This window comes from Leptidea sinapis, chromosome 23 (assembly GCF_905404315.1).
Source record: "Leptidea sinapis chromosome 23, ilLepSina1.1, whole genome shotgun sequence".
Taxonomy (NCBI): domain Eukaryota; kingdom Metazoa; phylum Arthropoda; class Insecta; order Lepidoptera; family Pieridae; genus Leptidea; species Leptidea sinapis.
Genome location: NC_066287.1, coordinates 7,589,192 through 8,127,917, shown reverse-complemented (window position 1 = coordinate 8,127,917; position 538,726 = coordinate 7,589,192). Strand labels below are relative to the sequence as shown.

The 538,726-nt window shown below is 35.5% G+C and overlaps 19 protein-coding genes and 4 long non-coding RNA genes across 42 annotated transcripts; 10 read left to right on the top strand and 13 right to left on the bottom strand.

Annotated features, from left to right (window-relative positions):
- Positions 1-1,813: 1,813 nt before the first annotated feature.
- LOC126971264 (transport and Golgi organization protein 11) lies at positions 1,814-3,879 on the bottom strand. The gene is made up of 5 exons (XM_050817462.1): positions 3,701-3,879; positions 3,490-3,587; positions 3,271-3,400; positions 2,614-2,881; positions 1,814-2,345 (listed from the first exon to the last, which is right to left on the bottom strand). Exons 2-5 carry the CDS (start codon positions 3,580-3,582, stop codon positions 2,138-2,140), a joined length of 699 nt encoding a protein of 232 aa, XP_050673419.1. The 5' UTR covers positions 3,583-3,587; positions 3,701-3,879; the 3' UTR covers positions 1,814-2,137.
- A 1,527-nt stretch (positions 3,880-5,406) lies between these two features.
- LOC126971255 (UDP-glucose:glycoprotein glucosyltransferase) lies at positions 5,407-48,010 on the top strand. 2 transcript variants are annotated; one of them, XM_050817451.1, is made up of 28 exons: positions 5,411-5,869; positions 5,945-6,198; positions 6,281-6,460; positions 8,078-8,268; positions 9,424-9,628; positions 11,452-11,665; positions 14,363-14,583; positions 16,167-16,370; positions 18,102-18,281; positions 19,330-19,526; positions 21,914-22,029; positions 24,621-24,769; positions 25,574-25,759; positions 26,620-26,798; positions 27,876-27,967; positions 29,850-30,013; positions 30,859-30,998; positions 33,387-33,596; positions 34,891-35,115; positions 36,470-36,643; positions 38,829-39,006; positions 39,525-39,707; positions 40,379-40,482; positions 40,776-40,942; positions 41,591-41,712; positions 42,754-42,894; positions 44,088-44,133; positions 44,208-48,010. In XM_050817451.1, exons 1-28 carry the CDS (start codon positions 5,623-5,625, stop codon positions 44,231-44,233), a joined length of 4,695 nt encoding a protein of 1,564 aa, XP_050673408.1. In that variant the 5' UTR covers positions 5,411-5,622; the 3' UTR covers positions 44,234-48,010. The 2 variants fall into 2 exon arrangements, with proteins under 2 accessions (XP_050673409.1, XP_050673408.1); XM_050817452.1 differs by lacking the exons at positions 21,914-22,029; positions 24,621-24,769; positions 25,574-25,759; ... (13 more) ...; positions 44,088-44,133; positions 44,208-48,010 and having other exon boundaries at positions 5,407-5,869; positions 19,330-19,530.
- Positions 48,011-50,407: 2,397 nt separating this feature from the next.
- LOC126971258 (protein Wnt-11b-like) lies at positions 50,408-124,146 on the bottom strand. 2 transcript variants are annotated; one of them, XM_050817455.1, is made up of 7 exons: positions 123,853-124,146; positions 85,582-85,817; positions 62,524-62,740; positions 61,324-61,590; positions 57,470-57,632; positions 56,051-56,304; positions 50,408-53,533 (listed from the first exon to the last, which is right to left on the bottom strand). In XM_050817455.1, the coding sequence occupies exons 1-7, from the start codon at positions 123,924-123,926 to the stop codon at positions 53,356-53,358; spliced, it is 1,389 nt and encodes a 462-aa protein (XP_050673412.1). In that variant the 5' UTR covers positions 123,927-124,146; the 3' UTR covers positions 50,408-53,355. The 2 variants fall into 2 exon arrangements, with proteins under 2 accessions (XP_050673412.1, XP_050673413.1); XM_050817456.1 differs by lacking the exons at positions 85,582-85,817; positions 123,853-124,146 and adding an exon at positions 63,730-64,101.
- Positions 92,744-94,470, bottom strand: LOC126971261 (uncharacterized). The gene is made up of 2 exons (XM_050817461.1): positions 94,400-94,470; positions 92,744-94,248 (listed from the first exon to the last, which is right to left on the bottom strand). Exon 2 carries the CDS (start codon positions 94,173-94,175, stop codon positions 93,171-93,173), a length of 1,005 nt encoding a protein of 334 aa, XP_050673418.1. The 5' UTR covers positions 94,176-94,248; positions 94,400-94,470; the 3' UTR covers positions 92,744-93,170.
- Positions 124,147-130,130: 5,984 nt separating the features above from the next.
- On the bottom strand, positions 130,131-149,001 carry LOC126971256 (transcription initiation factor TFIID subunit 6). 2 transcript variants are annotated; one of them, XM_050817453.1, is made up of 12 exons: positions 148,473-148,996; positions 147,674-147,962; positions 147,353-147,504; positions 146,483-146,662; positions 146,227-146,396; positions 145,145-145,298; positions 143,423-143,595; positions 140,239-140,417; positions 138,451-138,563; positions 137,749-137,820; positions 135,667-135,774; positions 130,131-134,525 (listed from the first exon to the last, which is right to left on the bottom strand). In XM_050817453.1, the coding sequence occupies exons 1-12, from the start codon at positions 148,707-148,709 to the stop codon at positions 134,430-134,432; spliced, it is 1,923 nt and encodes a 640-aa protein (XP_050673410.1). In that variant the 5' UTR covers positions 148,710-148,996; the 3' UTR covers positions 130,131-134,429. The 2 variants fall into 2 exon arrangements, with proteins under 2 accessions (XP_050673410.1, XP_050673411.1); XM_050817454.1 differs by lacking the exon at positions 135,667-135,774 and having other exon boundaries at positions 148,473-149,001.
- A 414-nt stretch (positions 149,002-149,415) lies between these two features.
- On the bottom strand, positions 149,416-150,868 carry LOC126971267 (uncharacterized). The gene is made up of 2 exons (XR_007730881.1): positions 150,745-150,868; positions 149,416-150,508 (listed from the first exon to the last, which is right to left on the bottom strand). It is a non-coding gene; the product is annotated as an uncharacterized LOC126971267 (long non-coding RNA).
- Positions 150,869-153,491: 2,623 nt separating this feature from the next.
- On the top strand, positions 153,492-175,041 carry LOC126971254 (E3 SUMO-protein ligase RanBP2). The gene is made up of 11 exons (XM_050817450.1): positions 153,492-153,703; positions 153,792-154,017; positions 158,129-163,713; positions 163,787-163,929; positions 164,013-165,334; positions 165,418-165,599; positions 165,677-166,012; positions 168,548-168,796; positions 169,791-169,979; positions 172,400-172,522; positions 173,922-175,041. Exons 1-11 carry the CDS (start codon positions 153,635-153,637, stop codon positions 173,964-173,966), a joined length of 8,469 nt encoding a protein of 2,822 aa, XP_050673407.1. The 5' UTR covers positions 153,492-153,634; the 3' UTR covers positions 173,967-175,041.
- A 6,590-nt stretch (positions 175,042-181,631) lies between these two features.
- Positions 181,632-184,071, bottom strand: LOC126971265 (uncharacterized). Its single transcript, XM_050817463.1, has 2 exons — positions 183,827-184,071; positions 181,632-182,254 (listed from the first exon to the last, which is right to left on the bottom strand). Exons 1-2 carry the CDS (start codon positions 183,963-183,965, stop codon positions 181,695-181,697), a joined length of 699 nt encoding a protein of 232 aa, XP_050673420.1. The 5' UTR covers positions 183,966-184,071; the 3' UTR covers positions 181,632-181,694.
- A 24,455-nt stretch (positions 184,072-208,526) lies between these two features.
- Positions 208,527-222,327, top strand: LOC126971259 (uncharacterized). The gene is made up of 11 exons (XM_050817457.1): positions 208,527-208,589; positions 209,272-209,609; positions 210,055-210,230; positions 211,282-211,367; positions 211,746-211,921; positions 213,829-213,930; positions 214,661-214,809; positions 217,519-217,652; positions 219,038-219,230; positions 220,585-220,675; positions 222,199-222,327. The coding sequence occupies exons 2-9, from the start codon at positions 209,317-209,319 to the stop codon at positions 219,041-219,043; spliced, it is 1,122 nt and encodes a 373-aa protein (XP_050673414.1). The 5' UTR covers positions 208,527-208,589; positions 209,272-209,316; the 3' UTR covers positions 219,044-219,230; positions 220,585-220,675; positions 222,199-222,327.
- Positions 215,660-216,961, bottom strand: LOC126971266 (uncharacterized). Its single transcript, XR_007730879.1, has 2 exons — positions 216,919-216,961; positions 215,660-216,720 (listed from the first exon to the last, which is right to left on the bottom strand). It is a non-coding gene; the product is annotated as an uncharacterized LOC126971266 (long non-coding RNA).
- Positions 222,328-228,821: 6,494 nt separating the features above from the next.
- On the top strand, positions 228,822-235,959 carry LOC126971183 (methionine-R-sulfoxide reductase B1). Of its 2 annotated transcripts, none has more exons than XM_050817352.1 (4): positions 228,822-229,126; positions 229,208-229,312; positions 229,406-229,567; positions 234,500-235,959. In XM_050817352.1, exons 1-4 carry the CDS (start codon positions 229,039-229,041, stop codon positions 234,679-234,681), a joined length of 537 nt encoding a protein of 178 aa, XP_050673309.1. In that variant the 5' UTR covers positions 228,822-229,038; the 3' UTR covers positions 234,682-235,959. The 2 variants fall into 2 exon arrangements, with proteins under 2 accessions (XP_050673309.1, XP_050673310.1); XM_050817353.1 differs by having other exon boundaries at positions 228,823-229,126; positions 234,536-235,959.
- A 4,220-nt stretch (positions 235,960-240,179) lies between these two features.
- LOC126971161 (protein O-mannosyl-transferase TMTC4-like) lies at positions 240,180-258,362 on the bottom strand. 6 transcript variants are annotated; one of them, XM_050817319.1, is made up of 13 exons: positions 258,299-258,318; positions 252,414-252,648; positions 252,060-252,356; positions 251,604-251,976; positions 251,161-251,379; positions 250,043-250,239; positions 249,028-249,211; positions 247,131-247,339; positions 246,181-246,288; positions 244,867-245,008; positions 243,664-243,778; positions 242,128-242,316; positions 240,180-240,330 (listed from the first exon to the last, which is right to left on the bottom strand). In XM_050817319.1, the coding sequence occupies exons 3-13, from the start codon at positions 252,278-252,280 to the stop codon at positions 240,191-240,193; spliced, it is 2,097 nt and encodes a 698-aa protein (XP_050673276.1). In that variant the 5' UTR covers positions 252,281-252,356; positions 252,414-252,648; positions 258,299-258,318; the 3' UTR covers positions 240,180-240,190. The 6 variants fall into 6 exon arrangements, with proteins under 6 accessions (XP_050673276.1, XP_050673277.1, XP_050673278.1 ...); XM_050817320.1 differs by having other exon boundaries at positions 252,472-252,648; XM_050817321.1 differs by lacking the exon at positions 258,299-258,318 and having other exon boundaries at positions 252,587-252,603.
- On the top strand, positions 255,276-256,700 carry LOC126971187 (uncharacterized). Of its 3 annotated transcripts, none has more exons than XR_007730845.1 (3): positions 255,276-255,488; positions 256,011-256,278; positions 256,362-256,700. It is a non-coding gene; the product is annotated as an uncharacterized LOC126971187 (long non-coding RNA). The 3 variants fall into 3 exon arrangements; XR_007730846.1 differs by lacking the exon at positions 255,276-255,488 and adding an exon at positions 255,594-255,813; XR_007730844.1 differs by lacking the exon at positions 255,276-255,488 and having other exon boundaries at positions 255,526-256,278.
- Positions 258,363-258,591: 229 nt separating the features above from the next.
- On the top strand, positions 258,592-266,661 carry LOC126971156 (uncharacterized). Of its 3 annotated transcripts, none has more exons than XM_050817308.1 (6): positions 258,592-258,732; positions 258,872-259,007; positions 259,215-261,122; positions 261,833-262,002; positions 263,438-263,629; positions 266,372-266,661. In XM_050817308.1, the coding sequence occupies exons 2-6, from the start codon at positions 258,917-258,919 to the stop codon at positions 266,633-266,635; spliced, it is 2,625 nt and encodes an 874-aa protein (XP_050673265.1). In that variant the 5' UTR covers positions 258,592-258,732; positions 258,872-258,916; the 3' UTR covers positions 266,636-266,661. The 3 variants fall into 3 exon arrangements, with proteins under 3 accessions (XP_050673265.1, XP_050673264.1, XP_050673266.1); XM_050817307.1 differs by having other exon boundaries at positions 258,616-258,768; XM_050817309.1 differs by having other exon boundaries at positions 258,662-258,677.
- Positions 266,662-275,054: 8,393 nt separating this feature from the next.
- LOC126971164 (uncharacterized) lies at positions 275,055-283,912 on the bottom strand. 2 transcript variants are annotated; one of them, XM_050817329.1, is made up of 8 exons: positions 283,601-283,912; positions 283,124-283,244; positions 282,288-283,044; positions 281,848-282,053; positions 280,504-280,613; positions 279,852-280,058; positions 278,538-278,764; positions 275,055-276,493 (listed from the first exon to the last, which is right to left on the bottom strand). In XM_050817329.1, the coding sequence occupies exons 1-8, from the start codon at positions 283,712-283,714 to the stop codon at positions 276,268-276,270; spliced, it is 1,968 nt and encodes a 655-aa protein (XP_050673286.1). In that variant the 5' UTR covers positions 283,715-283,912; the 3' UTR covers positions 275,055-276,267. The 2 variants fall into 2 exon arrangements, with proteins under 2 accessions (XP_050673286.1, XP_050673287.1); XM_050817330.1 differs by lacking the exons at positions 275,055-276,493; positions 278,538-278,764; positions 279,852-280,058; positions 280,504-280,613 and having other exon boundaries at positions 281,908-282,053; positions 282,213-283,044.
- Positions 283,913-287,869: 3,957 nt separating this feature from the next.
- LOC126971169 (decapping nuclease DXO homolog) lies at positions 287,870-296,410 on the top strand. Its single transcript, XM_050817336.1, has 4 exons — positions 287,870-288,714; positions 290,094-290,358; positions 291,494-291,632; positions 292,860-296,410. Exons 1-4 carry the CDS (start codon positions 288,219-288,221, stop codon positions 293,127-293,129), a joined length of 1,170 nt encoding a protein of 389 aa, XP_050673293.1. The 5' UTR covers positions 287,870-288,218; the 3' UTR covers positions 293,130-296,410.
- LOC126971150 (uncharacterized) lies at positions 296,218-331,270 on the bottom strand. Its single transcript, XM_050817299.1, has 9 exons — positions 330,895-331,270; positions 329,649-329,795; positions 328,294-328,389; positions 310,198-310,314; positions 308,848-308,923; positions 307,414-307,477; positions 306,628-306,741; positions 304,790-304,848; positions 296,218-304,523 (listed from the first exon to the last, which is right to left on the bottom strand). Exons 1-9 carry the CDS (start codon positions 331,179-331,181, stop codon positions 301,545-301,547), a joined length of 3,939 nt encoding a protein of 1,312 aa, XP_050673256.1. The 5' UTR covers positions 331,182-331,270; the 3' UTR covers positions 296,218-301,544.
- A 4,401-nt stretch (positions 331,271-335,671) lies between these two features.
- LOC126971148 (uncharacterized) lies at positions 335,672-345,948 on the top strand. The gene is made up of 3 exons (XM_050817298.1): positions 335,672-335,828; positions 335,940-336,062; positions 338,923-345,948. Exons 2-3 carry the CDS (start codon positions 335,945-335,947, stop codon positions 342,819-342,821), a joined length of 4,017 nt encoding a protein of 1,338 aa, XP_050673255.1. The 5' UTR covers positions 335,672-335,828; positions 335,940-335,944; the 3' UTR covers positions 342,822-345,948.
- A 7,785-nt stretch (positions 345,949-353,733) lies between these two features.
- Positions 353,734-371,809, top strand: LOC126971154 (exostosin-3). Of its 2 annotated transcripts, XM_050817305.1 has the most exons (10): positions 353,738-354,169; positions 354,583-354,696; positions 356,974-357,485; positions 357,569-357,871; positions 357,940-358,948; positions 359,462-359,664; positions 363,628-363,729; positions 366,261-366,435; positions 366,906-367,010; positions 367,806-371,809. In XM_050817305.1, the coding sequence occupies exons 1-10, from the start codon at positions 354,050-354,052 to the stop codon at positions 367,908-367,910; spliced, it is 2,748 nt and encodes a 915-aa protein (XP_050673262.1). In that variant the 5' UTR covers positions 353,738-354,049; the 3' UTR covers positions 367,911-371,809. The 2 variants fall into 2 exon arrangements, with proteins under 2 accessions (XP_050673263.1, XP_050673262.1); XM_050817306.1 differs by lacking the exons at positions 359,462-359,664; positions 363,628-363,729; positions 366,261-366,435; positions 366,906-367,010; positions 367,806-371,809 and having other exon boundaries at positions 353,734-354,169; positions 357,947-358,145.
- Positions 371,810-372,720: 911 nt separating this feature from the next.
- On the bottom strand, positions 372,721-412,364 carry LOC126971146 (CCR4-NOT transcription complex subunit 1-like). The gene is made up of 15 exons (XM_050817296.1): positions 412,296-412,364; positions 403,248-405,708; positions 400,525-401,944; positions 399,653-400,045; positions 396,733-396,909; positions 392,765-393,013; positions 388,557-388,862; positions 386,515-386,892; positions 384,098-384,244; positions 382,664-382,798; positions 380,865-381,293; positions 378,882-379,066; positions 376,090-376,353; positions 374,930-375,100; positions 372,721-374,226 (listed from the first exon to the last, which is right to left on the bottom strand). Exons 1-14 carry the CDS (start codon positions 412,303-412,305, stop codon positions 374,992-374,994), a joined length of 6,663 nt encoding a protein of 2,220 aa, XP_050673253.1. The 5' UTR covers positions 412,306-412,364; the 3' UTR covers positions 372,721-374,226; positions 374,930-374,991.
- Positions 412,365-412,715: 351 nt separating this feature from the next.
- Positions 412,716-414,323, top strand: LOC126971188 (uncharacterized). Its single transcript, XR_007730847.1, has 2 exons — positions 412,716-412,932; positions 413,463-414,323. It is a non-coding gene; the product is annotated as an uncharacterized LOC126971188 (long non-coding RNA).
- A 2,094-nt stretch (positions 414,324-416,417) lies between these two features.
- On the bottom strand, positions 416,418-489,262 carry LOC126971173 (aquaporin AQPAe.a). 3 transcript variants are annotated; one of them, XM_050817340.1, is made up of 7 exons: positions 489,098-489,262; positions 439,565-439,656; positions 434,475-434,599; positions 433,373-433,642; positions 422,190-422,354; positions 418,377-418,505; positions 416,418-417,248 (listed from the first exon to the last, which is right to left on the bottom strand). In XM_050817340.1, exons 2-7 carry the CDS (start codon positions 439,650-439,652, stop codon positions 417,210-417,212), a joined length of 816 nt encoding a protein of 271 aa, XP_050673297.1. In that variant the 5' UTR covers positions 439,653-439,656; positions 489,098-489,262; the 3' UTR covers positions 416,418-417,209. The 3 variants fall into 3 exon arrangements, with proteins under 3 accessions (XP_050673297.1, XP_050673298.1, XP_050673299.1); XM_050817341.1 differs by lacking the exon at positions 489,098-489,262 and adding an exon at positions 451,264-451,402; XM_050817342.1 differs by lacking the exon at positions 489,098-489,262 and adding an exon at positions 451,281-451,301.
- A 6,883-nt stretch (positions 489,263-496,145) lies between these two features.
- On the bottom strand, positions 496,146-538,341 carry LOC126971151 (RE1-silencing transcription factor-like). Of its 3 annotated transcripts, none has more exons than XM_050817300.1 (27): positions 538,018-538,341; positions 537,531-537,701; positions 536,451-536,573; positions 533,668-533,755; positions 530,102-530,252; positions 528,657-528,780; positions 527,675-527,814; positions 526,317-526,402; positions 525,797-525,908; positions 524,753-524,970; positions 524,030-524,127; positions 523,005-523,077; positions 522,786-522,841; positions 521,920-521,974; positions 520,873-521,150; positions 519,408-519,471; positions 518,709-518,803; positions 517,968-518,071; positions 517,385-517,547; positions 515,679-515,858; positions 510,456-510,580; positions 508,663-508,864; positions 506,716-506,802; positions 504,297-504,357; positions 499,680-499,804; positions 498,547-498,610; positions 496,146-498,270 (listed from the first exon to the last, which is right to left on the bottom strand). In XM_050817300.1, exons 1-27 carry the CDS (start codon positions 538,168-538,170, stop codon positions 498,206-498,208), a joined length of 3,261 nt encoding a protein of 1,086 aa, XP_050673257.1. In that variant the 5' UTR covers positions 538,171-538,341; the 3' UTR covers positions 496,146-498,205. The 3 variants fall into 3 exon arrangements, with proteins under 3 accessions (XP_050673257.1, XP_050673258.1, XP_050673259.1); XM_050817301.1 differs by having other exon boundaries at positions 508,744-508,864; XM_050817302.1 differs by lacking the exons at positions 526,317-526,402; positions 527,675-527,814; positions 528,657-528,780; positions 530,102-530,252.
- Positions 538,342-538,726: the final 385 nt, after the last annotated feature.

Below are 538,726 nucleotides of genomic sequence, written 5' to 3'. Positions count from 1 at the left end.
CTCGTGAACGGGCGCTATTTGTTGTGGCTGGATGATTCTGTTATTGGAAACTTTGCTTGATGTTTTTAAAATTTAAGTTATTTAATAAACTTATATTTTATGATTTGATTTAAGAGTGGCAAGAGTTTCACTTTTCTCATTAAAGCTCAAACTTTTCTGAAGTGGTGATAAATGTGTTATTATCTATAGGTATTTATAAATATCTTGACCTAGATAAATAAAGTGATTTTGACTTGATTTGAACATGAAGTTGGGAATGTTGTAGTTTGTGAATCTACCAAGAACATAAATTGAAATAATAATCAAAACATCTGCGATTATCTACCATAAGGTGTTGCTTGTCTGGTGATAACATAAAAATAATATTAGTATATTGCAGTGAAAATACATATGGACTCCAAGTATACTAGAAATTTTAATACAGATTATCAGATATTAATGTTAGAGTATCTTGGTGACTGAGTTCTGCTTAGTGTATGTTAGTTATTTATGCAACTGTTGTGTAATAAGGGGTACCTATTAAAACACAAATGTGGATTAATAGTATCACATGAGTGTTTTAATACCTAATTATCAACAGTTGCAAACAAGACTTTATCTACACCCATAATAAGAATCCTCTAAAAGAGTCTGAAAAAGTTAGCTTACTGCTAACATTAAAACACCAGTCCTAGTAGTAACCTAATATCATTCATTACTGATTATATACAAATAAACTTAATATTAATGAAAGAATTATTTATTTTAGTAGTAATTTACATTTTGTATAGTGCTATAATTAAAGTTCTCTCGAATATAATGTTCTTTTGCAGCGTTTAAAATAAATCGCTTTAATGTAAACAAAATTACGGGGATTCGAATAACCTACTTTTTTTTTACGGCGCGCGACTTCTGGTAGTGTGGAAAAGAAAATGTTCTTTTTTTGAAATTCACACAGATTCCACGCATCGAGCAATAAGAATGTGGCTGTCTATTATTATAACACTAGAAATAAGGGATTGCTTGTAACTAATTCTAGTAGGCTTCATAAGATACATAATAGCTTTAAGGGTAAATGTATACACTTCTACAATAAAGTCCCAGCCACTGTTCAGGCATTGTCTATAAATAAATTTAAATGTTTTATAAAAAAATGGCTCTGTCGTAAATCCTATTACTCCACTGCTGAATATCTAAATGATCGGACAGCCTGGGACTAGATTGTGATTATTTTATAGCAACTGTACAATATTGTATATTTTTATTGAAAAGAGCGCAAAAAAAAAGAATGCTGGGAGAGTTTCTTGCGCCGCTTCTTCTCTCTCAGAGCGCCATTTGTTTCCGAAGCGGTAGTAGTATCTAGTAGTATAAGAAATGACATCAAAAAGAATTCTAAAGGAATCAATTTTGAGAAAATAAATGCCTTTTATGCCTTTATTGAAACTCTTTGCGCATGAGGGGATCGAAAAAAAACATAGGAGTGTTGTTTAATGAAACTCCGCACATCATTACAACACTCGTTTAGATGATGTGATGGTTATTAGAACATTGGGTGTTTTAATGTTGGCAATAAGCTAACTGTTTCAGAATCTTTAATAGAGGATTTAAAGCATGGGTGTAGATAAAGGTTATTAATGGTTTGGTCTCTTCATAAAAACAATCCAAAAGTCAAGGATGAAGCTTCTTCACAGAAAGAATGGAAGAAATGGGAGGCAAGTCAAAGTTGATTTATACTGGTGTCATTTCCAAGATACATTAAAAATATACATAAGAAGAATCACTTGTATTATATTAAATGAAATAAGGTTAATATTTAAGATTGAATATCACAAAAAATGATTTAAGTTTTATTAAGTGAAAACCCATAGAACAAAAGTAATAAAGATTTAACTAAACTTAACAATTCATAACTATACATGAAATGCAGTGAGCTAATCCATAGATAGACACAATTCATACTCTATACAACTAACCAACAACCATAGTTGTAGAAAAATGTTCCTATTTTTTTTTTAAATTAAATAGGCACTAGTCATAAACACTTCATCATTCAATCAAATTGCTACAAACAATATTATACTGCTGAATGCTATGGTTAAGTTCAGGGAATTCAAGTCAATCTTCTATACATTTATACTTCATCTTATAGCATATCTTATTAAGACCTATTGAGCCAGGCGATCACTTTAAATAACAAATAGGCAATGCTGACTGCATATGCAATTTTCTCTTTTTGTTGCCTTTGAAGTTGCTCCGCTTCAATTGACATAACACGGCGATTCAACTTGGCTATCTGACGACGAAGATGCATCAGTTCTTCTGATGCAGACAGTCCTTCTCCATGAACCATTGGGGGTGTAGGGTCCCTGAACAAACATATGTTGTTTAAAAATATGTATAATTAATTAAGAAAGCTTGAACCTTAGACCATTTAAATATACATCTAGATAGACCGCAACAACTGTGAAAACATTGAATTTTTTTTATTACAAATCACGAGTGTAAGACGTAGCTTGTCACACATACTAAAGTAATAAACCTGGCCTGTTTTCATTAGTTATCTAGCAGCAAAAGGCTCTATCTAGACATATAAATAACAAAAGGTTTGAACATTATAACACTAAATAAACCTACCGAAGTACTAAGTGTGACTCTGTCATAGTTGATTCATTTAAGTTCTCAAGATTAGAGGAAACATTCTTTATTCCTTCTGATGTAGAGCGAACTACTCGATTATAACGTGGAGGTGAATGTGGTGCTCCATGTGGAAAATCATCAGCAGACGGAAAGTAATGTTGGTCGAGAGTAATAACACGAGGTGGTGTGCTCACTCTAATCATTCCTGGATCAGTTGGTAATACTGCATTATCCAATTGGATTTCTCTCGGTGGTGCTTTAGTACCTAAAATTATAAACCATAAACTATTATTGAAGAAGAAAAAAATCTTACATTTACATATGTAATTGAAAACTGTATGACATTTGGTGTGAAGCTTCATTAATATTGGATAATTGAATGACCTAAAATATTAATAAATAGCTATTTATAAATATTTTAGGTCTATTCTATTCTATTCTTCCTACTATGGCTCCTGTGGAAGGTATACCACAAGTTTGCCAATGTCACGTTAAGGTAGACCACCAAGCTTAGAGTGCTGTCAAATATATATTTTGTATAGAAAAAGTACTAAATATATAATATATTATAACTAAATAAGAACTATAAAAACATCTTTACTTAATAGCATGCAAAATTAAAGATATATCATGAGATAATGTGCAAGTTTATACCTATGTGTTGATCTTGACCAACAACAAGTATTCTTTCAGGTACTTTCATATCAAATTTTTCATTGGCATAGTCCCATCCAGAGATGACACCATTAGGTGTGTTGTCTTCATCAATTAAGTCACCAGTAGCCTGCCAATTGCATATTGTGTTAAAAAAATATTGGATTTCTGAGAACTAAGATCACTAACATAAAATATGTTGCTTTATAAGGAATTTACCTTTATCCTCTGAGGCACAGTCATGTTGTGACTTATAAGTCGAGTATATGCTTCATCTGATGTATACTGCATTGTTTTTAATGTAGCAGGCATAGGTCCTGCAAGAGTATAAATTACGTATTAATACAGCAGCCATTATCAATAATTATGCTTTTACTACTAACACCAAGAGTCAGGACTCAAACAAGGAGGTAGGTACAAAGAAACTCACTCAACTATTTTTTGCTTTTTAACGTTTTATTTCATTGGCAATTGTTCACGGTTCCCATTCATTTAATGAGAAAATGATCAGTACAGTAGTATCTAGATATTAGATAAATAAACCTATACTATTAAACCACTTTTTTTTTATTTTATAATCATTTTATAGGTAACTACAATTTGACATATTACATAAATGACTTTTGAATTTGACAAACCACAAAATTGTTATAGTTTTTTTTTTATTTCCACTCCTTATTGGAGATTTTGGCTCCGCCATCCGCCAGCTTCAAGTTTTCTTTCTTGCATGTTCTACTTGGAAGTGTTTGTAATTCCAATATATGGAAAAAAAATGTAAATGTAAAGAAGATGTGTAACACGAGAATATTGATATTTGACATCGATAAGATAAATGTAGGTTAGTAAATAGATACAAAAAATTCTTATTTTCAGACAAAATATATTAGGTACTACACATTATTTACAAATTATTACTATTGGTATAAATATATTTAGTAAGTATAATATAGGATCAACTGAATTCAGAAGGATTTTTATAGAAGTGGGAAAGGGACACGAATAAATATCAAACAATGTTGGTCATATTTAGGGATCGGAAAAAAATAAGTGATCTAGATCTCCAAAGTTATGTCCGCAATCACATTGAGGTCAATCTATAATATATAACCCCACAAAGTAAGCCGGACAAAGCATTAGACTTTGTTATCCGGTCATCTCAAGACTTCAAACAAATGAAAACTTTGAAAGTTCTTTACTGTGCATATGTACGAACCCACTTAGAATATGCATCTGAAATATGAAACCCTTGTCACATATATAAATAACACATAAAACATTCAGAAGAAATTTACTTGTTTTCTCTCTTATAAATTTAGAGTACCTGGAGTTAAATACTGACTCTACTGAGACTCGACCGATATAGGTTTTCTTGTAAAAATAACCCACAGTGTGGTGGATTGTCCTGAACTCCTCAGCATGATTGCGTTATGAACTACAAATCGAACATTAAGAAAACATGATTTACTTTACGTAACTACCAGTCATACATAAATAATAAACATTTACGTACCACGCGTCACCAAACTGTTCAATATGTATAATAATTGTGATAGCTGATTTGATCTATTTAGTGGTAGTATAAAGAGCTTGAACAGTGCGTTCACAAAGGATTTTACGAAAACTTAAGGCTAGTTTGGTGTATGTATATATCTGTGTATGTATGTGTTTTTTTTCTAAATCTATAGTTAGAATAAGGAAATTTCTTTCTATATGTGTAAGGAGCTTGTAATTGGCTTTTAGACTTATGTTACTTGACTGATTTGTAAACGTTGCTGTAAGCTCCTCAAATAAAATAAAATGAATAAATAATAATATTGCCTTATACCATAGAGTGGTAGGGATGCTCAACATGAAGAAAAACACAATTAAAGTTGGCAATATTGAGGGCCACTCTCATGACTGCTGAATTATGTAGTTTTATTACAAAACATAATGTATCTTTATTGTGTAATAGTTTCAATGAATATTGTTTTAATTAACAAATTATTCTAATAATCGATCTGGCCACAGCGGCGTCATTTTTCTATTATACCATATCCATTATCTAATTTATTTTGCTGAACATCAATGCCTAGAAATTAAAAAAAATTCTTAAGCCACTGAGCTGTCACTTTGTGATTAGTGATTAGTAGTGATTACAAAAAAGTTGAGTTCATGCTATTTTATCAAGAATTTTTCAATACCTACTGTATTATCCTGCACGTTCTCATTTCATTTAGTACTATGTAGTATGATTGCTAGAATTATTAACAAAAGTTTAAGTACTGTTCTTAAAAATAATGTTTATCATATCTTGCTATAGCAATTGCTAGTGAAATACTAAATTCAAAAATTTACCACGTCTGCATAACAATGAATTTCGCCGGTCTTAAAATATTTATTGTGGTAGCAAATGTGTTCTGCTGTATTCTTGCAAACGTGGATGTAGCCAAGAAAGCTGAAAAGAAGTCAAAAGGAGTTACTACATTTGTTAGTGCAAAGTGGGAAGCAACTCCTATTGTTTTGGAGTTAGCAGAGTACTTATCTGGCGAAAACACTGATTTATTTTGGTCATTTGTAGATAAAATAAATTCACTGAAACCAAGTCTTCATAAGTTAGGTAAATTAATCTTTTACATATAAAAAAGTTCAGATAAAATCTATGTGCATATTGATTGAACTGTACACTTTTCAGAGACCGAAAAGGAAGTATATGATGCATGTATTAGTGCTGCAAGTTCCTTACTTGCTCCAGCTCAGTTAAGAATGGCAAAATTAGCTCTATCAATGCACTTAAACTCTCCCACTGTAAGAATGTTTGATGAGATCGCAACTCAAAGTGGAGCTAAAGAAGTTCCTTGTGATGTTTTTGTGTCAATTGTATCTAAGAATGTTTGTGATGATGAAATTTTGATTGATTTACTTAAATCAATACATCAATATAATCCTGTGAGTATAATAAATATTACTTTTTAGGCATAGTATCTTACATAAACAGTCATAAAATAATCTCTAATGTGTGATATTGCAGGCTGAACACAAGCTAGAAACATATCTTCTGGATCATACATTTCCAAGCAGTAATAACAACAGTATAAGTGCTATTTTGTACGGTGAGCTGGGAACACCTGAGTTTGTTAAAAAACATAACCTTTTAGTCTCATTTGCAGAAAAGGGACTTATAAATTATGTGGTCAGATGGAATGTGAAGGTAACTAACTGACATATAGCTTGTCTCACTTTTGGAATTATAAAGACAAAAACGCCAGCATCTTTTCAAAACTATTATAGACAAATTAGGGCAGGGTGTTGAATTTTATTACAAGAAACATTGTACAGGCTAGGCATAACACTGGGGCTTTCAGGGGAAGTTTCAAGTACAATGCCACCAAGTGCTGGAATAATTCACCACTCCACTACGGGGTTTACCTAATATTGATCAATGCCTGCATCCCCTGCATTAGTGAGCTCTGTTTCAATTTTCTAGTATTATGTAAAAGAATTATATTTTTTAATGTCTTATATATTTACACACATACATTTTTTGTTATTGAGATTGTTTATTTTTAGGTAGATACAGTCATCTTAAATTACCTCAAATTCTATTATAATTAAAGTTTCCTAAGATACATAGGTCACACTAAAAGTTTTGCATTACTTAAAAAAACAACATGTTATAACCAAAATATTAATTATGTTTATTGCTTTTTAAAATACTTTCCTTTACGTTTTAAACATATTTTCAAGCAATCGAACCATTTTTTAAAACAGGAGGACCACCGGTCTGAAGGCATGTTTTCTATGTGCTGATTGAACACTATCACTGCCTCTTCAGAATTGGTAAAAGTGAATCCTCTCATCAAATCTTTGATTTTCGGTAGAATACAGAAATCACAGGGTGCTAGGTGGGGGCTATGTGCAGAATGGGTGACGAGTTGTACTTCCTCTGAAGCTAAAAATGTCTTAGTTTTGTTGGCCGTGTGTGAAGAAGCGTTGTCATGATGTAGGAGAACGTGGCTTTTTCCTCGTCTTTGGCAAACTTTTTTTAACACCCTGGGTAAACAAATGGTAGAATACCACTCGGCATTAACACTCTTTTGATCTTCGAGTGGAATTGTGCAGATGGGACCCGTAGCTGAGAAAAAAAATGCGATATTACCAATGTTTCTCGCCTGCCTTACTTTTGTTGGCCTGTTTTCATTTTCAAACACCCATTCACCAGATTGCTGTTTTTTTGGATTCAAAACAATACATCCACGTTTCGTCTCCTGTGACAATGTCATAAACAGAATTAGAATGTCCGCTTTTGTTCCTCTGTCAGCTCATGAGAGATCCAACGACAACAAAGTTTCCGAACTTTCAATTCTTCCTCCGCTTAACAGTAGACAGACTTTTTTCTTTGATGGCAGTTGAAGGCCGCTCTTCAAGAAATTCGTCATGTAAAGAAACCCGGACCCGACCTCTCTCAAATTCAGGAACCCATCGCCTCACGGTGCTCAAGCAATGTGCTTCTCCCCAAAAACATTTGTAAGACAGACTTGCGGAGAGAGATAACTTTTAAAATCATAAAAAATCACCGTTCTTAAATCTTTTCGACTTACTTCCATTTTCGGTGCGTACATAGAACTTTGATGTGTGATAGAAAACAATTGACGAATGATTTCCCGCCAATTGTTTTTTTTTATTACTAAAAACGTTGCAATGTTTCAAAAAATATAATATTCGAAATTCAAATAGTTCCAATTATCTAGAAGTACAAAACTTTTAGTGTGCCCCATGTATACTATTTAATTAAACATCTCTGTATCTTCTTGTGTTAAAATTTAAGACTAGAGGCAAGCCAAAATTGCGCCTCTCAGGATATGGAGTAGAACTACAACTAAAGAGCACTGAGTACAAGAGCCAAGATGACACAACTCCTAAAGAATCGGATATGGGTGATAATCCCGTCCCTTCTGAAGAAGAAGATGAAAATGACCCCCAAAATCAAATTGATGGTTTTAACTTTGGAAGATTGAAGTAAGTTTTGTTTAGATAGTGGTTTGGTCATAAAAAAAAAAAAAATATTGACACTCACACAAATTATCTTGCCCCAAACCAGGCATAACCTGTACTATGGTTACAAGAATTACAACAATATATTTAATATATACTTACTTACACACATATAAATAATTATAAACATGCATGACTCAGTACGAATAAATAAATGAATGAATATTTATCATCATATAAATGTTTGTACCTACCCGGATTCGGACCCGGGACCTCTAGCTCAGTAGGTTGGGTCACTAACTGTGTGGGTCACACTATATGGATCATGATACTTTCACATTTGAAGGTCGGATAACACTAGGTGAGTCTGGGCCAGTCGGGGCTCATTAGCAAATTCGTCACCTTCATGGCATGTGCGTCTTTGCTTACACTTTAACTTATTATATGTTCTTAGGTGTTTAACGAGGTTTAAGTTAAGAAATATTAATATGTTCTTCTTGCAAGTGTTAAAGGGCTTGATTAATTTAACAGATATGACTGATTATTAAGTTCTTTTAGCGGATAGGCCGAATTTCGGCCGCCGAAGTTCGGTTAAGCCGACCGTTAAACGAAGTTCGGCCCATTCAAAGTTTGCTTTTCTTTTTACATTTACCGCCACTTCGTAAAATGGCAAGAAACTCATTGCCACTCTTTTAAATCATCATTCACACCTTCATCGCTTTACAAATCATTTCAATTATAATATATGTAAAGTGATGCAACAAAAGTATATAAAAGTAAATAAATAAAAAATCGTAAGTAAATTAACACAAAACAATAGTTATTAAGTACAGTAGAAGCATCATCCACACACACCGCAAATAAATAAAGGTATTTTGCGAACATTTTACTAACGATTATAAAAAAATATAATAACTTCAATTTTGAGAACATGAAGAAAAGATTCTGGTAACAGGATCATGCCGCCACCATCGCCATCCTCGACCATATTTTAGGGAAGGGAACGACCCGTCCCATGTGGTCGCCACAAGGAAATTAGTAATTATAAAGTTTTTTTAGTATATTGTTAACACATCGGTAGGCTGCGCTGTCCGGCTTGAGAATCAAATACTTGCAACTATCTCGCAACTGTACAACATGTATATCGCTAGTTAGTTAAATAATGTAAAAATATTTTAGGAATCTTTTCCCTGCACTTCGTTCACCGTTAGAGAGATTCAGGCGTCATCTATCCGAAATGAGTGAAGAGCTGGAGCCACTCAAAGTGTGGCAGATGCAAGGACTGAGCATGCAAGCCGCGGCCGCTGTCGTTGATGCTCACGACTCTGGTGGTGATGAAGCACTTAAAGTACTTTCATCAATTGCTCAGAATTTTCCAATGCAGGTATTGTATTTTGACTATTAAGTTTGTATAAGTTTTATTGAAGTGAAAATACCCCCCTCCCATCCCCCAATCTCACGTGAGATTTTTGTGGGTTTCTTACATACTCGTACTTATTGGATAGTTATTGTAAAAAGAAAAAAACATCCCTCGTGCTTTTATTTACGACTAGTTAAGACTAGTCATCAATATTGCTGAGAGTTATAAGTGTATTAATTTTTTTACAATAGATATTGTGACTAAAAAAAGGATATCTACTCTAATTCTGTCGATGGAGAATCATGCGCGGTCTGAAAAGCCTCTATTGGAACCAACTTGTCCATATGATTAAATGGATCAAAATAGTATATTTTTTTTGTTTAAATCAGAAATAAATTGCGTAATATTTGCCGAGACCCCCCCTCTCCCCAACGTAAGATTAGATGAGATTTGACTCGACCCCCTCCCCCCCTTAAACATCTCACGTAGTTTATGGACGCCTTCTAATCTCTTGTGAATATAATATAAGTAGTAGAATATACTAGTATGTTTTTTATGCTATTTATTATTATCTTTATATGTATAATATAATTTTATATTAATAAAATTTCGTTTCATTCGTCCGTGATGAACACCTAAACTACTGAACTGTATTTCATCAAATTTCGCTCTGTTTGTTTTTTTTTAATTTTAATTTTATTTTTGTATGAATAATATCTATGAGATAAATTTTTGAAGCACAGTTTGAAAGTTCTGCTGTGACATTATTTCATTACAAGAACTGGATAAAAACGAAATAATTATTGAAATGATTGAACTTTTGCAATTCAATTGAACAAATTTCGTAAGTAACAAAAGTGTGTGAGTACGCACGCAAGAACAGAATTTTCGTTGGCGTAATAAAACAAAAATCTTTAAAAAAAATATTCCTTGTGATATTTTACGTTTGTAGATAAAACAATATTTTTACAAGGCTTGGTAGCTGAAGATGAATAATACAAATGGTCTTTTTATCATGGTCTTTTTTTTATCAAAATAAGGGCGAGACCCAAAAATGGCTGAGCGGCACTACAACTGCGCTCGTCACCTTGAGACATAGGATTTTCAGTCTCATTTGCGCAGTAATTTCACTAGCTACGGCGCCCTTCAGACCGAAACACAGTTGTGGTCCCATATTCTAGCCGGCATCCTGTGCAAAGGAGCCTCACACTGGTGAAATCTAGATATCTATACAGCGTACTTAGACTTTGCTCAGCCTTTACTTACGTAAAACTTAGCTGAGTGTTACTTAGCGGTCATATGCTTCTCGGGCTTCCGGAAGAAAGATGAACTTGTTAGTAGACACTTTTATTTTATGAAAATTAGGGACGAGACGAGCAAGACGTTCAGCTGATGGTAATTGATACGATCTACCCATTACAATGCAGTGCCGCTCAGGATTCTTGAAAAACCCAAAAATTCTAAGCGGCACTACAATTGAGCTCGTCACCTTGAGACATAAGTTGTCAAGTCTTATTTGCCCAATAGTTTCACTAGCTACGGCGCGCTTCAGTTCGAAATACAATAACGCCCACAAATTACTGCTTCACGGCAGAAATAGGCGCCGTTGTGGTACCATAATCTAGCCGGCATTCTGTGCAAAGGAGCCTCCCACTGGTAATAGTTGGTGTAGTTGACCAGTTAACGTCAGGGTGTCGATACTCTGATAATTTTTCCCTAACACACCAAAAATAAAAATAACTTCAAAAAGAGTTTTGTATATAATATGTATATGCATTTGATTAGGTGCAGTGAAGGGTACCGGTTAACAGCTTGTACCTAGTACAATAATATTGTGTATTTTGCAGACAAAATCTTTAATCCATGTGAATGTTCCACGATCATTCCGTGATGAAGTCCTTTACAACCAAGATGTTTGGGCGTCATCACTCGGACTACGTGCAGCTGAGTCGCTCCTGTTAGTGTCTGGTGCCCAGTACGATGCAGAGGATTTTGATATCATGGCATTACTCACGGCTCTGAGAGAGGATATTGGCCCAATGAACACATTACACTCACTAGGTTTGTTTAATATCTCTGATTATTGCCATTATGTTTTTAACTAGATAGGTTGTGACAGTTGTGAAAATGTCGAAAATTTAGATTAACATGTAACCTCTATTTTGAGCAATGCACGCACACTAACACAAATGGACATACAAATCACGAGTGTAGGACTTGACACGCACACTAAAGTAATAGGCCTGGCCTGTATTCATCGATTTTTTAAGAGGCTTTAAACTAGCAACCAAACAAATAAAAAAAAAATATTTCGTAGGTAAATTGTATTACACTTGAAATATCTCATTTTTTTCATACATCTCGTTAGGAAGGCAGATTTCCTTAGAGAAGAACGAGCAAGAAACTCTAAGGTTGCTCTTTCCAAACAGAATGGTATTACAGTTTCTTATTTTCAATTTATCTAGATGTTATAGATTATCCATGGATTTCACTTCATTTATTCATTTACATTCGTAATTAGTATGAATTCATAAATGAGTATCAGCTGCTTTTACTACAAGAGTCATTTGTTGTGGCTACTGAAAATTGGTGCTAAATTGGCACCACGCAATTGAGTTGGCTCCATTTGGTGACAACACACAGTGACAACCACACAGTATTATAATCGAAATTTTATGAGTTCGAAAATAACGGAATCAAATTAAACTAAATTAACTTTAACACTATATTTATTTAGGTTCATAACGAGATCTTGCGCCCATACTTCTCAGGTCTGGCAGTCTTTTTTCAATGGGTGGTAGTTTTTGACGTTCAATAAGTGATTTTGAATAAAAATATTTGAATTTGAATTTGATAGGCACTGCCTAATTGCCTATATGATATGCACGCCCCTGCTCGCGAGGAAGCCTCGGACGTTTCACACGCATTAATTCCGCGGGAGGCCGCCTCGGTCTAGATTTTTCAGGCTTTGCTGCTCTTATCGAGTTCTCAGCTTAACTTAAAGTCGGATATAGACTGCACGTGCCTAATGCGGCTTATTTTATAGCCAGTTGTATATGAGATCGTACGTTCGGAACGCTATTGCGATCACTGCCTTTATTAACCGACTTCATAAAAGGAGGAGGTACTCAACTCGTCGGTATATATATATATATTTTTATTAATTCTTCTACAAAAAAGCTAAACTAGGCTGTCGACAGCAAGTAGAGTTGTGGAGAACGCATTTGGCATTTTCAGTTCTGTGTTCAGAATATTGAGGAAATCCTTAGATCAGTAAATATTAGAATTTAATTATACGGATGTGTATGTGGCTATTACTGAGAATGGGTGTTTACCAATACAATAACAAAATGACAGTTTGCAATTATCACAATAAACGACCTTTTTAGCAATAAAAAGTAGCAATTCTTAACTGGGTTGGTAATTCTTGGGTTGTGGTACAAATTATACTTTTGATAAGCTTACACCTATTTTTTTTTATTTTTTTGACTGAACACTTTAAATTAATTTTTATTATTAAATTAATAATATTTAAATTGGAATTACGAACTTTGCTCCTGACGAAAATCTCCCGATCGCTTATTTGGTTTTTTATTTTATAATAATATTCTAAGATATGCATATTATATATATATATATATATCTATATTATTTTTACTAGCTGACCCGGCAATCGTTGTTTTGCCATATAAAGTATAATTCACGCGATAGTTTTATAAGTAATAAAATATTGCCTATATTATAGCCTGTACATCATTTTGTTCTATTGTCAATAGTTTTTGCACGCACGCAAAAATAGGTTTTCTATTTTACACCTTGTGTTACAAAATAGCAATTTTATTGCGGATCCCTAATTTTGAAAAAAAAAACATAGCCTATAGCCTTCCTCGATAAATGGACTACCCAACACTGAAAGAATCATTCAAATCGGACCAGTAGTACCAGAGATTAGCGCGTTCAAACAAACAAACACTGCAGCTTTATAATATTAGTATAGATTATTTGCTCTGCACAGGGTTTCTGCGCCATCCAGAGGAACTAATACATTGAATTTGGCTCTTAGTCACATTTAACTGAAATCTCCCGGTCGCATAATTGCTTTTTTATTTTATAATACTATGATATGATAGGTATATTTTCTACCAACGGAATCCGAATAGTAAAATTATTTAAATAAGTTGTCGTATTATTTCTACACTTCTATCCAATACTTTTCGTTAATTGCATAAAAACCATTAAGTTCAGTCGTTCATTCGTTCGATGATCCCCATCTCTATGAATTATCTCCGGTTCTCTGTACGCCATATTTGTTTACTATTTAAGTGGAGTTAAAAAAATTTACTACAGACTATAATACTCCTTTTAGTGGAAAGTGAATTAAAATCAGCCAAGTAGGCTTTGAGTATATCGCGAACGGGCAGACAGACGCGGCAGGGGAGTTTAATTTATAATATGTAATGATATGATTACAGACTAAAAGAATTATAATTAAATATTGATAAGGTAACTTCAGCGATACAAAACAACAGTTAAAATAGTTATAAATGGGAGGGATTTATTATAACGATTCGATTGCTTTGATGATTGCTAAATTGAACAATGTAAACCTCGATAGCGTCACCCCCCTCCGTGAACCCCAGGGGGCCACCTGGACCACTTTTGGTATCACTGATATACATCATGCCAATTTGTGTATTTAATTATGGTAGGGCTACGATAAAGTGAAGTATTTATTATGAAGGGCTATAAATTTGACAGGTATTTCAAAGAAGTTAATAAATACTCTATTGGCTTTGGAGTTGGGCGAGTCATATACATGGGAGGAGTATGGTCTGGATATTAGAGACACAGCAATAACATGGCTAAATGATCTTGAAACTGACGATAGATATAGACGGTGGCCCTCCTCATATATGGAGCTACTGAGACCGACTTACCCTGGTATGTTGAGGAATCTACGGAGGAACATTTACAACTATGTGAGTAGATAATAATTTTTGAATTGCTACATCTTACTTTAAATTGAAACAGATGGGAGGCATATATATATAGACTTTAAACCCCTTATTCATAATAGTCTGCTAACTTAAAGCATTGCTAATTCTCACTCTGTCTTCTTCTACTGACCCTAGTCTGAATGAAAAATCACACTCTATTGCAGCTGTTTTAAGTTATAGAACCATTTTGAATAAGGGGGTAAGGGTTTACGACATAATGCAATAACGTTGTTCCCTCCAAGAAGGTTCAAGATATATATGAGAACCTAGAGAAACAATTCCATATAAAAGATGAGCTTCAAACTATCCTCAGTTGATTATATTTGTATATTTTTAATAACTATTTAAACATCTAATAATACAAATTAAACATATAAGGAGCTGCCTTAGACGCTTCGAAAAGGTTTTGAAAAAAAATAGCTGAAAAGGGACTCTCTCTCTAAGGAAAGACCGATTAAAAGTGCTAAACAGAACTATTACTAGCCACTGCAGACTAAGCACTTAAGGCTACTAAATTCTTAAGGGCTCAATGAGACTTCCAGATGATAATTTTGTCTCGATGAAGAATGAAACATTTCCTACGCAAAAGCAGTGCATATTGATACCTCAGTTTCAAAGAGTAACAGTTTAGAAAAAAGTTTCTCAAACAAAATAAAAAAAAAAAACACTCAAGTTGTAACTGTATGAAACGTAAATTTTAGACTTATGAAGAAATATTGGAAGTAACAAGTAAACTGCATCCACTTATCAACTTCTTTCTCTGTGGTAATGGTGAATTATCATTTATGGAACAATTGGAACTGAGGTATATAGTGAAAAAGCCAGCATCTGGGGGTATGTGATCTCCCATCAGAGTTTATCAGGGACACATCTAGGGACATTTCCAACATGGCTATGATCACTTACTTACTATACATATAAGGAAGTTTTTTTTTTATGAAAATAAGGGACGAGACGAGCAGGACGTACAGCTGATGGTAATGGATACGCCCTGTCCATTACAATGCAGTGCTGCTCAGGATTCTTAAAAAACCCCAAAAATTCTGAGCAGCACTATAACTGCGCTCGACACCTTGAGACATAAGATGTTAGGTCTCATTTGCCCAGTAATTTCACTAGCTACGGCGCCCTTGAGACCGAAACATAGTAATGCTAACACATAACTGCTTCACGGCAGAAATAGGCGCCGTTTTGGTACCCATAATCTAGCCGGCATCCTGTGCAAAGGAGCCTCCCATTGGTAAGTTACTCATACTTTACTATATTATAAAAATTGTATTCATCATCAGCTGGAAGACGTCCACTGCTGGACAAAGGCCTGCCCCAAAGATTTCCACAACGATCGGTCCTGCGCTGCCCTCATCCAACGTATTCCGGCGATCTTGACCTGATCGTCGGTCCATATTGTGGGGGGCCTACAAACACTGCGTCTTCCGGTACGTGGTCGCTTTTTGAGGACTTTACTGCCCCAACGGCCATCTATCCGTCTAACTATGTGCCCAGCCCACTGCCACTTCAGTTTCGCAATCATTTGAAAATTGTATAAGTAAAGATGCTTTTTGCAGGTAATAATAGTAGATCCGACATCAGCTGCATCAGCTCCACCATTGAAACTTGGTGAAACATTACTGAAGCATGCAACACCAGTCCGTGTTGGAGTGGTGTTGGCACCCAAAACCACCCCCCTGGCTGCAGCTGTCCGCAGTGCCTTCAACTATGTTGCACAAGACAAGAACTCCAACAAGGAAGCATTCTATTTTCTAACGCAGGTTATTAAAACTTAAAATTATCTATATTTCTTAATATGTAATAATGTATTTTATAAAAGTAATATTGACATACTTGCACACTAATTATCTTTCGCCAAAATAGACATAGCAAGAACTATGCAAGACAACTATCTTACAAATTGACACACATGTCTGGTTTCTGCCACTATCATCAAACCTATAATACAGGATATTTTTGGAACTCTATCAGAGCAAAAGGTATTGAAAAGAGGGCAAATCAAGTGTACTAATAATAAAAACAAGATAAGTTGTATGTTCTCTACCTTGGGTTGGAGTGAAGTGACCATGCGGTTTTCATGAAATATCCTGCTTCGTACAGCCACTCTGTGGAATCAATTACCTGCTGCTGTTTTCCCGACGCAATACGACTAACCTTTAAGAAAAAAAAAATACTCCCATCTTAAAGGACGGCAACGCACCTCTTGACCCCTGGTTTGATGTCCATGGGCAACTGCCTCAACACTCTCCTTACCCCTTGGGGAGACGTGTAATTTAGTACAAAAATAGAGCAAACCAAGGAATAATGTCAGGGACATGGTTAAACTCTACCTACCCCTTGGGGAGACGTGTAGTTTTGTATAATAATGGAGGAAACTGAGGAATAATGTCAGGAACATGGTAAATCTCTACTTACCCCTTGGGGAGATGTGTAATTTTGTATAATATTGGAGGAAACCGAGGAATAATGTCAGGAACATGGTAAATCTCTACTTACCCCTTGGGGAGATGTGTAATTTTGTATAATATTGGAGGAAACCGAGGAATAATGTCAGGAACATGGTAAATCTCTACTTACCCCTTGGGGAGATGTGTAATTTTGTATAATATTGGAGGAAACCGAGGAATAATGTCAGGAACATGGTAAATCTCTACTTACCCCTTGGGGAGATGTGTAATTTTGTATAATATTGGAGGAAACTGAGGAATAATGTCAGGAACATGGTAAATCTCTACTTACCCCTTGGGGAGATGTGTAATTTTGTATAATATTGGAGGAAACCGAGGAATAATGTCAGGAACATGGTAAATCTCTTCTTACCCCTTGGGGAGATGTGTAATTTTGTATAATATTGGAGGAAACCGAGGAATAATGTCAGGAACATGGTAAATCAAAATCAAAATATTTTATTGCAAGTCACATTTTACAGTGTGATGGTTGGTACATTAATGGGTAGACAATATGTGACGCCCTGCAAGGGCACAGCAACGTTATACATAAAATAAATAAGTCTTATACATTTTATACATTCTTATACTATATTGTGTCTAATTCTCACACTTGTGTAATTAAAAAATTCGGATAAATCATAGAAGCATTTTGAAACTAAAAAATTTTTAAGATGTCTTTTAAATAGAGAAGGCTTCTCTTTATTTTTAATTTCGTTTGGGATGTGATTATAAATTTTTATTGCCATGTGGTGAGGGCTCGATGACGCTAATGACATACTTGTTTGGGGAATTTTTAATTTGTTTATATTTCTATTATTTCTCTTGTTATTTGGTAGTGTTGAGTATAAGTCCGAATGTTTTTTAACAAATTTACATGCTTCTAGGATGTAAATTGAAGTAAGAGTTAAAATTTTGTGTTTAATAAAATATGGTACTATCTACTACTATCTCTACTTACCCCTTGGGGAGATGTGTAATTTTGCATAATATGTATAATACCTAGTAACTATTATATGCTAAAATTGCTTGTATTTGTTACAGCTTCTGAACTCGCTACAAGAAGAAGAATTAACAATGGAACATGTTAAAAAGCATTTGAATAAGTACACAAGTTCGAGTGCTAACTTAGACGAAATTATATCAGAAGACTCCGAATATAATTTTGGTCACCAACTCGCAGACGAATTCGTGTCCAAGCTTGGAGCTGACAAGTACCCACAAGTAAGTACAGGGTTTTTTTTTGCATCACTCACCATCATCATCATAATCTTTTTTTATTTTTTTTTATGACAATTAGGGACGATACGAACAGGACATTCAGCTGATGGTAATTGATATGGCCTGCCCATTACAATGCAGTGCCGCTCAGGATAATTGAAACCCCCAAAATTTTTGAGCGGCACTACGATTGCGCTTGTCTCCTTGAGACATAAGATGCAAGTCTCATTAGCTACTTGTGGTACCCATAATCTAGCCGGCATTCTGTGCAAAGGAGCCTCCCACTGGTGAATCTGGTGAAGGTTTGCTCATCTCGCCACTTTTTCTTACAAAATAAGACAAAGGGAAGAATTTATAACTAGCGATTTCTAATGATGGCAGGACTCGTATCTGGAAGTTGAGCAAACGCTCTTTTTCCTGAGTGGTACATGTGATTTATTAGTGATTAATGCTATTACAAGGAATAAAAAAGCAACAAATTACAAATAATTTATGGCTCTTAGTGACAAGCGTATATGATAAGCCACCCGGTAAAAATTGTCAATGGTGTTTTTGGCTACGAATACTTTGATATTGACGGTTATTTGACGGCTATCTTGCCGAGTCAAAGTAGACACGGCCGCTTATCAGAAAGGGCAAGCTTCTTGCGTGCATGCAAAAGTCGCACACATACACTTCTTCCAATTTTTAAATCAAAAAGATCTTTGATCGTCTTCTGTCCAAAGTGTTGGAACACTATTAATAAATAGATAATCTAGATGTGTAGCGCTCCTCCACAGTGCGGTTTTCAAGGAGCTTTCTCCTTCGTACTACAAAGCTGTGGAATGAGCTTCCTTGTGCGGTGTTTCCGGGACGATACGACATGGGTACCTTCAAATAAAGCGCGTACACCTTCCTTAATGGCCGGCAATGCTCTTGTGATTCCTCTGGTGTTGCAAGAGAAAGTGGGCGGCGGTGATCACTTAACACCAGGTGACCGGGTCGCTCGTTTGTCCTCCTATTCCATTAAAAAAACAAAAATCTAGTATAAATTAAGCAAATTTATGTTCAGGTGTTAGTGAACGGAGTGCCGTTGTGGGACGAGGGCTTAGTTCCCTTGACGTCGTCTGTGGATGCCCTAGAGGAGTCTCTGGTGACCGCTCTGTCGCGTCACACGGGGCGTCTCCAGCGAGCCGTGTTCCGCGGAGACCTGTCTGATGCCGACGACGCGCTCGACTATATCATGAAGCAACCCCACATTGTATCCAGGTGAGTTGACTCATCCATCCGGGTGGGATGACCTTCTCTTTCACTCTCATATGGAGAAATCCTAGCCTAAGATAATTTGTACATTTAGATAGATACCTGCCGCCGAATTCCACCTTCGCACGACACGCCCCAAGTTAGGATATCATCCCCACCATCTGGATGTGTGGCGGTCCTCCACAGTGCGGTTTTCAAGAAGCTTTCTTCCACGTACTACAAAGCTGCGGAATGAACTTCTTTATGCGGTGTTTCCGGGGCGATACGACATACCTTCAAAAAAGCGCGTACACCTTCCTTCAAGGCCGGCAACGCTCCTGTGATTCCTCTGGTGTTGCAAGAGAATGTGGGCGGCGGTGATCACTTAACGCTTGGTGACTCGTACGCTCGTTTGTCCTCCTTTTCCATAAAAAAAAGCCTATTGCTGCTAGGTGAACCGATGAAAACAAGCCAGGTTTACTACTTTAGTGTGCGTGACAAGCTCCGTGTTATACTCGCCATATTATGTATGTCACTTTGTATTAGTTTGAGTGTATTGCTCAAAATAATTGATAACAGTAAATAGCTATTTTCATCGACGTTTTATTTTACGTATAAATGATCCTAGCCCCTAGTATATACGCTATATTAGTACAGACGACCTGACAGCTCGATAATTAGTGACTGATTTGTGATAGAAGTCATTTGAGAATGTATGCGTTTGTTAGCGGTTTAATATTCAAAATATTATGCAGCTCATGCAAAGCGTGGTGACTGTTTACGACTTGTAAATAGAAATCGGTTGCAATAACATTAGCTTCGCTTTCTTGTTCTACCTTGCTATACCTCCGTTAGAGATGTTCATCTCGATAGACTGTTCGCTAGTATATTGTGACATTCATAATGTTAACACGAGGAACAAACATAAACTTGTTATGCCTACTACTCGGTTGGGTCGAGTTAGTAAGTCTTTTGTTGGGCGATGTATATGCTTCTACAATATGATCCCAGAAAATGTACAAAACAAATGTGTTACGAAATTTAAAAGAATTGTTAAAAAACGTTTGTGTGAGAAAGGTTATTATAGCATAAACGATTTTCTTAATGACACCACGGACTGGGAATAAAGCGAACACCCTCAGGTTCTTTAATTATAAATGTTTATTGTACGATATCACATTGTAATCCATATTTTATATTGAAAAAAAAAAGCCCGCTGAGTTTCTGACGTTTTTGACGTTCAATAAGTGATTTTAAATCCTATTTTGAATAAAAATATTTCAATTTGAATTTGAATATGGATGAGCCGTACTTACTCTCTCTCGTTCTTGCGTAACCTTCAAGGTTTCATGCGCTGATTAAATAATTCATTATGTATAGAACAAATGAAAAATGTCGAAACTATTTAAAATCTATACGTCAGTTCTTTTAAGTTCAACACGTAACGTCGGGGACGTACGTAACAGCTTTTTGACTGTTACAAAATTTATTTATTTATTAAAATACAATGTAACATTACAGATTAAATCTAAAGCGTTACAAAGATGCTATTCTAAAGAAAGAAAACAATCAATATTATTAACTAGTTATATTATTTTATAGAGCTTACAGGCATCGTACTCTCAAATCTTTTCTTAAATGCTTTGACCAAACATCCCATCCAGCTGGCAAATAGATCACACTGTGGTGCTACCTCAAGTACAGAGTTTAGAAGACAGATGACTCGTTTTACAGGCGTTTGCTTGTGCGGTTGAGTGCGTGTCGCCTCGCACGTACATACGAGGTCGGTACAAAGAAACGCAGTGTTCGGGCTCAGGAATAATATCTGGGACTGTATTAAGGTTTCCTATAGTCGCCGGTTTTGGCTCGTTAAATAAATGAATTTATGTAGGCACTTGCAATCAACCAAGAATCATGAGGAAAGAAGTGAATGCAATCCACTAACCTTTGAACACTCCGACGTCGGCGATCGCAATCTTGCAAAGTTTATATGTAGACACTAGTATTGAACGTCAACACTAGACTTGATGACCACTGGTTATCACTCAGGGTAAACACGGTTTACATATTATGTAGTGCTATCGACCACACCCGAGCAAAGATCAATTGTCTCTGTCCGCTTGTCAACCCAAGCGCGACTTGTGTCATCGGATAGTGGAGCACGTACAACTACCCTCATGATTCCTAGTAAAATCAGCAAGTACCGTACACGCATCAAACGTTGTAATAAGTATGTGCAGTCCACTCCACTCCACGAATTATTTTGAGAACAAACTTAGGAATAGCTACGTACCTTCGTAACTGCAGTGAATCAAAGCCCAGATGTCCTTGTAAAAAGAGTGTTGGGTACATAAATGGATAGTATCCATATTGCCTCTTATAAAAATATAATCAATGACGACCTTGCTCCACAGACTCAATCGTCGTATACTTGGCTCGGAACCAACGCAATACCTGGACCTCTCTGGAGCGCCCTCCTCTGTCGAACTATTCACCGAGGATAAAATACACAAACTTCTGCACCTAACAGGTATGATATTCCATTATTTATTCTAGGAAATCTGTCAGGATAAATGTAAAAATTCTGACCGAAATACGAATAGGTGACAATGAACAATTCGCTATAACTCAACATTTCCTTTATTCGTCTCGTTCCACAACCTTTATAATTGTTGTGAAAAAATTGTGGAAGTAGGCTGCTCCGATTTACTCACATACTTTAGTACATCAATGGCTAGTTGTGGCCAAGGCTTGCATGGTTTCTCGTTTGTAAAGCAGCTCTTGTACAGCGCAGTAGTAGTGCAGCCCTGTTTCACTGCTTTTGGTGATAGGCACTGTAACTATAGCTCATTGCTTAGATTGATTCCTTTCATGAATCTTATTATATCTTTTGCAGTGAGATTACGATACTAAAGTTTTTTTTTATGAAAATAAGGGACGAGACGAGCAGGGCGTTCAGCTGATGGTAAGTCGTATCACTTACCCTCAGCTGAACGTCCTGCCCATTACAATGCAGTGCCGATCAGGATCCGCCCGGGGTGTATAAATGAGTGCACCACACGGTTGATCACAACCACAGCTTCCACTTACTCCAACGCAAACACCCCCGATGTCAAGCAAAAACACCAAGCAATACTCTCCGCTTAATACTTCAGCCCGCACAGAATCCGCTCCGACACACTGAACGAAACCAACAGTTTCTTCAGATGTAGTTCCAATTGGCACACCGGTGAGTAACAGATTAAAGTCGACATCTATTGAGCTTACTTAGACTTTACCTACGTAAAACTTAGCTGAGTGTAAGCTTAGCATAATCATTGTTTTTTTTTTTCTATGGAATAAGGAGGACAAGCGAGCGTACGAGTCACCTGGTGTTAAGTGATCACCGCCGCTCACATTTTCTTGCAACACCAGAGGATTCACAGAAGCGTTGCTGGCATTTAAGAAAGGTGTACGCGCTTTTTTAAGGTACCCATGTCGTATCGTCCCGGAAACACCGCACAAGGAAGCCCATTCCACAGCTTTGTAGTACGTGGAAGAAAGCTCCTTGAAATGCGCACAAATGGGGATGATATCCTGATTTGTAGCGTGTCGTGCGAATCAGGTGAAACAGATCTTCGGAACAGTCCCCGTGATAAATGATTTATTTTTTATAGTCATTTGACAGCTGAAATTATGCGGAGCTTAAGTTAAGACAGCCCAATGCAAGTCAAGATGTATTTCAATACTCAGCAAAGTTTTTTCGTAAGTAAAGTCTACTGTAGCAAAACTAGCAACCACCTTGACTTAGATTTATTTGTATGAGATGATTCGTTATCCACCAACTTTGCCGCGTGTCATACACGGAGTGTCAACGGCTTTTGTCGGCGAGAATATTATGTAATATAATAATATCTTTTATCATTAATACGTCTAGATAGACTATGACAGCAGACTATGAAAACGTCAAAAAAAAAAATTAAGTGTAAAGGTAACCTCTGTTTTGAGCAACACACACGCACACTAATACAAAGTGTCATTCAAATTACGCGAGTGTGCTTGTCACGCACACTAAAGTATTAAACCTGGCTTGTTTTCATCGGTTGTCTAACAACAAGAGACTATCTAGTCGTATAAATTATTTAAGAATAATATTATATTATAATTCTTTTGAAAATGGTCAGTTGTAAGTAATAATTATCTATATCTCATTTTTTATACTAATGTACCTTGTGCCACCTATAATATAAGTATTATGTATATTTACTTAAAAATTATAATATGATTTGATATTATCTATAATTATTTATTTATAATTATATTTTATAACTCTATAAATTTACAACATGTACATGAAAAAAAAAATTACTATGGGAAAACTACAACAGCTGATTAATCCAAATGTCTCGAGGGGCTGCTGAAAACCAGTGTTGTGTTGGTGTCTTCTGCACTGACCAACAATATACTGAGTCAGCTCCTTTTAGTAGGGAATCACGCGCCGCACAGTTTATTTTGTTTATATTTTAATAATTTTTGTTAAATTTAATTTAATTTATTACTTTAAGATTTATACTGTAAATTGAAGGTGTGTGTTTTACTATTAATAAAGTGTTTCTATTCTATTCTAAATTCTTCACACTTTATGAACTAGATCTGTATGAAAAAGGCTGGCATTAGTAACTATATACAGAATAACTGTGACAGCTGTAAACACGTCGAAACAAAAAGCGCGCGAACAGCTAGCCTCTATTCTCATTTATATATTATCTAATGTTTTGACATGTAAATCATTCATCTTCCAGTTATATCAATCTTTATCTCATGAATAAAATAAATTAAATAATTAAATTATGAAATAAATATATAATCTATATAGCCATAGCCATTTGACGACCCATATAGCCGAATGGTTAGTGTCCCTGACTATTCAGCTAGAGGTCCCGGGTTCGAATCCCGGTAGGTGCAATCATTTATATGATGAATATAGATGTTTGTTTCCGAGTCATGGATGTTTAAATGTATGCATTTATGTATGTTTAAGTAAGTATATTGTATTAAATATATCGTTGTCCCCATGATAATTGATAAAGGGCAAGATAATTTGTGTTAAAGTGTGTCAATATTATATTATATTGATTCCAGGTCGTGATGCCTTAGCAACTGCTTTGCCGATACTCAAATATTTTACGAAGTCTGGAAAACCCGAAAAAATAACTCAAACAGTTTGGGTCATTGGTGATCTCAATAAAAAGGAATCTAGAGAACTTCTGCGCAACGCATTGACCTTCATGGTAAGGTTTTTTTATTATTTTTTTATGGAAAAGGAGGACAAAAGTGCGTACCCGTACGCTAACCTGGTGTGAAGTGATCACCGGGTGCCGCCCACATTCTCTTGCAGCAACAGAGGAATCACAGGAGCGTTACCAGCCTTTAAGGAAGGTGCACGCGCTTTGTTCCCGGAAACACCGCACAAGGAAGCTCATTCCACAGCTTTGTATTATGTGGAAGAAAGTTCCTTGAAATCCGCACTGTGGAGGACCGCCACGCATCCAAGATGGTGGGCATGATATCCTAATTTGTAGCGTGAGAAGGTGGAATTCGGCGGCAGGCATCGAATCAGGAGACAAGCTCAGGAACAGCTCTTCGGAACACTCCCCGTGATAAATGCGATAGAAGACACACAATGAAGCGACGTACCTACGCAACGCCAAGTGATCGAGCCGTTCACAGAGCCCTAGGTTCCAGACAATTCGAGCTGCTCTGCGTTGCACGCGGTCAAATGGATCGAGCTGATACTGGGGTGCGCCAGACAAGAGATGACAGCAATACTCCATATCTGGCCGGACCTACGCTTTGTAGAGCGCTAGAATGTGGGCCAGATGCTTGAAGTATTACCCTGATCTATTTCTGACGCCCAGCTTCTTCGAAGCCAATTAGGGTTTGCCCTCCAGATGACCGCGGAATTGGCAATCGCTCGAGATTTCGAGACTCAAATTGATAGAAACTAATACAATTGATATATTTATTGATTTCTTTTGTCGTTACTATAATTTATTGCAATGGTTAATGGTTAAATATAAAAATTTTATATGCAGCGTGAATCAGGGGGAGTTCGCGTTGCGTTTATACCGAACGTAGATGGAGACTCAAGGTCAGACCAGTCCATCAATAAGGTCGTAATAGCAGCTCTCACCACCTTGCAACCTGCCCAAGCTACCAAGTATGTAGTCCAGCTGCTGGAGAACGAAGGCTGCCATGAGAGACAAGACTGTGATATCATGGTGAGTAATTATAAAGTTAAATTCTCTAATTTTTCCATGTTTTTTATTTAATATTGAAAATTTAATGTTCAAGTCAAAACCAATTTATTCCAATGAATAAATATATTACCTCAATAGGTTTGACAATTTGACATTTCTTTGGTTACACGACTCAGAATATTAATACTAAAGAAGTAGTCTCCGCATGCCCCTTTAAGATAGCAATAGTTTTGATAGAAGTTGTGTTGGGTGTTGTCATATTATGACTAAAATTACCGCTAAAAGAAATAAATTTTACGACACAATGTCACACACTCAACAGATGATTATATATTTAATATATCAAATCAAAAAAATATCGCTACTTCTGTAGTGTTAATGTTCTAACTAACACGACCTAATGGCGTAATGTCATGGGTCTAGCGTTTCACTTAGTTAATAAAGATAAAACTTTGAATGTAGTTATAAATTTTCTTATATTTGCTCATAGAGTAATAGTTATTTAGTCAATTGTAATAAGGGGTATTAAAACACAAATGTGGGTTTATTGATATTAGTATCACATGAGTGTTTTAATACCTAATTATCAAAAGTTGCATACAAGACTATACTACTCCCATAATATGAAGCCTCTAATAAAGATTCTGAAACAGTTAGCTTACTGCTAACATTAGAAATGCACGTCCTAGTAACCATTACATCATCCAAACGAGTGTTGTAATGTTGTACTGAATTTAATTACACCACTCGTTTGGTTTTTTAATGATTATTGGGACATTGGGTGTTTTAATGTTGGCAATAAGCTAACTGTTTTAGAATCTTTAAGAGGATTTAAAGCATGTGTGTAGATGAAATGCATTACACTATTTTATTTATGTCAGCCGGAGTTGGTCCCCGCTCTCAACATGTACGAGTGGGTGCTAAAGGCAGCGCGTATTCTGTGCGTTCGCAGTATGAAGCTAGCTGCGGGTGCGCGCGCCCTCGTGCACAACTCACGCCTTATCGGACCGATACCTGATGCTGAGAGATTCAGCCTTGAAGACTTCGTATTGCTAGAGAGGTATTTAATTTTTTTCTATTCGAACAATCTTAATATATATAAATTACGTGACACGTTGTTTGTCCGCGATGGACTCCTAAACTAATGAACGGATTTTAATGGGGGTTACTTCATGGAGTGCAGTTTAGTCCAACTTGAGAGATAGGATAGTTTTTATTTCGATTTGGGAGCCATAATAATTTCAATTTTTCAATTTCAATATTTGTTTTGTATGGACATATTTTCTATGAGAAAATTTATTGACGCACGGTTTGACAGTTCTGCTGTGAAACAATTTCATTAAAACAACAGGGAGCACATTTTATAAAATAATTCTTGATGTTATAAAATATTATTGACAACTCATAAAAAAATGTATTTTATTTATCATGTACAGAACAATGTCTGACGAGTATATATATAAATAATAATTAATTAGCTCGTATATTCTGGTTGACTGTATCACTCATTAAAATAAAATACTTTACAATCAACATGGCGTCTATTATGATGAGGATGTGAAGTCAACGGAACATCGGGATAAAAAATAAAATTAATTTTTAATATCTGTATAAATTATTATATATATACTTTATAGTGAAATTAACAAAATAAAAATATAATGTCATGAAAGTCAGTAGGCAGATACCTACCAAGACGACCTAGTAACAGCAGCCGTACACAACATGGTTCCTATTGTTATAGGTCTTAAAAGTGACAGTCTTAAAAATAGTAGAAAAAAAAACATACCGACGAATTGAGAACCTCCTCCTTTTTTGAAGTCGGTTAAAAAGAGATTGAATTTTATTGAGGTTTTTAAAAGTTCTTTTTTTATTTTATTAAATAGAAGATATTTTGAGTAATTTATTATATTTATTTTATTTAATTTTTTATGCCTCTGAACTCTTGTTTTTCAAGTAGAAAAGATTTAATTTCGTTTTTAAAAGAGGACAAACCTCTCTGTTATATATACATCACTGTATTTCTTTCTTACCAAGTTAAAACCAAGATATTGTTGTTGCAGCTATGAATTAGAATTAAAAAATTAGAATTTCAATACTTCGTTTAATTGCTGATTATCGTTTCATTTGTCTAAAGGTTCAGCAACCAAGTTTACGGTGAGAAATTAGCGGAACTCTTTGAAAAGAAAAAATCGCAAACTAAAAACTCTATCGATGATGAAGATTATGGTGAGTCCGTATTTACAATTATTAAATATATTTAATTTGATAATTTATTGCTTAAGTAAAGGAAAACTAATACATAAATACATTTATTAACTGTACAAATTAAAAAGTAACAAATGAGGAATAGATTTTGTGATAAAATCCTTAAAAGGGCCTCCTGTCTATCGTCAACGCAAAAATGGTGGAAAAGAATGTTGTTTCATCCAACGCATATCGCCTGTTGACTTTAAGCAAGAGAAAGCGATAACTTTGAAAGAATATTTGTGTGCAGAAATTCTATAAAACTTCTACCAGGAAATACGTTTTTCTGACTAATCCTAATAAAGTTGTGAATTATATGTTTATCATATAAAATCTCCATTAAATGCGCGAGGTTTCCATCACAATGTTATATTTTATAAGAAAGAAAATATTAACACTGCCCTCTTTGCATATTCGGGATATGTGTGTACATAAACACCTGGAATATTTCACCAAAATGAAAGATCACTCTTCTAGGAACACTCGATACCCAAACAAATTACTCGTACCCAAATGTGAATTGACACTCTGCCAAGAAAATGTTCATTACATGACGATAAAAATATATAATAAGTTACCCGACCATTTAAAAGACATGACATGTAATAATCTTAAGAAATAGATTAACAACATGGCTGACAAAATATTGTTTTAATTCAGTAAATGACTATTTAAATTTAAGGAAAATTGACATATAAAATTTAACATGAATATTACCGTTTTATTAGAATTATAACTGTATAGCTTAGTTTATAATACTTAATGGTTAGGTTAAATTTTGTATAAAATAAAAGTTTATACTACATATATTTGCATGCCTTGTAGGTAGAATAAGAGAAACATAATCTAAATAAAATAATACCGATTGTAAAACTGACCTTATTCAAATGCAAATAAAGATTATTATTATTATTATTATTACTTTTAAAATTTTATAAGTACTCATTCATTATGTACAGCCAACGTTCAGGTAAAATTTACGCAAAAAAGCAGATATTTGGAGGGTCATACTTCCTTTATTTTCTTGAAATTTAAAATTCGATAGAAACCTAGATACAACACACAAGAAGCCTATCGGTAAAAATGAATGATGTGTTAAGAGGCCGTAATCACATACGAGCGAACATACAGATAACTCGCAAGTTAAATGCAGAGTTCAGGAATGCGATAGTGCTGTAACCTTGGGAGGCTCCTTTGTACGGGATGCCGGCTAGATTATGGGTACCACAACGGCGCCTATTTCTGGCGTGAAGCAGTAATCTGTAAACATTACTGTGTTTCGGTCTGAAGGGCGCCGTAGCTAGTGAAATTACTGGGCAAATGAGACTTAACATCTTATGTCTCAAGGTGACGAGCGCAGTTGTAGTGCCGCTCACAATTTTTCAAGAATCCTGAGTGGCACTGCATTGTAATGGGTAGGGCGTATCAATTACCATTACCTGAACGCCCTGTTCGTCTCGTCCCTTATTTTCATAAAAAAAAGCTTATTATAATCATGAGTGTGTCGATAAATTTGAACAACGTTTTTTACAACAAACTTTATGTTTACCATTTTAACTTAATAATTAAATCTCTTATTTTTCTTCGGCATTTTCTGCGTTTTTCGATGAATAAAAACTCGTTTCTTTTGCAACGAAACGTCAGTCATTATTAAAATAAAAAAAAAACACGGGATCGCAACTTCAGCATTAACGCGATAACATGGTAGGCGTACGATAGATGTCAAGATGGCACAGCACTACACTGCAGGAGGAGGAGCCTCGCGCGAGTCGAGGCTTGCGGACAGCGACTGCATTTAACTCGCGCGATATTTGTAGATTGTTTTATATTTTATATTGTTAATGATATGCATTTGAACATATAGATGATGATGATATCGAGGACTTGTCAACGGATAACTACTTGAAGGTGGTGTCGGTGCTAGCGGCCCGTAGTCCGCGCGTGCGCACTTCGCTCCCCACTGCTCTCAAGACCGACCACTCGCTCGTGGACCTACCTCCGCTCTATGCCAACGAGGCTGCCATTGAGGTAATACACTAATAATGTATCCGTTTCATTCAAATATTTTTGACAGCTCCACGACTGACAAGTTATAGTGATGTCCTAAACTGTGGCACATCACTAAGGGGGCGGTACCCGTCCATGAAGTACAATAAAAGGCATTAAAGGCATTTATTTTCACAAAATTGATTCCTTTAGAATTCTTTTTGATGTCATTTCTAATATACTAGATTCTACTACCGCTGCGGAAACAAATGGCGCTCTGAGAGAGAAGGAGCGGCGCAAGAAACTCTCAAATATTATTTGTATCAAATTTTAATTTAATACGAAACTTCATGGGCGTAAGCTGTTAAAAAACCATTAATAATTTGGACAAAGTGTAATGATATTTGTGCAAGTAATGGTACTTTAAGACACCCCAACCAATATAAATACCAGACATACTACATATTCGTAAATCTTAGTATCTAAGTCTTATTGAACTCTCAGGTTGTGGCTCCATCTACAGGTTTACAGTTGACCTTTTAACTTAAATCATTTGTATAATTATGGATTTCCGCAAAGTAACGCCTAATTCAATAAATTTTTGATTCGTTTTTTTATGGAATAGGAGGACAAACGAGCGTACGGGTCACTTGGTGTTAAGTGATCACCGCCGCCCACATTCTCTTGCAACACCAGAGCTTAGTTAGTTTAGATTTGATAGAATGGGAGCCACAACCTGAGTGTTGACGATTTACGATCCATGTTTCACTGGAACGGTTAGCTCAGTTTGATAGAGCGCTCGGACGGAACTCGAGAGGTCGTGGGTTTTTTCACTTGAAATATAACAAATTGCTTAGGTACTATTTGACTTTACTATTGTGTTGTAGATAGTAGCAGTGGTTGACCCGGCTTCGAGCGCGGCACAGCGGATAGCGCCCCTACTGCTGGTGTTACGACGCGTCGTCAACTGTCGCATCAAGCTGTTCCTGAACCCGCAAGACAAGAACTCCGACATGCCGCTAAAAAGGTTCTAGAGTACCGAGTTTATGACGTAAACATTTTTTTATGACAATCAGTGGCAAAACGAGCAAGACGTTCAGCTGATGGTAATTGATATGTCCGCTCAGGATTCTTGAAAACTACAAAAAATCTGAGCGGCACTACAATTGCGCTCGTCACCTTGAGGCATTAGATGTTAAGTCTCATTTGCCTAGAAATTTCACTAACTACGGCTCCCTTCAGGCCGAAACACATTAATGCTACATGTCGGAATAAGTCGCCAAAGTCGCTGTAGTACCCATAATCTAGCTGGCATCCTGTACCATGGAGCCTCCCACTGGTAAACATGACATCACAGGTTTGAAGCTTCACTGTAAAAGAGTCGGATAATACAGACGAATGCGGAAATAAAGAACGCATTGGGGAACGAATCTTTGCCTTTCGGAAGAACGTTTCTTTAGGACGGCACTTGAGTTTGAGGTGTATTATGATAAACTAGCTGACCCGGCAAACGTTGTTTTGCCATATAAAGTATAATTCACGCGATAGTTTTATAAATAATAAATAAAAAGTTTCATCAAAATCCAATCAGTAGTTTTTGCGTTAAAGAAGTTCAAACATACATCCAGACATACAAACTTTCACATTTATAATATTAATAGGATTAAACGATTGTGCATTAGTTATTATGAATCGCTGTCGATAAAATCCGTTCCTCTTTATACACCTTTTACATTCAGCCTTTAATTTTCAGCTTTTATTATGCTCATAGCAGAAACGCGGGCAACATGTAAGCACATGCAGCACTCTCACATCTCTTTCGACTTTTTGTGATGGCAGACGTCAAAATGACATTTTCTGTAATGTTGAATTACACAATGCACCCAAAATACTACAAGTCCTTGGTACGAGCTAAAATTGAGAGCAGTAGTATGTAAATATCATAGCAATAAATAACACTGAATTTATAATAAATACGTTTAAGTTAGGTAAGTTTTTCATTCACAGAATTATAATTAATACATTATAGAGTTCGGATTTAATTAATATAAAATGTTTTTTTCTTAATTTTTGTAACACCAAGCTGTTTCATTACCTTTAATTGCAGGAACAGTTAGATTCTATAAATATTTTTATAGAATGAAATGCAATGTTAACTTTAACAATGTGACTACTTTTTCTTAAATAAAAATATAAAAAAATTGGTAGTTGTAGAGATTGTTGATAGAAGTAAAATTTAAGAACTTTTTGCATTAAAATTTGACATTTCATTATGTTTAAAAACAATTAAATTGTTAATTTCATTTCAAATTATATTTATCAACCAGAAACACTATTTCAACAATGCACACTATATTAATTATTATACACATTGTACTTTTCACTTATCTATACTAATATTATAAAGCTGCAGTGTTTGTTTGTTTGTTTGAACGCGCTAATCTCTGGTACCACTGGTCCGATTTGAATGATTCTTTCAGTGTTGGGTAGTCCATTTATCGAGGAAGGCTATAAGCTATGTTTTTTTTTCAAAATTAGGGATCCGTAATAAAATTGCTATTTTGTAACACAAGGTGTAAAATCGAAAACTTATTTTTGCGTGCGCTGCAAAAGCTATTGACAATAGAACAAAATGATGTACAGGCTATAATATAGGCAATATTTTATTACTTATAAAACTATCGCGTGAATTATACTTTATATGGCAAAACAACTTTTGCCTGGTCAGCTAGTAATACATACACAGCACTAATGTTGTATATACTCGAATTTTATAAGTTTGTAAGAAAACACCCAAATCTTTACACTAAAATCATAGACTTGGAAAGGCACAACACATCTCGCTATAAGAATAATCTTTTGTAAACTAAATCTAAATTAACATTATACAGTTCCGGTTAAAAGCCGAAAACAATATAAAGAAATTCATAAGCTCTTTGAAAAAGTTACTTTTGAAAAATGTTACTATTCTACATACTAAGAGGAGAAAAATATTTGAATGTCTGCCCCTTTGTCGTTCATTGCTATGCCTTGGCACGTGCATGTGATAATTATTTAGTACTACAATTTTGTTTAGTTACTACAATATTCAGTCTATCTTTTACTTGATATAAAAATCGTAACTATCGTTGACTTTTCTGTCCCAACAAACTTATCGACGGTAACTCAACTTATCCGTACACGCTGTCTGTCAATGGGACGACGTATAGCTTACCAGCGAAAGAAGTTTGTATGGAAATTGCAATTCACGCGTCCCAATATAAGGCGATAAGAATGACTTATCGGGTATATTGCGACGGCTTCCGATTATTGACAGCTCAATACTGACAGTAGAAGGTAGTAATTTATCTCTATCTGTAGTAGAAGTCGCATGTAATTGAAATATATAAATAAAAGCTGCGTGGTATGTATGCAGTTTCTACCGCTACGTGCTGGAGCCCGAGTTGCAGTTCTCAGCAGGCGGGGCGCTAGCGGGTGGGGCGGTCGCGAGGTTCTCACGTCTGCCGCACGCGCCGCTGCTGTCGCTGGAGCTGCGGACGCCACCCAACTGGCTCGTGGAGTGCGTCAAGTCCGTCTACGATCTGGACAACATCCGACTGGCTGACGTCGAGTCTCTGGTGCACAGGTACCATTGTTAACTAACTTTTATATAATTTGTTATGTTTTTAATAGTTTTATTAAAAGGCATAAAAGGCATTTATTTCTCAAAATTGATTCCTATAAAATTCTTTTTGATGTCATTTCTAATAACTACTAGATACTACTACCGCTTCGGGAACAAATGGCGCTCTGAGAGAGAAGAAACGGCGCAAGAAACTCTCCCAGCATTATTTTTTTTGCGCTCTTTTCAATAAAAATATACAATATTGTACAATCATTTCTATCGCAATAAAATAATCAACAATCTAGTCCCAGGCTGTCCGATCATTTAGATATTCAGCAGTGGAGTAATAGGATTCACGACAGAGCCATTTTTTAAAAAACATTTAAATTTATTTATAGATAATGCCTGAACAGTGACTGGCACTTTATTATAGAACTGTATACATTTACCCTTAAAGCCATTATGTATCTTATGAAACCTACTAGAATTAGTTACAAGCAATCCCTTATTTCTAGTCTTATAATATATTTGTGTATTAATCCTAGTAGTGACGGTTATCACTTTAAAAACATAATAAATTGTTTTGATTTACAAGAGCGACATCTCAAGTCAATTTCCTAATACGCAAATATTGGGGTTGAGCAGGTTATCAACTGTAAAGTAGATCCTGTTGATGAAAATCATTTACAAATACATATAAAACTCTCCTGGTAGATTTAGATAATCTGTTTTAGGAGATAATCGCCCATTGCAAGTTATCGGTTACTAACTTCTACAAAATAATATTTAAAACTAAAAATTATGAAGTTATTGTCTCTAGTGACTTTGATTAACAAAAAAGTGTAGATCGGGTTACATAAGTATCGTGCTGGCCAAAGGCACTCAGCCGAACGACCACATGAACGTAGAAATTGGAACTCATGTACGACAATTATTGTTAAATAATTACAATAAAGATTTATTGGCTAACTTAAATGCGAATCGAACCGAACTGAAAGCATGGAGAATACACTCGTGTCAAAGTTTTGTAAATAAATACAACCGTCTTGTTTCGCTCTTGATTCGCGTCTCGCATTCGCTCGCTGTTTGACGTCGTGCATACAAAGCCAACTAATACAACTATCTCGCTCACGCTTGGCATGACACGCCTTTCGTTTCGCCTCGTATTCGGTTCGATTTCGCGTTACTATGTGACTAGATTCAAACGATATTGTACATAGCAAAATGAAAACGCTTCGTCACGTATTCGGTTCGCTGTCTGTGTTAAACAGCGTTATTGAAAAATACATTTATTGTACAACACATTAATTTCCAGTGAATTCGAGTTGGAATATTTGCTGCTGGAAGGCCACGCATGGGATTCTAATTTGGGCACGCCGCCGCGTGGACTACAATTGATATTAGGGAACCGGGAGAAGCCTGAAATCATGGACACCATAGTGATGGCCAACCTGGGCTACTTCCAGCTGAAGGCTAATCCTGGCGCCTGGATCTTACGGCTGCGGCCTGGACGCTCAGAGGATATTTATGAAATTGTTGGGTAAATTATCTTTATTACGTAGTAATTAGTTATAGTGAAGTAGTGTTTCAGTCTTTTTACTTCCCAAATAGCAAAACTAAAGAATTTTTATTGTTAACTAGCTGACCCAACAGACGTTGTTCTGTATATAATAAATAAAATAATGTTTTTATATGAATTTGTCATTAATATATCATAACATCAAAAATAACTTCGTATAATATGCACCCTGCTGTCGTAATGAAATTGTTTCACAGCAGAACTGTCAAACCGTGCGTCAATAAATTCTCTCATAGAAATTATGTATGGACACATCAAAGGAAAACCAAATTTGTTGTTTTTATTTAATTTAGCAACATTTTCCTATTTATTCACCTTTTAAACCTTCTCTGGACTTCCACAAATAGCCATATTCCAGCCGTTCTCGAGTTTTAGCGAGACTAACGAACAGCAATTCATTTTTATATATATAGATTACTAGCTAAAACTAAATGAAACTTTTTTGGACGAAAATTTTTGTATCCTTTTCATAGTACTGAGTCAACATTCTTTTAACAGATTATTCACTTTAAATCCTATCCGTTAACATTGTGAAACATCTCTTACTATTTTTTTCATTATGTTTTTTCCGTAAGTGAGAAAGTAACTCTTGAATTCACGGATAAAGGACTGAACCGTTTCTGAATTAAGTCATGTAGATAAGCTACGTTTTATACGAAAATCTTGATAAATTATCAAAAGAGCATGATGTAATCCAATGCCATGTGAACGAAGTAGTGGACAGAAGTAGAGTTATCATTTGTTATTTTTTATAAAATGATATCGTTCGGTTCTGGGATTATTTGAATTAGAAACCAAAATTTTTGGACGATGCGGGACTCGAACACGTGCCACTCGGAATTCATTCGAACGCTCTAACTAACTGAGCCAACCAACCGTCCGAGTGACACATCGAACGTAAATCTTGGTATGTCTTATATTATTGGTAGAATTATCGTAATCGTTCTGGCCACATTAAATGAACACTCGAGTAGAGCTATCTAACCCTAATCGTAAAAATCAACAATTCTAAAATTAAAATTTTCAAACAAACAAATTATATATTTATTTAGATACAAAATTTTAATCACCCTTACGCTGTCGCTTAAGATGAAGGTGTAACAGTACTTACGCTAGCGCGCGGCTGTTCCGAAATGATATTATGGAAAATTGATTTTTAGGTGAATTATGTATTTTATTTTTATGATAATTAAGTACCCGTTCTACCCGTTTTTATTTAATGTGGCCATTGTAGCGCTACGCTGTGTATATTATAGCGGTATTATTATGATAGGAGCATGTTCCTTTTATTAAATTAACAATTCACACATGACAGGCACGAGAACACAGACACGCCGGCGGGCAGCGCCGACATCCAGGTGCTGATGAGCTCGTTCCGCAGCCACGTCATCAAGCTGCGAGTCAGCAAGAAGCCGGACAAGCAGCACTTCGACCTGCTGGCAGAAAACGACGACAACAACGCCGGCGGCATTTGGAGCTCTATTGCGAGGTGAGACACAATCAAACGAATTGAAAAATTCAACTCATCTTTTCATTTTTAATTTATTTATTAATAAAATACAAATTGTATGCTTTAAATCTTGTAAAAGCAATAAAAACCACTGAGGTTTGTAATATTGCTAAAATTAGTCTTCAGGGTTAGTACAACAAAAGTATTAATTGTTCACAATAGTTAGTTTATAACACGAAATATTTATAATTTTACAAATAAAAATTAAAGTAATTATTATAAAAATTAACTGTTAAGCATAAGCTAATTAAATTTATCTGATTAGGTGGTCAGTCAAGTCTGAAAAAGTATTTTTTTAATTCTTTGTCTCATTCAACGGATCAGTCAAGTCACGTGGCAATTTATTAATGAGTCTAGGCACTATTTAAGCTGTTGTTCTTTCACCGAATGTGTTGGATGCACGAGGCATGACTTGTCAATTTTCTTGGTATTTCTTTAGACAGCAACTTGTCCTTCAAGTCACATGTTGACAAAATTAGCAAACAAATTAACCAACATGTATTTGTCCTCAAACGCGTATCAAAAACAATAGGTGAAAAAACAGCGCTAATGGCATAGCATGCATTCGTGGTTTCAGCTTTAAGATATGGATTGGTCATATGGGGCAACTCGGTGAGCATAGGGCATTTATTTATTGGACAGAAGAAGTGTATCAGGGCGGTTTGTGGAGCCGGCCCCCTAGATTCTTGTCGACCGCTATTTAAAAAATTGAAAATTCTATCGCTGCCATGCCTATACATTTATGAAATAAGCCTATTTGTTCAAAAACATATGTGTGATTTCTATACAAAAAAAAGCCAGAAGGTTTTAAACACAAGGTATCCAAATAAACTCATAATGCCCTTCTGTAGAACTGCATCTTTTAGAAGAAATTTTTTCAGCATGTCTGTGAAAATATATAATAAATTGCCCAATGAATTGAAAGATTTACCGTTCAAAGTTTTTAAAAGAAGACTGCATCAGTGGTTAACAAATAAGTGCTTCTATAGTTTAAATGAATTTTTCAATACAAAATTTCTATTTGATAATAATATATGTAAATTAATATACTTTTATGACATTGAATTTGTTAATATTATACATAGGTACTAAATGAATTATTAAGTTATTTACGTCTCATATTATAATATCTTAAAATTTCATTTTATAAATATTATTGATATCATTGTGAAATCCGACATGTTTCAATATAACAGTACGATTAGTGTTTAGACAATTTTGTAACATATTTTGCATGTCAATTGACAAAACATATTGGATTATCCATTATATTGTTAACACCTTAAGTACAATGTTTCCTGCAAATAAAATTTCATTTCATTTCATTTCAACCGGTTTAGACAATTTGAAAACGAGCGACTATCCACACTACACTTAACTAGTCACGCGTATGTTCAGAATTTTATTGAGTTTTTTCTTGTTGTTCTCTTTTTGACAACAGGCAGAATGAGTCTGCCTGTTGTCAAAACTAGTGATCAGTGATCCGTGCCAACCGATGAGAGATACGAAGGACGAAATTTGATGATGAACTTTTAAGCAATTTGAAAATAAAAGATGCGTTAATTTTCAATACATTATTGCGTGTATTCGTGCGTAAATAAAAGTTACAAAAGCTCTAGGAGAGGGGGGCGGCTGAACCCTCTTATACAAAAGACCAAAATAAAAGGCCGGTTAGAGTGACGTAGATAAGTTATAATATAATAATAATATCTATTTATTTTCTCCTCACAAAGATCTTAAAGCTAAAACAGTACAGTAGTGTTACATTTCTTTTAACAGATAGTATTTTGTGAGGAACTGGTGTCTGAAGTAGGTTGACCCTGTATTACAGATCACCAGGGCCTCACCCCCAGTTATAAGGATCACAATGATTAAAATAGTACACATCCGTACTAGTAGCTAGAAGAGCAACAATAGATCATAACAATAAATGACTTTAAATTTGTAAATTGCTAGTAATAAAATGTGTGTGTGTGTGTGTGTGGGCGTACCCTACTCTCAGTTACTATTCGTGTAGAAGGTTTTCAGTTGAGATATAGTCCAATTTCTGTAACCACTCTGTCAAGATACGCTTGCATTTAGTTCTGTTGAGGTGGTATTATTATGTAAGTTCCGAGTTAAATTCTTAACATAATGTATTGTAATATTTTGTTTGTGCCCTCAGTTCTTTTGGCGGCGGCGAGGAGCAAGAATCGCAGGATGAAACGATCAACGTGTTCTCGGTGGCGTCCGGACACCTGTACGAGCGGTTCCTCCGCATCATGATGCTGTCCGTGCTCAAGAACACCAAGTCTCCGGTCAAGTTCTGGTTCCTTAAGAACTATCTAAGTCCATCACTTAAAGTAAGTTGTGTATTCATATAAAATATTGCTTTATTTTGTTTATTAGTAACCCTTGAACTTTTCTTTCATTTGAACAATTATTTTTAATAGTTACGATGATGACCAACCGAGTGCGCGATACTATGGTGCGGTTCGGCGGCGCGCGTACTACTGAATAGATTTAATTCAAATTTGCAATATTAACATGAGATCGGGACAGCCTAATATAGGCTACAAAATATTTTCACACTAGATGCAGGCATAATTTATATTTTTGCTGCTTCATAGCGTATAGGCGGACGATGTCGCGGGCAGCAGACAGTTTCTCTCATAATTTTAAGCAATTTATATTCTATATTCTAGAAGAAATTTGTTGTTGATGTTATACCTTTCAATTTATATCTTGTTTAATTCAATATTTTTTCTAAAAGAAACAAAAAGGTCATAGTAAAACTCTGTAAAAGTCAGACTCCTTAAAAATCACTTACTGGCTGATTGTAATATAAGTGCAAGTTAAATGATAGTTTGTTGTGGTGTAGGACATCCTTCCGTACATGGCTCAAGAGTACGGGTTCGAGTTCGAGCTGGTGCAGTACGTGTGGCCGCGCTGGCTGCAGCGACAGCGGGACCGGCAGCGGACCATCTGGGGCTACAAGATCCTGTTCCTGGACGTACTGTTCCCGCTGCACGTCAAGAAGATCATCTTCGTTGATGCTGATCAGGTGAACCAATCAAATATAGTTTATAATGTTGCAATAAACAATTTGTTGTTTTAAAGTGATACCCTAACTTTTGGGCCCCTTGACTCTCGAGTTCGAGTCCTGCATCGTTCATAAATTTTTGTTACAAATTTAATTTGTGTAATTAATCCCAGAAGTGAGGTTTAAATTAATTATTGGGTTTGAGCAGGTTATCGACTGTAAATAAGGTCCTGTAGATGGAGCCTCCTGAGAGTTGAACAAGACATATCAAGATGCCTACTCACACGGGTTTGGGTTCGAATCCCGCATCGTCCATAAATTTGGATTACAAATTTAATTTGTATAATTAATTCCAGAATTGAGGCATATCACTTTAAAAATAACAAATTGTTTTAAAATCCTTCAATAAACCAAAAACGGATTTTACATTTCTGAAAACAAAATTTGATTGATTGAAAAGATTGTACGGTGATAGTTAACAGTTAAAGTTAGTTAAAGGCGTCACCTAAAAATTGTCAATTAGTGGTACTAATTTTTTGCTTAACCGGTAATCTAATATGCTTGTTATTGCTAAAGTTAGGATTGCGGCAACCCAGCCTAAGTATAATTTGTGAATAATGGCTGGGTTTGCCTGCAAGTATAAGTTTAAAACGACAAAAAAAATCCATGTAACATATTTTTAAACTTCATAGATCGTGAGAGCAGATTTAAAGGAGTTGGTGGAGTTAGACCTGGGTGGAGCACCCTACGGGTACACTCCATTCTGTGACAGTCGGAAGGAGATGGAGGGATTCAGGTTCGAAGTTTTCTACTATCACTATTTTTTTTATGAAAATACATTAAAAAATAATTATTGATTGCACAAAGCAATGGTGAAGAAAAAGCAATTGTAGAGTCCCATAACTTCGTGCGCGACCGTCCCACGGGGTGACAGACGGGGACGGGGTAATTAGATGTCAGCGGGTAGCAGGTGGTGTTGTGGGGAAGGGCAACGCGAGAGACTGCCGTACTTACCTGATAGTTTTTAGTATGTTATGTATTTATTGTAATTCTGTTATGTGTACCTATTAAAATAAATATGGTTGTCAGGTTCTGGAAGCAGGGCTACTGGCGTAACCACCTTCAGGGTCGCAGCTACCACATCAGCGCGCTCTACGTGGTGGACCTCAAGCGGTTCCGGCGCATTGCGGCCGGCGACCGGCTGCGTGGACAGTACCAGGCGCTCAGCCAGGATCCCAACAGCTTGTCGAACTTAGGTACAGCACATGCTTCTTAATGACCGGTGAATTGCGAGACTCACAAACTGAATGGCTATAGACTTAGATAATTTAAACGTCTGCATAGAGTCTTTTGCTGCTAGACAACCGATAAAAACAGGCCAGGAATATTAGTTTAGGGTGCGTTACAAGTCTTACAATCGCGATTTGTATGACACTTTGTGTTAGTGTGCGTGAATTGCTCAAAAAAGAGGTTAGTTCCAAACCTTTTTCGACATTTTCATAGCTGTCATAGTCTATCTAGACGTATATATAATCAAAGACTATATATAGACTTGAAATAGGCGACCTGACAACCCGACAATGATTGACTGTGCGGTACCTAGTTTAAATTCGAAATGCCGAGCGAAGCTAACAGTAACATAAAATTCGCTTACCTTTCCTTTCTTGATGTATCTCCGCTTAGAGTGCATTATACGCTAGTATATTATGTGTATACCCTATACCCATATACCTTTTTATGTGTAGATACCGATACCGAGTAGGTACCATTAAATATCGTGAGTGTCTCACAAGCTTTCTCAAAGTTGTTATGCTCGCAAACCCAACTGTCGCCTAGTTGTAGTACATTTGAAAATATATTTAAATGTTTCATAATATGATAATATAAATAAATTACGCAAACAGATCAAGATTTGCCAAACAACATGATACACCAAGTGGCGATAAAGTCCCTGCCGCAGGAGTGGCTGTGGTGTGAGACCTGGTGCGACGAGAACTCTAAGCGATACGCCAAAACTATTGATTTGGTGAGTTTTTAAAAATATTCATACCTACGGATAATGTTACACTCGACAATAAGACCATAAAATTTGGTTTGTGGGGATAGTGTAACAACCCGCACATAATTAACGGATAATTTGATTTGCGGGTATAGTGTAAGAACAGATAATTAATAGTTCTAAAAATCTGGTTTGTGGGGATAGTGTAACAAGCCGCAGATAATTAACGGATAATTTGATTTGCGGGTATAGTGTAACAACCCACAGATAATTAAAGGATAATTTGGTTTGTGGGGATAGTGTTAAAACCCGCAGATAATTAACGGGTTATTTAGTTTGTGGGGATAGTGTAACAACATGCAGATAATTAAAGGATAATTTGGTTTGTGGGGATAGTGTAACAACCCACAGATAATTAAAGGATAATTTGGTTTGTGGTGATAGTGTTACAACCCGCAGTTAATTAACGGGTTATTTGGTTTGTGGGGACAGTGTAACGACCTGCAGATAATTAACGGATAATTTGGTTTGTGGGGATAGTGTTACAACCCGCAGATAATTAACGGGTTATTTGGTTTGTGGGGATAGTGTAACAACCTGCAGATAATTAACGGGTTATTTGGTTTGTGGGGATAGTGTAACAACCCGCAGATAATTAACGGGTTATTTGGTTTGTGGGGATAGTGTAACAACTCGCAGATAATTAACGGATTATTTGGTTTGTGGGGATAGTGTTACGACCCGCAGATAATTAACGGAATATTTGGTTTGTGGGGATAGCGTTACGACCCGCAGATAATTAACGGATTATTTGGTTTGTGGGGATAGTGTTACGACCCGCAGATAATTAACGGATTATTTGGTTTGTGGGGATAGTGTTACGACCCGCAGATAATTAACGGAATATTTGGTTTGTGGGGATAGCGTTACGACCCGCAGATAATTAACGGATTATTTGGTTTGTGGGGATAGTGTTACGACCCGCAGATAATTAACGGATTATTTGGTTTGTGGGGATAGTGTTACGACCCGCAGATAATTAACGGATAATTTGGTTTGTGGGGACAGTGTAACAACCCGCAGACGAAGGAGGCGAAGCTGTCGGCGGCCATGCGCATCGTGCCCGAGTGGCGCGAGTACGACGCGGAGGTGAGGGCGCTGCAGGCTCGCGTGCGCCGCGGACTGTACAGTCACAGCGACTCCGAACAAGTAAGTATTGTAACTGTACATATAAACGTTACTATTGTAAATCAATCAATAATTGAGAACATATCATAATTTATCTATTACATTTAAATAAAACACATTTTAAAGGATTAAAACGCGTGCAATTGTAACTGTGTTTTTAAATTATTTTTTTCGTTTATTTTATTTTTATTTTAGCCAACCCGACGTTTCATGACCTTTTCAGACCACGTTTTCAGAGGGACTGAAAGTGAAGAATAAAAAATGTCATATGAAAAACTTATGTAAAAACACATTTACAATAACACGCGTTCAAATAATTGAAAAAGTGTTTTATTTTTATGTGTAACTCTTGCGTTGGACTAGACTAGTAGTAGTAGTACTGTGTATTATGTTTTGAAGGGCGTGTGCTGGCTTAATTACAATAACACAAAAAATTCAATTTTAGTGTCGGGGTTACGGGCGCAGTGTGATATAACAAAGGTCGTGTCAAATTATGCTACGGCGACTTATGTACAAAATTAAAAATCTTTCAAGTACAACCCTCGCCGTACTTCTTACCCGCTCCGACAAAAAAATACAGTCTCGGAGAGGCGACGAGCGTTTATTTTGATTGAGAAACGGCGCTTGATTTACTCCTATTTTTGTGGTCTTTTGAATATAATGCTTTACATAATAGTTTTTGTCCAAACCAACTTAAAGAACACTTTGTGGATATTAAACACGGACGTCATTCTAAGTCAGCTGTATCTAAACACATAACAGACCGTCTTAACCACTACATCCGCTTCGACCAACCAAAAGTTTTGGTAAAAGAGAATAGATGTTTTCCAAGAATGGTACGTAAAGCCTTTGAAAAAAAAATCTGTCTTGGGCACTACCCTTTAGTCCCTGTGCACATACATAGAAAAATGCAAACGAGAGCAAGTGGAAGGTTTACCAACACTTTCACTCAACTTACCACACACACTCTCTTTCACTCACCTTACCACACACACTCGTTTCACTCGCCTTACCACACACACTCGTTTCACTCGCCTTACCACACGTACTCTATCTCTTTCTTTCGTTAGCTTTTTTTGCATTCGTTCGAATGTTGGTGACCTGGCATTAACCAAAAAAAAAAATACTAGGAGCTAATTAATGTTAAGCAATAACTTTTCTTTGTTTTACAGGAAATCGAACATTTAAATTAACAACTTTTCTTTCTTTAACAGGAAATCGAAAGTCATCCTGAAGAAAGTAGGCCGGAAAGTGTTTCAAGTAAGTAATTACCTAAATAATAATTATGACTGATAAAATGGATAAAGTAATAGATGTACATATTTTAATTTCAGATAAAGAACAACACACCGAGTTATGATGAAACAAGGCATATTAAATTAGACTTTTTGTTATTCCAATTATTGCGTGATACTTTTGTGTAACATATGCGGTGCGTGTATTGTAATTGAGTTCGTAGTTCATCTAGTTACCGGATAGCATTTCAAAAAAGTTATTACTTTTACTATAAGGTCATTGTAATGTTATACACTGTAAAGTCTGAATTAATTACATAAATTTAAAAACTGCCGTTTTGGCGCGTTTTATTGTTATCAGGGCTGCCAACCGTACTCTTAAATAGGGTATTGTCCGCGATTTTCTTTAGGTGTACTCTATAAGCTATAACGAATAGAGTACGCTGAAGTACTCTTTTGTACATAAATGAAGCTTTTGCATTCTAAACAGTAAAATTATTACTACTAAAAAAAGATACTTGGTGATACCAAACCCAAGGCCGTAAAACTCGGGCGTTTCTGAACTTATTACATGAACCAATCAGTCAAAATAAAGAAAAACATTTTGAAACATTTTAATGCTCTAATTAATCTGTACCCTTTATTTACAAACACTTTTCTTAATAAACATGTGAAGAGGTTTGGATGAATATTGACATATACTTTGTTGTCATACCGTTATGGCTTCGAATATTAGAATATCCTAGTCATCATAATATTAAATCATAAAAATATCATGTTGGCATAAGTCTAAAGTAAAAAGTTCCTTAAAGAAAATATTCGACTTTTTAAGTTTTAATAAAATAAAATAAGTGTTGTATATGAACACTGATCATAACAGTTAAAACTGGAATGCTCGCCACCACCGTTCCATTACTCATTACTTGGTAGCTTTGGTACCTTTACTCAACCTGACAGTGGCTAAATTATGGCGTCTATCCGCAATAGCCACAATATAACGAATAAAATAGACTTATTCAATTCAAAATATTAAGCGTATATCGTAAAGGTGCGAACACATTTACGCGCGGCAGCCGCGAGCCCATGTTCGATCCGAGCTGACCTTCATTTGCCGCGCGAATGGAGCGAACCAATCAATATGTTACATAAATTTAGTACAACGCGATGGCCGCACGCAACAGCTGATCCAGAACATTCAAATCTTTACCAGCCACTACACATCGCGTCAACAAGGCAGACCAGTTCATTCTTGTAAACCAAATTAGCAATAACTTTAACATTTCTAGCACATGGATACTCCTATACTAGCCTACAGCTTTTTTTTTTCATTTTTACGTATTCGCCGTTCGAGCCACAACTACAACCGCCACAACTGCGCGCGAGGGAACGACGCTCCTTTGATGAGGTCTCAAAAACCGACAGCGAGCGAATTGCCCCGCGAGCGCCTATGTTCGAAGGCTTGCCGCGCGTAATATGTACGCACCTTAACTTATGAGTTGTGATTCTAAAACTTGGGCGGCAGTGTTCAATTTTATCAGGTATTCCACAGGGCACAGACTCAAATACAGGCCATTATTGTTACATATAATAACTGTTTTTAGTGCTATCCAGCCGTGCTATTTTCAATATACCATAGTTAATTTGTTGTGTTATAATGAGAGTTAACTGTGAACACGAAAGGAAAGGTTCAGCTTGAAAAAAAAAATGTAATTAATAACTAAAATAAAACACAAGTATAAAAAACGCTGCCTAATTTAAACAAAAGGTAATAAATTAAAAAAGCATTTAAATTTAATCCGTTTCTGAATAAAAATGTGCTAGTAAAATTATATGATCTACTATTGAAAAGGTTTTAAATTTAATTATACCACATGAATAGTTTTTAATACCACTAATTATAAATACAAAAACGAGAAAGCATAATGAGTAGGGCGCTTCCCACGCAATAAATACAAAAGAAATCCGCCCCGGTTCACAAATCACCGTTTTTGTGTTGCTTTCGTTGCCAACATATAATTTGAGAATATTTCATATTAGTTACGGATTTTCTTGTACAATAAAGGGATTATGCGACGCACGGTTTTTATTTTAGTCTTCTCGATTGTAATTTGAATCTGGAGTTATTTAGCAAAGTCAAATAAACTCTTTTAAAATGGGCTTAAAAGTGTTTTTGAATCGTCATTATAAATGACTAGATTCATAATAAAAACCTTAGCAATTCGAATTTGAAAAGTTATCAAATCATCAATCAAGTGTAAATTAATATAATATTAATATACAGTAATGTGAATCCATACCTACCTGGTTATATAGTGAAGTGCTGCCGACGTGCGTGGGTAGCAATAGGCATAACCGTTGACTCTCACCACGTGACCAAGAGTAAATAAATGGTACACACAGTACAGTAAACAGCCATATTAATAATATGATATAACTTTTTCTGTTAAAATATTCAAGCTTGCAATCAATAAAACAATACGCGTGTCGCGTTAACCTTGAGATTGTCAACTGGCTGTGCGATCGTCAACCTGTTATTTCCGGTTCTCTACGTGTACACAACAAGCGGCCAGTGGACACTCACACATGCCCCGGATCATTGTAGTAATGCAACCATTTCGCGTGGTTGTATGTAGCTTATTCTCTGTACTATTTAATTTACTCATGTGTCATAGAGTCCCCGATTATATCCTCGACGCATACCAATGTGTTTTCGGTTTTCGAATTCATACGTACGTTAATTCGACGTTTTATAAGGTCAGCAACGATCTTGTGATTCCCTTGATCGTGATCCTGGGAGTATCGGCTCCGGTGACCACTGACTTACCACCCGTATGTTCTCCTCCATAAAAAAATGTGAAATTATAACAAGCATAAAACTGCTTAATCATATAGGCTGCAAACGTAGACCTAGTATTAAAATCCGACAAAAATAAGCGATAAAATCAAAGTCGTTTAGTTTTATTAGTTATTGTTTAGTTAATAGTTTCCAAAATTTTAATTGTTAATTTTTGGAGGAGAGAAAACCCGGATTTTTGAGTTTGTCGCACGCATGATTATCTCCCCCACGCAAGCGCGACGGTTGATTTAGAATTCTTAAATCTGAGAAAGGCGCTCAGTTTGCTCAAACTAAACCTACGCATAGCTGTTTTTTACCAATTGCAATCCAATTTATAAAGAATTGTTGCCTTAACTTAAGCTCTCATAATGTAAATTTATATCATTTTGTTTTTCGTTTTATATGCCTTAATATTGTAATAACTACATTATATAAATATTTATATTTGAGGCTTGGCACTTTAAAAAATAAATATCATTGTATTTATTAACTAGTTTACATATTATTGCTAATAATAATTAATAAAATAGCTATTAAATTATTATTTAAAATTGCAAAAAATTGATAGCGCTCATTATAAGAGAAATTTTGTTTTGTGTTCATAATTAACTCCTTCAATATCAAACGTATCATGGGTTGTTTTTAGTATAATTTCCTAGTTAATAATAACGATTCGTAAAAAGATGTAATAAGCATATTATGTATCATATTTTATAGTACCTAATGTATTATAAATAATTAAACTAAAATCAGGTATCCAGTGAGTTAGTTGTACAGTAAATTGTACTCTTAATTGATTTGTTGCATTCGACTGCTGTTTATTTTATATATATATATATATACATTTTCTTTCCCTAGGTTTATCATTAAGTGAAATGTGATAACTTACATTAAGTATAATATGTTTAAATTCAATTGGTATGTGCAAAACAACGAAATTGTCTTACAAGTATCATTATATTGTTTATAATTTTTGTTACAGTTTTTTTTTTGCTAAAATTACTACTGGCACAGTTTGTGTTTGATATGACTTTCACCAGATTGTAAAATAAATTCTTGAATATAATTTCTGTTATTTTTTTTAATGATATCATCCTCATATCAACCCGCCACAAGTTACGATATCATCCCCACCATCTGGATGTCTGGCGGTCCTCCACAGTGCGGTCTTCAAGGAGCTCTCTTCCACATACTACAAAGCTGTTGATTGAACTTCCTTGTGCGGTGTTACGGGACGATACGACATGTGTATCTTCAAAAAAAAGCGTGTACACCTTCCTTAAGGAATGCTCCTGTAATTCTTTTGGTGTTGTTCTCTTGCAGAACGTGGGCTGCTGTGATCATTTAACACCAGGTGATCCGTACGCTGGTTTGTCCTCCTTTTTCCAAAAATTAAATAATTAAATTAATTGATAGTTATTCGAAGTAAATCCATCGAACAGCATTATATTACAAATGCTGAGAATTACTATCTTTCCCTAGTAGATAAAATTAATTGTAATAAAACCATGTGTTCATGACCATTTCAGGACCGGCCCGAAAAACCATTTTAACCATTATTACCAATGCATAGTAGAGAGGCAGTACGCGAGTAACCATTGATCGGTCCGGTCCTAGTTACCATTAACCATTACAGGACAGGTTCGAGTAACCATTTTAACCAATTAATAGTAGAGATCCGCGTACTCACCAGTAGAACTCTTAATTATAGTTATTTAGCAAGTGTCATAGATAAGTTCAGTACCTACTATCTATCTATCTACCCCTAAGAAAAGGGGTGCACCCTTTTCATGGTCCTTCGAGTCTAATTGGAACCCTTTTCAATAGTCTTACAAGTTTTGTATTATATTTCTTATATTTTCCGGTCCCAGCTTACGTAATAAGCTGATTTTTAGTGTTCTAAGAAAATGACAAATTTTGTTAATAAAATCTCAACTTATTACATTGGGACCCACCACTTTCCACCTCCTTTATTTGTGCTTAATTATATAGGTGATGCGAGATTCCAGTGATCTACCACAAGCGCTAAGTTTACTGTCCGCTAAGCGTATCATTCATAAATCCTGGTAAGTTTTTTTAAACTACAGTTGTGCCTCACTGACGTCACAAATATCAATACTCAAAAAAATATTACCATTTAACAGTCAACAGCGCTCTACACTCTTAGCTATATTTCACCGGGACACCACGGCGGCGCCACCAATCGCCGCTACCAACAAACTATAAACAGCTCTTGAGACCTGGTGTCCTGGTTGCGCAACCAATTTGGTGGCACGACCAGCTCGAACTCGTGCACAGAATGTTACTGGCCGCGCTGCCACAGGATGTAAATACTACGTAATAAGAGGCGGACTGCCTAAGTAAAATTTTAAATTTAGTTTATTATGAAACGTGCAGTGATTTGACATAACTTTGAAATAATAATATGGCGACGAAATATAATTCGACTAAGTTTCGAACCGTACAGTTGCTTAAAACGTAGTTGATTACGGCTATCACCGTTTTTTATAATATTATAGCCGCCATCTGTCAATCTATCAATGACTGCACGTTCATACAATCGAGTGAATCGCTTTTTTCTTAGAGAGTTTCGTTAGGCTGGCCGCCACACTGGTCGCGCCACCATTAATTACTATAGAGCTGTATGTCGTCTTACTCAGTCGGCCGCCAGTGACGCTCTGTTCCGTTTTGTTTTTTAATTGCATACGAAGGCTAATTTCGATACAAAAAGGTCTATTATCCAAATTCAGAGTAGATCACCAATTTAGAATAATTTCTCATCAGATAATTCCGATAGAGATTTAAAAAATGAAACGCTTAGGCTAAAATATAAGGATGAACCCACCACTGTTTCCTTTTTTCTCTTAAACTTTATTTTCCTATTATGATACCGTTTCAATGTGTCTAGTTTGGTAGCTTACTGACACCACGGTGACGCGACCGGTTGCGCCGCCATGGTGTCCCGGTGGAATATGGTCCTTTATGTTGGTAGGAAACATAATGAGCTGTCTAGCATACACCGTAGATGTAGCATACACATAACTCACAGCATATATGTATCACATACCTGTGGGAACAAGCATCAATCTAAATATTGGAGCCGGTTCATTGCATTTTTGTATTGAACTAGTTTGAAGTAGATACCCTTAATAATCTCTATATACCTAGGTATAAAAACTTCATGTCACTTTTGATGGTGTGCAGTGTGGTCCAACTTGAGAGATGGGATAGTTTTTATTTCGATTCGTGGACCTTTAATATTTTGTATTTTCAAACTTTATTTCTCTATGAATAATTATGAGACAAATTTGTGTCGCACGTTTTCACAGCTGTCACAGTCTATCTAGACGTATAAATGATCTTAGTTTCGAAGCTATCTAGACTTATAAATAATCTGAAGTGATATTAGTATGGTATATTATTGCTTTGATTTGACCTTTGGTAAATGCTATTAAAAAACACATTCATCTAAGTTTGTATTTATTTACAGAAAATAAATATAATTAGGATACCTATTACACTTAGGTAAATTAGGATACACATTATGGAACATTTAGGCATACAAGAAATCATCTATATTACATGTTTAAATAAATTCTATGTACAACTTATTTGTGCAGAAACTAAACATTTTATTGTCGTACTACCTACTGATAAATTACATACACATTATTATGAAGTGAGAAATATAAGTTAAGCTAAGTACTCCAAAATCACACTAATTACACATAACTTTCTACAAACATTTATTATTCAGAGTTACAGTTTACATTTCAAACACTCATTACCTCACAAGACCAATTACTGACAAGACGAAAAATATATTTTGTTTCGAAAGTACCTTCATTTATCCAAAATTAGAAAGAGAATTACCAAACTCAGGTTGTAGTCAAAGGGGACTGACCATTTTTGGGCCCAGCTGTTACAGAAATAAAAAAAGCGTAATAAATTCTATATTTTACAATAAACCAAAATCACCAAAAAATATAAAATTTACAGTTGTTAAAAATGAAAAAAATATTTTTGGAATGTACATGTGTTTTTTGTTGGAATCGTGCAATTTTTAATAAAATGGCTAAAGAGGCAATTTGTTAGTCTATGGTAAGACATTAATTCATATACATGAGGGATGGGCAGTCTGATTTCTGGGCCATCGCTTCGTGTAAACAATAATATTTTTATTCAGATTATTTATTTAAATAGGAAAACACAATTTTGCATTTATTGTTGGCCAAAAATACATGATTTATTTATCTCGACGTTTCATTGACTACAGTAAGTAACAAGTAAACTTGTTTACTGCAACAGAGAATCTTGTGAAAATCAGTTTATCTAAATGTGTGATGTGTGTAAATTCTTTAAATATGTTGTTTAGTTAGCGCATTCTAACAAACACAACTACAATCATTTTGATTTGATTTAATCATTATTACAGAAAAAAGGGCTATTTATGTCGTGAGCGAATAATATTTAGCCTTGCGTTGTATTAAGTGGCCTACACGTAACCCTATTGATACATATACCCTACATGTTATATTCTAAAACATTTATACATCAGCTAGGAGAAGTGACTAGTTTGTCATCATACATGTTTGTTTTCTTTGGTTAGAACTGTAGTGTTTCAGCCAGAAACATAGCTCCAGGTGGCAAAAATTGTGTGAGAGAGTATCATGATTGATGCTACATTTCCTCTTTCACAAGTGCGAGCGAATACGCGATATAATGCATTTGGTAATACCGCTCACTCTTTAAGACTTGCCGTGTCACGTGCTTTAGTAAAATTTTTTAAACTCTCTGGGAAGGATATGCCCCGAGGAACTTTGGGGCCTTGAAGTTGATTATTTTGTATAAAAAAAACGGTCCGTATAGGTACCTACATTCTTTTACTTTTTTCAAAGTCAAGAGGAGCTCTTATTTAAATGTTATATTACGCTCTTATTTAAATGTTATATTATACTCATAATATAACATTTAAATAAGAGCGTCATTTATGTAAGTCTTCACAGTTAGGCTGCCCTGGGCAAGCCGCAAAATAACTTAAAAAATAGTCTCTCCGTTTCAGTGTGTAAGTTTAAAAATAACACAATTTGTATAATAAAATAAATAGTTATAATTCTAATATTGAGTCGTTACACAACGGGGTGTAGAGAAACGGGCTGAAAATGCGTAATCACAATAACAAAGGCAATAATAGTTGATGATGAATTGACGATTTCAAAATTAAATACAAGATGATATAGTTGTGTGACTTCGGGTTACCAGGATGCTTTTCCTCGCGGAAACTGCTCGCCTTTTGTCAAGTATATTGTATCCTTTGCCCATGTGTTCTACAACATCTACCCCAGACTCAAACCACAACAACTTCTATGATACAAATATCCTTTGTGTAGAGAGGCTTTAATGAGTTCAGGGAGTTCAGTTTCTCCCAGATGCCATACTTTGCTCATTGGATTCGCTTAGAATATCACAAGAATATGAAGATTAATATTTTATTACCCATTTATAATAATTACCAATTATTTATCTTCACAATAAGTTCTTAGGCCCTGTTCACGCATTTAAAAAAAACATTGGCGAACGATCAACAAAGGCTGGCTAAGGATCTGTTCGAGATAGATTGCCAATGTATAGCAATGTATATAGTATAGTAATTGTATTAGCATTATCAATATTTTTTTTTGTTATAAATGCCTCTGAATCAGATGTATTGGTATTGGCGTTATTATATAAATAAATAAATTTTTCTTTAACAATTTAGTTAACCTAACTAGGTCATTCAAATAATTTGGTCGCGACGAGTATTTAGATGAGCTTAAAGGCTGACAAAACATGACCAATTGTATTGTATTGTCAATGTGTGCTTCAATATTCCAAATGCTAAGGAGCTAATGTCAAGCGTGGCTGAATAATTGAATGTTAGTTTGTTTGTTACGCTTTTACGCCGGAGCTACTGAAGCGATTTTGATGAAATTTGGTACAGCGATAGCCTAGAGCTCGGGAAAGGACATATGCTACATTTCATTCCAAAAAAATCCATAGATCCCGCGGGATTTGTAAAAAACTGAAATTAACGTCGATGAGCTATAACTATACCAAAAGTAGGTTTGACATAGCAATCTTCGGAACGGGAGCTAAAACGGGAACAGGAACTGGAGTAAGACATGAGATAATCTTTATTTCCAATCTTACTTATTATTTTTAAAAAACCTTTATCTACGCGGACGAAGTCGTGGGTATCAGCTAGTTAAATATAAGTATTAATAGAATTATTATAAATTACAATAAATAATTAGTTCGTTTTTTGCCGCACGCCAACAGATTATACAAGCGGGCTTCAGTTTTAACAAGGTAATAATACAGTTTTATTTCTATACACCCCGTTTTATTGTTCTTGCTGTGTTGTTAGATGTATCAGTTGCAGTAGTGCTCCTCGATGGAGACCCTGCAGAGCTGACAGTCCACGCGGCAGCACCAGTGGTAGCGACAGTGGCAGCGCTCCAGTCGAGTGTGTCGCAGTGCGCGACGACCTCGCCCGCAGCAAAGACGCGAGCACCCGCCCGCTGCGCCTCCCACGCTAGCGTTACATTTTCTGTGGGATAATTGAGTGTGTAAAGTACACGTATGATCAAAAAACATAAACCGAGCGCTCTCAAATGATGGCTGTACGAGTCGAAGATCATACATCACCTGTTGTGTTTGCACATTATCCACCAGTTCCCGTTCGAGCATCAATCGGTTCGCGTGTGCTCATAACCATTTACCACTTAGTTCAATAAAACAATTTTTCTTACTTAATTCTTCAATTAATCTATACGGCAACCAAAACACCGTACATCTTGGTCCTTCGAGCCGGATCAGGGTGACATACAACGGGAAGCATTGTAGTCGATCAGTTCTGTTCAAACGAGTTCACTCGAATAATTTTAAAAGCGTTTCTCTCACTGAATGTACATTTCCTCAAATTTGAAAATCGGCTTATATTGCACCTGTACACAAAATAGGTTCTACGAATGATGTATGACTAAGCTCTGCATAATAGTCAAAGATTTTGTGAAAATAATAAGTCGAGAAAAAATTATCGAATAAGAGCAAGAATCTCGGAATGAGAGACAGTTACCTATAAAGTTGATTAAACCTTTATTTTGGCGCACGTTCTATAAAAGTGCAGAAGTCGTGTTACAGCTTCGTATTATTAGCAAGAAGAAACAATAATATGCGTTTTTACAACGAGGATATTTATTAAAACGATACTTAATTCAGAAATATATAACTCTTAATCGGGAGTACAAGTTGCCCTCGAGTGGTACTCTTAAAAATTGTAAACACTGCGCGTGCTCTCCATCTACGTCGAAAATGTTTTAAGATAAAAATAAAATGTTTGAACAAAAGCTGTAGACGAATTAACCCTTTACAATATTTGTAACAAGATATTTGCAATAAATGTGCAAAAATTTGACCTTGGAATATCTATAGTACACACAGCGGACATCCTACGATAAGTAGATTTTTAGACACATTTGAGTGTGTCAAAATAAAGGTTTTTGCTGCGTCTGTCATTCCGAGGTCAAATCCCTAATTTTTCTGGACAATAATACCCAGGTTTACGGTTTATTAAAAATCTCCTTCTACCCATCCCAACACGGATTGCTTAATGAGCGATCTACTGTATCCAACCTGATTAGGTTCAGCATGATTATGCTCAATGAATATGATGACTGAAGCCATGCACATCAAGTCACCAGTGGGTGGCTCCTTTGCACAGGATGCCGGCTAGGTTATGGGTACCACAACGGCGCCTATTTCTGCCGTGAAGCAGTTATGTGTAAACATTACTGTGTTTCGGTCTGAAGGGCACCGTAGCTAGTGAAATTACTGGGCAAACGAGACTTAACATCTTATGTCTCAAGGTGACGAGCGCAATTGTAGTGCCGCTCAAAATTTTTGGGCTTTTCAAGAATCCTGAGCGGCACTGCATTGTAATGGGCAGGGCGTATCAATTACCATCATCTGAACGTCCTGCTCGTCTCGTCTCGTATTTTCATCAAGGTAGAAGTAGTATCCTATACCGATTCTAGCAAAACATTTGACTCAATAGATCATAAGACTCTTATTCAAAATTCAACTTTTTGGCAGCGGTGGGGATCTACATCGGTGGTTTGCAAATGATCAAAGGTCTCAATCTGTGATGGTCAGTAATTACATCTCTAGCTGCGTAACCAGTCCCAGAAGGGTTCCCCAAGGATCGTTACTCGGTCCTTTATCATTTTCTATCTTTATAAATGATACTTACAGCTGCTTACTTAACTTTCGCTCTTGCTTTGTTTTGCTGATGATATGAAGATATTTAGTTCCCTTGCATTAAATATAAATTCAAATTTTTCTGTTCAAAATAGGATTTAAGATCACTTAGTGATCATCAAAAACAACCACCCATTCGAAATAGTATGCCTCAGACCTGAGAAGAACGACATAAGAAACTTGGTGGGCTTTTTTTTCTTAATTTAGTTACAATATATTATGTAGTATCGTACAAATAAAATTATAATTAAGAAAGCTCGAGGCCGTTCGCTCCATCGTTTTACCTTTTTATTTATTTATGCATAAACAGACAGTTTCACAAATAAATTACTAAATTAAATAACAGATACCAGACCAATAGTTTCCTTAATTAATAAGTTTAATAGCGAATGTTATTTCGGTTAAATTGAACTTGGTAACACACTTCACTAACGGTCGTTCCCAATATACTATCTACAGATAGAGATAAATTACTACCTTCTAATGTCAGTTATTAGCTGTCAATAATCTAAAGCTGTCCCAATATACCAGTCAAGTCATTCGCCTTATATTGGGACGCGTGAATTGAAATTTGTCCCATTGATAGACAGCGTGTACGGATAAGGTGAGTTACCATCGATAAGTTTATTGGGACAGAAAAGTCAACGATAGTTACGATTTTTATCTCAAGTAGGCCACAACTGGAGATAGACTGAATATTGGGAACGGCCGTTAATGATGCCGATGTCACGACAGCTCTCATGTTTATACATTCAAAAATTCAATCAAATTCTTTAGTGAGAACATTTAGGAATATTATGAAGCGTACCGGCCGTGAGTGCCAAGTGAGCCGGCAGCTAGGTCCGGCTCGCAGTAGTCGGGACTGGGCGTGACGTAACGCAGGCGTGGTTTTCGCGCGAGTGACCGACGCGTGTCTCGCAGCGGGCTCGCGCGCGCTGACTCGCGAGCGAGCTCGTTCGTGACTCGCTGCAGCGGGGCCGCCGACCGCCAGCAAGTGCGCACCGAACACGAGCCCGACACGCCGTGACACGTACACTTTGTGCGTATGCTGCTCGATACCATCTGACAAATATCAACTAGTTAAAAGTAGTTCATTCTTTCTTAGAAGCCCGACGAGATAGTCCCCGTCCTGTAATCGTTTAACACCACTCACACTCACATCACAATTCATACACCTACAATAACACTACACAGAAATTATCACACACTTATACACATACATTCACACATATTTACAAACACACATACATATATCACCGCGAAGTCTCTTCAAACGTAGAGTTCACTGGACATACAGATATATCAGATCGTTAGTGATATTCTCTCCATCCAGCCTAGTGAGCAGGCGGTCCGGATCAAGACGCCCCGCGCCTGTGAGCTACATTTTCGGCCTCCAAGGCCCCCTTTAGGACTATCAGCATGTTTTTAGTCGGTAGGGAGTGTTTACAGCGTTTCGGGGTCTTCCATATGTAAATGTATTTTCCTCCTCTCCAAAAAAAAGTATTTCATTAAGAAACAAGTGTTCTAAATTGATCATTACGGTCGAGGCACATAATAAAGAGTAACAGTAACTCGAGGTAGTACTCGTATTTTGCTGATAAGGGAATCGATAGTATCTCTATAAATAAATACGCAAGCACTTAAAACGCTTTTTCTAATACACTTTCTACGAAAAAATTGGATAATAATCGACATTAGCAAAATGGTAACGATTTTGTGGAAAACGCCGTTTATATTATAAATAGTGCGGCATACAGTGTATAATATCAAAAAAACGTGAACATCATGTTTCCGGGACGATACGGCATGAGTACCATAAAAAAAATCGGACACCTTCTTTAAAGGCTGGCAACGCTCCTATGATTCTTCTGGTGTTGCAAGAGAACGTGGGCGGCGGTGATCACTTAACACCAGGTGACTCGTACGTTCATTTATCCTCCTTTTCCACAAAAAAAACATTCGCATTATTTTACTTTTTTGGGCTACAAAGACCTTTGCAGTGGTTGAGGCTACTTACTGTCACTGAAAGATGCTGGAGGAGGAATTATAAGATCCTATAGGATATGTACTGAGTAGACTTTAAGCATATTCTCATTTCACATTGATTATCAAAAAATAATAGTGTTTCGAAAAGTCACTTTACTTCCTCGACTATTATTGCCGCAAAATAAAGCAATTTATAAGTTAGTTGCTTCGAGGCTCAGCATATAGTTTATTAAGTACGTACTTTCCTTCCAAAGCGGCCGTTCATCAAATTTGCAGAAGCAATGAGCGGGCGGAGTCGCTCGAGACGTGTTTGCAGATCCACTTGAGGGTCAAAGCGAGGGTCATCTGCCGCCATGCGGTACTCAATGTTGCGATGCCTGAAGCCTCTATCGTCATAATCGTATCTGAAATTATAACGTACATTATTTACGAGTAAAATAGACAGTATTTCTCGAAAAAGTTTAGATTTGAGACAGATATTATTTATTTATATATTATACCTACTAGGTACATTATTTTACGAAATGAGGAGATCCGTGAGAGAACCAAAATCACCGACATAACCAAAATGATTGCGAAACTGAAGTGGCAGCGCGCAGAGCACATAGCTCAACGGACAGATAGCTGTTGGGGCAAAGTCCACGAATGGGCGACCACGTACCGGAAAACGCAGTGTTAGTAATACAAGATGGACCGGTGGTCTGGTCAAGATCGCTGGAATCGGTTGGATGAGGGCAGCGCAGGACAGTTTGCCGTGGAGATGTTTGGCGAAGGACTTTGTCCAGCAGTGGGCGTCTTCCGGCTGATATGATGATGAAGAAACTACATTATTTACAAATCAACAAATTTTAGTTCAGTAAAATTAGATCTGAGCCAGTCAATAGTTTTTATTTCAGAACAGAAATTCTAATATTTCTAAGTCACGCTTATCTTTATCATTTAACTCAACCCTCAAAATCTAAGACTATGTTCCATGTTTAAAAAAGTTCAAACGTGAAGTTGAAACCAATAATATCCATCTCTTTTCCTTTCTATATGAGATTATAAGTTATTCTGACTGTCGTGTCGTGTATTTACGTTATTCAATTTTATCGCTGAACCCTAAACGTTTTCAAGGCGGGCAAAAACTAAGAAATGTCGCCGTTATTAGACGGGATAAGAGCATAATATATAAATGGTGAAATAAAAAATAATTAATATCTATATTGAACATAGAAATGACATTTTACACGAGCCTTTTGTATTAAAACAAATTTATGTGACATCTGTTTCCTTTTGTTAAATAAAAGGCATAAAAGGCATTTATTTTCTCAAAATTGATTCCTTTAGAATTCTTTTTGATGTCATTTCTTATAACTACTAGATACTACTACCGCTTCGGAAACAAATGGCACTCTGAGAGAGAAGAAGCGGCGCAAGAAACTCTGCCAGCATTCTTTTTTTGCGCTCTTTTCAATAACAATATACAATATTGTACAGTCATTTCTATCGCTATAAAATAATCACAATCTAGTCCCAGGCTGTCCGATCATTTAGATATTCAGCAGTGGAGTAATAGGATTAAAATTTAAATAATAAAAAACATTTAAATTTATTTATAGATAATGCCTGAACAGTGGCTGGGACTTTATTATAGAAGTGTATTTACCCTTAAAGCTATTATTATTATTTACCCTTAAAGCTATTATGCATCTTATGAAGCCTACTAGAATAAGTTACAAGCAATCCCTTATTTCTAGTGTTATAATAATGAAATTTACTATTAAGAGCAAAAAGGTGACGATTTTTGTGAAAATTGAAAATTGTTAGGTAAACTCAATATACAGGTTGTCTCAAGATTCAACGTCAAACCGAAACGGGACGATAAGACAGATGAAAAGCATCAGCAGAAAAACTAGAAAAAACCTGGATTCGTATAAAATAACCAACTAACTAACCCAACAAGTTTTGTACCATTTTGGAATCCTGATTAAAGGCGCCAAATCTTGATGGCACTTGCCAAAGCACTCTAGTACAGTTTATTCAGGAGGCTCTATCAAAGTCGAGATATTTTGAAAATGTTGAGTCCATTATACGGCAAAAGTGTCATTTCTAAGAAAATTTAGGGTAATTGTGTTTTTATATTTTATTGTGATAAAAGATGTGTTATTTAGAGCTATGGCGACATGTTTCAAATGGACAAAAATACAACATTAACCACAATCACCAAAAAATGGTTAAAAATGGAGGAATACGGCTTTTTTAGTTTAATGCCCATAACTTCTAAAGGACATAGTATGGATTGTTTTTCTGATTTTTCTGGTGTTGTTTAAAATTAGTCTATGTCCATTCCGACTCATCATGCCCGGAAACAATAATAATTCTATTTGGAGTATTGCAAGAAGTATACTTTTTAGTAATTTCCACTACTCTGTGAATCAGTTGCCTTCTGACAACGGGGCGACTTTCTATAATGAATCTTGAGACACAATGGTTCATCGTTAAAAATTTGTAAAAATATTAATTTTTGTTTTAGTATTAATTTTGATTTATCCGACGACGTATTCTGATAATTATAATATAATTAAATATGTAGGTAGTAAGTTCTAATGGAAATAATTGTTTATGGTTATATAGATTTACTAGTGGAACCGACAGACGTTGTCCTGTACACACGTCTTAAATTTGAAAAATCGATCCAGCCGTTAGGAGGAATTCACCAACATACACATGAGCAGGAGAATTATATTATATGGACGGATTTGAGAATCTAAACCTATCTCAAATTCATTGGAACACACAAAAAAATCATCAAAATCGGTCCAGCCGTTTAGGAGGTAGTTCAATTGTGAATCTAAGCCATCCTCGAATCCCTTTGAATTCACAAAAAAAAATTCATCAAAATCGGTCCAGCCGTCTAGGAGTAGTTCAGTGACATACACACGCACACAAGAAATTTTATATATTTTGGAGATATATCTTTATATATATTTATATAAAGATATATCTCTTGTTTACTAAGACATATCCAGGCAGAAATGTCTGAGTCAGAAGACAAAAATCAGTCTGTAATGCGTACAATAAAAATATTCGTCATGTCAACCATGTTTAAATCGAGTTTGAAAAACAAATACTCATGCGCTGGGATGACGCTGGGCCGACACGAAATGAATCACGAATTTACTAAAAACGCCGCCCAAATGTTGACGTCCAAGATTTACTAACGGCCGTTCCGTCTATCTCTTACTTGAGATAAATATTCAGTCTATCTCTTACTTGAGATAAAAATCGTAACTATCGTTAAATTTTCTGTCCCAATAAACTTATCGACGGTAACTCACCTTATCCGTACACGCTGTCTGTCAATGGGACGACGTATAGCTTACCAGCGATAGAAGCTTGTATGGAAATTCACGCGTCCCAATATAGGGCGATAAGAATGACTTATCGGGTATATTGGGACAGCTTCAGATTATTGACAGCTAATTACTGACAGTAGAAGGTAGTAATTTATCTCTCTATCGTTCCCAATATACTATTTGTAGATAGTATATTGGGAACGGCAGTAAGACAATAAGATGGAAAGATATGGATAGTTTGTCACTTTCATACTTTAGGTCAAAATGATATTTTGTATCTCTTCTTGTTAGCAACACTAACTTTAAAGAAATGAGCCCTTTACTATGAACTCTAAGTCAAAGGATATCTCGTAAAGTTTCCATTGATACCTGTTCATAGCAATTCGTCTCCAATTCGAACCACTTTATTAGTGATCAGTTTTTCGCACTGGAACCCGTAATCCTTACAAACAATAATAATAATATTGACACACTTTTTACACAAACTATCTTGCCCCAAATTAAGCATATATAGCCTGTGTTATGGGTTACAAGACAACGATATATTTAATACAATATACTTACTTAAATATACATAAACTCAAATAAACATACATAAATACATTTAAACATCCATGACTCGGAAACAAACATCCATATTCATCATATAAATGCTTGCACCTACCGGGATTCGAACCCGGGACCTCTAGCTTAGTAGGTAGGATCGCTAACCACTCGGCTATACAGGTCGTCATATGTAAATATAAATAGTATTCACCTGTCTCTGAACCGTTTCCTTGTTGGACGACCACGTCGAGGAGATCGTGGCAGGCGCTTACGTCCCCGTCTACCTTTTTTCTTCGGAGCCACAGTCGCGTTAGCTGGTGCAGGCTGGTCGTCTACCAGTATCACTATGGGGGGAGCTGTGGTCGGTTCCAACGTCGTGGTTGGCCGCTCTCTTGTGGTGATTTCCATATCGAATATCTCTTCGAATCTACCATCTCTAGCATTTATTTCGTGAGCATCCAAAAATTGTTTGGCAAATCTTAAAAAAAACAATAACAACTATAATATAAATGTGTATCGAATTTAAAAGAATTGATAAAATCAATTATGTGGTAATCGCTACAATCATGCTACCTATACACCGAAGTGATAAAAAAATTGAATTTGATTATAATAAACATAATTCGAACTTATAAAAGCCTACCTATTTTACCTTACACTCATGAATAACCCTACGAGAAAAATCACTAAGTATTTTGAGTACATATGATTTTTCCGTATGGAATTTGTATCTAATAGACTAATAGAGATTAATAACTATCATTCTGGATACAATTAACCCTAGAGGGGAGTTAAGGGAGTATAATCAAGCTATCGAATTTCCTTTGGGAGTTTTGTGTGCAATTACTAAAAGTTTTGAAATACTACGAGATTGATTGAGTTACTAAGGTGTTGAATCTGTCGCAGGAAGGATAACATATTTTCAAATACATACTAATGCAGTGCGATTAAAGTCAAAGTCAAAGTTCTTTATTTGCCAGAAATATTCACAAGTAAAGTTGTTACAAATTTAAGAGCAGGCACATGTTTCGTCTTGACAGACATGCAAATTATTTTGTGGTTTCATTTCACAATATTTTTTATTATTATAAACCTAACACAATCAATAATGACTGCTACATTTATATGGCCAACGTAAAGCCTACTAAAAGACCCTACAATACACAATTACAATAATAGTAAAAATAATTATAACAAAATATATTATTATTGGTTAAAATAGTATTGGTGCCAGTCACCACTTCGTTTGATAATATTCGTTTATTGAGTAAAAGCAATATTTTTTTAATATTGTTAATAATCCACACCAAAAGGAGCCCACGTCAGCGTTGAGATTACTTCCAATGGAAAGGCTTTTGTTAGGGGGGACGGTGAAGAAGCCATCAAGACCCAAAAAACATGTCAAGCCCACCTTTCAGCCCACTGGAAGTTGTCACCGCAGCCTCCCCACTTGAAGCGCGCTTGTGGTTCGGACGGCGCAGGCGCAGCATTTCGGGGTGGTCTCGGAGGAGCACGGGGAGGTGCGGCGCATGAGCATGCAGCTAGAGCACCAGACGCACACGCCCGTGCTATCTTCCACGACAACGCCGCCGCTGACATCGCGTACACATACGCCTGCTCACGGGTACCTACAGATAACGCACGAGTTGAATGGCAGAGTTCAGGCATGCGATTATGCTGTGACCGTATTATAACCATATCTCATATAATATACTTAATATCCGGACGACCGAGCCTTGCTCGGATTTTTAAGAATGTACAAAACTTGAACAAAAAAAAAACTAATACGACATCTGGATTCGAACCGGGGTCTTCTGCTTTCCGGATCACCCAATGTCCCATCTGAGCTATAATAGTCTTGTATATAGTGGCGAAATTTACCTTTGTATTCTAATGTTATTGTAGCTGTTTCTCATTCAAACATGGATAAAACCATTTTTTTTAAATTGAAACCTAGCTAGATCGATTTATCACCCCCGAAATCCCCTGCATACTTAATTTTATGAAAATCGTTGGAGCCGTTTCCGAGATTCAGATTATATATATACAAGAATTGCTCGTTTAAAGATATAAGATAAACATATCATAACTTATTTTACTAGTGGGAGGCTCCTTTGCACAGAAAGCCGGCTTAATTTTTTGCCATAGGACTTGTAGTTTTGCATGAAATCGAGATAAACCGTTTTTCAACCTATAACACACCCCTTTTCCACTTCCCGACCTCAGACCGCCCGTAATTTATTTTTACTTTCATTTATGTTATATTCTCTTCCTTTTCCAATAAGTTTCATCCTACTATTTTTTTTTTCACTTTTTATAATTTTCAAATGCTTCTGCACTGGTCTATTATGGTTATGACAGTTTCTAGCAATATATATACTGGATACTGATGGACTCGGATATTTCATTATTAAAATTAAAAAAATAACACGAGATCGCAAATTTAATAGTAACGCGATAACATGGTAAGCGAAGACTACGGCATAACACTACACTGTAGGCGCGAGAGGTGAGGCGTGCGGACAGCGGGGGGAGATTCTCCCGCCCTTTACCCCAGGCCCCGAATGCATTCAACTCGAGAGCAGACTATACACACTCTTTGTATTATAGAACTTACCAATTGGATCAATCTCTTTCTCGCTTTTTTGGATGTGAAACATCTATAGCCGCACGTAAAACCGATTTCTGGCGTGGCGACGCGTCGCCTTGTCACAGTAATACCGTCCTCAGAGGCAACATCGAATATAACTATTACCGAAGTCAATGATTAAACGAATTAAGTAGTCACGATTTGAAATAAATTCGTAAATTTTTGTATTTAATGAAAATAAATGTTTATTCAATAAATAGTCATCGTTATTTGGAAAAAAATCGTAATATTTTATTTTATCATTATGACATATTTAGTTCCTATCACAATATGTTCTTTTCTGCATATTACTTTTACAAAATAATGTCGATGTTTCACATCTGACAGGCGTCCCGTGACGGCTCACATTTTTATTTTTATTTTGAAGTAACACACGTTAATGATGATTACAGGCGCGTTGGGGTGGCGGGGCGAGGAAGCACCATAGGAGTAGGTACGGGAAGTTTAGAAACTAAGCAATTAATGAAATGAAATGAAATGAAATGATTTATTTGTATGAATCGTGGTAACATAGTTGTTAACAATTAATTGGTGTACAGCACAATTCGCCAATATATCGGCATACAAATATTTGATTGTCAATATTGGAATATCATATTTAATTTATACTTATACGTTCTTAATACACATTACATAGCTTTAATTCAATGATATAATATAAAATAAACATTAGTTTGTAGGTACCTCTCAAAAATTACATTTGAATACTATTATTTTTGGCTAAAGAATTCTTTTAAACTATAAAAGCATTTATCTATTAGCCATAATTTTAATTTTTTATGCATAAATGTTTAGGCATCTCTCTAATATTCTTTGGAAGGTGGTTAAATACCCTAATACACATAACATTTGCGTTATTTTGATGAAGCGCTGTTCTACAGTATGGCATCAGAAGGCGAGTTGGATCTCTTAATCCTAATATGGAATAGTCCTTTGCTGGTTTAAAAAGTTCGCCATGTTTTTTAATGAACATACAAATTTCTAATATATATAGACCAGTAAGCGTTAACAGACGGTGCTTTTTGAATAATGGTCTACATGATTCTAGAGGACTGACATTGCATAAAGCTCTTATACATTTCTTTTTTACCAGAAAAACATTTGAAATATTAGTTGAGTTTCCCCATAGTATTAACCCGTACCGTAAAACTGACGCAATATAACCGTGTTATGCAGTAAGTGCAGCATTAAAGGATACAGTTTGTCTGAGCCTTCTTAAAGCGAAAACGAACTTATTTATTTTGCCTGCCACTGTATCACATTGAGCTTTCCAGTTACAATTGCAATCTAATATAAGGCCTAAAAATTTTACTGTGTTTGTTTCTTTAATCGTTTGGTCACTGTGTGTTATATTTAGAGATTTATGTATTGTTTTATAATTAGAAAATTGTATATATTTAGTTTTTGTCATATTAGCGAATAAATTATTCTCATTAAACCATGTCAATATAGTTTCTAAATTTTTATTAATAGTCATATTATAATTATTTATCGCTTTATGCTCGTCAGTATTATTAATAAGTTCGGTCTATCTGGTTGCAAAGTTTAAATAATGATAAGTTTGTAAAGCATGTAATTTTTTATCAATATTTCATCACGGTCATCTGCGTTTACAATTCATCTGTGTTAACAAATAACTTTGTCTCTGTTGATTTAGATTTTAATATAATTAAATTAGCACAATTTAAAAATGTAGTAAACAAGAGTATTACTGCAATACATGATCTAAAATAAAATGAAACTTATAAATCCTGTAAAATAAGTGTTTTTTTTAATGTTATTTTTTAGTAATCGTTAGTTAATTCAACTGTCCATGTCACATTAGAAACTTTAAGTCTTGGTGAGAAATTCCTAAGGAACAATTGTTTTAGCATTATATATTAAAAGCCACTTATTTGTACCTAGATTTTGGATAATTGTTCTGTTTTTTTCTCCAAATAAATAAAAATAAAAACTAATTAAAATAAATTGACATCAAATACTTAACATGACATGTTTTTACATGATAGATAGTGTTGTGTAAGCTACGGTGTAAGCATACAATTTATTACTTATTATTGCAATGCTTATGCGGCATATCAATGATGAACAATCTAGAAATCAAGATCATTTCTTCCCACAGCCATTAAAGTTTCAACACATATATATAAATCGGTATTATACCGTGAACATGAATTAGACACGCTCATAATGAGTTAACGATAACATCGACGGGGAGATCGGAGAGACAATGCTTATCGATATCGAAACGCTGAGCACGTAAGGGCACACCCTGTATATTTGAACCGTGGAATATAGGTTTGCTTGATTCTAGTTGTATCGATATTTTTCTAAGCACATCTTTAAAATCTCATTTATTGACTGAAACTTACCCCCTGTCTTCTTCTATTGACCTAAGTCAGAATGAGAAAAAACACTCCTAAGCGGCTGTTTATAGTTAGCGGACCATTATGAATAAGGGGGTTGTATTTCCTATCTTTGACGTCTTTAAGGTCCCAGATAAATAGACTTTTTTTTAAAATGAAAACGAGATGAGCAGGACGTTCAACTGATGGTAATAGATACGACATGCCCATAACAATGCAGTGCCGATCAGGATTTTTGATAACCCAAAAATTCTGAGCGGCACTACAATTGCGCTCGTCACCTTGGGACATAAGATGTTAAGTCTCATTTGCCCAGTAATTTCTCTAGCTACGGCGGCCTTCAGACCAAAACACGGTAATGTTTACACATTACTGCTTCACGGCAGAAATAGGCGCCTTTGTGGTACCAATAATCTAGCCGGCATATTGTGCTAAGGAGCCCCCCACTGGGGTGCATATAGACGTGCCAACGTCAGAAAAGTGGACAGTAAGGAAAAGGTGTCAGTATTGTCTTATCTCTAATTACAAAACTACTATTATTTGAAAATAAATCTACTGTTTAGCCTACTCAGCTCACTGTGACTTTGAGGTAACAAAAGGGCGAAGAGAGTTGGCGCAAATCTGCTGAGATTAATCAGATAGATTAGATAGCTCGCTTCTTTCTGTTAGGTGTCCGTAACTCACGAATTAAATTCGAAACCGCCGTGATTTCGTTGACATTCGTGTGCTAATAGAATTTATTTAAAACCATCACTTTCGCTACCACACAAATTAAAAAAAAATATCGTTTCTAACTCTCGACCCAACCAACAATGTAAGTGGCGACTATCGTTGGACAGAAGTGTATGAGGCTCCGAATAGGAACTTCAACGGCCGAGTAATGTGTTCTTTGGGGCGTTCTAAGCAATCCAAGCGTCCGAATACTTCTTACCAACGCCATCTACTCTACGGCTATTAAGTTGTAACAATATTTATGTCAAAACTAGTTTCCAATCCAACCAACTGGCGTGAAATGGACAACGTTAATTATAATAATCATTAAATCGGATTTATGCCTTGAACGTGAATTAGTTACGCTCATGATGAATTAATGATAACAGCAGCGGGTAGTCTAGAGAGACAATTTGGATTATCGATATCGAAACTCTGATCACGTCAGGGTACACCCTATATATCGCTGGACCGTACTTCGTGCGCCGATTCTAAGTTTATAGATATTGACAATATACGTATAAATCGCGGATTGGACAAATTTGTCTTACTTGTTTATCTCCGGTGCTGGCCTACTTGAGATAAAAATCGTAACCATCGTTGACTGTTCTGTTCCAATAAACTTATCGACGGTAACTCACCTTATTCGTACACGCTGCCTGTCAATGGGTCGACGTATAGCTTACCAGCGATAGAAGTTAGTATGGAATTTACAATTCACGCGTCCCAACATAAGGCGACTTATGTTGGGTGACTAACGATGACTTATCGGGTATATTGGGACAGCTTCAGATTATTGACAGCTAATTACTGACAGTAGAAGGTAGTAATTTATCTCTATCTGTAGATAGTATATTGGGAACGGCCGTTTATGGACAAGCAGTTAGAACTTGTAAATTTTTTTTTAGCAAAAAGTTCTATGAAACGTTAGAGAATGCTAAAACTCACCTGATTAAGTATATGAGTCGGTATTATTTTAGGAAATATATTACGAAAATTAGGCGCCCGAGATACGCAGTGGAAACGTACGAGAATCATAATATTTGGGTGGGTTTTTAAAATCAAAAGTAGCTTAAGCTAGTGTTTAGGTGTTCAGACATGCTAGTGAAAGTCCCGTCAAAATCGGTATAGCAATATCAGATATTATTAGCTGGAAAAAGAGACAGACTAAAAATAAAATAATAATAAAATATGTTATATTGACATCACAACACTTTTTCGACATAACCAACAATATATCGATAAAATGATTGTATAGACGGCAATGCGGATTACATACGCGGTCAGAAAAGATTATAAACACAGTAATTTAGATGTGGGTTGGATTGAATTATTGTAAGTATAAGTTTATTATTTATAGTAATTTTGGTATTGCAATGTTGGAGATATAATTTCACTTTATCTCTACAGGGAATAAGGACTGCAGGCAATACGAGCGAAACAATTTTTTTTTTCCATGATTACGTAATGATAAGAGATTTTTTTTTAATGAGAGCTCACGAAGATTCCTGTTTATTTTTTTTATTAATTGTTAAGGTGGAACCTTGTAAAGGACAATATATAAATCAATAATACAATCGATAAATATTTTATACACCGATATAGGAGACTTTCGTCAGCTGTCATTGTGTTCTCACCACAACTTCTAACTCGAACGACACTAACTGTAACATCAATTTGAATCGTTTATTGCAAATATCTTGGTTTATCTTGCAAATACGTTAAAAGTAATTAGATACAATATTATAGAAAATTTCGAGATCTACAATTATATATTTGAAACGGTTTTGGGAGTGGTTTTAATATTTTTTCCTTCTAAATAGATTTTTTTCTTAAGTTTGGATTTTAATTTGGACTTTTAATCTTAAAATGAACTTACAATAAAAAATGTAAGCTTGCTTACTGCGTGGTAAATTAAACCTTGATTTTACTGGTGTTAACTTGAAGATTACCAAATTTTACTATACTAAACTATTACATAAATAATAATGTATGCCAATTGTCTACATAAAAGAAGTTTTCATTCAAAATCGCCAAACACCATAAAATGAGATACACGATTTGAGAATCCACCCCCAAGCTCCCTCCTACGCTTGATTCATGCGTGTAATTAAATCTTTAGTTCGCTGAACGTCGCGTTCTCTACTGTAGGCTTGTACTATTGATATCCTACTCGATTTAATAGCTTGATAAGTTACGTAAACAATAATTGGAAATGTCAACTTGGATTAGGTGATTGATTAATTATTATGATTTATATGATAACCGAAAACGAGTATAATTCAGACTTATAGTTTGCCTTTTATTGTTTACAAAAATTACTGTGCATTTAGCAAAAATTCCATAACCAAATTTAAGCGATTGGTTTAAGCCATGGCTATATTTTTAAGAACTGTAAATGCACATTTTTAAATACATAAAGTACTATAGTTATTATAATCAAGCCTTTTACTTCTTACAAAATATCTTAAAACAAAAACTAATTGTTGTTTATTTTAGTAGTATTCAAGTTAAAAATTATTATTTCTTAGTTACTTTCTTTACATAATATGTTTAAGATTTTATTTCTAAATTATTTTAATTTGTTAATTGCTCATTTTTTAAGAACCCCTCCACAGCCATCCTCACCAGATAACCAATTATCTCTGTCTGGAGCTTCTTTCATCCAATGTGGGCCGGCGACAACTATTTCATCCTCCCATGTCACCCTCTTGATCGTTTGCCTTTCCTTGGGTCCTTGGTCCATGAAGCCTCCTTGCTGCCCAACTTTGGCCTTGTAGGCCTGCTCATTTCCATTTTAAATTTTGATCATTATGCAGTCTTTAGTAGCCTTCGTTAAGCTTCTTAATTTTTGTGTGTCGAATTTTTTGGATTTTCTATGTTCAGCATACTGTGCTCTATATCTTTTTCGTAGATAATTATTTTGTGTTTTATAATCATTGTGTATTTCCAAGTCTGGGAAGCGTAGGCTAGGCATGTTAGGACAGTTGAATTGAAGAGTTTAGTTTTTATATTTAGTAGCTCCAATATTTGTCACAAAACACCCTATCACAAAAATCGTCACCTTTTTGCCCTTAATAGTGATTTTCATTATTATAACACTAGAAATAAGGGATTGCTTGTAACTAGTTCTAGTAGGCTTCATAAGATACATAATAGCTTTAAGGTTAAATGTATACACTTCTATAATAAAGTCCCAGCCACTGTTCAGGCATTACCTATAAATAAATTTAAATGTTTTATAAAAAATTGGCTCTGTCGTAAATACTATTACTCGACTGCTGAATATCTAAATGATCGGACAGCCTGGGACTAGATTGTGATTATTTTATAGCGATAGAAATGACTGTACAATATTGTATATTTTTATTGAAAAGAGCGCAAAAAAAGAATGCTGGGAGAGTTTCTTGCGCCGCTTCTTCTGTCTCAGAGCGCCATTTGTTTCCGAAGCGGTAGTAGTATCTAGTATTTATTAGAAATGACATCAAACGAATTCTAAAGGAATCAATTTTGAGAAAATAAATGCCTTTTATGCCTTTTGTTCCATGTGCATTGTATTATGCTCTCTACTACTAGTTCATTATCGTTCTAGTCGAAGCCGATTCGTTTGCCTAATACAGCTGTCTGGTATAACCACAACGTAGGGATGGATACTTACGTATGTTTATCTAAGCAGCCCTAAAGTCTACGATCACTATTACACGATACATTATTATTGTACACGAGAAAAGCCACCAGCAAGACTTGAGGTCGCATAAAAAAACCGGCCAAAGCATGTCGGCACCCGCATACAAAGACCGCTCTTTTCATTAAGAGATTTAGAGATTAAGATATATTTACAGATATACATACTTATGCATACAATAAACATACTTGTATGTACAAAATATACTTTTATTAATTTATTAAAACTATACCTATATAAAGGGTTACAGCTTCAACAGAGTTCTCCAAGTAATAATACTTACAAATTGATTCAAGGGAAGTAATTCTGTTTGCTAATTTGCTAACGCTTTTAACCGGTTTGTGTACAGATTAAGTTATTTAATAACAAAGTCAATTAAAATTGAACTAATGTTAAGATGTCATTAGAATAAACATATTTATCTAGGTGTTATATTTAATCGTCATCAGTTTAATTTTCATTTAATAATGATTAACAACATTAATCTAGCAAGCCATATAACTACTTGTATGTATGTACGTATATAAAATCCAGATTTCAGCTTAGAAGTTATAAAAGTACCTAATTAGTGTTAATGAAAAGTTCAGTGCCGCCGGCGGTCGTTCACCAACTTTTAATTAAAACGTAACTAAGAACTTTCTAGTGATTCATTGCTACATTGTTCGTGTGTCGCGAATATATCAAAAGGGAATTCATTTCCCACTAGACTTAATCCACGCTAATCTAATTTGAGATCTCGTTACTTAAAGTTAGAACAAAGTAAGGCTACGCGCAAATATCTAAGTCGGTTTATATCAGCCATCCAATTGTAGCAAATGTACGTAGCCACACGATTTTATTCCTACGTTCTCATAAACTTATCAATTTTTATTTATTTACTTAAATACAATTCACAAATTAAATTTGAAAAACAAAACTTTATGAACGATGCGGGGAACGACCGTTCGAGTACCGCCTCGTTATAAAATTCTGTTTGCTTTGTTCAACTCTCAGTCGGTCGTGGGTTCGAATCCCGCATCGTTCATAAAGTTTTGTTTTTCAAATTTTATTTATGTATGAATCCTAGAAGTGAAGGTTATCACTTTAAAAACAACATATTGTTTAAATACAATAATTACTATCATTTTCATATTTATATACCAATACCTGGACAGTGGTAGTATATTATATTATAGTAGTAGTTGTATAGAATAGTAAATTGATATGATAATCTTTTGTTGTATCTCAATCTCAATAATAGTTACACAAATGATTTGAGTTTTCTTATTTCTAATTTCTCTAAAACTTGTTAATAATAAAACACAAAAATAACATGTTTACATTGTTGAATGAACAAACAAATTTGGTCCTATCACCTTTGTTGCGTATCTCTTCCGGGGGTAATACGTCACAACAGCCGACCAATCACAGCGCGTCATTTCATGGGACGAGGGTATAAAAAGCGGCTTCCGGCTCACTTGATTCAGTCTCGTGCCAGATTTAGGCGAGACAACACGTACTGAGGATGCCTCGTGTGGAGGCGAAACACGTGTCGAATTGTTTAAAGACAAATATTGGCGGAATTAACACTAAAAAAAACTCAAATCATTTGTATAATTATGGATTTCCGCAAAGTAACGCCTACATCAATAATAGTTGTTACTCCATGGGTCACCAGGGGGCTGCTGAAAATCATCAGCGCTGTATTCGTATTATACCGTGGGAGAATGACGCTGAGTCAGCTTCTTTTGATTATTTTTTTTTGTGTTAATATATATGTTTTTAAATAGTGTTTTATTATTTTTATCTAACCTCTGTAACTCTTTTGAATTGTATTATTCTGTGTGGTTTGTTTTTGATATTATATAGAGTATTCATTCATAAACTCCAATCGCTTAAAATGTGCACTAAAGATATTAGACAATTTTTTTCTTTTTAATGAGAACACTTTTTAATGAATGTTTGACAACAAGAAATTTAACTATGTATGTTAATACAGAAACATAAAACAGTTAAAGAATTTATCGAATATATAAAATTCTCATGTCGCGGTGTTTGTAGTTAAACTGCTTCGAAACGCCTTGACCGATTCTCATGAAATTTTGAGTGCATATTGGGTAGGTCTAAGAATCGGACAACATCTATTTTTCATCCCCCTAAATGTTAAGGGTGGTCCACGGCATTTTTTTTTATATTTTTTGACATTTTTTTTGTTGTTTGATTATGAGTCAGCATTAAAAAATACATACAACTTCAAATTTTCACCCATCTACGATCAACAGTTACTTTTGTATCGTGCTTTTAATATCGGCAATACAACGTTTGCTGGGTCAGCTAGTTTCTCATAAGAATTTTACAAATTCACTTTTATAATATTATGAATTCTTCTTTAATATTATGAATACTTGTTCAAGTCTGGGTCGATGCCAACAATAATGTTAAAAGCGCGCTAAATAATAATAATAATAATAATAATAATTCTTTATTGCAGGCATAAAATCCCATACACAATATTGAGTCGTACAAATAAAATAGTATACAAATTCAATACAAATAGTATACGTAAAAATAAAATAGTATACAATACAAGAGAATTACAAATTTATTTTCATTAATTATTTATCTCAGTCAGATAAAAGCAAAAAGAAAACAGCTTTGTGTCCAAAGCTATTTTCTATTTGCTTCCCGATGTGTCGAGAGCCAATGGGCTATCATTGGACTACGCAGGTCCTGGCCCACCACCTGGAGGATGCTGTTACACGAGCTACGCAATCTTTCCCAGAAGGAAGATATACGAGCTCTGATGACAGCAAAGAAATCGGGCATTCCCGCCTCGGCAAACATGCCCGACGCGCTGCAGTACCGCGGTAACTTCATAAGAATGCGATATGCATCATTATATTGCACCCTTATGGTGCTGAAGGACGCCCTCTTGTATCGGTACCATAACTGGCAGGTATAGAAACACTGGCAGTATGCCCTGAAGAGAGTGCCCTTCACTTCATCACTGCATTTAGCAAATCTGCGCGCGAGCATGTTGCACCGAACCGACAATGACCGCCTTTCCCGCTCCATGTCGAGATCGTCCTTGCGATCGTCAGTGACAATGTGTCCAAGGTATTTGAACTGCTCAACAACCCGAACCTCTGTTCCATTCAAATACACTTCGGGAACTCTCTCCGGACCCTTTTCCGCTTTGAAAACAAGCATTTTCGTCTTCGTGACATTGTACTTCAGTCCGTGAGAGTTGGCATAACTCTCACAGACTGACAATAACTTTCTGAGTCCTTTGATCGACGGGCTAAGGAGCACCATATCGTCCGCATAGCTCAGGTTGTTAAAGCAAACACCATCGATATGGCAGCCGACTCCAGTGCTCCTCAGCCCGCCTATCAGGTCGTTAACGTACACGTTAAAAAGGTCCGGAGAGGTTAGTCCACCCTGACGAACCCCGCATTCTGACCTATAGGCATCAGAGGTCGTGTCGCCCCACCTCACATGATTCGTTTGTCCCCCGTACCAGTATCTCATCACCTCTACCACTGATTCAGGAACACCTGAGGCGCGCAATTTGCTCCAGAGGATTTCATAATTCACTAGATCAAAAGCGCGGCTCAGATCCAGAAAGCAAGCATAAACAGACGTGTTACGGCTCACATAATAGTCAACTGTGTACTTGAGGCTGACGATGGCTGAGTCTGTTGAGACGCCGGGACGGAATCCAAACTGTGCCTCATCTATACACACTTTCTGCAGTAGTTCGGGCTGCAACAGCCGCTCAAACAACTTGCCCACTACGGTGCCCAGAGAAATAGGCCTATAGTTGTTAGACGAGCCCAAGTCTCCTGTTTTGCACTTGACGATTGGCACAACAACTGTTTTCATGAGAGGATTAGGTAGGTATGCATGCTTCACACATAAATTGTAAAGCACACATAGCTTAGACCACAGGACCTCACCCGCATATAGAATGTGCTCTATACTAAGATCGTCATGGCCTGGAGACTTGCCCCGCTTCATTCCTCGAATTGCCTTGGCTACATCGTCGACTGTGAACTGTACTACAGGTTTCGCAGGAACAACAGGGAAAGTTACCATCTCCGGGCTTTGTGCTGGCATCGAGTGAATTTTGAACTTCGAGGCGAATAGTTCTGCTATTTCTCTGGGCTTCTGCAAGCCATCCACAGATACAGGTAGACTATGTTTGTGTTGCAATTTTTTTGTTGCATTCCAAAAATTTGGGAATTTTTTTTCTCTTCTATACATAGCCAAAATGTCCATCTTAATCATTTCCTCATTACGAACACACCATTTCACTTTATTTTTAAATACCTTTCTACTATCTACCATCCTTTCATATATGTCGCCCGTGGACGGCCTGCCAGTCACTAACCAGCATTCATAAGCAAGCCGAGCCGCTTGATGACTTTCCTTGACATGGAGGTTCCATCCGGTTACAGGCTTCCGATTTTTATTTATAGGGCGCACATCTGAACATTTTACGGCACCTACTTGTAAAACGTTAATAATCCTATCGTAATATTCGTCAATACTTTTAAAACAGTCGTCGCTATCGCTACTTACACAACTACTACACTCATTTATACAATTTACACATTCATTCATACTCACCCTCTCAAGTTCACACTTACAATATTCGTAATAACTATCTATTTGACTAACATTTCTATTCCCCCAACGTATCTTATAATTATTAGCGGGCAGTGCCCGGCTCTCGACTGATTTTATACTAAAACAGGGATCAATCTTACACTCCACGCACAGTGGTAGGTGGTCTGATGTGTACACACCGTACATAACACTGACAGACACAATAGTGTCACGCGCCGCCTGAGTCGTCACGCAATGGTCCAACCACCTACGAGAACCGTGCGCGTCACTGACAAATGTATGTGTGTCTGAGTATATACCTAACACGTCAATGTCCGCACATAAAAGTTCTTGCTCATCACAAAAAGTCAATAATTGATATCCGAACTTGGCACTAGGGTGGGCATTATAATCACCTAAAATATAAACTAGTGGAATGTCGTTTTCCTCAATGATGGCACTCATCTGCGCCAAACAATCTGTAAATTCGGGAACGTTGTCTTGCTTATCAGTTGGTAAGTACACACTAAATACCATAAATGACTGTGCGCCATTGACCACTCGAATAGCTATCATCCTATCACTAGAGCAGTTCACAATAGAAACATTAGGAAACTTGGACTTTCTCCAGAGCAGCGCGAGTCCGCCGTAGGGCCGGCCCCTCAGGACCCCCGCAGAGAGGTCTACCGAGGACCTAGCCATGCAACTAAAATCTTTATCAATGGTATCCAACATTCCAAGGTCATGTGGCAAGAGCCAGGTTTCCTGTAGGGCGACTAGATCCGCTTCTCCACACAAATCCCGTATGTGTTGCATCGACGTCTTGATATTCTTACAATTAAACGTAATCATTTTTATCGTGATGGGTGTATTATTCATATTAATTAGTTTTAATTACGTTAGAAAAAGGTTCCCTAAACTTTCTAAAAACCAAGTCTGCAGGCCAGAACTCCGTGCTTAAAAATGTGTCCAGATTCTGTTTCGCAACAATAATCTTGAACGACCTAAAATCCAATTCTTTCCTCTGTGGTAAGATCAGAACGTCAATAGCTTGTGCTCCCTTCGATTCTATGTGCTCCTTGACGTCCTCAACAGTACACGTAGTCTCCAATCTCGACAAATAGATAGCTTCGGGTAACTGTGCTACTTTTAATTTGCTAGGATCCGTTGCAGTGCCACATCTGTTGTTGTTACGTAGCTGCCGCTTTTTTCTGTTATTCACAAAAACTGTGAATCCGTCGTCATCATGTTCATTCACAGCTCTGCAGCCCGTACGCATAGGGTCGACATTTATACGTTGTATCGATGTTCGATTTGCAATATCGCGATAAGACGGTGGCGATACAACCGTGTCCAGTGAGTCCGAGCGCTTGCGCCTCGGCAGGGGTGAGGTAAGTATTGCACGGGTCTTATCAGTGTTCAGTAGCTTCGTTCCGGCATTCTCGACCTTATTGCGCGATCGTACAGGTACATTTCGCGTGTCGGAAGACGGCCCGATGCGAGAACATACTTCTGTAACAATACTCGTCTTCAAATTATCCATCTCTAGTTTAGAGATTGAATCATTACGTAGGTGTTGTAGTTCTGTCTTTAGAATAAGAATATCCTTCAATAGTCGTGTCACATCCACGTGATCAAATGACACAGGTGGGAGTCGATTAAGGTCTTTCGCGACGTAGGTAGGCTGCAACTCGGGCTTGATCTCGTGAAACACCTTGAGGACGTCACGGATGTTTTTTTTCCGCTTGTCTTCACCCTTCCGTTGGATGAGTTTAAGTCCCTCACCAGCAAGAGCGTTGAAAAGATTGTTTTTACCTGATTCTACTTCTTCGTCAGTAAAATTAGAGGCGCATATTTGTACAATGCTCAGCTCGTCCATAATGTCTATTTTATTCTGACAAAATGCCAAAAATTCGTTAATAATAATAACCACTTGGTCCGTCATAATTCACGCGGAGTTACGTAATAACCAATAATTACTTAATCACTGCGAAACAATTATAACCCGTTAGCCACACATGTGCACGCGCATTGTGTCGCGAGCGACGACTGAAGCTAGCTAAAGCTAGAAAACATTGCGATTTTCCATTTTTACTTTTCTTAAGTTCTAACATTCATGTTGGGTAGACCAACAGAGACGAGTTCAAAATGTTCGTAGGAAAAGAATGTAAAGTGCATAAGAGATACATTTTAATTTTTTTTATTTATCTATTTTTTATCTTTATTATTATTTATTATCTTTTATTCTTTTGTGGTTTATCACATTTTTATTCACTTAATAATAGGTAGGGTAAGGTATAACGAACAATATTAAAATTGATATTATATACTCCTAGATCATACGTCTAGATAGACTGTGACAGCTGTGAAAACGTCGAAAAAATTGAGATTGATAGTTAACCTCTATTTTAACCAATGCACGCACACTAACACAAAGTGACATACAAATCGCTGGTGTAAGACGTAACTTGTCACGCACATTAACTGCTGGCAACAAGGTGCTCTAATACATATAAACTATCTGAGTATATACTAATGATTAATTAATATATAATAAATGTAAATAAATCTAATCTTACTAAAATCATTTAAATTCAAAATAAGTGCAGTTATTCTCCAATAAAAACAACAAAATACAAAATGATATATAGAGATACCTACCGTTTCCTGTTTTTATGCCTGCAACTGTATTACTAAGTAATATGATTATTGGTTTTCGTGGAAACAAAGTTCTACCATCGCGTTTCAGGCGGATTGCCACGCGATGTTACAGTAATTTTTCTAAAAAGATCAATAAAATGACACGGAAATGGTACTGACGCAATTTATCGTACGGTTAGTGTTTTCGCTTTCGGCATTTCGATTCTTTGAACTACAACCAGAGATTGATTAACAATCCTAATTTTTTTTTTGACAATAAGGGGTGAGGAGACTGCCTTATTACAATGCAGTGCCACTCATGATTCTTGAAAAACCCAAAAATTCCTAGCGGCACTACAATTGAGCTCGTCACCTTGAGACATAAGACATTTGCCCAGTAATTTCACTAGCTACGGCGCCTTTCAGACCGCAACATAATAATGATTACACATTACTGCTTCACGGCAGAAATAGGCGCCGTCGTTACCCATAGTCTGGCCGGCATCCTATGCAAAGGAGCCTCCCACTGGTAAATGGTATTTATGGTAGCTTCTTTGATTTCAATTCGTTTTGGGATTCGAATATTTTTTTTTGTCTATTTACTTATTAGGTGTATGTATGTCACCTAATATTTTCTATAATGTAAATCTATTTAATGATTATTTTTTAAATGAATAAATATGAGACTAATGGATATATTTATCCAATTTTACTTTCATCAAAACATAACTATATTAGCTGATCCAGCTAACGTTGTTTTGCCATATAAAATAAGTACCCCAGCCGTCGCTTGACTGAAATATTTGACCGCATACGGGTCCAAATTTTAAAAACGCTAGATCTAATATTTATTTATTTCTAATCATGTTCCTAAATACAAATTTTCATGGTATTATCTTCGATAATGACGAACTTTCATACAAACATCCACCCCCCCCATTTCAACCTCTGCAAGCCTTTTATCCACGATAAAAGGTAGCCTATATCCTTTCCCAAGCTCATGTCTATCTCTGTACTAAATTTCATCAAAATCAGTTCAGTGGTTAAAGTGTGAAAGCGTAACAAACAAAGTTACATTCACATTTATAATATTAGTAGGGATGTAACAACGGAAGTGTTAATGATTTTGGATTTATATTTACTATAATTTTATTACTTTGAGTTAATACGTAAATAGCCGTTCCTATTTTTTGTTTTGAGCAACACATAATATATGCAAAACTGAATATCAAAATCATAACAACAGAGAAAGTAATTAAAATCTTAATACTATCAAAAAACGTAAACTATGATTATAAAAAGCGGCTCTAGCTTTGTGAAATAAGTGTTTGCTTCGAAACAATGAATATACTTTAAAATTAATAGTCCGAAAAGATATAAATTCGGGCAGAATGAATGTAAATAGGCATGTGTTCATGTTAAATGCGGAACCAAGAGAAGGAAACAGTCAGGAGCGAGCCTGATAAAGTTGCAGGGTTCCGAATGTTAGGCTTTTTTTTTGTTGTTATTTTTATTCGGTTCCGTCTCACTAGATCAAGTAATATTTCAATTTCATAGTAATATTCAAACTTTAAACCGTTATGTTAGTTACTGTGTGGTCAACTGGACTAACAAATAATGCAGGCTTCCCGGCATTAAATCTTGGGATAATGTTGATATCTTTTATCTTGTTATTTTATTATCATACTCTATCCAATTTATAATTTGAATTTTATATCAAAATGCTTTTTTTGACAAATAGCGCGGCTGCAGAAAATGATAAAAAGCGAATATTATAATTATGTGTAACTTAACTTATTGTGAGTAAAAAAAATTACAAGAAAATTTTGTGTATGTATGTTTGGTTATGTTCGCATTAAAACTATTCATAATTAGAGTTAAAAAATCATTGTAATAACAAGAATAATAAATAATTTGCCATCTATATGCCTAACATAGTATATAATACTAGGAATGTATATAATAGGAGGTATAGTATATAATAGGAGGAATAGGAATAATATAAAAACTAGTGTTTAATATCTTGGGCTATATGTATAAGTGTATTGGTGTAAATTGTAAGCGATGTACTAAGTTACACACTTGTTGCATATTACTTCTGTAATGTGCACACACATACACACAAGCGCATTGTTCTGCGCAATTTCGATCGCTGACACCGCGCATGCGTGTGAGACAGTGCTCACCAATCGTGCGCCATTATTAACTTTTAGCCGCACCTAAATAAATTAATTAATATTTATTTCATGGACTTAGAAAAAGTGTTGCATGTCACGTAATTAGCAATTGTAACACTCGGACTATCTGTTATGTTATTCAGCGTCGCTTATAGCACAAACTAGAACACAATAGCGCTCATTGTAATGATGTGTACATAAGTAGCATAATTTAGCAAAATTTATTTATTTAGCATTTTAGAAAAAATAATTTGAAGAATTTGCCTTTTTAGTTCGCAGACTGTGGTAGGGAAGACCGCTCTTTCCAACGGATACGAATGCTAACATGTTTAACGAAAACATTAATACTGAATAAACTAATATTAAGCATAAAATAAACGAATTAAAAACTGTTTCAATATTTACTATACATTTGAAGGTAGTTTAATATTTGTGTGGCTCGCACTAAAAACATAGAACGCTTAAAGAATTTATCGAATATATAAAATTCTCATGTCGCGGTGTTTGTAGTTAAACTGCTTCGAAACGCCTTGACCGATTCTCATGAAATTTTGAGTGCATATTGGGTAGGTCTAAGAATCGGACAACATCTATTTTTCATCCCCCTAAATGTTAAGGGTGGTCCACGGCATTTTTTTTTTTAATTTTTTGACATTTTTTTTGTTGTTTGATATTGAGTCAGCATTAAAAAATACATACAACTTCAAATTTTCACCCATCTACGATCAACAGTTACTTTTGTATCGTGATTTTAATATTGGCAATACAACGTTTGCTGGGTCAGCTAGTTTCTCATAAGAATTTTACAAATTCACTTTTATAATATTATGAATACTTCTTTAATATTATGAATACTTGTTCAAGTCTGGGTCGATGCCAACAATAATGTTAAAAGCGCGCTAAAGCTAGAAAACATTGCGATTTTCCATTTTTACTTTTCTTAAGTTCTAACATTTATGTTGGTCTACGCTTGAGACGAGTTCAAAATGTTCGTAGGAAAAGAATGTAAAGTGCATAAGAGATACATTTTAATTTTTTTTTATTTATCTATTTTTTATCTTTATTATTATTTATTATCTTTTATTCTTTTGTGGTTTATCACATATAACGAACAATATTAAAATTGATATTATATACTCCTAGATCATACGTCTAGATAGACTGTGACAGCTGTGAAAACGTCGAAAAAACTGAGATTGATAGTTAACCTCTATTTTAACCAATGCACGCACACTAACACAAAGTGACATACAAATCGCTGGTGTAAGACGTAGCTTGTCACGCACATTAAACTTATAAACCTAGGCTGTTTTCATCGCCTGCTGGCAGCAAGGTGCTCTAATACATATAAACTATCTGAGTATATACTAATGATTAATTAATATATAATAAATGTAAATAAATCTAATCTTACTAAAATCATTTAAATTCAAAATAAGTGCAGTTATTCTCCAATAACAACAATAAAATACAATATGATATATATAGATACCTACCGTTTCCTGTTTTTATGCCTGCAACTGTATTACTAAGTAATATGATTATTGGTTTTCGTGGAAACAAAGTTCTACCATCGCGTTTCAGGCGGATTGCCACGCGATGTTACAGTAATTTTTCTAAAAAGATCAATAAAATGACACGGAAATGGTACTGACGCAATTTATCGTACGGTTAGTGTTTTCGCTTTCGGCATTTCGATTCTTTGAACTACAACCAGAGATTGATTAACAATCCTAGGTGAGGAGACTGCCTTATTACAATGCAGTGCCACTCAGGATTCTTGAAAAACCCAAAAATTCCTAGTGGCACTACAATTGAGCTCGTCACCTTGAGACATAAGATGTCAAGTCTCATTTGCCCAGTAATTTCACTAGCTACGGCACCTTTCAGACCGCAACATAATAATGATTACACATTACTGCTTCACGGCAGAAATAGGCGCCGTCGTTACCCATAGTCTGGCCGGCATCCTATGCAAAGGAGCCTCCCACTGGTAAATGGTATTTATGGTAGCTTCTTTGATTTCAATTCGTTTTGGGATTCAATTTTCTTTTGTCTATTTACTTATTAGGTGTATGTATATCACCTAATATATTCTATAATGTAAATCTATTTAATGATTATTTTTTAAATGAATAGATATGAGACTAATGGATATATTTATCCAATTTTACTTTCATCAAAACATAACTATATTAGCTGATCCAGCTAACGTTGTTTTGCCATATAAAATAAGTACCGCAGCCATCTCAGCTGTCGCTTGACTGAAATATTTGACCGCATACGGGTCCAAATTTTAAAAACGCTAGATCTAATATTTATTTATTTCTAATCATGTTCCTAAATACAAATTTTCATGGTATTATCTTCGATAATGACGAACTTTCATACAAACATCCACCCCCCCCATTTCAACCTCTGCAAGCCTTTTATCCACGATAAAAGGTAGCCTATATCCTTTCCCAAGCTCATGTCTATCTCTGTACTAAATTTCATCAAAATCAGTTCAGTGGTTAAAGTGTGAAAGCGTAACAAACAAAGTTACATTCACATTTATAATATTAGTAGGGATGTAACAACGGAAGTGTTAATGATTTTGGATTTATATTTACTATAATTTTATTACTTTGAGTTAATACGTAAATAGCCGTTCCTATTTTTTGTTTTGAGCAACACATAATATATGCAAAACTGAATATCAAAATCATAACAACAGAGAAAGTAATTAAAATCTTAATACTATCAAAAAACGTAAACTATGATTATAAAAAGCGGCTCTAGCTTTGTGAAATAAGTGTTTGCTTCGAAACAATGAATATACTTTAAAATTAATAGTCCGAAAAGATATAAATTCGGGCAGAATGAATGTAAATAGGCATGTGTTCATGTTAAATGCGGAACCAAGAGAAGGAAACAGTCAGGAGCGAGCCTGATAAAGTTGCAGGGTTCCGAATGTTAGGCTTTTTTTTTGTTGTTATTTTTATTCGGTTCCGTCTCACTAGATCAAGTAATATTTCAATTTCATAGTAATATTCAAACTTTAAACCGTTATGTTAGTTACTGTGTGGTCAACTGGACTAACAAATAATGCAGGCTTCCCGGCATTAAATCTTGGGATAATGTTGATATCTTTTATCTTGTTATTTTATTATCATACTCTATCCAATTTATAATTTGAATTTTATATCAAAATGCTTTTTTTGACAAATAGCGCGGCTGCAGAAAATGATAAAAAGCGAATATTATAATTATGTGTAACTTAACTTATTGTGAGTAAAAAAAATTACAAGAAAATTTTGTGTATGTATGTTTCCTTATGTTCGCATCAAAACTCTTCATAATTAGAGTTAAAAAATCATTGTAATAACAAGAATAATAAATAATTTGCCATCTATATGCCTAACATAGTATATAATACTAAGAATGTATATAATAGGAGGTATAGTATATAATAGAGGAATAGGAATAATATAAAAACTAGTGTTTAATATCTTGGGCTATATGTATAAGTGTATTGGTGTAAATTGTAAGCGATGTACTAAGTTACACACTTGTTGCATATTACTTCTGTAATGTGCACACACATACACACAAGCGCATTGTTCTGCGCAATTTCGATCGCTGACACCGCGCATGCGTGTGAGACAGTGCTCACCAATCGTGCGTGTATTAACTTTTAGCCGCACCTAAATAAATAAATTTATATTTATTTCATGGACCTAGAAAAAGTGTTGCATGTCACGTAATTAGCAATTGTAACACTCGGACTATCTGTTATGTTATTAAGCGTCGCTTATAGCACAAACTAGAACACAATAGCGCTCATTACACATAAGTAGCATAATTTAGCAAAATTTATTTATTTAGCATTTTAGAAAAAATAATTTGAAGAATTTGCCTTTTTAGTTCGCAGACTGTGGTAGGGAAGACCGCTCTTTCCAACGGATACGAATGCTAACATGTTTAACGAAAACATTAATACTGAATAAACTAATATTAAGCATAAAATAAACGAATTAAAAACTGTTTCAATATTTACTATACATTTGAAGGTAGTTTAATATTTGTGTGGCTCGCACTAAACTTGTAAACAACATACCTACATGAAACTACATGTTATCGTCTCTAAATGCGCGACCACTGTTACTTTGAACTAAGACAATTTGTAATCTTTATTTATCTAAGAGAAAAACGGTGAAAGTACGAAATTTGCACGCGAAAATTTAAAACGTGTAAGTGAAATCAAATTATCTATTTATATTTTAAACTATACTATAATTACTACAAATACAGCTGATATACATTTGTATTTATTTTATTGATTTATTGTATTTACAAATAACAATATAATCGTTTTAATAATTTTGCTAGAGAACCCTAAAAGACCGCTCCCGTATCGTTACGCTCGCCGACTTCGCACAATGTCTGCCGTTAATTTAAAAGACTCCGTAAACTTGGCTTATCTATCATGATTGTCGGAAGTTCTCGTCGCGCACACAAGGGATTCAACAGTACACTGCACTTATAATGAAACTTAAATTAAATGAAACTTAAGCTTGGCGTATAGCGTACCTATATTTGATATTGGATTGGATAATGGATTTTTGCAGATGTAAAGACATTTTTTTATTTGTTGTTTGTTCCTAAATATTGTTGCTGTTCAATTATAGAAGAGGTGGACAAATAAGTGATTACATTCTCCTGTAACACCAGAGAAATCACAGGAGCTTTGCAAGACTTTTAGGAAGGTGTACGCGGATATTTTGAAGGCCATCCTAGAAACATCACTCAAGAAAACTTCTTCCATTTTATGTGGCTACGTATTTCTGTGTTTTACTAGCATGCATGGTTTCTAAATCTGTAGCATATGTGTGGATATAGTGTATGTTGCTACGTGTTATAGCGTATATTAGCATGCTATATTTACTGAATAACATATATGTGTATGTAGTGTATATTGTTGATACGTATAGAAATATACTAAACTACAGGGCCGGATTAAGGGCCAAGTGCTGGGCCCGTAGCAAATTCTTTCAAAGAGCCCCTCTATATTTGACGTAGTCGCTGAACGTAGAGGTTAAATTCTCTTTGGTTGTCGGGCCATAGGTCAGCTGAGTGTCTGACGTGGATTGTCGTGGTCGGAAATGTCGTTTCACGTGTCGTGACATCTTGTTAATACAATATCCCACGTCTTAAGTTTGGTTTCGAGACACTTGGCTCGTGGGGCACAGAGGCGCGGAGAATGTACGAAGTACTACCTTCGTGCCTCAATAAGGCTACTGGAAGGCCAAGCGCTGGCAGCTGTTTCGGTCAACGGATCAAACGCGGAATTGCTGCCAGTATTCTTGGTACGCCTCCACGTAATGATAGTTTTAATTTTATGTAGTCATAATATTGCAAATATGTTATATACATAGTTATAAGATTTGTTTTCTTTGAGTAAATTACTTATATGTATTAGTAATTTACTCAAAATTAAAGGAATTATTTATATAAATAATTACTCTATCCCACATCTTAAGTTTCACTCAAAGAATTTCGCTCAGGCTGAGATGAGTGAATTTCAATAATATGAGGGGCCCCCTTTCGCGTGGGGCCCTTAGCAATTGCTACTCTTGGTACGTGGTTCTTACGGCACTGTTTAACTTACCAGTCAATAAGTCGGGGGTGTACTTCGGCGCCAGCTCTATGGAGGAGCAGTTCCAACGTTCGCCAGCGTGTGATGAGAGGCACGCGGCTCTGGTCAACCTCGCTGCGGCGGCCACATGCGGCATGGCTGACGGCTGCCGTTTGCACACCCGCACTTGCTCACCCCATAGCGCGCCGCTCTGACGGGCTTCTATGCAGTCACTCTCTGTCCAGTTGCCTTCGCTCTCGTGTAGTGCCCTGTTCAATGAATGGTAAAATATAAAAAAAAATTCTGCCGTGAAACAGTTATGTGTAAACATTACTGTGTTTCGGTCTGAAGGGCGTCGTAGCTAGTGAAGTAACTGGGCAAATGAGACTCAACATCTTATGTCTCAAGGAGACGAGCGCAATTATAGTGCCGCTCAGAATTTTTGGGTTATTCAACAATTCTGAGCGGCTCAGCTGAATTTCTCATCATCTCATCTCGTCCCTTTTTGTCATAAAAATTAACAAAAAAAAAACAACCGACTTCAAAAACACTATTCCAAAATAATTGATATAATATGCACTAAAAAGTATTAAAATAATTGCTTATTTTTATACAATCTAATTCTAGTTACGATTATTGTTATTTTTGGAATCGGTGTCCTTCCGCCGCGACCCGCTCTCGCCTCCTAACGACTTAAGCACATCTCACCTATAACTATGTATGTAGTTATAAACCTATCTGGGATGACACCGACTCCAAATATCCTTTCCAATAAAAAAAGATTCATCGAAATCGGTTGGCGCGATATTGAGTTATTCGTAAATTTATCATCCACTTTGCTATATGTATGTATAGCAAATTTAAGGCTTTTATGGTTTTCTCATGGATGCCACTGTCAGATCTGGACCAAATTACAATGGGACCACACAAGAAGCACCAGCTTCCAAATAAAATAAAAGAATTTTCAAAATCGGTTCACCCAGTCGAAAGTTTTGAGGTAACAAACATAAAAAAAACCGACGGGTTGAGAACCTTCTCCTTTTTTGAAGTCGGTTAAAAATACATTCCACTTTCTTTGGGATTCAAAGAAGTTAAATAATAGATTTTCTTTTGAAGTGATGCTTTCTTATGGGAGGGTAAACCGCTTCGTAACGTAACGCGTTGCCGCGCCAGTCAGTCTGGCTTCCCTTTCTCTCACGCATACGGCAGCGGTAGGTAGGCACCTCCTCTCTCACTCTAACCAACTGTTATTAGTATAAGATTAAATAATGATGCTAATAGTGTGCTTTTTAAAAAGTACAAGTTACATATTTAAGAATTGTAGCTAAGAATAAAATATATTTTATGATCAATAAATGATTTTATTAATTTATTACCTTTCCTTACATTTTCATATTATTAATATACATAAAATTTAAGCAATAACCTAAGCTTTTCTCAAGTTAAGCAATTTCAATATTAATAATTAATACGAGGTTCATATCGCTCGTATTGAAGGTATACAAAATAAGTTCCTAAGGCGACACTAAATGCCAGCGACCTTGATCGATATGAGTTCTCGGCTGCCGGCCCGCCATTTATGTAACAAAGCCAATATTTTCAAAATTCTTGCGTGGAAAACAGTTTATATGCTTACAATCCTCGTTATTCACTACTAAGCTGAATAAATGAACCTACACAAAAAAGTACAAGCTATAAGAACAACTTTTCTGAGAGAAGTACCAAAAGAATGCGTCACGCCATGCCAAAAAACTAGTTTAACTTCAAAGAAAAGTGGTAGTTCAAAAAGGCTTGGCAACCAACAGCAAGAATTAGCAACCTATAAATAAGACTTAAGGATATGTGTAACAGGATTAAATCACTATTCACTTCATAGCTCGAAATGATATACTTTCACCACAAAACTTGTCTAAAAACATCATGTTTGCGTGTTTTGTGCTTACTCTTCGCCTTAAAATCATTGGAATACCGGACTGGGCATATTTTTATCGAAAATGCCACTTCGTTACAAAGGCACAGAATATCCCCACAAATTAACAGAAGAAACTATATCGATCAAATTTTTCTATTTAAAATGATTAACAGTAAGCTTGTTAAATCTAATTAAATTTATAACACCGCGAATCTCCTCTCGTTCTAAGGTTACTTTATATGTATCATCTTATAAAAGCAATTATTCAGGAAATACATTTGTAAGGCGCTCTTGTGGTTTTTACAATATACATCTTACTGAAATTGATATATTTTCATTAAATATACAAAAATATAAGAAAATAGTAGGTGATATTATACTCAATGTAAAAAATTAGTAACTCTAAATAATAAAATCATTGTTGTTGTGTCCTGTTCTTAGCTATAATCTTATAACTGTTTAAATTTTCGTTTTTATATTGTTTAAAATAACTATGTTGTTTTTTGTTTTGCATTATTGTCCATTGTAAATATAATAATAGTATTTAATTTATGGAACTGTTTTGTCTTCTAGTTTATGTATATTTGTAACCTTACTATTGTAAAAGACTGTTTTGTTCCTGAAGAAATAAATAAAAATAAAAAAATAATATATTAAATAGTTCAACTTAAATTAGTTTAAGTTATTGCGCATGCATTGTTTTAATGGAAGAGGTGATCAAACAAGTATACATATTGTTCATCTGATAGTATGTTATCACCTCGGCTTATACACTTTTGTAGTACGAGAAGAATCTTAAGAGCGTTTCTGCCTTAGAAGACGGCGGCGGATGACGAAACTATTTTTTTGAATGATGAAACGAGAAGTTGGTATATGTCAAGTGACCAGAATGTCGTGACAAATGATCGGAGTTTAACGCGTCTCAGATTGATATAGCGTAGCGTAATGCGATACCTCTCCGATTCATAAGGCATTGTGGGCATGTATTCAATATTCAAATTCAAATATTTTTATTCAAAATAGGATGTGAAATCACTTATTGAAAGTCAAAAAACTAAAGTCAAATAACTACCACCCATTCCAAAATGAATGCCTCAGGCCTAAGAAGAATGGGCGCAACAAACTCAGCGGCCCCTTTTTTTTTCATCAAAAATATGTTTTACAATTAAAGTAACATTTACAAAGTAACATTGTACAATTAAACTTATTATTTAATAGCCTGTGGGCGATCGCTCCATTCCCAATCTGTGGTATCATTAAGAAAGTCATTTATGTTTAGTAACCTTTACAACACAAACGCTTTTTAACAATTCTTTTGAATAACGTAATACTTTTGTTTTGAACATTCACTGGGATCCTGTTGTAAAAGCATATACATCGCCCCACAAAAGACTTGTTAACTCGACTTAGTCGAGTAGTAGGCATTATAAGCTTATGTCTGTTCCTGGTGTTAACATTATGGTTATAACAGTTTCTGGCAAATTCACTTATGTGCCTATGAACATACATTACATTATCAAGAATATATTGAGAAGCAACAGTCAAGATGTTAATTTCTTTTAATTTTGCTCTCAATGATTCCATAGGACCTAGGTTATAACTAGCGCGAATAGCCCTCTTCTGCTACACAAATATTGTATTAATATCGGCGGGGTTGCCCCACAGCAATGTACCATAGGACATAATACTATGGAAGTAACTAAAGTATACAAGTCGCGCCGTATCTATGTCAATTAATTGTCTAATCTTTTTAACCGCGTATGCTGCAGAACTAAGTTTATTCGTCAATTCTTCAATACGGGGGCCCCATTGTAATTTGGAATCCAGAGTAATGCCAAGAAATTTAGCAGATTCCACCGATTTTATCACCTCTCCGTTTAACAAAACACTTGCATCAACATTTTTGACATTTGGTACGGTAAATTTTATATATTTCGTTTTCTTGCTATTTAACAACAGGTTATTAGCGCTAAACCAGTACACGATGTCAGATAGAATATTGTTCACTTCGTCATACATAGCTTGGTTTCTTTTCACTTTGAAAATCAGTGAAGTGTTGTCCGCAAACAATATTCGCGTTGAATGTTGAACACAATCAAAAGCCTTAGATAAATCGCAGAAGATGCCAAGAGCATTCTGGTATTCCTCCCAGGCATCAAAAATATTCTTGATAAGCTCAACACCTGCATCCGTTGTTGAACGTCCCTTAGTAAAGCCAAATTGTTTCAAATGAAGTAACTTATGAGAGTTAAAGTAAGTAAGCATATATATCGATAACTCAGTTCCAAAGAGTAACAATTCAGAAAAGGGTTAAAAAAAATTCAAGTTCTTGATGTTCGAAACGAAAATGTTCTAGACTTATGAACAAATATCGAAAGTCACACCTAAAATTAATTCACTTATCGACTTGTTTCTCTGTGGTTATTAATGGCGGATTATTATTTAGGGAACAATTTCTCATTCTTATTTCAAACTTACTGAATTTCCGACTTATTACACTTTGGAACTGAGATATCGATATTAAAGTGGTATAGGGCGTGGGCTAATCGTGTGGTTATTAGAATCCTATTCACCCAAGTACCAGGAACATAGCAAGTATACGCAATATCGTCCAGAAGCTAACTACGTAAACACAATTTAACTTATTTTTGATATATGTCAATAAAAATATTTTAATTTTAACTGTAAGGATATCCCTCGCCCCATCAACATCCCTTTTCTTCTTACTTTATGCCATTCCCCTTTCATAAAGATTCTTTACAAATTTATTTCCCGCAATAATATTAAATTGTAATTTCTATCCTCCATACTTTCTACGCTTCTATTAGACACATATTCCCACTTACATTCACACATTTCTCCCTTAAACTTAGATAAGATACTAACAAGGTAGTTAATATTATGGGTGTTTATTACTAACCGTACTAACTCTTGTTGCCTATTCTTCAGTTCACAAAAAAAACACAGCTATATCAACAGATCATTTCCTTTTAAATCAGCTCTATATATACTTCAATCAGCTAAATTAAAATAAAAAATCTCTCCACCTTGACGTTGGCCAAATCGTCGACATTCAGTCTACGGAGCCAGTTAATATAAAAAAAATGTCGGCAGATCATATAGTAAGTATAGAGAATACAGATAAAACTCATAGGTGGGTAGACCCTATGGAATGTTTTGTAAGCTTTTTTATGAGAGGAAGTGGCACGATGTAAGATGTTAAGTTTGTTTGGTAAGTAATAACAACACACGTAATATTAACAGTAATAACTCACAATTCTTGAAAGAACTCCAAAATTTAAAAGGCATCGCAACTATGCTCGGCACTTTGAGACAAGATTTTATTTCTCATTGGGCCAGGAGTTTCACTAGCTACGGCCGGCGTCCTCCAACCGGAAACAATAATGCTTGCACATTACTGCTTCACGGCAGAAAAGTCGCCGGCGTGTGTTACTGGTAAATTTATAGCATTAACCAATGATCGGATTTGGTACGGCCGAACCATCGGACGCGGTCTGGGGGCCTACTCCTAAAATCGATATTCGATAAATCGTGGCATTAGTCGTATCGAATCCTAGTCTTAGTTACGTCGTAATCAATGTCGAAACGATGATTGAACGAGCGAAACATTATTCGATATTATCGGTCCTAAGCCTACTCTTATTTGATAATGTCAGAGACGAATATTCGAATTTCACAAATAATCAAACGTCACTTTTACGATAATCTCTACGACACATTCTAGGCTGTCGATGCTATTATCGTTTCAAGTTGTATAGATATATTTGCCATACAATATACATACTTAATAAATATTATTGAAATAATTATATGTGATTTACTATTGAACAGGATTTTTTTACTATTGAGTCATTAAAGTCATTTTGTTGATCGTTTATGCGTAGAAATGTGCAAATGGCCGCCTGAGAAATAGGAAGTCGACGAGAAGGGTTGAGTTACTTTTTTTTACATTTTATTATCCGCAAGTTTTGTATTATTTATTCAATTTTAAATGGTCATATTATACCTCTTTTTCACTACATAGTTTTTTAACATTTACATTATGTATAAATAAGTAACAGCGACATAGCAATGATAATGTTTAGGTTTGAACATATTTCATTCACACAACATCGTAAAAAAATCAAAATATTAGTCTATGGTAACGATAAACGATAAGGAATTTGAATATTTTTTAGAGTAGGATAGTTGCGATATATTCGGAGTATTATCGTTTCGTTCCGAATGTATCGTTGTCGAGTTGTTGCGAGTAGACCTCCTGGTAGCCGACCATATTCATTGGTTTGTCGCATTGTCCATCGCACAAAATTATTATTATAACTGTCCGGACTGTACCTAGTACGTAGTCGGACAAATTGGTGCGAGGAGCCTAGCGGACCGTCCGATGGTCCGGCCGTACTAAATCCGACTATGTGTTTAGGCTATTACGCTTGTTGTTACACCGTCACCCACACTTATCAAACCGAGACACAAATAAGTTCACCGACATTATAACTAATATTCAAGGTTCAGGTTAAACTGTGGATTTATTCTAACTCCAAAAATGTATACTAACCCATGTTAAAGTGATAAGAATTTGAGTAATTAAATACTTACATATGTAAATGAAACCAGTTCTTCATTGACTACAATTTTAGACTTACTCTTTTTTTCATTGTTATAAATATGATATACTTGCTACTTCTTACTACTTTTTGACAATATTCGTGAAAAAAAAGTTTAAGTTAGTACATAACCACTCGTAAATATAAAAGAGCGCTGTGTGTTTTTGTAGTAAAGTAACAATTAATTACTGCACATTATTAATTACTTATTAACTATTTTTTGTTTTACGCAAGTACTTTGTTTTAAATCTATCTTAGTAATACATATACAAAAATCATATAAATTACACTTTAGTTAAATCTTTGAAACGAATGTAAACTATTAATGTTGGAAAGCAAAATTGACAAAGGAATAAGAGAAGAAACTCTCAAACTATATACTTATTATAATCTCAAGCTTCGACTATTGCGTTCCGGTTTCGCATTTAGTTTACCAAGTAATATTTATGTATATTATCCTACATCGTTTATGAATATTTAAAAATTCTTCAAAAGTATAAAACTCAATCACTGTACATTGCCCGAAATTCAAATTAAATCGACAGAAATAAGAATTGGTATGCAATAAAACACATCTCATATTCGTAACCTGTATTGTTTCAAATTTAACATGATAAAAATTATTATAATACGATCTAATGATGTATATGAAGTCTGCAGTGTATGTAAGGGTGCGTACAAATTACGCGCGGCAGCTGCTCGAGCCAATATGTTGAAATAAATTTAGTTGAACGCGAATACCGGCGCATATTCGTCAGACAAGTTCATTCTTCTAAACCAAATTAGCAATAACTTTAAAATTTCTGGCACCTGGAGACTCCTTATTGTAGTTACCAGCCTGCAATCTCTTTTTCGAGCATCAAAACAGTCAATTTAACTGTTAATTGTCCATTTTTACGTATTTCCCGTGCTAGATAATTCACCAAAACTACAACCGTCCCAAGTACGCACGAGTGAACGACGGAAACTCCTTTGATGCGGTCTCAAAAACCTACAGCGAGCTGTTCGCGCCACGGCTCGTTCAAGCACGGCAATGTTCGATGGTTTGGCGCGCATAATTTGTATGCACCTTAATGTAGCTCTTCCTAATTTGTGTTACGTGTTTCGTCAGCTGACTGACTTGGATTATCAGAACGTCGCCCTGAGTCCGGGCGAAGTCCTCGCTGAAAAGACTCGCACATCTCATATAAATAATTGGGTAACGTATCACTTCCTTCCCCTTCTCTACGTCGGAGCATACCGTAGGTCTCACGTAACGATGGTTTTGGTGTTAAGCGTAGTTCTAACTCAACAGCTGATGGATAATGAGCAGCCAGAGAGTAAATGATTTCCAAATCCGATGGAGGCGGCACTAAATGCTTGTAATTCGACACTTTGCACAGAAAATACTCGGACATACTCATACGCTGATTTTCGTCGTATTTGCCGAGCTTCATATCGTAAAGGATACTCTTCTGCCTATCTGAACTCCAAAATTCTTGTTCAAAAGCTTTGTAAAATGTATTTGTATCTTTGAATTCGCTTTTAAAACAACGAGCCCACATAAGCGGCAGGCCACCGAGGCATGATATGATAAAAGTCAGTTGCTTATCGTTTGGTATGCTCAATTCAGATATGTAGTATTTTAAATTTTCGACGAAGTCCATTGGATGAATATCACCGCTGTCATCAAAGAATGGTTTCTTGTTAATGGATGCAATTATGAAATTGTTTAAAGTTTCTTTGGACACTTGAATAACAGTATCATCCGTGTTTTCAGTCTTTTCATCGTCGATTTCAATAATTTTTGGGTGATCATCATTTCTAGAGCCTGGTATTTTCTCGTAACTGTGAGTCTTACCCAAATTAGGTAAAGACATATGACTCTTCAGTCTAGAAGATGGCATTTTGTCAAATATATCTTCTTGGCTCTGTGAAAATCGAACGCCAATCCCTAATGTTCCTGCTGGCTTGTAAACACTTCCAAAAAGTGAAGAGTCAACGCTTTTCTTCCGCTTGTCATGACAGACAGAAGTTGATATTTTGTCCACCATTTCAGAAAGGTTTGTCACTGAAGTTTTAATTTGGCGCAAATCAACAAACAAACTCATAGTAACTGAAATTTAATAATCCATCCTACTGTCTGGTCAGTCTCGATCTTGACATTAAATGACCTTTTCAACACTGCAACAAAAGCGATCGAATCCTTAGTTAGTGCTATTTCACAGAGCAAAGAATTAAATAATTATGGAAAGAAATCAGTGAAACATTGCATGGTATCGAGAAAATCACAAATATTTAGGTGCGTGTGTTTGTAGAAGTTAGAAAGGCTTACGTGCGGCGGCGATGCGGGCGGGAAGAAAATGGTAATATTCGTGCCTGCGCCCTCCGCCAACGAGGGTTGTTGCGGTCGTACTTGCAACTTATTATATAAACGATATCTGGGTTATCGTTTGAATATTCAATTACGTTGATTCCGTGCTCGTGCCTGCCAAGGACAACCGGAACTGATGACTTGTCTTTTGACGTGGGGGAGCCCGCATTGTACTCACTGCTGATTCATTAACCGTGTAATTCAGAGAAATATTGCATGCAGAGACGATTCTCTGAACCATTGCAAATTGATTAACTTTCCGAAAAGAGACTGCAAACGGCGTGCATGTTTATCTCGAATTTATATGCGTCGTTTAATAATAAATATTATCATTAATAGTTTTTACATAAGGTTAAAATTTTCATTAATACTTTCTCCAGCTCTGTGAATATATTCTGTTTTCTTATTTAACATTTTTTTATCGAAATAAGAAACGAGACGAGCTAGTCGTTCATCTGGTGATAATTGATACGCGATGCCCATTACAATGCAGTGCCGCTCAGGATTCTTGAAAAACCCGAGAATTCTGAGCGGCACTACAATTATTGCGCTCGTCACCTTGAGACATAAGATGTTAAGTCTCATTTGCACAGTGATTTCATTAGCTACAGCACCCTTCCGACAGAAACACAGTAATGTTTACACATTACTGCTTTACGGAAGAAATAGTGGCCGAAATAACTTAATAATTCCAAATATAATATTCATATGGTTTATATTCAGAAACAAAAGCTTTCTGGTACAATAAACGGATACAACAGCATAATTTCTACAGCCAGGTACAGCGTCTAGTAAAGTAAATGTTTTGGGTCTTATGAATTATTAACACTGTTTCCTACTGTTTTGTCTATAAACTCCTCATCAAAATATCGGACAGTACTGCATAGACTTAACCAGGCGGAATTTCAATAAAAAGTATTAGTATCTTTAAAAAAAAGGCAATGGTCATCTATCTACAAAACGGTGACCCACAATCCTAAATTTGCTTCCAAACAAACCGTAGGCGTGGATTATGTTGCATCGAAGAGTGTCTGGAGTCTCATGTGATCCCGATGCAAATTCTACTAAAATATTACTGATTAAACTATTTTTTTTTTATTTTTTTATTAATGTAAAGAAAATCCGAAACAAAAACGTCCGAGGTGTTTCGATTTTATGATGGAAAGTGTATTTCCAAATTGTGCACGTAAGAATGGCAGATAGGTATACCGTAAATTTATTACTTTATTTGTCTACCGAATGTGGAAAACCACGGCTATTTGCAGTATAAAATACGATTTAAAAACTGTCTGTGTATTGCACGCAACCTTTCAACCCTCGGGTAACGTATGCAGCTTAAGACACGTCACTCCAAAGTTACTCAACTTCCGATCAAACGATGTAGGCTTACGTGGAACACAATTTCCGTAAGCCTTGTCGAATAGAAATGTGGCCTAGATCTGAGACTATGAATACCCCTTGTGCATGTATTTCAGCACCAGATTTTTAGTCATACTTTTTTTATTGTACACTAAATATAACGGGTTAGGTGTTATAAACTCAAGATAAGCCAGCTAAACTTAGGTTTAACTTCGAGAACCAGGGAATGTTCTAAAACATATTTATTTAAATAAATATCAATTAATGCCCTATGCTTCCCTGGGCATAAAAATAATAAGGAAGTCCCAGACTCATGGGCGTCGTAAAAGGCGAATAAGGGCCGGCTAGATAATGGGTACCACAACGGCGCCTTTTTCTGCCGTGAAGCTTAATGTGTAAGCATTATTGTGTTTCGGTCTGAATGGCGCCGTAGCTAAAGAAAGATATTGCCCAAAAGAGATTTACCTCTTTTAATACTATTATATCATTGAGATTTAATATCTAATGTCTCAAGGTGACGAGTGCAATTGTAATGATAGCTAGTAATAAGTATTAGTAATAGTAATTAAGCCTTTCAGAATTTGAGCTGCATTGTAATGTGCAGGGCCTACCAATTACCATCAGATGAAAGTCCTGCTCGTCTCGTCCCTTATTGTCAATAATAAAAAACTAATTTAGATATTACGTGTATATATAGGCATACTAGCTTACCCGACAGACGTTTTGTTGTACATAATAAATAAAATACTTATGATGAAGTTGTTTCACAGCAGAACTGTCAAACCGTGCGTCAATAAATTCTCTTATAGAAAAAACTCCGTTTAAAAAAACCGACTTCAAAAACTGCAAAGTATCAAATAACTAAAAATTTCATTGAATACACCTCTTATGCAAATCTTTACCTTTAATATTAATAAAATACTATTATTTATATGTGCCACATATTGATAGGTTTTAAGTCCTAAAAAATTTTCATAAAATGAAAACTAGATCTCAGAGTAATCGTTGTACATACATAAAAAAATACCGATCAAATTGAGAACGTCCTCCATTTTTGAAGTCGGTTAAAAATATGTCCATATAAAACAAATATTGGAATAAAAATAAATATGGGTCCCAAAACGAAATAAAAACTATCCTATCTCTCAAGTTGGACTAAACTGCACTCCATGTAGTAATCCCCATTAAAATCCGTTCATTAGTTTAGGAGTTCACTGGAAAAAAAAATCAGAACCCTGAATTTATATGTGTCGTAGGTATATTGTCAAAGCCGTGATATTAATATTTCACTAGTGATATTATAATTACACGTTAGATTGTCAATGGACTTCATTTCTTACAATTAACGGCCTATTTTTAGTGACATTGTAATGTCACGGGTACACTATAGTGTAACGCACTGTCACGGGTACACCATAGTGTAACGCACTGTCACGGGTACACTATAATGTAAGGCACTGATATTATGACAATTGTACTGGTTATTAATATATGACGCCGTCTCTGATTGGTCTCTTTCTTGCATGTATTGTGTAGTCATTATTAAAGTGAAACTTTTATTAAATCGTCTCAAACTTTTTCGTCTGTTTGTTGCATGTCGCGTGACAGTCGGGCGGCGCCTATAGTTCGCATATTGGATGCAATTGCGTTCGGGTGGAAGAGTAGGTTCGAACCCCACACACTTGATAAAGGTTTTTTTATTTTATGAAAATGTAAAGCATAATATATAAATTCGTTTTTTTTTGTACGCTGATATTAATACCTGTGTTATTTTATGAAAAAAAGTTTCACTTGCATCGTGGTTTCACACAATTGCTTTTTTTTTTTAGCTGATCTATACATTTACATTCACTATCTCGTCTAGTTGGGCTTACTACAGTTTGGGGCAAGATAATTTGTGTAAAAATGTATCATAATTGTATTATATATTTTTATACCGTTGGACTGTAGCCATTGCTCGAGAAAAACTAGAAACGAACCAATGGGCTTGTCAAAATGATTTTGGTGAAGCAAAATGTAATTGTTCCATGTTATCTTATTCGACACGCCACGCACGTGTGCATACAATAAAATAATATAATTCCCGTATCAAATTGTTCGCGTCTATCTTGATCTAGGAGACAAAGAGTACAGCGGTGAATACTGGATAGGGGAACGGTTTATTATAACTGGTTGTGTAGCAAGATAAAAGACCACCGACCTTTTTGCGAGACCGCTTTTGTGGAGTTTTATTTAAAAATAGGTTACAGTTTTATTCACTTGAATTTGATACGGTCATGCTTATTGTATTTGTGCAAACTAAACAGTGGCGCAGTAGAAGAAAAGTTGGGATAGCGAGAGTTCAGCTGACGTGCCCATTTTTGCTTACCAAAGATTAACGTATTCAAAGATATGACACTATATTATCAACTTATTAAGTTTAGACTCCATAATAATGTGCTAATAGGGGTAGGGTTACCATCCGGACATGTCCGGACTATTAGACTCTAGTCCGGATTGTCCCGGTGTCTTTTTTTGACGATACGAGCAGGAGGCTCAACTAATGGTAATTGATACGCCCTACCCATTACAATGTAGTGCCGCTCAGGATTCTTGAAAAACCCAAAAATTCTGAGCGGCACTACAATTGCGCTCGTCACCTTCAGACATAAGATGTTAAATCACATTTGCCCAGTTATTTACTAGTTACACGGCGCCCTTCAGACCGAAACACAGTAATGCTTACACATTACTGCTACACGGCAGAAATAGGCAACGTTGTGGTACCCATAATCTAGCCGGCTTCCTGTGCAAAGGAGCCTCCCACTGGGAAAACTGTCTAATTTGCACGAATTTTATTTTTAATTAGATGGAATATAGTAATAAAACTACATAATAAGTAATAACTAATATCAAAAAAGACTTATCTTCACGATAAATGAAATTTAAATGAGATCACATTTGTCCGTTGAACTACGTGCCCTGCCCACTGCCACTTCAGTTTCGCAATCATTTCGGCAATGTCAGTGACTTTGGTTCTCCTACGCATCTCCTCATTTTTGATTCGATCTCGCAGGGAAACTCATAAATATGATAAGAATAAACTCAAGTAGCATAACAACATAATGCTGTGATTTATAAACCCTTAACAAAAGAAAAATACTTAAACCAAATGATAAGCAGTACAAAATTAACAATAAAAACACTAGAACTCGTGTACACAAGGACCAAAATATATGAAGCACGTGTTCGAGTCAGCTGCTAGCATAAAATAAACGGACTACTTAAAACATACACACATTAAAACACTTGTATGCTTATAAACATGAACAATTTATTTTAATCAATACTTTTGGTCTCCGCTGCGCTCCAATTAGATACCGCAGGGGTAGTTGCAAGGTGCCACAACAAATACTACGCTCAAGTGGGCGTACTCGAGCCAGTCTCGAACGATATGTGACGTTGACATTGAAACTAAAATTTCGAATATCGATTTTGAATGATCGTACCGTTTGTTTTAGGGACTCCAAGCCGTACTCTCTAAAACTGACCATAAATCATAATCCAGCGGATTAAGATCGGGACTAGACGACGGCCAGTCTTCTGCTCTGTTGAAGTCCGAAACGTTCATTTTCAACCAGGACTGCTTTATGACCCGGTGCCGAGTCTTGCTGGAAGTACCATTCTTGGTTATTGAACATGGTGTTGTTATGGGGCCTCACTACATTCTCAAGAATTGTATCTTGATACACTTGTGCCGATGTTTTGATACCTTTTTCACAAAAGTATGGCTCAGTCATGCCTTCATAACTAATACCCCACCAAACCAAGGAGCTTTCTTCCCCGTACTACAAAGCTGTGGAATTAGCTTCCTTATGCGGTGTTTCCGCGACGATACGACATGGGTACCTTCAGAAAAAGCGCATACTCCGTAACGTCCTTAAAGGCCGGCAACGCTCCTGTGATTCCTATGGTGTTGCAAGAGATTGTGGGCGGCGGTGATCACTTAACACCAGGTGACCCGTATTATCGTTTGTCCTCCTATTCCATAAAAAAAACCATTACTGAAGTCGAATAGTGCCCACGTTGTACTCTGTCGACTAATTGGGAGGCTTCCTTAGAGCTTAAAAATTTTCTCATCCGTAAACAAAATTTTTCTGTGACCTACCTTTGCGTACCGCTTCAGTAGTTGTTTCGAGTGTACCACCCTATACTTTTTAAATTATTAGTTAAGAAATGACTAGTACGTCTCTTATAGGTTGCATGTCCTGAGTCATCTTTCAAAATACGCGACATGGTTCTAGGTGCTATCTTCATCTCCCGAGATAAAATCTTTTGCTTTCGAACAAGATCTCTTCGAATTCTTTCCATTACTTTACCACCTTCTTCGTACGAATACTACGTGGACGGCCAGTTCTTTTTGTGTTTCAAACAGAGGAGGTGTCATTGTAACTATTAATAGCCCGGTGCACAAACATTTTACTAATACCAAGCGTATTAAGAGAGATTAATAATTGCATTTGGCTCCATACCTACTTTGTGTAATGCAATCACAGCGATTCGGTTCTCTTTATCACCCCACTGCATTTCTATATCGCAAACTATTGTACAATGTATTGGCGCCAAAATAAGAGAACTCAATGAACAATCATATAAAATAACAGATTCCAAATTCAAATGTAATAATTTGTTTATTTTTAATTGTAACCAGACTAAGTGTATGCATTCGAAATAATCATAAATTTAAGATTAAATATATTTTCAAAGCGACCGTAAGTAAAACAAGCTGAGATATATAGTTCCGAGGAAAATCTAGCTCGAAACAACACAAATAATTTCATTTAGGTAAAGGGAACTTTTAAGAGTTAAAATATGTTTACAACAATCCCAGGGGAATAAAATAAAAAATTGGTTTGAGAACTCAAATCGTATACTAATGACCGTGCCGTTCATGTTTTTCAAGGCAAAATGTAATTTTAAACTCCCCGCAATAGCAAAAACTGTTTGCAAACAGCTGACGCCACATCGGACACAGTCGGGCTGATTCAGCTTTAATGAAGATTAAATGCTGTGTGATTGTCGTGGCTTGTGGCGTTTGTATCGCGGCACGACTTACCACTAATGATGAAAAACCTGTTTAGTTGACTATTGCTATTGTTCTGTCAGCAGTTCCATAAACATTCTTGCTCTATTTTTAATTAATTACAGTGGGAGGCTTCTTTGCACAGGATGCCGACTAGATTATGGGTACCACAACGACGCCTTTTTCTGCTGCGATGCAATAATATGTAAGCATTATTGTGTTTCGGTCTGAAGTGCGCCGTAGCTAGTGAAATTACTGTGCAAATGAGACTTAACATCTTATGTCTCAAGGTGCCGCTCAGAAATTTGGGTTTTAAAGAATCCTGAGCGAAGTATATCGCTGGTTTGCACCCATATTATAATATTTGATATATAAAGATAATTTGTGTAAAAGTGTGTTAATATTATTAAGAATTTAAAATATTATAGTAATTTTGTAATGCAAGGACGCTGAAGGATCTTAATAAATTGTGCTTTGGTCAGACATCGAATGGGTGGAATGACGCGAAGTGAACAAGGAGGCAATTTTGTAACATAGTTGCAACTTCTTGTGCTGCGGCTAATTGTCGCGAAAAGGCGAAGTTTAGCATCGTAGTGACACATGTTTTAAATTTTTACATTAAGCATTTTTGGAATTATTTTTGTTATACTATGTCGAAGAATTATAAACTTTAGATATGGATCATGAAGGCTCAACCTCAGCTTTCACTGTTGTAAAAAAACCGGACAAGAGCATATCGGAATTTGCCCACCAATGGTGCAATGCAAATTACTAGGTACTTTACCATACCTATAGGAATAGTAGATTGTTAACAGAGGGTCGAAAGAATCAATTCCCGAGGTATTTAGACGCCCGAGCGCAGCAAGGTCGGCTATAGTCCGAGTAGGAATTGATACTTTTACCCGAGTTAAACACTCTACTTTTCATTTCGAATATGAGGAAAATAAAACTAGTTGCTTATCTAAGCACAGATCAGTATCCCCCCAATTTATGTCGACTTTTTAAATTTCAAATATGTGACTTACCGCGTAATTGTTGCAGTTTATTCCGCTCAAAGAAGTTTGCGCTAAGTTCACACGGGCTGTTTAGAAAGTCACATGGCCGCAGCATTTTTTTTTTAATAAGTTCTTTTTTTGCATAAAACTCTTCACAGCAGTTCAACTTTTAAAGTTCATTTCGGCCCTTAGGTGGGATGTAATTTGTATGAGTTTTTCCGTCTCTATGGAGGGAAGCAGCATTTTCCACCCAATAATCAGATCAAAACAACATTACTTTCCGAGTATGAGTAATGAAAAAATGTTTTTTTTTTTTCATTCTTCGTCACATATCGAAAACTATATATACATCATTAAAATAATTAAAAATCTGTTTGAGCTTGTGTCAATAAAGCCCTTTCATACGATACCCTACATGACACGGTTTACTTAATTCAAAATTTGGACCAACCTTACTTGCATAAATATTCAACAGCCTATTTTCATGATTTAAAAACTAATGTTTCGGTTTCAGAGTTTTCTCTCTACTTGTAGTATAAAACAGTATTAGTTACTTCGCAAATTTCAAAATTCTACGTCAACGGAATATCTTAATTTATATAAATCCCGTGTCCTGATGTTTGATTCCAGTGAAATCCTAAACTAATTAACGGATTTTAATGGGGATTACTTCATGGAGTGTATTATAGTCCAACTTGAGATATAAGATAGTTTTGATTTCGATTTGGGACCCATAATTATTTTTATTTCCAATTTTTGTTTTGTATGGACATATTTTCTATGAGAGAATTTATTCACGCACGGTTTGACAGTTCTGTTGTGAAACAATTTCATTATAACAACAGGGAGCATATTTTACGAAATAATTATTGATAGTATTAAATATTATTGACAAACTCATAAAAAACAGTATTTTATTTATTATGTACAGAACAGCGTCTGTCCGGTTAGCTATTACCCTATATTTATAGATATACTAAAGTCTACAGTAATTTTTATTTTATTTCCTTGAGAGTGTTGAAATATGCGTATTGTGCAGGATAACCGTCGCGTCCTTTTTAACGTTAACTTGAAGTTTCCTATGAACCTGTTTTTCCTTTTGAAGTATATATGTAATAATAATAATATTGACACACTATTTACACAAATTATATTGCCCCAAGTTAAGCATATATAGCCTGTGCTATGGGTTACAAGACAATGATATATTTAATATACATACTTAAACATACATAAATTCATATAAACATTCATGACTCGGAAACAAACATCCATATTCATCATATAAATGCTTGCACCTACCGGGATTCGAACCCGGGACCTCTAGCTTAGTAGGTAGGATCGCTAACCACTCGGCTATGCATAGCCTGTAGGTCGTCATGTATGTAGACATTATAATAAATTAATTTGGAAGTTCTAAAGTTATATAAATGAGTAACAATGAATGCAGTCTCCTAGTCCGAGTTCCAGCCAACAGTCATGCTTCATTACACTCCCGTCGTAGGGACAATGATACTCTAATTGCATCTATTCGACACACCCTCATACAAAAGCCAGCTCTAATGAACACTATTAATCATAAGGATATCTAATCGTGTTGCTTAATGACGAAATCATTAGGAACATGGTAAACGGTTTGCCCATAGACTGGAATATACTAGCTAGCATTTACCAGTGCGAGGCTCCTTTGCACGGGATGCCGGCTAGATTATGGGTACCACAACAGCGCCTATTTCTGCCGTGAAGCAGTAATGTGTATACTTTACTGTGTTTCGGTCTGAAGGGCGCCGTAGCTAGTGAAATTACTGGGCAAATGAGACTTAACATTCTATGTCTCAATTTGACGAGCGCAATTGTAGTGCCGCTCAGAATTTTTGGGCTTTTCAAGAATCCTGAGCGGCACTGTGTTGTAATGGGCAGGGCGTATCAATTACCATCAGCTGAGCGTCCTGTTCGTCTAGTCCCGTATTTTCATAAAAAAAGCATAAAAACGAACAGCCCGATAATGCATGACCAGTTTTTAATTTATCAAAGTGTGCTTACTTAACTTAGTAAGTGTTAAGCGTGGCTGACTGTTTACGACTTGTCAATCAAAATAGGTTACAGTAACTGTAAATTCGCTTTAGTTTTCGTTATCAGTCGTCATCAGGCGGTATGCGTTGGATGATACAACAATCTTTCGTTCATGTTCACGTTGACGATAGATAGGTCCGGGAAGGGCTATCTTAAGAGGAAATTTATACTTTCATATAATAAATTGTCCTAATCGCGGCAAAGTTTTGATGCAAATGGATCAATATTGTGGGTATGCTTACATTAAACCATGCCGTTTATTCCGTGTTAGTTCGATTTGAATAGGTATAGATTTTATATTGCAAACTAATTAAAAATTACTGTTAATTTCAGTGTACCCTTTTTCTTCTTTTTTTTTATATAAGTGGGGGCAAACGGGCAAGAGGCTCACGTGATGGGCAGGGGTGAGACAACGGACCATGGACATCCGCAAAAGGAGTCAAGAGATGCATTAAAAGTATGCTCTTTTCTTGAACGATCCCTAAGTCTTATCGGTTCGGAAAAACAACAGCCGGTAATTGATTATAAAACAATTGAAAACAACATTAACTCCTGGTAGGAAATGGTAAAAAATTGTCTACAACTGTACAACAAAATTAAACAAGCAAAACACATTACGAACGCGAATGTTCTTATCCCCTAAATCTCCCGCGAAATAACCGCAACAACGTGAATATTATTTACAATAAATTAAACTTGTCTTGTTCATTCTGAGCACGCAACTTGGAAATCCCATATCCGATTTATGTGGGCACACTCTCGAAGGTAGGAAGTCCAAATAATTGAAACAAATGCTGGGATTATTCGACAAATTGTTCAATTCAATGGCGATTTATCCCAGTCATCCCGTTATAACGACACAAACGGACGGAAATTAAACTGAATTAATGATTACATGTACAGATAACTGATCAGACGGCTAGAGATATTTAATTTGGTCGTAAAACGTAAGTATTTGTAGTTTTATGGGTAAGAAGTATAGATCAATTATTTGTGTCATAAAACGTAGGAAAACTGGAATGCTGATCGTATAGTATAATGTTTAGTTGACTTTATAATTATTGTATTTGAATATTAGTTGTTTCAGGGTTGGTTTACTAAACAGCGTAAGTCACAAAACTTATTCAATGAATTATGGCAATACTAAAGAACCTACGTAAACTGGCCTATGGTAAAGGAATTATTCTATGTGATAGTATTTTTATCGCTTTTATGGAAGATGCAAATTACGATATTCTTAAAAGTAAGCAGCGTTTTCGATAAAAAAAAATATCGAAAAAAAAGTTTGTTTTTGTTTTTTTGACCACAAACATTTCTTTGCGTTTCTTATCTAAGGGTTCAGTGCTGTAGGGAAGGTCTGCGTATTCTTTCAGTACTATGCTCATTATAAATAACTGTCGAACTTTTAGTACTTTGCATGATTTATAGAGGATGTTAGTAGGGAAAAGGAAAGGGCGGTGAGTAGACACCTTAAGAAACCCTGAGCTGTCTCGATAGTTAATAATAATGTTTTCCCCGCTCCACCCGACATGGTAATACAGTAACTTATAATTGCTTGACATAGAGCAAAGTAAACTAGTCTAATTATTTATGTATCTGCTATATATCGTAACTTAAATTACGAATTCTATTGCACAAAGCATCAATGTGATATTTGAACGTTTTCAGCATCGGCCGAGAAAAGAAGAAATGTGTCATCAGCGTATGATATAATTATGCCATGATCTAGATTTATATTACAAATATCATTTATGTAAATCAAAAAAAGGGTAGGGCCCAAAATACTTCCTTGAGTAACTCCGAAAGAGAAATTATTCTGATCCTCGCTGATAACATCGCCTATCCTCACACATTGGTTACGCTCTTCTTAATAGCTAGTAAATAGTTTTAACTGAGTACCTCTTATACCTAAAGTTTCAAGCTTGCGCAAAAGAATAAGGACATAAACTGAATCAGATGCTTTGGCAAACTCCAGAAAGATTTCCAAGGTGTGGTGACTTTTATCACGATTTTTTGCTTTATAGTCAGTTAGATGATGTATTGCATCAGCAGTTAATACTTTTGACCTAAAGTCTAACTGCGACTTAGACAATATAGATTTGTCCTCCAAATATTTCATTAACCATTAAATGAATACTGTCGTAAGTATGTGCATGTTTAATGTCGATATAATTTTTTGTAATATTTTTAACCATTACAGAGTATCAACTAAAATCAAAAGTCGGTAATGGCTGGAAGATAAACAAAATCTTGTGTTCGGTTATAATATAATATACAAATATGTGAAGAGCTTTTTATATTAAAATTTCTAATACGTAATTCGATTTATTTTGCGATTTTGAAAACTTCAAAATTTCAATTTTTTTTTGTGATATTACGGTTATGTTCCTAGCTTTACTTGTATGTTTATACTTTATATTGTAATATTGCCATTATATTTAAAACAATCTACCTACACACTAAAACACATATAAACATCCATTCATGACTCAGAAACAAACATTCATATTCATTATGCAAATGTTCACACCTATCGGGATTCTAAACCTTAGCTAAGCGATCGTTTAAAAATATCATCGCTGCCAAAACTAAACAAAAACCTTGGATTACACTAAAAGAATGAGAAATATGAAACTTTGAGTGAAGTCAAATGCTTCATATGGACGTAATATTAAGCATTCTCTGTACGGAGCGAAGTAAAACGGAATACTGAAATAGTTAAAGTGCTTGTTTTTGAATACTTTACACGGGCTCCGAGGATTGCGGTAGAAGGGGTCGCGACACGTGCCTTATCTGTACCGACATACAACCGGATTAAATTAAAACAGCAAAGCATTAATTGCATATTAAATTTTAGTACCTCAGGTAGGCATAATAAAAATATTTAATAACAAATATTTAAAAAAAAGGCATTTATTTTCTCAAAATTGATTCCTATAGAATACTTTTTGATGTCATTTCTAATAACTACTAGATACTACTACCGCTTCGGAAACAAATGGCGCTCTGAGAGAGAAAAAGCGGCGCAAGAAACTCTCCCACCATTCTTTTTTGCGCTCTTTTCAATAAAAATATACAATATTGTACAGTCATTTCTATCGCTATAAAATAATCACAATCTAGTCCCAGGCTGCCCGATCATTTAGATATTCAGCAGTGGAGTAATAGGATTTACTACAGAGCCATTTTTTATAAAACATTTAAATCTATTTATAGATAATGCCTGAACAGTGGCTGGGACTTTATTATAGAAGTGTATACATTTACCCTTAAAGCAATTATATATCTTTTGAAGCCTACTAGAATTAGTTACAACCAATCCCTTATTTCTAGTGTTATAATATTTTACAATGCAAGTCGAGAAAATTTAATTAATTAGGCGTTATTTTTAATAAAACCAGAATTATCCAAATGTTGTCAATCTTTTCGTGTGTAAATTCCTCTAAGATTTGTGTATAATGTGACACGTGTTTTACCTCTACACGAGGCATCCTCAGTAGATGTTGACTCGCCAAATTCTGGCACGAGACTCAAATTTAGCGAGTTAGCGTTAGAGTTTATTTCGGAATTTACACTCAATAAGACTCACAACATTCGGATAATGTAAGCTGATTGGACTTTACAATGTCTTTTGGAATAAGTTTTTCATTTAAGTGTCTATGTATGTAATGAAATCTATGAACGTCTTGAGAAACAAATAATGTATGGTATTTCACTGTTTTTTTTAATCGAATTTAAAAAGTGTGCTTACAGGGTTGTTTCATTTAAATTGCAATGCAAACCACACCCAAACTACTTAACTATTATAAGCCTACTAGCTGACCCAGCAAACGTTGTATTGTCGATATTGCGATAATAAAATCACGATACAAAAGTAACTGTTGATCGCAGATGGGTGAAAATTTGAAGTTGTATGTATTTTTTAATGCTGACTCATAATCAAACAAATTTAAAAAAAATATTTCGTGTGGACCACCCTTAACATTTAGGGGAATGAAAAATAGATGTTGTCCGATTCTCAGACCTACCCAATATGCACTCAAAATTTCATGAGAATCGGTCAAGCCGTTTCGGAGGAGTTCAATGTTTAACACCATGACACGAGAATTTTATATATTAGATATATATAAGCCATTAAACATTAAATAATAAATTAAAATTATCACCTTAATTATTAAGGTGATCATTTTAATACTTAATAAAAATACTTTAATTAATTATTAATCTCGCTTTTTACATACCTGTATCGAATACCATACAAGACGTTTTAGGCGTTCTATGAATTTCATTGGTAATGTATAGAATGCCGGATTATACCTACACATTGCTGGTAACAAAGAGCTAATATTAACTGACGAAGCCTTTGGGACTAACAAAATATGTGATCTACTTCTCTAAGCTTATCTTGATAACCTACAGCAGGTTATTAAAGTAGATACAGCCTGTCATTAGTAAGTGGGCGTACCAACTAACAAATGATTTATTGCAATTAGATATTAACTGTGTTATTACAAAAAAGTAAAACATGTATTAAACACTTGTTTTAAATAAGTTCTATTACAAATATGTGTATTTCAGTTGTTTAGCGTTCAACATTCTTTAGACATTGCTTATATCTAAACACGAGTCGAAGCTTGTCTTAGGTGTGTCTATAGATCTTATTATTAAGGAAGATCTAGATTATATGACAGATAGATGACAGCTGTCAAAAGTTGCGTTCCGTTCCTTTAATTTCTTCCTGTACGCCTCAGTTTATGTAAACATAAGCTAAACACTATTTTGTAATAGAAAAAGATAAACTGCGTTTTAGACGTCGTTATAGTTAGGTCATTGACGTTGTTATAGTTAGATCTTTGTCTTAAAAAACACGTGTCTAAGCCATGCTTAAATTATTTTTTTGTAATGATGGTGAAAGTTTCTCATCTTGGCTCTTTATATTATGAAGATAATCAACAAGTGAGAACGCTAGAAGGGTAAATGATTATAAGATGATGTATGTTTTTGAAGCGAAAACTTCTTTAGCCGCGTTGGGTACTGTTTGGTAGCAAAATCATGACTAACGAGACGAATTGTGAAGAGGAAAACCGCTTGAACCAGTTGGACTACAAACAAGGACCGGATTAATGTCGCCAGCGCTGCAACTTGATCAGAGTTTCCTAGTTCAACCCAGAGTCCACACTACAAGAATTCCGTTGAACTGCAGCTGTATTGTTCAGCCGACAGTGGTCTTCAAGCACTTTTTGGTAGGGCAAAATCTTATGGGTTCGCGTCACCGAAATGCTTAGAGCAGTAGTCACGGACTAATAAAAAAATAAGGTCTCCGTGTTACCTTACATAACAGTGTAGCACCAAAACAAGCCGATTAACGTGTAAATACATAGCCCTTCGCACACACTTACACTACTACTTCCCGATAGGCGGCCATTATGAGAATTGTCATCGTCTGTGACAGATCAGTTTGCGTCTTAATAAAATATTTTAAAAATGCCGTCGTGCGTTGTGAAAAAGTGTAAAAACTATACTTTATAAGTATTTATGGCCATATATGATTATGTAAGGGAAAAAAACTTGTGTAACTAGTATCCCCCGTAACCGCACACACACTAGCATAACGGTGCTTCACTTGCTAATATCACGGCGCGGAGTCCTTCTTTTTTTACTCGTCCGTGCGCATCTTATAAGTGAAATTGAATGGATTTACTGACAACTTCAATATGTAAATGCTGTGCATTGTTGAAAAAGTGTTTTTGTTTGATTAATATATTATTGAAACACAATTTTTAAAAATAAACTTTAAATAATAATATAATTGTTTTTAAACATTATGAAATTTCAAATTTTAATACTAAAACTTCTATGTTTTCACTTCTATCGACAATCTACAATTATTATTCACCATTCTAATATTTTCAAAGTCCGGTTAGTTTGGTAGACTAGCTAGCTATTACACTGAGTATAAAATATGTTCAGATTACAGCAAGAATGTTTTCAATAGCGAATAAGAGCAAAGAGCATTTAATATGTTGTCGTCCCAGCCAGACAGCATGACGTCTTCGCAGATGCAAACGACAAATACAAACATAGTACATGTTGTTACCTACTAGTTACATGTTGACGGAATATAGGATACTTAGATAAAATATTTCGATTTTTATTTCGATTAGTTTTAAGTTACCTATTATGAATATTCAAGAATTTAATAATATTATAATAATATTATAAGTAATAATATCTTTATAAAAGGAGACATAATTATGTGTTAGTTATTTTCTGTATTGTTGTTTTTTTTGTGTATGTAGCCATATTTTCGGGTTTTTACAATATTTATATCTGATCAAAATCATCTAGCGGCGCAGGTATGCCTAAACGTTTTACATACTAAGATGCGGATAATATACCTATCTGACTGCATTTTATCTAATCACTTTGTAAATTCTATATATATAGCAATAATTTGTAATTTCTTTAATAGGAAAAAAATTAAGGAAATTACGTTTTGGAATACTGGCTGCTTTAGAATTGGATCAAAATAAAACTCCTTTAATGAAACGGAATGAAACTTTATCCGCATGACAGCTATAACATTCGAAATTTAAAAAATGTGTAACATTGAATTGTTTGACTTTAAATACTTTTACATTCGGATTTGAAAGTAAAGATGAATATATCCATTGATTTGATTGAAATTTGAATAATTTTTAAGTAGAAACCCTTTCAGCCATACAGGACCTACATTTAGAAACCCTCTAATATTCTCGGTACCTACTGCCAGACGCTGGCAGACAACTATTTCCTCTGCAATATTTACCTATATGGTTAAAATTTTTCTTCCCATGAAGGAATACAAAGTGCCTCTACATTGGCACAGTTTTAGCTTTTAAATTCTTCAGAGGATCGGTTTTACCAGTACTATTAGCAGCCCTCATTACTGTAGATTTCCTTCTGGTTTTCGTGTGTAGGTAATACAAATGAAGTCCGCCCCCAATAAAAAATGGTATGTTACAATAGATATATCGCTTAGAATTCCAATGATATACTTTATTTACAAGACAAGTTATTTACAAACTATTTCGGATAGCTTGCCTATGAAATATGTCGACTTCACATAAATTTCGGATGAGATGGCACAGCCACAATTGATAAATGCGTCATACTTCAAAGGGAGTGCCGAGAGCCGATGCGGTTAAATAAGAAATCGGTGAATAAGATTAAAGCACGCCTAATACGCTTTGGCGCGAGGATGTCGGTAATTTATGAATTTGTCAGGACAAAGTGTACATCGTCGACCGCGTAAATAAAGAGCGCCGAGCCACGGATAAATTTGTGTCAGATCAAATGAATCGCGAACGAGATGATTCATTGCACTTACTGCTTGTTATGTCTAAGCCCCGATTTTAGCAATGACACTTCAAACTGAGTTTAATAAAACTCAGTTTTACGTAAATGAGTTCAAATGCCAGTCTTGATCTCGATTAAACACAAAGCGATTTCATCAATAACTTTTAAGCGTGTTGACGTAAGCTCAAAGCTGAGTTTACATGTCATAAACAATAGAATAAACCAAATCCCTGTCAAGACTGTCATCGATAAATATGAATAAAATCAAAATTGTTATATGTCAATGTTTCTAAAACGATAGTGACAGCTCTTGAACGCGTTGAAATATTATGTTGAACGTCCAAAAAGTTTAGGCAAGGCTCTTTTAATTTACCAATGGGAGGCTCCGTTGGCACAGGAAGCCGGCTAGATTATGGGTACCACAGCGGCGCCTATTTCTGCCTTGATGCAGATGTTTAAGCATTACTGTGTTTCGGTCTGAAGGGCGCCGTAGCTAGTGAAATTACTGGGCAAATAAGACTAAACATCTTATGTCTCAAGGTGAGAGCGCAGTTGTAGAAGCCACTCAGAATTTTTGGGTTTTTCAAGAATCCTGAGCGGCACTGCATTGCAATGGGCAGGGCGTAAAAAAAAGGATCAACTCCCTACCAAAACTGTCACCTATAAGCATGAATAAAATCAAAATTGTTATATGTCTCTATTGCGATAACGACAGTGACAGCTCTTGAACGCGAATGAAATATTATATATATGTTGAACGTCCAAAATCGGCGGTCAACATTTAAACGCGTTTAGGCTATAACTGCGTTTAGTTTGTGTTGGTGAAATCCAAATTAAATCTGTAAACTTGTTTACAGTCGTAAGCTTAGTCCAAAGTGTTCTAATTACGTTCTACTACAATGGTGAAATCGGGTCTAAAAGAACAACCACAAAACAAACCACCCTCTCATTAAAAACAAAACTAAGAAATCACTCGTTCATGAGCGTAACGTGAATGCAAGCGAACAATGAAACCTTTTTATAGAAGCTAACGTTTTCGATCGATTTAGAAATACATAAAGTTTTGTGTATAGAGGGGCACCTATACGCTATATGTCCAGCACTCCGCAAAATTAGCCCTCGCTAGTAGCGAAACCCTACACATTTCAATGAGAGCTTTATATTCGAAGTAAGAACTAAATATATAGGTAGTGCTCACACGGCCAAGCTTGCTTTCTTGAAATGAATGTTAATGGATTTTTTGCTAGTTTTAGGCTTACTTAAAAGAATAAAATATAGTATAGTAGTTGGTGAAATGGAGACATGGTTGTCTGAGAGTAAATAACATATTCATCCTAGGAATAACAAGCGCTATTTCGACGCCACTCAGAGTTTTGAGTCTGAACGGTATTGTATAATAATATGGGCAAGCCGTATCATTTACCATCAGATATACTCATAAAAAAACACAGTATCGGTAACATAAATTCAAATATTTGTTCATATTTTATTCTAAACAATTTGTTATGTTTTTAAAGTGATAACCCTCACTTCTAGGATTAATACACAAATATAATTTGAAAAACAAATTTTATGAACGATGCGGGACTCGAACTCACGACCTCTGGCGTTCCGTGCCAGTGCTCTAACCAACTGAGCTAACCGTTCGAGTGACGTATCGTCATAAAATCTTGTATGCTTTGTTCAACTCTCAGGTTGTGGCTTCATCTACAGGATCTACTTTACAGTTGATAACCTGCTCAACCCCAATTGCATATTAAGAAAGTTACTTGAGATGTCGCTCTTGTAAGTCTAAACAATTTGTTATGTTTTTAAAGTGATAACCCTCGCGTCTAGATAAAATTCTGTTTGCTTTGTTCAACTCTCAGGTTGTGGCTTCATCTACAGCCTACAGGATCTACTTTACAGTTGATAACGTGCTCAACCCCAATAACGATAACGAGGCGGTACTCGAACGGTTAGCTCAGTTGGTTAGAGCACCGGCACGGAACGCCGGAGGTTGTGGGTTCGAATCCCGCATCGTTCATAAAATTTTGTTTTTCAAATTTTATTTGTGTATGTCTGTATTGTTAAGGTGTTCAAAAATAACTTTCCAAATATTTAAATTGTAAATTTTTATTCATTTCATAACTTTACTATATTCATTTCATAACTTTATTATTATTTCACTACCATGTCAATAAAACGTTTGTTAAAAATAACACATTGCTGAAATGGAAGAGCGGAGGCACCTGGTACAGGCATTATTTGCCTACAAGTTGACTCCGGCCACTAGCTGCTGTAAACCTATGTTTTTAAGAGAAATAAATAATAATTATTATTATACACTATACTAAGAAACACACAATAACGTATTACGTAAGTTTATATGTCCAAAATCTCAACGCTAAATTATTTTCTGTCCGCTTCAAGGCAATAAAATAAATCCATTGAAGTGGCTCGTATTTCACCTTCATCCACAGCCGTACCGCTTCTTACAGAACGTATTACACCGGGAATTCAATAAAAATCACAATCGTAAAAACTTAGACGTGCTCATATAATATATCTAAGAGGGCATTACGTTCCTTTAATAATAGGTCCCGCCAGATGTACGGGACGGCTGACTGGAAAAGTCACAGTGGGAATTCGAGCGAAGGAAATTATTTTTTTCGGTCTACCACACAGGACCCTTGCTAACTCGACGAAAACTAAATCTGTGCTCCCACGGGAATTACTTTCAGTGTCGTGGTTAATATCGTCTTGGTCCTTGGCAATACAAGAATAATAATTTAAATATTATATAAGTGAATATATAGTGGCATGGATATTCATGTTTATCTACATTTTTTCATACGTCTGATTAACTGCTCAGCTAGTGTAAGGGGCTGTTTCACAATGTCCAAGTAAAGTAGCAGATTGTTATAGGCTAGATAAATTAGTGGCTATATAAAACTTCCAGATATAACAGTTTGCGTTTCACAATCACTATATACCTACAATTTCTAGATGAATTATCTGGCAGATCGGTCTGGTAACCTCGGACTCAATAGTTTCGTTTGACGAAATGAAAATATTAAAAAAAACGTTTCATATACGAAATAGAGTAACACAAACGCAAATGATGTATTTATTCGATAGATAAGTAGCAAGTAGCCTATCAGGAACTTATTTGGACATTGTGAAACAGCTCCTAAGCCTAAAAAACTCTACTATACGGTGTTACCATAAACTTATTATACTACCGTAATAGACGAACCCTGTGTGAAAGTGAGGTAACTATCCTTACATAAAAACGTGAGAAAGAGACGGAATAGATGAAGACATTGGAACCGTTTTGAAACAATTTAGTTTCCATTAGTCTCCTGTCAAATTGGACCGCGTTTTAAAGCGTTTTAGTGTTTTTATCGTTATTGTTCTGTGTTTTAACGGATATTAATTAAAGATATATAATGGTGTCGTTTTCTGTAATAGATTGTGTTGATACATAAAGCAACAATTCAACTAAAGAAACATCACAGGTAAATACTGATTCTTCAATACTACTTTCGTGATTTTTATTTTCGTAGAACAGCACTAAAATACTAAATATTACATTTTATATACGCAGTAAACACTCTATTTTTTTAAGATTACAATCATTTAAGAAAATATGAGTTAAATAATAAAATATTGTATACGTGAATATGACGCCGTTTATCAGTATTTGTCATAGGGATTGACCAAAAGCAAAATACTACATACTTCACTAACCCACTAACACATCTGTAAAACTAGCACACATGAACATTTTAAATTTAATCTCGCCGTATTGAGGAGAGTGTTTATACGCTACTATACTAAATTGATGGGTATTACAGCATTATAAAAAAGGTCGAAAAATAGGTTTAATTTGAATTTTAAAATCAAAATACCTGTATGCTAAATTAAATAGCTTTATAAGTTATAACGTCATTTACATGAATTCCTGAATGATGATGCACCAGAAGAATCGACAGTTAATTTGAAATATATTTTGTGTTTTTTAATGTAAACTGAACAGGTTTCAAGAAATAATAAAAAGAATTCGTAACACATTCCACAATGTTGTTTGATAAATATTGCTAATAGTTAAAATAAATTTAATTACATCTCTGTTGTTTTATGTACAGACCAGAAACTTTAAATTTATTTGTAGAAAGTTGTTGAAATAGTTACTCTACGTGAAGGAATGCAGTTAAGATTACGGAGATGTTCTGGTTCTGGTTTGGAAAACTAGAGAATTTGAATATATTTTTGGGATTTGAAAAAAAAGGAAACGTTTAGTTATTTATTTAAGAACAAAAGCGCAACTTGAACAAAGAAATATTAAGGGTAGTATTCGATTATAAAATATGGTTACACGTATTACTCGGACCAGTCACCGAAACGTAGTTAAGAAATAATCTTTAAAAAAAAATATTAATAATGGTTCTTTTGTATGTTGTAAATAAACCCGATAAATTTGTTACATGCGGATTTGACCCCCTCGCCTCTCAAGATACACCCCAGCGCTCTTACCAACTAAGCCAACGCGAAGGGTCTGAATGACGCAGTACAAATTAAATTTGTATATAGGCATTATCTTAGAAGTGAGAGAGTTAAATAAATTGCTCATGTTTAATTTTATTGGTTTTGAAATAATAATTAAAAGCATTTATTCAGAGGCTTAAATTTACATACATATTCAAACTACCCTCAACTAAGTATTTGCTACTCTATCTGTTTGTCTATTAACAACGGCCATGTCTAGGATATATATATATATATATACCCATATCTTAGATAATTTATACGTCTAGATAGAGCACCTTGCTCTTAGACAACCGATGAAAACAGACCAGGTTAATTACTTTAGTGTGCATGACAAGCTACGTCTTACACTCGTGATTTGTGTGTCACTTTGTGTTAGTGTGCGTGCCTTGCTCAAAATAGAGGCGAACAGTCTACCTCAATTTTTTTCGACGTGTTTATAGCTGTCACAGTCTATCTAGAGTCTAGACGTATAACAGCCGTTCCCAATATACTATCTACAGATAGAGATAAATTACTACCTTCTACTGTCATTAATTAGCTGTCAATAATTTGAAGCTGTCCCAATATAAGTCATTCTTATCGCCTTATATTGGAACGCGTGAATTGCAATTTCCATACAAACTTCTTTCGCTGGTAAGCTATACGTCGTCCTATTGACAGACAGCGTGTACGGATACGGTGAGTTACCGTCGATAAGTTTATTGGGACAGAAAAGTCAACGATAGTTACGATTTTTATCTCAAGTAGGCCACAACCGGAGATAGACTGAATATTGGGAACCGCCGTAAATGATCTAAGACCTATTTATATACTGTTAGTTAACAAAAAAATTGTTTATGTCTAAAGAATTTAACAGAATTGACTATAGTTAATTAACCGTAGCAACCCTTGATAAGTACTTCGTAACCATCAGCTAATCGCAACTTCAATTACTGCGAGCCGGAAGCCGGGTAACCTAACGCCGTACGCCCGGGTCCACTGCTCCCTAATTGTACACTGCACTAATGAGCAACGTTGTCGGTTGTTCCGTTGCAGCCCACAATTATCCAGTCGAGATTACACCCGGAAACATCCCCGATCCCGGTAACTCGAGCTCTGACGTCACTGCGATTCGACTATCGATTCCAATTATTTTGCACAAACAGTCTTACTTTAAGCTAATTGGATTACACTTTGAATAAATATTTATCTTTTTACATCTGTGTTTTGGTAGGTTACATATTAAGTTACCTACTAAGCCGTTCGCTGTTCTTAAATTATATCTATACTTAATATTATAAAGCTGCAGTGTTTGTTTGTTTGTTTGAACGCGCTAATCTCTGGTACTACTGGTCCGATTTGAATGATTCTTTCAGTGTTGGTTAGTCCATTTATCGAGGAAGGCTATAGGCTATGTTTTTTTTTTCAAAATTAGGGATCCGTAATAAAATTGCTTTTTCTAACACAAGGTGTAAAATCGAAAACCTATTTTTGCGTGCGCTGCAAAAAGTATTGACAATAGAACAAAATGATGTACAGGCTATAATATAGGCAATATTTTATTACTTATAAAACTATCGCGTGAATTATACTTTATATGGCAAAACAACGTTTGCCGGGTCAGCTAGTACGTTAATATATATATATAAGTTAATGAAATCAGATGCAATATTAAAATGAATGGGATGAAGCATCCTGACTATATGTAATAAGTTAGTTGATGTGATGTATGTATGTATGTTGACTTATTATTATACTATTTATTACCTCTAATAAAATGCTCGCACAATAACTTAATTTATTTACAGTGTGTGTGGATTCATGCATCTATAACTGTTCCCAATAACTCTTGTTTTGACGTATTAATGTAAATTTACTTTTTTTTCACTTACGTTCGTTTAACGAACGCATTGAGTACTTGACGTTTGAGTATTTTTGTTGCATCACTTTACATAATATATTGTAATTTAAATGATTTGTAAATAGATGAATCTGTAAATGTTGATTTAAAAGAGTGGCAAGAAGTTTTTTACTTTCCTGAAATACGATAATTCATCCATTTTAAGTTTAGATATGCTGTGATTTGGACAGTTTTCACTGAACACTTTATCATTGCGTGGCGTAGTATTCAAAGCACGGTCGAAACACAAGTGAATGATAACTCTGCCTAATAGGCAAGGTTTTGCGTCAGATAATTTAGTCGTTTGTTGTATGTCAATGTCGATCATAAAGGTATATACGAGTATATCGATAAATATAATGACATAACTTTAAATTTGAACAACATGATTCACCAGTGGGAGGCTGCTTTGCACAAGATGCCGGCTAGATTATGGCTACCACAACGGTGCCTATTTCTGCCGTGAAGCAGTAATGTGTAAGCATTACTGTGTTTCTGTTTGAAGGGCGCCGTAGCTAGTGAAATTACTGGGCAAATGATACTTAACATCTTATTTCTCAAGGTGACGAGCGCAGTTATAGTGCCACTCAGAATTTTTGGGGTTTTTCAAGAAGGCAGGGCGTATCAATAACCATGTTCGACTCGTCCCTTATTTTCATAAAAAAAAAACATGAAGCAGCCAATGACAGAATGATCTAGCCACCACTATATATAAATCACCAATCGCCTATCTCGATCATATATTTTTAGTGAAGGGAACGAACGACCCGCCCCACGACGAAACCACCAGGAAAGACATTTAAACGAATATGACGAAAGCTGCCACAAGGACTCAACCAAATATAGTGATACCCAGATATAGCTATGTACATAATGCAATGCTTTAAATAACTTTACTTACATTTAAAGTTGACCTTTTTGTTTGGAGTAAAGTGCGAATTAGTTCCGTACCACCGTAGAGAAGTTATTTTTTCAAATATAATTTATTCAAATAGGTTTAAACTAAGCTTAACTTTTATATTATTTCTTTTAAATTACTGAATCTACCAAATTATGTTCGGAAAAAGTAGAGCTCATGAGAAGAACAAGAAACTCAACAGCCACTCTTTTATATCAATTAGAACATTTTAAAATGCCTGTAATATACATAAAAAAATTGTTTGTAAGGTGCTGCACCCAATATATGACTCGTGTTCAAATCTAAAGCATTTTAAATATCAAATATTTCATAAAAAGTAATTAAGAATAAATTAAATTGGATGCATCAATCTTTCGAGCTTGAATTCATTGTTTGTGCAAGGATGCATTGTGAATATGATGAAATATATTATATTTTTTAATTTTGAATGGCAATTGTGTAGACACAACTCTATCAAAATTTATTGAGGTGAACTTGGTGACTTTTTAAGCCGCGTTGTGCACTTTTTGAATCGGAAATCTTATGAGTTCGTGTCACCGACATGCTCATGACTGGCACATATATAATAAGACAATTATTGGATGGGTGAAATCTCGTGAGTTCGCGTCACCGAAATTCTTATAGCAGTGTATACAGCTGACGTAATGTGCAACATTAGTGCTGTGTATATCTTATAAGTGAAATTGAATGGATTTAGTGAAAAGTTCAATATGTACTGTGCATTGTTGAAAAAGTGTATTTGTTTGATTAATAATAAAGCAAATAAGTTTTAAAAATAAATTGAAATTAATAATTTAATTAATAGTAAAATTTCTGAGTTTTCACTTCTATCAGCAGTGTGTAAGCACTGCCAATATTTTATTTATTTATTTATTTGCAAAGTTTATGATCTCTCAGCTAAATGACAGACGGCCAGACATTTTCTTATTGAAAAATCGGTATTTATCATTGAACAACAAAACAACAATCAATCAAGTTACAATCTTCCTTATTTCCCGTCCCCACATCTATTATCCTACGGCGCCTAGAAATTAAAAACCTTATAATAATAGGTTAATACCAGGCCACACGGTTTCCAATATCCTTTGTAAATAGCATTAATTATATTACCCCTTTCATAACAGCAAAGCATTTGCATCATAAAGATTACAGCCCCGAAATTACGAGACCAGACTCAAATTCTTTTACCTTCTCATTATCTGTTTTTGTTGTCATCGTTATTTTGTATTTGATTACCAATTTATTTATTTATTTAATACATACAAACAACAGAATTAAAACAAATACATAATTATTACGTACTAAAATAAACTATCAATACAAGATACGCTGCAACTCCACGAGGGCGAGGGTGTGTTTAGCAGAAATCATTGTACTGATGACAAATTCTATAGATAGGGTTATGGAAGGACACGTTATTATTACAGAACGGAATGGTAAAAGACTGTTCATGTCTTGAAGACCGATTGGGAACTCTTAATTGAATGTCCGACAAGAGGGTAGTAGAAATTGTGTCATCGAGTATTTTGAATAAAGTCGTTAGGCCATGCAATTTGCGACGACTCTCAAGGCTCAGTAACTTGAAGTAAGATAGCCATTCCTCATATGTAGTCAGCTCCTTTTTAAGACCAAACCTAATCGTCAATACGCGAAGAAGACATCTTTGAATAGACTCAAGCATATCAGTATATTATGTATTATATTGAGGTGACCAGACAATGGAGGCGTACTCGAGTTAGCTCAGGATTAGCGACTTATAGAGTAACAGTGAATGTAAGCAGTATCTTAAAGTACTCTCACAACAGACCTTGTATAGCTAAAGAAAATGATATAGTATGTCTAAGACCGATGACGTAGAGTCACGACGTACGAAAGCGCCTTTCAATTAGGTACCTACTAGTAATACCATCCTGACTTACATCCTTAGATCACACAACAACCTTTCATTGCAAGTGTGCCTACGTACGAAATCAAGGAAATCTTAAAATAGGGTGTTTCATTTTACACCATTCATTTACTCTACCAATGGGAGGATAATTTGCACAGGACGCCGGCTAGATTATGGGTACCACAACGGCGCCTAACTGCCGTGAAACAGTAATGACTAAGCATCAATGTGTTTCAGTCTGAAGGTCGCTGTAGCTAGTGAAATTACTGGGCAAATGAGACTTAACATCTAAAAGTCTCAAGGTGACGAGCGCAATTATTGTAGAGCCGCTTAGAATTTTTGAGTTTCTCTCGTAACTGTAACTAATCGCCACTGCATTGTAATGGGCAAGGCATATCAATTACCATCAGCTGAACATCTTGCTCGTCTTGTCCCAAACTGTCATAAAAAAGTGAGAAAAAAAATCTACAATAGAACAGCAGTCGGCAATTAAGTAGGTAGAGTCAGTCCATAAAATAATAAAATCAGTAACTACTTAGGTATTCATTTACAAAAAAAAAATATAGCCTCTATCATATTACATCAAAACTCAAAATGCAAACAAAGAATTGATGTCAATTGTCAACTAAACAACGTTACTTTTGTTCTTCTATATGCGCATTTGTTTACATGACAAACTGACGTCATGACTATAGAACAACATGGCGTCAAGCATCTTTGTCAAGAAACGCGCGAAAACTGAAAATGTAAAAAATATTTTAACAAAAAAACGACCGACTTCAAAAACACTATTCCAAAACAATAGATATAATATGCACTAAAAAGTATAAAAATAATTGCGTATTTTTATACAATCTTATTAATTAATCTAATTCTAGGTACGATTATTGTTATTTTTGGAATCGGTGTAACTACATACATATGTAGTTACACTCCTATCTTGGATGACACCGACTCCATTTTTAGTGAATTTGAAGTACACTAACTAACAATTTATCTAAATATGTGTAGATTGATAGTTGACTAAGAATTGAAGAGTTCCGTTACTTTGTCATGGATTCCGTAATCAGAACCTTACCAAACTCTCACCGAAATATCTTTAAAGTATATCCTTTCCAATATAAAGAGAATCATCGAAATCGGTTGGCGCGATATTGAGTTATTCGTAAATTTATCATCCACTTTGCTATACGTATGTATTGCAAATTTAAGACTTTTATGGTTTTCTCATGTATGCCATTGTCAGATCTGGACCTCACGGGAAGCACCAGCTTTCAAATAAAAAAAGAATTATCAAAATCGGTTCACCCAGTCGAAAGTTTTGAGGTAACAAACATAAAAAAAATACAGACGAATTGAGAACCTCCTCCTTTTTTGAAGTCGGTTAAAAATTTAAATGAAGTGTTCTGACACTTAACTGTTGAATAAATACAAGGTTTTATTTGTAGTTACTTAACACCTTAGATAATTTAAGTGTCTAGATGGAACATCTTGCTGTTAGGGCTATATTCCACTGGGACACCAGGCAACAAGTCGCGCCACCATCCGTAAGCTACCAAACTAGACAACATTTGTTTTAATGAAAATAAAGGGCGAGACGAGCAGGACGTTCAGCTTATGGTTCTTGATACGCCCTGCCCATTACAATGCAGTACCGCTCAAGATTCTTGAAAAACCCAAAAATTCTAGCGGCACTACAATTGCGCTCGTCACCTTGAGACATAAGACGTTAAGTCTCACATACCCAGTAATTTCACTAGCTACGGCGACCGCAACACAGTAATGTTTACACATTACTGCTTCACCACAGAAATAGGCTCTGTTGTGGTACCCATAATCTAGCCCGCACCCTGTGCAAAGGAGCCTTCCACCGGTAACGTCCGAGCTGGTCGTGCCACCAAATTCGTTGCATAATCAAACGGACGCCAGGTGAGTAAATCTCTATAGAGCTGTATACATTTTGTTGGTAATGGCGAATGTGTCCCGGTGAAATATAGCCCTTAAACAACCCATGAGAACAGGCTAGGTTTATTACTTTAGTGTGTGTGACAAGATATGTCTTACACTCGCGATATGCATGTCACTTTGTTTCAGTGTGCGTGAATTGCTAAAATAGAGGTTGACTGTTCACCGCTTTTTTTTCGACGTGTTCGCAGCTTAGTCTCTCACTTTATAATATGGATTTAAGACAATATAATAGAAGTCTAGATGAAATCCTTAGTAATATCACAGAGAATGTATAATTATGTTTATTTGTTACGTTTTCATACCTAAATTACGGGCTCAACCAATCACCATGATATTTTGCACACACGATAACAGGAACAGTACATAAAATTACAAAATGATCATTATCTATATATAAAAATGAATTGCTGTTCGTTAGTCTCGCTAAAACTCGAGAATGGCTGGACCGATTTGGCTAATTTAGGTCTTGAATTATTTATGGAAGTCCAGAGAAGGTTTTAAAAGGTGAATAAATAGGAAAATGCTGCTAAATTAATTAAAAACAACAAATTTGTTTTTCCTTTGATGTGTCCATACATAATTTCGATGAAAGAATTTACTAACGCACGGTTTGACAGTTCTGCTGTGAAACAATTTCATTACGCCAGCAGGGTTATGCACCCTTTTACGAAGTAATTTTTGATGCTATGATATATTATTGACAAATCCATATAAAAACATTTTTTTTTTTATTATATACAGAACAACGTCTGTCAGGTCAGCTAGTATTAAATAAAATTTTATAGTATCCTCGGGAGCGCTATAATATCTTATACTTAACACAATTCCACGCGAACAGTCGCTTGGCAAACTTAAATGTAATTAAGCAAATGAAAATGGGAGGACATTGGTGTGTGGATTTACCTGCGAGAATAACAGTTTTATAAATAAAGTTAAAAAAATGTTATAAAACATATCGTTAACTACTGGACACATTTTGATAAATTTAATAAAAGGAATTGCAGAATATGAAGTGTCCATACTGGGTGTACCCAGATAGCTGTAACTAATCGGATAGTCTTTTAACAATGCACAAAGGTCTGAAAATACTATTCATTTTTAATATGGTATGGCCGATTTTAATTTGTAACGTTATGTACTTATCTTTGTTTTAATAACTACTTGACTATACTAAATTGTCTTATTATAAAGTACCTAACTTTCATATTTATTAGTATTTTACGAAACATCACAAATGATTTTAATTCGACGCCAAATCCAGTATTTAAAACAACTCCACATTAGTATTCTGTAGAGAGTGCCGCACCATAAATAAAATCAAAAATTATCTCGACTCGCTCAATGTACCCAATTAAAAACAAAATAGAAACTAACTACAATATTAAAAGAATAATACTTACAGCCATCGTATCGCCTCCGAAGCTTTTGGTAAGAAAACAAAAAACAAAACATAAAGCACTATAAAATAACGCATCACTAAAAAGTTCCGGTATTGCACTTTATTAAATAATTTTGAAGTCGATTCGAAAATTGTAGATTTGGCGGGAATGCATATTCGACGAGTGTAGAGGCTGGGGAGCGTGTGACGTACGGCCGGAGACGAGAGCACTTGGCGGCTCGCGTTTGCTCTATGAGTCTATGGCACGTTGCCGGCTAGCGGCTGCCGGACACGGTCGCGACTCGCGGATCGGAACGCCACGCTACAAGCGGCCCGTAGCCAGTGGTCAACCCAGGCCACTCGTGCCGCCCGCCGCTTCGCTATACTTACCTACCAAAGATTAAGAGTTGTAGAACTGACACTACAATTATTTATGAAACCACATAAACAACCTTTATTTTATGGAGGAGGACAAACGAGCGTGGTGTGAACGTGGACCTGGTGTGTGCCGCCGCCCACATTCTCTTGCTACACCATAGGAATCACAGGAGCATTGCCGGCCTTTAAGGAAGGTGTACGCGCTTTTTTTGAAGGTACCCATGTCGTATCGTCCCGGAAACATAGCACAAGGAAACTCATTCCACAGCTTTGTAGTACGTGGAAGAAAGCTCCTTGAAAAGCGCATAGTGGAGGACCACCACACATCTAGATTCAAACTTCTTTGAGGACGTTGGGCATTTTTTGAGAAATGAAAATGAATGAGAAATGAAAATCATTGAATTTTCGATAATGTTATCGGTACCGACACGTCTGTATATAAGTACATATTATATTGTATATCTACGTACATAGACGCATGTTGGTATTTTTTGAGATAGAAAAAACCATTAAACTTGTACACTGTTACCAAAAACACTTCATTCATCACAGTATACTCTGCATAAAATATTTTCTACGATTCACATCTGTCAGCACTACCGATGTGCCACTGTTTTATTGTTATTATTTGCATTGTTAGAAAAAGAGTTAATATCCTAATATTTATTTCATTTCATAAATGATAATACAATGTATTACTTTGCAATGAATCGCATGGAACCTATCATATTTAACGGAACACAAATAATAGCTTACATGGGTACATTTCCTTAAGAATTATAAAATAATTATAAACCGATCTCAATATAACGTCAGTATAGCTACGTGTAATATTATCATTGTCTTTCCTGAGACACGGAAAGCTAGGCATAAAGTAAAAGTCCATTGTATTAGGTCGGGTGCAGGCGGGCGGGCGGTCTACGCTACCTCGACTCCCCACGGTACAACCCACTTATCAATTCAGTCGAGTGGGCATTCGTTCATTGTGAAGGATTGTGTCTATTATGCGCAGATTCGGTGCTTATTTACCCGTTCACATGCCACTAGAGCACATTAACAGCCTAATCGAGCACTCGTCTATTAAGTAGAGCTGTATTTGAAGTGCTCCATTAAGATATTAAATGTTCTTAAGCCTCTTGAAACGTAAGCTAAAAATAGAGTTTAAAAAGTACATAGTCTCTCTTCTAATAACATAGTTGGATACGTGGTAAACCTACTTAATTATAAGTACTTTAAAGGCGAGACTTGATCTATCGTAACACTAAACAAAAGGACAATTCTGATGTAGGTACCTACTATTTAACAGGGTAATTAAAAAGCGCGTATATTTCGTCAAAAAGTTGTGTTGCAAACGATCATGGGATGTTGTGACAATTAAACATCACCAATGAAATGGACCGAGTACTACGTAGATGAAAAAAAATAACCTCATATCATTTATACGTGTAGATCCTAAACCAGTGGTCCCCCGATTCACCAGTGGTCCGCAGGAGTCAGAATATCGTCCGCGGACAACGAACCAATTACAATACGTGCACATGTGAAGTGAAGAAATATTGATTTCACGAGAACTGGAAACAACTTCAAAAGTTATCGAAGTCATGAACACGATATCGGAATATATTCAGAATCATAAAATTAGCTGGGAGATACTCGTTGGTTTCACTTGTTGGGATCACGCTCTGGTCTGGCAACTTTAGTAAAACAGAAGAAACTTAAGGCAACAACCAACAACGCATTGTATCATCCACCGTCAGGCGTTAGCTTCGAAGACTCTTCCTGGATGCCATAAGAATACAATGCAAATGCAATGCAATTTTTAAATTCTACTTTTTGAATAAAGTTTATTATTGGATTGATTCCGTGGTCCCTGCTAACAATAAAAAAATCGAAGTGGTCCATGGAGAAGAAAAGGTTGGGAACCACTGACTCTAGATAGACAATGACAGCAGTGAAAACGTCGAAAATATTGACTTCAGAACTCTACTAACCTATATTTTGATATAACCTATATTTAACAATTCACGCACACTAACACAAAGTGTCATACAAATCGCGAGTGTAAGACGTTACTTGTCACGCCCACTTAATTAATATTTCTGGCCTGTTGGCTGTTTATGTCGGTGATGGTGATACACAACCTGTAATCCCTTTAAAACCGTGGTTCTCGAAATTTAGATTCCCCAATAAATCAATAATATCAACAGTTTGCCGGTTACGCTTAAACCACTCTTGCACTCCAGTATTCCTAGCCAAATTAAGAATTAGAGACCATTCTCTATGTGTCTGTGGACTTGATGAGGGAAATGTAGACCATTTATTCTTTAATTGCCCTTTAATGAAGTCTTCCTTGTACAACTTTATACCTCCTGAAATCCCCCGCCCCACCTCCATGAAATGCCTCCTCACCTTTGTTTTCACTCCTTTTGTAAATACTTTATGTAAATATATTAAACAGAATAATATTAAGTTATAACTAACACAATAAATGTTTTATATAAGTAATATTATCAGTGTTTGTCCATTATAATCTAACAGCATGTATATTTGTTTCAGGTATAATAAGAAAATAAATCTGTTTTGATTCTGGGCACCGGTCATTACTATAATCACTTATAAATTCGTTTACACCGATCAAATGACACACTCTAAGCTTGTTGGTCTACTGAAACGTGACATTGGCGAGTTATGGTGCCCCTTCCACAGAAGCCACTAGAAAGAATAGAATAGAACAATAACATGTAGCAAGTATGTATCTTACAAAATTTCAGACAGCACTTTCGTAGGGATTACGATTTTCTTCATTCTTGGTAGGTATGTTCCAGTGATGCAATTTGACGGGTTTACCTAAAAGCATGCCTAATTCCGAGAGGAGAGGGTAGTCAGCGATTACGAACATTTGGCACCATAAAAATCTAAATACGAAGTTAAAAGGCATGATATAAGTGCTAATTATACCTACTTACATTAAGTACATTTCTGCGTTCGCTTCAGCTTACAAAAAAGCGGCAATATGAACTAATTAAAAGTCATATACTTATATAAAAAAAAAATTAACAAAAAAACAACCGCCTTCAAAAACACTATTCCAAAACAATAGATATATAATGTGCACTACAAAGTATAAAAATAATTGCGTATTTTTATACAATCTACTTAATTAAACTATTATCTTATTAATCTTATTCTAGTTACGATTATTGTAATTTTTGGAATCGGTGTCCTTCCGCTGCAACCCGCTCTCGCCTCTCGCCTCCTCACGACTCAAGCACATCTCACCTATAACTATGTATGTAGTAACAAACCTATCTTGGATGACACCGACTCCAAAAATTACAATTATCGTAATTAGAATACGATTAATTATCTTTGAAGTATATGCTTTCTAATAAAAAAAGAATCATCGAAATCGGTTGGCGCAATATTGAGTTATTCGTAAATTCATCATCCACTTTGCTATACGTATGTACGTATGTATAGCAAAATTTAAGACTTTTATGGTTTTCTCATGGATTCCACTGTCAGATCTGGACCAAATTACAATCAGCTTTCAAATAAAATAAAAAGAATTATCAAAATCGGTTCACCTAGTCGAAAGTTTAGAGGTAACAAACATAAAAATACCGACGAATTGAGAACCTCCTCCTTTTTTGAAGTCGGTTAAAAAATATAGCAATATATTTTATTAACCGACATGAAAAAGGAGGAGGTTCTCAATTCGATCGGTATTTTTTAGGTATGTACACCGATTACGTAGATGATGATCCGATTTACATGATTCATCTCTAGTTTGATGCGGAATGTTTGCCATAGTTTAGCCCAGTACTTTTTTGAATATTTGTGTTTACACCGATGATATAATTATAGTTTGTATATGCCTTTTAAGGTGTTTTCATTAAGTTTGATTATTTATTATTATATAATATCAACCCGTTCTCCGATGAGAGGGTAGGCTACCTGTGATTCAAAGCTAACGAACGTTATTCACAATATTTCATTACCTCATAAGAACGTGAAATTGAGTTTCGAACTGCATTTTTCGGAAACGAAGCCTATTTTCCATTCCCGTTTCTTGGGATCTATATTATTTTTAGGTACCTACCTTTCGTAGACCTACCCATGGTTACTCAAAAAATTCATATATATATTAATATAGATATGCCAGTAAAAAGTAATGAAACCTTATAGTTTACCTGATGTTATCTAGAAAAATCCTACTGTAGTTTACAGAACAACCTATTGCTAACACTAAAAAAAACTACGTTTAATAAAACCGACTTCAGACACTGATAATTAGTAAAAAATAAAAAATATAGAGATTAAATTTAATACACCTCTTATGCAAACCTTTAATATTAATAAAATACTACCTATTGATAGGTTTGAAGTCGGTGCCAAGCCAAATGTAAAATCAGGTAAGTACCTACACTCGCCACGCGTGACTTTGAGCAGGATAGCTTCATCTAGAACAACCAAAGCGGGCATGCAATTTTATTTGTTTAATTAATCCCAGAAATGAGGGTTATCACTTTAAAAAATAACAAATTGTTTAGATTTGCAAGAGCGACATCTCAAGTCAATTTCCTAATATACTCATATTGGGGTTGAACTATCAACTGTAAAGTAGATCCTGTAGATGAAGCCACAACCTGAGAGTTGAACAAAGCATACAAGATTTTATCGACGATACGTTACTCGATCGGTTGGCTTAATTACGAAGAGCGCTCGCAAGGAACGCGAGAGGTCGCGGGTTCGAGTCCCGCATCGTTCATAAAATTTTGTTTTCAAAATTTATTTGTGCATTTTCATTTGATTATAATTAAGACTTACATATATATAGATAAGATAATGTATATTATGTGTATGTATGTTTACCTAAAACACGATAATCGTTATATCCATTTGGAATAGAATTTTGCACACTCATAAAGGGCAACATGGCCACACACAGTTACCAGTATACCACATTAGCAGTGGGAGGCTCCTTTGCACAGGAACCGGCTAGGTTATGGGTACCACAACGGCGCCTATTTCTGGGCGCCGTGAAACAGTAACGTGTAAACATTACTGTGTTTCGGTCTGAAGGGCGCCATAGCTAGTGAAATTACTGGGCAAATGAGACTCAACATCTTGTCTCTAAGTGACGAGCGCAATTGTAGTGCCTCTCAGAATTTATGAGTTTTTCAAGAATCCTGAGCAGCACTGAATTGTAATGGGTAGGGCGCATCAATTACTATCTTAGCTGAAAGTCCTGCTTGTCTCGTCCCTTACCTTCATAAAAAAACACACGAACACAGTTACATTAGCGCCATAAGTGGCTCTGGTGGCAGTGATGGCTGGTCAAATTGATATCAAACTTTGTGTAGGCATAATATAGGCATGTATGGCACCATCCAGTCTTAATTTTTTTCTTTTTTCTTTCTGTATTCTGCGTTTTGGCAATCTGTCTTCCAACAATGATCCAATGTCCTGACTGAATATGACTGTATTTTGGTGTTGTATATAGACAGGCTTTCCAGTGAGAATTCTCTCAAACCTTGTTCACAAATCTTGCTGCACAAGTGCGACACTCATGCTTTAAGTCCTCTATTAAAGTTTCTAACACAGTTACCTTATTGCCAATATTAAAACACCCAATGTTTAAATGCCAAAGATTACATCATCCAAACGAGTGTTGTAATGAAATTCAGTACAACATTATATTATCCCTGTATACTGTGGCGCTTCAGCCTAGTGTATTTAAGGCTCGGACCCTGAAGTTGACTAGCAAGTTCGTTTCTGTGACTGTTTAGTCTACTCTGGTAACTCCGACTGAATTCTTCTATTTCTTACTTTATAGTTTCCAGTTTTATGGTTGCATACATCAGATTGTTGCTAACATGCCAAGGAATATTTAATTAGGAGTATTTAATAAAACACATATTCACATAAATCGAATTTATTGATTTCCCTTACCTACTTTAAAAAATCTAATAATTATTGCTTATTCATATTAAATAAATTACAAAAATTTAAAACATGGAGACTCTTTTACTTGGCTATCAAATCACATCTTGAACGTACGAAACAACCAAGTAACGAAAGCACAGCCCGAATGTGATACAGTTTAAAGCGCTTTACAAAGTCATTAGATAATTTTAAATAGTCTAAAAGCCTCACTTCTGGGATTAATTAAATTAAATTTGTATCCAAAATTTATGAACGATGCGGGACTTGAAACCGCGACCTATTGGGTTCGATGTTTAGATCTGAAAGAGCGACATTTCAAGCCAATTTCCTAATATGCAATTATTTGGGTTGAGATGGTTATCTACTGTAAATTAGATCCTGTAGATGGAGCCACAAGCTGAGAGTTGAACAATCCATACCAGATTTATGAACCAAACGTCACTCGAACGGTTGGCTCAGTGGAAGAGCGCTCGGACGGAACCCGAGAGGTCACGGGAGCGCGTCCCGCATATTTCATAAATTTTGGTTACAAATTTAATATAGGTACCAATTGAAAAAATAATTGCATTTTCAATCATATGTACCTTCTTTGATCCATATTATGTACCTGCTACCTTATTTGATCCATTTTTAAACCTATTGCTATCGCTAAACGTTAAAAGCTGTATAAAAGGGATAACAAATCCTTCGGATGTGCTTTTAAATATCTACAACTTCCTGATTCTGGTCCAGAGTTATAAAAATAGTCTCCATATATCTAAATTATATATACAAAACATTACGATTAAATGCAACTAGTAAAAATTTCAATAATTACTACACGGCGACATTATCTCTGGCCTTAACTGGAACGTGAAGCTCCTCCCTTTCCCCTTTCACCCCCTCGCACTCGTCCTGTTGTGTCAGTACGGTTTGCAGATTCATTACCGTTAGGTACATGTGCTATCACTGCTTTTTGAAGTTTTCATTGTTACGTTTTGACTTTTGTTGTTAATAGTTCTGTAGTTTTTGTTGTTCTGTGTCGCTATAATAGTTCTGTCAGAAAATATATACTCTTTGTACATAGCCTAGATTATTTTATTGAATTTACGTCATCATAATAATCGGCATCACAACACCTCAATCTATAATAATCAATCTATACTACAGAAATAATCAATAAAAATAATAGTTATGCTTGTTTTGCACACCGTACCAAAGATACGATGTGACGTCATCGACGTTAGGTCCAGAGATAATTTAACCGGGTAGTGCATAAAACTAATCAAGCACTCAGTCTTATAGCTTCATATTTTGGTGTTACATTATATAAGCTTTGAGGCACATTGGGCGAAATATTAATGATATATTTCTTAGAAAAACTCGATTTTTCTCGCTAAAACTTTGCCAGAACTATTAAAATCTCAAGCTTATTAAATAGAGACGTGGAAATTTATGAATATTTAATAATAAGTAATTTTTCATTTACGATACTTAAAACGATATGACCATTCCGCATTATTATTAAGTATAAAATTACAAATATTACGAAGTCGGCGCTAAATTAAATAATTTTTCTTTATTTACACTCATGCTTTAAATGCTCTATTAAAGTTTCTAACACAGTTAGCTTATTGCTAATATTAAAACACCCAATGTTTAAATGCCAACCATTAAATCATCCAAACGAGTGTTGTAATGAAATTCAGTACAACATTATACCATCCGTTTTCATAATAACACTCCTTTGGATGATATTATGGTTACTAGGACTGGCTTTTTTAAAGTTACAGAATCTTTTATAGAGGATTCATATTATGGGTGTAGATAAAGTCTTGTATACATTTGTTGATAATTAGGTATTTAAACACTCATGTGAGGTGGAACACTCTATACATATCACCATCTAAATGATAAGCCCATATTCGTGTTTTAATACCCCTTATTGTAATAACACAAAAGTTGCATAAATAACTATTATACATATAATAATAGATATATTATAACATAACAATTCCATCTTATATTTTTAGATATAAGGGCGAGAGCGGTATTACCAATGCCGCGTGCTCGCTCACACTCACGCGCTGTGTGACAAACACTCCATTTATATAAAACAATTACTTTTCGATATCACTAAGAAAGATTTTAGCATGTATATATATAGCCATAAAATCTAAGATCCTTTTTATACGTCTAGATCTGGGGTGCTCAAGCTTGAACTGCTGGCGATCTACCTCAAAATTGCTAGACTATGATCGATCGACTCTGAGAGACTTCAAGTATGTGTAATGATGATCACTTTTTTAGTCAAGGTAAGTGTAGGTCTGCTCTAAAATGTCAATGAAAAAACTAATAATTATTCAAAATTGCGACTTTATAGGTTCTCACAAAACAAACGCTTTCTAGTGTCTAAAGTTCTAAAGCTAATTAAAGAGTGCCTTTGTACGTTGAATCTGCATGTCCTGAGCATACTTTTCACAAGATTGTTAAGATTTTAGTTACCTAAAACAAAACCTGTGAATAGTTAGTTCTATAACAGGAATCGGATATTTTTCTCGAGATTGTCTCAAAAAGCACTACCGTTTGAGAAACCCTGGCTTAGATAGACTGTGACAGCTGTGAAAACGTCGAAGAAAAATGAGTTTGACAGTTAGCTTCTATTTAGTGCCCTGCACGCACACTAACACGAATTGACATACGAGTCACGAGTGAAAGACGTAGCTTATCACACACACTAAAGTAATAAAACTGGCTTTTTTTCATCGGTTGTCCAGACGTATATATTGTCTAAGCATAAAATATAGTACTATTATATATCGAGTGACCATTAATGTTGTTACAACTTAAAAACATGTGTTCTATCATTAATAAAAGGCACTAAAACAGTAACGTTCATATTATGTAGGTATGTATAGTGATACCAACTTATCTGTGAAGTTGCAAAAATAGGAACTACGGTCGCCATGTTGAAATTGTCATTCGACTGTCAGTGTCTACTACTTTCGAGTTTTACGTGTGTTTTATTGGGATACTTCTGAATTTTAAGCGTTAAATATGACGAAAGCTTTTGTGCACATTGGCATTAATTAGCAACACTGAAACGACGATGGCGACACTCATCAGTTCACAGATAAGTTGGTGACACTGTATGCACAGAAACACGAAGAAGTTCCTTGTCCCATATAAACATTCTCAATTGTTTTCTCTAAGATTACAACGCTAGATCAATATATTTAAAAAAAAAAGCTCTAATTCATACCATCCATTCCTCTCTCTTGATCTTTGAGTTTTCAGCCGCATTGGTTACTTCTTGGTACGCTAATGCCTGGCGCACGCGATAAACAAATAATTAAAAAATATATATTAACATAAATAGTTAGACACTTTTTGGATGACTGAAATCTCATAAGATCGCGTCATCGAAATGCTTATAGCAGTATATCTGTAGCTATACATCTGACGTATTGTGCAAGTTTAGTGCTGTGTTTATCTTATAAGTGAAATTGAATGGTTTTAGTGAAAAGTTCAATGTGTTTACGTTTGATTTCAATTTGAATTGTTTAGTTGTAGAATCATTGTGTTAATAATAACTGATAATGAAGTAATGTTAAAAATCAAGTACATCGAAATATATGTAAATACAAATACTATTAATAAATAATTTGATTGTATATTAATTGTTATTTCAAATGAATTGTAATTATAATGTTTCATGTTCTTGTACAGCCCGTAAAATATTTAAATCACTGACCTCTAATATATACCCGACTGGCGGCTGTCAAAGTACTTTTGTGCCTGTTTGATATTCGCCATTTTGGCGCTGTTGGCCATAGCGAGAGTCAGCGGTACTAAAACTAGTGATGACAACCTCAGCAAACATCGATAGATGGTGGGAAACTATTTACAAAATCAAAATGTGTACTTTATTACGTTGATTCTTGAAGTATAAATAACGGTGTAAGTTCCTTTGCAGCCATTTGTATTATACGTCAAAATTAGTTCTCTTAGAGCACTGAATCAACTTATTAATTATTACTACCTTCTCTCAATTACAATATTAAACTATCACGCATTTATCGGCCCCGGTGTAAACGCTTCAGGTAAAAAACATGGGCAAATGATATTGGGCCACTGTCTAATATTGTTTCTTCTATACAATAAAATTCACTATAAAACTAAACTAACTTAAATACTAAATTATATTACTTTGGAAAGCTTCGTCATACAATGTATAAACAACTACCGCTTGAGATTTTTGACTTTTTTAATGATACTTATCACGCGGGACTGTCATGCGAGATGTGAGAGGTCATCTAATTCTGGCGGAGGCTGCGGCGCTCCAGAACTGCGTGCGAATACTGGCTTGGCGACCACCGAAACTGGAGCCTGCACAAATATTATTATAAATATTATATAATACTTACTGTCTCTCTACGAATTTGGGGGGATTAAGCAGTGTCCCCACTAGGATTTGTCGAGTGACATATGTCCCCGGAGACATCAGGCGATGTCGCCCTAACTATAAGGGGCGATCCCCACATCACCCGATGTCTTCCACATCCGATCAGGCGAACCTATAATGTCTCCGGAAGAGGTAGTGTTGTACAGTGGGGCTTATATAATAATGAATGCATCGTCTGTGCGACAAGGAAAAAGATCGACAGTGTCGCGGCGATGTCTTCCGACGTCGCCCGACATCGCCCGATGACTCCGGGGACACATGTCGCTCGATAAATGTTCCTAGTGGAGACTCAGCTTTATACATAGAAATTGAGATTTATTTTATGGCATGTTAATAATTACTCAGTAAAGTGTCGCCTATAACTCAAGCAACACATGAAATATTTTGTTAATTTTAGTGATTAACTTCTGGGATTAAATATACAAATTTTAATTTGTACCAAAAATTCCCGGACGATGCGGGGACTCGTACCCGCGCCTCTCGGGTTCCGTCCGAGCGCTCCTACCAACTGAGCCAACCGTCCGAGTGTCGCATCGATCGTAAATCTTGGTATGTTTTGTTCATTAAATTGAATAAGACATGTACCTACTAAAGATTTACGATCGAGATCAAGATCGACGATAGAATACTTTTGAACACAAAGATTGTTCTCCTCACCTCTACTCTACTACTAATAGAGGTTGAGCCTCTATTAAGATGGACTGTCTCAAGTTCCTGTAATTTCTTGTCAAAAACTTTTTTTTTATTTATAAAAATAAAGGACGAGACTAACACAACCTTCAGCTAATGGTAATTAATACGCCCTGCCCATTACAATGCAGTGCCGTTCAGTATTCTTGAAAACCAAAAAATTCTTAACGGCACTACAATTGCGCTCGTCACCTTGAGACATAAGATGTTAAGTCTCATTTGCCCAGTAATTTCACTAGCTACAGCGCCCTTTTGACCGAAACACAGTAATGTTTACACATTACTGCTTCACGGCAGAAATAGGCGCCGTTGTGGTACCCATAACCTTGCCGGTATCCTGTGCATATGAGCCTCCCACTGGTACAATGCTAATACCTGACTCACGGCCCCCATCGTCGTGGTGGGCTGGTGCTGCGGCGTCATCCCCACCACCACCACTTTCTGGGGCTGCTGCGCTCCTGGTCCGCTGGTCACCACCACCGACTACACAAGACATGCACCCACTAATATCTACCACACATTGCATTCTCTCAACTAAGTAACCAGTTACAAGTAACAAGTGTGAGGTCTGCCCATCACAAAACTAACGATAATTTGAAACCGTATGGCATAATGGACTAAATATATTAATACATATAAATAAAATCTAGAGTTTCACTAGGTGCGTGTAGGTTAATTTCAAAGAATATATTAATTGGTCAATGTCATAGATTAAATAAATCAGATTCAGCACTGACATTTACATAATACTCACTCTATATTGAGAGTTTATTGACGTACAATAAACAACTAGACTCACAATCAAGCTAAAAAATTGCCTAAAGAAAAACTCTGCCTACGTGTCTATTAGGCAGAGTTTTCGTTCCCTTGTGTTTTCACTGCGCTTTGAATACACGCCACGCAATGACAAAGTGTTCAGTGGAAACAGTCCAGCATATCCAAACTTAAAAGCGATTGAGTGTCGTTTCAGGTAAGTGCCCCTTTAAAATAACAAAATTGTGTAACTAACTTGACGTTTATAATCTTTTTTATAAATAATTACATTTCAAATGCTAAAACAAAATACATCACCGACGAAGTGTGCGAAAGAGACGGCCGTCTCTTAGTAAATAACATAATAATGAGCTTCTTATAAACGTATTCAGAAAACTTTGAACATTACTGCCACGAAATAAAGTGTTAATTTGAATATTTTGTAAATATTATGTGTTAATGTATACTTATCACAACACTGCTCGGTCATTTCTGACGACCTTTTAATAGGCGATTGGGATTCTAGTTTTTTATACTAGGTCAATGGAGGAACATTACCGGCCATTTTCCCATACAAACGTTTTCGACTCTTTTCCTCCTTAGTTCTTAACCCTAGATCAAAATAATTTTCAAGTAAGATCAATATCGTAATTTTCTCTGCCTCCATGTTTTGCTTTTTTTTTGTAAGTACAAGTTTATACGAAATAAATTTATGTTATATGAAATAGGTTTGCTCTTGAAATCCATAATCATTCACATAGAGATATTTTTTATTTCATGTACATATTGACAAATCCATCTTATAATGTCCACTGACCATCCTTTAATTTATTTAAAAGGAAATTCCCAAAAGGTTTTGTAACAACAACCTAATCTCATTTAAAAATTGTTGTAAGCTGACACTGTTAATCACATTATTCATGCAATTTTAAAGCGTTTCACAAAACTCCATGCTTTCACATTAACACTTCATAAGGCACACGGTTTTCATTCTCAAAAATAATTCTGAATTTTTTGTATTAAAATATGACATTTGATTACACAACCAAGCATAGTTCATCACTACATTCACATTATATTATATAGAAAGGCCAACAAGACAAGATAAATAATGTAAACAAAGTGTCAGGGGTTCAAAACATTTTCATCGATATCTTTGAATATTGAAAAGATTTGATATATTTCGAAGGTTGTTTAGAGCTGCCAAGCTGTGAATCCCTAATTAAAATCAGCAAATACTCACAATAACAGCAAAAATCAATTAAAAACTAACAGTAACAGATTAGTATTAACAAAAAACTGATTAAATACGGAAACGGAAAAATACGTATCTCTTCCAAGCAAGCCAAACAGTAATGAATTTGTTTACAAAATGGCGGACCAAATGTTGACAACTGCGGTACTGACTGCTTTCCTGTACCACGAAAAAAGCAACGACAGCTGTCGTCGACCAACTGACGCCATTACTACATACGAGTGAAAGGGATAGAGATAATAACTGCTCGCTGTCACAAAGTAATTCAGTAAAGGTCCGCTTGTTTACATTCTTTATCTAGTCTCGCTGGCCTTAGTATAGATATACCTAATCAGTGTGGTGATATGTTATTAATTTTATAGATATACCTGTGGCCGTCGTTGATTCAACTAATTGAAACAATAATGGGAATTATGATAATATTAGAAATGAATAGGTATGAAGGGTACCTGTTGACTTCGTACGATGGTAGGCTGGGAACTGTGCACCACAATGTGACCGGCGGCGCTTACTGGCTGGCACTGTTACAACATAATAAAAGTATTTATTTTTACTTAAACACAAGATACTATATATAAACTATCACATATACAACTATGGTATTTTTCAAAGGAAAAAGGCTTGTAAATACAAGAATGATTATTTATTAAAAATTATAATTTTTGATCCCAAGGTATTCTTAACTTTATACACATCATTTTCACCGGCAACTCAACCGGAATTCAGTTATACTTAAACAAGCATTTATTGTTTGCAAAATCTTCAGAAGGTGTGGGAATTAAAAAAAAATACGTAACGACAGCTGTCATCAACCAACTGACGCCATTACTTCGTACGAGTGATAGTGGCAGAGATAAGAGTAGCTCGCATTGTTTTGCGGTGAATGACCTTAACAGTAAAAAATTTCTTAGTTTCTGATCGTGACCTTGTACATTCATGAATCCCGCTTTATAACAGAGTTGATTAATATATACTCGTCATTGATGAAATCTAAAAAGGATACGCCAAAAGCCAAACAATAACAATAATATCGCAATGTAACTCAGTCACGGCCCGTTTGTTTACATAATTTATCCGGTCTCGTTGGCCTTAGTATAGACTTATAAATTATCTACGGAATTATTATAGATAACATATAAAGATCAACGTACCTGTTGCGGCTTCTGTTGGGAGACTATGACGAACTTCTGCGGCGGAGGCGCAGACGTAGCCGACGACTGCAGCGAACTTGAAGAACTAATCACGTTGCGGACCGGCAGAGAATCTGGCGAAGAACATTCATAAATTACTAAGGGGCCATCCATAAATTACATCACACGAATTTCATGATTTTTGACCCCTCCCCGTACTTGTCACAGTTGGTCACAGCTGGTCACAACTGTGAGTCCCTCTCGTCACACCTAGTGTTACATATTTCGCAATTTAACATTTAGAAAATTTATAATTACACAGTAGTGTTCCGACATTATTTTTATTTTCATTTAAATTAATTTTCAATAACATTAAATCAAAAAAAAAATGACTAAAAAAACATTATATTATTAGCAAGTTTAGTAGGTATGTACTTTAAATTTAGTGTTGTAATACTTTGATATAAAATATTGTATTTTGAATAAATGTGACGTTATAAGATTTGGGACCCCTCCCCGCCCCTTGTCATACAATGTCACACACTTCCTCTCTGTTAGACTATACACAGCTTATTTATACAGTTTATTAGTATCTATATTTAGACCTTATTTAAACTGTGAGGGATCAAGTGATTGCAAAAAACGGGCATATCGAATCTGAGTTGCGGCTTTAGGCATAGAAGATCTAAACTGCAATGTCCTAAAGAGAAAAAAATTCGAAAGCTGCTCTTGATAACTCTAACAACCCGTCCCGGCCGCCGTTGCACATGAGTAATGACACATTGGCCCATACGGCAAAAGATAAAGCAGATCTTCTGCGCTATTTTTGCCTCCAACACGACTCTTGACGACGACAGAAAAACTCTGCGGACCATCCCGCGGGGTCAGAGCTCTATGCCAGAGTACTCTTCGGTGAGCTCTGTTTTCGTTGGACGCAAAGAAGTCGAGCGGGCCGGATGGCATTTCTCCCATCGTGCTTACAACGTGTGCCCTTGAGTTGATGTGTACGATCAAGTGCACGATCCTCAGTCAAGTGGGAATGATTAGAGAGAGCTTTGCCGGCCTTTAAGGAAGGTGTACGCGCTTTTTTGAATGTACCCATGTCGTATCGTCCCGGAACCACCGCACAAGGAAGTTCATTCCACAGCGTTGTAGTACGCGGAAGAAAGCTCCTTGAAAACCGCACTGTTGAGGACCGCCACACATCCAGATGGTGGGGATGATATCCTAACTTGTGGCGTGTCGTGCGAAGGTGGAATTCGGCGGCAGGAATCAGGTTAAACAGCTTTTCGGAACACCCCCCGTGATAAATGTGGTAGAAGACACACAATGAAGCGACGTCTTTACGCAATGCCAAGTGATCCAGCCGTTTGCAGAGCACTGGGTCCCCGACAATTCGAGCTGCTCTGCGTTGCACGCGGTCAAATGGATCGAGCTGATACTGGGGTGCGCCAGACCACAGATGACAGCAATACTTCATGTGTGGCCCGGCCTGCGCTTTGTAGAGCGCTAGAATGTGGGCCGGCTTGAAAGATTGCCGTGCTCTATTGATGACGCCCAGCTTCTTCGAAGCCAATTTGGCTTTGCCCTCCAGATGGCCACGAAATTGGCAATCGCTCGAGATTTTGAGACCCAGTATTCCGATACTAGGCGAGGCTTTAAGGGAAGTGTTGTCGAAGAGCGGTGATACGACAAATGGGGTTTTTTTAGTGGTAAACGCGCGAAGGTGGAATTCGGCGGCAGGAATCAGGTTAAACAGCTCTTCGGAACACTCCCCATGATAAATGTCTCTACGCCAAGTGATCTTACCGACGGTCTTAGTGATGCTGGTGTGTGGAGACAGCAGCGAGTGCGAGGGAGTGGTGGGCACAAGCGGCGGAGTGCAGGTCACCACCGCCACCGCGCCGCCGCCGCCGCTCGCCGACGGTGACGTCCGCAACTTGCTCACCATCTGCTGCAAGCTGGGCCCGAGGTACCCGTAATCGCGTCTGCAACACAAACACTGTGATATGTATGTTGAAACGAGCAATTCTTGTACATACAGGGTGTCCCAAAACTCAACGATAACCTGGTACCGGGCGAGAGGCCAAGGTATACCAGTTATGAAAAAAATAAGAAAAAAAATCTATGTCACTTAGTCAAGCGATGATAGACAACTTTCGAAAATGTTAAAAATTTGACACCCTTTGTCGCATTTTTAGGTACTGTGATCGCAATTTTCACAATTTTACAGTGATTTTTTTAATAATGTTATCTCAAATAACAGTGCTATTAATGGTAACCACAAATGAAAGTAATAATCATTGTTAACTAAGTAAAATAAATTAAATTTTGACGAGTTATGGTTTGTAAAATTTATGTCAGTCAACTTTGACACTCTACGTTGGCAAAAAAATGTACTACACTACCTATGGCAAGTTTTTTTAAAAGATGGCCCATTTAGTCTAGATTTCAAAATAGTACAACACTTGCCACTTTTCTTGCCAATAAAACTGCTATTTCGTATGCTATGTGTAGGGATCCCTCAGTACAAAAAAAATACCTGATATTCTTTTGTTTGAAAAGTTCGAAGTCTCCATTGTTTGTAATGAACAAAAATGATAAAAAGAAATGGATAGTAGTTATGGTATTTGTCAATACTACCATTTGAATTCACTGAAAATTTAGATGGCGCCACCTACTTGCATTTTCTTCAAAATGATTTGCCGACATTGCTAGAAGATGTACCACTCAACATCTACAGAGAAATGTGGTATCAACAAGATGGTTGCCCAGCCTGTAAGAGAATATTTAAACGAATTATATCCCGGTAAATGGATCGGACGCCTTGGACCAATTTCATGGCCCCCTCGGTCCCCAGACCTGAATCCAGTAGATTTTTTTTACTGGGGATGCATAAAAGAAAAGGTCTACTCAAAACCAATTCAAAATGTAACATAATTGCGCCAAAAATTAATGCAGCATCAGAAGAAATCAATGCGAGGAGATTTGCAAGACTGGTGAACAGGTCATTTCTGAGGCGATGCAGAGCTTGTATTCGTGCTGGAGGGAAACAATTTGAGCATCTGCTTTAATTTTAGAATAATAAAGTGTTACGATAATTTACCGTTTTATTTTGATTAAATTTTCCATGAGTTCCTTTCGAAAAAAATACGAAGAAAAGTGGCAAGTGTTGTACTATTTTGAAATCTAGACTAAATGGGCCATCTTTTAAAAAAACTTGCCATAGGTAGTGTAGTACATTTTTTTGCCAACGTAGAGTGTCAAAGTTGACTGACATAAATTTTATAAACCATAACTCGTCAAAATTTAATTTATTTTACTTAGTTAACAATGATTATTACTTTCATTTGTGGTTACCATTAATAGCACTGTTATTTGAGATAACATTATTAAAAAAATCACTGTAAAATTGTGAAAATTGCGATCACAGTACCTAAAAATGCGACAAAGGGTGTCAAATTTTTAACATTTTCGAAAAATGTCTATCATCGCTTGACTAAGTGACATAGATTTTTTTTCTTATTTTTTTCATAACTGGTATACCTTGGCCTCTCGCCCGGTACCAGGTTATCGTTGAGTTTTGGGACACCCTGTATAATCTGAATCTCGAAAACGGCTCCAACGATTTTTATAAAATTTAGTATACAGGGGATTTCGAGGGCGATAAATCAATCTAGCTAATAGGTTTCAATTTAAAATAATGTCGTTTTATCTGTGTTTTAATAAGAAACAGCTACAATAACATTAGAATACAAAGGTAAATTTCGCCACTATATTTTACAAGACTATAATAGAAGAAGACCTCGGTTCGAATCCAGATGTCCTATTAGTTTTTTTTTTGTTCTAGTTTTGTACATTCTTATAAATACGAGCAAGGCTCGGTCGTCCAGATATTATACATAATATAGACAAACAACGTAGTACAAAAACAAAGCCTAAATATGGAAAATAACAAAAATTCCTACACCATAATAAGCATCGACTACTATATCTTATAACACAAATAAAATCTGAAATCATTTTTTTTATGAACCCTGATCGCGCCCTCGACCAAAGAGGGTGAATACACTACTTAATACTAATAATAGGCAGGACTGCCTACGTAAAAATTGAATTTTAGTTTAGTATGAAACGTTCAGTGAGATTTGACATAAGTTTTAAAATATAGTAATTACAATATGGCGACGAATTATAATCCGGCTAAGTTTGAAAGCGAACAGCTTAGATAATTTATACGTGAAGAATAAGTCTCTTGCTGTTAGACAACCGATATAAACAGGCCATGAATACCAGTTTAGTGTGCGTGACAAGCTACGTCTTACACTAGCGATTTGTATGGCACTTTGTGTTAGTGTGCGTGAATTGCTCAAAATAGAGGTTAGTTCTAAAGTCTATTTTTTGACGTTTTCACAACGGTCATAGTCTATCTAGATGTATAAATGCTCTTAGGCGAACAGATGCTGCTTAAAACGTAGTGGATTTCGGCTATCTCCGTTTAGTATTACAAGATTATAACACTCATCTTTCAATCACTGCACGTTTCATACAATCGATTTGTCGAGATTTCCCTAAGAGAGTTTCGCTAGGCTGTTCTCGGCTACAACGCCTGAGACGCCTACCAAGCGGACGTGTGCGCAACATCACTCAACTCAAATAAGTCATTTTCATTTAAATTATGAAGAACGTAAATATTACCCATAGGTGGACGTAAAAATTGTTTTATTCAAGAAGGTCTAGACCATAGTTTCTTAACCTTATTTTGCTCACCGCCCACTTTGAGAATATATTTTTTTTCTACAGTATTTTCGTGTATTTTTTTGCCTTTTTAGACTAAATTTTTTAATCTACCCACGCCCCATCTGCACCATCTCAATGCCCCCTAATTTTCTCTGGGTCTTCTACTCCCCCCCCAAAAGTCTCAAACGCCCACAAGGGGGCGTTATCGCCCACGTTGAGAACCTATGGTCTAGACATACACCAATCTACCTACTTGTATTCATCCGGCAGGTCGGGTGGCTGCCTCAGGAGTCGGACGACAGGTGCCAGCACCTTCAGGAGTTGATGCTTTAGGTTTCCGGCCGCCAGACGGTCCGCACCACCTATACCACTCAGCGCGCCTTCAACACGCTCACCCAACCAGCGTACACGAGGCAATATAAATACCTAAAACAGATACACCCTTCAGATACCGTGGGGTGTAAAATAAAGTGAAACTTTTATTACATCGTCTCAAACTTTTTCGTCTGTGTGTTGCATGTCGCGTGACGGTCGGGCGGCGCCTATAGTTCGCAGCAGCTGACCATGTAGTGTATAGACTATTACTCATTTGTGCCATTGCTCCACGTTATTTGTTTTTTTTTTGTCAGTTTTAATGTAATCCTTTTCAATCAATATTTTTAATCAGGGCTAAGACACAGAGTTCAATAAAAATATTAGTTGGATACTTAGTCTACTTTTATTATTTCCCATTATCTTATTCCAAAAAATTTCTGGTTTCAAGGTTTCATAAAACCAAACAATCCCTTTTTTTATGACAGTAAGGGACGAGACGAGCAGGATGGTAATTAATACGCCCTGCCCATTATTACAACGCAGAGCTGCTCAGGATTCTTGAAAAACCCAAAAGTTCTGAGCGGTACTACAATTGAACACGGTATTAGTTTGTTTAAGAGACCATTACTTGCTTTCAGTCATCTAATGAAGAGTAGTTATTTATTCAGTTAATGAAGTTTTACACTTTCAAATCAAATCAAATCAAAATCACTTTATTCATGTGGGTCACGGAAATGATACTTGTGAATGTCAAAAAAATATTTTTGTCTTATTGAATCTACCGCTACTTCGTAAAGGGTTGAGCTAATGAGAAGAAGTAGCAAGAAACTCATTGCCACTCTTTTATATCAAGATTTACATTTCCATCGATTTACAAATCATTTCAATTACAATATACACTACGATCTACTCGTAAGTACTTCTTATTCAGAGCCGACAAACAAAACAGGCGCCTTTTCCACGTTCAGTTGTACTGGTTAGTAATTCAGTTTCCCATTACCAACCTTTTGTATATTTTATCACCAGAAAACAAAACAAATAGACATTATTTGTTATTCTTAACTTCAATGTATTATTACTTCATTAATTAATTAAATTAACATCTCGACTTCAATGTGAGGACAAAAGTACTTAGTTTATATTTTACTTATTAGGTATTGTTCTTCATTTTTAAGAAAACTTTAACTATGATTAAAAAACAAGAAAAGAAAATAATATGCACTAACTAGCACAGAATTAAGATTTTAAATATTAAGAAAGAGTAATGGTATCTAAGTAAGAGTAGTGGAATGAGCTTCCTTGTGCGATGTTGCCACTTCAAAAAACACTTTTCTAAAAGGCCGGCAACGATTCTTCTGGTGTTGTAAGAGAATGTGGGCGGCGGTGATCACTTAACATCACGTACACGTTAATTTCTTCTCCTCTACCATAAAACTGCATAGCTACTTCAAAGTAACGCGCGGACGTAAAAAAATATTCACAACATCGATGTATTTCTGGCAGTTCTAGGATTTTTTAATAGTAAAATAAAGTGCAATAAAAATATATATACACACATAACTCTCCTCTAATGCTTAGTTTCTCGAAACCCATTCCATAATAAGTTATTTTTGATTGAAATGACTGTTTCCATATTAATTTGGGAAATGATCTTTCTAACCTTAACTACTTCAGGCCCGAGCTCAGCTAAGCCCTGCACTGCACCATACAGAGATGCTAGAGGTGTTTTCTCCGACTCCTTCATAGATGTAACCATTGAAGGCCCAGACTCACTGTTCGTTTGAGACGGACACTGCAGGGCTCTTGAGAACAATCTAAAATATAATATTAAATTACTGATTTTGTCTATAACAATTTTCACTTACATCTTTTATATGTCTATCTCCCCCACCAAGTTGAGCAAAAACAATGACTGTACATCCTTTTCTCAAAGCAGTTCAAGCCATTTTCAACCCCCATAACTTTATTCCGGAAAAATCTAGAAGCCTGAATTTTCATTTCTCAAATTTCATTTGTTTGCACCAATATTTTAATAATTATAACTAGTCAGTTTCTGACTGAATGGCTCAGCGCTCAACAAAATCTCACTAAACAATCTAATTTAATATAAAATGTATCACTTATGAGATACACTGCATTTTAATTTAAAAAACAGAAACATGGTGCTATCATGGGAAAACCATGAAAATCTGTTTATTTAAGACATATAAAAGATTTTTAATATTTGGTCACTATAAGATGTTGCTAGGTTTGCTAATTTCGGAATAACTTAAGACAGAAGGTCCCTTAAGTTAAGACTTAACAAATTGGCATACTTGGTATTACATGAAGAATTGAGTTGCGAGACTTAGTATTTGTTTTGGTTTTTTCTAATGGCATGCATATACAGGTGTCTGTGTGTTTCTTTTAAAATACTATGTTACTTAAGAAGTATTATTAGTTTTTGGCCATTCTTTCGATTGGCGTCATAAAAGTAGGGGTGTTTTTTTTTACATTTAAGTTGGTTCGATTCCCAGACGAGGCAAGTAATTTGTAGAAAATCTTTGAATGCAGAATTACTAACTTTTAAAGATAACATAATATCTTCTTTCAGTTAAATAGCCTATCTTCGATATTTAAGGTACTTTCCCTTCATGTCCCATAACTTTGGGACACCCTGTATATGCATTGATTATATAATCAACAACAACAATGACTATCATAAATAAATACTTAGCTTTATTATCATCATTTGTTAATTACCTTGTCACTCTAGTTTGTAAATTATTTGTAGACGTGTTAAATGTTTTACATATTTGGGCCATAAGTCGAGCTGCGAAATCTCTTAGAGCCCAGTGGTTGTCAACCTCCGGTCTCATACACAACTGACGAGATACAATACATGTTGACACCGATGGTATAAGCTCATGTAACTGAAAGATAAAATTCAAGAAATTTTAGTTTCGTTACATTTATTTTCACATGGAGCCGTGGTAATATTAAATTTATGAATACTCACATACTTTTCCAGAAACAAAGACTGATTGTCTAATAAAGCTTTAACCATTCTCATTAAATATATTAATAGTGCTAGATTATTTTGCACCACATTAACTTTCACACCTTCCGAAATGAAAGTGCACATCCGTGGCAACATCTCATGTAAACCGGGATCACAAGCCAGAGACTGCAAAGCTTCCTAGAAATTTGTATTAAACATAATATAATATTAATTATACTTAGATAATGTATAAGTCTAGATAGTCTCTTGCTGTTAGACAACTGATACAAAACAGGCCAGGTTTATTACTTTGGTGTGTGTGACAAGCTTATATTTTGTCTTACACTCACTTGTATGACACTTTGTGTTTGTGTGCATATGCATTACTTGCAGGTTAATTCTAAACACAATTTATAAAAGTTTTCACAGCTGTCATACTCTATCTAGACATATAATTGATATAAGAACTTATATTTATTGTATACTAGCTGACCCGACAGACGTTGTTATGTATATAATAAATAAAATAATGATTTTTTTATGAATTTGTCAATAATATATCATAAAATCAAGAATTGCTTTGTAAAAATGCACCCTGTTGTTGTAATAAAATTGTTTCACAGCATAACTGTCAAACCGTTGCGTCAATAATTTCAACGAATTATTTTATTATTACTCATGAAAGGAAAAACAAATTTGTTGTTTTTATAAATTAATTCCGAACACTTTCATATTTATTCACCTTTTAAACCTTCCCTGGACTTCCACAAATAATTCAAGACCAAAATTAGCCAAATCGGTTCAGCCATTCTCGATTTTTAGCGAGACTAACAAACAGCAATTCGTTTTTATATATATAGATAAGAAGAAATATTATTGTAATCATACCGCTCTTCTTCCTTCGTCACTGCCAACACATGCTTCAGTAATCTCCTTATAGTATAGTTGCTGTTCTACACTTAACTCATGAGTTGCAAGTTGCTTCACATTTACAGATTCAGAGGCTTTCAGCCTTGCAGCTTTGCCACACATTGGTTTCCCTATAAAAAAAATATGTAAAAACTATGACAAACTTTGACCTCATTGTTCTGCTATTGGATATTAGCAAAAATCTTTTTAATAGGCTTTGTGCATGCACAAACTCATATATTGTTGGCAGAAAGAAATTTAAAAAAAAAATTAAAAATATAATTAAACTAAATTGTTTACCAGCAGAATCTTTATTGGCTGGTTTGCTCAGTTTTGTAATTGGATCAACAGATTCAAGTTTCTGTGCTTCTTTTGAAAGTGGTGGTGGATTTTCAGGTACAGTTGGTTGGACACCATCAACACTCAGCCAATGAGCCCTCAATGATACATCAAGTGGAACTTTAGGAGGAGGCGCTGATAATATTTCTGATAAATCTATTTCTTTTTCTTCAATGAAATGAAGCTCTCGGCCACCTCCTGATGCAAATCGGAACGGCACACTGTCAGGTTGAACAAATCCATATTGACACTGAAACAATAGGATTTACAGAAATTATGCAGATTTAGTTGAAAATAAATTTAGCTCTGTGAACTACTTGATCACATTGTGTTGTATAGAAATGTCACTTAATTGTGTGTCTTCTATCACATTTATCACGGGGAGTGATCCACCTTCACATGACATCCCACATATTAGGATATCATACCCACCATCTAGGTGTTTAGAGGTCCACAATGCGGTTTTCAAGGAGCTTTCTTCCACATATTACAAATCTGTGGAATGAGCTTCCTTGTGTGGTGTTTCTGGGACAATATGACATGGGTACCTTCAAAAAGCACATACACCTTCCTTAAAGGCAGGCAACGCCATTCCTCTGGTGTTGCAAGAGAATGTGGGAGGTGGTGATCACTTAACACCAGCTGACCCATTCACTTGATTGTCCTCCTTTTCCATAAAAAAATGCAAATATAATATAATGTGCTACAATAGAAGATTGTAATTGTTTGAAAGTAGGTAATGAGTATTCTAATTTCTCACCTCTATGTTTTTTAGTTTGAGAGAGTGGTCTATATCAGTAATCGACAATTTCTGACGCTTCGAATGTTGCATGAACTTCATTGCATCTTGTACAATTATTTTAAGCCTGAATGTAATATCATCAGCTAATTCTTTCGCGGCATCATCTCCGAGATTTGCTATACCAACACTCTCAGCAATCACTTTCATAGAATCTATAGTTAATGATGATCCATATACTGCATCTGAATCTGACATCGTTTGTAAGTATTTAATATTTTTCTTTACACTGAAAACTATTATCGTTTCTTCACACAAAATGTTCAATATAAACTAGATGTTTTATGAATGAAACAAAAATTGTTTTAGAAAAAAACTAGCACTAAACGAAATCTACAGTCATATAATTCAAGCTAAGCGTTAAAATTACAGATTTTTATTTACTATTTTCAATTTTGCATTTGTATTTTGTGCATTCAAGAAGTACCTATTCGGTATTGATGATTTGTCATTTGTCAATTGTGTACAGTGCGTTCACAGTTATTTTACCTCTAGCCGTTAGGTTAGCTAACCTGAGCGTTATATTGCCATATTTATCTTCTATGACTCCCTCAAACGACAAGTAAAATTTTATGGTATTGATTAAATTTTTTTTTTTACAACGATTTGAACGTAAAGTTTGTAATAAGATCTTTTGTAATCGGGACGGTTGAACGAATTTAAATTTATATTTGGAGTCATTACAGAAATTTGCTTACCAAATTTTAATTTTTGTTATGTAAAGGTTAATATTCAATAATAATTACATCAGTGTGAATTATTTATTATTAAAGTCTATTTTCCTAACTTCCTAACAAATGTGGCGTACAGAGAACCAGCTCGTACCAAGAGATAATTCGCACAGATGGGGATCATCGTACGCATTGTTAGGATGGATGCGCTGGTGGCCTTTTTAAAAAAACACTTTTTGACTCCCGAATTACTTTAATTTCCACACACAATTTTATACAGAACTTAATCACAAGACCGAGTGTAGCCAACTCTCCGCACCGGGTGGCGGCTATCGCTTTTATATAAAACTAATATGATAACTCGGCAATTTACCTCATATGGCAATAATTGTTCATAACAGCATGAATGATTGAAGTTAATGGTTTTTATGCAGTGAATGAATAATATCGGGTAGAAGAGTAGAAATAATACAAGTTATTTTAATAGTTTTAAATTCGGATTCCGATGATAAAAAATATACCTATCTAATAATATTATTTATACCTATCTTATTATATTAATTTCCGTTCGCTTTGTTATTTAATGTAAGACTATACCTTTATATATATTTAAGAATATGCCTATCTAATAATATTATTTTAAAATAAAAAACAATTAAGTGATCGGGAGATTTCCGTCAGGAGCGAAGTTCGTTATTCCAATTTAATAAACTGTTCAGTAAGATACGAAATGATAATAATTACAAATATAGAAATAACTCATATGAAAGTAACTCAAAAAATATGTGTAAGCTTATCAAACGTATTTAACTAGTACCAAAGAATTACCAACCCATTTATGAGTTGCTGCTTTGTATCTTAAAAAAGCACGTTTAGTGTATTAATTGCAAGCTGTCATTTCTTGTTGTATTAGTTAGTTACACAGTAATAGCCACAATATATTCATCCGGATAATTATCTTAATCGGAAATAAAGTAATCTATTTGCGTTTTAGGCTACCTGTCATTCATAGCTATCAAACGTTTTTCACGATATTTCACTTTCTCACGAGTAATAGTGAAATAGAGTTTCGCACAGCATTTTTTCGTAGGTAGATATAATTTTCCATAATGTAGTACGACCTCCACGAAAATTTATATCAATTTTTAACTCTGCTAAGAGTTTCCCCAAAGTCGGTACCTCCTTTCTGACGGAGCTCATTTCGAACTGCACACAGATCAAAATCATCCAAAATATTTTTTTTTATGGGCTTAGAAATTTTTGGAAAAGTGGATGCAGCAACTTCGCGTTCTTTAGTTATGGTGCTTACGGTTTTTTCAGATATTCCTGAAACAGGAAAAAAGTTTTATTTTATAAAGCCTATTTTATTTTAAATTAAAAATAGCTGTGTATATATGTAGAGAGTACTCGCAAGAACAACAACAAGCAGTCTAACATTTATGGTGAGAACAAATCAAAGTTGACGCGACAGAAATTATCTACTGATGGCGGTAACGCTAGGACATCAAGTTTCCACTAAAATTGAGAAAAATACTAAAGATGGGTAACCCTAATTTACATACCCGTCGTGGCGGCAACTCGTTGACGAACATTTCCAAATGGAATTAAAGGAGCATTATTTTCTCTTTCTCTTTCATAGAAATCACGCACCGATAGTATAATATTTCTTCCGCTACTTTGAATTCGGCATGCTAACAGATGAAATATCATAAATATGAAAGAAAAACGCTAGGAACTTACAGAACGACTCGACAGGAACACCAACATAAAGAAAACATATAATGACTTCTGTCAGAGGTAAAATAACTGTGAACGGACTGTACAAATCAAAGAATACACTTTCTGATTGCATTTTTTACTTCTACTTAATACGTATACGACAAATTATGTCGTTTTGTAACAAAGAGTAAAGTAAAATTTAATAAATGTACCTAGTTACTATTATGAACCGATTTATTATGTTTTAAAGGGACAACCCTCACTTATGGGAGGGATTAATACACAAAAATATTTGATAACACAATTTTATGAACGATGCGGGACTCGAACCCACGACCTCTCGAGTTCCGTGCGAGTGCTATCCCAACTGAGCCGTTCGAGTGACGTATCGTCATAAGATATTATATGCTTTGTTCTCTCTCTGTTTTCAAATTTTATTATTGTAGTTACTATAATAATACAAAGTAGTATCGCCTTAATATAGTATAATTTTTTTATAATTCTTAGTGTCGACAATGCTAGATTTAAACAGGGTTTATAATTTTATTATGTAAATTTTTTTCATTTTATCTAAGAAATATGGTTTATGCTAATGGACTTGAGTATACAAGCAAACTTGGGTGTTAATTGGTCACCGCCGCCCACATTCTCTTGCAACATCAGAGGAATCACAGGAGTGTTGCTGGCTTTTAAGAAAGGTGTACGTGAACAATTGCCCTAAAAATCACTTGTGTACAGTTTCTATTCGTTAAACATATAAATCGTAATGCGGATCCAAAAAAACTGCAGTATTATAGAATACGAGACAGAGATTATTATAAAAATTACCACTGGACAGGCTGTTCCATTTGTTTGAAAGCAAATATTTGAGCCTATTTGAAGCGCCTCGCGCGAGTGTCCAGAGAACTCATTTTGACGTATATTTGTATTTGTGTACAAATGGCTGCGTACAAGACTCTGAAGTATTATTGTATTTTGAATTGATTTCGTTCGTTTTCCGTGTTATTTATGCTTCAAGAATCAACATAATAAGGGACACAATTATGTTTTGTAAATAGTTTCCCACCATAATATCGATGTTTGCTGAGGTTGTCTTCTATAGTTTTTAGTACCGCAGACTCTCGCTATATGGCCAACAGCGCCAAAATGGTGGACATCAAACAGGCACAAAAGCACTTTGACAGCCGCCAGTCCCGTGGTATATAGTAGAGGTCAGTGACCCCATTTCAAAAAATTAAAACCCTACAGTCCATACTCCATATATGTATAGATATTATATAAAATAAAAATCTATATTAGTTAAGTTATTAATCTTTAGATATTATAATATCTAAAGACATACAAATAAACTAAACCTCCCGCAATCAGAATTAGTATCTCAAGTTCTTACGTAATGTCTATAAAAATATGTGATAATTTACCAGACAAAATTCTAAACGTAGAACACGAACAAATCCAGCAATTTATTAAAAAACTTTTATTAGAAAAGTGCCATAAATGATTTTCTAAACAAACAAAAATAAAAATATGGGTCTGCTGTTCAGACCAAATTGCGACACCCAAACCCACTACTTACCTTGTACAATCATAGTATTTACTCAATAACGTTCCATACATATGAACATATCATTCGCAGTCAGATAATGGAACGGCAATAGTGTGCTTAAAGACAATGTAAGCATACTTTGTGACTTTTCTTCTTAGTCGTTTGTCAAATGTGTGTCAATTAACAAGCCCAAGTGTGCTATAAAAAGTGCTTATATAATACATTAACGACTCAAAAAAAAGATGGTGTGACTTATCATCTTTAAGGTTATTTTATATTTATAAGATTCATATGCAAAAAGCGTAAGCTATTTAATAAAATCGTTTTTTTTCATTAAATATGGTACATTTACTGACAAGTCCCCAGACAAGACCCGCTTGTCAGAATGGAATAAATGAAAGGACACAGTCAGAAATGAAACAATAGAGTCGCTCTTTTTAACCGACTTAAAAAAGGAGGAGGTTCTCAATTCGTCGGCATGTTTTTTTATGTATATATTACCCCAGAACTTGCGACTTGATGAACAGATTTTGATAATTCTTCATTTGTTTGAAATATTTTTTATTGAAAGCTTGGTGCTTCCCGTGTGGTCACATTGCAATTTTGTCCAGATCTGACAATGGCAACCATGAGGAAACCATACAATTCTTAAATTTACCATAAGTATGTGCGCAACAAATTTACGAATAACTCAATATCGCGCCAACTGATTTCGATAATTAGTTTTTTTATTGGAAAGGATATACTGCAAAGGAAGTTTGGTGATAGTTTGGTTAGGTTCTGCTTATGGGATCCATGACAAAGTAACGGAACTCTTCAATTCTTAGGATCAACTAGGCCGAATCTTTTTTATGCTATCCGGATATTTGAGTCACCTACCGTAACCTTGTTATGGTCAAGTAATTGTCGTAGTAAAATATGGTGATCAATGGAACTCCTTAATGACTTACAGTAAGGGTGCGATCTGTGGCAGAACTGTCTGTTATAAATTTGGGATAATTTTGATTTTGCCTGTTGGAAACACTGTTGCGGCGCGCCGGTACCGGTAGCCATGTTAGAAGTTAGCTATATGTCAAAAATGAAAATTTCTTTGGAGAGTCATCGAGAAAAATATTCTAACGGTTATAGAGATTTCTTGATAATTCAGTAAAGTTTTAAGTTTTATTTGTATATTGGCCCACACGACGATGTATAAAAACAAAAAAGAAGTTGATAAACACGTGGAAAACCTGTTAGCCAAGTTATCCGAAAAAGACGTAAGTATCAAATGTAGCGGAATAGCATCGAGTATTTGAAATAAAATCTTGTATTTGTCGAAACTACAAATTTTCTCTTTGTTTAAAGTTTAAAGCTAGAGCATATTCTGTTGCGCGTCTGTATTACGATGTTGGCGACTTCAGAAGCTGTCAAAAATACGTTGAACAATACCTGACTCTCAAAGCCAACAATGCAGCGGCACATAAGCTCCTGGGGCAAACATATCTAAAACTAGGACAAAAGGAAAATGCTTTCGAGGAATTCAAAACCTCCTTGGAGTTGGACCCCACACAAACTAGTGTGATAATTGAAAGTGAGTATTTAATTTTTAATAAAAAAATAGTTAAACATATAGTTTATTCAGCAAAATTTAAATGCTGTGCCTACCTATAGTCTATTTTCCTTCCTTGACTTAAGTTGTAAACAAATATGGCATACAGAGAACCAGGTCGTACCAAGATAATTCATAGAGATGGGGATCATTAAACGACTGAACTTAATAGTTTTATGCAGTGAATGAAAAGTATAGGGGAGAAATAATGCGACAAGTTATCTAATTAATTTTATTATTCCGATTCCAATGATAAAAACTATACTTATAAAGATAGCCTTTATTTCTAGACATTAGTTATGAAGTAACATGTTTATTTTTTTTTTCCTCTAGTTTTTAACAATGTGTCTAGCTTGTCCACAGACATAGGCCTCCTCTAGGACCTTCCAGTGCTCTCTCTCCCGCGTTTCTCTACTCCAAACTGGTCCAGCAACCTTCTTTAGGTCATCTTCCCACCTTAGTATCTGTCTGCCTCTCTTTCTTTTAGCATCTCTCCACCTTAGCGGTACCCACTGGGTGAGTTTCTGTGACCATTTGTTTGGGCCTCTGATCATATGACCTGTCCATTTCCACTTAAGTTTTTTCACCGTTCTTGTGGGGATCACCTTTGTTTGATCATGTTAAGGTAGACCACCAAGCTTAGAGTATTTGTTTTCCAATTTTAATGGTAGTGATCGGTGCTAAAGATTGAAACAAGTTTTATTTTCTTATATCTAAAATACACTTTCACAATTCACTTAACATAATTGTGGATGTGCTGTTAGGGCTACCGAGATCTCGGTATTGCGGGATCCCGCGCCATTTTTCAATCTCGCGAGATGCGGGATTTCGGGCGCGGGATCCGCGGGAATTGTGGGACTGAAAAAAGCGTGCATTCGATGCAAAATAGGATAATCTGTGTGAAATATTATTCTTAATTACTCAAGTTATTAACTGTATGGTAGTTTCGTGAAGTTTATTAATACATTCTTTTGAGGGTTTGTATGTTAATGAATCTTTCATACCATACAAGTGTGGAAGCAGAAAGGGCATTTTCTGCTGCAGGCTATATTGTGTACGTAAAATACGCAGTAGTTTGGCAGACGTCAGTTTGGACATGTTGTGTTCCCTTCGCAAGCATTTTCAGTTATGATTAAAAGCTGACAAACTTAATAATAAAGTAATAATTTATCAGTTTAAAATGTGTTTTTTTACCTTGGCTTTGTGTATTTTTTTAAAACGATTTGTTTTGTTTTCATTTGCTTTTATTCAGAATTTGTTACTGTTTTTTTTTTTTTAAAAATCAGTATAATTTGATTGATCCCGTTTTAATAGTAATATGTACGTAAATAAATGTTGAGTTGATAAATTCATTGTTTTAAAATGTGCATATTTTCAATATGCGGGATCCCGCAAATACCGAGATCCCGCGGGATTGAAAATTCTTAGTCCCGCAAATGCCGAGATTGAATACAGGCCGCGGGATTGGAAGCCCTATGTGCAATAAATTAACTGATAGTGATATAAGAATATCTAACAGCACTCGGCAGTACAGGTGCTGCAAGTTGCCATATTTAAGTAAGCATTATTTGTTCTTTAATTATTTATATTTGCTGTATTATCTTGTTGTTTCACATTTTTGACCTTTTAGTAGTTAACAAAGTTTCAGTACTTTTTCTTCATCATCATCATCAGCCGGAAGATGTCCACTGCTGGACAAAGGCCTCCCCCAAAGATCATCATGATGATTGGTCCTAAGCTGCCCTCATCCAATGTATTCCGGCGATCTTGATACCAACATTTCTTTTGCTTACAGCAAAATTTTGTGATTGAACATGTTGAAGTAAAATAAGATAATAGTGATATTGACTTACTAATTTACTAAGTTAGGGATCCCTAGCTCAGAACCTGGTATTTACTATTTTCTAAAAAATATTGTGTAATGAATATGAATGTTGGGTTCAGAGCTGTTGTATATATATTTTCCTTCATGTAAAATCATGTATATTAAATAAATAGTTGTTTGAAACCCATAAGACAGTATTTCATGGTATAAGTTTTGATAATTTGTGTGAATGTGTTGATTATAATTGTAGAAGTGTAAAATTGACAAACAAAGTATATGTAATATTTGACAAAGTTTGATGAATGAAAAAAGTATGATTAAATTTTATGAGATTTTGCTTGATGGTGATCACTGCCACCCACATTCTTCTGCAACACTGGAGGAATACAGAAGTGTTGCGGGCTGTTTAGAGAACTGTATGCTCTTTTCCAATGATACCCATGTATATTCTCCGGGAAATGTGGCTCATTCATGATTTTTTTCTTCTACACCTCTCACGTGACATGGCGTACCATCATTGCTAGATCCAATAATGTCACCAAACGATTTTTATATTCTCTTTTATTTGATTCAGTTGCTGCTGTGATTGATAGCTTAGGTTATATGTTACATATAGCCAGACCATTTTAGTACAGTATTTTAACTATTTTATGTTGCCATTTTTGATTTTTCACAACATACTACTTCAATAAATTTTGTGCTTATATTCTTACCTTTATCACTACAGAATTACATGACAGGGAGAAGTAATTTTAAACTTTGAGTAAGTTTACTTCATATATTAATAACACAGATACAGTAAAACCTCTGTAAGTCAAACTTGAAGACATTAAAGTTAGTCCACATATGTAAATGTAATTAAAAATGTATAAAAATGCCTCTATGCTATTTTTTGTATATACTTACTCAGATATTCTCTATCCTATACCTCTGAGTTGATTCTTTGCTCTACAAAATTACTTAATGTATCCCAAACTATTTAAAAAACAATGGTTTATTGTATAAAGTTCTGATGTTTCCTTTATCACCCACATACACAGAAATGGCAGCAGAAATGACATTTAAAATTACAGGCCAATTACAAAGTTATGCATTTTTGCCAAAGTTAAATAAAAAATTAGTCTACACCTAAATTTATAATAGTCTATCAACCTTATTTATCCCCAAACAGATTTATTACAAACCACTCTACTACAATTTACATATCTGCTATCATTCTAAAATTACACAACATTTAGCATGGATTATTGGGTCAGATAGACTCTATCTTCACAGATTTTCGCAAAGCATTCACAGAGCAAATTTACAATAAAATACTACTCCAGATTTTTTTCGGCCGGAATCCATGGTAACTTATAGAGGTACTTTACCTCATACATGGACAACAGATTGCAGGCTTCTTAACAAATACTCATCAGAATGGAACTTTGTCTCCTCTGGGGTCCCTCAAGGATCCTTGTTGGCTCCATTGCTGTTTAATCTCATCATTAACGAAATCGCTGCTTGTTTTCAACATTCCAAATCTCTACTATATGCAGATGATATGAAAATATTTAAACAGATTCATGATATTGATGACTGTTAGTGATTACAACATGTTTAAAAAATACTGTAGCATCAATAAACTTGACCTGAAAGTTCCGAAACGTTGCGCTATAACATTGACTCGTAAACCTAACTTTATTAAATTTCAATACTCACTTAATGGTCATCCACTCAAAATTGTAAGTGAGATACGTGATCTAGGCGTAATTCACGATATATGACAAACACATTGATAATAGAGCCAACCAGTATATAGGATTTACCAAGAGATCCTGTTCCCAATTCTCAAGTATAAAGGTTATAAAATCGTATTGTACATATGTTCGTAGCATACTTGAGTATTGTACACAAATTTGGAACCCTCAGTATGAGTTGTTATCCTAAGCTTTAGATACAGCCAGCTTTAGTTTAGGACATCCAAATGCAAAAGCCAAATTCGCGTTTTATCACACTCAGCTAAATATTACGTAAGTAAAGTCTGAGCAAAGTCTAAGTACGCACTAAAGATCTCAGCCTCTCTTCACTCCTCTTGTCACTACTTATCTGGAAAAAACTAAGCCAACTTGTACAATTCATTTATATACTCCAATTGTAGAACTTATATTGCTTAATTTAACTTAGTGTGTGTGTCATTTACATAAATACCCACCTCTTATTAGACCTCCAGAGAAGCATTTATTAATTCATAATATTATAATTGAATGACATCATTTTTATTTACAGTCTGTGAATTACTTTCTGGCGATGATATAACAATTGATTATGGACGTGCAAAGTACTGGTGCGGAAAAGCTGAAGTAACATTTCCGAAACACCCAATAACTTTTAAATTGAAGGAGAAACTTTTATCTGTTGCCAATTCTGATCCTGAAGCATTATTGAAGCTCTTAAAGTCTGAACTTTCTGTAAGACCCAGAGATGCAGTACTTCATGTTCGACTGTTAAAGCACTACTTGAGCGAAAATAAAATAAAAGAAGCGTTTCAGCACAGCTGCAACATTGAGTTTGGAAAATTCCCATTTATCAATAATATGGCTTGGTATGAAACCCTATCTGAGATCCTTAAATTAAATGATGTTAAATCAGATATGTCACACCAATTATTATTATTGACTGTTAAAGAAAGACTTTGCATGTTAAGCCTTACTGAAGTACCCCAAGGAACAGCAAGGGGCACACTTGAATTTAGTGAAAATTTATTGTGTGACTATGACCAAGCTATTTATACTACTACACTGGAGGGCCCTCCACAGGGCTATGCAGAATTTCATAATAGTCTTATTCAACATCATAGAGGACAAATAGCCTTCTTGGCAGCAACATTTATTCTTAAAAAAGCTAAAAAAGATCAAATTAATTGGTGTGACAGTACAGATATTGCCAATGTGTTAATGTTAATTTCTTGGCAAACAGTTCCAATAGATCCTAAAGCTAACTGGCTTATAGGAGCATCAGAAAATCAAAAAACAGCAGTGCTTAGATGGTTTTTAGAAGGCTCATACAGGTGCTCACAGTCTGGGCATTTTATTTTGACCTGTAGCGAAGGAAGTGGCCAACTATTTCTGGATAAAATATGCAGATTTTGTTCAGGAAAAAATTGGAAAGATAAAATTTATGAACAAATTTTTAAAAACAAAAAACAATCAGCCTCTGTTAAATCATATATGAAATCAGGAAATTTTAAATCACCAGTTTTAAGATTACCCAGAAGAGCAGAAGTGCAAGCATATGACCAGGATGCTCAAAAGCAATATCCAAATTCACTTCATCACTTTGTGTGGCTTCTGAATAATTATAAAGAAATTGAAAAGTTTCAGTGCACTATTTTTGACATGCTTACCCCTCCAATCACCTCCAGTGGACCAGAAACTCTGAATAAATATGATGTTAAAGCCTTTATGTACTGTGCAGCACTAAGTGCCCAACAGTTGAAACAAAAGTCTACTACAATTAATAATGATAGACCAGTTCTAATACCTGCACATATCACTGACCTTTTGTGCACATTGCCACAGCTAAAATGGTGGGATTGTGCTTATAAGTATAGTCAAAACGAACTCGGAAGTGAATATACTGATATTCGATCAACATTAAGCAGAGGAATTGAAGTTGTTAGGTGTGTTGATAATCATGGTCTTGACCCTGAACTTTTATGTATATTAGGAAGGATATTTAGTGCATTGGCAGAAGAAAGTTCTAATGCTGATGACAAAAATATGTTAGAATCCCGAGCTGCTCTATACTATACATCTGCTATACCCCTTCTAGAGAAAATTAAAAGCAAGACAATGATAAAACTTCCAGCCCAAAGGATGTTTAATTATACTCATAAAGAATTTGAAACCAAAGAATTAATGTCTTTGGTACATGAATGTAAATTGTTTATGGCTATTAAACATTTCAATGAATGTGATTATGTAAAAACAGTTGAATATCTTAATAATCTTAAATCCCCAGAAGCATATTATTATATTAGTGAGTCATATAAAAAGATAGCAGAGGAAGATAAAAACTTATCAAAAAATTATGGTGATATAGACTCCAAATTTGTGGCATTGCTTAGAAAGTCAAAAAGTTTTGCTCACAAAGCATTAGACAGTATAAAAGAGAAGGATGGCTACAAATCCAATCCATTGTATTCCAATATACAAGAGCTCATTGAGAAAATAGAAATTCATTTCAGACGTGTTGATTCAAACATTTCATTTTCAATTTTAAATGACATAGACAACAAATATTCTTCTGATGACAATGGTGAGACTGATAGTATGCCTTTAAGAAGTATTGCAGAGCTGCATCGAAATCTCAGCTCCACTCCTAAAAACAGTAATAAACAAATAGTTAACATGAATACCACTAACTATCGAACTGCAATGGAGTCTCAAGTATTTGAAACATCAAGTGATAATCCAAAGGTTATAGATAAACTAGAAAAACAAATAATAAATCTTCAGAACAGAGATACCACAATAGACCAATTCATGGAACAAACAAGGAGTTGGTTTGATGAAAATCGTAAATTAGGGAATCAAATTATTAGTACAATTAATTCAAATATTGAAAACACAACTGAACAGTTTAAACTGCTTAAAATATCTGTTGACCAAGTTAAGGATCAGATTGCTGAGTGTAAAAATGATTGCAAAGATGTTGCAGATTTAAAAAAGCAAGTTTCAGAACTACAAAAAGAAGTGAGTAAGCTGAAGAAGTCCTCTGAACAAACCATAGATGAAAGTGAGCTTTATAGCTTGGATGAAGAATATCGATCGAATGATAATGCTGCTTCATTTGGGGCTCAGATGCAATTTCCAACATCACATGTAGTGCCTCCCTTTAATCAACGGCTTTTACCGCCATTCCCAATGCCCCCAAATCCTTATCAATTATATGGACAAAACTTTTACAACCTTTATAACCAGTACTCTCAATTTGCACAGCCTCAATCTGTTCCTGCTGCAGCTTCTTTGTTTGATGCTAGTCGAACTCAAGTGAATTATCCAGGAGTTTATCCAACACCAGATCAGATGTACCTAGATGTAGCTCACCTTATTCCCCCTGTTGTACAATCAGCTCCAGCAATAATACCAACAGTCACTACCCTTTCCACTGCAACAACTACAGCAATTAACACTGCTACAACAGCTGTGAATTCAAATAAAATAAGTCAATCGTTGGATTTGAAACAACAAAGTGGACGAACATTACCTGTAAATGTCGTAATAACCTCTTCCGATCCATTACCCTTAAATACCTCCACTCCTGCACCAGTATTAAGTGTTACTATTCCTCAAAAACATATAAAAGGAAGTCCCCACAATTACCAAATAGCAATGCCTAACAACAACAACTGTAAAACTCAAACATTTACACCTCCGGTATTTAATTTTCCATCAAGTACTAATGAGCGATCAACTGTTCTAAATTGGAATACGCCTTTTTCAAATATAAACAATGAAGCTATTCATGCAAGTGATACATCGAAGACCGTTGTTGATGGAGTATTTATGTCACCAGCAGCAAACACAACTTTAAATAAGTCTAGAACACTTTCAGAGAAAAGCAATACTTCTATTGAAAATTATGACCCTTGTCCGGATTTTAAACCAATTGTTCCTTTGCCAGCTGAAGTTAAAGTGACTACTGGAGAAGAAAATGAAACAGTAGTATTTAGTGCTCGTGCAAAACTATACCGTTTTGTGGATAAACAATGGAAAGAAAGAGGTATTGGTGAAATGAAATTACTTAAGCATAATGTAACACATAAAGTCAGAGTACTAATGCGGCGGGAACAAGTGCACAAAATTTGTGCTAATCATATAATTTTGCCAGAAATGGAAATCAAGCCCATGAAAAACGAAACAAAGGCGTACTTTTGGGTAGCAAATGATTTCGCAGAAGAAACAGTTATTTTGGAGAAATTTTGTGTCCGATTTAAGACTGCTGATATTGCGAAGGAATTCTATGAGCAATTTGAACAGGCACGTGAAGCAACCAGTGTTGGTGACAAAGCAAATGTGAGAGCACAAGATGCATCCGTTAAAGTCATAGTTCCCGAAGCCGCATCTAATGTTGAAAATAATCAAACAAACAAAACTGTTGTTGGTGGATTTACTTTCCTTAGTACACCAATGTTTAAGAGTGTTCCTCAATCATCTAACGCAGAAACAAAGACAGAGACAAAATCAACTAATGTCAGTGTATTTAGCAGTTTAAACTTTAAGACAACTAAAAATTCTCTATCTAATAATGTACCTAATCCGTTTGACACCAAAGTTAATTCGCAAAACATAGAATCATCCGTTAATAATGAAAGTTTGAACATTTCTAGTATATCAAATAAATCTGATATTGTTGAGGACTTTGAACCTTTAACGGAATTCAAACCTGTTATACCATTACCAGCTCTAGCTGAACAAAAAACTGGAGAGGAGAATGAAACAATTCTTTTTGAGCATCGTGCTAAACTTTTAAGATTTGACTCTGATGCTAAAGAATGGAAAGAACGTGGTCTAGGAAATATGAAGTTATTAAAAGACAATGAAAGCAATAAATTACGATTGCTTATGAGAAGGGAACAAATATTGAAAATTTGTTGTAATCATGCTGTCACTAAAGAAATGGTTTTCAAAAAAATGCCTTCAATGGATAAAGCTGTAACATGGTGTGCCAAAGATTTTTCCGAAAATGAGTTAGTACCTGAAACATTTTGTCTTCGATTTAAAACTGTTGAAGTATGTGACGATTTTATGAAGGTTCTACAGATGGCACAATCTAAGTTAGATATGAAAGAAAAATTTGGAAATAATACTGAACAAAAGACTGAAATAAATAGCAAAGAAAGTAGCTTTGGTGCTCAATTTAAGCCTAAGGCGGGATCATGGAATTGTAGCTCATGTTATGCAAATAACGATAGTAATTCGACAAAATGTGCTTGTTGCGAAAATCCTAACCCACAAATAAAAATACAGAATGACAATTCTACCTGGGGTGATTTGTTTAAACCACAGCAAGGAACTTGGGAATGCAAACAATGTCTTATCAGGAATCAGAAGGAAAAAAATAACTGTAATGCGTGCAATAGTCCTAGGGACCCTTCTATTATTCCGAAACCTGAAAGTAGCACTAATACGAGTCTTCCACAATTTAAATTTGGCATTCCATCACAAGTAGTTTCTATTTCAGAACCTGTGAGTAGTAACTCAAGTGCGCTTTCAGAATGGGCTAATAAATTTCAACCCAAAGAAGGAACATGGGAATGCAAACAGTGTGCTATTAGAAATAATAAAGAAAAAGAAAAATGTGAGTCTTGTGGGTTTCAAAATCCTGATATTGTACAAACTGAGAAAATTTCTATATTTGGCAACACCATGTCTTCAAAATTTAGTTTTCAAACACCTCAGCCTTCTCTTGGGCAAAAGATTGAAAGTAACACAAATAATTTAAATTTCAATAATGTGGGAACTTCCTTTAAATTTGGAATTTCTAACCTCAATGATAATAACGTTTCTACTGATAAAAATGATATAAGCACACCACTAACCGCTAAGAGTGAGACACAAAATTTACAAATCAAGCCAGCATTGCTACCAACCCCTGAAGTAAATTCAACATTAACATTCGGATCAAAAGACGGAGGGACATTTGACTTTTCTTTAAAACCAAAGTCACCTAACAAAAGTAAAAGCCCTGCAAAAACTCCACGCACTCCAAAGGATGGAGATGGAGATGACAGTGGAGATGAAGAATGCCCATCTGATGATGAAGGTCGCCAAATATACTTCAGCCCAGTTATACCAATGCCAGATAAGGTAAATTATATTTAAACTTTCTTCAATCTATTATTATTGTTATTATATATTTTAATATATTTCTTTCAATCAGGTTGATGTTGTTACCGGCGAAGAAAATGAAACTGAATTGTATGGCCATAGAGCAAAATTGTTTTTGTTTTCGTCTGGAGAATGGAAAGAACGTGGACTTGGAATTGTTAAAATTCTAAAATCGAAAGTTAGTGGAGCCTTAAGGTTAGTGCAGCAATTTGGTCTTATTGTTCTTTGGAATGAACTAGCTTTTATTAACTATTCTAAATATTTTCAAATATTTGCAGGGTTCTTATGCGCCGTGAGCAAGTTCTGAAGATATGCTTAAATCATATTCTTACACCTGATATCATTTACAAACCTAAAGATGACAAAACATGGTTATTTGCAGCTAATGATTATAGTGAAGGAGAACTACAGCTTCAACAATTTTGTTTAAGATTCCAAAATAATAAAATTGCATTAGAATTTAAAGATGAATTAGATAAAGCTATTAAAGATAAATTTGGTGACATTGTTAAAATAAATGACAGCAAACTCAAAGATACGGATAGTGAAGATGTTGTTTTTGTCTCCGAAGTTCAAGCGTCTTCGGAAGAAAAACAAGTAGCAAAAGATTTAATGTTACCGGAAAACTTCCATACCTACAAAAATAAAGACCCGTGTCAAGGCTGCCGCGGTTGTGATGAAGATAGTGATGAAAAATCTGACACGACACTAATATCATATCCCAAAGATTCATTACAAGCTAAAGATGGATCATCACCAGATAAAAATAATCAATCAGAATTTACTGTTAGTGAGACAAACTCAATGTATGGTACACCTGTAGCAGGAGAAAAATCTTTTGATACATCAATATTTCGCACTCCAATGGGAAATACAGGATCTGGAGAGAATTATAAAACTATTTTTGGGTTTGATAACACGAAAACTGACACAAAAACGCCGCAAAATATATTCAGTGGTTTTAATTTAAAACAACCATCTTTTGGTCCATCTGTTAATGAACAAAGTTCTACTAAACCTGTCATGTTTGGTAATGTTGGATTTGGCCAGACCCCAACATCTAGTTTTAAAAGTTCTATTTTAGCAGCACCTAAATTGTGTGCTAATGCTGGTGATAAAGAAGTGACCCCAAAATCAATATTTGGTTCTTCTGCATCAAAAAGTACTTTTAGTGAAACTAATAACATCTTTAAATCTGGGTTCTTAACAAGTAATGTATTTGGTTCTATCCCACAAAACCAAATTGGTGACACTAAAAAGTCTGAAACTCCAACACAAACCATGTTCTCACAAGATAATAGTCAGCCTAAAAATTTATTTGCAAATATACAAAGTAATACTTCAGGTATATTTAACCAGGGTAATACTTTTAAATTCGGTATCGACAAAAATACTAATATTGCCCCTGTTTTGGAAACGAAATCAGAGGCAGCAGTGAACTTATCTGTTGATCCAGTTACTATAAAGGGGGTAGCACCTGAAGTTTCTATTGTTGATGCTGTGAACAAAAATTCTGAAGAGGCACCAATTTTGAAAGTAGATAGCAACTTATCATTCGCGGCATTATCGACGCCGAAAAATCCAGAATTTACTATTGAAAGTATGTTGCATGCATAAATAGTTTAATATATTGTTTTAACAATGCTACTCTTGTCATTTTTTTATATATTTTATAAATTACAGAAAAGCCAGACTTCAAGTGGGAAGGTCAAGGCCAACAGTTGTTTGCGAACAAAAATAATACAACCTTAAATTCTAGTGAGGCTGAAAATACATCAACAAATGAAGAGGAATATGATCCACATTACGAGCCAATTGTTCCCTTACCAGAGATTGTTACTGTCACTACAGGAGAAGAAGATGAGGTCACATATTCACATAATTAAAAAATGATATCTGGTTTTATTATTTCAAGACGTAATGTATTTTGTTTTATTTACAGGAGAAAATATTTGGCGAACGCTGTAAACTATTTAGATTTGATGAAACAACACGCGAATGGAAAGAACGGGGTGTAGGTGAGATGAAGATATTGTACCATACAGAGAGAAAAACATATAGATTGCTGCTTCGAAGAGAGCAAGTTCATAAAGCGGTACTAAATATGTTGATAATAATGGACTTTGAATTATTACCTATGAAGAATTCAGATCGTGCATGGACATGGGCTGGTGTCAACTATGCCGACAGCTCTGGAGAACAAGAAATGCTTGCAGTACGATTTAAATCGGTTGAACTAGCCAATAAATTTAGAGACACAGTGCTTGATTGTGTACATGTAAGTTTTTCTCTATTTGCTTACAATTTTTGACTTATGTCTGTTATGTGAAGATCCATTAGATTTATTCATGTGAAGTTGTTATAAATCTTCAAAATTTATTTATATTACACCAGTGAACGCATATAAAACATGGAAGCATTTCTGACGCTTTAAAATAGCGCAACTAAGACTACCCCGTAATGGGCTGTGCTTACAAATTGTTCCGGCACGCGAATCTGTTCAGTTAGGCGAGTGAGCGCGATTGAAACCCTGTCATACGAGATTTTTAGATCAAACTAAATAAGGAATTTTTCAATTCAAAATACCTTCATGCGTTGTTAAGTGGTGTACTAGGATTCATACGGATCATCATCCCATGGGTAGTGGAATAACTTTTCACGTGTACACTAAATACTGAAAAATACAATAAAACATATTTTATAAGAGGGATGGCATTATGCATACGGTGGTGTTGATTTTGCCTTCTTGTGGGACGGTATTCTATGGTCGTTTTTTGTTTTTCTGTAATTTCCTTTTAACTCTTGTAAATTCTTCCTATAAAAAATGTGTATGTACAATGAACTGCATTCCCCTTGAAGACTTTCCTATCCTCAATTGCAGTAGCTCCTCTTTAAAGCGAATTACAACGCTAGGCTTTAAGTTTGTAAAATATAATCTTGATAGTCAAACTAATAATGTGCAGCAAAATACTGAAAAAATAATTGATAATTATGTTTGCAACTATGCTATATAGCTATCAATTACCGGAGACATATTATTATGAACAAATAATTTTGTACTTGTCCGGTTTTGTTGCAAGGAAATTAAACTGTACAGATTGCACGAAACATAATTTTCTGCAGATAAATAGCGTGATTCAAGAGGTTGTAAAAAATAGTACGCACAACATGGCAAGAAGAGACTAAAATTAGATAAGACTAATAAGACTGAGAGAAAAATTAAATATACTTATGATTTTTCGCAACATAAATAATATGCTCGTAATAAAATGTGTCATTAAAATAATTCTAATATTTTTATTTAAAATAGGATGTGACATCACTTATTGAAAGTCAAAAACCCATTCCAAAAAGAATGCCGCAGACCTGAGAAAATCGGGCGCAACAAACTCGGCGGGCTTTTATTTCATAGTAAAAATATAACTAATAGTTATATTTTTTTATGAAATACGTACAATTAAACTTATTGTTTAATAGCCTCCATTCACAATCTGTGGTATCATTAAAAAGTCAGTTATGTTGTAGTAAGTTGTTGTGCACATAAACGTTTTATAATAATTCTTTTTAATATCGTAATACTTCTGTTTTAAACATTTTCTGAGATCTTCATGTAAAAGCATATACTCGTACATATCCCCACAAAAGACCTACTAGCTCGTTTATGTCTATTCCTGGTGTTAACATTATGGTTATGACAGTTTCTAGCAAATTCAATTATGTGCCTATGTACATTATCAAGAATATATTGACATAAAGTTATTATCAGTTTCGTGACAATGAGGTTCTCTACTTTTACTTTTTAACAATATCTGTCTTATTTATTATTATTTTTAATAAAAAATATTAAACTAAATATCTTGACTTATAATCAATGTATATTTTTACGTGATTGAACTTTTTCCTAACACATTATAATAAAAAATAACTCAAGACAATTTTTGACGGAGATTCATTGGCTGACTCAGTAAATAATTGTTTAGTAGTTGTTTGTATATATTAGTCATCACCTGCACTAAGATTTGCTTAAAAATATTTCCATGTAGTACAACCGTGTAAAACCACAAAAATTATTATATGATACGATACAAAATAATATTTATTATTAATATTTATTGTGTAAAAATACAATATTTTTACTATCATTGATCCTCATACCTAACGCATATTTCGTCCACGTATCTGGCAAACATTGACAATAATATGTCAAGCGCGCGAACCAATTACCGTAATTTGTCATGCCGAGAACCAACCACGTAAATTACATTGGGGAAATGCGCACGACTGTACGCTGGACGAATTGCGAAGCTTCGACCTATCGTATTTACAAAACCGCGTAACTGACAAAGCAAAAAAAAAAAGCAAAACCAATAACACTCTTTTTTTATGCATTGATAGCTTACTGTATTATTACTGTACGATTGGAACATCGCACATCACGTTACGCCCTGTCAGCGGTTGCCTTGGCGCGTGCCGTGTTTCCACATTTACCCCCAGTTCACGTTCGTGCATCATTCGGTTCGCGTGTGCTCATAACCATTTAGACTAAGTTCAATAAACTAATTGTTCTTAAGTCTAGTTTAATTTATGAACCAAACATAAATCAATCTGTACGGCAACCAGAACACCGTACATCGTGGTCCTTCGAGCCGGATTTGAACCAGCGACCTATGGATTATTTATAATATGTTCTATGTCTTATGTATTTATTGTGTAATATGTCTTTTTGCGCTAATAATCAACGGTAGATAGTATGATAAGACTGCTTCCATGTTTTATATGCGTTCACTGTATTGCACTAACATAAATATTTCAGAAATTACAAGTAGCAGCCGCAGAAGCTATACGAATGGAAAAAGAAAGAGGAGTGGGGTCTGCGTCTAATGAGGAACAAAATACATCGAATACAAGTGAAGGTCAGGACAAAGAGAATGCTGATGAGTCTGCCGATTCAAGCACATCAAAACATGTAGAATTCCTGGTAGCTGAGTGTGACTATGGGGAGGAAGAGAACTGCTATTCACCAGAAGAAGAAGATGAAGACTCGCTAGGGTACTATAATGAGGTAATGCTTACAACTGAGTATTTTGTAATGATTTGAACTAGGGACATGTACATACTAATCTATCAGTTAAATAACTAAAATAGAATCATATTAAATATTTTGAAGAAAATGTGAAAATGATTGAGGCTGATAAATTTCAATTAAATTTTCTCATAATATAAAAGACCACATTATGTTGAATGGGAGTTTTTACATATAAACAAATGCCGCCTTTTTCATTAAAACACTTATTGGACTTCCAATTTAGCTTGATACCTTATTAATGATTCAAATAATTTTAAAAACATGCGTTTTCACAAATAAAAATTTTGAATATCACTATCACCAATATCTAAAACTGTCATTAAATAATTTATTATTTTAAAGTGATATTCCTCACTTCTGAGATTGATAATACTTATTAAATTTGTAACCAATATTAAGAGCGATGCGGTACTCCACCCCGAACCTCAGTTTCCGTCAGAGCGCTCTTACCAACTGAGCCAATCGTTCCAATCACGCATGGATCGTAAATCTGTGTGTCTTGTTCAACTCTCAGATTGTGGCTACATCTACAGCATCTACTTTACATTTGTTAATCTGCTCAACCTCAATTATTGCAATTAGTATATTGACTTGAGATGTCGCTCTTTCAAATATAAACAATTTGTTATTTTAAAGTGATATCCCTCACTTCTACGGTTAGACAAATTAAATTTGGAACCAAAATTCATGAACGATGCGGGTCTCGAACCCGCACCTCTCGGGTTCCATCCGAGCGCTCTTACTAACTGAGGCAACCGTACAAGTGACGCAAGGATCGAAAATCTTGGTGTGTCTTGTTCAACTCTCAGGTTGTGGCTCCATCTACAGGATCTACTTTACATTTGATAAGATGAGCCACTCGCCCATTCTAATATAAAACCTCATTTGATTGCATAAGCAGAGTGTATTATTATATACTATACAATGATTTTACAGATGTTTGGGATTTTTTTTTTTTTTTTTAATCTAGGACGAAGAATACTATGACACTATTGGCGAGGTTTTAGTAGAAGAGGATGGCATACAGCGACCGCGGGAGTGGGCAGCAATTAAAGTCCTGTTTGATTGCAATGTCTGCTCGCCCAAGATACAAATTGTTAGCAGCTCCACATCGGAGACAATCATTGACATGATGATACACTCGGATACTGAGTTTGAGGTATGTTTTTCAAATTCAAAATAGGATGTGACATCACTTATTGAAAGTCAAAAGTTACCACCCCTTCCAAAACGAATGCCTCAGACCTGAGAAGAATGGGCGCAACAAACTCAGCGGGCTTTGTTTTTTCGTAAAAAAATGTTTACAAATTTAAATTGTACAATTAAACTTATTATTTATTAGCCTGAGGGCGCGGTCGCTCCATTACCAATCTGTGGTATCATTAAGAAAGTCATTTATGTTTTAGTAACCTTTACACTTTTTGAACATTTTCTGGTATCTTGTTGTAAAAGCATATACATCGCCCCACAAAAGACGAAGAAGGATTTCTAAGAAAGAAGTAATGTATATATTAAAATTATTGTCATCTTCGTTGTTTAACATTCCTTGTTTATATCTCGAACTTTATGATGATATAGGACATACATATTATCGTGTCCTAAGGGAATGTAGGTAGAGCCTCTTGCTGCAAGACAACCTATGAAATCAGACCAGGCTTATAACTCTAGTGTGCGTGACAAGCTACGTCTTACTCGCGGTTTGTATGCCACTTTGTGTTAGTGTGCGTGCATTGCTCAAAGTAGAGGTTAACTGTCAACCTCAATTTTTTTGACGTTTTCACAGTATAACTAGACGTATAAATGATCTGAGGGGGCTATAGTAAAAACCTCTTTTTAGAATATTTATACAACTTTGCTTTTAAATAGAATAATTGTTATTGATATACATATATTTTATATACCTGACAGATTGTTTGACATGATATAAGTGCACTCATATTTACGTTTATTTGCAATATAAATTATTTATTTATTTAATTAATGAATTATTTAATTATTTATTTAGATTCACCAGTAGTAATTACAATAATACATTTATAATTATTATGCTAATTTACAAGGGTCTTATTACTAAATGCATTACCTTTTAAGGTAAATACCGCATGCTAAATTATGTGTGAAATAAGTTATCTATGCTAATATTATAAAGCTGCAGTGTTTGTTTGTTTGTTTGAACGCGCTAATCTCTGGTACTACTGGTCCGATTTGAATGATTCTTTCAGTATTGGGTAGTCCATTTATCGAGGAAGGCTATAGGCTATGTTTTTTTTCAAAATTAGGGATCCGTAATAAAATTGCTATTTTGTAACACAAGGTGTAAAATCGAAAACCTATTTTTGCGTGCGCTGCAAAAACTATTGACAATAGAACAAAATGATGTACAGGCTATAATATAGGCAATATTTTATTACTTATAAAACTATCGCGTGAATTATACTTTATATGGCAAAACAACGTTTGCCGGGTCAGCTAGTGTAAAATAAGTATAAGTTAAACAACCATTCTATAATGTAATGAATGAAATTAAGAAATTCACAAAATCTACTAAACAAGTCAAGATAAACGTATTAAACAAAACAAGAATACTTATAAATTATTTATTTACAATACATTTTTTTACATTTTTACGAAACCTTGGCAACGAATCACTGAATGGGTCTAAGCATTTATAGTCGTTTATAATTTTGCATAATCGCGACACAGGTGAATTGATCCCCAAAATAGTTCTGCGATAAATAAAAATAATCAATTTCAGTTTCGAGAATACTGCTTTTTCAGACATGTCGAGAGCGCAATTACCTCAACGCTGCGGTTATTAGGCGTGCAATAATCAATTTAAAGAAATATAATATATTTGTGTATTTGAGTAACTCATATTTCACACATATCAATAAGCCATTCATAATTTTCATGGCGCATTTTTTCTGCGTTCTTTATAATAAAACTAGCTGACCCAGCAAACGTTGTATTGCTGATATTAAAATCGCAATACAAAAGTAACTGTTGATCGTAGATGGGTGAAAATTTGAAGTTGTATGTATTTTTTAATGCTGACCCATAATCAACGAAATTTAAAAAAAAGGTCAAAAAAATTAAAAAAAAAATTCGTGTGGACCACTCTTAACATTTAGGGGGATGAAAAATAGATGTTGTCCGATTCTCAGACCTACCCAATATGCACTCAAGATTTCATGAGAGTCTAGCCGTTTCGGAGGAGTTCAATGTTTAACACCATGACACGAGAATTTTATATATTAGATATAAAAAAAATCACACCCATCATATATTTATAAGAGGGGGCAAATAATTTTATGAGAATCGGTCAAGCCGTTTCGGAGGAGTTCGGTCCCGCACACCGTGACACGAGAATTTTATATATTAGATATACAATACTGTCATTGTTATTGCTATAAAATAATCATAACTTAGTCCCAGGCTGTGTCTTTTCACTTATATATATTCAACTGTGGAATAGTAGGATTTATGACAGAGCCATTTAAAAAAAAAACATTTAAATTTATTTATAGATAACCCTCTACTCAACCATACGGCTTAACAAAATAACTTAAATTTTGACAGATGAATGACGATTCTTGTACGTGGTCCTTTGTGGACTATAGAAGAACACCGCACATTGAGAAGAAAATCACTGCATATTTCAAGGATCAGGCCACTGCTATGGAGTTTTACGATAGCTGCGAGGTAACTACACTACCTGATTTTTGTTACTAAGAATATTGACTGTGCTGGAAAGTTTTTCTGGTAGTCTGCAATTAGTGAAATTACTGGGCAAATGAGAGAAAGGCAACAAATTGTTATTAAAATTTCATATACATATATTCAAATATGGGTACCACAATGGCACCTATTTCTGTCGTGAAGCAGTAATGTGTAAGCATTATTGTGTTTCGGTCTGAAGGGCGCCGTAACTAGTGAAATTACTGGGCAAATGAGACTTAACATCTTACATGTCTTAAGACGAGCGCAATTGTAGTGCCAATCAGAATTTTTGTGTATTTCAAGAATCCTGAGTGGCACTGCATTGTAATGGGCAGGGCGTATCAATTACCTAAAAGTAGTAACTAAAAGTTTTTATTTTTTTTATATATATGAGAACTTTAGTTGGTGCTTATTGTATCAAAAGCTTTAGAAGAGTCATTGAACGCTATCCCCTTTTTATTTTTAAAGTATATTGATTTTATATTGTGATAAAATACTAATAAGGTAAGTAAGTAACTAAGTAAGTAAGGTCAAACTTTATTTTAATTTGAAAGAAAGGGATAAAAATGTTTGATAGCTACAATAGGTTATTGTGAAGGAGGTTACATTTTAATTAATGTTGTTAAGTTGTAAGGAAGATTTGTATACAGCTAAAGGCGAACTCAGTAAATAAATTTTTAAATATTTTTTGTTGTAATACTTAACTGCAATAGTTATTTATGCAACTGTTGTGTTATAAGGGATACTATTATCACATAATAACAGATAAACAAACCCACATGAGTGTTTTAATACCTAATTATCAACAGTTGCGTACAAGACTTTACCTACACCCATAGTATGAATCCTCTATAAATGATTCTGAAACTGTTAGCTTACCGCTTACATTAAAAATGCCAGTCCTAGTAATGAAATTCAGTACAACATTACAACACCCGTTTGGATGATGTAATGGTTATTAGGACATTGGGTGTTTTAATAAGCTAACTGATTTAGAATCTTTAAGAGGATTTAAAGCATGGGTTTTCATAAAAAAAATAATCCTACGTTTCGTTGTATTTTAGACAGAATGTTTTTATTCGGATTATAATCCTGATGGCAGCAATCATATGAGAGAGACAATGTTCTTACATAATGCAAACTCTCTTAGTATCTTTATTGATGGTCTTTGTACAATGTAATATATAAATGGATAATTAATTATTGTATGCTTAGATCATTTAGCAGGCGGGTAAAAAAAGAAATACTTATAAAGTGGGGGCAAAAAGTTCAACCTTTCTAGGATTTATTTATAAAATTAATTTATTTTATAAATCACACAATGAAATTTACACTAATACAATTCTATTCTCATTGTTTCAAACCAAACTTCTTTTTTCAGACAAGTAAAACGGCCACGTACGCTTCGAATGAAGATTCCGGCTAGTATTGGTAATGCAAAAAAGTGTGTGTTAGGTGTTAGGTTTGATTTAATTATACATATAATTATTTGTGTTTGTACATAGTGATTCATTAAACTTATAATCTGGCGCGGCTCAATACTTGTCGTTTTATCAAAACTCAAAAAACCCACACAAGATGTTTAAGAAGTATCAAAATTATTTGAAAGTGACATTTTAATACTTAGTCATTATATATGCATACCTACAGCATGACTGGTTTAGACATCAACGATATGAAGAAAATAATTACATAATTAAATATTGACTTGATAGTTAGCTTAACTGAGTAATTAATTACGGATAGCACGCTGATCGTAGGACGCGGAATTAGTAATGGCGAACACACGGACCTGCCGGTGCTTGCGCTTAACTAACGAAATAGTCGCGCAGTGCAGTAATGTACACTTCATTTATTTATAGGGTAATTTGTTCAAAAATTAAGTATTTTTTACATTATTAATACGAGAATCGAGTACCGATTACTCTCCTTGCATATATATTAATAATGTCTCACCAGTCATCTGTATAGTTCGGGACAGTACTTTAAGCACCCAATAGCGGCTGCTACTCTTAATTCCAAGATTCTCTTTTATAATCAAGTTATCGTTAACGAATTTGGCATTATTTGAAATCAGCTTGAATAACATCTTTGAAATGTAATTAGGTCTTGTATACATATTTTAAATATTGGTGCCCAAAGTGCAAACTTTTTTATCCATATTTCTGCGGTTAACATTCTTATTCTTAATAAATGCATTGAATAGCTTCAAGGAGGTCTGATCAATGTTTGTAACCTTTTCCTTTAAAAGGATCTTATTGTGATTATTTATAATGTTTAGATATGTATCATGTAAATCTTGTATTTTTACTGACGCCATTGATCAGGTCTTTTTGCTACATGGCTTAGTTATATAATTATGTGTATGACTTAACTTATATTATTTAATGGGAAAGGTTTTGTCTAGACTACGTCATTTTAAAAGTGACCTACTTTCCTTGTTTAAATATGTAACTTTAATCTTAGTAAGCCTATGTAGTGAATAAAATTATAAAAAATAATTTGAAGTTTTCTTTAGCTGTGCTAGAAGAGAGCCTGTTTGTAAATGATATCGAAAATCGAAACAACTTACCTAGGTCAGATATTTTTGCTATCGAGGCTCTAAAATGAACTCTCGGGAAGTCAAAATGATGCAAGTTTAGAGAGAAGCGCCTTCTGCCATATACGATCAACGACTTCGCTATATCCAGGCTAACTGCTATAGCCGTCTCTCTTGCTTTCGATAGCCGCCGTCAATCTATGTGTTAGGTTCTAACAGACACTTAAATAATTATTTGAACATAAAATATAGTGGTACAATCATAAATATAGAAATTGAACCGATTTATTTTTGTATTGTTGTCGGTATCAGAACAAGCCGCGTTGTTGTGAATTTTTTATAGTATTACTAGCTGACCCAGCAAACGTTGTATTGCCGATATTAAAATCGCGATACAAAAGAAGTTGAAGTTGTATGTATTTTTTAATGCTGACTCATAATCAAACAAATTTAAAAAATAAATAAAAATAAAATCGTGTGGACTACCCTTAACATTTAGGGGGATAAAAATAGATGTTGTCCGATTCTCAGACCTACCCAATATGCACTCAAGATTTCATGAGAGTCTAGCCGTTTCGGAGGAGTTCAATGTTTAACACCATGACACGAGAATTTTATATATTAGATATAAAAAAAATCACACCCATCATATATTTATAAGAGGGGGCAAATAAATGGGCATGAGGCTCTCGTGATGGAGAGTGGTGAGGCAACCGCTCATAAACGCTAATGTCAAGAGATGGGTTGCCGGCCTCTATGAGGGGACCCGGGTCAAGTGTAATTTGAAAAATAGGTATTTGAACTATCGCTGTCGCGCTGCGCCCGAAACATAACTATCTATGTGGGCGTGAATAGCCGGTGTTTTGTGTGAGTAATGCGTATGATTGGTTGCGCGCACGCCGCAAATCCCGTTTCATTTATCAACTTACTCCGTACTCGCTCATAATTAGTTTTTGACCCTGGCTATTCATACACGGATTTGTAACGTTGCTTTGCTTTGACTCTACTCGGATTTGGGTAATTATTTTCACTACCTACTGAAAATTTTATTTATTAATATATATTTTAAATCCTTAATATCTTCGAAAATATTAATTAAAATTAAATTGAACCTAGCAAAAAATTTTTTGATTCAATATTTTCAGGAAGAACGAGTCTATGTCGGTACGTTTTCCTTTTTTCTTAAAAACCTTTAAAAATTGTTACGTATTCGTCTGAACAGGGCGGTATAAAAATCGCATTTTCTACGATGTTTGAAGAGTCATATTTTCTTATGTCGTTAGTTGATTGAAAAAAACAAAACTTACAGACATCGCTTTAGCATATCTAGATTTAGTGACGAAAAATCTCCTCTCTAGAAGCATTATTCAGGGAGAAAAAAGGGGAATACGTTTGTATGGAATAACGCTGCTAGCGACCCCTCTTAATGTGTGAGTATCTATGCTTTTTTCTTGAAGGTCAATAGAAATGGAAGTGTGTGGCCTATCCATTTCTTTTTGATCTGCTGTTGGATCGGCTGCGTCCTCGTCTAAGAGTGTTTCTACGGATTTGTGTCTTTCGGCTCTCAGACGTGGAAGGACTAACAATTAAGGCCATAGTCTCGGGCTCATGGAAGTCAGACCTCGTCTATCCGATCGTTATAAAAGCTCGGCTTCGGCGAAATAAAACAAGCCTAGTCTTACGCCCTCCCCGCTGTTCAAAATCGCGGATAGCGTAATAAACCACTCTTTGTAAAACCAGAGGATCACCAGTTGATAAATTCAGCTGGTGAACTTGAATATCTAACAGGTAGATGGCGCGCGGAAATCGAAAGCTAGGAAGAGGCATGGCATTAAATCTAGATGAAGCGAAGGTCCGACATGCGATAGACGACTGTATCATAATTTGGGCTTCTCGAGAGTTTTTTAAAGGGTAATACCAGAATCGTCGCTGGGCGCAGCATAAAGGTTGTTGTCGACGGATATAACGTGAACTCGAAGGCTGGAGTTGTTTTTATCTTCAACACCCTTCAATCTGCATATAAATGATTTGTTGGCTTGGATGGCTCCTCCAACATGCAGGTCATGTAAACAAGTCGCGAAAGAGAAAGCTGATCTCCTAGGCGCTTCTGCATATCAGCAGTTTTTATTTCTATGTAGACAGCTCAGGGATATTTCCTAAACCGGCCGTGTCAACATGTCCAGCGATAGCATCGAAGAGAACCAGAACAAGCTGGTGTCTGAAATAGACTATGCTTTATCGAAAAGGAGGACAAACGAGCGTACGGGTCACCTGGTGTTAAGTGATCGTCGAGTAGTTTCACTAACTCCTCGTATCCTAATTCTTCCACCTTCTTGGGTAACGCCAGGTCACTTGCTAATTTGAACGATGATTCACATAACGATGTTAACAAAATCGCCCTCCGCTTAATTGTCGCTTTGTCCGTAGTTGAGGTTATGTCGTTAGCAATAAACCATTGATTTAAACGCGACTTGTAGCTGTCCCATTCTTGTGAGAGATGGTCGAAGGTCGACAGAACGCCGAAAGTCACGCCCGTAGACATTTCCACAAATTTTGAATACCTCGTCGCCACTGTTGAGTATTTGTCAAGTAACGGGAGGGCGCACGAACGTACGTCAGTGAAACAAGCAAGTCGGTAACACACTAATTTATTGTCAGCTGTATCGTAGCGATGAACGCCGGGTCGCAGCCCGCACACATAGATGCATCTATACAACATCATTTAAATTAAATTGAACCTAGCAAAAAATTTTTTGATTCAATATTTTCAGGAAGCTTCCCCTCTTAATGTGGGAGTATCAATGCTATTTTCTTGAAGGTCACTAGAGATGGAAGTGTGTGGCCTATCCACTTCTTTTTGATCTGCTGTTGGATCGGCTGCGGCCTCGTCTAAGAGTGTCTCTACGGATTTGTGTCTTTCAGCTCTCAGACGTGGAAAGACTAACAATTAAGGCCATAGTTTCGGGCTCATGGAAGTCAGACCTCGTCTATCCGATCGCTATAAAAGCTCGGCTTCGGCGAAATAAAACAAGCCTAGTCTTACGCCCTCCCCGCTGTTCAAAATCGCGGAGAGCGTAATAAACCACTCTTTGTAAACCCAGAGGATCCACAGTTGATAAATTCAGCTGGTGAACTTGAATATCTAACAGGTAGATGGCGCGCGGAAATCGAAAGCTAGGAAGAGGCATGGCATTAAATCTAGATGAAGCGAAGGTCCGACATGCGATAGACGACTGTATCATAATTTGGGCTTCTCGAGAGTTTTTTAAAGGGTAATACCAGAATCGTCGCTGGGCGCAGCATAAAGGTTGTTGTCGACGGATATAACGTGAACTCGAAGGCTGGAGTTGTTTTTATCTTCAACACCCTTCAATCTGCATATAAATGATTTGTTGGCTTGGATGGCTCCTCCAACATGCAGTTTCATGCAGGTCATGTAAACAAGTCGCGAAAGAGAAAGCTGATCTCCTAGGCGCTTCTGCATATCAGCAGTTTTTATTTCTATGTAGACAGCACAGGGATATTTCCTAAACCGGCCGTGTCAACATGTCCCGCGATAGCATCGAAGAGAACCAGAACAAGCTGGTGTCTGAAATAGACTATGCTTTATCGAAAAGGAGGACAAACGAGCGTACGGGTCACCTGGTGTTAAGTGATCACCGCCGCCCACATTCTCTTGCAACACCAGAGGAATCACAGGAGCGTTGCCGGCCTTTAAGGAAGGAGTACACGCTTTTTTTAAAGGTACACATTTCGTTTCGTGCCGGAAACACCGCACAAGAAACTTCATTCCACAACTTTGTAGTACGTGGAAGAAAGCTTCTTGAAAACCGCACTGTGGAGGACCGCCACACATCCAGATGATGACTCATCATGTGGATGTGTGGCGGTCCTCCATATCATATTATCCTCATCATTGATGAGGATGATAAGAATAAGGCCGACAAAATTTAGTCCTATTCAGCGCTAAAGAGACACACGTTTGTGCGTTCACCGCTAATCTCCCTTTTTTCGTATCCTCTCGATTCGAGATTACTCCTCTTACTGCTGCAGCCTATATCGGCATACAATCAAGCGATGTTCAGTACCGTGGTCACTTGGAAGAGAAAGCCAAACTGGCCTCTAAAAAGCTTGGTGTACTTAGTACACCACTATAATCCACCGCCTGCAACTATGGCGCAAATTCAGCCTCTGGGTGGGCGCTCGCCATGCAACGAAGAGCGGCTCGTATCATCGACGGTCAAGTCATCTACGAACGTCTTGATTCTTTGGCGTTGAGTAGAGTTTACTCTGCATCTTGTACTGCATTTATCACGGGGAGTGCTCAGAGGAGCTGTTCGAGTTGATTCCAGCGGACGAACTCAATCCACTGGACATTAGGACATTGGCAAATATCACCTGCATCACGTTGAGGTCTGGGTTCTGGCATTCTACAATCGCGCGTTTTGCAAGAAATTTATTGCCTCGCATACTTTGTGGAATCAACCACCGGCTGCTGTTTTCCCGAACCGATACCATATACGGCCGAAATTAATAATCAATCTAATATTTGATCTTCGAATTTTCGATCAAATATACACACATCAAAAAAGTCTAAGCAACATGCATGATATAACAAATTTACCATTTATATAAATAAATTTTTAAGTCTTTATTCACTCAAAGTGCATAGGTATGTAAACTTTTTTGTTATTGATGACATGCTGGCTGGTTGTAAAAAAAAATCGATTATGTTTTGTTTTTTTCATAAAATTAAATGAAAGGGGATTTATTTGAATTTAATTGCGTTTTTATTGCTACGTTTAGTCTTGATTTTATAATTTTACCAACCATTTAAATAAAGTAAGCGACAAAATTGATTTGTTAGATATTCTTTACGTCATAGAGAGACGTCATTTGACGGCAAATGAAATGCAAAGAGCTGTAGGGATGTTGCAAGCGGGAAGTAATCAATGTCAGGTATCTCGGCATTTTGGCATTCATAGAAGTGTTATTTGTCGTCTTTGGCAGCGCTACAACAATACAAGGAAACCCGCTGAACAGCATTCAGGTCGTAAAAGGAGTACAACTACTCGGCAAGACCGGTACATACAACTCACTGCAAGACTCCAGCCGATGTTAACCGCGCGAGAGATAAGTTTGAGGCTACAAAATTCAAGTGGTGTTGATTTAAGTGCCCAAACTGTGCGAAATCCACTGCATGAGTACGGCCTACGAGCTCGACGCCCAATTAGGTGCCCACCGATACGTCATGGGAATCGCGCTCGTCGAAATGAATGGTGTTGAGAACGCAGAACATGGATCCAGGAACAATGGGATAAAATTATGTTTTCCGATAAGTCGCGATACGGGTTTAGGCCTGATACAAGAAGGGTGCGAGTGTACCGTCGGCCCGGAAATACTGAAAGGCTCAGGTGCATTGAGGAAGTTCATCCATACAGCGGCTCAAGAGTTATGGTATGGGCGGGTATTATGAAGAACAGGCGAACTGAGCTCGTTTTTGTAAATGGAAACATGAACGCTGAAAATTACGTTGAAGATATTCTCAGACCTAATGTCCATCCATTTGTACAAACCTTTGGCTCCGATTTTACGTAAATGCATGACAATGCGCGTTCACATACAGCTGTGCAAACCAGTCAATACTTTGCAACGGAGAACGTCCGGGTATTGCCCTGGCCTGCACAGTCGCCAGACCTCAACCCCATCGAGCACGCATGGGACATGTTCCAGAGACGTGTTTTGAAGGACTTGGACGGAGTGACAACAATCCAACAGCTGAAGGATTTGCTACAATTCCATTGGGAGCGAATACCGCAAGATGACATAAACAGTCTCATTAATTCAATGAATAATCGTTGCCGATAAGTTCTGAATAGCAGAGAAGGCCATACTTTGTATTAAATTATCCTATTCTTTCACAATAAATTTATTTTCTTTAGAAATTTCATTTTTTTTTTTAAAATTAGTTGCTTATGTACCTTAGTTTTTGCAGTATATTCGAATATTGTTAATTTCTGTCACTAAAAGAACTTTTAAAGACAACAGCTGTTATTTTTACATCGTAGGTACCTAAAAATATTATTTTAAAAATAAAACACAACGTTCTAATGCGAAAAATCATATTAAAATTTAAATTAGTACATGTTGCTTAGACTTTTTTGATGTGCGTATAATCCAAGTCTTTAGTTAAGTGTGCCAATAAACAAACCATGTATCAAAATTATAATCTTTAAAATCAATATATCTTTGGGAGGAAGGATCATAGATTACCTCTGTTCGACCAAGAAGCAACAATCAGAGAAATCTCCCCAGACGGATTCCCCAAGAGAAACTAAAAATGACAGTCCTCGCCTCCGATGAACACTCCAGAAGCAAACTTTTTATAATCTGTTAAATAGTAAAGGGCAAACACTTGAAATGAAGTGACTGACCGAGATGTCGAAACGTTAAGTGGAGCGGAGGACGTTCATTCTCCGCCCCATCTTGAAGAATCAGGAACAAAGGTCCTACCTATTAAATATTATGCGTTTTAATGAATTTCGATAAGTCTAATATTAATAAAATCATTTAATAACTTTCGCCTAAAATCTAATCTTAATGCTACATAATTAATTAATTACCACAGCAGCTGTCATCGCTAAATGCTTCAGTTTTTATGAAAGCATCTGTAGGCACAAGGTATTTTTCTTTGCTATCATATTTCTCTTCTAGGTATTGCTCTTTGCTATTATTTTTCTCATCTGAGTGGTTGTTGCCAAGCCGTTCTTCTGCATCGATAATGGTGTTAAATATTCGTTTTTTTACTTCAGTTTGCATCCAGCTCGGCATAATTTTTGTGCTTTGATACATACAGTTGAAGAATAGTTGGAGTGCGTTTTCCGAGTCTTCAGTACGTTTACGTTTTGTGGAAGGGCTGCTACAAGTTGAGTTATTTGATTTGGTTGTAGTATTGAAGGTCTCAAGGTTATCGTTGCTGGGTGTGAGGCCTGTGTCAGTCTCTATATGCTCCGTTATCCTATATTTCATGTGGGGTTCGAGAAACTGCATGAGTTTCGCGTATTTCCATGTTGTTATTTGTGCTGGTAATAATTTATTTTTTCCTAATTTCGCCCGTTTGAGTGCATCGCGATGGTTGTCCCGTAGTTTCTTCCACTCCATTTTTGCAATGGAAACTGAAATAAATCAAACATACCAACTTATTTTTATCATGATTGCCATTTGCATACTTTGAGTTAATCTTGGATCTAATCGTGGAAAGTCAAGGACCCACATAGGTCGACCTTTCTCAAAATTTCCATCGAAATAAGCTCTTAAATTAAATCTACAATCCAGCTACCAAAAACCCGTAGAAAATATCGGAAATATAATAATAATCATAATAGTACCTCCTAATTTTTAATTAGTTTACTTAGTTTAGTTCATGCTCTCGATTTCGCCTCGTGCCTACAAAATAAAAATTACACCGTAGTAGGAATCGCTGACATTTAAAAAAAATTAATAGGTAATTATTGTTACAAAAAATAGAGAGAACTTATCTACCGAATCCTATTGTGTATCTTACGGCCGTTTTCAATAACGTATCTCTAGTTACGGATACTATGCTGTCACCGTTTATTGACAAGATCTTATCTAGCCATAGTTATATCAAATATTATAGTTACCTTTATTGTATATAATATCATTGGTTATAGTCCAATGCTTTATGTCGATAGGTTATTGAAATGTTAGTAAGCGTAAAAGGATAGATTTGTCTACGTCTAGTAAGTTAAGCTTAGGATAGATAGGTTATTGAAAACGGCCGATAGTCCAATGCTATCTGTCGATAGGTTATTGAAATGTAAGTAAGCGTTAAAGATACATTTGTCTGCCTCTAGTACCTAAGTTAGACTAAGGATAGATAGGTTATTGAAAACGGCCGTAAAACTATATTGGACATAACTATGGATAGATAAGATCTTGTCATTAAACAGTGACATCAAAGTATCCATAACCAGAGATACGTTTTTGAAAACGGCCGTTACCCAACAGGAAACCCGTTCAAATAAAACAATAAATTCTAAAGTGTGTCACTGAACGCCTACCTTTATGTATCTATGCACAGTTTCACGTACAGAATAATATTAAACGTCACTATACAGGTATAAAGATTTATAGAATAATGACATTATAAAGAGAATAATTAATTATTTTGACTACCTGACAGCCGGGTGAAGTCTGTTATTATTCGTTTTATTCAATGACATTCTATACATACGTCATTGGTTTTATTACAATAATAATATGTTTACCCGTATTCTATATATAATTACAGGATATCACTATTACAAAATTGAATAGATGGAATTCATTAAAAAAAGTACAACAAATGAAGTACTTTGCAACTGTACCTATATTATTTTACAACAGAACTTGAAAACAATTCATTTTCCCGCGCCTTATTTTGTTTTCTTATCTACCAACACAGTCAATCGTAGCTATTTTAAATGATAACTCCTACCTAGGTACAATAACAATTATAGTGTAGCAAAATTTGTATTTATTCAGACTTAAGTTAAACCAGTTAAATATTGTAGTTAATAATTCTGCAAATTGCAAGGTACTTTGATTACCTATGAACCTTATAAGTACTTATTACTAAACTACTTGTAATCATAAATACCTAAATTGTCAATAATACTCGCATCTCATGTTTACAGTTAACACTCAATTGAATACAATTACTTATAAAACAAAATATAACTCACTATTCTTTATAGCTTTATTATTGCAGTGTTCTATAACATGTTGCCAAGCTTTCTCTTTCATGATTGCTTCGCGGTAATCAGGTGTTAATGGATTCCACAGACAGGGATGCATTCGGACGGCTTCTATGAATGATTCCATGTTATTGTTATTACAACAAGCAGTTCTAGCTACGGATCGTAAGTATTTACACGCGCACCGTAAGATGAACGAGGGACGACTGGTGCGGGGTCGGTCGCGCGGCCTCGTACAGCTTCGCTCAACTCGAGCGAACTCGTTGTCCCATACACACACAGTTTCAACGACTGGCTGCCTGTTCACTGAGGTAGAAAACCGGTTAAGCCGGTGCGCGGTGGCTTGAATTGTATTCTCGACTCGTTTTACCTATGTGTAATGTGTATTATTTCAACAATTAATACGAATGTTAAAAAAGGTTGCACATTCAACATAGCGTCTAAGTTTGCGTATTTCACACAATATAAATCTGATAAAAGATCTATTAAAGGCTAATAATTATTTACTTATATGAAAATAAAATTGTTTTTCATAAAAAAACATGATATAGCGTACTAACTGACTCGACAGACGTTTTTCCGTACATCTAAACTAATTTTATAAAGAGGAAACATTTGTGTTTTTGTATGTATGTTAGTAAGGCTTGCACACAAAAACTACGGGACCGATTTCAAAAATTATTTCACCAGGTGAAAGCAGCGTCTTTACTGAGTTACATAGGCTATATTACATTATCAAAAATAGGAATCCCTAAATAAAATGAAATAATATAAGTAGCCCAAGGTGTGAAAAAAATTGTCATAAAAATCTTTCGTTGCGTGTGCTGCGGAAACTAGTCATGATAGAGAAAAAAATATTGTAGAATAATAAAGAACGTATCAATATCTACAAAAATCCGCAATCAAAGTCTGCAATACCATAATATGTCCAACTACTGTACTGTAGTTATGCTTCCTTGTGCGGTGTTTCCGGGACGATACGACATGGGTACCTTCAAAAAAGCGCGTACACCTTCCTTAAAGGCCGGCAACGCTCTTGTGATTCCTCTGGTGTTGCAAGAGAATGTGGGCGGCGGTGATCACTTAACACCAGGTGACCCGTACGCTCGTTCCATAAAAAAAACTAACTACTTTTTTAGATTTTAAGAGTTAATAAAAGTGCTGACAATGATTAAACCATATTATTCATACCTTTGTATTAATACTTATATCCCATTATATTTTATAACCGTTTCAATACCTGTAAAATACTTTTTAAATTATTATAATCGGACAGTCCATTCAAAAGATATAACGAATTTAAATGTCAATCTAAAGAAACGAATTCAATAAATAATAACAAAGTAAATATTATATGAAAAATAAATAAATCTATGACTTAGTAGGTTATCGGTATCTACGCTAGTGAAACCGCGGGGCACTACTAGTAAATAAAATACTGTTTTTTATGAATTGTTCAATAATATTTCATAAAATCAAGAATTATTTCGTAAAATATGCTCCTTGTTGTTGTTATAATGAAATTCTTTCTCAGCAGAACTGTCAAACCGTGCGTCAAAAAATTCTCTCATAGAAAATATGTCCATACAAAACTAATATCGAACGACGGGGGACACATCAAAGGAAAAACAAAATTGTTGTTTTTATTTAATTCCGAACACTTTCATATTTATTCACATTTTAAACCTTCCCTGGACTTCCACAAATAAATCAAGACCAAAATTAGCCAAATCGGTCCAGCCGTTCTCGAGTTTTAGCGAGACTAACGAACAGCAATTCATTTTTATATATATAGATATAGATATATAAAGCGTTCAGGCGGACCACGTCACGCACAGCAGCTTACTATAGACAAAAATTGGTCTTTATTGTAGGTTATTAAGAGGTGTAGCTAAGATTGGTGTCAAAACCTACGTCCTATTCACGCTACAAAAAAGCTATCGAAAGAGGATCGCTATATTTTTTTGTACAAGATGTGATGGGAAGTACTGAGGCAACCGCCCATGGGGATCCGCTAAACCAGGCAACAGATTTTTTTTATCAGGGACGAGAGGAGCAGGACGTTCAGCTGATGGTAAATGATACTTGCTACAATGCAGTGCTGCTCAGGATTCTTGTAAACCCCAAAAATTCTGAACGACACTACATAATTACCTACGCTTGTCTCCTTTAGACATAAGATGTTAAGTCTCATTTGCCCGGTAATTTCACTAGTTACGGCGCTTTTCAGACCGAAATACAATAATGTAAGCACATTACTGCTTCACGGCAGAAATAGGCGCCGTCGTGGTACCCATAATCTAGCCGGCATCCTGTGCAAAGGAGCCTCCCACTGGTAAATGCAGGTCAGGTAAGGTGAGAATGCTCTAAACATGAGTCGTATCGGTTCGGGAAAATTGCAGCTGGTAATTTCTTCTTAAAACAAAGTGGGTGCGCGGGGCAAGAATTTCCTCGTAGTGGATGTAGAATGCTAGACGTCAACATGATGCATCAATAATTCCCACAATATATCGAAGCTCTCGCCGAAAAACTAGGTCAAGACTGTCCATTGAGATGGAACGAGGAACGTAGCGTTACGAGGGAATAGTGCGGACTGAGTTTGCCCCTGTGGCTTGCCCAACGAAGCGGAGCCAGGTTGAGAGTACGCGCTGAAACATTCAAAGGCCAAAGCAGGCTTGGGGGCGTCAGGTACGTTAGAGCAGTACGTAAGTAGGTATTTATTCTATAGAATTACAAAGTGCGAGACAAAAGAACGTCTCTACTGGAAATAGAAAAGGAAAACGGATATAATGTTGCTGTAACCGATTTCAATTGACAAATCGTAAACAGTCAGCCACGGAATTATCTCCTCAGTATTTTCAATATTAAACCAGTAGCTAACGCACATATAATAATAATAATATGGACACACTTTTTACACAAATTATCTTGCCCCAAGTTAAGCATATATAGCCTGTGTTATGGGTTACAAGACAACGATATATTTAATACAATATACTTACTTACACATACATAAATTCATATAAACATACATAAATACATTTAAACATCCATGACTCGGAAACAAACATCCATATTCATCATATAAATGCTTGCATCTACCGGGATTCGAACCCGGGACCTCTAGCTTTGTAGGTAGGGTCGCTAACCCCTCGGCTATACAGGTCGTCATATACATATTGACAAATATAATATTGGGCACATATTATCGTGCTGTTAAATCGTTAAAATGAGGAGGTACCAAAGATTGTATTGATTACTAATTTGTAAGTAATTATGTGTTTTCTTAGAATAGCGTTAATATTCTAACCCCTCGTTTACACCAAGGTATTGTACACGTATTTGACAAGTTTCATGCAAATTACAAATACAAGTTGTATGCAATGCTATCGAAATACAAAAAGATTAAACTTGTCGTAGACAATATTTGTATGAAACTTGTATGATGAAATTGTTTCTCACCTATTAGTTGTCTACATGTATATGATCTCATGTTTTATACTTGTTGTCGGCTTGTAGCTAAACTTGTTTATGACATGTCAGTGCAGAAGTTAATGAATTTGACAACATAATTGACTTCTGGTACAGACAATAGAAACTGAAGGTACTGCGGAACTTTGCTTCATGAGTGCAGTATACTTGTACATTATACAGAATGAAGGAAATTAAAGAAATCCACACAGGTACTGGTCGCGATCATTTTTGAGGAGACGACAGCAAGAAAGGTTCTATCGTTCCTTATTGAATGATTTAAGAATAGAAGACAGAAGTGGATTCAGAAATTTTGTTAGAATGAGACCAGTAAATTTGGAGAATTTGCTTCAAAAAGTTGCACCATACTTTTCTTAGTTTCTCAGTATCGAGAAGCCATCCCTCCAGCAGAGCAATTATTTTTCTTATGGAAAAGTAGGACAAACAGGCGTACGCACGGATCACCTGGTGAAACGTGATCACCGCGGCACACGGCGCACAGAGGAATCACAGGAGCGTTGCCGGCCTTGAAGGAAGGCGTACGCGCTTTTTTTGTTACTTAGCTGTTTATTTGAGATTTCCAGCTACTGGTGACTCACATTCTTCTTTGTATTTGCATCGGATATCAAAGGTAAAATGTAGTTAATGCATTACTCATGCTTGCGAGACGATTATAATAGTAGCGAATATCTTAATATAAGCCGAGATTAATATTTCTAATGAATCTTTATATATATAATTATTCTGTGAGTGTGTATGTCACTGAACTCCTCCTAGACGGCTGGACCGATTTGGATGAAATTTTTTGTGTGAGTTCAAGGGGATTCGAGGATGGTTTAGATTCACAATTGAACTACCTCCTAAACGGCTGGACCGATTTTGATGATTTTTTTGTTTGTTTCAGTGAATTTGAGATTGGTTTAGATTCTCGATTCCGTCTATATAATATAATTCTCTCCGTCCATATAAATAAGAACTCCTCTTAACGGCTGGACAGATTTTGCAAATTTAAGACGTGTGTACAGGACAACGTCTGTTGGGTCCACTATACTTCTATAAATACTTGTTGGCAACACAATGTGAACGCAAGAATGTTTCAGACAATTATTGCAATATTAATTTACATGTTAAAAACAAATAATTGTGTTTTGACAAGTATTCTACAAGTTTTATATACAACAAGTTTGTTGTTGTTTGACTTGTTTCTTGGTGTAAACTGTGTATTCCTGGCCTGTTTTTATCGGTTGTCTAAGAGTCAGATACTCTATCTAGGCGTATAAATTAAATAAGTTAATAAGTTGATATTATTAATTATATATATATATATTATTAATTTTTCATTCGAGTCAAATCGTTCTGGCTGAACAATATAGGTAGTTATTTTTATATGATATTTTTTTACCTTTCGAATTGTTTGCCTTCCCTACAATTTGGACGAGGGAGGCGATGGCTGGTTCATGCGCCAGTCTCGTGAACGAGCGCTACTTTTGGTTGCTGGATGATATTTATATATTTTATGTTTATAATCCATGAGACAGCTCTTTTGTTGTTTTTATTAATTTAGGTCCTACATTGTTTTTTTTTAACTTAGGACTCGTGTGAAAATGTACTTAAATTATTAGGCATTGAGATTTTTGAAGTGATTGATTACTTCTTATGGGAGGGTAAGCCGCTTCGTTACATAACGCTATACTTCCGTCAGAAAAATTTCAATCGAAACATTTTTAACCGTTATAATTCAGTGGCTTTAAAATGGTTTTAAGAAAATTGTTTCAAATGGCTCTGTTTTATTTTTTATGACGTTTGCTACATTCGTTTTTTTTTTTTTGGTTCCATTCATGCAGCCATATTCGTAAATATTCAATAATTCATTGTAAATGCCGTCTTTACAATTACTAAGTACTTAAAAATTTCGTTACTTATTGTATACTTAAGGCCGGAACGCATTAGCGCGGCGCTGCGCAGCGCTGCACTGCGCGGCAGTAAGCGTCAAAATATTATTTCAACCATTTTGTATGGAACATGTCGCACCAGAGCGTCGCTGCACTGCGCGTCGCGGCAGAGTTGCCTCCGAGAGAATATTTTGACACGCAGCGCCGCGACGCGGCGCGTCGCTTCAGTATGCATACTGTTAATTGCTAAGTTTATAGAATTTTGTCATATAATTTAATTAATTTTGGTAACTAAATAAAAATATTATACTTTGAAAATTTATTACTTTAATGTAATTAATTATTAATTTATTTTATTCATATATTAGATGCATACCCATACAAACTAATTTAATTTGTATATTGCAGCGATTGTAAAATACTCTACTGATTAAAAAAGAGTGACCGTTGTGTTTCTCATGTGTTCTTCAAAAGAGCTCTACTGTTTCCGAATATTACGATAGATTCAATAATTTAAAAGATATGTTTATAGTGAAGATTTATAAGCGCTTAGTTTAAGCCTAATTGAATAAAGTTTTTTGATTTTGAGTTTTGACATCTATATTTTTTTTTTCTCTTCCATAATTGATTCTTCTTCTGCACACATTAAAGAAATAATGACCAAAAACTCGTCACCATGGCTCATCTTGTAATGTTGCTCGCATGCGGACTGCTATAGAAATGACGCGAGCTGCCGCTTACTGCAGTTGTAGTGCGATAGGTACCGTCGAGCGACGTGAAGCGACGCGCAGCGCCGCTCTAATGCGTTCCGGCCTTTAGCTAAATATTACTTTAATAGGATTAAATAATGATACTTTGTAATAATATTATACATACACAAAATTCTTATGTACATATTGAAGAATTGTAACTAAGAATAAAATATATTTGAATTCAATACAAGATTTTATTAATAAATACATTTTCCTTATATTATCATATTAATATACATACATACAATTTAAATAATATCTTAAGCTTTTCTATAGTTCAACTTAGATTAGTTTAAGGCGACAATAAATGCCGGCGACCTTGAGCGATATGAGTTCACGGCTCCAATGTAACAAAGCCAATATTTTCAAAATTCTTGCGTCGAAAATTTAACATTTTAACAGGCGCAAATAGTTTAATTGCTTACAATCCTCATTATTTATTTATTTATTTACAAGTAGGTACAATAACAGATAACAAGATAAAACTATCATCTAATAACAAGTACAGCATATTTTTATGATCCTGAGATCCAATTAAAATTGTACACATCATTCACCAAATACAGTAAAAAAACATAAAAAATTAATAAGTGGACACAATAGTAATTACAGTATAACGAAATTTAGTTAAACATTAAATTATTTTACATAAACTAGAAAGTTTTATAAAGAGTATTTTTAAAAATGTCTACATTTGTAAAGAATATATCAAAATCAGCACACACTTCGTTAAATTCTCTACAAATTCTCATAATCGGGTTGTTATGCGATACATTATTATTTGAGGAATTGATCGAAAATAAACATGGAATACGCACAGATCGTGTTGGAACTTTAAAGTTTATCAAACTTAATAGATGACTATCCATAAAACCATTCGCAATGTTATGTAAGACGCACATATCAGATACCCATCTCCGTTTATCAAGACTATGGAAGTTAAATTTACGTAAGCGCTAAAGCGTTAAATTCCCGAATACTCTGGTATTCGGGAATTTTATGTCTAACACCCAACCTGCTACAGAGAACTCTTACAAACCGCCGCTGAATTGACTCTATTCTATCATGGTGAACATTATAAATGGGAGACCAAATCACTGAGCAATACTCCAGGATACTTCTCACTAAACCTTTGTATAATAATATCCAGGAGTTTTCCTGATTAAATGGTCTGGCGATTCTAATAACAAAGCTTAACATCCTATTTGCCTTTGAACAAATATCATCGTAATGGCTTTTGAAGGATAAATCCGAGTCAAAGATGACGCCCAAGTCCCTTATCACATTCACACGATCTAAAACATTACCGTCGATAAAATAATCATGAACAATTGGATTTTCATGCGGTTACTTTTACACCACTGCCAAATAGTCTCGATGTCAATTTGCAGCAATGAGCAGTCTTCTGGAACGTTTATTTTACGAAATATTTTTATATCATCGGCGTACGCCAGACACTCACATCGAATTTTGGATAATAAGTCATTTATAAATGCCAAAAAAAGCAAAGGACCTAGATTTGAGCCTTGAGGCACACCAGAGCTAGCAAGAAATGGGACTGACTCGAAGCCACTCAACGCAACTAGTTGCGTACGATTTGATAAATTAGATGTGAGCCATCTGTGAATATTACCATGAATTCCCAGGTGATGTAGCTTACATAAAAGCACTGAATGGTGAACGTAGTCAAAAGCTTTCGCAAAATCTGTATATATTGAATCAACCTGACTCTTATCGTTAATTGTGTCACATAAGAATGAAGTATATACCAGTAAGTTAGAAACAGTTGAACGACCCGCAAAGAAACCGTGCTGACGTGAGCTTAAGAAGGGCTTCAGATGGTTAAAGACATGTGCATACACAAGCCTTTCAAAGATTTTGGCGAACCAACTTAGAATGGTTATCGGGCGGTAGTTTGTGACATCTGTTTTGTCCCCAGTCTTATATATTGGTGTTACTTTAGCAATCTTCCATAAAGCAGGAAAGATTCCATTTTGTAGTGATTTGTTGTAAATAAGAACGAGGGGTTTGGCGAGACTCACAGCGCACATACGAATTAAAATGGGTGGTATACCATCTGGGCCAGAATTTTTCGATAAATCAATGAATTTAAGCTGTTGAATAACATTTTCTAGAGACACTGAAAATTGGCAGATTGAAAAAACCGAAGGAGGAAAGTTAGGAATATAGTTCACATTACTATTAGCGTTCATAGAGTTAACCGACGATAAATGATCAGCAAACAAGTTCACAATGCCAGGGCCATCATTAGCGTATCGGTTATTGTAACTCATCTGTCTTGGGTAGGCATTAGTGACTTTCTTATTTTTAGTGTAACGCCAAAACGCTTTTAAGTTTATAGCCAGATCAGACTCTATGCGATTTAAATATGTGCGAAAACATTGATCAAAAACTACCTTAGCTCTACATCTTAACATTGCAAAAGTATCATAATCTCTTGGATTACCGTAAGTTTTAAATTTGACATGAAATTTAAATTTAGATTTTAGCAACTTTATTAGCCCAGTAGAAAACCAAACGGGATAAGATTTTTTGCGTACTTTGGTTTTGGGTGTGTACTTTTCAATTATTTCATACAAAGTGTTATAAAAACAATGAACGAACTCATCACAATCAAGTTGCAAAGCCGACTGCTCCCAATCAAAGTCTTGAATTTCCCTATTACAGCTCTCGTAATCGGTCTTATGAAAACAGAGTTTCTCAGTTATAGAGTTGTTGAGTTCAAGCAACGGGGCTCGACCACTAAGTAGGGTAAGCTCAAAGGGAGGGTGGTGTGAGTCTAAGCGGCAAACAGCAATGGTATGACTTAGTGAGATAGTATCAGGGGAATCCGTTATCGCCAAGTCCAAGATTCTATTTAAGTGGTTAGGAATGTAGTTAAGTTGTTTTGATAAAGTCAGCTGGAAAAACTCAAACAATGCTCTAGATTTTTCGCACACGTGGCTTAGAGGAAGTCCTGTTTGGTTCGACCACATCATACTACCCAAGTTAAAGTCACCAATAATGCAGATTTTATGGTTTGGATGGCTGCTCATAATATTTTGACATTTATTAAGAAATTCTACATATAGGCTGGTGGGTAGGTAATCCGGTAAATATACTGTACATAAATTGATAGTAGTAACAGGATCTACTTTTATTTGAATCCATAAATTCTCCACCAAATCGGATTGCCAATCGCATCTCAGGACATATTCAACCTTTTTAGATATTGCCATAAGTACACCTCCACCATGGTTTTTTTTTAAATGTTTTAGGAAATTTTCACATCGATCTCTGCGCATTACAAAATACCGATCATCGAATAATTCAGAAGAGTTGATATTTACATTTAACCACGTTTCACTTAAGCATACAATCTCAAAATTATTACACAAATAAGCATTATACACATCAATCGTTTTAGACTTTAAACCTCTTACATTCTGGTAATATAGAGAGATAGCCATTTGTACAAAAAGAAAAGTCAAATAAGTATCGTTTGCAAAAAGTGTACCGTTAGGAATAAGATGTTTTAACTCATTAATTCAAGACTTTTTTCATTTCTGATCAAAATGTATTTTGAGTCAGAAGATTTCCTAACATAAATTTTTCCATTCCGAATCCAAACAAGCAAGTACTTTAACTCCTTGGCTTTTTTCCTGGCTGCAGCGTGTAAAAATTTATATATTATTTATTGATTACTTATCTTAATAAATGTACCAACACAAAAAAGTAAAAGCTATAAGAACAACTTTTATGAGAGCAGTATACTAAACAAATGCATCATGCCGAGAAAAAACTTGTTTAACTGCAAACAAAACTGGTAATTCATAATAGCTCTGGAGTGTTAAGTTTAACTAACAGCAAGCATGAGCAACCTACAAGCAAGACTTAAGGGTATGTGTAATATGATAAAGTAGTGTTTATAGCTCCAAATGCTATATTTTCACCACAAAATTTGTCTATAAACACCTTGTTTTAGTGTTTTCTGCTTACTCTTCGCCTTAAGTTATCACTTACTGTCGGGCGTCCCGAGACGTGGAGGTTTTTATTACGGAAGAGGAGGATAATCGAGCTCAAGAGTCACCTGATGGTAAATGATCACCGCAGTCTATACAATCTTGTAACACCAGAGCTTTGTCGACCTAATAAAGCGTTGCATAAACGTACAGATGAAACTGAAAACACAATATTTCGTGACTGGCGAGGATCGAACCGGGGGCTCCGTGGTGAGAGTCAACGGTTCAACCTATTGCGCCACAGACGCTATTAACTATTCGACATTTTTTTTTTAATGAAAATAAGGGACGAGACGAGATCAGGACGTTCAGTTGATGGTAATTGATACGCCCTGTCGAAATGTAATTTCGCACTGGAAAAACCCAAAAATTCTTAGCGGCACTACAATTGCACTCGTCACCTTGAGACATAAGATATTAAGACCGAAACACAGTAACGTTTACACATTACTGCTCCACGGCAGAAATAGGCGCCGTTGTGGTAACCATAATCTAGCCGCCACCCTGTGCAAAAAGAGCCTCCCACTGGTAAACATTCATAAATGTCATTTATTTGACATAAATGAATAAAGTGATTTTGATTTGAGTCAGCTAGTGTGCCCTTAGTTTGGCCAACCCTTTTCTGTCAAAAATAGTATTACTAAAATAATTACCCACAAAAAATAGCAGATAACGAAAAGACGAAAAAAATTTAGGAGGTTCGAAAACAGGTACCTACTTTATCACTTATAAGAATATTTTTTTGCTACTTAAAATAGCTTTAATAATAAATTTTTATTTTTAGAATTCCGCATTGCTATTTTTGCAATTTAAATTGCAAAATACCATTATGTAGCTCGGTTCTAATTAAATTTAGATTGGCTTTATTTCGCTCATCTCGCCATTTGTTATCCTTATCACAGAAAATATACGTCCTGTATAGATGGATATTTCAAATCAAATCATCTTTACTTGCAAGATAATGAATAATAAGATGTTGTTGGCTTATAATTAACAGGTGCTCTTATCCTAACCCATAAGGCATGCAAACTTATAGTGGAATACATAGCCAGTTCACGTTTTAATTTCTGTAACAATTATAATATACTGTACTATACTAAAAAAAGATATACATCCCAAGCAAACTTAAATTAACATCAATCATACAATAGTTATTATTTCATAGGCTTATTCATTTTAATTTATAATATAATGTCATTAGCTACACAATGATATTGAGTTCAGTCATATTGCCTGAATTTAGAGCAAAAATTATATTATTTTTAAAATATTTCTGAATTCTGCATCACCGAGACGTTGTTGCCATTTTTCAACTGTAGTATGGTCTTGTAGTACCAATATAATTATTAACACTGTTATTCATTTAAGAAATAGAAAAACTTCAACTCTTCAATATTGGCTTTTGTGGAAGAGACAGAAAAATAGTAGTTTCATCTGCTATATACCTTCTTCAGAAATATAGAAGTCGGGCTTCTAATACAGTACTATATTATATAGCAGGGTTGGCATCTGTAGGTATATGGTCTGTATAATGTGAACGTGTCATTTGATGTTAAGTGATCACCCCCGCCCACAACTCTCTCTCTCTGTTTCAACACCAGAGGAATCAGTAATCACACAAGCATCATTACCATTCTACCTACCTGTGACACCTACTTAAAAAGGTATGTGTACACGCTTTCATTTGAAGGTATCCATGTCGTATCGTCCTCGAAACAATGCGACAGAAAATTCATTCCACAGTTTGGCTGTAGGTAGATGAGTTGCAAAAACTTATTTAAAAATCAAACCCTGGAGGAACCCCACAGGATATGTGGATGATGATAAAGATGAAATCTAAATTTATGGTGTGCGGTGCGAAGATGGAATTGGGCAGCAGATAATATTTAGTTCTAAGCAATCTTTCATCACAAACGGAACAGATAAAATTGAAACAATAATTTTTAATAACAAGAGGTACTATTCTGAAAGAAAATAATCATGAAAATGCTATTTCAAACGGATTGTTGAGATTATGAATTTATCATTCATAGCACAGCATCACTGACATACAAGAAATAACCAGCTTATATACTTTTTACTTGTAGTTTTTGACAGCTATAACTATTGTACACGAGTGTGATTCTATCAATGTTACGTATTAATAATAACAATAAAAATATTATACTAATCATATTTAAAGCGAGTTATATAACAGTTTCAAAATACAATACAAGCAACTTTTAATAATGTTGAGAGGAGAACTTGGTGGGTCTTTCATAGTATTGGTTTTATAATATCTGAATAATTACAACTGCTCATTGGTAACTAACACGATAATAATTTAATGACTATTTTTTACAGGATTTTTATGTTTTATTCTTATAAATATCTCACCACACAGTTGCCTGAATAAATATTCAAAACGTAATAACAGGCCAAGTTCAGAAATAGAAGTGCGGTCAGTTTTTTTAAATTGCGATTTGAACTCGGTATGTTTTTGTTACTGTATTTATTTTTTTGCTAGTTCATAAATACCTTTAATTATTAAGGTATTAAGTATCAATTAGAAAAGTTCAACCCTTAGTGTGTCCAAAAAAGCGACTCTACACAGAACATAAATAATATCTACCTATTTTTATATATACGGCAAAAGGAAACGCCTATCTTCTGCACTCCTTTTGCCTCCAACACGCCTTTTCACGACTACGGCAAAACACCGCCGACCATCCCGCGGTGTTAGAGCTCTATACCTGAATTTCACTTCAGACAGAAAACTGTTCGGCGAGCTCTGTTTTCATTGGACGTAATGAAGTCGAGCGGGCCGGATGGCAATTCTCCCATTGTGCTTAGAACGTGTGCCTCAGAGTTGACACCGTTGCTAACGCGTTTATTCAAAAGTCGTATTCCGTGATTCATGGAAGTCAGCCCTCGTCCATCCGATCCAAAAAATATGAGTCGGTTCGGAACCGGCTAGCTACAGGCCTGTTGCATCACCTCCCTGCTCTCCAAAATCATGCAGAGCATAATTAACCGCCAGCTCTTGGTAGGTATACTAGAGGGGCACCAGTTGATCAACGACCGACAGTAGGTACGGCTTTCGCCATGGTCAGTCGGCGGGCAATCTTCTAGTATACCTCACACATATCTATGTGCCTGTATGTGGGCGGAGTCTATCAAAAGTAAGGGTTAGGCTGGGCAGTGGGCCTGGATATAGCGAAGGTCTTTGATCACCAGTTGTTCAGTGATCACCGCTGCCCTGTGCGCGCATAAAAACCTGAACTTTACTATTGCATTATATATACATGTATTAAAAACCATTACTAGATCTAGTACTGTTCGTACTGTTGTACTGAGCTTCTTCCATTTGAGCGCATGCCACAAAATCAAGTAAACTTTATTCAAATAGGCTTAAACTAAGCGCATTCGAATAGTCATTTGTTTTAATATAGTTTGAGATAGCTTGAATTTATCACTTGGTCCGAGCAATGTGATAAATTGGTCCGCAGCCGGCGGCAGGGGCGCGTACGTGCGGGGGGAGGGCCGCACGCGCACTCAGCGACGTCTTAGTTCGCAGTAATACTTCGAAACGATAAGACGTGAGTGCATTGAGTACGTTTATCTCGCATTTAATCCTGGCATCCATGGATTTGATGGATATGAAAAGACATTTTAAAGAAGTTCATAAATTAAAATTAACGAAGGGGAAAAACACTCAGTTATTTTCTCACGAAGAATATTATTCATTTTTAACCAAAGTGCAAGTGACAATAGACAAGATAGCAGGCAAAACTCAGCGATTGTCGAGGTATGATATAGTGAAGGGAACAGTTCAAAAATTAATCGTACCAGTGAAAAATGACAATGAACCAATTCAATATTACTGTTATTTGGAAGAAACATATGATATATATATTCACGAAACTCATATTTCTATCGGTCATGGTGGTAGAGATAGGATGATGAAAGAGCTCAAACTGAAGTACAAAAATATTACTAAAGAGTTGTAATATGTTGTATTTGGCTTTGTGTGAACCATGTCAAAAAATAAAAGTATTCCAAAAAAAGGGCTAGTGGTTAAGCCTATAAAAAGTAGTGAATTTAACTCACGATGCCAAGTCGACCTAATCGACATGCAAACACAAGCAGACAATGATTTTAAGTTTATTATGGTGTATCAAGACCACCTCACCAAGCTTGTGATTCTTAGACCATTAAAAACAAAACAAGCCGAAGAAGTCGCATACCATATGCTGGATATCTTCACAATATTTGCAGCTCCATGCATTTTGCACAGTGATAATGGTAGGGAATTCGTAAATAAAGTTATTGTCGAACTATGCCAAATGTGGGAAGAAGTCAAAATTGTACACGGCAAACCCCGTCATAGCCAATTTGTGATTGGCTAGGTTCAGTAGAAATAGCAAATCAGGATAACCTGAACCCCGTTCCAAACTGGAACAACAAACTGCCAATATTCAACTAGATAAAAAGCAACCTACTGTGGACATAATAAATGAAAACCCTCGACCAGACGTTCAACAGACTTCTTCTGAACTGGAACAACATTTTGCTGATAGTCTACCAGAAAATCAGCAACCCACTGTGAGTCTGGACATAATAAATAAAAACCCGAGAGCAGCCGATCAACAGACTTCTGCCGATATGAGCAATTCTGATAATGAAAAGACTCCATCTTTACTCAACGCAAAATCAAACGAAAGAAAAAAATTTTCGAAATTCGGAAGGCTCGTAACGCAGATAAAGAATCACTTGATAAGCAAGCTGAAAAAAGGTTGGCGCGTTCAAATGCAAAATTTGCTATTGCAGAAATAGGCCAAAGCGTTCGAATAAGGATACCAGATGTAGATCGGGCCAAGACGGATAGTTGTAATATACTTGCTATTATTATATCTGTCGAAAAAAAAACTTTACAAACTTGGAACTAAACACGGTATTTTAAATCAACTGTACTCCAGAAATCAGTTTACTGTGTGTAAAGAAAAGGTCATTTCGATCAACGATGTTCCAAAAGTTGATATTACTCTGCGAATGTGCTCGAAGAGACTCTGAATAAATAATCCTAAACTAAATAACTTTCTTGCACAGTCCTTAATTATTAGATGTTTTTGTTGATTTTTCTCAGTTTACTAATTTTTAAACTATTGTTCTTAAGTTATATTTTTGTCAAAATAAAAGTAGGTAAGTCCGAGTCTTCTCTCGAGAAGGTCGCGGAATGGGGTAAATTGAACCTTGTCCAATTTAACCCCCAGAAGACTCAAGTTTGCGCGTTTACCACTAAAAAAACCCCATTTGTCGTATCACCGCTCTTCGAGAACACTTCTCTTAAAGCCGCGCCTAGTATCGGAATACTGGGTCTCGAAATCTCGAGCGATTGCCAATTCCGTGGCCATCTGGAGGGCAAAGCCAAATTGGCTTCGAAGAAGCTGGGCGTCATCAATAGAGCACGGCAATACTTCAAGCCGGCCCACATTCTAGCGCTCTACAAAGCGCAGGTCCGGCCACACATGGAGTATTGCTGTCATCTCTGGTCTGGCGCACCCCAGTATCTGCTCGATCCATTTGACCGCGTGCAACGTAGAGCAGCTCGAATTGCCGGGGACTACGTGCTCTGTAAGCGGCTGGATCTCTTGGCGTTGCGTAGAGACGTCGCTTCATTGTGTGTCTTCTACCGCATTTATCACGGGGAGTGTTCCGAAGAGCTGTTTAACCTGATTCCTGCCGCCGAATTCCACCTTCGCACGACACGCCACAAGTTAGGTTATCTTCCCCACCATCTGGATGTGGTCCTCCACAGTGCGGTTTTCAAGGAGCTTTCTCCCTCGTACTACAAAGCTGTGGAATGAGCTTCCTTCTGCGGTGTTTTCGGGACGATACGACATGGGTACCTTCAAAAAAAGCGCGTACACCTTCCTTAAAGGCGCGCAACGCTCTTGTGATTCCTCTGGTGTTGCAAGAGAATGTGGGCGGCGGTGATCACTTAACACCAGGTGACCCGTACGCTCGTTTGTCCTCCTATTCCATAAAAAACAAACTGTGTTAACTGTTAACATTTTTAACTGTTTATTTTTTAACTACTATGTTCAATAGTTTATTTTTTATTAACTTTTCATAATAATTTTGTAAGTTTAATTTCATATAATTAACAAAAATCAATTTACATCCTAGAAGCATGTAAATTTGTTAAAAAACATTCGGACTTATACTCAACACTACCAAATAAAAAGCGAAATAATAGAAATTTAAACAAATTAAAAGTTCCCCAAACAAGTATGTCATTAGTGTCATCGAGCCCTCACCACATGGCAATAAAAATTTATAATCACATCCCAAACGAAATTAAAAATAAAGAGAAGCCTTCTCTATTTAAAAGACATCTTAAAATTTTTTTAGTTTCAAAATGCTTCTACGATTTACCCGAATTTTTTAATTACAAGTGTGAGAATTAGTTACAATATAGTATAAGAATGTATAAGACTTATTTATTTTATGTATAACGTTGCTGTGCCCTTGCAGGGCGTCACATATTGTCTACCCATTAATGTACCAACCATCCTGCTGTAAAATGTGACTTGCAATAAAATATTTTGATTTGATTTGATTTGTAAAACACAACAGTTCACCTATTTTATTACTTTGCCCAAGAGGGCATTATTCATAATGGCCGGGAAAAGTGATTAATCATGCTGTTTTAATTACATTGTCCAATTGAGTCGGGCATTATGAATACAGACCAGCCATTATTAATAGTGCCCGGATTTTTGAATTTGCCCGTAACATATACATAAGAGGGCGTAAACGGGTAAAAGGCTCACATGTTGGAATGTGCAGAAGCAACCGCCCATGGATATCCGCACCACCAGGGGTTGGGAGTATGCTCTTTTCTTGAAGGTCCGTATCGGTTCGGGAAAACAGCTTTTAATTGATAATAACTATAACGTTATAATTTACAGCAGCCTAAATTCTATCCAAAATAATAATATCTATGTAATTTTTAAGGACACATACGATATGATGGACAACAGTGAAACATCTAGGTTTCAAAGAGAAGAGTTATTTAAACACAATGCTCTATCACACTGCAAGAAAAAACTAGCAGTTTCCGTTAAAATGCTCATTGATCCCCAGGTGAGGTCATTTACAAGCATTTCTTTCCTTTTTCTAATACTGTTGCTTCTCAAAATATTCTTGATAACGTAATGTATGTACCTACATAGGCATATAAGTGAATTTCTTAGAAACTTTCACAACCATAATGTTAACCCCAGGTACAGGCATACAATTATAATGCCTACTACTCGGCATAGTCGAGTTAGTAAGCTTTTGAGCTTTGTGGGCGATGTGTATGCTTTTAGATTTTAATTTAAGATTCCAGAAAATATTCAAAACAAATGTATTACGAAATTCCAAAGGATTGTAAAAAAACCTTTGTGTGGTTATTAAAGGTTACTTACTATAATATAAATAATTTTCTTAGTGATACCACAAATTGGGAATGGAGCGAAAGACCTCAGGCTATTAAATAATAAGTTTAATTGTACGAAATTTCATTGTAACCTTTTTTTTTTATAAAAAAAAAAGGAAACTCGCTGAGTTTCTTTCGCCCGTTCTTCTCAGGTCGTTGGCGCGATGGGCATGACTAATACCCTAGTATCCTTTTAGTGTGACAATCTTAGAAAAATTATGTCATAGTGCAGTGGAGGTTTTATATTTCACGGGTGTCTATCATTCGTTCTTTAAAGGCGTAATTTTAGTAATCTGGTATACATTTCATATACCTATTGTCCACAATATTGCTTACTGAAATATTTTCATTATTTATTTACCGAAATTGCATTAGCATTATCATATATGTAATTTTACAGCACACACATACACACTCACGCCTTTTTCCTTCGGGGTAAGCAGAGACAATAGAATGCCACTTGCTTCTATCCTTAAAAACCTCACGCGCCTCCTCTACATTCATTGCTCTTTTCATACGTGCCCGCCGGTTGAGGGTGCTTCGGACCTTTCCATTTCTCCCAATTCGTCCATCCCAAAGCGTCCCCAATTTGGTCGACGAATGTTCTACGAGGTCTCCCGCGACCGACTTGCCCACACACACTTGCCTTATATATTTTATAAGTCATTCATTCATTTTATAATTTTACAGCAAGCAACTGCTATTGAATACATACCGATTGAGCACGTTTTGGCAACAAACAATAAACGAGTCAGGCTCCTCAATCCATACGTGTTACGACTCAAACGAGAAAAACCTTTTCAAGCGTACAAGTTGACAAAAATAGATGTAAGTTTGTGTTGAGGACCTTTATTACTATGAATTTAAATACTGTAATAATAACTAATACTTCTAAGAACCCGAAATTGCGGACGAAGTATTACGGGCGTGCCACCTCACCTTGTTAGTAGAACTAGGGTTAATTCAAATACTTTTTGTGTAAGATTTAGAGTGTAGGGTTGTCGAAAAACAAAATATCTTCGGTCATCACCGCTCATGTTTTGTGATCACCGTCGCCCGCATTCTCTTGCAACACCAGAGGAATCGCAGGAGCATTGCCGGACTTTAAGGCAGTTGTACGCGCATTTTTTGAAGGCACCCATGTCGTATCGTCCCGAAAACACCGCACAAGGAAGCTCATTCCACAGCTTTGTTGTAGGTAGGTACGTGGAATAAAATTTTTAGTCCATAGTTTCGCTAACATCAAATCTATAAAACAAACGTAAGCTTATGTGAATGTTTCATACCTTTTTATTAAAAAGTCAATATAATTTGTATACTAGCGTATTTAGACGACCAGATACTCTGATAATGAGTGAACAATTTTGATTTGTCAATGTGTAAGTCAGTGTTTTAATATCACAGATTTTGAGGTTAAATTGTCTGTATTTAGTATTCAAAATACCAAGGAGCTAATATAAAGTGTTGCTGACTGTTTACGACTGGGTACGCTTACCTTTTCTATCCTGCTGTATCTCCTTTAGAGATGTTCTTCTCTTTCGCTCGCTTTGTTTGTCTATTCGTTTGTCGTACTGTTTGACCTTATCCCTGTCTGCCGGTTTTACCTTCGCACCAAGCTTAATTATCAAAAACCTACTTAAACGGCCGACAAGGCTCCTGTGGTTCCTCTGGTATTCTCAGTGAGTGCGGCGGTGATCAGTTCTCAGCAGGTGAGTCGTACGTTTGTTTGTCCACTTCTTACATGAAAAAGCCTCACATGACCAACTTGTACAACCGCAGTAACTAACCAATATGTATCTAACCCATATGTTTAGCATAATATCTAAAATAAGACTAGCGTTGGTTTTCAAAGCAGCAAACATGCTGAGTTGGACTATAATAATTGTAAAGTAGGTACCTATAGTATGTTTCAGTCCTTGTTTGTTTCTTTCATAAGTTTACTACTAAACGTTTAAACTTATACGTTTCAAATAAAAATATTTCTCTATTTTTAATATAATTAACTTTAACTAGATGTTTTGTTTGCAAAGAGCCCAAAACGATATCTGAGAAAGATCGCAGAAGCTCCCTGGTACGCTCGAAACAAGGAGAACCACTCCTATCTTTAAATACCTACCAACAATCTCGGAACAAATAGAGTGATAAAGATAAAAAAGTTACAAAGACTGACTTGTTCTTTACCCAAAACCTCTCGTCAAAATATTACTCTAACCCAGTAAGGGAATAGATTGAAAAGGGCGGAAAAAAACGGAATAATACAAATGATTCGAAATGCGCACACTTTCCCCGTACTAAGGGTAAGTGTGCACACTCGTGTTGGGTAGCTAAGAGAACTAAGTGGATTTTTAATGCCCTAAGCAGACTGATTTTACATAACATACATAACTTTATTAAGATTTTATAAGAGCAGGACACGTAGTTCAACGGACAGATGGCTGATGGGGCAGACAAGTCCTCGAATGGCGACCAGTTACCGGAAGACGCAGTGTTGGACGCCCCCCACAAGATTTAGCGACGATCCCGTCAAGATCGCCGGAATACGTTGGATGAGGACAGTGCAGGACCGATCGTCGTAGAGATTCTTGGGGGATGCGTTTGACCAGCAGTGGACATCTTCCGGCTGATGATGACTAACTTTATTGAGAATAACTTCGAATGTTATGCTAAATATAAAGCTCAGATACATAATTGACTGAAAAAAATGGATTTACTTTAGTTACTATACTTAACTGTAGTGTGACAATCTTTGCAATGACAGAAAATTTAATCTTTACGCCATCAGAATCTTAATATTTTATTTTCTCCGTAAACTAATGATTCCACATGGGTATTTCTTGCATATGCTAATTTTCCAACAACAAACCTTTAATTTGCCTACACATTTCACATTCTCTCTCTCCATTCATAAATAAAGGGTTGCACTTACCCGCTGCCCATATTGACCCCACGAGACTCTTAAACCACCTGACCTTTAAAATAGCGCGGAAAACGTTGCTAGAAAGCTGGAAACGCTTCTGTCATTTTTCTGGTATTGGAAGAGAATGTGGATGGCAGTGATCACTTATCAGGTGACCAATACGCTGGTTATTCCTCCTCTACCTTAACCAAATGTCTCAGATACATTTAAAAAAAATCTTTTATTTAGACAGTGACATGCATCTTTAGAGGCCCTGCTGAAACCGAAAAAGACAGCTTGAACGAAGTCAATAAATTGGATTTGAAGTTGTATAAGAAAGGAATTGGTAAGTAATAGAAACCCGCATTGGAACAGAGTAGGGACCTTTTAACTAGGGCTTCCAATCCCGCGGCCTGTACTCAATCTCGGCATTTGCGGGACTACGAATTTTCAATCCCGCGGGATCTCGGTATTTGCGGGATCCCGCATATTGAAAATATGCACATTTTAAAACAATGAATTTATCAACTCCACAGATATTTACGTACATATTACTAGTAAAATGATATCAATAAAATTTTAAATATTAAAATTTTTCACAAAAAAAAACAATAACAAATTCTGAATAAAAAGCTAAACAAAACAAATAGTTTACAAAAAATACACAACGCAAAATTACAAAATCAACCGAAAAAAAACACATTTTCAACTGATAAATTATTACTTAATTATCAAGTTTTTCAGCTTTTAATATTAACTGAAAATGTTTGCGAAGGAAATACATTTCCAAACTGTCGTCTGCCAAACTACTGCGTATTCTACTCTATTGCCTGGCCAAAAAATGCCCGTTCTGCTTCCACACTTGTGGGCGGTATTCCTTTTAATGAAAGATTCATTCACGTACACACCCTTAAATTTTTATTCTATTCTAAAAGGATGTGTCAATAAACATCACGAAAATACGAAACAGTTAATAACTTGAGTTATTAAGAATAATAATTCACGCAGATTATCCTATTTTGCATCGCATGCACGCTTTTTTTCAGTCCCGCAAATCCCGCGCCCGTAATCCTGCATTTCGCGGGATTGGAAAATGGTGCGGGATCCCGCAATCTCGAGTATCCCGAGATCTCGGTATTGCGGGATTGGAAGCCCTACTTGTAACATTGTATTGAATATACCTTAAAGCTCCCCAACACTTTTGTTGACCTCTGCTACTGGGTTTACACTGTCAATATAAATATAAAGGCCACTTGCTCATATTTATTTAAAAAAATAGCAATATTTATTTCATGTCATGAAAATTAAAACTATGACAAGTATGTGAATTGCGAATGTTGTCTTGTTGACATTATTAAGCAGCAAAATACAGCATTTTGATTAGGGCTGCTGTTTATGCTATATATCAGCACGGTTATAGGGTCACACAAATGAAAATTTTAATATTATGACTATACAAAGTCAGTATATTAAAATTAATATAATTATGTAAGTAAAAATCATCACCTAACTAGCTCGAACCATAGATTTACAATATAACAATATATAGACAACACATGCAAGAGAGAAGAAGAAAATAGAGAAGCAAAGTGAATCTATAGTCACTGTGACCAATTTTGATTGACTAGTTGTAAAGCTATGTTTGGAATGAGCTATATATATATATGAATATGAAAATAGCTAACACACATTGACAAATCAATGGGAGTTTATTGTGCCACATCTTCTCTCTTAGCATGCCATTTATTGCCAAAGCTGTTTTAATTGACTTCGAAAAGTATTCAAAAGAAATTAATTTTGGGAAACTAATGTCATAATTATGGAAATGTGCATTATGATGTATTATCAACCTTCAGGTCTCTGGGAAAAAAATTCAGGCCATTTTTTGTTTCTTCGTTAAAAGTTACATGATGCATGTGTCCATTCTCATAACAAGACATAAATATATACTTTTACTAAAAATGCAATGTAATTGATATGCAGCTGAAAAAATTATCCTACCTATTATATAATATTATAATAAAATATGATCATTCAAGACTATTTGTAGACACAATTCAAGTACTAAAATATAAAGTAGATTTTTTTGATTTAATCAGCAATGATAGTTTTTTCGTTAATTACTAATATCCGGACAACCGAGCCTTGCTCGGATTTTTAAGAATGTACAATACTTGAAAAAAAACTAATAGGACACCTGGATTTGAACAGAGGTCTTCTGCTTTCCGGATCACCCAATGTCCCATCTGAGCTATAATAGTCTTGTATATAGTGGCGAAATTTACCTTTGTATTCTAATGTTATTGTAGCTGTTTCTCATTCAAACATGGATAAAACCATTTTTTTTAAATTGAAACCTAGCTAGATCGATTTATCACCCCCGAAATCCCCTGCATACTTAATTTTATGAAAATCGTTGGAGCCGTTTCCGAGATTCAGATTATATATATATACAAGAATTGCTCGTTTAAAGATATAAGATTAATGAAATTTCATTGCCTTGTAAAACATACTCCATAGATTAATCTATGGTTTGCCTCAGTGACATTCTATACATTTAGACAAATTCAACAGCTATGCAATGCCTATACATTGCCACATTTACTCCAGTTGTTTAAAATACTCATGGTGAATAACAAGATATGTGAAACATTTATTCAGTTCAGATTTGATTCGTACAGTGTGGGTTGACACATAAGTAAGGAGAAAAGTGTGCTTACATTGTCTTTAAGCACACTTTTGCCGTTCTGCTATCAGACCGGGAATGATATGTCCTAATATATGTATAGAAAATCATTGGTTTGCCTTGTTAATCCAGCACAGCCGTCTAGATATATTATGATTAGGGCACACTTCCTTCCGTATCTGACAATATTTCAACTTTCAGAATGCACTCTGGAGCCATCAAATAGTTACTATCATCATCTTTAGTGTCTTCTGCTTCACTGTCACACTTTGCTTTATTTTCATTTGAGGTTTTATTTTCTGCTTCTGTAACTACATTGAATATTCTATTCTTAACTTCTCTTTGTAACGATTCGGACATGCTATTTGTACTCTGGTACATATCAAGAAAGAATGATTGCAATTCTTTATTGTCTTCATTGTAGTTAGTTCCTTTTGTTGCACATTTTCTTTTAGGTCTTTGTGATATAATAGGACTTGGGATATTATCCTTTTTATTGCTTTTTTTTAAAGAATTTTTACGTTTTTTTCTTTTAGTTGCCGGATCGGGTGGTTCCAAAACTGCATCTTCTGGTATTTTATACTTCATATGAGGCTCGAGGAATGACATTAATTTATAATATTTCCAGCTTAGTGGGGTAAAGGGCTGCGGTTTACCTTGGTGAGCTCTTTTAAGAGCATCTCTATGAATACCACGTAATTTTTTCCATTCCACTTTTGCAACTTCAACTGTAATGAATTTTGTACTTTAGAAGATAACAATGTAAACAATTAATGTTGAACAAACGTATCTAGTTTGACAGCACCTTAATACTTTCCCTCGACAAAATGCTAGATTCGTTTGAATAGTCTTTGTACCTATCGTTAATTTGTAAGCGTTTTAACGTATAAAGTAAAAACGTAGCATAATATAAAATTTATATCAACTTTACCAAACTAACAAATTTATCAATAGAATTTTTAATCTTACCATTTGGAATTATCGATTTATCGCATGTCTCTACAATACGTTCCCAAGCCTTTTCTTTAATAATCATCTCGCGATGCTCTGCTATCAGCGGATTCCATATACAGGGGTGTTGCTGAACAGCGTTAATAAGTTGCTCCATTCTAATTTACATTGATTGATAAATACATTATTTAATTGCAAGCATATATTTATTATTTAATAAACCTATAACAGCTTATATTATCTCTAATCTTTTATATTTTCCTTGTTCTAATCTCATATTATTATTTATTAAAATGTAAAAACAAAAATCGAACATATCGAACCATAAGGCATAAACTAAAGTCCATAGAATATATAAATTTGCTACAGCTTACGTTGCAGGACACAGAAAAATAATTCTCCTAGGCCGAAATCTATAATCTACAGCTTACAATCTTATCTAATTTTGAATAACAATATTTGAATTTGGACAAAATTTAACAGATAGTCTGGTATTAATTTGCTTAAATAAATTTACCTAGATGAAAACATAGATGTTGTCCAACGAAATTCAACCAAAAAACTGTTAAGAAAAAGAGAGGTGTCTAGTCAAAACTTGCAGTACAATGTGGAAGAAGTAAGTAAATTTTAGATAACTACAAGGGTATGTTTCTAGGGCATGCGGAAAAACGGACGACTTCTTTATATATTAACTATTAGTGTTAGCATCTCTAGTTAGTTTGTGATATTAACACTTAACTGTGCATAATTTTATAGTAGATAGTGCTAGGGACGGTAGAGAGTTTTTTCTTATTTATCATCACAACATACCTAATACTTGGTGTCATTGTCAGTTTTCCCTTCTGCCTCGTTGTAGTTCTGTTAGAAAGTACGATGGTCTTTTTAAGTTTTTACGAGGTAAGAATTTGGCGAGGCATGTTAGTGGAAGCGGCCCCTAAGAAAGAAGTACCTATATAACAATATTCTGCTACACTTATGTAATTTTTGATAAAAATATTGGACACTAAGGAACACAGAAGCATTGCCGGCCCTTTTTAATTTTTTTTAAGGTTACCATACCCAATGACCTTGAAAGACCGCGTGAAGCTCATTCTAAAATTTGGAGGAACGCCACACTTACAGATAGTGAAGGTGAAATTTAAGTTGGTTACAAGTGGTGCACTGTTGGAATCAGGTTAACAGCTCTTCGGAACAATCCCCATGATAAGAACAGTACGATAAGTGACGCCTCTACGTAACACCAAATCATTAAGCCGTTTAGAGAGGATCTAGGTATTTCAGGAAAATTTAATTTTTAGACGCTAAGATCTATTGAGAAAACTGAAGCATATAAATATGATGATATGTTGGATCCAGTAACACTAAGTGACAACAACCTTAATAATAAAGCGAAAGATGATGATACCATAACTATAATCGATGACAGCAAACCTCATCGAAGAATGGATTCTAACATAGATAATTTTATTAAGAACGATGACCAGATGAATTCAAATGCAGTAGATCAAGTCTATATTTTGTTTAACATTGGCAGCCCAGATGTATGGTATGAGACGCAGGTGCAACTTTACGAAAAGATGAGTACTTCAGATGGAGATCAATCGTGGAATGATTTAACTAAATCAGTACCGGCGAGGTAGTTATTAAAATTTACTTAACCATGTGTAGTTTTTATAAAAAGTCTTCAATTAACTGTGTTATATATCGTTTTACTACTTACGTTTAACCTGTCATCAAAAAGGTGTCGTTTGGTAAGGTAACATTATCATATATGTGTAGATAGTAGTGTAGATATCACTGTCTACGCATATTATTACGACATCCTTTTTTTATTCTAACTAAAATAAGCATTTGATAAATAAAGCGTGCTTAATTTCTTAGACTCCTTTTATTCAAAATCCTAAGTGGCCCAAAAATCATTAAGAGCATACAATATTTTTTTCCATTTCATATTTTTGTCACTGACGCTTTATTTCCAAAGCCTCTTCCTCTGCCTCTACACAATCACGGTTTAGCAAGCACTGACCGTTAAACTATTTTTATATAGGAATATGCTTTTTATTTATTTATTCTATTTCTAGTTTAACGACAGTAAATCCTGAATGGAGAGATGAAGACTTGATAATCAGATATCGCACAAAGGATCGTGTAGTACGAGAAGATTTTAGCTTGCCGCCACAAAACTTGTGTTTGATGATCCCTTTGAAAAGTATGAAGGATAAACATTGTCTGCAGAGTACCATTAATTTACAATATGGTTAGTAGTACGGCTGTACATTAAAACATTTATTTATTTGCTTGTTTTGTGTCAAATTTACGTGCGATATACATAGTTTCATACTAGCAATTAGTGAGTGGTCATTGTTTAACATATTTTGAGTCCCAGACTTTCCACTAGCAGTCCAGTGCAAAGTTCGGCTGCATGTCATTTAAAAGTTTTACAAATAAAGCTTAAAAAACGGATTAAAGCTATTTAAAATGGCTCCAGAGAATGAAAGTGAGATAATTATTTATACTTACTCTTAGTAAAATGTGTTTCTGTAGCTGGATACTTTTTACAAACGGCTTGATTTTTTTTTTATCTAAATATGGACTACATGGTATTGTAATAAAGCTGGGCTTTCTGTTTGCGGTCATTCCCTCAAGACTGGGGTTCGTGATCATCGTCGGATGAGGATGCTGGTTCTGTGATAATGCTAATGCTGCATCCAACGGTACCTGTCCATTGCCACTCTGACAACCGAGCTGAACTTAGTCGGGAATGAGCCTTTCTCTTGATCGCTTTGCTAGCGTGCCTTCTGCGGACTTGGTTCAGTGTTAACTACGATCACCTGTTCAAATCCCTCCTCATTATGTAACCGAAATAGGTAAGAATTATCTACTAACAGATTGTACAAACGCAAAATCTGCGAAATAAACGAAGTATTGTTGCGCTTGGCTGTCCAGCGTGCCCGTAAAATGCGCTTTCAGCACCACATCTCAATCTTCATCTGTCTTTCTCGAGCTCGTAATGTCCACGTTTCCACTCCATATATGAAAATTGGTAATTAAGAGCGCGTATTAACCGAATGTTTGTGGGATTGGCAGTTCCCCTCGTCTTCTAGATGTTACTGAGTCGGGTCATGATCAAAGCCGGGCAGCTGGTGCTAAATTAGCATTAAGTTGCTGCTAGCAAGCTCGTTCATCTATCTGTCTGCTGCCTATTCTGTATAGCTATCTACTTAGCTTTAACAAATATAAGCTGTATTCTAATACAGATAAGTATGGCGAGTTTATTATAATACCAAAAGATGATATAATACTGGTAGATGAAGAACCAGCTGCTAACAGATCGGATGAGTACGTTAAAAATAATCCTGAAAGAAAATCAACATATTTTAACGAAAGTAATCAGGTAATTGTATATTAATTTTGGATATCGTTCCGTATATATCGTTGTCGATTTTGCGAGTAGACCTCCTGGTGCGTTTATAATAAAATACCGTTAGTATTAATATCACAGTTAGATTTAAGTAAATCTTCTGTAGATATTAATATCTAATGAATTGCTAATCATTATTAAGATTTTTTTGTTTAGAAAAATTCTGAAAACTATATAAATAATTTATTTTTTACAAAAGTGGTAATAAATTATCAAATACACTTGGAGATGTTCAAAAAATATTACTGAGCAATTTGAAACATTTTTTTAAACCGTTCAATTTCAACGGTTACCAATCTGAATTACCCTCACGTCGCGCCTAAAGATGTTTTACTTCAAGAAATCTTTCAGAGACTGCGCCGTGTCGTCATCCGTAAAAGTAGGATGGTGTTGAGTGGTGAAGTGAACAGCATTGTACTGGAGTCTCAAGGCGAGAATTACTATTTAAAGCTTCCTCATCATAATGAGTACCATGCGCAGCTCGACCTTGAAGCCCGGGCCGATTTCAACAAGCTTATTTTTATTGGGTTAGTATTTATTTAGAATGTAAGGCAGAAGAAGATTCAATGTGCATTTAAAAAATAAAGACGATCTCGTGTTAAGTGCAGTTTCAATGGGTACACATACTTGCGTACTATGTGGATCCACTAATGATATTATAAATATCATCATCTGAGCCGGAAGACGGACAACTATACTCCAGGACAAAGCTTTCCCCCAAAGACCGCTATGACGATCGCTCCTGCGCTGCCCTCATCCAACCTATTCCAGCGATCTTAACCTATCGATCATCGGTCTATCTTGTGGGGGGCCTACAAACACTACGTCTTCTGGTCAACTTTACTGACCCAACGGCATCTGTCCATTGAACTACGTGCATATCCCACTGCCACTTCAGTTTCGCACAACGAAAATATTATTAATATATACTAACAGACACTTTATTATTTCCGCATTTTGCATCGCCATTCAAATATTTATCGGTGAGCTAAATGGATTACACTTTAGTACCTACTGATATTGATTCGCAAACTTGAGACGAATGCTGATTCGCCGGGAGAGCTTCTTTTGAGGTTTGTGAGACCTTAGATCTCTGATCTGATTAAGGCGGTCCTCGAAGTGACATAACCGCGTTAAACATCTCGCCTCACGGCTGACTATAGACTACCAGCGGGCCAGCAGTGATTTAAGTTTTAATCGGAATGGCAGACGCGAAACAACGTGTAGATAAATATGGCGTATTTTTGTACATCTAACTGCGTAAGCTGTTCTCCAAGTTGCAACTATAACCAACAAAATATTACACGTCATCAGATAGGCTAGGTTGCACCAATTAGCTTTACCAATAACAAACATGTTAAAGTTCTGGTTAAGGAATAATACTGTAATGTTAATGTTAAATTTGACTTAAACCTTTACTATAAAAGGTAACAGGTAATATGATAAACCCAGCCTTAGTCTTTTCTTAACTAAACTGCTGTTGAAAAAATGGCGATCATGATTCAGTATGAAAGTCTTTATTTATCCGTATTGCCGTCATTTCGCTCACAATTGCTGCACAAGTTCCTCACTATGTGGAGAGTTGCAAGCGTACGTTGCTATGTAATGAATGTTTATACAGGTGCAAATACTACAACACATCTAAAAACGAGAATAATTCATTTTAACAGTTTTGGTTAAAATTAGTTCATAAATCATCCATTGATTACATTGTGATGTGAAATTATTGTAAAAAACATGAATTGAAAACACGGGCATGTGCACCGAGCCCTATAAATACGGCCACATAGTCGTCATTAAATGCGGTCGTGCTCGGGCTGTCGTACCGCACGGACCTGTCTGAGACGTCGTAATGCTGCCCGTGGAATATACGAAGATGATCAAATACTCGAGCAGTTTTCTTTCGATGATCCAATTATGAGTGATCACCAGCAAATCAACAATTGTGACGTCAACACTAGTGACGCCTTTTAAAAACAATACAGAGGTTCTTTCCTCGTCATATACTATGTATACAGGGTGATAAAAAAATCCGGCAGGTAAAATATAACATATTTTGGTATACGGTCTAATAAAATCATAAAAGTTACATAACAACTGTATGTTTAACCGAATTTCGACCTACTTGTTTATTATGACTACAATAAAATGACATTAAGGTGGGTGACTTGTCGAGAGTACTATATCTTATGGCGTGTTAAATCTAAGGTGTTTTTTTTATATATTTAGTGATGTCACTGCATTTCACTGGATATCCGTGTCAAGTATATTACGAATATTTCAACATACACTGTGTTGAAAAGAATAAAATTGGCAGCCGCAGTCGTCCCGCAAGGAATCTGCAGTTATGGAATTTCTATTGCTTACTATTTTAATCTTCTATGAGTGAGACCCTATTTTAGACTTCTGCGTGTATAACATCTCTATTTTGCAGTTCTTCTGGCCGTTTAACTACTGTAGTATCGGATACACGAAACGCAGGTTCAACGATATCTCTTCAAGTAACCAATACTGGATTAGCAGCTGCCCAATTTAGGTACCTATACCACTATTTATACTAATTTAATAAGTTTGGCGTCAACTGAAGTATGTAAGCCTAAAATAAAGTTAGGTAAAAGTTATCAATGTATTTAATCCCGCGAGTATTAAATAATAAATTGTATAATGTACTTAAATGATGGGTATACTATGTACTCTTACAATAAAAGATATCATCGAATTACGAAATATATTGGATAGTTTTCTGAATATTTTATTCCGAGCGGGGTCGCTAAACACTGTATCGACTGACGTCACTACACTCAATATACAGCGCTCTATTATAACGTCACGTGGGTATTTTATGCCATCAAATTTAACGAAAATTATGGAAACATCAAAACTAACAAGTACAAGTATAAGAAACAATAAAAAAGGTTTATTTCTAGACATAGGTACTTATAAGCTACTAGCTTTTACCCACGAATCCGCCCGTGTTAAATGAATATTAGGTTCTCTACGCAACTTTAAAAAATATGTCACGTATGTGAATACCACAGTGAATATACAAAAAAATGCCAAAGCTAAAAAATTTAAAAAACCATGGAATGAGCTTCGTTGTAGGGTTTTTACGGGATATGACATGGGTAACTTCAAAAAAAACGCCAACCTGTGATTCCTCTGGTGTTGCAAGATAATGTGGGTGGCGGTGATCATAAGTTCATATGTTTGACTTCCCAAAATATCTGCTTTTGACAATGTTTCTTGATTTTGTTCTCATATTTCAGAACAATTACTCGTGAATGTACCCCACCTCTAGGTGGTGGTCAATACACAGAATTTGGATCAGAAAAGGTTCTAATACCTCCCGCTCACACCAGGACAGTACTTCTTAATTTACCTCTGCAGGAATTCTTTGAAGACGCTATTTGTTCTCGTGGGTATTTCGAAAAGATTACATAAATATTTCCTAACTCACTTCGTAATATGATTTATTAACAGCCGCTTTATATACATACATATGTATATATGATCATAATCCTAAATTAATGACATTGGTATTTCAAACCAATTTCTGCTTCTTACATTTCAATAAAGAAATCATGGACCGTTTAAGTGAACGAATGGTAATTAATTATTAGTAAATGTATGTAACCATAGATATCTAACTAAGAAGGTAATAGAAATCTTATAAGTGCTTAATCCTAGCGGTACAACTGTCATACCTGTATCGGCAATACAGGTGACAGTTGATGGAAGATATGTGATATTGATTTATGGTATTTGGTGAGTAACTGACTAAATTAAAAGTACCCTTTTGTAAGTACTTCTCATATATTAATTGAATACATAAAATAGAAAAATGGTTCTACTTTCCTAAATGTTTTGCTTGCTGTTATTTTTTGTAATGAGAGAAAGCAATTGTCTTTATATCAAAGTCACTAAATGTCTTAGAGAAAACACACATCACATATTTCAAATGTCATTGCCAATACATCCAAGTACACTAAACAAAACCAAACATATTCCCCCGCGTTGAAAGACTTACGACCGTTTTCAATAACCTATCAAGGTACTCTTAGTTTAACCTACTGATACATTGCTGTCACCGTTTAATGACAAGATCTTATCTATCCATTGTTATGTCCAATATAGTTATAGTCCAATGCTATCTATCAATAGGTTCTTTAAATATAAGTAAGCGTAAAAGGATAGATTTGTCTACGTCTAGTAAGTTGTATTTAAACCATTATAATTGTCATTTATAATATTTAAAATCGATCAAGTACTTTTAAACTTTATTAATTAGAAATAAAAATACTAATACATACAAACATACAAATATTTCCTATATCTATACTTATAATAAAACTGTAGAGATCGAATTTCTGTACAAAAAAAATGCTTAAAACCGAGTCAGGGGATGTAATAAGAAAATTGAACAAGTCGCAATTTTTTTTTAATTTTTAGTGTGTCTGTTTGTACGGGCTAATTGTATATAATATTATCCCCCCAGACTAGTGTAAGTTAGACATGATCTATGTATATAGTGAAAATGATGTAGGTATATTATGAAAATTTGTTGAGCTCTAACAAACGGCTATTGCCTTGGCTGCAGTTACATGTCAATATTTTGTACCAAGATCTCAGAGCTTTGAATAATATAAAATTGTGTTTATAGTTGCTCTTATAAATGACGATGAAGAATCTGTGGCCGTCCGAGACGTGAGAATCAAAGGCGGCGACCGATGTTTCTGCGTGTGGTACTGCAAGTGTGTCTGCCTAAGTATGAATGAAATGATAACATTACCCTCGGAAAGTTATACATTTTATACTTAATTTGCCATCGTTATCGTTTAAGGGTCAAGACACATTAATTTCGCACTTCGCCGATTGAAAACCTTCACACTAGTACGCATTATGTCGATCACCCATTTACGGAAAAGTTCGCACCGCTAGGGTGTTATAAATTACGTGTAATAAATAATTTAAGCTAATGACTTTAACGGGAAATTTTTACGCGTGAAAAAACCTACACTCCCTGATATAAGATCTTTTTTTCGATCATTCCCACCGTCAGGCGTCAATCGCCGCCTTCTGCCGCCGACGAATGATTGCGTTTTGTGTCAGCCTGCCGAGTACCTCCTAAGCGCGTACGTCGTGCCACACATTGCGCTATTTTTCTATGGACAAACTCTCGGACGCCGTCGATCAATGTGTATCGACCCTCGACGTTTTTATTTTGTTGCTGGCGGCTTTTGTCATTATAGAGAAAATTATTGGGCTGCTCTCAATTAAGCCCAGCAATAACTTCGTCTCATCCTTCGTCAAAGGTTTGTCCTCGTACCTAAAATAAGGAGAACTTCTCAAAAAAATGGCATCGAACATTATTAGCATCAAAACCAAGAAACAAAACAATGAGAGGGCAAGGATCGTTTAAAAGTCACTTATCACTTCAGAGTCCATTGCTATTTATCACAAATCACATTATTTATAACAATATCTACGGTAATAAATAATAATATTGATAAAACAAAATAATTACGCTTTCTCAGATGACAGATCTACAAACAAACATAAAGCGTCAGTTGAGTAGACGTTTTGGCATATGTCAATTGTCAAAATCAAAAACGCGCGCGTCGTTACGTTACGTTTTATACAAATAATTTCGAATTTATCACTTATGTATTGGTAATAATATATTCTATATAAAATTTCGAGAGCCCAATAAATGCATCGAAAAAAAGTAGTAAAAAAAATAATTATACTCGGGTAAAATAAACAATGTATCCGCGTATCGATATTGCATACTCGTATAACGGAACGGCTAAAGAGGGAAAGGATTTCTACGGATATCCCAACGATGGTTTGACTCTCTTCATTATTGGGACGCGGATTAAAGATCGATCCACCGATAGGCAAATATCTGCGATTAAATTATATCGTGGATTACAGATATATTATTAATTTCGGCCGTTAATGGCATGCTGATGTCAGTGCTTGTGTGGCCTGGAATGTCTCATCGTACACTCTAGTTTTGTGAGTCAGCTTAAAATTATATACTTCGAAAAATGGTCTAGCATGAAAATTCCTTTATAAAAAAAAATCCATTTATACAACAATATTATGTTCTATTATTATACAGGTGAAGATCCTCAACTATTATGTCGCAATATGGACGAGCCTCAACTCAAAGCTGCCGGTCTGTCACAAAATGAAGGTTCCCGACTCGTCCGTGATGTTTGCTATCCTGATGACGTAACGATCAACATATTTGTTGTATGCCTTGGTGTTATTATGGGACTTTTGTTACTTGGTTAGCTTAAAATATAATTTTGAATTGCTTGTAGCTTTGTGAGAAGAACAAAGATGTTAAGTACGCTGAGTATAACTTTAAAGTCAAGGGGTGGTGGTGTGGTTAAGTAGTACTTCCCTCTGTGGTGGTTATTTTGTTGTGTTATTTTGGTGTATATTATGTTTGAGCATTTAAATACCTACAACTTTAGATAATTCATACGTCTAGATAGAGCCTGTTGCTGCTAGACAACCGATGAAAACAGGTCAGCTTTATTACTCTAGTGTGCGTGACAAGCTGCATCTTTCATTCGTCATTTGTATGTCATTTTGTCTTAGTGTGCATGCATTGCTTAAAATAGAGGGTTAAATGTCTACTTAAATTTTTTTCGAAGTTTTCACAGCTATCACAGTCTATCTATACGTATGATGTAAGCCTATACAACCTTAGTATACTAATAACAATTTTTTTCAGTCTTATATCTGTTAAAGTTAATCGAAAGTTTAAAGCACTTGATAGTCAACTGCTTGAGGGAAGTTGTTCGATAAGTGCTCGAGTTGTAGATTTACTATTTCAGTAGCCTCAATCCTGTAAAAGAATTGCGATGGCATTTAGAGTCCGTCTCATGAAACAAGTCACAGAGTACTTACATTTTATTATACGGAAAAACGATGTCTTGCGAAGACGCGGCGCTGCAGTCATGCGAAGCAATGTTGCTAGACTCTATGCTCTATCGGCCTCACATATAAAGTTATATCCGAGAATAAACCAAGAATATGAAAAATCTCGACTATATCGCTGACAACACTGTAAATACAATGATAATTCTGAAGTTTTCCGAATGTCAAACAGCTTTGCAAATAAACTTGCAATATTCTGTAAACATTTTGAATATTCTCGGGTATAACTTTATACCAAGTTTATTTGTAAGGCCATTTATCCTACTTAATTACCTAATAATTTCTATCATTTATTTTAATCATTTCTTTCGTGAAACGGAATCTACAATCACTTGATTTATCATTCTCACATTACTCTAGAAGCTAACTGAGACGTACTTACTTCCGCGGTACTAGTAGATCGTAACTTATTTCTGCGGTTCTTGATGCACATTGTTGCGGGAACATTTCCGGGCGTGTATACCAGACACCTGTGAAGAACTAAGTAGTTTTTTGATAATGGCTTTGAAAGAGCAATGCCAAAAAGCTATACAAATTGACGTTTTATATAGGGTATAAGATATTTCCGCGCGCACAAAGCGCCGAGTTCATGTATAAGGACATGAAATAAAATATTCTATCAGAAGTTTTCGTACACAGTAACCCGAAATGGTGCAATGATTTGTAGCACATAATATATCAAATTTCAGGTGTAGTCAAGGCTTTTTTAGGGTTGTTTTGCATGTGTATTGGCACACAAGGACTTCATTTGTTACTGCAAATGCCCCGAAAGTTGGACCACTATTACGAGGCCGGCCTTAGAAAGTATACTGTTGAGTATGATAAGGATGGTTGGCCTATTCACCCTGAGACGAAGAAGCGAGGCGTGCGTCTAGTTAGCAAGTAACTGTCAAATTTTTATATACTTTTTATTGATCGCATTTTTTGTCCACATTGATCTTTAAAGAGTAAGTGTGTCTTCTATTTCATGTGAATAAATGTAGTTGTGGTCGGTACATTATGTAAATTAAAATAACGGACTCGAAATATGCTTTTAATATACTTTCGACCTGTGGTAGTAATGGCGCCATCTTGAAACTTGCTCTAGTGTTGTACTATAACACTAGTGACGTGTCATACTCATTAGAAATGTATTTGAAAGCAAACATAACAGATGACTATAAAGTAAAAAATACCATACTATATGAGGATCTTTTCAACATAACTATAAATGCCATAAAATATTGATTTGGAGCTATTAGAAAGAACAACCACCAACCAGCCTTTACGTCTGTTCCGCACGGGATATTACCGGCCCAGCTTCAGGGGGTAATTGAAATTAGTTTATTATCTACATTCAATACCAGGCTAAATGCTCTAATGTACAAACTAGCTACTATATAACTAGTCTAGGCTATATTTTTACAACTTAAAAACATGAAATTATTACTTTTTTGAAATCAAATTTGGATCTGATAAGAAGCTTTGATGTTTTCGACTATAATATCACATTAATGGAACGCAGCGTTAAAGTAAACAATTGTAGTGATTGCCATGCAAAAATTGGGTGTGGAGCCATCAGTCAATTCCAATGACACTTTAAAAGCTAGGGATACTTAGCGACTGATACATCGCATCCTTTGTCGAAGATTATAAAGGACTGGAGCGGCCGCATTCTATCAGTACTAAAAAAGCTGTGAATCGCTATTAAAGCCAGACTTCGCCGAAACCCTACAAGGAAAAATATGTTAATCGGGAGAAACGAATATTCCCGCTGTGACTCTTTCGCGCATCACCTAAGAGAGCCTGAAGCTTGTTGCTTCAGGATGAAAAGGGGTCTAGACCTTAGCCAAAGTGTACCAACACTGTCTTAGATCGTGGTCACAAGGCACGAAATAACCAAGACTTGACTGGAAATCAACGAATTACTTTTACTTACATATATAAGAGCTGAACATAGATTAAAAACATTCATTAAATCCAAAAATAGTCAATTCGAATATGATTTTTATTTAGTTATTGCCGAAACTTCAGTATAATTTTTATTAAGATTACATTACGTCATAAAAAATATATGCATTTCTCAGACAATTGGCTACAGTAGGTATAGTAGTAGTAGTAAGTAGTAAACTATATATAGAATACCTAAATAATGATAGTATATTAACGGAAATAACGATTCTAGGCCAATGGAGTTTGTACTGAACATAATATTCTTCGTTTCTGTGCCATGTATTGTGCTTTTGAACTCCTTCAGACAAATCAAGGAGAAATGTCGAAGTGTAGAAAAGAACATGTCGTCTCAACGAAGAAATAATAAGAAATGTTTTAGCAGTCAAGACATCCATGTAATTGTATATTTGTATAATATAACCATACATAAACAGTACGGAATTGCACTTTTTTATAACTTATTGTTGAATTTACCTATTTACATTTTAAAGTGCAATTCCATGCTGATTTTAGAATAAAAAGCTGCGGTGGCGCAAACAACAAAGTCGCTTACGAAGATGGATGACGCCAGAAGCCGAGCTTCTTTCGACGGACATTTGGCAGCGAGGTCTGTCGCCTACTGGTCAAAAGGTACGCAACCCATGAACAAAATAAAGTCCATGCATGTTTGTATCTTAGTCAAAAACCTAGAGTACGTGTACGCAGGTGTGTACCTACAGCTTATTTTTTTAACCGACTTCAAAAAGGAGGAGGTTATCAGTTCGATCGGTATTTTATTATGTATGTACACCGATTGACTTAAAACCTATCAATAGGTAGCACATATAAATAATACGTGTATTAAATAATTTTTTTAGTTATTTGATACTTTTCAGTTTTTGAAGTCGGGCTTTTTAAACGAAATTTTATTTTATGAAACTTCTTAACAATTTCTAAGATATTTGCAAATATGTTAACTATAGGTATATAACCAGTGTAAAATCAGCCGATCGCACTGCCGGCAATATTGCGCTAAGGGCTGATTTCACCATTAAAGTAGAACGCATTAGAACATTGAACTAAATTTACGCGCCTGAAAACGAGTTTTAGGATTTAACTCAGATTTCACCAACACAGACTAAATGCACTTATTATCTAAACGCGTTTAAATGCTAACTCAGAATTTTCGACGTTAAACTTATTTGATCCCGTTCAAGAGCTATCATTGTCGTTAGCGAGACGGAAGTAAGTTGTTTTATAAATAATCAGGCGTCAATACTCTTGAGATTTATTAAAAATCAGCATGATAGTGTTTATGATGATGATAGTTTATGAGTTTATAGCGAACAGAAAGACAAGACAGACACGGCGGAGGACATTGTTATATAATATGTACTGGTAGTTTGTGGTATTGTCGCTGTCACCATTAATACACATGCCCATTCTAATAAAATAATATTTATAATACTTTGTCATAATGCCATAAGAAACAGAGCGAGGCACAAGTAAGCACGGCCACTTTGTCCAAGCATTCAACGCGGAGTAGTCTTGATCCTTGGATCAGACTATATATACTTCTCTAAACATATACTGCACATAAATTATTATTATTAACTTGGCCAGTGCTAGTAGCAATAAGCATGTGTTTAACCGAATGCTCTATTCAACGCCCTGCTTTCTGTCTTGGCTATGCGCTGGGTGTAAACGAAGTATAAAGCTTAACTATAAGTCGCAGTACATATTTACTAGAAATCTTGTGAGATTATTAGACACTTCATGACCTTGATGATAGTGTCAAGTTTATTGTGTGTTTTTTTTCAGACAACCGAATATTATGTGAACTTATCTAAGAAACCTCAAATAATTACAAATTGTCTTCTTTATATTATCTGAGAAACCAAAAGATTTGTAAATCAAATAAAATTTATTTATTATACAGATGGAACCTCTTCTAAACGAAACACAATTTTCTGCAAAATATGATGAAAAAAGAACTATTCCTGATTCCGAGCAAGATGACGCAGAGTATGTGTTGACGCAAATTCAGAGAAGTAAGGAATCACTCGCTGTAAGTGTCGAAAGTGCTCACGGAAGTATGTTGTGTTTAATAATAAATATAAAATCATAATGGATTATTTCCTATAAGTTGGACCTATAAGTTGAATAAAGTGATTTTATACAATTTTATCCTAATCTTCATCGTCAGGAGGAATAAGAAGTTGAGTCATTGAATATCTTATAAGATATGCCTAGTTCTTTCTTCTCTAAACATCACAATGAATATTTCAAAACAAATCGATACCATAAGAGTTATGGCCATTCAAAACAATTATTGTTTCAAATAATTATGTTGAATGAGGTATGTCAATCTTTATGTGCCGATTATATTTTGATAATACACGATGTATTTATTATATGGACCGTAAGTTCTCCGGTTTCCAATAGTAGGTAGGTAGGTACTAGCAACTATTTTAAAACCTCTTAATTTATATATCCAGATCTTCAACTCGCATAATATACTTATGTATTATTTGGGCACTTTCAGAAATGTCAGAACAGAGTGAAGGCAACTAATTCGTCTACTAAAGACAGTCGTTGGGCGAAGTAACGATTAGTAAGAAATTATATCGAGAAAAGAAGTTCGACCTAGTAATAATAATTATTTTTATTTACAGCAATGTTTCTTATATTTTTATATAATTATTATGCCTGGCAATGCATTTTTTTTATTTAAACCTTAATATTATCAAAAGTAATATACTATTAACATATTAGATTATTAGGGCGAATTAGAATGAAAAGCATGCACTAGGTAGGAAATAATAATTTACCTAAAACTGTTTTTAGACATTAACGTCCGAATATCTTTAATTTCATCAGATGAATATTGCGCACATCAATATTGGAACTTATAAATAATAGGTATTTCCAAATGCCAGCAGGCAGCGCGTGGACGTAGTCATTCAAAATTCACATCCCGTCTCACCCCAACCAATACCGACAAGCAAGAGAAAGCGATAACATTGAACGAAAAATAGTGTGCAGAAATTCCATTAACTTTTTTTCCAGGAAATACGTGTTTTAAGTAATCCTTACAAATTTGTGAAATAAATGATTATCACATAGAATCTCCATTACCTACATGAATTCTATCGCATTTGTTTTACTACTACAATTTATGACAACATGAGAAGTGTTTGGAAGATACTGAACTTGTTTCTTGAAATTTATTATTTATGCTTCGATAGATACAATGCACAAGATACCTATCAGTAAATTATTTAGTAAAGAGGCTTTCAAATGCCATAATCATGTAGGAGCGTTTGTAATTTTAAACTTGGAGTAAATTTAAATTACTGCGTTTAAACAATGATATTTAAAAGTATAGATAGGTTACTTAGACTAAATTCGATGTTTAAAAATGATTCACTTACGCACACATTAATCATTTAACATTTCAATAGCACACTACATTACGATTATATCTGAAAGAAGCATAGCAAAAAATATACCGATAGAAACAGAGTTGCTGCTAAAACTCCAAAGTAAGTCGAATAGCATGATCTACGCCCCCAACTCGCCTAAAACTTGTTTCTTTAGTTTAAGAATTCAGCTACCTAAAAGCGTACTTGTTTGGTAAAAGTTATTACATTTATACGATTCGTATAATACCTGGATCATTCCGTGACAGATAGCATCAATATTTCACTTGGCACTTCTGTATGTTAATCTATGGCACTCGCCTCGACTTGGTAGTTTAGTCTCACTCGACTAGTCTGAGAGCCTGTGAACCCCAGACCTACGTTATTTTATAAAAGCTGAAAGTTTGTCAGCGCATGCTCCCACGTCCCAACACAGGTAAGAACGATGGATCATTATGGAGTTTGGGTTACAGTGGCTTTATTTTTTATTTTATTATTTTATTTTATTTCTTAGGGACAACAAACAGTTCACACAATACATTTTACAATTTCAAATTAAAGTAGATATTAAATTAATTTTAGTGAGAACCCACACCGTTATCCACAGGTTAATTTTATAGTTACTGGTATCTTACATGATGAATAACAAAGTTTAACATTAATTAAAGAAATATTTACAAACATAAAGAGGAAAGAAATATAAAATTAGATGTCTTAAAACTAAGTTATTTACAAAATTTACTTTATATTTAAACAAAAGAGTTACCTAATGCGATTTTATATGTATAAAAAAACTATATATATATATATATATATATATATATATATATATATATATTAATCCAGTTCACTTAAAATATCATAAACTTGCTTTTTAAATTTTGGTTTTGTTGAAAAGAAAATGTCAAGGTCATTAAAAAGTCTGTCATGTGTGTCGACTAATCTGTGTAGTGGGGCGCGACCGCCAGCGTGCGTGCGGTAGCGCGGCGTGTGAAATAGACGCTGCGTGCGCACCGCCCGCCTATATGCTATGCGTGGAACTGCGTAATTAAGTTTATTGTTTAGTTCTATGCAATCATATATATTGTGACAAATATTGTACAATGTCATTGCACCCAAAAGAGTACGCCGATTGCATAAGCTAAGAAGTTTATAAATTTCAAGCAATTGACTGTACGTTCGTTTCGTACGCCCATATTGGATATCAATTCTACTAAGGAATTTACTTTGTATTCTCTCCAAAGTGTCAGCATATTTATTAAATAAGGGGTTCCATACTGGTGTGGCATATTCTACTTGGGAGCGTATAAGTGTTGTGTACAATATTAAAAATGTTGAGGGACGCTTAAAGTCACTGCATGACCTCATGACGAAGCCGAATAATCTGAGCGCTTTATCTCTGATGGTACTTATGTGTTGATCTAGATGCAGTTTCGAGTCTAATAGAACTCCCAAATCCTTAATTAATGAAACGCGCTTTACTATAGAGTCAGATAGCTTGTAATTATTTGTTATAACGTTTTTATTTTTTGAAAAAGAGATGGAATAGCATTTGTCAAAATTAATTTTCAATTTATTGCGATGGCAGAAAAGGATAAATCTATTTAGGTCCTGCTGAAGTAGGTCGACATCAGACTCATTGCTAATACTTCTATAAATTTTTAGGTCATCGGCGTACATTAAGAACTGTGAGTTCTGGAAACAATTTTTTATGTCATTAATATATATAACGAACAATAAAGGACCTAAAATGGATTCCTGTGGGACCCCAGAAGTTGTGTTTACTATGATATCTGATTTATAACCATTAATTACAACTACCTGGCTTCTACGAGTTACGTAAGAGGAGAACCATCTGAGTAGATTTCCTCTGATACCATTAAAAGCTATTTTATTGAGAAGCAGTTCGTGGTCCACTTTGTCAAAGCATTTTTGAAAATCAGTATATACAGCATCGATTTGCACGCGATGGTCCAAATGCTCAAACAAATAGTTCGTAAAAATTAATAGGTTAGTAGTTGTGGATCTACGTTTCACAAAACCATGCTGTTCAGGGATTATCACACTGTGTAGACTAGGATAAATAATGCTGTGAACCAGGGTTTCAAAAACTTTTGATATTAAAGAGAGTATCGAAATAGGTCGGTAATTTTCGATATTTTGCTTATCGCCACTTTTATGAACTGGTGTTATATATGCTTGCTTCCAGATATCTGGAAACAAGCCATTTTTTAAACAATTGGCTTTGGCAGGTAAACGGTACTAAAGGTGTGTAAAATACCGATCTTAATATATTAAATAATCAATTTTTTCGGTATTACCTTCAGAATATTATTAAAATCATGTTATTCATTGCCAGACACTTAACATCGTGGGAACCCCTTGCCAGACACCCTTAATGTTCATGAAATTATAATTTTACTTACGTCATAGTATAAAAGCTGATTTTCATATATAATACTTGTGTAATAAGTAGATGATGTTTCCTCACTAGCCAGACACTTTTGATAGTTCCAACCCCTTGCCAGACAAGCATGTAAGGTAGCTGTAGGAGATTGCGAAGCAGTATGCATATGGATGAGTGCGAGTGAGATGGTGATTTAAGTCTACCGCGATCCCTCACCGCGCAGTTGATATTTCTACTGCGCATGTATTGTTTAGTACTCAGTACTTGTTAACATCAGCTAAAATAATAAACTATCTTCAAGTACTATTAATTTAATATCTATTAATAATTAACGATATAAAATATAAATAATAAGACCCGGGTATAACGATTCCCGGTTATATTTTGGGCATGATAAAAATATATGGTTCAGGTCACCCAATTCACCACATTCACACAGATCACTATTCACAATTCCAAATTTCGCCAGTTGAACAGGAGAGCAAACGTGGCCCAAACGCATACGCGTCAAGATACACGTCACTCTCCTGCTCAACACCAAACCTGAGAACCATGGCTTTAACGCAATACAGTTTTGAATTCTAGCAAATGTTCTACCCTTTAACTTGCTAGAGATCAACCATGCCACTCCAAGATTCCTGAAGGGAATGTTTTGGCAATGTCCACATATCATGGGCATTGTTATAATAATCTGCTATATCTCCGCATGAAATAGCTTCGTTGGCAAGCTGGTCAGATCGTTCGTTTCCAAAAATGCCAGAGTGAGCTGGTACCCAGGAAAACACCACTATAGAGCCTTTTTCATTACATGTCATTGGCAGGTTTCGAATTATTAAAATAACATGGTTAATTTGGGCAGGCTTGAATGGAAACCTAGATAGAGCTTGTAAGGCACTCATACAGTCTGTAAATATAATGGATTTCTTAAGTTTAGCAAGAAGTATATATTCAATAGATTTAAACAGACCAAGACATTCTCCAGTAAATACAGATGATTCAGTTTTGTTTTCTGGACAATATTATACTGAAAATGGAAAACTCCAACCCCAACTATGCCATCTGGTGGGTGCTTAGAAGCATCACTATAGATATAATGAAAGTCCGTAAACTCATTTTCTTTTAATATGTTTACATATTGAGGAGCTTCCAATTGATTTCTTGGAATATCTGGATTGATCCTAACATCCGGAGAGATTAGTGCCTTATATTTAGTATCAAGAGTAGGGTAACAATATGTGCTAAACATCGGCGCTTGTATGGAGCAAAATGTTTGATAGCTTTTGACAAGACACGGGGGAGATTTATGGGACCAGTATGAACAAGTATCTATAAATTCTAAAAGGAGCTGAATTTTATCACGTAAAGGATGATGAGAAAACTGCATTGCTTTAAATAAATACCTATCAGATAAATATTGACGTCTTAAGTACAAAGGTGGCTCAACACGCTCTATTTGCATAGCGTTGATAGGGCTAGATTTCATAGCTCCAAGGATGATCCTTAAAGCTTTAGCCTACACACAATCTAATTTGCTAAGAGAAACTGCACTAAATGGCTCTAAAATGAAAGTGGCATAATCTAGTAAGCTACAAATAAGGGCGTTGTAAATAAGAACTGAAATAAGGTTGTAATAAGACGCAAGGTAAAAGAATGGGCACCCCACCAGACTCCGGTTAGACACCTGATCATATTTAAGTTTCTTTCACATTTAGTAACAATGTAATCACAGTGAGGTACTGCAGTAAGTTTGGAATCTAAAATAAATCCTAGGAATTTTGATTCAGACTTTACGGGAATAGGATAATTCCTATAAAGTACATTGAAATCGGGATTGATTCTCCATCTAGAAAATAGAACCACAGTGCTTTTACTAACTGACAATTCTAAGCCATTGACATGCAACCAGTCATTTAGCTTACTAAGAGTAGTAGTTAAGCAATTACTAGCATTAACTACAGAACTGTCCGAGTTATATAAAAGAAGATCATCAGCATATTGCAAGACATATATATCTGAATTTAAGGATGTTTCTAAATCATCATCATAATGTATATACATTGTACAGCAATGGACTCCTGTGTCAGGCCTCTCCATACAAGCCTTGATAGTTGAGTACCATTGTTTAGGTCTAATTTAATACATCTCATTACTTCAAGTTTTTATGTGTTATTTTTCTCAATTTAAGAAAAAGTTCTAAGGTTTTCATAATCACTCTAAGAATATGAGATTAGCGTAATTGTATTAACGAATAAAAAAAAAAAAGTAATTGTATTAAGTTCGAATTTGATCTAAATAAATTTGTAGTTAAGTCTTTTCGTGATTGTGAATTTAGGCCTATCATATAGCCGGAATCAAGTGTTTGTATTACATTGTGTGAGTTTGGCGACATCGGTTTCCATGACATGATGCCACTTCTACTAGTTTTTATTGTTCTGTGGGTTTAAACTTCTCACAAGATAACCTGATATCTGCGACATATTTTGTCAAACTGACATTCCTAGGGTTATCAGGTTTAAAAAAAGGTCGATAGAAATTATCAATGTTTCTCACAATAATCATAATCCTCAAAAAATATGTAAAATTGCGGTAAAATGGAAAATTTCGATTTGTTTGAAATGTTCTTCTTGACAGCTGATGACTGACATTTTTGCTTCAACCTGCTGTCAAAATATCTCAAAGTCAAATAAAATCGTAGGTATGTAATCTTTGAAGTTTGAATCTTCATTCAATGATATTGTTAAATCGCAATTCTCATTCGGCATTCACATTTCCCAATTTTATTAAAAATTGCATTTCTATTAAAAATATAAATCTTAGTATAATTTATGCATGAGGAACGTTACCCTATAGAACGTTTGTAAGTCTGTATTTAATAATTTCATAAAGTATAAGTGTAAATTACATAATAATATTGTGCCTTGCATTCTGGATTATGTGAGACTGACTAGGAATGCGTAGTTTATTCAGATCGTTATCTATATTTAGACAAGGAGTACACTCTAATAGGAGTGTACAGCTTAGGCATCCATTTACAACAGGTATGTTGTAAATACATGTTTAGTCCTGCAAAATAATTAAACTTAAACTCATTTAGCTCATATTTATTTTATTTATACCAGCACTGGTTTGGCGAGCAATGGAAGATAAGGAATCACTAAAGAAACGATTAACCCCAATTCAATACCATGTAACCCAAGAAGCTGGAACAGAAAGACCTTTTACAGGTAAAGTATTTTTATTTAAATATCAAGTTTATTTTGGTTTTGGGGGTAGTCTAAAAGATGTTATATTTTATATAAATGAATGCATCATTCCAGGAGTTTTTAATAAATTTTATGAAGAAGGCCTCTATGTGTGTCTCGTATGTAGACAGGGTCTTTTCAGTTCTAAAACCAAATATGATTCTGGGTGTGGATGGCCAGCATTCAATGATGTCCTTGCAAAAGATAAAGTGACATTACACCAGGATACAAGTGCAGGTAAAATAATGATTGTATGATATTTATATCAATAAACTATTGATAACCCCATTATAACAAGATAAATGTTCATATCAATACTGCTCACTTTTATGTTTTATTTTTTATCACTTTATCTATAGCTTTATACAACATGACACTATAATGGTGACATTAAATGAACACATGAGTAGAGCTATCAAACCTTAATCCTATAAAAATAATTTTAAAATGTTCAGTAAGTAAGGATCAGGTCTTTTCCTTGCAGTGCATAGTTGAAAAGTTTTTGTCTAAAAATAAAGAAGGTCTATTGCGCATTCGTGGATCTAGAAAAGGCCTATGATAGAGTGGTGAGGAATGAATTGTAGTCAGCATTGTCCGTGAACGGTGTGATCAGTGTCCTCATACGAGCATTGCAATCTCTATAGAGATTCTAGTGCTTGTGTAAGAATAAACGGGGCATACATGGATTGGTTTAATATTGAAAAAGGTGTTAGAGGGGGATGTGTAACGTCACCGTGGCTGTTTAATCTGTTCATGAACAATTGCTTGACAGATTTAAAAGAGAATGAAAGTGGGTTGAATGAGTTACTCGTCAAATGTTTTCTCTATGCTGATGACCAAGTATTACTTGCATCTTCGGCCGAGGAGTTGCAGGAGATGGTAACTGCTATGAATGGAGCTTTTGGTAGAAAGGGAATGAGGATGAATGTAAAGAAGACAAAAGTGATGGTGCTTGAAAGAGATGAGGTAGTAACAGACTGCAATTGGAGATGAAAAAATTGAACAGGTGAATGAGTTTGTATATCTGGGTTCTAAATTTACAAGAGATGGAAAGTATGAGAGTGATATTGAAAGAAGAGTGAATGCAGGAAACATGGTGAATGGAGCTTTGCATTGCTTTATGAGCAGGCAGAAGGTGTCTAATAAGGCTCGTTTGGCTGTGCATGAGGGGGTGTTGGTTCCAACACTCATGTACGGAAGTGAAAGTTGGGTGATGGCAGAAGAAACATGAAAGCAGAATAAATGCATTTGAGAAGTATGATAGTTAAACTGAGTGACAGGATAAGAAATAGTGAGATAAGGAAGTGTTGTGGTCTGAAAGATGTTGTTACAAAAATTGAGAGAGTTTGGACATGTCGAGAGAATGAATGAAGAAAGTGTATAAGGCCAGTGTGAATGAAAGTGTTGGAAGGGGTAGACCTAGGCGGAAATTTCAAGATCAAATCAGGGATGTCTTGAAAAAAGGCCAGATCAAGAGTACCCTAAACCGGAGAGCATGTATGAAAGGAATAATGAAAGTGGACGAAGGGAAACAAGTATGTAAGGATCATAGCAAGTGGAAAGAAGTGGTCTCTGCCTACCCCTATGGGAAAGAGGCGTAATTTTATGTATGTAGTAAGTAATTGAAATTTGCAAAGAATGAAATTACATATGTAGGAAACAAAATTTTATTCACCCTTTTGTGTTCACATCAGACCGCATGAAATATTGTAAGTGCCTATGCTAAAGCACAGCTACTAAATTTCTTACAGGTTGTACCGAAATGATATTAGGGAAAATTTATTTATTTAGGTGAATTATGTATTATATTTTTTTATGATTAAAGATAAGTAGTTGTATCCATGTGTTTATTTAATGTTGCCATTGTAGAGCCATGTATATATTTATGTATGTATATAATGGTGGTGATCACTTATCATCATGTAACCAGTATGCTAGTTTGCCCTCCTCTTTCATAACAAAAAGATAAATACCTACCCCCTTATTCATAATGCTCCGCTAACTTTAAACAGCTGCTAAGGAGTATTTTTTCTCATTCTGACTTAGGTCAATAGAAGAAGACAGAGTGAGAATCAGCACTGCTTTAAGTTAGCCGACTATTATGAATAAGGGGGCTATTGTTTATGTCAGTATTATAAACTATCAAATGTTAGCTTAGGCGTTATACATTTATTCCGTTAATAAACATCATTGTTATCATTTTATAATATTAAATTTGTTACTCTATATTAACTGATATTTTGATATGAAATTTGTCAAGTTATAAGTGTTTACTACTAATGCTTTTAACATGCTTGATAATGGTTTGCAGCTTAAGCTAAACACAAACATTTTACATCTAAAACACAAACTATATCATATCAAAACAATCATTATCATTACATATTAGCAATTTATAGTAAAAAATCAATCAATTCATGTGTGACAAATTGAAGGTTGTTTTATGCTTTGTCACTATACAGTTAGTACTGATGACCGTGAATTGGAATTACAAACATACTGATACTATATTGTTACTTTGATAGTCAGATACTTTTAAAAGTAAATTATATTCTCATTACATTATTTATGCATCTAGACTCTAGATCATAGTTTCACGGCACACTTTGAGAATATGTTTTTTTCTAGAGTATTTTCGTGTATTTTTTTGCCTTTTTAGACTAATCTAACTAACTAATCTAACCACGCCCCATCTCAATGCCCACTAATTTTTCTCGGTCTTCTACTGCCCCCCCGAAAGTCTCAAACGCCCACAAGGGGGCGTTATCGCCCACGTTGAGAACCTATGCTCTAGATAGAGCGTCTCGCTGCTAGACAACCGATGAAAACAGGCAAGGTTTTTTGCTTTAGCGTGTTTGAAAAAAACCTTACACTGGCAATTTGTGTCACCTTGTGCTAGTGTGTGTGCATTGCTCAAAATAGAGGTTAGCTGTCAACCTCAATTTTTTTGATGTTTTCACAGCAGTCACAGTCTATCTAGATGTGTATATGATCTAAGATATTCCCATATTTTTCACATATTGTAGTGAATAGAGTCCTTTATTATTTTTATTATCATTTATTTAAACTAATAGTGTAAGTAACTCAAATGTTAAAAACTCAAAAACTTATGTTTCAAAATTTAACTGAAAGTACTATAGTATAGATATAGAAGCATATACTGGGAAAATGTTTAACTATAGACCCATGTTTTTAATGCAATATTGAAGACTAGTATAATAATAATAATAATATTGACACACTTTTTACACAAATTATCTTGCCCCAAGTTAAGCATGTATAGCCTGTGTTATGGGTTACAAGACAATGATATATTTAATACAATATATCTACTTACTTAAACATACATAAATTCATGTATGTATTATGTAGTATGAACAATAATTTTCTTGATCAACTGATGGGAGGTAATAACCTTCACTAAAGTACATATATATTAGAAATATATTGGTTTCTTTATTCACAATCCCTGCAAAGCTACAATTATGGTGAATAATTGAAAAAACAACACTAAACCTATTTTTAGCTAAACATACTTTGATCTAAATATCATTCAGGACTTGGACATAAAATAATACATTTATTAGAATGAATGTTTGTGTTGTAACAACTCTAATATGTTAACAAATAAGTGTGAAATATAAATATAATAATTTAAATATAGTATGTATTAAAAAAATATACTTGTGTTTATCCTTTATCATAATAAAGAAATTCTTAAATTGGGACATGGATTTATGATTAATATTACAATATACTCAATGTATTAAATATTACAGATTGAAATATTTGCATGATAAAACTATTTGCTTAACACTTCAATGGATTTTGTATTCATAATATACACTAATATTATTTGCTACAGATTACATATTGTTTAGTATACAAAAATAATTATGAGAAGGTGACTAGTATATACAAAATGTTCGTAAAAGTATATAAAAAAATAGGGTCAACCCGAAAACCCTTTATGTTCAATGATTTCTACAATCAAATTTAAATATTTTTATTTAAAATAGGATTTCAATCATTCTAAAATTTATGCCTCAGGCCTGAGATCAATGGGAGCAGAAAACATTTTGTTTTAAGTAGAATTTCATTACAAGAAAATGTAGTGATTGATTTATGACTAGCAATATACCTTGCCCGACGAAGTACATTGCCTATCAAAGGGTCTTAGAAACTCAGTAGGAAACTCTTGCTTTGGGCAAGTTATGATATTTTCTGTTGAATTCTGACTTGCAAGAGATAATTCGTAAAACAGACATAATTTTTTGATATGTGTTATGGATGTTTTAACATGGGTGATTCCAGCAGACCTAGGGGTGTTCTACCTATGGATATCCGAAGCTTCACCCTATTTTTATAACCTGTATATAAGTATATATTATGTTTAAAATATGATCTTGTATTATTTGTACAAATAAATATTTTATTACAACTATAATTGATAATTCATAATATCTTCTTATCTTTCTCTCTCACTTTTTATCTATTATGTCTAATACTGTTCAGTTCTATATTTTATTTGATAATTATTTTTAATTTATCTGTCATTTTTATTTTTTAATTCAATAAATGAATTAAAGTAAAAATGGTTTTGGGATGTGGTGTTAATGTATTGTATTTTGTCTTCTCCATGTCCTTGTTCACTCTTCAATTCAATCCTGTCCTTACATCTTTAACATAATAAAACTATTCGGTATTTTGCTATTTTTATAAAAACATCATTAATTTATTAATATGGGTATGAAAAAAATTAATGAAAAAATGACTTGCATTATTTACAATTCTCACTGCTTTTTTTGTTATTTGGAAACATGGTTCATTTCACAATTCACTATAATTCCTCCTTCAATCATTGTTTTTTTTAACTTTAATGCCTAAAAAATCACTTTCCCTCATCAACTCATCTCACTCACATTTGCTATGTTAATAATATATGGAATGTGCATGACACTAATGTACAAATACCTGCCTACTCCTTCACCTTCCTCATCCCATTCCACCTGTCTTTCCGGATGCTGCCTGCCGGGTGCTCGCTGCTGCTGCGACAACATCAACACACCATGAAACGCTGTGGACATCATAACGAAAAATATCCAATCATCCTTATATATGTTATGTATTTTGGGGTTGTGGTGGACTGAACTGTACTTGGTCAAAAAGTTGGGGCAAATATATTACTGGTTTTAACACGACCAGGTATGGTGCGAACAGAGGTGAGATGCTCCAAATGCTCGGCTCACCTAGGGCATGTGTTCAATGACGGACCAGCCCCAACGAAGAAGCGTTTTTGTATAAACTCTGCATCATTGGACTTCATTCCCGCTGAGGAACGAACAGATTAAAATGGATTATTATTAAACTTTGTGAGTAATATTTAAATAGTTTTTATGCAAAGTGAACACAAAGCTTGCTAGATATTCTGTTTTTTGTTACCGTATTCATTTATTTAAAAATAAAAATATTTTGATTAATATTCTATACTTGATAAGAATGGAAGTGAAAATAATAAACAAGGCATATATTATTTATAAGTTTCATGTTGAAATATATGTCATGCTTGCTGCTATAATATTCTTTCGTAAGGCCTTGCCCACATGTTAATAATGACGGCAAAATAATCGCCTCTTTCGCTCTATACCTATTATAGCCTTAGATTATGGATTGGTCTCCGCTGCGCTCCAACTAGATACCGCAGGCGTAGTCGAAAAATGCGGCAACTAGTACTACGCCCAATGTGTGACGTTGATGTGTCACATGTTTTGTTAAACTTTGCTAATAATTGAAACTTAAATGCCGGGTTGCGTAGTTAAACTTTATAAAAATAATACAACATGAAATAAGAATGACACTGGGATCACATGTCATCAGTAAGTAATTTGTATTTTATTAATTTCAATGTAATATAACACGAGGCGTATGTTCTATAATTTGAAAGATGCCATTGAGTGTCAAGTTGCCTCGCACATAAGCATCTAATAGTTTCCGTAATAAAAAAGCTTAGGTAGTCCGGTATCTAGTTGGAGCGCAGCGGAGACGATCCTTAATTGCAGCCTATAGCATTCTTTCGACGTCGTTCATTTTATGTGCAACCGGCCAATGTCATCCAGTGCGTACTTAAATTATGTTATTTATGTAATTATTTTTATATTCCGACTTCATTTGATTAAGTGTGCAGTAGTCAAAACAGGGTCTGAATAGCGGTGAGCGAACGTGCGGAATGTACCTCGGGCGTCAACAATGTTCCGCGCGTGATGTAATAATATCAATGACTGTACAAGTCCACAGTATTTTCGCTCACCGCTCAAGATCCGGTAACTTTAGTCACTATTATTCTAATTATTATTTATTATATATAAATGTTAAAACTTAAACACGTTTATTATGTTTCTGATTTACAATAGTGGTCTTAATATTATATTGCAGTTTGTAATTTATTATATTGTATTTTGTTTATACTATTTATAATATTCTACTAGACCTATTAGTTACCGTCTCCAGTCAATATTGTATTTTGTAAGTATATTTAGTAAATTTAAGTTATGATTATAATGCAGTACAAATTATTTATTATAATATTATATTGTTGCACATGCTGAAAAATAAATTATTTTTGTGATTAACAGGCTTTTATTTATAATTATTAACGTTTAAAATGCATTTGTATTGAAAAGTATTTGAATTGATTTTGTAATAGGTACAGTGGTCGATTACACTTCGTCCACGGACGATTAAAAAAAGATGGACTCCGCGCCGTGATATTAGCAAGTGAAGCACCGTTATGCTAGTGTGTGTGCGGCTACGGGGGATACTAGTTATCTACACTATTTTTTCTCCCATAAATAATCATATATGGCCATTAATACTTATATAGTATCGTTTTTACACTTTTTCACAACGCACGACGGTATTTTTAAAATATTTTATTGAGACGCAAACTGAACAAACGATGACAATTCTCATAATGGACCCCTATCGGCCTGTAGTAGTGTAAGTGTGTACGTGGGGCTATGAATTTACACGTTAATCGGCTTGTTTTGGTGCTACACTGTTATATAAGGTGACACGGAGTTTTTTACTAGTCCGTGACTTCGCCTAATGTTTTTTCATTTCACAAAATCAATAAAGTCATTCTAGTTTTTTCATGTACTAATCTATTTGATTATTGTGCTGATAGACGCAATTGCGTGACAAATGGACCTTCTATTATATATACTGTGGCTCTTGCGATGCTAAGGATGTAGGGCGGGAAATTTCAGGCAACTAAAGAATATTTTATTTCCCTCATCTAGGTTCTCAGTCTCACAGTCCTAAGTTTTTTCGGAAATACAAGAGTGCAGGTATGGTTTAGACCAGTCTTTCTCAAAATGGGCGTTAGAGACCTAGAGGAGGGGTGTTAAGCGCCCGGAAAAAAATGGGGGGCATTGGCGTTGTTCAGGGGAGCGATGGTTGATTTGTAATGTCATTTAGATACTTTTTAATTAAAATTTCGAATAAGGGTGTTTGTGCACTCATCCATGATTTTACCGATACATGACAAAAATACGAATTGAATGTACGTTTTTATATGACGGCCACGAAGAATAACGGATACGAATTTTAAACATATGAGTGCACAGATGCTTTAATTAGTTTATATTTCTGTCCTGTATGATGGTATAAAACTACTTGTAGGTACTATGAGTGTATAAAAATTGCACTGAAAAATTATTTATTTTCAAAGGGCGGTAAAAGAAATAAGTTTGATAATATCTGGTTTAGAAGAGGCAAATTTTTTAAATAACCGCTTTATGGGTACTCTCTTAAAAGGTAATGTCCACACATCCATAGGTACCTATACCAAATATCTTCTAGACGCGTCACTGGCCTATACCTATGAATTTAATGCACGACTCTTATAAGTTGTATCTATTTGGAAATACTATTAACAGTATGAATGGTTAACATGCTTCAAGGTCTATTTGATTTTCCACAAACGTGACCAATGTTTGATGAGTTAGTTGTTGATAGTGTAATAGGTTGATCGTAAGTTTCACTTTTACTTCGTCAACTTGTAATCATTAATAAGAATATTTCGTCGCTACTAACGGTTAAAGTCAATATCAAATAAACTTTATTGAATTAGGTTTAAACTAACCGCTTTTGAATCGTCAGTTAAATTATTTAACGAGGTAATTTGAATTACTGTATCTACTATCTGTTAAGAAAAGCACGTGAGAAGTACATAGGTACCTACAAGACACTCAACGGTCACTCTTTTTCAATCAAATACGAGGGCGCCACTGAAAATTTCGGGAATCAAGGAAGTGACACAATATTACTATTTAAAAATGTATTTATTTCTTTTCGAAGTATTCTCTGCGAAATTTGACACATTTTCCCATACGATGGAACCAATCATGGCAGCAACCATTCCATTCGGAAGTTGAGGTCTCCAAAATGGCCGTTTTGTAGGCGTCCACAGCTTCTGCAGGTGATGAAAATCTCTGACCACGCAATTTATTCTTTATTTTAGGGATAGTATAGAAATCATTAGGGCTATGGACGGGGCTGTACGGTGGATGGTCTAATAATTCGATGTTTTCTTGCTCTAAAAACTCTTTTTTTCTGTGCGCGGTGTAGGAACTCGCATTGTCGTGATGGAGGATGATGCGGCGGTTGCAGTTCTCTTTATGGAGTTCAGAAACGACCTGAGGCAAACCAAGTGCTAGCATACCATTCTGCATTAACCGTTCTTTGTCCCGCAAGAGGAATAGTCGCAACATGGCCGGTTTTGGAGACAAACGTGGCCACAATTTTTTTTGCAACACTCCGTGAACGAACAATTTTTGTTGGCTTTAACTCATTTTCGAACACCCAAACTCGTGACTGGTTTTTTGTTTCGGGTTCTTTCGCATACATGTCGATCTTCCTCAATCAGCTTACGTACAGCATCAACGTTATCTTTGGTGACAGCAGTTTTTGGACGACCTTGACGGGGATCATCACTGAGCTTGACATATCCACGTCGAAATTCAGCAAACCAGCTATAAATTGTGGTTTTGGATTGGGCTTAATCACCAAATGCAGAAATCATTCGGTCAACACACTGTTTTTGTGTTAAACCACTTCGAAAGTCATAATAAATCATCGCTCTAGAATTTTCTCGAGTCAATTCCATTTTCTCAACGACTAAACAAGTTTGACTAGATCTTGTGACAAGACCGAGAAACTTTTTTTAAATAAATAAATGGTATTCGATTTTTAAAACCAAGGAGTTTTCAATTATAAAGATTTTAATATGACAGGAACAGTGGAAATATTCCATTCCCGATACTTTTAGTGCAGCCTATGTATAAGTAGAATTTTACATTGGCTGTAATATACATAACTGATTAGTTTGTAAGGTGCAGCACCCAATATAAGAATCTTGTTTAAATAAGTAATATCAAATATTTCATAAAAAGTAATAAAGAATGCTGTATAAATATAAATTATCGTATATTGGATGCATCAACTGTTAGACCTTGAGTTCATTGTGTAAATGCTTCGTGAACATGATGGTAGTAGTAGGTAGCAGCACTCGTTCACGAGTTGACGCATGGACCAGCCATCGTTCTCTTCGCACATATTTGAGGGAAGGAGACCCGGTACACGACGCGGACGCCGCAAGCAATGCCATTTTAATGAGCAGGACAAACCGTGTTATAGCAAACGCATTATGCAAGCCCAGTTTAATTTATAAACGCAACTTGATGACAGCGCCATCTTGTAATGTGTAGCTGAAACCATCGATTTGTACCCAATTCCAATGGGTCTTGTCAGCTTCTGTGTTCCTTGACAAGACTTCTTGTACATAACGGCGGAATAAATTGTGCACTGCATTAATAAAGCGGTGATTTCACTGTCCGAGTGCACTAGCACTCACCCTATCGAAACTGTCTATGAAAATGCGATCGTATAAAACAAGCAGTCATTAATAAATTGACAGATGACGGCTAGTCTTGTAAAAAACGGAGACAGCCGAAATCCACAACGTTTACAGCAACTGTTCGCTTTCAAACTGAGCCGGATTATACTTCGTCGTTATATTATTGTAATTACACGTTTCATACTAAACTAAATTTTTAATTTTTCTTGGCAGCCCCGCCTCTTATTACGTAGGTATTTAAATATTTGGTACGAGTTAAAGTACGTAAGTACCTATAGAGTCATGTGGCGCAAGTGTGCGCACTGTAACATTAAAACTAGTGTCAAAATTAAACGACAAGCATGAAAGGAAAATAAAAATATTTCTCTGATAAAGTATTTTGTTAGGTTAAGAAAATTAATAAATAAAGTCTAAAACATTAACACTTCGGGGAAAAAAACGGATTAATTCAAATGATTATAAATGCGTACACTTTCCTGACTGATTTTAATAATACATAACTGTATTGAGACATGACAATACTTCGAATGTTATAAAAACCTTAAATTATTTATTAAAAAAATTAATTTACTTTACTTACTATCCTTATTACAATGTGTGACAATCATTGCCATGACAGAAAATTCTATATATTTTTCACCAGATTCTATAAATTTTTTTTACTGTGTAAAATTTATTCAGTGAACTAATACCACGATACCACGTGGATTCTTGTATAAGCTAAATTTCCACCAACAAAACTTTAATTTGCCTTCACATTTCACAAATTATCCCCCTCTCTATTTATAAATAAAGGGGTTGCACACATTTACACGCTGTCCACAGTTACCCCACGTGACAGTAGTATTAGACAATTTATACGTCTAGATAGTGTCATGCTGTTAGACAACCGATAAAAAATTATCTAAGATTTTAATGTAAAAAATACAACGATTGAAATTTTTTCATGGTTTATATTTGCCTCGTAATTTTTTTAAACTTTGAATATTTTTGTATGCACTAATGAAACTCGGATCAATGCTCAGTGCTTTCTCATACATCTGCTCAGCTGCCTCGTATTTCTTCCAACGATGATATAGCACACCTGCAACGAGAAATATTGAGAGTTGCCAGACAATAAAAAAAATACTTTACATGAATTATTTCTTACCATTACAATAATATGTGTATGGCTTTGGTTTATAAAAGTCGAACCAGTACAATTCACTGCAGCCCTGTTTCATTGTGACCAAAGTAATATATTGTGACAGCCACTGTTAATTGTAGCTCATTGCTACAATTAACAGGATTAAAAGGTGTTTATATTTAATGATATGTTTATTATATAAAAATGAATTGCTGTTCGTTAGTCTCGCTAAAACTCTGAACGGCTGGACCGATTACAATAATTTTGGTCTTGAATTATTTGTGAAAGTCCAGAAAAGGTTTAAAAGGTGAATAAATATGAAAATGCTCGGAATTTATTAGAAACAAGGATTCTAATTTTTTTCTTTGATGTGTCTCCCGTCGTTGAGAAATCAAATTAAAATAATAGTTTAAAAATAATAACTAATTAGGATTTTTATATCTTTCTAACTTTTTCAGAAGGTAAATGCCGCACATTTTTTTTATTTGTTTTAATAAAAAAAGGATTCCTTTTGTTTGTTTGTTTTAAGTTTATTTCATACAAATGTTTAGGTCTTTTTTTATCGATTGAGGCAGTACGAAGTTTGCCGGCTCAGCTAGTGTTTAATAACTACAATGTCTCAACTCGGCTACTAGATAGAGCAACAATGGCACAATATAGTAAAAGAACTATAGGCCTATAAGGCTATTAACTCCCTGCTCTCCAAAATCATGGAGAGCATAATTAACCGCCAGCTCTTGGTAAACCTAGAGAGGTTATTAGAATTATCATTATCAACTGGTGACCAGAGGGTCACCAGTTGATAATGATAATGATAATAATAACCAGTTGATCAACGACCGACAGTACGGCTGTCGCCATGGTCGGTCGGCAGGCGATCTTCTGGTATACCTAACACATAGATCGAAAGCAAGGGGAATGCCTAACAGTTAGCTTGGATATAGCGATGGCCTTTGATCGTGTATGGCACAAGGCGCTTCTCTCAAAACTTCCACCGTTTGGGCTTCCCAAGAGCTTATGCAAATTGTAATATTTGCAGTAGTAGTTTTTAATAATGAATTAAAAACACTTCATTTAAAAATATCTGCACATAAAATTATTCAAAAAATATACAAGTATCTTAACTGTCAAGTTTTCACTTCTGTCAGCACTCCTGGAGTGCCAATATTTTTTTATTATGCTTAACACCTGTGCTGTTTTATAGGTGTATAACATCTTATAGCAACTTTTTGAGGGCCCCAGGACATTAATTTACCAATAGAGGTCGAGACATCGTTGTGGATATTTAGAAGCACACAAAGGACCTACTCTTAGTATTTATCAAACATATCCTACTACTATCATAATATTATCAAAAACGTAAAGATGTCATAACTTTGAAACCACAATATTAGTAGTGAATGAATCCTAAAGTTATGATGATTAATAAATGCATTTACGTTCTCGGTTAATAGATATATATTATATAAGATTAAATTAATAAAGAGAAAAAAAAAAGATTTTGATTCCTTGTTATGAATTTACCGAATAACCACTTTGAAAATTTCTTTCTCTCAAAGAAAGCGACACCGCCAGCCTATAACCTCGACAGTACTTTATTTAAAAAAAAAATAGAGATCGCTACGAAAATTGTTACACATGATGTCAAAAGCTTATTATGGGTGTGCTGCTAAAATTATCGATGATATAGTTTGCTATATATTACTTATGATAATTAGTAATTGTAGTAGGTATATAAAAGATATAACTTCTCACCAAGATTTGCATAGTGTATAGCCTTGACTTGGCCTCCAAAGAGCTTGAGGGCCCTCAAAAAGTACTTCTCTGCCTCCTCATACAAATCAATTTTACCATAAATATTAGCTACTGCAAATGTAACAGATGGCGACTCAGGCAATGCGTGCAATGCCTTTGGTATTAATTGGAAAGCTTCTTCGGTTCTACCTAAAAAAAATGCAGTTTGTTTTATTATGGAACCACTACAGTAATAAAATAACATCTATATAGAGATATCGCGTGAGTTGAATGCGGTCACTCGCGATTTGTATGACACTTTCTGTTAGAGTGCGCGAATTGCTCCACATACGTAGGTCACAATAAAAGTTTTGCATAACTTAAAACAACAACATGTGATAACCAAAATATTATATTTATTGCTTTTCAAAATACTCTCCTTTACATTTTACACTGCCTCTTCGGAATTGGTAAAAGTGAAACCTCTCATCAAATCTTTGATTTTGGGGAAAATACAGAAATAACTACAAAATATTATATTTCATCGGTAAGCCTTTTCAACTTAAACTGCTGTTTTTTGACTTTCGTAGCCAAATGGCAAAAAACGGAACCCTTATAGATTCGTCATATCTGTCCGTGTATTTTTAGCCACATTTTTCCAAAACTATAAGAACTATACTGTTGAAACTTTGTAAGTAGATGTATTCTGTGAACCACATTAACATTTTCAGAAACACATCAAAATCAATAATTTTGGGGGTTCCCCATACTTAAAACTGACACTCAAATTTGTTTTTTTCCATCGAACCCATACGTATGGAGTATCTATAGACAGGTGTTCAAAAATGATATTGAGGTTTCTAATATATTTTTTTTTTATTTTTTTATACAGAGAAAATGAAGTTTAAATTGATAATTTGAAAAATCTAAAAACCATGGTAACACAAAAATAGTTCACTTATGCATCATTCATTCGGGGGTTTTAATTTTTCTTTATCTACACCCATGCTTTAAACACTCAATTAAAGATTCTGAAACAGTTAGCTTATTGCCCACATTAAAACACCAAATGTCCCAATAACCGTGTTGTAATGAAATTCATCCGTTTTCATACTAACACTCCTTTGGATGATATAATGGTTACTAGGACTGGCTTTTTTAATGTTAGCAGTAAGCTAACTAAGCTGTTTCAGAATATTTTCTATAGGATTCATATTATGGGTAGATAAAGTCTTATATGCAACTGTTGATAATTAGGTATTAAAACACTCATGTGATACTATTATCACACTCGGCTTCTCCCCGTGTGATAAACCAACATTCGTGTTTTAATACTCCTTATTACACAACAGTTGCATAAATAACTATTAGATACGCCGAGTGCCCTACCAGGCCCAAAGAATATTTTCCAAAACAAAGATTTAAGGCAGCAAAATCTAGCCACAACTAAAAAAATGATGTCAGACGACCTCGATAGTATCCGTTTGCACCAGTCATGACGTGCTTATTATCTTAAGTACTTGCACAAATTGATTGAAAAGAGTACAATTTAGTTACCTGTATTATCGAAAAGTGCCAATAAATTTGTCCAAGCTGAATTATGCACTGGATTCTGACTTATTGCTTTGTACCAACACTCCATAGCCCTGTCGTTGTCACCGAGCTCTAAGTACTAAAAATTTTACAATATTTTATTTTAAACAGGAACTGCTAGATTTGCAATCACTTTAATCACTTTTTTTTTGACAAAAAGGCGTATTACGTTAAGCGATCACCGCCGCCCACATTCTGCAACACCAGAAGAATCACAGGAGCGCTGCCGGCGCTTTTAAGGTACAATACCCATGTCGTATCGTCCTGGATACACCGCTCAAGGATACTCATTCCACCGTTTCGTTGTACGTAGCAAAAACTTTCTCCATTTATTTAAGGACTGTAGTGTGTGTATTATACCTATATGCACACACATCTCTCCATCTACATCAATATAATCGCAGTCAAATTGACTACACAATACCTGAACCTCCAAAATCGCAGGACGTTCTTTTTGACCCAGTAGTTAGTGTCACTGACTTAATAAGTTAGTAGTTTACGCACCAAGTTACCCAACTGTTTATAAAAAGCAAGAATTTGCACCACGTTTCCCAAGTGTTAATATAGTTTAAACTCTGGCTAGTGCCAGAGTTTATGAACCAATTTTTCCAAGTGTTTATCAATAGCAAGAGTTTACGCACCAAGTTACCCAAGTGTTTAACAATAACGGCACTTTAAGCTGCAAGTATCCGGTGTTTATAAAAATTGAGAGTTTATGAACCAATTTTTCCAAGTGTTTATCAATAGCAAGAGTTTACGCACCAAGTTACCCAAGTGTTTAACAATAACGGCACTTTAAGCTGCAAGTATCCGGTGTTTATAAAAATTGAGAGTTTATGAACCAATTTTTCAAGTATTTATCAATAGCAAGAGTTTACGCACCAAGTTTTCAACTGTTTATAAATACAAAGAGTGTACGCACCAAGTTGCCCAAGTGTGTATAAATACGCAGAGTTTACGCAACAAGTTTTCCAAGTGTTTGTAAATAGCGAGAGTTTAAGCACCGAGTTTCCAACTGTTTATAAATACGCAGAGTTTACGCACCAAGTCTCCCAAGTGCTTATAAATAGCAAGAGTTTACGCACCAAGTTGCCCAAGTTTTTATAAATGGCGAGATTTTACGCACATTTTTCCCCAAGTGTTTGTAAATAGCAAGAAATTACGTACCAAGTTTCCCAAGTTATAATAACAATCAGGATAGTGTCCGCGATATTTAATGGCATTGTTATAAGCTTGCTCGGACTCTTTGTATTTCCGAGTACTAGCTAAAACTATACCAAGATTCATCCAAGCGGCTGGAAAATCCTCTCTGTAACAGTTTTGATAATTTTAAAGACATTTCAACAAAATTACGGAACAGTTTAGAAATTAAAACCAATACAGGACTTATTCAAATGATCCTGTGGTATTCACTCGCTATTCCGCAATTTTGACGTGCGAAAACCTATCTAGGATGAAAAACGGCCCTGAGCCGTATTAGCTGACCACGTCGGTGCGATTTGGTCTACTTCACATATAACGAGACGTGTTACTTTTTTATATTTTTTATGGAATAGGAGGACAAACGAGCGTACGGGTCACCTGGTGTTAAGTGATCACCGCCGCCCACAATCTCTTCCAACACCAGAGGAATCACAGGAGCGTTGCAAGTCTTTAAGGAAGGTGTACGCGCTTTTTTTGAAGGTACCCATGTCGAATTGTCTCGGAAACACCGCATAAAGGAAGCTCATTCCACAGCTTTGTGGTACGTGGAATAAATCTCCTCGAATCCCGCACTGTGAATGCAAACACAAAATGAAGCGACATCTCTACGCAACGCTAAGTGATCCAGCCGTTCACAGAGCACTGGATCCCCGACAATTCGAGCTGCTCTGCGGTCAAATGGGTCGAGCTGATACTGGGGTGCGCCAGACCAGAGATGACAGCAATACTCCATGTGTGGCCGGACCTGCGCTTTGTAGAGCGCTAGAATGTGGGCCGGCTTGAAGTATTGCCGTGCTCTATTGATGACGCCCAGCTTCTTCGAAGCCAATTTGGCTTTGAATTGGCAATCGCTCGAGATTTCGAGACCCAGTATTCCGATACTAGGCGAGGCTTTAAGGGAAGTGTTGTCGAAGAGCGGAGATACGGCAAATGGGGTATTTTTTTTTTGGTAAACGCGCGAACTTGAGTCTTCTGGGGGTTAAATGGGACAAGGTTTAAATTATAAATTTAATTGATTGATATTCTCAGGTCTGACACATTCATTCCCGACTGGGTAGAAGTTTATGACTAAAAATATTTGAATTCGATCAACGATGCTACGCCATTCAGGACTTCTCATTTTTTTTTATTACAGTAATATGTATATACCCTCAATTTCGATCAGGGAACTAATAGCATTCAGAAATACATAATATTAGTTTTATGATAGTGCCAAAGTACCAAGATCAAAGGTCAGAGATAATAATAGATACATTAGCAAATGAAATTTGAACTTACTTGTGATAAAGAGCTTTACTCAAATAAACCCCGGCATCTTCGAATTGCTTCCGATCTTTCAACATGTTCGCAAGATTATTCATTGCTTGATAATACTCTGGGTAAAGTCTGAAATAATTAATAATCTAATAGGTATATAAAATTCTCGTGTCCCGGTGTTTGTTACCAAACTACTCCGAAACAGCTGAACCGATATGTATGAAGTTTTTTATGCATATCAGACTGACACACCCCTCAATAATTTTTTGACATTTCTTTTATTTTATTATGATACTTCAAATTTTCACCCTTCTACGATCTACAACAATTTTTGTATCGCGATTTTTATTAAAAATTCAAATTTAAAATCACTTTATTCATGTACGTCACGGAAATTATAAGACTTATGAATGTCAAAAAATTTTCTTTTATTTGTTATTGAATCTACTGCTATTTCGTAAAGGGTTGAGCTAATTAGAAGAAGTAGCAAGAAACGATGGCAATCGAATACAATAATTTAATTGTAGTACGATGTATTTCGTAGGTCTGAGAATATAATGTATATAAAAAATTGATGCAACCCATCAATTTTTTATACCACAAAAATTTTAATTATTGAAATTTTTTTAATTACTTTATTTGGCTATACAACGTTTGCTGTGTCAGCTATTAATGTATATATATGGCAAGACAATTTAACAAATAAAGCTAGTTTTTAATAAACTGTTCGCTGAGAGTTGACAAGTACTATGAAACATCTCGTAATAGTGACTGTCGCTTAATTATCGCAATATGTGGTACGAGGTATGCAGCTGTTGAAAAGCGCAACCATCTCTAGTATCGAGAAAAATATTTAGCAGGCCACAGTTTGTTGAGAATCCTTGATAATAGTATCATTTTATATACTTTCGGCGAACAGACCCTCTTTAGTTAGCACCGGTACAATAATGTCAAATTGTCATTTTACCTGCCTTATTGCTTCCTTGTACTCAGACATTGCCCATTCAGAGTTATTCGCTGCATCTGCTACTTTGGCAACATTGTAATGTACTTTAGCATTGAGCGGACACACATTCAGTCCGCTCAGAAACAAACTGTATTCTGTCTGCCATTCAAATGATCTTTGGTAACTTCTCAGCATGAATATAATTATTATGTTGAGGAACATTATTTTTAACAACTGTAACAATTTATTCAAAGACAAATATTTTTATTCAAAATAGGATGTGAAATCACTTATTGAAAGTCAAAAAACTACCACCCATTCCAAAATGAATGCCTCAGGCCTGAGAATGATGGGCGCAACAAACTCAGCGGGCTTTTTTTTTCATCAAAACTTTGTTTTACAATTAAAGTAACATTTACAAAGTAACATTGTACAATTAAACTTATTATTTAATAGCCTGAGGGCGGTCGCTCCATTCCCAATCTGTGGTATCATTAAGAAAGTCATTTATGTTACAGTAACCTTTGCCACACAAACGTTTTTTAACAATTCTTTTGAATATTTTCTGGGATCCTGTTCTAAAAGAATATACATCGCCCCACAAAAGACTTGTTAACTCGACTTAGTCGAGTAGTAGGCATTATAAGCTTATGTCTGTTCCTGGTGTTAACATTATGGTTATGACAGTTTCTAGCAAATTCACTTATGTACATACATTACATGTCAAGAATATATTGAAAAGCAACAGTCAAGATGTTAAAATAAGGGCTTTTGAATTGCCATGTTCGGAAAAAGTAGAACTCATGAGAAGAACATACAAGAAACTAATGACCACTCTTTTGAATCATTGAGTATCTTACCATAGTCGTAATATACCTACATAATAAATTAGTTTGTATAATGTAATATTACTTTGAGATATAACTTAGTACAGCGACATGTGGTTACTATTAGAACTTACTAATGAGAGGGTAGTACCTCTCAATCATAGATGAAGGGCACTCGTTTTGTGGGTAGATACACAATTCCATCGAGAGTAAAAATACTCCTCTGACAATAGCCACTGGTTTGTGTTAGACAGAACGTATATTCGAGTCAAAGTCCCTGTTACTCTATCAGAAAACAATAACTATGTTTGCATTGTCAGTTGGAGCATACCACATACGTCAAAAAGAAGAAATGATACGGTTTTTTTTAATGAAAATAAGGGACCAGACGAGCAGGACGTTCAGCTGATGGTAATTGATACGCCCTACCCATTACAATGCAGTGCCGCTCAGGATTTTTGAAAAACCCAAAAATTTGGAGCGGCACTACAATTGCGCTCGTCACCTTGAGACATAAGATGTTAAGTCTGATTTGCCCAGTAATTTCACTAGCTACGGCGCCCTTCAGACCGAAACACAGTAATGTTTACACATTTCTGCTTCACGGGAGAAAAAGGCGTCGTTGTAGTACCCATAATCTTGCCGGCTTCCTGTGCAAAGGATCCTCTCACTGGTAAATAACGGTACTCTGTGGAGTCGCACGGACATCTTCGCCAATCAGCTTTAACTCTGTTATAACCAAAAAGATTATAGAATTACTTCAGATTGTTGATTGCTGTTTCTGCTACTGATGAAGGCACATTGCACTATAGGCTGCTCATCATGTTAATGCAACCCTTCCCAAAAAATTGCTAGCTAAAGAATTCTTACATTTCTAATATAGAAAATACTGTGGGAGTGGGAGGCACCTTTGCACAGGATGACGGTTAGATTATGGATACCACCACACAGCACCTTTTTCTGCCATGAAGCAAAAGTTTATGGATTTTTCAAGAATCCCGAGCACTGCATTGTAATGGGCAGACTGTATCAATTACCATCAGCTAAACGTCCTGCGCGTCTCGTCCCTCAATGTATAAATTAAAAAAAAAATACCTTTTTCGCAACTTTCCTTTTTGTCCAGAGATAAATCTTATGATATCCAATAGTAATAAGAAGGCAATAACCAGCTGATGGAATGTACAGGATTCTCTCAGCTATTACAAATCCAACTGGGAATAAAATGTTTGAAGCTGGCAAGAACGGTATAACAAGAAGCGCTAGAGCTAAAATTAACAATCTGCAAGGTGAAAAGTAATCAATAAAAGGTTAGAATATTGCATTGAAAAATTAAATAACATTCATTCTCATTTTGTTCAATCTATTGTGTGCATAAATGAAAGTGATGATACTTTTGAGTTTCCTGGCATACTTAGAATCCTCAGTAGCATGTAATGTCATCTACATTGTAATTCATATTTTATATTAAAATAAAAAAGCCCGCTGATTTTCTTGCGCCCATTCTTCTCAGGTTGAAGCAGTCTCTTTTGAATGGGTGGTAGTTTTTGACGTTCAATAAGTGATTTTAAATCTTATTTTGAATAAAAATATTTGAATTTGAACATGTTTCTAAACCCGACCGTGGTTTGTCAATAATAATAATATGTTGCATGTGAAAGTATTAATTTTGCAATATTTTTCAACTGTAATTCAAGGTTTAAATGACACTGCTGCGAATGAAGTTTCCGAGTATATTCCAGGTGATGGAAGCCGTAATATCAAAAACAGCAACCCACCATTGACTTATGTAAAGGCTGTGGAGGTGAGCATGAGCATATTGAGCTTATCTTTGTCAAAATTATTAAAATAAGAAGGCTAAATTAAAATAAACCTGACTGGTGGGATACTAATAAAATCTTGGGGCCTCAATATTAAGTCAACCTTGTGATTCTGTATTTTTTTGGTGTAACAATTTTTGGAAGTCCTAATAAAGAATAAATAAATAAATTCTTGATAACTGACATTGTAAGCTTCAAATATTGTAAATAATTAAATATAAACTCCAACATCAATGTCACACATCATCCTTTCAAGTTTTTCTCATACTTAAAAGCCATCAGAAAATAAATACCTGTTAAAGGGTTTCCCGTCTAGAACTTTTGTCATACACTTAAAAATATATACAAAGAGTAATGCAGGAAACACAATTCTGTAGTCATCAAACTCCTTTACTAGAGGAATACATCCCATTGACCAATCATAACACAGCCATTGAGGCCAGGTGAGGAGCAGGATATTCAGAAAGTATATATAACTATATGATGTCACCTGAAACACAAATATAATTTATTCAAAAATGCTTTTTTTATGAGAATAAGGAACGAGATGAGCAGGACGTTCAGCTTATTGTAACTGATACGTCCTGCCCATTACAATGCAGTGCCGCTCAGGATTCTTGATAAACCCAAAAATTCTGAGTGGCACCACAATTGCGCTAGACACCATGAGACATTAAGTCTCATTTGCCCAGTAATTTCACTAGCTACGGCGCCCTTCAAACCGAAACACAGTAATGCTTACAAATTACTGCTTCACGGCAGAAATAGGCGCCGTTGTGGTACCCATTATCTATCCGGCATCCTGTGCAAAGGAGCCTACCCTGTGGTATAAAATTAAAGTGTTAAGTTAAATTGTAAAGTGATCACTATTTTGACAATTTGTTGCATGGAATTTCATTGCCACTGAGATTTATAGTGAACTCAGGTGAAAAATATGTTATCATAGGCTGCATTTGTATAGGCGTTATAAGCACCATTGCTTAATCTGTCTCATTCAATCTCTCCTCTCAATTTATCTCTTATATCTCTTAATTTATATACTAATATATAGGGCCGGGCACATAGCTCAACAGACATATGGCTGTTGGGCCAGGAAAGTCCTCAAATGGTGACCATGTACCTGAAGATATACCCCTCACAAGATGGACAAATGATATGGTCAAAATTACAACAGACTAGGAATGGAGCAAACACACTCAGGCTATTTAATTATAAATGTTTATTGTATGATATTACATTGTAACTTAATGAAAAAATAAAAAAGCCCGCTGAGTTTCTTGCACCCATTCTTCTCAGATCTGAGGCACATTATTTCGAATGGCCGGTAGTTTTTAACATTCAGTAAGTATGATTGTGTGTATTTAAAATCCTATTGTGAATAAAAATAATGTAATTTCTTTGAAATACTAACCCTGGTAAATAGATTGTTTGCAAATGCTGCTGGATTATCAGTCTCCTTAAACACAGGCTTTGTTGAACCCATTGTACACCATCGAAAGTAAAGCAGTATTACTGATGATAGCAATAGGAACAGAATTCTTGTTATAATGTATTTTCCATTTGATATAGTCCTCAGTATCTTTCTTGGATTTTCCAATTGAATAACTATTTCATACACCACACAAAAGCCCTGAAAAACAAAAGTGCCTTTTTAATACTTATTTTTGCCAGATAAGGGCCAGCTTTGGGAACACAAAAGTTGTTTTAGAAAAGCCTCAAGGAAAACACAAAATGATTTTTTGAACTTTTTGATTTGTTTTAACTTTTTTCACTGATTAATAATAATACATATATGATACATGATCACATTTTTTTTATTTAAGTACAACCATAATCATTTCTAAAAATACAAACCAAAACTGTGACACCATTTTCCTTAAAAAGCATTGCCATTCCCGCTAACAATGTAGTTAGTAGCAGATAGAAAATCTTGAAACTTGAATCATCACAAGCTTTATCATAGGCCAAAAAGGATGAGAAGAATGTAAGAGCTGACAATAAATCAGCTCTGCCAACAATTCCACTTATTGCTTCCACATGGACAGGATGAACAGCAAACAATAAAACAGCAAGGAATGCTATATCTGCCTTGCCATGTATTGTCAGCCTTTGCAATATTTTTGTAAATACTTTGAAAGCCACTAAACAGCAGACCATATGACAAATTAAATTCACCACTTTGAATTGCCAAGCAGATAATATTCTTTTATTAAACATATAATTGATCCTGTAACAAATGACTGGAATTTAGCTTATGTGCTCAGCTGATATAAAATATTACAATTGTGTTAATAATATCTACCTACTTACTTAAAGGTTAAAGTTGTCAGAGGCCTGTAAGATTTGTGACTTAAAGGGCTATCTATTCTAGTCCCCCAAAAGTCATTATGAAAAGTATCAAGCCAAGACATTGAAGCAACATCTTTATTTTTAACAATTGCTTCAGAGTCATCAAAAACAAAGTCACCCTGGAGATTCCCTATATAAGGAATGCCAGCGGCAAATAAAATAATCAGTAGTTTCAACTCCATTTTTGAATGATATTACTTATAGAAAATAAGTTAGTGTCAATTAATTACACGACATTACAAGGCACACCATTCCACACTAAAACAAAGAATAACAATTTTATTATTTAACATTTATCCAGTATTTACTACTTACTGGGCACTGACAATATGAGTAAATATGATATCTCATAATAATTAGTTTGAAACTAAACTTCACTTATTTCACATATTATCTGCTAGAACCAACGTATAACTATATAGGTTTATAATCCTTATATTTTACAAAATTCAGTTACTCTACGCAGGTATTGCAAGTAAGAACTCTACCGGCTACCCTGAATTCTTCATTATCTGATATCATAAAACATTATTGTTTTTATGCACTTCACCTAATATAGTTTTTTTTTTTTTTATATATAATTCGTTCTTTCGAACAGGCTATAGCCAGGGGCCTTACTGCCTTGTCGTTAGTATTTTCATTACTTTGGTATTTATTATTTTCACTATTTTGTTTTACAAAAAGTCCAATCCAGTTTTCTCATTTCACCTTACATCATTTCCATTTTCCTTTTCCAATTATGTATATTCGATAGCGAATATTTATAGTAGTTTCTTTCATCAAATCCAATCCAGTCTTAAAGTCATCAGTTATTTTACCATTTCCGTTAATGTATAATTCTCTAAAGAATATTTTCCATATTTTCCTTTTAGTAAGTCCAAATCCAGTAATATAGTCTCTAATAATTTCCCCCTTTTCTTAAAGTCAAATCCAGTGTAATTTGCATAACTTTTTAGAATAATACCTACCTATTTACATTATCTGTTCAGTTCGCGAATTGCGCTATGCTATTACTAGTTGTATATGTACAAGTTATAACGTATTTACATAATTATAAACAAATTTACAACGTATGTATCTACAAATTACAATGTATTTACAGTACTACATACAAATTTATACAAGGACACATAAGTTGATGTGTCCTGTAATAGATCTATTACTGAGAGCGGGATTATATTGGGTGCACCATATATTTCCAGTAGCTCATCCATCAGCACAAGGCGCTGTATGCCAAAGGACGAACAATCAAAAAAGATGTGATCCAGAGACTGATCTTGTTGCTTATTACAATGGTCACAAAAAGGAGAGGAGACAATTTTTTTGCGATGAAGATGAAAATTCAATCGATAGTGACCAATACGCATTCGTGTTATTGTAGTATAGAACTTTCTGTGAGCGTAATTTTTAAACTTACAAAACCTGGGTGTGCTATTAACGGGATTATCTAACAAAGTATACGAATGAGCCTTATTTTCAACTTCTGTACAATTATACCAATATCTTCCCCAAAGAAGAGTCATACGCTGTTTTAGATTACTTATTATATCTGTATATGGTATGTTAATGTCTAGATCTTTGCAATCAGGATATAGGGATAGATCGGATATATTAATGATAGATCTAGCTAGAAAATCAGCGCTTTCATTTCCTGCTACTCCTATATGGGACGGGACCCAAACGAAATCCACTTTAATATCGATTAAACATAGTTCGAACCACAATTCCTTTATAGCAAAAATGAGGTAATTGATGTTAGCACTCATTTTGTTATTTGACAAACTTTTTAACACACTCATACTATCACTAACTATTACCCACTTCTTATTAAGTTGATTTTGTTTCTTAATATGCTTTAAAGCAAAAAGAATAGCGACGGCTTCAGCAGTAAAAATACTGGCATATCTATTAATCTTAAAGCCAATACCCTTCATAATTTCAGGAAGGTAGATTGCAAAAGAAACATTATTATTGTTTTTTGCGCCATCCGTATAAACAAATTTACAATTAGACCATCCTGACAATAATACATGAACCTCCTCTTTTGAAGTTAAATTTGGATCTATTACAACATTAATTGCAGAATATTTACATCGAAAAGAACCTGCATGGCAGGGAAGTATATCATTATTCCGATGAATATTTAAATCTTGTAGAAATTGAAAAAATGAAGAAAAATCTTGCAAGATAAACAACTGTCTCTGAAATGAAGACGATTGATAAGCAATAAGATTCTTAAGAAGATTGTTCGTCGGCAAGCTATAGAGCTTTAAAATAAATCTTTCTTTAAGATAACTAAATCTAATACACAAAGGAGGAAGGTTGGCCTCGATTTGCATAGCAGCTATTGGGCTAGTTTTAAGTGCACCCAATATTGTACGCATACATTTATTTTGTATTTTATCCAGACTATTAACAATTTTGCTGTCTGCGGCGAAACAATGAAAGCCATATTCAAAATGACTACGAATAAGCGATTTATACAAAATTAACAATATTTTAGGGTCCGCTCCCCACGACGTTGCACACAAAGATTTTAATACATTATAAGCTTTATTCGCTTTAATTATAACACTATCTGTATATTTTTTCCAAGAAAGTTTTGGAGTAAATGTTACACCTAGAAATTTTATGTCACATGAAATAGGCAGTGGAATGCCATTGTATAAAATGGGAGGCAATATGATGCGTTTACGACCAATCACAAAGACTTTTGATTTGGTTGGATTTACATTTAAATTAAGATAAGAAAAGTATTGATATAAATTTACAAGTGCTTTATTATTGTAGCGGCTAAATTAATCAGATCAACTCCCGATACATAGGCGACTAAGTCATCTGCATACTGTAGGTTTACTATATTTGGCCCCAAAATAAGGTTCAATCGTCTTATGTACATAATAAAAATTAAAGGAGACAATATTCCCCCTGACAAACACCTAGAGAAGAAAATCGTGGTCCATACAAATGTTTATTAAATTTTACATATACTTTTCTGTCAGTCAAAAAGGATTGCATCCAATTTATTATTTTACCTGGTATCCCTAACATTGATAACTCGTCACAAAGCACGGCAATATTTACACTATTGAAGGCACCTTTGGCCTATGAACTTGCATCCCGTGCCACTAAATAAATTAAAAAAATAAATGAAGGCACCTGAGATGTCAAAAAATACAGACAAAAGATACTGATTACTTGCTAAACATTGATGCGCATCAAGCTGTAACTGCGCTATACTCTCCCTAGAAGACCGACCTTTGCGAAAACCAAACTGATTATCAGGCAAAAGACAATTTTGTTCTATAAAGAACTCGAGACGTTGTTTTAGAAGCTGCTCAAATATCTTCCCAACACAAGACGTGAGAGCTATAGGTCTATAAGAGTCAGGTAACATTTTATTTTTGTCTGGCTTTAAAACTGGGATTAAACAGTCTGTTTTCCATTCTGCAGGAATAGTATATAAAAAGATGTTGAGACTGTGGCAATTAAGTTTTTTGAGTAAAATATATGGAATGGTATCAAGACCGAAAGATGTATCTCTTCTAGTAAATAAAGCGGATTTTAGTTCTTGTAAAGAAAAAGGCTCTATCAAATATTTATTACTATCATTAACAACATTTACATAGTTAGTTAACTCATTTGATACAAAGTCAGAAGTATACTTTTGTAGAAAATCTGGAATCCAACTATCATTCAACACACTGTCAGGAATGTAAGTTTTGTTAAATTTGCGCATGTATTTCCAAATTGAAGACAAAGGAGTACAACGATTAAATGAATTGCACAAGCCTATCCAGCTATTTCTTCTTTCACTTTTTAAGATAAGTTTTTTTAAAGCCCGCAATCTCTTAAACTCCACATAATTTTCATCAGTGGAGTTGTTTTTAAAATTAATGTAACCATTTTTAGCATTTAAAACTGCTTCTGTACACTTCTGATTCCACCAAGGCAACCAAGGATATTTAAAAGATTTTTGTGAACAAGAACTAGTAACATTATTACTATTAGAACTTTTGGAAAACAGACAGCTAGGGATTGACTGCTTGGCAGCAGAAAGTAAAATATTACAAAAGGAATTAAAAGCATCTATTGAAGATAAAGTGTCAAATTTAACATCATCCAAATAAGAAACAACTAAGTTACTATACATATTCCAATTCACCTGCTTATAATTAGGGTGAGTGGGCAAATGTAGCTTATTACATAATGTGTTTTGCAAACTACTACTATCACTACTTACTGCAATTTTTATTATTACAGGGAGATGATAACTACTGCCCAGAGGACTGTCAATAACTGACCAGTCACATAAAAGAGCCAATGATGGAGTTACCAAAGTCAAGTCAAGAGCATTAGGACGCCAAGATGGAGATCCTATTGTGGTAGCTTGACCATTATTCAGAATAACAAGACCATTCTCATCTATAACCTCTAAAACATCTCGAGGCAATGTATCAACACATCCCCACAACATGTGATGAGCATTGAAATCACCTGCAAATATCATTGGCTCTGGAATGGACTTAATTAAACTGTTTAAATTGTTTTTATTAAATGGAGGATTTGAATTGGAAGGACTGTAAAAACTCACAATACTCAGTTCTTTGTTATTAATTTTGATTTTAATGCAAACATTTTGTAGAGCACTATCAAAATATGTATTTATGTTAGAAAATGTGATATTATTATGAATAAAAATTGCTACACCATTGTGTTTATTACCACAATCATTCCTTATTGTGTTATAGCCTTTTATTAAAAAATACTGATGTGGTTTTAACCAAGTTTCCGAAATTATAGCAATATGGATATGATTTTCATATAAAAACCTTGTAAAAATAAGCCTATTACTGATAATACTTTGAGCGTTCCACTGCACTATATTCAATGTATAATAACAATTAACTAGATGTCTTTTTTCTAAAAGTGTTATTCAGAATTTCCTTAATACTATTTGAATTTATAGTAAACTTATCTTTATTCGTACAAATTTGTAAAACTGCTTCAACCAAGAGGTTCATAAATTTGTCAGATTTTATAAGATTGCTCAGGTGTGTGTCAATATACTTTGAGTTTAATTGAGGGAAAGCAGATTCATTGAAGAGATCTGAGTATCTAACACTACGGGACTTCACTTTGTTTTCTTCAATTTTTTGTTTTTTCAGAGGACAGGTAGATGAGATAGCTATGTGATCTCCACCACAGTTGGCACATTTTGTTAAAGTTTTTGGACACATTTTAAAATTGTGATTGTCAGAACATATGGAACAAACTTCATTGTTTGTACAAAATTTAGCAATATGGCCAAATTTCATACAGCGTAGACACTGTTTAATAGGGGGTACATATACATTAACCTCATGCCTCCAGTGATCAAGTGTTACATACTCAGGTAACAACGTTGATGCAAATGTGACTGCAACAGTTTGCGTTGGAACAAAGGAGACAACACTCTGTGGGTCCTTTACTCGCCGCATGAACCTTCTCACAGCAATAACTTTTTTACTCGATGCAATTAATTGATGAATTTTTTTGTTGGAGTAATCAGTGGGAACAGAAGTAAGAACTCCAGTGACCTCCGTTTCAGAAGCCGGAATTGAGGCAACCATCTCCAACTCGCTAAGTAACTTTTCATTTTTTAAAAATACATTCGCATTGTTAGGCAGGTCAAAGGTAACACCAACTTTAAAAGCATTAACGGACCTCAGGTGCAACACACCCGATACGCAATGCCTCCTGATTCCATTTGACAGACCCAACCTGTCCTTGTCTGATATTTTGACTTCACCCTGCTTGCGATTGAGAAATACAATAAATTCCTTCTTATTTGAATTTTCGTCGTACAACCTATAATAATTTGTCGCTCTATAAGGGGTATACTTCTCTTTATCCTTTCTTCTTACAATGAGACGTTCAGTCACCTCCGCGTCAGATACCGAGGATTCGGATAGGGGAAGTTCGTCTGCTGGTTCTGCGTCGCTCTGGCCGTTCTTCGGCCTTTTACCTGTACGCTTCCCCATGGCGATGGGGAAGCGCACTTAACAATTTATATATACAAAAATCGAATATTTATAAACCAGGATAAACAATTTACAAGTATGAATAATATATGCACAATGAACAATAATTTAAACAATTTTTTTTTGTATAAGCGCGCCTTCCTTCGTTCACTCGTTCCCGCCCCTCCTAAACCTCACCTAATATAGGTATATAGACAAACAAACAAAGAGACATAGATTAAGTATTTGTCATTGATATTATTATGCTGTCCATCTAAATAATTATTAAAGTTATATTTGTAAAGCGGACGCCAAAGAGAAGTTAGTGGCAACTGGCACGCGCGACAGCCGACAGTTCCCATGCGTGACAATGCGTGACACATGCGCAGCTATCAACAGTTTTGGTTCAGCGCTAGACTTACGTGCTGCCACATACTCAGTCCAAAGAGTAATTTTTACTCTATTGTTTAGCTCTACTCAATTGACATCTCGTTAGAGTAAAAGTGTTCTGTGATTGACATTTCATTTAGATGTTTTTGCATTTGCTTTTTGCGCGTGAAGTGTGGGAAACGGAAAAGTAATATTAGGCATTTACATATTGTTTATGTTAACACTTTACCGTACATAACCTGGTAAACTACCGGCTCAAATAGTTTATTTACTCTAACGTAATCATTGATGATTCTATTACATTATTTAATACCAACTTAATTTGTATTCATAATTCAAAAGGTGTTATTGTACATAATAATAAATTATAATACTTTTTAGTGGACCTCTGATCTTCAAAATAAATGCAATAATCTGAATACTGATATGGATTTCACCTCGGACCTAACATCATTTCAAGGATCTATACTTGAAGCCAACAGCCTCTATTTATATACCAAAATAAAAGGGAGAGGAGGTATGAATCTATTTTGAATACATTTTTATGCGTTCATATCGTAAAATTCACATATTTTTAGGTATATTAGGCTGTTCTGCGGCTTCTAGTCTGCCAAAAACACAAATTAATGTTTTTATTGTGTTTCTTATTTCAGTCTTATATAGTGTTAGCTCCACATACAGATATTTTTATGTTATCTTAAATTAATAATGTTTCTCATTTCAGGCTATGAAACTAAAATTAAAGAGACTAAACAACATTTAATTAAGTTTATAGAGGATAAATACTCTAACACTTCAGATAAAGAAACTAAAAATATTTTTAGAAAGTTCACAATGTTCCTTGTTTTAAATGCAGACTTGCCTATTTTGGAGGAGTTAGCTGCAATAGATGAATTAAGTTCTGTTATTCAGACTATCCCATCATTGCCAAAATCCTTGATAGGAGAATTACTATGGAATCAGTATATGGAAGAATTTATCCCTGAAATTATTGTTTTTACCCATCCAAAGCTTTCTTTGTCATTATCAGAGGTCTTAATTGAAAATTTTCAGTATGCCGACCCAAGAAATTGTTTTAAAAAGTTAAAAATTTTAGTGACATCATGTTACAGATTCATCTACAGATTACCATTTTTTAAAGATGGAAATAATTTCTCAACTGGCGCTTTACAGAACTTTCATTCATGTTTAAAGTATTTTTATGAACCACCCAATAGGAGCAAACTTGAAGATTTAAACAAAGATGATAAGTACAAATACATTGGAAATAATTTATATGCAATGCTGTTAACAATAAAAGATTGTATTAATGAATACACCAAAGTTCAACAATTGAACCCAGCAGATTTCCATGAAGTGTATGGTTTGACATATAATGAAGAATGTCTTGAAAAAAGTCAATCTGAATTGACCTTGGCCATGTTTCCTGATAATTTAAAAAAAATTATAGAAAATTGCAATGAACTCTTATTAGGTACATGTAAGGAACTAGTCATGGAGGTCAGTGTTGATATATTTTGCTCCTGGAGTGAGTTTGAAGAAAATGGAAAAAGCATGCAACAGAGAATTGGTGAACTTTGTTATAAGATACATACCGATTTGTGTAATGTTAGTACAACATCGGAACATCCAATTGTTAATATGTTAAAACAAATATCATATGTGCCGGTTTCATGTGAAGATTTAATTAATAATACTGACTGTGATACTATTGTTAGTAATATTAAAAACAGTGCAGATGAAAGAGAACAGTGGTTGAAAGCATTATTAAAAAAGGATAAATTGTGTGAGAACTTAGGTATTATTGAACAAATAATATCAAATATAACAGTGTACACAACAGATGAATCATACAAGTTATTTAATGTTTGTGTTACGGATATTGATAGTTATCCGGAGAATAAGGAGGAGATTAAATTGCTATTAATTAAAGCATTCCAACAATGTGCTGATAATGATAAGTTAAAAATCTTGGAAGAGCATTTCACGAACAATAATTTTAATGATGATTTGATGAGCAATCAGTTTGAATCATTTTCAGTGGAAGTATTCAATAAACTAACTACATTAGATAATGCAGAGTTAACCAATGTTTTAAGTCTATTCTTACAATGTCCTAAAAAGGTTTATGTGAAATTTTTTCATCTTGCTGTAGAAAATAAAGGACAAACTGAAATAATGCTTAATATATTAACACAATTAAAAAAGTTCTCTGATTATTTCTACACACAAGACACAGAGCCATGCATTATAATATCTGCAAAAGAAGTTTTAGATGAGGAGTTGCAAGATGAAAGATTGAATAACTATGTGAAACTGATATGCGGCTTGAAGTCGGCTGGTGTAATACATATGAACAAGCTGTTGCTCTTAATTATTATGCCAAGTCTCCACTCAGCGGTACTAAATAAAAAAATCAATTCTATCAACCTACAATGCAAGTTACTTAAAGAGGCATTTACAGTGAATGAATTATTAGAATATAAAGTACCCATACTGGCTATGTTAGGGCAGGTTCTGGATGCTGTGCGATGGACAATTACTACATTCACAAGTCCAGGACCACCTACTTTGGAACTATTAATACAATTAATTGACTCATTTATTAGTTTTGATCCTGTTGAAATGAAAGGTAAATATTTTTATTGTAATTTTAAAGATAAGGGATGAGACAAACAGGATGTTCAGCTGATGGTAATTGATACACCCTGTCCATTACAATGCAGTGCTGCTCAGGGTTCTTGAAAAACCCAAAAATTCTAGATGGCACTACAATTGAGCTCGTCACATTGAAACATAAGATGTTAAGTCTCATTTGCCCATGAATTTCATTAGCGACCTTAGCGTCCTTCAGACCGAAACACAGTAATGCATACACATTACTGATTCATTGCAGAAATAGGCGCCGTTGTGGTACTCATAATCTAGCCGGCATTCTATGCAAACAAGCCTCCCACTGATACTTTAATCAGTTAATGAGATTGTATGACAGGTCTGCGATCATGCTAAATATGATAAATAAATAATGTAAATCCTCCAAAGTAATGAATGTTAACATTCGGGTTATAATAATTCAAAATATAAATTTATCTGCTTAAATTATAATCATGAGTGACGGAAATCACCTTGAAGCTTAGAGCATATTTCCAAGTTTTGTTTGGGGATGGCAATAGACAGCTACCTCACAACTCCCTATCATGTGAGACTCTTGCCTGCTTGCCCCCTCTGTTATAAAAAGAGCATTATAGAAATTAAATTTTTTCTTAGTTTGTGGAGAAATATATTTCTACTTCATACTCTAGGCTATAAATATGATTATAATAATTAAATGTGTGTTTTTAGAACGAGAAAAAACATGGTTGAAAGTTAAACTCAGGAATATAAGCCCATTAAACATGTATTATTATAGATTCCTATGGAATCCACCTGGTGATTCATTCCTAGAAATCATTACCGGTGTGCAAACGAATATTAATATGGATGTTGATTTGTTGACTACTAGAATATCACAGGTATATATTAAAGTATAATCATTTTACACTTTCTTACATTGAGATCTACTTGTAGGTAGGTCGTTCACACACACTCTCCCCGTAAGGTCAATACCCAGATGCAGTATTAGTCAATATTTTACTCCAAAATGAGTAAAAACCAATATGTGGACCTTAAAATTCACAACTCCGAGGGTCGCTGGAATTAAATGAAAGTAATTCCATACCCTCCTACTCAAAGCAAGCCATCAAGCTTGACTGGAGTGTATGTATGTGTCCGCAAGCCAACTGTAGTAGGCAATGGATCAGTGTTTGTCCAGGCTGCCACCTGTAGTAGATTAGTTACATATCTACAGGCTTCATCCACTTTATTGGTGTTTTTGAGACTCAGTTTAAAACTTAATTTTTCGTCAATATGTTTGCTAAAACCATCCCAATTTGTCTTACGGTTAGTTAGGTGCTCAGGTTTTTCTGTAGACAAAGTACTAGTACTCACTGTCAGTAAGGCTGGTATTTGATCAGAAGAACCATCCAGGCATGTAGACTTCAATAGCTGTGTTTGATATTCCCTTTGTCACGAAGAAGTCCAAGAGATCAGGCAGTTTCAGTGGATCACTCGGCCAGTTTGTGGGCTGCCCAGTCGATATTGGATGAAAATTTGGAGGAGATTTATTTCTTGAAATCATCTTTAATTCTATGCCTCTTGTGCTTGTGATGTGAGAGCTCCAAAAGGTATTTCTGGCGTTCCAATCCCCGCCTGCTATGAATTTTGTGCCCAGTGTTTGAAAGTATGCAGTGAATTTTTCAGCATTAATCTTATGTCGCAGTGGGCAGTAGACTGGGGAAACACTAAACAGTAATAGAGTTGTGTGTCTCTTCAATTATAACTGTGGTGGCCTGTATATGTTCGGTGCAATATGTTCCAAAACATAATGCTTAATGCTTGGTCGAATAACCATCGGGGTGAGGTGTGATATGAATTGTAAATCCCTTGACACAAGGAGAACTATTAGCCGTGACATGTGACTCAGATATTAACACTATATCTAATTTGTTGGCAATGATAAGAGTTTCTAGGTCTTGGATGTTTGCCACTTATGCTCCAGGTTGTTATGCGTAAGTTAGGATATATTTTCTTGTCTTTTGTATCATTTTTAACCATTCTTCGAAATGACCATTAATTTCTTGGTGATAATATTAAGGTTTTTTAATTTATCTTTTTTAGACAAGGCAAATGCTTAGAGCTCCCTATCTTATTGGCAGTATCCCAGCAATGTTTGCACAGTTAGATGCATTTTGTAGGCTATCTATAATTTTAAAATGATATTTCATTACACATTTTCGATTTCGAATATATTTCCGAGTGTATTCTTTTTTCATATCGGGAAAAAGTGTAGTTGTGACTTGTGTAAGAGCTTTGTTTATTTTATTAATATGTATTTTTGTTGTATTTAAGCTCTTATGCTCTACGACTATGCAAGAGTGGTATCAAATATGGAATAGTCTAGAAGTTTTCAAGAATGAACGCATCTTAGATATATTTCATGACGCATTGCTCATGATTGGAATGGCTGAAAAGACTTATCGTACAGAAATAACATGGGCGTGCATGTTGTATTGTTTCCAAAACTTCTCATTAATTATAAGGGTAAGGTTTATATTTTAATAACTCATTGAATTATTAAGGGCCTATTTAAAAGTGCTTCAGTTACACCGACACGTATGAACCCTCAAATTATCAAATTATGATAATGAACAAATAATTAGAGGCGCTTCATTCACAAATTATCAAACAAGGTTTTTCTTAGGGCTGTATTTCACTGAGACACCATGGTCGCGCAACCAGTCGCCGCTACCAACAAGATCTATACACCTCTATAGAGACCTGCGGGCCTACCATAAACTGTTGTTGCGATTCAATTGACAACCTAAAATGAACTGTTTTGCATATTTCGTACCACGACGTGATTAGAGCTATCTAATTTAGGTTGACGTAAAATCAACTGATTAAATCGCAATGATGTCAATTGAATCGCAAACTGATTTAGTCCGTTCATTCATTCGTACCATGAGGTAATATTACAACCTACACTGGATAGCTTATGTGTCAACGTGAGCGATTCGAAAAAATTTGCTACTTCATTAGAGTAAAGTGAATCGTGTTGTTAATAACTTTTAAAAAATAGTGAATACATACAGAAAAGGAAAATTTTATTGATGAAAGATGAGATGAGAATAGATACTTTATTGGACTTTTTTATAAAACAAAATACTGAAAATAAATAACGAAAATGAAAATACTAAAGACGAGGCAATAAGGGCCCGAGCTATATAACCTGTTCGCAAGATCGAATTAAAAGAAATGTACTCTGTGGTCTTGTCAAATTAAACATCAATGGAGATCCGTTCATAACTCGTTATTTTTACGAAAACGCCTAAGCAAACATTTAATTTGTAGTTCAAATAACTATATTTATTTATGTTACTATTATTTAATAAGTACAAAAAGGGCTTAATGGTTTATAATTTGACGCTATAAAGCGCAATTTTAAAATGTATTTTTAGTATTTTGTACGCAAAAAAACCGCTAAAATCATCATTTTAGGTTCGAGTAAGAGAAACAAACTTATGCAACGACTGTAGAGCGTCATCTCTTTCTCACACCGCGGACCACAGACAAATTTATTTCGTTCATTCTTCATAAGCGATACAAACTACATTCAGTAAAAGGCACTTCATGGTACGAATTTTAGCGATTCAGTTTAGGTACCTAAATTGAACTGCATCGGAATCGCATCGTTTATTAAAAGTTGATGGTAGGCCCTCTGATGTCCGTTTGGTTTCGGAACAGCTGGGACGGGTCATGTGTCTGGTGTCTACTTTGATAGCTTACTGACTTACCATGGTGTCCAACTTGGTGTCCCGGTGAAATATAGTGGCCAACCCGTCCTATTTTTCAAAGAAACGCTCGATGAATTCAAACTCTATAGGTTGATGCTTTCAATATACGATAATTTATATTTATACAGTTAATTCTTTATTACTTTTTATGAAATAGTTTATATTATTTAAACAGGAACCAAATATTGGATGCAGTACCTTACAAACTAATTTGTTGTGTATATTACAGCCATTGTAAATACTCTATTTGATCGAAAAGAGTGGCCGTTGAGTTTCTTATATGTTCTTCTCACGAGCTCAACTATTTAAGAACATATGGTAAATTCAATAATTTAAAAAAAATATTTGTAGTGACGATTCAAAAGCGCTTATTTTATGCCTAAATGTATGAAGTTTATATGACTTTGAATGTGATTATGGATAAATTTCTTGTATTTTTTTTAAATAAAAGATATCTTATGCATTGCATCTAGGTTTCTATCAAAGCAAAAAATGTAATTTCGAAGAAACAAATAACCCCTCCAAATATCTGCTTTTTTGCAAAGAAAATACCTGAAGTTTGAAGTCCATAATGTACTTATCAAATGTAATAGTAAAGAAAACATTGCGATAGAAACCTCGCGCATGTAATGGAGTTTCTTTATAATAAACATTTCCTATTTCACAAATTTGTAAAAATTACTCAAAAACACGTATTTCCTGGAAGGAGTTTGGTAGAATTTCTGCACACTATTTTTCGTTCAATGTTATCAAACAACATGCTTTTCGACCATCTTCGCGTTGACGATAGACAGGACCAGGAAGGGCACTCTTGAATAGAGGGTCGAGATGAGAGATTGATGAAGAGATTTTTGGTAACTAAAGGCAACAAGTTTATTTATTACCTACTTGCAAGAGTGTTGCCTATATCATGCATAAGAAACGGTTGTCGGCATAACGTCAGACTTCCGTTAACACTTTTGTATAATGTTCGTCCATACTACCCGGTTACATTATTTCTGTACCATTATCTAACTATCTTTGTTACGGTGTGCAAAACAAGCATCACTATAAATTATCATTAATAACTAAACAACGATTTATTTTGTCAGTATTATAGATTGATGTGAAATGTGATCTTATTATTAAAATGATGAAAAATCCAATAAAGAATCTGGGTTAAGTAAAAAAAGATTTCATTTTTTGGTAGAACTATTATAGGGACACAGAACAACAGAAACTAAAGAACTTTTGACAACAAAAGTCAAAACGTCAAGACTAAGAAACAAAGAACACGAAACAAAAATATCACGACATGTACCTAACGGTAATGAAACTGCAAACCGTACTGAGTCAACAGGACGAGCGCGAGGGGGTGAAAGAGGAACTGGAGGCGGTATCATGGTCCAGCGAGGTCCAGAGATAATGTGGCCATTTAGTAATAATAATTAATATTTAAAAATGTTCGGACCCTCATAATAATATGTCACTCATTTGTTTTTTTTTTCAGTATACATATTTGCCAAGTGTGCTGGACGATAATATGACATTGAGATTGGTGAATAAGCTGATAATGCTGGAAAATTTTGCAGAAGAAAGTGAAATTAAAGAGTTTTGTAATACGGTTAGGCCTATTTTTGCATATTTGGGAGAAAGAGTAAACGAAAATGATAATTTGAGATCAAAATTAAACGAAACGTGTAATGTAAATGTGCGCAATAAGTTCTTTTTAGATATGTTAAATAAAATTTTTGTTAAAAATTGCAAAGTATGAGAATGAATATGAAGCTATTTGTATAATGTTGTTTTATTATAGCCATGACATTCCCCAACTTGATTTATTTTATATTAAATAAATACACTTTTAACACAATCATAAATATCTTGCCAAACTTTAACGGCGTTACAAATAAACTTGGTATAAAGCTATTACTGATGATAAACAAAGAAAATGCAAAATGTTTACATTATCGTTGACAACACTGTCAATACAAAGATAATTCTTAAGTTTTCCTAATGACAAGCTGCCTTGCAAATAAACGCGGTTATATACTTCAATCAGCTAAATTAAAATAAAAAATCTCTCCACCTTGACGTTGGCCGAATCGTCGACATTTAGTCAACGGAGCCAGTTAATATAAATAAAAAAAACGCGGGAAACGTTATACGTCCGAACAAACCATTCGTAAGCAAAATGTCTATTTGTAAACATTTTTCATATTCTTGGTTTACGCTTAGTTATAACTTTATGGCAATTTTATTTGTAACGCCGTAACAGTTTGTTGCCAAGTTATTGCGCTTATAAAATATTTAATTATGTGCACAAACTAAACTACCATTTACTTTAAACTAAACTATTATTAATGAACTAAAACAAATTACTAGTATCATTGTTGAGTAGTGTTGAATAATAGTTTGTGCTATTCAATGCTTTAAACAGCGTATTTTTCATTTTAAATTGTACTGCATTTTGTTAAGGTTCCGTAGCCAAAAAACGGAACGCTTATGGATTCGTCATGTCTGTCTGTCCGTCCGTGAACTAGTAGAAGTGGCATCGTGTCATTTTACTATGGAAACCGATGTCGCCAAACTCACACATTAATCTATTAAATATGTAATACACACACTTAATTCCTGATTTATGATAGGCCTAAATTCACAATCACAAAAATTTACATCAATTTCGAACTTAATACAATTAGGCTAAGCTCATATTCTTAAAGTGATTATGACAACCTTAGAACTTTTTCTTTAATTGCGAAAAATAACATATAAAAACTTGCAGTAAAAGGAACTCTGTAACCATAGATTACACCTCTGTCAAAATACCTAGTGTTGTACGAAAATGAATAAACATATCGATAAGTTAGTGAAAACTAGAAATGATGTAATCAGGGTTTATAAAGTATATTAGCGATAGAGTACGTCAAAAGCTAAAATAATAATAGGTCAATAATTAGCTCAAATCAAATAAAATCAAGACAGCGTAGTCATCGTAAGTTACAGTATCACTACTATATTTATCTGGGAAGCAATACACGCATAACACATAGTTTTTTAAGCTATTGCATAGCTTCTATCGCGGGCCTTGAGCGTGGAGACTGAATCCAGAAATTCCGTAACGAAAATAACCTAACACTTACTTACTAGATGTATATAGATATTTCGCCACTGTCATTACAGTTGCCGTGGAACAGCGGTTATCACCTATGCTTTTTGTGCAAAAGGTCCCAGGTTCGAGCCTGGGGTACGTCTTGATTTTTTTTAATTTCTTTTTTTATCACGTTTTTTTAATTTTTATTATTATGACAAGCATTTTTATTTAGTTTTACCTGTCCCGTTGTCTGTCTGTAATCAAATATTGCAAGTTAAATTTTACTCACTTCCCGATTGCTTCTTTTTAAATTAATTTAATTAAAAAAAATACTGCATAAATAAAATAAATAAATAATTGCATAAGTTAATAAAAAATGCTTTGTAATAGCTTTACCGCGACAGTCCCCGAGTGCCACACGTCTTTTTTTAGTATTCATCGCTATTCTGTATAAACCCAGGGGCCGGTAAGACATGAGTTTTTATAAACCGTACTGCTTCCATACGTAATGCGCGTGCGGAAAGAACATTTCATAAAAATAGAAATAAACTTTTCGATATATTTTGTTGCACATGTAAAAAATAATTACATGAACATAAATAATATAAGCACACTGCGTCCACGAAATCGTCGTCCATCTCCTTTGTTATCTACCAACATACTGTGGAGAAAAGATTTTGCGAAGCATGTATGGCAGGTGCGCCAAAGGTGTGTACAAAGTCGTCGAAGAAGTGTGCAAATAAGTGGACATATGTCTGGCGCCGGTATCACACATACTTGTTAAATAATAATTAACTGTACCTAAGAGACAATTAAGGGGGGTCAGGTTGGCGCAGTAAGGTCCTCGAATGGCGACCACCTACTGGTAGGTGCAGTGTTGGTAGGCCCCCCACAAGTTGCACCGACGGTCTGGTCAAGATCGCCGAAGTAGGTTGGATGAGAGCAGCGCAGGACCAATCGTCATGGCGATCTAAGGGGGAGTTCTTTGTCCAGTAGTGGACGTCTTCCGCCTGAAATGATGATGATGATGAAGAGACAATTAAAACTATTGATTTGAATTCATCGTAGTCTCTCTTGTACACAATTACCACAGCCATAATATTACATTTTGCTTACATACCCCCATATCGCATGATGCATGGAAAAGAGCAATACCTACATTAATACAATTTATAAAGATAAAATTTATTTCGATAAAATTATATCGATATGTACATGCATGCACTTGTTGAGTAGCAAGATATTTCTATTGTTTACATTAATTATTCTACCATAAGTTACATCGATTAAACGTAAAGGTAAATGAACCATACGTCGTAATATTATGGTTCATTTTTAATTGTATATCTTGCGCAACACATAAAAAATATTAATTGAATATAAATTGGAAAACTATGATTTCTGATTTTAAGAAATCCATCCGTTGGGCATATTTTTATTACGGCTATGATTTCTACAGTCAAAAATGGCACAATTAGGCATATTTGCATTTTTTTAAAAGATAATTATGCTTCGCTTGACATCAAACGACTGGTCTCACTTGAGCCTCGAGTAAGTACATTTGTACACAATAGTGGCGACAGGGTAACGCCCACATGCCACTTCCACTAGTTTTTTCTGTTCCGTGGTATTTATACTGGTCAGTGGTTCTGGATTTTTGTCCTCAACTAATCGTCTAAGAGCTAGCAACTTTTTTGAGAGAGAATTTCAGTTAGGCCAGTTTTTAGATATCATATCTCTCACACTGTTCCGGACGTGATATGGACTATCTGGCTGGCGGAAGTGGTTGCGTTCATCAGTGCGCATCCTACCCGTACAGGTAAATTATCGATTTTTTAAATCATTTTAAGAAGGTTTTTTTATTTTTTATTATTTTTATTGAACTTTCTACAACGTAAATCTAGTATTGCCAGTCATTTTTATTGCTGTTTAAACTGTTCCAGACGCTAATTTCGAACTAAAAAAAATCTTTTTCAAAATAATTCATTATGGCTGAAATTTTTTTGTAATATTATTTAAGAATCTAAAAACTTAAAATGATGAAGAATTGCTGAATGAGACATTTAAGTTCTTAGAAAAGTTAATTTATCATATTTAAGGAGCTCGTGATTCTTGGAACGTCAATGAAGTTCGGTTTAATCTGTTCTCACACTTAAAATTAAATAAGTCATTTATTTCTTGCTTTTACAAAGTTTTTTAAATATAGTAAGTACCTAAATTAATTGATATATACTATGAGATTAATATCTAATTATAAGTAAATTTGTTAGCAAGAACCCCGGATTGGGTAAAGGCCTCCTCCAAAGATGCCCACGCGTCTCTATCCTGTGCTACGTCTATCCAGTTAGGGCCAGCTGTCCGTCTGAGGTCGTCTTCCCATCTGGTTAGTGGTCTCCCTCGGCTTCTCTTGCCCGCTGGGCCGCTCCAAGATGTTATCATCGCAGTCCATCTCTGGTCTGTACATCTCGCGACATGGCCAGCCCATTTCCATTTTAGTTTTAATGCAAAAGTTAGAGCGTCGGTCGCATTGGTGGTTTTTCTTATTTTAGTATGTTTTACTTTATCAATCTTTCTTATGTTGAGCATACTCCTCTCTAGCCCCCTTTGACAGGTCCTGATTTTATTTGTGGCTTTAGAGGAGAACTTTCACGTCTGGCACCCATACGTCAGGCATGGTAAGAGACTCGAGTTCATAACTTTTGTTTTGATGTCTGTGGGCATATTACTTTTGAAAATTTCTTTTAGGTTCCAATATTTATTTCATGTTGATTGAACCCTTCTTTCTATTTCAAGTATTTCGCTGTTTTTGGCAAAACTTAGCAATTTTCCCAAGTATATGTATTTCTCAACATGTTCTAGTGGTTCTCCATTGATTATTATAGGGTTTTTCCAGCTGTTGTTAGTCATTATCTTGGTTTTTTTAGGTTCATCTCAAGTCCAACCTTGGCACTGGCATGGTGTAGAGACACTATCATGTGTTGCATCTGGCTGGCCGTCTCTGACAGAAGTATTAGGTCGTCTGCGAACCTAAGATGACTTAAATATTCACCTTTTATATAGAGTCCTAGTCTGTGAAAATGATATTTTCCAGGATTGATATAAACAGTATTGGGGAAATGGGGTCCCCCTGTCTTATTCCTCTTTTTATGGGAAAACGAGGGCCGGTGGACTCAAGTTTGATCCTTCCTACGTTGTTGTTGTATACACTTTGGACAGTTTTTATATATACTTCTTCAACTCCTTGCTCTGCCAAGCTTTCCCATATGCTGTTGTGCGAAACGGTGTCGAATGCTTTTTGGTAGTCAATAAATGTTATATATAGAGTTCTCTGCTGTTCTTGGTATTTTTCTATTATTGACTCTATTGTGTGGATGTGGTCAATTGTTGAAAACCCTTTTCTAAAGCCCGCTTGTTGTACAGGTTGTTTTGTTTCTAGTGTTTTACTTATTCGTTTATTAATAATTGTAGAGAACAATTTGTAGAGACTAGATTTCAATTTCAAACACTTATCGGTCTAAAAAATCAGATGATAATTTTGAAAAAAAATTTCGTAACTTTGATCCATCAAGCCTACCACCATGCAAAAGTGAATTGTATCAGCATTTACTGCTAGTTCGTGACGTTACAAAGTTTTGGAGAAATGCTCATTTAAAACACCCGACATCTCTATCACCTCAAGCTTCCGGCTGGACCATAAATGACGATATATATGATTTTGTCTGGTTTGTTGGAGAGCAATTGCCATCATTAGTTGCCGACATTATTATTAAAGGTAAAAATTAAATACAAATAAATTTCTTTGCCGAAAGATTATTAAATTTTTCATTCTTTTACAGATAATAACTTATTACAAGACTATGACAACCCAAAAGACGATGTTGACAATGAAAATGACAGCAGTGATGAAGATGATTATGATTATCAAGATGCCTCCGTTTTTTGTGATACAATTATCAATTAAAAAATATAATTTTTGTTTATTTTCATACTTGAGATTGATTATTATCTTAATTTTGTTCAACAATAAATAATTATTTTGATACTACATTCATCCACACATTTATTCAATAATTTTTAATTCTTTCTCTGTAATTTATTCGACAACTACTTTTAGACCAAGCAAAATGATACCACATCACTTTCTACTTTTAAATCGGTCGGACTGAAGGTTTAACAACCAAACACCAACAAAAGGTTTTTATTGTTTGGCAAATTAATTTTAAGTGTTTAGATACAAAAATAATATAATAAAAAATTTCAGCCATACTGAATTATTTTGATTTTTTTTTAATTCGAATTGTCTGGAACAGTTTAAACAGCAATAAAAATGTCTGGCAATATTAGATTTATGTTGTAGAAAGTTCAATAAAAATAAAAAAATCTTAAAATGATTTAAAAAATCGATAATTTACCTGTACGGGTAGGATGCGCACTGATGAACGCAACCACTTCTGCCAGCCAGATAGTCCATATGACGTCCGGAACAGTGAGAGAGATAGGATATCTAAAAACTGGCCTACCTGAAAGGCTTGTTTTCCTGACGTTGCTAGCTCTCGTACTATAAGATCCTCACGTTTAATGGAAAAATATAACACACGTCAAATTTGACAAAACAGTGCCTTTTTACTCTTTACAAATAATTCGGTGTTGCTCATTTTAAATATTGTTTTTCTTGTTATAAAAAATGCGATATTAACATAAATAGAGGCATGATATCGGCTTTTTAAATAATGTTTTGCGGCTGTGACGATAAGGAACAGTTTACCACTGAACATGACGCATTTCCCAGCAGTGGCCAACTATGGGGAATGATGGCTACCATTCTTATCACCGTCGCAGGCTGGGTTTTTTATATAAAGGTAGATTTGCTTGAATTACTAATATTCTTGAAATTTTCAAAGATTAACGATATCATTTATTGTTTAAGTCAGGCACAAAGATGCTTCTTTTACGGAAGACAAACGTGTCACCTGATGGTATATGATCACCGCAGCACATACTCTTGTAACACCAAATGAATCACAAGAGCGTTGCCGACCTTATAAAGCGTCGAATAAACGAACATATGAATTGGAGAACCGAAACCACATTGGTACGTCAGCGGTTCAAGCTATTGCGACGCAGAGCTTTTTAATAACTTAAATTTATACTGCAGTAGTAAATTGACGGTGTTCCAGTGGGTCCGTATCTGATTGTCGCTTCATTGTAACTAAAAACGGTATGGCTTTGACTCGTTCACCGAAATCTAGCTTCGCACCACACGCCGAACACTCTTACACTTAGATAAGTGGGAGGCTCTTTTGCACACGATGCCGGCTAGATTATGGGAACCATAACGGCGCCTATTTTTGCCGTGAAGCAGTAATATTTAAACATTACTAATGTGTCTCGGTCTGAAGGGCGCCGTAGCTAGTGAAATTACTTCGCAAATGAGAATTAAAATCTTAAGTCTCAAGGTGACGAGCGCAATTGTAGTGAAAAGCACAAAACTTTCGACGTTCACAGCTATCACAGTATTTAAACGTATAAATTATCTAAGCTCTTACCATAATGACTTGCATGTGTCCTATATACTGATCTCAGGGTACTATGTTCTATGTAGAACTACTAACACTGTGGTGCTGTGTCTGATGTGCGGAGTTTTCGGATCGATATGATTTTAGTGAATTTCCAATAGTATGTGAGGAATTTGTAGGTCTGTACGAATGTCCCGCGATTCTTTTGGAACAGAGGGAGAGCACTCATGGTGGCGGTGATGATTTTGTGCTGCTATTTCATAAAAAGTTTCTGCTTCGTTCCAATGATGGAAAAAGCGAAATTGAAATCTACTTTCGTACATAATGTAATTGTATAATTATGAATTTCCCACTCGACTATGTCAAATTGGCTTTGAAGAAGCTGGGCGTCATAAATAGAGCACGGCAATACTTCATGCCGGCCCACATTCTAGTGCTCTATAAAGCGCAGGTCCGGTCACATATCGAGTATTGCTGTCATCTCTGGTCTGGCGCATCCCAGTATCAGCTCGATCCATTTGACCGCGTGCAACGCAGAGCAGCTCAAATTATCGAGGACCCAGTGCTCTGTGAACGGCTGGATCACTTGGCGTTCCGTAGAGACGTCGCTTCATTTTGTGTTTTCTACCGCATTTATCACGAGGAGTCTTCCGAAGAGCTGTTTCACCTGATTCTTGCCGCCGAATTCCATCTCCGCACGACACGCCACAAATTAGGATAGCATCCCCACCATCTGGATGTACTGACCACACTGTGGAGTACCGACAGTAGTACTCCACAGTGCGGTCTTCAAGGAGCTTTCTTCCACGAACTACAAAGCTATGGAATGAGCTTCCTTGTGCGGTGTTTCCGGGACGATACGACATGGGTACCTTCAAACAAAGCGCGTACACCTTCCTGCCGGCAACGCTCCTGTGATTCCTCTGGTTTTGCAAGAGAATGTGGGCGGCGGTGATCACATAACACCAGGTGTACGGGTACGCTCGTTTGTCCTCCATTTCCATAAAAAATTTAAAAGAATCTACTTTTTACCACACTTTTGGAGTCGGGAGATCACCGCTAGGCTATTACATGCAACAAATATAAAAAAAAGCCTGCCCGAGCTTTTTGACTTTTATATTTCTCAGAGCTGAAGTAGGTATTTCTTTTCCAAATGGCAGGTCGATATTGACTCTACATTCCTAATTGGTTGCGTTATCCAATTACTTTCGTTTAACACACGGAAAGAAACTTAATACAGGTGAATATTTTAAAAAATACCAGTGTAGGTATGTGTATATATGTAAATACCAGTGTGGCCACCTGCCAGGTGTAGGTAGTATTTCACAGGTCAGTCGTAAATAATCAAACAATGGAATTCATAATATTTTGTGTATCCACGAGTAAAGTTGAACCAAGTAAAATACTATCAAGTTGATGCTGAAAGTATTTCAACCTAATCACCTTTTCTTTCAGTTAATAAAAAAAACAGCAATTCAACAGTATACAGAACAATGTCCAGATATTACTGTTCGCCGACGGAGACATCGATAGCAAGATTCCAAGTTGCATTTAAATATCTAAATTAATAAAGAAAAGAAAAAACTATAAAGAATTTATATTTAATTTATTCAGTCCAAATAAACTATCTCAAATTAACAAGAATTTTAAACAAGATATAAGTAAATTCCAATATAATTTTAACATATAAAAATTTTCCTTAAGGGGCCATAAATAACATCACACGAATTTCATGATATTATGACACCTCCCCGGTCTGTCATAGCTGGTCACAATAATTATTGTGAGACCCTAGTGAGATACCACATATTTCGTAACATTTAGAAATTTATGTTTAAACAAACAGTTTAAACAGTTACGAATTTTATTATATTTCCACTTGCTGACCCAGCAAACGTTGTATTGCCGATATTAAAATCTGTGTGTGGACCACCCTTGACCAGACCTACCCAATATGCACTCAAAATTTCATGAGAATCGGGGTCAAGCCGTTTCGGAGGAGTTCAATGTTTAACACCATGACACGAGAATTTTATATATTAGATTTAAATTCTTTTTCAATAATATCAACATTAAATCAAGAAAAAGGCATGAAAATTAGCAAAGTATAAAAAATATATATATATAATTAAATTTGGAAGTTTGGTAAATATGCAATTTAAATTTTGTGTTCTAATACTTCAGCCGCGTCTGCTGCGCCGAGTTTTCGTGTTTGTCAACACAAAAACATGTTTTATAAACAGATTAGGGATGTGGTTTAACAGTTTTGTTAAATAAAACATCTTAACATGTTTACCGCGAGAAATAGATAACATCACCACAGGGAAATTAAACATTATTTGTTACCGTTCACTAAATGAAGACGTAGCTATCATTCGCAAGTAGCTAGCGATAATTCTATTTGGTTTGTTTGCGATGTGAAAAAAAATACTTCGTTTTTTATACAACTGATAACAGAAAGACCGGTTCTTGGGGATGTTACATTGTTAGATCATAAAAATATATACAAAGAGCTGGATGTACTTCGTCGGAACTCATTTTTGAAATGAACCAAAAACGTACACAGAAACAAGTGCAGCGGTCAGACTGTTTTGCTAACATGTTTTGTCAAAAAATTGGGTCAGCAGACCCGGCTTTAGATATAAGATATTAATATTGAAAAAATGTGACGTCACAAAATTTTGGTCCTCTCCCCACACCCTTGTCACACACTATCACTTTACGTCGTCCCCTTCCTTACCGTGTGACGTGATTTATGCCTGGCCCCACTAGTACTTAAACATAATATGGCCTCACTTAACAAGTATTGTTTAAAAAATAATCTTTATCATTGATCTTGCCACAGTCCTGCAGCAGATACTTGTGTTGGTCGTCGACGTTCCCCCTCTTCAGCAGATAGATGAGTATGTACTGGTAGGGAAACACGGGAACGTTGTGGTGGAAGAAAAATCGAAGCTTCACTCGCTCTATGATTTTCATGTCGACGAAACAGTAATCGGCCGAGCAGCAACTTCCTGGCGTTCTACAGATGAAAAATAACTTTAATTCTATTAACACTCACATCTCACATCTTTTGCTCTTAATAGTGATTTTCATTATTATAACACTAGAAATAAGAGATTGCTTGTAACTAATTCTAGTAGGCTTCATAAGATACATAACAGCTTTAAGGGTAAATGTATACACTTCTATAATAAAGTCCCAGCCACAGTTCAGGCATTATCTATAAATAAATTTAAATGTTTTATAAAAAAATGGCTCTGTCGTAAATCCTATTACTCCACTGCTGAATATCTAAATGATCGGACAGCCTGGGACTAGATTATGATTATTTTATAGCGATAGAAATATGGATGGGCATTGTAATGGACGGGCGTATCAATTACCATCAGCTGAACGTCCTGCTCGTCACGTCCCTTGTTAAAAAAAATAGCTCTAGAAAGGTCTAATAGAGCTGTGCAACATCAATCACCACCACAGACTTAAAATATACTAGCGTAAAGACGACCTTACATTCCGACAAATCGTGATCAATTTTGATTTATCAATGTGTGTGTTGGCTAGCTTAATATTGAAGATACTGAATTTTATAATAATTGTGAAAACTAGTACGAATATATATATTTTATTTATTTTTCTATTTGTTAAGGAAACAAACAGATACATCACTATAGTAAAAAAATAAGTTGTATAAAAATAACAGCATATCCAAACTTAAATTGGAAATCCAAAAGTGCACATTAAGTTAAATTTGGAATAAAATCGAATCATCTGCGTTTAAAAAAAAACAAGATGGCCTACAGTAGTGATTTTCGAAAGGAAACCTTCTCTGCTTAATTCTGAAAATAGTGACAAAAAAAAATTAAGTCGTTCGCTGTACCACACCGTTTTTTTCAACCACAGACTAATGGACGTCTACAATAAAGAATTTTTTATGAACTTTTTTTATATTAATACGTATTCGACAACATAAAAAAAGTATCAGGATTATTCATTAGTGACTCAGCTTTATTTATTGATGTGCTTTTTTAATGTGTAAGAGTATAGAAAAAAAAATGCAGTTGAAAGAGTGGAAATCGTGTGACCTTGACAGGTCAGTTATAAAGCACAACCTCGCCGCTTCGCGTTCGAGGCGTGCAATTACAATATTGGATATATCCTAGAATAGTTTCACTGAGAACACAAAATACTACAATTTTACAGATATATTATAGTAATTAATAGAAGGAATATTAGTGAAACTTACTTGCTAACATTATTTCGTTTACATAAAATGTTGTTTTGCACTTGCAGAGCATCACGTATGTCTATATATATATTGTACCTTTCGTATTAGCGTGACTTGCATTAAAACGTTTTGATTTGAATTCAAAGCGTGCCTGACTGTTTACGATATGCGATTCAAAATAGGTCACAGTTACATGAGATTCGCTTTCGTTTTCTATCTAGTGTCTCCAATGGGGGTGGACATAGCTGTTATTAATGTTGACACAATAATAGTAGGCTTTGGTATGGCCTTTTTTCTTTCATGCTTTACTTGACTATACGCATTACGCTACTATAACTATTTTACGTAAGTGGTTATGTCAAAAATAGATAAAAAATCCATAGACTAGGTAATAGAAGCTCTGTGAATGACTGGATCACTTGGCGTTGCGTAGAGACGTCACTTGATTGTGTGACTTCTACAGCATTTATCACGGGGAGTGTTCTGAAGAGCTGTTTTACCTGATTCCTGCCGCCAAATTCCACCTTCGCACGACACGCCACAAATTATCATAGCATCCCCACCATCTGGATGTGTGGCGGGGTCCTCCACAGTGCGGTTTTCAAGGAGCTTGCTTCCACATAGTACAAAGGTGTGGAATGAGCTTCCTTGTGTCGTGTTTCCAGATACGGCATGGGTACCTTCAAAAAAAGCGCGTAGACCTTCCTTAAAGGCCGGCAACGCTCCTGTGATTCCCCTGGTGCTGCAAGAGAATGTGGGCGGCGGTGATCACTTAACTCCAGGTGACCCGTACGCTCGTTTGTCCTCCTTTTCCATAAAAAAAAAAAACAAAACTAACCTCGGATCGTAAGTGATCGGTTTCGCCTTCAATGTTTTGAATATCATTTGATAATACTGCCTGTATTTCTTCTTCATAATGAGCACAATCTGTTTCCCTTCGAACGGGAATCTCGAGTGTTTCTCCTGCAACTCCCGATGCCAGAAGATGGCGGCCTTCGCAACCTCTACGCTTGTGTTGTCTATTTCCATAATCTTCGGGTGTTTAATCCATTCGTACATACTTTCCTTAAATTATAATAGAATTATTACAATTACGATATATATATATCTATCTATCATGCTTAGAATCATGTCCGTTCCGTGAAAAAATAAATATTTCAATTCAAATAAATTACAGTGTATTTGAGACATAAAAAGGTAACATTTTATAATAGTTGAAAGTGTAGTGATTTTTTTTTTTGGTAAAAGAAAGAAAAAACCAAAAACTTGGTTTTTTGAATTTTACACATAAACTTTGAGGTTATGTGAAAAAAGTGTGAAATAGAAGTTGTAGATCTTTTTGTTTTCTTTCAACTTTTTACTTTGCTTTCAACTTTTGCCATAGGACTTGTAGTTGTGACACAAACCGTTTTTTACCCTAAAACACCCCCCCTTTTCCACGTGACCTCAGATCGTCCGTAATTTATTTTACCTTTCACTTTTGTTATATTCTCGTCCTTTTCCAATGGGAAACCCATCCAACTATTATTTTTATTGGTTTCAAAAATTATCGACCCTGGTCTGTATGTATTACAGGTAACTATGAAGGAGACCACACCAGTATTGACGAATAAATAAAAGTTTTTTATAAAAATATAGTCACCTTAAATTTTGAAGCCTTGTATGCAAAGTAGTACTTTTGTATGCCATAGTCTTTATATTTAGTTTTGGCTTTAATTTTGTGTTTGTAATGTATAATGTGAAGGATTCCAGGGTATGAGTGTTGCATAACTGTTTTATGATGGAGCCATAAGACGACATAAAGTCTTACATAAAGATCAAATCTAATATAATATCTATATATTTGAAGCAGATAAAATTTAAAAACAATATAATTCTTTGTTTAAAAAGGCTACAGAATTAAACACCACGATATGATAAAGCCACTGTCACAGAACAAAATTGTATTTAAATAATGCAATCATGATTGACAAAAATTAATCTTAATTAAACTTTTTTGCATGCTGATTTTAATTAACCATAATTTATCAGAGAATACCATAAATTTAAGATTTAGAAAGTATTTGACACGGAAAAAGAATTTCATTTCAAAATTTTACAGGTTTATTGCACATACAGTAAGTAATAAGTCTTAACACATTTTTTTTCTCACCTGTAAGTACTTTTTACATCGGAAACTGTCATATATGAAGCTGATATGCAACAACCACTTGCCAGTTGCCAGTGAGCATACCATCATGCCGGAGAAGGTATCATTTGGCATCACTGATATGAAGTGTGTTGCCAACATTTCCATTTTGGTGTTTTCAGCTACCACACCACCAAGCTCATTTATCATGGCTGTAATTCTGTCCCGATCCTGAAATATAGCATTCAAATATCATAAAATTATACCAAATTGAAAGGAACCCTTCAGGAATCACATTTTATTTTTTATTCCAATAGAATTGCAAAAATGTTGCAAGATTTTGAAAAATTTTTCACATTTTTTAATAATATAAAAATAAAACCACTCAAACAGACTCAATTTACATTTTTAAAACAAAATTTATATTTTATTATGAATATTTGAGAAATTGGTGTGGTCTCCTTCAAACTTGAGAAATTTTTATGTACCTTCATTTTTTGTAATTGTTCACTTTGTTTGTTTTGCATGCTTAGTCATAGAAACCTAAGGTAATATTAGGTTATATTGTATATTTATGTAAAATTCTCATGTAAGTGATTTATATGTTAAATCTTATTAATAAATTAATTATGAGAATAAATATCTTTAAACCGATATTTAGTAATCATGTACATACATGTATAGATTCTGATAGCATGAAGATTTTCTTATCACATGCACAAATCAAGGTTTGCTTCATCTTCCAGGAGTCTTCTGAAGTTCCACTAGGAGAGCCATAGTCACTATCTATAAAACAAACATTCACTTAATTCACCTTGACAATAGATAATCATAAATATTGAATTATATCAAATAATAATTTAAATGAATGATTAAATGACACATAATATACTCGGGATGATGAATGATAATTGGCTAGATTTGATAAGATAGAACAAATTTTAGAAAAATATAATATATCACACATAGCCCTACGTCACCAACGTAGGGCTTTTACTAAAAACAAGCTCTAAATGAGAATCAGATTATTCAAGCTAATTTTTAAATTGTAGCAGACAGACTCTTCGAGAGCATAGAGTAGATTTTTTACAGATTTAACCATTATTAAATATTAAAAGTCACAGAAACTCATCCATTGGTACCCGAGATGAGAGTTGCTAAAAGAAAGAGAGGCAGACAGATACTAAGGTGGGAAGATGACATAAAGAAGGTTGCTGGACCAGTTTGGAGTAGAGAAGCGCGGGAGAGAGAGCACTGGAAGGTCCTAAAGGAGGCCTATGTCAGTGGACAAGCTAGATATATTGTTAAAAAATAGAGGAAATAAAAAAATAAACATATTACTACATAACTAATATCTGGAAATAAAGGCTATCTTTCTATCTTTATCTTTAAATATTAATTAAAGGCCTGACTCTTTGACTGAATAAGCAAAGAGATACTTGATAAGACCGGTTGAAAGTTACCCATGACATTATTTTAGGTAAATAGGTTATGAACCAGAGTGTATACAACCTTAGATCATCTATACATCTAGATAGATTATGGCAGCTGTGAAAATGTCGAAAAAATATGAGTTACGAATTAATTCTTTTGCCGTAAGGGCCAGGGTGTAGTTCTTCATGTGCAGCAGTGGCAGAAACGGGTAGTTGAAGGTACCAGGTTAGCAGCTTTCAGCAACGCCCAGAACTAGCGTGTTCCTGTTGGGTAACCAGAAAGCTGCTCTCCGATTGATGACAAGCTTCAACTAAGCAGGTGATTTGCAATTTAAATAATCTGGAGGCACAGTTATATTTCCTATTTAGAGCTTTGCAGTTCAGATCCTTTGTGCCCAGTGCGGCAACCCAGCTTCATTACACCTGTTTGTTGCAGCAGAAGGTGCTTTAACTGACACATTGAACCAGAGCTGTTACATCTGCGTTATGGTAACATTAAATATGTATTGCTTGGTTGAGTTATCTGCTCCAATACAAGGCCGAATAGTGAAGGAAGATTAACATAACATAAAAGATAAGGAGAATACCTGAAATCACTTCTGGAATTGTGGCTTGAATACGGCTTGTAACCTCCATTTTTGAATTTATGGGACTATAATCAGAGCCTTTCTTCTTGAGCTTATAATTCTGTATATATTTTTTAAATGGCAAGTAAACGGCAGTCTTTGCTTTACCATTTTCTATAAATTTCTTAAAGCTCACTTTTTTTGGAGTACTTTGTCGGCTAAAAGATCTGAAATATTCAAAAAATATATTGATTAAAAAAAGAATTATCTTAAAGCCAAGAAGATGTTAAATAAAATTTTATATCTATTATGGTAACAGAAAATGGAGTGAAGCATTACTGAATCCCAGAAATATTAATATGAATATTGCATAAAAAGTTATTTACATAAGTTCTATGTTAGTATCTTGAAAAGCATTGTTGAAGTCCCCAGGCATGCCAACATATCCATGTATGACTCACTCATTCCCGAGCTTAGAGAAGAAATTTTTAATAGGGCTTGCTGTTATTGTGGGCTTGTCTTCGATCTTCTTACACTCAATTTCCTGATAAATATCTTCAATAGACCAACCGATTTGACGTCTAATCGCTTTCGGTTTTCGTATTTTTTCAATCATAGGCGCAAAGTCAACACAATCAATACCTGGATCACTTAAAGAATCTTCTACTTTAAAGTGTACAACTTTGAGATGCTCTAAATACTTCAATTTATCAGCGAACATTTCATGGCACACCGGGCACACAAAATGATGTAGTTTGACGTTAGTTGTACATCTATTCAAATGTACAACATATTCATCAAACTGATCATACATTTCATCACATAAAACACATGAGACTCTAATGTACTCAGGTATACTATGATATGTGAGTTGTGTGTTATCTACCGATGTGTTTAAGTCAGGCTTTCTAATATCAGAAGCAACTAAAGTCTCATTGCTACTAGATCTTTGTAAATTATTGTTTTCTATTGTACAAGTAACATGGCATCTGTGAGCTCCTTTATTACTATAGGATTCGCTGCAGTAAAGACATTTAATAGAGTCAATATCACTATCTGTTTCATCACTAATATCATAGTATGTACTGCCTTGTGAATTTTGTGATGAATCCTTAACAATATTTTCATCATTATCCTCCTGAATGGAAGCATATTCGGAATGTAAATAAAATTCTTGATCACAGATATTGTAGTCTGTAGCAGCGGGCTTGTCAATTTCTGAAAATTAAATAAATAGAATCCAAACAAATTGCAAGTACATATTTATTTCTTAATTCTGTAATCAACTGTACTGTACCAGGAAATTTCCGTAATAATACATCAATCCTTTCGCATTGCTGTTTGAACAAGTATGCAGTGCTTAAGTTCTCGATGCAAGTTGTGCACACTTTATCAGGCAATCCATCACCCTCTGATATCTGAAAGATTTTGTATTTAAATTAATATAAAATGGAATCCAGTAGTGCATCAAGTATGATATGACATGGGTTCAAAAAAGGCGTCCTCTCAACTAAAGGGCAAGCTAAGCTCCTGTGATCCCTCTGGTTTTGCAGTAGAAAGTGAACAGTGAACAAAAACATTGGGTGAGCGGTACGCTGACTGTCCTTCCCTTCCATGAAAAATAGTAGACGTTATCATTAGTTATGTTGTTTTTGTTTACATTATTTCGCACTTTACAGCACTAGAATTACCGACAGTTACATATACTTTAAAATAATAATGATTTGAAGCTAGCGGGGTTCCATAAATGCGCTAACATTATTAAAATACATACCTTTACACTAGTAAAAGACATCACCATATCCGATAACCTGATAGAATCATCCTTTTCGTATATAGAACAAAAATCCCCAATTTTGAGACACAATCGACACTTGTTAAATGACATTTTAGCATGTTATATTACACAAAATAAATAATTATAATAGTTTACACTGAAAGTACCACTACACTCAGTAACATGGTAAATAAAAATTCTAAATAGTTTAAAAGTTCAAATTAAGTTTTCAAATCGCGTTAATTGGCTACACAACTAGTAGCCAGTACTCAGTAGGTTTGTTTAAATAAAATAACGGTATAATATCGACTATCGATTATTGTGTTTGTTTACAAAAAAACAAATGTCAAATTATTGCCAACAAGACATATATCTTTTTTTTTCAATTCAATTCAATTTTTGTGATATGGCGTGTGGCTGCACCAGTCGGGCGCAAATTATTTCGCCCAATGTCGAGTGGAATTGAAGAGACTCGTTATGAATGGAAATTTTGTATGAATTTAATTTGGATTATAGTGGCAGGTTTTTTTGAGTATGCTGTTATTGTATATGGTTAGTTTCTAGCCTGGAACAACACAATATTATACAAAATACACTCTATATTACATATTTACAGCTTAATATTATTATATTTCACATATTTACATAAAAAATTACAATATGGACTAAACACAGACGTTAACAAACATTCAACGTTTACTGGACGGGTAAATTTCGGTGGCAGAACGTCATAAAGGGGATGTAGAAGTTCAGGACAGGAAAATACTATATCAGATACAGTACCGTTGTCCAAGCCACATTCACACAAGGAGTGATCTTTAACTCAGATCTTGTGCAGGTGGACAGGTGTGCTGTAATGACCAAGACGTAGGCGACATATTGTGGAGGTAACCCATCTGTCTGCATATCTATGAGAAAAAAACCATGGACGTATATCTGGTTGGACTGAGCCATAGAATTTCCTTTAACCAATTTTGATTCATTCCAGTATGTATTCCAGGACTTGTCGAGATAAGTTTTAGAAAGAGCGCTCAGATTTTAGGAACTATTTTTATAATGTTCATAAGAACCCATTTGTATAGCAGATTTAGCACAAGAGTCAACTGTTTCATTGCCTGCAATGCCAGAATGACCTGGAATCCAGACAAGTGTTAAGTCTATTCCATTTTGATGACAGGAAAATAGAGCCTCCCTAATCTGAAGAATGATTGGATGTCTTGACTTACTCCGGAATGGGTTTTCCTTGATGGATGATAAACAACTAAGGGAGTCAGTAAAAATAACAGTTTGATTCAGGTTATGGGAGCGGGTAAACAGGATTGCTTCTAATAACGCAACAGCCTCTCCTGTAAACAACGAGACTCAGGAGGACATTTGAATTGTAAAATGACTTTAAAGCTGGGGACCTAGCAGGCTGCGCCAACACAACTTTGCTGAGACATCTTTGAAGCATCAGTGTAGATAAGAAGGTGATTTGACCAATTCTAACGAACTAAGCATTGAAATTTCGAATTAGTATCGGGGGCTCCTTTGACCAAACCAAGATCAGTAACGACGGAAAGATTGAAAACCAGGGCTTTATATGATGTGGAGAATAGAGGACTCATCGATAAAGATAACAAGGGATGAGGGAGATTGGTAAACGCGATTGCGTGGGCTAAGGACTTGAGATAGCTGGTCCAATTTGGTCCACAATGAGTGGGAGGAAAGCTGTAACATTTTGCTGACAAACCGGTCACATAGGTATTGCCGTCGGAGATGTAAAGGAGGATCAACACATTCGACTTGTAGAGCGTTAGTGGGGGAAGACTTCATTGCACCCAGAATAATTCTGAGGCAACGATATTGAATTTTATTTAACTTCTCAGACACTGTTTTTTTAAGGGGTCTAAAACAAATGAACAGTAATCAATATAGCTACGAACTAAAGCATTATATAAGAGTTTGAGGGAGTAGGCATGAGCACCCCACCATACTCCCGCTACTGCGCGTAGAACATTGATGCCCTTTTCACATTTATTAATTACATATTCGGTATGAGCCAATCCGTTCAGTCTGTAATCAAGTATAACTCCAAGCAACTTTGCCTTATCTACCAAGTTGATGAGTTGGTCCTCATAGTAAAAGCAAAAGGTAGGGATTTCCCTACATCTATAAAAAGTCTTCCGAATTCTGTTGATCATATATTTTAAAGTGTACTTTCTAAATATATTTATAGCATTAGTATTATATTGTAAATAATGTATGGTACCTAATGTATTTTATCTGTGAATAATAGTTTTCGTTAAATTATTTGTTTGTTCTATTCTATTCTATTCTTTCTAGTGGCTTCTGTGGAAGGGGCACCACAACTCGCCAATGTCACGTTTCAGTAGACCAACAAGCTTAGAGTGTGTCATTTGATCGGTGTAAACGAATTTATAAGTGATTATAGTAATGACCGGTGCCCAGAATCAAAACAGATTTATTTTCTTATTATACCTGAAACAAATATACATGCTGTTAGATTATAATGGACAAACACTGATAATATTACTTATTAAAATATTTATTGTGTTAGTTATAACTTAATATTATTCTGTTTAATATATTTACATAAAGTATTTACAAAAGGAGTGAAAACAAAGGTGAGGAGGAATTTCATGGAGGTGGGGCGGGGGATTTCAGGAGGTATAAAGTTGTACAAGGAAGACTTCATTAAAGGGCAATTAAATAATAAATTTCCCTCATCAAGTCCACAGTCACATAGAGAATGGTCTCTAATTCTTAATTTGGCTAGGAATACTGGAGTGCAAGAGTGGTTTAAGCGTAACCGGCAAACTGTTGATATTATTGATTTATTGGGGAATCTAAATTTCGAGAACCACGGTTTTAAAGGCATTACAGGTTGTATATCACCATAAAAGACGCCTTTAGCAGTTTTGGAAACCTGCCAGATGTTTGACCACCTCTCAAACATATTTATTTTCAAGGTGGAGCACAAGTCATGAGAGAAGATTTGAGAATGTTGTTGGGAACCTGTATGAGCAGCTGACCTGGCACAAGCATCAGCATTTTCACTGCCGATTATACCTGCATGGCCTGGTATCCATGCTAGAACTATGTTGATGTTGAGATCATAGCACTCTTTCAAGTTTTCTCTTATCTTAAGTATAATTGGAATCCTACTTTTTGAGCGAAATGGATTTGAGAGGATGGATTGAAGGCAGCTTTTGGAGTCTGATAATATAATAGAATTGTTTAGGCCATGGGACTTAATAAATAAAATAGCTTCAAGTATAGCAATTTCTTCCCCTGTGAATACCGAAGTGACAGTTGGGCAGCTATAACTTAAACAATTCTTGCACATCCATACTGCAACATCAACTGGGCTCATGTGTGTTTTAGAAGCATCAGTGAAAATCTTATTCCAATTTTGGAAATCTGAATGCATAACATGAGAAAATGTTTTGTTAGCTTCTATGGTGACCTTATTAATGCCCATATCTAAAATTATTAAGGGATGGAAGGTGAGTGCATGGAAAGGCATTGAGAATAGGAGTAATTTCGAAAGTTCAAAAAAGGGGTTAGGGAGTTGAAAGTACAATAGGTAACTATGGGCAAGACATGATCTCTTATCTTGAGAAATTTGGTTATTGTTGTATAGGCCAACTAATTGATCTAATTTATGCAGCAAAGGGTGATCCCGGAATTCCGCTAATTTAAAAAACAGTTTATTAGCGAGGAACTGTCGACGAAGCGAGAGGGGAGGTTCTACACACTCGACCTGCATAGCATTAATAGGACTAGATTTCATAGCTCCTAATATAATGCGCAAACATTTTGCCTGTAATTTGTCTAACTTATCTAAACCTGCCTTATTGCCTGGAATCAAAAGTAACGTGCCATAATCCATGTGGCTACGAATTATGGCATTGTAAAGCAATCTTTGGGTGAAGGGGTAAGCCCCCCACCAAACGCCAGATAATGAGCGAAGGATATTAATATTTTTTTCACACTTTTGGGAGATGTAGTTAAAGTGCTTTACACCTGTCAATTTTTGATCCAACCATACACCCAATTTTGGAATTAATAAAAACACTTCAAAGGAGAATACTTCCACTATGAAAAAGCGACGCATGAAAATTTCCAATTTGAAATTAATTAATTAAGAAAACTTGAAGACGGCGGATGCATGGAACGTGCGAGCCAAATTCTACAAAAAGGAGTGGAAATTAAAAAAAAAAGTCATGTGCTAAAGTTTTGACATTTGACAACGGAGGACAAACCCAGAAGTAAACTTTGTTATATACTTTGTTTTGTTTACTATTTTTTACATATTTTAATAAAAAAGAATAACTTTATTCTATTTACTAAATTATACAATTAAAATATCTTTTGTAGGAAAACAAATATTAGTCAATTTACCCTTACATCAATTATTACTATAATAAAGATGTGCAACAAACAGAACAAAATCTAAATACTAAATTTATCAGTAATTTCCTTATAGTAGAAACTACTTATTTTATATTTTAGATTATGTACATACTAACGAAATAACGGACAAAGCACGAGGTAGTAGAAACTAGATACATAAAATAAAATCAGGTACAATCTACTTGTTATTTCCACTATGAGTATTCATCACAATGAACTTTGCGTAAATTCTGAAATTTATCAAAAGCCATTTCCTCACTTTGGACGACCCAGAATTATAGGTTACATAGACATAGAAAATCTTAAATATGCACAAAATATTCGTAACTGTGAGGTGTCCTTTGATTTGAACGAACAAATCAATAACGTTATAAGAAAACCGGCAGACTTGGATGTAAAGTTGACAGAACTTTTGAAGTTCTTGTTAGACCATCAACATAGATTAAAACTACAAGCTTCCAACAAAATTGAATCTGCAACAATATTTTGTTACCGCGGCTTGATGACATGTGTGGCCTGTACACCATATGAGAATCGCGACCCATGGAAAATTGTGGCAATTTTGTTCAAGGGAAATATATATTTATGTGCCCGAGATACTGAAGAGAAGAAAATGCAAAAGAAAAATATGACAGTGAGAGATCTGATGTTTTCGTCTTGGGGCTACAAATTTGAACAATATGTAGTATCTGGTAATATCATGTATCAAATACCTATAACATACAGGGGTGTGCATTGGTTTTCAGCAAGGTAGGCACTGTATATCAAATTTTTTTTATTTTTATGGATTAGCAGGACAAACAAGCGTACGGGTCACCTGGTGTTAAGTGATCGCCACCGCCCATATTCTCTTGCAACACCAGAGTTGCCAGCCTTTAAGGAAGGTGTACAAGCTTTTTTTGAAGGACCCATGTCATATCGTCCCGGAAACACCGCACAAGGAAGCTCATTCCACAGCTTTGTCGTACGTGGAAGTAGTTGCGCTTTACTCCTATAATACAACATAAGTTGTATGAAACACTGCTTGCTTTGTATATGCAATCTGTAGGCTGCCTACTAGGTAAGAAATTGACTTTGACACTAGTGCTATATTCATTTAGGTTTATAGTGAGGTATGCACTGCCTAATTGCCTATATAATATGACACTGCACTGACAATGCACACCCCTGATAACAGATTATATAGAGGATAATGATGCACGGTTCTTGTGTGGTTCAGCACTGCCTACCTAAAATTGTAAAATATTAGATTAAAAAGGCTATGGTATGATGTAAAAGATGGGCTGAGAGTTTCTTATCAGTTCTTCTCCCCATGACCTTTGTCTTTTATTAGTTCATAAATTAGGTCTTTCCTCTTTATAAACTAATGTTATGTTTTGCCATTGTGACTCCCTATGTAAATAAATATATTCCTATCTATGAAATTATTGTATTACTTACTATGCTATAGTGTTTTAACATAAGTCATTTCAGGTTCAGAACTTTGCTTGGAAATGATTTTTGATGTCAATCAGACCTTGCTTTGGAAGCTGATGGTTCTCTGTCAGAGAAGTAATGTGTACCATTTCTTCTCTGATTCTCAGACACACTCTTAAGTATTTGACATGAATAATTGTTAAAGATAATGATAATTAGTCATAGCCTCGTTTATTTTACAGATAATCTACAGTTGCATAATATAAATTACAGCAGAGCCCTTTGGTAATAAGTCTTAAGTACTTACTATCACTTCATATACAAAATCTACCAATGTTTTAATACTGCCACATGCATATATAATACAAAATTTCAGTTTTAGTTCAAAAGATAAAAATCACCAATACCTATTTGGCACTAATGTGAATGTTTGTTGGAGTGGTATTATTATCTGATGATCTTATATACCTTTTTATTTTTCTTAAATTTTTCACACATTACAACAATTTAAATGTGAACTCACTAACACTCACATTAGTCAACGAAAATACTATATTACAACATCCAAATATTTCACTCTCCGTGTTCAGTTTTTTCCTTGCTTGCTGTTTCGTCCACTTGTGATAATATGTGTAATACAAACATGACATTTCAGATAGTCCACAAACAGATCCTACACCAGAGATGCCTGTCAATGAAATGGAAGAGTTCTCCTTAGTGCTAAAAACAAACATTAATAGACACAACATCGTTTTTGGGGCCGAGATGGATGGTATCAGGTGTGACAAAGAATGTGTGCAGGAAAAGCCCGATCTAGTATTAGGACCAGAAGCTTTAATACAATATTTATCAAGCAAAGAATTTATAGAAATCAAGACCAGCAGACATATTGAAACCTCAAACCAAGATAGAAATTTTAGGTATTTAATTTTTTTTACTAGTTGTAACAATAGGTATTATTTAATTAATTACTATTCTGTATATAAATTTGTCACGGATATATAATTCTTGGCAAAGTCTGTAGTATAGTAGAATTGATGTACAATGAACAACGAAACTCACAATCAGGGGTGTGCATTGGTTTTCTAGAAGGTAGGCACTGTAGATATATATGTACAGACAGTATGTTATGGTCTAAATATTAAAGTTGTTTGTGTATCGCATAGAGTTTCCGGTCCGTTTGGTCATTTATTTTTATATTTCATTGAATACAATACTGTTGTATTGAATTAGTAGAAGTTTGGTTAAAGAATAATGGAACCAAATTGTACTAAAAAAATTTTTAACACTAGTGCTATATTTATATAGGTCCTTAACGGGCACTTAGGCACTGCCTAATTGCCTATATGGTATGCACGCCCCTGCTATCTAATCACACTATAAATTGTCTGAAGTATAACTCTGCCATGTGTCCATGAGGTAGAGTTTTCGTTCAGTTGTGTTTCGATCACGCTTTGAATAATGCCACACAATGGAAATCTTGCATATTTACGATCTCACTATGCTGAAGCATGTATGCATCCTTTTTGTAATATAAAAAAAGGTATATAATTCGACACCTAGCCTTATAAACTCTAGGTTGGAGTCATTTCAAATTCAAATATTTTTATTCAAAATAGAATTTAAAATCACTTATTGAACGTCAAAAACTACCACCCATTCAAAAGAGACTGATTCTTCTCAGGTCTGAGCCTGAGAAGAATGGGCGCAAGAAACTCAGCGGGCTTTTTTTTTAATATAAAATATGGATAACAATGTAATATCGTACATTAAACATTTATAATTTTAGAGCCTGATGGTGTTCGCTTTATTCCCAGTCCGTGGTGTCATTAAGAAAATCGTTTATGCTATAATAACCTTTCCCACACAAACGTTTTTTAAACAATTCTTTTAAATTTCGTAACACATTTGTTTTGTACATTTTCTGGGAATAATTTCTATTCTGAATAGGTGGTACAACCCTAGTTATGTCCATATATAACTTTGAATTATTTGATTGTAAAATCCAATAAGGAAGAAATTTTTCCAATTGTATTTTTTGGATTTGCATTTCAGGAGATTTAAGGCGAAGAAATGGTGGTGTCAATCATTTCTAGTCGGAATCGACACAATCCTTTGTGGATTTAGAAATGACGATGGTATTGTTGAGAGGTTGAAAACTTATAGGGTTGCAGATTTACCCAAAATGAGTAAAGTAAGTATTTTTTTAATTTAGAACTACTTTACGCACACTTGGCTTGACTTGGGAGTAAGGTTACACTTTATCCTGTAGATGAAGCCACAACCTGAGATTGAACAGAGCATACAAGATTTTATCAATGATACGTCACTCGAACGGTTGACTCAGTTGGAAAGAGCGCTCGCACGAAACGCGAGTACCTACGCGAGAGAGGTCGCGGGTTCGAGTCAAGGAATTTTGTTTTCAGTTTTATTTGTGTTTAATTAATAATTGATTTTCTTCAGTCGTGTGGTCTAAAGCACACTCTTTTTTATATTAATATTATTCTTACCTATGCAAAGCACCCGGTCTTAAATAACAGCCTTATTTTTTTGGCTACCTATCTGAGCGCTAACAGGGCTAATAATGATTCTCGTATTTAAATACTTATTTCTCAATTTAAATTAATATAAATTTAACATTTAAATTTTATTTTATTAGTTGTTTGATATACCATCACATTATGGGTTTTTATGGAACTTGAGGGGGTTCTGCATTATACTGGATAGGACTTATCATTTACCATCAGATGAGCATCTTGTTCGCCTCGTCACATTTTCTCGTAAAAAACAATCATTATATTATACCTGGACCAATTTGGGGAAAAACCATAGACCAAGTATAGTAACTAGACATCGGTTTGGCGTGCCCAACATGAAACAGATAATATCCTATATATATATATATAGGTACATAATATAACAAAAGTTTACAAAAGTTTACATCGTAAAACACAACATCGCACCATAATTCTTTCGATACTACTTAAAATTGTCACTGATGTTGAATAAATAGTGGATATTTCACACGTTTCACAATAATAATAGCTATTTTTATAGACGCAAATAAAATATCTGTGCAGCGTTGTCAAGTTTGTTTAGCACACCGGGTGTGCTGACCTTGAAAAAACCGAATGGCGAACCAAAAAATCTACTCACTCTATCTAATTTCTTTACATAAGACTCGCATAAGTTTTTCTTTTTTCTCGTGTGAGTGAGACGGAAGCTATCAACTTGTCTAGTTTCTATACTTGGTCTATGGGTAAAACGGCTTGCTGCCCAGAATGTGTCGCGGACACAAGAACATTTACTGACAGAGAGTGTTGTTGTGTCGACGTCGACGGTCAGCGCTGACCGTCGGTCGTGCACTAAATGCAGCCTAGTTCAATTCAGGTGCCAAAACTCAATCAATTATTTATTTCAGAAATTTTGGGACCCCAATGTGTGCTTCAATTTCCTGGATACATTCTTTACATACGTAAAAAGATGTTTATATAAGGAAATAAAACTTAAATTCGGAGAGATGGGGCTAAATAATTTACATTCGGTGCCACTAACGGGTTTGCTGTTTGAGTGGAAGCCAGGCTGTAATGTTAGAGTTAACCGTAACTATAGACACGAGGATGATCAAATAATACCTGACGTATTTATAAATAATTATGGAAAATATGACAATTGCTGGGATGATATTTGAACAGTTACTGTCGTAGTCATAGCTCTGATCAGGGCCGGATTTAAACTAAATGCCGCCCCTGGGCACGGAAAAAAAGTCCGCCCCAATACTGGAATTTTACTTAAACTTATAGTTTATATATTTTATTTTTTAAAACTAAAATACTTAACTAATTTATTGCAGAAACTTTATTATGTGTTATATATTCTAAAAACATAAATTTTTAAATTAATTTTTACTAAACGTACCAAAATTATAATTTACAAATAATGGATAAATTGAATTTCTCGAATTATCAATTAATCCAAAAATTATTAATAGACAGAATTACGCCCTGGGCACTTGCCCCAACTGCCCCTAGTGTAAATCCACTACTGGCTCTGATTATGTAATTTAGCTCTAACTCTCTTAATAATTTAAAATAGCAATTAACCTATCTCAATGTACACACTCACAGGCACAATTAACCGCCCACCTTGTTTTTCATTCAACTTGCAGAAATTGTCAAACTTAGATCACATTTAATGATAGGTTAAAAAATATTCTTAAGGAAAAAGAAACAATAAAAATATTGAAAAAAAAAAACTCTTTTATTAAAGTATGCTAACAAAAAAAAACGATATTTTTAAACCTTCAATGAAAATTAGAAAAAAATATTTTCATAAATAGTGGTTCAATTAAAAGAAAATATAAAAATTTATAATGAGCGTTGCCGCATCTGGACCTTATGACTTCTTGAAGCCGGTTTGCCAACCCATCCATGATATGTTGAATGCCCATTTGGGGGGTATTGTGCCACTCCTCTACCGCAACTGTTTTGAGCTCTCCTTAGGTCGTAGGGGCTGGTACTCTTGCTCGGACATGCCTTTTGGGGTTGTCCCAAATGTGCTAAATTGGGTTAAGATCGAGATTGCGTGCCGGCCATGGTAAAACTTGAATCCCAACCTTTTTTCCATTCATTTAGGTACTCATTGGCGGATGTTGCGGTATGGCATCGTGCAACGTGCATTATCATGCATTAATTTGAAAAGGTATGAAATGGTCTTCAAGGACATCTGCCACGTAGATTTGAGCGTTTACATAGCCTCTATTAAACATAAGATTAGTACGAGCCTCGTAAGAGATACCACCCCAAACCAGTATGGAACCTCCTAGGTTACTGTTTCCGTTATAGCGCATGGAGCAAACCTTTCATTTTGACGCTTGTAGACACGTTGACGTCCATCTGGACCTCTTCAGGCTAAGAATACTCTTGCAGCACTCTCTGCAGCAGAATGCTCTCATCTGAGAAGAGTACGTCCGTTAATACCTCCATAGTACAGTCAGCATATTCTCGCGCATAACCTAGTCTAGCTCTATGATGTTCTGCGAGCAGCTGTGGAGCGCGCGCTGGACGAAAAGCCCTCAGATTTTCTTCTGCCAGTCTTTTTCAAATGGTACGTTCGCTTACACTGATATTTCTCAACTCAAAAAGAGCTTCACGAGCTAAAATAGCGGTCGAAAAACGATTTCTCAACACCTTGCTGACAACGAAACGGTCATCTCGTGTTGAAGTGCATCGATATCGACCTTGATCTGGCATGCGGGTGTATAGGCCCTTCTCCCGAAATCGTCTGATGGCATCTCGTACCGTAGTTCGAGGTGTACCGAGAGTACGAGCGATGAAACGTTGGCTGTACCCAGCGTCAGCCAATGCCACTGCCCTGGCTACACCAGTTGCTTCGAATGGCATTTTTTTCAGTGAAACAATGTCCGTTCAAACAATGAGCAAACACTACAACATCAAATTAAATAATATTCGCACACTAAGGCAGAACAGAAAAGGAAATGTTAACACAGTAAGACAACTGCAATAATGTCAAACAACAACTAAATTCCAAGCAGCCTTCGGTAACACAAATTTAGGAAACAAACGTATACTCTACGTGTTTAACTAATTGCTAGAGTACCCGCTTGATAAAAAACCAAACAGTTGATAAGACATAGTTTACGTTAACTAACAGGGTGACGACGAATCATATAAGTGGGCGGTTAATTGTGCCTGTGAGTGTATTTAGCACATATTTTTATTTGTTTTTGATATTGACATGTTTAGACGTGTGATGATTGTGGTTGCATTCAGAGACGCCCAAGTTTTATAGTGTTGGGTACTAACAAGTATATAATGTATCGCTGAGAAAGTTTTGTGTTTGTGTTATATTTATGTGTTTTGGTCGATGTAAAAAGCTTCAGTCCATATAAAAAGTGAAGATTAAGACTCAATTTTATATTATGGTAAGCAACCCTACCCTACATGTAAGTGCGAGCGAGAACGAGGCATTGGTAATACCACTCTTACCAAGCTTTTGTGGTTTAAGGTAGAGCATTAAGGATTATAGTGACTATAATATTATGTCAATTTTACGTAGTATATTGTAAAACAATGTAAATATAGAGATAATTTAGAATTTTTTTTTTTACTGAAAGTTGAGTATGTACAGTAACGCTAATTTGGCTTCATTTATATTGCTAAGGGTATACAATATAAGTTTATATAAGACTAGTTGACCCGACAGACGTTGTTCTTTATATAATAAATAAAATAATGTTTTTTATTAATTTGTCAATAATATATCATAACATCAAGAATTATTTCGTTAAATATGCTCCCTGTTGTTATAATGAAATTGTTTCACAGCAGAACTGTCAAACCGTGCGTCAATAAATTCTCTCATAGAAAATATGTCCATACAAAACAAATATCGGACGACGGGGGACACATCAAAGGAAAAACAAAATGATTTTATTTAATTCCGAACACTTTCATATTTATTCACCTTTTAAACCTTCCCTGGACTTCCACAAATAATTCAAGACCAAAATTAGCCAAATCGGTCCAGCCGTTCTCTCGTTTTAGCGAGACTAACGGACAGCAATTCATTTTTATATATATATAGATTTGAATATAAAGCACCGGCATCAGACAGACCATATAATTATTGAGTAAAGCATTTTGAGGGTAGATTGTGACATTCTATAAGTATATTTCAAATCTTATTTTAAATAAATGTTGGTATTTTAGTTGAGGTTAAAGTGTTTGTTTTATCAGGTAAATGAAATACACCGAACATGTTATATTAACATACCATTTATTATCACTGCAAATGGTGTGTTTTTCAACAGCCATAAGACTAATCAACAACATGGATATTTCAAATCTTATAAAATAAACATTTATACTTACACCTACCGTAAATTAATAAAAATATCTAATAATAAAAACAATTACAATTAATTAAAACGTAATAAAAAAATTAAAACCATGTCATGTGTTTACATTTTAAATTAGCGATACAACTATGTATGTGTATGTATGTACAAATGTATTATCTCAGTAACATGTTTTTCATTATTGATTTTGATAAACAAGAATATTTTAATGTATTCAATGCATTGTATAATAATTGTTCCTAAGGTACCGACGCAATAAAAATGACATTTCATGTCTGTATAGACCATGTCTAAATAGTAAATACTAAAAACTAACTCACACATACCATTTATTTAAATGAAAATCATTAAATTTAGTTCATTGCAGTCATTAGTAGTCTAGTAAAGGGGTCGTTTGATGGTCTTGCGCTTTTAACTTAATGGTTTAGGAAGACTCATATACTAAAGTCTTTGCAGACAGACAGATACATTTTGACTTGTATATTAGTAATTGTGAAAGGAGCAAATTTTGATGAAATAACAATTCATACATCTATACCTCAGTTCCAAAGAGTAACAACAGAAAAGAGTTCCTAAAGAGCAAAAAAATTGCGTGCATGAACCTCTAAACTGCATATGAAGTCCTGGTACATGTTGCTGGGATGACAAATGATTTCAACCGCTATGAAAGACATTACTATCACCGCTACCATATTTATGTTCTCCTAGAGTTTATGTAGTAATAAAGTGGTGCGCATGATCAGAATATATAAAGGTATAATCGCGTCATACATAAGACAATCTCTACTTCAACTATGATCGCCTGGTACCAAAATACTGTATGATTCCTATCTCATTTTCTCACACGTTAAACCTTATGAATTTATGTGACTGGCTCTTTTTCGTTTCATCGGCGTTCAAATCACAGCGATGTTAAAGTAATTTACACTTTTTCAAAACGAGTTGATACTGTATGAAACGAACTTATGAAGATATATTGGAAGTACAAAATTAAACAGCATTCACTTATCGACTTGTTTCTCGATTAATGGAACAATTTCTTATACTCATCTAGACCTTTTACACTTTGGAACTGAGGTATCGATATAATTCCTGAATTGAGGGTTCTTACTTAACACACAACAATCTCATTATTCGTTCAACTTCCAAACTGAGAGCAAAATGTTGTTGGGATTGAACTACAAATTTTTCTTTGAAGGCAGATTTCAAATCATTAGACCGAATATGATAATTGAAGCACTTATATGATAATATGGTAGTATGATGATTTATGTCTTAGAGAATTTATACGTCTTAGATAGTCAATTGCTGGTAGACAACCCATAAAAACAGGCCAGGTTTCTTACTTTAGAGTGAGTGACAAGCTACGTCTTACACTCGCAATATGTATGTCACTTTTTGTTAGTGTGCGTGCATTGCTCAAAATATAGGATAACTGTAAATCTCAATTTTTTTCGACGTTTTCACAGCTGTCATACTATCACACTGTCATCTAGACGTATAAATGATCTTAGATTGATGAATATAACACTGCATAGACTTTTATATATATTTTCATTACCAAGCAAAGCCCTTCAACTTATTTTGAAAAAAAAAAAAAAACAATAAATGGTATATGTGAGCATAATTCAACAGTAACAATTTGGCATAAAATATCTAGTCAAAAAATTATAAAGAATAGGCAATATATAAATAAGTGGAACTTCATTTAAAATTTTTCAAAACAAAGAAATTAAATCACAATATATAAATATATAGTAAATAATATAGACTTATTTTAAAGGAATTAGTGCAAAAATTTAATTCTTACACAAATTAACTATCAAGTTTAGAGTCTAAACAGATAACATCGATTTTCACACATAGTTAACATAATATTTGGTTAATACCAAAGTAATTTATTAGTATATATAACAGTAGGGTTTTATTAAATATGTATAGATTATTGAATTAAATGTTTTAATGAAAGCAATGTCTAACTTTGTTATCTTAATTCCTGATTTTCCGAAAACTTAGGACGTCTTGTACTGTGCTCTTGGATTTTCACAGATTACATAATGCTACAAGTGCGAGAAAGAAAAACAATATTGTCCAACTCAATTTTAAATTAATGTTTGTGTATACATTATCTTACTATCCCTCAAAACATTGCTTTATAGGACAGTAAAAATTTGTAAAAGAGGGTCCCAGATAAAATTCGTTATCCTGTATTATTTAGATTTTGGTCCACAGTATTGTTGCGGCCGCTGATTTGTATGCTCTCTGTAAAATTGTTGTATTTTTGTAGTAGAACAAAAATATCGAGACAATAATTTATTCTTTTTCATGAGAAATGTTTTCATAAGATAGTGATTCACTGATTCCGGTCACCTTGTGGTAAAATTGTTATTTAATGGTTGTTCTATTAAAATTCATACTAATAATGAATTTATTCTATAAAATAATTGACTTCTTTGGTTTGGCTCGTGGCTATATTCTAATAGATTATTATTCTGACTGTCATTATAAAAAAAAGTTAAAAACAGATTGTCCAATAATATGCTATCATACAGCTGGTGTGAGCCTTATTTAATTCAAATTTATTATGTTATGCTCAAGAAAATCTTAGTGCTGAAGGTTTATGCAATATTCTAATACTTAATGTGTATTTTGTTGTGCCTAACATTTTAGAAAAGTACTTTCCAGAATTTAAATGAAGCCTGCCATAGTCTTGACAACCATAGATAAAAACCTTTTATCATTGTTTGGATACAAAGATAGACAACCTCAAAAAATCGGCAATCACAGGAAGTAATCTTTTGTAGGCTGACTCGTCAGGCTTCGTCAACTATTATAAGTCATGTGAGGAACGGATGACTTATTTGTGGTAAGCTCGTAAGGTATATGAAAACCCTACAGTTATGTATGTGTGTTACACGTATAAAATATATTATTAACATTAATTAAGCAAAATATTTACAAAATGTGTTGAGCTACTGTGAGGCTCAGCATATGCTGAGATGCATTCCTACGCAGTTAGGGTTACCATTTAGTGATTTGAAAAGTCCGGACCAAAAACCTGACATCTTGATTAAAGTCTGGATTTTTGAAAGCTGATCTCGTACAGATATCGTTTTCGAAAAGAAAAAATATATATATATATATATACATATATACATATATTAGTTAATAAAAAGTTTTATTACTATATTCCATCTAAATATAAATAAAATCCGGACTAGAGTCTAAAAGTCCGGATATGTCCGAATTAATTCGGACGGATGGTAACCCTACACGTAGTGCAGACCAAATCTTCTAATGTATGAACAACTTTTTAAGTTTTCGACGTTTGCGACGCAATTGTAGTGCCAGCATGCAGATGCTTGACAAAAAAAAATTAATTTAGTGCGTCCAAAACTGTGTCGAATAACAAAAAATTGTTTTATAATTAGACAATGGCCTATAATCGTTGATACGCTTTGATTTTAAGCCCAAACGCCAAGTAAAGTCAGAATGCTTTCAGATACCATATTTGGAAAATAGATCTTTTACATCCAGTAGTGATTTTGTGAATTGTGATTGTGACCAATGAGCGTTCAGCATCCGGACACACTTCAGCTGGTTGACTTTATTATTTGCATTACGAATATAAATCACGGATTAGGACTCTAGAAAGTTAACATGTCGATGTTGATATGCAAATATGAGTTTATGAAAATATATTTCGACAACTACCCGCATCGTAGATACATGTCTGTGTCAACTGTCAAAAACAGGAGCTTTACGGAACTCTGCCCTCTTAGCTTACGCTGAGCCTCAAAATCGTTTAACAGCAGCTCAAACGTCAACATTATAAAAACCTATTACAGTATGTTATGTACATAATGTAGACAAACTGGTATACAATTGAAATTGTTATGAACGGTGATAAAGACATGCTTTCAAAATAGGTATTTACAAACATTGTAACAGTCTTCAGATTCTCTAACATTAGGTACATTCTGTATATCCCTGTCGAATAATTGTATTATTTATTAATAAACTACGCAGCTTTATTTAATAGGGAATATGCATATTTTTTTTATTCGATGCAAATATACATCGCTAGATAATTATGAAAAATAATGACACATGCATAAAGTAACGACGAGCACACTTTAAACGCTTGCGCGCGAACACTGACGTCACAGCTCATAACAGTAAACCAACGGAGATATTTGGTTGAGAATTGACATTATTGTCACCATTCTTTTAATGGAAATACACTCTGACCAGTGGCGTCATAAATAATGGATATTACCAGAGTTATTGTCTTGCTCAAAATAAAATTATCATCAAAAGTATCTAGGAATTATTCTAAAAAATAAAAAATAGTCTTTATTGCATCATATGCATATACCCTATTAACATTTTTATTGACTGTTAGACACAATTACTTTCAAACAAAATATGGATGATACATCTATAAAAATGAACTACATCGTGACTCTCGCGAATTAAATTAAAGTAAACCAAAAACGCAATGTTTCCAAATTTTGCAACAATTTTGTAGTGGCGAGATAAGAGAACCAATGTAAAATGGCTATTTATAGCCGGGGTTAAATTTTAATGGCCACATCAAATGTGGTTAGTAAATGTCAGAATAAATCTCCTATTCGTAATAAAATATATTAAATCTTTGTGCTAACTTACAATAAATTCATTTTAACAAACTATATCCTATCCTACATTTCGTATTGGAAAACCTCTGAGCGAGCTGGGCCCGCTATTTTGGTCAGATGGTTTACAAGAAGACCGAATGGGAAATGACGACATTTCTGCACTGGGTCTAACAATATATTGTTTGTGATAGTAAACCTATTATATTCTAGTCCACAAATTCAATGTTGTGGATTTTATCACACTTTGCATAAAACGTTTATAGAAAAGTTCGATGTCACCTCGGGCATTATAATAGGCACATAATGAATTTGAAATCGATTGATCAGGCTGAACCCGGCAGGAAAAAGATGCACATAAATAATTTCTATGCAGCTTATTCTTTTGTTACAGCAGAATTATTAATTACAAATAAACGCATTTATTGACTCGAACTTCAGGAGAATAACAAGTACTGAAAAATGATATTATAACCTTATTTAGGACCTTCATTGAAGGTATACAAACATTGTACTGAATCCAGATATCCAAATATTTGGTACCTAACTGTAGAAGAACTAAAGATACCTAATTAAGAATACTTACATCTTATAGATCTACGTATGGAGCGGTGTCTATTTTGTCTAGATCAGATAACAAGTCGGTTGCTGGGGTGAGGGGTTCTAGAATATCCTCGCGTAGAACATCGAGCGGCGAAGTTAGCCCTTGGTCATTATCGACCACAGTACGCAACTGAGCGGTACTGCAGAGTTCAACGGAGTTACCATTAATCAAGAAATCCCTGTTGCTATAACTAAACGCACTCCTCTCTTCCACGAGCTGCGGAGTGGATGGCACTGATTTGGATGATATCCCATTAGAAAGATTGACAAAAGCCTCCGCGCTAAACAACTCCCTTGAACGACGTGAATCTATTTGTAAATTTGGTCCAACACGTTTGTAAGGCAAAGGTGTACTGGGAACGGAGCGAGATGACGTGTAGTATTTATTCTTCTCCGACTCCAGGCCGGGAATGTCAAATTCTACACTGTTAGTTCTCTTTAGAAATTCATGGACATTTTCACTTGGACCAGAATTATTAGCAAATGTGTCTGGAAATTGGGTTCTATCTAATATATTTCCTGAAGTTGGGATGAACGTGCTCATCTGTTCCTCAGTTAAGATCTGTTGATCTGCTAATGTATCACAACCATTAGTCAAGGATTCACTAGTGTTTAACAAACTGGTTGATGTTGCTGTTGAGAGAACTTCATTGCTGCTATCAATTGCATCATAGATTTTATCTAAAGTTTCCGGATTAAGCCCAGCTTTCGATATATCACAATCAGCAAGAGAACCAAAGTCACAAAACTCGTTAGGCACTGGTGTTGGTGGTACCGATCCTACAGGCGTATTATTGTAACTTAGTAGACCGACATTATTGATCGCTTGTTTTAAGGGAACAGACTGTGATCTAAATGAATTATCATGTCCATGACGATAGTTTACTATTGGTTCTTGAAAAAATCGACTAACTTCACTAGATAAGGGATCCGCTGATAGCGGGTGAGGAGTTTCGCCATTCATATTTTCTCGAAATGAATTCGCAGTGAATAAACATATGTTGTTGACACCGTTTGGAACGACAGACATCTGGGATTGATATTTATAGTGGGACAAAATATTAGGAGACGGCGGCGCCGACATTGGCTGTGAGTATTTTATACTAGCGTTACACGACATGGATGTTTTAGAAATAAACTTTTGGTCAGTTGGTATTGCAAATTGTCTGTTGTTATTTGCGCAAGCTTCTCCTACACCCAAGGTGAGAGGATTGCGCCGTTTCCTATTACCATTGTGTTTTGGAATTGGTCTGGAACACAAACGTGATCTTGGTACGGGTGTGTTCCTAGGACTAACAAATGGACTTGCCGCAGTACTATGCGATACAGGGGATGTTTGTAGTGACCCAGTCATAATTGAAGGTTTATTCGTTTTAGACGGACTGTTCACTCTATGACCAAAACCCAATGGAGATTTCGAATTGAAATTTCCTGGTGAATGACATCCTTCTGAAATGGGAACAAAGTCATATTGCTGAGTTCTTGTCGTAGGGCTTTGCGGCTCATTGATGCAATTTCCATTATACAAGTTAGACCCAACAGAATTTAGCAAAGCATTTTGAGTAATATCGGTATTGTATACAGCTGAAATACCATTTTCATGTGGAGTCGAATTACAGTGTTTTTCGCCATTTACATTATTTTGATTTACTATATTCGATTCGTTGACGTTAATATCTTGATTAGGGACGGGCTTAAAAGCACCTTCGGATGAGTTTAATTGTTTATTCACTTCCTCGGGATTTTGAATTGAGACCTGAGTTTCCTGGTTACTGCTGACGTTTTGTGTGGTAGTACCACACTGGTTTTTTAAATTTTTAGCTAGCAGCTCCCTCAGTTGCGAGATTTTTTCACTTTTCCCCTGACTGTGTTCGTCGTGTGCATCCCGACTCCTTTCTAAAAAATTATCATTTTTATTTGCTGTCGCATTGACATTTGTGGGGGCGCCTCGATCGTCTTTAGGATGGAAGTATTGCAGCAACTCTTCTTCATGCTCCTGGCTATTGTTTTCGTTGAGATAATCATCCAGGTCGTGTTTGTCGATATTACATATACTGATGACTCTCTCTCGATTGAGAATCTCAGAATGTTTCTCCTCGCAAATCATTCCTGTCTTTATGTTAAATCCGTCAATATCACAGCATTGCTCTGGAGTCGCCGTTACTTCAGACCGATCGGCGGTGTCGGTATTCTTCGCTCGACTGCAACCTTTGAATGGTACGCGATCGCACTTAGGCGTCGGAGCCTTCACCGACTGTGTCGGACTCGCCGCCTCCTGTTCTCCCCGGGCCAGCGCCGCGGCGGTGCTTTTGGACCGGCTCGGTAAGTTTTTTGGATCCTCTAAAAAAGCAATCTCGGAACGTGTAGGACAGGATTCAACACCGCCGATACTAGAGGACGGGTCAGGCGCGATGACCGTCTGCCTCGGGGCGGCAGATTTGCCCCCGAGTATTTCGGCGGCGCGCATTTTTTTCGGTAAGTAGGTTTCTGTGTGGGACGAGCGGGGCGACCCGGCTCGCGTTTCGCTTTGGTATGTTTCCAATATTAATTTTTTCCCGGGGAGTGGGAATCGCGGCGTATGAGGGTCGGGGGGCCTCCTTCTTTGCCATTCGGTGCGTTCGGTGGAGAGGTCGAGAGAGGCGCCCGCGTCGCTGCTGAGGTTGATGGGTAGATTGTGCGTGGTGTCCGGAGGGAGAGTGAGGTCTCGGGGAGCGTAGGGTTGCTCGAACGCGTAAGGGTCGGGTCGGTATTCGTGCAAGGGGAGCGCGGGGTGAGGGGCAGGCGGCGGGTACGGGAAGGGCGCCCGCACATCGTACAGCGGCACGTACGGCGGCTGGTAAGAGTAGCCCTCGGTCCCCAACACCTCCTCGTGTTTAACAGACGAGTGCTGACTTACGTACGAGGTGGACGGCGGGGACTCCACCATCATTTGAGCTTTGTTTTTCTTCGGCCTGCCGGGTGTGCCCTGTGTTGAAAAAAGCATATAGTTATTTTGTGTAGGTTTTATAGCTGCAGTTTTTTAGCAGTATTGAGGTGATTACTATTTCATTGTTTGGACTCTAGCTTATTTTGCCTTCTCTATCCAAAACTGAACATGCATTTCTCAAACTCAATGATTAATACCTATTTTAATTTGGTTCATTAATTGGGTTGGTTTTGGTTGGATAATTAAGACCAAACTGGGCTGTATAGAATATGTGCCGAATATAAAATTAATAATTATAATCATACCTGTAGTTTCCGTTTTAATTGTTTCATCAGATGAGCCCCCGGTGTTTCTTCAGTGGGCACTGTCAATATTAAAAGGGTAATTACTATTAATCAACATCTTAGTAAATATTGCATAAAATTACCTACTAATTACCTTGTTAAGTTATAAATTATGCATCCCTAGCTCATGTTTCCGAGTCACTTCGAAAGACCATATGGTTTTACAAATGTTGGGTGACATAAATAGAAAAAGGCATGACTTAACGCCCGGTTGATTCTCGCTTTGAAAAACAAACAAGGCCACTAATCATGGATTTCTGATCTAATTCTGGTTTGGTAACTACTTGGTTTTGAGTCCGTACACACGTGTGTACGCTGTGCTTCCCTGGGGCATAAAAAGAACAGGGAAGTCCCAGGCCCAAAGGTGCCGTAAGAAGCGACTATAGGCCGACCGTTTATCTGAGTCCTCGCCTGCGGGGTACAGGGGCGCGGGGGTATGACGACAAAGGGGACTGAGACAGGTGCGGGCGGCGGGGGCGCTTAGTGAAACGAGCGATTACAAAAATTCGCCCGCCGTATACCCCCGCGCCCCTGTACCGCGCAGGCGAGGACTCAGATAAACGGTCGGCCAATAAGGGCTTTTACGATTGGTAGGCTTCTTTGCACAGGATGCCGGCTTGATTATGGGTACCACAACGGCGCCTTTTTCTGCCGTGAAGCAGTAGTGTATAAGCATTATTGTGTTTCGGTCTGAATTACTGGGAAATTGAGCTCAATGTGACGAGTGCAATGTAGTGCCGATCAGATTTTTTAGGTTTCTCAAGAATCCTGATCGGCACTGCATTGTTATGGCCATGGCGTATCCATTACTATCAGCTGACGGTCTAGCTCGTCTTAAAAAAAACCGCCAATCAAGTGTAGTTGTAAAAGACGTTTGATTTCTGCCACAGATAACCATCTCGCGCTATACGACCAGTTTTGAGTATTTTAATTTAAAACCTTATATGTTAATATCTGAAGGTAAATATCGAATTGGCGTCGCGAGAACTTCGCGTGTAATCGTTAAGTGACACCCACCTAATTATTATTTTTTAATGAAAACAAGGGACGAGACGAGCAGGACGTTCAGCTGATGGTAATTGATACGGCCTGCCCATTACAATATATTATATCTGTGACTATTACAAATATCAAAAACCTTTCATCCGATATCGAAAGTACTGTAGTGCATATAATAATTCTCAGTAATCGTAGAATGTATAGTCAACTCAATGTATGTTACGTGGGAATAATATAACTCCGGCCAGAGTTAGTCGTTTGCCGATCGTCAGATATTTCATTTGAATACCCCAGCCATTGCACACTAAAGTACGTTATCTAATCAGTAAAATCACATCAATATCTTTTGAAAAATCAAACGAGAAGTATGCAAAATTTTTATATTAAACACTCCCATACATTTAGTGTGTGACTAGTAGAAAGTTTTTAGTTTCCATATTTTAAAAGGTATTTTTAGTTTAGTACTTATATTAAATCAAACTTTTAATTAACCAAACAAAGTAATCAAATTATAATAGATTAATTTTTATTTCTTAGTAAGTACAAAATTTTGTTTGAACATACTAACAACGTCTTTGTTGTTGCGTAACCTTTCTACCAATCATACTCGATGTGTTTAATATCAAAATTTTGGATACTTCTCGTTTTAATTTTGAAAAGTTATTCAGGTCATTTTACTGATTAGGTAACGTACTTTCGATATCAGCTTAAAGTTTTTCGATATCTGTAATAGTTAGGGAATAATCGCCTGGTCACACTTAACGTATACACCCTGTATATAGCTGGCGGATTAGTCATACCGTGAACTGGAATAGGCGGCGGAGACGCGCTGGAAGGTCCCGGCGGCGCCCTGTGACACGTGCTCAGTGATGACAGGTGACGCGATAGCTCAAATATACTGTTGAACTGTACACCTGAAACATAATATGATTATATAAAACCCCCGCATCTTGAAATGGGAGTAGCCGCCATCTTAGTGACGTCAGATACAGGCAGTTCGTTGCCTTTGTTCAAAAAAATAAAAAAATTTAATTGAAACCCGGTGAACATTTTAATTTTTATATTTTTGAAATTTTTTTTGACATACACACGTACATGAATAATTATTCAAATGTTGAGAGTTTTCCTAATTGTAAAATCCGCTACGATTTGTCTTTATATTATGTGTAGAGGTAGACACGTATTTCGCCTCTACGCGAGGCATCAGAGTCGTCGCATGAATTGGCGCGCTTTGATTTGTCGGTTGTTGTGACGTATTACCCCCGGAAGAGAATTGATTAAAAAACAAAATTTTTTAACGGAATTTAAACTCATAAAAAATTTCCAACATTTGGATTTTATATTTTTGTTAAGAATACATACCTATATGTATTTGAATACACATACTTTCCAGTTGACGAGATTGAAATTTTACAAATATTTCTTGCCCACGCCGTTGTAGAATAATCACTCAGTCCATACAAACGACTAAATCGGTATCCATTCTAAGTTGAACAAATGCTTATATTTATATTTTGTACGAATGCTATTAACAGTATTTCATTTTTGATCGTATGATGTATGACAAAGTAAATCATTAACATTACCTAATTTAGTTTCTGCCCAGTCGCATATAATTCGCTCCGTTTCACGCGATGTGGAAGAAGGTTCCTGCAAAAAATTAAATCGACATGTATTTATTTTACCTATACCGGGTTATTGACAGGACTTGAAATTAACATTGATATTTCATGGTGCGCCAACGAATAATCCCATTTGGGCTATTCACCCCCTTGTTTTAATGATTGACTCCTTTATTAACAATACAAGTTTTATAATAAAAAAAATAATTTCTCTCCAATTGTATAAAAATAATTAAATGAAATTGAGACGTTATTTATCAAAATTATTCGGTATAATAATATGTATTTTCATTGGGTGTATTTAATACCATAATTATTGCAATATTGTTTATTGTACAAACGTAAAATACCACGAGGCATTAATTTTTTAAAGGATTTTGTTTTGGTCCGCTAAAGAATATAACTTCTTACGTGCGTACATAAGTAACACACACTTTATAAAGAATTTGCTTTGGTCCGCTAAAGAAGTATAACTTCATACATGCGTACATAAAAGTAACACACACTTTTTATGGATTTTGTTTTGGTACGCTAAAGAAGTATAACTTCTTACGTGCGTACATAAGTAACACACACTTTATAAAGAATTTGCTTTGGTCCACTAAAGAAGTATAACTTCATACAGGCGTACATAAAAGTAACACACACTTTTTATGGATTTTGTTTTGGTACGCTAAAGAAGTATAACTTCTTACGTGCGTACATAAGTAACACACACTTTATAAAGAATTTGCTTTGGTCCACTAAAGAAGTATAACTTCATACAGGCGTACATAAAAGTAACACACACTTTTTATGGATTTTGTTTTGGTACGCTAAAGAAGTATAACTTCTTACGTGCGTACATAAGTAACTTACACTTTTTATGGATTTTGTTTTTGTCCGCTAAAGAAGTATAACTTCTTACGTGCGTACATAAGTAACTTACACTTAATAAAGAATTTGCTTTGGTCCACTAAAGAAGTATAACTAGATACTTGCGTACGTAAAGGTAATACACACTTTTTATGGATTTTGTTTTGGCCGCTAAAGAAGTATAACTTCTTACGTGCGTACATAAGTAACACACACTTTATAAAGTTTTTTTTTGTGCCGCTAAAAAGTATAACTGCTAAAGAAGTATAACTGCTTGCACACTCTTTTTTCTTAATCTTTTATATAAATCTATCATCAGAGAGATTCTGAACATAAAACCATTATCTCATGATAAAAACGGAGGATTAATCCTAATTCACGCAATTAAGAGAAATGGCGATTAAAAAATTTCGCTTTTATAAGAAACATATAGTTGTAGTAGTATGAATAGGCCAACGTCCAACAATATTTATTATACATATATTGTTAGATGTTGATCCTGGTTAAGAGATTTAAAAAAACATATTTGATGGTATGTAATACCTTTGATGATTCGCCCAAATCGGGTAACTGGGGTACTTCAAGTTTCACCCTCTTACGTAAGCCGGCGTAGCAGTACCTGTAAATAAATTACCATACAAAAACAAAACCACCATGAAAGCTGTCAAATTTCGTGCCAGCGAGAACACCGTCGTTCCCGTTCTGGAAGAACATTGACCCGCCACTATTGATGTGAAGAGACGTTTATTAGACTAGAAGCTTTTCATGTATGTGAGAGGAGAACTTTGATCTTACGGGTCACCTGTTGTTATCTGCAACACCAGAGGAATGACAGGAGAGTTTCCGGCCTTCCAGAAAGGTTGTAAGCGCTTTTTTGGCATGTACCCGTGTGTGTGAATGTCGTATCGGCCTTTAAACATCGCACAAGGAATAAAAAAGTGTCTGGAAAACCGCGCTGTAGAGCTTCGCCAGATATCCAGTCGGTGGAGATGATGACCTAAATTGTGGCGTGTCATGCGAAGGCCATTTAATTTGAACTAAATACCATTTTTAATGCACATTCTACTAGCCATTAATTAACTCAGCTTATCAAGAGATTTTTAACCGACGAAAAAGCGGAGGAGGTTCTTAATTCGACGCGTAAGTAGGATACTTTTTTAAGTATCATCGCACAAATCTTTTAACAGAGTAGTCTGATTTTGATAATGATTTGATTGAATACCTCGAAATTGTTCCTATATAAATTTGGAAAAAAAATCAAACTCTGAGGGTGAAAAGACAAGGGTTTATGTAAGGTTTATGTAATTAGTAATAACTTATTTGTCTTTAGATCAGATAAAGCAATACCCTCAAAGTCAAGTGTCTACTCTACTCAGTGCCACTAAGGTAGGTACCGATTATAAAATTAATAAAAAATGCACGTTAATTTAGGCCCCGCCACAGATTTTGAGCTATGACCGAAAAAAAAAGCAAAGATAGTCGCAGATGCATGTCTCCCCCCATCTCTCTTCCAAGGTCTCCCTTTCTATTGAGATGCTATTTATCAGCAGTGGGAGGCTTCTTTGCACAGGATGCCGGCTAGATTATAGGTACCACAACGGTGCCTATTTCTTCCGTGAAGCAGTAATGGTTAAGTATTACTGTGTTTCGGTCTGAAGGGCGCCGTAGTTAGTGAAATTACTGGGCAAGACTTTACATCTTATATCTCAAGTTGACGAGTGCAGTTGTAGTGCCGCTCAGAATTTTTCGGGGTTTTTAAGAATCCTGAGCGACACTGCATTGTAATTGGCAGGGCGTATCAATTACCATCAGCTGAACGTCCTGCTCGTCTCGTCCCTTATTTTCATAAAAAAAACACTGAATCCACCATTTCGGATACCAGTGAATATTTACCTTGAGTTTCCCCGTGTTCCCAGGCGTCTTGGTCTCACCGTTGGATACACTTGCTTCATCACCTTGCCGAAGTCTGCAGTTGACAGAGGCTTCATGTTACTACTCATACAGTGAGCGCTGAAAACAAATAATTGCCATCATCAATCATTTAAATATATTTTTCAGCCACTAACAGATCAGTATATCTAAGTCGTAATTTTGCCGCCGAATTTCCACCTTCGCACGACACGCCACAAATTAGGATATCATCCCCACCATCTGGATGTGTGGCGGTCCTCCACTGTGCGATTTTCAAGGACCTTTCTTCCACGTACTACAAAGCTGTGGAATGAGCTTCCTTGTGCGATGTTTCCGGGACGATACGACATGGACATCGACCTTCAAAAAAAGCGCGTACACCTTCCTTAAAGGCCGGCAATGCTCCTGTGATTTCTCTGGTGTCGAAAGAGAATGTAGGCGACGGTGATTACTTAACACCAGGTGACCCGTAAGCTCGTTTGTCTTTAATTTTTCCATAAAAAAAAGTCACAGATACCGGGTATTTATATCCACTCCACGTTGTACGCTCAAAGAAGTATAAACAACGGCGCAGGAAACCTCGTTATCATTTGGGGGCACGGCAGTGACAGTCAATGACATGATTAAGCAAGTTAATCTATTTATTTGAAACATTAAAGATTTTTAATATTATTTGGTCACTGTTAGATGATTTCAGGAAGTTAAGAAGAAATTAGAGACTTATTTAGTTCCTAGTTCTAATTGACCGACTTGGTATTAACATAATTTTTTACGGTAGAAGAACTGAGATGCGAGACTTGCTTATTTTTTCACTGACTTCGAAAAGGAGGAGGTGGAGTCGGTGCCAAGCCAAATGTAATAAATAGCAGGTACTTACTCTTGCCACGCGTCACTTTGAGCGGGATAGCTTCGTCTAGAACCCAAGTGACAGGCGCCGACTTAAACCGATTTACCGACCGAGGGTTTATAAATAATAGGTAGGACATACAAATAATAGTATTTTAATGATATTACAGGTTAAAGATTCACATAAGAGATATATTAAATTAAATCTCAAGTAAGTTATTTTATACTTTTTAGTTTTTAAAGTCGGTTTTTTTAAACGCAGTCTTTTTTATGCAAGTTATGTTTTTGGTGGCATCACGTGTTTATGTTAGTCATGAAGAACAGGCACGGGGCTTACAAAATGAATGTCGATTACATAGTAATAATAATTACCACGGCCATTACTAAAGCGACATAAACGGCTTACCATGCTGACGTGGAATCTATAATTAGGTATGGTATCTTAATATAGGGTAATTCGAAAATCATAACTACGGTATATGTGTGAACTAATTGTTTGAGAGCTGTAGGAGTAAATTTTTATTTTTTTATTTTTAGTGAATTTGAATACTAACTAACAATTTGTCTAAATATGTGTAGGTATACTAAATTTTTCAATGCAGCAATGAACGTAAGCGCTTTGCAATTTGATTACAGACAGAAATTCTGCCACAGATCGCACCGTTACTGTAAGTCGTTAAGGAGTCCCTCCCATTGGTCATCATATTCGACTACAACAATTACTTGACCATAACTATGTTATGGTAGATGAATTAAATATCCGGATAGCATAAAAAAAGATTCGCCGCAAAGGCCGCGTATCGTTAATATGCTCCTTAGAATTGAAGAGTTCCGTTATTTTGTCATGGATTCCGGATTTCTTTGAAGTATATCCTTTCCAATAAAAAAAGAATCATCGAAAATCGGTTTGCGCGATATTGAGTTTTTCGTAAATTTATCATCCACTTCCATAAAACACCTTCACAACCATAAAAGTCTAAAAATTGCTATACGTATGTATACGTATGTATAGCAATTTTTAGACTTTTATGGTTGTTTTTTATTTTTTTTAGACTTAAAGAATTATCAAAATCGGTTCACCCAGTCGAAAGTTTTGAGGTAAGAAATATAAAAAAACAATACGGACGAATTGAGAACCTCCTCCTTTTTTGAAGTCGGTTATAAATATAACTTATTAACGATTGTTGAACTGTATATATATGTGTGTTGTGTGTTTGATCGGGATCGCGTATACTGTCAGCCGCATTTTTTGACGCAGCATTCAAATGAGTGTATTAAAGTTTTCTAGTTCATTAGAAAAACTTTTGTTGGAGTAGTGCCAAATTAAAAATATTTTAATTAATATTTTAGGCACTCGAGTGGTTTTGACTGATCACGTGATCAAAGTACTGCGAGTACCTTACCTCGAAAACGCCAGTGCTCACAGTGGAATATGGCGATTTATGACGTCATATATTTCCCTAGGGTACTGCGGCAGTATACTGGCAGTCCATAATGGAACGAATTTTTCTAGTGATAGCACTGTGCAGTGCTCGCAATGCATTTTAGAACATACCCTCAATGAACGATCATATAAAAATGACAGATTCCAAATTCAAACAAACGAAATATTTTGTTTATTTTTGATTGTAAACTACTTTTACTACAAAAATAACATAACCTCAAAAAGTTTTTGCTTACAATCTTCGGTGATTCAACATAATATGATAAGATAGTACCGATAATACTACTACTATATATCAACCTTATGATATATCAGCAATTTTAACACAAGGAACGGATAATTAATTAGCGGTATAATGATTCATGACTTTCAATTTAAAATATCACAGATTAAGTAAATAATATTCTTAGGCGGACCGACCTTATTCTTGCCATTTTTTCAGTTAAGTGGCCATTTTCTAAGTTTCCGATCTAACAGTAGTAGCGCCATGTTCCGTCATAATGGACACAACTAAATTGGCACGGAGAAATAACATTATCCCACTTAAACGGACGTAAAGAGTAATGACGCGAATTTCATTGAGTCTGTTCGGCTATCCGGAGGACTGAAGGACAAAAATGACAGTACGGAATAAAAATAGTATTTTTTTTTATGGAATAGGAGGATAAACGAGCGTACGGGTCACCTGTTGTTAAGTGATCACCGCCGCCCACAATCTCTTGCAACACCAGAGGAATCACGGGAGCGTTGCAGGCCTTTAAGAAAGGTGTACGAGCTTTTTTTGAAGGTACAAGCTCATTCCACAGCTTTGTAGTACGTGGAAGAAAGCTCCTTGAAAACCGCACTGTGGAGGACCGCCACACATCCAGATGGTGAGGATGATATCCTAACTTGTGGCGTGTCGTGCGAAGGTGGAATTCGGCGGCAGGAATCAGGTTAAACAGCTCTTCGGAACACTCCCCGTGATAAATGCGGTAGAAGACACACAATGAAGCGACGTCTCTACGCAACGCCAAGTGATCCAGCCGTTCACAGAGCACTGAGTCCCCGACAATTCGAGCTGCTCTGCGTTGCACGCGGTCAAATGGATCGAGCTGATACTGGGGTGCGCCAGACCAGAGATGACAGCAATACCCCATGTGTGGCCGGACCTGCGCTTTGTAGAGCGCTAGTATGTGGCTACTACTCTAGGACGATAGCAGACTAAACAGTCTTGGAGAATCCGTCTGGAAGAACATTTGATCATGAATAAATGATTCATGACTTTTGTCCAGAATTTAATTGAAATTTTAGTCTCGCTTGAGTCTGAATAAATTTTAAGGACATTTCAATTGATAAAGAGATTTTCTTAATAGTTCAAAGCTCGTTTTAACCGACTTCAAAGAGGGAGGGTTCTCAATTATTTAGATTTAGTCTGTACAAATAAAACGCTTCGTTTAGAGAGTATAGGGGTAGACTACATAGAGTCACTTAGTAGTCACGCATTTATAACGTGTACATTAAATATACCAAAAAATAAAACACAACCTAAACATATTGTATGCAGACCTATTAAAGACATTGATTCAATTAATTTCATTTATTCGCTGAACAATATTATCTGGAAAAAATTATTATTATTAACTAATGTAAATGAAATTGTATCTTTGCTGACATATTATATTATAAATTTGTTCGATTTTTACGCGCCAAAAAAAAATATACATATTAAAGAAGCCCAATATCCATGGATTACTTATAACATTAAATTAATAATGAAACGTCGTGATGATGCACAAAAATTAGCAAAACAAACAAAACTTGAGTCACATATACAATTCTATAAGGAATTAAAACGGTATGTTCCTCAGGCTTTGCATAGGGAAAAGCAAGTGTATTTCAATACGTACATTAACTCTAATATTAATAATCCTCAAAAAATGTGGAAACACATAAAACATAATATTCGCATAAAATCAAAAGAACACAACCCATTACCGCCCCACTTAAATGATCCAAATAAAATTAATTCTCACTTTTTGAATATCCCTGGAACTAATCTAGTAACATTATCAACCCTTACGTATTTTGAGTTTCACCGTTTCGGTAACTCTACTTTTGACTTTATGACTGTTGACGAAAATTCTACTCTTATGGCTATAAAAGAGCTCAAGTCGAACGCTATTGGTATTGATGAAATTTCCCTAGACATGCTGCTCCTCACGCTATCACAGACTTTAACCATACTAACACACATTATTAACACTTCTTTCAAAACTAATACTTTTCCCGACCTTTGGCGACATGCCTTGATTCGTCCTCTGCCAAAAAATGACCTACCACGCAATTTTTCCGACCTAAGACCAATTAGTATACTTCCCTGTCCTTCAAAAATTATAGAAAAAATTGTGCATAAGCAATTGATGAGTTACTTAGAAGCTCAAAATATACTACCGGATCACCAATCCGGTTTCAGAAAACAGCGAAGCACAACTACGGCCCTCATTGACGTAGTAGATAATATTTTGGCAGCGCAAGAGGAGAAAAAAGTAACAATTTTAATACTTCTTGATTTTTCACGTGCTTTTGAAACTTTAAATATAAATCTCCTACTTTCCAAGCTAGCGTACTATGGTTTTAGTGAAAATAGTATTAAGTGGTTTGAAAGCTATCTCACTAATAGAACACAGACGGTCTCAGTGATAGATGAGCAGGGTAACACAAAATTTTCAGAACGTGACACTATAACGAGGGGAGTTCCTCAGGGCTCTATTTTAGGGCCTCTTATTTTTATTATATATATTGCAGACATAATTAAAAAAATTAAACACTGCAATTATCAAATCTACGCTGATGATATACAGCTATATTTTTCTTTTTCGCCACACGAAGCCCAACAGGCAATAGATATTATAAATGCTGATCTTCATGAAATATTCATGTGGTCTGAAAAAAACTCACTGATTTTAAACCCGAATAAAACAAAATTTATGATCTTCGGCAATTGTAACGGCTTAGAGTTAATTAATGAATTCAATGTAAGACTACTCATTAATGATAAGGATATCGAACGCGTACAAGAAGTTCGCAATCTTGGGTTGATAATGGATGAATCTTTAAGATTTGAGAAGCATATAAATAAAGTCATTTCCAACAGTTTTTATAGATTAAAAGTTTTGTACCAAATTAGACCATTTATAACCACAGAATTGCGCATACGTCTTTGTGAGGCTCTTGTTCTATCCAAGTTTAACTATACCGATACAGTGTATGGTCCGAGGCTGCTTGGCAGAACAAGAAAGTCAATACAAAGAGTACAAAATGCATGTGCTCGTTTTTGCTGGGACATACCGGCCCGACAACACATTTCTCCATACCTCAAAGAAGCAAATATTTTAAATATGGATGCTCGTAGACGACTTCATTTAGCCACGCTTCTTTTTGGTATTATTAAGACAAAAACGCCAAAATATTTATATAGTAAATTGGAATGGCTAGGTCAGCGCAGCCAGTTAAATTTTGAAACAAGGTTCGCATTCAATGTCCTGTCAGTCCCACTCCATCATTCCGCCTCTTTTAGAGGAAGTTTTAGGTACAGTGCCACCAAGTGCTGGAATGATATACCACCACCGTTTCGCAATCTGAAGACTGTTGGAACTTTCCAGAAAAAAGTTAAAAATCTCATCCTTACGTCTATTTAAATTATTAAGTATCTGCTTACAAATTATGTGCATAAGTCCTACATTATAAGATTTATCTTATTAATAATACATAATGGGATCGAAGTTTTAGTTTGTTTCTGCAAATATTTCTAAAATTGCTGTTATTTTAATATTTATGTATGTATGTATATTTATGTAATATTCTGAACAAGTAGAAGCTAATTTCAAATTATCATCTTTAAAAATAATATGATGGAACCTTTAATAAAACTAAATTTATTTTTTAACATTAATAGTTACTCAATGGGTCACCTGGGGGCTGCTGAAAATCAGCGCTGTGTTGGTATTATTCCAATGCAGCATGACGCTGAGTCAGTTCCTTTTGATAACAATGACTGCTACACAGTACTTTTAAATTAAGATAATCACTATAATATTATGCATACATTTGTTTCATTTTTTTTATCATTTGTATATTTTTATGCTAAGTATAAGTTTTTAATTATTATTTTTTTACCTCTAAGTCTTTTTTAGTTGTATTATTCTGTGTGGTTTGTGTTTGTTATTAATAAAGTTTTCATTCATTCATTCATTCATTCATTCAATTCGATTGGTATATTTTTTTATGTTTGCACACCGATTACGCTGAGATTTATGATCCGATGACGACTTTAGTTTGATGCGGAATATTTACCATTTGGTACCATACAAATTAAACATAGTTTGGCCCAGTAGATTTCAATATATGAACATTTTTGTTGAACATTTATGTGAATTATGTTATTTTAGTTTGTGTACGGCTTTTTTAGGAGTTTTCATTTATAAATAAAACATTTTTAAAGGATTAAAACGCGTGTTATTGTAATTGTGTTTTTACATTAGATTTTTGCATAAAAGTAACATTTTTATAATTATTTTAGTTAAACCGACGTTTCAACTATCTCAGTCCCCCTGAAAACGAGATCTGGACCTTTAAGTGTTTTATCTAAATGTGTAACACTCGCGTTAATCAAAGAAAATACAAGAACAGTTTTCATTAAGATTGATAATTATTATTGGTACTAACCCGTGTCCCGATAAGTGAGGGTTGAGACATAAGATGTTAAGTCTCATTTGCCCAGTTTTTTTTTAATTTTTTTGCCCCTCAGACCGAAACACAATTATGCTTACATATTACTGTTTCACGACAGAAAAAGCCATCTAGCCTCCTACTGAAACTACTTTTGCCCTGTGCTTCCCGGGGCGCAAAATGAATAGGGAAATCCCAGGCCCAATGTGACTTTGGGCATTTACCATTGGAAGGCTCCTTTGCACAGGATGCCGGCTAGAATGTGGGTACCACAACGTCCCCTTTTTTGCCTTGAAGCAGTACTGTCTGATGTCTGAAGGGCGCTGTAGCTAGTGAAATTTCAAATGAGATTTAACATCTTATGTCTCAAGGTGACGAGCGCAATTGTAGTGGCACTCAGAATTTTTGGGTTTTTTAAGAATCCTGAGCGGCACTGTATTGTAATGAGCAGATCATATCAATTACCATCAGCTGAACTGCTCTGCATTTGGTGATGAAGCCCCATCCAAAATCACAATTTATCGATGGTTTGCTGAATTTCAACGTGGACGTGTCAAGCTCAGTGATGATCCCCGTCAAGGTCGTCCAAAAACTGCAGTCACCAAAGAAAACGTTGATGCTGTGCGTAAGCTGATTGAGGAAGATCGACAATTGACATACCGCGAAATTCAGGCAACTTTAGAAATTAGCATGAGTCAAATACAAGTAACACATAAATGCATGAACAATTATGTGTAAAAAAGTTATTTTCCCGATGGATACCGCATTTGCTCTGTGAAGAGCAAAAAGCGGCTCGCGTTACTTGGTTCGTCAGAACTCTCGAAAGATTCCACGCTGGATCCTCAAATGCTGTATACAACATCGTATCAGGTGGTCAATCCTGGATATACGCGTACGAACCCGAAACAAAAAACCAGTCACGAGTTTGGGTGTTCGAAAATGAGTTAAAGCCAACAAAAATTGTTCGTTCACGGAGTGTTGCAAAAAAATGGTGGCCACGTTTGTCTCCAAAACCGGCCATGTTGCGACTATTCCTCTTGTGGGACAAAGAACGGTTAATGCAGAATGGTATGCTAGCATTTGTTTGCCACAGGTCGTTTCTGAACTCCGTAAAGAGAACTGCAACCGCCGCATCGTCCTCCATCACGACAATGCGAGTTCTCACACCGCGCACAGAACAAAAGAGTTTTTAGAGCAAGAAAACATAGAATTATTAGACCATCCGCCGTACAGCCCGGACCTAAGCCCTAATGATTTCTATACTTTCCCTAAAATAAAGAATAAATTAAGTGGTCAGAGATTTTCATAACCTCAAGAAGCTGTGGACGCCTACAAAACGGCCATTTTAGAGACCCCATCGTATGGAAAAATGTGTCAAATTTCGCGGAGAATACTTCGAAAAGCAATAAATAAATTTTTAAATAGTAACGTTGCGTCACTTCCTTGATTCCCGAAATTTTCAGTGCCGCCCTCGTATTGTCACAAAAAATACTATCAAATAAGTCCCATGTCCCATAACTAATCGTCCTCAAACCGGTTCAGTTAAAAAAAATTAGTTGCAGGTGTAACATATTCAACCATCCAGTTGTACGTCCAATCATTATATAATAGCACAACTCAATACAAAAATATCAAGTGTACGTTCCATGTGCGACTGCCTTATCACCACTATTACGTAAACCATTGATAATACCCACGTGTTGTTGCCCCTTAATGTTATGTTTTGATAATAATGTACATGCATCTTTGATTTAGTCACAAGCCTAGTATAAACAATTAATGACTTACGAAAAAAATATTAAACACAATTATATTATGCTTTTTTTTAGGTAAGTACAAATTTTTTTTTTCTCGAGTATGTTAAAAAATACTCTAAATTATTTAAAAGTGTTTGTTCTATTGCAAAGTCTATGCATATCAGACAAATAATTAAAAATGCACCAAATAAAATAAAGATGACTTGGAATGTTATTAACTGGGAATCTGGAAGATTGAAAGACCGCAACATTGAATATAATCTATCAATAAACAATACAATAATTCAATCTCAGCAGGAAGTTGCTACTGCTTTTGAGAATGTTTTTCTGAGATTCCAGTTTCTATCACAAACACTCGTGTCTCCTCCACCAGTGTTGCTGAGTCACTTCTTCTGGAAAATGTTATAGGATGTCAACAAAGTTTCAATTTTAGTTTTGTTAGCCCTGGAGAAATAATTAAAACTTTTAAATCTCTAGACATGAAGAAAACTGCTGATATATGGGGCATTTCTGTTGAAATAATAAGTTCAATAATTGATGTCATAGCACCATATCTTGCAATAGTATTTAATAATTGTATTAATCGTGGCGTGTTTCCTGACCTTCTGAAACATAGTAAAATTACACCAATATTTAAGTCGGGATGCTCTTCTGACCCGAACAACTATCGTCCTGTGTCGGTTTTGCCGACCCTTAGTAAAATTTTTGAAAAAATAATTTTAAGCCAAATGCTTACTTACTTTAACTCTCATAAGTTACATCATTTGAAACAATTTGCTTTACTAGGGGAAGTTCAACAACGGATGCAGGTGTTGAGCTGATCAAGAATATTTTTGATGCCTGGGAGGAATAGCAGAATGCACTTGGCATCTTCTGTTATTTATCTAAGGCTTTTGATTGTGTTCAACATTCAACGCTGGTCAGGAAGCTATACCACTATGGCATAAAAGGAACTTCGCTCGATCTTCTGACTTCATATCTAAACAATAGAATTCAGAGGGTCGACGTGAATGGCAGGAGATCTCCTGGGACTCCTCTCAGTATGGGGGTACCACAAGGGTCTATTCTTGGACCGTTCCTCTTCTTTATCTATATAAATGATCTTCCTAATCTTACAGAGAAAAAACATAAGGTAGTATTGTTTGCGGACGACACTTCACTGATTTTCAAAGTGAAAAGAAACCAAGCTATGTATGACGAAGTGAACGATATTTTATCTGACATCGTGTACTGGTTTAGCGCTAATAACCTATTGTTAAATAGCAAGAAAACTAAATTCGTTAAATTTACCGTACCAAATGTCAAAAATGTAAATGCAAATGTTTTGTTAAACGGAGAGGTGATAGAACCGGTGGAATCTGCTATATTTCTTCGCATAACTCTAGATTCCAAATTACAATGGGGCCCCCATATTGAAGGATTGGCGAACAGACTTAGTTCTGCAGCATACGCGGTTAAAAAAATTAGACAATTAACTGACATAGATAAGGCGCGACTAGTATACTTTAGTTATTTCCATAGTATTATGTCCTATGGTATATTGCTATGGGGCAACGCTGCCGATATTAATACAATATTTGTGCTGCAGAAGAGGGCTATTCGCGCTATTTATAACCTATGTCCTAGAGAATCATTGAGAGCAAAATTCAAAGAAATTAACATCTTGACTGTTGCTTCTCAATATATTCTTGATAATGTAATGTATGTTCATAGGCACATAAGTGAATTTGCCAGAAACTGTCATTACCATAATGTTAACACCAGGAACAAACATAAACTGATGATGCCTACTACTCGGCTTAGTCGAGTTAGTAAGTCTTTTGTGGGGCGATGTATATGCTTTTACAACAAGATCCCAGAAAATGTTCAAAACAAAGGTGTTACGTTATTCAAAAGAATTGTTAAAAAACGTTTGTGTGGTAAAGGTTACTATAACATAAATGACTTTCTTAGTGATACCACAGATTGGGAATGGAGCGACCGCCCTCAGGCTATGAAATAATAAGTTTAATTGTACAATGTTACTTTGTAAATGTTACTTTAATTGTAAAGCATATTTTTGATGAAAAAAAAAGCCCGCTGAGTTTGTTGCGCCCATTCCTCTCAGGCCTGAGGCATTCACTTTGGAATGGGTGGTAGTTTTCTTTGACTTTCAATAAGTGATTTGACATCCTATTTTGAATAAAAATATTTGAATTTGAATAAACGCGCAGGTCCGGCCACACATGGAGTATTGCTGTCATCTCTGGTCTGGCGCACCCCAGTATCAGCTCGACCCATTTGACTGCGTGCAACGTAGAGCGGCTCGAATTGTCGCGGACCCAGTGCTCTGTGAACGGCTGGATCACTTGGCGTTGCGTAGAGATGTCGCTTCATTGTGTGTCTTCTTCCGCATTTATCACGGGGAGTGTTCCGAAGAGCTATTTAACCTGATTCCTGCCGCCGAATTCCACCTTCGCACGACACGCCACAAGTTAGGATATCATCCCCACCATCTGGATGTGTGGCGGTCCTCCACAGTGCGGTTTTCAAGGAGCTTTCTTCCACGTACTACAAAGTTGTGGAATGAGCTTCCTTATGCGGTGTGTCCGCGACGATACGACATGGGTACCTTCAAAAAAAGCGCATACTCCTTCCTTAAGGCCGGCAACGCCCTTGTGATTCCTCTGGTGTTGCAAGACATTGTGGGCGGCGGTGATCACTTAACAAATAGGTGACCCGTACGCTCGTTTGTCCTCCTATTCCATAAAAAAAACGTTAGAGAAGATAGAAATCCCCACTTATAATATTATAAATGTGAATGTAAGTTTGTTCTTTACACTTTCACGCCTAACCACCACCGAACGTGTTGGTTAACACCACCCAACCGATTTTTTTTTATGGCAAAGGAGGACAAACGAGCGTACGGGTCACCTAGTATTAAGTGATCACCGCCGCCCACATTCTCTTGCAACACCAGAGTTCACTTCAATCACTGGAACGTTGCCGGCCTTTATTAAATTTGACCGAAAATTACGCGAATTTTGGGAGCGGTTTCAGCGTAGCTTTGCCCATTTTTGTAATGGGTTTTCACAATGATAACGCGTTGTTGCTTTGTGTAACGCTCATATATGATCATAGATGACAGCTGTCAAGATTCACAACTGCCACTTGCACGAAAAAAAAGATGGCGCCAAATTTAAATCGGGCACTCTTATTGGGACACCCTATACTTTAACTTCATACTAGAGCGCCCGAATTGACGCACCCACACATAAACTCGATTTACACGATCGCTAAGCAATCTTGGGAACACAAAACTATTGAGTGCCACGCCGAACGCCGCCGTGACTAGTCGCTGTCCGAGTTAAACTAAATGCGTCGCGCTATCGACGTCGTCTATCTTTTTGTATGTACAACACTAGCGCTCGGCCCAGACGTAGGTAGAATTATCAAGGAGACTGCTGAGTTATGCTTCTGTTCTATCACTTTATATCGTGTCAATAGTCACACATTACTCCCGCCTTCTATACCTACTTCGAATAAGCAAGATTTTATTGATGCTGCAATGATTAAACCCTGCCAGTCGGTTTTTTATGATAATACGGCACGAGCAGGACGTTCTGCTGATGGTAATTGATACGCCCTTCCCATTACAATGCAGTGCCGCTGAGGATCATTGAATAACCCAAAAATTCTACCCTACAATTGCGCTCATCACCTTCAGACATAAGATGTTAAGTCTCATTTGCCCAGTAATTTCACTAGCTACGGCGACCTTCAGACCGCAAAAACAATGCTTACAATTTACTGCTTCACGGCAGAAATAGGCGCCGTTTTGTACCCATAATATAGCCGGCATCCTGTGCATAGGAGCATTGAAATGCAGCGTCTTCATCGCGTCAAAACAGCATCGATATGAAATAGCAATCTATTATCAACACATAATACGCCTCATTTACGCAAAACTACACGAGCATATCTAATTTAAATAAAGTTATAGACACATTAACTATGCAAGTTAATCAAACAGTATAGCTTGCGTTCCTATTAATATCATTATTCATAAGTCACTGCGACAAGTTTAGAATATTAAACAAGGTTTCTTAAAAATGAAATTGTTGTTGAAACTTAGGTTCTGGACATTCTGTCCATGGTGGGCGGGATGTTCGATCTCGAGTTTCCCCATAGACGCGCGATAGATGGCGTTGTACTTTTTAGGTAGGTTATTGAAACGCGATATTAAAACTTTACGCGAATATCGTGTATCATTTGGAACAAAACAATTTTGATATTTCAAATAAATTCCTTGGGCAGTTGTTGAGTGCCGTACAATGATTTTCATTTTTTTACGTAAAGTTTTTTTTTATGGAATAGGAGGACAAACGAGCGTACGGGTCACCTGTTGTTAAGTGATCACCGCCGCGCTTTTTTTGAAGGTACCCATGTCGTATCGTCCCGGAAACACCGCACAAGGAAGTTCATTCCACAGCTTTGTAGTACGTGGAAGAAAGCTCCTTGTAAACCGCACTGTGGAGGACCGCCACACATCCAGATGGTGAGGATGATATCCTAACTTGTGGCGTGTCGTGCGAAGGTGGAATTCGGCGGCAGGAATTAGGTAAAACAGCTCTTCGGAACACTCCCCGTGATAAATGCGGTAGAAGACACACAATGAAGCGACGTCTCTACGCAACGCCAAGTGATCCAGCCATTCACAGAGTACTGGGTCCCCGACAATTCGCGCTGCTCTGCGTTGCACGCGGTCAAATGGATCGAGCTGATACTGGGGTGCGCCAGACCAGAGATGACAGCAATACTCCATGTGTGGCCGGACCTGCGCTTTGTACAGCGCTAGAATGTGGGCCGGCTTGAAGTATTGCCGTGCTCTATTAATGACGCCCAGTTTCTTTAAAGCCAATTTGGCTTTGCCCTCCAGATGGCCACGGAATTGGCAATCGCTCGAGATTTCGAGATCCAGTATTCCGATACTAGGCGAGGCTTTTAGGGAAGTGTTGTCGAATAGCGGTGATGCGACAAATGGGGTTTTTTTAGTGGTAAACGCGCAAACTTGAGTCTTCTGGGGGTTAAATTGGACAAGGTTCAATTTACCCCATTCCGCGACCTTCTCAAGAGAGGACTCGATAGAAGACACAAGTTTCTCCCGGCACTGGTCGACGATTTCCCGAGGGAGACGTGCATGGCCCGTGTATACGGCATCACCAGTGCTGTCATCTGCATAGCAATGAATGTTGGAGGTGTCCAACATATCATTGATATGCAGAAGAAACAGCGTAGGAGATAGCACACAGCCTTGGGGCACTCCAGCATTCACGGGCTTCGGGTTCGAGCAATGTCCGTCGACAACGACCTGTATGCTGCGCCCAGTGAGGAAGCTGGAGGTCCACTTGCACAAGCTCTCGGGAAGCCCAAATGATGGAAGTTTAGAGAGGAGCGCCTTATGCCATACACGATCAAAGGCCTTCGCTATATCCAGGCTAACTGCCAGGCCTTCCCCTTTGCTTTCAATAGCCGCAGCCCATCTATGTGTTAGGTATACCAGAAGATCACCTGCCGACCGACCATGGCGAAACCCGTATTGTCGGTCGTTGATCAACTGGTGACCCTCTAGGTATACCAAGAGCTGACGGCTAATTATGCTCTCCATGATTTTGGAGAGCAGGGAGGTCATAGCAATAGGCCTGTAGTTTGCCGGATCCGAACTATCTCCTTTTTTTTGGATCGGATGGACAAGGGCTGACTTCCATGAGTCAGGGACTGTGCCTTTGGAATAAGAGTGCCGGAATAAACGCGTTAGCATCGGCGTCAAATCAGGGGCACACGTTCTAAGCACGATTGGAGAAATGCCATCCGGCCCGCTCGACTTCCTGACGTCCAACGAAAACAGAGCTCGCCTAACAGTTTTCTGTCTGAACTGTACTTCAGGCATAGAGCTCTGACACCGCGGGATGGTCGGCGGTGTTTTTCCGTTGTCGTCAAGAGTCGAGTTGGAGGCGAAAAGAGCGCACAGGAGATCGGCTTTTGCCGTATGGGCCAGGGTGTAATTCCTCATGTGCAACGGCGGCATGGACGGCTGGCTGAAGTTACCAAGAGCAGCTTTCGACAACGACCAGAACTTGCGTGTTCCGGTCGGGTAACTGGAAAGCTGCTCGCCGATTTTGACGACGTGTTTTGACTTTGCACGGGCGATTTGCCGCTTAAAAAATCTGGAAGCACGGTTGTATTTCCTCTTTAGAACTATGCAGTTCGGATCCTTTGTGCCCAGCGCCGCAACCCAAGTTCGATACGCCTGTTTTTTGCAGTCAGATGCTGCTTTAACTGACGCATCGAACCAGGGCTGTGATCTGCCACCGATCGGTACTACAGAGCTTGGTATAAAAATATCCATGCCCTGTAGTATCACATCGGCTACTGCAACGGCGCAGGCACTAGGATCATCCGAAGGGAAACAAACCCTGCTCCAAGGGTAGGATGCAAAAAAGGAACGCATCCTATCCCAATCTGCTGACTTGTAGTGCCAAACGCGGCGGGTCGCTGGTGGTCTGCGACGTGGGCGTCGTATAGGCACTACACTCCAGACCAGGCAATGGTCGGACGTTCCGAGAGGGGCGTCGACAATGACCTGGTAACCATCGGGATGTGTAGTCAGCAGAAGATCTAATAAGGACGGCATGTGGCTATCCACATCCGGGAGCCGCGTTGGCGACTCAACCAATTGGGACAGATCGTACGCCAATGCAAAATTATGCACAGATCGCCCTGCGTAGTCTGTGGTACGTGATCCAAGCCATTCGGCATTGTGTCCGTTGAAATCACCCAAGACTACGATTTCAGCGGAGGGGATCTGTGCAAGCACGTCGTCAATTGCCGCTTGAACGCAGCCCATGAGATGATCGGTTTCTGCGTTACCACTATGGGACCTGTAGACACACGCATAGATGCGGACGCGGTCCTCTAAATCTACGCGGAGCCAGAGAGTGGACAGGTCCCTACCCTCAAAATTGCCGAGACGGCGACAGCAGATATCCTCCCTAACGTACACACATACCCCGGCATGAGGCAAAAAATTGTGCTCAATTTTGTACCCGGGGTACGTTAAATATGACGTATCGCTAGGTCGAGATATCTGCGCCTCCGTAAGGAAACACAAGGCCGGCTTCGCCGTCTCAAGGTGGTGGTGGACGGCGTTTAAGTTGGAGTGAATTCCCCTGATATTGCAAAAGTCCACGTTGAGTGTGGAGCGGGTTGCCGTGGTGTTACTGCCTCGTTTGTCCTTGGTCATGCGCGGTACTGTGCCCTCCCCAGAATACGAAGGGCAGCCCGAGCTAGAATGCTCGGGGAGGGATTCTCCGACTCTGGTAGAGCCAGTACCCGCCTGGGGTACTATCTCTTTAGGGACCGCTTTCATAATCTTTGTTGGGGATGGGGGGGGGAGGGGAATGGCCTCCGGTCCTCGACACTAACCTATGCGAAACATAGCGGCACTAGGCCGCTACTTCACGCCGGTGTTTTGTGCGAGTGTGGTAATTAACCCGGACGAGTCTGGCCCGATTGTGCTGACGTCAAAAGACGGCTGCGTGACTCTCCCACTTCTACATTTTTTTACATTTCAGTCGGTTCGATTCCCAGACGAGGCAAGTAATTTTTAGAAAATCTTTGAATGCAGAAGTACTAACTTTTAAAAATAACATAAAGTCTTCTTTCAGTAAAATAGCCTATCATCGATATTTAAGGTACTTTCCCTTCATGTCCCATAACTTTGGGATACCCTGTATACAACATCCATGCGTAGGTAGGATTTTTTTTAATACAAAATAAGGGACGAGACGATCCGCCCTGCCCATTACAATGCAGTGCCGCTCAGGATTATTAAAAATCTCAAAAATTCTTAGCGGCTATACAACTGCGCTCGTCACCTTGAGACATAAGATGTCAAGTCTCATTTGCCCAGTAAGTTCACTAGCTACGGCGACCTTTAGACCGAAACACAATAATGCTTACAAATTACTGCTTTACGGCAGAAATAGGCGCCGTTGGAGCAATTAGGTATAGGTACACTTCGTAATTGATAATTAAGTTTAAAAAGCACAGAGTGTTGTCGTATAAATTATATCGCTTAAATGCATTTAAGTCCAAACACAACATAAATACACATGCGGACAAATAGTAATCCGTTTAGTGCCACTCGTCATCGCCAGCAGACAAGAAGATTGAGGGCTTTATAAATCGATTGAAACCATTTTCATGTTGCGGTTAAAATGGCCGACGTGGTAAAGTGGTCCGAATTACCGACAACTGCGTGCGCGACCTTCCTACGGAGTAACAGACGCAGGCAGCGAAGGGGGTTGGGGAAGGAAGAATACGTGAGACTATTGTCGGACTAAACATCTAAGTGATCGGACAGCCTGGGACTAGATTATGATTATTTTATATCAATAGCAATGACAGTACAATATTGTATATTCTATTTAAAAAAATATGGGAGAGTTTATTGCGCCGCTTGTTCTCTCTCAACGCGAAATTTGTTTCCGAAGCGGTAGTAGTATTTAGTATATTAATATGACATCAAAACGAACTCTTCAGGAATAAATTTTGAGAAAATACACAAATTTTTACAGAGGTTGTACCCAAAATAATTTTAATTTGTCATACCCACTTGGCCGCGATAAGCCGTCTTGACTTTGGGAATCAAGTCATCATATCATTAAAAAAAATTATATGTGTGTCATATCATTTTTTATGAAGTATATAACTTCTTTCTGTGAGAACTTTTAGATCATCGGAGTGCATCGTACTTTGTACGTTGCTTACTTCGTCGCGTTTACTTTGTACAAAGTACATTGGAGCGAGCGGCCACGAGTAAGTAGAACATCATCCCTACTGCGTTGATTTACGCATCTTTTGTTCATAGCTTCGATGACATTAAATCTGCAAGACTTCTGTGACTTTTAAATGCGTTTTCACTAAAGAGTTACTAACCTATTAAATTTTAACATAAACACCTACAGTTATAACATACCTACAGTCATGAACTAAACATATTTAGATTATTTAAAAAAAAAACCTAAGCTCCGAGGCTTGCGAAAGGCTTTTTGACATTTAATATTGGTAAAATAAAAATTGAATAAAAAATATTTCAATTCGAATCAAAATAAAATTTTGGTAATTCTTTCACAAGCTTTTTAATTTGTTCTCTATTTGATGTTACTGTATATAAGTTCTTGCTCATAACCCAATTAATACCCTCAATTATTTCGCCAACCCCTTCTATAAATATTTAACAAGCACCAGTGCAAAAACTGACATAGAACAAATACTCACATATACTCATCGTAGACGTCTTGCTTCGGAAGCGATACATCTGGGTCCACTTCTAAGTGCGTCTGAATCCAGGTCACAGTTTGCTGAAGTTCCGCCCTTGAAGTACAAAAAACATATTACAATTTTATATTTTACACTTTGATGATACTTTTCCGATGAAAGTGATTAGAGCAAAAGTCCTATCGGGTGGTTATTGAGAGTCGAGCGCAAATTCAAAGACGAATGTTCGAGAATACAGTTTTCACGATTATTGTCGCTTGAACCCAATTATAATTACTTATTTATTATAATGTATAAGTGTTCATTATGCTATAATAAGTATCTACCACCAGTGGGATGCTCCATTGCACCGGATGCCGGCTAGATTATAGGTACCACAACGGCGCCTATTTCTGCTGTGAAGCAGTAATGTATAAGCATTACTGTTTCGGTCTGAAGGGCGCCATAGCTAGTGAAATTACTGGGCAAATGAGACTTGACATCTTATGTCTCAAGGTGACGAGCGCAATTGTGGTTCCGCTCAGAATATTTGGGTTTTACAAGAATCCTGAGCAGCACATTGCATCGTATTGCGCAGGGTTTTATCATTGTTATAATAAAAATAAAAAAAATGTGGAAGAAAGTTCCTGGAAAAACGCACTGTATACTAATGATATTCTAATTTGTGTGTGTGTGAAGGTGGCATTCAGCGGCAGAAATCAGGTCAAACTGCTGTTCGTAACACACCCCGAGAAAGTTCGACCTTTGCTTGAGTTTTTAAAACATCATTTAAGAGAGCATAGCTCTATATATAACCCTTTTGATTGCAGTAGAAACATTTTAGGTTTGGTAGAACAAAGTTGGACTCAGCATTGGGGGTCATTGAAGTTAATTTATTATCAACATTAAATACCAGGAAAATGCTCTACAAATAGGTCTCTGCATCGTCACATCGTAAACTCGTGTACTTATATTGCACTGCGAGCCAATACGCGACGAACTCGAGATTCAATCCGCACCCACCAGACCCCGTTTTAGACTTCAACACATTAAATGACGCCGCTCGAGTTCCGTGCCGGAACTCATACAGCAAGACTTTTTTATGGAAAAGGAAGACCAAAGAGCGTACGGGTCACCTGGTGTTTAGTGATCACCGCCGCTCACATTCTCTTGCAACACCAGAGAAATCACAGGAGCGTTGCCGGCCTTTAAGGAAGGTGTACACGCTTTTTTTTAAGGTACCCATGTCGTATCGCATTTGCATTTGGTTATTGCCTGTAAGTGCAATAAACCTTAGATTTAAATTTATTCAGGATAACATTTAATGTAATTAGTGATTATTGTGTTGCTAATAAATAAATAGAAATATGTCATACCTTGATCCTAGTGGATTGATTGGTTGTTTCAACGGATCATGTGGAGGCACACCCGTCGGCAGTCGCAGATACAACAATAGTCTTTCTGTGCCGCTCAAACCTTCAACTGCCTCCAACAGTTGTGTGACCCTCTGCCGCCCCTCTTGACTAAATATTGAGTACTATTACTATGATATTATGCTATGGAAGAGGGGGACAAAAGTGTGTACAGGGTAAGTTGATGGTAAATGATCACAGCTACCCACTTTCTTGCAACACCAGAGGAATGATAGAAGCATTGCCAGCCATTTTGGTGATTAACTACTTATTTTTAAGGGTGCCGAAGTCATATTGTCCTGGAAGAACCACACAAGGTAACTAACCAGTGGGAGGCTTCTTTGCACAGGATGCCGGCTAGATTATGCGTGCAACGGCGCCTTTTTCTACCCTGAAGCAGTAATGTGTAAGAATTATTGTGTTTAGGTCTGAAGGGTGCCGTAGTGAAATTACTGGGCGAATCAGACTTAACATAATTAATATGTCTAGATAGTCTCTTGCTGTTAGATAACCGTTAAGAACATTCCAGGAATAATACTTTATTGTGTGTGACACTTTATGTTAGCGTACACACATTCTTCAAAATAAACGATATTCATAGTCTATCTTTAAATATTTAAAAGATCTAAGCTATTCGATTTATTTAATAAAAGAATGTATTGACTTTATTTGTAGTTTATTCATATGGTTTATAATATCTATCGTTCAGTGTTATTATTGTTAGTACTAGCTAAAAAATCAGAACCTAATTTATAGGAATTATAAATTTATACTAACAAGTAGATACCTTAACAACATTGTCCACGACATTTTTCAGTATAAGAGAATACTTTGTAGTTATATACTGTATACTTTTTTTTGTCCACATTCACATTGAAATTGAAAATGTTTGAGAATTAGTATAATTCTTATTGGAACTAACATCTAATATGAAGTTTAAGTCTTTGTATGGTTTCATGTTTTTCTGAATTTTGTTATTATAATTTATTGCTTATTAGTTTTTTAATTATTGTTCTATGATCATAAATCGTTAATACATTACTTCATCAAATTTGAATAAAACACACACATACATTTCTATAAGTGTACAAATTACTAACATATCGATATTCAGCTATCAGTGATTTATACTAACCGAATGGATGTTCAATTATGTATTAATGTTAGGGTATGTTTACATAGAATTCTGTGAAAACATTTACGAATTTACCTTAGTGTATTCTCAACAATTTGTTGCATAGAAGCTATTTTGGCCGAGTCCATTTTGGACTCTTCCTGACTAAGCGGCAGGGAGTCTGAATGGGTGGAACTTGATGCTCCTGGAATATTGCTTTCAGCAACGGCACTTTCTTTATCGTAAGACGCAGTTTGCCTATGTTTTGAATGATTGACATTTTCCCGATGAAGTTTTGCGTCACCCACTAATTCCCTTTCTGTTTCAACATTTTTAGAACTATCATTCACTGCCCACGGTTGAAATGGGGTCGTATTGTCCATACTATGCTATACAAAATGAGAATAAATTTTCTTTAGACTACATAGCGAGAGGTTTTTATCAATTAAAACAAGAAACCATTTCCTTGACATTAGAGAATTGCCAAAATTGACATCATACTGACGTTTTGATCAGCTGTACAATACTTTTTATTCTTAATTCGCCCATCATGGGTAGGCTATATTTGTTTGGCCTAACTGGTTGCTAGTCTTTTGTATCACAGCGCAGCAAATTACGGTGAGAGAACTTTTTCTTAATTTTATGACCATGAAACTAAGTTAAGTCTTTTATTACGCGTCAGCTTTTGGCTGATTGTCTCGTTTATCGTGTTTTACAATTTTCGAATAGCCCATTGGAAACCAAACCATATAATCTCACTCATCTCATTGACACCTCAAGCTATTGGGATAACAAGGCACTCCCTTTTTTTTATGGTATAGGAGGACAAACGAGCGTACGGGTCACCTGTTGTTAAGTGATCACCGCCGCCCACAATCTCTTGCAACACCAGAGGAATCACAGGAGCGTTGCCGGCCTTTAAGGAAGGTGTACGCGCTTTTTTTGAAGGTACCCATGTCGTATCGTCCCGGAAACACCGCACAAGGAAGCTCATTCCACAGCTTTGTAGTACGTGGAAGAAAGCTCGTTGAAAACCGCACTGTGGAGGACCGCCACACAACCAGATGGTGAGGATGATATCCTAACTTGTGGCGTGTCGTGCGAAGGTGGAATTCGGCGGCAGGAATCAGGTTAAACAGCTCTTCGGAACATTTCCCGTGATAAATGCGGTAGAAGACACACAATGAAGCGACGTCTCTACGCAACGCCAAGTGATCCAGCCGTTCACAGAGCACTGGGTCTCCGACAATTCGAGCTGCTCTGCGTTGCACGCGGTCAAATGGATTGAGCTGATACTGGGGTGCGCCAGACCAGAGATGACAGCAATACTCCATGTGTTTGCCGGACCTGCGCTTTGTAGAGCGCTAGTATGTGGGCCGGCTTGAAGTATTGCCGTGCTCTATTAATGACGCCCAGTTTCTTTGAAGCCAATTTGGCTTTGCCTTCCAGATAACCACGAAATTGGCAATCGCTCGAGATTTCGAGACCCAGTATTCCGATACTAGGCGAGGCTTTGAGGGAAGTGTTGTCGAAGAGCGGTGATACGACAAATGGGGTTTTTTTAGTGGTAAACGCGCAAACTTGAGTCTTCTTCTTCTCCTTTGCTTAATAAAAAGTTGTGAGGTAGATTGATCTTTATATCTATTAACTACCCAACACATCGATCTCCAAAGCTTGGCTTATTTCATTGTATAATATGAAGCCTAAACTACCATTCCGACTGTTTAATGATATTGTAAATATTGAAAGATATAATGCCAATAATTGTTATTTTGAATTCAGTTGTTAAAGAAGACTGGTAAGGGTGGCATCATATAATTATATCGATGCGTCAAAACACAAACCGATTTTGTAGAGTTCTATACATATAGAGAATTCACGCCACACAAAAACAAAGCCAAAATATGGCACATGCCACAAATGACACTATAATAAGTCAATTGGCAACAATGTAAAAACTTTTTCAGTTTAAGCTGCGTATTTTCAATTTAGAACCCAATTCATACAGTGCTATCAGTGGAGTAATTGTATATTTGTTACTCTTTAACGCTCTAAATGGATTTGGATGTAATAAGAAAAGGTAACCTATAATGAGAGAAACAAACACCCAAATATAGTAATTTTATTAACATTAAATAATTCGATAAACTGCTATCCTTATTTTAAAATGTGAAGTTTCTGAAATAAATTTAATTGGTAAAAATTTGTCTTTAAGACTCAAACATTTTAACTGTTGTTGAAGTACTGCCAAATAAAAAATATTTGGGATTAAACTGTAGGTATTGTTTACAAAACGTTAGGCACTCAAGTGGTTTTGACTGATCACGTGATCAAAGTACTGCGAGTACCTTACCTCGAAAACCCCAGTGCTCACAGCAGAATATAGCGGCGATTTATGACGTCATATATTTCCCTAGGGTACTGCGGCAGTATACTGGCAGTCCATAACGGAACTAATTTTTCTACAGTGTTAGCACTGTGCAGTGCTCGCAGTGCATATCGAAACATACAATAAATCTGGCTAAATTGGACTTTTATGTGTGCATCAATTTGAGTAAGTATATTGACAATCGACAGAGATTCAGATCTGACAAAAGACAATCTTTTACAGATTTGCGGTGTAAAACAAATATCAAATGATACACTGTAATTTGCACTAGATTGTAATTGTTAGCGTTCTTGTAAACCGTTCTCATTTAGCGGCAATCAGATTTTGTACAGAAAATACAATATTGCTATTATCATAATCAGTTGGAAGAGCACTCGCACGGAACGCGAGAGGTTGTGGGTTCGAGTCCCGCATCGTTCATAAAATTTTGTTTTTAAATTTTAAAATGTATTTCGCCTCTTGCTAATAGTTTTCATGTAATTTTTGTATCTATATATTTATTTACCTGTTTACATCTTATCGATAATAAGTATAAGCCCTTGGAATAAAGAAAAGCACTTCAATTCAGAAAATGCAAGAAAACTTCTAATATAAAATAAATAATGAAAGGAAACTTGAAGCTAGCGAATGCAGGGAATAATATAAAAACTTTTAACTGTCAGTACCACACGTCACGTTCATTTAAGTTGAATTTATTATTTGATATGTGGTCACAGTAAGATGTGCTTAAATTCTCTTTGTACACTACAGAATAAACGCGTTAGCATTGTTAGTTACAGTACCTAACTAATGGTTCCAACCAATGACGTTCTATACGTATAGACAATGCAACTCGTACAAAATCAAAGCCGAAATATGGCACATGCCACAAATGACATCATAATAACCTTCAACACCTATGTCTATACATTTCTGCGTTTACTCCAGTTGTTTAAAATATTATTGGTCAATAGGCAGCAATGTAAACACTATTTCAGTTTCAGCTGCGTATTTAGAATTAAGAACCCGATTTGGACGGTGACATAAGTGGAGTAGCAGTTAGGTATTTTCTTAAACCCTGATGAAAAAGTGGGTTGCTATAAGTTTTACGTTCGGCAGTCTGTCCCTATTTTCCGGTCAAGATCTGTTAAGTCAGGGGTTTTTTACGTTTTTAATAAAAATCACACTCATATTATAAAGTTTGTGTATTTATTTATTGGCTAGTGATTTTTATTACTTCTTTACTTTCTGAAGCGATTTGGATTTAATTAGTTAAGGTAACCTTTAAGAGACACTAATACTCAAATATACTTAATATTTTTATTTATATAAAATAATTAGTTATACTAGTTATTTCAATGTTAAGTTCTTTGAATTAAATAAAATTTGTCTATTAAGACTTAGACATCTTTCCATTATATTTTCTGGTATGTAAATGTGGTTAAATCCAAAAAACTTAAATCCTTTAGTGGTGAATATAAATATGCTTATTTGGTTTGTAAATTTCTTCACATCTTTCTCTTGCTATCAACTGACTCCAATTCTCTTTCATTATCTCGTGTACGAGAAAGCTGAAAAATATTAGCTTTTACATATTTGCGATGTAAATAAGTATCAATTATTAAGGTAACGATACTTCCGTGCTAACGTGTAAATAGAACTTGTATGTAATTGTTAACGTAATGTGTATGGCACAAGGCGCCATCCTCCAAACGTCCATGGGCTTCCCGAGAGATATGCAGGTAGACCTCAAGCTGGGATTCAAGCTCAGCTTTGGGGCGGCATAGAGATCGTTTTCGACGGTTATTGATTGAACCCGAAGCCCGTGAACGCTGGAGTGCCCCAAGGCTTTGTGCTATCTCCCACACTTTTTCTTCCGCATATCAATGATATGTTAGACACCTCCTATATATGTTAATGGGAAATGTAACAGGACCAATGGAGTCGAATAATATTCAATGTATATGAAAATATATAGTCCTAATACATTTTGTAGTTTTAACATGATTTCACCCCAAAAAATTACATGAGTATATATTATTGGTTATTTATTTCAGATGAATTACCGCATGATTCTGCCACTACAGGAACGCGAACACGAAATCCCTAAACCAAGGTGCTCAGATTGGACTGGAGCCGCTGGAGAAGAATCATTGAAGAGTTTGGAGGCCATTGCTGAAAGATTCCAGAATGTAGACCATTATTTAGTAAATTGTATTGTTTCTATTGTATGTAAGAATTTGGTCAAGAGATAGTATAGACAATTTATGTTGTATAACCGTTGTTTTACTATGTCCATTCTAAAGTCCCCATTTAGGGTCGCCATAGATTGGATATGCTTATAGGTACAATACCTAAACTTCCCTAGCAATATTCAAAACCTCCCGCCTTTTTTTACTGATTAGTTCCGGTGGCACAAACGGGCGCTATAAAGTGTTCAGTGGTCTGTGGTTACAGTAAAACGTAGTGTTTCATTTCTCTTTGCACACCACCGATTGACTTAAAAATGACTGCAAATACTTTCTAAATATTTTTGCGTTTAAGTTTAAACGTTTTAAGTTTTATTTAAGTTTATCGATTGATTATTCTATGTCTTGTTAACTTAAAAAATATTTTATTTGTAATTATATGTATTTATGAATGAGAGAAGTTCTCACATAAAGTAAGAAATATCTATATAAATTTATGTAGTTAAATAAAATACAAGTTACGATATAAAAAGTCGTTTGTTATACTTATATTGCGTAGTATTTATTTTGTTTTCACATTTTAGAACCTATGGATGACAACGACATTGATATAGAGGAGCACAATTTGCTCGATAACCCAGCATTGAAAAATATATTTCCTGACATATTAGTTTTGAAGCAAGAGCTTCTGGATTTTGAAAATGAAGGTATAATTGACTTTACACACATAAATACATAATTAAGATGCCTTTAGAAAATACATTTCATTTAATTAACTCCTTAACATCACTTTTGCTTCCTAAATGCTTGATTGCCTAAAATCTATTGTCTAATTACATTGCCATAAAGTTTAAGAAATATGAAATTTTTTTACATGTCCAGTGTTTGTTAATAATGTATGTATTATAAATTGAATACTTGTTTAACACCTTCTATTTCATATTACCATAAATTTTTGTTATTATTAGTTTAATTCGTAAAGCTTCTAAACTATATCCATAGCAATTGCAGATTTAATCTGGAATGGTGCGAATCAATCATATTATGCTCAATGATTTGGTTTTTGCAAGTACATTTTTATAAATAATTATGATTAATACAATAAATTTAATGTGAAACAGTAGTCAATACTTGATTCAAGCTGAATATTTTATTTATTTCTTCCCTAAACATAAATATTTCGACAAACAATGACTGATGATTTGAAAACAAAGATGATCATGTTAATTTTATGTTATTTGCTACATATTTAAATAGTTAACTAGCTGACTTATATCCAATTTGTTCATTAGTTTTCCCAGTATATCAATCAAAGAAACTGGCTCTACATTTATTAGGATAGACACATAAAATATAATGTGTTAAGCAATATTGTTAAAGTTCTGTCCTTAAATGAGTTCCTGATATATCAGCAATGTTATAAGGGCAGTGATCCCTTGACTTTACTGGTGAATGTTTGAAATTATTGTAGGGCTTTTACTATGGTGGCTGATGATCTCCTCATAAACCTAACATGAGCCTGTAAAAGTTGACCCTGGTAGTTGGTATGGATATAAATCAGCTGGTGATGTACTTGTATATCTCACCCATAAATGAACATAAGTGATTGAGTTGTAGGGAGAGGTGTTAGTGGTAAGTCTGGACTAGCCTTTGATTGTGTATGGCACAAAGGGCTTATAGCAAAGCTGCCATGGATGGTATGGACTTCTTGAGGAGCTATGCATATGAGTCATTAGCTTTTTGGTTGTCTATGCTACCACTATAAATCCCACAGTTTCTTCTACTGAAAACCATGGGCATACATTGCTATGCAGAGGACAGAGCAGGGTATGCTTCTAACACTCTTTGTGCCAACATCTCTTGGTCATTAAGTTTTGTAGAGAATTGGAACAACTTGCGCCTAAAATCTAGACTATGATTTACGAAATCTCAGAATGGGCTGGGATGACTTAGTCAAGTTGTTCACTGTAAAAGTCTCCCTATGATGTATCCCGTTGATTTGAGATCACTCCTCTAATTGCCTCAGCTGGTACCGGCATACTTGTTGTTGATATATAGAGTGACATTCAGTTCCGTGGTTACTTTGAAGACAAGGCAAACCTGACGACTAAAAAGGCGCAAAATCGGACTCACATGGAGTACTGTTTTCCCCTAGGGGCAGTGGCAGGCTCCTTTGCGCAGGATGCCGACTAGATTATGGGTACCCCAACGGCGCCTATTTCTACCGTGAAGCAGTAATGTGTAAGCATTACTGTGTTTCGGTCTGAAGGGCGCCGTAGCTAGTGAAATTACTGGGCCAATGGGGCCAATGGCCAAGCGGGCTGGATGACATTTCTCCAATCGTACTTAGAACGTGTGCCCCTGAGTTGACGCCGGTGATAACGCACTGTAGCACTGTAACGCAGGTGGCACTTATATTCAAAATAGAATAGAAAGCGTAGTCGCTGACTCATGGAAGTCAGCCCTTGTCCATACGATCCAAAAAAAAAACAAAGTTCGGATCTGGCAAACTACAGACCTATTACCTCCCTGCTCTCCAAAATCATGCAGAGCATAATTAACCGCCAGCTCTTGGTATGCCTAGAGGATCACTAGTGTATCTACGGCTGATACGATCTTCTGGTATACCTAACACATAGATGGGCAGTGGCTAACGAAAGCAAGGGAGAAGGCCTGGCAGTTAGCCTGGATATAGCGAAGGCCTTTCATCATGTATGGTACAAGGCGCCTCTCTCAAAACATCCATGGACTTCCCGGGAGTTATACAGATAGACCTCATACTTCCTCACTGGGGCAGCATACAGATCGTATTGGACGGTTATTGCTTGAACCCGAAACCCGTGAACGCTGGAGTGCCCCAAGGCTTTGTGCTATCTCACTCTTAAGTGTAGGAGATAGCACACAGCCCTGGGGGCTCTCCTACACTTTTTCTTCCGCATATCAATGATGTGTTGGACACCTCCAACATATATTGGATACAATGGAACCGATATTACATAGGGAACTTCTAACTTAATGGCAACGCATCTCTTGATCCCAACGACATCCCCATCTCCAACGTGCATCGTTATGTAGATGACCGTATAGGGGATTACTTTTTCACTGGCCATCCCGGACTTTTTTGGGAAATGGCTGACCAGTGACGGAAAAAACTTGTTTCATCTATCTAGTCTGCTCCTGAAGAAAATGGGAGAATCAGAATTGGGCTGTTCGTTGAATCGTTTATAATGCTGCGTTACGCGGTCAATTGGCTGTTGCCCTGTCCTTTTCTGACTTAGTAAAAAGAATAGGTTAGTCCTAGGTCCATACGTATCGTATCGACTAATTTTGAGTGATTTGATGTGAGAGAGTTACGGTGCTGTTAGCAACAGTACAATTGTGCCAGACTGGACCAAATTAGTATATAGTGGTATGATTTATCATACATTTAATCTCTACAATTAACTTCTCAAAGAGTGAATCAATTATGGAAATATTATTTTATTAGAATACACATGTTACTTTGAAATAGTGTAATAACTGCTAGTTTATTATACTTTGCTATTTTAAATTCATTTTGTTTTTTAGCATCTACATTCCAAAATACACCCGAGAACAATACGGTTTCTAAAAGTTATAATGCTCCATGTTATGAAACAACGTCAGATTATATTTCTGCCTTCGAGATTGAAACAATTATTGAACCTTCTTCACCTCCTAGACAGAACAAAAACATTTTGACGACTAATAAAATAATACTTGGATCAAAGCCCAAAAAAAGCAATGTTAAGCACATGAATTACACTGAAAATATTACAACGCGGAGAGCGAAAATAGTATTGAGTGACATTAAATATACATTATTAAATTGCAAAACATTTTGTGACTTTTGCAGTATACTTTTTCCAAATAAAGATCTTTTTATAAGACACATTGATGTTGCACATAGATCTATAAATAAAAAACATCCAAAACAAGTAGTCGAAAAAATTACTTCTAAAAGAAACCATGGTGTAACAGATAATAAAATTAATTATTGCTATATATGTCAAACAACATTTGCAAATAAATCCAATTGGTATCGCCATATAAAAAATATTCACACAAATGAAAATCAAAATAAAAATGTTCAAAGGTTAAAGACTAAAAACAATGTAAAGGGAAACATGTTTGCAAATACTGAAACAAATTTCGAACATGCTAATATTACTTCATGTTTCCACTGTGCTGACAAATTTCCGTCCAAAAAATCTCTAATTGAACATTTATATGGAATACTTGAAGCTAAGAAAAATAAAATTAAAGATATAACTGAAGTCAATACTATTAAAAAATCACTTGCCAGAATAACCCAAGAAGGTTATAAATTAAAAGATTCTGATGAAGGGAGAACAAGTCTGCAATATTCAAAAAAGAAAAAAATACTTGATTTTTTCTTGCAATGTGCTGTGTGTTCTTGTTATTTTAGAGATGAGAGATTTTACACGAAACATTTGTTACATAAGCACAGAGTTAAAAATGTATCAATAAAGAAAGTAAAATATACTAAAAAATGCAAATTTTGTGCCCAAGAATCATTGGATCCGAAGTCATATAATAAACATATATATAATAAACACAGATTATATATAACAAAGAAAAATTTGAAAGCTGAGAAGTATTGTGTTTCTCTAAATCAGTATGAAAGTAAAAATCTTCGAAATAGCAAAGATGCCTTAAAAACAATGGTTTTACCTAAATTTATTATTTTTAAATGCAACTTGTGTGAAGTTTACTTTATATCACCAAAGATGGCCCTTGATCATACAGAACACATAGAAATATTAATTAATTGGAAATGCGAGAAATGTGATTTCATATTTAAAAGAACTGACTCTATATCACATACTGAACAGCACCTTTACGGAGACACATTTAAGTCTGTGACAGTATACAAAGACTCTTATGATAAGATTTTATATAAGTGCCCAGCCTGCTGCATACACTTTGATGAGAACAATATTAAAGAACATTTCTCTACATGTCAAGAAAATGTTTGTCAATCAAAACATTGTCACCAATGTGACATCTTAATTGATCACAATTTAAAAATATCTCATGAGGAAGTACATAAAAGGGGGAAACAAAATGAAGACGACTTTATTATTGTAGACATTGCTTACGAAAGACTTAACGCCCAAAATGATAATTCTCAAAATAAAAAACAATCACAATACCCAGCGAGAAAAAAGAAAATAAAGTTGAAAACTACAAGAAAACGAAAACATCCATATAAGTCTACTGACCATACTAATTTCTTATTGCATTTAAATTATTGTTCAACTTGTAAATGTTCTGTAAGTAGGTTGTATAAGGTTGACTGCCATAAACAGGGTCATTGTGAAAAAATAACTAAGTATGTTTGCCGTTTTTGTGGTTTAATTTTTACTAATAAAGCTGTAGTGGCACACAGGAGATTACATACCAACAACAGCAAATTGCAATTGCAAAATTTCACATTTTACAATATGTTTAGTGGAGAAAAAATAGCACCTCCTATACCTGATTTTCCGCAATGTGAAGGGTGTCAAATGCATTTTGTGTACAAAGTTGAACTCCGTAGTCATTTTTGTGGAAAATCTGTAGAGTACGAATGTAGTTTTTGCCAGAAAAAGTTTGATGAAAAGGCTTACAAGCTACATATACCATTTCATAAATATATTATTCAAAACGACATATCTACTAGTATTTGTAGGCCAACTAACAATATAGACATTTGTCAACCAACAGTTTCAGACTCTCTAATAAACAAGGATGAATGCAATCTTATTTTTTCTTATTATTACCTTTGCAAAGTATGTGGCTATAATATAGACTCATATGATGAAGTTGTAGAACACTGTCAACGCCATTTAAGACTCGGTACAGAAAAATATAAGCCTTTGCTTGCCGAAACGCAAAAATGTAATATTTGCAAAATAGAAATTGTAAAAGATTCTTTTGAGAAACATAACAAGCTGCATAATAATAGCAACAATATTTCATTGAAAATATTTACATTTGAATTATTCTATTTTATATTAGATAATGTTACTTGGTTGAAACATTTGTTTAGATCAATACAGGACAAAGGTCTTGGTACGATATTGAATGATTCTATTTATAAATGTCAAAATGGATTGAAATTAACAATTGCTAGAGAAGGTGATCCACAACTTACAATTTTCAGATGTGATAAGTGCAACTGTGTCGTTGAAGGACACTTACTGTATGAGCATTTTGAAAGTTGTATTTCAGCATATTCAAATACCGCAACAAAATTTAAGTGTAAAATTTGTGGATTTCTGTTTCTTTCATCCCTTTCTTTAAACAATCACTTGAATGTCCATAGAAGTGTCACTAATAAATGTAGAATAGTATCATTTAATCGTAAAGAAGACGATGAATTGAATATAATAATTCAAATGAATAGACGAAGTCCACACTATGTATTATATATGTGCAGAAATTGTGAAGGGCTCGTCAATAATCATCTTTTTAGTAGTCATGTATGTAATATTAAAGATCTACAAAAGTGCCGTTATTGTGGCGTGTTGGTATATACGTCAGAGGTGGACTCACACAACGCTAAACATAATCAATTTGATAGTTTTATCGAAAATAATATAAAAGTTGTACTTCTTGGATATAAAGTTATTGACGCCGACAATGAAATGAATAGTGCAAAAAAGTGCAAATTTAAAGGAATTGTTTGTGACTATTTATTTTATAAATGTGTCAAATGTGATGTTTGTATTAGAGATTTTAAGAGTACCTCTGTACATTCATGTGCCTCGGGTAAGGCAAAATGTATTAGATGCGATTTATATATTGAGGAAAGAATGCTTAGTGGTCATCTGAAACTACATGCAAATGATCAGGAATTTATCAAAGAAAACATTGTAACAATTGACTTTAATCAATCGAGGCGATCGTTAGATGTCGATACAAATAAAGAAAAACTAACAAAGCCGGAAGCATCGGAACAAACAAACGATAAATTGTGTGAAGAAAAGGTAGTTGATATTTACAGATGCTCGAAATGCGGAATACATTTCTTGAAGAAGAGTGGTGTTCAAGATCATATAAAGAAAAGCTCCAGTAAGCTTGTCAGTGCGCAAAATTGTTCTAAATGTGGATTGACGTTTTCACCTAATTTACTGTTCACGCACATCTTAGAGCATCACGGTAAAAAAGACGTTAATTTTAAATTTAATGTGATCGATGTAGTGGGAAGTTATAAAACGCATACAGTTTATAAATGTTTAAAATGTAACCTTCATTTTGAAGCAAAGAAACACTTATATCACTACGCTGTTTGTAGTGGCGACTCGACAAAGGGTGTTAAAGCAAAGTGTTGCGATTTCGTGTTTCACCTAGCGTCTTTGGCAACTCATGAATCCTTTCATCTAAATAATCTCCATGTTGATATTTCGATTGTTGAGTTGAATGAAAACTTAACATCATGAGCGGGCAGGTATGGAGATGACTGGAGAAGCATAAATGTTTTTTTTTCTCTGTGTTATTAGCACTTATTTTAGAGACATTGATCTTCTGGTAATTGTATGATATAAATTAGGAATCCTATCTCTTGGATTGTTGTTAGCGTTGTGTGTATATGTTATATCCTTCCAATGCTGTCACAGTCTTTCTTCGATTCTTAGTTAACATATAAGTTTATCTTTTAATCTGTTGTCATTTTTCACTATCTACATCTCAAAAACAGAGTGATTCATGAGGAAAATTTAGATATTGTATAATATTTCTGTGAAAAATGACGATGGTTGAATTTATATTTTTCTTTTATAGGTGTTTAGAAAAATCCGAGTGGTAAACGTGTATCTTTTAGGGATATTATAGAAATTACTACATCTTTTTTATGTCTAAATTAGTTGGGAAGCTAAAATAGTATTAAGCCTTATCAAATCAAATACGTTAGTTACCTTAAGAAATTCTTGCATATTAGGTTTAAGCCCTTTTAGGTTTAACACCATACAATTTATAATAAAACAATAAGATATAGTTACTGCATAGTAAAAACGAATGCGCAAGAATAGTAGATTGTTAACCGAGGGTCGAAAGAATCAATTCCCGAGGTATTTAGACGCCCGATCGCAGCGAGGTCGCCTATAGTCCGAGTAGGAATTGATACTTTTACCCGAGTTCTTTTCATTTCGAATATGAGGAAAATAAAACTAGTTGTTTATCTAAGCACAGATTCGTATCCCGCCAATTTATGTCGATATTTTAAATTTCAAATATGGAACTTACCGCGTAATTGTTGCGGTTTGTTCCGCTCAAAGAAGTTTGCGCTAAGTTCACACGGGCTGTTTAGAAAGTCACATGGCCGCAGCATTTTTTTTAATTTGTTCTTTTTTTACATAAAACTCTTCACAGCAGGTCTTTTTTTTTAAAGTTCATTCCGGCTCTTAGGTGGGAAGTAATTTGTATGAGTTTTTCCCTCTCTATGGAGGGAAGCAGCATTTTCCACCCAATAATCAGATCAAAACATCATTACTTTCCGAGTATGAGTAATGAAAAATATATTGCGGCCCGGTTTGTCATCGGACTCGCTTGATGCAACCAAACACTAAGCAATGCAACCACCCCCCGCGCTGCGTCTCCCATTGTCGCCGATACTTGTTGCTTTACAAGTTTACAAGCCTAGCGATCATTTCGACCATTCAATATTCATGATCTACCTTAGAAACCATTATTTTTTAAATATATTCTTATAATAATTTATTAAACAGTCGTTCGAATTGAACTAACGTTAATTATAGTTTTTTTAAGTAGGTGAAGGACTAGCTAGCGTCTATGTTCATGCAATAAAATATATAAATAAAATAAATTAAAAAAAAATGTTTTCTGTACATAGATAGATCTTTGTTTGAATGTTTGAAGATTGATTCTTGTAAATAGGTTTTTAGTTTTATTTTACGTAACGAAATACTCGAAAGGTTAAGGTCACTATGTTTTGTCTACATAATAGTACGGTAATGTTATCTTTATATATTACTAGCTGACCCAGCAAACGTTGTATTGCCGATATTAAAATCGCGATACAAAAGTAATTGTTGATTGTAGATGGGTGAAAATTTGAAGTTGTGTGTATTTTTTATTGCTGACTCATAATTCGTGTGGACCACCCTTAACATTTAGGGGTATGAAAAATAGATGTTGGCCGATTCTCAGACCTACCGAATATGCTCACAAAATTTCATGAGAATTGGTCAAGCCGTTTCGGAGGAGTACGGGAACGAACATTGTGACATGAGAATTTTATATATAAGATTTAGTCGCATTACGCATATACCGAGACTCCAAGCCGTAATAATAAAAAAAAAATTCATAATATCATTTCGGAACAACCTGTACGAAATCTATTAGCCGCGCGTTTGCGTAGGCACCTACTTCGTGCCGTCTTATGCGACCATGTAAGCGTGATTAAAATTTTGTTTCTTAAACATATAGGTAATTTGTTTGTTTAAAAATTTAAATTATTTACTTTTAATTTAGATTTTTTTACGATTAAGGTTAGAACAGTGTTTTCATTTAAATGTCGCCACTATAGCGACACGCTGTATATTATAGATATCATTACCTTGCTACTAGATAGGTAAGTACTTACCCTCATACTTCATCAAATGTGATTATTTTAGGTAGTTGATACTATATTAATTATTACTTGTATAATTATAGTAAAAACTCAAGCATTTTTATTTTGTGTTGTCTTTTTGTAGAAATATTGTTATTTTGCTCATTGATACCTAATTTTAGTACATTAGGGTGCATAATGAACTAATGCCATTAATATAATAATAATTCTTAAAATAGGGTTATGCCATCAACATTGTTGTTGATTTTTGAAAATAAACTTCTTTGCAAATTTTTTTTTTTCTTCTTTTTTCAAATGCGTGACAAGAGCGTTACGAACGAACGCTAGCGTTAGGCGAACGGTGATTTCTTGATTATTTCGTAATTTCATTCTAATTCGTTCTTGAACCATTTTATAAATTTATATTTTGTTTTATTTCAAAGTACATTTTATTTTTTTGGTAACTAGTGGTGTAATAATTTTAAGTATTAAATTACTTAAATATGTTGTATAGTATGTAAGTATAAGATCTTATTATATTATCACGGACTAGTAAAAAATAAGGACTCCGTGTCACCTTACATAACAGTGTAGCACCAAAACAAGCCGATTAACGTGTAAATACATAGCCCCCACGCACACACTTACACTACTACAGGCTGATAGGCGGCCATGATGAGAATTGTCATCGTCTGTTACAGATCAGTTTGCTCAATAAAATATTTTAAAAAATGCTGTAGTGCGTTGTGAAATAGTGTAAAAACGATACTATATAAGTATTATTTAAGGAAGAAAAAAATGTGTAACTAGTATCCCCCGCAACCGCACACACACTAGCATAACGGTGCTTCACTTGCTAATATCACGTCGCGTAATCCTTCTTTTTTTACTCGTCCGTGTATATTATATGTGTAGTATGTTAACTTACTGTTTTGTGAAAATATCTACTTGTACTGTTTATATTTTAGTCTAATACAGTTAAATAAGATAGTTCATAACCTGTGTTTTATTTCATGAGTGGCATACAGTGAAACTAGAGAATTATTCTAAAATTCAGCGACAAATACACTTGATATTTTGATTTTTTCAGTCTTAGTATAGACGCTGTGTCATTAAGTATTTTCAATTAGAATGTAAACTAGTCGCTCCTCATATAGTCAAGCCCCGTATAAGAGCAAATGTTTGCGTCAACAACCGAGCCAGACTTCTTGTACACTCGAGAATGTATTTTATATTGTGCTGACCATATAGTGGGGTCGTATTTGAACTGTACTACGAATAGCTATTTATAAAGTATATTATAATATTAATGAAAAAACTTAACGGGTTACACCTTTGCGTTAAATCAACTGAAACGCCCATTCCTCTGCAGAGCTTATCCTCTACATCTATGTTCACTACTACCGGAACTGCACTTCAACGCGGCGCCTGACAAAAATATCAAATTTTGACATATTGATATACTAAAATAAATAAAAATAGCCTTTATTGCAGCAACTACATTACATTTAAATATATTGCATAACTTAATTATTAAAAACTTTTCTTGCTGCGTGTCCCTCGACATAGGCCTCCTCTAAATTTTTCCAATTCGTTCTATCTCTGGTTAGACGAGTCCACATGCTTCCGACCAAGTTTCGGATGTCGTCCTCCCATCTTTTGGATTGCCTGCCTCTTTTTCTTTTTCCGTTTCTGGGGTACCACTCCGTCACTTTTTTCGTCCATTTTCCAGAATTGTCTCTGATCATATGGCCTGTCCATCGCCATTTTTGTTGTTTAATAATTTTGCTTACATTTTTAAATTTTATTTTTTCTTTTATGTCCTGCAGCTTCATTCTGTCTCTCAATCTAACACCTAGGACGCTTCTTTCCATAGAATTTTGGCAAGTTTTTAGAGTTGTGAGATTTTTCTCGGTTAGGGCCCATGTTTGTGATCCATAAGTTAAACATGGTAGTATGCAAGCATTAAAAACCTTTCTTTTGTCCTTAATGAGAATATGCTTGTTCTTCATCACTTCGCTGAGCGACCAATATCTTTTCCAGGAATTCGTGACCCTTCTATCGATTTCTTTTGTCATACAGTCTTTGATTGATAATAAATGCCCCAGGTAAACGTATTCGTCTACATATTCAATTGTTTTACCATCTACTTTAATTTCTTTTCTATTAGAGTTTGTCATTATTTTAGTTTTGTTTGCGTTCATTGTGAGGCCTACTTTAACACTTTCCTCTGACAATTGTTGTAGCATATGCTCTAGTTTCTTTGAAGACTCAGAAAATAGTACTATATCGTCCGCAAATCGTAGATGGTTTAGTTTTTCCCCATTTATATTAAGTCCCTCACTTTCCCATTCAAGATTTCTGAATATCATTTCTAATACTGCTGAGAATAGTTTGGGAGATATAGGATCTCTCTGTCTGACTCCTCTTTCTATTGGGAACTCGCTGCTGGCCTTATCCAATTTTATTCGAGCTGTGCTTTTGGAGTATATATTCTTTAAAATATTTATTATTTTTCCATGAACTCCTTGAACTTTAAGAGAGTTCCAAATTGCATCATGTTCTAGCGAGTCAAAAGCTTTGTTGTGGTCGACAAAACCTACATAATATACACAGTTGTACTCTTTAAATTTTTCTAATATTTGTTTTACCGTGTGTATATGGTCTACAGTCGAGAATTTTGTCCTGAAGCCTGCTTGCTCTTTGGGTTGGTTCTCGTCTAATACCTTAGAGATTCTTGATAGTAATATCTTGGAGAGAATTTTATATATGTTTGCCATCAAACTTATCGGTCTATAGTTTCCAATATCGTTTTTGTCACCTTTTTTATAAATTAATACTATAGTTGATTTAGTCCAGTCTGCCGGAATGCTTTCAGTTTTCAGGATTTGATTAAATAGTACAGTGAGCTTGGGTGCTATTATAGGTAAGGTGGCTTTGAGCATCTCATTTGATATTTGGTCAGGTCCTGGTGCTTTGTCGTTTTTTTTGTGATTTGATAGCTGAAACAGTTTCACTAAGAAGGATCTCCGGTAGAGGATCTTTGTCTGTAATAACATCATATTCATTGTCTTTTACATTTTCCGCTAAGTTTCGATAATTTTTAGAACTTTTGTACAGATCACGATAGAACTCGGCTGCAGTTCTTATTATTTCTTCCCTATTCCTAGTTATTCTATTTGTTTTATTCTTGAGATTAATCGTCCAATCCTTTTTGTTCATCAGTTTTTTTAGTGCTTTTCTTACTCCTCCAGTTTTGGTAATGTGATCTTGTATAGTTTTATTTCTTTTCTGAGTTATATCTTTTGCGTATTTGAGATCTTTATATTTTACTTAATTCTGCAATTTTAGTTTTAGTGGCCTTATCCTTTTTTGAAATCAACTGTTTTCTTTGTTCTATCAATTTCTCACTTTCATCTGATAGAGTCTTTGCTTCTGGTTTACATTTTACTGTTTCCCTTATTAGGTTAGTTATTAATGAATTATATTGTTCTTCTATATCCTTATAGGTTTTGTCTTCCTGGTTTAAAGCTATGGACAGATTATTTTGTAGTTTTTTGTAATCCTCTGGTATAGGTATTGGCTTGGTGTTTCTATAATTTCTTCTCGACTTTTTGGCTGGTACTTTTTTTAGTGAAGCTCTTACCATTCTATGGTCGGTATTAAAATTAAAATTGTTCAAAACATGTGTATTAGAAAAACATCTCGCTTTATTTGTCATAATAAAATCAATTTCGTTCTTATAATTTCCATTAGGTGACACCCAGGTCCATTTTTTATTAGGTTTTCTTTTGTATTGACTGTTGAGAATTGTTAGTTTATTTTGTAAGGCATAACTGATAATTTTATTACCATTTTTACTGCGTATACCATAGCTAGAATTGCCTATTATGTGCTCTTCGCCGGGCTTACGTTGTCCTATTTTGCCATTAAAATCACCCATAACTATAACGTTCTTTTTCATATAATGGTTGATCGATTGTAATGTTTCGAAAAATTCTTCAACTTTCAAACGTTCTTCTTTATTTGTAGGTTCAGTGGGAGCATATACTTGTACGATTGTCCATGATTCATCTTTTACTGATGTTGGTAATTTAATGTTTAAGATTGCTATTCTTTCGGATATACCAATTATTTCTTCTACTTTTGATGACAGATATTTTTTTAACAGGAAACCAACTCCGTAAAGGCCTGGTGTTTCTCCGTTATGATATAGAAGGTAGTTGTCATATTCTTCAATACACTCTCCCATTCTTCGCACTTCGCTTAAACCTATTATGTCCCATTTAATATCGTCGAGTGCTTTTTCAAATTCAAGTAACCTTTCTGGTGAGCTAATAGATCGTACATTTAATGTTGATATGTATATATTATGTTTGTCTTTTTGAGAAGGGTAGTTAACTGTGAAGTTACAATTAGAATTTAGAGGGTGTTGGTCATTTTCCTCCACGATGACCAATCGGCTTGGAGGAAGATTTTCGTAGTTATTCTTAATGTTGTCTGTAACAGTTCGGTTGCCGAGTAAAGGGGATTGCTACTTGTTTTGGTCCGTGCCTTGGTTAAAAGAATTAGAGCGAGCCCGCATTATATCGAAAGCATTGACTCTACTAAATTTTGATGTTGGTGTGTTGTTTATAGACTCTTACATTTGGACTTTGTGAAGAAGCATTAGAGCTATATGGCGTAGATGGGGTACGCTTTCGTTTCTCATGACTCTTATTGTTCTTTATTATTAGTTTATCGTATTTGATGTAAGCAAAATTCCCTCTTTTCCTCTTTTCTAGCAATTGAGCTTGTAACGAGCGCCTTTTCTCTAACACCTCTTTCGAGAAGTCTTCTGTTATATAAATATTTTTTGATTTCTTTTTGTTTTTTAAAATTTAAATTTTCTTCCATGTATTTGCAAGCGTTATTACGATCGGCCGAGCTTTTTTACTATCAGCTGTTGTCTTTCCAACTCGATGCGCAGAATTTATCTCTTGTACACTTAATTCTATCTCTAACTTTTTTATTTCATCTATTACCTTCGTAATTAATTGTTTGTTGGACTTCTCGCTCTCTTCCATTCCAAATATAACAATATTGATTTTCTTTCTATCCTTCTCTAACCAAGCTACTTTCTTTTCCAAATTATTTATTTCAATCTTTAAGTTTTTATTTTCTTCGATGATTGGCTGAAGCTTTTCGTCAATTTTTTCCGTTAATTTAGTTGTAATTTCTTTCGTTTGGTTCTCCATTTCGAGTTTTATCTTCAGAAATAATTGTTGTAAATTGAGATCCATAACGATAACTTGTTTCTAGTGGTAAAGTTAATTACGTTGTATGTTGTATGCTTAAAACGGAACGTAATATTATTATACTGCTTTTTGTCTATGGCGATATTCGTATACTCGTTGGCAGTTGGCAGCTCACCCCGCTGTCAAGTGCTTGCTAGTAAATGTCAATGCTAGCTGACAGCAGCGGTTGGTGATTATTGATGATTCATGAATAATAATCTAGAAAATTGGATAATAGTGATTTTTTACCGTGGTTTGAATGAAGTTTCTCTTGTTAAAACGAGTGAATTTAATAGCAATTCAATGGATTGGCACTTGCACTACTTGTTTTAACGTAAATCACAGGTTTAAAAGTACTTTTAACCACTTTTTACTATTTAAAACTATTAGAGCTTCAATGTTAAATCTTGACACTTTGACAACCAAAACTTATCTCTTATTGATATACTACTGAGCTTCAATTAAGGCAGTAAGGCTTGTTGTTGTTGCAGTTATTTTGCAGGGACGTTGCGGTGCAGGAAATGCTATTTCACTTATGCTCGGGCTTAACAAGCAGGCTATTCGCCGTGACCCCTAATGAAGCCACGCCATTCGTCGCATCGCGGCGAGTCGGGTGAAGTCGATTGCACAACGCGGCAGTGTCGGTAAACGGGCGCCCATCAAAGGATTTTGTCGCGACACATTCGCCTGCGTGGCTACACTTCGCTTCATTGTAAGGCTAAGCGTATGTTGAGACGCAGTACAGCACAGTACAGATATTTCAGGGCAGGGCAGACACAAGCCACGACACTTTTTCGTGTATTTTAAACATTCTTTTACTACACAAGGGGCAGTTTCTAGGCAAGCTGAGGCGGTTAAAAGAGGTCGATTTTGTCTTTTTTTTTTAACATAGGTACATAAAATCACAGGGGCGTCGCCACCGCCGTATCATTTATACAGGACATTTCAAACGTTACTAAAAATTTAGCTGCTTGCCGAAAAAAGGCAAGGAGAGAGTATATTTAATTTGAATTGTTTGTAAAAATTTTGGATAAAGTGACAGATAGATAGTTATGAATAAATATTTCTTTTAATTTTGAGATATCTTTACCCATTAAAAGCAATATTTAATACGGAGCCGCGTACCATGTACGCCACTGGAAAAACATTTAATTTCTCGCCAATAAATACCCATTAGAACTCTATAAATGTATTTGTTGAATAGTCTGGATGATAAGTATTATGCAAACAAGGTTCACAAAGCACTAAAGCAATTAAATTATCTGTCATTGCAACAAAATTAATAATTTGTTGGAAAAAGCATGTACAAAGCTGAATAACCAGTTAAAGCGATACACACAGAAATCTGTGGCGGGGCTACAACGAGACGCAGTTTGCGCCGCAGCACATTCAAAATTCACAATTACAAAATCTTCTCAGCCTTGCGCTGCGTGGACCTGCGTCTCAGCATATGCTTAGACTAATTATTGACGATGTTTTTGGCGCGACAGCGCGACACGAAACTCGTTAGACTGTTAGTGTTCTGTGCGAAAGATCGTCCGCTAGTAAAGCCGAGCATAATAAAACTGCATTGCAAATGCACGTTTACGCAAAATAATTTTATTCCGATGGGTGCTGCCATGTTTTTGAATACAATGGGTGACGCTATCTTTTTGACGCTGACTGTACATGCATGAAAGAGATTGTAGTTAATTTATATATAACATAATATTTGTCCATATCAATCCAAACATTTATTATGATTTAGGTACTCTTAACTTCTCAAATAACAGCCTAAAAGTTGCTTATGATCTACTTCATTCACCTACAAAATAACTGCAAATAAATAAAAAAAGATGTCAAAACAACTTATAGTTGGTAATGTAATTCGAGATCAAAAATGTAAACAAAGAAATGTCATTCTCAAAATGAAAATTCAGAGATTATCAACATTTTTCTAGGTATGGTTACCAAACATAAAATAAATAATTTCCATATTAATATTCGCTCTCTGATTCGGAGCTGAAGATCTTGATGTCGACGAATCGGAATTGGTTACTTTTATAATAAATTTTATTTTCCGCAACCAACTTGTCCCCAGCAAAAGTTAAGTATTCAATTTTTCTCTGTTTACGATTTCTAGTAACTCAGGTTTTATCACATGTTCTTCATAATATATATTTTTGGATATGAGCTATTCAATCATTTGCGTTTTCCGACTGGTAGTTGTGGGGTTCGATTCTAAGAAGAATAAGAATAATTTATTTAAACCGATCTTTTCACAAATGCATTGTCATTCTAACCTTCGGGAGTGGTAAGGGACATTAAAACAAATACCGAACTGGTTTTTAGCTTTGGAAGTATGCTCTTTAACCGCTTTTCACAATGGGCGAATTTTAAGTGTTTTTTTTGGGATTCGAATGTTAATAATGCTCCATCTACAAAACCTTAGGTATTATAAGATTCCTTTACTGGTTTTACGAGCTTTTAACCCAAATTTGAATATCAAACCACATTTTCGATGTTGCGTGAACTGTAAAAGAATTTACTATTATTAACTGTAATCATAAAATCTTCATATTGTATAAAAGCAAAATATTCACTTTCCATTTTTTTGCAAATATAAGATACACAATATACCGCTACATAAACATGTATATAGTATAGGTATATCTTTTAATACACACCTTCATTGACCCATGTTTATTATTTACGTATTTCTTCTGTAGACGAGCCAAATGTTAGAGCTTCTATCTTATTGCCAGTGTCAAAGCAAAGTTTGCACAATAAATCTACATTTTAATTTTTGGATGTATACTATGATAACACGTACAAGAAAACGTAACAACGTACCAAAAAACGGTGCCAAGTTATAACAGTAGCTCAAGAAAGTTAGCCCCCCAGATTTTTTTTATTTTTATTTTTTTTATTACATCGTTAGTTCGCCATTTGTTCTTGATTATTCTCTATAAACATTTGTTTGTTCTTGATTTTTTTTTTAAATTTGCAATTCATTAAAATTGGTTAGGTTAGGTTATGTTAGAACAGTTAAAACAACGCACGAGCCGAGCGTAGCGTGCCGTGGCAGCGGCCGGCGAGTGCCAGAACCAAATAGTAGGCGTTTCCCCCCATTTTTAATTAATTGTTTTTAAATAAACAACAAAAGAACAAACAATTATATATAGCGAACAATTAAGAACAAACTACGAACTAACGATGCGATATTGAAAATTCAAAAATAGAAAAAATTTTTTTTTGGGGGGGCTAAGTTTGATGAGCCTATAACAGTTCATATAAACTGTCAGGTACCTGGGAAAATACATTAACCACTGTACATTGCACAAACGTCATTGAGCTAAGTACGATCCGTCAAGTGTCATGTTGATTGGCCCGGGTTGTAAGTTGTAACTGAACGTAGTGTTTAAATTTTCTTTGGTTGTAACTTGTACCAAGTGGCAAATACCACAGAGTACAATAAATACACATACAAAAAAAACTACTCTAATGAGTGTGTAGTGTAGTGTGAAGTATTCAATAATTATTTATATTGTATTTACTTTTGATTTAATATGTAAACTATATATTATATTTAAATTGTTTTAATCAACCTAACAGATTTGTATAATCAGGCCATTGTCCATTGATTAATTTAAATTTGTTTTAAGTACAAGTTTCTAATATTATTGTGTGAAAAATGAGGGAAAAAATGTGAAAGTTTAAAAATCTTAGAAGCGGCAATACATAATTTTATTACATTGTTGTTAAATTAAGCTACTGCTTATGAAATTAAATATCAGTGTGATATCTATAAAATATTAATGCTTATCGTAAGAGAAAACAGAAGATGTATATTCATGAGAGACTATGCCAGTGGTTAGGACATTTGAAGTTATCTCGTGTAATATTAATGGTTTCGGTCATACTATTTCTTGTGCCACTATTTACACATTACTATCTGTCTAAGGTAAATACTTTTTAATATTTACAATAATTTTAGAACAAGATCTAAGAGAAAAAAAATTATCCTATTGTAATATAGTTTGATTTTTAATATAGTGATTACCAAGGCCCAAGAAGTGAATTTCAGATGATTGTCATTGTCATTGAAATCATTGTTATAATTACCATTGCTTGTAAAGAAGTTATATTTGCATTGTATAAAGAAGCTATGTGATTTCACTGTTTGACTTGAGTATACAAAGTACTATCCTCCAAACCGATTGCTCAATTGTTAATTAGACAAATCCTTAGTGACCTAAGACTAAGGGAGTTATTAAATGAGCCCTTAACTTGTTGGTTATGCATTATCATTAATATACCTTGTAACTCAAACAAGAGAGTGAAATGGATTGTTAAATATACTAAAATTATTTCTAGTATGAGACAACATCTTCGCTGAGCGCTGATTCTATGCAACATACATTAGAAGCATTAAATGATATATCAGGCGATGATCTCAAAATTAGAATTAAGGAAATGCTAAAGATAAAGGTGAGTACAGTAATTTTTTTAAATATTTAAGAGTGTAACGCATAATATATTTGTTTTACATGTACACATACATGTATATGTTTTACATACATCTCAAATGATATTAATTTATCTTTGAGAAAGTTGTTTCACACAGATTTTTGCAATTTTCATATTTTTAGTTCAAATATAATTTCAATAAATAAAGGTGTAATATACATAGCAACACTTCCAAGTATATGACGATAGTTGTCAAAGTTCATGACGAGAATTGTTAAACTTCAAGACATTGTTAATTTCAACAGATCCGTCAGCAATACTTGTAGCTCAGCGGAAAAGTGTTTACTTTAGACACTGTAGACCTGGGTTCGATACACCTACCAGTGTATGGATTTTTTTGGGTTTTGTAAAGTTAATGGAAATTCCTAGTAAGTTCAAGATCAAATCGAACAAAGTAAAGAGGATGGAAAATGTGTAAGCAGGATAACAATAGTTAAAAGAAATTTGTAGTACAATTTAAATTTAAAGATGGAATGGGAGAATCATTTTGAACAGATCCGGGGGTATATAAGCCGCACTAAGTGTGGCCTTCGGCAGTTCTAGTTCTGACTCAAAAGTGTAAAGAAGAAGAATTAGAAAAGAAGAAGTAGTGAAAAGTGGAAGTGTTCCAAGAAGATAGAAGAGATTTTGTGTTCGGTGCAGCGGAGTATTATTTCCAATTCCTGACCCACTCTCGTGTCAATTGGTGTCAAGAAGTGGGATTGGAAAGATGCCATTGGTGCCCAGGAACGAGATGGGAGTGACCACCCGAGCGGGAGCAGCTGCAGCGGCAAAGGACGAGTCATAAGAAGCATCCGGCTCTGGACTCAGTGCGACCGTGTCAGCACCGCAGGCTCCTGCCGTAGACATCAGCGCGCTCATGCAACCGATGGCCGCCCTGATGCAAGAGCAAGCGCGCCGACAGGAGGAGCAGCTGCGGGGCTTGCAAGAGGAACAAGCGCGCCGACAGGAGGAGCAGCTGGGAGGTCTGCATAAAGGCCTCTCGAAGGAAATTTTATCCGTGGTGCAGAAAAACTCCACCCGGATTGACGCTGTAGAAAAGGAAATCGCCCGGATTGACACTGTGGAAAGGAAGATGGGGGAGATGGAAGCAACCATTCATCAGCTCAATAGGAAGGTCGTGTGTGGCCTTCAGCCAGCTCAGGAGTCACCTACGGAATCACATCGACCAGAAGTTTGAAAGTACCCCCTTACGACGGCAAGTCTTCCTGGGCCGCATTCAAGATACAATTAGAGACGGTTAGAAGAGCAAGTGGTTGGAGTGACCAAGAAGCACACTCTGCCCTCACACTAGCGCTCCGTGACGAAGCTCTTTCTGTAAGCACGAATGTGTAAGCATTATTGTGTTTCGGTCTGGAGGGCCCCATAGCTAGTGAAATTACTGGGTAAATGAGACTTAACATCTTGTCTCAAGGTGACGATCGCAATCGTCTCAGAATTTTTATATTTTTCAAGAATCCTGAGCTGAACTTCCTGCTCGTCTCGTCCTTTGTACTTATGTACTTACTTGTAATAGTCCAGTACAGAAGCTAATGTGGTGAATCTCTTCATCATCTACCACTTTGGCACTATTTCAAACACATCATTGTGGGTTGACTGTTGAAGCCAGCTTATTAAAAGACAAAGGGAAATTCCCGTTGAGTTGAGGTTTTGAGGATAGGTGAGGTGTCTCAAATTTCACGCGCTCAGGCATTTTATATAGTCCATTGTGCGTGTAATATTGGCTGTGTTACTGCACTCAACCCAACTCCAACCAAAAGCAAAAAGCCGACTAGAACTCTCGGGCTTCATCAGTTTTTAAGTAGGTATTACCAATATAACAAAGCTGAAGAATTTTTATTTGTTTAAACACGCCCATCTCTGGATCTACCTACTCGTAGGATTTTAATTATTATTTTCGTATGTGATAGCCAGTTTTAAGGCGTCGGAAATGGGATAGGCACACCTTTAATGTTGATTTTTGTGAAGTGAGTCGCAAAAAAAGTGTTACCGAACTGCTTTGTAAGGGTGTGCGGACTTAATGGTTATAGCGCTAACGAATTCGTGGCCAGTACTCATCCTGGTCGGCTCTTGGCCGCTGGTGTCAAGTGATATAACACAGTAGGCACCTATTTATGTAAAAAATTCATTATACACAGGTGAAACTGTGGGCCACCACTATTAATGAATAACGGTGAATGTTTCAGAGTATATTTATTTCTGGATTTGTATGCATTACTTTTTCCTCATATTTTTTAGGCCTCAGTTTCTACTGAATTGCGAGAGTTAGAGGAAAGACGCGGAAGGTTGCAGAAAGAGGCAGCAGCAGCTAGTGCTAAAGCTGACAGTGTTAAAGCTGAATACGTGCGGGCGTCAGCAGAATTACAAAGGTTGCGAGTATCAGCAGATCAGGCGCGGCTGGCACAGTTAGAAGCTATCAGACGAGATTCTCCTGAACTAGCTCCACCAATACAGATCCTACCATCCCGTCCCCCGCCAGTCCTACCACCTTTGGATCTATCTTCTGAACGGCAATGCCGCATGCATTCATGTTTTGATCATTCAAGGTGTTCTTTAACATCTGGCTTCCCAATATACTTTTATGATCCTGATATATATACGCCACTGGCAGATGCAGAGATCGATGGTTTTTTGAAGACTACTTTGCGTCAAACTTTGGGTTACAATGCACACCTGACTCAGAATCCAAATGAAGCTTGTATTTATGTTTTATTAATTGGAGAAGCTTTTCCTATAAACAAAAACCACTTGTAAGTATTCCGTTTAGTGGTCTCTAATACTATATCTGGGATTAACTTACCTTATTACCTAATTTATTTTCTTTCATTAACAGATCATCAAAGGAAAAATTTAAACTCCTAAATGAAACTGCTATTAAAAAACTGCCATATTGGGGTGGTGATGGTCGGAACCATATATTGTTAAACCTGGCAAGACGGGAGCTTTCAGTTGGCTCGGGGGATGCATTTCTGGGTGCATCAACTGGACGAGCAATGATTGCTCAATCCACGTTTACCCTACATCAATTTCGTCCTGGATTTGATATTGTAACACCTCCCGCATTGGGGCCGCCTGGAGGAGATGTCTGGGCAGACTGTGAGCCAATTGCACCTGCAAGACGAAAATACCTATTGAGGTAAGGTAATCTAAATACTACCCAAACACATGATTATTATTTAGTATATTTTAATAACAATTATTTAGTTTTCAGGGGTCAATATCACCGGTATACGATCCACATAGAGATCATGACAAGGCATTGATAGAAACACTACAGAAAACTGCAAATGCTACGCCCACTTCAGATGTATTTCACTTACATTTTGAATGTGATCCACCCGTGGAACGACGTGCATTGCTATCGATAGGTGATTGGGCATTATGTGGGACCGATCGATCGAGGCGTGCTGTTCTTAAAGATTCAACCTTTGTTTTAATTTTGGCACCGTCAGATCAGAATTATGCTTCAACAGCACTTTTACAAGCTAGATTATATGAGGCCTTAAGATCGGGAGCTATACCAGTCATACTGGGAGGGGATCGAATTCGACTGCCGTTTGATGAAGTTCTCGATTGGCGGCGGGCAACAATAGCATTGCCTAAAGCGCGTATCTCTGAGTTACATTTTCTATTGCGTGCACTATCCGACGCAGATTTATTGGCATTCAGAAGACAAGGCCGCGTTCTCTGGGAAAGATATTTAAGCTCACTACAAGCTAGCACTGACACCCTTTTAGCTGTAGTCCGAACTCGTTTAAACATACCTGCCCGACCAGCCACACCTACAGCAGGAATCCCCGCGTTTAATGAATCATTCTACCCACCAAAAATGGAGCCTCCAGCTGTGGACGCCGAACCCGAAGAAACTTTGGGGCCTCTAGAAGCTCCATATCCAAGTCCGGGGTACCGGAGAAATTATACCGTTTCTCTGTTGCATGGTTATGAGATGTGGAACGATTGGGGAGAGCCATTCGCTATATATCCTCAGTTGCCTTGGGATCCACCTGTGACGTCAGAGGCGAGGTTTATGGGTTCCGCGGCGGGGTTCCGACCCATCGCTGCAGGCGCGGGGGGCTCGGGAAAGGAGTTCAGCGAGGCGCTTGGTGGGGACCGACCTCGGGAACAGTTTACAATTGTAATATTGACTTATGAGAGAGAGACTGTGCTGGCTGCGGCGATAGCACGACTGCGCGCTCTGCCATACTTGAATAAGGTGAGGAACACATTTAGGAAAGCCTAATTATTAGAAGATGTTGTTTTCTTTATTTTTTATGGAAGAGGATAAACGACCGTATAGCGTCACCTAATGTTAAGTGATCACCGCCGCCCACATTCTCTTGCAACACTAGAGGAATCAATAGAGCGTTACCGGCCCTTTAGTAAAGTGTACGCGCCTTTTTTTGAAAGTACCTATGTCGTATAGTCCTGGAAACACCGCACAAGGAAGCTCATTTCACAGCTTAGTCGTCTGTGGAAGAAAATTTCTTGGAATCTGCACTTTACAGGAACGCCACACATCCAGGTGGTGGGGATGATATCCTAATGTGGCGTGACGTGCGAAGGTGTATTTTGGTGGCAGAAATCAGGTGGAACAGCTCTTCGCAACACTCCCCGTGATAAAAGCGGTAGAACATTACAATGAAGCGCCATCTCTACGCAACGCCAAGTGATCTAGCCGTTTACAGAGCACTCGGATCCTGTCTGTCTATTTTCATGTACATTATAGGTAGTGGTAGTGTGGAACGGGGTTAGCGGACCGTCGTGGTCCCAGTCGTGGCCCGAATCCGGAGCGCCCGTGGCTATAGTCCGCACACAACGCAACTCCCTCAACAACCGGTTCCTGCCCTACCATCTCATCGAGACTGAGGCGGTGCTGTGTGTCGATGACGACGCGCATCTGAGACACGATGAAATTGTCTTTGCCTTCAGGTAAAAAAGGGGAAAATGTTGAGACCTTTACTTTTTGAAGTGAAAACTTCTTTATCATCGTTGTGATTTGAAAGGAGATGAAACGAAAAAGCGAGAGTAAAAAGAGACAGACATAAATTTATAAGATTTAACCAGGCGATCATAGTTGATAAAGAGATTGTTTTATGTATGACACGAGTATACCTTAATATATTCTGCCGTCATGCGCACGACGTATCACTAAATAGACACCAGGAGACCATAAATATGGTAGCGGTGATACTAATGTCTTTCATAGCGGTGGAAATCAGGTGTCATCCTAGCAACATGTACTAAGTTTTCATATGCAGTTTAGAGGTTCATGCACAATGCAGGTTTCACTTCTGACATGTGTAGGTACTTTGTACGCTCGCAATATTTTTTTTAGTTTACTAGCTAAGATAAGTTTTTGCTTTATATAATATTACTAGCTGACCCGACAGACGTTGATCTGTATATAATAAACAGAATAATGTTTTCTTATGAATTTGTCAATAATAGAAAATATGTCCATACAAAAAAATATTGGAAATAAGAATTATTGCTTTAGTTTGTAAATTTTCTCCCACAATAACAACAGCCACTTGGTTAATGGTGGGTGAATTAAATCTTCTTGTGTGTTCACCGGCAGGTATTTTGTCAGCTCGAATGACAATATTATGTCTGTTTCATTTGCACGAACTCGTTGCATTCTAAGCCTATGTATTCATTGTCACTCTCAAACTTATGACTTATAATCTACATAAAAATAATCTGATAGATAGTTAACAACTGTTGTTAATCTACCAACCATTGTTAGCTAAAACTAAGGTTCTTTTTAACCTGAGAAAGTTAAAAAGATTTAAAAATTCTTATAAGTTATTCATTTTAAACTATTCTTTCAATTTGATTTCTGAACGACGGCGGATACATCAAAGGAAAAACAAAATTGTTGTTTTTATTTAGTTCTAAGGATTTTTATATTTATTCACCTTTTAAACCTTCCCTGGATTTCCACAAATAATTCAAGACCAAAATTAGCCAAATCGGTCCAGCGGTTCTCGAGTTTTAGCGAGACTAACGAACAGCAATTCATTTTTATATAATACTAGTGGACCCAACAGACGTTGTTCTGTCGGAAATTTCGGACACACGTCTTTAATTTGAAAAGTCAGTCCAGCTGTTAGAAGGAGTCCTCTAAAATACACTATATGGACGGAATTGAGAATCTAAACCAATCTCAAATTCACTGGAACACACAAACAAATCATCAAAATCGGTCCAGCCGTTTAGGAGGTAGTTGGAGGCAATTGTGAATCCAAACCATTCTCGAATCCACCTGAATACACACAGAAAGTTTCATTAGAATCGGTCCAGCCGTCTAGGAGGAGTTCAGTGACATACACACGCACACAAGAAATATATATATAAAGACTAGCTGACCCGACAGACGTTGTTCTGTATATAATAAATAAAATAATGTTTTTTATGAATTTGTCAATAATATATCATAACATCAAGAATTACTTCGTAAAATATGCACCCTGCTGTCGTAATGAAATTGTTTCACAGCAGAACTGTCAAACCGTGCGTCAATAAATTCTCTCATAGAAATTATGTATGGACACATCAAAGGAAAAACAAATTTGTTGTTTTTATTTAATTCCGAGCATTTTCCTATTTATTCTATTACTTCCACAAATAATTCAAGACCTAAATTTTCCAAATCGATCCAGCCGTTCTCGAGTTTTAGCGAGACTAACGAACAGCAATTCATTTTTATATGTATAGATATAATAATATATAGACAGATAATATATTTATTGTGACGTCACAAAATGGCCCAACCGAAGACCAGCGTTGATTTTCAAAGCAGCAAACATCCCGAGTTGGGACCATTTTGTTTGTTTCTTTCATAAGTTAATTATTTTAAGTCTTTGTATTTATGTGACCCTCTATACTTACCGATAAACGGTGTATTTTTTTAGCGAAGGTCATACTAATAATTATCTAAATTCCGAATAAAAAAACACTTTTTTTTAAATTTTCCGATTAAAAAAATTTTTAGGACTAAATTATGTCGAATGTTTTTATATTATGTTGAATATTTTTTATTGCACAGTAAGGGATGCCAAATCTTTTGTAATTGAACCGGATTTTGATATACTACAACTATATACCTAAGTTATCTGCAAGTTGAAGTTTCGTCAAAATAGTTCCAGTCATTTCCGTGATTAGTTTAAAGGCCGGCTACGCTCCTGTGATTCCTCTGGTGTTGCAAGAGATTGTGGGCGGCGGTGATCACTTAACAACAGGTAGGCTCGTTTGTCCTCCTATTCCATAAAAAAAATAGTTGGAATACACAGGATTTTTTTTTAAATTGGTATTGTGTATTTAATTTATTTATTCGATAATAATTTGTTTTTATAATAAATGCTAAGTATAATTTTTCCAAATTTTGAAGGGAAAGACGAATGAGCGTACAAGTCACCTGATGTTCAAGTGATCACCATCGCCAACACTCTCCTGCAACACCAGAGGATTCACAGGAGCGTTGCCGGCCTTTTCTGATGAGGGTGTATGCTTTTTATTCAAATATTATTCAAGTTTTTTTTTATGACCAACAAAAGTCAATTGCTACATAACTTTATTTAAAAGCATTTATAAATGTGTAACTAACTCTGACTGGGTATTTATTTGTATACCTACTGTATCACGTCCTAATTATCGATGACAATTTATAGTCCATGGTAATGGATTATCGATAAAATGTAATATTGATGTAATATTTTAAAGATAATCCAAGAACTATATTCAGGATTATCTTTAAAATTTAATGTAGACCTAGTCCATGGTAATGAATTATCGATAAAATTTTACATAGTCTATGGTAAGGGAATAAATATCGATAAAGACGAACTTCTTAGCATTTCATAGATTGGCCGTTCGAGTTCCAGAACGATGTACCTAACTTCGTGTGGCAGATCTGGCAGTTTTTACCTTTAAAAAATTTCTGATTCTTCTCTTAGAAATTCTTATGTTACCTTTTTAGCTTTTTGTTAATTATTTATATTATTAAAAATGTTCATCATTCGAATTATTCATCCTTTTTAATTTTTCAAGTTATACTTCTGTAGGCGCGTTATGAAAAATAATGAGAGTGAAATTTTAAGATGCTCGCGCACCACTGTAACACGAAAGTAACAGGTTCAAGTTGGTTCCATAAATTTTCTGACGTTTGCGTCACCCTTTTTTTGGTTTCTTCGTCCATTATTAGGCAAAGGGTTCAAGCCCATACAGCCGTATTCATTATTTAATAATTAATTGTCAAAGCCATCTTTGCAAGATTTTTACAAAATTGTTCTTTCTAAAATCGTAGAATAGCACGAGGAATAAATCATTTTAATGATTTTTGCTTCGTTAGGCCAAAGAAGTATAAATTCTTGCGTACATACATAAGAACACACAGAAACACATAAAAAGGAAGAGAGTTGCCATATATACATAGAATTCCCCCAAAGAGGTTCGCCCGCAACCTGATGAGACTACACAGGGACAAAATATTGTACAATTGTAGGTGTTGTCACCGGTCACTGTCCCTTGAACAAGCATCTGTCTATCATAGGTGTAACAGATAACCCTTCGTGCAGAGGATTCATGGAGGCAGAAGAAACGCCAGAACACGTGCTTATAAAGTGCAGGAGTTTGGCCGAATAACGGGCACAAATACTCCAATCACCAGCATCGCTTCCGGATGCATGCAGAAACTTAATTAGACTACTAGACTTCTGGAATGATCTGGGCTGGTTGGAGAAAGAAGACATATGAATACGCACAATGGCCCAATCAAAAGGCTAAGTGTGTGAACAGCCCAGTTAAACTAACTAACTATATACGAAGAATTTGTTGTAAGTGCTGCCAACCAACAGTACCCAACTCTCCCTGTAATATTTTATCATTTCACAGAGTATGGCGCGAACACCGCGACAGGATTGTGGGCTTCCCGGGACGGTACCACGCCTGGGATCTGAACTTCAACAATGGCTTCCTCTACAATTCCAACTATAGGTACCAGAAAACTTATACAATTTATAATACGTCTTGATAGAGCCTCTTGGTAGACAACCAATGAAAACAGGCCAGGCTTATTACTTTAATGTGCGTGACAACTGACAAGCGTTTTACACTTCTCGATTTGTATGACGTTTTCACAGTTGTCGCAGTCTATCTAGACGTTTAAATGATCTAAGCCACAAACATTACTCACATTAAGGTATACCTACATCTATTTAATTGGCACTCAATAATTCTATCAAAGTGGTAGAATTATTTATTACGAGAGACAACCCGCGTAGAATGCGGTGTGAAACACCAGTGAAAACCGCATTTAAATAGGTTTCCCCGTTTCTGAAATTTGCAGTAAAAATTTTATGGTCACGGACAGGAAGTCTAACCTCCATCTTCTTTTATGACAATAAGGGATGAGATGAGCAGGACGTTCAGCTAATAGTAATTGATACGATCTGCCCATAGCAATGTAGTGCCGTACAGAATTCTTTAAACCCCAAACATTCTGAGCGGCGCTACAATTGCGCTCGTCTCTTTGAGACATATGATGTTAAGTCTCGTTTGCCCAGTAATTTCACTAGCTAGCTAGCTTCAGACCGAAACACAATAATGCTTACACATTACAGCTCCACGGCAGAAAAAGGCACCGTTGTGGTACCCATAATCTAGTCGGCATCCTGTGCAAAGGACTGGCAAAAGTCAATCTCAAGTTGGACGAAAACAGTGGCAGTTTTCAGTCTTCTATTACGTTGATATATGTACTTATGAAAATAAATATATTTCTACAAATTGTTGCCGAAATATTCGCTACCGAAAGTTACTGTTTTTTTATCAACCTACTTTGAATTACGCGCGAATTCAGGCTAGAGTGTCACGGGGGCCGAATATGACGTCACGTGTTTGTATTTGCATAGGTTGAGCGAGTTTATAGTGAAAACATTGAAGCAACATCTACTATGCAGTCATTGATAGATTGACAGATGACGGCTATTATTAATAATGAATGTAGTATTTTTTAATAATAAAACTTATTTAAAAGTTACTAATTAGTAATATAATAATTACTAAAAAACCATAGATAATACGAAAAATATTTTTTAAATCGACCGCTACATACACTTTGTATGTATTTTGGCGTCTTGTCGTATTTTATTATGATACAGTTTGTTATAATAATATTTTTACTTTAAGTCTTTCAAATGAACTTTCGTTTGGTTCTTTTCGTATTTTGTCGTTTTAACTAAAAAAATATATACAAGAGCGACATCTCAAGTCAATTTCTTAATATGCAAATATTGGGGTTGAGCAGGTTATCAACTGTAAAGTAGATCCTGTAGCCACAACCTGAGAGTTGAACAAAGCAAACAAGATTTTATAACGATACGCTACTCGAACGGTTGGCTCAGATGGTTAGAGCACCGGCACGGAACGCCGGAGGTCGTGGGTTCGAGTCCCGCATCGTTCATAAAATTTTGTTTTTCTAATTTTATTTGTGTAAAAAAATATATCTGCAACTGGTCGCTTTCAAACTCAAACCCAGATTATACTTCGTCGCCATAATATTGTAATTACTATTTCAAACTTTTGTCTCACTGCACGTTTCATACTAAACTAATTTCCAATTTTTACTTAGGCAGTCCTGCCTCTTATTGCGTTAATATTTACATCCTCTTTGGTACTATTCATTTAAATATTATTAGAATTTCAAATTTAAAAATTGTTTTAATAAAAATGTCAACTTCAACTGAAATCAATGATAACTCGTAATTTATCAACCAAAACTTCACGGTACGCTTTGATGATCACTGAGCTGTGACGTCATCTGTTTCAGTTAGTTTTTCGTTTTTTATACTTTTATTTTATTGGATATCTTTCGAATGTCAATATTCCTTTGTCAAGTTCCTCTAGTCAATCCTTTTGCTATATATTGTTAATGGGTAATGTAATGTTGTTATTTGACATATTATACGTTAGTGTTATGTTATTACAAAAAAAAATATTTAAACATGGCTTAGATACGTGTTTTCTTAGATAGTGACCTAACTATAACAACGTCAGTGACGTCATAATAACGACGTCTTAAATGGAGTTTATCTTTTTCATTTATAAAACAACTTGTTTAGCCTGTGTTTAACTAAAACGTCGTTAAACACAACATAAACTGAAATGTACAGGAACAATTAGAGGAACGGAGCGCAATTTCTGACAGCTGTCATCTATTTGTCTTTTTCATCTATAAATCTTCCAAAAAAAAATGATCTAAGTATCAGTTAGACACACCTTAGACAAGCTTCGAGTCGTGTTTAAATATGAGCAATGACAAAACGCGCGCTGTTTCGAATTTTTTTTTTAAAACAAATGTTCAACACGTGTTTAATTTTTTTTCTGCACATATAGTATTTTGAATAAAAATATTTAAAATTAAATTTTGAATTTCTAAAAACGACTTCTATGATCATGCTTATTGCTTTGCTAAACTTCTCTTTTTTCGTTTTTAATAATTAAGTATACGCATTGTTTTTTTTTTCCAGTTGTGAATTGAGTATGGTGCTGACGGGAGCTGCTTTCGTCCATAAATATTATCTGTGGGCGTATTGGCGCATGCTCCCGGCGGCCATTCGGGATTACGTCGACGAGTATATGAACTGCGAAGATATTGCGATGAACTTCCTTGTGGCTCACATCACAAGAAAACCCCCCGTCAAGGTAAAACCTCAACCAGTCTATATTAATAATTATTAATATTATTATAATAATTAATTATTTCTAATGTAGCTGCTCCTCCTTCTATAAATTTTTGGGCAGGGCGTATCAATTACCATCAGCTGAACGTCCGGCTCGTCTCGTCCCTTATTTTCATTAAAAAATATAAGAAAATTTAACGTCTTTGACTACACAAGTATTAATCGTGTGTATGTGTGGGTATGCGTGAAAGTGTGTGTAGGTATTGTGTATTATGTTAAGGTTGTACCAAAGATTTTCGGTTTCCATATAGGATAGTTGTATTCAATTCAAATTCAAATATTTTTATTCAAAATACTCCTCAGACCTGAGAAGAACGGGCACAACAAACTTAAAATATTTTGATAGAAACTTTTAAGCCTTGATAATGGGGTGTTCTTTAAATTTGCAATAGGTGGACGAGCTATTCATTGTCGTATAAATATTTTGTCCAGGTGACGTCACGGTGGACATTTCGTTGTCCGGGGTGTCCTGTGACGCTGTCTGCGGACGAGACGCACTTCCACGAGAGACACAAGTGTATACAGTTCTTCTCGCAGGTAAGTTACCCCCATACACTTACAATAAACTAGCGTATAGAGGAACAAGGCCTGCGAATGAGGAGAAGATATATAACGGAGATACAGCAATATACTGCTTCAGATTCTTAAAAGTTATTATATATTTTTTGTAATCGCATATAAAATGCTGGCAAAATACCTTTTATTTACGGTGTGTGTGGATGATGCCTGGTACACGAGGGCAAATCGCTCCCAGATCTGTTTTTTTTAAAGGGATATCTCTAAGGTTATCAACTGTAAAGTAGATCCTGTAGATGGAGTCACACCCCGAGAGTTGAACGAGACATACCAAGATTTACGGGCCTTATAAGAAAGCTCATGGTCGCTCAGGGGGCAATGGAGCGGGCTATGCTCGGAGTTTCCCTGCGAGATCGAATCAGAAATAAGGATGTCCGTATGAGAACCAAAGTCACCAACATAGCCCAAATGATTGCGACACTGAAGTGGCAGTGGGCAGGACGCATATTGACGGTCGGGCAGAAAAGTCCACGAATGGCGACCACGTACCGGAAGACGTAGTGTTGATAGACCACCACATGATGGGCCGACGATCTGGTCAAGATCACCGGAATACGTTGGATAAGGGCTGCGCAGGACCGATCGTTGTGGAGATATTTGGGGGAGGCCATGTCCAGCAGTGGACGTCTTCCGGCTGATGATGATGAAAACATTCGAGAGGTTACAACCGTTAGCTCCTCGGTTATAAATATTGGTTGCAAATTTAATTTTATAGAAGCATTTATCTACTAGCCATAGTTTTAATTGTATGTACAGGTAATGGGGTATACTCCGTTGCTGTCGACCCAGTTCCGCGCAGACTCGGTGCTGTTCAAGACGAGAATACCTCACGACAAACAGAAGTGCTTCAAGTTTATTTAAAGAACTGAACAGGTTATGTCATCTATTGCTTTAATATGTATCTTTATTATGATACTAACCTCATGGTATCTACTAGCCGCTTTTTCAGCAAGTTATTGTAAACTTCGCAAGTCAAGTTTTGTAGAGCGGTATGAAGGATTTCGGTGAGTTCGCCAGAATTTAATATAATGGTTAGAGGTAATGTCGCGCCGTGTTACTGTCTATGATGAAAAATGTTCTCTATGCTAATATTATAAAGAAGAAAGATTTGAATGTTTTGCATTGAATAGGCCCGAAACTACTGAACCGATTTGAGTAATTCTTTCACTGTTGGGAAGCTACGCTATACCCGAGTGACATCGTATAGTATATTTGCAAAAAATTAGGGATCCTTACTAAAAGTCCAGTAATGTAAGCCAAAGATTTATATATAAATCCAGTGTCCTGATGTTTGTTTCCAGTGAACTCCTAAACTAATGAACGGATTTTAATGGGGATTACGTCATTGAGTTTAGTCCAACTTGAGAGATAGGATAGTTTTTATTTCAATCTGGGACCCCAATATTTGTGTTATATGGACATATTTTCTTAGGAGAGAATTTATTGACGCACGGTTTGACAGTTCTGCTATGAAACTATTTCATTAACAGAGAGCATATTTTACGAAGTATTTCTTGATGTTATGAAATATTATTGACAAATTAATAAAAAAACTGTATTTTATTTATTATGTATAGAACAACTTTTTTTTCTGAGTGTGAATGAAATGAAATCATCAAATAAAACTGTTAAATGAAATTGTATGTATTGTATTTTGTATGCGAAAAGCAAATATGATAAAGTGTATATAAATCATAAAAGTTATATTGTGTTTGTGATATTCAAACTACCGAATACTTGATAAAAACAGTGAAGACGTAATCTATACGTAGTATGATCCCGATCACTCTTATCTGCGCCCGTCATCTTGAGACTGAAGCCGGCATGATTAGTTTTGACTAAATTTAGACGGAGCAACCGTTTTGAATAAAGTTTTATAATTATTAAGTTGTCACCTAGTCTGTTTTAAAATCTTTTTATTTTACTTTTTGTAGGTTTAAATTATTATCATTATAAGTTAATAAATAATTAATCAAGCTTAAGTAATATTGTATTATTCAATGAAATCAAACGATTTTTGTCGTTATTTATTGCAATGTTAGATCAAAACCGCTCTGAATTGTTGAGTGCAGCTGAATGAATGTATTTGTTAACGTTCTTTTTTTTAAACTTTATGTTATGAATTGTAATTTTGGTTACAACAAAAATACTGATATAATATTTGGTAGTATCGTCCCATAGACTTACAATCTTTGATTAAGGATTGGTCTCCAATGCGCTCCAGCTAGATACCGCATTAGCTAAGAACAATAGTGTTTATTGTTTCGGCAACTATTAGATGCTTGTGTGCGTGGCATCTTGACACTCAATGGTATCTTTCTAATTTTGTAACATACGCTTCGTGTTATTTTACATTGAAATTAATAAAATACAAAATAATTATGATATAATGTGATTTCAGAGTCTTTCTTATTTCTTGTAGTATTATTTTTACAAACTTTTAGTACGCAACGCAAATTTTAGTTTCAATTATTAGCAAAGTTAAACAAAACATGCGGCATTGTTCGAGACTGGCTCGAGTACCCCCACTTGGGCGTAGTATTAGTTGCCGCACTTGGAGACCAATCCTTAATCTAAGATTAGAATATAACTGCGTATAGAGGATCTGACAACTCGGTAATGTGTGACCAATTTTAATTTATCACTGTGTACGTTACCTCGTTTAATATTCAATTCCATCGTGGCGGACTATTTACGACTTGCCAATTAAAGTCAGTCAAATAGTATCTCCGATAGAGGTGTTCTCTCTCGCACATTTTGGTTGTCTATACGCCAGTATACTGTAAGTCTATTTGTCATACCATAGCCTACTATTAGTGATGGTCATACTAAATATTAATAAAGGATTTTCTTATATTTGTTTCGATTTTGGTGCTAGATGTGTGAAGAACTATCTGTATTGCATAATATTGAAATGTAGTTTAAACTATTTACTAATTATATTTATATTATGATAATAGGACATTAATGGTGTTATTACAAAAAAAAATTAAACATGGCTCAGACACGTGATCTAACTATAACATCGTCAGCGACCTAACAATAACGACGTCTAAAATGGAACAATAGAACAAATAAAGGAACGGAATGCAATTTTTGACAGCTGTCATCTATCTGTCATCATAATTGTAATCTAAATCTTCCTTAGGAATATGATCTTTTCCTTAGACAAGCTTGGACTCGTGTTTAAATTTAAGCAATGTCTAAAAGATTGTTCAACACTAAAACAACAGAAAGAGACAGATTTACAATAGAACAATTTTTTAAACCAAGTGTGCAACCCATGTTTAACTTTTTTGTAATAACCGTAAACGTTTTATATTATGCTAAAAGAAAAAGGTTTATTTATTCCTGATGTGTATGTGTGGTACGTGATGACTTTTGTTTCTTATTCTCAATATTAGAAAACGATATGTTGCGCTTATCCAACGATAAATAAGGATGGAATTAAGTCGCAGTTTGGTTGGTTATGTGGGTCAATGACCGAAATTCTCTGCTCCGCGATCGATGTGTGAAATTGTAATTGTTATAAAAAAATTCGTGGTTACAAAGAACACATGTCGGAAGTGAATCCTGCATTGTGTGTGCATGAACCTCTAAACTGCATATGAAGTCCTGAGGGCCTACCATCAACTTTTAATAAGCGATGCGAATCCGATACAGTTCAGAAGTTCGTACCATGAAGTGCCTTTTACTGAATAGCGTTTGGATAGCAAATGAAGAATGAACGAAATAAAATTGCGTTTCGAAACCTAAAATGATATGATTTTAGCGGTTTTTTTTGCGTAGAAAATACTAAAAATACACTTTAAAATTGCGCAATTGCGTTAAATTATAAACCATTAAGCCCTTTTTTATACTTATTAAATAATAGTAATGTAAATAAATATAGTTCTTTGAATTACAAATTAAATGTTTTCTTATGTGTTTTCGTAAAAATAACGAGTTATGAACGCACCTCCATTGATGTTTGATTTGACAGGACCAGACTACATTTTTTTTAATTTAAATCGGTCACTTTGACAAATAAGCTATCCAGTTTAGGTTGAAATAACACCTCATGGTACGAATGAATGAACGAACTAAATCAGTTTGCGATTCAGTTGATATCATTGCGATTTAATCAGTTGATTTAACGTCAACCTAAATTAGATAGCTCTAATCACGTCGTGGTACGAAATAGCAATGCAGTTCATTTTTAGGTTGTCAATTGAATCGCAATAAGAGTTCATGGTAGGCCCGCTGGTATATTATGTTGCTAGGATGACACATGTTTTCAACCGCTATGAAAGGCAATACCATCACCGCTACCATATTTGTTTGCCTGGTGTCTATGTACTGTAGTAATAAGTCGTGCGCATAACGTCAGAATATTATATTAAGGTATACTCGCGTCATAACCATAAGACAATCTCTTGTCCAAGTATGATCGCCTGGTACCAAAACATTGTATAAGGCTTCCTATTTCAATTTCTCTTACGTTCAATCTTATGAATTTATGTCTCTCTTTACTGTCGCTTTTTCGTTTCATCGTGACGATGCTAAAGAAGTTATTCACTTAAAAAATTTACCTTTACAATTATTAATTATGTTAATTGTATTCTAAATTATCTTCACATTTGTGATTATTTTTTGAACTGATTTAGTTATGCCCATATTTAATTACAGTAATGAAATCCCCGATTATGAAAACTACATTGTTGTAAAAAGCATTTTATTATATTTTTATATTGTGTGTCGAATGAATTATTATTAAAATATTGAAGTAGTCTAATATTTCTTATTTCTTTATATAACCTACCGCCTACCACTGTTCCATTTTTGGTACATTTACTATACTTTCTTCGATTTTGCGCAAGAAAAAAAGGGAAACTACAGAAGGAACACCAAAATTCGCAAACAACGAAATATTTTATTTCATTGTATATGCTGATTGAGGCAATATTTATATACAATATAATGGTTACTATGTATGTATACACTTCTACAATAAAGTCCCAGCCACTGTTCAGGCATTATCTATAAATAAATTTAAATGTTTTATAAAAAAATGGCTCTGTCGTAAATCCTATTACTCCACAGCTGAATATCTAAATGATCAGACAGCCTGGGACTAGATTGTGATCATTTTATAGCGATAGAAATGACTGTACAATATTGCATATTTTTATTGAAAAGAGCGCAAAAAAAAAGAATGCTGGGAGAGTTTCTTGCGCCGCTTCTTCTCTCTCAGAGCGCCATTTGTTTCCGGTAGTAGTATCTAGTAGCATAAGAAATGACATCAAAAAGAATTCTAAAGGAATCAATTTTGAGAAAATAAATGCCTTTTATTCTAACTGCACAGTATCAGCGCGCTCCAAATCAAGAAACTGTTTCGGACTTATGTATTCAACTTTTTCAATAATAGCGATGATTCATCAGATATGAAGTTAGATGATTATGTATAATAATTTCATTATTATTAAAAAACATCCATTATACCTAATTGAAGTTACATACTCATTTTGTTTCCTTTAACGCTATTCACACCTAACACAATTCCGGTATAACTGAGCGTTTGGCTTGTCTATAAATATGAACCTATTACGAAACCTGTAAAAGAATGTGTATTAGTAATAACATGACCACTTGTACGCACTGGTACACAAAGTTTAGGGAAAATAAAACATCATTTTACTAAAATACATTTATTTGTAAAAGTATGATCAGCAAAAATGAACCTGATTTAACAATCGTTGTGGTATTATTATTTTATTACAGAATTGAGTGTTACATTTAAAAAGAACATTCTTGATAATACCGAACACTGGATTATCAACAAATTTTTAAATGTTACGTAAGCGCCTATGTATAATTTCAAAATAATATTTCTACCATAGATAATTTATATGTATAGACAGAGTCTAGCTGTTAGACAACGTATGTCGACAGGCCACGTCATACATTGCACAGGCGTGTGCATGACAGCTACGTTTTACACTAACAATACGTCATTTGTTTTAGTGTGCGGGGTTTGCTGAAAATAGAGGATAACTGTTCGCCGCAATTTTTCCCCGTGTTTGCAGCTGTCACAGTCTATATAGACATATAAATTATCTAAGGTTTCTACTTTGCTTGATCACTAAATAATTTAAACATAAAATAACCACTAAAGCGTTCAATAAAAATCGCAAAACATCAAACACACGTCTTAACCTACACACAAATTGTGTCTTAATAGTACATGAGCTACATTTATCTTATAGTTATAAACATTCATCTTATATACTAAATTTAAACTTTGGAAGATATGAGATAGTCGTGAGATTATATATATATTTATACATACAATATGGTACTTCTATGGCGACATTAAATAAACACACAAGTAGGTAGGTAGGGCTACTAAACTGTTATCATAATAAAACTAAAAATTGAAGTTAATAATTAATATTTTCAAACAAACAAATTATACATTTATAAAACAAAATTTTAATCAACTCATGTGGACGCTACTTACCAAGAGTTCTGAACGGTTACGGCTCAGCGTGGGGCAAGTAGGCAACAATGACGCGGTGCGTGGAGATCATATGACACAGTACTAAGCAGTGAGACTACGTTACATATAACTTACAGGCTGTTCCGTAATGATATTAAATGGAAAATTGATTTATGTAGACGAATTAAATATTTTTATTTTTAAATTTATTTCATTCATGGTTACGGTTAAGTAGATATGCCCGTGCGTTTATTTTAAAAGTCGCCATGTAATTCTGCTTTTAGGTATTACTTACAGGATTATAAGATAATTTATGTTGGGTTGGTAGTAAAAGAGTATACATTAGGGGTACTACTAATACTATTCAGCAATAGATGCATCTAATATACGGTGTTAGTGTTATATCAATAGGTTGTTTGTTAGTTATAAAATGTCTAAAATGACAAACTTACAATTTAAAATATATACAAAATAGGACAGTAAGCTCGGGCCATTATAAGTTTATAAAATTTTAATATAACAAAGTAAATTAATTACAATGAATTATATGTTTAAAATAGGGTTACAATGCAGCGCCGTATGGCGGCTTCGTCTTAGATATTTGACGGTAGACAGAAATTTTCTTAACGAGACGTGCTATGGGTACATCTATAAATATAATGACGTAAAACATCGGCGTCGCCGCAATAATCTCTTCAGCTGAAATCGGATGAAATTAAGAGGTTAAATTTTACAATTTTAAGTTCTAATTTTTCAACAGTCTTTGAACAAAAAATTATCTCCATCATTAATATTTTTTATTTTGAAAAACCCTTCCAATATTGTCTGATTCATCGTCCAATTCCACCCCTCACTTTTGGGATGCAGTTGTTTTCCTCCAAAAATTAAGTCAGTAAAACAGTAAATATATATTGTGCATTTTATGTTAGGAGTCAGTCGTGTCAAATATAGAATCTAAACTGTGTGAGCTTTATCTCACTTTTGTGAATATATTGAACCTATTCAAATACGTTTCGTGCGATTTCTTTCCAACTAATGGTCTCTCTACTGATTAAGATCATGTCAGCTGTTGTAGAATTCACTTGCTACCGTCAACATACAGAAGGAATATAGCGGGATATTGCGTAATAACTCGTGGCGTAACGTAACGTTATGACAATACAAAAAACAACATGGCGTCGATTATTATTATAAAATTCCGCGAATTTTAAAATATTGAAGCATTTTTGCGATTATCGATTGAATAAATCTTAAATTCTTTTTGTAATTCAATATAACCTTATAATAAATTTGGAACACTTTTCGGTGGTTTACTATAAGCATAAAATAAATTTGGGACATGTTTTTGATTGTAAAACCATATTTGCGCTATTGGTTGTATTATTATATAATTTCAACTCACCTTATCACGGGAAGCACCTGGTGGTGTTTGAATCGAAAATACGACTCCAAAAATGCTTTAAATTACTCCACCAAGTCCGTCTGTGCAGCGCTGGTGCTCGCAGCGGCTCCTATCGGGGCGATGGTCGCTGGCTTCTCAGCGATACAGGAGCGAGCCACTGACGCGAACAGTCTACAAACAATATTGTATTTAGTAGAAGCCCCAGCCCCTGGTATGGTTATATGGAATACAATCAAAATCACATTATTCATGTTGGTCAAGGAAATGACACTTTTGAATGTAAAAACATTATTATTCATATTGTATTTACCGACACTATGATGAGAAGAAGTGGCAAGAAACTCATTTAAATCAACATATACGGATTCATCGTTTTACAAATCATTACAACTAGGTACAATTTATGTAAATTGATGCATCAAAAATAGATACTAGATACTACTATCGCTTCGGAAACAAATGGCGCTCTGAAGGAGAAGAAGCGGCGCAAGAAACTCTCCCAGCATTCTTTTTTTTTGAGCTCTTTTTAATGAAATATACAATATTGTACTGTTATTTCTATTGCAATAAAATAATCAGTAAGATATTCAGCTGTGGAGTAGTAGGATTTACGACAGCCATTTTTTAATAAAACATTTAAATTTACTTAATTAATTCATGTAAAAAGAAGCTTATCTTAAGCTCAGCATAATCTCAGCTGTCAAATGACTATAACTACCAAATCAAAGATTGCGCTAATCTTGAATTCAGCCAAGTTTTACTTAAGTAAAGTCTGAGTAAACTCTATAGATTTCAGCCTAACATGGCGGATCGTTCCCATGGTATCGCGCGGTTATGATACAATAATGATGAACTAAATATTTTACCAGTGGGAGGCTGCTTTGCACAGGATGCCAGCTAGTTTATGGGTACCACAACGGCGCCAATTTCTGCTGTGAAGTGTAATGTGTAAACATTACTGCTTCACGCAAATGAGACTTAACATCTCATGTCTCAAGGTGACGAGCGCAATTATTGTAGTGCCGCTCAGAATTTTTGATTTTTCAAGAATCCTGAGCGACAATGCATTGTAATGGGCAGGTTGTATCAATTACCATCAGCTGAACGTCCTGCTCGTCTCATTCCTTATCTTCATATAAAAAAATAAAACAAAAACTTACTTTTCAATCTCCGGCGCGCAATGCACGAACTCGTGTGACCAAAACTTGTACGCGGGATTCTTGATGAGTTCTATGAACGTGATGAGCAGGCCCCACGGATGTGGTCTGTTCACGATCAGCCTCTCCAGAAGCATCCTGGTGATCTGTTCCTGTACTGCCTCGGAGTTGGCTTCGGCGAACAGGTACAGGAGGCAGCAGCTGAAGTAGTGCGTGTGACTGTTTGGATAGCGCAGCTGGTTCGCTATTGCGTTCAGGAACAAATATCTACGACAAAAATAACATTATAACTAAATATAGTAAAAATAGGGTCACTTACGGCCGTTCTCAATATACTATCTACAGAGAGAGATAAATTACTACCTTCAGTAGTCAGCTGTCAATAATATCCCCGATAAGTCATTCTTATCGCCTTGTATTGGGACGCGTGAATTGATATTTCCATTCAAACTTCTATCGCTGGTATGCTAAACATCGTCCCATTGATAGACTGCGTGTACGGATAAGGTTACCGGTTACCGGTGACTTTTCTGTCCCAATAAACTTATCGACGGTAACTCACCCTATCCGTACACGCTGTCTGTCAATAGGACAACGTATAGTATACCAGTGATAGAAGTTTGTATGGGAACTGCAATTCACGCGTTCCAATATGAGGCGATAAGAATGACTTATCGGGTATATTGGGACAGCTTCAGATTATTGACAGCTTATTACTGACAGTAGAAGGTAGTAATTTATCTCTATCTGTAGATAGTATATTGAGAACAGCCGTTAGGGTCTTTCAAGAGTAGACCGAACTCCCACCTTAAAGACCGGCAACGCATCTCTAGACACCATGAGCGGTTGCCTCACGACTTCCTATCACTTGAGCCTCTTGCCCGTTTGCCCCCTTTTATATCTATACTAATAAAGGGTGTCCAGCGGGAATTTTTCAACTTTAAATAAACGTTACTCATTTGTTAGCGGGGTTAGGGCTGCGGAGGGGGTGACGTTAGAAGCGACGTTTCTGCGGATTTGTCAGTCGCCATGAGTCATTGGTCGGGCGCGCACCGCGCGTATGCGGTGGAACAATATTTGTTGAACGGCAATTCGCCTATTCGAGCGCGTCGTGCTTTTTGTTTGCATTACAACATTCGGCGATTAAGCGATGGTCCGAGTACGCAGCTTATCAGAACGTGGGTGCAAAGATTTCGAGAAGAAGGGACAATGATCAATAGGCCGCCACCAGGACCGTCTACGTCGGCAGCAACACCAGAACGAGTGGCACAGGTGCGTCAAGAAATTCTTAGAAATCCAAGGAAATCAGTAAGAAAGATTGCCGCCTCTACAGGCATTAAGAAGTCAACTGTGCATACGATTTTGAAAAAAAAACTAAAGCTTCATCCCTATAAAATGCAAATTGTCCAAAAATTGAATGAGAACGATTATGTTTCAAGAGAAAGGTACGCCAGAACGGCTTTGCAACGATTTCGAACCCCCAGAACACTTGGAAACATATTGTTCAGCGATGAGGCACATTTTCACATCGGGGGTTACGTAAACAAGCAAAATATGCGTTACTGGAATCCCAACAACCCAAGAGAACGTCATCAGAAAAGTTTGCACTGCCCGAAAACCACAGTATGGTGCGCCATCTCAGCTCAAGGAATAATCGGACCGTATTTTTTTAATCAGGGGGAAACTGTGGATACCTCTGTATACTGCCGCATGATTGATGAGTTTTTAGTGCCGCAATTGCAAGTTTTTCCAGGACGCAACAATAGGACACATTTCCAGCAAGATGGGGCAACCCCGCACACTTCCAGGGTGTCCATGTCGAAGTTAAGGGACATTTTCCCTGGAAAATTAATAAGCAAGTACGGAGACATAGCCTGGCCACCACGATCGCCTGACTTGACGCCCTGTGATTTTTTCTTGTGGGGATACCTCAAGTCCAAAGTTTACTGTAATAATCCCCGCACCATATCTGCCCTACAAGAAAATATCCGGCGTGAAATTGATGCAATCCCCCAAGCACTGTGTTCGCGCGTATTCGCCAATATGAGGGTTCGCTTACAAGAGTGTGTTACGCGAAATGGACGTCACTTGGAGGACATTATTTTTAAAAAATAAAATCCGCAGAAACGTGCTTTGTTTTAAAAATATAATAAATATTTTGAGTTTAATAATATGTTTTTTATTTAAGTTTAAAAAACAAAATTTTCCGCTGGACACCCTTTATTATAAAGCTGCAGTGTTTGTTTGTTTGTTTGAACGCGCTAATCTCTGGTACTACTGGTCCGATTTGAATGATTCTTTCAGTGTTGGGTAGTCCATTTATCGAGGAAGGCTATAGGCTATGTTTTTTTTTTCAAAATTAGGGATCCGTAATAAAATTGCTACTTTGTAACACAAGGTGTAAAATCGAAAACCTATTTTTGCGTGCGCTGCAAAAACTATTGACAATAGAACAAAATGATGTACAGGCTATAATATAGGCAATATTTTATTACTTATAAAACTATCGCGTGAATTATACTTTATATGGCAAAACAACGTTTGCCGGGTCAGCTAGTATTATAATATCTTAACTAATTTATACGTCTAAATAAGACTTATTTCTGCTAAAAACAGGCCAGGTTTATTACTTTAGTGTGCGTGACAACCAACGTCTTATACTCGCGATTTGATGTCACTCGGCATTGCTCAAAATAGAGGTGGACTGTCAACCAATTTTTTTTCGACGTATTCACAGCTATCATTTCACACCTTCTTCAAAAGATTTGGATTAACTTATTACTATTCAAGCTTACCGTCCCTCGTAGTCAAAGTCCACGGTGAAGTTCTGGAAGATGTCCATGTGCGCGGAGTGAGCGATCGTGGACATGTTGGGTGTCTGTCCTTTGGCCTTAATCTGTGCGATAGCCTGTGTGCCCACGTAGAGCACCAGCCCGTTTATAAGTTGACAGTTGTAGCGACGCGCGGGATCGTTCACCACCTGCCACCACAGGTACATCAAGTTTAAGGCGAAGAGTAAGCAGAAAACACGCAAACATGCTGTTTTTAGACAAGTTTGGTGGTGAAAGTATAGCATTTCAAGCTATGAACACTACTTAATCCTGTTACACATATCCTTAAGTCTTATTTGTAGGTTTCTAATGTTTGCTGTTGGTTATAGTTAACACTGCCGAGCCTTTTTGAACTACCACTTTTCTTTGAAGTTAAACAAGTTTTTTGGCATGGCGTGACGAATTTTTTTGGTACTTCTCTCAGAAAAGTTATTCTTATAGCTTGTACTTTTTTGTGTAGGTTAATTTATTAAGATTAGCAGTGAATAACAAGGATTGTAAGCATATAAACTGATTTCCACGCAAGAATTTTAAAATATTGGGTTTGTTACATAGATGGCGGGCCGGCAGCCGTGAACTCATATCGCTCAAGATCGCTAGCATTTAGTGTCGCCTTAAAGACATAATGCTATTCCTTTTCATCATCATCAGCAGGAAGACGTCCACTGCTGGACAAAGGCCTTCCCAAAGATCGATCTTGGGCTGCCATTATCCAATGTATGATCTTGACCAGACTGTCCGCGTCGGTCAATCTTGTGGGGGCCTACCAACACTACGTCTTCCGGTACGTGTTCGTCATTCGAGGAATTTACTGCCCTGCCCACTGCCACTTCAGTTTCGCAACCATGTGAGCTTTGTCAGTGACTTTAATCACTTTTGAGTATTCTCTATAAATTATATGTATATGATATTATTATGTTAACACACTTTTACACAAATTATCTTGTCCCTAACTACAAGATATTTACTGAAATATACATAAATAATAAAAAAAATAGGCTTAAGGCTTTTAAACTTATTATTTAATAGCCTGAGGGCGGTCACTCCATTCCCAATCTGTGGTATCATTAAGAAAGTCATTTACGTTATAGTAACCTTTACCACACAAACGTTTTTTAACAATTCTTTTGAATAACGTAATACTTTTGTTTTAACCATTTTCTGGGATCTTGTTGTAAAAGCATATACATCGCCCCACAAAAGACTTACTAACTCGACTGAGCCGAGTAGTAGGCATCATCAGTTCATGTCTGTTCCTGGTGTTAACATTATGGTTATGACAGTTTCTGGCAAATTCACTTATGTGCCTATGAACATACATTACATTATCAAGAATATTTTGAGAAGCAACAGTCAAGATGTTAATTTCTTTGAATTTTGCTCTCAATGATTCTTTGAGATTATCTGATTATGATATCACTAATCACCGAATTTAATATCTAGAAACCAGCACCTACCAGTGATTCTGTTTACTTTGACATCACACTACGCTTCAACCAATAGCAGTGTGCTGCGATAATACATTATATTGCGCGCGTATTTATCGAATTATTGTTTTATTAATATTAATTTTTACAGAAAAAAATTAATAAGAAAAATTATTGAATATACAATCAATATTAAATAAAAAAGAATAATAATATTTGCATATATCCTATAATTTTTGTTGATCTTACCATTTGCAAAATAAAAATTATATACATTACTAACACCGTTAACATTAACGGCCGTTTTCAATAACCTATCTATCCTTAGTTTAACTTACTATAGGTAGACAAATCTATCCTTTTACACTTACTTACATTTCAATAACCTATCGACATAAAAGATTGGACTATAACTATGGATAGATAAGATCTTGTCATTAAACAGTGACAGCAATATATCCGTAACTAGAGATACGTTATTGCAAACGGCCCTAAGTAAAGTTTATTGATCAATACTTACTTGTATATTACTCCTCAGCTCCGTGAGGAAGGTGACAGGTGTCCTCGCCGCCAGATACGCATCTAAGTCTTTCTTGAACTGCGACGGCGGTATGAGGGTACCGTAGTTTATCACGGCACGAGGTGGTGAGTTTATCTCGACGAGCAGGTCTACTTTCAGGTTCGGCGTGAACGGGTCCGGGAGGCGCATGTTTCGCGGGAACGCCGACAGGATTAGGTTCCTCATCTGGATGCAGTTTGGTGGAATCGCGTCGCAGAAGCCGTAGTGATAATCGCACAGGAATTCGGGGAAATCGTGCAATAACACGAGCAGCACTTTGAGCGTGCCTTTGTATAGGGTCATCACGGGTGCCGCTAGCTCTGTGTTCCGCAGGAACGGATCCAAGAACTTGAAGAGATCGATGAGTAGTGTCGAATACATCCCCCATCCCTGTAAAAGGTGAATTATTATAATATTTTATGCAACAGTTGTATAAGAAGGGTAAAAAAACTTGGGCGGTGTCGGCAGACTAGGTAAATTTAAAATGCAAGGTTTTCGATTTGCCACTTAAATAGGTGAGTGTTTATATATTTTTTTCAAGTAATGGCAAAGGTACACCCTGTATGGGCCAACGCGGGGAAATTGAAAATTACAAAATATACCAAGCGGGATCTTGGCAAATTATATAAACAAGTTTTTTTCTTAAGTTGACATTAGAATGTTTAGTCTAATGACTTAAACATGAAAATATTATGTATGTAATAAAATAATATGTACTACATATTACCTAATATTTCTATGAACCTACCATACCTAGTCTAGACTTAGAAGTCTGTGGCACCAAAGCAACTGTGCTTTTTTGGCAGCATTATAGTACGGTAAACAATGCTTTTTAACACCATAGAGTATGGACTTTTACAAAGACTCAATAAAGTATGTACTTATATTACTGATTGTGGCTGTATAAATGACAAATAAAAGAAGAGGAGTAGAATAGATGAGAAGTAAAGTATATTTTATACACCATAACCTTAAAATTACATTACGAAAAGAGTACACTGTGTCGATGTTCTCGAAAAATTTAAATGAGTATTATCATAATGTATCAAAAAAAATTATACCCTACTTAGCCAAGATATTGAAGCTTTTTAATAGTGAAAGGATGTTAGCATTCGATTCCGTATTTCCTTATATTAAGCATGAATAACAAATTAGATTTTATATTATACTAGTTGCTGCCAGCAACCTCGTCCGTAGCGTGGTAATATGTAGATTGTAGCCTCTATGTTGTCCGACATCTCGTTAATATTTATTCAAAATTGTAAATACATCTAATCAGCAGTTTTGCGTTTTACCCAGATATACAAACAAAATTTCTATAAACTAATTTTTTGGCTTCGGTATTGTTTGTAGAGCAGGTATTAGCAAAAAAATTATATACATTTTTTACTTTGCTACAATTTTACTATATGTATGGATATATCTATATATTATTAAATATATCAAATTGAGAGTTAAACAAGACATACTTAAATTTCGTTCGATGCGTAACTCGGGCGGTTGGCTCAGTAGGTAAGAGCGCTCGGACGGTTTATTATATATTCCCAAGCTGTGGAATGAGCTTCCTTGTGCGGTGTTACGTTGTGTTTATACGACATGGGTACCTTCAAGAAAAGCGCGTACACCTTCCTTAAAGGCCGGCAACGCTCTTGTGATTCCTCTGGTGTTGCAGGAGAGTGTGGGCGGCGGTGATCACTTAACACCAGGTGACCCGTACGCTCGTTTGTCCTCCTGTAATGATTGTAACAAATAAATATCACCTTTTGTTGTGGGGTGAGTGCCATGACCCTGTTGAGGAATGCCCTGTGAGCGACCACCTCGAGCCAGGCATAGCAGAATCCTGGCGCGACGCTTGGTCTTACAATACGAAGAGTGTGGCAAAACGCTGTTAAAATCTGTTGAAGAAAAAAAAAACGTTAGGAGTTGCAGCATCAACATGTCTTGTCTACCAGTGGGAGGCTCAGGAAGGCACAGGAAGCCGGCTAGATTATGGGTGATGCAGTAATGTGTAAGCATTATTGGGCAATTGAGACTTAACATCGTATGTCTCAAGGTGACGAGCGCCATTGTAGTGCCGCTCAGAATTTTTGGGTTTTTCAAGAATCCTGAGCGGCACTGCATTGTAATGGGCAGGGTATCAATTACCATCAGCTGAACGTCTTGCTCGTCTCGTCCCTTATTTTCGTAAAAAAAACTTGTTGAAGTTAAGCAAGAGTAGGAGTCTTACAAAAAGCAAAAAATTTTAAATTGAGAATTACATACGAAATACGCAAATGCACACACACACGGCTCCACTGCCTCATAACAATATACCATAGGACATAATACTATGAAAATAACTAAAGTTGTGTCGTATCTATGTCAGATCAACGTCCATCTTACAGCAAGAAGTAACGTGTGAATGGGTGTTTGACTGTGCCTGTGTTGGGCATTGATGTCGAAATCAAATGATTCGACCTACGTGCAATGTATCCATCCGCAGTTAAGGCTGGGAACCGAGCCAACGGCCTTGAAGAATCGAGCGGAGCTAGGTTACCTCTCTCGCACAAGATCGCCATAGTTTTAATTCAGAATCAGAAGCAATTTTAATTTATTACAATCATAATAGGTCCTTTTTTCCTCACAAAACTAACAAAATTATGTCATGTTAAACAGTATTGGTGTACAATAACAAATTTTCGTAAAATTTTATGAATGATTAGCATGGCTCCAACTGTAAAAGTTAGGGGTATTTTAGTGATTTTTGTTTTTTTTTCGCACTGTCTATTGAAGCTAGTAATGTCAAGAAAAAATAAAGTTTTTCTCATATTCTGTGGACATACAATTATTTGTTGGAAATTTTTCCAACAACGGTTTAAATAAAGCTTATATTTATAAGCTTTATTTAAACCGTCAAGAAATGGTTACAATTATGCGCTTATATTATAATACTGTATTAGTTTAATATTTTTTTGAGGAGAAATACAACAGATATAGAAACTATTATTGATGTACAACATTTTTCCTCTCGGTTGCTGATTTTTGTCGGAGTTTCGTGGAAAAGGGACGGAAATGCGTTACAGGAAACCGGGGAAGCGCGCGCTATTTGAATCAGCCAATAAGAACGGGCGCTTTTTGATTTGACCAATGAGCGCGCGCGGTGGCGGATATATGGTGTTTAAATAATTACCAACTTCACTCATATCGAATCTCACCTGATAGTTCATAGATTCCAGAACGGGCTCCGACGTATTCATGTCGAGGAAGAGGATGAGCATCAGACGGTGATACGGCAACTGCTGGAAGTTGGTACCATGCTCCTCGTGGTCTTGCAGCAAACAGCCGGCTATTATACCGAGGATCTGTAAACATTGATTCATATTAAATACAGCCTGGCCCTTACTGTCTGATAAGCTGTGACACAACACAAATGATTATTGTAACTAATTTTTATTGTACTACCCTCTGTTTGCAACAAATTTTAAAATTTCCATATCCATATCTAAGTAAGAAGGTGATATTATTTAGATAGATAATTTATTAATTGACGACCGATATAGCTCAGTGGTAAGTGACTCAGAGCTAGAGGTCCCGGGTTCGAATCCCGGTAGGTGATAAATAAATTTGTTTCCGATTCAGTTAAAATATTGTATTACCTTTGTAGTAGTTTTATGTAAAGGTGTATGTATTATTATTATTAATGTGCTTTTTAGTTTTTGAAGATTATACGGTTTATTAGGTTTCAAAAAATATTTGTTTGGAAACATGATCTAACTTCTGTTATAATACTAGCTGTAGGTATTAAAAGCATAAATAAATATTAGCATCGGAAAAAGGTCATTTATATATTCCTTTTTGGGCGAGAAATCGTCGCGGGCGTTCCTAGAACACTATCAAAGTTTGAACAAAAATTGATTACTATTTTTAAAGAGAAGATGTTGAACATCAGAAATTCCTTTAATACTAATAAAATCGTGAAATAATAATACACCAACCTAGAATATCTAGGTACCTACCTACTGCTTTTCGTAGCCTTAGAAGTTACCTAGGTATTAAACTGACTTAGTATAATAATAAAATTCATTCAATCAAGTCTAAAAATATATGGTTACAGAAAGTTTTGTGCCCTACCCTCTGTGGTAGAATACCATGAGTTGCAGAGGGTAGGTCCTTTTGAAGGATTATGTCATGACTATTAGTAAACTCACTAAAAAAGTGTGATTTTTTTTTTATATGAAAATATGGGACGAGACGAGCAGGACGTACTTATTACAATGCAGTGCTCAGGATTCCTGAATGTCCCAAAATTCTGAGCGGCACTACAATTGCGCTCGTCACCTTGAGACATAAGATGTTAAGTCTCATTTGCCTAGTAATTTCACTAGCTACGGCGCCCTTCAGACCGAAACACAGTAATGTTTACACATTACTGCCTCAAGGCAGAAATAGGCGCCGTTGTGGTACCCATAATCTAGCCGGCTTCCTGTACAAAGAGGCCATTCCTATGTTAGAAGATTATTGGGGGATAAGAGCAAATTCCTCTTTAGGAATTTCTCTATATTTAATCATAGCTGTCTAGTATATGCCGTCTTTTCAGCCTGCGCTGCTTCAGGAAAATTTAATTGCACAGCAAGTTGGTTTGAGTGGGCCATCAGTTTGTTTTTGTATTTAATTTTGGTGTTCCTTATTTCCTCTTTTTCTGTGTAAATTTAGGTTGCTATGGATTTCAGAAACTCTTAGAAACCATAGTGTATTTGAGATTTGTTTCAGGATGTAGTTCTGACATCTTTGTATTATACAAATTTTCGAGTCACTTGCCGAGCCCTACAGTTGAATTCCATAGATCAATATTGGCCTCAAGAAGGTCTTATATATTATAAGCAACTTATTTTCCAGTGACTGTCTGGTGTTACGTCCCTACATCCAATATAAACTCTTGTTTTTAATATTTATTTCATCCCTCTTACGGCCGTTCCCAATATACTATCTACAGATAGAGATAAATTACTACTGTCTACTGTCAGTAATTAGCTGTCAATAATCTGAAGCTGTCCCAATATACCCAATAAGTCATTCTTATCGCCTTATATTGGGACGCATGAATTGCAATTTTCATACAAATTTCTATCGCTGGTAAGCTATACGTCCTCGCGTTGACAGAAAGCGTGTACGGATAAGGTGTGTTACCGTCGATAAGTTTATTGGGACAGAAAAGTCAACGATAGTTACGATTTTTATCTCAAGTAGGCCACAACCTGAGACTATTTGGAATTTAGCCTGTGAAAGTTAGTCTGTATGTTTTTTCTCCATATAAAGTGACGATCCAAATGCATTCACAAAATCGCCAAAAATCTCAGAACACATCTGTTCATAGTCTCTCGACTGATTGCATGATATAATTTATAAAAAAAGACAAAAGAAAATTTTCTATATAAGTACTAAGTATGTCTGTTTTTACATGCACAAGATAAAAAAGTGTCAGTAATTGATGCTTATGATTCGTAGATATAGGTACCAAATAAGATAATCAATCGAAATAGATATTAATTAAAAAAATACCTGAAATATATCTCGCCATTTTACAAGGCATACGTCAGTAAAATATTGTATTATTCGTTTGCTATTAGCTTACCTTGTTCAATAAGTTCAACTTGGGGGTCGGATTGCTTGCCTCTGCTGTGTTCTTGATGAGCAACGAGACCAGCTTGATGAAAGAGTCACAGGCCATGTAGTACTTCTTCCTCTTTGGCCCCGCGACAGGAGGATTCAGTCTATCCTCGGCCAGAAGTTGATATACATCATCTATACAACGCTGGGCGGAGATTCTGAAGAATCGAGTGATCATATCGTCCGATTTGAGGATCCCGTTGATATTCATTCGGTGCATGTAGATGTTGAAGTTCTGGGTTATTTCCCTCTCGGTCAGCGGACTGAGCAGGACGTTACGCCACTGGCGGAGCAGATCTTCGGTCTTCTCCTGCAAGCCTGGTGGGTCGTTGTATTCGCGGCTCTGGGAATCATATTAACAACTTTATTCAGACGTGGTCTGAGAGAATAAATCAAATCAAAATCACTTTATTCACGTAGGACAAAGTAATGACTGAAATGAAGATGTTAATTACTGATAATTGAATTAATTACTTACTAAAAAAAATTGAGAAAACTGATTAAATTTCTGCGTTTTCGGAATCAAAAATTTTTGTTATTTAATTACAATAATATTAACCGAATATGATTAGATACAACGTATGATATATTTTTTTTAGATTTGCTAGTTCTATTAATTTAGAGAAAAACGGTTATACGTAGTGATATTCCGGTATTCGAAGTCAATTCAGGTCTTAAGTAATTAATAACGCAAGCCATGGACACCGGGGAGATGCACCGATTAGGGACTACGCGCACTTATTCAGCTCCATTCGCGTTTCGCTGAACGATTTTGGTCACACTTATACAGCTCTGCTTCTATCAGCCGCGTACGGAACTTTAAATCACGTCTGCACTCTTTAATCTTTGCGTGCATAATGATTACGTCAAATCAATGCAGGAACAATACAGGTCGCAACTTGTCGACAAGGAGTCGCGAACCATCCCTGTAAATAGCTGTTCCGCCGCATTCGACGGCGAACAGCGCTGTACGCGGCGGAACGGCGCCGAACGCTCTCTATAGCATTCGCATAATAAAAACACATTTATCCTCATTTTATGCTGGTTTGCCGCGAAAGCAGAATGGACGCTGAAAGCTGAATCGACGCGTACACGTCTCCATACAAAATTGTTGTTTTCTATGGACAAAAGCTGAAAAGAGCTGAATAAGTGCGCGTAGTCCCTTACACGTATCGCGGGGCACGGTAGTAGAAAGCGGGAAGGCGGGCACACGGACCTGTCGGCGCTTGCGCTCAGTTAATCAGAGTCGCGCACTCAGCGGTAATGTATGTACACCTCATTTAGTTATAGGCAAATTTGTTCAATGATTTAGGTTGGGTTGCATCATATATACACTCAAGGAATATTTATTAGAAACTTTTGACAGGTCGCTATTTAGATATTTAACATTAACATCTATAACAAGCGGTGCTTTAACATGTTTGTTATTGCTAAAGTTAGTTGGAACAAGTCAGCCTAAGTTCCTAAAAGCTCCTAATTGTATTACATAATTAGAACTACAAACATGTTCTCTACTTAAATATCGTCTTTTACCAGTCATACTGTATTAAAATAACCAAGAACAATGAAAGCATTTACAATAACATTTATAAGTCTATTACAACCAGTTTGGTTTATTTTTTTAATTTAGGAATAGCATTTGTGGAATCAATTACCGACTGCTGGTTTCCTGAACCGATACGACATAGGGACCTTAAAGGCCGACAGCGTAAAATTAAAGTGAAGTGGTTTTGCGGATGTCCATAGGCAGCTGCATCACTCTGTGAGCCTCTTGCCCGTTTGCCCTCTCTTATCTATATATATAATGAAAATGCTCTTTGTTTATGGCTCAATCACGCCTAAACCACTGATCGTATCGACATGAAACTACCACCATTCGATGCAAAATTTATCCTAGATGGTTTATATATTAGGCTTCTTTTTCGAATTCCAACGTTCCTTCCTTTTAAATTGTGCGGGAACGGCTAGTATAATATATAAAAAAAATAGAATTGAGAGGAATCTTACTGTGATATGCATGATTCCCGAGTGTATGTGCGAGGTGGGTCCCAAGGGTGATTTCTCTCCCAGGTAAGTGCTGGGGTCCTGATTGATGCGAATGGACTCAATAAGTGCCGTCAGGCCTTCGGGTGTCGCCAGGCGGGGGCTGGACATCATTCTGAACAGGGTCTCTGTAGTGTGGTAGAGGTCGGATTCCGTCGCGTAAATGTTGTTTCTGTCGTCGACGAGATAAACTTGAACAAGCTGCATCGCAAAAGCCACGGCGATGTAGTTGTTACCATTGTCCATTAGACGCGCCAACGCAAGGTCGTACTGAAAACAATAAGTAAGTAATAGTGACCATCTATTATGTACTTATTATAAAAATATCGATAGTTCAGTTCCAAGTGGTAACAATTCAGAAAAGAAAAAAAAATATTTGTGTATTAATCCTAGAAGTGAGGGTTATCACTTTAAAAACATAACATATTGTTTAGATTTACAAGAGCGAAATCTCAAGTCGATTTCCTAGTATGCAAATATTTGGGTTGAGCAGGTTATCAACTGTAAAGTAGATCCTGTAGATGAAGCCACAACCTGAGAGTTGAACGAAGCAAACAGATTTTAGCACGATATGTCACTCGGCTGGTTAGAGCACCGGCACGGAATGCCAGAGGTCGTGGGTTAGAGTCCCAAATCGTTCATAAAATTTTGTTTTTCGAATTTTATTTGTGAATTCAGAAATGGGTTCCAAAATAAGACAACTCGAGTTGTTACTGTTTGAAACGAAAATGTTCTAGGCTTAAACTGCATTAACTTATCGTTTGGTTTCTCTTTGGTAATTTGGGGTTATCGTTTATGGGACAATTTCTCATACTTATATATCAAACTTTTTTCTCGAGACGAGCACACCCGCGCTCGACACCTTAGACATAAGATACACAAATTAAATTTGAAAAACAACAAAATTTTATGAACGATGCGAAACCCACGACCTCCAACGTTCCGTGCCGGTGCTCTAACCAACTGAGCTAACCGTTCGAGTGACGTTTCGTTATAAAATCTTGTATGCTTTGTTCAACTCTCAGGTTGTGGCTTCATCTACAGGATCTACTTTACATTTGATAACCTGCTCAACCCCAATACATATTTGCATATTAGGAAATTAACATAAGATGTCGCTCTAGTAAATCTAAACAATTTGTTATGTTTTTAAAGTGATAACCCTCACTTCTAGGATTAATACACAAATAAAATTTGAAAAACAAAATTTTATCAACGATGCGGGACTCGAACCCACGACCTCCGGCGTTCCGTGCCGGTACTCTAACCGACTTATTAATAATAATATTAATACACAAATAAAAAAATTTGTGAGGGTTATCACTTTAAAAACATAACAAATTGTTTAGACATAAGATGTTTAGTCTCATTTGCCCAGCAATTTCACTATTATTTTAATCTAGCTGGCATTATGTGCAAAGTAGCCTCTGACTGGGAAAAAACATGTTACACTTTGGAACTGAGGTGTCGATACATACTTTATCTTATTATATTATTGTAATTCGGTCCACATTTTTTTTCTTCTCCTGAGTGCTCGTATCTAACAGTATAGATGTAGGTATATATACCTATGTATAACTTTTTTTTTATGGAATAGGAGGACAAACGAGCGTACGGGTCACCTGGTGTTAAGTGATCACCGCCGCCCACATTCTCTTGCAACACCAGAGGAATCACAAGAGCGTTGTCGGCCTTTAAGGATGGTGTACGCGTTTATTTTTGAAGACACCCATGTCGTATCGTCCCTGAAACACCGCACAAGAAAGCTCATTCCACAGCTTTGTAGTACGTGGAAGAAAGCTCATTGAAAAACGCACTGTGGAGGACCGCCACACATCCAGATGGTGCGGATGATATCCTAACTTATGGCGTGTCGTGCGGAGATGGAATTCGGCGGCAGAAATCAGGTTGAACAGCTCTCCGGAACACTCCCCGTGATAAATGCGGTAGAAGACACACAATGAAGCGACGTCTCTACGCAACGCCAAGTGATCTAGCCGTTCACAGAGCACTGGGTCCCCGACAATTCGAGCTGCTCTGCGTTGCATGCGGTCAAATGGATCGAGCTGATACTGGGGTGCGCCAGACCAGAGATGACAGCAATACTCCATGTGTGGCTGGACCTGCACTTTGTAGAGTGCTAGAATGTGGGCCGGCTTGAAGTATTGCCGTGCTCTATTGATGACGCCCAGCTTCTCCGAAGCCAATTTAGCTTTGCCCTCCAGATGGCCACGGAATTGGCAATCGCTCGAGATTTCGAGACCCAGTATTCCGATACTAGGCGAGGATTTAAGGGAAGTGTTGTCGAAGAGCGGTGATACGGCAAATGGGGATTTTTTTGTGGCAACGCGCAAACTTGAGTCTTCTGGGGGTTGAATTGGACAAGGTTCAATTTACCCCATTCCGCGACCTTCTCGAGAGAGGAGTCGATAGAAGACACAAGTTTCTCCCGGCACTGGTCGACGTTTTCCCGAGAGAGACTTGCATGGCCCGTGTATACGGCATCACCAGTGCTGTCGTCTGCATAGCAATGTATGTTGGAGGTGTCCAACATATCATTGATATGCAGAAGAAACAGCGTGGGAGATAGTACACAGCCTTTATAACTTTCTGAATTTCAATTAACCAACACCTTGGAAAAGTTCAGTTTGAATGATATGAACTCATCGCCACTATTTAATGGATCTATGTAATACATACTATCTATACTACCATCTGGATGTGTGTCATTCCTCCACAGTGCGGTTTTCAATGAACTTTTTTCCGCGTACTACAAATGAGCTTGCGTGACATTCCTTGTGCTCTGTTTCCAGGGTGATATGACATGGATACCTTCAAAAAATACGCATACACTTTTCTACAAAGCAGGCTCCTTTGTCCTCCTCTTCCATAAAAGAAAGTTATGCAACAACAATAACTAAACAATCGTCTTACTCGAGTAAGAAAAAGAACAAAAACCATAGAACACTTCAAGAGAAGTACATCAACCTACACATACTGTAAAAAAAGTACAGTTTGTACAATAGGCATATGAAATACATTCTTAAGAAATGATTCTTATACCCACATCTAATATATAAAATTCTCGTGTCATGGTGTTAAACTTTGAACTCCTCCGAAGCAGATTGACGAAATTCTCATGAAATTTTGAGTGCATATTGGGTAGGTCTGAGAATCGGACAACATTTATTTTTCATCCCCCTAAATGTTAAGGGTGCTCCACACGATTTTCTTTTTAATTTTTTTGACATTTTTTTTAAATGTTTTTTGATTATGAGTCAGCATTAAAAAATACATACAACTTCAAATTTTCACCCATCTACGATTAACAGTTACTTTTATATCGCGATTTTACTATCGGCAATACAACGTTTGCTGGGTCAGCTAGTAATATTTATATTTTATATGAATACATAGTATTTTCTTTGATTATCGCAATATTACACATATAAATAAAACAAATCTTAAAGGACTAAATCGCGTGTAAGTGTAACTGTATTTTTACATTAGATTGTTGCGTAAAAGTAACATTTTTATTATTATTTTAGTTAAGTCGACATTACAAGACCTTTCCAGATCCGGTTTTCAGGGGGATTGCAGATGAAATGACTCAAGATAGTATTTGTCATAGTTGTCACTATGAAGCTTAGCGCAATTTTTGGGTCTAAGTTTATATTAGTACCTTCCCATTAGCCATTTACATGCAAGAAACATTTCAATACTCTATATCAAATTAAAAAAATTCAGATTTAACAATGATTTGAGACCTCATTTTAACAATATCCCCACTTATGTTTGGTGGTAAAAATCGGCTGATTAAATAAACTGAGAAAATACGGGACGAGACGAGCAAGACGTTCAGATGATGGCAATTGATTCGCCCTTACCCATTACAATTCAGCGATGCTCAGGATTCTATAAAAGCAAAAAAATGTGAGCGGCACTATACAATAAATACGCTCGTCCCCTTGAGACATGAGATGTTAAGTCTCATTTGCCCAGTAATTTCACTAGCTTCGACGCTCTTCAGACCGAAACACAGTAATGTTTACACATAACTGCTTCACGGCAGACATAGGGGCCGTTGTGGTACCCATAATCAGGCCGGCATCCTGTGCAAAGGAGCCATTGGTGGTTAACTGCTTAAATTATCGAAATAAACTTTGTCTTACTTGTGGCATGTTGATGAGACGATTCCGTATCAGGCAGTCAATAGCCTCCAGGTTATATCTGAGCTCGTCCCTGCACTCCGTGACGTAGCAGGTGATCTGGTTGGTTGTCCAAGCGGGACCATAGGCCCTCGACTCCTCCAGGAGCTTGAGGACGCGAAGGTGGGTATCGCGGTATCTGGTCATCATCTCTAAGTGCTCAGGGTTGGAGACTTGCTGGGAAACGTGGCTGTCCAGAAGTCCGTCCACAGCCTAGAAATTAGCCTTTTTTTAAATATCTCTTGGATAATTTTAACTTTAGTTTGTGTTTATTAATAAAACAGTAGGTCGTAGTAGTCGATGGGTACAACTGCTAGAGTGTTTTCGGTGATCAGTGCTAGTGTATTCAACTCAATGGCCCTTTCAAATAAATGACTATTTTTTTTACAACTTTACATGCTTCAAAAATATATATATATATATATACTAGCTGCCCCGACAGACGTTGTTCTGTATACTATGAATAATAAAAATAATACTGTTTTATAGGAATGCGCCAATAATATTTCAAAACATCAAGAATTATTTCTTAAAAAACAATATAAATACTCCCTGTTGTTATAATGAAAATGTTTCACAGCGGAACTGTCAAACAGTGCGTTACTAAATTCTCTCATAGAAAATATGTCCATACAAAACAAATATTGAAAATAAAAATAATTATGGGTCCCAAATCGAAATAAAAACTATCCTATCTCTCAAGTAGGACCAAACTACACTCCATGAAGTGATCCCCATTTAAATCCGTGCATTAGTTTAGGAGTCTATCGCGGACAAACAACGTGACACGTAATTTATATATATTAAGATTAGGCAATGTCAAGTCAAAATATTCAACTTTTAAAATATGTGTTTACATGAAAAGGTTAAACGCTTATCATGCCTACTACTCGGTTAAGTCGAGCTAGTAAATCTTTTGTTGGGCGATACATATATATTATGCTTTTATTACATGGTCCCAGAAACTGTACAAATGAATTTTAAAAAAAACGTTTGTGGTAAAGGTTATCTATATAAATAGATTTTTTTTTTATGTAATAGGAGGACAAACGAGCGTACGGGTCACCTGGTGTTAAGTGATCACCGCCGCCCACAATCTCTTGCAACACCAGAGGAATCACAGGAGCGTTGCCGGCCTTTTTTTTTATTATGACAATAAGGGAGGAGATGAGCCAGACGTTCAGCTGATGGTAATTGATACGCCCTGCCCATTACAATGCAGTGCCGCTCAGGATTCTTGAAAGACCCAAAAATTCTGAGCGGCACTACAACTGCGCTCGTCACCTTGAGACATAAGTTGTTAAGTCTCATTTGCCCAGTAATTTCACTAGCTACGGCGCCCTTCAGACCGAAACACAGTAATGCTTACACATTACTGCTTCACGGCAGAAATAGGCGCCGTTGTGGTACCCATAATCTAGCCGGCATCCTGTGAAAAGGAGCCTCCCACTGGGTCTTATTGGCCACTGGCCTTTATTTATAATAATGACAATAAGATAACATATTGCCACTTGATAAATCTCACGAAGCTACGGGCTTTGACAGAAGAACCGATAAGAAACTCAGCCAACTCTTCAATCATATAACAACTTAGCATACTTAATATAACTTTATACAATTATAGGTGGCTTGCGAAGAACCAGACAAGAACCATGCATCATTATTTAATATATAAAATTCTCGTGTCATAATAATAATAATTATTAATAGTTAAGCATATATAGCCTGTACTATGGGTACAAGACAATGATATATTTAATACAATATACTTACTTAAACATACATAAATACATTTAAACATCCATGACTCGGAAACAAACATCCATATTCATCATATAAATTCTTGCACCTACCGGGATTCGAACCCGGACCTCTAGCTTAGTAGGTAGGATCGCTAACCACTCGGCTATACAAGTCGTCATGGTGTTAAACTTTAAACTTCTCCGAAACGGCTTGACCGATTCTCATGAAATTTTGAGTGCATATTGGGTAGGTCTGAGAATCGGACAACATCTATTTTTCATCCCCCTAAATGTTAAGGGTGGTCCACACGATTTTTTTTTTTAATTTTTTTGACATTTTTTTTAAATTTGTTTGATTATGAGTCAACATTAAAAAAAGACATACAACTTCAAATTTTCACCTATATACGATCAACAGTTACTTTTGTATCGCGATTTTAGTATCGGCAATACAACGTTTTTCTTTGTCAAAGAAGATTTAATATATTTCTTACTTCTTACTATATCATAAATGACTTTCTTAATTATACCAGAGAGGACATGGAACGACCGCCCTCATGCTATCTATATATATAAAAATTAATTGCTGTTCGTTAGTCTCGCTAAAACTCGAGAACGGCTGTACCGATTTGGCTAATTTTGGTCTTGAATTATTTGTGGATATTGTATATATTTAGTATATATTGTGAATAAATAGGAAAATGCAGCTAAATTAAATAAAAACAACAAATTTGTTTTTCCTTTGATGTGTCCATACATAATTTCTATGAGAGAATTTATTGACGCACGGTTTGACAATTCTGCTGTGAAACAATTCCATTACGACAGCAGGGTGCATATTTTTCGAAGTAATTTTTGATGTTATGATATATTATTGACAAATTCATATAAAAACATTATTTTATTTATTATATACAGAACAACGTCTGTCGGGTCAGCTAGTTTAATTTTATTGTGATGAAAGTTATGGAAAAAAAAAGGAGCTGGTGAGTTTCTTGCGCCCGTTCTTCTCAGATATTGGGCATACATTTCCGAATGGGTTTTAAATAAAAATATTTGAACAATTAAAATTTAAAACCAATTTTATGAACGACGCGGTACTCGAACCCACGACCTCTCGCATTCCGTGCGAGTGCTCTCCCAACTTCCCAACGTTCGGCTAACGTCATAAAATCTTGTATGCTTTGTTCAACTCTCGTTCATAAAATTTTATTTGTGTATTAAACCTAGATGTTTTTTTTTTAATATTTGAATTTGAGTTTTGAACAACAGCATGGATTGTCAAAGTGAAAGTTTTTATTTGCATAAACATGTTAGATTGATGTTACATAAATATTATTGAGTACATGTTTGCCACATTTATGACGTGCAAATTTTATAAAATACATTTCTTACAATACAAAAAAAAACATTATTTACAATAATATAAATTTAACAAAAGATTAGCAGCAGTATTATATAGTATATAGTCAAGTTTTTAGTTGAAAATATTCGTCTAATGAATATAAGCAGTTTTTACTAAGTATATTTTCAATTTTGAAGAGAAATTTGACGGTACCTCTCTTATTATTTTTGGGATGTTATTATAGATTTTTGTGCACATACACAAACAGTTTCTCTGAAATAATGTAGTTCTACAGCAAGGTACTTGTAGTTTGGTGGGGTCCCTAGATGGGAAAAGAGAAGTGTTTTCATGTTTACTGAATTCGCTAAATTGTTTTCGAACAAACATAAAGCAAGTGTGCAATTTAACGTTCTGCTTCTTTTAACGTTAATTTTTTTTTATTTATATATATATATATATTTTTTAAGAGTTAAATACAAAAATTAGATCTATACTGCCTTTATTTATTTATATTCATAGACTTATATTCATAATTATAATTTATAAATTACTAGTCGCTGCTACTCCCAGACTCAATAATGTTGGGGCTACTGAAAACCAGTGCTACATTGGCACCACGCCATTGCAGCTTTTTACTGAGCTAGCTCCATTTGGTGACATTCACTGGCGCACAGTACCTTTTTCGTTTTAAGCTATAAATTGTATTATTTAATTTGTTTTATTTGTTAGTTCTAAGAAATTATTACCTATTTTGGTTTGTATCATTTTAATAATTGTGTCGTGGTGGTTTTTGTTATCAAAAAATCTTTATTCTATTTTATTCTATTAAATTTTTGTCTACTCACCCTCTGCAAGAGCGCGTACCCGGAGGCGAGGTCACAGCTCCTCCTGACCATCACGAGACACTCGAGGAGGGAGTGCATGTGCGTGGCTTGCACTGCTAAAGACTGTGACGTCAGAGCGCTGTTCATAAACATCTCAGCAGCATTTATCAGAGCACCCAGTTCATCGGTGCCGTAGACCTGGATAATGTATTTGTTGAGACACCCGCCCAATCACAGCACAATGTAATGACAGTTTGCTCCTCATTACCAAATTCTAATCCTAATCAAGCCGATTTGTAATAATAACGGTAAAGCAACCAAAAATAATTTGCACAGATTATCCGTGTCTAAGTCCCATTACATTACATTGGTGGCTGGATGATCTTGTTACGGGGAGGTCTGCCTGATGTGTTTTTATTATTAATATTAATGCTCACATAATGCCTCTATTTATTTACGGTATGTGTGGATTGATGCACCATAACTCTTGTGTTTATAAGTAATAATTTACTTATTTTTCTTTTTTTGACTTACTCGTGTAAGCCTTTGAGTTTTTGACATTTGAGTATTTTTGTTGCGTCACTTTGCATATATTGTAATTGAAATGATATGTAAAACAATTAAAATGTAAATCTTGACTTAAAAGAGTGGCAATGAGTTTCTTGCTACTTCTTCTCATTAGCTCAAACCCTTTACGAAGTAGCGGTAAATTCAATAAGAAACAATTTTTTTTTGACATTCATAAGTGTCATTTCCGTGACCTACATGAATAGTGTTTTTCAATTTGAATTCGATTAATCAATCAATCTAAATTACTCCATTCATCTAGATTCTAGATCAAGGAAATTACATTTTTTTTAGATTTACCATCACTTCGGAAAAGGTTGAGCTCGTTCACGAGAATGACGCATGGATTCTACTATAGTCTCCTCGACTATAGTCTAGCAAAGAGAACAACCCGCTTCACGACGCCGCCACAAGCAGTGGCATTTAAGCGAACATAACGAAGCCTGTTACGAGACTCAACCAAATAGACCCCCTAACTATTATAATAATAAAATTTTACGAACCACTTGAATAGAATATATATTAAATAATTTCACTATAATCACAACTAAATATAGGTAACACGAAATCATTTATAACAATACGGCAAACGGGTGACCAGCAGCCAGCATTTTAGATTTTGAATTTAGATGAGAGCAATTTAAAATAGTTACCCAGTAGGGAAATTGGTAGTAACCAATCTTAATAATACGAAACTACCAACTTCATAATAAAGTGACATCACTAAGATTTTGCATGTGATTATATAATATTACTGTAGTGTACTGACATCTAGTCTTAACAGAGTATGTGTTAACTATCGCTGTCACTGTCACGACATCGACAGTGACATTAACCGTGTTGACGTTGAGTGCTATATAAGGAATGCATAGTACAGCGGAAGGCCAGTTCTAATCGGCTGTTGGTTGCGTGTGGACGTGTCCGGTTACGGTGTAGTGTTACATAGTAGAGATTAGATGTTTCACTCGTGAGCAAGCGATGAAAATTACAATTACTAAAAATATACTAAATTTAACATTAACAGGTTACAAATTATTCTATTAATATTATCATAACTGAATGCTGGTACTAATAATATAAATGTCAAACAACCATAACGCTATATTGATTGTTTTATAGCAACAACTTTTATAATAATTGTATATTTTACTTAAAAGAGTGCATGCAAACAAAGAATGCTGGGAGTTTATTGCGCCGTTTCTTCTCCCTCAGAGAGCCATTTGTTACCGAACTGGTGGTAGTATTTAAACTGACATCAAAAATAATTCTACAGGACTCAATTGTGAGAACAAAAAATATGCCTTTTTAATAACAAAAATAATACAAATGATTTGAGTTTTCTTTAGTGTTAATTCCGCCAATATTTGTCTTTAAACAATTCGACACGTGTTTCGCCTCTACACGAGGCATCCTCAGGACGTGTTGTCTCGCCAAAATCTGGCACGAGAAAGACAAATATTGGCGGAATTAACACTAAAGAAAACTCAAATCATTTGTATAATTATGGATTTCCGCAAAGTAACGTCTACTTAAATAAAAAAAAAAGAATGTTATATTAATAACAAATATAGCTGTACGAGGGCTGCACTAAAAGTATCGGGAATGGAATATTTCAACTATTCCTGTCATATTAAAATCTTTTTAATTGAAAACTCCTGGTTTTAAAAATCGAATACCATTGATTTATTTAAAAAAAGATTCTCGGTCTTGTCACAAGGTCTTTTCAAACTTGTTTAGTAAAACCAGTCACGAGTTTGGGTGTTCGAAAATGAGTTAAAGCCAACAAAAATTATTCGTTCACGGAGTGTTGCAAAAAAAATGGTGGCCACGTTTGTCTCCGAAACCGGCCGTGTTGCGAGTAATCCTCTTGAGGGACAAAGAACGGTTAATGCAGAATGGTATGCTAGCATTTGTTTGCCACAGGTCGTTTCTGTACTCCGTAAAGAGAACTGCAACCGCCGCATCATCCTCCATCACGAGAATGCGAGTTCTCACACCGCGCACAGAACAAAAGAGTTTGTAGAGCAAGACAACAGAATTATTAGACCATTCGCCGTACAGCCCCGACCTAAGCCCTAATGATTTCTATACCTTCCCTAAAATAAAGAATAAATTGCGTGGTCAGAGATTTTCATCACCTGAAGAAGCTGTGGACGCCTACAAAACGGCCATTTTGGAGACTCCAACTTCCGAATGGAACGGTTGCTTCAATGATTGGTTCCATCGTATGGAAAAATGTGTCAAATCTCGCGGGGAATACTTCGAAATGCAATAAATACATTTTTAAATAGTAACGTTGTGTCACTTCCTTGATTCCCAAAATTTTCAGTGCCGCCCTCGTATATTGCAAATGATGATAAATCATTATACTTACGCCCGCCTGCGCTTGACTGACAACTGGGTTGTAATTAATTGGTGCCAATTGATCTTGAGAGACTTGTTTCGACATAAACATAGCCGCATCTCGTACAGGTATGAACCCGGGTATATTGTAAGCGAACTCATTGTAGACCGCGATCTGTGATTCAGCCGGGGCGCCCATGCGCAATTGTACTCTCTCCGGGATCCGTTCTGTTTGGTAGCTGAACACGACTGGATCATAATATCGCCTGCCTTCTTGTCTGGCAATCTTCCTCACATCATAGTCATTCATGAGCCTCTTGTCGAGCTCCGGTAGAGCCTTCTCAACAGCTGTCTTCTGTATAAAAGCACAGGCCAATTCCATATTTTCTGCAGCGATTATTGTTGCTGCATCGTCGATCACGTCCTTTGAAAAATAAACAGTTTGTGAATTATTAGAAAGTGATTTTCATTATTATTGCACTAGAAATAAATGCTTGTAACGAATTCTAGTAGGCTTCATAAGATATATAATAGCTTTAAGTCGCTATTAAGGCATTATCTATGAATTAATTTAAATGTTTTATTAAAAAATGGCTCTGTCGTAAATCCTACTACTCCACAGCTGTATATCTAAATAATCGGACAGCCTGGGACTAGATTTTGTGTATGTTATAGCAAGGACAGTACACTATTGTATATTTTATTAAAAAGAGCGCAAAAAGTATGCTGGGATAGTTTCTTGCGCCGCTTCTTTTTCTATCAGAGCGCCATTTGTTTCCAAAGCGGTGGTAGTATTAGAAATGACATCAAAATTAATTCTAAAGGAATCAATTTTGAGAAAATAAATGTCTTTTAATACAAATGTGTGCAATTTAAAACTAAAAATGAATGTGATTAATTTACCTGCTTAGGTACGGCTGGTATGAGTGCGGGTAAGAATGCCGCTTTGAAGTTTATGGTGAGCGTATTTATAATTTGTTCCCTGCATGTGATCATTGCCATGCCAGCAGTCAGGTTTCGCATCATGTGATGAGCAGCGTTCCGCATTCGTACTTCGTCCGGGTCGAAAGCAAAGTCTTTCCTGATTAATTGTTCACATGTGGTTAACGCATACTTGATCGATCTATCTACAACTGGATGAATCCATTCTTGGATGGACCGCTCGATAGCTGGCCTCACTAACTCCTTTAAATGAGGAAAGCTTTGCAGTAAAATAATGTGTGGGTTCAAGGATATTTTCTGTTCAAATGCTGAACTTGTTGTTACATTCACATCAAGGTAGTTAAATCTTGGCTGCGGGGTCCCATCGATTCCGATCATAGCTGGATCATTCAGGTCGCTGGTTGGTGTAGGAGCAGCCCCAGCTAAATTTTCAACCGTCAGCATGGGTGTCTGTGAAGGTATTCCCTGCAATTGTGCCGCTTGAACTAAATGTTGATTCACAGGAATCGAACTTTGCTGGGGTGAAGCAGCTTCCGCTTGGTCTTTTGATTGCGACAGTTGAAACTCAATAGTGCGCACTTTATCAGGATCCTTCAAATATAGTGATGGCTTGAGGTTCTGGATATCAAGACTAAGGTTTTTGCAGAGCACTTCTATTTCAAACTTCAAATTTAATTTCAATTCTGGTTCTTGGTGCAATTCGGCTAGAACATTCATCAGAGCCATAGTCCACGGATTGGGAGGCTTAAATACGCTGCTCTTCGCGCAAGAATCTAAGATTTTGGCTACAAACGGCACTACATATAACATGTGCTCTTGGCCATTGTGATAAGCTTCAAGTAAAAGAACTTTGAGATCGAGATCTATATGAAGGATTGGTTGGTTTCGTGCCAATGTCAGCATGCCTAACCAATGCCCGAGGTTCTTTAGCAAAGAACGGTCAGAGAAGTTAGCTATGCCTTTATCGGAGCGCAGCAATACTCTTATATTCCGGTAAGTTTCAATCAACACCAGTCGATTAACTTCTTTAATCTTTAAAACGTCGAGAAAATTCGAATAGAGAGCGTGGAAGTTCAGCTCAATCGAAGCACGCTTCATGACCAGGTACTGAGCAAGCCACGGATAAAATTCCTCGGTAAGTATCTCTTTGAGTTCATCACATTTAGTCTGCAGATTGAGCTGACTCAGATTGTTGAAGATGAAGGCTGATTTGTCTTGAACGGCTTCTGGCGGTGCGCTTAGCTTGTCAGTTTTGTCTGTAGCAGTCAACAATGTGTCGATATTTGTAGCCTTTGCAATAGAGGGTCGGCTGCCTAAGCCACCAGTCATACAACTAGCAACTTTTGATGTGACAGTTGCTGAAGTAGACGCTAAAATAGTTCTGCAAGTAAAAAATGTATATCATATAGAAAATCAATATTATAATAATTTAAACAAATGTTTGTATATTGGAATACTTTGCGGTGTGAAATCTGATATTATTGGAAGTTCGCATATCGACACAATGGCGTTTTTTGCCCTGTGCTTCCCCGGGACATTAAAGGAATAGGGAAGTCCCAGGCCTAAGGATTTACCAGTGGGAGACTCCTTTGCAGAGCGCCTTTTTCTGCCGTGAAGCAATAATTTGTACCTAAGCATTATTGTTTCGGTCTGAAAGGCGCCGTAGCAAGTGAAATTACTGGGCAAATGACACTTAACATCATATGTCTCAAGATGTCCAGTGCAATAATTGTAGTGCCGCTCAGAATTTTTGGGATTTTCAAAAATCCTGAGCGGCACTGCATTGTAATCGGCATATCAATTACCATCAGCTGAACTTTCTGCTCCTCCCGCCCCTTATTGTCATAAAAAATTGAATCACATCAAGGAGGAATACTGGTATATATTAGATATTTCAGTCCAGGAGAATATTTTTGGGCTACGCGCTATAAAATTGAACCTGCCGTTCTATGAAGTTGACTTTAAGGTTCAAGTGTTCACTTTTCTGACAGAAAGTGAAGCTCAGTGAGGCATGAAAATTCAGCTAGTTTGCTATCGGAGCTACCATTTAATATGTCAGCCCAATCGGTTGAAGGTACCAGATTCAAAACAAGTTCGGAACATTGGATTTGAACGATCATAAAAAAAACTAAGTTATGTATAAGCTTTATACACCTGAAAAAATATATTTAAAAGTTATATTTCTTTATGCGCGTTAGGTAATATTTATTCAGAGTGAATTTTTACGATGCACGCGCTCAGCGATACCTAAATTCGACACCCTGAAGTTAGTTGGTGAGCAGTCCAGTAGCTTAAGTACGTCTGTATCATACTTCAGCCACGGGACCATAACCAATGGACGAGAAGTATCGTGTTCGGCGTTTTTAACAGAAAATATTTCATAAAAAGTAATAAAGAATAAACTGATTATAAATATAAATTATCTTATTTGTACTTATATATCTACAGAACCATAACCAAACGAGAAATAAATAAATTTCAATTAGACGCATAGGATGTAAAATAAAAAAAATAATTTTAAATAAACGTTATTTAACTAAATTATGCGGTGTTATAATATTATCATTGGTTGTATTTAATATATTCTTTGTTCTCTCTGTTTTTTCTACAAACATTGGATGAGGAATATTTGTTAAGTATTTTTAATTATATAGTTTATACTTTAAAAAAAAATACAAAATTACCTGTATGGTGAAGTGACAGAAACGACTGATGCCTGGTTTAACATAGCAGCTAAAGTAGCTGGCAGCACTGCTCCATGAGGTTTCGTTGGCGGCTCCTGGCTCTGGAGGCCATACTCGATGTATTCAATCAAATGCGGCGGGAAATCACGAAAATGTGGTATAGCCCTTATATGTTCACAATACTTATGATAATCTTTAAGCCTCGACTTAAATCTATCTAATGCAGCGATGCCAAAGTAATACATTTTAGATGCTTCGGGTTTCCTTAAAGCATCTAATACAAATCGCAGTGCCAGGCCCAGTGATACATAACTAGGCACGAGACCCTTTTCAATGATACCACCGAAAAGCTGCGCAGTTATATACAACTCCTTATCTGGGTACTGTGGAAAGAATCTGTATTCCTCGAATAGGTTTCGCAGCATGCACAAGAATACCTCTCGCTCCCTCGAATTGGGTGAGTCTTGGAACTTTTTCAGCATATCGAGAACTTCGTCTATTGACAAGGTTGCATGAGGGGGGTGGTTGTAAATGCGCTGAAAATATCCATTCGCCTCGTCTTCTATCTCTTTCGAAACATTGTGCATCATTTCAGGGAAATGTATCGGGTCTGGAATTCTATGTTTGTCCATTGAGGGCCCAGGCGCGCTATGTTGCATCGGCAGCATAGTAAAAGGGCTGTTAGGCCCAGCACCCATTAACCGGGGCGGTGAACCAGGGGCCGTTGCTAAAGGCCCAAGAGGATTACCGAAAGGTGCATTCGAAGGGCCTCCAAGACTCATATTTGTTATATTAGTCGATAAACTCGCAATGGGATCAACGTGCGGGGTGTAAAGTTGACCACCTAAAGAAGGGTTAAACGGGGTCTCCATTACACGCGGGTGTGTTCTTGCCAGGTTCGGTCTTGTTTTGCTCAATATAATAGTTTGACAGTTTGTAATTAGAGCATAGATAGCCTCTTGGAGTTCTACCTGCAAGTTTGGTATGCAAAGTTGTAAGCAGGCAAGCATGGTGGCAATCGTTTCGGGTGGCAACTGTGCAGCCTTCGGTATCTGCTCTTCAGGGACCTTTCCCATTACTGGTGGACATCTGCGTTGCAGAAACTTCACCATTGCTGTGACGAACTGTTCACCATGATCCCTTATTTTGTCCGTGAGCCATTTGTCAAGCTTGAGATATTCCCTCCGAGATGCTAGGCATGCCAAGTCTATAATAAACGGAAAAGACTGTACATTCAACAGCAAGGATAGCGCCTTGAGGTCCTGTGCAACATCCAATATTCTGGATAGCTTTGATTGATCGCAATCACCGCGTATGTACCATTCAGCCATTGCGTGCATTATTATTGGTTTTATGTTAGGGTTCTGTGAATGCCAGGCATGTTGAAAAATTATTCCAGAATTAGGATGATTTTCCAGAAAGATTGGAATCAATGTGGTCAATAACTCTTGCCGAAATAATGTTATTGTTGGTGGACTAATTTGTAGTAAGGCAAGCAGCAAGATATCGGGACAATGTTGCAATGGAAACTTGAAAATTTCATGGACATGTAAATAATATCCGCGCTCGGCCGCATAAATCAGCAACTCGACTAAATATAAACAGCGCCAAGTTGACACTTCCTTGATGTCAGTATCAGGTGGAGATTTCAGTAAGTCGATTGACACGGGATGGAGTGGAAAATCGGCGAAACTGAAAATATCTGGATGTTTAAGAATATTTGTAATAAGACTCATCTGGCCTTCTAAGTTGGTCCATCTGCGACACAGATACTCTACAGGGAAAGTATTCGCTGGGTATCCTGCGCTTTGCAAGCCTAGGCGTAATATTGTGAATAATAAACTGAGTCCTTGCCTATCTGGCACAATGAATTCTGGATGATCCAACTGTAAAATAACTTCCTTCCAGTTTAAACTAGAGTCCAACTCCTTTAATGCCTGAACAAATATCCCAGCATTCCAGCCATCATTGTGCGTCAAGGCATCTTTTTTAGCCTCATGGCCTACCGAAAAAATTCTAGGATTCTGAACTTGGAGCGGTTCTTGTACAGGAGCGTTATATCTCACCATAAGAGATATAATTCTAGAAACATCTATTGCTGTAGGTTCTCTTACACCAAAGTTCAAAAGATGTATTTTACACTCTTCCACAGAAGCCGTCAAGCCATAGCCTACCTCACGGATAAGCTCGGCTAACGAACTATCTATCATAGAACGGGCAAGATCATTAGCTGCCGCCATTTCTACAAGTGGTGACTTCGTATCGTCCGGATATAAAAGTGGCGCTAATATTATAGGTACTCGTTCACGGGGGAAAACACTTCGCAATCGTTGTACACATTGGTCCGTTGTCACAGTGGTTAGTCTGAACCTTTCACTGTTCAGATAAGTCAGTAGAATCTGCAAAACTTCAGGACAGCGGTCCACGCTCGTTCGCTCGGGCCGCGTCTCGGGTCTGGGTTCTGTGAAATTGAGTACATTTAAAGCGATTACTGATGATGCTATTAAAATATTATCAAATAAAATAATGTTGCGTTGCATTAAGTACTTGCAATATATACACTACTATTTATAGTGTTTTACACTAAATGCTGTTAGAATTTACTTTTTACACAGATGCCTTTTCTATAAAACCTAGTCTTTGCACGCACGAAACCGCATCTATATTTTTATAAAAGAAAACATGCCACGCGTACCTAAGATCTAACTTAATCGGATTACACCTAGAATTTATAAATGTGTATTTCTAAATATTCGCAGATCATGAAAAGTTTAGCATCGAATTTCAAACATTGGTTTAGCAAGCAGCAATTTTTGTCTGTGGTCCTTGGAAGCTCAAAAGTAATTTCATTGTTGTTTTTGCTAATATAACGTTTATTGTCTGATTTACCCTTACGTTTTACAGTAACATGTCGATGATGTAATTTAGGAAAGAATGACGTGTTAAAATATTTTCACGTTTTGCTTCAGGCCTAATATTTCCTTTAAACTCTTTCTATTAAAAGCTATATTTCCTTTAAACCCTACTTTTCGTATGTCAAGGGTGATCACGCTAACAAACATTCAAAAAAAGGCTGAAAAGCAAAATACCATGAGACACACTTAACTAGCGACCAGATGCTTAATTATGAAAACTGGGTCTGCAATAGGCCGTTTTCCAAAAGCCAATGAATACCAGTAGGACACATATGTTGTTGTATGTCCCAATGAAGAAGACAGATTACAACAAAATGTACACACAAAAATAAGGAAATAAACAGAAACTCTATTACTAAAAAAAACTCTGCTATCAGCTGCCTGCCGTTATAGTTGAGACAGCTGATATTTTGACAGCGTGTATTGCTGGTATAACCACAAATAAAAATCCAAGTTGGCAAAAATTTATGATAATAGTAAAGTACATAGTGTTAAAATATCATGTAGGTAGGTGTGATGTTACCAAACCTTAGTACTTGTTCAACTAGCCTCAAGCATTATTTTCTTTTCAATACTATCATCCTGCGCAAAATATTATAGGCATACTAGCTGACCCACCAAATGTTGTATTGCCGATATTAAAATCGCGATACAAAAGTAACTGTTGAAGTTGTATGTATTTTTAATGCTGACTCATAATCAAACAAATTTAAAAAAAAATGTCAAAAAAAATTAAAAAAAAAAATCATGTGGACCACCCTTAATATTTAGGGGGATGAAAAATAGATGTTGTCCGATTCTCAGACCTACCCAATATGCACTCAAAATTTAATGAGAATCGGTCAAGCCGTTTCGGAGGAGTTCAATGTTTAACACCATGACACGAGAATTTTATATATTAGATTATGCTTGTTACAACACACAGTCCTAATTGCAGAGATTGTCTGGCAAAGGACGTAATGGTCACTAATGTAATCCTGGAATGTGCAGGGGTTGCCAACCAACCACCAAAAACTTAGTGAATATGAGGTCGCTCTGAGAAGTCTGTGAACACCCCAGTAGTGTTCTGAACTTCTGGAAGGTTTAATTGCGGAAAGAGGAGCCCCCTTACCATTATGATGCCTGTTACAAACATTAGAATATAATAAATAAATATGAAATTATTAACTGTATTATTACAAATAGAACAAGATGCATTCTTGACTCAAGAAAGTTAAGCAGGTAATAGGAAGCCACTTCCTTCAAAGGAAGCAAACCACTTAACAGTCTGTTACTAGCAAGCATATGGGTTTGAATCCCATTAAAACAAAAACATCAAAAATACTTATATAAAAGATTTAATATATTTATTTAACTTGAATATAAATTATATGTGTGATGTACCTAAAAATAAAATGTGTTCCTCCAGTTCATTGTTTGACAACTGCTGACAATGAATTCAAAAGACTGATTGCTTGTTCACTAACACCTTGTATAAAATACAATTTAAAACAAAAGTAGAATTGGTTTACATGTTATTACATGCAGAGTTCTGAATGTGTCGCAGATAACTTAAAATAAAGAATATTTAAAGATTATACACATTACCCACCAAAGAGCTCAACTTCGCACAGCCTGATACAATTATCTTAAGCTAATGGTCTAAAATAAAACCTTATTATTAAGAACCTACATCAGTGTCACAGATTCAAAATAAATTTTACAAATGTAACCTATTTTTATTGACAACTCGTAAACAGTCAGCCAAGCTTGACAGTGCCTGCTTAGTTCCTTTTGAATAAGTAGCTAACACACACATTGATAAATAAAAATGTGTCACACATTATTGGGCTGCCAGATTGTCTATACCTTAGTATAATCTAAGTCTATGATCACAACTTAACATCTATTAACAACTCATGAGTGTAGTTAGGGTTTGCTTCAAGAAAGAAAAAGATGACCCAGAGCCTTGAGATCATTTCAATAAAATGATGAAAACAATAGCTAGGTTATATAGTTCATGATGATTTATCTCTATGAATTTAGAAATCCTAATGGAGTGCATAACAATTTGAACATTCTACATTTCATAGGTCTTGAAATGGCAGATCTTATTAAATTTTATGTCCAGCCCTGTTAAAATCTCAATGCTTTCAAAGTGATTGTTATAAATGTAGAGAGACTATTTGTACAGCCGGATTGATTGGTTGGATACCAGGTCCTCATAGTCATTATTCATATCGCCATGAATGATTGGACATTTGCAAAGCAGTAAGTTATTCGGTAAGAGCACAGAAGGGATTAACTGGAAATACAATATGAAAATGTATCTGATAATCATCCTTATTATGGAAGACTCCACAGTTAATTCCGAAGTCCAAGTCTTATAAATACTATCAAATTCGAGCAAAATTATAAATACATATCCCATATGGTCTATACAAGGTACTAAAGGACCTTGGTCTGATGGGTGACAGATTATTCTTTGCATATCAAAGCCATCCCAACAGCAATCAACATGAAAGAATATGAACTATGTCTGCAGTCAAACATATTTAAGATCTTAATATAAAACACCTCTTTAGTTGTTAGGTTGAAGAATTGGAACAAAAATAAATTGTTGTTGACTTCCTTCACTTAAAAGTCTACAAGTGATTTTTTCAAGTGGGCATGGCCAAATCCAAATCTATGAGGAATAGCGTAAAGTACTTTTGATTTTAACAAAAACTAAAATTGCATCAATAGTTTTTTTGCAAAAATCAATATCAGGAATCGAGCCTGTTGAAAAAGAAACAAACATACTGTACAATTATACTATTTGATAGTGTGTGATTTAACAATATGGATCAAATTCTGGGAAATAATGACATATTGTGTCAAACTTAAGTAAAATGTTGGATTATTATTGTCTAATTTTAAAATATTCACAGCTGTACCTTGTTCAATATGGTGGTCTGTAGTTTCACTAACACACACCCACAACCTTCACAACACTAAAAGTTGTGTTTCCATTTACAAGACGCCATTGCTATATTACAGGGCTACTAAGACATGATATCTTACGCCTCAAAGCTATGTATTGTTTACTACCACAACCATAAAGTACTTTTCAATTAAAATATTTACATAATTTTTGAAATATTTCTCTAATAAAAACAATCTATACTATGAGTTTCTAAAAAAATAGGTTTTGAGTTTTGAATGGAAGCCAAACAATATACCTGCTGCTATATTTCTCAGTTAATATAGTTTATTTAGCTAGATCTTCACTAAACTCTAGCTCCCAGTAATGGGACAATAATTTGTCCTCCACAGCAGTGCAATGCATTACTTTCACTATTGAACTTAGACATGCTGTGGTAGTTACCATCCCTGAAAAACTCAAACAATAGTGTGCCTAGGCTGTTAGTATCCTGATTGTGCTTATTTAACATACTGGGAACTCCCGCTGGGGAGGCTCCTTTGCACAGGATGTCATGGATGGCTGATGTAGTATCAGCACCTACTTCTACCATGAAGCAGTAATGTGTAAACATAACTATTATAGCAGAAGGGCGCCATGAAATTATTGGACAAATGAGACTTAACATCTTGTGTCTCAAAATGACAAGCGCAATTGTAGAGCCACTCAGAATTTTTTCAGTTTTTCAAGAATCTTGAACAGCACTGCAATGCAATGGGTTGTTCATATCAATTACCATCAACTAAACATACTGCTCATCTCTTCCCTTATTTACATAAAAAAAAAATTGTGGCTTTCCCTTTAGCCTTTCCTGACCTTAAAAACTCTGAACTTGCACACATTCTACGGAATCCCACTCCATCAACTAAATTTAAAAGTGATTGCACAAAAAGTAGTGTCATTGACTCTAACCAAAATGCCCCTGACACATCAATGCATCTTATACCAATTTGTTTTCAAATTCATAGTTTTTTTTTTATGGAATAGGAGGACAAACAAGCGTAAGGGTCACCTGGTGTTAAGTGATCACCGCCGCCCACATTCTCTTGCAACACAAGAGCGTTGCCGGCCTTTAAGGAGGTGTACGCACTTTTTTTGAAGGTACCCATGTCATATCGTCCCGGAAACACCGCACAAAGAAGCTCATTCCACAGCTTTGTAGTACGTGGAAGAAAGCTCCTTGTATGTCTTAATTTAATCTAATATCTTTAAATGAGCAATTCTTGTATATATATATATATTTATTCTGAATCTCGAAAACGGCTCCAACGATTTTAATAAAATTTAGTATACAGGTAGTTTCGGGGGAGAGAATTCGACCTAGCTAGGTTTCAATATTAAAAAATGTAATTTATCCGTGTTTTATATATATATTATATACACAAGACTATAATAGCTCAGATGGGAGGGACATTGAGTGATCTGGAAAGCAGAAGATCCTGGTTCGAATCCAGATGTCCTATAGTATTTTTTTTCAAGTTATGTACATTCTTAAAAATCCGAGCAAGGCTCGGTCGTCCAGATATTAATTTATAAAATCAGCAACTCTCATGCGATTGTTGTTACAAGAAAGTATTAGGGGCTTCGCACATGGCCGCTATAATGTATATTTACATACATAACATTCCAGGATGTAGAGCTTATAGTATCTTAATGTATGTATATGTCACAACGAGTAATATAATGAATCTTTCCCTTCATTCCATTGGTATATGACTCATATTTGTATTAAGATGTTTTAAGATGTATCAAAATATAAATGTATGTTTTCATATCGCTCTGTATCTTAAAATATGAATATGTGGTAATGCACACTATAGATGCCGTTTGTTGTCTTCTGTTGATTTCTATGGAAAGATGTAATGAGATGTATTTTGCTATAATGTTCATATTATAACTGCCGTATGTGAAGAGCCTTAGCTGTGGTGATTACATACAATCATCCATAAAAATAGAATTTTAGTAACTTTCAGTACATAAAAATGATATTTGAGCTATAAAGAAAAACAATTTGTATATAGCCATTAACCTTGAAGATAAAACCCTTGCCACCAACAAATATTCTTTAGGTTTAAATAAACTTTAGGTTTGCAATTTCTGAAATCCTAGTAACAGAACAATAGAAATGAAAACTGAGATACTAGGGTTGGCTCTAATTGTGTAATTTATATAATCTACAAAAAAATTATGACAATGGAAGATGAAATTATAATTTTTATGTAGAATTAAGCCATGGAAAACTTGATTATATAGCCTTGACTTGCACAAGAAATTACTGCACTTACACAACATGTTCACTTATTTTTGACCACAGGTATGCCATCTAAAGAAAGATGTGGCATTCAACATACAACATGGCATTGTTACATATATTTTTTAACACATGGCACATTGGTTACCTCCTATACAGTTAAAACAGATATTGATTGAAGAAATTAATAATTTGCTTTAATTAGTGATTGTTTAGCAATGGATGATAAAGTAACGAGTAATAACCCTCATCACGTCAATAATGGTACATCCTAGTACCTAACATATGTTTCATAATATAAACTGTGTAAGTACCTTTTTCAGCTTTTTGTTCTGAGTCAATTCCATAGCTTTATAGTGTTAACTTATGAAGAAATTCTTTGTGTTGGTAAGTCACAACCTGCGTCTTGTCTTTCTGGATTTAAAAACACTTAAATTAAATTGTCCAATGCTGATAAACACTCAAGTACCTAGCATCATAAAGTTATTTTCCAATTCACTTGCTGGTTGCAACTTGCACTTGCTATTGCGCAGATTCGTTTGACGAAAAAAATTTTTTTATGAATTGTAACAAATTGAATTTTTATTTTTACACCACTGCAACAGCAAACATTTATAGTTCCCAACAACAATCATTATTACACACTGCAATTAAAATGCTTTTACTTTTTTTTAAATCTGCTTCTTCTCAAGTTCCGACCACAGAACCACAGATGACAGATGTTCCGACCTGGAACAATCAAACGCCTTGCTCATAGCTGGTTCCGTTTTCTCCAGAAATCGCGTCAAGATCACAAAAGCCACTACTAGCCAAAAATGGCTAGTAAATTATATAAATTCTAAGCATAAACAGATACAGAGTAAACTAAAAGCTAATACACCAAAAAATATTCATTGTTACAACGTACGGACAGACAATTCACAATAGCATAAATTTCTTACCTATTTTCATAGGGCTGTCGATTGTCACTCCGTCATCAAAAATAAAAAACAAACACTAGCTGTATCCCCCGCCCTCTGATTATGTAAAGTGACAGCCACAATTTTTGCGACGCATATAGGTTTAAATAGCCTAAACACATGGTCGGATGGTACGGCCGGACCATCGGACGCGGTCCGGTAGCGGACCATATGCGATGATATTTCGCATAGTCCATCGCATAAAATTAATATTATTTTTACCATCCGGACTGTGCGATGGTCCGGCCGTACCAAATCCGATCATGTGTTTTGGCTATTAAACCTATTATTATATTCTCTGCGTAATCTTTTGGCAGCCGAATGACAATAACAAGGGGCGTTAGTGTAGTAGTGTACAGTCCGTTCACAGTTATTTTACCTCTGACAGAAGTCATTAAATGTTTTCTTTATGTTGGTGTTCCTGTCGAGTCGTTCTGTGAAGTTCCTAGCGTTTTTCTTTCATATTTGTGATATTTCATCTGTTAGCATGCCGAAAAGAATTCAAAGTAGCGGAAGAAATATTATACTATCGGTGTGTGATTTCTGTGAAAGAGAAAAAGAAAATATGCTCCTTTAATTCCATTTGGAAATGTTCGTCAACGAGTTGCCGCCATGACAGGTATGTAAATTAGGGCTACCCGTCTATACTCTATAGTATTTTTCCCAATTTTAGTGGAAACTTGATGTCCTAGCGTTATTTTCTCTCACCATAAATGTTATACTGCTTGTTGTAGTTCTTGCGAGTACAGTGACTATCTTGTGATGCTTTTTGTATGTTTTATATTTATAGTAATATAATCAATCATTTGCTTCAATTTGATATGTCCTTTGACATGACAAGTTCTATGTCCTTTATATTTGTCTTTTTAATATATTATATGATTTCATAATTTAATAGAGTAATCATTGTCAATTAGTATAAGTCGCCTTGAGTGGTTTTAATTTGAATAAATAAATAATATAAATGCCAAGCTGACCTCTATTTTTTTAGTTAGAACTACAATTTTCGTTTGGTAGCATTTAATACGATTAGGTAAAAATGTAAATAGGAACATTATTGGTATGAAATAGCTCTCTACATATATACACAGCTATTTTTAATTTAAAATAAAATAGGCTATATAAAATAAAACTTTTTTCCTGTTTCAGGAATATCTGAAAAAACCGTAAGCTCCATAACTAAAGAAGGCGAAGTTGCTGCATCGATTTCTCAAAAAATTTCTACGCCCAGAAAAAAACGCCTCCAAGAAAAAAAATTTTTGGATGATTTTGATCTGTGTGCAGTTCGAAATAAAATACTTGAAATGTATACCGTCAGAAAAGAGGTACCGACCATAGGAAAACTCTTAGCAGAGTTAAAAATTGATATAAATTTTTGTGGAGGTCGTACTACATTATGGAAAATTATACCTACCTACGAAAAAATGCTGTGCGAAACTCTATTTCACTATTTCTTGTGAGAAATTGAAATATTGTGAAAAACGTTTGATAGCTATGAATGACAGGTAGCCTAAAACGCAAATAGATTACTTTATTTCCGATTAAGATAATTATCCGGATGAATATATTGTGGTTATTACTGTGTAACTAATACAATAACAAATGACAGCTTACAATTAATACACTAAACGTGCTTTTGTAGGATAAAAAGTAGCAACTCGTAAATGGGTTGGTTATTCTTTGGTACTAGTTAAATACTATTGATCAGCTTACACATATTTTTTGAGTTATTTTCATATTGTAATTATTATCATTTCGTATCTTACTGAACAGTTTATTAAATTGGAATAACGAACTTCGCTCCTGACGGAAATCTCCCGATCACTTAATTGTTTTTTATTTTAAAATAATATTATTAGATAGGCATATTCTTAAAGATATATAAAGGTATAGTCTTATATTAAATAACAAAGCGAACTGAAATTAATATGATAAGATAGGTATAAATAATATTATAAGATAGGTATATTTTTTATCATCGGAATACGAATAATAAAACTATTAAAATAATTTGTCGTATTATTTCTACTCTTCACCCGATACTTTTCATTCACTGCATAAAAACCATTAATTTCAGTCGTTCATGCGTACGATGATCCCCATCTGTACAAATTATCTCATGGTACGAACTGGTTCTCTGTACGCCACATTTGTTAGGAAGTTAGGAAAAATATACTATAATAATAAATATATCACACTGATGTAATTATTATTTAAAATTAACCTTTAAATAACAAAAATTAAAATTTGGTAAGCAAATTTAACTCCAAATATAAATTTAAATGCGTTCAACCGTCCCGATAACAAAAGATCTTATTACAAACTTTACGTTCAAATCATTATATTGTCAGAAAAAATATATCATCAATACCGTAAAATTTAACTTGTCGTTTGAGGGAGTCATAGAAACTAAATATGGCAATATAACGCTCAGGTTAGCTAACCTAACGGCTAGAGGTAAAATAACTGTGAACGCACTGTAGTTAGGCCAGCCTAGTGAACATAGAGTAGCTTATTGTTATGGATGCTAGCGAAACTCTTTATGAAGAAAGCGATTCAACCGATTTTACTAAACGTCCAGTCATTGATAGATTGACAGATGACGGCTATAATCTTGTAAAAAGGCTCATCAAACTTAGCCCCCCAAAAAAAATTTTTTTTCTATTTTTGAATTTTCAATATCGCATATCGTTAGTTCGTAGTTTGTTCTTAATTGTTCGCTATAAATAATTGTTTGTTCTTTTGTTGTTTATTTAAAAACAATTAATTAAAAATGGGGGGAAACGCCTACTATTTGGTTCTGGCACTCGCCGGCCGCTGCCGCGGCACGCTACGCTCGGCTCCTGCGTTGTTTTAACTGTTCTAACATAACCTAACCTAACCAATTTTAATGAATTGCAAATTAAAAAAAAAATCTAATAATAAAAATAAAAAAAAATCTGGGGGGCTAACTTTCTTGAGCTTTGTAAAAAACCCAAATAGCCAAAGCCCAAAATCCACTACGTATTAAGTAACTGTTCGCTTTCAAACTTAGTCGGATCATATTTCGTCGCCAATCGCCATACTGTAATTAGGTACTACTATTTCAAACTTAAGTCGAATCACTGCACGTTTCATACAGAATACCTTCATGCGCTGCGGCAGGTTATACAGAAGACAGAGGAATTTAACCAGCCACTATGCTTGGCGTTCATGGACTATGAGAAAGCGTTTGATTCGGGCGGTGCTTCAGTTTCAGAGATCTCTTGTCATTTACATCCATGCTAAAGCTGGTCCTGGAAATATATGATTTAGGCTATCTAGGTATCCATAGACGTAGGTGATGGTCGTTAAAAGCATGCAGAATGCTTGGTAGTTGGTTTGGTTATATCGAATATTTTTCTTAAAACATCCATTCTATGGGCATCCCGCCAGTTTTTGCAAGTGGAGTACTAGCTGCCTCACTGGGTACAGCTGACTGTATGCCACAGGTCTTCTCGTCACTTGTTCAGTTCATAAACTCTCGAAGTTCGTCTGGAAACCCCTATTAAATACACTACCCATATTATGCACCTTTGCAGCTTATACCCATGGGCCGAAATGATCGAGTGTCTACCTACTCAAAATTTGAAAAAAGAATTTATCTGAGATCCCTGGGCATACAAAATATTTTATTGATAGTAAATAAAACATATCACAATATCCAACGCTATGTTTGTACCATTTTTATTACTGAAAGTCAAATACTTCAAATATATTGGCGTATATACGATCTGACAGTCCGATAATTAATGCGTGAGCAATGATTTGTCAATGTGTGCGTTAGGTAGTGGCTTAATATTCAAAATACCTACTAAAGAGATAATTCAAAGCGTGGCTGACTGTTTACTTTTTGTCGATAAAAATCGGTTGCAGTAACAATAGAATAGCTTACCTTGTCTATCTTGCTATATCTACGTTAGAGAAGTTCTTTTTCGCACACTTTGTGAGTCTACTCGCTAGTATGTATTTGTAAGTATCTGTTTGCGTCTGAATAGTTTCACTAATGTTGAATTAATTAAATCACTATTCAATTTTTAACATATTAACTTATGTACATAAAGGCTTTGTTGAAATAAAACAATGTTTTAGTAAAATACATTTATTTGTAGAAATATTATCAGTAAGGATAAACACAGATTAATTTTACAATCGCTAGGGAACAAATTATCGTGGTAGTTTATTTTTTTATATCACACTAATATTATGGTCACTCAGCAGTGTGATTAAAAGTCGAGTAGATAAGTGGAATATTCTGAACTCTGGCTTATCAGTAATTTTAACTTTTATATAAAACAGCCAATGTATACTAAGTATAATTTCAAATAAATATAGTTTCTTTGCTTAATCAATAAATAAGTTAAAAATAATTCAAGTAAAGCATTCAATAAAAAAGCAAAACATCAAACACACATCTTATTCTACAGAAACATTGAGTATATGAAATACATTCATCTTATATCTATAATATAATATAAACTTTAAATATTGGAAGATATGAGATAAGCAATACATTTTGTTATAATTTGCAGTTACGTTCATTATAATTATTTTTTTTTTTGTTGAACTGGCAGTTAAAAGGTACATAAATACATAATTCGTTTTTACTATTGAGCATTAGATTTTATATTCGATATTTGTGACGTGTGGATTTCTTGAGTAAGTATTTATAATTTGGTAAAATTTAGCTCAGAACATTAAAAATTTATAAAAATGATGTATTTATAAACTATAATGATAGTAGGTACATGTACAGATATATTTGAGTGAGATTACATTGCAGTGCCTTATGTTTGTTCGTTTTGTTCGTATCAGCACTATGCTTTTGTAGACAGGTCGTTGGGTATATTATGAGACGTGTTACAAAATGTATGCTATTCACGCCAAATCTTCACCTTTGCCGTCCAATCTCTTCAGCTGAAATCAAATTTCAAGTTTTAATTTCGTATTATAACTATGCCTTCCTCTTGTCTACCGTAATTATTAAACATAAAAAATATATTATATTAAAAACAATAAATATATATATATAAGGTAATATATTAGACAATTTATTTAAAAGTAATGTAATTATAGTAGTGTCTTCGCGCATCAATAGGGCTATAGAAACCCAAGCGCTGTAATGTTGCCAGTATTTTTGGGACAAGTCCTCGTAGTAAGACAGTTTTTCGAAGTAACATCATGTAATCATAATATTACTTATTAATTATTATTGTAAATATAGTTATAAGAATTGTTTTGTATAAATATATAAAACAGTATATTATTATAATGTTTAATCCTATTGACTATCCTATAATTTTAGTAACAGAATGTAAGGTTTACAAAAATTTTAGCTAAGCTAAATACGGGGGCCACAGATGTACTACATAGCAGTATAGAATAATTAAAATATAAAGAATTTATAATCTATGATTCCGAGAGATAATGGTGCCTACTTAGAATAAATATTCTAAGGGTGCCTACAATTAAATTATATCAATCATGTGTCAAAAATGACATTTGATAATTTACGTTCGAGAAGAATGCTTACAGTTTGTTCCACAGTCCACGCTGTATTTGCCAGTCGTCCAGTACGCTTGCAAGAAATACATTAATAAACTTTATGTTTTTGTTACAACAACGATGTATGTGCTTATAAATTATATATTATCAAAAAAAAAATTAAAAGCTAGCAAAATACTCTATAAAATAATGTATTGTTTCTCTATATATATTTGATGATTTCAGGAGTCAATGTAACTTGGATTTTTTATACTGACCTAAGTAGGTAAGTAATAAGGATTAGTTATAACAATTCATTTTCATTTCAGGTTCGCTCCATTTGGTCATTTTGGTGATAATAATATAGATACTGGCGATACACACTAAGGCCCGATTTCGAATTGAAGTAGAACGCGACTAGACACTTTGAACTAAGCTTACGTCTGTAAACGAATTAAATAATTTTCAAATTCAGTAAGTCATTTTTGAGTTAATTCGTTACAGACAAAAAAATCTTTCGTATTTATAGATTATATTAATATCTAAATTCTAGATAGTTACCTCTTTCTCGTCACCAGCAACAGGTCGGTAGCGGGGTGGGGTAATGTTGTCAGCGGGGGGCGCGGAGAATCCGTGAACGTAGAGCAAGGCTGCTGCGACTCCGCCGGCTATCGGGCCCACCCAGTATACCTGACAAAAGAAAAAGTTAAACTCTACTATCCACGCAAACGGTATGGTCCTGACTCCTGGACGTCCAATTAAGAAGCATTAACGATTATAATATAATTATGTGACATTGATAATGTTAACACGAGGAACAAACATAAACTTGTATGCCTACTACTCGCTTGGGTCGAGTTAGTAAGTCTTTTGTTGGGCGATGTATATGCTTCTACAATATGATCCCAGAAAATGTACAAAACAAATGTGTTACGAAATTTGAAAGAATTGTTAAAAACGTTTGTGTGGGAAAGGTTATTATAGCATAAACGATTTTCTTAATGACACCACGGACTGGGAATAAAGCGAACACCCTCAGGCTCTTTAATTATGAATGTTTATTGTACGATACGACGAAAAAAAAAGCCCGCTGAGTTTCTTGCGCCCATTCTTCTCAGGTCTGAGGCAGTCTCTTTTGAATGGGTGGTAGGTTTTGACGTTCAATAAGTGATTTTAAATCCTATTTTGAATAAAAATATTTGAATTTGAATTTATAATATAATAAGGCAAATCGCATAATTTGGCGTTTTACATACAGCGTCGTTCGTTTACAAACACTCCCAGTTATTATATATGCCTTGGGCAAATTGGCCACTCTTTCAATTGCTTTTTTTTGATATTGATAATAATTATTTTAAGATGACTATAAGAAAAAACAGATTGGACAAAGCAGATTTTATTTTAGTAATCAGTTACGATGAAGTCTTTAAATGAGGGTATATTAGATATGAATATACTCTCAATGAAAATAACAAACAAAAAGGTAAAAACATTAAATAATAAGAAAAAAAAATCTTTTTTCAAGTCTGACATTTTCATCATACGGTAAAGATAAAAATTTAAGAATTCAAAGAACTCTATAAAATGAACAGATATATAGGTATATATAGGTACACATAATATATAATAAGAAAAATCAGTTATTTAAGTCTTACATATTTATCATACCTACAAGACATAATAATATTTAAACAAGGGAACAAATTTTAATAAATTTATCTCCGGTTGAATTGACCTGGTATTTCATCCTACAATTTCAGTACTTAAAATAAAGAAATGGCAAGTGCCAGAACCGAATATAGATCCCAAAATCAATTAGACTGTTGCTAAATTTGACGCTCGAGGCGAACGTAGCGTGCCGCGGCAGCGGCCGGCCAGTGTCAGAACCGAATCGGCCAATGTTCACGGGTAGGTTCCAAAAAACAAATTTAGACTGTTAAACATATCTTTGAAATTATCGATTTTTTCTAGAATTTTCTTTGCACAAGTAGAATTTGAACTGTTTTCAATATCATTTTGTGTCACATGCCCACCTCTTGATGCTTTGACGGTTTTCTTGTTTTGATCAGCAGCTTACTTGTTTAGTACTTCAATTTGCCGCGGCATTTTGTAAACGACATTTGAAGTGTCCATATATTATTGCGGCATATTATATAATGACAAGGCAATTTGCCGAAGGCATATTTGACGACCCCGTATGTGAAATGCAAAATCATGTGCGTGCGACACATATTTTAGTTTTATTTAAAACGTTTAAATCAGCAAACATCTCGTAACATGTGTTCAATTCTTCGAGACAATTATAACTTGAGCAGTTACTTCTTAATTCTGAATTTTTTTCTTAGTTTCCCACTTTAACGGTGACCAGCAAAATAAATGCAAACTTGATAAAATTAAATTAATTAAAATAAAAGTTGACCCGTGCGAAAAAATAAACGGCTAAAAGAAATAATCTAACAAAACTATAACAGCTGATGGAGTACTCGAAAATCTATGCACGTAATCCTAAATTGCAATCTGTCAACTTTATAGTTAACTTTACTGTTTCTTTTTTACACGCTTTTTATTAGCGTCACCTTTATGTATGTTTGTTTGTAACCGACTCATTCAACCCACTTAAAACGGCAAGATTTCGTTCAATCTTCGTAGATTTATCTACATTGCTACAGTTATATATGTATTTTTCAATTTGCAAAATATTTTTTGTGTCAAAATATATAATTTTTCCTTTAACGTCAATAAGGCAGGAATTTATATTAATCTTAAATTTCAACCCATATTTTTTCAACCAAAGCGTGTTTTTTAGTTTTTTTAAACTATTTTTTATCATCTTTATTTTTTTAGAAAATTTGTAATCTTCAAATATTTTTCGTAAACATAAGCTTTAAGATGGTGTTTACATCAAGAAATTTAAATTATACCAGTTATGGCTTTTCAACATAAAAGCACCTTCAAGAAAAGATACAGTCATGACATAATAGGTAATAAATAGGTCTTAGGGTCAAATGACGTCACAATGATTTATTAAGAAGCAGGTTATTGCAATAAATTGTATCAAGTTACAGCCGCGTTGATAGTGATTCGTGACTTTAGATCGTTTTTTCTGAACCGTTTGTTCCATTTGAAATATGTTATATCGTGAATAATGAAGTACCTACGCGATATGATATAATTTATGGCTTGAGGAAGCGAAGTTACTATATGCGTTACTATATGCGTTATAGGCGTTATATTAATAGATTATAAATATTACTAGACAGAGACTCGATTGGCTCACATCCGTTCACTATAATCTGTACGAATATACCACGTAGAGTTTGTATCTAGAAGAAGTCGGGAGAATATCGTCTCGCAGATTGGAAGAAGCGGCAGTAAAAACATGGCGTTCAGAAATTGGTTTACGCGTACTTCATAGTAATAGTTTATATTGTCAGTCTATTCTCTTTAGATGTTTTTACCCCAACCCATATATTTGTATGGGTTGGAGTATTTTGTACATAAAAAATGGGTTTGTGGAAAATCGAACTCAATTGCAGATTTAATAGTCACAGTCAGACATCCTATAAATTTTGATTATCTTATCATCTAGAAGAATGCCAAAGGAACTAATTTTAAGATAATCATTTATACGTATAGATGGACTGTGACAGCTGTGAAAACGTCAAAAAATTGAGGTTGACAGTTAACCTGTATTGTGAGCAATGCACGCACATTAACACAAAGTGACATAGATATCGAGAGTGTAAGATGTAGCTTGTCACGCACACTAAAGTAATAATACTGACCTGTTTTCTTCGGTTGTCTAGCACAGGCACCTCCAAACTTTGAAGCCTTTGCGTCATAATGATTTATTCAGGATGTTCCAAGGGCCAAATAGGTTTTAATTTTTCTGCCTTTAACTATTTACTATATTTCTAGACTAGTCGAAAACATAGTACGCTTTTTTGTGAATTTCAATTAATAATTGTGTATTGTGATACATAATGATATCTAGTGACGAGCAGTATATATTGCTGGTGACAGTGACAGGTGGACAGGGTGAAGACGTCTATAAGAGGCTGCAACCGTTACAGCGTTACTCTGTCCGATTTCTCTTCGAATATTAGTCATTGTGTTATTTGAAATTTATTCATAGAAGCTTAATAAATTGATCTATTTCATTTAAAAGTTAATTATTTAGATGTTAGCTTGTTTGTGAATTTTTAGGTGGCATTAAAATTTGTCAATTGTTATAAAAAACCCCTTTTGATTTTACTTCCTAGAATATGTATTGTACTATGTACTATCTATTGCTAGACTCTAGCAGCAAAAAGCGCTATCTAGACGTATAAATCCAAGATAACAAATATATTTTGGTTTGGTTGGTTTATTTACCCAGTGGTCAGCCCATTCGTTGGCGATTAGCGCGGAGCCGAACGACCTGGCAGGGTTCATGGATGAGCCGGTGTAGTCCACGGCGAGCAGGTGGCCCAGCGTCACTGTGAGACCGATGGCCAGAGGAGCGGTGGCCTTGCTGTCTGGTTTGTTTGGATCGCACACCTGTTTTAAAGAATACTTTATTATTATACAGTACTACCTCGAATATACGCAAAATAGCGTTAAACCGCGTAAGCTAAATCTTAGAAGTCTAACGGGCGTTCACAATATACTATATACAGATAGAGATAAATTATTACCCCCTACAGTCAGTAATTAGCTGTCAATAATCTGAAGCTGTCCCAATATACCCGATAAGTCATTCTTATCGCCTTATATTGGGACGCGTGAATTGCAATTTCCATACAAACTAACTAGGAATGGTATACATGGTAGTTTAATACGTTGAATAACGTCATATTATATTAAAAATCGTACACAAATAATAGCTATCGACGGCTTTCTTTCTGACGCCATTTTGGTTACATCTGGAGTACCTCAAGGGTCTCATCTCGGTCCTATATTGTTTGTTTTGTTCATTAATGATGTCTCATCAAATTTCACCTGCAATAGTAGATATCTGTTTTATGCAGATGATCTTACACTATACAGAAAAATTGAAAACGTTGATAAAAAACTATCATTCATTTAACACATTGATACTACTGCTGAAAGAGCAAATCGGATGCCAGGTTTTATCTTCCGAATTTCAAAACCTAAAATAACAAAAACAGCAAAGAGGATGTAAATATTACGTCAAAGAGGCGGGGCCGCCTAAGTAAACTTTGAAATTTACTTTATTATGAAGCGTGCAGAGATTTGACATAAGTTTGAAATATAAATAACAATAATAAAGTGAAGAAGTATAATCCGGCTAAGTTTTAAAACGAACAGTTGCTCAAAACGTAGTGGATTTCGGCTATCTCCGTTTTCTACATGATTGTAACCGTCATCTGTCAATCTATCAATGACTGCACGTTTCATACAAAGCTTTTTTCTGATTCAGAACGTGTTACTTCAATCTCGAGTACGTAGGTACCCATAGTTTACACGCATGACGCGCACATTTTTTGTTTTTTAATTCTTGTTTTGAGTACTGGTTCGAGCGAATGGCCTCGAGTTGCGTAGGTATGCTCTTAATAAATAAAATAATAAGAGTAAAGCCAGTATTACATGCCGTTAAAATAATCAATATCCAAATATAATAAATAACGAATAACACGTTTGTAATGGATTTTTATATAACACTAGCTCACCCGACACACGTTGTTCTATACATTATAAATAAAATACTGTTTTTTTATGAATTTAATAACTTAAGATTCAATCGATCAATCTACATACCCTTGGTAATCAAATGAGAAACTTAGAAAGATATAAAAAATCTAATTAGTTATTCATTTTAAACTATTCTTTAAAATTGATTTCGACGGGGGGGACATCAAAGGAAAAACTTAATTGTTGTTTTCATTTTATTCCGAGCATTTTGATATTTATTCACCTTTTAAACCTTCTCTGGACTTCCACAAATAATTCAAGACCAAAATTAGCCAAATCGGTCCAGCCGCTCTCGAGTTTCAGCGAGACTAACGAACAGCAATTCATTTTTATATAATATATAGATTTCCGCCTTCTTGTATGTACCCTTTTAATAATGCAGTATCGGTCCAATTTGACAACTGTAAGTAACTACGATGGTATTTACCGACACCGTGCAGCATTAAGTAATTATTATGCATAGCTGGAATAAGTCCTTCAATGATTTGTGAAAAAGAAAACGTAAATGTTATTAATAAGCTTTAATCACATTTAAATAATATTTATTTTACAATATATTTTACACTATTGCTAAGCTGGCAACGTTACCTCTTTGTATGGCCAAACTTATCCTTAGGCAGAGGTATGTACCAGATCTAGGGTCACCTGTTAAATCGGTTAGACGCCTGGATAACTCTTTTATGAGTTTTTGTGCCGATGAACGCCAAGGACCCATCGTCTCCACCCCAAAGGGAACAAATATGTATCCATCACCGAGTGATGCATATTTCCTCCGCTTTAGGTTTACGGCAGTTTTCGCCGCTCCACCTCCCGCTCTAAATGTATGTTCAATATGAGAGGGGGCTAGCGTGTCCACACAAGTCGCATCCCACACCAGGGGCTTTCTACGACTCTAAGGAATCAACGTCATGCCATCAGACCTCTTACCATCATCACGTGAAATACCATTCGGATCTAGGATAGCCCGCACGTTGACTGTAGTAAAGATAGGCAAGATAAGCCATGGTGTCTTTAATTAAAAAACAATTATAACTTATTCCATCCATTATCTTTTTGGGTTGTCTGTTGCTGTGACTGTTATCAGCATATGCTAGTTTTATAAGTTCCTGCATGGTATCCAATAAAGTGTCTGTCAATCAATGTAATTTCTGTTCTATTCTTTTGTTTTATTGGTTGTATGTTTCTAACAGCTTCATTTTGTTGTGTTAATGCAACACTGCATGGGCTTAAAACTATACAGACATCTCTAGTACTAAGAAATAAAGAAATATATGTACCGTCTTATTAAGATTACAATGGTGACAAAGTTCCAAGATATAAATAAAGAATAATGTAAATGGATAAATTAGAATGCAACTGTGAACCAGCTGCGGGCTGGCCTTGACTGCCTCGGTATTGTAAGTGAAGTAATCTACCTATATATATAAAAATGAATTGCTGTTCGTTAGTCTCGCTAAAACTCGAGAACGGCTGGACGGATTTGGAAAATTTAGATCTTGAATTATTTGTGGAAGTCCAGAGAAGGTTTAAAAGGTGAATAAATAGGAAAATGCTGCTAAATTAAATAAAAACAACAAATTTGTTTTTCCTTTGATGTGTCCTTAAATAATTTCTATGAGAGAATTTATTGACGCACAGTTTGACAGTTCTGCTGTGAAACAATTTCATTACGACAGCAGGGTGCATATTTTACGAAGTAATTATTGATGTTATGATATATTATTGACAAATTAATAAAAAACATTGTTTTATTTATTATATACAGAACAAATTCTGTCGGGTCAACTAGTTGAAAATAATATTCGTATTCGGTCACCGATAGTTAGGGTTGCCACCTCTTTATACTACACTCACTATTTACTTTTTTGCTCCAAATAGTGATTTTCATTTTTATAATACTACAAATAGGGATTGCTTGTAACTAATTCTAGTAGGCTTCAAGATACATAAGGGTAAATGCTTTAACTTTTTAGCATTAAGTGTAAATGTATACATTCTTTATTATAAAGTCTAAGCTATCGTACAGGCATTATCTATATATAAATTTAAATGTGTTATTAAATAACGTCTCTGTTGTAAATCCTACTACTCCACAGCTGAATATCTAGCCTGGGACTAGATTATGATTATTTTATAGCAATAACAATGACAGTACACTATTGTATTGGTTATTTTTATTAAAGAGAACGCAAAAAAGGAATGTTCGGAGAATCGCTTGAGCTGCTTCTTCTCTCTCAGAGCGGCTTTGTTCCCGAAGCGACGATAGTGTTAGGAAAAACATCAAAAAGAATTCAAAAGGAATCAATTTTGAGGAAATAAATGCATTTTATGCCATTTAATTTACATATTTTAACCTAACTTTGACCTAAATTAATAAAGTGACTTTGATTAGATTTATTGAAGATTTTTTTCGTCGTGCAAATGTCTGAAGCTACTGGGATTCGACCCCAGGATCCCTAGCTTATTAAGGCCAGTAACCATTGGGTCGTATTAGTCGTCAAATAACCCGAATTGCGTGTCTTTAAATCTTTAATAATTTCACATCACCAGACGTATTGATATTGTTATACAAAATTCTATTTAATGTATAATATTTAAGGCTCATACCATGTCGTGCTCGGTACCACAGACCCCTATAATTGACTATAATTTAGTAATTTGGAACTTTTTGCCAGCATAATAAGAATCAAGCGCGTCTTGTATTCTCGGAATTCATCGAGGTTGCAGTTTAGTAACCAAGCTGAGCGATCTCTTAGACTTTGCTCAAACTTTACTTTACGTAAAACTTAGCTGAGTGTAATAAACTGATAAAACGTGAACTTGGCTATCTTAACATAAGCTCAGCATAATTTCAGCTGTCAAATGACTGTAAAAACGGTATTAAGGGTATGTTCCGATTTGCACTGCGACCACTGTAGTGTGACGTCAATTTAGTATACTGTGAAGCCGTTCCTTTATAGCCAGTTATACTGGTTACTATTTAAAAGGGAACGCAATCCCGTATACTGTCAGCCGCATTTTTTGACGCAGCATTCAAATGAGTGTATTAAAGTTTTCTAGTTCATTAAAAAATAACTGTTGTTGGAGTACTGTCAAATTAAAAATATTTGGCATTAAATTGTAGGTATTGTTTATAAAACGTTAGGCACTCGAGTGATTTTAGTACCTTACCTCAAAAACGCCAGTGCTCACAGTAGAATATGGCGGCGATTTATGACATCATATATTCCCCTAGGGTACTGCGGCAGTAAACTGGCAGTCCATAACGGAACGAATTTTTCTACAGTGATAGCACTGTGTAGTGCTCGCAGTGCATATCGGAACATACCCTAAGTCGTTGTAAATTACTGTATTTGTATCAATTTGAGTTCTTTGAATTAGGCGCGAAAACGCTCGCAAGGATCGTACGTCTCTTCAAAGATAACGCGTAATAATAAAACAACAAAAATTTCAAACAACGCGGTGATTATTTATATATATTTATTGTACGTATGTTTCAAATCAAATCAAAATCATTACATTCATGTACGTCAAAGATACTGCTCATAGTTAAGGATTCGACAAGAAGAACAAAATAAAGGACCCCTTCCAGCCAAGCACACCAAATATAAATATTCGTGTATTTTTCTGTTCTTCTTGTAAATTATTGATTATGCTAATTCGTAAGTTACAATACCAGTATTTGCAATAATGCTGGCAAACACGCGACCGTCAGTTGGAATTAGTTTTAATATCCAGGCGTACGCTGTTCGACGCGCCCTTGTTACCTTTTGTGGAACTAATTTTACTAAAAGCTGTCTATTAGCTACAGACAAATAAATATTTATTGTCATTTGGAATGTTAATATATCTCTCAACTATGATTTTAGATATTTAGAATCCACTTTTCATCATTTGTACCGTTTGGTGTCGAGACAATTGGCACGTGGGGCCCAGAGGCGCGGAAAATGTACAAAATACTATCTTCATGCCTCAATAAGGCTACTACGGTTTTGCCGACCCTTAGTAAAATTTTTGAAAAAATAATTTTGAGCCAAATTGCTTACTTACTTTAACTCTCATAAGTTACTTCATTTGAAACAATTTGGGTTTACTAGGGGACGTTCAACAACGGATGCAGGTGTTGAGCTTTTCAAGAATATTTTTGATGCCTGGGATAAATCGCAGAATACACTTGGCATCTTCTGTGATTTATCTAAGGCTTTTGATTGTCTTCAACATTCAACGCTGGTGAGGAAGCTATGTCACTATGGCATAAAGGGAACTGCACTCGATCTTCTGATTTCATAACTAAACAATAGAATTCAGAAGGTCGACGTGAATGGCAGGAGATCTCCTGGGATTCCTCTCAGTATGGGGGTACCACAAGGGTGTATTCTCGGACCGTTCCTCTTCATTATCTATATAAATGATCTTCCTAATCTTATAGAGAAAAAACATAAGGTAGTATAGTTTGCGGACGACACTTCAGTGATTTTCAAAGTGAAAAGAAACCAAGCTATGTATGACGAAGTGAACGATATTCTACATCGTAGTATCTGACATCGTGAATTGGTTTAGCAATAAATTGTTAAATAGCAAGAAAACGAAATATATAAAATTTACCGTGCCAAATGTCAAAAATGTGCAAGTGTTTTGTTAAACGGAGAGGTGATAAAACCGGTGGAATCTACTAAATTTCTTAGCATTACTCTGGATTCCAAAATATTACAATGGGGACCCCATATTAAAGGAATGGCGAACAGAATTAGTTCTGCAGCATACGCGGTTAAAAAAATTAGACAATTAACTGATAGATACGGCGCGACTTCTATACTTTAGTTACTTCCATAGTATCATGTCCTATTGTATATTGCTGTGGGGCAGCGCTGCCGACATTAATACAATATTTGTGCTGCAGAAGAGGGCTATTCGCGCTATTTATAACCTAGGCCCTAAGGAATCATTGAGAGTAAAATTCAAAGAAATTAACATCAAACTGTTGCTTCTCAATATATTCTTGATAATGTAATGTATGTTCATAGGCACATAAGTGAATTTGCGAGAAACTGTCATGACCATAATGTTAACACCAGAAACAGACATAAGCTTAAAATGCCTACTACTTGGCTATGTCGAGTTAGCAAGTCCGTTGTGGAGCGATGAATATGCTTTTACAACAGGATCCCAGAAAATGTTCAAAAGAATTGTTAAAAACGTTTGTGTGGTCTACCACACAAAAGTTTTTTTTACTATAACATAAATGACTTTATTATTTATACCACAGATTGGGAATGGAGCGACCGCCCTCAGGCTATTAAATAATAAGTTTAATTGTACAATGTTATCTGTTACGTTGTAAATGTTACTTTAATTGTAAAACATATTTTTGATGAAAAAAAGGCCACTGAGTTTGTTGCGCCCATTCTTAGGCCTGAGGCATTCATTTTGGAATGGGTGGTAGTTTTTTGACTTTCAATAAGAACTTTCAAAATGTCACATCCTATTTTGAATAAAAATATTTGAATTGAAGGTCGAATGAAAGTCATTGAAGGAACCGTAGTTCTAGAGCATTCTAAAGCAAAGCCTATAAAATAGTGATAATAACTGTACTTCAATGCCCTAAACCGAAGCCCATAGAAGAGTGATGGCAACTGTAGTTCAATGCCCTAAAGCGAAGCCCATAGAAGAGTAATGGGAACTGTAGTAGTTACTTCATTGTGTAATTCACCACAGCATCCTCAGATTCAGTCAAGCAATAATCTTTCATTCAAATTTCTTATCTATAGCTCTCTATACCGAAATTCTCAAGAGAACGGGACTAACTGACGTAGCAAAAACCATAGACTCTAGGAAGTGGAAGTGGGCGGGCCATATTTGTCGTAGGTCCGATAGAAGATGGGGTAAAAAGTTGTTGGAGTGGAGACCACGAAAGAGGTTCAGGAATGTCGGGAGACAGCCAGCAAGCAGTTGGGAAGGACTGGATGCGGAAAACTCAGGACCACACAAAATGGTCTAAAATGGAACTAGAATAGATAATAATAGAATAAATCTAGAATAGACCCTTAGTCAGTATTGGGTAGATCAAGGTTGAAGATATAAAAAAAAAACATAATATGAGTTAGGAATTAGGATAAAATTAATATCTAGGTAGCCCAATAACATATTTAGTCATTTTATATTTAAAAGTAAAGAAACCGTCTACAATATTGTTTATCAAAGAATTATAATTCAACTAAATGTATCTGCTATTTCCGAAAGTTATTTTTAAATACTATCTAGCAGACAATAGGCGAATCAATTGATTTATAGCGAAAATGGTTTCATGAATATTGAAATTGATTTGGCTAATAGCATAGAATTAGAAACAGCCTTTAAGCAGTCATAGTGACAAATGGTTCGACGTGGTCTGCATACATACTTAATATTATCAAGATGGGTATGTGTGGTGTATCGAATCTTGATAGTTTAGAAGCGAATTAACTCCTCACTAACGCGACATTAAATGAACACATGGGCAGAACTACTTAACCGGAATCATAAAAATTACACTAAATACATTATAAACCTGAATAAATAAAGTTTTCATAATCACGGACGAGTAAAAAAGAAGGACTCCGCGCCGTGATATTAGCAAGTGAAGCACCGTTATGCTAGTGTGTGTGCGGTTACGGGGGATACTAGTTACACAACTTTTTCTCCCTTAAATAATCATATATGGCCACAAATACTTATATAGTATCGTTTTAACAATTTTTCACAACGCACGACGGCATTTTTAAAATATTTTATTGAGACGCCAACTGATCTGTCAAAGACGATGACAATTCTCATAATGGCCGCCTATCGGCCTGTAGTAGTGTAAGTGTGTGCGTGGGGCTATGTATTTACACGTTAATCGGCTTGTTTTGGTGCTACACTGTTATGTAAGGTGACACGGAGTCCTTATTTTTTTACTAGTCCGTGTTCATAATATCATTTCAGAACAACCTGTATAGAACGTTATTGCAACCCCACAACCTGTAAGAAATCTAGTAGCCTCGTGCTAGCGTTGGTACTGACACCTACTTCGTGCCGTCTCCCACCACGTAAGGGTGATTAAAATTTTGTTTCCCAAATAATAAACAATAATAATAATATTGACACACTTACAATTATCATGCCCCATTAAACTATAATAATAGTAATATAAAAATAATATATAATAGCCTCTGCTATGGGTTACAAGACAATGATATATTTAATAATAATAATAGGAAGTTCATAATATCAGTGTTAGGAAAATACGTCCTAACGTTTGCTGAGAACTTTCCTTTTTGCGAATCGCGCTGCTGCCTGGTTTGTTATCATTCTACATAGTTAGTTTTAAAGCATTAATATCTCTTTCTTTATTGTTTTTTAAACATTTGTATTGTTATTTTTCTTTTCTTTATACAATGTTAATTGTCATATCTATTGTACTTGTAAAAAATTTGGTGGCAGTTTTTCGCAAATAAAAAAATTATTATTATTATTAATACGATATACTTACTTAAGCATACATAAATACATATGAACATCCATGACTCGGAAACAAACATTCATATTCATCAAATAAATGTTTGCATCCACCGGGATTTAAACCGGTCCCGTCTTTAGCTTTGTAGATAGGGTCGCTAACTACTCGGCTATATCGGTATATACCTACTTTGTTTGTTTGAAAATGTCAATCTTTCAATTATTTACTTTAAAATTTAGAATTATTTTTTTATGATTAATGTTAGATCGTTCTACCCGTGTGTACATTTAATGTCGCCATTATAGTGCTATGCTGTTTATACCGTTATTTTAAATACGAATGAACTTGTGTATCCATTTCTGAAGATATTTTTTGAGAAAAAATAAACAAATAAAAAACATATTGTGTTTGTTCGTGTAATACACAGTTTTATTCAGAAATCGCTACAACTTGACCTCGCGTCTCCGAATCGTTCCAGTCCGTGCTACTTCCTCCCAATGGAAGGATTCGCAGTCGTAAATTAAATAGCACGAGGTTGCGTACTTTTGTGTTGCTAGTTTGTCATATTATGGCTTTTGTACGGTAATTATATAAAATTTTAACAGCATAGTCAAATTCAAATATTTTATTAAATTTTGGATATTAACCGCTAGTTGCAGAAAGCATCTTTAAAGTTGCTATTTCTCTAAATACAATACCGTCACTTAATATTCATTTTGACAGTCAAAGATAGCATGTGATATAATGAAACATTAACACTAAGTACGCTTTCTGCAACTAGCTGTAAATCTCTAATTAAACGTCAAAAACTACCACCCATTCAAAAATATTTACCGAGTTCCTTTCCTGAGGACGTTCGCTGCATTTCCTATCTGTGGTATCATTAATCTTTGGCATTTAGAATTTCGTAATACATTTGTTTTGAATATTTTTAGCGATCATGTTCTAAAAGCATATAGGTAGGTACATCTTCCATATTACAGGATCGTTTAGATCAGGTAAAGAAAATTTTATATAAGTAATACCGGTGTAAAAAAAACTATATGTACTTAAATGTATTTCAATTAGCAGTTATACGAAATTGCTTCTTATTTTTTATAGAATAGAGACAAACGAGTACCTATATTGGTAACTTGGTGATAAGTGATCATCAACGCACATCTATCCTGCAACAACATGGGCGTTGCCGGCCTTTAAAAAGGTTTAAAGATTTAATTTACTTTGATAATTACTGAGTTTTATACAAACGTTCACACCATAGGAGTCTAAATGAGAAAGTCCTTGAAGACAGATAGCCGCGTAAAAATGTCCTCACAATTAGGGTTACCTACCACTTAGTAATTTGAGGAGTCATTCCGGACTTTTATCGATCAGGAAACGGTCAGAAAACGAGCGTGCGGTTCACCTGATGTTAAGTGACAAATGCTGCCCAGATTCTCTTGTAACACAAGAGGAATTCAGGATCATTGCCAGCCCTTTATTTAATTGTACTTATTCATTAATAATTGCGTTACATGTGACTTAGTTACAAGAACAAAGAAAGGTGTACGCGCTTTTGAGTCCTGGAAACACCGCACAAGGAAGCTCATTACACAGCTTGTTTGTACGTGGAAGTGTCCTTGAACCGCACTGTGTAGGAATGCAACACATCCAGATGGTGGGGATGGCCTTATTTGTGGCGTGTCGTGTTAAGGGTAGTGGGATTCGGCGGTAGGAATCAGGTCAAACAGCTCTCCGGAGCACTCCCCGTTATAAATGCGGTAGAATCACAATGAAGCCACGTCTATACGCAATGCCAAGGATATACTCCGACAATTTGAGCAGTTCTGCGTAGCAGGCTGCTTGATGGTTTATTTGATGGTTGATGATGAGGCGGTTTGGTTGGTTGATGGTTTGAGCTGATACTGGGGTGCGTCAAACCAGTATTGGCAGCAATACTCCATAATATATGGCCGGACCTGTGCTTTGTAGATTGTTTCTTGACGTATATGAATTGCATTGTGACTTAATATTAGTCACTAGCTGACCCGGCAAACGTTGTTTTGCCATATAAAGTATAATTCACGCGATAGTTTTATAAGTAATAAAATATTGCCTATATTATAGCCTGTACATCATTTTGTTCTATTGTCAATAGTGAAAAAAAAACTATATAAGTAAACTATAACTAGCCTATAGCCTTCCTCGATAAATGGACTACCCAACACTGAAAGAATCATTCAAATCGGACCAGTAGTACCAGAGATTAGCGCGTTCAAACAAACAAACACTGCAGCTTTATAATATTTTTTATTAGTCATTTGTGCGTCAATCTTCTAATTATAATTTGTTCAATACTATTGTAAAATTATCAGAAACTAGGATATATATTTTCGAAAAAACTCACCCCACACACGACGAAGATGAGCACGAAGCCAAGGAAGAACTCAATACCAAATCCTTGAACCGCCGTGACCTGAGCTCCCAGGCCAGTGACTCCAAGTTTCCCGGCCGCGCGATCAGGGGTGAAGACCTTGAGGAACCCGGAGCCTGCAGCTGCACCTGCGCATTGTGCGATGACGTAGAGCAGGGCTCGTGCGGGCTTGATACGACCAGTGGACACCATGCCGGCTGTCACCGCGGGGTTGAGGTGACCTCCAGATATGTGCCCGATTGCCTAGAAATAGCAAAATTGCTCAACATTTATTTAACAGAGGTTATGGTTTGTAAAGTGGCTTTAGTTACAGTTAATTGCAGCCCTGTTTAACTGCGATCAATGTGTTCTATTGTGATAGCCACTGTTAACTATAGCTCATAAAATATTTAAAAATTCATACTTGATGTGAGTTCTACAAACAAAACTTAGCCAAAAAAGTAGTTTAAAGGATATTAGTCGTTTTGTCTTTTTTTTACAAAAGTAATGGATGAGACGAGTACGAATTTCAGCTGATGGTAATTGATACGCCTGATGATAATCTAGTAGTAGGTAAATTGAATTAGTCGCTTCTTACGAGGCGACTAAGGCAATCAGGGGCGTGCATTGGTTTTCTAGCAAGGTAGGCACTGTGGAACTAACTAGTCGTAGTTGAGCTTTGGAATAAGCTGAGATTGCTTACCGTAGGTATTTTGTATCGGGCGTAAGGAGAAATTTTATGAGTGGGTGTTCAATAGAAGTTTGTTTATAAAATAACGGAACCAAAGAAAACTTAATTAACTTGAACACTAGTGCTATATTTATTTAGGTTCACTGCCTAATTGCCTATACGATATGCTCGCCCCTGACGGCAATTTACCCCTTTTTAGACCCTTGAGCCTGGGACTTCCGTATTTAAGGTCTGAGGAAACACAGGGCAAAATTGTCTGTGATTGTCAGGGCGAAATGCAAAAACTATTGACTAAATTTAAATCAGAATGAATTCGTCAGCAATAATTCGTAAGATTGTTATATAATCTCCCTTAATTGTAAATTAAGAGAGATAAAATGTAAATTAAGATAATATTAGACTTACAGAGACAGCGGCGAACACAGCGAGCCCGAATCCGAACGCGATAAGGACGATGTTCGGCGCTGCGTCGACTCCAGAAGTGACGTTGATACACGACCCGCATCCAAACAGATTCAGCAGTAAGTTACCTGAAATGTACGAACAAGAATAATATATTTTTTTTATATCGGTCTTTTTGCATATGCATTGTCATTAGGATCATCATCATCATCAGCTGCAAGACGCAAAGGCCTCTCCCAAAGATTTCCACGACGATCGGTCCTGCGCTGCCCTCAACCAATATATTCCGGCGATCTTGAACAGTTCGTCGGTCCATCTTGTCCATCATCCTAACAACACTGCGTCTTCCGTCATTAGGATCAATTTCTCATTGCCACATAGTGACATCTGATAGGAAAGATGACGCCGATATATAAGGACAACGCGTGCACTTTGTCTCGTCGGCAACATGATAGAAATGAAGTTTCGTAGAGCTTCCGAATCTGTAAAATTAACTTTGTTTAAGACCTACTGTCAGTCCATATACACCTGTCAACTCTGGACTAATTACACTAAAAAATCCCACGATAGCATTAGAGTTGAGTGCAATAATATCTTCCGTTATCTCATGGGATTAAAACGTTTTTGTAGCGCTTCTCTGAGGTGTATGCTCAATATAGGGCTAACTCCGTGTTTCCCAACCTTTTTTACATTTTATAACGTCTTAATTTTTTTGTACCCCATAAATAATTTTTAACCTTTAAAAAATATTTTGTTCCCTTATGAACTATAAATGATAAGTTTTAGGAAGAAATCATTATAAAAATGTTATAAGAACATCGTAAATAAAATTTCTAAATATATTTTGGAAAACTGAAATTCAAAATAATTTTAAAATAGATTTTTCAATATTCATTTTGTGCGATCCTTGCTCTTGATGCTTGCTGCACAAAGATTTTATATTAGGTTTCAATTGGCTAAGCTTTAATTTTAAGTTTCAGCGTTGTGTTAAATCAAGTCGATTTTTTTTTATCAGTAAGTCATTTAGACCGCCGACCACGGATGAATAAAGTTTAGTTTCCAAAATAAGTATATAATTTGTTTGAAAATTTGAAGAATTTTAATTATTTCCTATATTTTTTAGATTTTTATTGAGATTATTTTTTTTACGATTAAGTAGGCACTACCCGTGTGTTTATTATAATCGCCATTGTAGCGTCACATTGCTATTACTTATTTAAAACAAAAAAAATAGTTTTTTTTCGTATTATGAACCTCGCTTTTATAAAGTTTAAACTTCTGTGCTCTTAAGCATTCTACTTTTAAGGGCTCAGCCTTGACCATTAACAACACAAGAGGAAATATTTGAGGCCATTAAAAAGGTCACACGCTCATTTTGAAGGTATCTGAGTCTGAAATGTTATTAAAAAACTTTAAAAATAAATAATTTGGATAATCAATGAGCGTATGGGTCATCTGGTGTTATGTGATCATCGCCGCCCACACTCTCTTACAACACCAGAGGAATCACAACAGCGTTGCCGGCCTTTAAGGAAGGTGTACGCGCTTTTTTTGAAGGTACCCATGTCGTATCGTCCCGGAAACACCGCACAAGGAAGCTCATTCCACAGCTTTGTAGTACGTGGAAGAAAGCTCCTTGAAAACCGCACTGTGGAGGACCGCCACACATCCAGATGGTGGGGATGATATCCTAACTTGTGGCGTGTCGTATAATGGTGGAATTCGGCGGCAGGAATCAGGTTAAATAGCTCTTCGGACACTCCCCGTGATAAATGTGGTAGAAGACACACAATGAAGCGACGTCTCTACGCAACGCTAAGTGATCCAGCCGTTCACAGAGCACTGGCTCCCCGACAAATAATATAATAATAATAATATTTACACACTTTTTACACAAATTATCTTGCCCCAAGTTAAGCATATATAGCCTGTGTTAAGGGTTACAAGACAATGATATATTTAATACAATATACTTACTTAAACATACATAAATTTATATAAAATAAATAAATAAATAAAATAGCCTTTATTATTACTAGTGACTTAATTTTTTTTTCTTATAAATAAAACTTAAATTATCTTAACTAGTAATTTGTCTCTCGACAAAGGCCTCCTCTAAAGACTTCCACCTTATTCGGTCTCTGGCTACTCTCATCCAGTCCGGTCCTGCTATTCTTTTAAAATCGTCCTCCCACCTTCTAATCTGTCTACCTTTCCTTCGTTTCCCGTCTCTTGGATACCATTCTGTAACGGTTTTTGTCCATTTCTCTTTCTCTTCCCTCAGAATGTGTCCAGTCCATTTCCACTTTTGCTTTTGACAGAGCTTGTGTGCGTTTTTGAATTTTGTCTGACTCTTTATGTTTTCTAACGTAACTTTGTCTCGTCTCCGAACTCCAATTACGCTTCTTTCTATGGAGTTTTGGCACACTTTTACTTTTTCCGAGAGATGGTCTGTTAGAGCCCAAGTTTGACATCCATATGTTAGACATGGGAGTATACACGTGTTATAGACTTTTCTTTTTATTCCTATAGGTATCTCGGGGTTTTTCATGATTTCACTCAAAGACCAGTATCTTTTCCATGTATTACAAATGCGTCTGTCTATTTCTTGCTTCATGTTATTTCTAGGGGTTATTAACTGTCCTAAATAGATATATTCTGTGACATATTCTACTGTTTCATTGTAAACTACTATCGAACCAGTTAGGCCGGATGAGTTGGTCAAGATTTTCGTTTTGGACGCATTTATTTGCAAGCCGGCTTTAGCACTTTCGTTTGCAAGTTGTTGCAACATTTGCTCTAGGTAGTTTTCACTCTCCGAAAATAGAATGATGTCATCTGCGAATCGTAAATGGTTCAATTTTTCGCCGTTTATATTTAGGCCAAAACATTCCCACTCTAGGTTCCTGAAAATCATCTCTAGGACTGCTGTGAAGAGCTTAGGAGAAATAGGATCGCCTTGACGGACACCCCTCTCGATGCGGAACTCTTCTCCGGCTGTCTCCAGTTTGACCTGTGCAGTACTGTTCAGGTATACATTTTGGAGAAGACGAATGTACTTGTTGTTTACTCCTTGTTTTCGCAGTGCATCCCAAATGTAATCATGTTCCAGAGAATCAAATGCTTTATTAAAGTCGATAAATCCTATGAAATATATTTTGTTGTACTCATTATATTTTTGTAAGACCTGTCTTAATACGTGTATATGATCTGCAGTTGAAAAATTACTCCGGAAGCCTGCTTGTTCTTTTGGTTGATTTTCTTCTAAAATGGGTGAGATACGATTTAATAATAGTTTCGAGAAAATTTTGTAAATATTGGACATAAGGCTTATAGGACGGTAGTTCCCAATATCTTCTTTGTCTCCTTTTTTGTGCAACAAAATTATTGTAGATTTCGTCCAATCGGCAGGTATCATTTCAGTTTCCATTATATTGTTAAAAATATCTGTCAGGTGTGGTGTAATAACTGGTGATATGGTTTTAAGGAGCTCATTAGTTATTTGATCTGGACCTGGAGCTTTTTCTAATTTCTGGCTTTTAATAGCATTTATTACTTCTTTCTGAAGAATGCTAGGCACTGGTTCTGTGATTGTAAAGTCTTCGAAGCAACGATCACGTTTTGCATTTTGGTTGCTGCTATAAAGTTTCCGGTAGTAATCCGTAGCGATTCTCAGGATATCTGGTCTCTTGCTAGTAAGATTTCCGTTCATTTTTTTCAAACTTGACATCCAATCCTTTTTATTGTTCAGTTCTTTGAAAGCCTTCTTTACTCCACCATTCTTTTCAATATATTTTGTTAAGGTTGTTTCTCTTCTCACCTTTCTATCTTTTCGTATCCTCTCATTAATCTTTTTGCTCAACTCAGTTATTTTTTTCTTATTGTCTTTCTTGTTTACTAATAAGGTTTTCCTTTCATCCAACAATTCTTTTGTTTTATCCGAAATTACTGTCTTCTTGTCTTTATTTGTTTTAAAAGTTTCAGTTTTAATTAATTTTACCAAATGATCATATTTATCTTCTGTATTAATGCCTTGAGCTAATAGATTATTTAAATTTTTAAGAAGGTTATTGGCGTTACCCGTGCAATTTAAGCTTGTTGCTTCTTTCTGGTGTTTTCTTTTACATTTCTGTTTACATAAATTTATATAAACATACATAAATACATTTAAACATCCATGACTCGGAAACAAACATCCATATTCATCATATAAATGCTTGCACCTACCGGGATTCGAACCCGGGACCTATCGCTTAGTAGGTAGGATCGCTAACCACTCGGCTATGCAGGTCGTCACAAATAGACTTCCGTTGCGGAAATAAGCATTATAAGGACAGGATAGAAACCACTTGGATACTACCAAAAGAAGCTCTGCACAACGTGTTTTGTTTATAATCATTGCCTATAATTTCTTTTTAATACCACACCCTTACTTAATGTGATAGTTTTTGATAAGTATTAGCGTGATCTTGGTCTAAATAGCACAAATAACCTAATGTGATGTTGATCCTTGTTTTTAATATCTGAGGGTGAATCAAATGTGATCTCAATATTATTGCATCTTTAAAATCGAAATTGATTGACTTTTCAGATGAAGATGATCATTAATTTTCATTATTTCAGTGGTAAATCATCCATTGCTCGACAAAGGCAACACCCAAAGATCTCCACGATTATCGGTCCTGCGCTGCCCTACGGCGATTTTGACCAGATCATCTGGCTATCTAGTGGGGGGCCTACCAACACTACGTCTTCCAGTGCATGGTCATCATTCGAGTACTTTACTGCTCCTGTTCGGTCATCTGTTCTTCGACCTCTGTGCCCTGCCCATAGCCACTTTAATTTCGCATTCATCCGGGCTATGTCGGTGACATTGTTTCTCCTGCGGATCTCCTTATTTATGATTTGATCGCGCATGGTAACTCGGAGCATAGCCTCCATTGCCCTCTGAGCGACCATGAGCTATCTCATAAGACTCATAGTTTGCGAATACGTCTGCGTTTCGTGTATCATCTGGTACCAAACTTGGACGGTTTTGGGACGAGAAGATTTTACGCATCTGTCATTTAAATATAATAACCAGTAAAACTCACCGATAAACTCAGCAAGAAGGGCCTTGCTGACAGCTCCAGCGCCGTTCGACAGCTCATCTAAGCCAAGTCGTTTTCCAAATTCTCCCATTGTTCTGGAACAATATTATTTTTTATAAATTTGTGCAATGTTTATATATTGTTGTTTATATGTTACTTAGTAGTAAGTAAGAACAGTGTCTTGCCCTTTTTAACCCACGTATTATATTTTTTGTCCTTCATTTTAAAAATTCGTATTGGGATATATGTTTACATCCGGTCAGACACACACAGTCCTGAAATCCTGTATTTACCATACAAAGGGAGCAAAAAAACTACTGCTCTGAATCAATTGGTGTCAAACAAAAAAATTGTCGCAAACACGTAAAGCGCGTGCGTATGCGCAACGGTCATTCAGTTATTCAGTTTTAATCATTTCTTTTCTTGCAACTTACAAAATTTGTGTCATTGATACAGATATATTGATATGAGTACAAGAATCTATTTCCATTATTTTATCCTTTTATTATCAAATAACCCAACTTTATTTATTGAAGTCAACCGATGATCTTATTTTAGTACATGAGGTTCCTAGGCGGTAACGTTTGTATTTTGAATATACTTATTTTAGGTCTTTCGTTCTTTAATATGATTTGTTTTGTTCTTGTAGTTTGAAGATCAAATTCTGGAGGAGTTGGACAGTTATGGTGAGAGAGATTTGAGCGCTTCTGATGATGACGAAATATATGAACAGGGCGCCAATTCCTAATTGGATTGAAGTCACAGTTCAGATGAATCTATTTAAGAATCTGATGTGAATGGTGAGCTATCACCATCATAACCCTAGAGGACAAAAGTCAGGCAGAGGAAGAAGAAGTAATAAAATACCTAATAGTAACACACACACTCTAAGTAAAAGGCTGTATTTTAATCATCAAGTACATTATACTCACATAAATAAAGATAGTACATTATCTATACATCTATATACGTATAAATAAAATTGGGGTGTCTGTTTGTAATATTGAAAAAAAAATGTTTTTTACTACATGTATATGAATATATAAACGGTACATACACCAAAATAACATTTACTAAAATTTTTGTCTGTCTGTCTGTCTATTTGTTCCGGCTAATCTCTTAAATGGCTGGACTGATTTTGACTTTTATTGGCAGGTAGCTGATGTAATAAGGAATTACTTAGGCTACGTTTATTTTAGACAAATTCTTTTATTTGAGACTAGCTGACCCGACAGACGTTGTTGTGTATATAATAAATAAAATAATGTTTTTATATGAATTTGTCAATAATATATCATAACATCAAAAATTACTTCGTAAAATATGCACCCTGCTGTCGTTATGAAATTATTTCACAGCAGAACTGTCAAACCGTGCGTCAATAAATTCTCTCATAGAAATGATGTATGGACACATCAAAGGAAAAACAAATTTGTTGTTTTTTTTTAAATTTAGCAGCATTTTCCTATTTATTACCCTTTTGAACCTTCTCTGGACTTCCACAAATAATTCAAGACCAAAAATAGCCAAATCGGTCCAGCCGTTCTCGAGTTTTAGCGAGACTAACGAACAGCAATTCATTTTTATATATATAGATAAATAAAGTAATGTTGCAATGTCCAAGAAACAGTCTAACTCTCATAAATGTATAGAAAATTTGTTTATTTACAAATATTTTGTCGGAACCTAAAAGTATTTTGCGATGGTTGCTTACGTCAAGTTAACCACGAGAATGTAGGTTCTGCATCTTGGCACAAGTCCATATATGAGTTCATTGAAACTTACTTATTCCATATAAACGCTTGTAAAGTTTTTTGCTGTTCACCGTGACCCACGAATAACAGAATTGGCTATAAATCGAGGCCGAAAAGTCAATTATAAAAATATAAATAATATAATTAAATATATAAATTATCAACTAGCGACTGCTAGAAAAACCCCCGAAAACGAAGGGGTAACAATCTATGAACTCGTCCACTTTTGTCAGTATAACTTTATTAGTTACTAGCTGACCCGGCAAACTTTCTTTTGCCATATAAATTATTTTTAGAGTTAGACTGTTATCTTGGACATTGCAACGTTACTTTATTATTCTAAAATAAACGTAAACCTAAGTTATTCCTTATTACATCCCGTCATTACATACATCAAGTCCCGTCAAAATCGGTCCAGCAATTGTAGAGATTAGCCGGAACAAACAGACAGACAGACAGATAGACAGACAGACAAAAATTGTAAAAAATGTTATTTTGGTATATGAACCGTATATATATTCATTTACATGTAGCAAAAAGCGGTTATTTCAATATTACAAACACACACTCTAATTTTATTTATATAGATAGATAAGTGTTCCAAAAAAAACTACGTTTAAATAATAAATTATCATTAAAAATTTATACATGATCGAAAGCACCGAAGATGACCTTTTTTAGCATTATACTATGTAGTATAATGTTAGGATAATGTTATCCCAATATTCATATAATTCTGGTATCAACTAGTCATGCATTGAATGCATTCGCACAAGGAAAGTTGATAAATACTCCGCTCGCAAACATTTCCGAAAATAACTTTGCCTTGATAAGTTTGCAGAATAAACATTAATGTTACTATTTAGGTCAAGATTAACACTTGCAGTCGTACAGTTGACATTGTAATAATTTATAATTATTATAATAAGAACAGTCTGCTTTAAGTTTTCCTTTTACGTAAGCTTTATATATAGTTTGTTTTATTTATATTAATAAGAATTATCATGTGTCATGATCATATCCTACACCGGTTAAAACCGGAAAAAATAAATTAATAATGCGAATTTAAGTATTTCCTCTACATTATTATATTATTATTTAAAACATATATCTACGTTTAAAATGTAAAACGTAGGTATACTTAAAAGATGTAAAATGTATGTTATGTATTTTTTAAATCTGATAGCCGTTCGTGAAGTATTTCCGTCGCACTAAGCGTTATTTTTATGATAATAAGGGACGAGACGAGCAGGTAGTTCAGCTGATGGTAATTGATACGTCCTGCCCCATTACAATGCAGTGCCGCTCAGGATTCTTGAAAAACTCAAAAATTCTGAGCGACACTACGATCGCGCTCGTCACCTTGAGACATAAGATTTTAAGTCTCATTTGCCCAGTAATTTCAGTAGCTACGGCGCCCTTCAGACCGAAACACAGTAATGCTTACACATTACTGATTCACGGCAGAAATAGGCGCCGTTGTGCTACCCTTTCAGACTAAAACACAGTAATGCTTACACATTACTGATTCACGGCAGAAATAGGCGCCGTTGTGCTACCCCTTCAGACCAAAACACAGTAATGCTTACACATTACTGATTCACGGCAGAAATAGGCGCCGTTGTGCTACCCCTTCAGACCGAAACACAGTAATGCTTACACATTACTGATTCACGGCAGAAATAGGCGCCGTTGTGCTACCCCTTCAGACCGAAACACAGTAATGCTTACACATTACTGATTCACGGCAGAAATAGGCGCCGTTGTGCTACCCATAACCTAGCCTGCATACTGTGCAAACGAGACTCCCACCTGGTAGTATGGATATACAGGTTTTTATTTCACAATTATGGATGGGCGCCGGAGTAGGCCTAGGTCAGACACTTGTGGTGCTTTATCGTTCTCATCCTGTTTTGTTTTTATTCAGGTTTTTTAATGAAGTAATGTAAAGAAACTTGCAGCTAAGGTTAGTTCTACTGCTACTGAGTACATCTTGGTGTGAACAACAATGTTCCAATAAGAATTATACACCACTTATAGCCTAAACACATGATCGGATTTGGTACGGCCGAATCATCGGACGCGGTCTGGTAGCCGACCATATTCGATGATATGTCGCATTGTCCATCGCACAAAATTATTATTATTATCGTCCGGACTGTACCAAGTACGGTGCGGTGATTCCGGGACGATACGACATGGGTACCTTCAAAAAGAGCGCGTACACCTTCCTTAAAGGCCGGCAACGCTCGTGTAATTCCTCTGGTGTTGCAAGAGATTGTGGGCGGCGGTGATCACTTAACAACAGGTGACCCGTACGCGCGTTTGACCTCCTATTCCATAAAAAAAAAGTACGATGCCGGCCGGACCAATTAGTGCGAGGTTCCCACCGGATCATCCGATGGTCCGGCCGTACCAAATCCGACCATGTGTTTAGGCTATTAACGTTACTTGATTTTAAGAGCCTCGATGTATCTATTGTATATATATCTAATCTATACTAATATCATAAAGAGGTAAAGTTTATGAGATTGTAGGGAGTAATCTCTGGATCTACTGAACCGATTATGAATATTCTGTCACCAATTGCAATCCACACTGTTTGTGTGTGTCATAATCTATATATTAACCCGTAAATTGTAAACAGTTATTTGATTTGAGAAGTAAGTGAGAGAAAACGGTTTCGTTCGACCGTTTAATAATGTTTAAACCGTTTTTTGTTTTGCTTATATGAATGTGGCAGACTTGGAACACCAACTAACATTGTTACTCTAGTATTTGCGGACGAAGTCGCGGGTAACAGCTAGTTATATATAAATTGTTATTTTATATTTGTATAGTTATATGTTGCCCTTGAGTTGACCGCGCTCGCGTCTAATACATTGGGTACATAAAGGAAGATGTGAACATAATTTTCACGACTTCCTTATATAAATTTACACTAGTTTACACGATTATGTGTTAATGCTGAGTATTCAAAAACCTTAATGTTATCAAGAGAACTCACTTTCTATAAGTACCTCCTAACTATCTCGTTTTTACTGCAATCAGTGTTGATTTTAGAACTACCCGCAGCCTCTTTTTAATAAAATATTTAAACCCATACACAACAGTTTGTCTTTTATGCTTGGATTTAATAACATAAGTATACATTTAATAAAAATAACTCCAGGTTTGTCAGCTTGCTAAGTAGCGCAGTATTCAGGGAGTCAAGCGAATCGATCGCATTAGAAATACGGAACCGCGCTCGAGAACTGGCATTGCTGATGTGGGAGAAAAAAGCGCTAGGCTAAAGTGGAACCGGCCTGGGCATGTATATCGGATGCACACAGACCGATGGGCAGAGGTTGTCATGTATTGGGTGCCTTAGGACGGGCAAAGACGTCGAGGCAGACCCAAAAAGCGATGGCGTGATGATCTGGATGCCCATAATAAGAGCTGGTCGCAGCTGCCGTAGGACGGCAATAAATGGAGTAAAGTAGGGGAGGCTTTTGTCTTCTTTTCTAGACTTTCAGTCGGCGATATATTTTATAAAATGGTTCATGTTTAACGGAATTTTCGATTGACAAAGTCGTCAAGTTAATTTAGATTAAGATAATGTCGGTCGCAGAAAAGAAACTACAGAAAGATATGGGGAAACCATCGTTGGCTGTGTTCTATGTATTGTGACAAGGACTTAGATTATAGTTAGGTGTTGAAAGGTTACAGCTGTATGTATTAATATAGTGTGTAAAACATATTATTTACAATACTATGATAACATTTAATTAAAACTATCATTACGGGAAGTGTATTGGCAGCATTCCCGCGTTGGATAGCTAGGCTGATCCGTTGACCGAAATAGCTGCCAGCGCTTGGGTATCCAGCAGCCCTATTGAAGCGCGTAGATAGTACTTTGTACATTCTCCGCGCATCTGGACCCTACGGGCCCAATGTCTCGTCAAAAAACGGCACAAAGATCTAAGACTCACTGAGACATAAAACAGTTACAATTCATGCTCGTTAACTAGCAACCAGTTAATATATGTATCAACGATAGACGATATTTGCCAATAATGTGTTTAAAGCTCTGTTCAAACTGAGGCGTAAAACGCGCGGGAAGTGGGACGCGTTTTAGCGTAGTTCGCTCGCTCGTCGAGCCTCTCAAACTGACGCGACATCACGCGTGTCATTTTTGATTCATCAGTGGAGAAACATCATGCATTGTGAGATCAAATAATAGCGCCGGGTGTCCCGCTCTTGTTTCGCTTCAACTTGAGCGACTACTCGCGTCAATTTGAACACGTCCATACAAGTTAGCTGACACAATCCGCGCGAGCGACTTCTGTCCCGCGTCCCGCGCATTATTCGCCTCAGTTTGAACAGAGCTTAAAAGTGGCTCATCGGTATTTATCATTTGGTACCACCCAAAATCTGCACGACCCTACAATCCGATCTGGACAACCAAGTTTTTTCTCTATAAATACCTACAATTAATATGATCTATCATTAGTAGTACCTAAATCTTTTAATCACTATCATAGATAATGTATTGCTAATGACGGGCGAATGGCATTCCACCTTCGCACGACACGCCACAAGTTAGGATATCATCCCCACCATCTGGATGTGTGGCGGTCCTCCACAGTGCGGTTTTCAAGGAGCTTTCTTCCTCGTACTACGAAGCTGTGGAATGAGCTTCCTTGTGCGGTATTTCCGGGACGATACGACATGGGTACCTTCAAAAAAAGCGCGTACACCTTCCTTAAAGGCCGGCAACGCTCTTGTGATTCCTCTGGTGTTGCAAGAGAATGTGGGCGGCGGTGATCACTTAACACCAGGTGACCCGTACGCTCGTTTGTCCTCCTATTCCATAAAAAAAAATTGTGTTTTTTAAGCCCCAATATAATCGTGTCATTAACAAGTGATAACAGTTAGAAAATCATATTGCTCAGACTATTAAGCTAACAACCTCAATAATTACTGTCAGAACACCGAGACAGTAGGCATATGTTGTACAATGGTATAAAATATAGTATCTAATTATTACTTTTATGACTTGATCGATGGAACTTTGAAGGGCAGACAGAAAATTGTCATTAACGAGCACAAAGTTATTATTTTGATCATTGTTCACTTCAACGATTGAAAAATAAGTTTTATTTGAAGCTTAGGTACACATGGACACTAATATATTTCATATTTTATATTAAAAAAAAAAGCCCGCTTAGTTTCTTGCGCCCATTTTTCTAAGGTCTGAGGCAGTCTCTTTTGAATGGGTAGATTTTGACGTTCAATAAGATGATTTTAAATCCTATTTTGAATAAAAATATTTGATTTTTAATTTGAATTTGAATTTATTAGGTAAGTATATATAGAGTGTAAGTACTTAGACTTTGCTCAGACTTTACTTACGTAAAACTTGTCACCTGACTTAAGCTGTGCATGAAATCAATGTAAAAGCTATGGGATGAGCCTCCTTGTGCGGTGTTTCCGGGATGATACGACATGAGTACCATCAATAAAGCCCGTACACTTCCTTCAAGGCCGGCAACATTACAGTGATTCCTCTGGCGTTGCAAGAGATTGTGGGCGGCGGTGATCACTTAACACCAGGTGACCCAGGTACGCTCGTTTATCCTTTTCCATAAAAAAAATAGAGACAATCATACTTCATGGATTATGTATTGAGACATCCTTTATAAATCAGATGAGTTCCTAATAAATCGCAACCAGTGTTACCAGATCTTTTAGGACAATTAATTGGAGGAATTAAAAACATTTAGTATCAATAGTTTTTATATGCCAAATTATACATTTAACCCGACGCGTTCCGGGCACTCTAAGGTTAGTTCTACTGCTACTGAGTACATCTTGGTGTGAACAACAATGTTCCAATAAGAATTATACACCACTTATAGCCTAAACACATGATCGGATTTGGTACGGCCGAATCATCGGACGCGGTCTGGTAGCCGACCATATTTGATGATATGTCGCATTGTCCATCGCAAAAAAATATTATTATTATCGTCCGGACTGTACCAAGTACGGTGCGGTGTTTCCGGGACGATACGACATGGGTACCTTCAAAAAGAGCGCGTACACCTTCCTTAAAGGCCTTTATATGCCAAATTATACATTTAACCCGACGCGTTCCGGGCACTCTAAGGTTAGTTCTACTGCTACTGAGTACATCTTGGTGTGAACAACAATGTTCCAATAAGAATTATACACCACTTATAGCCTAAACACATGATCGGATTTGGTACGGCCGAATCATCGGACGCGGTCTGGTAGCCGACCATATTCGATGATATGTCGCATTGTCCATCGCAAAAAAATATTATTATTATCGTCCGGACTGTACCAAGTACGGTGGTAATTTATAGATAATGCCTGAACAGTGGCTGGGACTTTATTATAAAATTAAAAATATATAAAATTTACCCTTAAAGCTATTATGTATCTTATGAAGCCTACTAGAATTAGTTACAAGCAATCCCTTATTTCTAGTGTTATAATAATGAAAATCACTATTAAGAGCAAAAAATCTCTCTTGTTAGTTTTACTTTGTAATGATCGGTAGCCAGAGTAATGCACAAAAAAATTATTCCCAAAGGACATGTACTTTTGAGCTTAAAATTCGTACGTCTGGCAACACTCTTGTCCTATTCATTAAGGTAAAACATGTTTTTTCCTCGTTTCAAATGTTTAAAAGGCTTAATTTTTTTGCATACACCGCTGTTCCAGTGAATGATCGAGACGGCAGTTCAAGGTGATATACTCCATAGCTAATATAACCTATGCATCATAAATTAATTATTGAACTAACTTTTCTTATGAATGAAATAAATAAAAGACTGTTTTGAACTGTCACATTTTTTTATGAGAATATGATGATAAAAGAAATACGTTTATCTGTTGTTTAGTGTTAGTTATGCCGTGCCCATTATAATGCATTGAAAAGAAATGAAATGTATACTGAGTGGGACTCCGATTGGCAATACTAAAGTGATTGCACTGCTCCTCAATCTAATTGTTTTATTTATTTTAATTTTACTAGGTCTGTTTTAATTATTTTTAGTGGTTTTTATAGTTTAAGTTTATAATTTTGGTTAACTTATAATTTTAATCTTATATTTTATGTTAAAATTACTTGTTTGTTAAAGTTATTATATTATAAACTATGACCTATTTTAGCAGTGTGCCAATAAAGTTTATTATTATTATTATTATAAATGAATTATGTTCATTCATTTAGGTACAATGTGTGGGTTTATGAAAGTCAATGTTGATGCCATCGGTTCAAGAGACTACCAGGAGGACTTGTGCTGAGAAGAATCGACAAGAAACTCTGGAATTTATATCCTGTCTTTAAAGTTCTCACAGATTTATATCGTCTATAAATTCCTGAATTCTACAATTTTTTCCGACGTTTTAACAGCTGTCACAGTCTATCTAGACGTATAAATGAACAATATGAATAATAAATCTAAGTATATATAATATGTTATTGTCACTCCCTATGGTAAATTAATATATATCTATTCTATTCTAAATTTAAAATTAATTGCCACAAAGACAATGGTTAAGCTCATGATCGCTGCAATATCTAATCTATACTAATATTATAAAGCTGCAGTGTTTGTTTGTTTGTTTGTTTGTTTGAACGCGCTAATCTCTGGTACTACTGGTCCGATTTGAATTATTCTTTCATTGTTGGGTAGTCCATTTATCGAGGAACGCTATAGGTTATGTTTTTTTATAAAATTAGGGTACCGTAATAAAATTTCTATTTTGTAACACAAGGTGTAAAATCGAAAACCTATTTTTGCGTGCGCTGCAAAAACTATTGACAATAGAACAAAATGATGTACAGGCTATAATATAGGCAATATTTTATTACTTATAAAACTATCGCGTGAATTATACTTTATATGGCAAAACAACGTTTGCCGGGTCAGCTAGTATAATTATACAATTCTCGTGTCACGGTGTGCGGGACCGAACTCCTCCGAAACGGCTAGACCGATTCTCATGAAATTTTGTGTGCATATTGGGTAGGTCTGAGAATCGGGCAACATCTATTTTTCATCTCCCCAAATGTTAAGGTTGGAACAATTTTTTTTTTAATTTTTTTTACATTTTTTTTTAAATTTGATTATGAGTCAGCTTGTAAAATACATACAATTTCAAATTTTCACCCATCTACGATCAACACTTACATTTTTAATGCTGACTCATAATCAAAAAAATTTAAAAAAAAATGTCAAAAAAATAAAATTTAAAAATTTCGTAATTCGTAATAAAAAAAAAAAACTTAACATTTAGGGGGATGAAAAATAGATGTTGTCCGATTCTTAGACCTACCCAATGCACTCAGAATTTCATGAGAATCAGTCAAGCCGTTTCGGAGGAGTTCAAAGTTTAACACCACGACACGAGAATTTTATATATCAGATATACTAGGGTAGCATAAAATTAATTTTTCGTAAACGGGAGAAGACCCGGTGCTAGACAACAATCATCAAACATTGGTACGAGTAATTTGCTCGGACAGTAGCCAACAGAATGATTACATGTTGCAGTACTTTGCGGTTAAATATACTACTACAATAAGATTTACTGCATTGTACCTATTTTTCATGTTTTTTATTTTTATTTTTTATTGACTATACGTACATTATGGCGAGTAACGACATTATTTTTTATTTACTAGCTGACCCAGCAAACGTTGTATTGCTATCATATTTAACATCTGTAGTTATTCTGATAACTATAGGTAGCTAAAATTAAGTTTGTTTTTTTTTAACATCCTGAGAAACTTAGAAAGATTCTTATTAGTTATTCATTTTAAACTATTCTTTCAATTTGATTTCGGACGACGTGGGACACATCAAAGGAAAAATAAAATTGTTGATTTTTTTTTAGTTCCGTACATTTTCAAATATCATCACCTTTTAAACCTTCTCTGGACTTCCATAAATAATTCAAGACCAAAATTAGCCAAATCGGTCCAGCCGTTCTCGAGTTTTAGCGAGACTAACGAACAGCAATTCATTTTTATATATAGATTAGTAATAGATAAGTATACCTTTATTTTACAAATAATAAATATATATTATTCAACTTTAAAATATTAATTTTTATTTCAGTAACGCTAAATTCAATAACGTATTTCATAAAAGATAACACGGGTAGATTAATAAAGTTATTAATTTTAACTTTGAATTTTAGTATTAATTCTGCAGAGTTAGCGAATCGTCAAATTTAATAATTTTAATTTTCCAAAATAAATATGTAATAATAAAAAAAAAGAAATCTTATAAGTATATTTACAATACTATGATTACATAAAATTAAAACTATCATTATGGGGAAGTGTACCAAGAGTAATAATATTGACATTATGTTATATATCTTTTAACACGTATTTAATTTTAATATGTTATATTTTATAAGCCCTAATAATACGCATATTATTAACTACTAGTAATAGTAGTTAAAAAACTAAAAAACACTTTTTATAGAAACTGAACTAAAAAATAGAAAATTTGTTTTGAAATTTAAAAGTAACACCAATTCCTGCCTTATACGCGATAGATGAAAATTATATTAATTAACAAAAACATTACATTGCAAATTAAAAAAAATTAATAATTTTATCAAATTAACGTATTGTCATCGGTCCTCGATAAATCTACGAAGTTTGAACGGAATCTGGCCGTTTAAAGTGGGTCAAAATCGCGCCCGAATGAGTCGGTTACAAACAAACATACATACAGGTGAAGCTAATAAAAAGCGTTTAAAAACAGCGAAACAACTACCTTATTATATTAAATATTAAAGAATAAAAAATATATTTTTACTACAAATGCAGCATAAGTAATTCATTCACTGTTTAACGCCAGAAATGTAGTCAAGGTTTATTTATTTAAAAAATAAAAATAATTATTGCCAGCTTACCCTTGTATTAAACTTACACTTGTAATAAACTAAATATAAACCGGGTTTAAAAAAGTTTTATTAATCACGCATAAATATTTTGAATTTGTTAAGCTTATTAGCACAGCGACCGACCTATCAAGCTGCTATCAAGACACTGGCTAATTAATGATAGGTCATCATTATGTTACAACCAAAGTGACATGCAGATTGGTTTGATGTCAAAGAATAATTTACTCCTGGGTAGGGCTCTGCTTTTTATGGGCAAGCTCGAACCATAGATCGTCTCGTAGGGTCATGGTAATCGTGTTATAGCTCGGATCAGTATTAAAATCACATAAATTATGTTAATAATTATTTAAGATTCTTTTATCTCTCTCAAATAACAAAATACGGGTTAACTTTAGAAAATCAGACCTAAGAAAAACGGGCGGATAAAATTTATCGAGTTTTTTTTTTTATTAAATTTCATTACAATATTATATATTATTTAAATAGCTTGAGGGTTGTCGCTCCATTCCTAAGGTCATCAAGGTATCATTAAGAAAGATTTTATGATATAATAACCTTACAATATAAACGTTTTTTAACAATTCTTATAATAATAATAATAATATTGACACACTTTTTACACAAATTATCTTGCCCCAAGTTAAGCATATATAGCCTGTGTTATGGGTTACAAGATAATGATATATTTAATACAATATACTTACTTAAACATACATAAATTTATATAAACATACATAAATATATTTAAACATCCATGACTCGGAAACAAACATCCATATTCATCATATAAATGCTTGCACCTACCGGGATTCGAACCCTTATGACTATCGTAACACATTTGTTGTGTATATTTTCTGAGATAATGTTGTAAAAGTATATACTTTCCTCGCCTAACAAAGGACTTACTAACTCAACTTTATTCGAGTAGTACCTAGGTTAATAAAAAGTTTATGTTTGTTCCTCGTGTAATATTATGATAATCACAGTTTGTAGAAAATTCGCTATTGTTAATTTAACGTTATCATAAATATATTAAGAAGCGGTTGAGATCTATTAATTTATATAAATAACTTGACTTTTATATTTCTTATACTCTTCGAATATTATCATATTACCTATAACATATTTTCAGGCCCTCGTCATCATTAGTATTTTTTATTGTATTTGCAACGTTTGATCGTCTGTTGGGACCTTGTGGGCAATAAATCTCAGCTTTTTATTGTTTAATATAACCTAATCTATATCTATATATAAAAGAGAATATATGTTTGTATGTTCCCTAATAACTCCTAAACTATTCGACCGATCTCAATGAAATAGATTCGTTGAAGCTTAAGGAAGGTTTACATGTATAATTTGTCGTGTCACGATCCCACCCACGCATTTACCATATCTCTCAAACCGTTTATTGACAGAACAACGTCTATCGGGTCAGCTAGTCCTTACATAACTTATACGCCTAGATAGAGTCTCTTGCTGTTAGACAACCGATAAAATCCGGCCAGGAATATTGGTTTAGTGTGAGTGACAAGCTACGTCTTACACTCGCGATTTGTATGACACTTTGTGTTAGTGTGCGTACATTGCTCAAAATAGAAGTTAACAGTTAACCTCAATTTTTTTCGACGTTTTCACAGCTGCCACAGTGTATCTAGACGTATATATGATCTAACACAAGCTAATAATAATACAAGTTAATTAATATTTTTCGAAGTGTGATAGACATAACAATATTTGTAATTCAGTGCTAATCTTCGGCCCGTGAATGGAATATAAATAATTTATTTTCATATGAAATGTGTCGCGCATTATTTTGCATTGAACGCCACGTGAATTTTAAATTGATAAACCGGGAAGTTTCAAAATATTCTTCTAAGTTGTGGTCACTGTACTGCTGTTATTAAATTCTTGAGCTCCTCTTGAGCTTATAAGATTAAATTGGTTATTGGGGGGACATATTTCCGCCTGTATCATACAAACTGTTTTGTTTTTAAAGTGAAACTTTAAATACATCGCCTCAAATATTTTCGCCCATTAAAACCCGTGGCCGATTGTAGTAGGTGTGAAGTTGTATCATTAATTTCAATATATATCATTATTTCAAAGTATCATCCAAGTCAGTTTGACCGCGCGGTCTAAGGCGCCAGATTTAAGATCTGGTTCCCAAGAGGGAGAGTAGGTTCGAACCCCACCCTATCCTAGTTTTTTTTAACACATTATATATATTTATATTATTTTAAAACGGTTCCATAAGATAAACATCATACAGAACTGTTATAAATGTAAAATCGTTGTAAATGTAAAACGTTTTCATATGTATGTATATTAATAATTTTTGTTTAATTCCTGTCCTCCTTGTAAACTGAATACCCGTTTTACTGATGTTTGACTGCCATCTATCATATTTGACCTAAATTTATCAGGTCCTAAAATATATTAGTTTTAATGTGATTTTGTCGATGGTCAGATTTAAAGTATCATATCGGCCCTTTAAATTCGTCGTTTAAAAGATTTTATTTCTGTATCCTACAGATATTAATCTTATGTTAATATTATAACAACTATGATAATATCATAATAATAAATACTCAATAATTTGCAGGCGAAGAGAATAAAAGGGACGCAAATCAATGTGGAAAGAAAGTTACTAAGTTTTAGGCTAAAAGGCAAAATAACAAAGAATAAAATACCGCAAAAGAGTATTCTGAAAGACATAATAAGAATTGCAAAAACTACGAAATGGAATTGGGCAGGACAGATATCAACGACAATAGAAGTAAGATGGAGCAGTAGAACCACAAACTGGTATCCATTAGATGCCAAAAGAAGAAGAGGAAGAGAACTTGGTACGAGATGAAGAGACGACATAATTACGGAGTACTTTGTCCCGCATAGTAAATAAAAAGGACGAATAGACGAATATAGGGGAGGACTTTGCCCAGCAGTGGGATGATATATAAAATATAATAAATAGCATAAGTGGTTTTCTAATGGAATTCAAATTCAAATATTTTTTATTTAAAATAGGATGAGACATCACTTATTGAAAGTCAAAAACTACCTACCCATTCTAAAACGAATGCCTCAGACCTGAGAAGAACGGGCGCAACAATTTCAGCGGGCTTTTTTTTTTCATCGAAAAAATTTGCTTACAAAGTAATATTGTACAATTAAACTTATTATTTAATAGCCTGATGTCGTTCCACTCTGTAGTATCATTAAGAAAGTGATTTATCTTATAGTAACCTCTACCACACAAACGTTTTTTAATAATAATTCTTTTGAATAAGGTAATACTTTTGCTTTGAACATTTTCTGGGATCTTGTTGTAAAGTCATATACATCGCCCCACAAAAGACTCACTAACTCGACTAAGCCAAGTAGTAGGCATTACAAGTTTATGTCTGTTCCTGGTGTTAACATTATGGTTATGACAGTTTCTAGCAAATTCACTTAATAGATTTGAATAAATAATAAAGAATATCATTTTAAAAAGTAAATACATTAATTAACTATAATGGATATCGTTTGTTTGCAAGATAGTGACGCAACGTCGTGATTTGTATGACAAAGTGTAACAAAAAGCGTTTGACACAGTAAGTGATTCTGATATTTTATCCTCATACAAATGTATAATCGAGATTTTCTTGGAAATAAGAGCGGATATAATAATACGAATAATTAATTAAATATCTATCCGATTGTAATTTTTTAAAAGGAAATATGTAGTGATTCATTTAATAGGCATATAACAAGAAATACGGGATTGATAAGATAATTTAGATAATTGAGTTAATACTCATTTTATTCATTCACATTATTGTTAATTGGTTTGTTTATATTATGCCTTATCTCCAATCGTATATCACATCTACAGGCAAATCTTCGATCGATCTTTTTGTTTGCTTACATCAAATCTATAACCCACGCATCTATTACTTTTTAATATATTTACACCAATCTTTACAATGAAAAATAATGAATTTGACCAACTTATTCACTTCGGTATTATGAAAGTCAATTATTATTTTTTAAGTTCAATTTTATTTTATAAAATTTAAAGTTAAGATGTGTATACATAATTTGTATTACCTAATTATTAGTCTTTCGAAAGATGATAATGTTAGTTTGCTTCAATGCGCACTGCTGAGACTGGTCAATAACTTTTTTTTTACAGAAATAGTGCTTGAAATACTGTTACTTCAGTCTCATTTTTGTAAAAAAAAAAATATTGAATTAGGCGTTACTTTGCGGAAATCCATAATTATACAAATGATTTAAGTTTTCTTTAGTGTTAATTCCGCCAATATTTGTTTTTAAAACAATTCGACACGTGTTTCTCGTGCCAGATTTTGGCGAGACTGAGTCTCGTGCCAGATTTTGGCGAGACAACACGTCCTGAGGATGCCTCGTGTAGAGGCGAAACACGTGTCGAATTGTTTTAAAAACAAATATTGGCGGAATTAACACTAAAGAAAACTTAAATCATTTGTATAATTATGGATTTCCGCAAAGTAACGCCTAATTCATTTTTTTATTTTATTTGTATATCTCATTTTTGTAGACAAAAGCTTTGTAATGTATCGAATGGGGCTCCTGCTTTCATTACTGATACTTCTAATAACGACTCTAATCAATAATATATCATCCTAACCTTTATCGTTGCTTTTATTCTGTATACATATTTGTATCTGTAGCAGATAAAATATCGACATCGGTAAGAAAATCCGAACCAGCGAAATCCACTTAAAAATCCACTTGAAAAACATTATATAACATTGTTATATTCTCACGGCTTACATATATTATATAGTAATTAGAATATATTTTCTCTATAAGTGAATATTGTAATATACTTATGAGAAATAAAGTTATTAAGTCGTAAATCGTAACTCACTTCGCTGATATGAAGCAGTGGTGTTATTGTTAGTTTTCCTAATCTTCTTTTATTAAACCGGATTTCCGAAGCAACTGACAATCGTTAGTGGTGTTACAGCTCTTCATGCCTTTTCAATCATTAAAATTGCCGTAATGACCGTGATATTTGCAGTTCGATTGTTCAGAGATTCTAAAATGAGCTTATAAACTTCCTTGTCATCGAACGTCTTAAAATTTTGAATGATTCCTTGGTTCAGTGGTAGTTTTTAGATATAAGGCAAAAAAGTAAAGTAGTACATTGGATAATGTAGGCGAGATGTTATGGACAGTGCATTTCTCACTTCTGAAGTAGTGTAGAGTAGAGTAGAATTTACCGCGCCTATCGTATCATTTGAAAGAAAAATATTTATTTATACACACACACGAATAACAAAAATGAAACAACTTAAAAATATAAAAAACGTGTGCTGTGTGCTCCAACACAAATGTGTTGCAACGCTGATCTTCATTAAAAAGTTCTTAGTTCTGTGGTCAGCCAAGCGTTTTTTTTAGTACGACAAGCAGTAACATAAGTAGGAAACGATTTGACACTTCTGAAATAACCCCTCCGACATTGGCTGGAAATTTCCAGTGACTAAAGTATCTACGTCACATCATAATTTGTAAGATATACAAATTCATACAAAAACGATTGCCACGTTCGGCTTGTACCCCGATATTATATCCTCATATAGAAGTAACGCGTGACATTCTCAGAAATAAGAACGGATATTATAATTTGAATAATTAAGTATGTTTCTGATTTTAATTAAAACAATTACGGGCAATTTGCTGTGATTCATTTAATTATCAGATTAAAAGATGTTATAGTATTTACCAAATACGACATAATTAATGTATAATTAATTTATTAATTGCGTTTATAGAATTTTTATTCACTGATGAGGTCATTGTTAAGTTATTCTTTATTAATACTGAATCGAAAATCTTGGGTAAATCTCTAATGAACCCTTCTGAACATATTGCAGAAAGATTGCGGCATTAACACCGGTTATATTAATCGGCTAAACGGCACAAACATATAAGAATCACTGAGACCGACATCTTTGCGACGCTTGCCATCTTCGGCAGTCGAAGCAGCAGCCCCAGCATCAACTGTCGTAACTTGGACATGAGAAGGAGCCAGAGAGTCGACGCAAGTCGCGTCCCACACCAGCGCCCTTCCCCGTGCCCAAGCCACCAGCATCATTCCATTGTGGCGGGTAATACCATTTGGCTCTAAAAGCTGGTTTATTAAGAGCGGCAAATGCCCTGCGGATGACTTCATTAATACTGGCGTGACGTCTGATACGATGATAAGTCCCATTTGCCCAGTAATTTCACTAGCTACGGCGCCCTTAAGACCGAAACACAATAACTATTACACATTACTGCTTCGCGACAGGAAAAGGCGCCGTTGTGGCACCCATAATCTAGCCGGCATCCTGTGCAAAGAAGCCTCTCACTGGTAATATGCCCTTAGTCGCCTCTTACGACACCCCTGGGACTGGGACTAGCCTATTCTTTTTATGCCCCGGGGAAGCACAGGGCAAGTGAGTTAGTTGTGTTGTGAAGTAGTGGGAAGATACATTTGTGCCCTTGGTATATATATTCTTAGTGTCTGTGTGAAACCGGGCCGAGTAACTAGTGTCTTACATTTAACCCTAACATATAATTGTTAGTATAGTTTTTATTTACAACGATATCAATAGCTTTGTGGTTTCCAAACACCACAAAGAAACCTTCGTGCTTTTGTTCGATTTATACTTGTCATCTTTACACGATTAATCCCAAATCAATTCACAATTTATCCATACAAACTAACACATTGATTTAATATTTGGGGTTACAACGCTGTACTTTTGTAGGTTAAACACGGTAAAGGCTATGTTAATTAATCAAAAATTGATGTACAATTAGGTATAGTAAAAAAAGACGTGTGGCACTCAGGGACTGCCGCGGTAAAGCTATTGCATAGCATTTTTTATCAACTTATGCAATTATAATTATTTATTTATTTTATTTATGCAGTATTTTTTTTGATAAAATTAATTTAAAAAAAAGCAAACGGGAATTGAGTAATATTTTACTTGCAAGATTTGACTACAGACAGACAACGGGACAGGTGAAACTAAATAAAAATGCTTGTCATAATAATAAAAATTAAAAAAACGTGATAAAAAATTTAGAAATTAAAAAAATCAAGAAGTACCCCAGGCTCGAACCTGGGACCTTCTGCACAAAAAGTATACGTGTAACCGCTGTTCCACGGCAACTGTAATGACCGTGGCGAAATATCTATATAGATCTATTAAGTATGTGTTAGGTTATTTTCGTTACGGAATTTCTGGATTCGGTCTCCACGCTCAAGGCCCGCGATAGAACCTATGCAATAGCTTAGCTAACAATTATTATTAAATTAAAATTTATAATTCGTTGTGGAAATCTTTGGGGGAGGAGCTTTGTCCAGCAGTGGACGGCTTCCGGCTGATGAAGAATTAAAAATAAAGAAGATATTATAATTAAAGCTAAATTTTTCATAAGAAATTGTTTGGGCTAAAGCTCGAAATCCCCCTAAAATAGAGTAATTTGAATTTGATGACCAACCAGCAAGTAATAATAAATAAACTCTAATATTAATAGCAAGTAATAACCATTATTCAATTAATAATTAATATCCGGACGACCGAGCCTTGCTCGGATTTTTAAGTTTGTACAAAACTTGAAAATAAAAAACAATAACTCAAAGGACATTTGGATTCGAACTTTCGAGGTCTTCTCCTTTCCGGATCACCCAATTTTTCCCATCTGAGCTATTATAGTCTTGTATATAGTGGCGAAATTTACCTTCGTATTCTAATGTTATTGTAGCTGTTTCTCTTTGAAACACGGAAAAACTATTTTTTTTTTAATTTAAACCTAACTAAATCGATTTATCGCCCCCGAAATCCCCTGTATACAAAATTTTATGAAAATCGTTGGAGCCGTTTCTGAGATCCAGATTATATATATATATATATACAAGAATTGCTCATTTAAAGATATTAGATAAATGGCATATTAATATATTCCATTTAGTAAAGAATACTTGATTTTTGTGGTTAAATAAAGTTGACTACCGTATCGACAACCAAAGAGTATAAGAGACACAAACATCTCCAACGGAAATACACCTAGATAGAAAAGGAAAGTGAATCTGTAGTTACTGTAACCAATTTTGATTGACAAGTCGTAAACAGTCAGCCGCGCTTGGAATTAGCTCATTAGAATTTTGAAAATTGAGATCAAAATTGTCGATATATCGTCTGTGCGCAAGTTTACCAGTGCGAGGCTCCTTTGAACAGGATGCCGGCTAGATGATGGGTATCCCAACGGCGCCTATTTCTACCGTGAAGCAGTAATGTGTTAACATTATCGTGTTTCGGTCTGAAGGGCGCCGTAGCTAATGAAATTACTGGGCAAATGAGACTTAACATCTTGTCTCAGGTGACGGTGCAATTATAGTGCCGCTCAGAATTGTTGGGTTTTTCAAGAATCCTGAGCGGCACTGCATTGTAATGGGCAGGACGTATCAATTACCATCAGTTGAACATCCAGCTCGTTATGTCCCTTATTTTCATAAAAACAAAAAAATATTCATATAAGGCGATTGAGAATAAATAAAATATTGTATTTATTTCTTTAGGTATTGACAGTTGTTGCTTGCTCACAGGAACCGGCATATTATAAACACGATCGTTATGTGTTTTACGATTTGTCTACTGCAGTCAAACCTTACAAACGATTCTCGAACGTTCGAATCACAACACTACCAACGCAATGTGTAGCATCTTCCAATTAATGAACACAGTATGGCTTTACGATTATCGCTTCCAGTAGCTTATGTGCTAATATTTATTCTAGTCTTCCAATTTGTTTAGGCATTTATGAGATTATTTGTGGTAATTTTAACATTTATAATACACAGAATTTCATGTGAATTATTGTTTTGAAGTTCTTCTTTAGGCGCGTTATGAAAAAATTATGAGAGTGAAATTTTAAGATGCGCGCTCATCACCATAACACAAAAGTAACAGGGTGAAGTTGGTTCCTAAAATTTTCTGACGTTTACGACATTCGTTATTTTTTTTTCAGGCAAAGGGTTCAAGCCCGTACAGCCGTATTCGTTATTTAATAATTAATTGTCAAAGCTATCGTTGAAAGATTTTTACAATATTGTTCTTTCTACAAACGTAGAATAGCACGAGAAATAAATAATTTTAATGATTTTTGCTTCGTTAGGCCAAATAAGTATAACTTCTTGCGGGCATATATAAGTACACCCACACTTTTTTTTATTGAAACAGACAAAAGAGCTAAACTTCGAGCCACTGTGGCCTCGCCTACTCCTGTACATACTCTTGTATCAACAATATGTTGCCAACCATAAATATAAACATACATAATGTGAATTCGAACCGAAAACATATTACTACGTGGAGGGCGAAAATCGAACCGGGAGTACTGTGGTGAATAAAAACAAATATCTGTTTATGAGCGTAAATATATAATCGGCTCATCTTTATATGCAATAATAAACCAAACGAAAATGGGAGTCGGTCATATAGAATATTATATTTGGCAATACCAGAGGAATCACAACACAATAAGCGTACCTTTAAGATATTTTCTTAAAAGTATGTGCATAACCAACTGACGAATTATGCGTTCGTCCTCGTGAACGATATTATATTATAACAAAATTTTATTTAAAAAAAAATACTGCTGAGTTACTTGCGCCCGTTCTTCTCAGGTTGCTCCTTTTCGAATGGGTGGTAATTTTTGACGTTGAATTAGGGATTTTAATTCCTATTTTGAATGAAAATATTTGAATGTGATTAACCTTCAACTGAACAAGTAATTCTGCAATTTATAATAAAATAGACACTCTGGGTAAAGAGTTATATCGTTGTTCCATAATTAGTAATATACGGGTAATTAATTATTCGATTATCTAAACAAACTACCGTTTCATTTTGTTATCTATTTTATTATACATTATCTTGCAATAGTCCACAGAATTCCACATTCGCACGACACGCCACAAGTTAGGATATCATCCCCACCATCTGGATGTGTGGCGGTCCTCCACAGTGCGGTTTTCAAGGAGCTTTCTTCCACGTACTACAAAGCTGTGGAATGAACTTCCTTCTGCGGTGTTTGCGGGACGATACGACATGGGTACTTTAGAAAAAAGCGCGTACACCTTCCTTAAAGGCCGGCAACGCTCTTGTGATTTCTCTGGTGTTGCAAGAGATTGTGGGCGGCGGTGATCACTTAACAACAGGTGACCCGTACGCTCGTTTGTCCTACTATTCCATAAAAAAAGCGCTTTCGCACTACGTCCGATATGAATCCGATCCGTATCCGTGAAAACACGGTCTGAAGTAGTCGTAGAACAATTTCTATGGTAGTTAACGCATTTGATCCGGTTTCCGTCATCCGATTTCTTTCCGTCAACCGTTAGAAATAGTTATACGACTATACCGGACGGTTTTACACGGGTACGGATCGGATTCGGATCGGACGTAAGAACGTAAGGTCTTAGAGCGGAAGCGCTCTGTCTATTAATGCTGCAAATATTAAATGCTATTGGTTGGTCAGTACAGCGACTGATACATATTGAAACATTATATGATACCTTCCTGTTGAATACAGGTGCAATCAATTGTATAAGACATTGACTATTTGACGTTTGAGTGTGTTTGTTGCATCATTTTACATATTATATTGTAATTGAAATGATCTGTAAATCTTATTTATTTAATCAAAACAAATCTTATAACTAAATTTACAATACTACGACTATATAAAATTAAAACTATCATTACGTGGAAGCGTACCAAGAATACTGGCAGCATTACCGCGTTGGAAATCTTGATATAAAAGAGTGGCAATGACTTTCTTGCTACTTCTTCTCATTAGCTCAACCCTTTACGAAGTAGCGGTAGATTCAATAAGAAAAATATTTTTTTTTTACATCCATAAGCGTCATTTCCGTGACCTACGTGAAAAAACTGATTTTGATTTGATTTGATATAAAACAATATAGCGATATGTATATATTACACTAGGTATTGCCCGAGATTTCATAATGTTTTATTATAGTTATTATATATTCGTTGGTGTTCTAATGTTGCCACATGCATATATACAAATCAATCATATTATAACTCTCATCGTCAACGCAGCGTTCGTAAGAAACGTTTTTGTTCGACAGGTTTTTTTTTAATCAAAATAAGGGACGAGACGAGCAGGACGTTCTGGAGCTGATGGTACTTGATACGCCCTGCCCATTACAATGCAGTGCCACTCAGGATTATTGAAAAACCCAAAAATTCTGAGCGGCTCTACAATTGCGCTCGTCACCTTGAGTCGTAAGATGTTAAGTCTCATTTTCCCTGTAATTTCAGTAGCTACGGCGCCCTTCAGACCGAAACACAATAATGCTTACACATTACTGCTTCACGGCAGAAATAGGCACCGTTGTGGTACCCATAATCTAGCCGGCATCCTTGCAAAGGAGCCTCCCACTGGTAAAACTTCTTCTGACTTACTTTGCAAATCCAACTACCATGAAAAAGTTTTATTATGTCACGTGATAAAGTAATGTATAGCCTATTATAACACTCACAAATAATATGGCTTTCTATTGATAATACTCCCTACAACTTTTTTTTATGGAATAGGAGGACAAACGAGCGTACGGGTCACCTGTTGTGAAGTGATCACCGCCGCCCACAATCTCTTGAGAAATCACAGGAGCGTTAAGGAAGGTGTACGCGCTTTCTTTGAAGGTACCCATGTCGTATCGTCCCGGAAACACCGCACAAGGAAGCTCCTTCCACAGCTTTGTAGTACGTGGAAGAAAGCACCTTGAAAACCGCACTGTGGAGGACCGCCACACATCCAGATGGTGGGGATGATATCCTAACTTGTGGCGTGTCGTGCGAAGGTGGAATTCGGCGGCAAAAATCAGGTTAAACAGCTCTTCGGAATACTCTCCGTGATAAATGCGGTAGAAGACACACAATGAAGCGACGCGGACGTCTCTACGCATCGCCAAGTGATCCAGCCGTTTACAGAGCACTCCCCGTCGTTTTGTTTTGCAGATGAAAGGCAGGTCTCTCTCGGGACTAGGTCGACCAGTGCCAGAAAAACATGTATCTTCTTTTCTATCTCTCTCTTGAGAAAGATCGCGAAATAAAACCTTGATAAATTTAACCCCCAAAAGACCCAAGTTTGCGCGCCATTTTAAAAACCCCATTTGTTATCATTAATGTCTGGCGTAGCATTGGAATCGTCGTCGGTCATCTGGCAATGAGAGTTAAATTGGATTTCAAGGGACAAGGATCATAGATAGAGCAAGGCAATACTTCAAGTTGGCTCAAATTCTAGTACTCTACAAAGCCGATGCACCCCAGTATCCAGTATCAACTCGAACCATTTGACCGCGTGCAACGAAGAGCTGTTAGAATAGTTGGATATCTAGTGCTCTGTAACCAACGTCGCTTCATTGTGTGTCTTCTGTCGCATTTATGACAGTTAATTTTCCGCAGTGCTGTGTGAACTGATTCCTATCACCAAATTCCACCATAACACGATACACCACATATTAAGATATTATCCCCAACATAACAGTATTCATTTCAGGTCTGGAATCCATATTTTGTTAAGGATATAGAAATGTTGGAAAGGGTACAAAGGCGAGCCACTAAGTTGCCTAGGGAACTGAAAAATCTTACATATGAACAAAGACTTACACAGCTTGGACTCAGCACCCTCAAAAGCAGGCGAGAAAGAGGCGATCTAATTGAAACATACAAAATACTAAATAATTATTATAATGTTCCAAATTTTGAGAGCATGTTTCCAAGGAAGAGCAATCCTAGACTAAGGGGACATGATATGAAGCTAGAATATCAATTAGCATCATCAAATCCATTGAAACACTTTCTGACCAACAGAGTCGTTCATATATGGAATAGATTGCCCAAGGATGTGGTTAAATCAAAATCTGTTAATCCGTTTAAGAATAGACTGGACAAACATATGGATAGATATGGCAAATGATATAGACGCATCAGCGAAAGCTGCTTAGTCTATTATAAATAATAATAATAATAATAATAATCCGGATGGCGTTCCTCCATAGTGAGTTTTTGGAAGAACTTTCTGCTCCTTACAACCAAACTGTAAAATGAGCTTCCTTGCCCTGTGTTTCCAGAACCTTTGTAGCTTCAATAAAAGCACGTACGTCCAATAAAGAAAACATCCCAGGAAATTTACTGACCGTCGGTAACTGTGGTCATATAATATTAATTATCCATAACCGTAAAAATTGCGATGTTTGCTAAGCTAATAAAAAGCATGTATATTATTTCTTGCGGTACACTTTTATCAGCAATTATTTTATCATAAAGTAAATTGTTTGTATAGAGAGTTTGTTTTATAATCCCATGCTCTTCGGCGCTATGTCGTCATGGCTTTATTCGACCCTTGGCTTGTGTCAACATTCACATGTCTGATAACGTGCCTGGTATATTATTTAAAAACCAATGTTCCAAACTGAATATTAAGTCAATATGTACCGACTATAACAATGTAGTGTCAGTCTCTAAATCTCGTAACAGGAAGTTGTTTTATTGCTTGCTATTAGACGCAGATATGGGTAGTAGCTACTGAGATTTGATGCGAACTAATGGAATAAATGCGTGAATTCATGAAATACGTAAAGTATATTGTGTATTCAAGTATTTTAGCGACTATATTAAATTTTTGTCATTATTACTGGAAATAACGCTACATTAAGACGGATTGGGGCTCCTTTGCACAGGATGCCGGTTAGATTATGGGTACCACAACGGCGCCTATGTCTGCCTTGAAGCAGTAATGTGTAAGCATTACCATGATTCGGTCTGAAGGGCGCCGTAACTTCTGAAATTGCTGGGCAAAAGAGACTAAACATCTTATGTCTCAAGGTGAGGAGCGCAGTTTTAGTGTCGCTCAGAATTTTTAGGTTTTTCAAGTATCCTGAGCGACATTTCAGTTGTAATGGGCGTATCAATAACCATCAGCTGTACCGTCCTACTCGTCTCGTCCCATAATTGGTTATAGAAGTTACATTCATTTTACTTATTATAAAACAGTGAATATATTAAGATACAGGTATACTACGTAGGTCAATAGTGGCTCAAAACGGCGCAAAGATAGAGCGAACTGCTTGAGAAACATCAGATGCGTACTTTTATCTCTACAATCATCCACACTTGAAGGAGTTTTATAAAACTTACTTATTCAGATAGGAATGCACAATGCTATCTTTATTTACTTTTGCAATTATTATCATCAATGAAGAGAAAAATGTAGAGTAAATTCCTTGAAAACTATCTAAACACTTATAAAATGTATAAGCATACATGTATTACTTATCAGTTAAGATATTTTTTAAAAATCAAAGCCAAGAAATCAAATTAAATGCAAACGCTGGTTCTATTTACTATTCAAATTATCATTTTGTATAACAATCGAAAATGTAGAGCGCATTCAAGAGAATTATCTAGATAACTTGTAGAAAGGACAGCTTTATTATAATTTTTAAAGATATATATGAACCGAGTAATCAAATGAAATGTAAAATGCTGTTTTTATTTACTATTCAAATAATCATTCGGTTATGACAATCGGAAATGTAGAACGAATTCCATGATTTCTTTGAATAATCTAGATTCCTACTCACACTGTAAATTATCTATGCTCTATTATAATTAATTTAAGCGATACATATATCGAGCAATCAAATAAAACGGTAAAGTTGTTTCTATTTACTGTTCAAATTATAATTAAGTAGGTAACATAACAATCGCAAAAATGTAGAGCGTATTCTTTGAATAATTCCAGCCACTGTCTGCAAAGAAGACAAAATCAATTTGCAACGCTGTGACTAGTGACAAACACAGATGTCAAGACGTAATTAGAAATTCAAATAGTGTTTCCAATTATTGAATAGTTCTCAAGGGACGGACTTGACAATGGATTTCTGTTCCTATGGGACAATAGACCACCTGCATTTGTGTCCCAACATCCGTGAAGATGTCCTTAACATTACGTAGTATCAATTCAGCATACAAAAATGTTTCAACAGTAAATGTAAGCTAAAACTATAGGCGTAAGGGGTCAGCTTGGTAAATACCACTACCTCTACAGGGTGTAATCCACTAATGTAATACTAAATGTATGGGATTGTTTAATATCAAAATTCTGGATACTTCTCGTTTATGTTATTGATGTCTTTTAGCTGATTAGGTAACGTACTTTGGATATCAATTTAAAGTTTTTTGATATCTGTTATAGTTACGGAATAATCAGGCGGGTCACACCAGTGCACTCCTTTGCACAGGATGCCGGCTAGATTATGGGTACCACAACGGCGCCTATTTCTGCCGTGAAGCAGTAATATGTAAACATTACTGTGTTTCGGCCTAAAGGGCGCCGTAGCTAGTGAAATTACAGGGCAAATGAGACTTAACATCTTCTGTCTCACGGTGACGAGTGCAATTGTAGCGCTGCTCAGAATTTTTGGGTTTTTCAAGAATCCTGAGCGGCACTCCATTGCAATGGGCAGGGTGTATCTATTACCATCATTTGAACATCCTGCTCGTCTCGTACCTTATTTTCACAGAAAAAAAACACTGTCTTAACGATTGCACTGTTACCTATTAGTAAAATTAAAACGCATCTGAATAAGGTCTCAACTTTGAGCAATAGTAGAGATAAGAGAGGGACGAGATTCAATTCGAGCTTAGCATTTATACCTCGCAGTGAGAGTTGTCGGAATTTCTTTATTAAAAATTTTTCCAAATGCACTGCTTGAATACATGTAGTGCCCGCTATAGAACAAAGCGAGAATCAAACCCGAGATCTGTTGCTCTAAACTCGATAGATCCGTAGAGCTGGAAAGAACTCTTAAACATGTATTTAAATAAAATACTTTTTAAGGAATTCAAATGTATAATTGTAACCCTATTTTGCATTTGTTTTGTAGTTGAGGTTTTTGCGTTTTATGTCCCCCTGAAAATGCGATTGACAAGGTCACAACGTCAAGTTAAATAATTAAAAGAAAATGTATCTGTAACGTAAAAACGCCTTTTAATCCAAAAGCTATTTTATTTAAAATAATGTGTTACACTGGCGTTAATCAAAGAAAATACTCTAATACATTTTTTTTTAAAGATAGGTTTTTTTTTATATTTTGTATGATTGCCTTTTTATGTAATTTGTATGTGGTAATTTGATTGTCTACTCAACTTGCCCCAAAACAAAAGCAATAATGATAAGCAATATAATTTATTTATATTGTGATAAAAGTATATTACGCAACTAGGGAAGGATGTAGGTTATTTCTTGCGGTTTGTGATGGATTTTATCCTTCCGTGTAGCGTATGTTATTGAAAAAAACAGAGGGCTGAAAATTGCCACTTTGCTACCGGAAAACATGGTAGAAATCAAATAAAAACAAATCAAAATCACTTTATTCATGAAGGTCACGGAAATGACACTTATGAATGTCAAATATTTTTTTTTTCTAACTATTTGCAAACTAACTAACTATTTTCTAACTACTGTATTTGTAAATCATGATTTACATTTGCATCGTTTTACAAATCATTTCAATTACAAATGAACTTTCCGTTACTGGTGTGGAAAAATAGCGACCATAATAATAGAGAAATCCTAGAACTGAATGAGTTACAAAATGGATAAAAAATCTCTTGATGACAGATGCGTCCGGCACGCGATAATAATTGTAGACGAGAGGAAAATGAAAATGACTCAAGTTGTTTTGCCATCATTGTATGTAAATACAAGAGTGATTACCACATATTATTAATATGTACGACAAGCGCGTAGTACATTGAATGAGTGAGCTTTTAAGGCGAAGGGTAAACAGAAAACACGCAAACAAGGTGTTTTTAGACAAGTTTTGTGGTGAAAATATAGCATTTGGAGCTATGAACATAACTTTATCCTGTTACACATACCCTTAAGTCTTACTTGTAGGTTGCTTATGCTTGCTGTTGGTTAAAGTTATTTGCTTAGTATACCACTCTCATAAAAGTTGTTCTTATAGCTTTTACTTTTTTTGTGTAGGTACATTTATTCAGATTAGTAATAAATAATGAGAATTGTAAGCAATTAAACTGTTTGAGCCTGTTAAAATGTTACATTTTCGATGCAAGAATTTTGAAAATATTGGCTTTGTTACATAGGAGCCGTGAACTCATATCGCTCAAGGTCGCCGGCATTTAGTGTCGCCTTAACTGCCAGGACTTGATATGACTTGGTAACAATTTACATAGCACTTAGCTATGTAACAAACGTACTACTAGCAATTAATTTGATTACAATCCTTTTAATATATTAACCTCGCCTTTATTTGATATTTCCCATGGGATCTAATGTTCAATTAAATAATTTCTCTACCTTTATGTGTAATGCTATGCCAAGAATACTTGTATTATTGCATACACAAAAAATATATAAATCATTTGAGTTTTCTTTAGTGTTAATTCCGTCAATATTTGTCTTTAAACAATTCGACACGTGATTCGCCTCTACACGAGGCATCATCAGGACGTGTTGTCTCGCCAAAATCTGGCACGAGAAATCTCGTACGAATTACGTGTCGAATTGTTTATAGACAAATATTGGCGGAATTAACACTACAGAAAACTCAAATCATTTATATAATTATGGATTTCCGCAAAGTAACTACTAGTCCTACTTCAATAAATTTTTACAAATAATATAACAAAGTATGTAGTGCTCGACGTGAAAAATTCAAAAAGTAGACTATTAGATAACACAAGTAAAATGAAGAAAATTATAAAAAATACGTGTGCGCTTCAGACAATACGACTGAAGTAAAAAAAAATATTAATTTAGAAAATTGTTTTATTTATTTATTTATTTATTATATATACTCTTTACATATATATGCATTTTATTTATAATTTAATTATTAAAAAATAATATTACATTAATAATAATATGACTTAATAATTAATAACGCTGTTTATATAAAAAATAATAAAATAAAACTTAAATAATCTAATAAAATTAATTAATTACAAATAGAAAATATCATTAAGATCGCTATCGGCAGGTAAGGTGCCCATGGAGCCCGTTACCTCTTTGTATGGCCAAACTTATCCTTTGACAGAGGTATGTACCAGATCTTGGGTCACCTGTTAAATCGTTTAGAAGCCTGGATTGCTCTTTTATCAGTATTTTATTAAAATTGTCTAATACAAATGAAATAACGAAATGATCAAGAAATCAGTAGCTGGCGTTCGTTTGTAACGCTCACGTCAACCATTCACCAGCTTACTTCCCCAAGTGTAGCTACACTAATTAGCATCATCACCATTATTTCATCCGGAAGCCATCCACTGCTGGACAAAGGCCTGCCCCAAAGATCGCCATGACAATCGGTCCTGCACTGCCCTCATCCAACCTATTAAGGCTATCTTGACCAGATCTTCCATCTTGTGGGGGGCCTACCAACACTACGTCTTCCGGTACGTGGTCGCCATTCGAGGACTTTACTTCCCCAACCATCCAGGCCATCTGTCCGGCAAGTTATGTGCCCTGTCCACTGTCACTTCAGTTTCGCAACCACCTGGGATATGTCGGTGACTTTGGTTCTCCTGCGGATCTCCTCATTTCTGATTCGATCTCGCAGGCAAACTCCAAGCATAGCCAGAGGGCAATGGAGAGCCATTGCCCGCTGAGCGACAGTAAGCTTCCTCATAAGGCCCATAGTAAGCGACCACGCAGTGGCGTGCATATCATATATGCAATGAGACAGTGCCTACCTCGATATGAACCTAAATAAATATAGCACTAGTGTTAAAGTTAATTAACTACCTACGGTAGGTAGTCTACAGATTGCATATACGAAACAAGCACCATTTAATACAACTTATGTCGTACTACGTTAAGCGCAACTACGACTAGATTTAGATCCAAAGTGCCCACCTTGCTAGAAAACCAATGCACGCTCCTGTGACCACGTCTGTGTTCCGTAAAAGGCATTTATTTTCTCAAATTTGCTTCGTTTAGAATTCTTTTTATAACTACTAGATACTACTACCGCTTCGGAAACAAATGGCGCTCTGAGAGACAAGAAGCGGCGCAAGAAACTCTCCGAGCATTCTTTTTTTTGCGCTCTTTTCAATAATAATATACAATATTGTACAGTCATTTCTATCGCTATAAAATAATCACAATCTAGTCCCAGACTGTCCGATCATTTAGATATTCAGCAGTGGAGTATGGATTTACAACAGAGTCATTTTTTTAATAAAACATTTAAATTTATTTATAGATAATGTCTGAACAGTGGCTGGGACTTTATTATAAAAGTGTATACATTTACCCTTAAAGCTATTATGTATCTTATGAAGCCTACTAGTAACGAATTTACAAGCAATCCCTTATTTCTAGTGTTATAATAATATTATATTATTACCCTTAAAGCTATTATGTATCTTATGAAGCGAATATCATCATATCTTACTAACATAAGCTAAATTAAAACAAGATTTACTTCGTTCTAATTATCGCTAAACAAAAGTAATGAAAATCTACTTCGTTCAGTTAAATATTGTATACCATTACTCATAATATATTTCAGAAAGTACGCACAGTGCAAGTATACAGTGTGAATGTTTTGTCGATCTTAATACGTAGTTGAGATCAGTCCCAAATTGAAACATGATGTCAGTAAGATTGCCGTTGTGTCGTGTATCGTAATTGAAATTGCTGCGTAGAACGACTTTCGTATTGTGTATTATAGTATATGTGATATTTCTGGTTAAGAAACGGGTAATCATTTTATCCAATTCGCTTATTATAGTGGTTTTTTATATATATAGAAGTGAGGTATACAGGATGTCCCAAAGTTATGGGACATGAAGGGAAAGTACCTTAAATATCGAAGGTAGGCTATTTTACTGAATGAAGACTTTATGTTATTCTTAAAAGTTAGTAATTCTGCATTCAAAGATTTTCTAAAAATTACTTGCCTCGTATGGGAATCGAACCGACTTAAATGTAAAAAAAAAACATCCCTACTTTTATGATGCCAATGCCGAATGGCCGAAAACTAATAACTCTTCATAAGTAACATAATATTTTAAAAGAAAGTAGTTAATTAAGTTGGTATTTTTTAGTTTTTGGCCATTCTTTCGATTGGCATCATAAGAGTAGGGGTGTTTTTTTTTACATTTAAGTCGGTTCGATTCCCAGACGAGGCAAGTAATTTTTAGAAAATCTTTGAATGCAGAATTACTAACTTTTAAGAATAACATAAAGTCTTCTTTCAGTAAAATAGCCTATCTTCGATATTTAAGGTACTTTCCCTTCATGTCCCATAACTTTGGGACATCCTGTATATATATATATATATCTCACTTCTATTATCAATCAACAATCTTCTATTATTAATCAACCAACTAAGTCACAACCCAACAAAAAAGTTGAACAAACAGATCATGATTTACGGATTAAGCATCATGAGGACGGTTGGCATAGTTGGTAGAGCTCTGGGACGTAGTTCGAGAGGCGCGGGTTCGAGTGTCGCATTGTCCCTAACTATTGATTACAAAAATATGTGTAACATGAATGTAAGGTCTGTGTCTATTACTAAGTGCGTTAAACACGCGTACGCATCACCTGCTGTTAAGTGATCACTGCCGCCCAGATGCTCTTGCAACACCAGAGGAATCACAGGAGCGTTGTCCATCATTTGAAATTTGTGGGTATGCGCCTTTTTGAAAGTACTCATGTCGTATCGTCTTGGAAACACCGCACAAGGAAGCTCATTCCACAGCTTGGTAAATATTGAAGAAAAATAATAAACTAAAATATATTTTTAAAAATATAAAGTTAATATGTATATACTTTATTTTGACACTATGTACTTTTCCTCTTCCACCTTTAGCAAAAGTGGCAACGCTATCTTCAACCCTAAAATCAAATGGAAGACTTTTTTGAGAAATGATTGTCAAATGTTTCATTACACGGATTATAAGACGGGTGTTCTATAAAATGGTACATTCAGAGAGATATCTATGGAAAATACTAAAGGATACAAAGCATCCTCGTTGAGACCTTAATAATATAAATACGTGCCCACTTCAGACCTATTTGTAGGCCCGAGTAGGCGGCGAGCTATGCGTGTGGTACATTGTGACTCTATCATACTCATCTGTCGAGTGAATCGTAGCAATTTTCAAGTTTATTCAATTCGGTACGCCGGATAACTGACATAGAGATGAGGTAATGGTTCCCTGCTCGATATAGAGCTTCACAATTCACAATGGCATTAAACGTATATCTTGTAGAATGTCAATATGCGTAATAGGTCACAGATTGGCGAACCAAGATTGATATTTAAATGCTTCTACTGCTTTTAGCACTACAAGTGCCGACACGGAAAACGTTGTTTTGCCAAATGAATTAAGTAACAAACATAAAAAAGAACCGATGAATTGAGAACCTCCTCGTTTTTTTGAAGTCGGTTAAAAATGAGTATTTCACATTTAAATAAGGCTAATGGAAAATATTTAAACGTTACTTCAGCTAAGTAATGTATAATTTACGTGAGAACAATAGTTACAACTTAGATTTTTTAAGCTTTATTCAAATACTCTTATTACCTATCCGATTTCGTCTCCGACTTTGGCATAAATTACGTAATACCATTTGGAACGCCTTTGATTTATGCTATTTCCCTTAGATAATTTGTACGTTAAGATAGAGCCTCTTGCTGCTAGACAACCGATGAAAACAGGCCAGGTTTATTACGTACGTGACAAACTACGTCTTAGACTCGCGATTTGTATTGTATTGTATTGTTGTGACTTTGTGTTACTGTGCATGCATTGCTCAAAATAGAGGTTAACTGTCAACCTCAATTTTTTTCGGCGTTTTCACAGCTGTGACAGTCTATCTAAACGTATAAATGATAAAAGCTATTTCCACTAGTATGAACCCATTCGTATCAAAACTCCTAATATTAATACTGCCGAGTCCTGCCTTAGGACTTTTTTTAACATACCCACAATCTCACCATGGAATGCCCTCAACGCTCTCATGACCAAACAACCTTAAATTCTCTTACATAACATAATTAAATCAAATTTAATGCAGCCGGATACCGCGGGTAACACACCAAACAATGCTAGGCTACGAGCACCATGTAATTATCAATTTTTTGAGACCCTCGTGTCGGAGGGCCATTGTACCTCCGCCCCCACCTCCTCGTAATTGTGTACCGAGAATCGAGAGGAAAAACGGTGTTTACGCTCACTGAACTCGAATGACTCCGTGATTTCGACAGAAAAAAAGCTGATTACGATCGGATAAATGGGGAAGGGACGTGTCGGCCTAATGTCCATTAAGTTTTTGTCGGTATGGAAGCATTCTGGTTCGATTATTGTGTAATATTATTGAGATTGTATTTCTCGTGGCGTTGCCTTAGGGATTTTTTTTAAAATAAGGGACGAGACCAGCAGGACAGCTTCTAGCATTCAGCTGATGGTAATTGATACGTCCTGCCCATTACAATGCAGTGCGGTTCATGATTCTTGAAAAACCCAAAAATTATGAGCTACACGACAATTGCGCTCGTCACCTTGAGACATAAGATGTTAAGTCTCATTTTCCCAGTAATTTCACTAGCTACGGAGCCCTTAAGACCGAAACACAGTAATGTTTTCTCATTACTGCTTCACGGCAGAAATAGGCGCCGTTGTGGTACCCATAATCTATCATTTGACTACTTGACGTTAGCTGGTTAACCAGACCATTTGTATCATACTTCAGCTACCTTAAGCCTCTTGTAACTCATATGTTCCAAAGCTCTTTTTTTTTATGGAATAGGAGGACAAACGAGCGTACGGGTCACCTGTTGTTAAGTGATCACCGCCGCCCACAATCTCTTGCAACACCAGAGGATTCACAGAAGCGTTGCCGGCCTTTATCCTTAAAGGCCGGCAAGGAAGGTGTACGCGCTTTTTTTGAAGGTACACCGCACAAGGAAGTTCATTCCACATCTTTGTAGTACGTGTGTACCGCCACACATCCAGATGGTGAGGATGATATCCTAACTTTTGGCGTGTCGTGCGAAGGTGGACCAAGTCTCTACCCAACTCGCTAGATTTTAGGTACGTCGTATCACTTACACCCAATGTTACCGAAGCTTTTGTTTATGGAAAAGAAGGACAAACGAGCGTACGGGTCACCTGGTGTTAAGTGATCACCGCCGCTCTATTGCAACACCAGAGGAATCACAGGAGCGTTGCCCGCCTTTAAGGAAGGTGTACATGTCATATCGTCCCGGAAACGCCGCACAAGGAAGCTCATTCAACAGCTTAGTAGTAAATGGAGGAAAGCTCCTTGAAAATCGCACTGTGGAAGACCGCCACACATCCAGATGGTGGGCATGATATTGTAATTTGTAGCGTATCGTGCGAAGGTAGAATTCGGCGCAGGAGTCAGGTGAAACGGATCTTCGGAAAACTCCCCGTGATAAATGCGGTAGATGATATAGATATAAAAAAAATATTTTTCACCCTCCTTGTCGTTCTTGTAGTTTTATATATGTTAATAAAATAATGACTCTGTGTAAAAAGCAAAAATACTTTTATTGTTAATATTGAGGGTATTTGTAAATTATTTCATTTGTAATGTTGTTCATAATATAATATCTTAGCACCTTAATATTTATGCTTTTGATTTGTACATAATTAATATTTGTACGTAGTTTTAAGTTGTTTCCTTTTTCTTTTATAATTACTTGAGTATTAAATTTCAATAATATTTTGTATTCCTACGACCTTTTGTGCGCGGTAAAACTCGAATAAGTTTATGTATGTGCAAGAATTTTGATATCTTTAATATGTAATTTGTTAATCTATATATATAAAAATGAATTGCTGTTCGTTAGTCTCGCTAAAACTCGAAAACGGCCGGACCGATTTGGCTATAGTCTTGAATTATTTGCGTAAGTCCAGGGATGGTTTAAAACGTGAATAAATAGGAAAATGCTGCTAAATTAAATAAAAACAACAAATTTGTTTTTACTTTGATGTGTCCATACATAATTTCTATTAGAGAATTTATTGACGCACGACAGTTCTGCCGTGAAACAATTTCATTACGACAGCAGGGTAAATATTTTACGAAGTAATTTTTGATGTTATGATATATTATTGACAAATTCATATAAAAACATTATTTTATTTATTATATACAGAAAAACGTCTGTCGGGTCAGCTAGTAAGACATAAAACTAAATAAATAAATAAAAAATGACACACAATGAACCGAGCGACGTCTCTGTGCAGTGCAATGGTATACAAAGCCAATGTATCAGATTGGATTGACCTCGCTCGTCAATAAATTAATATTATTATTCAATTGCTCGGATCAGGTTTTACTGAAATCCTTTATAGATCAACAAGTAGATTCACAACAAAACAAATCTTACAAGGAAAATTTTTGGTCATTTTTTCATTCAAACTTTCTCGATTCTTTTCTCCTAAGATCATTTATACGTCTAGATATACACTCTGACAGCTGTGAAAACTATAAATTGGACGCAATTCCAGAAAGACAAACGTCTTTCTGGAATCATGTCGAAATTGAGTTAAGAACACAAAACTGGTCACGTGATTCATATCAACGGACTGACAAACAATGGCACCCCTACTGTCACTCGGACAAAAGACGTCCAGTCTTCCTAGATCCTCCCCCAAAGATTTCCACGACGATCGATCCTACGCTACCCTCATCGAACGTATTCCGGCGATCTTGACCAGATCGTCGGTCCATCGCCATTAGCAGACTTTACTGTCATGCACACTAAGGTATTATACTATAATTATATTTATGAAAAAAATATATAACAAAAATTTTTATTCGCAATAAAAACCGAAATTTATTATTGCCCTGATATAACATTAAAGGTGGTATCAAATGAGTTGATAGCAAATATACGTAGTGGCACGGAGATAAAATATTTGAGTACAAATAATTGTTTTCAGTGAGCCCAACATACTTATATGTGGTCCATGTGTTATCTTTGTTTTATTATGTGTATCTGGAATGTAAGTTAATACTTAACAAATTTCAGTGATATACTGATATATATATCTGGACGACCGATTCTTGCTCAAAAGAAAGACTAAAAGGACATCTCGTTTCGAACCGGGGTCTTCTGCTTTCCTGATCACCCAATGTCCCATCTGAGCTATTATAGTCTTGAATATACTGTGGCGAAATTTACCTTTGTATTCTAATGTTATTGTAGCTGTTTTTTTAGCAAAACACGGATGTAACTACATTTTTTTTAATTGAAACCTAGCTAGATCGATTTATCGCCCCAGAAGTCCCCTGTATATTGCTTGTTTAAAGATATAAGATAAGTGAAGCAGTATTACCTATCTTTATCTTTTTATTATATATATTATTTTAAAATAATTTGGTCCAAATCCTTGTCAAAATTGTAGGTCGAACTTTATTTTGTACTAGCTGACCCGGCAAACGTTGTTTTAAAAATTATTTTAAGAGTTAAACTGTTTCTTGGACATTGCAACATTACGTTATTTTTCCAAAATTAAAAGAATTTTTCTAAAATAAACGTAGCCTTCGTTCATCCCTTTTACATTAGTTACCTGCCAAAAAAAGTCCCGTCACAATCGGTCCTGCCATTTCAGAGACACTCCAATTTTATTTATATGTATGTATAGAGTATAGATTTAAATGAATGTCTTCCAGTGAGAGTGGTGTATGCACCATTAATTGGCATTCATACCAGATTATGTATAAGACCACAATTATTTAATGTTTTGTATGTAATGCTGTTGGTGTGTCAGTAAATAAATAAATACCTATTCGTTATGTATTAACAAAATTATTTATCCATTCCGTCATCTATACTCAATAGCGATATCCAGGTACCTTATAACTTTCACAAGGGACCTGCTAGTTAACAAAAACCTTTTTTTCTTGATAACGGTCCCAAAAATATGTGCTCGTTCGTTTCGGAATGATGTTTAGAAATATATAATTCAATCTATATTTCACGTAAATATTTCATTTGTTATTTCAAAAAAATAACATGAAAAAATGATATTTCGTTATTCTATTAAAACACAAAAACTTATTAATACATACTAAATAACTAAATAATTTTGATAAAAAATCCCTAAAATGGAGGAAAGTTTTAATAAACATATCCCGGATCCTGGAACTGTACCTGTATTATTTATAATTTTTCTGAGTTGTTATGTAAGTATCTGAGTATTTGAATTTGTGATTTTTCTTTTATAATCTTGTGCTTATATTTCTGCTTTGACTACCTATTTTATATTTTGTGTAGATTTTAATATTATGATGTAACCATGAAAAATCTACATATAACATGTGATATTAAAATTTTATTATTATTATATAATGACGTCATTATTATCAGCCGAAAGACTGCTGGACAAAGGCGTCCCCCAAGGATCTCCACGATAATCGGTCCTGCGCTGCCCTCATCGAACGTATTCCGGCGATCTTGACCAGCAGTCGGTCCATCTTGTGGGTGGCCTACCAGCACTGCGTCTTCCGGTACGTGGTCGCCATTCGAGGACTTCACTGCCCCAACGGCCATCTGACCGTCGAACTATGTTATGCCAACTGCCACTTCAGTTTCGCAATCATTTGGACTATGTCGGTATTTTATAATGACGTGGAGCTGATATAATTTGCATGACCTTTTTGGCTAATGTGTTGATTCACACGTTATGCAAATAAAACAAAATATTATTATACACTTTATTACAACTGAATCTTATTTCATATATTTATAATTATAACATATAAAAAGAACGTTATCTACGGCGTAGGTTCACTAGAATTCAGTTTGTGGTTAGGGGACACACTAAGGAACTTCCGTATCTAACCCTTAATCCAGTTATTTAACAAGAGCTTCTTGAGATGACCGTTTACGGAAACGACTATCGGGACAATTACTGTTGAATCAACATCCCACATGTCCGTAACATCGTCTGCTAGGTCTTTAGTAGCTATTATTATTACAAACTAGTTGACCCGACAGACTTTGTTCTGTATAATATAATAAATAAAATAGTGTTTTTATATGAATTTGTCAATAATATATCTATCGTCAAAGATTACTTCGTAAAACATGCACCCTGCTGTCGTAATAAAATTGTTTCACAGCAGAACTGTCAAACCGTGCGTCAATAAATTCTTACATAGAAATTATGTATGGACATATCAAAGAAAAAACAAATTTGTTGTTTTTATTTAATTTAGCAGCATTTTCCTATTTATTCACCTTTTAAACCTTCTCTGGACACAAATAATTCAAGACCAAAATTAGCCAGATCGGTCCAGCCGTTCTCGAGTTTTGGCGAGACTAACGAACAGCAATTAATTATAAGATATAGATAAAGAAGAAAATGATAAAACTTGAATATGTAATAATCCAACCTCTATCATAGTTAAGAAGCAAAAATATAAAATCAATAGCATTCAGCTAAGAGATAATGTAAGTACATACGCCCTATATTGGAGTATGTAGACGCGAGCACTCGGAAGATGAATTTTTTGTGTACTTTACAAGACTGGTTTTATAACGCTCCGATATTGAATGACTCGCAGTGAGTTGCGTTACTAAATTAATTATTATATAGCAATATGAACGAATCTCATAGAGCTTGAGATACAGTAATATTCTGGTTAGATTAAGATACATTAAAACAATATCTAACTATGATGCTTTGAGGCATATTTCATTCAATATTCTAAAACCCTTAGTTTATACATTTTGATAAAAAATCTATTTCCTGTTTGGATTAGTGTGAATTTTGCTAAATAGACTGATTTATTTATTTATTATTACAAGGAAACATAAAGCCGGTATTGTGTAAATACATAGCCCCATACACTTACACTAATGCAAGCCGATCGGCCGCCATTATGACATTTGCCATCGTCTGTGACGGATCAGTTTGCGTCTCAATAAAATACTTTAAATAACAATACTATAAAAGTAATTGTGGATATATGATTATTTAAGGGAGAAAAAATTGTGTATCTGGTATACCCCGTAACCGCACACACACTAGCATAAAGGTGCTTCACTTGCTCATATCACGGTGCGGAGTCCTACTTTTTTACAAGTCCATGATAGGAAGAGATACAAAATATATAGATGCGTCCTAACACATGTTTCACAGATACAATAATAACAAAACGAATAATCAAAGTGGTACGTAAACGCTAATCAATTGTAAGTCTATGGTTGGCACACATTTTGTCATTTCTTTAACTTTGCTTGAGCAGAGGTAAATAGTTACCAGTAGAGCGTTACATACATTCTATAATCAAAACTGCCAGTCGTCACTAACTTAAAATGAAGAATGTCTTTCAAGACACCTGCATCGGATTCGGTAAGATCAAGTTGCAATACTTATAAGATTTCAACGAGCTTTCCTGGATTTAAGGCTTCTCTGCGGTACGTTATTCCGGGCTTTCTCAAAATGTGGTTTTCCCCAACCGAAACGTGGTGTGAATTTCATGATTTATGTTTTCTTTTTTCTTTTCCTCTCCTTTATGAGAAAAATAAACGAGACAAGAAAGACTTGATGGTAAAATAGCACCCCATTACAATCTGAGCCGAACACGATTCTTGATTGCACCCAAAATTGCGAAACTGCGCTCGTTCTTACAAAAACAATGAATTCAAGATCAAATATGTGACATTTAAAATATTTTAACAGGATTCATATGTTAAATGCAGCACCTTACAAACGAATTTGTTATGTATATTAGAGCCATTGTAAAATACTCTAATTTGATTGAAAATAGAGGCCATCGAGTTTCATGTATGTTATTCTCACGAGCTCTACTGTTTCCGAACATATATACGAAAATAATTATTTATAGTGACGATACAAAATCGCTTTGCTTAAGCCTAATTCAATAAAGTTTATTTGACTTTGACGAAATCTTCTCTTCTTTCAGATCCGCTTTCAGTCTCTAGAGTCTCTTTAAAAGACACAGAGCAGGTTCTAGTCGGTAGTAGATCGACTTGAGACCGATATATGAGCCCTTACATCTACACTTCTACCAGCTACATACGTAAATGTATTTTCTTCCTCTCGAAAATGCTTTATCTATACTAATATTATAAAGCTGCAGTGTTTGTTTGTTTGTTTGTTTGAACGCGCTAATCTCTGGTACTACTGGTCCGATTTGAATGATTCTTTCAGTGTTGGGTAGTCCATTTATCGAGGAAGGCTATAGGCTATGTTTATTTTTCAAAGTTAGGGATCCGTAATAAATTTGCTATTTTCTAACACAAGGTGTAAAATCGAAAACCTATTTTTGCGTGCGCTGCAAAAATTATTGACAATAGAACAAAATGATGTACAATATATATATATAGGCAATATTTTATTACTTATAAAACTATCGCGTGAATTATACTTTATATGGCAAAACAACGTTTGCCGGGTCAGCTAGTATTATATATACCCCGGGGCGTGCATTGGTTTTCTAGCAAGGTAGGCACTTTGGATCTAAATAGTCGTAGTTGAGCTTTAGTCCGACAGTACGACATAAGTTGTATGAAACGCTGCTTGCTTAGTACATGCAATCTGTAGACTGCCTACCGTAGGTAGTAAATGAACTTTAACACTAGTGCTATATTTATTTAGGTTCATAACGAGGTATGCACTACATAATTGCCTATATGATATGCACGCCCCTGTATAAACCTATATCTCTTTGTCAAGCTATGTCATGATTTATTTAAAAGAGTGATGTAATAAATAACTGTGTAACACAAAAGGTAGGGTCAGTGTGACGTCACTGTGCTTATAACTATTTACATCTGTAATTTGACGTAATTCAAGACATAATGTTTAATCATTACTTGATGGATGTTAACAATTGTAGGTTACTTCGTGGAAACGACACAGCGCATATAAATGCGTTGTTTAAATGCATTACTAAGTTCCCACAGTTAATTTTTTTAAATATATGATTGGCTGTATGCCTCCGAGCGCTTACACCATCACTTGATTTGGTTTACTCTTTTTTGTAAATTCAATGACGTGGTAAACCTCTTAAATTAAGGCGGGTACCTATTCTGGAAGGCGTCTCAATACGTAATCCGTGTTCCGGCGTATTTTGTCTCCGTATTTGTGTGACAGACCGAGAAAAATCTATTTCGAAATTAAATGTAGAAAATTACGACGAGCTGGCTGCCCATTGAGAGAAGAAGCCTAAGTTCTCATTCTTCATTCTTTATTTAAATTAAATTTATAAAACGGTGGTAGTTTTTTAAATTTAAGATCATTTTTTGCACTAATTTAACGCGAAATTTTTCTTAAATGGGCGTTATGTTAAGTTATTTTAGTGTTGATGTTCGGGTGGTGTGGAATGTATGATTAACGAATTTCGTCGGGCCATTAAGCCATAGATCAAAAATGTTACCAGGCGTAGATAATTACTGTGGCTTGTAGCCCGAAGGTTCGTATTAGATAGCATTAGATACCGTGCGTGTTGTTTAAACACCACTCCAAATTATACCAATTATTCAGATTTTGCCTGAAGATAAAAATTTCCATTGTTCACATTAATTATTAAATTTATCCTTATTATCTATAATTAATGGTTCGTATGTCGGTAATGTTTCAGTATTATTAACAACATAATCCCAGAAAATGCACAAAACATATATACCAAAAATTAAAAAAAAATGTTAAAAACTTTCATGTGCCAGTGTTTACTATAACACAAAATGACTTTCATGATGATACTACATTTCAAATTTTATTGTGAAAGCTTCATTATGTATCCAATTACATATTTTTTAACAAACTATACAAAATAAACTATAGAAACACGTCATTCATTAAAACACTGCCATTACCCATTGAAGACATAAAAGAAAATCATTTGAGTTCGGAAGTTTGTGAACCCTCGCAAAAACTCGTAAAGAATGCTTGCGTGTCACAATGTCACAGTTCCAACCAACGCGACGTCTGGTTCAAGGCTCCATGTTACCGTTAATATCCGTCCGGATTTCCGACGCAATTTACATTTCATAGCTATGCATAGTGACGTTACACGCTTGGGCGCCGCCCTATAATTTCCCTGGGCGTTACGCTCGTTACTAATTAGTTTTAGATAAGCACTGAGTTATTGTTGACGATTTTATTAGTATGTAGATCATTTACATACTTTTTTTTATGGAACAGGAGGACAAATACACCGGAGGAATCATAAATGCGTTGCCGGCATTTTAGAAAAGTGTACGCGCCTATTTATGCCGTATTGTCCTTTCAACACCGCACAACTAAGCTCATTCCACAACTTGGTTGCATGTGGAAGAATGTTCCTTGAAAACCGCACGGTGGAGGAAGGCCATTTATCCAAATGATGAGGATAATGAAATTTGATAATATTTACCAACAGCGTGAGGCTTCTTTATAACTGATACAGTTTCATGATATTGATAAATTGAATGTTTCGCTAATTTTTGCACTCTAGGGTCGTCTGATTGCGAAAGGTTGCGAAACTGAAGTGGCAGTGGACAGGGATCATTTTACGAAAATTGGAGTTTGCGACAATTATTCTCGACCACTCGCCTTTCAAGTCGAGCGCTTGGACATTAAGATCGACCCCTCACTCAGAATTTTTTAATTTTAAGAATCCTTAGTAGCGCCGCATCGTTACGAGCATTGAGTATAATTCACCATCTCATTAACCATCTGCTTTCTAGTTATTATCAACATGTCAGAGTGTTTTATAATAATTTTTGAAATAATTAAGAGTTTCAATTTTATTTGCAGCAATTTTTAGATGAGTCGCTGACGTGAATTGAATAAAAGTTATTGGAACTGAAAGGTACTGATAGTTATTAAAAGTATGAGGTAGAATTAGGTCGTATACTTACAATACACTAGCGTATAGACAAATCTTTAAGATACAGCATATCTTGCTGTATCTATGTATGTTTCTATCGGAAAGGTATCGAATTAAATTGAGAAATTTTTACATTATTAAAACGCAAGTTAGCACAATGACAAATCAAAGTCACGCATTTTCCGGCTGTCAGGTCTTTTTTCATGGCAATAAGGGGCGAGACGAGCAGGAAGTTCAGCTGATGGTAATTGATACGCCCTGCCCATTACAATGCAGTGCCACTCAGAAAAACCCAAAAATTCTGAGCGGTACTACAACCGCGCTCGTCATATTGAAACATAAGATGTTAAGTTTCATTTTCCCAGTAATTTCACTAGCTACGTCGCCCTTCAGACCGAAACACAATAATGTTTACACATTACTGCTTCACGGCAGAAAAAGGCGCGTATAAATTAAGTCGTCTATATGTTAGTGTACACTAAATCTATGGATATAAAAGTGTAATAAACGTAGTCTAAAAATTCATATGCGTGTTTCTGAATGAGAGCAGTAGGTACATTAATATGTTATTTTATTACTCAGAGAATACTGGACCGGATGAAATTAATTGCGTGCGGTGTTCTTGGCAATTATAATATTTTTTTATGAATAATAATGATTAACACTCGTGTCTATGTAGATATTTACTTTGCCTAAGCGTTCAGTACACTATATTTACGTTTTAAGTTCAGATTTTAGTATCTGAATAGGTAAAAAAAAGCGTGGGGTGTAGAATTATTATTTTAATAATATCTTAAAAAGCACCTCACGCTTTTTTTACAATAAAATATATTTTATTTACACTATTATCAATTTAAATTTATTTTCTATTTTTTAGTTGAATTTTATATAAAGCGTGCTTTTTAGTTTTTTTTTAATTATTATTTATTTTTTATTTTTTAGTCAAATTAGTGTAAGGTACTCGATAAATCTACAAAGTTTGAACGAAATCTAGCCGTTTAAAGTGGGTCAAAATCGCGCCCAAAGAAGTCGGTTACAAACATACAAACATACTAATGGTTTTAATTTCAATAGTTCAAAGGGTTAAAAAGTTTGCGCATCACGTATTCATTAATCATATTACTAGCTGACCCAGCAATCGTTGTTTTGCCGATATTAAAATCGCGATACAAAAGTAACTGTTGATCGTAGATGGGTGAAAATTTGAAGTTGTATGTATGTTTTAATGCTGACTCATACTCAAACAAATTTAAAAAAAATGTCAAAAAATTTTGCATGGAGCACCCTTAACATTTAGGGGGATGAAAAATAGATGTTGTCCGATTCTCAGACCTACCCAATATGCACTCAAAATTTTATGAGAAGCGGTCAAGCCGTTTCGAAGGAGTTTAACTACAAACACCGCGACATGAGAATTTTATATGTTAGATGTAGAATTATCTATCCTGTTTCTATGAATATAAGGCTCTGTTTTCTCTCACTACTCCGATTGTTACAATAGGAATTCAAAAACAAAACCTTCGTTTTACTATCCTAAAAACTGTTATTGTCTACATATTAATCGTTAGGTTCCATCTTCAGTTGTAACGATTCGAATAGGTACCTTGATTCGATTTAAATTTTTCATATAGAGCAAGCTATGTTAGTAGAAGCTGCTTTTCCAGAAATAAAAAACAATAGACCATACAATAATATTGACACACTTTTACACAAATTATCTAGCCCCAAACTAGGCAAAGCCTATATAGGATAACGATATATTTAATACAACATACATACTTAAACATACATAAATACATATAAACATCAATGACTCTGAAAAAAAAACAACCATATTCATCATATAAAATGTTTGCACCTACCGGGATTCAAACCCGGGACCTCTAGCTAAGTGGACAGGGTCACTAACCACTGGGCAAATAAATATTTATTGTTTTTTTTTATGAGAACAAGGGACGAGACGAGCAGGGCGTTCAGCTGATGGTAATTAATACGCCCTAGCCATTACAATGCAGTGCCGCTCAAGATGTTAAGTCTTATTTGCCCAGTAATTTCACTAGCTACGGCGCACTTCAGACCGAAACACAGTAATGTTTACATATTATTGCTTCGCGGCAGAAATAGGCGCCGTTGTGGTACCCATAATCTAGCCGGCATCCTGTGCAAAGGAGCCTCCGACTGTTTATATTATCTATTTATATATGTAAATAAAATTTCCACCTATATATTAACTCACCACGATATCTATTCAACAATAAGGCGTAGACTTGAACGAATTTTATGAAATTCCACCCGAAAGAGTTTTTATTATGAACAAAAAAACATATGTTAATAATAAACCTTTTAGATCTATTATATCATTAATCAATACGTTAAGTGTTGCCAACACAAGCGATACCGCGCCTATAGGTGACATGGCATTATCATGCACTTTATCAAAGACATGTGGTTTTAATTTGAGGGCAATAAGTGATTCGTAAGCAAGGTTATATTGTTATCAGAACATTGTTGTGGCCTTTATTGCCCTTATGAAAATTTGTGTGTTAAATGTTTCACGGTTTTCTTGTCTCTTTCTAGCCTTTATCTTTATAAGTAATAACCGGGTAATTACAATGATTTTATGTTCCCGATGTTTGAAAGTTAGACTTAAATTATAAGGAACTAGTTGGTTTTCTTGACAGATTCTTGATTACTTTTAAGAAATATTTATGTTTATAAATTCAACCCCAAAGATGAGGCAATACATTGAGTATTGGCAGCGGTGGATTTACATTAGGGGCAGTTGGGGCAAGTGCCCAGGGCAGCAAATTTTTTAGGGAGGCAAATTTTTAATCTCAATATAATTAATTTATTCTGTTTAAAAAAAGTCCTGTTATGGTCACCAAATAGTGCCAAATTTATAATTGTTACAAAAAAACAAATATTTATTCATTTTTTTAGAATATATGACATAATAAAGTTTCTGCAATAAATTAGTTATTTTATTTTTGAAAAATAAATTATATAAACTATAAGTTTATGTAAAAGTCCAGTATTGGGGCGGATTTTTTTCCGGTGCCCAGGGGCGGCATTAAGTTTAAATCCGGCCCTGAGTATTGGGCTGCACTTGTGCCTTAAAAAAAGCCAAAATGCGGGTTGCCTGCAGCCTTAGATAATTTATAAGTCTAGACTTTAGTGTATTGACGTTAGACAACCGATAAAAATAGGCCAGGAATATTAGTTAAGAGTGCGTGACAAGCTATGTCTTACACTCGCAATTTGTCGTCGCACTTTGTGTTAGTGTCCGTGAATTGCTCAATTTTTTTTTGCTCCAAATAGAGATTAGTTCTAAATTAAAAAAAAATCTACATTTCCACAGCTGTCATAGTCTATCTAGACGTATAAAGTGCCCCAGTTTCTTCGAACCCAGTTTAACTTCTTTAATATTGTGGCACCAACTGTTTCCATAAAGTTATTGATATTATGGGACATATAAGCTGTTATTATATATCCTTTCGTTTCTTGGCTCATTTTTATGTGGAAAGAACTATATTCGCTTTAAATATATAAAAATTTTTAGACAGAACTTATATAAAGACTAGCTGACCCAGCAAACGTTGTATTGCCATATAAAGTAATTAAAAAAAAATTTAGGGATGCAACCGATTCTCAGAGCTACCAAATATATTGTACTACAATTATTGTATTCGATTGCCATCTTGCAACCCTATTGTGGATCTGTAGATGGAATAGAATATTATAAAAATCGCGATACAAAAATAGGTGTTGATCGTAGAGGGTTCAAAATTTAGTGTTGTATGTATTTTTTATGCAACAACATAAAAAAGTATGAGAGTAATTTTATAGCTATGTCGTTACGATTTTCGGGTTCGCGCCATATTGTTTTTTTTTTATCAAAGTTCGGTATAGTTACATAAAAAATAATATAATGAAAGTGATAAGATCTTTTAAAAGCCTTTTTTTATGCATGTCTATAATAATAAAATATCATTCTCGTTTAAAACGGATAGACCTACTTTTTTTGTCTTAAGCCTTCTACCCAATTTCTGTAAAGTTGTAAAGTGCCGGCTACATTATGGGTACCACAACGGCGCCTTTTTCTGTCGTGAAGCAGTAATGTTTAAGCATTCATCGGTCTGACGTAGCTAGTGAAATTACTGGGCATACGAGACTTAACATCTTATGTCTCAAGGACACGAGCGCAATTGTAGTGGCGCTCAGAACTTTTGGGTTTATCAAGAATCCTGAGCGGCACTACATTGTAAAGGACAGAGCGTATCAATTACCACCAGCTGAAAGTCCTGCTCGTCTTGTCTCTTATTATCATAAAATAGAACGAAAGGATAAAGTGTGTATGTCGAGGCCAGCCAATTGTGATTCTGTCATTGATGTCCGACGGAAGATTGCGACGGCGCGGGAGTAGTTTTATCAAGATGGATTACAATAATCAAGCAATTTGTAAATAACCGATCGCTTGATAAGAATCTAACACAATATATACATAAGACTATATTATTTAGCGATAACAATAATATTCAAAATATATTAATGTTCGTGTTATTATATTTTCTTAACGCTTTTGGATTTTTTTCTTTTTCCCGCTTGTAGGTATAATACCATAGCTCATTTATATGTTTAGATATATTGTGAAATATATGAAAATGTCGAACAAAAAGAATAATAAACAAAAATAAATAAACCTGGCCTGTTTTCATCGGTTTTCTAGCAGCAAAAGGCTCTATCTAGATCTGTTCTAAATTGTTGCTTCATTATCTAGATCTACTTACTATTCGTGTCAAAATATAATACTTAAAAAGAGAAACTAGTTTTACTTCTTTTTACTATTATTTTAATAATTCTACTTAGATAAAAGCGTTAGTAATGCGAAAACGCTTAAAGTAAAACACATCACACAAGAATATTCAAAATAATTTTTCGATTTGCGCGATTACAAAAAGGCCAAAGTGGTTTTCCCTTTAGGCTTTTAAGAAAAACAAATTACGTACAATTAAGCCTTCAGCTCAGCTCACTTAGCACTTACGACTACAGACGTAAAAAAATCTTTATTTTTATTTCTTATGCGTTCCTAAGGAAAACACATGTAAGAGAAACCAATTTTCTTTTGAGCGTTCAAAAGCCACAAAAATGACGAATAATTAATAAATCAACATAAATAACTTGAATTTGTTTCTACAATGTCATCTCAGTAACTTAGTGACAAACGTACCTTATTAATTAACACCTTTGTTCGAAATGTGATCTTGAATAATATATTTACTGAACACATTAACGTAATGGTTAACGCAGGATCCTATTCAATTCAGCTAAATTAAAGGAAACATACAAACAAACAAATTACATATTTTAAGCCAAAGTTTCCCACGAAATATTTTTGCTTGAATCATTAAGGATAACATTTAAATTATTCAAAAGTATAATTAATGTTATACACAAAGAACACGTAAAATAAATTCTTAAATATTTTACGTTTCAGATTTACAGTGAGTTTATTTATTTTAATTGAAAAGAAAAATATACTTAAATGAGTTAGAAACGATATCGGGACACATACCTAGATATAAACGGGATCGGGGAGGATAATACAAAAATGATGGTAACACGATTTTCTTAATTTATGGTCAGAGACAGCGAAGGGAACAGGAAAAAAGGAATTTATTAATACAGGACAAATTGGATAATTCCCATATTATATAAACAGACGCCGATTTATCGTATGAACCAGTCAATTATTAATACCTAGTTGGGATAGTAAACCAAAATATGTATTCCTATTACAAATATTTATAGATATTCAAGTTTATTTAAAAATTGCGTAACTAATAATTAAAAATATATAAAAAATACTCACCACGAGCAACCTGGTACTACAAAGTTATAGTTGGATTATGATACACACTCTTCACTTTGAGTTATCGATAAAATATTAATTTATTTTTTTATCTAAGGAACCGCGCGTTTTAGATGCCGTATAAACTTTGATTGTGATAGTTTGAACAAGCCGCCTCGATCACGTTGTACAAACTTGTTTCGCGCGGGTAATCAAGTCAGAACGATATGAGCTAACAGCGACATCTCGGTTCCAGTAGGTATATTAATTTGATGTAGTTTAGCAGCGCACTCTAGTGGGCAGTGGAAATCAATTCGCCGACTGAATGTAGCTGTCACTTACGTTGTAATTAGCGGCGTATTACAGTGTTTGTTTGAGTTATTTACAATTTAAAAAAGAGAATTTTTTTTTCGAGAGGAGTAAAATACATTTACGTATTGAAGACCCCGAAACGAGGCCCATATGTCGGGCTCGGGTGTAAACACTGTGCTGATAGCCCTGAAGGCTTTTACAGCGAAGCCGGGCGGGGGCCTTGGAGGCCGAAAATGTAGCTCACAGGCGCGGGGCGTCTCGGAAGGAGACTCGAACCTCGGACCGCCTGCTCACTAGGCTGGATGGAGAGAAGATCACTAACGATCTAATATATCTGTTAGTCCAGTGAACTCTAGGTTTGACGAGACTTCGCACTCGCCGGCGAGTGCGGTCATATATGTATGTAAGTATGTGTGAGTGTATATAAGTGTGTGACTATTTGTGTGTAGTGTTATTGTAGGTGTGTGATTTGTGATGTGAGTGTGAGTGGTGTTAAACGATTACAGGACGAGGACTATCTCGTCGGGCTTCTATCAAAGTGTGTGAATCGTATTATATTAGGTTGTGGCCGCTCCAAATCGTCAAAGTGACGAGTGGCAGCGATTTGATGTACACGGCCGCGCCTACGTCTTCGAGGGCGGTGTGGTTGGTTTGGTGTCGGTGTTGGTGATGGTGCTGGTGTCGCGTTCGCGATCGTAATATAGTCGTCCGGGTCGACTAGTACGTGTCGAGGTCGCCTCTGTTTGTTCAGACTGTGGTCTAGAGGAGTGTAAGCACATGCCTCCCTCACCAAGATATTAGGGTGCTCGGACACCTTATCAAAGTAGCGTCGCGATATCTCCTTGAAATGTTGAGCGATGGTCGGCAGCTCAAGATCGCGATGGAGATCTACGTTACGAACGAACCACGGCGCTCCGGTGGCCGTGCGCGTGAATCTATTCTGAACCACTTGCGGGGCTCGGCGGCGCGTGGGCAAACACGATGCTTGCGTACGACATAATGGGACGTACGATGGTCTTGTACAATGTCACCTTGTGTCTGAGCGGTAGTTTGCTTCGCACACAAGTGGATACAGGCGGCTAAGGACAAACCGGACTCTATTGCAAACCGTGCTGATATGTTTTGCGAAGTTCATGTTACTGTTGAACGTAACACCTAAATATTTATAATGTTGGTCCCACGGAATAGGGGTCCCATATAATTTAACAATAGGTATGGGGGCCAAAGATTTTATTTTATTAGTATTGCCAAAGAGTTCCGCTGCACTTTTTGAGGGATTGACTTCAATCCGCCATTTTCTGAACCAGTCTCCTAGTTCATTAACGGCGGCCTTAAAGAGAAAATGCCGATTTACTTTTTTTATGTAGATACACGGTATATCTAATAGAAGATAATGGGTGTAATACACGTACCAAGGTTTGGAAAACGACGTACATAGATGGAAATTAACATGTATTTATGTATGTTTAAGTATATTGTATTAAATATATCGTTGTCTTGCAAGATAGCACGGGCTCTGCCTTATTTGGGGAAAGATAATATTCTCTGTAAAAGTGTGTAAATATTATTATTATAGGAAATATTATACCTAGTGTATATTTATAGGTATGTAAGAAATATTGTACCTACTTATATTTGAAATGATTATTGACTACGATCTTTCTAACTAGTTTGCCTATAAAATGTATATTCCTTATTACACAACTAAAATACTTCAAATTATTTTTTTATTCAAATTGGGAACACATTTATTGTGTAAGAAACTTTCATTAATTTCCGCTTCTTCTTCTTCACACGGGCGGTTACCGCAATTCGACGTCATATGCGCCTATTTTGCGTTCGAGGGTGGTAGAGACTACTTCAACCATCCAAGCTCCTCTAAAAAGTCACCCAAATTCTTTACTTTGCTGAAGACTTTCCTAAGAGCGGTCAAAATACACGAACTACTCAAGCTTGGCTGGAAGTCAAGTCAAGACTTTTTAAGAGCCTCTCCTCAAATTGACGAGCGCATTTGGGATGCAATTTTGTTTTTTCTAGAATTTGAGCGGCACTGCATTGTAATGAGTAGGGCGTATTAATTACCATCAGGTGTACCTACGTCTTGCACGTCTCGTCATTTAGAGACACATATATTAAGTCTCAGTTCAAAAGATTGACCATCATTCGAGCAAGGTGCAGCTGTGAATATTTTCAAAGTAGAAGCAGTTTATTAAAATCCAACATTTTACTTAAATTTGGTACATTATTTCACAGATTTGATCCTAATTAGCGACACTATCGAATGGTGTAATTATACTGGGTATTTTTTTTCAAGATCTACGGGTTCGATTTTTCAAAAACCATTGATGCAGTTTTAATTTTTACCAAAATCCACGGACAGATGGCCGTTGGGGCAGTAAAATCCTCGAATGGCGACCACGTGCCGGAAGTCGTAGTGTTAATAGTCCACAAGATGGACTGACGATCTGGTCAAAATCAAGAAGAAGTGCAGCGCAGAAGCGATCGTCATGGCGATCTTTGGGCTTTTGCCCAGTAGTGACGTCTTCCGGCATCAAAGAGTATAGTAATATATAGGGAAAAGAGAGCCCTCTCTACGCATTATGAGCTGTCTATTTGAAAACTAGCGCCATCTGGAGATTGGCCCTGAAAATAACTATATATGAGTTCGAAATTATAAAATTCATTTTCAATATTGTGACGCAATTAAATAACTAACTCTACTTTTTAATGTAGGTATTGCAATTTTTGTTATAATAAATGTTAAAATTGCGCGTAGAGTTAGTTATTTAATTTTGTCACAACATAGAACATAAAGGATAGATTCAGTAGTGTAAATATGTAAAATGGAACACGAGAGCGACATACATGCGCAAATAAGTCAAAGTCAGGAAAGGCTTCCAGCAGCGCATTGAGGGCAGTGAGGGTGCGCGGAATGGGGCAGCTGGCCCGTGCAACTGTCCGACAGAAAGGGACAGCAAGGAGACTGTGCTTCTGGGATCGGCAATAGTTGTCTGGAGTGTAGAGCCTGGCCAGCTCATCATGTAGATGCGGAGCATCAATCAGACCTCGGATTATTTTGCATACCATGACTAATTGATCATTCGCTCTCCTGGTCTTAAGCGAGTTGTAACTAAGACAGCCCAGGAGGAATGCTGTAGGATACATGAATGGGTAATATCCAAAGTTGTGTTTGTACACAAACCTGAGAAAAGTTTTTTGGACCTTTTCAAGTAGCCTGTCATAGGTGGAATAATGGGGGTTCCAAACACATGAGCTTCTTCTAATTTACTGCGAACTAGCGCACTATATAGAAAGCGACAGACACATTCTGTTTTAAAATTGCGTGCATTTCTCAAGACAAATCCTAACCGCTGGAAAGATTCCTTTGCAACGGTTATTATATGATCTTTAAGGGTGAGGTGTTGGTCAAATGTGACACCCAGATCTTTCATTATTAAAGCTCTAGCAAGTGTAGTGTTCCCAATTGTGTAGTCAAATAAAATCGGGTATCTCAGACGTCCAAAACTCATTATGTAACATTTGGATATGTTAAATTCCATGTCATTTGCTGTACTCCATTCATGTATCGCACGAACATCCTCCTGGATCGCCATGCAGTATCAGAAGCATACTGAACTTCAGTGTATAACTTAAGATCGTCTGCGAAAAGGAGACACTGTGCATGCCCAAGAACTGTCGGTAAGTCATTCACCATGAGAAGAAACAGCAAAGGACCGAGTACGAACCCTGACTTACTCCCGAGCGCGTGTGGTAAGGTGCGGATTCATAAATACCCAACCTAACGAACTGCTGCCTGTCGCGCATGTAGTCTGCTAGGAGTTTTAAAAGCTCAGGTGCAAAACCAATGTTACATAGCTTCTTCAGTAAAATGTCATTATTGACACAGTCGAAAGCTTTTTTGAAATCAAAATAAATTACATCCACCTGAAGGCCGCGGTCCAACCGTGTAGAGATATAATTAGTGATTCTCAAAAGATTTGTATTAACCGATCGTTTTGCTCTGAATCCGTGCTGGACATTTGAAAGATATTTTTCTACTTGTGAGTAAATTAACCTATGCAATACATTTTCGAAAACTTTTGCTGGAGACGAAAGTATAGTTATTGGCCGGTATTGTTCAACTGCAGACTTGCCAGATGATTTAGGAATTGGAGTGACTCTTGATATTTTCCATTGAGGAGGATAAATGCCTGTTCTTAGAGCTAAATTCAATATGTAACATAGTGGCTCAGATAGAAATTTTTTAGTCTGTTTTAAAATCACTGATGGGATGGTATCTGGTCCTATAGAACTAGTATACTTAAGTTGTTGATACCATAAAAGATATCCGAAAGAGTGAATTTTAAGATGTTGACATAATTACTGTTGCAGCTAATATCTTCACCTACCACAAGATCCGAGTTTAAATTTGGTACTTTTGGCGAGAAAACGCTAGAAAAAAAGCTTGCAAAGGCTTCCGCAGCTGCGACTCCAGAGAAGGGTTCACCCTGATATGTGACAATAGGCTCAAAACCTCCTTTGGATCGCAGTGCGGTGATAAAATTCCAGAGTTTACGGGGACTGTCCTTTATTTCGATTTCAATTTGCTCAAGGTGGCTTTTGTAGGCCAAGTCTACTCTACACTTTAATGAAGCCCTAATGTCTGAAAATTGCTTATAAGTTTCATCAGATCTATTTCGTATCCACTTACTGTGCAGTCTAAACTTCTGTTTTATATCTTGAATAATGTCATGCGTGAACCAGACCGGGTAGCGGTGGTCTTTACAATTCATGCGACGTTTCTTCGGCATACATGCATCAAACAACTCATATAGGATGTTATAGAAACACTGTACTGCATTAGGCGAGTCATTCGCTTGAAAAACTCGGTCCCATGAGGTACAGGAAAGCAAATGATACAATTTGACATAGTCGCATTTCTTAAAGTTCCAGTCATTTCTTGGGCTTATGTTACTGGGTGGAATTACTTTCGGATTATAGGTTGCTTTGACCTCTAGCTTGATATCTAGAGCAGGGTGATAGGTATCAATGGGAACTATACCTTCTGTACTAGTAACAACCACATTTCTTACGTCAGCACTTTCCTGAACTAGGACAACGTCAAGCTTACCTCCATGAAGGTTCGGTACTAAGTTTCTCTCAAGTAAATTACAGAAAGATAAAAAATAACAATAGTAATTACTAACAGACAGTGAGGCACTGTTTAAATTTATATCACCTAATATTATTACTTCACCTTTCAACTTGCTCATTATATTCTCAACCGAACAGAACCATTGCATGTAGTCCTCATTTTTTGCACTGGGTTTGATGTAAACAACACAGACATGGTAAACGCGGCCGCGCCATGTAAAGTCAGCCCAGAGATCTTCACCAAATTCTGTTTCGAGGTCACGGCGCCCATGCAATATAATATTCCCACGTGCACAGAGTAGGACGCCGCCACATGGCGTAGCTCTATCACGACGCAAGACCGACCATTTTCCAGGTGCTAATTCCGAATTTTAAACAGAGCCGTCGAGAAAAGTTTCGGTAGCAGCCACCAAGTTATGCTCCAGGATGGCTAAGTGATTGCGCCACAATGCGAGTTTAGTTTTATACCACGAACATTCTGATACCGCTTTTGTAACCCTACTGGGGCTAAGCTTCTCAGACATGAGAAGCCCATGTATCACATCGTACTATTCTGGTACCTATGTTATTTGGGGGGATTTTCTAGTCATTTTTTAAGCATAACTGCATTCTAATAAACACTGACAATTGTCAGTTTTTACTTATTAGATAATATTATTTTCTCGCATAATCGTAGTCAGTCAAAATATTATGTCGATCGGTTCAACGTTGCCCTCATCTAACGTATTCCGGCGATCTTGACCAGATCGTCGGTTCATATTGTGGGGGGCCTACCAACACTACGTCTTCCGGTACGTCGCCGCCGTTTATGGTCGCCATTCGAAGTCATTACTGCCCAAACGGCTATCTATCCTTGAAGCTATGTGTCTAATGTCAAAGTATTATTATTACATTTATACTGAGTTCTTAAAATAGAGAAAAGAGGCATTTACTGATTGTGCGTGCTAGCTCCTCATTCTTATTTTAGCTTGTAATCAAATAAAAAAAAAAATACGGACGAACGCGCTGTTAGTGTTTCATGCTAAAAAAAATGCAGGCGAATTGAATTTTCTTCCAAGCATTTCTGACCAATCAAATAAAAAGGACAAACGCGCTATCAGTGCCATGTTAAAAAAATACAGACTAGACTATTACAGCTGTCGAAAAAATATTCACGTTGACAGTTAATCTCTATTTTGAACAATGCACGCACACTACCACAAAGTGACATACAAATCGCGAGTGTTACATCTTACTTATTTTTGTTGCTTGTCACACATACCAAAGTGATAAACCTGACCTGTTTTCATCGGATGTCTAGCAGCAAGAGGGTCTCTCTAAATACATACATACAATCACGCCTCTTTCCCGTAGGGGTGGGGTAGGCAGAGTACTTGTTTCGCTTCGTCCACTTTCAACTACGAACTACAACTATTTTTGTATCACGGTTTTTATATTATTCTGCTCCATCCACCAAACCGATATAGGGTTGCAAGATGGCAGCCGAATACAATAATTGTAGTACGATATATTTGGTAGGTCTGAGAATCGGTTGCATCAAAATTTTAATAATTGATTTTTTTGACGTTTGCTGGGTCAGCTAGTATACAAATAAAAATCCAAATTAATGTATAAACTTTATTTCCTCTCACAATTATGCAAATCATCATCTGTACAGAGATTAAAGACATAAAATTTAATTTAAATATAAACTCATGAATCATGATTTACGTTTTAGGTATTGATGCAATACTTATAATCTATAGTGCATTATAATAAATGTATATTAATATTACAATATATATTAATCCCCTTATTCATAATAGTCTGCTAACTTAAAACATTGCTAATTCTCACTCTGTCTTCTTCTATTGACCTAAGTCAGGATGAGCAAAAACACTCCTAAGCGGCTGTTTAAAGTTAGCTGACCATTATGAACAAGGGGGTACATGTATAGGAATAAAAAAAACACGCTTTTAAGCTGTCACGGTTACTCACTACATTACAGCCACGTTGCAATTACCATGGACGATTGGGCGAAAACTAGTGAATGTAAAATTTAAATTGTTATTAAGAACAAACGTTAGAGTTAACCCCTTCGCCAGTCCACCCGAGTTCATAGCATTTGTAACAGGGCATAAATATAAGGAAATTATACCACGCGTCACAATTAAAATGTAATAATATTATTTATTTCATGTTATATACCGACTTTGTTATTCATAGTAAAATATCACATAAAATGATTTTTGTTCTTATTCAATAATAAAAGTCCAGATAAAAACTAATCTTGACTTAACTTGACAATTTACATACATCGGTACTTACAACACGACCACATTATATCTGGACTTCGCTAGAACGTAATGCCCCCTCCCGTTCCCCTTTCATCACCTCGCGCTCGTCCCGTTGCATCAGTACGGTTTGCAGTTTCATTAACTTTAGATACATATCGTGATATTTTCATGCTATCACTGCTTTGTTTTTCAAGTTTTCATTGTTACGTTTTGACTTGCTGTTAATAATTCTGTAGTTTCTTTTGTTCCGTGTCCCGATAATAGTACTGCCAGAAAAATAAATACTCTTTGTACTTAACCTTGATGCTTTCATTTCTTTTTCAATTTATTTTTATAATGAATAATAATAATAATCAGGATCACAACACAAACCTTTGCATCAATATATACTGAAGAAAATAAATCGTTGTTTATTTATTAATAATAATAATGTCCTAGTGATGCTTGTTTTGCACACCGTAACAAAATGGCGAAGTGACGTCATCAACGTCAAGTCCAGAGATAATGTAACCATTTAGTAATTTAGTACTAATTTTATTCTTACAGCATGTCTGGAAGTTGGCTTCTGGCAAATAACGAACTAGTAATAATAGTTTATTTATAAAAAATGTGCATATACTTAAGAAGTTATACTTCTTTGCATAGTAAAACTAAAGCCTAACTCCGAAAACTTTATATATAACGGATTACTTGTATTGTGTGAATGGGAAATGTTCGCCTTAACTATTTCGATTAGAAAGCTACTGTAGTACTCTGACGTTTTGATGTTATCATAACTACATTATCTTATGTCACTTACTCAATAAACATCTAGTTACATTAGATTATTTATACGTCTACATAGACTGTGACAAGTGTGAAAACGGCGAAAAAATTGAGGGTGACAGGAAACCTCTATTTCGAGCAGTATACACACACTAACGCAAATAAAATGGCATACAAATCGCGAATGTAAGACGTACACTATAGTAATAAACCTGGCTGTTTTCATCGGTTGTCTCGCAGAAAGAGGTTCTATCTAGACGTATAAATTATCCAAGCTTATTATATACTTTAAAAAATCAATATTTATTCAAAAAAATTAAGAATGAAGATACTAATATTATTATTACACGTCCGAAATCTGCCATTTATACTGCAAATATGACACTTAACTGAATTATTTTGTTATAATTCACTACAAAAATCTATTATTTTTAAACCTATACATAATATTACATATTCAACTTAATCATCAGCTTAAAGATCATTAAACATATAAGAAGAAAGGGCAACGCTAATGTCGCCCCGTGTACTTATTGTTTCCAGTACAATTTCATTGTATATATACTTATATTATACATTTATTATTTCCTATGATACATTTAATAACTAATGTAAACCTACTCTAGGTAGCTTGATTTTCATCGAAATTACACCGCATTGGTAGCGCTGACTGGAGTTCTTTAGATCCTGAAATGATAAAATGCTTTAAAACATGTCTATAATAATTTATACGTCTAGATAGCTGTGAAAACGGCGAAAAAAATTGAGGTTGACAGTTAACATCTGTCTTGAGCAATACACGCACACTAAAACAAAGTGACATACAAATAGCGAGTGTAAGACGTAGCTTGTCACGCACATTAAAGTAATAAAACTGACCTGTTTTCATCGGTTGTCTAGCAAGAGGAAGAGGCTCGTCTAGACCTATAAATTATCTAAGCAATAAACATTACAGCATCATACCTTTGATAACTTCTGATTCGGCCTGTGGTAGCTTAATGCCTTGCTTTAAAACCATAGTTCCATTCTGTAACCAATAGTTAGTATTATTATTGTTTGGTAATCTTAAGTAATAAGCCAAAAACACGTTTAATAGTTAATTTTTAAGGGTATAAGAAGGATATACAACGTTGAAATATCATTTAATTAACATCTCTAAATGGCGTATGACTGCGAGAATACAGCAACTACCGAGTACATGAATACTTAGTCTGGCCATAAATACTGTTAATATAATTAAAAATATTACATTTGAATTTGGAATCAGTAATTTTTATATGATTGTTCATTAAGTTTACTGATTTTGGCGCCAATACATTGTACAATATTTTGCGATATTAAAATGGAGTGGGGTGATAGAGAACCGAATCGCTGCGATTGCATTAAAACAAAGTAGGTATGGAGCTAAACGCAATTTTTAACACTATATACGCTTGGTATTAGTAAAACGTTTGTGTATTGTGCTATAAATAGGTACAATGAAACCTAGTCTGTTTGAGACAAAAAGATCTGGCCGTCCACGTAGTGTTCGTACGAAAAAGGTGGATGAAGCAGTAAGGGAAAGAATTACACTACACATGATAATTTGGATCCCCTAAAACAATCCGTACGATTGGCAGTGAATAATTTTCCCATGGAAAGAGCGCGTGCTTCTATTGATAACTGGCCTCAACGTTTAAGCAGCCAATGGAGCCACTTAGGAATAAGGTTAATATTTAATGGTTATTAAGGTTAATTGTTTTACATTTATGTATTAAAAGTAATAAATGTTATTTGCAATAGACCTATTTTTTATTTCAGTATTTATGGCAAGACTAGGTATAGTAATGTATCCCCCGCATAATCCTTGTTGACAAATTCGAAAACGGCCGGGCGAAATAACAAGCTGTTATGTAGTTGATAACCTGCTCAACCCTAATAATAGCATATTAGGAAATTTACTTGAGATGTAAATAGCGACATCTCAAGTCGAGAGAAAGGTCGCGGGTGCGAGTCCCGCATTGTTAATAAATTTTGGTTACCAATTTAATTTGCAAAGTAGATAAATAATATTGAAACTCGAATTAGAGAATAAATTGATGTAAAGCATCGCCTACCTTCATCTCCACAAGCCCACGTTTGGCCATCTGTTCCACCTCGGACTTGGTCATGACTATTTTCTTAACTTTCACAAGCTTTTGGCCGATGTGCATCTCGCTGACTTCGACTGGTCCAACTGCCGCTATAAAAAAACCGAAACTTTTTAAAATGTTTAGGTTATAAGAGAAGTTTTATATGTTTTTAAACTTTTATCATCGAGGAACTTTAACATTGTAATTATTATGACGGGTACTCACGATACATATTTTATTGATTTGATGCCGATATTTTTGACCGAACAGTTCCGTCGTGACCACGATTCATGCAATTGGATCGAAATATCGGCATCAAATTAATAAAATATATATCGTGCGGCCATAATAATTACAAGAGAAGTTTTGTTCAATCTTTCGAGAATATCTTCCTGAATTCAAGTGGAAGGTTAGTTAGTTAATTACCAGGTACCTTCACAAAGCGTACATCATGGATGTTTTAATGTATTTATGTATGTTTATATGAATTTATGTATGTTTAAGTAAGTATATTGTATTAAATATATCATTATCTTGTAACCCATAACACAGGCTATATATGCTTAACTTGGGGCAAGATAATTTGTGTAAAAAGTGTGTCAATATTATTATTATTATTATCATTCTAAAACCGTCGGCCGTCGACGCTCCTGTGATTCCTCTGGTGTTGCAAGAAAATGTGGGTGGCAGTGATCACATTACATCAGGTGACCCGTGCGCTCGTTTTTCCTCCTCTCTTTGACGTACTATAAAGAACTAGACTCCCAATCGTCTATTTAAAGGTCGTCAAAAATGTCCAAGCGGCATTGTATGTAAGTATACATATAACATTAAAATATTCATTCAAATTAGCACCTTATTTCGTTGCATTAAAGTTCAGGGACGCTCAAATTCATATATTTTTATTCAAAATAGGATATGATTTATTGAAAGTGTAAAACTACCACCCATTCGGAAATGTAAGCCTCAGACCTGAGAAGAACGGGAGCAAGAAACTCAGAAGGCTTCTTTTTTTTCATGGAAATATGGTATCAATGTAATATCGTACCATAAAACTTATTATTTAATAGCCTTAGGTGGCTCCATTCCCAATCTGTGGCATCATTAAGAAAGTAATTTATGTTATAGTGACCTTTACCACACATACGTTTTTTAACATTTGTTTTGAATTTCTTAATACAATTTTTTGAACATTTTCTGGGATCTTCTTGTAAATGCATATCCTTTAGAAACTCGGACGCGAACACGAGGCAAGAACATATTGTTTTACCAATTTAAAAATTAACCAAAATAATAAAAAAAGTCAAGTTAGTTACACTCCATCCATTTTAAGTTTTGATTTAATGTTATTTGGACAGTTTTCACCGAACGCTTTGCGTGGCGTTGTATTCAAAGCGCGGTCTTAGCTCAACTGAACGACAACTCTACCGAATAGAAGGGTAGGCAGATTTTTTCTTCAAACAATTTTTAGCCGTGATTGTAAGTCTGGTTGTTTATAGTAAGTCAATGCCTCCTCTTTATTAAAAAAAAGTTTCTTTGCACAGGATGCCAGTATAGGCGCCACAGCGACGTCTTTTTATGCTTTGAATTATTATTGTGTTTCTATTCACACAAATTAAATTTGTGTAATTAATACCAGAAGTGAGGGTTAGAAAAATAACAAAGTTTATTAAAATGAAATGGCAAATGAGACTTTACATCTTATGTGTCATAATGAGGAGCGAAATTACGATGTCAGAATTTTGGGTGTTTCAAGAATCCTGAGCGGCACTGCATTGTAATGGGAGGGGAGGTCGTACTAACCAACAAGTGGACACGTCTTGCTCGTCATTGGTTCTCATAAAAATCTCATTAATAAAGTACTAATTGTTAAGTGTGAGTTGTGAGACGTGTGTTGCGTGTAAAAGTGAATGTGTATACTAATGAAATTCTGAAACAGAAATATAATTATTTATCTACACCCATGCTTTAAATCGTCTATTAAAGATTCTGAAACAGTTAGCTTATTACCAAGATTGAAACACCCAATGTCGTAATAACCATTACATCATCCAAACGAGTGTTGTAATGTTGTACTGAATTTCATAACAACACTCCTTGGTTTTTTTTTCGATCCCTTCATGCGCAAACAGTTTCAACAAACAGCCACATTCTTATTGCTCGATGCGTGGTATCTGTATGAATTTTATAAAAAAGAACATTTTCCTTAACACGCGTCCCACACTACCAGACTACTAGCACACACTACCAGCAAAAGAACATAATATTCAAGTGAATTTTAATAATTGCACTATGCAAAATGTAAATTACTATTAAAATAAATAATTCTTTCTTTAATAATTAGTTTATTTGTACATATTCAGTAATGGATGATATTAGGTTACTACTAGGACTGGCTGTTTTAATAATAGCAGTAAGCCAACTGTTTCAGAATATATATATTCTGGCTGTAGAGAAAGTCTTGAATGCAACTGTTGATAATTAGCTATTAAAACACTCATGTGATACTATTATCACATGACATGGGGAGCACTGATAAGAAATTACCAGCCCATCTTTTGTATCACAGAACAACTTAGCCTACTTAATATAATATTATACCATTTTAGGTGGCCTGCACAGAACCAGACATCATTATCCTCTATATCAGAGCTTGCAGAACAGACAATGACTGTTATAACCAAATAGACATATTTCGATGTAGTAAGTATGACTTTGTATCTTTTGTTAAAAAAAATAGGTACCTAAAGGTTATTTTTGTATCGTTAAGTTAATTGTCTCTTTAAACTTTTGTAATTATTTTATTAAGTCTTAAAACTTCGCTTTGTCATAAGTATCATTAGGAACTGTTTATGGCTAGTGTAATATTTATTGTTTATCATACCTTTATGTAATATAAATAGCTGTAAGTTTCTTTATATACTAGTCAAAACAAAATAAGGGCCACTTGTTTTTTTTGACCTCGTTAGCGATAATTTATTTTTTATGCATTCTTAAGTAGCTGATTATTTATCGTGGTGTTACCTTATTTGTTTACACACATTTTTTTGAGTATTCCACCTGCATTTTTGTTTAAAGTGGGTAGTTTTTGATAATTTATTGGAAGCACTTGATTCTACCCGATTTTAAGACGGATTTCAACTCAGTCAAATTGACGATTCTGTCAAGAACACTTTTTTGTTTTGTTTACTATTAACACTTTTTATTAAGAAAGTTATGCCGAGAATTTAACGTCATATGGACTTGCGTACCGTAACTAGGGCCGTAAGATTGCTCTAGAAGGCCATGCGCAGCGTTCGGTGGCGTTGCAGCTGGGTTTTTCCGGTCGAGCGATCCAGACTGCTTGGAATCGTTTTCAAGAGACTGGGGGTCTAACCAGGAGACGAGGATTTGACAAAGTTTGAGCAACTACCGCACAAAAGGACTGCTACGTGCGCTTGACTGCGCGCAGAGAGCCTTGCAGCACAGCCCGCTCCTTACAAAACCGTTTGCGGCAGGCGAGCGGTACACGCGTTAGTGATCAAACCATTAGAAATCTTTTACACGAGGATGAGCAGTTCTCCAGGAGACGCGTAGTGTGGATACCATTAACAAGTGCTCATCATGCAAACCGATTATCGTTCACAAGGCAGAATCTTGCGTGGGATATGAATGTTTGGAGGACAGTATTGTTTACGGATGGGTGCAAAGTTAAACTTTTTAGTGATGACCGTCGCATTAGGGTCTGGAGGCGTGAAGGTGAGCGATTTTCGGATGCTTGTATCCATGAAAATGACAGATTTGGGGGCCCCAATGTTATGGTATGGGGAGGAATCTTTATGTCAGGCAGAACCGAGCAGGTAATTCTAAACGAAGGCACAATAACAGCTCAACGTTACATCGAAGAGGTCATTAGACCCCATGTAGTCTCCATATGCACAGAGAATCGGTGCAAGATTCCATCTGACGCACGAAAATGCTCGCGCTCATGCACCTAGGGCCACCAGAGAAGCCCTAGAGGAGGCTGGTTTACAGGTGTTGCCCTGGCCTGCAAACAGTCAGTATCTCAACACCATTGAACACATGTGGGATTTACTGAAACGCAGTGTTCGACGCACAAACCAACCCATGCACAATGAAAGAGAGCTAATAAACGTTCTGAAATGCAACTTGGAACAAATTCCTCAAGAAACAGTGATACTCCTGGTGAAGAGTGTACAAATCACAAATCAAGTCACATTTTATGTATTTTTTTCAGATTTCTTTTTCCTCACTAATTATTTTTGCAAAAATGCTATTTTTTTTAAAAAGTTGACAAAATTCTATTTTTAATTGTTTGCATCATTATTTTATGCTGTCTACAATAAAAATCAATTTATTTATCCAATCGAATCATTAATCAACCTTTAAACATCAAGAATTCATGAGAGTACTGTAAAAACGTGGTGGCCCTTATTTTGTTTTGTCAATGCTTTTCGGTTGCGTTTTGCGTCAACTGACAATTTTGACTGTTGTTTAATAAATGTAAGTTACTTAAGAACCTTATTCCCCGCTAAATAAATAAAATAAAATGTAGAATCTACTATACTGAATGATTTTTTTTTTAAATTGATTGTTACTCACATCTGGCACCGGCAGGCAACGGTTCGGCTTTGATCCCCGGCGGTAAAGTCTTCATTGGTATCTAATGCAAAAGTAAAAAATAAATAAAAAAAAACAATATTAAATAAAAATATTTAATAAATTAATGTTTGTTTCCGAATCATGGATGTTTAAGTAAGTTTATTGTATCATATATATCTTAGTCTGGCACCCATATTACATAGAATATGCTTAATATGCCTAGTTTGTGGGAAGACAATGCGAAATCTAAGCACGTCGTCAAAATCGCCGCGCAGCTTTCAAGTTACCCGATAGGAACACGCAATGAATGGGCGTTGTCGAATGCTGCTGTTTCACGTACAAACAAGGTGTGGAATAAACTTCCTTGTGCGGTGTTTCCAGAACAATACGACGTATAAAAAAAATGTATGGATAAAGGATACCTTTAAAAAAAGTGCGTATACTTTTCTAAAAGACCGGTAACGCTCTTGTGGTTCCTTGTGCCAAAGAATGTGGCAGGCGGTGATCACTTATCACCAGTGATTCCATACAAAAAAAAAATTATATGAGAAGTGTGTCATTTTTTATTATTACCAGATCATATACGATAAACTTTTCAGTTTTCAACTAACTTTCTTCAACTTACTAGTAAAATATAGAATGAATTTCCTCGCCAAGTGTTTCCTGATACCTTCGAAAATACACACATCAAAAAAGTCTAAGCAACATGCATGATATTACAAATTTACCATTTATATTAATTAATTTCTAACCCCCTTATTCATAATGGTCCGCTAACTTTAAACAGCCGCTAAGGAGTGTTTTAAGTTAGTCGACTATTATGAATAAGGGGGTAAGTCTTTATTCATTCAAAGTGCATAGGTATGTAAGCTTTTTTGTTATTGATGACATACTGAGTGGTTGTAAAAAAAAATTTCGAAATTATGTTTTGTTTTTTTTTCATAAAATTAAATGAAAGGGAATTTGTTTGAATTTAAGTGCATTTTTATTGCTACGTTTAGTCTTGATTTTATAATTTTACCAACCATTTAAATAAAGTTAGCGACAAAATTGAATTGTTAGATATTCTTTACGTCATGGAGCGACGTCATTTGACGGCAAATGAAATACAAAGAGCTGTAGGGATGTTGCAAGCGGGAAGTAATCAATCTCAGGTATCTTGGCATTTGATCATTCATAGAAGTGTTATTTGTCGTCTTTAGCAGCGCTACAATAATACAAGGAAACCCGCTGAACAGCATTCAGGCCATAAAAGGAGTACAACCACTCGGCAAGACCGGTACATACAACTGACTGCAAGACGCCAGCCGATGTTTACCGCTCGAGAGATAAGTTTGAGGCTACAAAATTCAAGTGGTGTTGATGTAAGTCCCCATACTGTGCGAAATCGTCTGCATGAGTACGGCCTACGGGCTCGACGCCCAATTAGGTGCCCACCGATACGTCACGGGAATCGCGCTCGTCGCAATGAATGGTGTAGAGAACGCAGAACATGGACCAAGGAACAATGGGATAAAATTATGTTTTCCGACGAGTCGCGATTCGGATTTAGGCCTGATACAAGGGTGCGAGTGTACCGTTGGCCCGGAAATACTGAAAGGCTCAGCTGCATTCAGGAAGTTCTTCCATACAGTGGCTCAACAGTTATGGTATGGGCGGGTATTATGAAGAATAGGCGAACTGACCTCGTTTTTGTAAATGGAAACATGAACGCTGAAAATTACGTTGAGGATATTCTCAGACCTTATGTCCATTTGCACAAACCTTTGGCTCCGATTTTACTTTAATGCATGACAATACGCATTCACATACAGCTCAGCGAACCAGTCAATACTTGGCAACGGAGAACGTCCGGGTATTGCCCTGGCCTGCACAATCGCCAGACCTCAACCCCATCGAGCACGCATGGGACATGCTCCAGAGACGTGTTTTGAAGGACTTAGACGGAGTGACAACAGCTGAAGGGTTTGCTACAAGTCTATTGGGAGCGAATACCGCAAGATGACATAAACAGTCTCATTAATTCAATGAATAATCGTTGCCGACAAGTTCTGAATAGCACAGGAGGCCATACTTTGTATTAAATTATCCTATTCTTTCACAATAAATTCATTTTCTTTAGAAATTTCATTTTGTTAAGAAAATATTTAGTTGCTTATGTACGTTAGTTTCTGCAGTATATTCTAATATTGTTAATTTCTGTTATTAAAAGAACTTATAAAGACAACAGCTGTTATTTTTACATCATAGGACCCTAAAAATATTATTTTAAAAATAAAATACAACGTTATAATGTGTAAAACCATCCGAAAATTTAAATTAGTACATGTTGCTGCGGACTTTTTTGATGTGTGTAGTTCGTATACCCCGGCAATGCTGAAGTTACGCTGATTTAAATTGTGGAAAAGATATAATATACCTTTTTAAGTGTTTGTCCAGACGGTGACTTTAACAAGGTGCTTGCAGGTTTCTCAGGATTATCGTCAGGATATGCCTTAGAAGGACTCTAAAAATATAAAGGATTGGTAAAAACAAACAAACGTGGTAGTGCCAAGTTGCGACGTAAATCACTTACTAGGCCGTTGTTTCGGTCGGTTTATAGGCTAACCGGAGGTCTAATCTGACAATCCACACTTTCAAATTAAAATATTTTTATTAAAAAAAAAAAGATTTAAAATCACTATATATTGAACGTCAAAAACTACCCCCGTTCGAAATAATATGCCTCAGGCCTGAGAAGAACGGGAGCAAGAAACTAAGCGGCCTTTTTTTCCTTAATTTAGTTACAATATATATTTACATATTTAGTTTCGTACAATAAAATATATCATTAAAGAACCTAAGTGTGTTCGCTTCATTCCCAGTGGTATCATTAAGAAAATGGGAAACACATTTGTTCGTACATTTTTTGGGATTATGTTGTTAAAGCATATACATCGCCCAATAAAATACTTACAAACTCGACTTAACCGAGCAGTAGGCATAACAAGTTTATGATTGTTCGTCGTGTTAACATTATGATTGTCGCAGTTTCTAGCAGATTGGTTAAAAATGTGCTTTTCTATAAACAATTAGCTAACCATTAGCTTCCACAGACATTGACAAATCAAAATTGGTCATATTCTAACTGTATGGTATGTACGGAATGCGAGTGGTACGATCATTTACAGATGCTAATACAAAGGGAGGTTCTCTGTTAGAACATAATGGCTTTGGTTACAGATAATATATATCTTCTACCTATTAATTAGCTAGGTACCTTTGTTGTGGAATAAGTTTGTTGAAAATTTATTGAATTAGGTATTTTTGCGGAAATCCATAATTATCAAAATTTTGTGAGTTTTCATTAGTGTAAATCAAACATATTATTTATTTTAGCGGAATTTACACTCAAGAATACTCACAAAGGTAGATAATAAGTTTGTTATAATTCATTTTATATATTTTTTTTTCCATTTATTGTTACCAATGTGTCAGACCCAAATTGAATCAACCGGCCATTTGCCGATAAATGGTATGTACATACATTATTATATTTTTTATCGACCTGTAGGTTACCGGATGTAAATGAAAAAAAAATCTGGCACCCATATTCATGTTCCAACCGAAAAGGAAGATGCCATAATTACTGAGTTCAGTTAGCCCCGATTTCACCAATGACTCATTAAACTGAGTTTAGTAAAACTCAGTTTTACGTAAACTAGTTCATATGTCTTGATCTCGTTTAAACACAAAGACATATCACCGATAACTTTTGAGCGTGTTAACGTAAACTGAGTTTACATGTCATAAACAATAGGATGTATCAAATACCTATCAAAATTGTCATCGATAAATATGAACAAAATCACAATGGTAAATGTCAATGTTTCTATTACGATAACGACAGTGACAAATTCGGCGGCAAAAGTGACAATTCATTTAAACGGGTTTAGGCTACAACTGCGTTTTAAATTCGCGTTAAAAATTTAGTGTTCCAATCGCGTTCTACTCTAGGTGGTGAAACCTAGGCTAAGTTATGAGTTCGATAGGTAATTGATATCATCATAATCATCAGCCGGAAGACGTCCACTGCTGGACAAAGGCCTCTCCAAAGATTTCCACGACGATCGGTCCTGCGCTGCGCTCATCCAATGTATTCCGGCGATCTTCACCAATCGTCCGTCCATGTTGTGGGGGGCCTATTCGAGGACTTTACAGGGCAGTACAGATGTTCGTCGTACTATGTGCCTTGCCCACTGCCACTTCAGTTTCGCAATCATTTGGACTATGTCGATAATTGATATAATGTTATGTAATTATTGGAACGAATCCAACCCGTTCTTACATAATGTCATAAAGTACAAATAATTTATAATTTACTAACTAGCAATCTCGACAATGATTGTTCGAGCAGTCCCAGTAAGTTGTTCAATGAAGAACTACTCGAGCTGCCAGGGCACCTCACCTGCGATCCATTGACACCATCGTCTAACATTTCTGCAGCACCACCTTCCTTGTTTAGTGTCTTATCTGCTTCCTCTTGCTCTTTTTCGCTTTCCTCGTCGGTCTTTTTTGCCTTTTTTGGTCTGAAAGAATTTATCAAATGAACATTGGCAGAGCACCATTTCCCAGTGGGAGGCTTCTTTGCACAGGATGCAAGCTATGGATACCACAACGGCGTCCATTTCTGCTGTAAAGCAGTAATGTTTAAGCATTACTGTGTCTGAAGAGCGCCGTAGCTAGTGAAATTACTGGACACTTATGAGACTTAACATATTAAGATTTTTGGGTTTTACAAGAATCCTGAGCGGCATTGCATTGTTATGGACAGCAGCTGAACGTCCTGCTCGTTTCGTCCCTACTGTTCAAAGAAAAAGCAGATATATATATGGCAAATATGGATGAAGATGTCGGAAGAGCTTGACTGTGGTGTACATTCAATGAACAGATCAGGGATGTAATAAAAGAGGCAGGTATTTATCGATACCTTCAACAAGTTTGTGATAGATCTGAGAACCGATGAATAAACAATAACCCACCATTACCACAGAAACAAGTCAATAAGTGAATGCAGTTTAATTGTTACTTCCAATACATATGTTTAACAAGTTGAGCTATTTTTTTAATTTTGTTTTAGACCCCATTTCTGAGTTATTACACTTTGGTATTTTTTTTTATTGAAAAGGAGGACAAACGAGCGTCAATTTTGTTTGAGCGTTGGTATTTGTATGTTTCGAAAAGAAGATAGTTTTTTTCATGTAGAAGATGTTAGTCCTTACGGCTTTGCCCGTCTTGTATATCATATTTATACAATGAAATTACGTATAACTTGTTTCACAATAATAACATGTCTAAAACGCTTTCAACTTTGAACACGATGCATATATTGGATGCAGCGCCTTACAAACGAATTTGTTATTTATATTACAGCCATTATAAAACACTCTATTGACTGAAAAGAGTGGCCGTTAAGTTTCTTATATGTTCTTCAAGCTCAAATTTTTCCGAATATATGGCAGAATCAGTTATTTAAAAGAAATATTTATAGTGACGATTTAAAAGCACTTAGATTGAGCCTAAATGGTGGCTGGATGATCTTCTTACCGGGAGGTGTGCTTGATGTGTTTTCTATTATTATTATTTCCTTTAAAGTTAAAGTTATTATATATTTTATTTTATGAAATGCTCACATAATGCCTCTATTTATTTACGGTATGTGTGGATTGATGCATCTACTATACTCAATAACTCTTGTGTTTATGAGTATTAATTTTCTTTTTTTGACTTACTCGTGTAAGCCTTTCAGTTTTTGACATTTGAGCATTTTTGTTGCGTGACATTGCATATATTGTAATTGAAATGATTTGTAAAACAATTGAAATGTAAATCTTGACTTAAAAGAGTGGCAATGAGTTTCTTGCTACTTCTTCTCATTAGCTCAACCCTTTACGAAGTAGCGGTAAATTCAATAAGAAACAATATTTTTATTTTATTTTTTGACATAATTGTCATTTCCGTGACCTACATGAATAGTGTTTTTGAATTTGAATTTGAATTTAAATTTAAATGAAAACAGTTTATTTGTTTTTGACTATATTGCATTCAAAACTCTGGTACAACATTACTAGACCAGGAGGACTTTTAGTTTTATTGTCCACTACGTTGTATTATACTTACATTTCCTTGCGTTCCTTACGTGGCCGTCCACGTTTCCTGGCGCCCGGAGTGCTCCCAGGAGTCGCCGTCGTTGTGGCTGAGTTCTGAACTTTGGGTTTGATACTTGTACGACGTTTGCTGCGATTCTGTACAAAAAATATGCTATTGTTAGACGTGTAGTGAGGCGACATTATGTTGGGAAGGATAACAGCAGGCGTCATGGTTTAAGGGATGACAGTAGATGTCATTTTGAAAGCGATGACGAGCGGGGCGTCGGCGACTATATAAAAGCCCGTGCGCGTTATTAGGAGGAAACCCTGTCCGTTTGGAAAGTCAACCTTTTATTGTAATTTAGAATGGTATCCCTTTATAGTTATTTATGAAACTGTTGTGTAATAAGGGGTATTAGAATACGAATGTGGGTTAATAGAGTGAACATGAGTGTTTTAATACCTAATTATCAACAGTTGCCTACAATACTTTAACCTTACTACTACTTACTTAATTACTTACTTACTTTTACCCATAATATGAATCTTCGATAATAGATTCTGAAACAGCAATGAACCCCCATCCCCAAAAAGATTATGAAAGCGGTCCCTAAAGAGATAGTACCCCAGGAGGGTACCGGCTCTACCAGAGTCGGAGAATCCCTCCCCGAGCACTCTAGCTCGGGCTGCCCTTCGTATTCTGGGGAGGGCACAGTACCGCGCATGATCAAGGACAAACGAGGCAGTAACACCACGGCACCCCGCTCCACACTCAACGTGGACTTTTGCAATATCAGGGGAATTCACTCCAACTTAAACGCCGTCCACCACCACCTTGAGACGGCGAAGCCGGCTTTGTGTTTCCTTACGGAGACGCAGATATCTCGACCTAGCGATACGTCATATTTAACGTACCCCGGGTACAAAATTGAGCACAATTTTTTGCCTCATGCCGGGGTATGTGTGTACGTTAGGGAGGATATCTGCTGTCGCCGTCTCGGCAATTTTGAGGGTAGGGACCTGTCCACTCTCTGGCTCCGCGTAGATTTAGAGGACCGCGTCCGCATCTATGCGTGTGTCTACAGGTCCCATAGTGGTAACGCAGAAACCGATCATCTCATGGGCTGCATTCAAGCGGCAATTGACGACGTGCTTGCACAGATCCCCGCCGCTGAAATCGTATTCTTGGGTGATTTCAACGGGCACAATGCCGAATGGCTTGGATCACGTACCACAGACTACGCAGGGCGATCTGTGCATAATTTTGCATTGGCGTACGATCTGTCCCAATTGGCTGAGTCGCCAACGCGGCTCCCGGATGTGGATAGCCACATGCCGTCCTTATTAGATTTTCTGCTGACTACACATCCCGATGGTTACCAGGTCATTGTCGACGCCCCTCTCGGAACGTCCGACCATTGCCTGGTCAGGAGTGTTAGTGCCTATACGACGCCCACGTCGCAGACCACCAGCGACTCGCCGCGTTTGGCACTACAAGTCAGCAGATTGGGATAGGATGCGTTCCTTTTTTGCATCCTACCCTTGGAGCAGGGTTTGTTTCCCTTCGGATGATCCTAGTGCCTGCGCCGTTGCAGTAGCCGATGTGATACTACAGGGCATGGATATTTTTATACCAAGCTCGGTAGTACCGATCGGTGGCAGATCACAGCCCTGGTTCGATGCGTCAGTTAAAGCAGCATCTGACTGCAAAAAACAGGCGTATCGAACTTGGGTTGCGGCGCTGGGCACAAAGGATCCGAACTGCATAGTTCTAAAGAGGAAATACAACCGTGCTTCCAGATTTTTTAAGCGGCAAATCGCCCATGCAAAGTCAAAACACGTCGTCAAAATCGGCGAGCAGCTTTCCAGTTACCCGACCGGAACACGCAAGTTCTGGTTGTTGTCGAAAGCTGCTCTTGGTAACTTCAGCCAGCCGTCCATGCCGCCGTTGCACATGAGGAATGACACCCTGGCCCATACGACAAAAGAGAAAGCCGATCTCCTGTGCGCTCTTTTCGCCTCCAACTCGACTCTTGACGACAACGGAAAAACACCGCCGACCATCCCGCGGTGTCAGAGCTCTATGCCTGAAGTACAGTTCAGACAGAAAACTGTTAGGCGAGCTCTGTTTTCGTTGGACGTCAGGAAGTCGAGCGGGCCGGATGGCATTTCTCCAATCGTGCTTAGAACGTGTGCCCCTGAGTTGACGCCGGTGCTAACGCGTTTATTCCAGCACTCTTATTCCAAAGGCGTAGTCCCTGACTCATGGAAGTCAGCCCTTGTCCATCCGATCCAAAAAAAGGAAACAGTTCGGATCCGGCAAACTACAGGCCTATTGCTATTACCTCCCTGCTCTCCAAAATCATGGAGAGCATAATTAGCCGTCAGCTCTTCGTATACCTAGAGGGTCACCAGTTGATCAACGACCGACAATACGGGTTTCGCCATGGTCGGTCGGCAGGTGATCTTCTGGTATACCTAACACATAGATGGGCTGCGGCTATTGAAAGCAAGGGGGAAGGCCTGGCAGTAAGCCTGGATATAGCGAAGGCCTTTGATCGTGTATGGCATAAGGCGCTCCTCTCTAAACTTCCATCATTTGGGCTTCCCGAGAGTTTGTGCAAGTGGACCTCCAGCTTCCTCACTGGGCGCAGCATACAGGTCGTTGTCGACGGACATTGCTCGAACCCGAAGCCCGTGAATGCTGGAGTGCCCCAAGGCTGTGTGCTATCTCCTACGCTGTTTCTTCTGCATATCAATGATATGTTGGACACCTCCAACATTCATTGCTATGCAGATGACAGCACTGGTGATGCCGTATACACGGGCCATGCACGTCTCTCTCGGGAAATCGTCGACCAGTGCCGGGAGAAACTTGTGTCTTCTATCGAGTCCTCTCTTGAGAAGGTCGCGGAATGGGGTAAATTGAACCTTGTCCAATTTAACCCCCAGAAGACTCAAGTTGCGCGTTTACCACTAAAAAAACCCCATTTGTCGCATCACCGCTCTTCGACAACACTTCCCTAAAAGCCTCGCTTTGTATCGGAATACTGGGTCTCGAAATCTCGAGCGATTGCCAATTCCGTGGCCATCTGGAGGGCAAAGCCAAATTGGCTTCAAAGAAACTGGGCGTCATTAATAGAGCACGGCAATACTTCAAGCCGGCCCACATTCTAGCGCTGTACAAAGCGCAGGTCCGGCCACACATGGAGTATTGCTGTCATCTCTGGTCTGGCGCACCCCAGTATCAGCTCGATCCATTTGACCGCGTGCAACGCAGAGCAGTGCGAATTGTCGGGGACCCAGTACTCTGTGAACGGCTGGATCACTTGGCGTTGCGTAGAGACGTCGATTAATTGTGTGTCTTCTACCGCATTTATCACGGGGAGTGTTCCGAAGAGCTGTTTTACCTAATTCCTGCCGCCGAATTCCACCTTCGCACGACACGCCACAAGTTAGGATATCATCCTCACCATCTGGATGTGTGGCGGTCCTCCACAGTACGGTTTACAAAGAGCTTTCTTCCACGTACTACAAAGCTGTGGAATGAACTTCCTTGTGCGGTGTTTCCGGGACGATACGACATGGGTACCTTCAAAAAAGCGCGTACACCTTCCTTAAAGGCCGGCAACGCTCCTGTGATTCCTCTGGTGTTGCAAGAGAGTATGGGCGGCGGTGATCACTTAACAACAGGTGACCCGTATGCTCGTTAAAACAGTTAACTTACACCCAATGTCCTATTACATCATCGAAACGAGTGTTGTAATGTTGTACTGAATTTCATTACAACACTCGTTTGGATGATGTAATGGTTACTAGGACTGGCTTTTTTTAATGTTGGCAATAAGCTAACTGTTTTAGAATCTTTAATAGAGGATTTATACATGGGTGTAGATAAAATTATTAAATACATTGTAACTCTTTTTCGTAACTGATTTTGTTTAAATTCCTACTAAAAGTGTAAATAGTAGTCGTTACTGTGTGTTTTTATTTCAATTACACCTCAGGTGCCTAAAGCTATATCCGAGTGATATATAGCTATATCATAGTGAATTCATTTACAAATTTGTAAAATTGATACCTGGAATGTTATAAAATTCCAAATCGAGCGAGAACGTTTTTCGGGTGTTATTCGTATCTTACTATGTATATTATACCAAAATGCTGGACCACCGAATATTACATTACAGTAATTTACGGGAAGTAAAGTTATTCCAAGTTTAAAACTATTTGTCTTCATCTTACCTTTGTCACTACAGAATTAAATGACAGGGAGAAGTAACTTTAAACACCTATATATATTTGTCACCAGTGGGAGGCTCCTAGCACAGGATGCCGGCTAGATTATAGGTACCAAAACGGCGCCTATTTCTGCCGTAAAGCAGTAATGTGTAAACATTACTGTGTTTCGGTCTGAAGGGCGCCGTAGCTTGTGAAATTACTGGGCAAATGAGACTTACATCTTATATCTCAAGGTGACGAGCGCAATTGTATTGCCGCTCAGAATTTTTAAGGTTTTTCAAGAATCCTGAGCGGCACTGCATTGTAATGATCAGGGCGTATAAATTACCATCAGTCCTGCTCGTCTCATCCTTTATTTACATTTTACAAAAAAATAAGTCACTTTAAACTGCGTTTATTGAGAAGACAGATTAAGGTTTGCTAGTCTATACTGTGGATTTATATAAGATCTTATCTGCTAATGTGGTATGAGGATTCGTCCACTCTTTATTAGGAACTATGCGTTACTAGCTCATATAATGCATAATATATAATACAATTAAAACACCAGCTCAGCAAAAAAATTTTTCGAATAATATCGATAATAATATAAGTTAAATTAGAATTTATATAAATTTATTATTAAGTATAATATAGTGTAGACTGAAGAGTATATGACTAAGCAAAATAGTATTCAATAAATGACAGCCTTTATTGAACACGTGCATGTAGATGCACGTCCATTTGATGTATTATTTTTTTTACGTATAATAGATAACATTCTTAAATAAACTAACGAATATTTCTTACCATGTCGCATCAAATTTTCTTATCCTCGATTTTTTAATATTAATCTAGTAACTATTTATTATGTAATTAGCTAGTAAATATCTGCGAAAACTTGTGATAGCCTTTTATGTAAATATTTTCCTAACTATTATTGTATTTAGCTGTAAGTTTTCCAATTACAATAAAATTAATATATTATATTAGTGTGAGGGCCTCGAATACTCGAATCAATTCAATAGTGTACCTCAGTGGCTGACGTGTCGACGTACTCCTCGTCATCAGCGTCGGTATCGTCATCATCAGAGTTCGCCTTGCTGGTGTCACTTATCATCTTGGCGTAGTCCTTGATCCGCGAAGGTCGCGTAGACCGTCGGACGATTTCTTCGCTGTTACTTTGATCAGTATCTCCATTTTTAATGGCGCTCTATGTGGAAAAAAACCTTTATTTTATGTTCAAATATTTTTATTCAAAATTCGATATAATGTCACTTATTGAAAGTCAAAAACTACCATCCATTCGAAAAGGTATGCCTCAGACTTGAAAAGAACGGGAGCAAGGAACTCGGTAGGCTTCTTTTTTTTATAAAAATATGGCTACAATGTATAATATATAGCCTGAGTCTTGGTCTAGTTGTCTTGCAACCCATAACACAGGCTATATATGCCTAATTTGAGGCAAGATTATTTGTATAAAAAGTGTGTCAGTATTATTATTATTATAAGTTTATGTTTGTTCGTGGTGTTAACATTATGGTTATGACAGTTTCTAGCAAATTCACTTATGTGCCTATGGTACATACGTAACATTATCAAGAACCTATTGAGAAGCAACAATTAAGATTTTTTTTTTAATTTTGCTCTCAATGATTCTTTAGGACCTAGGTTGTAAATAGCGCGAATAGCCCTCTTCTGCAGCACAAATATCGTATTGATATCGGCAGCATTTCCCCATAGTAATACACCATTGGACATAATACTATGAAAATAACTAGTGTATAGTAAAGGCAAATCAATGAACAGATATTTTTCTATAAAATTATTAATGGGGTTTTGGAGTGCCTACAGCTATTGAGAAAGATATTCACATTACAACTAGAGCACCTCAACTGGCAAAATATAAACCGTTTGTACCTGATGCAGCTAATTCTAATCTCGGATATAACTCCCCACTGAATAGACTGTTGCAACAATACAACACTATAATTTCATTTACTAATTCAGTAAGAAACAGGACGTTATCGCGAACCCACTACACTCACCGTGATGAAGGACCGCCGAATGTTGCGAAACTAGTCGGTACCCACACCGATAAAGCATATAATAATATAAGTAAATAATGTCTCACGAAAGTTTTAATAATTTAACTATAATTTCCAACAAGCGACCTATAGTATATACTCCGGCAATCTTGACCAGATCGTCGGTCCATCCTGTGGACATTAAAATTAAATCCCATTGTAGCGTACAGGAGTTCAATTTCTTATATGTACGTATAAATTAAATTGTTTGTATGTTTATGTGCATGATATGCTCACCTGTTATTGCAGATTTTTGGAATTATAATTTGGATGAATTGACATATGTATCCATTTTTAGTGGACTTTGAATAAATAAATAAAGTAAGTAAAAAGTAAAGCTTATGCTTTGATGGTAACTTTATGGGATTATGTACTTTCTGTCCATTATATATTGTTACGAAACCTGTAAGTTTAGCAACATCAAAAGAATTGGAGGTAGTTTGAAATTTACAACGGATGAGAAATGTCACGTCCTAAAAGTGTTCTAATCTGAGTGTGATAAAATGCGAACATGACAATAGCATTGGACTGTGTTAGCTTAAAAGCTCAACATAATTTCAGCTGACAGATGACATAAAAACCAAATAAAAAAATTATTCTAAGTTAAAACTCAGCTAAGTTTTATGTGAGAAAAGTCTAAGTACACTCTCACCTTTGGTGTGTCCTTCGGTTCTTTTTCCTCCTCTTTATTATTGTTCTTGGTCTCCTTCGACTCTTTTGGCTCCTTATTTTCTTTAGTCACGCGACGCTCCACTTGTTTCTTTTCGATGGCGACCGGCTTACTTGATAACTGAGATTTCTTTTCCTCTGTCAATCTAAAAGATAATATTTGTATAGATAATAGACATAATGTAATAACATTTTTTTTTTTTCCGGAGTACTTAATAAACAAACAAGATTTCTTTATCACAAATTCTACCAAAAGACCGCCCAAACATCTAGATGGTGGGGATAATATACTCATTTGTGGAGTGTCGGGCGAAGGTGGAATTTGGCGGTAGGAATCAGTCGAAACAGCTCTTCGGAACACTTTCCGTGATAAATGCGGTAGAAGACACACAATGAAGCAATTTAAATGTCTATAAAAAATTTGATCTGATATATAAATTAGACAAAATATCAATCTAGTTTCTTATATAAGAAGTTGAGTTAAATATAAAGAAGAATATGTATGAATTTTCAGTAGTAATTTAATTATTACGTAACTAGTAATTAGAATAATTTAAATGTTGTACCTTGTTTTGGGAGTGGATGTGATAATCTGGGAGCGTTGTTTTCCTTTCAACATTTCTGTCGGCTTACTCTGTGGCGTTTTAGATGCTTCTGTACGCGAGTTAGTCTGTAACAATATAAAGTCGTTAAAACTTATGATCATGTAACGATAGATCCTGTAGATGGAGCCCCGACCTGAGAGTTGAACAAGATATGTCAAAATTTACGACCCATACGTACTCGGACGGTTGCCTTAGACGGAAAGAGAGCTCGGATGGAAGATCCTGAAAGGTCGCAGGTTGGATTCCCACATCGTTCATAAATTTTGGTAAATAATTTTATTTGTATAGTTATAATATAACCGATCGCCAACAATCAAGCTCCCGGTGTTTGGACGCTTTGTAGCATACATGGGTGTTTAATAAATAGCATATATGGCTTGTATGTAAATAATTGGCTAGCGCTTAGCAGAATGGAACCAGTCCACAATGCAAACTAAGCTGAGTATTTGAGGTCCAAAGTCAAAAGATAGTTAATTGTTTTGTTTTGTGACTTTAAGTACATTTTTTGTGAATGTTTTTTTGTTGTGTTATATCTTTGCTACAAATACGAGAAGTAAACTGGTTCCTCTTTAAATTAGAAATATCGGATAAATTTTTATCGGGGTGTCAAACAGTAATTTTTTTGATTTTGTGGACTGGTTCTTTTCTGCTAAGCGCTAGCCAATTGTTTTAGAGTAAATATAGGTAATATATGACACACACCCTCTTGAGGTCTTGCAGCTCTTTCTCCAGCAATCTCAATGACTTGTCACTGGCGTTGTTGCTCTCTGCCTTAGCGATCACCTTCTTGGCAGAACCTTTAGGAATTCAAAATAAAATACATTAAATGGTTACAAACAATAATACATTAAAACTTAGTAAGAATGATGAAAAATTAAACATTTATCCATTTTAATATTTTTATGAGTGATTAAACGGCAAGAAACTCATTGCCACTCTTTCAGTTTAACTAATGCAGCTTCAGGATTGTATAAAACATTTAAACACTGTATCTAAATGCATTAATTCAGTATCTAAGTTTTAGTTTAATTATATAAGAGACAGACGCGAACACGAGGCAAGAATACTATGTTTTAACAATTGAAATGTGATTATTTGGCAAAATGATTAAAAACGTCAAGTTAGTAACATAATTTTGATAATTTAAACGGGCTCTTGCCTGAAATACGACACTCCATCCTTTTTAAGTTTGGATATACTATTTATTATTTGGACAGATTTTCACTGACCACTTTGTCATTGCGTGGCGTTGTATTCAAAGCGCGGTCGAAACACAACCGAACGCGTAGGCAACACGAGTATCGCTTCAGACAACTTTTGAGCGTGACTGTGAGTCTTTTTTGTCCGTCAATGATAACGATACAAATATTAATTAAAATTAATAATAATATAGAAACATACTTGGTTCAACTTGCGGTAGCGCCTTACGTTTCACCTCTTCCGCTTTCCGTATAATATGTGGAGCCTAAAAGCAAAAAAAAAAAAATATACAATACATCACTTACCTACAAAGCTATGGCTCTTTTAACTATGGTACCTACAATGTTCGTAACATTTTGGTCAAGAAATGACCGTATTAGAAGACCGCGAATCCGATGAGACGTGTTACTGTGACACGTCTCATTGAATCAGCATTTACTCGTTGTTTTAGATAACTTTGTCAAATAAACCAAACATTGAGGCCGTAATGTTTAAATTACTTTAATACATATCTATATAGTAATTATGATTATATAATATAAACATTGTTTTATTATCGTTACACTTGTCAGCTTGATGTGTTTACAAGCGCTACCCGTCATGAACTGTCACAAGATATCCCAATTAATAATAACATTCATCTAACTACTGTTAATATTTAAATGCTATTTAATATAATTAGCATATTATATTCAGATCTTTAGTTAATTTGATTCGTATAAGCTAGTTGGCACTACAGTACTGCCAACTAACAGCTGGTAGCATCATTACGGTATACGGTCGTGCCCTATATAAGCCAGAGCGCTCAGTTCGAGGACACATTACACATTGTGAATTGTAAGGGGTAACACTGCCCAAATTGTATTCAATAAAATACTTATTAGTAGAAAGTGTGTGTGTAGTTTAAATTACCAACGCCTTCTACGCACTTTTACAAGAATTATCTTGACCCTAAATATGCATAACCAGTACTATTATTGCAAGACGTTATATTTAATGCTTAATTAAACCTTAGATAGGTAATTTATACGTCTAAATAGAGCCTCTTGCTGCTAGACATCCGATAAAAAAAGTCCAGGTTTATTATTTACTACTTGCGATTTGTATGTCGCTTTGCGCTAGTGTGCACAAACAGTCAACCCCAATTCGACGTTTTCACAGCTGTCACAGTCTATCTTGCCATATAAATGATCTAAGACTTAAGCATACATAAATACAAATGTGAAGTGACAAATGTAACTTCAAAAATGTATCAAACAAATCAATAAGGCTATCTGTATAGAAATGAGTAAAAGAGAAACCTTTAATCTATATATCTTCATTCTCTGTTGTTCTTTGTATGTGGACGAGGCCTTATAATATCAAATTCCCTTATAATATCAAATTCAGCCTGACCGAAGCAGGGCCACTGATTATCTAGTAATGTTTAAATAAAATACTTTTTAAAGGATTAAACCGCGTGTACTTTGAAAATGTATTTTTATTTACGGTATTAGCATGATTTCCCTTGAAAACGCGATTCTGTAGCGTTAAACAAAAAAAAAAAATTAACTTTTACCCAAATACCATATATAAAAAATACAGTTACAGCATGTTATAATTCTTTAAAAAGGATTTTATTTAAATGTACCCAAAGAAAATACTATGTAGTTATGTTATAGCAAACCTGCTCATTAACTTTAGCATCTAGCTTGCTTGGCAACAAGCTAGCTTGATCTTTAGCCGGCGTGGAAACGGCTTCAGCAATCTTAGTCTGTACGGCCGACGCCGTGACATTTGGCGACATGGTCTTCATCTGTTTCCGCACTCTGTTCTGAGCTGGAATTATTTTCATTTCGGACGCTACTGCTGGCGATGTATTCTCCGGCACAATAATGGACACTTTCTTAACCGGCGAGCCTTCAGTCAACGGCATGTCGATAAACGTCGCGTCTACTTCGCTGTCTGAAATGAGAAGTAACTAATTTGATGACTTCTTTCTTACAAGACATAACAAGATTAAGAACCATGCGTCACTCGAACGGTTGGCTCAATTAAGAGCGCTCGGACGGAACCTGAGAGGTAACGGGTTCGAGTCCAGCATCGTTCATAAATTTTGCTAACAGATTCAATTTGTATAATTAATCCCAGAAGTGAGGCATATCACTTTAAAAATAAAAAAAATTGTTTAGACTTCTTTCTTATTTCAGAGGAGGACAATCAAGCACCAGATGGTATGATAATTCTTTGTTATAAATGTGGTGGTGAAACGAGCAAATAGTCCTTATAATAAGATTTAAAGACATGGCAGTGAAAATATTATCCAAGTCTAAACACGTCACAGAACGACCTAAAGCACCATGCTTTACTGCGATGATATAGGATTATAGTTATTCCGACGTCACCCGCCCCCTTGGAACACCAGTGCACTGCTGTTTTACTGCAGAAATGTATGATTAAAACAACACTTCTTACGTTAACCAGTTCGAAATGAGCTACAAAAAGTAGTAAGAGAATACAAATAAAAAAACTTAACATAACAAGCGGCAAATTTTTCAACTATCATAATTATATTTGAGGGTGGTCGTTCCATACCCAATCTGTGCTTTCATTAAGAAAGATATTTATGTTTACCACACAAACATTTTTAAACAATTCTTTTGAATTTCGTAATACATTTGTTACAAGTAAATATTTAAACAAAAATTAAAATTATTCAGTAAAATGTATCTACCTTCCGAATAGGTATTGTCGTTTCTATCTTCATTGTCGTCTTGATCCTCTGGCATCTAGGAAAATATTAAAAATAATTTCAATACAACAGCTACTACTCTATATTTAAATTAAAAATAACAGTCAAATTTGTAAAACAATGAATCTTTAAATATTAATTTAAAGAGGTCTATATAATAATATAAATAAGTCTCATTTCTTTGAACTATATGGATGAAGTGAGTTAATTTGATTAGAGATAGTTTCACAACTGTATTGAAAAAGAATTTTTTATATAAAAGGCATTTATTTTCTCAAAATTGATTCCTTTAGAATTCTTTTTGATGTCATTTCTAATAACTACTAGATACTACTACCGCTGCCTTCTGATAATGCCGGGACTTTATTATAGAAGTGTATACATTTACCCTTAAAGCTATTATGTATCTTATGAAGCCTACTAGAATTAGTTACAAGCAATCCCTTATTTCTAGTGTTATAATAATGAAAATCACTATTAAGAGCAAAAAGGTGACGATTTTTGTAAACGTATATTAAATTTTCATAAATGTACTGACAATGAACAGTCATAATATTTATTTCTTTAAATTTTTCTTTGAGAGACTGTGTATAACCAAGCTGATATATAGCACGAACAGCTCTCTTTTGCAGAGCAAACACTATATCAATTTCAGCAGCATGACCCCATAGTAAAATACCGTACGTCATGATGCTGTGAAAATAACTGAAGTACACTAATCTAGCGGTCGTAACAATCTTTCTAACTTTTAAAAACTCCCCCACATTAGCAACAGGTGGACATAAGGGTCTAATAACTTTAATAAGTTAAATTATTATAAATTTATTACTAAAACTTTAAACTCTTACCATAAAATCGTGTGCCTTGTTAATTTCTATCACCATATTATCACCATCCTCCTTAACTGAAATATGACAGAGGTCATAAAATAATTATCAATCATAACATTCTCACTTAAATCAGTCACATATTTGAGACGCTAGCAAGCTTTGCAATAATATGAAAGACATATACATGGCGCATTTTTAATTTAAAAAAATCATGCACATGCCATGCTGTATGTATACCTCGTATTCCTGTATCATCTTCATCATCCTCGGGATCAGCATCCATTGAGTCTTCCTGGGTTTGATCCATTTCCTGCGTAAAACACATAAATTGAACATATTAATCAGCAAATCTTCATCCCCATAAGCAAAGCGAAATTATATTTAATATGTTTAGTTTCGTTTAAAATAGACAAATTCAAGAACGTTTGCCGAACTCTCGGGTTCCGTCCGATCGCTGTTTCCAAGTGAGCTAACCGTTCGAGTGACGCATGGTTGGTATGTCTTGTTCAACTCTCATATTGTGGCTCACAGGATCTACTTTACAGTTGATAACCTCCTCTTAAAATCATAAACGGCACTGCATTGTAAAGGGCATATCAATTTCCGTCTGGTGAACATCCTGCTCGTCTTGTTTCTTTTTGTCATAAAAAATATAATAAATGCCGCCCAATGCCGGTAGCAGCTGAATCAGATATCTCTGAACCACTCTCCATAGCTTCTTGTAAGTCACTGGAGAGGCACGGGGGTCGGCCACATGTTTGTGAACAAAGGCAATCCGACCTTTTTATGTGATTTTACTTCTTAGGGGAGCTGTGTTCTTTTCTGAGATTCGCATGCACGCACAGATAAAAAATGTAACGTTAAAATAAGTACAATCTGTACAATTTCTTTTTAAGAAATTTAATGTGCAGACTAGGCCTGCTTACATATCTGTTGTATTTATAGATTAAAGACTATCTGTTCACAGAGAATGTCTAATATAGGACTTCAGCACGTATGGACGTAATAAAGCTTCCCTAGCACCATGTGATACTTAAGATGATAAGCTCCTTTTTTACAAGATTATAGCTGTCATCTGTGAATGATTGCACGTTTCATACAATCGAGTGAATCGCTTTTTTCTTAGAGTTTCGCTAGCCTGAGACTAAGATTTGTTCGTAACGTGCGTGCGCCATGTTTTTCATGATGACCAATCAACAATCGCCAATTTCCATATTACACATTACCCGTGAACAGAGATTAGTTTTGAACCATATACTAACATTCTCAAACTCTTCTTCATGGGCAGATGCAATGTGGTTATCCAACTTCTCTTTGCTAGTGAAGACCAGTTCACAAAAATCACACATAAACTCGAGACCTGCAAAAAACCATTTTTGAATATCGTATTAATTATATCGAACATCGCAATTTGTGTTTAGATTCCTAAAAAAAATTAAACCATTTGACAGGGTGCAACGCAGCTCTCCTCAAATTATCGGAGACCTCTCTGTGAACGGCTAGATCATTTGGCGTTGCGTAGAGATGTCACTTTATTGTGAGTCTTCTACGCATTTTTCACGAGGGATGTTCCGAAGAGCTGTTTGACCTGAGTCCAGCGCCGAATCCAACCTTCGCACGACACGCCATAAATTAGGATATCTTCGTCACCATCTAGATGTGTGGCAGTTCTCCACAGTGCAATTTTCAAGGAACTCTCTTCCATGAACGACCAAGCTGTGGAATAACTTCCTTGTGCGGTGTTTGCAGGACGATACATGGGTACCTTCAAAAAAGCACGTACAATTTTTAAGGGCCGGCAACGCTCTTGTGATCCTCTGGTATTGCAAGAAAATGTAGGCAGTGGTGATCACTTGACATCAGGTGACCCGTTTGTCCTCTCTTCCATAAAAAAAAACAGTTTCGAGGTAAAATAGTTCTTAGATCACTGTCTTCGCTTTGTGTGACCGCGGCCATCGAGTCATTGATAATAGTATAATAATTACCGTTGACATGCGACTTGATGTGTGCGGTGACGTCATCGACAGTGGCAAACTTCTCCTGGCACAGCGGGCAGGTCAGGTTCTGCGTTGCGTGCACCGCCGAGTGGAAGATCAGGTCATCCTGGCTCGTGAAGGTCTCCTCGCATTCCTCGCAGCGGTAACTCTCTGCCTCCACTTCGCTCGCGGCCGTGCTATTTTTGCGGTGAACTACACGCAAATGTCTGGTGACGAAATCAATTAAATTATATTTTATTGTAATATCTATGAGGTAGCTCATTCTCGCTCAGAGGGCTATGCTCAGAGTTTCCTTGCGATATCGAATCAGAAATGAGTAGAACCGTAGAAGAATCAAAGTCACCGCCAAAAATGGTTTCGGAACTTAAGTGGTAGTAGCATAGCTCGACGGACAGATGGCCGTTGCGGCAGTAAAGTCCTTGAAATCGCCGGAGTAGGCTGGATGAGGGCAGCGCAGAACCGATCGTCATGGCGACCTTTGTCCAGCAGTGTATGTCTTCCGGCTGAGATGGAATGGTAACATGTATGTATTCACACTAACAGATGCACATACTGATACCATTGCTCAGTACTAAATCAATAAAATTATGAGAAATGAGCTCGAGAAATTAGATCAAATTTTCAATGCATTTCAGTATGTAAATACCGTCATAATATTGACCAACATAGATTTATAATAAGTAATTAATTATCAGTATGACACTTAAGAATTAAATAGATTTCTTTTAAATAAGGGACAATAATAATAATAAGGGAATAATTTGAAAATAAGGGACGAGACAAGCAGGACATTCAGCTGATAGTTATTGATACGCCCTGCCCATTACAGTGCGATGCCGCTCAAAATTCTGAGCGTCACTACAATTTTATTGCGCTCGTCACCTCGAGACACGAGATGTTACGCCGCATTTGCCCAGTAATTTCAACAACACACCCACTACCACCATCTACACCCGTAATCTAGCCGGCATCCTGTGCAAAGGAGCCTCCCACTGGATTATCAAATATATAAATATATGAATATGTTGCTACCTAGTATAGTGTTGTGATTTGGTGAAGCTTTTCTCACAAAACTTGCAGGGGTATGGCCGGTCACCTGCGTGAGACCGAATATGCCTGGTTAGCTTGGACACTGACGAAAATCCTAAAAAAATATTTAATAACAATATTAATATAACACATAGTAATATGCCTTCATATAATACAAATACACCTGTGTACTAAGTTCATGCTAGTTGACAACAATCTTTCTATTAGCAGGACAAACACGCATCTAGATCCTGGTGACAAGTGATGACACCAGAAGAATAACAAACACAGTTTTTATGTATAACGTAATGAGGGAGCGGTATTACCGATAGCTCCCTCTCGCTTGCACTTATAGGAGAATGTCCATTGTTATTTAATAAATTTCCTTTTATTTAATTTAGTTTCTAGCATAAGCCTAATTCACAGTCAGAGAGTTTTGCTTATTTGTGTGTTCATAGTGATTTTCTTAACATATCGATCTAGTATTAATAAGATATAATATCGGTTTTGTAGCCTGACTCACGCTCCGGGCAATACTGGCAGGCAAACTCGGGGTTTTTGTCGTGCACTGTCAACTTGTGCCTCGCGAGTGCCGATCTATCGCTGTATCTGCAAGCATAATAATAACGAGTTTCATTTATAATGACATTAGGAAATAATAAAATCACAGTTTGAGTATTTTTAAGACTTATTGAGTGTAAGTTACTGGAGTACTTATTTAAAATGATAAAATCGAGTAAATTGTAGAAAACGGTTTAATGTAAGTACTCGTTAATTACAATAGAAGTTTCTTATAAAGAATGATGCGAGCAACCACCATTACGTGTCTATAAAATCAATGTGACAGATCCAACCATAACATTGTGGGTAATGTTAGAAAAACATTGACGCGTTTTTAAGTACCGCCGTGCACGTTTTTAGACGCCTGAACATTGAGTATACTTTATTTTAATTATTATGTAATAATTTTAAGAATAGCCGTAGTAAAAACGATGTTTCTTAATTATAATCTACATTAAATTAATTTAAGATAATTTTGTTCAATTTACAGCATTGTTGTGTTCTTGCTACTCTTAGTGTATATAATTACAGTAAACATCACCTCCTGCCTTTAAAGAATCGTCGCGAAATAGCCGATATTACTCTCCTTTTAAAAATAGCCCAAGGGCTAATTGACTGTCCAGACCTTCTTGCTAAGCTTCAATTCAATACCCCTGTTAGATTACTGCGGCAGCATGATTTACTAAGACTTCAACACACTAACCTAAACTATAAAAGAAATACTTTTACTTGGCGAGCAAGTAATAGCTTCAACAATCTGTCAAGTAGTGATAATAATCTAGATCTCTTCTGTTCAAGCGTAGACTCTGTAAGACATGCCTTAGGCAACAAGTTCTTTACTAATAACCCTACATCTTCTTAAGTTGTTACATTAACTTTAACTTTAATGATAATGTAAATTGTAGTTTTCGAATTGTATATGCTCACGTTGTCAGTTCAATTTTTCTACTCTAGCACTAATTGTGGAAACCTTTAATTGGCTCTCTGTAATTATCTTAAGTATCGTTTAAGTTTTTAAAGCTGTTGGTTTTCCAAATAAATAAAATAATGATATCACTTTATATATAATAAAGACTCACCAGTCATAGTATCTCTATCTATCATATATCTATGTATATATAAATAATGGATATTCTAATATTTTTATTGTCACTTTTGCTATCACAATTTATCTAATAATCAGGTTGAGGTAGGCTACCAAGTATAAATTTTCATGTTTAGACTCTCACTTGTTTGACCTAAATGACTTTTATTTATAAGTCTCATACACCTATGTGAGAGGCGTGTCTGTATCTAATATAATATATAGAATTTACTTACGATTTGTTACATTGCAAGCACACATATGAACGATCAGCGCTCCCCACGTGTTTCTGTTGATGCACTGAGAGCTGGTCCAGTGACAAAAATGTAGCGGGACAACTTGGACAATTCAGCTGTGGCAGGTCCGAGTGCACTAACTGAAAAAAGAAACAAATGCAAGTTGGTCTCGAAATTAACCATTTATTGACATATATATGGCGACTATTTTTGAAATAAGCCTTTGTGCTTTTTATAATTTGTTATAGCGGCCACTGAACGTAATAAACTGCCACCTGAAAATGTTTGCCTAAGACCTGAGGAAAGAAAAGGCACAAGAAACTCTAGACATCTCATATTATGATATACAATGAAGGCCAATGGGAGTTCTAGGGGTTCTAATACTACGCAAATTAGGCTATTGAGATGAAAGAGGAAAGCAGTTTAACTAATTGTGAAGCTAATAAGAAAAGCGGACTTGATATGTCAATTTATTCAGAGCTTTCGTGATAAAAAAAGTAGCGATATAAAATGTATTTATAGAAGACATAATAGGGATTAATTAATGAGATTTTGATATAGGTACGGCTATTGTAAGTAAGTGCACTTTAAAATCACAAAATTTACTTGTCGAGAGGATATCACAACGTCAAACCTCTTCAGCGCAATATCTATTTGTTATATTAAATGTTCTTTGTTTAATTAAGACTTAATTCATAGTAAATTATGTCGACCCTTTTAATAGTATTTTATTTGATTAAAGTGTTTTATTTTAACACCCTTAAATATACAATCCACAATATTGTGAAGAGAATAAATATGGCCGATGAATTAAAAGCCGGCAATGCTCCTGTGCTTCCTCTGGTGTTGCAAAAGATTGTGGGCGGCGGTGATCATTTAACACCAGGTTAACACTTAACACCCGTACGCTCGTTTGTGCTCCTGTTGCATAAAAAAAAATTGTTTGCTCGATTGATTTCAAAAGTTATTCAGAATAACATACTTTCTCATGCCGTTTCAATAGTATGAGTCGTTTGAATTTCTTCTGACAGACAACACACTGGAACGGCATTTCATCCGAGTGACGCAACTGATGCGCAGCCAAATCATATTTGTTGAAAAATTTCCTGAAAAGAAAACCGAGCATAAGAATAAACACTAACGTTATTATTACAAAAAATAAATTAAACACGAAATTTCGTAACACATTTGTTTTGTACATTTTCTGGGATCATATTGTAGAAGCATATACATCGCCCAACAAAAGACTTACTAACTCGACCCAACCGAGTAGTAGGCATAACAAGTTTATGTTTGTTCCTCGTGTTAACATTATGAATGTTACAGTTTCTAGAAAATTCCTCAATGTGCTTATGAACATACAAAACATTATCAAAAATGTATTGAGAAGCAACAGTCAAAATGTTTATTTCTTTAAATTTTTCTCTTAATGATTCTTTGGAACCTAGGTTATAAATCGCGCGAATAGCCCTCTTCTGCAGCACAAAGTTAGTATTAATATCGGCCGCACTACCCCATAACTTATACCATAGGACATAATACTATGAAAATAACTAAAGTATACTAATCTAACCGCATATGCTGCAGAACTAAGCCTATTCGCCAATCCTTCAATATGGGGGCCCCACTGCAATTTGGAATCAAGAGTAATGCCAAGAAATATAGCAGATTCCACTGGTTTTACCACCTCTCCATTTAATAAAATATTCGCATCTACATTTTTGACATTTGGCGCGGTGAATTTAATATATTTGGTTTTATGATTATTTAACAATAAGTTATTGGCGCTAAACCAGTAAAATATTATATTAGTATTATATACCATTATATTAAGATGATATATAGTATATAGATGTTTTTTATTAAATGTTTGTGTTGTGTTCATCATACTATTGTCCCCTATTTGAGCATGAAGATAGATAGCATCTTGATTTATTCAAAACTCAACTCTTTCCTTATGTGTACGAGGACACTTTTTTGAGATGTTGGATACATGCAACATCTCAAAAAAGTGTGAAAGAAAATCATTCTTTTCAGAGAATTGGTGTCGTTTCATTTAATGTTATCACCATCAGGAACGAGACAGTATGGGCGTTCAGCTGATGGTAATTGATACGTATAAATTAGCAGGACGAGGTGCCCATTACAATGCAGTGCCGCTCAGGATTCTTTAAATACCCATAAGTCTCATTAGCCCAGTAATTTCACTAGCTAGGGCGCCCTTCAAGACGAAACACAATAATGCTTACACATGGCTACTTCACGACAAAGAAGCCTCTCACTGGTGATATGCCTTTAGTCGTCTTTTACGACACCCTTGGGCCAGGGACGTCCCTATTAGTTTTATGCTCCGGGGAAACACAGGGCATTACATATTTTTATTATAAGCCCTAAAATACTTTAGGATACAGAGGTAAGTATACTTACGCATCACAAAGTTCACACTCCACGTTTCTTGGTCTGTGCTTCTGTTGTTTATGCAGCTGTAGAAGTTGCTCGAGCGGGTATGTCCGGTCACACTCATTGCAAGCGAAACACCCTTCTTCAACCTCCGTTTCCGGTGATCTGTCTGTACTGTCTGTTATTTCATATTATTTATTACCATCCATATAATAACATAAATCAGATTTGGATGGATGGATTAGTTCAGGTTGCAGTCAATAGCCATGATGACAGCTGTAACTCGGATATTTTTATTAATCTACCCTACTTTATAATACGCGCGAAAATGCTCGTGTCATGTTGGCCAATTGTGACGTCACGCATCAGAACTCAATCATAACGCGTAGGCAGCGTTCAAATATAATGACGGCGTAAGAAAACTAGCGCGAAAGAGACAGATCGAAAGACAGAACTAAAAATCTAAGGTAACGATGGGGCGAATAGCCATGTCACCGAAGTAGGCTTGGGTAATATATTTTAGGAAGAACATTAATATTGATGTATTGTCAATATTTTTCAACTTCAGTATAATTATTATCAATCAATATTAGTGTCGAAATATATTTTGGAGTACCATTTTTGTATTACATTCGATATTTTCAAGAGCTCTACTATGTTCAATACGATGACCGAGATTATAAAAAATAGGTAGTTAGTATTTAGTTACCTTTACTTTCATCATAATTTATAGGTTTCACCCACCTACTTCACTACTAAAACAAAAACGTAGAGGGAAGCTTCGTCCCGATACTGTTCAAATATCAAAAAGAACAAGCTAATGAGTCTTCTAACTGGTGAATTAATAGGTTAATATACCTTTGATGAACTATGATAAAGATACCTTGTTAGTAAATATATGTTTACAGCCAATTGATGCCAACAGCCAATAGGAAACGGGGTTTGGTCTCCATCGGCGAAAATCTTACGTCCACGCGTTATTCGCGGTTGGCCAGTGAATTATTCGATTTGGAGTTTGACTTTGACCCGCGTTCAGTTCGCTTACGTATGTTACGTTCTTTCGCCGTCGCTCGCTATATCTGGACAAGGCCTAATATAACAACTCAAGCGACGCGGTAATGACTATTGTGCCGTGACGTCATTTATGTTTCAGTTAGCACTTGAGAATTTTCGTTTATTTATTGAATATCTGTTTTGGAATACTTTCATTTCATTCTTTACCACTGTCATCACGCCAATTTATGGTAGTACTAGCTGACCCATCAGACGTTCATAATAAAAAAAAACTCTTGCGGATGGAATTTTGGAAAACCCGTCTTTAGCTGATCTCTTTTCTGTGAATAGAATATTCCTACCAAATTTCAAGTCTTTAGCTCTAATGGTTCCAGAGATATCGTGATGAGTGACTATATACGTGGAAATCTGTTATATATATATAGATGAGATTAATTTGTTATTTTTTTTAATGATTTTCCTCACTATCAAGATTAGACAAATTTAATTTACACTAATGTGTGGACGATGTGGCTTTCGAACTCATGCCTTCAATGCTCTTAGCACAGCAAGTGCCACTACTGACCCAACCATCACATACCCTAGCGTTCATAAATCTTTGTATTTAAAAGATCTATGAGCTATATATAACTTATATGCTGGAAACTAATCTGCAAGGCGCGGGTTCGAATAAATAAAAATTTGATTTATGCGAATAAAATATGAAAGAAGCCGGTCTGAGTTATAAAATGAAATGCAGACAAACAAATCATTTCAACAATTTTAAAATCTGTGCGAGTGAGTAGTAAAAGACAGAGACTACAAATTTATACAGAAGTATGTATAGATTTGCACTCTGTTAGTAATATGTTAGTATTAGTAATTAGCAGTAAATGAGTGATTTTTTAAAATATAAATCTATTAAAATATAAAAAAAATATTTACCTTAAATTGGGCTATGAATAGCACATAGCATGTATCCTCTTAATTGATCTAAAACGTGTGTACGTAAATCATGCAATTTCAAAATCTAAAAGGCAGAAACAACTGTAACAAAATAAAACAAACAAGCACAAAAAAAACATTACAAATACATCTACAATTACAGAACCTACCCATGCCAAAATGTACGAACCATAAAAATATTGGGCTTAATGCCACAAGAGTCAATGGTCAACTCGTGGTCCAAAGGCCTAAATTATTATTTTTTCAAATGATCCGAGATATCTTAAAACTTTCTGTGTTACAAATTAAATTTGTATAATTTACAAATTGAATTTACACCAAAATTTAACAGTAAGTCTTGCTCAACTCTTGGGCTGTAGTTTCATCTACAGGATCTACTTTACAGTTGATCACCTGCTCAACCCCAATAATTGCATATTAAGAAATTTGACTTCAGATGACGCTTTTTCAAATATTTTTTTTATAATGAGAATAAGGGACGAGACGAGCAGCATGTTCAACTGATAGTACTTGATACGCCCCGTCCATTACAATGCAGGATTCTTGAAAAATTCTGAGCGGCACTACAATTGCGCTCGTCACCTTGAGACTTAAGATGTTTAGTCTGATTTGCCCAGTAATTTCACTAGCTACGGCGCCCTTCAGACCGATACACAGTAATGCTTACACATTACTGATTCACGACGAAAATAGGCGCCGTTGTGGTACCCATAATCTAGCCGGCATCCTGTGCAAAAGGAGCCTCCCACTGGTGAATCTATCTAAACAGTATGTTATTTTTAAGTGATATTTCACACTTCTGGGATTAAGTATACAAGAGCTTCTTAAACATCTCCTCCTCTTATATAAAAAAAAAACTATAGCAGAGGTTAAATGAGGATACTTAAATGAGTGTCACATGTAAATGACTTCATCGCTCATACTTATATATCATACAACACTCAAGCATTGCTTTTTCGGATAAGTGTAAAAGCTTTATTGGGGGTAAATATATCAATTGTGTCTGTCTATATACATATTGTATGTCAGATCTTGTTACTGGGGGTTGCTATAGTATATATATGATATTCTGACCAAATTAGTATTACACAATTTTTAGTTAGTACACTTTGGCATAATTAGGTATAATTATTTGGAATCATCCACATAAATATTCTCTATAATGTATATGTTTAATGCTCAATAAGATAATAGCGAATTCAGAAAAAAAAAAGAACTTTCCCTGTGAAAAAACACATCAAATCTAAACTCTGTTTTCAGACAGTACTAAAATCTAAAGATAATTTTAAGTCTAGTTAGAGACTCTTGGCAGCAGACAACAGGCCTTTATTACCCTAGTGTGCTGCGTCTTACATTCGCGATATGTACCTATGTCGCTTTGTTTTAACATGCGTTGCTGAAAATAGAGATTAACTGTTCGCCGCTATTTAATACGACGTGTTCACATCTGTCACAGTCTATCTAGACGTATAAACTACCTAAGACTAAAATAAAACACGAATACATAACTATGAACACACAAACTAAGCGAATATAATAAAAGATCTAATATAAAAACTAAAATCTGAAAAGAAACCAAGCTAGCAATTTTTAAAACAAAAATATAAGCCAGTGTGACAATGGAAATGGGTTACCTTTACGAGTTCCCTTGGGTATTTCAGGTTCTGCACTGGTGACCACCTTAATGCAAGCCGTGTTGTTTTCATCATCTGGACCATTTATCTAAGAAAATAAGATAATAGAATACTTAGAAAAATCAATTGGTGAGAGGAATGTAATGCTAAAAAAGATTAACTATATTTAGTAAGTAGTTGTATACTATAATATGCTGAGATGGATTGGACATGTCGAGAGAATGAATGAAGAACTATTGACGAAGAAAGTGTATAAGGCCAGGGTGAATGAAAGTGTTGGAAGGGGTAGACCTAGGGGGATGTTTCAAGATCAAATCACATCTTGAAAAAAGGCCAGGTCAAGAGTACCCTAAACCGGAGAGCATGTATGAAAGGAATAATGAAAGTGGACGAAGCGAAACAAGTATGTAAGGATTGTAGCAAGTGGAAAGAAGTGGTCTCTGCCTACTCATACGGGAAAGAGGTGTGATTTTATGTATGTTGTATACTGGGTGTCCCAGAAAAGGTGGGACAAGGGCAAAAAACCTCATTTTAACTTTCAAATAAGCAAAAAAAAGTTAGGTAGAAGTTCAATGGTTTTTCAATGGTTCAATTTGAGTTATTGAGCTTATTTGTAATATGTGAAACATGATACCCCATGTTCATAGTATAGCTGTAAAATCATTCAAAGATTCTGTTTTTTGTCTGGGTCTACACTAAATGTCTGTCAACTTATTCTTTTCTAAAATCATATGTTATGTCAAATTCTTAGTATATTTTTTTTAATTTCCCTTTGGCATAAATTTAATATTCTAAGTTCAACTGGATACAATGTAACATGTTGAACTTTTACCTACCTTTTTTTTGTCCCACCTGTTCTGGGACACCCAGTAAGTATAGAGTAACATTCACATTAGAATGTTAAGACTTTTTTTATGAAATAGGAGGGCTAACAAGTAAATATATGGGTCATCTGATGGTTTGTGATCTCCACAGCCCATATTCTCTTGTATCATAATAGGAATCAAGAGCATAGCAAACTTTACCAATGATTTTTACCTGTTGTTGTTCACATAGAGAGGATAGATCGGCATTCACCAATCAGAACAAACCAGTGGGAGGCTCCGTTGCACAGAATGCCGGCTAGATTATGGGTACCACAACGGCGCCAAATGTGTACACATTACTGTGTTTCGGTCTGAAGGGCACCATAGCTAGTGAAGTTACTTGGCAAATAAGACTTAACATCTTATGTCTTAAGGAGACGAGCGCAATTGTAGTGCCACTCAGAATTTTTGGGTTTTTCAAGAATCCTGAGTGGCACTGCATTGTAATGAGCAGAACATATCAATTACCATCAACTGAACGTCCTGTCCGTCTTATCCCTTATTATTATAAAAAAAAATCAAAGTGGATGGATAGATTGTTAAAAAAAACTGATAAGGAGCTGAAAGTACCAAGAAATAGATATGAAGTCATATCATGTATTGAAATGTCACTAACTGAATTTTTTTTATTGCAAATATATAGATTTTACTGTGTCAATAAAATATAGGTTCCAGATAAATAATCACCAATAAACACATAAAAAAAAAATTCTAAACCTGTTAAACAGATGTAATGCCTGTGAAGTGAACCCTGCAGGTTAGTTACAATTGATTGAAGATTAACTACCATGAGTTGAGACCTATTCTCCCCTCTCCTTTTGGTGACAAACAAAAACCATGTTTCTTCATTGACTGCCAGTTTCCATCAACAAACCACAAATTTCCTAATATATATACTAGCTGGAGTATTAAAAATAGATTACAGCCTAATCTAACAAGCCGTTTTAGAGGAGTATGGCAACTAACATGCAACATAAGATATTTAAATATACTCTTTTGCAAAAAAAAGGGCACCTAAGTAAATAACCTGATTCAATGGCGTCTTCAGATTATTTCATAATTCGTAGTAGCTTGTATCATCATAATACATAATACTTAATAAATTAGTAAGAAGTAGTTTCTGTCAATTGTGTCGTTACATTTCGATGGAATTGATGAAAAATTGTCCCAGAGTCTAGACAACTAGTTGCATATATGTTCATTACTTAAAAATTCAGGCAAAAAAGACAGCTTGTATCTAATCTGTTTTGGTAAAACTGCCCGATTTTTGCAAATGAATTTATTAAAAATTATTATTCATAGTGAAGTTTACAAATGAATAAATTCTAACCAATTATGTGCTAGTGCATCAAGAGCTTTTCATTGGCTTCTGTTTTACCTTCTAAGTACTGAAATTTTGAGGTTCTCGGTTATTTAAGTTCGTCAATTATAAAGGATTCATTGAACCGGTTTTAACATGGATCAATTCAGTTCAAATTAATTTGTTGGAGCAGTTTAAATTTAAATTTTAATTGTATGAAATGTAATAACCTAATATTTGTTTAACAAAATCCACTAAAGCTACATTTAGTAGCATATTACAATTGTCTCCTTTTGACTCTTGCGGAATTTTCCGGTTAATTATGCTCATTGAACAACTCTCATAACATTAACACTCCAATTGTAATAATAGATATAAAAACTCATTTTAACTGGTATTAACCATTACACTCCAAACCACTTCCAAGCCATGGTTTACAGCAAAACAATCTATATGATCGTATCTACATGAAACTGCCATCATACGATGTGAAATTTATCATAGATGGTTTATAGCTTTATTTTTTTTGTAATAAGATAAATAAAGTTTAATTATTTTCTTTTAAAATTCACCCAGCGAAGTGGGTGGCAAGGGCTAATAATACTGTAAATACATACCTTAACATTATATACATTGCCATCTTCATCTTCAGTATCAGAAGTGTCTTGAGATGAAACTTGGACAGTGGAACCTTCAACAACTGTCTTCATTGTTTTTATGTGAGTGCTATTCTTAAACAGCTGGAATATATTTTACTCATGTTTACTAACATATTTTACACATAATATGTTAAATATGTCGTGATAACTGTGTTATGATAATGAGTAGCTAAGTATAATAAAAAAACAAAAAAAAAAAAAAAAAGTCAAAATTATATTTTTATTAGTTAACTTTTACATGTATGAATAACTCTTAAGTATAATGTAATTTTGTTTGTTATAAATAAAGGTTAAAGAGCGGTGACTCCCAACACAGGCGATAAGCTTAACGGGAAACACCTGCCCCTAGTTTTTAAGTACTTTTTGTTAAAGAAATAAACAATTTATTATTATTATTATAGTATTATTCTAGCTAAACCTAAGCCTGGATATCATTCTCACCCAGAGGTGTGCAATGATTTTTTAGCTAGGTAGGCATTGTAGATCTAACTAGACGTAGTTGCGCCTTATTCCGACAGTACATACTACATTTTGAGGTCCAAATATTGAATTTGTGTATCGATAAAATTTTATGAGTGAGGGTGTTCAATCAAGAAGTAGTAATAGAATAACGGAAACAGATAAAACTAAATCAACATTAACACTACATTTATGTAGGTTCTAAATGAGGTAGGCACTGCCTAATTGCCTATATGGTATGCACACCCCTGTTTTCACCATCTCAATGTGTGGTGTTTCCTTAAATATAAAAAACTTTCCATAAGGCTGGAAACACTACCTGTAATTCTTCTGGTTAAAACAGAATATGGGTGGTGGTGGTGAATAAAGTCAGGTATACTTGCTACAATAAAAAATACCTAATTTTGGGAATTTTTCTTTCATAAAATGTGGCCGTCAGACTATTGATTAAAACTTTACTCATAATTATTAGCTTTTTGGTAAAAGATTATTCCACTGGGTCAAACCTATCTATATAAAGGCATATAATAAAGGAATATAATTCCTATTATTAATATATGTGTAATAAAATTATCTTACTTTTTGAAGAACCCTAGGATAGGGCATAGTTCTCAATGGTGTACCCCTCTGCAGATAATTCAATATTATTTCATCTGCTTGTCTACAAATTTTCTTGAATTCATAGAATGTTGTCATGAAATATTTGCAACGAGCACAGATATACTGTGGCATTTTGTCTGAAGGGAAAATCTAAAATACAAGAAAAACATTATTTTAAATTCCATTCAATTTAAATTATAATAAGGATAAACAGCCACCAGGTGGCGCACAATTTGCTAGAAAGCCAAAACTAATATAAAATCATAGAATTAAGAATAGAATACAAATGATTACATAAATAAAACGGAATTGATAATTGGATTGTAGTGATAATAATGCTCTTTAAGTTTTCTATGGATCACGATATTAATTAGAACCTACAGAAAACTCGCGCCATTATTTTCTATATTATACATAACAAGGTACGTAGGTATTTGTTTTACTTTTTGAATGTTGTTAAACTCACCTCTATAGATAGACATGTTAAAATTTTTAATTTTAAATTTGTTGATTCCTTTGAGATTTGATTTTTGTCATACAAATTTAGTAAAGGTCCCGCTGGAGATAAACAAAACCGACACACATTGAAACCGCATAAAGCTTCCCTTCTTGTCTCCATTTTATCTAAACTTTTAACAATCACTAAATATGTCTAATTATGATTTTTGTAAATAACCTATGATATTTTTACGTCGTACGATAAATTCAACATAGTAAAATACAACACAATTCACAAGTACAAAAAATTCAGTCCACTAGCGCTACACGGTACACGCCTGACGCTTGTCGACTCGTCAACATCGACTGTATGACGCTTGTAGATATGCCATCTAGTATAGAATAGAGAAAACTTGAAAAACCAACTCTTCCAGAAATATTGTTAGAACTCAAAAGATGTCGCACTAGTTAAAATATGCTTTTAGCAATTTGAAGTTCAATGTATTAGAATTGGATTATTGTCATCAATGACGTTCTATACATATAGACAATGCATTATGCACCCTCATACAAAATCAAAGCCGAAAAATGGTACATGCCACTAATGACACCATAATAAATTTCGACTGCTATGTCTATACATTTCTGCGTTTACTCCAGTTTTTTAAAATATTATTGGTCAATAGGCAGCGATGTAAATACTATTTCAGTTTCAGCTGCGTATTTTGAATGTAGAA

Coding starts and splice junctions, on each gene's coding strand:
- LOC126971264 (XM_050817462.1), bottom strand. CDS start 3,582: ATGCCTGCTACATTAAAAACAATGCAGTATACATCAGATGAAGCATAT. Junction 2,882..3,270: donor TGGTCAAGATCAACACATAG/GTATAAACTTGC, acceptor TTATAATTTTAG/GTACTAAAGCACCACCGAGA. Junction 2,346..2,613: donor GAGTCACACTTAGTACTTCG/GTAGGTTTATTT, acceptor ATGTTTGTTCAG/GGACCCTACACCCCCAATGG.
- LOC126971255 (XM_050817451.1), top strand. CDS start 5,623: ATGAATTTCGCCGGTCTTAAAATATTTATTGTGGTAGCAAATGTGTTC. Junction 30,999..33,386: donor TCCGACATGCCGCTAAAAAG/GTTCTAGAGTAC, acceptor GTATGTATGCAG/TTTCTACCGCTACGTGCTGG. Junction 33,597..34,890: donor GTCGAGTCTCTGGTGCACAG/GTACCATTGTTA, acceptor ATTAATTTCCAG/TGAATTCGAGTTGGAATATT.
- LOC126971261 (XM_050817461.1), bottom strand. CDS start 94,175: ATGAGTTTGTTTGTTGATTTGCGCCAAATTAAAACTTCAGTGACAAAC.
- LOC126971258 (XM_050817455.1), bottom strand. CDS start 123,926: ATGCGTTATTTTATAGTGCTTTATGTTTTGTTTTTTGTTTTCTTACCA. Junction 85,818..123,852: donor TCGGAGGCGATACGATGGCT/GTAAGTATTATT, acceptor TTCATTGAACAG/GGCACTACACGAGAGCGAAG. Junction 56,305..57,469: donor ACGGCCGCTTTGGAAGGAAA/GTACGTACTTAA, acceptor GATATTTGTCAG/ATGGTATCGAGCAGCATACG.
- LOC126971256 (XM_050817453.1), bottom strand. CDS start 148,709: ATGTCAGATTCAGATGCAGTATATGGATCATCATTAACTATAGATTCT. Junction 147,963..148,472: donor TCAAACTAAAAAACATAGAG/GTGAGAAATTAG, acceptor CTATTGTTTCAG/TGTCAATATGGATTTGTTCA. Junction 146,663..147,352: donor GTGACGAAGGAAGAAGAGCG/GTATGATTACAA, acceptor ACAAATTTCTAG/GAAGCTTTGCAGTCTCTGGC.
- LOC126971254 (XM_050817450.1), top strand. CDS start 153,635: ATGTATAAAAACAAAAAAGAAGTTGATAAACACGTGGAAAACCTGTTA. Junction 154,018..158,128: donor AACTAGTGTGATAATTGAAA/GTGAGTATTTAA, acceptor TTTTATTTACAG/TCTGTGAATTACTTTCTGGC. Junction 166,013..168,547: donor CAGTGCTTGATTGTGTACAT/GTAAGTTTTTCT, acceptor TAAATATTTCAG/AAATTACAAGTAGCAGCCGC.
- LOC126971265 (XM_050817463.1), bottom strand. CDS start 183,965: ATGGAATCATTCATAGAAGCCGTCCGAATGCATCCCTGTCTGTGGAAT. Junction 182,255..183,826: donor TAATAAAGCTATAAAGAATA/GTGAGTTATATT, acceptor GATTTATTTCAG/TTTCCATTGCAAAAATGGAG.
- LOC126971259 (XM_050817457.1), top strand. CDS start 209,317: ATGTTGGATCCAGTAACACTAAGTGACAACAACCTTAATAATAAAGCG. Junction 211,368..211,745: donor ATTTTAACGAAAGTAATCAG/GTAATTGTATAT, acceptor GAAATCTTTCAG/AGACTGCGCCGTGTCGTCAT. Junction 214,810..217,518: donor TGAAGACGCTATTTGTTCTC/GTGGGTATTTCG, acceptor ATTATTATACAG/GTGAAGATCCTCAACTATTA.
- LOC126971183 (XM_050817352.1), top strand. CDS start 229,039: ATGCGTAGTTTATTCAGATCGTTATCTATATTTAGACAAGGAGTACAC. Junction 229,313..229,405: donor AACAGAAAGACCTTTTACAG/GTAAAGTATTTT, acceptor GCATCATTCCAG/GAGTTTTTAATAAATTTTAT. Junction 229,568..234,499: donor ACACCAGGATACAAGTGCAG/GTAAAATAATGA, acceptor TTGGTCAAAAAG/TTGGGGCAAATATATTACTG.
- LOC126971161 (XM_050817319.1), bottom strand. CDS start 252,280: ATGGAGTTGAAACTACTGATTATTTTATTTGCCGCTGGCATTCCTTAT. Junction 251,380..251,603: donor AAAATGGTGTCACAGTTTTG/GTTTGTATTTTT, acceptor TTTGTTTTTCAG/GGCTTTTGTGTGGTGTATGA. Junction 246,289..247,130: donor GAGTACAAGGAAGCAATAAG/GCAGGTAAAATG, acceptor TAATTATTTCAG/ACTTTACCCAGAGTATTATC.
- LOC126971156 (XM_050817308.1), top strand. CDS start 258,917: ATGGATTTCACCTCGGACCTAACATCATTTCAAGGATCTATACTTGAA. Junction 259,008..259,214: donor CAAAATAAAAGGGAGAGGAG/GTATGAATCTAT, acceptor TTCTCATTTCAG/GCTATGAAACTAAAATTAAA. Junction 261,123..261,832: donor TGATCCTGTTGAAATGAAAG/GTAAATATTTTT, acceptor GTGTGTTTTTAG/AACGAGAAAAAACATGGTTG.
- LOC126971164 (XM_050817329.1), bottom strand. CDS start 283,714: ATGTCATTTAACAAGTGTCGATTGTGTCTCAAAATTGGGGATTTTTGT. Junction 282,054..282,287: donor TTCTCTAAGCTCGGGAATGA/GTGAGTCATACA, acceptor TGAATATTTCAG/ATCTTTTAGCCGACAAAGTA. Junction 280,614..281,847: donor AATTCCAGAAGTGATTTCAG/GTATTCTCCTTA, acceptor TTTGTTTTATAG/ATAGTGACTATGGCTCTCCT.
- LOC126971169 (XM_050817336.1), top strand. CDS start 288,219: ATGAGTATTCATCACAATGAACTTTGCGTAAATTCTGAAATTTATCAA. Junction 290,359..291,493: donor AACCAAGATAGAAATTTTAG/GTATTTAATTTT, acceptor TTTGCATTTCAG/GAGATTTAAGGCGAAGAAAT. Junction 291,633..292,859: donor ATTTACCCAAAATGAGTAAA/GTAAGTATTTTT, acceptor TATTTATTTCAG/AAATTTTGGGACCCCAATGT.
- LOC126971150 (XM_050817299.1), bottom strand. CDS start 331,181: ATGGACAATACGACCCCATTTCAACCGTGGGCAGTGAATGATAGTTCT. Junction 329,796..330,894: donor ATTGTTGAGAATACACTAAG/GTAAATTCGTAA, acceptor CTCAATATTTAG/TCAAGAGGGGCGGCAGAGGG. Junction 328,390..329,648: donor ATCAATCCACTAGGATCAAG/GTATGACATATT, acceptor TTGTACTTCAAG/GGCGGAACTTCAGCAAACTG.
- LOC126971148 (XM_050817298.1), top strand. CDS start 335,945: ATGGATGACAACGACATTGATATAGAGGAGCACAATTTGCTCGATAAC. Junction 336,063..338,922: donor TCTGGATTTTGAAAATGAAG/GTATAATTGACT, acceptor TTTGTTTTTTAG/CATCTACATTCCAAAATACA.
- LOC126971154 (XM_050817305.1), top strand. CDS start 354,050: ATGTATATTCATGAGAGACTATGCCAGTGGTTAGGACATTTGAAGTTA. Junction 354,170..354,582: donor CACATTACTATCTGTCTAAG/GTAAATACTTTT, acceptor AATTATTTCTAG/TATGAGACAACATCTTCGCT. Junction 357,486..357,568: donor CCTATAAACAAAAACCACTT/GTAAGTATTCCG, acceptor TTTCATTAACAG/ATCATCAAAGGAAAAATTTA.
- LOC126971146 (XM_050817296.1), bottom strand. Junction 396,910..399,652: donor TCAGTCAAGCGCAGGCGGGC/GTAAGTATAATG, acceptor TACATTATCCAG/GTCTACGGCACCGATGAACT. Junction 382,799..384,097: donor TGGAATCTATGAACTATCAG/GTGAGATTCGAT, acceptor TTTCTTCAACAG/ATTTTAACAGCGTTTTGCCA.
- LOC126971173 (XM_050817340.1), bottom strand. CDS start 439,652: ATGGGAGAATTTGGAAAACGACTTGGCTTAGATGAGCTGTCGAACGGC. Junction 434,600..439,564: donor CCTTCTTGCTGAGTTTATCG/GTGAGTTTTACT, acceptor CGTACATTTCAG/GTAACTTACTGCTGAATCTG. Junction 418,506..422,189: donor ACGAATGGGCTGACCACTGG/GTAAATAAACCA, acceptor TTCTTTTGTCAG/GTATACTGGGTGGGCCCGAT.
- LOC126971151 (XM_050817300.1), bottom strand. CDS start 538,170: ATGGAGACAAGAAGGGAAGCTTTATGCGGTTTCAATGTGTGTCGGTTT. Junction 526,403..527,674: donor TGCTTGCAATGTAACAAATC/GTAAGTAAATTC, acceptor TTATGCTTGCAG/ATACAGCGATAGATCGGCAC. Junction 498,611..499,679: donor GTGGGCTTGTGGAGATGAAG/GTAGGCGATGCT, acceptor TATTGGTTACAG/AATGGAACTATGGTTTTAAA.